This window comes from Cetorhinus maximus, chromosome 16 (assembly GCF_964194155.1).
Source record: "Cetorhinus maximus chromosome 16, sCetMax3.hap1.1, whole genome shotgun sequence".
Taxonomy (NCBI): domain Eukaryota; kingdom Metazoa; phylum Chordata; class Chondrichthyes; order Lamniformes; family Cetorhinidae; genus Cetorhinus; species Cetorhinus maximus.
Window position 1 is genome coordinate 19,886,646 of NC_135894.1, and position 576,716 is coordinate 20,463,361.

A 576,716-nucleotide genomic window follows, 5' to 3' on the forward strand; every position below is an offset into this window, starting at 1 on the left:
TGTGAGTCACCATTCTTTGCACCTTTCTACAGGATATCTGTCATTGTAAATGAGGACTTTGCCATCTATAACCTTAGTGTGGATGATTGCATCACCATCATGGCCTTGACAGAAAATTGGCTCATGACATATTCCCCCTTACTAAGCCATCTGACTAGGTGCTGAAGCAGACTTTACTACCAAATGTCACCTTGGTTTCTCCCCTTTTAGTACATCACCTTGTCCCATCTTTCTTGGTTCTCGACCTTATTCTCTCCCACCCACCCGACACTACATCAAGTTGCTGACCAAGATATCTTCACAGCTTTCTTCCCTCAGCCTCTGCACTGAGCATCTTCACATCCTCAGTGATTTCAACCTCAACCTAAACTCAACTTGCCCTCTCTCCTGAATTCACTGCCCTCCGATCCTGCTTTAATCTCTCCCCCCATGTAAACTCTCTTATCCATATATACTGTCACCATTTCAACCTTATCATTTCACATGGACTCTCTACACTCTTCATCTCAAATACAGATAAGGCCATCACTCCCTTGCACCTTCTTGTAGTAACATTACCCTTCTCCCTTCCAACTATACTTCCTACTGTGTCCACATGTAGAAAAGATTCTCTCCCAAATCACTTACATTCTTAACAGCATGGGCAAGCAATCTTGGATGCAGCTCTGTAACAGGGATACTCGGAAGTCAATGGCTTCACATCACATTTGCTCCATGTAAGCATTAAAACACTGGAACGTATAATTTGGGATTGCAGGCACTCGGGGAGGAGGCACAGGTGCAGGATCTATGGCATTGCATTAATGAAGGCCAGTCAGGTGGTCTCCAGAATTGGCATTCCTAATGGGCCAAAGGGCTTCCAGGTCATTAATCATCATTAATTTGAATGCCAGATCAGAGATTGGAGCATGAGCCAGGTTAGGTAATGCTTGTCATTCAAACTTAATCAATAATCACAGTAAAGGAGACCAACGGCAACAGCAATTCTAATATTATAGAATTTCATGTTCAGTTCGAAGGGGAGAAGTGTGAGTCTAAGACTAGTGTTTTAAACCTGAATCAAGGCAATTATAAGGGTATGAAAGAAGATGTAGCTCAAGTGAATTGAGAAACTACATTAAAAGGTAGGACAGTAGAGATGCAGTGGCAGACTTTTAAGGAGATATTTAAAAACTCTCAGCAAAGGTTTATCCCAGTGAGAAAGAAAGACTATTTGAGAAGGATGCATCATCTACGGCTGAATAAGGAAGTTAAAGATTAAAAGAAACACTGTACAAATCTGAACAGTAGGTCAAAAGATTGGTCAATTTTAAGAATCAGCGAAGAATGACTAAAAAATAATAGAGGGAGAAAGATGCGCATGAGAGAAAGCTGGCTAGTAATATAAAAGCAGATAGTAAGAGTTTCTACAAGTATTTAAACAGAAAAAGAGTAACTAAAGTGAATGTTGGTCCTCTGAGTATGGGGAAGGAAGCAGGTTGATGAGGCAATCAAAGATGGTTGGGCGTAAGGCACTACCCTGAGCAACTGCTGCAGTGATGTCCTGGAGCTGAGATGTTTGACCTCCAACACCACAACCATCTTCCTTTGTGTTAGGTATGACTCCAACCTGTGGAGAGTTTTTCCCCTGATTCCCATTGAACCAGAGTTGATCCCCTGGCTTGGTGGTAATGATAGAGTGGGGGATAGGCCTTTTGCTAGAGCTCCTTGATGCCACATTCAGTCAAGTGCAGCCTTGATGTCAAGGGCAGTCACTCTCACCTCACCTCACCTCAGGAGTTCAGTTCTTTTGTCCATGTTTGAACCAAGGCTGTAATGAGGTCAGGAGCCAAATGGACCTGGCAGAACCCAAAGTGAGAGTCAGTGAGCAGATTATTGCTAAGCCAGCGCCGCTTAATAGCGCTGTTGTTGACCCCTTCTATCACTTTACTGATGATGGAGAGTAAACTAATGGGGCAGTAAATTGACGGGTTGGATTTGTCCTGCTTTTTGTGTACAGGACATACCTGGGCAATTTTCCACATTGTATGGTAGATGCCAGTGTTGTAGCTAGAACAACTTGGCAAAGGCGCGGCAAGTTCTGGAGCACAGGTCTTCAGTACTATTGCCAGAATATTGTAAGGGCCATAGTCTTTGCAATCTTCAGTGCCTTCAGCTGTTTCTTGATATCACATGGATTGAATCAAATAGGCTGAAGACTGGCATCTGCGATGCTGGGAACCTTCTGAGGAGGCTGAGATGGTTCATCCATTTGGCACTTCTGGCTGAAGATTGTTGTAAATGTTTCAGCCTTACCTTTTCACTGATCTGCTGGGCTCCCCCATCATTGAGAATGGGGACATTGATGGAGCCTCTTCATACAGCGCGTTGTTTAATTGTCCACCACCATTCATGACTGGATGTGGCAGGACAGCGGCTTCACCAGGTTGTAGCTTCATCAGGTTGACACCTCATTTTTAGGTATGCCTGGTGCTGCTCCTGGCATGCCCTCCTGCACTCTTCGTTGAACCAGGGTTGATCCCCTGGCTTGATGGTAATGGTAGAGTGGGGGATATGCTGGACAATAAGGTTACAGATTGTGCCTGAGTACAATTCTGCTGCTGCTGATGACCCACAACACCTCATGGATGCCTAGTCTTGAGTTGCTAGATCTGTTCAAAATCTATCCCATTTAGCACGGTGGTAGTACCACATGACACGATAGTGGGTATCCTCAATGTGTGTAATGTGATAAAATGTGAACTTGTCCACTTTGTCAGGAAAAATAGAAAAGCAGCATATTGTTTAAATAGAGAGAGATTGCCGAACTCGATTTTACAGAGGGATCTGGGTGTTCTGGTACATGAATCACAAGAAGTTAGCATGCAGACACAGCAAATAACTAGGAAGGCAAATGAAATGTTGCATTTATTGCAAGGGGAATGGAATGTAAAAGTAGGGAAGTTTTACTGCAGCTGTACAGGGCATAGGTGAGACCACATCTGGAGTACTTTGTACAGTTTTGGTCTCCTTATTTGAAAAAAGAAATGATTGTGTTAGAAGCAGTTCAGAAGAGGTTCAATCAACTCATTCCTGGGATGAGGGGCTTATTTTATGACGAAAGTTTGAGCAGGCTGAGCCTGTACCAATTGGAGTTTAGAAGAATGAAAGGTGATCTTATTGAAACATATGAGATCCTGAGGGAATTTGATAGGGTGGATATTGGAAGGATGTTTCTACTTGTGGGAGAGACTAGAACCAGGACATACAGTTTAAGAATAAGAGATCTACCATCTAAGACGGAGATGAGAAATTTTTTCTCTCAAATGGAATTCTCTTCTCCAGAAAGCAGTGGAGGTTGGGTTATTATATTTATTCACGACAGAGTTAGACAGATTTTTGATAGACAAGGGAGTCAAGGGTTATGGGGGCTGCAGAAGGCAAAGTTGACTTGAGACCACAACCAGATCAGACATGACCTTATTGAATGGTGGAGCAGGCTCAAGGGGCTGAATGGCCTATTACTCCTGCTCCTAAATCCCATGTTCTTATTTGGTCGGAAGCTCGTTTCAGAGTCAAATATGGCACCAAGGTAAAGGACAGTCTGGTTCATCCTCAGGCAGTTGTCAGGGAGAAGGATAGAATTGGTGGTTAGGGAATGAAGGTCTTTTGATGAGGTCCAAAGACAATAGCTTTGATCTTCCCAAACTTAATGGTGGAAATTTCTGCTTATCCAGTGCTGGATGCTGTACGTGCAGTCTGAAATTTTAAAGACAGTGCAAGTGTCGAGGTTGAACTGGGTATTGTCAGCATGCATGTGGAAACTGATGTTATGTTGAGTCAGAGCAAAACTCTGCAGTCCTGCCACTTCCAGTCGTGAAAGAAGGTGACTAACTAAACGGCTAAGGGGAGAAGATATCTCTATGACCATTCCCATCCTCAATGATATGTAGCCCAGGATGTCGATGCAGGCTGAAGCATTCACAATCAGCTTCAGCCAGAAGTGCCGAGTGGATGATCCATTGTGGTCTCCTCTTGAGGTCCCCAACATCACAGTTGTCAGTTTCCAGTCAATTTGATTCACTTCACGTGATATCAAGAAACAATTACACACATTGAATAGAGCAATAGCTAAGGGCAGAATCTTACCCTCCCACTGAGGCAACTTTGATGGTGGGACTGGGAGGACGGAAGAGCAGGAGGGCGTTGGGCCAACAAGTTCCCACCCTTGGCCAATCTTGACAGATGCAGGGTAGAAGCAGCGAGGGTCACCCATGCGGCAGCAGCAGCAGCTAGCCAATTTGAATAAGTGCCCACTTGTGGGCAGGTGAGGGACACCTCTGGGGTCTTCCTGGCAGCACATGGACACCCCAGTGTGACAAAAGCCAGAGAGATGCCTGGAGGCGGCTTGCCAGCGTCTGTCCTTGAATCCACGAGGCTTCCTATACTTAACACCCCATTGGAGCCACAGGAACCAGCGGTTGACAGCTGTGGTCCCAGACCGTCCCGTGGAAGAGAATTGTCCTGCGATAAATCAAATCTAGCTGATTATCGCCCCATAAGTCTACTCTCAATCTGTTCAGTTGTAGCAAGACTGCCTTCCTTCTACACTCCATCCTCCTTACAATAAAGGCCAACACTCCATTTGCCTTCCTAATTACTTGCTGTACCTGGATGCTAAATTTTTGTGATTCATATACGAGAGCATCCAGATCATCGCGTTGCCGCATTCTGTAGTCTCACTCCATTTAAATGTTTTTCTATTCTTCTGACCCAAGCGAATAACTTCTTATGCCCACATTATAATCCATCTGCCAAATCTGTGCCTATCCACTTAACCTATCTATAAACCTTTGCAGACTCTTTCCCACCTAAAATTGTATCATCAGCAAATATGGCTATAATACACTCTGTCCCTTCATGCAAATTATTAATACAGATTGTAATTAGTTCAGGCACCAGGACTGATCCCTGTGGCACCCCAACAGTTAGTTTGCCAACCTGAAAAGGAACCATTTATCTCTGTTTTCTGTCAGTTAACCAAGCCTCTATCCATGCTAATATATTGCCCCCAACACCATGAGCTCTTTTCTTCTGTCGTAACCTTATGTGGCACTTATCAGATGTCTTTTGGAAATTCAAATGCACTACATCTACTCATTCCCTTTATGCACCCCTGCTTGTTACATCCTCAAAGAACTCTAACAAATTTGTCAAACCCGATTTCCCTTTCAAAAAACCAAGTCAACTTTTCTTGATGGCATTATGACTTTCTAAATGCCCTGCTACTGCCTCCTTAACAATGGATTCCTGCATTTTCCTAATGACAGATGTTAGGCTAACTGGCCTATAGTTTCCTGCTTTCGGCCTCCCTCCTTTCTTGAATAGAGATGTTACAATTGTGGTTTTCCAATCTGCCGAGACCTTTCAGAATCTACGGAATTTTGGAAAATCACAATCAATGCATCTACTATCTCTGCAGCCACTTATTCTAAGGCCCCAAAATGCAGACCATCAGCCCAGGGGATTTTTCAGCTTTCAGTCCCATTAGTTTTCTTTAATTCTCTCTGTGTTGGAATGTTGAAGTTTTTTGTTTCACTATGAAAGCTAAGGGACTGGCTGCAGAGATAGAGAATGCATTGGTTATAATCTTCCAAAATTTCCTAGATCCTGGAAAGGTCCTAACAGATTTCCTCTGCACATTATTCATAGTCAAACTGTTCTGTATATTCATATTTACAGTTCACTACAAATAGCAAACAGAAAGAAAGCTGCTGCCAGCTATCAAAGATTATAGATAAATTAGTTGGGTAGAGTTACTGTTGGGAGGCCTATAAACTACTCCCATCAGTGACTTCTTTCCCTTGTTATTTCTTATCTCCACCCAAATTAAATTTACAACTTGATCTGCTGAGCCAAGATCATTTCTCACTACCGGCCATTCGGATAGGCAATAAACGCTGATACTGCTCCTGGTGCCAACATCTTGTGAATGAGTAAAAGAAAACTGGACCAGCTGAGATACAGAAGAACCTCCAAGGAAATGAATGAGGAACCAATTTAGAATCATATTTGTAGGGTTTCCATAAATATAAAGATGTGTCCTGAGAACAGAGGACAGCTTATATCATCCAGACAATCAAAAATAGTAGTGAGACATGGATTTGCGAATTCCAGGCCCAAGTAACCAAATATTCACGTTGGCTAAAATGCTTCAGGTGATGGTATCAATGCTGATTTGAAGAGTTCAGAAGTTAGCAGGTACCAGGATTGTTTCAGAAGCTGTGTCTCACTTCCCATTAACAGAGGTTGTATAAGATAGGATTTCTGTTCATTTTATTTTGGGAGGGGTGATTTCACATGGCTGGAAAATGAAAGTTTCACACAATAAACTAAAATCAGGAAGATTTTATCATCACCAAGTGATGCATGGCATGCACACAGAATTGTATTTCTGACTGATTCAAATGTGCACATTGCAGCCGTGGACTTGGTTTCACCTGTTGTGGGGATAAGTCTCCAATGAGGGAGTGGATAATTTCAGTGGTGAATTCACCTGGCTTTTATCATTTTTGTGAGGTGTCTTCTTGATTACATGGAATCCATGCAACTCGGACAAGAAGTGAAGCATGTACAATCCTTTCTATGAAACAGTTGGAAGTTTTCAGGAGGTGGTAACATAAGTTAATTAGTAGATATGCAGTGGGTATAATTCATTCAAACTTCAGATGGCATTGATAAACTTTCTGCGGGTGAGGCTTTTATGGAAAATTAACCCCTCACAAAACTAAAAGGCAAACTTGTGATTGCAATACATATGTCTTAGGTCAGTGATGTAATACACAGTTTTTCTGTGAATTTATCCACATTCTTATCACAATTTTATGCTCCTATTTAATTTATTTTCTAGTTATTAAAATCTCAAATACATTGCCTCAGTTTGTAATTTGTATGTAAAAAAACTATCTTCCCCAGAAAAGGGAGTCAACTCCATAAATTCTACATTTATAAAACTCTGTTAACAAGGGTCAAACAGGAAGATTTGGATTTTACATCCATGAATTGCACCCTCCCACCACCAATCCAGACTGGTGGAGGGTATCCTGACCTGTGCATTGTAGATGGTGGCAGGCATTGGGGAGTCAGGAGGTGAGTTACGTGCAGCAGAATTCCCAGCCTCTGACCTGCTCTTGCAGCCACGGTGTTTATATGGCTAGTCCAGTTCAGTTTCTGTAGGGCTGGAATAAGATTTGAGAACCCATGCTTCCAATCAATGTGAGGAAATTGGGCCACATAAACAATCAGCTAGTTTTTCATTACCTATGTTGCTTGTACAATTGTCCCTTGTAAAACCAACTCTTGTTGGTTTTTCACTTTATTTTTCCTATGTCTCCCTGTATTCTTCATTGTGTCTGTCTTTGTATTCGACTTGGTTAATTTTTCTCTGTATATCCCTTGCATGCGCTTTTTTCTCTATCTCTCATGCCCTTTCTGTAAGTTTCTTCTTTTCTCTGTTTATCACACATATCACATTCTTGTCTGTATGCTCTCTTGTTCCTTATCATCTCACACTGTGACCTGAGCCAGACTTGGTTCCAACCTTCTGATAGTTTCAGGAGCAATCTCTGTTCATTAATTTTTTAACATATTCTTTCACCAAATATGGGAGTCGCTGGCTAGGCCAGCATTTACTGCCCATCCCTAGTTGCCCTGAGAAGGTGGTGGTGAGCTGCTTTCTCGAACCGCTGCAGTCCATGTGGTGTAGGTACACCCACAGTGCTGTTATGGAGGGAGTTTCAGGATTTTGACCCAGCAAGAATAATGGGGATATATTGCCAAGTCAGGATCATGTGTGGCCTGGAGGAGAACTTGCAGATGGTGGTGTTCCCATGCATCTGCTGCCCTTATCCTTCTAGGTGGTAGAGGTCATGGTACACACTGTTGCCACTGTGTGTCAGTGGTGGAGGGATTGAATGTTGATGGTGGTGGATGGGGTGCCAATCAAGGCTGCTTTGTCCTGGATGCTGTTGAGCTTCTTGAGTGTTGTTGGAGCTGCACTCATCCAGGCAAATGGAAAGTATTCCATCACACTTCTGACTTGTGCCTGGTAGATTGTGGACAGACTTTGGGGAGTCAGGAGGTGAGTTACTCACCACAATATTCTCAACCTCTGGCCTGCTCTCGTAGCCACAGTATTTACATGACTCTTCCAGTTCAGTTTCTGGTCAATGGTAACACCCAGGATGCTGATAGTGGGGAATTCAGTGATGGTAATGGGTTGAATGTCAAGGGGCGATGGTTGGATTCTCTCTTGTTGGAGATGGTCATTGCCTAGCGTTTGTGTGGTACAAATGTTACTTGCCACTTGTCAGCCCAAGTCTGGATATTGTCCAGGTCTTGCTGCATTTGGACAGGGACTGCTTCAGTATCTGAGGAGTCACGTATGATGCTGAACATTGTGCAAACATCAGCAAACATCCCCACTTCTGACCTTATGATGGGAGGAAGGTCATTGATGAAGCAGCTTGGGCCTAGGACCAAGTAGGGAGTAGAGAGCAAATGGGCATGCTCAGCAGTTGGAAAGAAGGAAGTTCAACCTGAGAAAGCAGAAAGCTGTGGCCTGGGAAGCAGACAAGCCTAGGATATACCTTTACCCAAGGCCAGAGGATCTTCCTATTAGTTGTCAAGATAGACCCAGATCCATGGCTTTCCTCGGCTCAGGAGCATCCAGAAGTTTGTGCATGAGTGAAGACGAAAGTCATGGATTAGACCCTCATAAGCACATGATGGAAATAAAGACATAAAAGCTGGCATTTTCCAATATTTCTCCATCAGGTACAGTTCAAAGATATTGGTTAACATAATTTCTAAAGCTGCCAATTACATGGAGACCAAACAGGTCCAGTTATTTCTCACTGCCATGTCATATAATATAAAGCTATAACTTTATGATTTACTCTTGTGATATTACATCAAAAATCTGAAAATTTGACACTCTGTAGATGGTACAAAAAAATCACAATTTGTCGTGACTGGTAAAACTTCACTGTTATGCGGCAAATTCCCTGTGACTAGAACAATGATAGGGAGGTAGAGTTAAGGGTATCTTTGTTTTCTGCTTTTCAAACAATGCAAACAGCTGAAATACAAACGGAAAGTGCTAGAAAAACTCAGAAAACCCACACATTTCTCTTCAGTTCCGAAGAAGAGTCATATTGGACTCGAAACGTTAACTATGTTTCCCTCTCCACAGATTCTGCCAGACCTGCTGAGTTTATCATGCACTCTCTGTTTTTATTTCCGATCTCCTGCATCCTCAGTATTTTCTGCACCCTCGCTAATGCCTTTACCTTTCCTGAAGTGTTGTGCCCAGACTGAATGCAATACTCCAGTTGAGGCCGAACCAGTGTTTTATACAAGTTTAACATAACCTCCTTGCTCTTGTACTCTACGCCCCTATTGATAAAGCCTGAGATACTTTCTGCTTTAACTGCAATCCCAACCTGTCCTGCCACATTCAGTGATTTATGCATTGAGGGACCCAGGTCCCTCTGCTCCTGCACCTCCTTTAAAACTGTACTTTTTATTTTATATTGTCTCTCACGTTATTTCTACCAAGATGAATCACTTCACACTTCTCCGCATTGAATTTCATCTGCCACTTGTCCATTCATTTCACCAACTGGTCAATGTCCTTTTGAAGTGCTATGCTATCCTCTACACAGTTCCCAATGCTTTCAAGTTTCGTATCATCCACAAATTTTGAAATTGTGCCTTGTACAGCAAGGCCTAGGCCATTAACGTATAGAATGTATATCAGGAAAAGCAAAGTCCTAACATTAACTCCTGGGGAACTGCAAACTTTCCTCCTGTTTGAAAAACATCCATTAACCACTACTCTGTTTCCTATCACTCAGCCAGTTTTGTATTCATGTTGTTACTGGCCCTTTTATTCCATGAGCTATAACTTTGCTCACAAGACAGTGTCAAATATTTTTTGGAAGTCCATGTACAGCATATCAACAGTGTTCCCCTCATCAACCCTCTCGGTTGTGCCTTGAAAAAACTCAAATTAATTAAGCATGATTTGCCCTTAACAAATCCATGTTGGCTTTCCTTAATTAGCCTGTATTTGCCCAATTGACTATGAATTTTGTACTGAATTACTGGGCAGAGACTGCAGCTGGAAGTAGGGCAGGCAGGGGAACATAATTTGGCGTGAGGCCAAAAGTCACTTTCTTGATAGTGGAATGAATTGTAGAAGTTCTGTTCTTGGTGGGTTAAAGGTGGGTCGAGCTTCCCGACCATGTCAGGAACCTCATTTGCACGCTTTAGAATCACAGAATCACAGTGCAGAAGAGGCCTTTCGGCCCATCGAGTCTGCACCAACACGTGAGAAACACCTGACCTACCTACCTAATCCCATTGGCCCATAGCCTTGAATGTTATGACGTGCCAAGTGCTCATCCAGGTATTTTTTAAAGGATGTGAGGCAACCTGCCTCCACCACCCTCCCAGACAGTGCATTCCAGACCGTCACCACCCTCTGGGTAAAAATGTTTTTCCTCACATCCACCCTAAACCTCCTGCCCCTCGTGACCGACCCTTCAACTAAGGGGAACAGCTGCACCCTATTCACCCTGTCCATGCCCCTCATAATCTTGTACACCTCAATCAGGTTGCCCCTCAGTCTTCTCTGCTCCAACGAAAACAACCCAAGTCTATCCAACCTCTCTTCTTAACTTAAATGTCATGCATGCTCATTAAAAGGCCGCTTCACCCGAAATAAGTTCCCTGCCAGCGAGAAAGTAGAATGTTCACTTTTACAATGTATATAAGTGGCACCTGACAAGCTTGGCTTCTCAATGGTTAATGATGAATTGCCACTGCATTGTCCTCTTTGGGGACTGTCTGTAAATGCCAGCCTGTGCTTCAGGCTGGTGGCAGTGGAGGACAATTAAAGGAGGGAGGAATGGAGGCAGGCTTAGTGGGCAAGGGTGGAGTAGTGGCCGGGTAAAGGTGGAAGGATAGTGCACCCTGTCCGGGGAGGGGTAGAGTGCGGGCTGTCCGGGGAGGGATAGAGTGCACCCTGTCCAGGGAGGGGTAGAGTGCACCCTGTCCAGGGAGGGATAGAGTGCACCCTGTCCGGGGAGGGGTAGAGTGCGGGCTGTCCGGGGAGGGATAGAGTTCAGACTGTCCGGGGAGGGATAGAGTTCAGACTGTCCGGGGAGGGATAGAGTGCACCCTGTCCGGGGAGGGATAGAGTGCACCCTGTCCGGGGAGGGATAGAGTGAACCCTGACGGGGAGGGGTAGTGCACCCTGTCCGGGGAGGGGTAGAGTGCACCCTGTCTGGGGAGGGGTAGTGCAGGCTGTTCACGGCCAAGGTAAACAGGCTGATCCACTCAAGCTGGTGTTGGTCATGCTTGTGGTTGAGGCAGGAGCTGTCTCGGCAGTGATGATGGTTGTGGGGAGCATCTAAAATGTGGGGGCATGGATGTCGAGGTTTAGTTCCTGAGGTTTAGAGTAACTGGGTGGCAGCAGGTACAGTAATGGTGGCAGGGGGGAAGGTGGGTCTGGTAGGGTGGCAGTGGCAGGGTCAGTTTCATGGGGGCAATCGTAAAAAGTTAGGTTATCAGTGCCCTGGGGGATGGCAGTGATCAGGGTCAGAATGGACATCTGCACTTGGATGACTAAGGGCTCAGGGCAGAGCAGAGATAAAGAAAGTATTACAGGGTCAAGGGTAATGGGAAGAGGTGCAGGGGAAGAAGGGGGAGATGTAGTATAATGTGGTGTTGATGAAGGAAGATGGGGAAACTTGAAGGTGCTGGATCTTCGTTGATAGGAGAGGCACACCATTGTTTAACTTACAATGTTGCAACGCAGCCCCACAGTGCGAGGCAGGACTCAAAGTGGGAGGAGGGTCTTTAGTGGGCCAATTAAAGGGACATCTTAATAATTATTAGTCAATCAATGGTATTAGTCGAGTAAACCTTCTCTGAACTGCTCCTAACGCATTTACATCTTTCCTTAAATAAGAAGACCAATACTGTACACAATACTCCAGGTGAGTTCTCACCAGTACCGTATACAACTGAAGCATAACCTCCCTACTTTTGTAATTGATTTCCCTCACAATAAATGATAACATTCTATTAGTTTGCCTACTTACATGCTGTACCTGCATATTAGCCTTTCAAGATTCATGCACTAGGACACCCAGATCCCTCTGAACCTCAGGGCTCTGCAATCTCTCACTATTTAGGTAATAAGCTTCTTTTTTATTCTTCCTGCCAAGATGAACAATTTCACATTTGCCCACTTAATACTCCATTTGCCACATCTTTGCCCACTCACTTATCCTAGCATTGTCCTTTTGTAGCTTCCTTATGTCCTCTTCACAATTTACTTTCCTACCTACCCTTGTGCTGTCAACATATTTAGCAACCGTTCCTTTGGTCCCTTCATCCAAGTCATTAATATAAATTGTAAAAATTTGAGGCCCCAGCACTGATCCCTGGGCACACCACTCCTCACATCCTGCCAACCAGAAAAAGACCCATTTATGCCAACTCTCTGCTTCCTGTTAGCTAACTAATCCTCTATCCACGCCAGTATGTTACCCCCTACACCATGATCTTTTATTTTCTGCAATAACCTTTGATGTGGCACTTTATCAAATGCCTTCTGGAAATCTAAGGACAGTACATCCACTGGTTCGCCCTTATCCACAGCACATGTGACCCCCTTCAAAGAACTCTAATAAATTGGTTAAACATGATTTTCCATTTACAAAACCATGTTGGCTCTGCCTGATTGCCTTGAACTTTTCTAAGTGCCCTGCTATAACTATCTTTAACATTTTCTAACATTTTCCCTATGACAGATGTTAGGCTAACTTATCTGTAGTCTCCTGCTTTCTGTCTCCCTCCTTTTTTGAATAAGGGAGTTACATTTGCTATTTTCCTACCTAATGGAACATTCCCAAATCCAGGGAATTTTGAAAAATTAAAAGCAATGCATCAACTATTTCACTAGCCACTTCTTTCAAGATCTTACGGTGAAGTCCATCTGGATCTGGGGATTTGTCAGCCCGCAGCCCCAACAATTTGCTCAATACCACTTCCCTGGTGATTGTAATTTTCCCGAGTTCTTCCCTCCCTTCCATTTCCTGATTTACAGCTATTTCTGGGATATTACTTGTGTCCTCTCTCATGAAGACGAAGCAAAATACCTGTTTAATTCATCCGCCATCTCCCTATTTTTCATTATCAATTCCCCAGAGGCATTTTCTATAGAACTGACTTTGTTAACTCTTTTATTTAAATATCTATAGAAACTCTTACTATCCGTCTTTACATTAGTAGCTAGCTTTCTCTCATACTCTAATTTTTCCCTCCTTATCTATCTTTCAGTCATTCTTTGCTGTTCTTTATATTCTTTCCAATCTTCTGACCTGCCATCTGTCTTTGCAATTAGGGGGCCTGTGCACCATTGCCACAAGTGACTTCTTGCCTTTATTATTCCTCATCTCAGCCCAAACTGCTCCTACATCCTGATTTCCTGAACTTGGGTCATCCCTCGCTAATACCATCATTAATTAACAGAGCTACCCCTCCACCTTTTCCTAACTTCCTGTCCTTCCTAAATGTCATCCTACACAGTTCAGGATCCTAATACCTTGTACAACAGATGATGCGAGACAATAAATGGTGATCGAATAGGCATACATCATCCACGTGACGCCTTAAATGCAAGCGATCATTTCAGCAACTAGCAGCACGATGCGAATACAACGAGAATAATCATGGTGCAATTATACGCATCTTTTTTACAGTAATCATACACCTGTGCCACCTTTGTGCCCTGAATATTTCTTTATCTTTCTTTTACTATTACTACATGCATGTTGTTGCCGGAGATCACCGGTAACGGTTATTGGCTTAGTACACAGAGGAGAAGAGTCAATTCTCGCTTAACTCTAAACTCGCTTTATTCACGTCGTTAAATCATCTACATATAGCTTATATGTCTGGTTAAATATAGACATGCAGTTTACAGCAGGTTATACAGTTTTATACCCAAAACTAGGATCTAAACGCACACCCACTAGGTTTCTCTGACACCCCCTGAGTGGTTACAGAATATAAAAGCTAATACCCGAAAAGGACAGCTGACGCTGGCCAGGCGTTCCGTTCTCTCTCTCTTACGTCTCTACATTGCTGACGTAGGTTCTTCCGCTTCTGCGATGGTTGGTCTCCGGAGTCTCGCTGCTCCACGCCCGAAATCCTCTCAGTCTTATACTGAATCATATCTCTTCAAGCTGTGCTGTCTCTCTTCCCGTTGGTTTAGGCCTGCTTGCCTGATCTGTGGCATCTTCTCCGTTGGCTCTGTTCCAAGGCTTGCAGGATCACCCCCGTTCCCCCTTTGCTAATTAAGGACTCATCACATTTCCTTTGTCTTCAAGACAGTCAGCTACGTCAGAACTGGTTCCAGCCAGTTTGGACCCAGTGACTAGAGTCAGGTTTCAAAAGTTACTCAGGCCAGCTACTGGACTCAGGTTACTTCAGGTCAAAAGTTGCTTTTGCCTGTGTCAGCAGTTCAGCTGCAGCCCCTGGCCAACATCTCCCCCCTTTTGATCCAAAGATACTTAGGATCATTATTCTCCCTTTCTGTGTAACACTCCTGAGGTTGTTATTATCCCCCAATGGACATGTTACATCCGCGATATCATATGGTTATATAAAAATATAAAAGAGAAGCGTATATAAAATATACTTCGCACAGTGTCCTTATACTGATAATCGTTTCTCTTGTTTCATTATAGCACTAACATTCAATCGGTGCAAAATTCCAATTTTCCACCTTCTAAGTTGATATATATTGAATATGACAAGTATTAATGCACATATGATCACAACTACAGCAGCATGTGATAAAATCCTGACCCCTGGATGTATTTGAACTTTAGATCCCCAATTCCAAAACTTATCCTAGAACTCGGGGTCCCCTAGCAGTTCCTATGCTTTATCAGCATGAGTTCTAATTATTTTAGTATGTTTAGTCCATTGATGAATTATCTCATTGGCTTCCTCCGCTATTTGCGTCCAATCTGCAGTCAGGTGCGGAATAGGTGGTAGTTTGGTAGGAACATATTTCTGCCGATCTTGGTCTATATCGGTATGTTGGACTGTGAGGTTTTCATTTATTACCATCCTCATTATTGGCTTAGGCAGAACTTGTCCACCGATAACCAGGTCTAAGGTCACATTGTTAATGGCCACATTGTGTCCTTCCAGAGGGCTCTGTTTCCATCCTTTGCTTTAGTTCGTAGCCGCTGTAGCTATGTAATACGTTTGTCCCACGAGGGCGTATTGTAAAAAGGGCTGGCTGTTAACAGGCAGAATGGACATCTCTGGTATGAGTCGCTACCCCAGTCAATATTCACAAAGGTGTGGTCCCAGTGGACCATAATTTTACCTCGACCGTCGCTCCCCGATGGTCGCTCAATAAATGGACCCACAAATTGACTAATTTTTCCCTCTGGGATTACCGACAATGTCACCTCTGGAACTTTGTTGCATGAAAACTGTACTCCCGTTCCCTCCGGTATACCCAAAGTTTTTCCCGTGCACATTAACCCATCCATTCCCGTATAATACAAATTTAAGTCCTCTCTTTTCCTTTTGTTGGTTCGGACTGTCTTATTCTGCAGAGCAAAGTTGTTCCTGGTCTCGGGATATCCCTCCTCTGTCGACACTGCTTCAGGTACGCTCATTCGTTGTGACGGCTCCGAGGCAGGTTCAACCGCAGTTCTGATGATGGTCAATCTGATAGCAACAAAATGCTATTTTATTTTATTTTATTTTTTTTCATTTTATTTTATTTCCCTTTCATTTTAGGCCGGACCTGTAATGAACAAGTGTAATTTCTGCTCTTATTTACAGTTTCTTTTGAGTACTATTTTAAGTCCAGTCTCTCCATGTACTGAGCCAGACTGTCCATATCCTGTTCCCAATTTGTTTCAGATTTTAACCGTCCGTTTCTCCTAACCCACTTATTCCCCCTCTTTGTTTTATTTCTCTTTTGTTTTTTCCCTGCATTCGCCTCTGCATGAGAACGGACAGTATCAAATTTGTTTTCATTCACCTCCTCTTTGATCTGTAGCTGGTCCTGTTCTTGATCTCCCTGACCTTTGGGATTCGGAACATCATTAGTATCGAGCAGCACATGCCAATGGTGATTATCTTGTTTTCTTCCCAATAACTTTAGCTGATTAATATGATACCAGCCACTCTTATCTGGTGTCGTTAATATCTTGTATACAGATGGGCCAGCTTTATCTACTATCTCATAGGGGCCAGCAAACTTTGGACTCAAGAATGAGGTGGGTTGATGTATTCTAATCATTACTCTTTGTCCGGGGCTCAACTCTATCGGGCTAGCTTTTGCGTCAAAATAAGCCTTGTTTTGCTGTTTCTTCTTTCCCTGTCGGTGACCAGCTACATAATTTGCTTCTTTTACTGTTTCTACTAGCTGTTGTACCCATTTTTCTGACATAATGTGGTCTACCTCGGGTTCGGACAAATCCAAACCCACCAACCCCTCCATTCCCCTCATGTCCCTTCCTGTCATGAGTCTATAAGGAGTGTAGCCTGTTGATGAAGCCACGGTATTCCTGATTATCATCAGCACATAGGGCAGAACAATCTGCCAGGTTGTCTTGTGCTGCTGCACCATTTTGGCTATCAGGTTTTTCAATGTCCGATTCATTCTTTCCACAATCCCACTAGATTGTGGTCTATAGGGTATGTGGAATCTCTGTCTGATCCCAAAAAGGGTCATAACATCTTGCATTACTTGGGCTGTGAAATGTGTTCCCTGATCCGATTCTATGCTTGGGGGTAAACCCCAATGGGTAAACACCTTCACTAATAGAATTTTCACAGTAATTTTGGCTGCGTTTGTTCTGGTCGGAAAAGCTTCCACCCATTTAGTGAAGGTATCCACTATTACTAGAATGTACTTGTATCCTCCTGGAGTGGGGGGAAGGTGTCCTACATAGTCTATCTGTAAATTAGTCCAAGGCCCTTCTACTGGTCTAGTATGTCGGAGGGCCCTTTTCCTAACATTTCTATCGGGGTTGTGTTGTGCACAGATCAAACAATTCTTGACATGGTGTTCCACATCACCTTTCATTCCGGGCCACCAGCACACCTCCTTTATCTGATCCAGGGTGCTCTCCGTCCCTTTATGTCCCCATAAGTCATGGTGCCAGTGGATAATTTGGTTTTGTCCCCCCTCTGGCACCACAAATTGTCCCTCACATAAAACCACTCCGTCTTGAATATAGACCCCCTCATGCCTTTTGTATGTGTCTGACTCTGCTCCTTCTATTAGTTTTTTCAATTCTCCGTCTTTCTTTTGCTCCTCCGTTAAGTCCATTACTTTGACCTGCTTCTCTCTCTGGCCCCCCGATTTCCCCAATCGGTGGCTGCCATTCCTGTCCACTTACAGCACCTCGTTTGGCTAGTTCATCAGCTTTCCTGTTCCCTTCGGGAGATAGTTTTGAATGAGCTTTCACTTTTGTGACCCCAAATCCTTTCCCCTGTGCTTCTTCACAGATGTACCGTAATAGCGGGGCTGAAGGAAGGAGCCTTCCATCTGCTGAGACAAATCCTCTCACTTCCATAGGGGCGAAGGTTCTGCGAGGCTATTACAGACATACATGCTATCAAACTATATGACTGATCTATGCGGAAAGTATTCCGGGTGACCGACCACATATGGACAGCTACTATTTCTGCTGCCTGCGCATTCATGGTTTTAGGTCATTTCAAAGCCGCACTAAATCTTTCCTGTCCGTGTTCATCCTCCATGTATATCCCACAGCCAGTTCTCCTTTCCCCATCCTGTACTGATGAAGAGCCATCCACAAACATTTTAAAATAGGGTTCTTCCTTTCCCTGTTTCCTCTATTTTTCTACTTTCAGGCCCCGTCTTACCCCCTCCCTTTCTCTTTGATACAAATGGGCCCTTGGGGTCATTTGCTATCATCAATCGACATTCATGTTTTTCTCCCTGATAAACTAAGTTGTCTGCTAACAAAATAATGGTTTTTACCTCCTTTACGGTTATATTTCTCCCTTGCAGCAACAATGTCCATCTAGCGATTCTATTTTGGCTCACTGCACCATCCTTAATCCTGCCGTCTAACAGTATCTGTACAGGGGTGTGTTCTGTTAATATTGTAAGTGGGTTTGGTCCCACTATATAGGTAAAATGCTGCACTGCCCAAAAGACAGCTAGCAAGTGTTTTTCGCATATTGTATACCCCTGCTCTACTGGTGAGAGCATACGTGAGGCGTACGCTACTGGTGGTAATTTCCCGTGTGTCTCCTGCAATAGAACTGCCGAGAGGGTGGTGTCTGTGGTAGCCACCTCCAATGAAAACGGCTCAGTTGGATTTGGGGTTTTCAGAGCAGGCGCGGCAGCTAGTGCTTGCTTTAGAGAGCTCATGGACTGGGTGTGTTCTGTTTTCCACTCCCAGGCCACATTCTTTTTTAATAATTCCATCAGCGGGGCCGCTTTTGTGGCAACTCCATCAATGTGATCCCTGCAATATCCCACCAAGCATAAGAAGGACCTTAACCCTTTTACATCCCGGAACAGGGAGTCTGCCAACCGTCTCTATCCTTCGCTTGTCAATGTCCCTCTTCCCCGGTGTCAGAATCATTCCCAAGTCAGTAACTTTTTGTTTCATGATCTGCGCTTTTTTAGGGTTAATCTTTAATCCCAAGTCATGTAACAACTGCAGTAATTCGCTTAGCAGTTGATAATGTTCCTTTTTGGTTTTAGTTTGTAGGAGTAAGTCGTCTACATACTGCACTAGACATTCAGGCCTCGAGAATCTTTTTAACCCTTCCCTCAGCCGTTGGTGAAATATGGACGGGGAATTGTGAAATCCCTGCGGCAGGGCGGTCCATGTATATTGCTGTCCTTGGAAAGTAAACGCGAATTTATATTGACATTCTTTCTCCAGTGGAATAGACCAAAAACCGTGTCCAAAACCGTAAACCATTGCGCATCCTCATTTTGTCGAACTACTGTCTCTGGGCTAGTTGCTACAGTGGGGGCTGTTAATGGGGTGACTTTATTTAATTCTCTGTAGTCTATCGTTAGTTGCCAGCTACCGAGCTACAGTCAGGTTTCCTCACCGGCCAAATTGGCGCGTTGTTAGTAGAAGCTATTGGTCTTAATATCCCTTGCTGCACCTTCCCTATCTCTTCTTCTGTTTGTTTTGGGAAACCGTACTGCTTTTATGGTTTGCGGTCTGGACCTTGTATACACACACTCCAGGTCATTTTCCCACAATCATGTTTATGTCGGGCAAATACTATTGAGTTTTGTGCGATAATTTGTTGTACTTCATGATCGTCACTCATTTCTCCTGGTTCTATCCACATTTCCCCGATTGTGCATATCCTATCCTGATATTCCCCCGCTCCGGGACGAGTGTGTGATTTATACTGCTGATGCCCAAAGGCATTTGCCAAATGATACAATTAATGGGGTCAAAACAGAGTCCTGCTTTGGCCATATAGTCGCTCCCTAATATATGTTCTTGTTCTCTGGGTAATTTGATAAGGACAACTGAATGCTCTATCACTATGTTTCCCACGCCAACTTCCATCGGTATACTCACATATCCTACTTGTGAACATCCTGTGAATCCGCTTAGAACAATTTTGTTTTGAATTTTCCAATCTACGTCATTGATCTGAGTGGTGTTAACGGTGGTTCTGGACCCCCCTGTGTCCCAGAGGAATGTAATAGGGCGGCCTCCAACCCTACCATTCACTAGGGGTCTCCCCGTGTCATCCCACCACATATCACACACCCATAACGGAGAGGCCTGAGACCATCATTGCAGTTCGGGGTACAACCCGGAACTCGGTGGTATTTCTATCATATCACACTGAGGACTTGGTCTATTCGGCCCTTCCATGGGTAGGCTCTGGTTTCCCCCCCGATCTGCATTCTCTCGTCTCGAGTTCGGGCAGTCCCTTGCGAAGTGTCCCTCTCGGCCACAGTTATAGCATCTGGACACCTCGCCCCTGAGTTCCCCCCGTTCCCGAGAAGTTTCCTTTTCCTCTACCTCTTCTCACTGTCTGATAAGCTGGAGGGGGTTCCCTCTGAGTAGGTCCCCTCTCTTCATTTCTCCAGGTTGTCGCCTGATTCTTAACAGGCATTGCTCTGTCCCTGGATGTCTTGGGTAGTTTTGGTGTTTCCCTTTCCCATACTCTAACCATCTTCCTAATTATCCAGGGCTCTGTATGTGTGTCATCAGTGGGATCAAACTGATCTAATGCTTTCCTCGACTCCTCAGTGCCATGTGACACTAGCGTTCTCAGCCATCGGTTCCTAACCTCTGGCTGTAAATTATCCCTATCGAGGCCTGTGCCATAGACCCCTTGAAACACCGCCCAAATGCGAGCCGAAAATGCAGTGGGGTGTTCACCTTTTCTTTGATAGCATTTCATCAGCGCCTCCATTGGGTCCCCTCTGATATCGCCCATGACAGATAATGCAGTTCAGCTGCAGCCCCTGGCCAACAATGTGTAGCCCTAACATCCACGGCTAAGGTGGAGGCAGCCTGCTGACTGCTATGTGTTGTTGACTGTGACAGCTTTGGTGGCCGCCCTCTGGTGGCCTGAGGCCTAGGTTGCTAAGGATCTCTTGCACATATACAATTTCACCTTTTCTGCGGCCAAGGGGAGCCCGTGTTTCACGCATAAGTAGATTGCCCGAGGTTGCAGCCCCTTTTTCATCTTTTGATGGGGCTGCTCCTCGATTTTTGGTTGCACTTCAGCCCCACGCTCCTGATCTTTGGTCACCTGGTGCGGAGGGGGGTGGGGTGGGGAGGGAGGAGGACCTCCTCGTAAGCCTGCTCCTGGGCCTGGACAAGGTGGCCATCAACAAGTCCAGGCTGCGGGCGATCAAGGGGGTTGTCGACCCAACTGTCCGCCCCCCTCTACCGTGGCTATGTTTGCGGCCTGGTGGCCCGGGAGAGGGAGCACGCAATGCCCACCGGCACACTGGAGGTCTTCCATGATCGATGGGCACCGCGGGGGCTGCTGTGCATCATCACCCCCGAAAATGACATTTTGGTTTGATTTAGTAAGTTTCCTCTCACCTTTCTTTTAGTTACAGCGCCCCACCAGGGGCTGCCACCTACCCCCCCAAATCTTTGGTTTTTAGTTTAATTTGTTGATTTTGTTTCTCAGAAGAGTATACAATGCCTGACCTGCTGGAGGTGATGGGGAGATGGGACTCCACTGGCAGAGGGGAGGTGGAGTGGCAGGGCACCGGTGGATTGCTCTGAGATGAAGACGCCGGGTTGAGTGGCTGGTGCTCTTCCTCCCTAAGAGTGCCCAATGGGATCTCCCTGACTCCTTGAGGGGAAGGGGGTCCCGGAGGGAGGTCGAGGTGCCTCATCCCGCACTCACCTAGCCACTACTGCACTGCACCCATAGCTAGAGTGCATGTCCGAGTGCATATCCGGCAGCCACTGTGTGTTCTGCTGGACCTGGGTCTCCAAGGCGGCTGCCTCCCTTTTCATGGAGGCAGCCAAGTGCTCGCATGCTGAAGCCACAACATCAGATGGAATGTGGACAGACTCCTCCAGCCATCGGTCCAGTCTGTGCCTGGCCTCTGGCATGCCTGCCTGATGTTCCCCTGACTGTCTCTGCATCTCCATCAGGCCTCTTATGGCCAAGTCCAGAGGCTCGTCATCTCCATCAGGCTGAGCAGGGGCCTGTTCCCAGCAGCCCTCCAAGCGTCAGAGACTCGGGCTGTCTCGACCTCTGTCTGTTGTGGGCCGTGTCTGTGATGTGCTCACCAGGTTGTGAGCCTGAGCCTACTCCAGAACGTAGGTGCAACTGTGCTGGTGGAGGGTGCAGGTGAACACCGAGACGGTACATCCCCTGAGGATTCTGAGGCATGCTCCTCAGAGATGGGTTTGGGGCTGGTTCGCTGGCTGGTCTCCCTTGTTGGGCTCCCCCCTTATCTTGCTGGTAGCTGGAACAGAGAGAAGAGAGATTTAGTGATTGACCAAGCAGGCTCCGTAATTAAAGCAATGCCTCACTCTATGGGCCCAGCTGACAGCTGTAGACTGGAGTCACCCTCACTGGCTTCCTGGGGGTTCCTATGTCACCTTCAGCACAGGCACGGTCCTGCTCCTTCCTGGCTATCTTGATGGCCTGCTCCTCATATGGGGTGATGACTCCAATGTCCGAAATTCTGCCTCCGGTCTTGGACTGGTCCTGCTTATTGTGGGCCCTCTTGACTAACAGAAAGGCAGAAGGATTGATTGTCATCCCAATGGTTGCATGAGCAGTTCAGGTGCATGAACGCCTGTGTCAGCAACTCAGCCCTCCCCAGTAAGCGATGAAGAAACAGGGTGACCTGAAACTGAGAAGATTGAGAGCATGAAGTGGCTGGTACACATTCAGTGCACGTGCTGGTGAGTACAAACCAAGTTTCTGTCTGACATCCCTGTGCACTCCCACACTTAGGGAAGAATTTTCAGAGCCCGCTTGCCAACGTGTAAAATGACATGTGGTGACATCAGGCGTGTGTCCCGACATCGCTGCGCATCATTTAGATTGTCAGTTTGGCGGGAGCGCAGCCACATCGGCTGCATGGCTGCCGAACTGTCAAAGGCCTATTAAGGCCATTAATAAAGTAATTAAAGTTGTTAAGCATGCTGCCCGTCCTACCTTAAGGTTGTTGGGCAGGCGAAGGGCCCAAGCGGCCTACACATTTTTTATGAAACCTCATCCACGGGCGGGATGAGGTTTCATGAAGGGTTTATTAATTAAATAAAAAATTTTGAAAACATTTATTGACAAGTCCCAGCTCATGTGACACTGTCACATGTGGGGACATGTCTTAAAATATTTTCTTTACTTCATTTAAAGTTACAAGCCTTAAACCAATGCCTCAGGGAGATTTCTGCGCATGCACGAAAGAGTGCAGGCCCCGACTCAGGGAATCCTCCCCCCAACTCCCTGCCTGCACAGGGAGCGCTCAGCGCTTCCGCACGCGCATCACGCTGGGCGGGCCTTAATTGAAGGATCAAATCTCAACATGCAGTCACTTTCAGGATATGGCTTGACACATCTCCCTTAAATGACACAAGGGGCGAGTGACTAACATGAGTCTACTAAACCTCACATGAATCTGAGGTGCACAAAGGGAGGCAATCATGGAGTCTCATGATAAGAGGGCACATAGATTCATATGCAAGAGGTATTCACATGATGAGACCATTATCATGAATCCAAAATGTATTTACAAAGGTGCATGATATATACAGTGAGTGAGCACCCATGCCACCATTGCGCTCTCAGTATTTCTTAATTTTTCTTACTCTACCTCTACGTCGAGATGCATCCCCGACATTCGCAGCAGAGGTGGAGGCAGCCTGCTGACTGCTATGCTCTGTTGGCTGCAATGACCTTGGTGGGCGTCCTCAAGGGCCAAGGCCTGGAGGGCCCCAGCCTGCTTTGAGCCTCCTGCTGTGGGGAAGCTCGGTCTGTGGAGCTGCAGCTGATGTGGTCACAGGCAGAGGGGATTGGGAGCAGCTGGACATTCTTGACCTCTCCTGGGTAGATGGCCCATTACTTTTGGGTGCCTGAGGGCCCTGCCTGACTCCTCAAGGAGAAGGAGCACCTGGAGGAAGGTCAAGCTGCCCTGTCCCACTCTCAGTGAGCCACTGATGGATCCCACCTACACTTAGATTGATGGAGTGCAGGTCCGAATGCAAATCTGGAAGAGCCTGCTGGACTAGGGTGTCTAAGGCGGCCGTGGCCATTCCCATGGTGACCTTGAGGCACTCACATGTTGGAGCCACGACACACAACAGAGCATGGACGGACTCCTCCTTTCTTCGCTCTAGTCCACTGACTGCCTCTCGCAACTCTGTCTGATTTTCCATCACCTGTCTTTGCATCTCCAGCATGTGTGTGACAGCCGTTTCCAGAGACTCAGCATCTGACTCAGACTCAGCGGGCGCTTGATCTCCAGCAGTCCTCCAAGCGCCAAGGACCTGCCTCCAACTGATGTGGAGATGTGTCAGTGAGGTGATCTCCAGAAAGTGACCCCGAGCCTAATCTAGATGTGTGACCCACAGGGGTCTGTGTCTCTGCACGGATGGAGGATGCAGGTGAACGCAGTGAGGGGTCTTCAGTGAATGGATCCTCATCTGAGATGGACCGGGGGCTGGGGCTGATGATGTGGCTGGGCCTGTGTTTGGGCCCGCTGGTGCCTGTGCGAATGTCAAGATTTGATCAACTCACGGAGGGCTCACCCGTACAGGGTTGCTAGGGGAGGGCAATCTCGCCTTTGCCACAGGAGTGACCCCCGTCTCTGCGGCTAAACCAGCTGCCTCCACCTCGCAGGTACTGGGCTACTATATTGTCACCCTCCCTCCTTCCATATGGGATCTCTCCCTCATGTTCTGGGCCAGGTTGGTCTGCATGAAGACGAATGGATGGAATGCAATGAGAAGGGATGGAGTAGAGGTTGGGAAGCGTGCGGCCTGCTGTGTGTGCTGAGCCCTCCCCAGTAAGGGCTGAAGATGTTGTTTGTGCAGGATGATAGATGAGATGGTGGTGATGTTAAGCTGTATGTGAGACAATCAGTGCTGATGTCTCCTCAGTTATTAGCGTGTGAGATCCCTGAGGAGTGGAACCCTTTGAAGGTCTTATGTCAGTATGAGAGTGTGAGTTTGGAGTGAGCAGAGGTTGACTTACCCTGGCAGAGTGGATTAGACCATTCATGCTCTTCCTGCACTGCAGGGTATTTTCTTTTTGATCCCAAAGGCACTGACCTCTGCTGCAACCCCCTTCCAGGCTGACAAGGTGAGGTTGGTGGACCTCCAGGGTCTATCCCTGGGGAAGAGGCGTTTGTAGACGGCTTTGAGCAGACCCACCAGGGAGTCATGCTGAAGCTTGGGCCGCAGAGATTCTTTCTCCTGGCAGCAATCTCGGGAAATCCAGACCACACAGCTGGGGTGTAGAGAGTGAATATGTCTGGCTGGCGTTAAAATATGGCATTAGGACCTTTTTTTATTCTTTCATGGGAAATGGGCATCGCTGGTGAGGCCAGCATTTATTGCCCATCCCTAATTGCCCTTGAGAAAGTGGTGGTGAGCTGCCTTCTTGAATCACTGCAGTCCATGTGGTGTAGGTACACCCACAGTGCTGTTAGGGGGGGAGTTCCAGGATTTTGACCCTGCGACAGTGAAGGAACGGGGATATATTTCCTAGTCAGGATGGTGAGTGGCTTGGAGGGAAACTTCCGGGTGGTGGTGTTCCCATGTATCTGCTGCCCTTGTCCTTCTAGATGGTAGAGGTCGTGGGTTTGGAAGGTGCTGTCAAAAGAGCCTGGGTGAGTTCCTGCAGTGCATTTTGTAGATGGTACACACTGATGCTACTGTGTGTCAGTGATGGAGGGACTGAATGTTTGTGGATGGGGTGCCAATCAAGCGGGCTGCTTTGTCCTGGATGGTGTCATGCTTTTTGAGTGTTGTTGGAGCTGCACTTATCCAGGCAAGTGGGGAATATTCCATCATACTCTCGACTTGTGCTTTGTAGATGGTGGACAGGCTTTGGGGTGTCAGGAGGTGAGTTACTCATCACAGGATTCCTAGCCTCTGACCTGCTCTTGTAGCCACAGTATTTATATGGCTAGTCCAGTTCAGTTTCTGGTCAATGGTAACCCCCAGGACATTGACAGTGGAGTTTCAGCAAAGGTAATGCTATTGAATGTCAACGGGTGATGGTTAGATTCTCTCCTGTTGGAGATGGCTATTGCTGCATTTGGACATGGCCTGTTTCAGTATCTGAGGCGTTGTGAATGGTGCTGAACATTGTACAGTCATCAGTAAACATCCCCACTTCTGACCTTATGATGGAAGGAAGGTCATTGATGAAGCAGCTGAAGGTGGTTGGGCCTAGGATACTACCCTGAGGAATTCCTGCAGTGATGTCCTGGAGCTGAGATGACTGACCTCCAACAACCACAAGCATCTTCCTTTGTTCTAGGTATGACTCCAACCAGCAGGGAGTTTTCCCCCTGATATCCATTGACTCCAGTTTTGCTAGGGCTCCTTGATGCTGCTTTGATATTGAGGACAGTCCCTCTCACCTCGCCGCTGGAGTTCAGCTCTTTTGCCCCTGTTTGAACCAAGGCTGTAATGAGGTCAGGCTCTGAGTGGCCCTGGCGGAACCCAAACTGAGCATCAGTGAGCAGGTTATTGCTAAGCAAGTGCCACTTGATAGCACTGTTGATGACCCCTTCCATCACTTTACTGATGATGGAGAGTAGACCGATGGGGTGGTAATTGGCTGGGTTGGATTTGTCCTGCTTTTTGTGTACAGGACATACATGGCCAATTTTCCAAATTACCGGGTAGATGCCAGTGCTGTAGCTGTACTGGAACAGTTTGACTAGGGGCGCAGCAAGTTCTGGAACACGAGTCCTCAGTACGTTTGCCGGAATATTGTCAGGCCCAAAGCCTTTGCACTATCCAGTGCCTTCAGCCATTTCTTGATATCACTTGGAGTGAATCGAGTTGGCTGAAGACTGGCACCTGTGATGCTGGGGACCTCTGGAGGAGGCCAAGATGGATCATCCACTCAGCACTTCTGGCTGAAGATTGTTGTGAATGCTTCAGTCTTATCTTTTCCATTGATGTGCTGGATTCCTCCATCTTTGAGGATGGGGATATTTGTGGAGCCTCCTCCTCCAGTAAGTTGTTTAATTGTCCACCATCATTCACAACTGAATGTGTCAGGACTGCAGAGCTTAGATCTAATCTGTTAGTTGTGGAATCGCTTAGCTCTGTCTATTACTTGCTGCTTATGCTGTTTGGCACACAAGTAGTCCTGTGTCATTTTTAGGTATGCCTGGTGCTGCTCCTGGCATGTTCCCATGCAATCTTCATTGAACCAGGGTTGATCCCCTGGCTTGGTGGTAATGGGAGTGGGGGATATGTCAGGCCATGAGGTTACAGATTGTAATTTCTGCTGCTGCTGATGGCCCACAGCGCCTCATGGATGTCCAGTCTTGAGTTGCTAGATCTGTTCGAAATGTATCCCATTTAGCACAGTGGTAATGCCACACAACACGATGAAAGGTATCCTCAGTGTGAAGATGGGACTTCATCTCCACAAGAACTGTACGATGGTCAGTCCTACTGATACTGTCATGGACAGATGCATCTGCAATAGGCAGGTTGGTGAGGATGAGGTCAAGTATGTTTTTCCCTTTTGTTGGTTCCCTCACCACCTGCCGCAGACCCAGTCTAGCAGCTATGTCCTTTAGGACTCAGCCAGCTCGGTCAGTAGTGTTGCTACCGAGCCACTCTTGGTGATGGATATTGAAGTCCCCCATCCAGAGTACATTCTGCGCCCTTGTCACCCTCAGTGCTTCCTCCAAGTGATGTTCAATATGGAGGCAGGCTCATTGATTCATCAGCTGAGGGAGGGTGGTACATGGTGATCAGCAGGAGGTTTCCTTGCCCATGTTTGACCTAATGCCATGAAACTTCATGGGGTCCAGAGTAGATGCTGAGCGCTGCCAGGGCAACTCCCTCCGGACTGTATACCACTATGCCGCCACCTTTGCTGGGTCTGTCCTGCCGGTGGGACAGGACATACCCAGGGATGGTGATGGTGGAGTCTGGGACATTATCTGTAAGGTATGATTCTGTAAGTATGACTATGTCAGGCTGTTGCTTGTCTAGTCTGTGAGACAGCTCTCCCAATTTTGGCACTAGCCCCCAGATGTTAGTAAGGAGGCCTTTACAGGGTTGACAGGGCTGAGTTTGCTGTTGTCAGTTCTGGTGCCTAAGTCGATGCTGGGTGGTCCATCCAGTTTTATTCCTTTTAGACTTTTTAGCCATTTGATACAGCTGAGTAGCTCGCTAGGCCGTTTCAGAGGGCAGTTAAGAGTCAACCACATTGCTGTAGGTCTGGGGTCACATGTAGGCCAGACCAGGTAAGGACAGCAGATTTCCTTCCCTAAAGGACGTCAGTAATGGGTTTTTATGATAATCAAAAGTGGTTGGGGTTGTTTGGTAAACTCAGTTCTTTTGATTTGTTGGTCTCCACGGGGGTCATAACACTGTGTAACTCACTGCGAGGGAGGCGAGAGGACAGCAGGGATAAAGGGAGCAGTGTAAGAGTGAGAGAGAGTCACTGCAAGACCAGCAGGAGAGGAGAGCACCGCAGGGATAAAAGGAGCAGCATGAGAGTGAGAGTCACTGTGAGGCCAGTCGGAGAAGTGAGAGTAGAGTAAGGATAAAATGAGCAGCATGAGAGTGAGAAAGTCACTGTGAGACTGGAGGAGAGGTGAGAGCACAGTGGGGATAAAAGGAGCAGAGGAGAGAGCAAGAGAGTCACTGTAAGACCAGCATCAAGGTCTCCCAAGAAAGTCAAAGTGTGACCTCACAGGAAACGCGATAAGTGATCGATTGGTGAGTATTTTTCTCTTCAATTGAAACTTGGGTATTTGTCTCAAGTTGGGAGCTGGAAAATTAAGAATTTAAATGGGTTACTATAATAGTAAGTGATTTTATGAATCTATTAATAGTAGTAAAGTTTGTTAGCAGTAGCAAGGTTTATTATCTAATAATAATGGCAGGACTGCACCTGTCGGAGATTAATCACACCAAGGCATCATTAATACGTAGAAACCCCATTTATTACTTGTGCACAAGGGAGAACAATACAACGAGAGCTATTGTACCATCTCGTAGCAGAATACTCGCAGACCTGTTAAAAGCATTTTTACAGCCAATCAGTAAATTTTGCACAAACCTATCCGCTTCTTTGCATAAGTTAACTGACCAATCCATATTTCAGTAAATTTTCATTCCCAGCACAACAGACATAGTGCTTACACAAATGCTTATCACAATCCTGATTACATTGGCCTGAGAAAGAACAAAATGGAATGTCTCAGGGCTCATCCTACAACTGTGGTCAGACAAGATGATATTGTTCTCAAGGCTGCAGTATTTTTCTCTTAGGCCTAGGCATATAATTCAACTTCCCCATTAACCCTTTTAGCACTAAATGGGTTCCCTATAGTTGTCTAGGCCACCACATTTCCCCCCTTTTGTCCTACAAGGACAATCCACCACCCTTAGCCAAGTTCTATGTATCCTAGTCACCAGGCTTCATCCTCAGTGGGGTCCTGATTCCTGAGGAGAGGGAGGGAATGGGTAGCTGGCTTGAATCAGCAAGGTAGGCACAGGAACCCAATGGCAACTCACCCATCCGAGTACTACCCTTGGTATAATTTCTCCTGACGCATATCCAGGCCGGCCCCTTAACGATCACAAAGGTGGGCTCCCGTCTCCAAATGGGCGTTCGATGAATGAGGGCCCCTGTATTACCTAGGGACCATGTAGAATCTGAGGGGAAAGCCAAAAAATGCATCTCTGAGGAGGAAGGGTTCAGCAGGAAAATGAGTACAAATCCAACATTTAGTCCGATTAACTTGCGAGGCTACGGCCTGCATTCGTTGAACTGCGGAATTGGTATTCCATGCCCCCGCAAGGACCACGCAGAACAGGATCCAAATCAGAGTCAGCATTCTGATGGCTCAGTTAAAGTTCCTGTACAAGCACTTCCGTCCGAGGTCAGCGTCCTTCAACCTTTACGGCCCTATGGATGGTGAGCAGGACTTGGAAAGGTCCCTCCCATCGAGGTTCCAAACAGTTCTTTTTCCTGAAGGTCTTTACCTGGATTAGGTCCCCAGGTTGGTATTGATGGCAGTCTTCAATGGTGGGCTTTTTCTGAGCTTCTACTACCTGTGAATGCAAGCTTTTGAGAGAATTAGTGAGTGCTATAGAGTATGTAATCATTCCCTCATCCATAGCGTGGATGTCCAGTTCCCTAGCAGACAAGGGTGGTGTCACTGGGAGGCGCATGGGACGTCCCATTACAACTTCATAAGGGGAAAGGGAGGTGGTACGGTTAGGGTGAAAGCGCATAGTCATGAGCGCCAAGGGTAGAGCTTCAGGCCATTTCAAACCGGTTTTTTCACATAATTTAGCTAGTTTTGTTTTTCAGAATACCATTTTGTCTTTCCACCGCCCCAGTAGACTGGGAGTGGTATGGGCAGGAAAGGTGACGGTTGCATTGTGAAGCCTTCAACAGTTCCTTTATCACTTTAGCAGTAAAATGAGGCCCATTATCACTCGATAAAATCTCTGGTATCCCAAACCTGGGTACGTATTCACGCAACAACAATTTTGCAACAATAACAGAATCATTTCGTCGGGTGGGATACGCCTCCACCCATCTCGAGAACAAACATACTAGAACTAAAACATAATTATATCCCATACATTTAGGCATTTGTATAAAGTCCATTTGTAGGTGTACAAATGGGCCCCATGGCTGGGGTCCCGTACCAGCAGTCACTGTGGGTGTCTTGCCTGGGTTATGTAGTTGGCAAAGCAGACATTGTGAAGCTATTTTAGCTGTCATGGCGAAACACCCAGACGCAACCCACATCTGCTGTGCCATTCTGTTCATCCCCCCTTTGCCCCAATATTTTCTACTCTATATAATGTCCTGCCGGGTGTTGACATAGGTATGACAGGTATTACTAATACAATGCCTATTAGCATATTACTATTCACTATACATTCAACATTCATTCTATATACGCGTGTCAAACCTCTGAGCTGGCAACCGGTCAAGTCATGATTCTTGTGTCGTGAGAGATTCAATAAATGCTCATTAGTTACCCATAAAGGGACTAACCCTTCATTAATCTGTCTTAAATTTTCTCAGGCTTGTTCGAGTGCCCAAGATCCATAGCTGCATACATCATTTCTGCTTGCTTCGTCTGAAATATCTTTCCCTATTTCAGATAATTTATTGATAGGCCCCGCATGACTTTCGAACACGGTAGCCAGGCTTTGGATTAACCGTGTCACGTCCTGGTCCGTATCTAATTGGATATCCTGGATCCCCTGTCCCCACATGACTTTCCTTAAGCTTAAAGCTCAGGGTACAGACCTTCTGGTCAACGGTTGCCAGGTTCTAAATTAACCACTGATGTCCCTATATTGAATATCGTAGCAGCATCATTTATCAGGCTGCGCTTAACGCGGTTCCTTCCCAAGCCTGATCGCATCTCGCCATTAAACTGAACTGCTTCAGTCATCAATTGGCGTGTCAGAGCCGTATAGAGTGCTTGGGTATGGGTTGAGCACCACTGGGGCAGGACGACATCGGATACATTCAAGACTACGGGTACCAGCTCGTGGTGTACATTATCATACAAAACTTCTGATTAACCAGTACCAAACCATTCGTCGGTCCTGGATGCATAGTCGGACAAGATGGGTCAGTCGGTGTGGTTTGAGGGGCTTCAATTATCTCTCCTTGGACTGTGAAAGTAGATGTGGAAGGTGGCTGGGTAGTGGCGGACCTCCCACGCCCGATCTGAAGCAAACCCTCACTACAATTTGAAAGCACTTGTTACATTTATCATTCCCCGTCGCCTGTCGCATTCAGCACTGTCAGTGCTGTACCAAAGTTCCTCCCGCGGTGCGGGATGAGCAGTGATGATCCCTGACCTTGTTGCCAGTACTGATACGCCCACGACCAGGATCGTAGATCTGTGGAGACATTAACATTGGCTCCCGTTCTCATATCTACAAGTGCGCATGTATCACCTGTCATAATTACCTTGTATGGTCCATGCCTGTTCGCTCCGAGCTCACCCTGACCATCACCTTATTCCCCACTTGGTCCATTGTTGCTCTTTGGATTTGCGTGTTTCCATATCCTTAATCACCTGTCGGTCTCTGACTTCCTTCCTTAACTCATGCAATTGGTTACTTAATTCCCTTACATAGTCCGTATTTTTCCTTTCAGTGGCCCTACATCTCCTCCTCCCACTAAAATGTCTTCAGGTAATTGCATGGCCCTTCCTGTTATCAATTCAATGCGGTGAACCTGGTAGTCCTATTTGGTGTAGCCCTAAGGCACATCAGAATGCTGGGCAATACTGTGGCCCAGCTGTTGCCTGTCTCCTGAATTGCTTAGGCTATAGATGTTTTTAAAGTTCAGTTCATCCTTTCCACCATCCCTGGACTCTGGGGGTGGTAAGGAATATGGAATTTCTGTTTAATCTCCATAAGATTACACACTTCTTCAATAACTCTCCCTGTGAAATGAGTTCCCTCATCTGAATCCATCTGGGTAGGCACCCCCTACTCCTTCCAGTTTACTCTCTCCTGCTGCTGTCTCATGTTAGACCTCAATTCCTTAAACAACTCTACAATGCACCTTCTTATCCTATCTTTCAATGGCTCAGTATCTTCACTTCCAGTGATGGTTCTCTCTGGGAACCACTTAACTCTGCCTGTCATCAAGGTGTTAATCCTGTGGTCTTACTTTTTGTAGCTCACAGGCACATTAATATAATCAGTAATACATCTATTTAGCCTTTTTCCAGCTTTCCCTTTACCTGTATCCATCTTGTGGTAAATTGTTGTTAAGTATAATTTCTCCTTACATTTCAATTCCTGAACTACAGATTCCACATAGTTTTACCTCTAAGTTTTTTTCCCTGACCATAATCATCCTAAGATTCTCTTGAGTTCAGTTTCTCTATTGTCAGCGAGGATCTCTGTTTCTAGATCTTTGCTTATCTCCCCCTGTGCAGTTCCAATGCCTCAGTTGATGGCCAGATTATCAAATTAATTTCTCTTAAAACAGTTTGTACATTATGTCCTCTTCCCCTAACTCATTCACCTATTTGCCTCATACCATTTTACACATGCAACAGCTACCATCTTATCTTGTTCAGGTTGTCTGGAGAGACTTTAAAATAAATAAAATATTCTCATAACAGTTCTAAAAACAGAAATCAGGTATTGACATGTTTTGCTTCCTTATCTTCTTCTCAAACATTTTATTGTCTCAAAAGTAACCCACTAAATTGTGTCTGACCCGTTTCTTTTAGAATTATCCCAGATTCATTAACTCGGCCAAAAATTGGATTTCTGCCAAACTTTGTCAAGGTCTTGAGCTTAGCTTCATATTTTAGGAACAGAATTTACAAATACAAAAGCTTGCAGCATTTGAATTAGTGCCAATTGTTGTCAAACCTTTTAAAATGAAAATTCCCTTTTGAGAACTTTATCAAGAACCAAACCTCAAATTTTTAAACTTTGTAAGGACTGTAATTTGCACTATCAAAATTAAAACAACCTCTTTTTCATGTGTAATGATTTGTATCCAAGTTATAATTTCCGTATGTTTATTGACACATTCTTTATCTCAGATAGCATCCTCGTTATTCAAAGTAACCTGTTAAATTACACTGCACTTTACATCTCAAGATTGTCCCAAATTCAAATTACAGTGCTGCTGGGATGCAGATTTCCTTTAATATTTAATTCATCTCTTCAAAAGAAACCCCTTTTTATCCATTGGAACCACCTAGACCTTGTGTTTATGTCTTTTGGTTTTCCTAGAATGCTTCTGAATTTCAAGTAATTTTGTTTTTTCAGAATTTTAGAATACGAACTCGTATGTATTAATCCCAATTAGCTTGGAAGCTGATGATGAGGGTTATTCCTTACTAGTCTGCAAGGGGGTGGTTCAAGGGTTGGTTCATCTCAAACAAAGGCAAGCCCTGTTTCATCTTTACACTACCTTCAAATTACGATTTTTGCCAGAAATCTCAACTCAAACCTTATACTCAAAACTTTGGAATGTTTGAATAAACTTTTCCTTTAATCTAATATGGGGCTTTCAACTCTAAAGTGCTCAACTACACACACAAAAGACAATTCAGGGAAGAAAACACATTAAGGCTCACATACAAATGCTTCCTTGCATACAAACAAACACATATATAAAGGTATGTATTTATATTCCTATAATATTGAACTTAACTCTAAACGAAGCTTCAAGTGGCAGTGGGGGGAATAAAGGGACCTTGAAGGCTCCACCTATAGGGACCTTCAAACTGGCGAAAGCTCACATTTTCTCTGCTGCTGCTTGTCGACTGCTCATTAACCCCCTAGGGGTACCCTCTCTCTCTCTCTCTCTCTCTCTTCAGCACAAACAGCTCTTGTAACTTAGATCAATTCATTTTTTTTAAGTTACAGAAAATTCCCTAGCGGACCTTTCGGGTCCATAATGGACATACATATAAGCATTTGGGGTTCCCTTTGGAGGGGGAACCAAATAAATGGGGTTTCTTTGATGCCATATTACCCATTCTTTATCTAATAACTAAAAAAGGCCAGTCCTTGGCAGGTCCTCGACCCCCAATCTACTACTAAGGTACTTTCACCAATTAGTCCACTCACACGCTCAAGGGGTCCCGGACCCCGAGCCGCAAACATGCACCCACACACTCAGTACCAACTCCAGGGGCTCCGACCCCGAGTATACACTAAAACTAAACATAAACTCCAGGGTCTTCAACCCCGAGTATACACTAAACTAAACCTAGACTCCAGGGGCTCCAACCCCGAGTACACACTAAACTAAACATAAACTCCAAGGGCTCCGACCCCGAGTATACACTAAACTAAACCTAGACTCCAGGGGCTCCAACCCCGAGTATACACTAAACTAAATCTAAACTCCAGGGACTCCGACCCCGAGTATACACTAAACTAAATCTAGACTCCAGGGGCTCCAACCCCGAGTATACACTAAACTAAATCTAAACTCCAGGGACTCCGACCCCGAGTATACACTAAACTAAACCTAAACTCCAGGGGCTCCAACCCCGAGTATACACTAAACTAAACCTAGACTCCAGGGGCTCCAACCCCGAGTATACACTAAAACTAAACCTAAACTCCAGGGGCTCCAACCCCGAGTACACACTAAACTAAACATAAACTTCAGGGTCTTCAACCCCGAGTATACACTAAAACTAAACTTAGACTCCAGGGGCTCCAACCCCGAGTATACACTAAAACTAAACTCCAGGGGCTCCAACCCCGGGTACACTCTAAAACTAAACTCCAGGGGCTCCAACCCCGAGTACACTCTAAAACTAAACTCCGGGAGCTCCGACCCCGAGTATATTCTGGCCAGAGCGGTCCCGGACCGCGACAACTAATCTCCTAAACACTTAAATTGATGACTTACCCTAAGAATCAGCCACAGGCAGGCGAGGGCAGATCGTGGGTCAACGAACCCCAGAAGCCCAAATCGGGCTGCCGCGGACTGAGGAGTCCATGAACCGCGAGGTCCTAACACTGGCGCTCCGTGACCCAACCCTAGGGGTTAGTCATCTCGGTGGGACCTCCAAGAAACTGTTGGAGATTAATCACACCGAGGCATCATTAATACGTAGAAACCCCATTTATTAATTGTGCACAAGGGAGACAGCACACAAAAGAGCCACTGTACAATCTCGTAGCAGAATACTCGCAGACCTGTTAAAAGCATTTTTACAGCCAATCAGTAAATTTTGCACAAACCTATCCGCTTATTTGCATAAATTAACTGACCAATCCATATTTCAGTAAATTTTCATTCCCAGCACAACAGACATAGTGCTTACACAAATGCTTATCACAATCCTGATTACATTGGCCTGAGAAAGAACAAAATGGAATGTCTCAGGGCTCATCCTACAACTGAGGTCAGACAAGATAGTATTGTTCTCAAGGCTGCAATATTTTTCTCTTAGGCCTAGGCATATATTTCAACTTCCCCATTAACCCTTTTAGCACTAACTGGGTTCCCTATAGTTGCCTAGACCACCACACACCAACCTCTATGGCACACATCCTATGCTATGTGGGAACTCTTGGACGTTTTCGATGTCCTAGATAACCATTTGTCCAGGAAGTATCATCAGCTCCAGCAGCTTAAGCTCTAGGTTTTGGAGTTTAAGCAGCAGCTGATGTCACTGCAGTGCATCTGTGAAGTGGAGAACTTAGTGGATGGCATGTTTATAGAGCATGCAGGGGGGAGAGGGAATGGGTGACCACCAAGCAGTCAAGAAACAGTAGTGTAGGAGTCCCATGAGTGGATCCCACTGTCCAGTATTCAGTTCTAAATATTAATAAGAGTGATGGTTCATCTGGGGAGTGAACCAGAGCCAGGTGTATGGTACCACGGGTGGCTCAGCTGTATAGGGAGGCATAAAGTAGACTGGAAGTACATAGTGATAGGAGTATCGATAGGTAGGATTATAGGCAGGTTTTTTGGAAGCCACAGACATGAATCCAGGGTGTCTCCATGGTGCCAGCATCAAGGAATCACTGAACAGCTACAGAGTATTCTGAGTGGGGAGGGTGAACATTCATCAGTCATGGTACACATTGGTATGGACAACATAGGCAGAAAGAGGGATGTGGTCCTGCAGTCAAAATTTAAGGAGCTATGTAGGTAATTAGCAAGTAGGGCCTTGAAAGTAGTAACCTTCAGATTACTCCCAGTGCAATCTGCAAGTGAATATAGATATAGGAGGATAAAGCAGATGAATGTATGGCTAGAAAGATGGTGCAGGAGGGAGGGCTTTAGATTCTTGGGGAATTGGAACTGGCTCTGGGGGTGATGTGACCTATACAGGGCAAAATGAAAAAGACTGAACTTTAATTTCCTGTGGTTGCAGAGACAATGGAGACTGATTACCACATCTCAGCAGAAACCATCTCCTGTTGAGTTAAATGACAGAATATGGAAATGATTTGACTTGAAAGAAAACGGACTCTGGGCAAAAGAAATGTTTTTTTTTTTCCCTTCCAGGAATACACAAAGAAAGGGGTTAAAAAGCTAGCTGCAGACCTGATAAGTGTGTTCTAGTTCTGGTGTGCCACTGAAAGTCACGACAGAAGAATATCAACTAGGCACCTTTTTCTTGCTCCTCTCTCTCTGTCGCTGGGGGGCAAGTCAGCAAAGCCACAAACAAAAAAGGAAATAGAACAGCTTTTTCAGCTGACCTGCAGAACCAAGTGTCTCCAAACCAACTGCTAAACTGCCAAAGTCAGCTGTACCGGAATCACCCAACTTAACAGCAGCAACATTGTGCCATCTGCACTTCATGGACAAGCCAAAGGCTGATTCACATATCTCTTTTAATTTTTATTTGGACTCAGCTTTTTGTTTCTGATCTGTTTGTATGTGTGTTGCATTTTTATTATTTTTTCTCTCGGGTTTTTAATAACTAATAAACTTACTCTTTCTTTGATGAAGGAAAGCTGGTTAAATTGGCTCCTTCTAAGAGATAAATGCATTTGGACTGGGAAAATGTATCCATAAGAGAAGGGATCCCTTTTAAATTAACTTTGTTGTGACCAACAAGTGGGTTGAATAAAGAAGGGGAGCCAGCTCATTCCTCCTCATCAGGGAGCATAACAAAATTGGAAGTTAACAATTTGGGGGACCTCGTCTGGGATCATAGCAAATTTGCAGGGGCCTCGCCCGGGGACCGGACATAACAGTGTGAAATAATAAGTTATTAGGTGGGTTCAGAGAAAGGGAGAAAGTAATAAAGTCTAAATCAGGCTTACTGTGCCTGTGAATGAATACTGTGAATGCACGGCATGAGGGAAATAAGGTTGATGAGTTATAGGCACAGGTTTCCATATGGAAATACGATCTTGTGGCTATAACAGCAATTTGACTCAAAGAAGGGCAAGACTGGATGTTAAATACTCCTGGACACAAGCTGTTCAGGAAAAATAGCAAATGAAGAAAAGGGGTTTTGGTTAAGAACATTGTAGTGCTGGAGAAAGTGAATGTCCCAGAGGGGTCAAGGACAGGATCTACCTGGCTAGAGTTAAGGAACATAGAAGGTGTAATTACATTGCTCAGTGTAGTCTATAGGTCACCAACTAGTGGAAAGGATGTAGAGGAACAAATTTGCAAGGAAAACACAGAAAGCTGCAAGATTTATATATTAGTGGGGGACTTTGATTATCAGAATATAGACTGGGATAGTAATAGTGTGAAGGGCAGAGAGGCGCAAGAGTTCCTAGAGTGTGTTCAGGAAAATTTTCTACTACAGTGTGTTTCCTGTCCAAACAGAAAGGAGGCACTGCTAGACCTGGTTCTTGGGAATGAGGTGGGCCAAGCGGATCAAGTGTCAGTAGGAGGACATTTAGGGGACAGTGACCATTGTATCATAAGGTTTAGGTTGGTTATGGAAAAGGACATAGAACAATCCAGAGTAAGAATAATTAACTGGAGGAAAGCCAACTTCAATGGGGTAAGAATGGGTCTGGGATAAATTGGAATCAAATGTTGACAGGAAAAATGGTAACTGAACAATGGGCTACCTTCAAAAAGGAGAGTTTGGGCACAGTCAAGGTATATTCCCATGAAGGGGAAAGGTATGGCAAACAAATCAGGAGCTCCCCGGATGATGAAAGAGATAAAGGTTGTAATGAAGAAGAAAAAGTGTGCTTATAGCACATGTCAGGTGGATTATGCAATTGAGAACCAGGCTGAATATAGAAGGTTCAGGGGGGAAGTAAGAAAGCAAATAAGAGAAGCAAAGAGAGAATATGAAAAGAGATTGGCATAAAAGGGAATCCCAAAGTCTCCTATCAGTATATAAATAGTAAAAAGAGGAGTGGAGCCAATTAGGGGCCAATATGGGGATTTACAAATGGAGGCTGAGTTATTACAAGAATATTTTGCATCTGTATTTACTGAGGAAGAAGCTGCCCTGGTGATGGTGAAAGGGGAGGCAGTTCAGACACTTGAAGAGTTTAAAATTGATAAGAGGTGGTATTTGATCAGATAAAGTAACAAAGTAACTTAATTACTTAAAGCTGATAAGGCACCAGGACCGGATGAGATGCATCCAATAAGGAAAGTGAGAGTGGAAATTGCAGATGGACTGCGGCCAAATTTTTTCAGTCTTCTTTAGACTCAGGGTTGGTGCCAGGGGACTGGAGAATTGCAAATGTTATACCCTTGTTCAAAAGAAAGGCACAAACATAAGCCCAGCAACTTCAGGCCAGTTAGTTAACTACAGTGATGGGGAAGCTTTAGAAACAATAATTTTGGACAAAATTAATAGTCACTAATACATGTTAATTATGGAATGCCAGCATGGACATGTTATGGGTAAATTGTGTTTAATCAACTTGCTGGAGTTTTTTGAAGAGGTAACAGAGAGGAATGATGAGACCAATGCTGTTGATGTGGTGTACATGGACTTCCAAAAGGCATTTGATACAGTGCTGCACAGCAGAGCAAAGCTATAATTCATGGAATAAAAGAGTCACTGGATGGATGGACACATGGATACAAAATTGGCTGAGTGACAGGAGGGTAATGAGTAATGGATACTTTTCGGACTGGAGGAAGGTTTGAGTCAATAGGCACAAAGCAAGTGAGTGTCTGCTGGTGATAATATTCTTGGGCCTAAGTTTTGTGATAAGTGAGCCACATCATTGGACAGCTGGAAATTGGAAGGCAAGCCATGGATGAATATAGTTTGCTTATGATTCTAGGACACTACGGCAAAGAAGGCGGCCATTTGGCCTATTGTGCCCATGCCTGCTCTTTGAAAAAGCTATCCAATTGGCCCCACTCCCCTGCACTTATGCCATAGCTCTTTTGAAATGTACCATTGAATCTGGTTCTACTAGTCTTTGCCAGTGCATTGCACAATAACTCCCTCAATAATAGCTTCCCTCATCTTTCCACATAACTGAAGTCCGCCATCACAGGTGATTGTATGAAAAAGGCTTGCAGTTTGGCAAATAATCATCATACGTCTAATGTCAATGCTGAGGTGAGTCTGTGTCACAGCTGTGTCATAGAATTACACTTGAAGCAATTAAATTCAGGAAACACTTTGATAAACTTCCTCCTTCCACTTGCTGGGCCAAGATTCAATAACAAATGTAAATGATAAGGGGAAGAGATTGGACAGCTTCATCCAGTTCTTCTAGTAAGACTCAAGTTTGTGGAGACAAAACTTTTGATTATATTTTTTTACTTAAGTTTTCTTCATGGATTCATAACATTGCAAACTTAATATAAAAGTAAAAATGCAAATTTATAATTGTAGCATTCAAGGTGCAGGTATGAAAGTCCATACTTATGGAATAAATATTTTTATACTTATCATAACCCCATATTCCAAAAGGGTTCAACTATTGAAAAATCTTTACTTGGTATATACAAAAGACAATTTTGTAAGATAAAATATGTTACACAGCATATTGATATATTTGAGCAACATCAACAGTAATTGGAACAAGGAAATTCTAGGATAGAACCAATGGATTATTGGAACACGGCACATTGATCTGAACCAGGCACCAACAAAACACCAATCCAGGATACAAAGGGGGTCAGTGATGAATACCGCATTGCAAAGTCATGGAACATGGATTTATGCTTACAATTCTTATCTGGTGTGCTCCTGACTCATTTGAACTAACAGGCTCACAAACATAAAGCAGGGAATGTCAATTTTGCCTATTAGGAAGACTAAAGCTCTATGATGCAGCTTCAAAAGTAGCATTGGGAGATACCCTGAAGCAGGTTCCTTGCCTGATCTGGAATGTTGTCTAGTTTAGTAACTGATGGGAGAGAAAGAGCATATTGGTGATTCAAAATACAATCTTCATCAAAAGCTGATTTAATTATGTCTTTAAATAGTTCCTCAATTATAACACGAGTTGCGTAAGTACAACTCTATTAAGAAAAAGATGATAGACATCGGAGAGAGACAGGCCAAGCAACGGAAGATTTAGGAGAATTAGCTGAAGGTAGTGTTAAGAAAGAGCTACAGAGAGTGGGGCCAATACACCTGAAAACTCTACAACAAGGGGGTGCATAGGAGTGTGTCAGAGGACCTTAGAATGTGGGCTGTGACATATAGCTGAGGGAGATTGCAGAGATAAGGTGAGGCAAAACCATGGAGGGATCTGTAAACAGGGGCAAGGATTTTGAATTTGGTGTATTAGTGTACAGGGTCATTGGAGATCAATGAGGTCAGAGATGATGGGTGAGCAAGTGTGAGACAGAATGTCAGAGGTGGAGTTGGAGTTTCCAGAGAAAGGACACTAAGATGCTAGCCAGGAAGGTATTTGAAAAGTTGAATCTCAAAGTATCAAGAGCATTGATAAGGGTTTCCAGTCGTAGTCAAAACGAATGTGCACATATACATCCTTTCAGACTGATTTCGCTTCACATGCAGTGAAGTATTTTTGAAGTGTAGTCACTGTTTTAATGTTGGAAATGTAGTTGCCAAGTTCCACAAAGCAAGGTCCCACAAACATCAATGAGATAAATGATCAGATAATCTGTTTTAGTGATGTCAGTTGAAAGTTAAATGTTGGCCAAGTAGAAGGAGAACTCTTCTGCTCATCTTCAAAATAGTGCCATGCAATCTTTGACACTCATCTGAGAGGGAGATAATGCATTAATTTAATGTCTCATCTGAAAGATAGCACCTTCAACAGTGCAGCAGTCCCTCATGACTGCATTGAGTGACAACCTAGATTATGTGCTTGAACCCAAAATCGTCTCACTCAGAGTGTTGAATTTTAAGTGGAGCCAGTGGCCCCAACCTTGGCTTAAAAGTTGGGTGCAAGCCCACTTGCACTTGGCCAGGAAACCCCAAGCTAATTTAATGGCCATCGGGCTGTTAATTGATTCAGGGTAGATCTTCTGCCACCATCTGGAAGGAAGACCCGTCTCTGAGAGCTGCCAGCCAATCAATTGACCCTTAAGTAGTCATTAATTGGCCAAGACTGAGCCAAAGTTGGCACTTGGGCTGTGATGGCGCAAAACCAGACAATGGTGTTCTTTTTGGAGGCTTTGGGAAGACTTTTGCTTAGTGAAATGCAAGGCTTTGTGATAACCCAATTGACAACAGGAAGTTGTATTCAATTGGGTGAAACCGTAAGCAGAAGGAAAGATAAATACAAAGCAAGTTCAGTAGTTGAATGTAAAACTGCTAATTATAATCATTACCATCAGTATGATTCTCCACCAACCCTTATATCATCTCATCTGAAGTCATGTCAAAAGCATGATGCTCAAATATAACATTTTATCCACATACAGTTAGAATTTTGTGCATAAATTGCAACATTATCTGGATCTAATGATTTTATTGTGTTATGTACAAAATAGCTGATTCGATTAATTCATTCATTCAAATGTTTTAACCTGTTACATTTGCCGAGATTCCCTCTTTATCTCTATCATCTATATTGGCTCCTACTCAATCTCATCTAGCTGGTAGATTTCACCAGGTGCCCACATTTCCAATATCAACTTCATGCTGAAATGAAAGCTGTGGGGAAGTTATTTAGGTACATTCACATTTAGGAGAGGTAGTTTGTATCCCAAATGGATGCTATGAACTGACAAAATCACCAAATGTTTGGCTAGCATGAATTCAAACATTGACCAGAGTGCTGTTAAGGAATCATCTGAACTGGTACATTGAAGAACATAAAAACAAAAAGCTAAAAGCTACTGCGGATGCTGGAAATCCAAAACAAAAACAGAATTACCTGGAAAAACTCAGCAGGTCTGGCAGCATCGGCGGAGAAGAAAAGAGTTGACGTTTCGAGCCTTCATGGCCCTTCGGCAGAACTGAAGCATAGTTAGAAGAAGGGAGAAATATAAATTGGTTTAAGGTGGGGGGGGTGGGGGGGGGGCTGGTGGGGGGAAAGAGAGACATTGAGGGTGTGGTGATTGTGGAGATGAGCAGATAATCAAAAGATGTCACAGACAAAAGGGTCAAAGAGGTGTTTTGTCTGAGAAAAGTGCTAATTAAGAATGGAGGACAGGATATTCAAAGTACAGCTCTAGTGGGGGTGGGGTGGAAAGGCTAACAAGGTTTTAGTTTTAGATTTAAAAATAATGGAAATAGGAGGGGAAAGAAGAATCTATATAAATTATTGAAAAAAAGCGGGGGGTGGGGGGGTTGGGGGGGGGGTGGGAAACGGGGTGGGGATGGGGGGAGGGAGTTTAAGATCTAAAGTTGTTGAATTCAATATTCAGCCCGGAAGGCTGTAAAGCCTAGTCGGAAGATGAGGTGCTGTTCCTCCAGTTTGCGTTGGGCTCAATGCAAACTGGAGGAACAGCACCTCATCTTCTGACTAGGCACTTTACAGCCTTCCGGGCTGAATATTGAATTCAACAACTTTAGATCTTAAACTCCCCCTCCCCCCATCCCCACCCTGTTTCCCACCCCCTCCCCACTTTTTTTTTCAATAATTTATATAGATTCTTCTTTCCCCACCTATTTCCATTATTTTTAAATCTAAACTAAAACCTTGTTAGCCTTTCCACCCCACCCCCACTAGAGCTGTACTTTGAATATCCTGTCCTCCATTCTTAATTAGCACTTTTCTCAGACAAAACACCTCTTTGACCCTTTTGTCTGTGACATCTTTTGATTATCTGCTCATCTCCACAATCACCACACCCTCAATGTCTCTCTCTCCCCCCACCACCACCCCCCCCCCCCCCCGCCCCCCAACCTTAAACCAATTTATATTTCTCCCTTCTTCTAACTATGCTTCAGTTCTGCCGAAGGGCCATGAAGGCTCAAAACGTTAACTGATTTCTTCTCCGCCAATGCTGCCAGACCTGCTGAGTTTTTCCAGGTAATTCTGTTTTTACATTGAAGAACATGCCGCTTAGACCTATGTCATTTGCTTATTGCGCTAATCCAAACCATTGAGCCATTTCTCAGACACTATCATAGTTACTATCCCATTGTAATTTACTCCTGTGATCCCATGGAACCACCTCATGATAAAACATTTCAAACACCTCAATCAGTTCCATCTAATTTGAATTTAATGCACTTCCTTTGCACATATCATCTAGCTGTGATTTGCTGAGTGACTCACCACCAAGCTACGTGATATGACCATGAACTGAATTCATCCTTCTCACACTTGTTCTGAAACCATTCCACAGCCCTCTCTGACCTAATTACAACACATCATTCTCAGGTATTAGTTCAATTGCCATTGTTATTGATGACCCAAAATTTTAGCCCACTCTATCACAATCCTGTTTTCAGATTTGTCAGCATTACATTGAGGGGTAAGGGCCAAGTCTGACTTACAAGGAGTTATAGATGAATGGTGCTTGGAACTGGCTTGGTTGTAGTGCTCGGTTTCAAAGCAACTTCTACAAAATATGCCAATAAGATAAAATATGTGATTTACCATGGCGTTGGTGAATAGTTGCACATCCATAGAGATCTGGGGTATTAGACTTCGCTCAAGTGGTTGTACTTCTGCATCAGAACCATAAGGTCCACTTGAGAGTTGAGTGCATAATTTAGGGTGACATTTCAGTGGTACCATCTTTTGGGTGAGATGTTAAACTGAGGTCATGTCTGCCCCCTCAGATGGACATCAAAGATCCCATGGTACTATTTAAAGAGAAGACTGACTTGCTAATATTTTCCCCATAGCCAGCATCAGTAAAAGCAAACAGATCATTTATAAAGTTCATTGATCTCCTAACTGTATCTTGCTGTGCATTTCCCAACATTACACCAGTGATTACACTTCAAAAGATAATCCATTCATGAAGTGATATGGGACTTCCTGATGTGACTGATTCCATCAACTTGCACTTTAATTGTGTAGACACCTCTGAACCCAAATAAGGTAAATGTGCATATTTGTGAATAAATGTGAAATTCTTCAGTTTCTGTTATACAATTTTCTCTTAATCCTACCACAAAGAAATTACCTACACTGGGGTACAATTTTAACAGCATTAGCAGCCTGGTGTAGGCTGCCGAAATGCTTCTTCCTTGGGCTGAATTTTGTTGAAACATCAGAAGTTTTGCATCCCCCCACTAGGGTCAAAAGTAGAAGACAGCCCTGCTTCGGTGGGCAGCAGGATCCAGGGGTAACACATTGCCAGCGGTCGCCATCCAATTAAGTGTGCCCTAAGAGCTGCCGACCCAATCAGAGGGCTGACTGCTCAGTAGCGCCACAGCTAACAGTGGCTATTGCCAAGGCTGCGATGCCAGGGAGAGGGTGGCTTAATGGCTCGGCGCCCTCGAAGAACAGGAAGTGGGGCAAGCCTGGAGATCTGGGGGAGGGGAGAATGGTCATTGCTGTGAGGGTAGGCATTGCTGCTGAGAGACCCCATGAAGGAGTGCGCTGGGAGGCTGCCAGATTTCACCTGGCAATCTGTCCATGCAGTGACACGCCCTCACAACGCCAGGAAGTGGTCCTTAATTGGCCACTTTAAGCGGCTCAGTTAGCCTCCCGGCAGGTGCCTGAGCCACCAACTTTCCCGCTGCTGGCAAAATAGAACTACAACCAGCCTTGGCAATAGCCGCTGTTAGCGGGTAGAGGTCAGGCACCCTTAACCCCTGACATCTTCCTGCACTATTTGCCAGCCTTCCTTCCTCCCAGCTTGTCTCAAAAGAGCTTGGAAAATTCTGGTGTGTGTGTGAATATAGGGGCTGATTACTGGCAGATTATTTAACCATATGGGTAGCATCTCATACATCTACTAACACACATTTACAACTGAAGTCACGGGGTTTATAAAACTCTGGTTAGGCCACAATTAAAGTATTGCATCCAGTGCTGGTCACTACATTTTCAGTAGGATGAGAAGGTTCTTGAGAGGGTGCAGAGGAGATTTACTAGAATAATTCCAGGAATGAGAGAATTTAGCTGCAAGGTTAGAAGTAGGGGTCATTCCCCTTGGAGCACAGGAATTTGAGGGGATATCTGATAGAGGTGTACAGGATTATGACAGGATTAGATAAACAAGATGTAGAAAAGCTGTTTCCATTAGTTGATGGCGCAAGGACTAGAGGACACAGATTGAAGATTTTGAACAAGAGATGCAAGAGAGAGGTGTGGAAGAACTTTGTAATGTAGCAAGTGGTAATGACCTGGGACTCACTAGTTATGAGGATGGAAGGAATGGAGACAATTACTGGAATTTCCAGCCCCATTGGCATCGGGCATCATGACAGATGGGGGGCAGGGGGGGTGGGTGTACACCGTGGCAAAACAGCCAAATAACAGTTTCACACCGCTGTGAAACCAGTTTGCGATTGTCTGCTCCACGCATTTCCTGCCACCACACGTCAGGAACCTTACTTCAATACTTTAGCATCTTATTATAAGGCCTGCTCGCATGAATCATTCCCCCACACTGGATCATCGGGCATGTCGGTGTGATTGCACGCTGATGTGTTTCACAACTGTACATAAGCGACGTGCACCTGGCGGGCTGCACTTCACTCGGGACTTTGAGGTTTGTTTGCCTACCTTGCTTCGGGCAGTACTCGTGGTCATCAGCGCCAGGCTTCGCAGGCAGCACCACATCACTTTTAGGGGGGGCTCACGGGCAGGTCTCTACCTACCAGACCTGCTGTTAGGCGGAGGGTGGCTTTCCAATGGCTGCAGGGTTAGTGCTCGCTTGGGGACGGAGGAGAAGTGGTCTCAGGCAAGGAAAGAGGCTACTTTATTTTCGCCCACTACCACATTTTGTGCGGATCTGAGATGATTCCACCCAATCAATGATTTCAAAACAAAACTGGATAGGGACTTGAGGAAAAATAAGCTTGCAGGACTACTAAGAAAAAATAGGGGGATTGGGTGGATTGGATTGCTTCACACTGGCTTCGTTCCATGCTACAATGACTCTATGGGTACCTTTACAATATTTTCTCCCTCCACTGCCTAGAGAGAATTTAGTACAACCACCAATATGATGATTGAGTTTAGCTAACTCACAAGGCAGGGATTCAACTGGGATTTCCCTGATGTTTACAGCCCAGTAGTGCAGCACAGTTCAGATTTTAAATCTGATGCTCATGCATTATAATATTCACACTGAAGGATTTTGGACCTTCCTAAATGGACTTCTAATACCTGTCTTTAAAGAAGGCTAAAAAATATTTGGAACACTCGGTTACTTCTTTCACAGGATGTGAGTGTTGCTGGCTAGGCCAGCATTCATTGCCCACCCATAAGTACTGAGCCAGGCGTGTGGCGGCCATTACCGGTCAGGGGGAACTGATGGCCCACAGAGAGAAAGTGCAGCAAGGGGTTATCTTCCGCCATTGTATTTGCATGTTTATTTGTAATGTTCATCATTTATCTTCATAACTTGTATTTGTTTATTTCTTACATTCATTTGTAATTGTTTTTCTTGAGTTTTGCTACATCTGCCACTTTTTCAACTCATCTTCTTAATTGATGCCATTGTAGGTTCTACCATTATCCATTCATGACAGGGGTTATTAAAGAATGTGAGGTAATTTCCTAATCCCTTTGGGTGTAAGGGATGCTACCACTGAGTTCTAATTGACACTATACCATGGCAACTATGGTACTTATGCCAATGGTTACTCCCGAAATGGCTTTTTTCATGCTTCTCATTGAGAAAAATTCTTTTGAATTTTTTTGCTATCCTGAGAAGTTTTCAATATAAAACAGCTTACGTTTTGCCATTATGTGATCCTTTTTGTGTGACTGCACTCAAAAAAAAAATCAGAAATCTTGAAATGGTTAAATGTATAGCATTAATAAACTTGCATCTGTGTAACGCATTCATATATGTGAGGTGAGGTGAGAAATATCATTTGCTCTTTGTAACGCATTGCAAACTTGATGTGAAAATGTGTACTGAGAAAAGACTGCCTGAAGACATTAGTGTAAGTCAATCCAGTTGGCTTCAACTGGTACAGTTTCCAGTTCAAAGAATCATTGAAGCAGCCACATGGCAGTTGACTCCACTTAATTCCAACTGGTTGCAGTTTGCCTGTCAACTTGTTCCAGCAGAATCCAACTGGTCTCAGTAAGTTTGAAACGGTTACATTCCAAGTCAACTGGGCAAGTGGAATCACAACAGGTTTTCCATTGTACATAGAGATAAAAACAAAAAACTACTGCGGATGCTGGAAATCCAAAACAAAAAACAGAATTACCTGGAAAAACTCAGCAGGTCTGGCAGCATCGGCGGAGAAGAAAAGAGTTGACGTTTCAAGTCCTCATGACAAGTCAACTGGCTCCAATAAGATTCCAATTGCCCTATTAAATCCAACTGGACTATTAGGGATATCACCTGGTGCCCACTTGTAATCTCCAGTTATTTCAGTTAAAACCAGTTGTAACCAGTTATTCCTGTAGAAGCCAGTTGTGCCAGGTTCGATGTTCTAACTGGTGGCAACCGATTTTTCCACGAGAGTAAAATGCTCTTGAGAAGGTGGTGGTGAGCTGCCTTTGAATGATCAAGATAAGATCTAGGAAATTAGGCCATTGACATGTTTTAAAAAGGATCATTGATCTTGTTTAGTACTTACAAACAGGATATAGTCTTGCTGAGACAATAAATAAATTATGTCAGCAAAATGGGCCTTGGTAAAACACAAGGCCTTAGGAACTGATGAGAAACATAGTTGTAGAAATAGATAGCAATAAAGGTATGAAGAACTGAAATTCTTGAGTGTTAGAATTGAAAATAACTCAAATAAGGTTACGTACAGTATTATGGTCAACAACAACTGACACCTTTAACGTAGAAAATCATTCCAAGGGGCCTTACAGAAATGATATCAAATGAAATTTGACACCAAACCACATGAGGTAAAGTTAGGGCAGATGATCAAAAGCTTGGTTAAAGAGGTAGGTTTTAAGGAGTGTCTTAAAGAAGGAAACAGAGGTAAGCAAGGCAGCAAAGTTAGGGAGGGAATTGGAGGGCTTAGGACCTAAGCAACTGAAGACATAGCTGGCAACAGTGGAGTGATTAAAATTGGGGATGTGCAAGAGGCCAGATATCTTGCAGAGTTGTGGGGCTGGAGGATTCAAACAGCAGGTGTGAAGGAAAACATATAAAGGGTTCTGCAAGGGTTTTCAAGAAAACTACATACAATGTTAGAACAAAGCAATGTAAGAGAGGAATCTTCTAATGCTTCAAAAGACAAAAAGGACTTGATCGATCCTTCCATCTGGAGTTGTACTCAATAGAAACAAGGTTGTATGAGAAGCTACTGCTTTCTTTGAAGTGAAACCTGCCATGTCTGAATGTCAAATTCTTTAATGTTGGAAAATAACTACAGTATCTCACTTGATCCTGACCTTTTGTATTCTGAACAAGAGAAATCCTGCACCCCCATCAGTCATAAATAATAATTAGTTGTGCAAATGAACTGTAGTATGGGTTCAGGTTTGATGCATTACAGAAGGAGAGCCTTTAAATGTGCTCTTGACTATCGTTCCTAACTTGCTCCTGAAATTCTCTGCTGCAAAGTAATATAAAAGGGGGTTCAAACAGGAATTGATTGCTAGACCACACTGGGTAATCACCACGGATTTCTGAATAGGACAGACGACTTGGGATATATTTCCGGTGTTAGATTCGATGGCAAGGTAGATGGTTCGTAGAATGTGATAGGGTAGAAAACTGGTTAGAAATATAACCATTACAATAATAATTATGGCAATCACTTTTCTAAGGACGTTTCCTTTCTTGTGATGCTTTACCTTAGAGGTTAGCAAGGTCTTAACAGCAAGTGTGTAACAGAAAGTGACAATAAAGAAGGGAATAATGCAACCCACGATTAGAGAAATAACATTCATGGCAAATATTTTACTGTTAATCTCATCACTGTAGTCAAAGCATTTTGTTTCATTATTTTCAGCTGGGTAACTGCCCCGATTCAGAAAAGGACTGGCTGCTACTGCAACAAACACCCATATTGAGACGCATATGATTTGCACACATTTGACACTTCTATACTTCAAACCTTCAATTGGATGCACTATAGCGAAGTAGCGCAATATGCTCATCAGGGTCAGAAAGTAGATGCTGCAGTACATGTTGAGGTACAGGGCATAAGACATGAATGCACACCAGAAATCTGAAAGGTTCCAAGTGCTGTCTTCCAAATAATAGTGTACCCGCCAGGGCAAAGTGCACACAAAGAGCAGATCTGCTATCGCCAGGTTCGCCATGACAACGCTGGTTGCCGTCTTCCTCTTGTATAAATTCAGAAAAACATATAAACAGAATAAGTTCTCAATAAATCCAAAAATAAATACGATGATATACGTTGGTACATAGATGTAAGTTTTGAAGTCGTCAATGTCCTCACATGAGCCATTCCCCAAGATGCTCGTATTCCTCATTCTCTGCTTTGAGAAAATCTGCACGATCAGATGGTTCTGTAGAAACAAACCACTAACTTTAATGATGGCAAATGGACGAGAAGTTAAAAATGCTTACACATTGCCTCGATTTAATGCTGTGAATGCAACATGCTTTACTTACATTCACAGTCACTTCAACCCAGTTAATGGCATCACATCGTCTCAATGCTCCCTTTAACAGAAGTTGAAAGTCAATGTTTACAAAAAAGTACACAGTCCTATGAATAACTTATTTATTTTGTAATCTTAGCCCTTTTCCATTAATGGAGAAGAGTGAGAGGGTTAGTCTCCAATTATGGCATGCTCTGTAAGTCACCAGTCTCCACATCTCCCTCCAGAACATTCGTTGGCTTGTGAACAAGATTTTATAATCTTAGTGTGAATGATTGCAAAGGTCATGATGTTGCAAAACAATTGGCTCATGAATGACACTTTCTCCTTTATTAAGCTTTCCACCTGTTTATATCTTCACCCATCTGTCCAGTCCAAATTCTCTAGGTGCAGGTGCAGCCCTTATCACCAGGGACAGGATTTTCCCGTCGGTGAGTGAGAGTGGAGGGTGGGGGGGCAGCTCGCTGACACTTAAAATGACGCGCAGTGATGTCAGGCGGAACTTCCGACGTCACCGCGCCCCATTTAAATTTTCCGGTAGGCAAGGGTGCAGCAAAATCAGCTGTGCGCTCGCTGACCTGTCAATGGCCAATTGGGGCCATTGACAGACTCATTTAGCTAATTAATGGACCTACCCGTCCAACCTTAAGGTTGGCGGGTAGGTCAGGAGCCCCGGCAGGAATTAGAAAAAGCATGAAACCTCATCCACTGGCGGGATGGGGTTTCATGTAGGTTTAAAAAAATTTTATTAAAGTTTTTGTAAAAATTATGGACATGTCGCAACTCATGTGACAACATGAGGGGTCATGTCAGGAATTTCTTTTTTCTATTTTTAATTTTTGTCACAGAACAGATGATCTCCCTGAGGCTGCACTTAGCCTCAGGGAGATGTGCGCTCTTTCGTGCACATGCGCAAAAGAGCGCACTTTCGATTTAAGGAATCCCACCCACCCCCCCCCCCCCCGCCCGCCCACACAGGGAGCGCATAGCGCTTCCTTGCAGACTTTTTACTGGGCGGGCCTTAATTGGCCCACCCACGTAAAATGGCGCCACGCCCCCAATTGGGGGTGCTAATTGGAGGCTCGACTGTGCGCGCCCGCCATTCAACTTCACCCCCAACGGGGGGAGAGTCCTGCCCCAGATCTCACCTTGGTTTCTCCCCATTACTCCTCCAGTCCCTTCTCCTCCATTGAGTACATCATCTTATTCCATTTTTCTTGGTTCTTCTTTAAAATCCTTATTCTCTACCCACCCACCCAAGAACCAAGTTTCTGACTGAGACATCTTCACTGCTTTCCTCCCTCAGTCTCTGCAGTCAGCAACTTCTCATCTTCAACCTCCATCTAAACTCAACTTGACTTCTCTCCTCGGAGTTCACTGGCCTCTGATCCTGCTTCAATCACTCCCTCCATGTAAACTCTCCTACCCATATTCAGGGCCACTGCTTTGACCTCACCATTTCATGTGGCCTCTCTACACCCATTGTCTCAATTACAAATAGGGCCATCACTTCCTTGCACCTTTCTGCAGTAACATCTTGCTTCTCCATTTCTTACTGTGTCCAGCCCTGGAAAAAACTTTTCAAGTCACTTAAAAGAGCACTTTTAACTTCTCAGCTGTCTTTTAGCACTTCACTGCCCATAAAATCTATGCAGTTACCAATTTGCGCAATCACGCCCTCTCCTCCATGTTTGATTTCCTCTCCCCAATAAAACTTATACTCTCACACTGAGTCATTCCCCTGTTACCACCCCCCTCTGCACACCATTAAGTTCAAGGAATGCAGATTTGAATGTCTATGGTGAACAACTGGTTTAACCAGAGATCCGTCTTAAGATCAGAAATGGGAATGTTTGCTGGTGATTGCAGTGTTCAATTTCACTTTCATTTCCTCTGATAAGAAGCACTCCATGTCCACATGCAGCATTACCTGGACAACATTCAGGCTTAGGCTGATTAAGTGGAAGTAACATTTACACCACAAGCAATGACAATCTCTTACAAAAGAAAATCAAATCAACTCCCCTTGACATGCAAGCGCATTACCATCGATGAATCGCCACTGTCAATACCCTGGGGACAAAAAAGACCACCATTAATCAAAAACTTAACTGGACAGCTACAGATATTCTGGGTGAGTAACTCACTTTCTGGCTCTAAACGGCCTTTCCACCGCCTACATGGCACACGTCAGGAGTGTGATGTAATACACTCTAATTGCCTGGATGAGTCCACCTCCAACAACACTCGAGAAGTTCAACACCATCCAGGACAAAGCAACCCACTTGATCAGCACCCCATCCAGCATCTTAAACATTCACTCACTTTACCATTGCTCCTTCAACAACACCTTCCAACCCACTGACTGCTACCACTTAAAGGGCAAGAACAGCAGGTGCATGGGAACACCACATGACACATGCCATCCCAACTTGTAAATATATCACCATTGCTTTATTGTCGCTAGGACAAAATCCTGTAACTCCATACCCAACAGCAGTGTAGGTGTACCTTCACAATATAGACTGCAGCACTTCAAGGAGGTGGTTCACTACCACTTTCATGTGGGCAGTTAGAATGGGCAATAAAGCTGGCCTTGCTAGTAGCACCCATATCTTGGTGAACAAACAAAGAAAAACTGGACCTGAGGTACACAAGATTCTTAAAAGGTATGAATGAGGAACCAGATTCAGAGAAATATTTTTAAGTTTCCATAAATACAAAGGTGTGCCCCGAGAACGGAATGACACCTTATGCCATCCAAACAATCAAAAATTGTAGTGAGATATGGACTTGAGAATTCTAGGCCAAGTAACTAAGTATCCACTAAGATAAAGGCAAAATACTGCGGATGTTGGAAATCTGAAACAAAAACAAAAAATGCTGGAAAAATTCAGCAGGTCTGACAGCATCTGTGGAGAGAAAGACAGAGTTAATGTTTCGAGTCCGTATGACTCTCCTTCAGAGCTCTGAAGAAGAGTCATACGGACTCGAAACGTTAACTCTGTTTTTCTCTCCACAGATGCTGTCAGACCCGCTGAGTTTTTCCAGTGTTGAACTAAATATTCACCTTGGGTAAAATGCTTCAGGTGATGTTATCAATGCTGATTTGAAGAACTCAGAAGTTAGCAGGTACCAGGATTGTTTCAGAAGCTGTGGTTCATTTCCCATGAACAGGGGCTATATAAGTCAAGATTTCTGGCCAAATTTCATAGGTTTTGCATGGCTAGAAAATATAAGTTTCGCACAATAAAATCAGGAGGGAAACGCAAGTGATGCATGGCATGCACACAGAATTGTATTTCTGACTGATTCAAATGTGCGCGTTGCTGCTGTGGACTTGGTTTCACCTGTTGTGGGGATAAGTCTCCAATGAGGGAGTGGATAATTTCAGTGGTGAATTCATATGGCTTTTATCATTTTTGTGAGGCATTTCCTTGATTACATGGAACCCATGCAACTCGCACAAGCAGTGAAACATACAATCTTTTCCATGAAATTGTTAGAGGTTTTTCAGTAAGTGGCAACATTAGTCGATGACTAGAAATGCAGTGGATATAATTCATTCAAATTTCAGAAGGCATTGATAAACTTTCTGAGACTGAGGCTTTTATTGAAAATTGAGCCCTCACAGAACTATAAGACAAATTTGTGCTTGCAATCCATATGTCTTCGGCCAGTATCGTAATACACAATTTTTCAATGGATTTAAGCAAATACTTATCTCAATTTTATGCTCCTATTTAGTTTGATTTTTTTATTTATTAATGTCCCAAACACATTCATTTTCTACACAAATTACAAACAGAGGCAATCCGCTCTCAAAAAGTCAAATCTGAAACTCCTATGTTTAAAAAAACTCCAACTGGAATGACGTGTGAGAACCCATTCTCAGTGTAGATTACAGCGTTATGAATTTCATCTGGCTCTATTTCTCAGCCCTGGACACTGTAAACAAGTTTTGGAGTATGCCTGTCAGAAGGGAGAACCAGTACAAATTTTAATTTACCTTCAAAGGTCAGAGTTACACCTGGGCTTGCTTGCCATAGCAGTTGCACCACAACCCAGCCTCTTCTGTTAAACAAATTGTTAAGGGTACTCAAGTGAGCCAGACTCAATATAAAAATGTGAGAAAAAGATGCAGTTGTGGAAACAGGTTACATTCACGGAAATTTCAATCTTGATCGCAGGGCATACCCCGTCTAAATGTAAAATGGACATCATCCAGAGATTAATACTACCAGACTGCACTTAGATCATTTCTCAGTTTGTGAGGTATCAGAGGAGCTTTATTCCACAGTTCACAAATTTGTTAAACCCTTATTCACGCTACTGAAGGGAAAGAAGATGACATTCTAGCCAAGGACAGAACAGTACACTGATTTTTTTTGCCAGGATAGGGAAGGAGGTAGCCTGGGAAGCACAATTATGTGGCAGCCACTGAATTAATTGCTGGAAGGCAGAAGCAACATCTACTAAGGTGTAAAGCCAGCGTGAGATCACAGCAAAAAATAAAAAATACCTGGAAAAACTCAGCAGGTCTGGCAGCATCGGCAGAGAAGAGTACAGTTGACGTTTCAAGTCCTCATAACCCTTCAACAGAACTAAGTCTACTGCATTCGTTGCTCCCAATGCGGTTTCCTCTACATTGGAGAGACCAAACGCAGATTGGATGACCGCTTTGCAGAACACCTTCAGTCTGTCCGCAAGCATCACCCAGACCTCCCTGTTGCTTGCCATTTTAACACTCCATCCTGCTCTCTTGCCCACATGTCTGTCCTTGGCTTGCTGCATTGTTCCAGTGAAGCTCAATGCAAACTGGAGGAACAGCACCTCATCTTCCGACTAGGCACTTTACAGCCTTCCGGACTGAATATTGAGTTCAACAACTTTAGATCTTTAACTCCCTCCTCCATCCCCACCCCCTTTCCATTTCTTCCCACTCCTTTTTGTTTTTTCCAATAATTTATATAGATTTTTCTTTTCCCACCTATTTCCATTATTTTTAAATCTATACTTTTTATGCCCTTTTAGTCTTATTTCACCCCACCCGCACTAGAGCTATCTGTACCTTGCTTGGCCTGCTATCCATTCTTAATTAGCACATTCTTTTAGATAATTTCACCACCTTCAACACCTCTTTGTTCTTTTGTCTGTGACATCTTTTGGTTATCTCCTCCTATCACTGCTTGCTTGTCCCAACAACCACGCACCCCCCCCCTTCTCTCCGCACCCACCCCCCCCCCCCCCCCCCAACCTTTAAACCAGCTTATATTTCACCCCTCTCCTATTTGTACTTAGTTCTGTTGAAGGGTCATGAGGACTCGAAACGTCAACTGTGTTCCTCTCCGCCGATGCTGCCAGACCTGCTGAGTTTTTCCAGGTATTTTTTATTTTTTGTTTTGGATTTCCAGCATCCGCAGTTTTTTGTTTTTATCTCTGTGAGATCATAGCACTCTGGTGCCATCTATAAAGGACTGCCAGCATTCTTTTAACTTGTTGCAACAAGAAACAAGCCTGAAAGGGACAGGAACAGAGAGGAGGTTGGTGCAACAACAGTAGAGGCAAGACCCCGGGTAGCCTCTTGCTTTAACGATGTTTATCTGCGGGTTTTCCTCAGGCTGCTGAGGCAAAGCAGGAGATCCTTTTCCCCAGGGATGGGAGGAGGGGATCTGCCTACCAAGCCAAGAAAGCTTGGATGGAGATTGCAGAGGAGGCCAGCAGCAGTGGGATCATCCCTAAAACCTGGCTGCAATGCCGCAATAGGGTGAATGACTTTATGAGATCTGCCAAGATAGGTGCGCCACAATGCACTTGCCTTAGAGGTTTACATGTGCGAAGCGTGGGAGTCAGCTGGATGATGAATGGATGCCAACCCAGTTCCTGGCAACGGGGCCAGGCAGCAGCAGCACTGGCAGGCATGGCAGCATATCAGTGCATGGCCCCATCCCATCTCATGTGACTCTTGCACTGCTGCTTCTCAGCGGCCGCATGCAAAAGACGTACCCATGGGGCCATTATGGACGGTCAGGCAGGCAGCCATAGGCAACTTGCGCATATTTGTTAGGCAGCTGACAGCTGTTATTTGCATGCTTGCAGGAAAAAGCAGCCCGCGATTCCCAGAAAAGGGTTAAGACTGGTGGTGCTACCCCATACATTGCACAGACATATGCAAACAGCTGAGGCCACTGACACTCTGAGAGTGCTGGAAGGCCTGGCAATGCTGAGGCACAGGCTGATCACATGCCTCTGGAGTCAACAGCAAGGAAGCAGATGCTGGAGCTACAGGGGGAGGTGAATGAACATCTGGCAAAAATTCCAAAGGCTCTGCACACCCATGCGCCTCATCTCCAGCATATGCATACATGGCCTCCTTTGAGGAGATATTGGCTACCGTCATGGAAAGGCAGACCACTGAGTGAAGGCCGGAAATAAACGTGGACCTACATACCGCTTCTAACTCCATGAGCCTCAAATAGCAATGGGGAGTGGAGTGGGAGAGAGCATCTGGAATCACCACCAGGTCCTCGGACTCCTCAGGTGAGAAGGAATGAACAGATGTACCTTGAAAGGGAGGAGAAGCGGCTGCCTGAAGCATCAGGGAGCTCTCACAGTGCTCCTGGCCCCAGTGTAAGTGACACCAATGGCTTGCTAATTGTGAGGTGCTGAGTGATCTGTTCCTGTTCCTTTAACACACCTTCTAGGTTTGTTATTTCTTGACTGGGTGGTGTCTGTTTAAATTGTAACACTGCAGTTAGCCACATTACCATTTTTTAATTTATCCTAAGTTTGCGTTTTTAAACACAACTTAATACCAAAAATGTTTGGTTACTAAGCCAAATGCAGGAAAGCATTGAGGGCTGGGCCTGGTGCCAATCTGAGTGTGAGGCCTTATATGTTCCATCTTTCACTCATTCGCTCAACAGGGAGATAGGTTAACCAGTGGTTACCATAACAGTTCACCCTGCACCACTGATGACTGTGAAGCCCTTCTCTCCTTCCAGTTGCTGGTAGGTAAGCAAATATGTTAAAGATTACCGTGGGGTTGGTGAGGAACCGTGTATGGGTTCATAGGGCAGTAGGCAAGGAACTAACAAACCATTCCCGTTCCCCAGTAATTGGCAAATGAAGTTCAACACATAAATGTGAGGTAGTACATTTTAGTAGGAAGAATAGGGAGGTCACTATGTTGGGTAGAGGAACAAAAGGATCTCGCACAACAAATACATCAATCACTAGAAGTTTCACCACTGGTTAGCAAAGCCATAAAAAAGCAAAGCAAGCACTATTTATTTCTATCCTTCTCAAAAGATAGAATTGAAAAGTAGGGAAGTTATGTTAAATCTGTATCAAACTTTGGTTATACCACATTTAGAATATTGCATGCAATTCTAGTCATCTATTTATAAAAAAGAATATAGAGGCACTGGGGAGTGTGCAGAGAAGATTCACAAGTTTTACAGACAGGAGGGGAGTTAATTTAAACAGCACTAATTTCTCCTTTCACCAGCCATTCGTAAACAGAAAGATGATTTTGATTTGCTTCCCCCTTTATGAGTGGTGGCGTAATTCCCAACTGCTCGGTTTTGGTATGATCCAATTTCTATTAATAACCCCACAGCAATGGTTAGTTTATTTGCGCAAACCCAAATGCTGGGGGGTGAGGGGGGGGTCACAATGTTGCCCCCCTTTGTAGTCTTACAATAAAAGAGGGATAGAGAAAAAAAAGATTTACAGTACAGAGACCACAGAGAAAAGAAATGGAGTTTCACATGTGTTCCAAAGTCAGAGTCAAAGTCCAAGTCCAATGAGGTATTCCTTCATGGAGGTTGGCAGGCTGAAAGCCAATGTTGTACAATTCACTTTTCCCATGGCGTTGACTTCATACGATGAGATGGGCATGCAGAGATGAATCCGTCATGCAGGCGATGGTACAGAATTCCCAGTAGTACCAGTGTAGATGAGGGCCAGCTGTCCAAACCTGGGCAGAGCCCCTTTTCTGTGAGGCTGCTCCAAGGATGGTAAAACACAGACTGACATTGCAGTTCCATAGGGCAATATTACTGGTTTCACAAATTAGAGGTCCATGTCACATGACTTCCACCTCTCCACATTGTCTTTGGCAAGGGATGTGCATTTCTCGTCTGGGTCCCCAAGATTGTTGAATATGCCAACCATTAAGAATTGAAAGGAAGGTTGCAGGGGTCTTTGTCCTATATAAATAGATTTTGGTTGACCAACCTGGGTTATGAAATGCAGATGGCCTTTGTATAGTTCTCTTAGAATGTGGTCTTTGCAGCCCACATTGGGGTTGCTAGTATCTTTTCAGAGATAACAAGGTGCAAGTTTCTTTGATACTGCCATGGTAGCTCCCTTTGTTCGAGGGCTACAGGTAGACATTGGGAAAACTTTTCTGTGCCCATTGGTGTCGGGCATCATGGCGGGCATGAGTGGACAATATGGCGGGAAGACCAAAAATCGGTTTCACGACGTTGTGAAACCAGTTTGCGATTGTCTGCTCCGTCCATTAATGGCGGGCCACCTTACCCACCGCCACATGTCAGGAACTTCATTGCATATCATTATAAGCCCAGCTCACCAGAGTCATCATCCCATGCTTGATTGTCCGAGCACATTGGCATGATTGCACGCTGACATGTTTTACAACTGCACATAAGCGACGTGCACCTGGCGAGCTGCACTTGGCTTGGAACTTTGAGGTTGGCCTACCTGACTTTGGGCAGCATTCATCTTCATCAGCACTAGGCTTCGCAGGCAGCAGCACATCACTTATAGGGGGGGTTCACAGGCAGGTTGCTACCTACCAGACCAGCCATAAAGTGGGGGTGGCTTTTCAACGGCTGCAGGGCTAGGGCTTGTTTAGGGAAGGGGGAGAGGTGGCCTCAGGCAAGGGAGGAGGCTGCAGGGCGAAGGCTGTACTGGGGAAGGGGATATCCCAGGGTGTGTGTGGGGGCACATGTTAATCTATGCAAGTGACTGCAAGATGGTGAGGACTGAGGAGAGGAGATGAGGCCAGCTGGAGATGTGAGGGTGTATGTGAGAGAGTGAGTGGTGATGTCCCTTGAGCTGGCAGTGAGTGAGATGCCAGTGAATGTGTGATGGCCTTGTGAGTGCGTGAGTTTAGAGCGATGAGATGGCTGCCTTACCCTGGCAGCACGGATGAGATCATTCATCCTCTTTCTGCACTGGATGGCCAACCTCTTCTGTGCAGCGTTGGCACTGATCACCACTGCCACTGTCTCCCAAGCTGAAGTGATGAGATTGCTGGACCTCCTGCGGCCAGAATTGGGGGTGGAGGACATCAAGGTGGGCCTCCATAAGGCATTCCAGTGATGGATCACTGAATTCTTCTTGGCTTTCAGGGCCATGTTTTCACTGGAGCAGTCCTGGGCTGCAAGCATTGAGAACTGTGTGGGCGGCTGCAGTTTAGATATGGCACCTGGAGGAGGAAGGGGCAAGGTAATGGCATGGCAGGCAATTCAGAGGCCACCTGCTAACAAGATAGCATGTTTCCTGTTTTTGTATAATTAATGAGGCGGGATTTGGATGATACGGCACAAAAAGTCGCCATTGCGGCCAGCGGCTAAAACATTCTTTTTCCCACCCGCTACCGGACTTGGTGCAAATCTGGGACGATTCCCCCCCATAGCTTCAGTCATTTTAAAAGGTCTTTGTCCAGTTTTAAAAATTTTAGAAATAGCCACGAGGGTTCCTATATCTATTTTGTAAAATTATACAGTGTGAGGTCTTCGTCCCCTCACACAAGGATAATACCAAAAATATCAGGAAAGGACTGACAGGCTGGTTCTCTTTTTTAAAAAAAGGTGAGGGGGTGACCTCTTTAAAATGATGAAAGGTTTTGATAGAGTGAATACAGAGAGAATGTTGCCTCTTTTGGGGAAAAGCTTAACTAGAGGTGGTCAATATAAAATATTCTACAAGAAATCCAATAGGAAATTCAGAAGAAACTTCTGAGAGAGTGATGAGAATGTGAAATGTACTACCTCAGTGGGTGATTTAAGTGAATAGTATAGATGCATTTAAGGGGAATTTAGGCGAGCAAATGAGGGAGAAGGGAATAGAGGGTTATGATGGTAGATTCATATGAGGAAAGATGGGAGGAGGTTTGAGTGGAGCATAAACACCAGCATGGACCGGTTTAGCAGAGTGGCCTGTTTCTACACTGTACATCCTGTCCCATGTAATCCCTCCTCTTGTTTACTTTTCATCTTGAATACATTGTCACTCGGAATGTTCACTTCCCATTCCTGTTCTTGTTTGGGCCAGATTTTTTTTTGTCATTGCCACAATATGTGGTAACTTGTACATGCAGCTCACCAAGTTTATTTGCCATGTTCCGTGAATTCACCCGCATGCATTTCACACCCACCGAAGTTTATTTCGCATTTCCTTCGCTCTCTGGTCTCACCCCTCCCATTCCTGGGTTGCTCTTACGTGAAAATTGAAGCCGGAATTGAAACAGGAGAGATGGGTTTCCTGTAACGCATTCCAGAAGAAGAAATTAATGAAATAGAAGACTAAAACGGAATTCTGAATCAGTAGTGTGTTTTCAGCATACAAAGACTGAACATTTAAATGGAATTCGTGTATATTGTTAATGGAAATTTAATCTATTAATTTGAAGCCAGGTTAACCAGTAATGAACAAAACTGTCTGACGCCTCAAAGATCACAACATTTTGCATAATATGTACACAATTTTGTTATTATAAAATAAAACTGTTCCTCTTGATAGTTAACGCCTTGATACCTTGTATGGGAAACTTGCAGCAGACTGTTGGGGGAAAGGGCCAGGAGGACTAACTCCGGTGGATGGTCCTGCTCAGACTCGCAAGTTTAGTAAATTCAATGGTGGGAGAACCACCTCAAGTTCACAGTTTACCGTGCAGTCCAACTCCCGACTAATCCCAACTATTTAGACTTGGGTTCAAACTCAACATTGGAATCTCTGTGGCATGGGGAGAATAATTGAACAGTTCTGATGGTGCTGTCATGAATTAGTCATACAATCACGTCCTCGCACTAGCACTCCCGGTAGCAATGCTTGCAGAACCAGTTTCATACTCAATGATCCACTCGAGCCCCATCAATGTGGACTGTCACGTTTTGCCAACTCCTCCACCCAAAGAACTGTGAACTACGCATAAATATCAAGATCTTCCAGCAAGTGTAGCTCGTACGAATAACTTTAAAACAAATTAGCCTTGTATTTAATGGGTCTGGGTCTTTAAAATTAAACATGAGCCAAACTTTGATATTTGACAAATGTCCTTAAAGTAAGCAAAAGGGAAGGAGCTACAATCTTACCTGCCGGACAAAAACCTTCAAACTGTACCGTACAATGTGGCGCTGAGCTGCTCAGTCGAGACCAGCTCACTTAAAATTCGCAATGGGAATTACTTCCCGACTCCTTCCAACACATTCAGGAGCTGAAGACTGAATTATCGCAGGAAACTTCGGTTTAAATAGCCCAGAGCTCCTTTTGATTTCGCTCCTTGCTGCAGATGTAATGATTCGGGCTGAAATCTAGGAGGCGCATGGTAAAAAAAAGTTTGCCGTGTGGTTGAGGAAAATATAAATGGTCTGGTTAGTGAGGCAGGAAAGTGGAAAATTGAATTCAATCCCCAGAGATGTGAGGTATTGCATTTTGGGAGGCACAGCAAGGTAAGGAAATGCACAATAAAAGGGAGGATACTGAGTGGTATGGGGGAACAGAAGATGCTTGGAGTCCACAGGTCCTTAAAGGTTGCAGGAGAGATGGTTAAGGTAGTTAAAGAGGCATAAAGCATGCTTTATTAGCTGGGGCATTGAGTAAGAACAGGGAGGGTTATGAACTGCATACAAGACTAGTGGTCCCCAAACCTCCCTGTCGCTTGCCATTTCAACACTCCACCCTGCTCTCTTGCCCACATGTCCGTCCTTGGCCTGCTGCATTGTTCCAGTGAAGCTCAACACAAACTGGAGGAACAGCACCTCATCTTCCGACTAGGCACTTTACAGCCTTCCGGGCTGAATATTGAATTCAACAACTTCAGACCATAAACTCTCTCCTCTATCCTCACTCTTTTTTATCCCCCTTTTCAATATTCATTTTTATTTTTATTTTGTAATGTTTAGTTTTTATTTTTATCCACTTATTTTTATTTTTATTTATTTTCATTTATTCCTTGTTTTATCCCCACCACCGTCCACATGAACAAGTGCCAGATGGCCCTTGTGGAGGTGGGTTGGGGGAGTCTCTCTCCTCCATTCTCACCCGTTTTTATCCCATTTTTTCAATATTCATTTATATTTTTAAATTTTTTATCCACTTATTTTTATTTGTATTTATTTTCATTTTCATTCATTGTTTTATCCCCGCCTTTTATCCTATTTTCTATCTTTTTTCCTACCACAGTCCCCTCCCCCCCACAAGGTCCATCTGTCACTTGTTCATGTTGTTCTTTCCAGAATGCTTACCCTTGTCCAGCTATTATCACATTCTGCTTTCTTACCTTAATGCCACCATCAGCACCTCCTTTAGTCAGTACCACTGCCATTAACAACCCCTTTGTCCTTTTGTTCGTGACACCTTTGTCAATCTGTCCTTTGTCCCCACCTATCGCTGGCCTTCTATCCACTTCACCTGCTCCACCCCCCCCTTAAACAGTATAAATTTCATCACATTTTTACTTCTCTTTAGCTCTGAAGAAGAGTCATACAGACTCGAAACGTTAACTCTGTTTTTCTCTCCACAGATGCTATTAGACCTGCTGAGTTTTTCCAGCATTTTCTGTTTTTGTTTCAGATTTCCCGCATCTGCAGTTTTTGCTTTTATCTAAAGATTGGATAGGCTTGGGTTGTTTTCCTTGAAACAGGGGAGGCCAAGGTGTGACTTAATTGAGGCATTGCCGACACTGAATCCTCCACATCCTCTGCTAAGGTAAATAGGTTGTCCCGATTTACTCCATCATTGTTGATTTTATTTATTCTTTCATGGGATGTGGGGGTCACTGGCATGATCAGCATTTGTTGCCCCTCCCTGATTGCCCTTGAACTGTGTGGCTTGTTAGGCCATTTCAGAGGGCGGTTAAGAGCCAACCACATTGCTGTGGTCTGGGATCACACGTAGGTCAGGCCAAGTAAGAATGGCAGATTTCCTTCCCTAAAGAATATTAGTGAACCAGATGTATTTTTACGACAATCAATGATATTTTCACTGAGACTAGCTTTCAATTCCAGATTTATTAATTGAATTTAAATTCCATCAACATCATGTGGGATATGAACCCATGCATTAGAGCATTAGCCTAGGCCTCTGGATTACTAGTCCAGTGACATTACCACTACACCACCGTTTACCCCACCGTCAATGTCCTGAGGGTTACCACTGACTAGAAGTTGAACTGGACTAGCCATACAAATACTATGGCTTCAAGGACAGGTCAGAGGCTGGGAATTCTGAGGTGAATAACTCATCGCTTGACTCCCCAAAGCCTGTCCATCATCTACAAGGCACAAGTCAGGAGTGTGATGGAATACTCCTCAATTGTCTGGATGAGTGCAGCTCCAATAACACTGAAGAAGCTTGGCAGCATCCAGGACAAAACAGCCCGCTTGACTGGCATTCCATCCATCATCTTAAACAATCACTCCCTCCACCACCAACACAATGGCAGCAGTGTGTACCATATACAAGATGCACTGCAGCAATTCACCAAGGCTCCTTCAACGGTACTTTTCAAACCTACAATCTCTACCACCTAGAAGGTCAAGGGCAGCAGATGCATGGGAACACCACCACCTGCAAGTTCCCCTCCAAGCCACTCACCAACCTGGCTTGGAACTAAATCGCTGTTCCTTCACTGTCATTGGGTCAAAATCCTGGAACTCTCTTCCTAACAATGCTCTAGGTGTAACTACACCAAATGGACTGCAGCAGTTTAAGGAGGTGGCTCACCACCGCCTTCTCAAGGGAAATTAGGGAGGAGCAACAAATTCTGGCCTTGCTAGTGATCCTCACATCCCATGAAAAAATTGAAAAAATTATGAGGGGCCTGGACAGAGTAAATAGGAATGGTTTATTTGCATTAGCAGGAGTCAAAAGCCAGGGGGCATGAGTTTGAAGTAATTGGTAGAAGGATTAGAGGGAAGGGAACATATTTTTTCAGCCAGAGGGTGAAGCACATGGAACTCATTGTCTCAAAGGGTGGTAGAGGCAGAAAATCTCACCATATTTAAAAAGTATTTGGATGTCAACTTGAAGAGCCATGACCTCCAGGGCTATATTCCTAGAGCAGGAAGGTGGGATTAGACAGGGAAGCTCTTTATCAATTAGCACAGAGCTTTAAGTGCTGTAAAAATTTCTTGTCTGTTTTGCAGTTAGCAACAACGAAATTCGACTTCAGAGCAAGAAATTAATGATTGGGAAATAATTGCCTTGGGAGGACCAGTGCAAAGGCTCAGGCTGCAGCCCTTACATTTTATGAGACAATGATAATAAATAATACCAACTTAATAAAAGCAAAATACTGCGGATGCTGGAAATCTGAAACAAAAACAAAAATAGCTGGAAAAACTCAGCAGGTCTGATAGCATCTGCGGAGAGGAAGACTGTTAACATTTCGAGTCCTTTTGACTCTTCATCAGAACTAAGGAAAAATAGAAATGAGATGAAATATAAACTGATTGAGGGGGGTGGGACAGGCAGAGCTGGATAGAGGGCCAGTGATAGGTGGAGGCAAAGAAGAGATTGCCAAAGATGTCACAGACAAAAGGACAAAGGGGTGTTGATGGTGGTGATATTAGCTATGGAATGTGCTAATGGTGACATTAAGGGTAGAAAGCAGGACGAGCAAGTGACAAAAACCCTAAGTAGGGGTATGGGGAAGGGATCGAAATGGGCTAAAAGGTGGAGATGAAACAATGAATGGCCAAGGACGGCCATGTGGGCATGAGAGCAGGGTGGTGTGTTGAAATGGTAAGCGACAGGGAGGTCCAGGTCATGCTTGCGGACAGACCAAAGGTGTTCCGCAAAGCGGTCACCCAGTCTGCGTTTGGTCTCTCCAATGTAGAGGAGACCGCATTGGGAGCAGCGAATGCAGTAGACTACCAACTTAATCCCTGGTCAACTCCATATATGTCTGAACACGAAGGCTTATTTGCATTCGGTAATATAAAAATAGTTGACAAAATGATATGGGATGGATAAAACAAGAGCAAATTACATGGAACCATTATAAAGGTTTACAAACAGCGATGTTAGAACCATAGAACCATAGAAAAGTTACAGCACAGAAGGAGGCCATTCGGCCCATCTTGTCCATGCCAGCCCGAGGACACCCAGGTGCCCTTTCTAATCCCACCTTCCTGCACCCGGCCCATAGCCCTGCAGCTTACAGCACTTAAGGTGCAGATCCAGGTACTTTTTTAAAGAGTTTAGAGTTTCTGCCTCTACCACCAACTTGGGCAGCGAATTCCAGACACCCACTACCCTCTGCGTAAAAGTTCTTCCTCACGTCCCCCCTACACCTTCTGCCACTTATCTTGAATCTATGTCCCCTGGTTCTAGAATTCTCCACCAGGGGAAACAATTTTATCCTGTCCACTCTATCTATTCCTCTCATAATTTTGTACACCTCAATCAAGTCACCTCTCAGCCTTCTTTGTTCTAAGGAAAATAACCCCAATCTATCCAATCTCTCCTCGTAGCTGTATGTTATTCCACGTATAAGCACTATGGCAACTCAGAAACTACCTTTTGGTGCTTATACTGCAACAATAAGCAGAATCATCCCAGATTTACACTAAGTGCGGTAGTGGGTGGGAAAAAGGCCATTTTACCCACCGGCCGCAATGGCGGCTTTTCACGCCATATCGTCCCATTCCCACCTCATTAGTTATGCAGCGACAGGAAACATGCCTTCTCGCTAGCGGGCAGCCTCCGATTTGCCCCCCAAGCCGTTACCTTGCCACTTCCTCGTGCGGGGCGCCATGTTGAAACTGCAGCTACACGCACACTTCTCAAATCTTGCAGCCCAGGAGGGCACTGGTGAAGACATGGCCCCAAAGGCCAAGTCCTGGACAACGTAGGCTAGTGAGTGGGCCGCATGAGTGGCCCTCCTTCATCTCAGTGGGTCACAAGGTTGAAATTGGGTGTGTGCACTAACCATGACCCCATAAATAAGATTAAATGCATTTAATATATGCTGAATATTTCATAATGAGTTACAAAAAATGCTGATTTATTGATATATTAATAGAGCTGTCATCAACTTCAAATGGTAAAAACAAAAAAAATATTTACGCTCACCTTACCTACATTATACTCATTGTGACTTCTGGTTGGATCTGTCCTCCACAACTCATGAGGGGTGCTGACTGAACCGTAGCTAATGTTGTCTCCAGTGGCTGCCTTCCTCAAGTGCCAGTGGAACAAATCAGGCTAGACTACCTTAAAGCTATTGCATTCACAGAATCAACATCACATTGCATGAATTTAAAACTCCCTTCCCAAATAGATATTACAGTTTCACAAGGTCTTAATTTTTGTTTAATCAAAGACTACCTGCTTCAGCTAAGGCTACAATAAATTTCAGAACCAGCAGTCAGCTCAAAGCATTTGCTTTCATGTGTTTTACAAGTGCCATACAACAGGGTAATAATTAATTGCTAATTACTTGAAAACCCATTCAAATGAAACAAAACACCGAACATTGCAAAATGTACGTCGTAGTTCAGATACTTGTAAGTAACACATATTTCATTAACTGAGAAGCCAATGCTTTTGCCATATAACATTTTTAAAATTAAATTTAACTTGGTTTCACTTATTATGAATAAGACTCAACACAGCGCGAAGGCTAGTGAAAAACAAAATGAAAACTCAACAGTGTTGTCTTGTCTCATGTTAAATGGTGCTGCAAACTGACAGTCACTGAACTAAATGCACCAATGACGACTTCAGTTGAATTCTTTTTCCTACGCGTGGGCAACGATCGACAAAATGTCTTGCAGGCTGCACTCAGAACGCCGATGGGCCGCACTCAGAACGCCGATGGGCCGCACTCAGAACGCCGATGGGCCGCACTCAGAACGCCGATGGGCCGCACTCAGAACCCCGATGGGCCGCACTCAGAACCCCGATGGGCCGCACTCAGAGCCCCGATGGGCCGCACTCAGAGCCCCGATGGGCCGCACTCAGAGCCCCGATGGGCCGCACTCAGAGCCCCGATGGGCCGCACTCAGAGCCCCGATGGGCCGCACTCAGAACCCCGATGGGCCGCACTCAGAACCCCGATGGGCCGCACTCAGAACCCCGATGGGCCTCACTCAGAACCCCGATGGGCCGCACTCAGAACCCCGATGGGCCGCACTCAGAACCCCGATGGGCCGCACTCAGAACCCCGATGGGCCGCACTCAGAACCCTGATGGGCCGCAGGTTGCCTGTGAGCTGCAGGTTGCCCACCACTGCTCTAAACTCACACACTCACAGGGCCATCCCACATTCACTGGCATCTCACTCACTGCCAGCTCAAGGGACATCACCACTCACTCTCACACACACACCCTCACATCACCATCTGGCTTCATCTCCTCTGGAGGCTGCCTCCTCAGCCCTCGTCATTTGGAGGCCACTTGCACAGATCAACATGTGCCCCCCTACACACCCAGGGATGACCACCTTCCCCAGTACAGCCTTCACCCTGCAGCATCTTCCCTTGTCTGAGGCCATTTCTCCCCCTTTCCCAAGCAAGCCCTAGCCCTGCAGTCGTTGAAAAGTTACCACTGCTTTACGGCTGGTCTGGTAGGTAGAGACCTGCCCGTGAGCCCCCTTAAAAGTGATGTGGTGCTGCCTGTGAAGCCAGGTGCTGATGACTGCGAGTGCTGCCTGAAGCCAGGAAGGCAAACAAACCTCGAAGTCCCGAGTGAACTGCAGCCCGCCAGGTACATATCGCTTATGTACAGTTGTGAATCACACTCCGACATGCCTGGATAATCCAGCGTAGGGGGATGATTCTGGCGAGCTGGGCTTATAATGATATGTAAATGTTTTAAACTGAAGTTCCCGACATCCGGCGGCAGGAAAGTCAGCCTACCATCGACAGGAGGAGCAGACGATTACAAACTGGTTTCACGAGAGCGTGAAAACGATTTTTGGCCTTCCCTGCATATTGTCACCTCACGTCCGCCATGATACACAGAAAATTCCACCCAATAACTTGTATAATATCTGAGTATTGGAATGGTATTTACACAGTTCATAAAAACTGAATTTGGTTTTCTCTGTCTTACCTCAATTATGAGGAACTGTGTTTGGGCTTATAATGAGAAAGGTTAGGAACTATGGTCAAGTTTATTGTGGGTTAGATGAGGAACTACGTTCAGATTAATAGTGGGTTAGGTGAGTAAATACATTAAGGTTTATAATTGGTTAAACCTGTTTCGTCTCCCACCTTCTACTCTCCATAAACTTGAGGTCATCCAAAACTCTGCTGCCCATTTCTTAACTCACAGCAAGTCCTGTGTGCCTATCACCCCTCTGCTCATGGACCTACACCGGCTCCTGTTCAAACTATGTCTTGATTTTAAAATTCTCATCCTTGCTTTCAAATCCCTCCATGGTCTCATCCCTCCCTATCCGTGTTATCTCCTCTAGCCCCACAACATTCCAAGGTATCTGTGCTGCTCTAATCCTGGCTTCTTGTGCATCCCTGATTTTAATCGCTCCATCATTGGTGGCCATGCCTTCAGTAGCCTGTGCCCCAAGCTCTTGAATATCCTCCTTACACCTCTCTGCCTCACCACTTCACTTTCCTTCTTTCAATCTCTCCTTAAAATCTACCTAGCTTTTTGACCAAGCTTTTGGTCATTTGACCTAATTGTCCCTACATGGCTTGGTGTCATACTTTGTTTTATAATGCTCCTGTGAAGTACATTGAATATTCAATTATGTTAAAGCCACTACACAAATATAGGCTCTTGTTGTAGAAGAGGAGCTAGGTTGGGGTTTATAGTGGGTCATGTGAGGATGTATGTTGGGGTTTCTAGTGAGTTATATGGGGAACTACATTTAGATTTACAGGGAGGCAGGTGAGGAACAATATTTAGGTTTATGGTGGGTTAGATGAGGAACTATGTTAGTGGTTTCATCTCAGAATTTTTTATGCTTGGGGAGAAAGTTGAAACTGGGAAACAATTTTTCTATAATCCACCTCACGCGAGGGCTGCCACCTCCATCCCGGATCTCTGAAATGACCCTTTCATTTGAACCCAAAGTCAGCTCAGTGCCTATGCAATAAAATTTAGAGCCACTCATGTCCAGCATTAGATACTGTTGTGCCCTGTACCTACAAAACAAGTGAAGCATATTCAGGCCATTAAGGCAAAAGCAAAATTCATATCATTTTGACACTTGCATCAAACGAACATAACAATATCTGGTGTTAATGGCTACACCAGTAAACATAGTAACAAAACATAGCAGAACAGAAGGTCACCCATGAACAATCCCTCTTGTGCTTATGGTGCCTTAGACTTACTTTTGCGAATGCTGACAGCGGCATTGGAGGCAGAATGCTGACTCTGCTGTCTTGTTGATGAGCTTGGTGATCGTCCTCTGGCCAGTGGAGCCTGTGCTGGCCCTGCCTGGGAGGGAGTGGCCAGTGCCATGACTGGCATCTCCCCAGTCATCGCAGCCTCATCAGATGCCACAGTCACTGGCAGAGGGGCGGAGGAGCTGCTGCCATCATCCAGGGAACCCTGAGAGGAGCCTGCAGAGACGACAAGCTGCTTGTGCCAACGTGAAGTCGCTCTGGACCTCCCTGCTCACCATTGATGGACGGGCACTTAGCTGGGATACTGGGTGCCTCATCCATCTCCCACAATGGCACTGACCACCTGAAGCCATTGCCTGTATGAGGGCTGCAGGTCCGAGCACAACCCCAGGAACCCCTGATTCTATTCCTGGAGCTGCCTCTCCATGAGAGCTGCCACTCTCTCAATGGAGGAGGCAGTGTGCTCGGCCATGAAGGTCAGCATAGTGCTCATGTTCTGCATGGACTCCTCTACAACAGAGACATTGGCACTCAGACCCTCATGGATCTCTGTCAGATCCTCCCACACATCCCGCTGGACATCCAGCATCTGCCGCCTAATGGACAACTCCAGAGGCTCATCATCAGCCTTCGGTTCAGTATGGTCCTGGTCTCCAGCAGTCCTCTGACTGCTGGAGCACTGGGCACTCTCTGCCTCCGCCTGCTCCTCAAGCAAGTGTGAAGTGCCTTCACCACTGCGCTCTGCCATTCTAGCCAATGATCTAATACCCGCCGAGGTGCTGGTGTCTGCGCTGCTGCCTGCTGCAGAGGGGGGCTGTGATGCAGGTGCATCTAAAGGCCCTTGGTCCTCTGGCATCAAGGGTGGCTCTTTGGGGTCCTGTGTTCAAGTGCGTGCTGGCGAATCTAAGGAAGAACAAAGACATGCCATTAGTTTAAGTCACCACACTGTCACTGTGCATGCCAGGCACCCTGGTGAGACAATGGAGATCTGCATCATGGTGCCATCGTCTTTCAATGATCAATGGGGACTCCAGGTTTGAGGCTCCCATTAATGAAGAGGCTACACAAGAATGTTTGCACAATCTGACACTCTCACCTCTGTGCACTGCACCCGTACCTTCGTCAGAGACCCCTGCCTCTCCACGGCGGCTGACCGAGGTGGGTAGCAGCTCTCCAGCTCCAAAGCATACATCTCAAACCTTGTCAAGATTAGAAGGTTTGGGGGCAGCCCCCGTCTGTCCTTGACCTCTCGATGGTGTTATAGCTCCTCTTCTCCTGAAAAGACAGAGGAGCATTGATTAATCCACTCTCTACCTGCAGCACCATTGCAGCCTGGCCAACCCCACCTGAGGAACACCTTGCAGGGCACATCCAAGTCGTGGCCCTCGACCCATAAGGCACTCAGTCCAAGCAGCCAGAGCTCACCCCCTTGGCCAGTTCCAGCGCCATTGACAGCTGCCACTCAGAAGCTAATACCCCTGCGCTCCATAGCGGCACAGCCAGACCTTAACACTTCTCCATACTGATCGATGCCAACTCAGTGCTCACCCCTGTCCAGCGCAGCAGGTTGTTGAACCTTTTGCGGCACAGTACGCATGTGTGCCGCACAACGTTGCGGCTGCTGACCTCAGCTGCCACCTCCTCCCAGGCTTTTTTGGTCAAATGTGGTGGCTTCCTCCTGCCGTCCTTGGGTATGAGAGTGTCCCACCTGACACCAACCTCCTCCACGAGGACCACGAGGCACTCATCACCCAACTTGCCCTACAGCCTGATGTTTCCTGCCGCTGGTGAGGCCATTGTTCTCGTCTCCAAACCAACTCTAAAGATTATCCCCAGGCTGCCTTTGCCGGTTTTAAAGTGCCTGCCAGGTCGCCACTGGGCCTCGTTACCGATAGGCCCCCGCCCGGCCCTTCCTGACCATTCAGAAGACGCATTTCATGCTGGGCGGATCTTAATTGGCCATCCAGCACGTAATTGTGTTTGCAATGCAACCCTGGTTGGGAGCAGATTCCACATCCGCTTCGGCCGATTTGGCGCACAGGCCATGCATGAAATTCAGGTCTTTTGTATAATGGGAAGAGTAAATTTCCAAAGACATGTGGACAATGGGATGTTACACCTTAAAAAGAGAGAAACATATATAAAGAAGGGTGGAAGGCTATGTGGGGTAGTTGTGTAAAATCCTGAAAGATACACCAGGTGAAACAGACTTGGGAAAAAGCCTCTAGCCATTCTGAAGAAGTGCTGCTCCAGTAACTGAAGTTGTGTTAAAAAGCCTTTGGGATTCCATTGTTGAGTGGATGCAAGTGGCAACCTTGCTGGATCGATTTTATAAATTTGAAATCTATTTTGGACTGTTGCCTTAAAGGGGGTGTGTAGTTGGGAGTCAGGTTAATTAGGAATTTTGGGATTTGTTATAATATTAAGTAACTGTAATCTTGTGCATGTGTTTGAATTCTTTTCTTTTGTGAATAAATGTTATAGTTTAATTTTAACACCTCTAACATTGTTAATGGACTCATTACTTCTGAGTTCAATGCACAAATCTTCTCATAATAAATACAAATTGCAAAACCATTGTGATAACATGGCCAAGTTTCCCTTGTGGATTTGGTCAGCCTGGCAAATACCACCTGCTACATCACAACAGATACTAGGATGCAAAAACTGAACATTCAAATTAAGTTCAAGTCATTGAAATTTTTGCATGAAATTCCAGCTTCCTCTAATTTTAATGGAAGCAAAATCCATAATTTTAAAGCCATGTGAACACTTAATCAATAAGGAAGCAAACTGACCAATGCCTTGTAAGTTATGAAATTTTGCACAATAAATACATGAAGGAAGTATCAATTAGAATATTGAATTCAACGTTAGGCACAGAAAGCAAAATAAATAGAGAAAAGAAAAGTTGGATTTAGAGGGAGAAATAAAAGGCAAAGAAAAAACAAATTTTTTTGAATCTTCAGCAATAATTAAATTCTGAAGAAATGTGAGTCCACATTTTTAAATGTTAATTTTCAGTGCCAGAAAGGATGTTTGGCAGTAATTAAAACTTATCACACCGTTAAAGGGGTTACTTACACGAGAATGGACAAGCCCTAACCTTTTTCTATAAAGACAAAAAACTACTGCGGATGCTGGAAATCCAAAACAAAAACAGAATTACCTGGAAAAACTCAGCAGGTCTGGCAGCATCGGCGGAGAAGAAAAGAGTTGACGTTTCAAGTCCTCATGACCCTTCAGCAGACTGAGTAAAGTTAGGAGAGGGGTGAAATATAAGTTGGCTTAAGGTGGGGGTGGGGGTGGGGGGGTGGGTTGAGGAGTGGGGAGAGAAGTTGTGGGGGGTGGTTGTAGGGACAAGCAAGCAGTGATAGGAGCAGATAATCAAAAGATGTCACAGACAAAGGAACAAAGACGTGTAAAAGGTGGTGATATTATCTAAGAGAATGTGCTAATTAAGAATGGATGGCAGGACACTCAAAGTACAGCTCTAGTGGGGGTGGGGTGGAAAGACTAACAGGGCATTACAGTTATAGATTTAAAAATAATGGAAATAGGTGGGAAAAGAAAAATCTATATAAATTATTGGAAAAAACAAAAGGGAGGGGGAAGAAACGGAAAGGGGGTGGGGATGGGGGAGGGAGTTCAAGATCTAAAGTTGTTGAACTCAATATTCAGTCCGGAAGGCTGTAAAGTGCCTAGTCGGAAGATGAGATGCTGTTCCTCCAGTTTGCGTTGGGCTTCACTGGAACAATGCAGCAAGCCAAGGACAGACATGTGGGCAAGAGAACAGGGTGGAGTGTTAAAATGGCAAGCGACAGGGAGGTTTGGGTCTTTCTTGGGGACAGACCGCAGGTGTTCTGCAAAGCGGTCGCCCAGTTTGCGTTTGGTCTCTCCAATGTAGAGGAGACCGCATTGGGAGCAACGAATGCAGTAGACTAAGTTAGGGGAAATGCAAGTGAAATGCTGCCTCACTTGAAAGGAATGTTTGGGCCCTTGGACGGTGAGGAGAGAGGAAGTGAAGGGGCAGGTGTTGCATCTTCTGCATGGGCATGGGGAGGTGCCATAGGTGGGGGTTGAGGAGTAGGGGGTGATGGAGGAGTGGACCAGGGTGTCCCGGAGGGAATGATCCCTACGGAATGCCGCCAGAGGGGGTGAAGGGAAGATGTGTTTGGTGGTGGCATCATGCTGGAATTGGCTGAAATGGCGGAGGATGATCCTTTGAATGCGGAGGCTGGTGGGGTGATAAGTGAGGACAAGGGGGACCCTATCATGTTTCTGGGAGGGAGAAGGCATGAGGGCGGATGCGCGGGAGATGGGACGGACACGGTTGAGGGCCCTGTCAACGACCGTGGGTGGAAAACCTCGGTTAAGGAAGAAGGAGGACATGTCAGAGGAACTGTTTTTGAAGGTAGCATCATCAGAACAGATGCAACGGAGGCGAAGGAACTGAGAGAATGGGATGGAGTCCTTACAGGAAGCGGGGTGTGAGGAGCTGTAGTCAAGGTAGCTGTGGGAGTCGGTAGGCTTGTAATGGATATTGGTGGACAGTCTATCACCAGAAATTGAGACAGAGAGGTCAAGGAAGGGAAGGGAAGTGTCCGAGATGGACCATGTGAAAATGATGGAGGGGTGGAAATTGGAAGCAAAATTAATAAATTTTTCCAGGTCCCGACGAGAGCATGAAGCAGCACCGAAGTAATCATCGATGTACCGGAGAAAGAGTTGTGGGAGGGGGCCGGAGTAGGACTGGAACAAGGAATGTTCTACATACCCCATAAAGAGACAGGCATAGCTGGGGCCCATGCAGGTACCCTTTTTCTGATGAGTTTAGTTTCTATATATCGGATAAAGACAGCTAATTCATGCAATTTCAGGAGGTACAATTATCAGACAGCTTTTGGAAAAGCAGAGCATCGCTGACAGCAGCTTCTTGATTTACACGTTTCTGATCAACAGAAGTTGCTGTCCAATGTCCACATAGGTAATGATGAGCTCTACGAGGCTCACCATTATGTCCACTGCAAAATCTAGCCCATCAGTTTTCTATGATGGTAAAATAAACCTCTTCCCCCAAAGGTTGACTCCTTTCAAACTCTGATATCTTAATTTGAAGCTGGCAACAAGCTGCTGGGGAAGGAGTGAAGCAGAGATTTGTGTTAACAGGAAAGAGGAGTGCTTGACAAATTCTTCCCCCTTTAATTATATGGAGAATGTGCATTGAAACTCCTTTTCAGCTTTCTTTTTAGTTACTTCTGTGCTCCTCGAAACAAACCTGAGTTGCTGCACTCCATGTTGTTTCCTTCTTCCAGCTCAAAGCAGTGGGCTGCCCCATGTATGTTCCAATTCCATCCACAACCTGCCAGCCTGATGCCAATCAGGGCCGGTCTTCAAAATACTGTTTGCTGTTGGCACTATCTGGCAGTCATCCTGTTTGCAATTAGCTGACCATCCAGTCTGCTATTGAGCGATCAGACAGTGTGATATGTGCTATCTGGTCGTCAGCCAGCCTAATATTGGGTGATTATCCAGTGTGCCTAGCGGTCAGCCAGTGTGCTTTCAAGCTGTCAGTCAGTGTACTACTGGGTGATCAGCCAGTGTGCTATCTGATGGTCAGTCGGTGTACTATTGAAAGGTCAGTTACTCATTCCACCAATTGCCCACCTGTCAGTTAAGATTCATCTCTTGGACTTCTTCGTCTGGCAAAGGAATCTTGTTACCCACATACAGTGCCATACCATAGCAGAGCTACAGACCAAGTGTCTCATTCAAAAACTTAATTGCATTATGAACATTGTAAGCCAGCAGTTCCCAAATTGTGCGTCATGACTGAAAATGGGGTCATAGTCTCTGCGGAAGGTGCCCTGAACTCCCCTTCCTCCGAGTTTGCACTCTAAACCAAGGCCCAGGTGGTGTCCGGTCCTTCCCATTGCTTGTCTCTCAGTCTCTCTCTCCAAGTTTGTGAGGAGAGTCCTGCCCGGTGCCTCAAGGGAGCAAAGTCAGGTAGAGAGACGGAGAGGTGTAGGATATTCCAGGTATTCCAGAGCTTGCAGCCTAGGCAACTGAAGGCACGGTCTTCTGCTGGACTTCAGCGGTTCAAGAAGGCAGCTCACCACCACCTTCTCAAGTGCAATTAGAGATGGGTAATAAATGTTGGCCCAGCCCATATCCCATGAATAAAAAAAAATATTTCAAACCATGTTTTTTGAATCATTGGTCTTTAATATAGCTAGAATTTCATTATGCAACAGTTTAATTATTTAATTCAAGCTTATTAAAAACATGAATTACAGAAAACTTTACTTACTTCTGACTGGGGGATGGTATATAGAGGGAAACTGTTTTTTTTAAATTTATATGAATAACCCAAACCTGGGTGTACTAGGCACAATTTCAAAATTTGAAGATGATGCAAGACTTGAAAGTATTGTGAACTGTAATCTGGTGGGGTGAGCAGACATGTGACAGATGAAATTTAATGTAGAGAAATGTGAAGTGATACATTTTGGTCAGAAGACCAAAGAGAACAAGGAGGGGTAACATAAAATGAAGGCTACAATCCTAAAGGAAATGCAGGAGCAGAGGGACCTGGGTGTACATGTGCATAAATCATTGAAGGCAGGTTGAGAAAGCAGTTAATAAATTACACTGAATCCTGGGTTTTATACATAGGGGCACAGAGTTACAAAAGCAAACGTGTTATGAACCTTTCTAAAACACTGGCTCAGACTCAACGGGAAGGCGAGAGACTTGAGTTATTGGCGAGGCTGGGGCTGTTCTCCATGGAGAAGAGAAAGTTGAGAGGACATTTGTTAGACGTGTTTAAAATCATGAGGGATCTGAATAGAATAAATTAGGATAAACTGTTCCCATTGGCATAAAGTCTAGAATCCTAAAGAGATTAACAAAAGAACCAGAAGCGACATGTGGAAAAATTTTATGCAACAAGTGGTTTGGATCTAAAATACACTGCCTGAGTGTGTGGATTGGATAGAAATACACTTCCTGAGTGTGTGGATTGGATAGAAATACACTTCCTGAGTGTGTGGATTGGATAGAAATACACTGCCTGAGTGTGTGGATTGGATAGAAATACACGGCCTGAGTGTGTGGATTGGATAGAAATACACTGCCTGAGCGTGTGGATTGGATAGAAATACACTTCCTGAGTGTGTGGATTGGATAGAAATACATTGCCTGAGTGTGTGGATTGGATAGAAATACACTGCCTGAGTGTGTGGATTGGATAGAAATACACTGCCTGAGTGTGTGGTGGAGACAGGTTCAATTGTGGTTTTCAAAAGGGAACTGGATAATTATCTGAAGAGAAAAGATTTTACAGGGCTACAGGGAAAAGGTTGAGGAGTGGAACTAGCTGAGTTGCTGTTGCAGTGAACTGACATAAAGACAATGTGCTGAATGGCCTCCTTCTGTGCTGGAACAATTCTATGATTCTAGTGTGGACACATACAAGGAACTTGATAAACACACGAGGAAGAAGAAGCTGAAGGTTACCCTGACAGTGTGATCAAGAAGGGTGGGAGGAGGCTCATGTGGAACATAAACACCAACATAGATGAAGTGGGCCATATAGCCTGTTTCTGTGCTGTAAATTCCATGTAAAGCTGCCAGCAGGGAATACAAACACTACACCACATTTCACATCCTCAGGCCATCACAGCCAAGGAATTAAGGTGCAGTAGGCAAATGCAGCAGGGTGTTTGGGGATATTTATGCTGCTTTAGACCCTGGGAACCTTGAGCTTCAAAGACCTTGAAATGCCTGTTTATGAGAAAGCTGTGTACAGGGAGTTATAAGGTCTGTATTTTTTTTTACAGTCAGGGAGGGTTACTGCTGCTGCTGCACAGTAACTCAGAGACATTTAGCAACAGCAGTGTGAGGCCCTGGACCCTGAGCATGGCCTTCGTTCCACCACTTCTTAACCTCCCCAGGCTCCAGATTCGCAGCCACACAGCAAGCTCTGGACATCCGGTCAACTTTTACCATCCGGCCTGAACTCAAATTCCAGGAACTTGCGGCCAAACTTGCCCTTGTGCCCCACATAATAACGCAGGTAGAAATTACTTGACGTGGTGTCCTCACCAGCCACAAGTCACGCAGCCCCATGTGGTTGTGAGACAATTTCTATCCAATTCTGATTATTGCCATCTCAATGAGCAAAATCCTCCTACAGTGTTACTCCTGGAAACAAGTAGCTTCAATATTGGAGTCAGTGAGGATTAAAATCAACACCAATCTTACAAATGGAAAATCCAGTCAGACAATTGATGGAGTAGAAAAAAAAATCAAGTGTGGTGTATTCATAAAAAATAGGAACAGGAGAAGGCCACTCGGCCCATTGAGCCTGCTCCGCCATTCAGTAAGATCATGGCTGATCTGATTGTGGCCTCAACTCCATTTCTTGCCTGCCCCCTACACCACCGCCCCCCTCCACCACCCCACATAACCCTTGACTCCCTTGTCCATTGAAAAATCTGTCTAACTCGGCCTTGAATATACTCAATGACCCAGCCTCCATTGCTCTCTGTGAAAGAGAATTCCAAATGCTAATGACCCTTAGAGAAGAAACTCCTCCTTTCTCCACCCTAAATGGGCAACCTCTATCTTTAAACTGTGCCCCCTAGTTCTACATTGCCCCACAAAAGGAAACATCCTCCCAGCATCTACCCTTGGAAATAGGCAAGCGAGACATTCACCCTAACCCTAACATTCAGATGCCAAGAGGGCAGTTCGCCACCACCTGCGAAAGGGCAATTAGGGCATCAAATGCTGAAATAAAAACAGGAAGTGCTGGAAAATCTCAGCAGGCCTGGCAGCATCTGTGGAGAGAGAAATAGAGTTAACATTTTGAATTCAATATGGCTCTTCTCTGGAATAAATATCGGCCTTTCCAGCAATGCCCACATCCCAAGAAAGAATAAAGAACTCTAACAAACCACTGTGAGGCCACATTGAGAGGATTGGGTTTTAGTTGCCACATTCTAGAAAGGTTATTAAATATTATATATGATTTTATAATTATATATATAAAACTACATAAAGGTCATTGAAGTTATTAAACTCCAAGAAAGCACTGAGGGCCATATTGAGAGGATTGGTCACAGTTTTGGCTGTCAGATGCTATAAAGGTTATTAAATATTATATATAATTATATGAGGATAATCTGTGTCACTATAGAAAGGTGATTAAAGGCTGTGAATGTTGAACTGGCACCAGCCTCAGGGCTGTTAGGTGACTGACTCCAGACGGTAGCTCCTTGATCAGGTTATTGGAGGTGGTGATGGAGTTCAGGAGGGAGAGGCCAGGCTGGAAGATGCCCCTGGGCAGGGGCTGCAGCTGGTTCCAGGACACACTGAGGCTGCTGAGGTGGAGGCAGTGACCGAGGCTGGGGAGGGAGGGAGGTGGTGCTGGCTCAGGAGGTTAGCACTTGTGTTCAGGCTACTCAGCGGCTCCAGGAGGCCCAGACTGTCGGGCAGGGAGCTGGGCTCATTCTTAGACACATCGAGGATCCTCGGGGCTTGCAGGCGGCCCAGCTCGGTGGGTAGGCTGGCCAGCCAGTTTGACCTGAGCACCAGGCTCCAGAGCTGGCTCAGGCTGCACAGCTGCCACAGGCCAGCGGCCAGCTCCAGCTGATTGAGAAACGGCAACTGGTACAGCCTGGGATCCAGACCACCCTCCCCAACCCACTCCTCCAATGCCAAACCCCGCAGCACCAGTGCCCGCCGCCGCTCGGACACAGCCAGCTGGACCTCTGGCCACATTGCACTGGCCACCGCCGCCACCACAGCCAGACATGAACCATCAGAACGGATGGCCAATCAGCAAAGGAGAGTTTACCATCCAGCGATGCTCAGGGGGTGCCGGAGTGGTGTTCCGGTGCACTCCAGCAGCACTGCACCCCTGTTTCCGTGGACTGTGGGACTTGGAGGAGGTCACAGAGACAGGGGGCAACGAGGCCATGAAGTTATTAGGAAACAAGGATAAGAATTTTCAAATCAAATGCTGCTTGACCAGGAGCCAATGTAGGTCAGTGAGTACAGATAGGGGAATGGGATTTTGTCCGAGTTAAAGACACATGCAGCAGTTTTGGATGATCTCATGTTTATGGAGGGTAGAACGTGGGAGACCAGCCAGTAGTGCATTGGAATCATCAAGTCTAGAGGTGACAAAAGCATGAGTGGGGATTTCAGCAGCAGATCAAGCAAAGTCAGGCGATATTACGGAAATAGACAGTCTTAGTGGTGGCACGAATATGACTTTGGAAGCTCATCTTGGAATTACATGTGACACCAAGATTGTGAATCTGCTGGCTTAATCTCAGACTGTGGTCAGGGAGAGGAATGGAGTCAGTAGCTGGGGAACAGAGTTTAGAGTGGGGCCACAAAACAATGGCTTCTGCCTTCCAATTATTTGATTGGAGGAAATTTCTGCTCATCCAGTACTGGATGTCGGGTAAGCAGTCTGATAATTTAGCAACAGCGGAGAGACGAGAGAGGCGGTGTAGGAGGCCATTCGGCCCTTCGTGTCCGCACCAGCTCTCTGGGAGGTGGTGGTGGTTACACATATGGGCCCAGATCTTCTGGTCAGTGCCAGAGAGGGTGCGTCCGATGCCGACTGTGATTTAAACCGCACAATTACCATTTTATGCTGGAGCCTTTCCACCTTCCAATTTCAGCTCCAGCAGGGATGCAGGAATGAATAGAGTTGGGAGGCAAATTGTTGAGAGTAATTCCAGCATAGCCACTGTAGGTCTGAGGCCTGCAGGATGGCAGACACTAATTATTGCAATTTTGTATTTTTGCATTTTTATTTCTGCTTTGCTTTCGATTTTAAACCTATAATGAATATTTAAAATTATTTCTTATTAAATCTTACTTGGTAGACATTGATCTTAACCCAGCTCTGATTGTGCTTTGATTAGTTAGTCAATGATAATCAGTAATGATCTGTTTCCCCACACCCCATACTGGCCATGCACAGCTGGTATTTAGACTACATCTTTGTTTTCCGGTTTTCAAGCTAGAATATTAAAATCAGTTGTCTTGTTCATCAGAAGTCCTTTCACTTACTGCAGTGACCCTTGAACTACAGGCCGGGACGATATTATATGGGGTGGTCACCTAGTTTGGTCATGAGGAGTTGAAGTTTGATTGATGGACATAACATTTGATGGATGGCAGATGGGAAGACACCATCAAAAGATGTGTAAACCACTTGCACATTGTGAAGTCTGCATGGCCTTGCAGTGCCTCTGAGGATAATTGATAAGATCTGTGGCTTGTTTTGAGAAAGGACTGTACCAGACCTCAGAAGGCTGGAATGGAGCCAGGAATTTGGCTTGAAGGGGACGCTGCTTTGAGGACTGGCTGCTGCAGCTGTAGTGGAATAGCCACCACTGAAGACGGAAGGAAGGACCAGGAACGGAGTGACTGACCCTAGTGTCCACCCGAAGGTTACTCAGCGACTTGGTAATATATGTACCAAGGAGATGGTAACGTATGTACCAATTTAGGGTGCTGTAGTGGAACAGATTAAGTTGGGGTTATCCATTTTGAGGAGCTTTTTTTTTTGTAAAAATATACTTTATTCATAAAATATCTTCAATCACATTCCAAACCATTTCAAAAACAACATTACAAGGGTACAATCCAGGTTACACTTTACAAGATGTATCACCAGGTGCATCAGTACAAACAATATTACAATCATTTACAGCTTTTCATTTTGATCTGTACAGCCCGAGGGGCTCTAAACAGTTCCCAGTCTCTCGGTGCGCTGTGGTAGAAAGGTCTTAGACAGCGACCCTTCCCCATTGCGCCTTTGCGGCAGCTGCCCCAAGCTTTAGTGCGTCCCTCAGCACGTAGTCCTGGACTTTGGATTGTGCCAGTCCGCAACAATCGGTCGGGGACAACTCTTTGTGCTGGAAGACCAACAAGTTTCGGGCAGACCAAAGCGCCTCTTTCACCGAGTTGATGATCCTCCAGCTGCAGTCGATGTTTGTCTCGGTGTGTGTCCCTGGGAACAGCCCGTAGAGCACAGAGTCCTGTGTCACAGAACTGCTCGGGATGAACCTCGACAGCAACCACTGCATCTCTCTCCAGACTTTCTTTGCAAAGGCACAATCCACAAGGAGGTGAACAACGGTCTCTTCCCCACCGCAGCCACCTCGAGGGCAACGTGCAGAGGGGGTGAGCCTCCTGGCGTGTAGGAAGGATCTGACGGGGAGGGCCTTTCTCACCACCAGCCAAGCTACGTCTTGGTGCTTGTTGGAAAGTTCTGGCGATGAGGCATTCTGCCAAATGACTTTGACAGTCTGCTCGGGGAACCATCCCACAGGGTCCACCCTCTCCTTTTCCCTCAGGGCCTCTAGGACGTTACGTGCTGACCACTGCCTGATGGACTTGTGGTCAAAGGTGTTTTTCTGCATAAATTTTTCCACCAGGGACAGGTGGTATGGCACGGTCCAACTACTTGGAGCGTTCCGCGGCAGCGTGGCCAGACCCATCCTTCGCAACACCGGGGACAGGTAGAACCTCAGCACGTAGTGACACTTGGTGTTTGCGTACTGAGGGTCTACGCACCACTTGATGCAGCCACACACAAAGGTGGCCATCAGTATGAGGGCGATGTTGGGCACGTTTTTTCCCCCTTTATCTAGAGGCTTGTACATTGCGTCCCTGCGGACACGATCCATTTTCGACCTCCAGATAAAGCGGAAGATGGCTCGAGTGATCGCCATCGCGCAGGAGTCTGGAATGGGCCAGACCTGCGCCACGTACAGCAACAGCGAGAGTACCTCACACCTGATGACCAGGTTCTTACCCGCAATGGAGAGGGAGCGTCGCTCCCACATGCCCAGTTTCCTTTTCACCATAGCCACTCGCTCCTTCCAGTTTCTAACGCATGCCCCGGTCCCTCCGAACCATATCCCCAGCACCTTCAGGCCGTCAGCCCTGACAGTGAAGGGGACAAAGGATCGGTCAGCCCAGTTCCCAAAGAACATGGCCTCGCTCTTCCCACGATTTACCTTGGCTCCCGAGGCCAGTTCGAACTGGTCACAGATGTGCATCAGTCTGCGCACCGACAGCGGATCCGAGCAGAAGACGGCGACGTCGTCCATGTACAGGGAGGCTTTTACCTGAGTGCCTCCACTGCCTGGGATCGTCACTCCTCTTATGCCCGGATCCTTCCTGATGGACTCGGCAAAGGGTTCTATGCAGCACACGAAAAGGACAGGCGAGAGAGGACAGCCCTGCCTGACTCCAGATTTAATCGGAAAGCTATCTGTTTCCCACCCATTGATTGAGACTGCGCTACTGATGTTAGTGTAGAGCAGTTCGATCCAATTTCGAATTCCCTCCCCAAACCCCATTTTGGAGAGCACATCCCCCATGTAGGTGTGCGATATTCTGTCAAAGGCCTTCTCCTGATCCAAGCTGATGAGGCAGGTATCCACACCCCTGTCCTGTACATAGGCAATCGTATCCCTGAGCAGCGCCAGGCTGTCAGAGATCTTCCTGCCTGGCACAGAGCAGGTCTGGTCAGGGTGAATCACCAATTCCAGAGCGGATTTGACCCGATTGGCGATGACCTTGGACAGAATCTTATAGTCCATATTCAACAGTGAAATGGGTCGCCAATTTCTAATTTCCTCCCTTTCCCCCTTGTGCTTGTAGATGAGGGTGATGATGCCTTTCCTCATGGATTCTGACATACTACCGGCCAGGAGCATACTCTCGTACACCCCTAGCAGGTCTGGGCCGATCAAGTCCCACAGAGCCGAATACAACTCCGCCGGCAAGCCGTCGCTTCCGGGGGTTTTACTCTTCTCGAAGGACTCGAGGGCCTTAGTCAGTTCGTCAGGAGTTAGCGGTTTGTCTAGGCTCTCCCGCGTACTGTGGTCTAAGACCTCCGTGATAGAGGACAGGAAGGACTGGGAGGCCGTGCTGTCCGTGGGCTTCACGTCATACAGTCCGGCATAAAAGGATTTGCTGATCCTCAGAATGTCGGACCGTGATGACTTTACTGAGCCGTCTTCTTCCTTCAGGCTGCTGATCACAGAGCGCTCTCTGTGTACCTTTTGGAAGAAGAAACGTGAGCACGTCTCATCCTGCTCCACGGAGCGGACCCTGGAACGGAAGATGATCTTGGAGGCCTCCGAGGCAAAGTGCGAGGCTTGCTGGCCCTTCACCTCTTGGAGCTCCTCCTTGACATCGACCCCCATCGACTGCAGCCGGAGCAGATTCTGCATCTTTTTCTGGAGTCGGGACATTTCCCTCTGTTCCTTTCTAGCTTTCTGGGTGCCTTTGCGGATGAAAAACCTCTTGATGCGTGGAACAGGCCAAATTGGAGTTATTGTTTGCTTTAAAAAAACTGTCTTCTTTTCTTCTGATATATATAAAATGCTTTCACCTTTCAATAAAGTTACCTTTCTTTCTTTTTACTTATTTTTCTTTTTTAATTTATCAATTATAATTCTCATATCATTATTACTGTTTTATTATTATAATCGTAATTCAATAAAATTGTTGTTTTAACACATTACCTGTCGTAGTCGCTCATTCCTGTTACACCCAGGTTACGGCTCCGAACCTAAGTGAGACTCTGAAAGGGGCTCTCTCGTCCTACTCCCTACAGATTTTTGGTGAGCCAGACAGGAGCCCGAAGACGAACATTGATGAGGCTATAGAGAAGTATCTTAGAGCTAAGTTACCCCTGAAAGAGGGACGGATTCGACTCATTGAGCAACCTAGATGATCCGGTCTTTGAGGCGGAACTTTAGATGGGTGATCTGTGTATAAAACAGGGCTGTTAAAGGCAGACTGGTGTTGGCACTACGGGAGAAAATGCATGAACTTAGAGAGCCAAGTGATGGGAATAGAAGTGAGGATTGGCGATCAGGAGCAAGAATTGGAGGAGTATAAAACTAAATTAGCTGATAAAGAAGCAAGAAGACGAATTGTCGAACCTTTTCAGAGAAGGGAAGGGCAGCGTGCAGTTACAGAACATATTCTCGGTCAGCTCCTAGAGGAGAGGGAAGGAGAAAGGAGGAGTGGGAAAAATATTCCACAGGAGCTGACCGATGGGCAGAGTGCTGCGGGGAGAGAGAGAGAGAGGGGGTGGTGGTGGAACAGGCAGATCATGCTGCTTGCAAGCGAGAGCTGGTTGCAATAGGAACTAAAGTGCAACAGCAGCGTGGGATGGTCTGTGCATTCAGTGCATCAGATCTCCGTGAATTGGATCATTGTGGAACCTCTGATACTCTTTCGAGTTATCAACAGATCGCATGTAACTCTTTCGAGTACATTCACAGTTCTTGGTTTCCGGGAAACTCTTTCGAGTTATCAACAGTCACAGATTGCAACTCTTTCGAGTACAATCACAGTTCTTGGTTTTCCGGGAGTGTGACATGAACCCACAGCCTTCTGATTCAAAGGCGAGGGTGCTATGAACTGAGCCACACTCCAGCCCTGGAACCTCTGATGAGGAAGGAGAAGATAGTGATGGACAAATGACTGGCCGCCCGACAGGGAGACCAGAAGAATGGCACCTGTGCGGCAGTCTAGATACCAACCACCCACCGCAGGTGGACCAGAAGGGGCATTAGGACCCTCGGACAGGCAGGTCATTGTCCCATAGACTTCAGGGGAATTGCAGAAGATGGCTAGTAACACAAAGAGGGGAAGAGCCTTATGGACACTTCCTGGAAATTGATCAGCTTGCAGGGTTACATGGATTAGATGAGAATGAAAAGAACAAATTGTTCTCATTTACTTTAGCTCCAGATGTTTATCAGACTCTGCCTAGAGAGGCGAAAATGGGGGTGGGTACATGGGAAGGTATGAAAAATCGGGTGGGGGGCTATGGGTCTGACAAGGGGAAACCCCTTTGAGCTGCTGCAGCAAACTCAGCAGCGACCGGATGAGAGTCCATTGCATTCGCAGACAGGCTGTGGGCTGTTTATATCAGAACGAATGTAGCAGTTAGATGATCGAGATGACTTAAGGACTGGCTCTGGACCTGAGTTAGCCACGCTCTGCCATATATAAGGGGGCGGGATTTGAAGATTTTGACCCAGAACATCAGCCTACAACTGAGGAGGCAGTGGTAAGAAAAATGACCCTTCGTTTTGAGAAAGGGGCAAGAAGTTCTAGGGAGAAGGGGAAGGTGGAGGAGATAAAAGAGAGGAAACGGTGGAAGCAGGAAGGACCCTGCAAGAGAGATTACAGCCTAAATGTTTTTAATTGTGGTCTTCCAGGCCACTTCCGAAAAAATTGTTAACAGCCGCTAAGAAAGGGAAATACAAAGTTTCCTCACGAAGAGGGAAAATCAGGGACAGAGGGTCAGAATCAGGATTTGGAAAAACGGATAGCAGCAGCAGTTGAGGCTGCAATAGAGAAAAGGAAGAGACTGATTGTAACTGTGGTTGGGGAGGCCTTACTTCACTTCCCACCCCCACTCCCTCCCGTTCATCAATGACAGGACCACTCCCAGCCTGAATACTTGATGTCCACTCAAGTGTGATTCTTACGGGCGACCTTGCGTTTATGTCAATGTGGAGGGACGAGGCGGAAATTATTTAGTTGACACAGGAACATCTCACAGTTATTTACTGTGAGGCTCCATTTAACAGTCTTTGGTTAAGTGGGGCACCTTACTCTCTAGAGGGTTTTGCTGGAGATGGTTCAATGGGGGCAGTGTCAGTTCCTCTGGAAATTGAGGTGGGACCACGACAAACTCAGTGATCATGTATATTAATCAAATGGTCAGGCACAGGGGTCGGAATATTGGGATCGGATTGGGTGAAGGCCCATGATGTTGTAGTGGATCTTTGCAATCACTGCTTGGAGAGGGGAATAGGAAAGGGCAGAGGAATTCTGGTTATTCCCTCAGTAAAACATAAGCAGAGGGGCAGATAGCAAGTTTACGGTCGTACAATTTAACCAGCCTAGTGGAGTCAGTCTCTCCCGGGTTTCGGGGGATAATAACACAGAATGTAAAAGCTTTTACCTGGCACAAAAATGATTGTGGCGAGTGAAAGGGATGGAGGTTAGAATTGATGGAGACCCCATGTCACGACCTCAAAGACAGTACAACTTTCCAAGAGAGGCAGATCTGACTACTATGGTTGGTTCCTTAGTAGAGCAAGGGGTATTAAGACAAATAGCCACACATATCAATTCTCCTATTTGGCCAGTTCATAAACCAGATGGGTCATGGAGGCTGACAGTGAATTATCAGGTCTTAAATAAGAATATTCCTGCCTGCGCACCCATGGTAGCTGCAGTGGCAGACTGATAGCAGTTATACCCCCAACAGCCACAGTGTTTTCTGAGCCAGACATTTCAAAGTATTTTGGTCAATTCCCATAGATCGGGAAGATCAATACAAATTTGCCTTTACCTTTAATGGTCAACAGTATACATGGACATGCCTTCCTCAGAGTTTTCACAATAGTCCATCCATACTCCATCAATGTATGGAAAATGAATTGAAAGTTTTCAGCCAGCCTGGGTGCTTGATTCAACTGAGGGACTTTTAAGGGTTAATTTCTATCTAAAGTCTAATCTTTCTTTAATTTAGCAATTAACTAAAAGTTGTTCTTTGGGCTGGGAGGTGAGTTTTAGTCCAGCTTTAAAACAGGGGTTATACAGGTTCTGTTTGAAACTGCAACTAGTAAATTAGTTAACTGGCTTAAACAGGTTTTCAGAAGCTAGATTCAGACAGCATAAAAGCAAGTCATCAAGTGCTGCTTTTGGCTGTACTGAAGTGCTGCTGCAGACTGCATTAGAGTGCTTTAGTTGGAGTTTAGTGAGAGAGGGAGTTCGGTGAACAAGAAAGGAGGTGATCCTTTCATTTTCTACTTTTCCTCAGTAAGAAGATAAGCAGCCTTGGTAAGTAGGACCTGGTAAGTATTTCTTCGGTCCTTAATATTCTCTAAACTAGAGGAAGTAAAATTAAAGGACAGCTTGGCCAAGTGGAATGCTCCTCCTGTGCGACGTGGGAATTCAGGGATACTTCCAGTGTCTAGGGCGACCAGTGTGCAGGAAGTGCCTCCAGCTGCAGTTACTTGAAATCCGTGTTTTGGAGCTGGAGCTGCACCTGGAGTCACTGTGGAGCATCCACAAGGATGAGATCTTTGTGGATAGCATATACAGTGAGGTGGTCACACCACAGGTAAAGAGTGCACAGGAAGAAAGGGAATGGGTGACTGCCAGACAGAATAAAAGCACTAGGCAGGTAGTGCAGGAGTTCCCTGGGTCCATCTCCCTCTCCAACAGATTTTCCATTTTGGATACTGCTGGGGAGATGGTTTCTCAGGGGAATGCAGCCAAAGCCAATTCCGTGGCACCATGAATGGCTCAGCAACACAGGGGGTGGGGGAAAAGAGTAGGAGAGCAATAGTGATAGGGGATTCTATCATAAGGGGAACAGATAGATGTTTCTGCGGCCACAGTAATGACACCAGGATAATATGTTGCCTCCCTGGTGCCAGAGTCAAGGATGTCATCGAGCGGCTGCAGGACATTCTGAAGGGGAGAGTGAACAGCCAGATGTTGTGATCCATATTGGTACCAACGGCATAGGTAAAAAGAGGGATGAGGCCCTGAAAGCAGAAAATAGGGAGCTAGGAAATAAAATAAAAAGCAGGAACTCAATGGTAGTAATTTAAGGATTACTCCCAGTGCCATGTGTTAGCGAGATCAGGAATAGAAGAATAGACCATATAAATGCATGGCCAGAGAGATGGTATAGGAGGGAGGGATTTAGATTGCTGAGGCATTGGGACCAATTCTGGGGAAGCTGGACAGGTTGCACCTCAGCAGGACTGGGACCAATATCCTCTCGGGTATTCGCTAGTACTGTGGGGGAGGGTTTAAACTCGATGGGCAGGGGGATGGGAACCTGAGTGGGGAGACACAAGAGAGGGAAACAAAGATAGGAAGGAAAGCAGAAAAGTAGACAGCAAAAGTGGAAGGCAGAGGAAACCAGGGCTAGCAGCAAATAGGGCCTTAGTACAAAACAAATGTGTAAAAAAGCTAAAAAAAAAGTCTAAAGGTCCTGTATCTGAATGCACGGAGCATTCACAATAAGGTAGATGAATTAACAGCACAAATAGATGTAAATGGGTACATTATGATAGCAATTACAGATACACAGTTGCAGGGCGACCAAGGCTGGGAACTGAATATCCAGGGGTACTCGATATTGAGGACAGACAGGCAGAAAGGAAAAGGAGATAGCATGGCGTTGTTAGTTAAGGATGAAATCAGTGCAATAGTGAGAGGGGATATTGGTTCAGAAAATCTAGATGTAGAATCAGTCTGGATGGAGCTAAGAAGCAACAGGAGGCAGAAAGCATTAGTGGGAGTTGTCTATAGGTCTCCAAACAGTAATGATAAATGAGGGGAAAGCATTAAACAAGAAATTAGAGATGCTTCTGTAATAAGGGTGCTACAGTAATCATAGGTGCCTTTAATCTTCCTATAGACTGGGCAAACCAAATCGGCAATAACACTGTGGCGAATGAATTCCTGGAGTGTGTACGAGATGGTTTTTTTGGATCAGTATGTCGAGGAACTGACTAGAAAACAGGCTATCCTAGATTTGGTACTGTGCAAAAAGAAGGGTTTAATTAATAATCTTGTTGTACAGGGTCCTTTAGTGACCATTGCTGAAGCATTTCCTGCAATCTTCAGCCAGACGTGCTGAGTAGATGATCCACCTCGGCCTCCTTCGGAGTTCGCAAACATCACAGAGGCCAGTCTTCAGCCAATTCAATTCACTCCACATAATATCAAGAAACAGCTGAAGGCACTGGATACTGCGAAGGCTATGGGCCCTGACAATATTCCGGCAATAGTACTAAGACTTGTGCTCCAGAACTTGCTGTGCCCCGAGCCAAGCTGTTCCAGTACAGCTACTACACTGGCATCTAGCCGATTATGTGAAAAATTGCCCAGGTATATCCCGTACACAAAAAGCAGGATAAATCCAACCCGGCCAATTACTGCCTCATCAGTCTACTCTACATCATCAGTAAAGTAATGGAAGGGGTCGTCAACAGTGCTATCAAGTGGCACTTGCTTAACAATAACCTGCTCGCTGACGTCCAGTTTGGGTTCCGCCAGGGCCACTCAGCTCCTGACCTCATTACAGTCTTGGTTCAAACATGGACAAAAGAGCTGAACCTGAGATGAGGTGAGAGTGACTGTCCCTGACATCAAGGCAGTATTTGACTGAGTGTGGCATCAAGGAGCCCTAGCAAAACTGGAGTCCATAGGAATCAAGGGGAAAACTCTCTGGTGGTTGGAGTCATACCTAGCACAAAGGAAGATGGTTGTGGTTGTTGGAGGTCAGTCATCTCAGCTCCAGGACATTAATGCAGGAGTTCCTCAGGGTAGTGTCCTCAGCCCAGCCATCTTCAACTGCTTCATCAATGATCTTTCTTCCATCATAAGGTCAGAAGTGGGGATGTTCGCTGATGATTGCACAATGTTCAGCACCATTTGCGACTCCTCAGGTACTGAAGCTGTCTATGTCCAAATGCAACAAGATCTGGACAATATTTAAGCTTGGGCTGACAAGTGGCAAGTAACATTCACACCACACAAGTATCAGGCAATGACCATCTCCAACAAGAGAGAATCCAACCATCACCTCTTGATGTTCAATGGCGTTACAATCACTGAATCCCCCACTATCAACATCCTGGGATTTACCATTATCCAGAAACTGAACTGGACTAGCCATATAAATACTGTGACTACAAGAGCAGGTCAGAGGCTAAGACGAGTACTCACCTCCTGACTCCCCAAAACCTGTCCACCATCTACAAAGCACAAGTCTGGAGTGTGATGGAATACTCCCCACTTGCCTAGATGAGTGCAGCTCCCAAAATACTGAAGAAGCTTGACACCATCCAGGACAAAGCAGCCCGCTTGATTGGCACCACATCCACAAACATTCACTCCCTGCACCACTGACGCACAGTAGCAGCAGTGTGTACCATCTACAAGATGCACTGCAGGAATTCACCAAGGCTCCTTAGACAGCACCTTCCAAACCCACGACCGCTACCATCTAGAAGGACAAGGGCAGCAGATAGATGAGAAAACCACCACCTAGAAGTCACTCACCATCCTGACTTGGAAATATATCACCGTTCCTTCACTGTCACTGGGTCAAAATCCTGGAACTCCCTTCCTAACAGCACTGTGGGTGTACCTACACCACTTGGTCTGCAACGGTTCAAGAAGGCAGCTCACCACCACCTTCTCAAGGGTAACTAAGGATGGGCAATAAATGCTGCCCCACCCAGCGAAGCCCACATCCCATGAATGAATTTTTTAAAATGACAGAATTCTCCATTAGGATGGAAAGTGAAGTAGTCAAATCTGAAACTAGGATCCTAAATCTTAACAAAGGAAACTATGAAGGAATGAGATTTGAGTTAGCTAATATAGATTGGGGAACTTCATTAAAAGACATGACATTACGGTGAATAGTCAATGGCTAATATTTAAGGTACAGATGTATGCATTGCAACAGTTATACATTCCTTTCTGGCGTAAAAACATAAAAGAAAAGCAGCCCAACCATGGCTAACAAAAAAAAAATTAAGGATAGTATTCGATCCAAAGAGGAGTCATATAAAGTTGCTGGGGAAGTAGCAAGCCTGAGGCTTGGGAGCAGTTTAGAATTCAGCAAAGGACCAAGAGATTGATTAAGAGGGGAAAAATAGAGAATGAATAAACTTGCAAGGAACATAAAAGCAGACTGTAAAAACTTATGTAAGTATGTAGAAAGAAAAAGATTAGTGAAGACCAATGTAGGCTCCTTACAGTCTGAAACAGGAGAATTTATAATAGAAAACAAGGAAATAGCAGAGCAACTAAACAAACACTTTAGTTCCACCTTCACGGAGGAAGACACAAATAACTTCCCAGAAATACTAGGGAACCAATGGTCTAGTGAGAAGGATGAATTGAAGGAAATTAGTACTTCTAAAACAATAGTGCTACAGAAATTAACACAACTGAAAGCTGATAAATTCCCAGGGCCCAGGGTACTAAAGGAGGTGGCCATGGAAATAGTGGATGCATTGGTTGTCATCTTCCAAAATTCTGTAGATTCTGGAACAGTCGTAACAGATTGGAAGGTGACAAATGTGACCCCACTATTTAAAAAAGGAGGGAGGGAGAAAACAGTGAATTACAGACTAGTTAGCCTGACCTCAGTGGTAGGGAAAGTGCTAGAGTCTATTGAGTCTATATGTGATAACAGGACACTTAGAAATATCAACGAGATTAGACAAAGTCAACATGGATTTATGAAAGGGAAAATCGTGCTTGACAAACCTACTGGAGTTCTTTGAGGATGTAACTAGCAGAATAGATAAGGAAGAACCAGTGGATGTGGTGTATTTGGATTTTCAGAAAGCTTTTGATAAAGTCCCACATAAGAGGTTAGTGTGTAAAACTAAAGCACATGGGATTAGGAGTAATATAGTGGCATGGATTGAGAATTGGTTAGCAGACAGGAAACGGAGTAGGAATAAATGGGTCTTTTTCAGAGTCGCAGGCGGTGACTAGTGGGGTACCCCAGCTATTCACAATATATATCAATGGTTTGGATGAGGAAACCAAATGTAACATTTCCAAGTTTGCTGATGACACGAAGCTTGGTGGGAATGTGAGTTATGAGGAGGGTGTTAAGAGGCTTCAAGGTGATTTAAACAAGTTGTGTGAGTGGGCAAATGCATGGCAGATGCAGTATAGTGTGGATAAGTGTGAAGTTATCCACTTCAGTAGGAAAACAGAATGGCAAAGTATTATTTAAATGGTGATAGATTGGGAAATGTTGATGTACAAAGGGACCTGGGTGTGCTTGTACACCAATCACTAAAAGCAAGTATTCAGGAGCAGCAAGCAGTTAAGAAGGCAAATGGTATTTTGGCCTTCATTGTGAGAGGACTTGAGAACAGGAGCAAGTATGTCTTACTGCAGCTATACAGGATCTTGGTGAGACCACACCTGGAGTATTGTGTGCCATTTTGGTCTTCTTACCTAAGAAAGGATATACTTGCCATAGAGGGAGTGCAACAAAGGTTCACCAGACTAATTCCTGGGATGGCAGGATTGTCATATGAGGAGAGATTGGGCTGATTAGGCTTGTATTCACTGGAGTTTAGAAGAATGAGAGGTGATCTCATTGAAACGTATAAAATTCTGACAGAGTTGGACAGACTGGATGCTGGGATGATGTTTCCTCTGGCTGGGGCGGCCCGGGGGGGTGGATCGAGATCAAGGGGTCATAGTGTCAGGATACGGGGTAGACCATTTAGGATTGAGCTGAGGAGAAACCTCTTCACTCAGGGGGTGGTGAACTTATGGAATTCTCTACCACAGAAGGCTATGGAGGCCAAGTCACTGAATATATTTAAGGTAGATTTCTGCATCAAGGTGTCAAGGGGTATGGGGAGAGGACAGGAGTACAGTGTTGAGATAAAGGATCAGCCATGATCATATTGAATGGCAGAGCAGGCTCGAAGGGCCGAATGACCTACTCCTGCTCCTACTTTCTATGTTTCTATGACCTATTACTGTTCACAGAGATTGAGCAAAAACATGCAGCCCTCTTAACAGAGCCTTTACAATTGGTGAAGCGAGCAGGACTGAAGGTGAACCCTAAGAAAGTGCAGATAAGGGTGCGAGCAGTCCAATTTTTGGTATTAGGTCTTAAACCAGGGGAAAGGGGTATCGAGCAATCAAAGAGGGAGACAGTAGCCAAGTTAGCCTGCCACACCTCAGTGACTACACTATGATCTTTCCTTGGGCTGATGGGTTATTTCAGAGTTCATTGAAAACTATGGGGGCAAGTCAGCTTCACTGCTAGCCCTGTTGAAAAAGGGAGAGCCATGGAACTGGACACCGAAATGTGAAGAGGCCTTTGCTAAAAAGGGGTCTTCAAGTTGTGCCAGCTCCGGAATGATCAGTCAGAAAAAGGGATTTGCTTTGGAAGTAGCGGCCAGCGACAGCAGCCTTAGTGCAGTATTGATGCAGGAGATTCACGAGAAGCATAGGCCAGTGGCATTGTCTCCTGGATATTAACTGAAATGGAGAAGGGGTATTCGACCATGCAAGTGCCACCTATTGGCCACCTTCTGGGCCATAAATCATTTTGCAGTTTACATTGGGACTCAGACTGTAATCTTATAACCTATCATACACCAACACGGCTATTACTAGGGGGAAAGATTAGAGATGCAGCAGTATCCAGTGTCAGGATTGCTAAGTGGACCCTGCTTTTACAAGGCACAATTCTGAAAGTACAATCATCGCAAGATCCTAAATTAGCAGAAAATCTGTTATACAAAGGCGAACCACATGAATGCTCAGTTGAAGGCATCTGGGAAACGGGGGAAGGATTTAAGAAAGGAATACACCCAAATGGGCAAGACATCTATGTAGATGGTTTAAGTTCAGTAGTGACAGGAGAACGGCAAACAGGTTGTAGGGTTTACGATCCTGACAATCAGATGTGGTTAGGGCTAAAACTTCTTAGCCACTCGAGTACTCAGCAGACAGAGTTAGCAGCTATAGCTTATGTGGTTGTGAATCCAGAAAAGTTTCCACCACCATATATCATTTGCTCAGATTCAATGCATTGACTGAATTTCTAGCAACATGGGAAAGGCGGGGATACACCTCAACAGATAGGAAACCACTGACCATTAAACCCCTCTTACGACTATCTTTCAGGCATTCTGACAAAATCCAGAACTATACTACATCCATAAAGTGAAAGCCCATTCTAAATCAGAACCCAGATGGGAGGGGAATTGTGAGGCCAACAAAATAGCCAAGATAGGGGTTAAAATGGGGATACCATGGGATCTCTTTTCAGAGGAAAGGCACAAGGTGTTACTAAATGTGGGACCGAGGGAATACCATTGCCCCTCGATCTAACCAAAGTCCAGATCCAGCATTGAAGGCAGCCGTTGAGGCCATGAATAGAGGGGTGCCCATGGATGGAATGTTGCGGAGTCCGGAAATCAATATAAAACAGGGGATGTTATTTAACGATGATAAATGGATAGTACCAGAGACATGTTACCGGGAAATGATGGAATCGGTACACGGAGGTCTCGGGACATGCCACATGGGGCCCAAAAGCACTTGGGAAAGGTTACGGCATGTCGGATTGTGGTCTGAGATGAGAAAGGGTGTGGAGGATATGTGTCAGCGATGTTTGATCTGTGACGCCAATAATCCCAATCCATAAAAGAGGAAGGCAATAATGGGACACATCAGGAGAGTCGAGGGTCTATGGCAAGGGATACAAATTGATTTTATACGCCCTTTACCTTGAACAAAGGGGGGGAACAAGTATTGTCTGGTACTGGTGGATAACTTCACCAAATGGGTAGAGGCATACCCCTGTAAATCTGCAACTGCTCTGTGGGCAGCTAAGACACTGGTATGAGAAGTGTTTACAAGGTGGGGTTTACCTTAAATTGTGGATTCCGATCAAGGAAGTCAGTCCACTAGTCAGATAATACAACACACTCTACAGCTGCTAGGAATTGAGGGCAAGTGGCATCTGCCTTATAATCCACAATCATCCAGAATAGTGGAGTGCATAAATCGCACGACTACAATAGCACTGAGGAAAGTGTTAATGATCCAAGGGGGGAAATAGAAACATAGAAACTAGGTGCAGGAGTAGGCCATTCGGCCCTTCGAGCCTGCCCCGCCATTCATTATGATCATGGCTGATCATCCAACTCAATAGCCTGTTCCTGCTTTCTCCCCATATCCTTTGATCCCTTTTGCCCGAAAAGCTATATCTAATTCCTTCTTGAAAACATTAAATGTTTTGGCCTCAACTACTTTCTGTGGTAGCAAATTCCACGGGCTCACTACTCTCTGGGTGAAGAAATTTCTCCTCATCTCAGTCCTAAATGGTCTACCCTGTATCCTCAGACTGTGACCCCTGGTTCTGGACTCCCCCACCATCGGGAATATCCTTCCTGCATCTAACCTGTCTAGTCCTATTAGAATTTAATAGGTTTCTATGAGATCCCCCCTCATTCTTCTGGACTCCAGCATATATAATCCTAACCGAATCAATCTCTCCTCATATGTCAGTCCCGCCATCCCAGGAATCAGTCTGGTAAACCTTCGCTGCACTCCCTCTATAGCAAGAACATCCTTCCTCAGATAAGGATACCAAAACTGCACACAATATTCCAAGTGTGGTCTCACCAAGGCCCTGTATAATTGCAGCAATACATCCCAGCTCCTGTACTCAAATCCTCTCGCTATGAAGGCCAACAAACCATTTGCCTTCTTTACCACCTGCTGCACCTGCATGCTTATCTTCAACGACTGGTGTACGAGGACACCCAAGCCTTGATGCACATTCCCCCCTCTCAATTTATAGCCATTCAGATAATAATAAATGGGATAAAATTCTACCACTGGTATTTATAAATATCAGGGCAGGAAAGTCCAAGGGAACTGGATACTCTCCCCATGAGTTGGTTAAAGGAAGACCTATGAGAACCCCCATACACCTGTGGGTGCCCACTTTAACTGAGACAGGTCAGAGAAATTACTAAGGAATGGTTTGTAGCAAACCTCCTACAGGCCTTGCAAGACCTCCACTATGAGGCTGCAGGAAACATAGGGAGGTCACATCATGCTAATAAATTGCTCCTTGAATTAGGCAAACCACAAGAGTGGGATATAGGTTAGCAGGTTATGGTGCAAAATTATTTGAGAGTTGGTCTGTTTGAACTCTTGTACAAAGGACCATAATGAATTATGGATAAAGCCAGCCCAAGGGTGTATGCTGTCCAACTTCTTAATTGGGTCCAGTGGTTTCATATTAGTCAGATTAAACTATTTAAAGGGAGACATTTGCGGAAAGGGAAAGCAGCCAGCATCAGGCCCACAGAACCAATATTATGGGATCCAGGATAACCAACTCCAAGGGGACACCAGAGGAGGAGTTCAAGCTGGGAGCCAGCCCTGTCCAGGAAGGCAAAACACCAGCAGAGGTATGCGTTGCGAAGCAGGGCTTAATGGGAGCTGATTCACTCTCATGCAGAAGTGATAGGGTTAATAAAGGCTGCAGAAGAGAGAGGCAATGTTGTTAACTCTTAGATTCATATACTCATAGACTTTTACAGCACAGGAGGCCATTAGGCCCATCATGTCTGTGCTGGTCAACAAAGAACTGACTACACTAATCCCATTTTCCAGCGCTTGGCCCATAACCCTGGAGGCTAATGGCAACGCAAACAAATCTCTAAATACGAGAGTTTCCGACTCAACCACCCTTTCAGGCAGTGAGTTCCAGACTCCCACCACCCTCTGGGTGAAAAGATTTCTCCTCAATTCCCCTCTTATCCTTCTACCTCTTACTTTAACTCTATGCCTCCTGATTATTGAACTCACTACTAATGAAAAAAGTGCCTTCCTATCCACCCTATCAATGCCCCTCCTAATCTTACACGCCTCCATCAGGTCCCCTCTCAACCTTCGCTGCTCCAAGGAAAACAACCCCAGCCTATCCAATCTTTCCTCATAGCTCAGACCCTCCAGCCCAGGCAGCATCCTGGTAAACCTCCTCTGCACCCTCTCCAGTGCACTCACATCCTTCCTATAATGTGGTGACCAGAACTGCACACAGTACTCCAGTTGTGGCCTAACCAACGTTTTATACAGTTCCTTGCTCTTGTATTCTATGCCTCGGCTAATAAAGGCAGGTATCCTGTTTGCCTTCTTAACCACCTTATCTACCTGCCCTGCTACCCTCAGGGATGTGTGGATATGCACACCAAGGTGCCTCTGATCTTCAGTACTTCTCAGGGTCCTACCATTCATAGTGTAATCCCTTGCCTTGTTAGCCCTCCCCAAGTGCATTGCCTCACACTTTTCTGGGTTAAATTCCATTTGCCACTGTTCTGCCCACCTAACCAGTCCATTGATATCCTCCTGCCGTTTACGGCTATCCTCCCCACTATTTACCACCCTGCCAATTTTTGTGTCATCCGCAAACTTCTTGATCATACCCTCTACATTTAAGTCCAAATCATTTATGTACACCACAAACAGCAAGGGCCCCAGCATCGAACCTTGTGGAACCCCACTGGAAACAGACACAAAAACATCCCTCTATCATCACCCTCTGCTTCCTGCCTCTCAGCCAATTTTGGATCCAACATGCCACTTTGCCTTGGATCCCATGGGATCTTAATTTATTGACCAGTCTGCCATGAGGGACCTTATCAAAAGCCTTGCTAAAGTCCATGCAGACTACATCAAATGCATTACCCTCTTCAGCACTCTTGGTTACCTCCTCAAAAAATTCGATCAAATTTGTCAAACACGACCTTCCCGTAATGAATCCATGCTGACTATCCCTGATTAATCCATGTCTCTCCAAGTGCAGATATAATCTGTCCCTTAGAATTCTTTCTAGTAACCTTCCCACCACCAAGGTTAGACTGACTGGCATGTAATTTCCTGGTCTATCCCTTCCTCTCTTTTTAAATAATGGGACAACGTTTGCAGTCCTCCAGTCCTCTGGCAGCTTACCCGTGGCCAAAGAGGATTTGAAAATTACTTCCAGGGTCCCTGTTATCTCTTCCCTGGCCTCCCTCAACATCCTAGGATGCATCTCATCCGGGCCTGCGGATTTATCCACTTTTAAGGTCACTAAACCCGCTAGTACCTCCTCTCTCTTTATGTTAATTTCCTCTAATATGTAACAGTCCTCCACCCTGATGTCGATACCCGCGTCGTCCTTTTCCATTGTGAAGGCTGATGTAAAGTATTTTTTGAGGACTGTACCCACATCTTCTGGGTCCACACACAGATTACCTCTATGGTCCCTAATCGGCCCTGCTCTTTCCCTAGTTATTCTCTTGCTCTTTACATATTTAAAAAAACCCTTTGGGTTTTCCTTTATTCTGCCCACCAATGCTTTCTCACGCACTCTATTAGCTTTCCTAATTTCCTTTTTAAGTTACCCCCTGCACTTTTTATACTCCTCTAGGGAATCTGCCATATTGAGCCCCTGATATCTGCCATAAGCTTCTCGTTTTTTCCTTAATTCTAACCTTTATGTCCGTTGACATCCAGGGTTCTCTGGACTTGGTCCCCACCTTTGTATTTATGGGAACTTATTTGCCCTGTACTCTTGCTATTACCTCCTTGAATGCCTCCCACTGCTCTGACACAGTTTTATCTGCAAGTATCTGCTCCCAGTCCACTTGGGCCAAATTGTATCTAATCTTAGTAAAATTACCCTTTCGCCAGTTTAGAACTTTTATTCCTGGCCCAAATTATCATTTTTCATAACTATCCTAAATCTAATTGAGTTATGGTCACTATCTCCAAAATGCTCCCCTACTGATACGCCTTCCACCTGCCCAGGCTCATTTCCGAATATTAGGTCCAGAACTGCCCCCTGTCTTGTTGGACTTTCTACGTACTGGCCAAAAAAAGGTTTTACTGAATGCAACTTAAGAATTTTGCTCCCTTCCAACCTTGCACACTAAAACTGTCCCAATTAATATTTGGGTAGTTAAAATCCCCTACTATTAGTTCCTTATTATTCTTACAATTCCCTGAAATTTAATTACCTATTCAATCCTTTATCTCTCCCTGATTGTTCGGGAGCCTATACTACACACCCAACAGTATGTTTGCCCCTTTTGTGTTTTTTACTTCTACCCATATGGCCTCATTTGATGATCCTTCCAAGGTATCATCCCTCCTCACTGCTATAATTGATTCCTTGAGTATTGTGACCCCCCTCCCCCCACCCCTCTAACCCCCTCTCTATCTCGTCTGAATACTTTAACTACTAGCCTGCGTCCAAAAGGAAAATTTTCGCCCACAGAGCTCGATGTATTTTGTTTTATTTTTCAGAAAAATCCAGATTGATGACCAGTGGAAGATGTGGGCCCAAACATTAATGATCAGTTACCTGTTAATAGCCTTCCAAATTCTGGAAGAGGTGACACTGGTGTATTTTGATAATCCAGATTGGAAAGGCAATTTCTTTGATTGGTCCAACCTTAGTGATCATGATTTTGCTTTTTCCTTGGGAGCCAGGGAGGGTACACATGTGGGAATGCCATGCAGAGATTAAAGGTGACTGTTCTCTTCAAGGAACGCGACGAGTATGGTGAATAAAGGAAGGAAAAGGAGTATGTTTAATCTGTGAGTTTCGATGGAAGATACTTATGTCAGAGTCTGAAAGTACTCTATACCTTAGACATTCCATATTTGTCTCTTTGAGACAAGTTAGGGAGAATGGCGAATAGAAAAAGGTGGGAGGTTATAACTCAGGAGACAATCTGAGAATAGTGATGATGGGCGCACCTGATAATTATATCCAGTTATGTTGGTCCAAATGGCAAGGTAAATTCCATTCAGGAAACTATATATTTCTTAGGGAGGGATGATGTTCCAGCAGTCAGCAAAAAGGGTACTCCCTGAGGCGAAGTATATGACAGACCCCACTATCGCTAGATGGAGAATAAATCAAGGGAAGGAGACTCCCATCTTATGGGCCAAACTTATCCCATGTGGCCCTGATGGTGATCATAGTTGTAAACAAAGGGATCCACAGATTATGTTACAGTGGGCAGCTCCACAGTGTGTTTTAAAGGACTATAACACACATTCAGTACTCCTTAATGCAAGTGAACTGGATTATCTGAAGTACGGGAAGGGACCATAAAATGGTTTGGTATTGATTCCAACTAGAAAGATTCTGTATCATAATGTACATCATGAGGTGGTAGCTGTGATGCTAAATTTAACAGTAATGACATTAACAAGTTGGTGCAAGGCAAAAACACAGGCACTGTCTAAAAGATCTGTTACACCAAGTTACTGAGTTGAGCATAAAATTAGATGACCAGATCACTGGCAACAAATTTATATTTCAAACAGAAATACACCCAGAAGTAAGAGGGTTAATAAATTATTTAGCGACTGGATTTAATACTGGAGCTTCAGTGACAAATAATATAGATCTGGCAACACTAAATGGTGCAATTAAAAATCTTAAAATACAATTGAAAAATGTTCTCCGGGAAGAGAGCAATAGTCAGGACACTCAATTACGGGAAGATCTGGTAATGACAATTCATTTGAAGGATATAATAAGTGAATTAGAGAATCATGCAAAAACAATCAATGAATTAATCAGAGAAGACTGCAATGCTTCGATAGAAGCAGCTCAAAATGATGCATGTGTTATGTATGGGTCCTGGCTGGTGGAACAATCTTGAGAGAATATGAGACAGACACATGAGAGCGAAGTCCCCTCATGGATCACTGCTGAACATTTAACTTCCCTGTCAAAGCATATCACAGCCTGTCAACTCAGAGGGTTGGTTCAGTCTTACCCTGTCCAGGTCAAATGTGAAACTACTAATTGGACTATCATTGGTTTAATTCTGTATCTAACAATAGTAACGGGTGAGACTGGACCATTGCCAATACATAGGGTAGAAAATAGGATTGATTTGGGACGGCAGTCATTTTCAATATCACAATACCTATATCCATGTGCAGTAAATTTGGGAGGTTATATATTAGGAACTCAGCTGAAAGGTTGTAACACACGTTGAAAAGTGATTGTGTGCCCATACGAGATAAGGGGCCATCCCATTGCAACATGTGGGTTCAATCAAACACAAGTAAATTGTACAATGAAAGCTGTTAGAGCTGATTTGAAGCCAACACAAACCACATATGCAGGAGAGGGGGAATACTGTGTTACCACTATAGAGAAGGAATATAATTGTGTAAACGAAAATCCATGCCCCGTTCCCGAAACAACCTTTTGTTTTACCCCAGAAACACCTGCCAGAATTGATGGTCAAGAATTGATGAATATTTACCATCGCAATATCTCAGAAATTAGTTGAAAAATAGGATGAAGGTACGATTACGGGAAAGATGGTGGAAAGATTCGGTTATGGTGTCCCACTGCTGTCAGGACAACTAAAAGAATTGAGAGGGAGCATTGCTAAATCCCAGAAAGTGTATTTCCACTTGCAGCAACATAATGAGGATAATATAATTATGTATACATCCTTTAGAATAATTGGTTAGCAAAATCACCTGTTTACGTACTCAATAGGATAAAGTTAGCATGGGGCCAGTGTGTCGGTTACCGATTGGTGTATTCAAATGTGTTATGATAAGAAAAAGTACAAAAATAATGAAATGTAATCAGTTTGGGAGCTGGGTCTTCATTCTTAGGAATGATTGCGGCTCCCTTGCATATGCTTGAATAAAACCGGTTAAAGGAAGCCTGAGTCTCTGTGGTCGCTGTGGGATCGGAGAGTGTAACTTCTCCTCTTCAACTGGCCTATGTGGTCGTTGCAGGATCGGAGGGTGTACCTTCTTCAATTATGAAGATGGATGTTATCTTTTTTAATATTTCTGGGAATATGTTGGTATTTTGTAAAGAAGGCTGTGTCATTGTGGGTGTCCATGGGTAATTAAACTGGGAGAATGTTCATATAGACAGCTTGTCTCTAAGAACTGAGAGATGAAAGGTAATGGCGCTAGATGCATGCAATTGGAATGAAAGGCTTTCGTGACGTTAAATGTACAAGTAAATAGGTTGGGTTTTAAAATTTGCATTAGGTGATAGATAGGGATTTGACTTTTCAGCTATTAAATTTCAAAGGGTGGTTTAGTAGTGACAAGGGGCTTTTATAACTTACATAGGTTTCATAAATAAACAAGGGAAAGTTATTAAATTTCATTTGACCCAAAAGTGGAAGCAATAAGAAAACATGAAAGGGTTTTATATTTCAGAGAAGTTGAATTCAAAGAGGTGCTTGGGACAATTAAGTCTAAGATGAAAGGAAAAAAAAGATATTTAAGGAAAGATGTCTAGTTGAGTTGTGGTGACTGTGGGGGTGATGTCCTGAAACCAGCTCTGTGCTGAGAAACGCTGTGAATTTGAAGCAGCCATCCAGTTTCAAGCCAGGGAAGTCTTTGTTTTCAGAAAGCAGTCAGTTTCTGAACGTTCTTGGATTTCCACAGCAGAGTGGAAGAGATTGAGAAGTCGTGTGATCTCTTTACTAAAGTAGCAGCAGTTTTTGCCTTGTTTTATGACACAGCCGATGGTAAAGGCTGAGTTGTTCAAATCCCAGAGGGAAACTCGAAACAACCGTCATATTCCATTTTTGCAATTTGTAATTTTGAGATGGAGACTATGAATTCAGTAGGAATAAGACCACCGAGTCTCGTGGTTTTATATAAAACTAAATTAAACATTTATTAATTTAACAAATTATATACATGGTTACAAATTACTACAATAACAACTTTTTAACAAATCCCCAAATTAATCACCCCTAGGTAAATCTCCACAAAGGCAACAGTAACCCAAAGACTTTAAATAGACACCAGGAAAAGCACTTCTGACCTTATGAATTCCAAATGAGGTTCCTTTGCAAGTTGGTTGGAGGCGTACAGGCTGCTTAGGTCTTAAATGCCTCTACCTTGTACACACACAAACTCCTTTCTTTATATGGTCATTTATTTTTCCCATGCAACTGCAGAAGGTGCAACGCCTTTCCTTACTGTCCAAGGGCTCAAACACTCCTTTCAAGTGAAGCAGCATTTCACTTACACTTCCCTCAATTTAGCCTACTGCATTCGTTGCTCCCAATGCGGTTTCCTCTACATTGGAGAGACCAAACGCAGACTGGGTGACCGCTTTGCAGAACACTTTCGGTCTGTCCGCAAGCATTACCCAGACCTCCCTGTCGCTGGCCATTTCAACACTCCACCCTGCTCTCATGCCCACATGTCCGTCCTTGGCTTGCTGCACTGTTCCACTGAAGCTCAATGCAAACTGGAGAAACAGCACCTCATCTTCCGACTAGGCACTTTATAGCCTTCTGGACTGAATATTGAGTTCAACAATTTTAGATCATGAACTTTCTCCTCCATCCCCACCCCCTTTCCGATCCCCCCCCTTTTTTTCCCAATAATTTATAGATTTTTCTTTTCCCACCTATTTCCATTATTTTTAAATGTATTTCCATCCATTGTTTTATCTCTACCTTTTAGCCTTTTTCGATTCCTTCACCCCACCCCACCCCCACTAGGGCTATCTGTACCTTGTTGTCCTGCTTTCTACCCTTAATCAGCACATTCTTTAGATAATATCACCACCTTCAACACCTCTTTGTCCTTTTGTCTGTGACATCTTTTGGTTATCTCCACCTATCACTGGCCCTCTATCCAGCTCTACTTGTCCCACCCTCCCCTTAAACCAGTTTATATTTCACCTCTCTTCTATTTTTACTTAGTTCTGTTGAAGGGTCATTCGGACTTGAAACGTTAATTGTATCCCTCTCCGCAGATGCTGGCAGACCTGCTGAGTTTTTCCAGGTATTTTTGTTTTTTTTTTGGATTTCAAGCATCTGCAGTTTTTTGCTTTTATCCTTTCTTTATATACCTAGCTTTCCCTTTGAATGTAAATTTTCCATTGCATCACTAGGTCTTTTGAACCCCCTTTCATAGCACCAATTTTATTAGTAAGCTGAAAAAATGAACACATTTGTTAGGCTTCTTCTACCTAGGTGCAAGATTTTACTCACAGTCTTGAATGGTTTATTCAACAAATGCAAACAAACACTTTACCTTACTGTTCACCCAATTACTATCTCAAAGCTATACATCAAAGCACCCAAACTAGCTGGCTTTAATCCAACTAAGTCATACATTTCCCCTTCTCCACCCCACTCCACCCACCCACCCCCCTCCCCCTCCCCTGCTTCACACCCCCCTCCTCTCCCCACACCCCCTCCCTCCCCCCACCTCTCCTCTCCCCTTCCCCACACCACCTCTCCCCTTCCCCACACCCCCTCTCCCCTTCCCCACACCACCTCTCCCCTACCCCCCACCACCTCTCCCCTACCACCCACCACCTCTCCCCTACCCCTCCCCTTCCCCACACCCACCCCCCCACCTCTCCCCTTCCCCCCACCCCCCAACCTCTCCCCTTCCCCACACCCCCCCACCCCCTCTCCCCTTCCCCCCACCCCCCCCTCTCCCCTTCCCCACACTCCCCCCCACCTCTCCCCTTCCCCACACTCCCCCCACCTCTCCCCTTCCCCACAACCCCCCCACCACCTCTCACCTTCCCTACACCCCCCCCACCACCTCTCACCTTCCCCACACCGCCCCCCACCACCTCTCACCTTCCCCCCCACCCCAACCACCTCTCACACCTTCCCCCCCCACCTCTCCCCTTCCCCACACTCACCCCCCCCACCACCTCTCCCCTTCCCCACACTTCCCCCCCCACCTCTCCCCTTCCCCCACACCCCCCCCCACCCCACCTCTCCCCTTCCCCACACCCCCCCACCCCACCTCTCCCCTTCCCCCCACCCCACCTCTCCCCTTCCCCACACCCCCCCTCTCCCCTTCCCCACACCCCCCCCACCACCTCTCCCCTTTCCCACACCCCCCCACCACCTCTCCCCTTCCCCACACCCCCCCACCACCTCTCCCCTTCCCCACACCCCCCCCACCACCTCTCCCCTTCCCCACCCCCCCACTCACTCCCCCCTCCCCCCCCACTCACTCCCCCTCCCCTCCCCTTTCCCCCCCCCCACCCCTCACCTCCCCCTTCCCCCCCCCAACCTCCCTTCACCTCTCCCCTTCCCCACACTCCCCCCTTCCCCTTCCCCACACTCCCCCCCCCACCTCTCCCCTTCCCCACACCCCCCCCACCACCTCTCCCCTTCCCCACAACCTCTCCCCTTCCCCACAGCCCCCCCCCCCACCACCTCCTCTCCCCTTCCCCACAGCCCCCCCCCCCACCACCTCTCCCCTTCCCCACACTACCCTCCTTCCCCACACTCCCCCCCTTCCCCTTACTCCCCCCCCTTCCCCACACCCCCCCCACCCCACCTCTCCCCTTCCCCACACCCCCCCACCCCACCTCTCCCCTTCCCCACACCCCCCCTCTCCCCTTCCCCACACCCCCCCTCTCCCCTTCCCCACACCCCCCCCCACCACCTCTCCCCTTCCCCACACCCCCCCACCACCTCTCCCCTTCCCCACACCCCCCCCACCACCTCTCCCCTTCCCCACCCCCCCGCTCACTCCCCCTCCCCCCCACTCACTCCCCCTCCCCCACCCCCCCTCACCTCCCCCTTCCCCCCCCCACCCCTCACCTCCCCCACCCTCCCCTCACCTCTCCCCTTCCCCACACTCCCCCCCCCCACCTCTCCCCTTCCCCACAACCTCTCCCCTTCCCCACAGCCCCCCCCCACCACCTCCTCTCCCCTTCCCCACAGCCCCCCCCCCCACCTCTCCCCTTCCCCACACTACCCCCCTTCCCCACACTCCCCCCCCTTCCCCACATCCCCCCCCTTCCCCACACTCCCTCCCCTTCCCCACACCCCCCCCCACCACCTCTCCCCTTCCCCACACACCCCCCCCACCACCTCTCCCCTTCCCCACACCCCCCCCCCACCACCTCTCCCCTTCCCCACAACCCCCCCCCACCACCTCTCCCCTTCCCCACACACCCCCCCACCACTCCCCTTCCCCAACCCCCCCCCCACCCCACTCCCCTTCCCCACCCCACTCCCCTTCCCCACCCCCACTCCCCTTCCCCACAACCTCTCCCCTTCCCCACAACCTCTCCCCTTCCCCACAGCCCCCCCCCACCACCTCCTCTCCCCTTCCCCACAGCCCCCCCCACCTCTCCCCTTCCCCACAGCCCCCCCCCCACCTCTCCCCTTCCCCACACCACTCCCCTTCCCCACACCCCCCCCACCACCTCTCCCCTTCCCCACACACCCCCCCCACCACCCCCCACACACCCCCCCCACCACCTCTCCCCTTCCCCACACACCCCCCCCACCACCTCTCCCCTTCCCCACACCCCCCCCCACCACCTCTCCCCTTCCCCACACCCCCCCCCCACCACCTCTCCCCTTCCCCACCCCCCCCCCCACCACCTCTCCCCTTCCCCACACACCCCCCCCCACCACCTCTCCCCTTCCCCACACACCCCACCCCCACCACCTCTCCCCTTCCCCACACCCCCCCCCCACCACCTCTCCCCTTCCCCACACCCCCCCCCACCACCTCTCCCCTTCCCCACACCCCCCCCCACCACCTCTCCCCTCTCCCTTCCCCACACCCCCCCCCACCCCCCTTCCCCACCCCACTCCCCTTCCCCACCCCCCCACTCCCCTTCCCCACCCCCCATCACCTCTTCCCCACCCCCCCATCACCTCTTCCCCACCCCCCCCATCACCTCTTCCCCACCCCCCCATCACCTCTTCCCCACCCCCCCCCATCACCTCTTCCCCATCCCCCCCATCACCTCTTCCCCACCCCCCCCATCACCTCTTCCCCACCCCCCCCCACTCCCCTTCCCCACCCCCCCCCCAATCACCCCTTCCCCACCCCCCCCACTCCCCTTCCCCCCCCACTCCCCTTCCCCACCCCCCCCCAATCCCCTTCCCCACCCCCCCCAACTCCCCCCCACTCCCCTTCCCCCCCCACCACCCTTCCCCACTCCCCTTCCCCACCCCCCCCAATCCCCTTCCCCACCCCCCCCCAACTCCCCCCCCACTCCCCTTCCCCACCCCCCCCAACTCCCCCCCCACTCCCCTTCCCCACCCCCCCCCCCACCCCCACTCCCCTTCCCCACCCCCCCATCACCTCTCCCCTTCCCCCCCCCCCCACCCACTCCCCTTCCCCACCCCCCCCTCCCCACTCCCCTTCCCCACCCCCCCTCCCCACTCCCCTTCCCCACCCCCACCCCCCCATCACCTCTCCCCTTCCCACCCCCACCCCCCCATCACCTCTCCCCTTCCCCCCCCCCCACTCCTCTTCCCCACCCCCACCCCCCCATCACCTCTCCCCTTCCCCCCCCTCCCCACTCCCCTTCCCCACCCCCACCCCCCCATCACCTCTCCCCTTCCCCCCCCCCACCCACTCCCCTTCCCCACCCCCCCCTCCCCTTCCCCACCCCCCCCCCCACTCCCCACTCCCCTTCCCCACCCCCCCCTCCCCTTCCCCACCCCCCCCCCCCACTCCCCTTCCCCACCCCCCCCCCCACTCCCCTTCCCCACCCCCCCCTCCCCACTCCCCTTCCCCTTCCCCACCCCTCAAGGTAGGACGCCCCGGAGCTCATGGGTCAATGTGTATGAAAGGAAATGCAAATTTGGATTTACTACCGCATCACGGCTGACGGGTTTATAGACTTGTTTTCTGCCTTACAACCAGGACCTGGGATATTCACCGCTGGAACTGAAATGGCTTCTTTCGTCCCTTCATTCCCACTCTCTGTGGGACCTGGCACCCATGAGGTAAACAGGACCGTCCTTCCTGAGCCCTGCAGCCGCTGATTGCCAAAAAAAAACCCCGCGGCTCCTGCCCGTTGGGGATGGTGGTGGACGTGGCGGGTTTCCGAGTACAATGTCCCTTGATGTTGCTGCGGCCCTTTTAAGACCTGCTGCTAATCCCTACTAACCGTCCACCATTGTGAACGGCGCCGGTTGCTCGGCTCGAGGCAGCAGCCGTTGCTGCCCGCCACCGGCTCGCGGCAGTCGGCTGCTGGACGCTGATTGGTCCCAGCAGCCGCCTGCGCAATCGATTCGCGCGGCGCTCGGCCGGCAATGCCTCGGGTGGCAGGGCACGCAATCGAGTCGGTGACTAGGATCGGGCCTCAGATGGGCCTGAGTGCAACTCTTCTGCTTACTTTACCCGAATGTGAGTTTTGCAATTGCAGGATGTACTCTCGCTCTGGTCTAAAAAGTCTTTTGCTATGTGTATTTAATCAGGGTGCAGTTTATGCTTTCTTAAAGGAACTTTCTGGAGCATGAATTTTCTGTTAACAATGCACTCAGTAAAAGTGACTGTGATCACTGTTTGGATGAGAGTTTCCGCCTGTTATATTTTGCTTGCATTTTAAAAGATTAGTAAAGATAAACAGGTCATTTGTAGTCACCATGCAGCCCCAGCGTCCTCCAGAGTGTTTACTGTGTGTAGACTGCAGACTTTCTTAGCCCAGTACAAATTATCAAGTGCTAAGAAATTTATGTTTACCAAAGTGCTGTTCTAATGAATAGCAATATGTCCTTCAAAATCCCTTTAACTGGCAGACTTCATTTACCCTCCCCCGCCCTCAGCTCCAAGTTCCAAAAGAAACTTATCTCCCAAACCCTCAAAAATCTCTGGAGGACTGATGGTTTTGGCTGGTAATGAATAGAGCCATGATTGTGGCCAAATGATTGGATGCAAAGTTTTGGGATTTCCTTGTGTGTTTACAAGACCCAGTGGTTGGCAGGTCTGTGGTTTCATGCTTATTGAACAGCCATCGTAGAGGTGTCAGCTGTGGCTCAGTTCATAGCACCCTCGCCTTTGAACCAGAGGGTTGTGGGTTCATGTCCCACTCCCGGAAACCAAGAACTGTGATTGTACTCGGAAGAGTTGCAATCTGTGACTGTTGATAACTTGAAAGAGTTTGAACAGCCATCGTTGTCATCAGCTGTCATCAGCCTTAGAGGATGACGTCTACTCAGGGTCGCAGGTTTCTGCCATGGATCTTCTTGCGACTAGGCAGGCCAATTCTCAACCCACAGATCTTTGAGCACATGGGGCAGTATGTCCCAGGAGGTGATGAGATTTTCAGGATTTGCTTCTTTCAATTTATCCTTTCTTAAGATGTGGATGTCATTGGCAAGGCCAGTATTTGTTGCCTATCGCTAATTGCCCTCGAACTGCTTACTAGGCCATTTCAGAGGGCAGTTAAGAGCCAACCATTTTGCTGTGGGTCTGGAGTCACATGCAGGCCAGACCAGGTAAGGATGGCAGATTTCCATCCCTTAAGGACACTAATGAACCAGTTGGGTTTTTATGACAATCAATGATAGTTTCATGATCACGATTACTGAAACTAGCTTTCAATTCCAGATTTTATTAATTGCATTTTTAAATTATACCAACTGCTATGGTGGGATTTGAGACGCTGTCTCTAGAGCATTAGCCAGTTACTAATTTAATGACATTACCGCAACTCCATCATCTACCAATATTTTCTTTCCCCATTTGACCAGGGTAACTAACTCTGGGAGGGCAAATAATAAAGGGCTTCAACAGAGGAGTGGGAGGACTGCTGCCAGAGCACGCTGCTCAGACTCTTCATCCTCCATTCAGGCCCGACCGGGAGCACCCCTCCCACCCTTGGACCTGCAGGAGTCCCCTGAGCCTGTGCCATGTCTGACCCCCTGGCCCCGGGCCTCACAGTGCGGCTGTTGCCGCTGGACCCGACTTCAGACCACTCACTCCCTCCTGCCCCGTGTCGGGCCTGATGCCGGCCTGGCCCCACTCTCCTCCCCCCTATCCCCCTCCCCATAACCCCCAAGCCCCAACCACCCACATGCTGAAGCCGGACAACTCTGAGGAGAGTGCTAGCCAGTGCTGCTGCTGCTCCCTCGTGGCACTGCACATGTGCAGACGTTCTGAGCAGCCTTCTCAGTTGCTGCCTGGAAAATTCCGGGATAAATGGTGTCCTAGGAAATCCACCCTCGGGATGTGGCACGGGAAGCCAAATTCCAGTACAGTATCCGAAAAGCCGGGGCGGTTGGTCACCCTATTCCCACTCCGCCTCATCATAAAGACGTTGTGCATCATTGAAGCGTGGTGCAATTTATTGGCAAATTGTTGCCATTCTGAACGATTGGTAGCAAGTTCCTCCCAGTCATTAAAGTCAATGCCGTTGTACTTTAAGGAGAACTTTCAGTGTCTTGAAGTGTTTTCTTTGTCCACCTCTGGAACATTGGCCATTTGAAAGTTCAGAAAACAGGACCTGGCTGAGGAAATGCTTTTCGACTATCCGGACACAGTGTCCAGTCCATCAGAGTTGATTTTTCAGGAGTTTTGCCTGAATGCTCGTGCAGCTGGATTCAAGAAGGACACAAGGGTTTGTTTAACAGCCCTCCCATTGAATCTGGAGGATGCGGTGGAGGCACTGCTGATGAAATTTCTCTAGTTCTGTTATATGTTGTTGATACACAGTCCAAGCCTGTCTGCAGCACAGGAATGTGGTGATGACAACTGTTCTGTACACTAGGGCAGCCATACCTTTGCAAACTAGTCTATTGATCAGCTGAGGTTTGTGTTGCCTCAAGGAACCTTGAGGCAAAATCGTGGTACTTTGGTGAAATTGGATCTATAAGGTAGGTATAAATTTGCAGCACCCATAACAAACCTTTCATCCCAGCCATGGTTGCAGGTGCAGGCTGGTGTGTGAAGTTGACCTGAGAAGCTGTGGAATCTAATGTGGTGGAGCCTTCAGATGTTGTATGACAGGAATTTCCTCAGATCAAGAAAATGCTGCAAAGTGGCATGTAGATGTCATTACAGTATAGAGAGAGACTATCTGGCCCATTGAGCCCATGACAGCCCTCTTTTTAGAACAGTCCAGTCAATCGCATTCCTCATTCTATTCCCGTAGCCTTGCAAGTTTAATTCCCTCAAGTAGGCATCCTTTTTCCTTTTGTAATCATCGATTGTCTCTGCTTTCACCACCCTCGTAGGCAGCGAGTTCCAGGTTATTACCACTTGCTGTGTGTTTTAAAAAAAAGGTTCTTTACATTTCCATGCCCCCCCACTCCCCACTTCTGTATCTCTTGCCCAAAATCTTAAAATCTGTCTTCCCTACTCTTTGTACCATCAGCTAATGGGAACAGCTTTTCTTTTTCTACCTTATCTAAACCTGTCATACTGTTGCCCATATCTGTTATAACCTTATACACCCCTATCCAATCTCCCTTGTTCTGAGGGGAACAGCCGCAGCTTCTCCAATCTAACCTTGTAGCTAAAACCACATCCATGGAACCATTCTGGTAAATAATCTCTGCACCCTCTCAAGAACCCTAAAGTGTGGTGACCAGAACTGAACACATTACACTAGTTGTGGCCTAACTAGAGCTTTATCAAGGTTCAACATAACTTCACTGCTTTTGTTAGAGTCAAAAAACTTTTAATAAAAATCAGAAAAATCCTAAATATTTTATAGAAAGTAAGATGAGAGACTGAGAGAAGCTGTGAACGAAACTCAAAAATGAGATAAAATAGTGTTCTGAATCATAAATCTCCAGGATTCTTTTGCAACTAAGTTGGGTAGCTAGAGGAATGAAAGGTGGGAGAGGAGAAAAGGAATTAATTGAAAATGTGAGGATACAGAAAAGGGAGTAATCTTTATGTCCATTGTTGATGCTGCACAGTTGAATATTGTGTATATGAATCAAATAATTGTAAATGAAATGCAGTAAAAGTGTATCTTTATCATCAAGAAGACCAAATATTAATGTAGCTGTGAAAATTAATTTTGTTCAAAGTACAGTATCCCAGAGGAATTCTATTAGATGCATTGCACTATGGTTTGGCTCAGAGATACTAATTAATTTCTCAGGTGGGGGTTTGCAGATTTAAGCTGCATTCCATGACCCAAGTACATAATATGGGTGGATATTCCAGAGCAAATTTAAACTGCCCCTTCAAATGGATATATAAGATCCTATCATATTCTTTGAAGAAGTGCTGGGGAGTTCTTCCTTAGTCCTGGCCATATTTACCCTTAAACCAACATCACGAGAAACAGATTATCTGGTCATTTATCTCATCTTCTGTGAATCCCGCTATGTGCAAGTTGAATACTGTGTTTCCCTGTATTATGACAGTGATTATGCTTCAAAAGCACTTAATTAGCTGTGAAGGACTTTGGGGCATCCTGGGAACATGAAATGTAAGTTTTGTGTTACCTCAACTGGCTTGAATGCAGGCGTCATTCATTTGTGTGATCTTCACGTTGTTGTGCCCTCTTCAGGAACATCACAAGAACAACCATAAAGCAAGTTTGTGGACAGTGCTATTCAGGAGCTAAATGGAAGCAAAGGATAACCAACCATTATTTCTCTGCATTGCACCCATTATTTAGATGTTATTTGGGTGGAGAGCAGAGGAAAATTGGCCTTAGGACCTGTGGACTTTCAGTACATTTGTAAATGTGTTATATAAATAAATCAAGGTTTTTAGACGGGACGAAAACAAATTTAATAATTTGAAGAGGTTTCATGACCGTATAGAACTAATAAATTTAGGATAGTTGTCATTTTTTCTCATTGTTATTTGCTGGAAAATGAGCAATTTATACCTAAGTAGAACCTAAATGAAACTTGAGTTATGTGTTTTCTTTTTACCTTTACTTTTTTTTTGTTTTTTCCATTCTCTTCCAAATCTATGCACAATCTGAAGCAGGGAAGCTGAAATCAACCTAATTTCTCCCGGTGCTGCAAGGAATCTAACCACCGGAAGGAACTTGGAATCTCTTACATCCTGTATCCTCCTGTCAGGAAGGCACCACTAGTCTTTCACTGAAACTCTCCACCTAATAGAGGTGCATTCAGGAAATTAAACAGGGGCATTAGCCCTGCATCTAAGGGGTAGACATTTCCCCCCCCCCCCCCGCCACCCAACTCCAAATTTGCAGTTGTAGCATGATGAATCGAAAATAGAAGCACAGCTGAGATCAACACTGGGTATTTATTTCTGTTACTTTGGTTTTTTCCAGGTCTTGTTTGTCACTCTGTGCTGCACTGAAAGAGTCTTGTCATGGTGGATGTTGGGAAGTGGCCATTATTTGCCTTGCTTCCACCACAAGACCTCAATTCAATTCGTCTAGCCTGCGTCTTCGGCACATCTGGTAATGAGACTCTGTATGTCACAGAAAATGACGAGGTAATGTTCTTTCTTTAGGAACCTCAAGCCATGCTCCCTGATTCTCAGTTATTCAATGCAAAATTGAAACAGAGGTGTTTCTTTTGCAATAGAACAGAAGTTGTCATTTGTGAAATAGGAAATTTTTTCATATCGAACCTCAGAATTTTAAAGACAGTTGCAGTTTTTCATCTGTTTATGTGCTGCTATCTTGGTTTGCTGGTGGTGAGTTTGCGGTCACCCTGAACTAGTTCTGGTGAGAGATCATCAACCTGAAACATTAAACCTCATTTCTCTCTACACACATGCTGCCTGACCCTGCTGGGTGTTTCCGACTTTTTAAAAACTTTTATTTCAGACTTCGACACCTTTGCTTCCTGTTTTATGGATATCTGTTCTCCATTTTCCTTTAGCACAAGGTACTGTAAGTGATGCAATAGTGGGTGTAACATGTGATATAGAAACCTGGCCAGGTGACTGCTTGTGCTGATATTTGTTGTAAAACAGCTGAGATTGCATGGTGGCTACAGGTTCTGGCACTTTTTAAATTTGTTTTTGAAGTTTGCATGTTGTTCACAGTAGAACGGAATTAGCAATTCTGTTTCCAACAATATAAGCCAAGGGAGGGCAAATATTACATAAGGGACAAGATTGGGATGGCCTTATCTACAGAAAATGAAAGTAGCGTGCAATTTGTTGGAAAAAATTTTGTTCATGCATGGATGAAAATTTAAAATTAGATATGCTGGTGTGCCAGGTGCAAAATTGTGCAGGCTGTCATTCTTTAGATTGAGCATTTCATTTTTCAATCTGTATGAGGAGCAAATTAAATTGTCAAGCATTACAACACTAATACAAAATGAGATTTGACTTCAGTGCTTGTTTCTGAAACAGGTGTTTGCCTTTGGCACTAACTGCAGTGGCTGCTTAGGAACTGGGGATATTCAAAGCACAATTGAGCCCAGGAAAATAGACATCTTGTGCGGTAAGAAGATCATTCATCTAAGTTACGGGAGTGGACCCCATGTGGTGCTTACTACTTCAGGTAACGAATTATAATAAACAAAGTAACTTTGACTGATGCTGCTCAACTTCAGTATTTTAACAAGTGCACTCTGTAGTTGCTGCAGTTTATTTGAAGCTACCCCTGGAGTGCACATGCGTGTGTGTGCGCGCGTGTGCAGGGGGAGGAGGTGCGGTAGCTGCAGAATGCCTAGCATCTCAGCATTTTGATTGATTTCAGGAAAGTAGCTGTAGCTAATCCTAGACTTAATGACTGGGACTTAAAGTCATTGTAGTTTCAATAAATTCTTGTTAAATCTTCAGCCCTGTTCCTTCATCTAAATGAATAGTTAAACTTCTACTGTTATTGTTCTTCCTAGCAGTACTCCTTGGCAATTCCAGTAGCATGGAATATAGTCTCTAGGTGGATGGACTCTGTATCCTCCCCATTATAATTCTATAATTGCACATAGTGAATGGGCTCCTTAAATCTTGGCTTTTTGCCTACCAGGAAATGATTTATGTGTGTAATCCACATGAATTAACATATGTAATTTGAGCAGCATTGCACATAATCAAAGGACTTCTTAAACCTGAGCCTTTTGCCTACTAGGAAATGATTTATGTGCATTAATCAACAATTGATAAATATATAAGTTTAATCATGGATTTTGGAACAATAATATTTGCTTTGGTGTTAAGTAAAATCCAATGCTAAAGCAGCCAATGATGTGACCAGTGAATGTATCTCCAGTCATTACATTATATTTGTTTATTAATCTTGCATATTCCTCTTGTCTGTAATCTTCTGAACTTCTAAGTTGTAACTTATGCAATTCTGACATAAAATAAGATTTTAAGTTGACAGTACAGTACTTTATGCAACAAACCTGAAGTATATAGACAGCTGATATGATCAGTTTAAGAAATTAGTGCAGGTTTCACATGGCCAGACTGTTCTGTAAGAAAGCCTTAATTGGATTTGTGTTGTACGTACTACTTTTGTCTGTGGAAGCTTGTAGCATTTAGCTAATTTCCGCTATGGGCAGTTGGGTGCTGCAGTTAGCCACAAAGCCTCTTGGTTTGGGAAGGGAAAAAGTAGTTTTAGTCCAATACCATGATCCTTTGGTAATAGCGTGGTTACTTGGGTGCCAACTGGGATTGGGTCAGGCTTCAAAGCAGTGGCTACAGCAGTTAAAGAGCTTGCAAACTCTGCTTGCCAAGGCTGAAATGAACATTGCCCACTTCTCGTACCTGAGGGTGGCTAGTGCATGGAAACTGCACTTTTGTGAGTTAGTATCTTCAAAAGAATATAGGAAAGGAGATTTAAAGAAGAAAATAGAAATTGCTGCATCAAAAAAGGAGTAATACTATTTGGGAGCAACAGCTGTAATTTGTGCAAATTTAAATTTAAAAAAAATGATAATGTTAATAGTCCTTATTGTATTGTTTGGAGTATTGAATGAAACTACAAGGACAATTGCTTTCTTCAGCCTTCACCCAAGAACAAATTGCACAAATTATTAAACATTTCTGTGGTGTCAGATCTTTTTAAAAAAAAGCTTATTGTTGTTGGTTTGCAGATGGAGAAGTTTATGCCTGGGGGAATAATGGTTACAGTCAGCTTGGCAATGGGACAGCTACTCAAGGATTATCTCCTTGTCAGGTTTCCACCAATCTGCTCCACAAGAAAGTAATCGAGGTGGCCTGTGGATCTCATCATTCCATGATACTGACATCTGATGGGGAAGTGAGTAAAGTCTTTGTTTGGAGATGGGAGATGTTTATTAATAAACAAATACTTCTATGTACCGTAAGACTTCAAAGACCCACTTTAAGAATATATAAGAAAGGTTGGAATGAGATGAGGCCAGTAAGGCGATTCCTTTGGATGGATCGTTGAAAATTGTACCATTATAGACTCTTCTGAACATTAACCTGCTGCAGGGTGTACATCCAAATACTAATCAAAAGTTGGAAAGAATTAGGTTTGGGTGTCTGTATAAATCAGCAAGGCTAGAGTAACTGGTGTTCAGTTTTCAATTTCAGCTGTCCTGGGTCCCCTATTGACCTTGGCTTGTTTAGCTATGTCACCTCTTCCTTCTGTGATTAGTTGACATGAATGGTTTGTCTAGTACTTCTTGTCTCTTCCTTCTCCTACTCCGGCTGCCAGATACTCTATTTGAGTTGTGCAAAAAGTGCACACTCAGGTGTTGTTTAATTGAGGCAAAAACTTTCTAAAAGCTTTCTGTAAGACATTTATTTACTGGGAGACTATTGGTTTTGTAGGGCTTACACTTCATCAATACAGTAGCACTTCAATTAAGTTTCATACAAATATAGAACTCTTGCACAGATTGAAAGTTGGTGATACTGGCAGATGTATTTTTGTGTGTAGGAAGACGCAAAGCTACTTGAATATATGTTACATTTTGTCTCCTGTTGTTTCTGATAGGGTTTTAACTGCATTACCCCATCTATTAAAATGCAGAATCACTGTTGCTGCAGTGTGGTTTGTGGTCTCATAACTTTGATTCTTCCAATTTACACTCGGACAGATTCAGGGACTAAAGACTAATCTGTAGGGTTTGCATGTACTACTGTAAAAGTTGCAGTTGTGAACTTTCCGTTCCAGGTATGGAACTTCCATGTGTGGGCCAGCAATGTTAAAAGTGCTTCACTGGCTTATATGGGTGCACTGAGATGACAGCCTGTTGTGATCAGAGTAAAATGGTGGCTATAGCCGTCATTTTCACCTGCCATCAGAGCACTTCAGGGCTGATTCCCTCATTGAGCAGTGCCAGAATGGAACAGCACTTGCTGGGAGTGGGAAATCACAGACCCACCACCCCTAATTTTCTGTCCATAAATTTGACAGGAAATCAGCAGCTGGCATTCCCTGTGAATGCTGTCAAATGTTGGGACCACCCAAACAAGGCATTGAATATTTTAACTCCAAAGGCAGGACTGTAATCTTACGATTCTCTCAGAAAATTAGTGAGCAGATGGAGTTTAGGTCTCTTGCTGACAGAGGGCATTGATTTCCACTGGCATATGGTCCATTTCCATTGTTGCTAACAAGCTTAGCAATGTTCAATTCGCACTTTATCACAACTGCAAATATTAACTTATTTCTAACAAAAATCACTTTTCGGATATAATGATATTTGGATATAAGCATATTTTCTCTTATAGTTTCACTCTGGTAACTTACTTCCTCATGGGTTTTTTTTATTTGTTCTTAAGATGTGGGCCTCATTGGTAAGGCCAACAATTATTGCCCATCCCCATTTGCACTTAAGGCAGTGTTGAGTCACCTCCTTAAATTGTTGCAGTCTGTGTAGTGTAGGTAGACCCACAGTGCTGTTAGGGAGGGAGTTCCAGGATTTTGACCCAGAGGCAGTGTCGGAATAGTGATATATTTAAAATCAGGATGGTGTGTAACTTGGAGGGAAACTTGCAGGTGGTGGTGTTCCCATGCAGCTGCTGCCTTTGTCCTTCTAGGTCATAGAGGATGTGGGTTTGGAAGGTGCTGTTGAAGGAGCCTTGGCAATTTGCTGCTATGCATCTTGTAAATGGTGCACACTTCTGCCATTGTGCACTAAATAAATGCTGGCCTTGCCAGTGATGCCACATCCCATGAAATAAAAGAAAAACTGGTGGTGGATGGAGTGCTGATTAGGTGGGCTGCTTTGACCTGGACCGTGTTGAGCTTTGTTATGACGCAGCAGATGATGTGTGCCAGGTGGACCAAATCCATGAGGGAAACTTGATAGCGCTATCACATTGGTTTTGCAATTTGTATTTATTTTGAGACGCGTGCATTGAATTCAGAAGTAATAAGTCCACCAAAATTAAATTAAAATATTTATTAACAAAAGAAAAGGTTTCAAGCACATACATAGGACTGTTATGGAACAACGGATGATAAATGCTGAACTGTGCAAATCCCAAAGGGAAACTTGAAACAACTGCCACAACTTTTTTGCAATTTGTATATTTATTTCGAGATGCATGTCTTGAATTCAGTGGTAATAAGTCTACCAAGTCTGAGAGGGTTTTTACAAAACTAAATTAAACGTTTATTAATAAAAGAAATGATTTTAAGCACATACATAGGTCTATAAATTACTACTATGATAACTCCTAGCTCCCCCGATTAATCTAACTCCCAGTTATGCCTCTGTTAAGGCAACAGTAAAAACAAAATGGATTTTAACAGACCTAGGCAAACCAACACACAATTCCCTGGACAGGGATGTTCAAAGTGAGTTTTCTTAACTTCGATCCTTGCAGACAGCAATTTGGGCACAGCGGCTGGAGACTTTTCATACTTGTTAGATCTGAGAATCCCTTCTTTCCTACATACAATCTCATCTCCTTTATACAGATTTCTCCCTTTCAATGTGAATCCCATTGTCCCAATATGTCTTTTCAACTCTACTTTTCAAATAATAAAAATGTTTCGTAGTACCAATTTTATCAGTAAGCTTTGGGGAAAAACAAACAAAAACCAAACTGTTTGGTTTAGCCTCTATTGGCTAACACTTTACCACCTCTTTGAAATTCACCACTCGGGTCTATCTAAAAATGTTAATTTTCCTTTTACACCTCACGTTCTACAACTTCTACCATGTTTACCTATTTAACATTTCAAACCTAGCTTGTCTTCTGACATATCAAAGCCTTCAGACCAACTGTCTTTAATTCAATTAAGACACACACACACACACACACACACAATTCCTATCCTTACAATAAATTCCAATAAAATTATGAAAATTATTATATTTTCCTGACAGGACTACAAATTGCTACTATAATAACTCCTAGAATTCCTAATTAACCTGACTCCCAGTTACACCCCCATTAAGGCAACGGTCCAAAAATAGATTTTAAATTCCAGCATCTAGAATTCTAAATAGATTTAGTTCCAGCAAATTAACACAGTATGCTGGACAGTGGAATTCCAAATGGCTTTTCTCCAGCTTCAGTTTTGGTAGACAGCAGGCTTATGCACAAATGCTGGAGGCTTCATTAAGGCTATTTCACATACTTCTATTCGACCTCACAGTGCCTACCCTTGAAACATGGCCTCAGTCTCCTTTAAATATGTTTTGCTCTTAATAATATGTAAATTCTATTGTTTCATATGTCTTTGAAACTATCTTCCTCACAATATAAAAACTTTCATAAGTTTTTCCCCACTTCCCCACCCCTTTTCTTCCCCCTCCCTTTTTTTTTCAATAATTTACATAGATTCTTCTTTTCCCACCTATTTCCATTATTTTTAAATCTACAACTAATACTTTGTTAGTCTTTCCACCCCACCCCCACTAGAGCTGTACCTTGAGTATCCTGCCATCCATTCTTAATTAGCACTTTTCTTAGATAATATCACCACCTTCAACACCTCTTTGATCCTTTTGTCTGTGACATCTTTTGATTATCTGCTCCTATCACTGCTTGCTTATCCCTACAACCACCGCATCCTCAACTTCTCTCTCCCCCCGCCCCCCACCTTAGACCAGCTTATATTTCACCTCTCTCCTAACTATACTTCAGTTCTGCCGAAGGGTCATGAGGACTCGAAACGTCAACTGTTTTCTTCTCCACCGATGCTGCCAGACCTGCTGAGTTTTTCCAGGTAATTCTGTTTTTGTTTTGGATTTCCAGCATCCGCAGTAGCTTTTAGCTTTTTGTTTTTATAAAAAGTTTCATGTTGCTACTATTTATTGTCAGTAACCTTTGGGGAAAAATAAACACATTCCTTAGTCTTGCTTATCTTATCTGGCTAGTTGTAAACAGACAAAGATCCCTTTGAAATCCAAATCACCCTTCATCTATCTAAAAATGCAAATTCTCTTCGCACCTTACATGCTAAGCCAGCATCCCTGTTTACTCATTATCTATGTCTATTCGACTCCAAATGTAATTAAATCACACACAGACAGACCCAACTACTTACTCCCATAAACCTACTTTACAATAAACCAGAAAAATATTATGAAAATTATTATACTTTCATGACAGTTTCTTGAGTGTTGTTGGAGCTGCACTCATTCAGGCAAGAAGAGAGTATTCCATCACACTCCTGACTTTTGTGTTGTAGATGGTGATGCAGGTCTATTAATATTAACATATCTGTATGTTAGTAAATACAATATATTACCAGAAAAGCACATCCAACAGTTTTCCTTTGTGTGGAATCTTTAATGTAGAAGAATGTACCAATGCACTTTACAAAGATGTAAAGGCAAATGGTTCCTGAGCTAAAGGAAGGACAGAATAGCAGGAATGACCAAAAGCTTGGTCAAACAGGTGGGTTAGAGGGCAGTGTGAAGTGGAAGTGTTTATGGATAAAATTAGAATGTGCGGCCCGGGCAGTTTGAGGCATAGCCACAAAGAGAGGAGGGATATGCTGGAGGCTGACATCGGGAATGGGGAGTGAGTGTTGCACAGCTGTCTGTACATGTGTGTGTCTGTGCAAATATGAGCTTGTGTAGTTAATTAAAACAAAAATTTATAAAATGCAAATCAGGTTTTTGCCTAATGCTTCTACTACTTTTATTGAACCAAACTGATAAAAATTCTGTTCCTGATTCTTTAGTATTTAAACTGAGAATTGGCCCCTCCTTTTGCTAATGGATTTATTAAACTTTTTATGATAGGTTTATGCCTGGGGTTATAATAACTGTGGACAAGTCGGATCAGGATCTACTTCTAATCAACCAACACCACGAAGAGTGACCAGTTGCTTACAAAATAAAGTGGTCAGCACCATTGCCTGTGGTCAGTCATCTTCCATGGCAGTGCTGGATAATGGAGAGGTGAGCAATGTTATGTGATTAGCAGGGGTAAACTGCATGTTTAATCTTCAGTTAAAATGTTAACAGTCATTATTATATACTAGTAGGACTTAGGTTACTGAATTTCTTCATACTTGACAACCATCAGCATTTCCAAGGAGTGTCTGCTCACTGACTCAGATCACTGTCTGATGTCATGTTTCTTGTGTATGGTGCTGCAGGCTAAAACTGTTGTGCAAGGCCCTGTGCAATCAGGTGGCTGATGTTGAGGGAACTAAATGGTGCCCTGCAGAATGTTGAATCTTCACACCTTCAGGGGAAACGTAATGCCTGAAATGTGCATTTTAAAATACTGTTTATAGTTGCTGTATAATGAACTTGGTGGAAGATTTTTAAGATATAATAAAATATCAAAAGATTTCAGAATTGTTCCGGGCACTTGGTTAATAATTCAGTATAAATATGAGTAAACAGTTTGCCACCTACCTTGTCAACATGCAACCTCCAAACGCTCTCAGATCTCTGAGAGAAAAAAATTCTCCTCACCTCTGTCCTACATGGACGACCCCTTATTTTTAAACAGTGACCCCTAGTTCTAGATTCTCCCACAAGAGGAAACATCCTCTCCACATCCACCCTGTCAAGACCCCTCAGGACCTTAAAGGTTTCAATGAAGCTGCCTCTTACTTTTCTAAACTCCATTGGATACAAGCCTACCCTGTCCGTCCTTTCCTCATTAGACAACCCGCCCATTCCTGGTATTAGTCTAGTGAACCTGCTCTGAACTGCTTCCAATGCATTTACATCCTTCCTTAAATAAGGAGACCAATACTGTACACAGTACTCCAGATGTGGTCTCGTCAATGCCCTGTACAACTGAGCATAACCTCCCTACTTATATATTCAATTTCCCTCACAATAAATTATAACATTCTATTAGCTTTCCTAATTACCTGCTGTACCTGTACACTAGCCTTTTGCGATTCATGCACTAGGACACCCAGAACCCTCTGCATCTCAGAGCCCTGCATCTTTCACCATTTAGATAATATGCTTATCTATTCTTCTGCCAAAATGGACAGTTTCACATTTGCTCACATTCTATTCAATTTGCCAGATCTTCGCCCACTCAAGCAATCTATGTCCCTTTGTAGCTTCCTTATGTCCTCTTCGCAACTTAAATTCCTACCTATCTTTGTGTCATCTGCAAATTAGCAACCACACCTTCGGTCCCTTCATCAAGTCATTTATATAAATTGTAAAAAGTTGAGGGTCCAGTGGTTACAAATGGATGCAGCCACTTGTTATATCCTGCCAACCAGAAAAAGACCCATTTATGCCCATTCTCTGCTTCCTGTTAGCTTGCCAATCTTCTATCCATGCCAATATGTTACCCCTTATACCATGAGCTTTTATTTTCCGCAATAATCTTTGATGTGGCACCTTATCAAATGCCTCCTGGAAATCGAAGTGCAGTACATCCACAATATATGTGACTCCTTCAAAGAACCCTAATAAATTGGCAAACGCGATTTCCCTTTCACAAAACTATGTTGACTCTGCCTGATTACCTTGATTTTTATCTAAGTGCCCTGCTATAACATTTTAATAATAGCTTCTAACATTTTCCCTATGACAGATGTTAAGCTAACTGGCCTATAGTTTCCTGCTTTCTATCTTCCTTTTTGAATAAAGGAGTTACGTTTGCTATTTTCCAATCTAACGGAACCTTCCCTGAATCTATGGAATTTCTGGAATATTGAAACCAGTGCATCAACTATCTCATTAGCCCCTTCTCTTAAGACCCTAGGAAGTCACCAGGACCCAGGGATTTGTCAACCTGCAGTTCTAACAATTTGCTTAATATCACTTCCCTGGTGATTGTAATTTGCCTGAGTTCCTCCCTCCCTTCCATTTCTTGATTTACAGCTATTCCTGGGATGTTACTTGTGCCCTCTATAGTGAAGACAGATGCAAAATACCTGTTCAATTCACCTGCCATCTCCCTATTTTCCACTATCAATTCCCCAGACTCACTTTCTATAGGACCAATGTTGAATTTGTTAAGTTTTTTTTCTTTTTATAGAAACTCTTATTATCCGTCTTAATATTTCTAGCTGGCTTTTTCTTGTACTCATAAATTTTCCCTCTTTATTAATCTTTTTGTCATCCTTTGCTGTTTTTTATATTCTGTCCAGTCTCTGACCTGCCACCCGTCCTTGCACAATTATATGCTTTTTCTTTACGTCTGATACTGTCTTTAACTTTTTTAGTTAACCACGGATGGTGGATCCTGCACTTGGAAATTTTCTTTCTCATTGAAATGTATCTATTGTCACAACTCGCTGGGGATAGTGCGCTGTAATATCAAGCCCCACTGTTCCCCGAGCTGCGACAAATGTGAAAAGTTTGACCAAACTACCAGATTGCCCCAATTATACCTAACTGTTTAATTTAGGTTAACAGAATACAAGCACCAGGTTTGTAAACTTAATAAAAAAATAACTGTTTATAAATAGCACCAATCTGGAGTAGAAGATTAGTTGCGTTGATTTTGATTGATGTCTTCCAAATTCCTTGCAGTTTGTTGTTGATGACATGAGGTGGTCTCCCAGCACTTGGTCAGTCCATGATTCACTGGTTGAAAAACTTGCTTTTCAGTGTCTCAGCTGGTGATTTTTCCCCTTGACAGGGCTTTTCAGAGAGCGCAGGTTACAGAGATGTGAGGGATAGCCAGCTAACTTTAATGGTAGAATTGCTGGAATCTTACAAACACAGGAGAGAGAGGTTTCAGGTCTCCCTCTTTGCAGGCTAGGAGTGCTACTGCTTGCACTGTTACCACACATGAAAGCCATTCGGAGAGCAAAGAGGGGATATAAGAAAGCTCTGCCTGGTAAAAGTAGGGAAAATCCAAGATATTCTATAAGTATATCAATGGGAAGAGGATAACTAGGGAAAGAGTAGGGCCCATTAGGGACCAAGGGGGCAATCTATGGGTGGAGCCAGAGGACATCGCTAGAGTGTTGAACGAAAACTTCACACCCGTCTTCACCCAAGAGAATGAGGATGAAGGTATCGAACTCGGGGAGAGAAACTGTGAGGTTCTTAAGCAAATTGATATAGGGAGTGACAAGGTATTGGAGGTGTGGGCAGGCTTAAAAGTGGACAAATCTCCAGGTCCGGATGATTTGTGTCCCAGACTGCTAAGGGAGGCAAGGGAGGAGATTGCAGGGGCTCTGACCCAAATTTTTAATTCCTCTCTGGCCATGGGGGAGTTGCCAGAGGACTGGAGAACAGCTAATGTGGTTCCGCTATTTAAGAAGGGTTGTAGAGATAAGCCAGGGAACTACAGGCCAGTGAGCCTCATGTCAGTGGTAGGGAAACTATTGGAGAAAATTCTGAAGGAGAGAATCTATCTCCACTTGGAGAGGCAAGGTTTGATCAGGGATAGCCAATATGGCTTTGTCAGAGGGAGGTCATGCCTAACAAATTTGATTGAATTTTTTGAGGAGGTGACCAGGTGTGTAGATGAGGATAGTGCAGTTGATGTAGTTTATATGGATTTCAGCAAAGCCTTTGACAAGGTCCCACATGGGAAACTTATAAAGAAGGCAAATGCACATGGGATACAGGGTAATTTGATAAGGTGGATTCAAAATTGGCTTAGTTGTAGGAGACAGAGGGTGATGACAGAGGATGTTTTAGTGACTGGAAGCCAGTGTCCAGTGGCGTACCACGGGATCTGTGCTGGGTCCCCTATTATTCGTCATTTATATAAACGACATAGGTGACTATGTGGGGGGTAGGATTAGTAAGTTTGCGGATGACACAAAGATTGTTGGCCGGGTGGTTAACAGTGAGGTTGAGTGTCTTGGGCTACAGGAAGATATAGACGGAATGGTCAAATGGGCACATAAGTGGCAGATAGAATTTAACCCTGAAAAATGTGAGGTGATACACTTTGGAAGGAGTTATTTGACAAGGAAGTATTCAATGAACGGCATGACGCTACGAAGTTCTGAGGAACGAAGGAACCTTGACGTGTGAGTCCATAGATCTCTGAAGGCGGAGGGGCTTGTTAGTGGGGTGGTGAAAAGGGCATATGGGACACTTGCCTTTATCAATCGAGGCATAGATTACAAAAGTAGGAAGGTCATGTTGGAGTTGTATAGAACCTTGGTGAGGCCATAGCTGGAGTACTGTGTGTAGTTCTGGTTGCCACATTAAAGGAAGGATGTGATTGTACTGGAGGGGGTGCAGAGGAGATTCACCAAGATGTTGCCTGGGATGAAACATTTAAGTTATGAAGAGAGGTTGGACAGACTTGGGTTGTTTTCGTTGGAGCAGGGAAGACTGAGGGGTGACCTGATCGAGGTGTACAAGGTTATGAGGGGCGTGGATAGGGAGCAGCTGTTCCCCTTAGTTGAAGGGTCAGTCACGAGGGGTCATAAGTTCAAGGTGAGGGGCAGGAGGTTTATAGGGGAAGTGAGGAAAAACTTTTTTACCCAGAGGGTGGTGACCGTCTGGAATGCGCTGCCTGGGAGGGTGGTGGAGGCGGGTTGCCTCACATCCTTTAAAAAGTACCTGGGTGAGCACTTGGCACATCATAACATTCAAGGCTATGGGCCAAGTGCTGGTAAATGGGATTAGGTAGGTAGGTCAGGTATTTCTCATGTTTCGGTGCAGACTCGATGGGCTGAAGGGCCTCTTCTGCACTGTGTGATTCTGTGACATTTGCTACCTCCCAATCTCTAGGAACTGTTCCAGAATCTATAAAAATTTGGAATATGATCACCAATGCATCCACTGTCTCCATAGCTACCTCTTTCAACACTCTGGGATGTAGAATATCGGGCCCAGGGACTTATCAACCTTCAGTCCCATTAATTTCTCCAACACAACCTTCTTACTATTTCTTTCAATTCCTCATTCTCCCTAGTCCCTTGGATCTCTAATTCTGGGAGATTTCTTATATCTTCCTCAGTGTAGACAGACACAAAATAATCACTTAGCTTCTCTGCCATTTCTCTATTCTCCATTATAAATTCTCCTGACTCTGCCTGAAATGGACCCACATTTGTCTTAGTCAGATGTTTTCTTTTTATGTATGTGTAGAAGCTTTTACAGTCCGTTTTTGTTTTTTTTGCTGGTTTACATTCATATTCTATTCTTCCTTTCTTTATCAGTTTCTTGGTCTTCCTTTGTTGTATTCTAAAATGCTCCCAATCCTCAGATTTACTACTATTTCTAGCAATTTTATAGGCCTTTAATTAATTCTATACAATCCTTAACTAACCTTGTTAGCCACAGTTGACTGACTTTTCATTTTGGAGTTTTGTGCCTTGCAGGAAAGTACAGTTGCTGTAAACTACGTAATAATTCCTTAAAGACTATCCATTGCCAAGATACCATCATACTTTTTAATGTATTTTTCCGATCCACCTCCGCCAATTTGCCCCTCATACTTTCATAATTTACTTTGTTGAAAATTGACAGCCTGACTTCAGATTGCTTTCAAACATAATGTAAAATTCTATCATATTATGGTCACTCATCCCAAAGGTTCTTTTACAACAAGATTATTAATTAACCCTTTCTTGTTACATAGTACGAGATCTAAAATAGCCTGTTCTTTAGTCGGTTCCTCAACATACTGCTCTAGAAAACCATCCCTGACACACTCCAGAAACTCGTCCTCTACAGCATTACTCCTGATTTGGTTTGCCCAGTCTATATGCAGATTGAAGTCACCCATGATCACTGTATTACCCATGCTACATGCTTCTCTAATCTTCTGGTTAACTATAACTTCTTCCTTGATAAAGACAGATGCTCATTTAGTACCTCAGCCATGCTGTCTGCCTCCAAGTGAAGGTTCCCTATTTGGTCCCTAATTGTCCCACCCTTCCATTTTCTACCTTTTTACTATTTATATGCCTATAGAAGACTTTTGGATTACCTTTTATGTTAAATGCCAGTATCTTTTCATACTCTCGTTGCTTCTCATTTTTTTTCCCACATCCCTTCTGAATTTTCTATATTTAGCCTGGTTCTCCCTTGTATTATTAACTTGACGTCTGTTATGCCCCCTTTTTTCTGCTTCATCTTACTCTCTATCTCTTTCATCTGTAGAGAGCTCTGGCTTTGGTTGCCCTATCTTTACCCCCTTGTGGAAATGTACCTTGAATATACCCGAACCATCTTCTCTTTAAAGGTAGTCCATTGCTCTGTTATAGTTTTGCCTGCCAGTCTTTGATTCCATTTTACCTGGGATATATCTATTCTCACCCACTGAAATTTGGCCTTTTCTAATTTAGTATTTTTACTCTTGATTCCTCTTCGTCAGTTCCATGACTAACTTAAACCATCTGATAATTTGATCGTGTTCCTAAAAGTTCCTTGATTGGCACTTGATCCACCTCCTGCCCCAGTTCCAGCAATGCCTCCTTCCTCGTTGGATCCAAAATGAAGAAAATTCTCCTGAACACACTTCAGAAACCCTCTCCTTGCTCCTGCCCCCGCCCCCACCCACTCCCCCTCTACCCTTTACACTATTACCATCACTATCTCAGGATAATTGAAGTCCCCCATTATCACTACTCCTATAGTTTTCATACCTCTGTAATTTCCTTGCAAATTTGCTCTTCTGTACCTTTCCCACTAGTTGATGGCCCATAGAGTACGCCTGGTAAGTGTAATGGTACCTCTTACCATTCTTAACGTTAACCAATAGATTCTGTCTTTGAACCCTCTATGACATCATCTCTGTCCAGCACTGTAGTGTTCTCCTAATTCATTACAGCCACCCCACCTCCTTTCTTTCCTGAACACCTTGTATCCAGGAATATTTATTATGTAGTCCTGCCTTTTTTCAAGACAAGTCTTCATTATCGCCACAACATCACATTCTGTGGCTATTTGCACCTTATTTACCACACTTGTGTGTTTACATCCATGCACTGTAAACTTACTTTAGACCTTATTGCATTACCTCTTAGTCGGACCACATCTAACACCTTACTACTTCTTACTCTAGTGCTATCTGCTTCTCCACGCCTTTGATCATCTTGTTTATTCTTTCGAATGCTACATCCTAGCTCCCATACCCCTGCCAAGTTACTGTAAACCCTCCCAAACAAGATTGGCAAACCATCCTGCAAGGACGTTAGCCCAGGCTGTTTAGATGCAACTCATCCAGCTTGTAACGGTCCAACTTCCCCCAGAGGTAGTGGGATCCAGAGTGCAGAATTTGCTTCCTTTTCTGTCCTCTGCTGCTGCTGCTTTGCCTCATCATTAAGACGTACCTCAAAGCGTGATACAGATTGATGGACAAGTTGTAGCCATTTTGAATGATTGGTAACAAACTCCTCTCAGTCATTAATGCCAATGCTGCCATGCTTCAGAGAGCATCAGAATGTCTTTGAAGCATTTTCGTTGTCCTCCCCAGAAAGCTGGCCATTTGAGAGTTGAGAAAACAGAATCAGGCAGGGTAGACACTTTTCAGCCATCCAGACACGGTGTCCAGTCCATTGACATTGATTTTTCAGGAGTTTTGCCTGAATGCTTGTAGATCTGGCTTCAGGAAGGACTCTAGCTTTTGTTTAACAGTGCTCCCGTTGAATCTGAGGATGCGACAGAGGATTTGCTGATGGAATTTCTCTAACACTGTCTCAGGTCTCACTGCAGTACAGGAGTGTGGTACAGTAGCTCTGTACAATAGGACTTTTGTTGACTTGTGGATATCTTTGTTGTGAAACACTCACTGCCATAGTTTGTAGAAGGCTGAGCTGGCACAGCTGATCCGGTGTTGGATCTCCTCGTCAATGGTGGCCTTTTGAGAGAGGTTTTAGCCCAGTTATAGAAAGTGTTCAATATATTCAAGAGTATCGCCTTATGCATGTGTGGGAGGTGCAATATTTGGCTGACTAGGTATTGATATGAGTTTCACTCTGGCAATATTCAAGCGCAGGCTGAGTTCCTCGTATGCAGAATTGAAAAGATTGAGAGTGGCTTGCAAATCTGGTACAGAGTGGGCAGTCATCACCAAATTGTCAGCTTAGTTTTGGCGTTGAGGTGGCTGAGGTTAAAGTGGTTTCCATCTAGATGGTATTTAATACTGACACCAGAGGGCAGTTGAGCTTTGAGGTGAATAGCCACTGTCAGGTAGATTGTAAATAGTACGGGGGTCTATCACACAGCCTTGCTTGACCTCGGCATCTGCTTCAGATCTCCCATTCCAGTCAGCTGCAGTCATATCATCATAAAACGGTTGCAGGATTGTGATGAAGTTTCTTGGGCATCCAAATCTTTGGAGCACAATGCACAGAGCGTCACGATTTACTGAGTCAAATGCTTTGGTCAGGTCGGGTCAGGTTGACGAATGCAATGCAGAGTTTTTCTTGGATTTGTTTGGCAATAAAGACCATGTCAGAGGTTTCTCTGGAAAGACTAAAGCCATACTGTGTCTCTGGGAGGATTTCCTCAGCCATAAGAAGTAGACGATGCAGGAGAATGTGTGTCAACATTTTCCTTATTCTAGACAAGAGGGAAATGCCTTGATATTTTCCGTAGCATGATTTATTTCCCATCTTGATGATAGTTATAATGTTGCATTCCTGAAGCCTGGGGGTGGGTTATCTGCTCCTATCACTGCTTGCTTATCCCCACAATCACCACACCCTCAACTTCTCTCCCCCCCCCGCCCCCCCCACCTTAGACCAGCTTATATTTCACCTCTCTCCTAACTATACTCAGTTCTGCCGAAGGGTCGTGAGGACTCGAAACGTTAACTGATTTCTTCTCCACCGATGCTGCCAGACCTGCTGAGTTTTTCCAGGCAATTCTGTTTTTGTTTTGGATTTCCAGCATCCGCAGTAGCTTTTAGCTTTTTGTTTTTATATATGGGAGTTGATTAGTTGGCTTGACAATGGCTATTATCTTGGGCTGGCGCCAGATATTTGGAACGGTGCCTGTGCTGTAGATCTTGGCAACAGTTTTGTTAGCCATTTTCTTTCCTGTGATGTGATGTTCATCAGGAATTCTAAGTAAATCCCATTGTTTTCAGGGAGTTGTCCACTTCCTCTTGTGTGTAATGGCTTAAGAAGTCTGTCTGCTTTGGGGCAGCCTGGAGAGACTTTTTACCATCCACTTATCTTCCCTGCTGGCCAGTATCTTTGGCGGAAATTTCCCAGATTTTCACTAAGTGCGGTAGTGGGTGGGTAAAATGTCATTTTCACGCCGTTTCATCCCAAACCCCCCTCATTATTTATGCACTCCCGGGAAACACGTTGCTTCCATGGCGGGCGGGCTCTCATTCGCCCACCGGTCATTGCCCCACCGCTGCATCACGCCAGCAGCCATGTTTAAAAGGGAGCCACCAGTACACCGCCCACCGCTACCTGGGAGACATCGGCAGCAAAGGACAAAAGACCACAGTCCCCCCAGTTTAATAATTGGTCCCTTGAGCGCTTACTGGATGCTGTGGAGGTCCGCCAAGATGTCCTGTACTCCCGCTCTGGCCACAGGATGGGCAGTGGCTTGGGAGGCAGTAGCAACGATGGTCAGTGCCAATGCCTTTCAGAAGAGGACAGTTGCCCAGTGCCGCAAGGGGATGAATGGTCTCCTCCATTCCGCCAGGGTAAGTCTCTCTTCTCATCACTTTCAACTCACACATTCACAAACCCAGCACGTATCCACAGGGCCCTCACTCACTGCCAGTTCAAGGGACATCACCATTCACTCTCTCACACACACCTTCATTGTCCTCAGCCCGTCTGCGGGACCACTCACCACCCCACAGGCCAGGCACATCTATCATCTGGCCTGGCAGGCATCCTGATTACACTTTCTCCATTTCTATTCATGCAGGACAAGCTGGTACACAACAAGAGGGAGAGATCGCAGACTGGTGGAGAAATGCCTGAAATCAAGGTCCTCACGGACTTTGAAAACAGAGTCATCCAGCTGGCCGGCGAGGATCTGGACTGGTCCTGTGCTGACAATGAGGTTGGCACTGCTCTACCAAGTGAGGATCCAGCAGTACAACATCCATCAGACAACCATGTTGTCAGTGTTGTGTCCTGTTTCACAGGCCACTGCCATGCACGAATTATCTCTCCTTGCTTTCACAGGCACATCTGCCAAACAGCTGTCAAGAGTCCACGACCCAGGGCCTCCAATCAAGCCCCAAAGAAACTTCCGAAGGGGAATCTGAAGGCCTCCTACCTGAAGTCCTGCCACAGCGCTCACCCACACCCTCCACCAGCACAGAGACACACACCTTAGTGGGACCTAGCTTTAGAATAGACACGGGATCACAATCTGGTAAGCACATCACACTGTCTGATCCACTGCAGGCAGCAGCAGGGACTTCCCAGGCCCCCGGCGTTCGGAGGATTGCTGGAGGCCAGAAATGTGCTGAGTTGCGGTTGATGTAGCCCACAGTGTGCGGCGCTGGAGGCCTGAGCGCCACATGGGTGCAGTCAATGACACTCTGCACCTGTGGGGATCCGGGCAAATCCAATGGCGCTTGCATCCTGCCTGTCCCGATCCCGGGCGATATGCACAAAGTTGAGAAGATGGCACCCGTGACCTCATGGATGCATTTATGCGTGGTCGCTTGTGATATCCCGCAGTGGTCACCTGTGGGAGGTGCCACTGACATAGAAATTGAGTGCCACAGTCATTTTCACAGCTACTGGCAGTGGATGCCCTCCATGTCCCCTTGACGCCAAGTCTTGTAGTAAGTGGCAGATGTGAGCGACCAGGTCCCTAGACATGCGCAGTTGTCAGTAACACTGGTTCTCGGTCACCTGCAGGAATGGTAGGCGGCATCTATGGACCCTGGGTGTCGCTAGGCGCCAACCAGCCACAGCTCGCTGTCGCTCCTGGGCAGTGTGTGTGGGGCCCCAGCAGCCCCTTCTTCCTGAGGTTGCTGCTCCTGCCATTGCTTGACCAGGCGCCTCAGTCGCTCTGTCCTCCGTCTTCTCTCTGTAGGCCATCAGGCTCCATGCTCCTGATGTGGTCCTCCTGCGGCATGAAAGAGAGAGAGACTGGGTGAACTTGGCACCTTTCCTGTGTGAAGGACAGCCCCTTAACGCTTCCCGGAGAGTGCTGGCCACCCCTCGGATGACCACAGATGAGTGCGCTGCATGGCTGCCCTATCAGCCTGCGATATGAGGGAACAGCTCCTACCCGGGATGCTGAGATTGCAAGGGGCTGTGAGCACCTCCAGCAGTGACTGCTACATGGTCAGCGTTGTCGAGGAGATTGTACAACGTGTGCAGCCCAACGGCCCTGTGGTCTAGTAAAGTGGTCGCAGACTTGCAGTCTGTGCCAATGGAGGGGGGTGGTTAGGGAGATGGGGAAGGGGGTGGCACTTTGGTGCCTCTGCGTTGCTTGCAAGGGTGGGCAGACGAGGAGCCCAACCCCAATCGTAACACTGTGGCTGCACCTGAACTGTCTCAGTTGCAGAGGAATGGTCGGTTTATGCAGGTGTCCCTAATGCGTCGCCACTTCTCTCACTTACCCTGCCCCCCACCTCGATTTCTTGTGCACAGGATCCAATGCCAGGGCAGCAGTAGCCCCCCACCCCCGCCAAGAACAACAGTCACCTCAGTGGCTGGGCAGTTGTCCACCAGACGCCACCCGCCTCCGAAAACAGTCACCTCCGTGGCAGGGCAGCACTTCACCCCGGCACCCCTGAAACCTGCAAAGCAACAGGCAACCCTGGCGAACTGTGGAAAACGATGCTGTTCGCTCACCTCAGTTCCCACAAAGTGAAGGCCGCCAAGTGCACGTTCACCTATGTGCCATTGCGAAATACACTGACATGCTTTCCCGCCGTTGTGGACGGACAATCCAGTGGAGGTCCCAGAGCCTGGCGGGATGGCTTTTGATGATATGCTGATGTATCACAATGAGCTCCCCGATGACCATTGGAGGGAAACGTGGCCCGCCATCGGCGGGCTGAGCGGAAGATCCCGACCTGCCTTCCTGCCATCGTGAAACCAATCGTGCCATGTTGTCCGCGCACGCCACGTATCAAGCCTGCTATCAGCGGGCACGGAAAATTCCGCCCTTTGAGTTTATTAGGAGTTGTGAAGCAACAGCATCACTGTTGAGTCTGGGTCACTGGTATGGTTGTTGCTCGAGGGACTTGAGGAATGTAACCTTAAGTGCAGCCTTGGCTCAGTCGTAATTCTCTTTTCAGATACTTGTGACTTCAAGGTCCACTTCTCATAATCTAGACTAACACTTCAGTGCAGCAGAGAGGGATTGCTGCTTTCAGATGAGATGTTAAACTGTGTCTCCATGCCTGCTTAGATGGATGTGTGTTTTCTTTAAAAAGATGCTTTATTTGAAAAAGAGCAGGTTTCGGTGTCCTGGCCAACATTGACCTCTCACCCAACATCATCATAATGGGTAATCTCATTTATCTCATTGTTATCGGAACTTTGCTCTATGCAAATTTGCTCTTGTATTTTGCCAACATTGAAACAGTGACTGCACTTGAAAAGTATTTCATAGGCTGTGAAGCATTTTAGGACATCCTGAGGATATGGAAGGTGCTGTTTACATGCAAGTTCTTTCTTTAACTCTTTCATCTTGCATTGCAGGTGTATGGTTGGGGTTACAATGGTAATGGGCAACTTGGATTGGGCAGTAATGGCAATCAACCGACCCCATGTAGACTGGCAGCATTGCAAGGAATTCATGTGTGTCAGGTATGTTTGATACTTCTGGTAATTAGTGGTAGACTAAATGTCATCTTGGCTTGTTGGTAGCGCTTTCTTATTAGTCAGCATTCTGCTATGGGCCAAAGTTTATAAGTTCAATGAAATGCCACTCCAGGACATTATCTAGATGGGACACTTCATTGTAGTACTGAGGGAATGTGGTATTGTTGAAAGAACCATCTTTTGACTGAGATGTTAAACTAACACCCAAATGCCTGTCTTTTTTTTTCCAAAGAAGAGCAGAATTTCTTCTGACATTATAAACAATGTCAAACAACCTCACCACAAACAGATTAACTGGGCATTCTTTATTGCTGACTTTTGGGCTTTCAGTGTACATGATGGGTTGGGTACTGCATTTGCTTGTATAACAATGAAAGTATGCTTTAGAAGGAAATCTGAAATATTTTGGGATAATATGAAGACCTTAAAGGTGCTTTATAAACATTCTATCTCCTTGTACAAACCTGCACAAAAGATTAAACAAGACCATTGGAGTAGTAAGTGATGGTGGTGAAGTCATCATAGGAAACATTGTGGTGGATAATACTGCAACACACTTTAAAGAGCATGCACAGCCATTCCCGGCTGTGTGTGTTGCAGCCTCTCCTGTTCAGGCTCATGGTTCCCCAATTCCTGCTCTTGCATGCTCCTAGCCTCCTGGTCCCTGTCTCACAAGTAATAGTGATGGGGTAGGGAAGTGTGAGTGCATTAAGATTCATTTCCTAATCTCCAGTCAATCATGTTGACAGAGGGGGGGTAGTCTATTTGTAAGCTATAAGATTTATTTGATTGCAAAGCAGAAGAGGGTTTATCTTATGCATGGGTCACCTTATGTGCGATTGTATTTGCACTGGCACTAAGATGAATGGAGCATTATACTGCTTTAAATATCTGCACTGAGCTCCATACCCAGCTATTAAGCTTTAAAGTATTGTCAGCGCTAGTGTCCTCACTACAGTTAAATATGATCCAGGAAATCGTCCAGCTCATGTCCATAGCACTCCCATGTGATGTAAAGCCCCAAGCAGTGTGAAGCTGTTTCCTTTAGAAGTAGTTACATGCTGCTGCCCCTGAGATCAACTTGGTACTTGACTCTGCTATTTGCTAGAACTTTTTGTGATGCTGTGTAGAGGTACAGTAAGACTGGGTATATTTACATTGCTGGTCAAAGACCCGGTAGCTCCAATGAGCTGTTTGCAGCTGGTATATTATAGGGTTCCAAACCTGCATTTCTATGCCTTTGGAGCTCTGTGTATAAATGCAACCTAACATGACTCACCTTAAAGTAAAATCTACGCCTTGTGGTCTTGTACAAGAAGTAAGTGTTGATTAATACTAGCTTACCTGAGCTGTGGTTAGAATGTTGTTCTTGTTTCAGCTTGTAAGTGTCTGATGCCAATGTTTGCTACTTGTAACTTTACTTGTAGATTGTCTGCGGTTACGCTCACACCCTGGCATTAACAGATGAGGGATCACTTTATTCCTGGGGAGCTAATGCATATGGCCAGCTGGGCAGCGGCATTAAAAGCAACCAATCTTGTCCTGTGCAGATCATTGTGGATCGGGAAAGGTAATGGTTGTGGTAAAATCTCAGACATCGCCCGGTTAACATTAACAACTACTCTTTAAATTAGATATGGCAGAAGACTTCAGTTTTCTTTTTAATTTTTAAAGTACCGTTTAATAAAACCTTTTACATTCTTTATACATTGACCTGTTAGAATAATTCTGGATGACTTTCGTGTAGTATCTGATGATAGTTGGTGATCACCGTAACATAGATAATGAATTAAAAACAAAAATTGCCGGAAAAACTCAGCAGGTCTGACAGCATCTGTGGAGAGTAAGACAGAGTTAACGGTTCGAGTCCGTATGACTCTTCATCAGGATTGTTGTGCCTGCAGCTTGTTTTGTCACTTAAGTGACATGTTAACAGTACGCCTCAGCTTTTATGTCGTAGCGGAGGATATTGGAACCTTACAGCATTGAAAGAGGCTGACAGCCCATTGTGCTTGTGCTGACTTCTCTGAAGGAGCTAATCACTTAGTCTCTTGTCCTATATCTATTTTTTTTTCTCTTTTCCAAATACTTATCTATTCCCCTATTATTGTCGGGGAAAGCTGTCCTGGGATTCTGCTCCCATCACTGTTTCTGGTTGCACATTCCACACCCTAACAACCCTCTGTGCTTTTAAAAAAGAACATTTTAAGAAATCCTAACCAATCCTAACAGTCTTAAATTTACTGACTATGCACCCAGTGAAAATAGTTTTTTTTTCTAATTTACTTCATCAGAATGTCTCTATTTTGATCACTGTTTCTAGAATGTATCCACCAACTTTGTGTCAAATATCAAGTAAATTGTTGAAAATTTGAAATACCATGGTTAAACACAATAATGGATCTGGGTTTTTTATTTGCATTAGCTTGTTTTAAATGTTATTGTAATAGAAAGAAGCTGACTGGTGATTAGGTTTCCTTTCATATTTTAATATAGTGAAAGAGTTTTGAAATCCAGGAATTTCTTTTTCTTCTGATGTAGCTTTTTTCAAAAAGAAAAATTGTCAGCAAAATATCTTTGGGGTAGCAAACAAAGCATCCCTGTCCTTCAGTAAACAGAACCTTGAACATCGAGAATGTGCCAGACGCTTAATGCCAGGTGGAAACAAATTGCAACATCTGGCTAAGGCTTCTTTGCTTTAGGTGCTTTGAAATATCAGAAAGTCAAAAGAAATTCCTTTAGAGGAACTGTTGGTGCTAATTTTCAAATTGACCTATTTTCCTTTTATATTAGTGAAAATATTTCTTCATATGAGCCATAAAATTGTTCATTGAACTAATGTAAAATAAACCCCAATGTGTAGCACATGTGAATAACTCTTTCAATTCACTCAAATACCCAGCATGACCTTCATGGGCAGTATTTTATACCTAAGGGATTTACATTTAGTATGCTTTCCTCTGAACTACTTACTGAACCCTATCTCTGTCACATTTTTGCTGCTGTCTAGAATTGTGGAGATTGCCGCCTGCCATTCCACTCATACCTCAGCTGCTAAGACCCAGGGTGGTCAGGTGTACATGTGGGGCCAATGCCGGGGGCAGTCAGTCATCCTCCCACAGCTCACTCACTTCTCCTGTACGGATGATGTATTTGCCTGCTTTGCCTCTCCAGCAGTTACATGGCGCTTATTGTCCGTAGGTAAGATGATTTTACCTTTTGACTGTTTTCCATTGAATATGTATGAGGACTGGAAGTTTGATTCATAAAAATTGATTGTTGCACGTCTTATTCCAAGTAGCTGTATAGTATAATTTGCAATGTCAGTGAATAATTGCAAGAACAATAATCAATAGTCTGACTCATAGTCTAATGATTGTTTCTTATTCATTCATGGGGTGTGGGCCTTACTGGCTAGGCCAGCATTTATTGCCCATCCCTAATTGCCCTTGAGAAGGTGGTGGTGAGCTGTCTTCTTGAACCGCTGCAGTCCGCATGGTGTAGGTACACCCACAGTGCTGTTAAGGAGGGAGTTCCAGGATTTTGACCCAGCGACAGTGAAGGAACAGTGATATATTTCCAAGTCAGGATGGTGAGTGGCTTGGAGGGGAACTTCCAGGTAAGTACTAACATGATTGTTTCATTGAGTGAGAGTTTTATTCAGGGCTGAGAGCTGAACAGTCTCACAGCATAACTGAGCAGGAGCAGACAATGGTAACTGGGACAACTGAGGAGAATATGTCTTGAAGGCAGCTGTCCTATCCAAGCTCTGCTTAACAGGACAAAGGTGTGGAACTCCAGGGGCCAGCCATGAAAAGGAGAATACTTGGAAGTACAAGAACAAATGTGTGTGGTGCTAGCAGCTCTGCCAGGCACTCTATCCAATGTTAACCACCAAACCATTAATTTTTGAAGTTCCATTGATCAACCAGAATAGTGCAATTGAGGAATTCTTCATCCAGGGTGAAATTGCATATTGATGCTGTTCGCTATAGGACAACACTGTCCCATAGGCAGGCATTACTTATCCTGGAAGAGCAATATGCACCTGGGCATCCTAGGCTTTCTCATTTTTTCAAACTAGTATCTTCAGATAGATCACAAACTTGTATCCATACTCCTCCAACAAGTCTATCAACTTCACTTTAAATATTCCATCAGTGTATCATCAGGTAGCAATAATATTGGTGCTATCACAGGAACAGTCACAAAACAATGTCACTTTGCTTGCAAGGCTTCCTAGAATACCAATTCAAATCTTGTCACCGATGTTTTCCAGATCTTTCTTCATTCATCTAATATAAAATTTGGTATCCAATTATTTGTATTACCATTTAACCTCTTTTGTGCCTAATTTAAGTAGAACAACCCTCCATGCATACTCACTTTTGAGATCCATTCCTAATAGTGTTAGTTATTTTGGTATAACATCGCCAGTCTGGCTACTTATTACTTTAAATAATGCCTTTAATGACATTGTTTACCATTTCCCCATTTTCTTATGTCAGTTCACTTGATTTTCTTCCCAAATTGTTCTTTGTAAAATCATCTACCATTTGTCCTCACAGTGCAAGATTAAATTTTACATACATGCAGTCAAAGATACAAGAAAAGAAAGTTTAATTCCGAATTGGAATTTTCAATCAGCTCATTGTTGGATTCTTCTCCTTGTCCCAGACATTTTGGTCCAAATTAGTTTTGTTATATTTGAGAATTTGCCTTTATCCTTTGACATGAGACTACAGTTCAAATAATTACTATAACTGACAGATGTTAATTTATTCACCTTCATGTTGTCATCAGAAACATAAAAATATAAATGTGCACCATTATGCCAAGTAAATAACAATTCATCTTGAACTGCCAATTTCTGGTCAGAAAGCTTTCAAGTACTCTGGGTATATCCTTCCTTGGCAACAAGGTGCATCCACACCATCCTCTCAGTCTAAAATGAAATAACTCTTCATGCAGGTTAGAATTTAATCACATATCAGCCAAATCGTAAACTGAACAGTTGATGCCCTGAAAAGGTTCGGTGTCAATTGTTTGTTTTAACGTGAGATTAAATGTGATGTAAAATGATGACCTTTTATAAAATACTGGTTCGACCTCAACTGGAATACTGTGTCCAGTTCTGGGCACCACATTTTAGGAAGGGTGCAAAGGCTTTGGAGGATGCAGAAAAGATTTACAAGAATGGTTCCTGGGATGAGACGTATAAATTATTTGGACAGATTAAAGAAGTTGGGGCTCTTCTGCTAAGAGAAGCTCGAGAGGAAATTTGATAGAGGTATTCAAAATAACAACAGGCCCAGACAGAGTAAATAGAGAGAGACTCTTCCGACAAGCTGACTGGCCTCCTTCTGTGCTATAACTATTCTGTTATACTATGTTAGTCACAGACAGCATAGAGATGTTTCAGGTGACATTATTTCATGACCTGTTATAATTTTAATATTCAAAAGCTGTTCTTTTACACACAGTCCTTATGATTACCTTCAACACGCCAAGGTTACTTTCATCAGCATTGTTTTAACCGTTCTATTTATTCCTAGTATGCATTTTGTCCCTGAATTGTGCTTTACTATTTCCATAGATTATCTTGATCTTCACCCACCTTGAAAGAATTTGTCCCACAAATACTCTTTCAGCAGTGAGCGTTCTGACATCGCTTTAAGTTGATACTTAAAAAAAACTATAATTTGATTTTGCATTCAGCAATATAATGTGGCAAATAGAAGAAAGGGATTAATTGTTCATTCACTGAGGGTAAAAAAACAATGGGCTTGGAGAGTAGCACAATAGCAGTTTAAAAAAACTGAAAATATTCAAATTGTAACTTTGTAATTCTCCAAAGCTACTTTTACCTTTCCCAAAAAAACTCTATATTTGAAAAGTTGCATAAAGTAAATTACAGACAAAACAAATCGATGGCATTGTTTTTAACCCAAAAGTATACAACCCAGTATTTTTTAATGAAAGCATGAAGCCTTCCTTCATTTCTTAGGGGGCACAGTCCTAAATTAAAATGACTGTACAGTAATTTTAACAAGTACATTCACAATCTCATAACTCCAGGCACCTTAATCAGACTCGTGCAATCGTTGAAGCAATATTTGGTCTCATCCACCTTAAAATATTGATTCCTTGTTCATGGGATGTGGACATTGCTGGGAAGGCCGGCATTTGCTGCACATCACTAATTGCCCTTGAGAAAGTGGTGGTGAGCCGCCACCTTGATTCATTGTAGCCCATGTGGTGTAGGTGCACTCATAGTACCATGAGGGATTTTGACATAACGATGACGAAAGGAACAGCAGTATATTTCAGAGTCAGGATGGCATGTGACTTAGAAGGGAACTTAAAGAAAATGATTAACTAACTTGCTGGAGGTATTTGAAGAGGTAACAGAGTGGGGGTTGATAAGGGCAATGCTGTTGATGTGGTGTTCATGGACTTCCAAAGGGCATTTGATATGGTGCTGCACAACAGACTTGTGAGCAAAGCTATAACTAATGGAATAAAAGGGACAGTAGCAACATGGACACGAAAATGGCTGAATGACAGGAAACTGAGAGTAGTTGTTAATTTAAGTCTTTCAGGCTGGATAAAGGTTTGTAGTGGAGTTCCCCAGAATTCAGTGTTGGGGCCCTTGCTTTCCTGATATATAGTAACGATCTGGACCTTGGTGCACAGGGCACAATTTCAAAATTTGTGGAAGATATGAAACTTGGAAGCATTGTAAACTGTGAGGAGGATAGTGTAGAACTTCAAAGGGAAACAGACAGGTGGCAGATGAAGTCCAATCTGAAGCAATGTGAGGTGATTCATTTTGGTAGGAAGAACATGGAGAGACAATATAATGTAAAGGGTACAACTTTATAGGGGTTGCAGGAGCAGAGGGACCTAGGTGTATCTGTGTTCAAGTCATTGATGGTGACTGGGCAGGTTGAGAGTGTGATTAATAAAGCCTAGGATGCTGTATGCTTTATTAATAGGGGCATAGAGTATAAGAGCAAGGAGGTTATGTTGAACTTGTTTAAGATACTAGTTCGGCCTCAGCTGGAGTATTGCATCCAGTTCTGGGCACCTGGTTTTAGGAAGATGTGAAAGCATTGGTGAGAGGGCAGAAACGGTTCATGAGAATGGTTCCAGGGATGAGGAACTTCAGTTATAAAGATAGAAGGGAGAAGTTAGGACTGTTTTCCTTGGAGAAGGCTGAGAGGAGATCTGATAGAGCTGTTCAAAATCATGAGGGGTCTGGACAGAGCACATAGGGAGAAACTGTTCTCACTCGTGAAAGGATCGAGAACGAGAGGGCACAGATTTAAAGCAAAAGCGCTATGAGAAAATACATTTTCACGCAATGAGTGGCTCAGGTTTGGCATTCACTGCCGGAGAGTGTGGTTGAGGCAGGTTTAATCAAGGCATCCAAAAGGGAATTAGACTTATTTGGAGAGGAAGAATGTTCAGGATTATGGGGAGAAGGCAGGAGAATGGCACTGGGTGAATTGCTCATTTGGAGAGCTGATGCAGACATATTGGGCCGAATCACCACCTTCTGCACTGAAACAATTCTGTAATTCTCCCATACACCTGCTGCCCTTGTCCTTCTAGCTGGTAGAGGTTGGGGGTTCAGAAGGTGCTGTCGAAGGAGCCTTGGTGAGTTTCTGCAGTGCATCATGTAAATGGTACACAATGCTGCCACTGTGTGCTGGTGGTGAAGGGAGTGAATGTTTAAGATGGTGGATGGGGTGCCAATGAAGCGGGCTGCTTTGTTCCTGATGGTATTGAGGTTTTTGGGTGTTGGAGTTGCATTCATCCAGGCAAATGGGGTGTATTCCATCACTCTCCTGACTTGTGTCTTGTGGGTGGTTCATTCACCAACTTCCCTTTGGGTCATCGGCATCATAAAATATTTTCATCTGTTTTGGTCATGACAGTGACACAGTTTACTACTGACCACATGAATAAGCTTCTTTTGTAGAGCCATGACTACATGGACTACTATTGGGATAACTCCATGTGCCTACTGAAACAGTTACCTAATTAAACAAAACTGGATTTTGTACAAGTTCCAATTGCTTGGGTGTCACACAGACAGAAGTGTTGCTGGTGAGATCTTGCCCTAGGTTGCTCAATATAAGAGAATTAAATCTTGGCACCAGATATGATTTGCAACTTAATTCTTTTGTTGTGCTCGACAACACACTGTTTCCAAGCAGCAGACATACAGGGAAATAAACAACTCATTTCCTTCTGGGTAGAGACCATAAGACATAGGAGCAGAAATTAGGCCATTCGGCCCATCGAGTCTGCTCCGCTATTCAATCATGGCTGATAAGTTTCTCAACCCCATTCTCCCGCCTTCTCCCCGTAACCTTTGATCCCCTTACCAATCAAGAACCTATCTATCTCGGTCTTAAATACACTCAATGACCTGACCTCCACAGCCTTCTGTGGCAATGAATTCCATAAATTCACCACTCTCTGGCTAAAGAAGTTTCTCCTCATCTCTGTTTTAAAAGGTCTTCCCTTTACTCTGAGGCTGTGCCCTCGGGTCCTAGTCTCTCCTACTAATGGAAACATCTTCCCCACGTCCACTCTATCCAGGCCTTTCAGTATTCTGTAAGTTTCAATCAGATCCCCCCTCATCCTTCTAAACTCCATCAAGTATAGACCCAGAGTCCTCAAATGTTCCTCATATGTTAAGCCTTTCATTCCTGGGATCGTTCCCGTGAACCTCCTCTGGACCCTCTCCAGGGTCAGAACATCCTTCCTGAGATACGGGGCCCAAAATTGCTCACAATATTCTAAATGTGGTCTGACCAGAGCCTTATAAAGCCTCAGCAGCACATCCCTACTTTAATATTCTAGTCCCCTCGAAATAAATGCCAACATTGCATTTGCCTTCCTAACTACTGACTCAACCTGCAAGTTAACCTTAAGAGAATCCTGGACTAGGACTTCCAAGTCCCTTTGCACTCCAGATTTCTGAATTCTCTCCCCATTTAGAAAATAGTCTATGCCTCTATTCTTCCTATCAAAGTGCATGACCTCACACTTCCCCACGTTATATTCCATCTGCCACTTCTTTGCCCATTCTCCTAACCTGTCTAAATCCTTCTGCCGCCTCCCCGCCTCCTCAATACTACCTGTCCCTCCACCTATCTTTGTATCATCTGTAAACTTAGCCAGGATGCCCTCAGTTCCTTCATCTAGATCATTAATGTATAAAGTGAAAAGTTGTGGTCCCAACACTGACCCCTGCGGAACTCCACTAGTCACCGGCTGCCATCCTGAGAAGGACCCCCTTATCCCCACTCTCTGCCTCCTGCCAGACAGCCAATCTTCTATCCATGCTAGTACCTTGCCTCTAACACCATGGGCTCTTATCTTACTGAGCAGCCTCCTGTGCGGCACGTTGTCAAAGGCCTCTGGAAGTCCAGGTAGATAACATCCATTGGCTCTCCTTTGTCTAACCTACTCATTACCTCCTCAAAGAATTCTAACAGATTTGTCAGGCATGACCTCCCCTTGATGAAACCATGCTGACTTTGCCCTATTTTACCATGCACTTCCAAGTATTCTGAAATCTCATCCTTAATAATGGACTCTAAAATCTTACCAACGACCGAGGTCAGGCCAATTGGCCTGTAATTTCCTGTCTTTTGCCTCACTCCCTTCTTAAACAGGGGGGTTACATTAGCAATTATCCAGTCCTCTGGGACCCTCCCTGACTCGAGTGATTCCTGAAAGATCACCACTAACGCCTCTACTATCTCTTCAGCTATCTCCTTCAGAACTCTGGGGTGTAATCCATCTGGTCCAGGTGATTTATCCACCTTCAGACCTTTCAGTTTTCCTAGCACCTTCTCCTTGATAATGGCCACCATACTCACCTCTGCAGCCCCCCACCGACTCTCTTGAACTTTGGGGATGTTACTCGTGTCTTCCACTGTGAAGACTGACGCAAAGTACCTATTCAGTTCCTCCGCCATTTCTTTGTTCCCCACTACTGCTTCTCCAGCGTCATTTTCCAGCGGCCCAATGTCCACTTTTGCCTCTCTCTTTACCTTTGCCGTTTGCCTTTACATATTTAAAAAAACTCTTGCAATCTTCTTTTATATTACTGGCTAGTTTACCCTCGTATTTAATCTTCTCCCTCCTTATTTCTTTTTTAGTTGTCCTCTGTTGGTCTTTGTAGGCTTCCCAATCCCCTGGTTTCCCACTGCTCCTCGCCACATTGTATGCTTTCTCTTTAGCTTTTATGCTGTCCCTGACTTCCCTTGTCAGCCATGGTTGCCTCGTCCTCCCTTTAGTATGCTTCTTCCTAGGGATGAAATTTTGCTGTGTCTCCCAAATTACTCCCAGAAACTCCTGCCATTGCTGTTCCACTGTCTTTCCTGCTAGGCTCATCTCTGAGTCAATTCTGGCCAGCTCCTCCCTCATGACTTTGTAGTTGCCTTTATTCAACTGTAATACCGTTACATCTGATTCCAGCTTTTTCCTCTCAAATTGCAGGGTAAATTCTATCATATTATGGTCACTTCCTCCTAAGGGTTCCTTCACCTTAAGCTCCCTTATCAAATCTGCCTCATTACACATCACTAAATCTAGAATTGCCTGTTCCCTAGTGGGCTCCACCACAAGCTGCTCCAAAAAGCCATCTCGTGGATATTCCACAAATTCCTTTTCTTGGGATCCACTACCAACCTGATTTTCCCAGTCTACCTGCATATTGAAATCCCCCATGATCACTGTAACCTTGCCTTTCTTACACGCCTTTTCTATCTCCTGGTGTATCTTGTGCCCCACATCCTGACTACTGTTCGGAGACATGTACATAACATTATGGTTTTTTTACCTTTGCGGTTCATCAACTCTACCCACACAGATTCTACATCATCTGACCCTACGTCGTTTCTTGCTATCGATTAAATTTCATTTCTTACTAACAAAGCAACCCCACCCCCTCTGCCAACCTGCCTATCTTTTCGATAGGATGTATATCCTTGGATATTTAGCTCCCAGTCCTGATCCCCTTGAAGCCATGTCTCCGTGATGCCCACCAGATCATACCTGCCAATTTCAATCTGCGCCACAAGCTCATTTACCTTATTTTGTATAGTGCGTGCATTCAGATACAACACCTTCAGTCCTGTATTTCCCGTCCCCTTTCTCATTGTCGTCCCTTTATATGATGTGCTTGAAGTTAGATTCCTAGCCCTTTCGAAACACTCTGTCCTATTTTGTGTTCTGGAGAATTTACTAGCCTCTCTTGGGTTCTCCTTTCTTTTCAGTTTTTTCATAATTTTCCATGAAGTTAAATCCACCCCCCCGCACACGCTAACCTGCTGCTTTGTTTCCCATTATTCATACTTCTTGGAGTTTTACCCTTCCCTCCCCCCCAACTTTCTAGTTTAAAGTCCTGTTGACCACCCTATTTACCCTTTTCGCTAGAACATTGCTCCCAGGTCGGCTCAGGTGGAGGCCGTCCCAACGGTACAGATCCCTCCTGTTCCAATACTGATGCCAGTGCCCCACGAAATGGAACCCCTCTTTCCCGCACCCCTCCTTTAGCCACGTGTTTACTTCCCTTATTCTCGCGTTCCTATGCCAATTTGCACGTTGCTCGGGTAGTAATCCGGAGATTATAACCCTTGAGGACCTGTTCTCTAGATGTAACCTTTGTCAATCTGTCTAATCTCTACAAATTGTGAAGGAAACCCTCTGTCCTAGATACAATAGAAATATTGTCCTAGATGATTCGTTATGACATAACTGTAAGCAAAACTCCCAGAAATATCTTAGATTCTATAGAGCATCCAGATGACTAATCTGTTTACCATTAAGAATGTAGCTGCCTTAGCCCTGTGCCAGTAACTCAAGACATTTTGCGCAAAAAGAAATCAACAGCGTGAGTCACACATCCTGCAACCCACGTTCTGCACCTTAGCTAAAGCTAAACAGCACAGTCAGCTAAATTGTACCCTGATACATCTAATTCTAAAGCATCCTGAGAATAAACAATTTTAACCATTTCATCATTTCTAGCCATAATAGAAATCCACAAGCCATCAATAAGTTAAAAAGAAACAGAAAACTTAATATACCTAATCTGGTGCGTCAGCAATCCTACTAATTTGTTGGCGATCAGATTGATGGGCAGCTGTGACAGCCTGAAACCTGCTTTGAGCAGTGGTATTCAAAGCACTGGTGGCAGCAATCTGAGCTTTCACTGCAGCACTTAGGCCTTTGTAATAGAAGCTGATATTGGTCATAGATACGGCATTATTTCCACAGGTATGCTGATATAGGTGACAACCTGTTCTATGTTGGAAAGGTTACCAAGTTGGTGCTGGAATGATCCATGCTTCTTGACATTGGATGCAGGCTTTTCAGTGCAACATAGATTGTGTAACAATCCCAGCGGTTACCCCTGGACAAGCCTGATCCCAGAGTGGAACTCAGCTTGATTTTTATTTTTATTTTTTTGCTTAGATACATGGAGAGTAGCTACTGAACAGAGGCACAGGGGTTAGATTTTTTTTATTCGCTCGTGGGATTTATTGTCCATCCCTAATTGCCCTTGTTCAGAGGGCATTTTTAACAGTAAACCGCATTGCTGTGGGTCTGGATTCACATGTAGGCCAGACCAGGTGAGGACAGCAGATTTCCTATTGAACCAGATGGGTTTTTACAACAATTGACAATGGTGGTTTCATGGTCATCATTAGACTTTTAATTCCAGATATTTATTGAATTCAAATTCCACCATCTGCCGTGGTGGGATTTAAACCCGGGTCTCCAGAGTATTACCCTGGGTCTCTGGAGTACCAGTCCAGTGACAATACCACTACGCCACTGCCTCCCCTTGATTAACTTTTAACAAAAGAATAAAACATTTATTCAACCAGAAAAGATTAACTATATTACAATAGTCCTTCACCCACAACTATACTTTTACAGATGTATACAGATTTGTAAGGTTAACAGAAGTTACAAAAACTACCTTATACTCTAATGTACACAGTAAGCACACAGTCTATGTAAATCTATGACTCCCTGTGATCAGACACACCACACCCTGAAACCAAGTGACAGATGCCACCTCAACCAGATGCTATGGATCCCTCCTCAACTCCCCCCAGACGCTTGTCACACCGTGAACCAACCAGTCTCACTGAATTCTGTCCTTCACACAAGGCTTTCCAATCTCCACTCTCCAAGACCTGGCCCTGGAATCTTCTCCCAAACTGACGCTTTCTCTCAGACGTCTTCCACAAGCGTTCACTTCCAGGGTTTCAAACTCTCCTTTTGATGTTCCTCTTCTCTGGGTCACCACATGCATTCAAGCTGTTTTCTACACATACTGTCTCTCTGACTCAGCCGTCGACAGTACACCACTGCTTCACATGCCCATTGCAAAGAGTTACAGACCTTCAGTTGTCCCTTTGGACCTTCTTGCCTCTTGCAAGCTGTTCTCACTTTAAATCTACTTTCTGCAGCTTTTGTCTCTTTAAATCTGAAGCATGGAGCCTTTCTCTCTGCCCCTAAATCTTCACTTCACATAGCAGGACCTTTTCCAGGTTCCTGGCCTTCCTTTGACTGGAAGGTCTTCTTTGGACTTTAACCTCTTCTACTCCCTTGGATTTTTGGGGCTTTTCTTTAGCTTGGCACTGGCTATGTGTCCCCTTTGCTCCACTCTCTTCTGGCAGCAACTTTCAGAACCAACTGCACTTAAACAGCTTCCAAAAAAACTGCTGTTTCTCCTCTTGTGTGTGTGTGTGTGTGTGTGTGCCTATGGGAGGGATCTGCCTCACTGGGCCCCTGTTGCTAGGCAACAGTCCAATCCTTTTACCCTTGTATGTTTACCTCCTCTTTATAGAGGTCGTAAAACTCATTAGAAATGCAAGCACCTTTTAAATGTGAAACTAAAACCCCAATTGACCTTTCTTAATACACAGATACAGAAATACAAATCAGACTTAAACTTCAAAGTTTAAACTAAAACTCATTCCTAACACCCACAACTACCAATATAACTTACTTAAACTATCTCTATTTCCTAACAACTGTGTACACCTTTAGTCTTGTTCTGTAACCTGGCACATCAAAGCCCTCACAGAGGGCACAATGTGGGAGGCCGGTCAGGAGTGTGTTAAAATAGTGGCTGGAAATGAAGAAGACATGGATGAGGGTTTCAGCAACAGGAGAGCCGAGGCAGGGGCAGAGTCGGGCGATGTTATGGAGGTGGAATTGGCACTAGTGCTGGTGTGGATTTGTGGTTAAAAGCTCACCTCAATCAAATATGAGACCAAACTTGCAAACAGTCTAGTTCAGCCTTGGACAGTTGCCAGGGAGAGTGATAGATTTGTTGGCTAGGGAATGGAGTTTGTGGTGGGGATGAAGTCAATGGCTTTGAACTTCCCAGTATTTAATTGGAAGAAATTTTTTGCCTATCCAGTACCGGATGTCAGACAGCCGTGTGATAATTTAGATTAAGGAGAAGTCGAAAAAGGCGGTGGTGAAGTCAGGCCAGGTGTTGTCAGTCAACAGATGGAAACTGATGTGTTTTTGCTAAGGGGCAACATGTAGATGAGAAATCCAGGATGATCCGAAGCGATAGAATGCTCTGGCTGTGGAGCAAAATATGTTCATGCTTTGCATAGTGAAACTACATCTAGTAACTGACACTGAGGCCAGTTGTCTGCCAGATTCACTTAGGTTTGTGTCCCTCCTACTTGAAGGAATGAAGGTGGGAGAGGAGAGCGTATTGTGTTAGGAATCCATATCTCGAAAGACGATATGCTTTTTTTAAAAATTGGAAGGGAATTAAATTATTTGGAGACACTCCTGATTTTTTTTTTTAAAAAGTTACAAGTTCACTCTAGTCTGAGCAAGTTGCTTTTTCCAAGAACTCACATGACTTCAGCTAAATGATGAGCAAGACTCCTGAGGATATGAGAGTTATTTTGTTTACTTGAGTTAAAATATAAAACTACTTCTACCAGGCTGTGGGCTCCTGCTGATTGGCTGAAAAACCGGGCCTGGGGGAGGTTCTGTCTGAACATGTTTTTGTGAACTGTATGTGCGTGCCTTGGGAGTGAACTGTGAAGGAAGATTGCTTTTCTCTCTCTCTCTCGCTCTCTCTCTCTCTCTCTTGCTCTCTCTCTCTCTCTCGGTCTCGGTCTCACTTGCTCTCTCTCGCTCTCTCTCTCGCTCTCTCTCTCGCCTGCAGTCCAGAGTGGGTGTTCACTGTCAGCCAGAAAGTGCTCATCTCCGAATAACTCATCCGATTACTGTGACCAGCGCTCTATGTTCACACGTAGGGACACCGAATTGATGGTGCAAGACCTTTTCGAACTTTATCCTTGTCATAGTTTTCCATTAGGCCAACCTCTGCAGAGACCTTATTTGTCTTGTCCTTTTTTGTATGCATGTCGCGATTATACTTCCCGATTACAAATTATATGTTAAGCAGTTTTGCAACTTGTTTTTTAAAAAAAGTTTGTTTCATAATAAATCAATTATTCTGAGTTTATTGAAAGATGTCTGGCAGTAGCAAAGGTAAACAGTTGGTCATTTTTGTGAGTAAATTAAACAGTTACACTTTTATGGTGTGACCTGTGGCATATTGTGGCCAGAGAACCTGCACACTCCTCCCATCCTGGTTGTAAATGATAAGATGGAATATGATCAATTTGTTGGGAACAAGAACATTGAAAGTAAGGGGAAAGGAAGTGATTCAGTAGCCTGAGAGCAACATGTCATAAGGACCAACGGTGAAGGAGTTGGGAGTTTATAAGTAAATTATGAAGGAGTCTTTTCAATAGGTGAATACATGGATCTGACAATGTAGGAGATGGATAGGCATAAATAGGTCACCATCTCCCAGCCCAATGAAGGAGGGAGAGCAGGAGCAGGGCTGGCACATTGATGTCCCTTGGCTTTGAAGAAGCTGACCCAGTAAATTCAGGGCTTTGGTAACTTGGATAATTGAAACTTGTGCCACTGGACTCAATACCCAGGGGGTGGGTATTGAATCCATTGGCAGGGACACCAGTCAAGTGAACTGCTTAGTTGTGGATGATGCTAAAGACTGCTGAATGTTGTTGCCATCCAGGTGAGTGGGGAATATTCCATCACAGTTCTGACCTGAGTCTTGGAGAGACTTTAAGGACTCAGGAGGTGATAAGCGCATGGCAGAAGTTCCAGCCCCTGTTGACATATCTGGTCCACTTAAGCTTCTGGTCAGTGGTGACCATTCACAAATTGGTAGGGACTTGGTGGTGGTAGTCCCATTAAAGTTTATAAGGGGGAGATAGGTCTTTTATTGGAGACAGTCATTGTCTAGCGCAATTGTATTTTTAATTCTTACTCTGTTGGATTCAAGGACAAACAAGTCTCCCGCTGTGACAATTTAAGAACAAGCTTGTTTTCACATCACACCCCAAAGCACTTCAAAGCCAATTAATTATTTTTGAAGAGTAGTCACTGTTGGTTCTCATGCACATCGTCCTGACCTGGACATGTATATCACTGTTTCTTCATCCTCATTGGGTGAAAATTCTGGAACTCCATACCTAAAAGCAGCGCTGTGGGAGGACTGCAACAGTTCAAAAAGAAGACTCGCCATCATTTCCTAAAGGTTAACTAGGCATAGACAATAAATAAGTGCGAGTCTTGCCAGTGACTTTGTATCCTAAGAATGAATTAAAAAAGAAGTTTTAAAGAATTAAAAAAATATAGTTTTTGCTAACTGAAAGCTGTGTCTTGAAGACATTGAGTTATTCGCATCATAAAAGTGTGCAGCTTTACAGAACCTGGAGAAACAAACACCACAGTACTCGGAGTGTTAATAAAAATGATTTATTACTGTATTGAACATGGTTACAATTGGGAATTAGTTAATTATAATTGTGTTATTGCTTACAATTTGCTTATAATAAATTTCACATTATTCAGCCATTGTCAGAAATAGAATCCTTCACGTCACAGTCTCTTTGAAGAGATGTAAGAACGTGCAGGTGTCGACTGCATTGAAATCACTTCTCAAAAAAAAACACCTTCAGTCAGATTTATATATTATGTAATTTATATATTATGTAATCTTTAGTGTCAAATTTGTTTTATGAATAAAAAAAATTAGATTTTCTTAATTGTTTTAAACAATGCCTTTCCTCCCTGCTGGATCTGCTGGCTTCATGCTCCAGGCCTGTCCAAGTGGAAAAAGCAGGTGGAAGACTTGCTTCCAGGTCCCACCAGTCAGATCGTGTGCAAGAACAGCCAGTACTTTACTAGCCTTCCACTCTGTTCCTTGCACTGGGACCTAGCTGAGATTGTGAACTCTGAGGCACTGGTGTTTCATCTTGCACCAATTGTGATCTTCCTTAATTGTGAAATAAATCATGACATTCCTCAGTTTCCAGGAGGGGTCTAGAACGAGGGGGACATTGATTTCAGATTAAACACAAGGATTTATTGACAGAGAGCAGGAAGAGCTTTTTTTTACGCAGTTGGTTGTGAGACTGTAGTTGGCGATTTGTAGCAGGGATTATGGCCATGAATCTCTGAGCTGTCCCTTGCTGTAATTTTGCTGGAAGTGCAGGGAAAAGCCAGCTTGCATGCACATAAGCAGAGTTTCCGTTGTGCCTCCAGCAAAGCTACGGTAGTGCAACAGGCCGTGTCAACGTTCACAAATTGATTAGATAGGTGTTTGGAGGAGAGGAAATGGCAACTTCTGGCATGGTAGATAAACATCAACATGGAGTGTTTAGGCTGAAGGGCCTGTTTATGTGCTGTAGTTTCTGTGCAATTCAGTCTTTCCTCTGAGAATCCTTGATGCACTTTCTGTCTGTGTGGAAAAACCTGGATCAAATCGCAATTTTAAACAATTAATTTTTCCCAATAAGAGAACCTTTGTGTGGCCCTGCAACTAAAAAGGTAGATAAATAGACATTGAAGCAAGAGACCTGGCCAAGAGGCTCAGTGCTGGGGAGAGCAGAGAGAAGAAGCGATTCTTTCCTACAATACTCGGGACCAGTGTACCTTTAAATTTCTTTTGTTGTGCAAGGCCTATTTGTTTGTACTTGTAAGAGTGGCCCATGGTTGCACATGCACACAGCTTGAAGGGCTTATCCCTGTAATCAGTTATATGTTGCGCTCAATTAGAGTATTGGTAAGCATATTGAAAGTGAATTTTATTTCAGCAAATGTCCTGGGAAAACAATTTTATTTTAAAACATTTGCACACAAAACAGGGGAAAGAAGATGTGAAAGGTATTTCAAAAATAGTGTTGCATTTTGAGTGGTCCCCATGATCATTGGATTAAAAAAAAATCAATACCTAGATGTTATTGTTTTATAAAACAGTATAATCAAGTTGATTTTGTTCCTTATTCTTTCCTTCCCTACTTCTATTCTCCTTTTCCCCAATCTAATTTGTGTCTGTTCTTTTGACATTGTAGAAAGTGACAATCACTTGACAGTGGCACAATCAATGAAGAAAGAGTTTGACAGCATGGAAACCTCGGACCTAAAGTTCCTCGTGGATGGAAAGATTATTCATGCTCACAAAGCTGTTCTCAAAATAAGGTAGTGGCCCAAAATCTTTAGAGACCCACTCATGTGAGGCATTGTTAACAAGTGTGACAAATAGTTCACTGTGAAAATTGATGAGAGATTTCTTTGATGTTCAGAACTATTTTAAAATCTGAGTGCGATCCCATGTTTTAAAAGGTTTCTCAATGATTTTTCAGGGAAAATTCTGCAGATTTGATTTATTTGGAATACTCAACCCAGTTGTTCCCCATAATTAATTCAATTTTAACATGTCTTCAGTCTCGTGTACTGTGTGAAGCCCTTCTGGTCTGCAGATATGATCGTTTGGGCTTTAAAATTTGCATTCTAGTGTTCAAATTCTTCCATGGTCTTGCCACTTCCTATCTCAGTTACTCCCCCCAGCCCTACAGTTCACTTGAGAACTCTGCTTTCCTTCAATTCTGGCCTCTGGCACAACCCTTCATCCCATTTTGGCAACGGTGCCTTCAATCATTTAGGGGCGCAGATCTGGAATTCCCTCCCCAAACTCCCTTTGCCTCTCCACCCCTCTCTTCCTATAAGATGTTGCTTATACCCAACCTCTTTGACCAAGCATTTAGCCATCTGTTCCGATGTCCCCTTCTTTAGCTCAGTATTCACTTTTGTCTAAGTTATCTCCTGTGAAGCGCTTTGGGACGTTTTACCATGTTGAAAGCATAGCGTGGATGAAACTTGTTATATTTGTTTATACTTCCTTCCCCACCCCCAGACCACATTGATTCTTTGTATGTCAATAGTACATGTGAACTACTTGCCAGATAGGCAATTACTTTACAATGGTTGAACTTGTATTCTTGTCCTTCTCCACAATTCATTGGCCTTACTTACCTCTACACTTAGGATGGATTTTTCTGAAAGTTGTGTTGTCTTCCAAGAAGTTCCAAGAACCTCTGCCGCCCCCAAAAAATGTAGATCTAGAAAATACATGTAAAGCTATTAAGATGTGATGTAAATGTACTCTTTTATGTTGTAGGTTCAGATTGGCCTTTTGGCTCTTCAATTTCTTGCAGGCTGGTTTATTAAAAAATGTTCTTGTCGTATCAATTGCGCAGGTGTGAACACTTCCGATCCATGCTCCATGATGATGAGGTGATTGAGATTGACCAGTTTAGCTATCCAGTGTACCGTGCCTTTCTAGAATATTTGTACACAGACTCTGTCAGCCTACCTCCCGAGGATGCGATAGGTACTGTACACTGGCTATTTAACAGATATGCAAATTTGAATTATGTAATGTCACACACACACACACACACACAAGTGTGGAAAATTAGAACCGCGGATGTCCTGCTAAAGATAGGCTTTTAGGGAGGATAAAAATTATCATTTTTCAGAGTTGCCATAGTAGCAGTATGTTTATATTGTTGGAAAATCTCAGCAGGTCTGGCAGCATCTGTGGAGAGAGGAACAGAATTAACGTTTGAGCCCAATATAACTTTGTCAGTTCCAAAGGACGGAGGTTCTGACACAGCGACAGTGAAGGAATAGTGATATATTTCTAAACCAGGGTATGTGTGTTTTAGAGGGGTGCATGCAAGTGGTAGGGTTCCTATGTGTCTGCTGCCCTTGTTCGTCTAGGTGGGAGAGGTCATAGGGCTGGAAGAAGCCTTGGTGAGTTGCTGCAGTGTATCTTGTAGATGGTACACACTGCTGCCCCTGCACTGGGGCTGGAGGGAGTGAATGTTAAGGTAGTGGATAGGGTGCCAATCAGATGGGTTGCTTTATCCTGGATAGGATTGAGCCTCTTTACTGTTTGTGCACCTGTACCCATCCAGGAGAGTATTCCATCACACTCCTGACTTGGGCCTTATGATGGTGGACAGGTTTTAGGGAATCAGCAGGTGAGTCACTTGCTGCAGAAATCCCAACACCTGACCTGCTCTTTTAGCCGCAGTATTTGTATGGCTGGTTCCGTTAAGACTTTGGTCAACAGTGACCTTCAGGATGTTGATGGGCATCAGCAATGGTAATGCCATTTAGATGATGAAAAAAAATTGCTCTGCATCTCCACCCAGTGGCCATAGCCTGCAACTGCATACAGATGTTCACCAGCTTTTAAACTGCAGATATTCTCCGCTTATAGCGTGTTCTTATAATTACTTTTTGTTTGAGTGGTTTTAAAAATAGGGAACTTTCCTGAATGATATTGTCAGCTACGACCTCAATTTTCAATTTAGCACAGTCGATGTTATTACTGCGCATGTGTTGAGTGTGCCAAAATTTAGCTTCAGTTTCAACACTTTCAGCTTTCACAACTACCTGAATTTTTGTAAAATGCTGTTTAGTGTAGAGTGAGGTGCCAGTCCCTCAAGCTGATGATATCCACATCCTCCACATGGCCTTCACCCTGTAACTACTGGCTCTCCAGCCGGCCTTTTGCTCGCTCAGCCAGGTTATATTCTGCAGCAGTACCCCAGAACAGGCCTTCAGCCTCAGCCCAGTGCACAGCCACGTTCTTGAAGTGTTGATGGCCACCTGAGTAGTCAAAGTGAATGTGGATGGCGACAGTGAGGAAAGACGAGGAGCTGGTCAGGCCAGACAGCTGCAAAAACTCGGGGTGGAGGGGCACTGCTTAGGTCCACGCCGATGTCCACCACCAGGTCCCAGTGTGAGCCCTGCAGCAGCCAGGTGTTAACCAAGTTCCCCGAATCGAAGAAATACCCCTGGATCAGGTACAGACCATCCCACAGCCACTCCTCAAGAGTGTTCCTGCCTTTGTAAGGAAGATTTATGGCAGCTTCCTTTTGATTGTGGTTCAGGTGCTATTCTGGGGTTTCTTTTTTCAGGTGGCATTTGCTGTGTCAGGTGCAGTTTTAATGAGCAGGAAGAAAGGAAAATTACAACTCCGTTCATGGCAGAAACATAAACCAAATAAAAAGGATAGGGAGGCACCGGAGAGGGTGCAGAGGAGATTTACCAGGATGATACCAGAAATGTGTGGATATATGTATCAGGAAAGGATTGACAGGCTTGCTCTCGTCTCTTGATAAAAGAAGGCTGAGGGAGAAGGGAATAGGCGGTTATAATGGTGGATATGGATGAGGAAATGTGGGAGGAGGCTCGAGTGGAGTATCAGTACCAGCATAGACTGGTTGGGCTGATTGGCCTGTTTCTCTCCCGTATATCCTGTGTATCCATCTTAGAAAATCCCAACATGTGGCTAAGGAGTGATGGGGAAGGAGAGGGTCCATTTAATCGGAAAGTGGCATCAGGATTGGGACAAGCAGGAACTGTACCATTGGGGCAGAATGTACCTGAACTGGGCTGGGATCAAGGTCCTGGCGGAAGCGATAATGAGGGCTGTAAGTAAGACTTTAAATTAATAACTTGGGGGAAGGAAATGGCTAGAAATACAGAACATAACAATAAACATTTGGAAAAGACAGTAAAGGACAATCTAAAGGAAGAGACAAGGATATAATGGATGGCCAGTGATGGGATATGGTAAAATAACTACTAAAAACTATAGGTGCAGCAATGTAAGTAATATTGAACACAAAATTATGAACTGGAGGCAGTCATTTAGACAAGATCCAGCTATAGTAGGGATGACTGAATCCTGAGCACATAAAGAATGAGATTGGAAACTAAATATTGCAGGATGTAACACATTTGAGGAAGGAGGGGAGGTGGAGCAGATGTACTATTTAAAAATAACAAAATAGCAGTAAGAGAAAAGGGATGTATCTAGTGGCATGATAGATACAAATCTATATGGATTGATTAAAAGATGAGGGATCCATCACCCTAATAAGGGTACACTATAGACCACCAAATTCATTCGTACTCCAATTCCCTTCCACTTTTGTAGGCAAACTTATAAGGTAAGTAGCAGGCGGAAAATAAAATAATTATGGGAGATTTCAACTACCTCCAAATAAACTGGTGGGAAGAAGTAGCAAAAGGAGAAAAGGGAATCAAGTGTATTGGTTAGTGTATACAGGACTCTCTTATTTTTCACTCTATGTAAATATCCCAACAACAAAATAATCACTAATCACTGTTGAATCTTGTAATGGATTTTGAACCAGAACAGATAGGAGTAGGAGGAGAGCACTTTAGTAGCAGTGATCACAACATAGTAAATTTCAAAATTAGGATCATGAATGGTGTAAATAGGACAAAACTAAGGTAATAGATTATAAAAGAGCGAATTACAAGGAAATAAGGGTGGAACTAAAGAAGGTAAACTGGAGAAAATCTTGAAAAATAGAGACAGAAAAGCAGTGCGAAATCCTTTTAAAAGGTAATCAACTGAGTTCAAGAGAAACGCATTCCATTCATAGCGAAAATCAAGCAAGCTAATTACAGGGTGTTGTAGATGAATAAAGAACTAGATCCCCCCCACCCAGATTGCATTCTGTGACCTTGCTATCATCAGTGCTTCTTCCAAGTGGTGTTTAGCATGGAGGAGTACTGACTCATCAGTTGAGGGAGGGCAGTAGATGGTAATCAGGTTTTCTTGCCCATGTTTGACCTGATGCTATGAGGCTTCATGGAGTCCAGAGTCAATGTTGAGGACTCAGAGGGCTACCATCTCCTGACTACTTTGTTGCCACTGGATCTGTCCTGCTGGTGAATCAGGACGTATCCAGGGATAGTGATGGAGGAATCTGGGACATTAGCTGTAAGGTATTATTCTGTAAGTGTGACTGTTAGGTTGCTTAACTCATCTGTGAGACCACTGTCCCAATTTTGGCACAAGTTCCCAGATGTGAGGAGGACCTTGCAGGGTTGACTGGATTGGATGTGCCTTTGTCGTGTTTGCCTAGGTCGATGTTGGATAGTAAATCGATTTTATCATTAGGATCGTTTTTTGTAATGGTTTTGATACAACTGAGTGGCTTGCTTGGCCATTTTGGAGGTCAGCTAAGAGTCAACCACATCGTTATGTGTCTGGAGTTACATTTAGGTCAGACCAGGCCACTATGGCAGGTTTCCTTCTTTAAAGTACCTTAGTGAATCAGATGGGTTTTTACAACAAACTGATAGTTTCATCGTCACCATTTTAATAATAGCCTTTTATTTCAGATTGATTTTAGTGAACTGAACTTAAGTTCTGCAGCTGCAGCAGTGGGATTTGAACTTTCATCTCCTGGAACTCACTACCACAGGAAGTGGCTGAGGTGAATAGCTTAGATAATTTCAAAAGGAATACTTTGAAAGGATGAATACATTAGAGAAAAAGGAATAAAAAGATATGCCTCAAAGGTGAGATCTGATAGATGGAAAGGGAGGAGACTTGTGGAGTATGAACACCAGCACAGACTAGTTGGGCTGAATGGCCTGTTGCTGTACTGTATATTCTATGTAATTTTCAACTGCTGCTTATGATAACATTGATCACTGAATGTTCCTCCAATGTAGCTCCATGGATATTCACCTTGGAGGTCTTGCTTCCTCAATGGCACCATGGAGAACCATGTGCAATCCTCAACAGGGCACTGGGAACAGAAGACTAACACTGTGACATGAAGCTACCTTGTTTAATATTTTGCAGCATTCCCAGAACTAAATGGATGGCATGTTGGGAGTGCATTGTGGTTGAGGGACACGAATGGGCTGTTGAGTTGCCAGCAGCTATAAAAAGGCTTCCGGCAGCTCTTAAAGGGAACTTATTAGTCACAAACATACGAACCTACGAATTAGGAGCCGGAGTAGGCTTTTCGGCCCCTCGGACCTGCTCCGCCTTTCAATAAGATCATGGCTGATCTGATTGTGGCCTCAACTCCATATATCGCTGACTTCCAATAACCTTTGACTCCCTTGTTAGTCAAGAATCTATCTAACTCTGCCTTAAAAATATTCATTGACCCTGCCTGCACCACTTTCTGGGGAAGAGAATTCCAAAGATTCACAACCCCCTGAGAGAAACTTAGAATAAACTTGAAAAATGTGTGGGCATCTGCTTTTCCCGAGGCATCTCTGGAGGTATTGCTCAAGATGATGTAGTGAAGTGCGGCTCTGCCTGGGACACCCACCTGTGAACAGCAGTGTAAGAGTGGCTAGGATAGTAAAAGGAAAGGCTGATACCATACCAACTGGGAACAGGTGTGAAAGAAATTTTATGAGCTGCATATTTTATGCCTAGTCATCCCTGAGGAGTTTCACTAGCAGTTCCTGGCAGGAGGAACCACTTGTGGCAAAGCCAAGTGGCTTCTGCCGGTAGAATTTCAGGTCTGTCATCTGTGGTGTGGCTATGGATGTGATGGCCTCTCAGCCCATCCACCCGGGCTAGTGATGGACTTTTGCCGTTACTGGGCTGTATAGATCACACTTCAGCTTTGAGTCTCAGAATGAGAATGGGCCAAATGAAGTTAAAATTGTGAGAGACACTTCTTGCCCATGTGCATTTTTTTTATAGAGTACATGGGAATGTTGTTGATTGTTACCATGATCACACTGTAGGCATTAGGGGATCTGTTGATGTTTATGATTTACAATAATAACTTGTATTTATATAGTGCCTTTAACTTTGAAACATGTCCCAGGCAGGCCTGGTTCAACCTGTGATAGTGGGTTAGAACTGTTTATGGGAAGTACAAAGCATATAACAAGGGCAGAAGAAAATGGCTTCAGTCTGTTCAGCTGGTGGAAATTGCTGTTCATCCAGGACTAGTTGCAGTCGTCCATGAGTGTGTTGTGACTGATGTGATTGCAGCAGTTGAAATACATTGGTCACCCTGCTATAAGGCTGAAGATTTCTACTGATCTCGACGATGCACAATTATGCCATGTACAGTGGTACACCCATCTTTAATATATGCAAATATATGATAAAATATTCTTTTAAAAATCATGATTTGGTCTTAGTTTAGATTTTAAAAGCAAGAAAGTGCTCTTTCTCAAGACATTCGTGTTTGAAAATATTATTGCTTTTTACCTTGCAGGCCTTTTGGATTTGGCAGCACTTTACGGAGAGAACAGCTTAAAAAACCTTTGTGAGCAGACTATTAAACAGGGTATTTCTGTGGAGAATGCCATCACTTTACTGTCGGCTGCAGTGAAATATCAGGCAAAGGTAGGAGAATGAGAACAAAATATGCATGCTAAAGGAACCCCCTGCTTGCTTTGATGTGTTTGGAAAGTAAATATCCTATCAGTTCAGGCTATCATGATATGACCTAACAAAGATGGAGGCTATTTGGCCTACTATGCCTGTGCCAGCTCTTTTCCAATTAATCCCACTGCTCACTTTTTCACTAGAGCCCTAACATTTTTTTCCCTTCCAGTATTTGCCATATTGTATTTGAAAGCTGCTATTAAATCTGCTTCCACCACCATTTCAGGCAGTGAATTCTAGATCATTGTAATTTGTTGCAGGGAAAGATCATTCCCTCATTTCACCTCTTGTCTTGTCACCTTCAAGTATTTGTGTATATATATATATATATATATATCTCTAGTTCTCTCTGTTCCTGCACCCCCTTTAAAATTGTACCACTTAGTTTATTTTACCTCTATAATTCTTCCTGTGTCATCTCATGTTTCTCTCGTTAAGTTGCATTGGTCATGTCTGCCCATTTCAGCAGTCTCTCTATGTACTCCTGCATTCTGTCACTATCCTCCACACTATTGTTTCATGTCCCTTGTGGAGTATGAAGTTATGGCCTGTATACTCAAGTCCTAGTTATTGATATATAATCAAAAAAAATAGTCCTAATGCCAATCCATGGGGAACATCACTGTACACTTCCTGCAATCTGAAAAACAACTGTTCACTGTTACTCTCTATGTCCCTTAGCTGATTTTGTATCCATTCTGCCATGAGTTTTAATTTTACTAATGCATCTATTATCTCGTACTTTATCAAATGCATTTTGAAATAAAAAGACATAGACATAACAACAACTGCACTACCCTCATTTACCGTCTCCATTATTTCAAAGAACTCAATCAAATTAATCAAACATAATTTTCCTTTAATAAATCCATGCTGACTTTCATTTATTTGCCCATATTTTTCTAAGTTCCAATAATATTGTCTCTAAAAGTTTCCCCACCACTGACATTAGGCTGACTGGCCTGTAATTTTATCCTCTTTTTTTTGATCAGGGGGTGTAACATCCTGTAGTTCACTGGCACCACTCCTAAGGAGGAATGGAAGATTGTGGCCGGGGTCTCCCTTTACTTCCCTCAGTAACCTAGGATCCATCCCATCTGGATGGTGTGACTTTTCTACTTTGAGGATCCTTAACCTTTAAGTGCTACTACTACTCTATTTTTGTCCTTTCCGATATTGCTACCACCACCTCCTTTACTGCTACATTCCCAGCATTCTCTTCTCTAGTGAAGATTGATGCAAAGCACTCATTTAGTACCTCAGCCATGCCCTCTGCCCCATAAGATCATCTCTTTTTTTTGTCACTAATAGGTCCCATCCTTCCTTTGTTTACCATTTTACTATTTATATGTTTATAAAAGACTTTTGGTTTCCTGTTATGTTAGCTGTTAAGGTATTCTAATTCTCTTTGCCCCGCCTTTCTTTTTTTTAAATCTCCCCTGTACTTCTGTATGAAATTTGATTCTCCAATTTGTCATGTTTTTTGTTTCATGCTATTCTCTATATCTTTCATCATCCAAAGTGCTCTAGCTTTGGATACCTTCCTTACCCCCTTGTGGGATAAGTGTCTACCTTGTACCCAAACCGTCTCCTCTTTGAAGGTCGTCTGTTGTCCAATTACTGTTTCTCCTACCAATGTTTGATTCCAATTCAACTGGGTCAGATTACTTTTCAACTTGCTGTAACCAGCCCTTCTCTGCTTAAATATTCTAAACTTCATAATAGCAGTATTTTCCAAGTGCTATCCACTGTAATGTGCTTTACTTGCCCACTTCATTCACCAGAACTAGCTCCAACGCTGCTTCCTTTTTTCATTGGGCTGGAAACACGCTGATCAAGAAAGTTTTCATGTACACATTTCAGAAATTCGCTTCCCTCACACGGTTACACTCTCAGACCATATTGGGTTAATTCCATTATTACTACTCTATAGTTCTTGTGTCCTGCAAATCTGCTTCTCTATGTCCTTCCCATTATTTAACAGCCTATAGTATACTCCCAATAGTGAATGAGTTTCTCTGTTCTTTAATTCTAACCAATTCTTGGGCCCCTCCACTAAATCCAATGCTATTATTGATTAGTTTATTTGATCAACACCTTTCTCCCCCCCACCTCTCTTTTTCTTCCCTGTCTTTCTTAAATACCTTGTAGATAAGAATATTCAGTTCCCAGTCCTCCCTTCTCTGAGCTTTCTCTCTTATTGCCACTATACCATAATCCCATGTTAGTGACTTGTGCCTGTACCTCACCAACTTTATTTGCCACACACTCTGCAATGTATAATACATGTTCTCCAAACCCATCTTAAACTGAAATAAAAACAGAAAATGCTGGGACTAGTCAGGTCTGGCTGCATCTGTGGAGAGAGGAACAGAGTTAACGTTTCAGGTCAATAACCTTTCATCTTGTACTGCCTCACATTTGCCTGCTATCTGATTCCCTCTTATTTCTGAACTATTTACTTTAGTGCAAAGGTTCCCAAACTTATTGCATATCCAGTTCCCGATCTATCAGCTGCTCATGTATCCCTGATGTAACGTTTTAACTCCTTTAATGCCCAAGCATTGTATAGAATGAATAGGTTATAAATTCACAGATACGACTTTAAACAATGCTTTAATAGTGCTACTCACCATTGATATGATGGATAAAGTTGTTCCTACTATTCTATACTATTCTAATCCGATTTTCCAGCACTAGCCCCATAGCCTTGTATGCCATTGGCATCGCAAGTGCACATCCAAATACTTCTTAAATGTTATGAGGGTTTTGGCCTCTACCACCCTTTCAGGCAGTGAGTTCCAGATTCCCACTGCCCTCTGGGTGAAAAAATTAAACAAATTAAGAATCAACTCATTTTATTATCCAGTGTATTAATTTGAAACTAACTGTAATTTCTTTCCCCTGTACATTGCTTGTCCTATCCAATTTAACAATTAACTATAACATCATTCAGCAGTGCACAATTATCAAAACTATGTTTGGAGTGATAGGTGATAGTTTGATTCATAAGATGTTTTCTGTGCAAGGCGTTGACAATACAATACAATTTCATTCCATTGAGTGATGAAAATCCACTTTCACTCACAATTCAGGGAATGCTGCTCACATTTGAACCTAAAACTCAGCCAGCTGCTTTTGTTGGAACCTGCTACGCTGTTTGCAGACGCATAGCAGCTTAGAACGTACTGTGCAGGACTTGTTCTGGTCAAATTTCCATGTGCTGACTGTGCATTTAAAAAATGTATGACTGCACTTAACAACAAAATTTTAAAGTGTTGGTTGGAACACAATCTTGACTCCTCTGTGTTATGGCACAGCCAATGGTAAATGATGAGCTGCTCAAATCCCAAAGGGAAACTTGAAACAACTGCCACAACTGTTTTGCAATTTGTATAAATTTCAAGATGCGCGCCTTGAATTCAGTAGTAATAAGACCACCAAGTCTTACAGATTTCTTACAAAACTAAATTAAACCTTTATTAATAGATTAAATGATTTTCAGCACATACATAGATCTACAAATTACTACTATGAGAACTTCTAAATCCCCTAGTTAATCTAACTCACAGTTACACTTTCGTTAAGGCAACAGTAAGAAGTAGACCCGTAACTTCCGCGCTCCCCAGCATCTGATTTGGGGGGGTACCCGAAAGATGCGCTGGGGAATCCCTCTGGCAAGTTCCCAGGTAAGGGTTTGCACAGCAATTGCCCAGAAGTGCACACTTCTTTCTGGACAATTGTGCTGCGCTGAGAACCATCTGATAATGCAGTTTAAATAGCAAACTTCGGATGGTTCCGCTGGAGTTATACCAACAATTACCCTGAAAATGTTAGAAGAATTAAAATGTCTTCTAACTTCTGAGTAACTATTGTAAAGACCTAGAACGACCCCATGAGAATCCCCCACACTCCCGGCCCCCACCTCGGACACCCCTCCCCCCCACCGCCCAACCACCTTGGATGCTCAACCCCGATCACCTCCCAGCGCCCCTGACCTCGGAATCCCCCCACCCCGCCAAGATGTCAGACCACCCACAACCCCTGGACACCCCCAAATCCTATCTACCTGCCTTAGACACTTACCTGCTTTACGGCAACGAGTGCCGTAAAAAAGGGGGTGGGGCCTCCTTGAATATTCTGAGTCTAGACTTCGCTGGGGCCTGTGAGGATTCTCTTGATGCGGGCCCCAAGTAGCTCCAGCGAACAGAAGTGTCACTGTTATTTCAAGACCAGGTAAGTAGGTATTGGTTTCTTCTAATTTCTGTGGGCCATCTCTTTTCGATGCTGGTTAGAAGTTACGGCCCATAGATTTTAAAAGCCCAGGCAAAGTAACACAATACCCTGAACAGTACTAATAATTAAGGCACCACTTTAATTTTGATAATTCTTTCCAATTCAACATTTCCTAGAAACATATTCAAATAGTGCAAAGTTTAGGAATAAGAAGGGTAATTTTTCCCAGATATAAACTTAGTCTGCATCAGTTCCAGTTAATGCAATCCTCAACACTGGGTGTCATTATGTCCGCCACTGACGGTATCACAGCTGTCAAAATGTGACCAGTTTTCAGAGCAGGTTGTTGGATGCGGATTGGCTTGAACTCTTAATAAAAAGATTATTTCTTTCAGCTTTGTAGTTGCTGAGCATCAACTAGGTAGGGCAAAGCTGGAAGAGCTGCGTAATTGTAATAATGTTAGGTTAACAGCCCTCCTCATGGATTTAGTTTTGTTATCACTATGCCTGCAAATTACAACTCATCCACACTTATAAGTGAACTTCTCTCCCTCCAGATGCATCAATTTTAATCCATACACTTACTTAACATCAAATGTGTGTAAAAATAAGAATGCTGATGCAGTTGCTTTGAATATTTATTCCCTTTAAAGTATTAATATTTTAGATTAAAATGTTTAACAGTTTAATGACACTGTTGAAATGCTGCCAGCAAATCCCAAAGACTGTTTTATTTAACTACCCTCGGTGCCATCAATCCTGATAACTGAGAGTCTACAGATTCTAATTTAATGCAAATCGCAGCAAAATACAACGAAGTGGGATTGAGTGCATGTGGAGTGGAAACATGATGGATCCTGGTGGTGTAATGTAGGGTCCTGCATACCCTTCAGTGATGTCTTGCCTACCACCAGGGCTGCATGTGCTACAGTTTGGAAATCCTTACTCTAGTGTTATTTGTCTTTCCCAGTCCTCTCTGCACCTGGTTTCTTCTCTCTAATGCTTTATCCTGGTGTCCCTTCCTATGCCAAATTAGTTTCAACCCTCATCCACAGTACCAGTTATGCTTCCCACGAGGGCACTGGTCTCAGCCTTGTTCAGGTGCAACCCATCCGGCTTATACAGGGCCCTACTGCCCCAAGGATCTGAAACCCTCCCTCCTGCACCATTCTTTCAGTTGCATGTTAAGCTGACTTATACCGTTCCTCCTCACTCGCTTGTGGCAGTAAGATAAGAGTAATCCAGAGATTTCTACCTTTTTGAAATACTTTTTAACTTCTTCCCTCACCCCTGAAAAGTCTCTTCAAGATATCAATGCTTTTCTTTTCTATATCTCTTTTCTTTTCCATGATTCTGCCTGTCCCCCTTCTCAGGTAGTCAGTTAGTCTACAGAACTATCCAAAATCCAGCAAAAGAAGTGTTTCCCTTACCCTCACCCACCATAACATTTAAGGCGCTAGATATAAAACTGAATTGTCATCCAATTCAGTAGTCCAAAGATTGCAGCCACATTTGGTTTGCTGCAAACCACCTTTATTGGAGCAACAGCACAAAGTAATGCTACTTAAAATGGACTTTGGGTACATTTTTTTCCCAGTAACTTTTCCTACAGTAGGTTAATAAAAGGAACAATAATCAAGGTCTGTCTAGCTTGTCACCTTTAAACAATGTTATGGGTAATTAACTGCTTTGAATTGCTTTTGGATAAATGAAGTGCTGAATTGTTTTTCCAGGGGTTGGAAGAGTTTTGCTTTAAGTTCTGTGTCAATCATTTGACAGCCGTGACACAAACACAGGGCTTTTCGGACATGGACCATGAGCTCTTGAAGAATTTCATCAGCAAGGCTGGGAAGCACGGGGCATTCCGGAATTGAAGCAGGAACTTGAGCAGACACTGAATGCACCGGAGTCTCCCAGTCGTCTTTGTTAGTTTTTTTTCTTCCCCTCTCTAATTAGTTTATCTGCCCATACCCCTTCAGGCATCTGCCCTGGCAGGGTTAGAATTCTAGAGGTGCCAAATGTGCCCAAGAAGCTATTATTTCTTTATTAAGCTTAAACAGGCTCCTCAAGTAGGGAAGTATTACAGCTGAGTTCTTTGCTTGGTATTTAGCAGTGCACAATTCTAGTGAGAGTGTGCTCAACAGTAATCTGGAGATGGGTCCTGTCTGACTTTTTTCCCTTCCCTAACTGCTGACAGTTGCAGCACCACTCTCCACTGCCCTAGATGAAACTCAGCACGGACCAGCGACCAAACCTGGAACCTTCCACATCTGAATGGTTCAGCTACTCGTGCAAGAAAGGAATTGGTTTTGCTTTTGAAGAAATCAGCATCACAAGTGAAACATGAGATTATGCCAGTCATTCTCTTAATATGTTTTGCACGTGGCAGAGTGAAGGACTTCCGAATTCAATCTAATGTGCAATTCAGAACTAAGCATCATGGTTTTGCTTTAGGAATATCCTTATGATTCCTGTAGTTGCTGATTTCATATCATGGTGTCCACTTTAAAACGAGTGACAAACCATTGTGTTATTTTAGTAAGAATTTTGCAATCCTAAAGATATGTTTTCCTGAATCAATTTTTGTAACAGTGAAAACAAAATGAAGGATATCAGCATATTCTAGATGACTCATTAGATTATAAGTTTATTAATAATAGTAGATAGGAATACTAGATTCTCAGCAAAAGGCACTTAGTGCTGTATCAGTAGACATCTTAAGGAGCTGGATAACCTTAATTAGCAAAGGGATGGAGAGAGGGAGCAATGTCAACAGATAATTGAATGTTTTATGGACACAATAAATCCTTTGGTTGCTGGGAATATCAGCTATGGCATACAATTGGTCATTTAGAATAACTATGCTATTACATCAATGGTGAGATGTTTTAGTAGATTAGTGTCAAGGGATAGAGCTTTATCTTCAGGTTTTGGTTGCAACTAGTCCCTTCTCACAGCTTAAGTGAACAGAGTAGAACTCCTAGGTTTTCTTTCTGATATAGCGAGGTGTTGCAGCCCCCTGACAGTTGAACTTTCCATCTATCAGTAAGGAAATAAATGCATTTGAATTGCCCAGTGTTTTAAAGCTGATTTTATTCTGACTGAGGGAGGATATTCCATCACTTTCTGGTTCTTTTTCTGTAGTCGAGGCACAGCTGAAGCGAAGTTACAGTATCTCTCAACACTCTAAATCAGTAAACAAACAATCTTAAAGAACATTACATTATAATATAAAATAATGTAATTATATTACAATATGCAGAAGAAAATCTCCTAACCATTGTATGTGGATTCTTGGAAGCAGAACGGCCAAGTGAATTTGTTTTAAACATTTTCGTTAGAGACGATCTCTAGTTGCTGTGAATTAGTGACAGTAGAGTTTCTTTAACTGCTGCTTTAAGTCAGTTTTGGTTCCCTGAAATTTGAAGGCAGTCTTTGAAGAGTTATTGTCCACAATCTCACATTTGAATGCAGTTGGATGATTCTACTTTGATCACATTTTTTTGTTGTATTAGGAAATGGTTTGTGCTTAAGGACTGTTAAAACCTTACAGGTCTTAGGCCAGAGCATTCCTTGGAGCTGCTCCAGATCTCTTGCTGTTATTTCACTGAAAGACTGTACAAAGCAAACTCACCAGCTTCAGGGAAATTACCAGCCTTGATTTCCAGGATCCTACAGGTAGCATTCTGCTAAAGATACTGGGATATTATGTGTGGAAGGGACAAAGTGGATAGACCCTTACATAATGACTATTGGTCTGAACTATCTTATCTCCTTGTTCCATCGAGTGGAGATCTAGCTGAAGCTGCAATCCAGCTTCCATCTGAGGCTAACAGATAGATGAGTTATGTGCAACTAATTTTGTGTTGGTTTGAACTAGACTCACCTGAGGGTAGATTTAATACTGGTGCAGATTTGAATACACCAGTACAGAGGTGGACTTGCACTGAATTTGTTCCATTGTGTCCATCCCCAGTTTCTGCAATCCATGATGTCCATGTACTTCAATTTATCTCTCAATCTGCATTTATACTTGAACTGAGTGAGATTACAGCACTAGGTGTCTTAATTGGTTCAACACTTTAAGGGGGGTATGTGTTGGGTGAACATTTGACCGTTGTGTATTAGGGCCCAATTGCAGAGGTTTAATCATGTTAGTCATTGCCAGCCAAAGGCGGATATAGATAATAAATATGCATTTAAATCCTTCTAATAGTTTAACAACATACAAATTTAATAACTGGAAAATGTAATTTATAAACCAATTTAGAGAAACAAATCTACCTAAATGTTAATGCTGCCTTCAGTTATGTTTTTTATTGTCGTGACTGCTGTATCGCAATTTGTTTACCTTCAGCTTTTTGTGTTACAAATAGTGACTTGATCCTTTGTCAAATTTTATTTTCCCTTGAGAATGTGATTTTTGATTTAAAAAGGTGTAATGTTAAATTGTTACTTATACTAAAGTATAAAGTGTTCAGTATAGTCTGTTTATTTACATTGAATCACATAACTGGCTATGAAACTGGACGTTGTTGAGACTATTACTTGTATAATTGAAGCTTCTGACAGCACTTATTCTTTGACTTGTACTATCATTTAAAATAAAGGATTAAAAGTTGCAAGGTGGAAGAGGATACCATTAATTATTTATTTGGTATTTGTGTAGCACTAGGTGGGTCATTTGAAGGTAGGAACTGTTGCTGGGCATACAAACTAACAATGCACACTAATGTGGGTAGTCAGCAAATATCATGCTGGGATCCTGTTACATGTGCGCAAAGCTCATGGGACAGATGCCAGATATTTGTAGCTTCCAACTGTGGCACTCATGCCATAATTCGGGTATAGGATCAGGACCTGAGCACACTGGCACCAACCGTACTGTGCAAGGATCAGATTATATACTAAAACAGGTGTTTCCAACATACAGAACACTTCCTTCCGTGTGGCCATTTGTCAAAGCAGAGAACTGTGCTGCTAAATTTTATGCTGCAGTGATCCTCCTCCCCCAATCTGACACATTATTCAATACAGGGGTATTTTAAGAGATGTGCTTCCTTAGAAATGATTCGAACATTGGAAAATGGGATAGAGAGCAAAATTGGAGATTTGGCCCATTCTGCTCTTTTGTTAGCTGTGGCAGCTTCACCTTTTTGATTCCAATTTCCAGCTCCACCTATGGACTTGCAGCTCAACGTATCACCAGCTTTAAAATAGGAGAGGAAATTAAGTTACTTCACTTTGGTTTCATTATTTTAATATTTCATCTACCCTTGCTTCAACTAGATGAAACCGTCTGCAAGTAGCAGAGGTGTACTGTTGAGTTCTTACGTAACTGACGGAGACAAACATTATGACAGCGAACACATCTGCTGGAATTCTTTTTCAAAAAGAGGATAGACTAATAATTGAGCTTGTGCTCCTGAATCTTCGGCTATAACAAAAAATAACCTTGTACAGACACTTTGCAGATTTTTATTTACTGTATAAAAAATTTATAAAAACAGTACCTTAATTCATAATGTGCAGTACAAATAGATTTCTTGCTGAACAAATCATGAGTACAGACTTCTGCATGCTTTTAATCAGAAATATAGGAAGATATTTAACCCACATACTGATTAACCATTTATATTCAACGATAAATTAGATCCATGAATTATCTGCATGGATGATGTTGAGTTATTACAGATGGGAACAGTGTCCCAAATTTTCACAGTCAGCTGTCACAAACACAAAGCAATCCACCATTATAGTCATCCCAACCGTCTGAGTCATTAATACAGCCAGTTCAGGGGGCAATTTTAAAAGCATTTACCACAAGTCCAATATTACTGCACAGATCTCACTTCATAATTTGTTCATCAAAACATTTGAGACCTTCAGCAACGTTTTATTTTAGTAGTCTGCATTTCAATTGTGAAGGCTAAAAATCTTGTATGTCTGAGGTATATAAGCCAATGCTCAGTAATGTGGCTTAATATTTCCTTCGTATTCCTTTGTACATAATGCTAGTAACACCTGTTGATACCTCTGCAAAATTAAATAGTGCATCAGTTTAAAACTCTGAAAAACAGAATCTGGTACCATTTCAATGCACAAATCAAAAGCAATAGTGCAGTTCACCACATCATTACATCTTACTCATATAGATATCAAACTTGGCTTTGTGGTAGTATAGTTGTAGGTTCAAGCCCCGCACCATGGACTTGAGCACATAATCTAGGCTGACACTTCGTATAGTACTTGAGGGGGCGCTGCATAGTCAGAGTTGCTGTATTTTATGTTAAAATTGAGGCTCTGTCTTCCCTCAGGCGGATGTAAAAGATCCTATGGCCCTAGTCAAAGGACAGAGAAGTTCTCCCTGTGCCATTGCCAACACTGATCCCTCAACTAACACCTTAAATGGATGATGGGACTTTGCCATATGCAAACTGTCTGCCACATTTCCTGCATTATATTGGCTGTAAATAAAGGACATCCTGAGGTTCTGAAAGGTGCTATATAAATGCAAGGTTTTTCTTATTGCAAACTTAAAGCATTTGTATCATTAACAAAATTGATAGGCACATTGCTTGCAACTTGAAGACAATTCAACTACAAACTTCTTTCTAGTTTGTAAAAAGTAAAATCTTAGACATAAATAAAAACATTAATAAAATTGAAATTGCACACATTGTGCAAATGCTAGATATTTAGGGCCATATTTTCCTCCTTTATGATTAGACTGTTAATTGCCTTAATTTCATCAGTTTTTACCGACCCACAGATGATTTCATTTAACATGGAATTTTTACTAGAGTTTGAAAAATGACTAATCTGAACACATAACAATGAGCCTCCCAGCATTTAACCAATAGAAACGCAAATGTTTTGTGCATCTAATTATAGTGTACAAAACTTGTTAAAGGTAGTTTTTTGATGGAATTCCACTTCATTGACTGGACACAAGGTCTTGATGAACGTAAGAAATGCAAGAATATTTGCAACAGGGCAAACTCAAATTTATGCCAGATACAAACAATGTGGATGTGCATCACAGACTCAACTACTGAAAGGACCCAGCAGGAGCATTATAACTTGAACAGAGCATCAAGCTAAAAGTAGCATCCTTTCTTTATATGCAAATATAAGTAATGAATTTTGAAATGGGAGTTGTTACATTGACAGAGAAATACTGAGAATGTAGCAAGTAATGTTATATTAAAAGGAACAGACTAACGCAAATCACATGAGATATGCCAGAGAAGGGAAGCACAGGTGAGTGGAGCTGAAAATTTAGCAGAGGTGGAGGTTGCTGAGGACCAGCTAATATACTCTGTGCAGGTTTAGTGTACTCAATGCCCCTTGTGTGTAGCTACAGGGTTCAGATTATTCTGGGGTAATTTTTATAAACAATAAGAGTAGTGGTAAAAGTCAGAAGGCAAGTAAGATACTTTCTCCCTTCAGTCTTGCTCTATTGTTTACACTTTTTATTAAACTTCACACAGAGGAAAATATGACCTTTAAGGCATAATGTTTAGCAAAATAATTTTCTAAAATGACTTAAGAAACTTTCTAACTGGAGGTTATAAAAAGAAATAAACCCCTGGTAAAAGAAAATCTGTGAAAAGAAGGAACATAAATCAACCATGACCAGAACTGATGAAGATTCTGCTGCAGAGGATCATGCTCATATGCAGTGCAGATTCATTCCTGAGTCAGATGAGAGGGCTGAAGTCAGTTTTCCTCCCTTTTCAAACCACCATTCCCATCTTTCAGTTTCTGCTCTTGCATCTTGCTCCTTGTAGATGCTGTACAAAGATATTAACAAGACTGTTAGAATGAAAGAATCCTATCTCATATTACTTAGACTCAAGAGGCTGATCCAGTTTAGTCTACCCACTTATATTGAAGAGTACTGGAACTATAATATGAGTAGAATTTATGATCTAAATTTTACAGCAACCATGTTATACCTAGATGGGGATCACATCCATTCACACAGAATCACACAGTGCAGAAGAGGCCCTTCGGCCCATCGAGTCTGCACTGACACGTGAGAAACACAGCTTAAAAACTTGTAGTATATGTGTCTTGTTTAATGGATGTTGATATGTTACATTTCTCTACTTGACTAGGTGACCAATAAAAGCACTCTGAACCTGTTAAATTATTTTACAGATCTATTTATCTTTTGGAGAAGAGGGAGAAGGTCAACCTTACTTTTTAAATCATCTTCTGGATTCCCTTGTTATTTGGACCCTTCAAGCATTTTTAAAAATTATTTCTCTTTGTGCATCTTAGATTACATCACTTCAAAGTCTCCCATGTTGTAAACATCCTTTTGCCACTCATCCTCTCAAATACTTTAATGTAACTCATGCAAAGAGCAATTTAGTAAGAGATACATAGAGCAGGGGAATAAAATCAAATGAACTAGTTATAAATAGGGGATAGACTGAATAGTTGGGGATAGAATGGACAAAAAAAATACACAGGTGAACGAGTAACATTAAAGCAAAAAAAAGTTTTAAATACATGCATTGCAATCCACTGTGAAAAATAAAATATTTTACAGCAAGAATTAACAGAAACCTGTATGGAAACTGGACAAAAATAGAAAACAAACATGTCTGTATATAATTATATTTAGATAGGTAGCTAGGGGATTGAAAAGAGAAGTTGTGAAAAGTTAGGTGCAGTGGCAATAATGGTTAAAAAGGTTATACATGTTGTACAGAGAGAGATGATGTAGATAAGGAAGGAGTACAGACAGGGAAGATGGTTGGAGGTGAAAGGTTAAAAAAAGGGCTTGTTACATAGAGCGGTATCACACCCCTACAAATTATGGGAAGGAAATTTATAGTCAAATCAGAGAGATGAATCAGCATAACAAAATAATTGTTTTAGGAGATTTTAATTATCCACTTATCGACTGGGACAGAGGAAGAGTAAACAGGAAAGGGAATGGAATTTTTAATGTATAAAGGGCATCCTCCTCAAGGAGTGCATTGGACTTATGGGGGAAAAGAGGCTGTTAAATGTGTTTAAGGATATTAAAGTAGATCAGATAGATAAGCTAAATGTGGGCAAACACCTTGAGAGTAGTTACCACAATATGGTAAGGTTTAAAATGCAACTTGTGAGGAGGATAGTGAGTATAAAACCTAACTGACTAATTAGGGTACATTTTAGAAAGATGAGTGAGCTTATTGGGGGGAGGTGGGAGAAATTGGTACATAGGATTGTACAGCAACAGTGGGATGGTTTTTAAAAAGAAATTTAAACGCTACAGAATAAATGGTATTTCTTAAAAGGAAACAACCAATACTTTTATGATGCCATGGATAAATAAGTTGAAGAAGATAGCCTGATGCCTGTAAGAACACTAATTATGGAAAAAAAACTATAAGAGAATAAGAAAGAGAAGTTAAGAGAGTGAAAACGTATGAGGCAAAGTTTGCAAAAAAAAAACTTCAAAAGGAACAGCGTGATCAATAATAAGAAAAATGAAATGGGCCGATAAATGCAATTAGGACTATTTGCTTGTATGAAGGGTAAGTACTGGTTGGGTCAAATAGCCTGTATCCCTGTTGTAATTCCTTTGCGTATAATTTGACGGCCAGAACTGCACACATATGGGGTCACATTAAAACAGTATTCAGCAGCAATACACCCACTCTTGACCTCTATTTTATCCTTCTGATATGACAAACCACATTCTTTCTTAACTGCATTGTCACAGTGAATAATTGCTTTTTGAATTATCCACAATAATACCAAGCATGATTAAATTAATTGTAACCGTTCTAATTTTGGCAAAATTAGATGAAAATTTACGATATCTGAATAATCAAAAACACAAGATCATAATCTTAACAAGTGGTTATGATTAATCATATGACAGTATGTGAATTAATCCTGAGCAATGTTAGCATAAGCCCTCGTAAGAGTGTACAGCATTACTAAATGACTACAAGAGTTGAGAAATAGGAGCATGTTTGGGCATCTCCAGTGAGTTGACAGGATCATGCACAAACACATTTCAACTTGTTGACAGCATCCTGAGTGGGAACAGAACCATTTCCCGAGGCTGGGAGGGAAAGTAATCCCAGGAGTTTAATCAAGTTATTCTTCATTCTGTTGTTGGACAGCTCAACTCACCATCGTGGGAGCATAACTTTAGACAGCCTTGTATATGTCACAAACTATTGTCAAGTGCAGGCTTGTTACTGACTCTCACTCACTTTCTGACGCAGAAGATAATTTATTGTGCTGGAAGGAAAGACTGAACAGGATTCCAGAGGATTGAGGAGGACCCGATAGAGGTCTTTAACATTATGAAGGAGTTTGACAGAATAGCCATAGAAAGGATATTTCCATTTGTTGGGGAGACCAATACTAGGGGTCATAAATGTAAGGCAGTCAACAATAAATCCTCTAAAGGAATTCAGAAGTAACTTCTTTACTTATTGGTGATAATGTGGACATGCATTGAAGAGGAATCTAGATAAGCACATGAAGGAGAAAGGAATAGAAGGATATGTTGAAGGAGTGATGTTAAGTAAATTGAGTAAGAGGACACTCATGTGGAGCATTAACCAGTTTGGCCAAATAACCTTGTTTCTCCACAATCTATGTTTAAACCAGCTGTAATTTTTGTGCATTTCTTTATTACTTACATAAGAAATGTGGCTGTGATTTTAGCACCAATTTGCCACCATGCAGAGTACATTTGAAGTACTAACTCAGATTGTGGGATAATACTTATGCCCACTCGCAAATTCTGACATGGGTTTAATATCGGTAAATTGAAAATCATCATGAATAAAACAGCAGTTGGACCAATTACTGGGGGCAGGGAGGGTTAATCTAATTAGCTTTGTCTAGCTAACTATGTTCCTACCAGTTCCATTATTCGCACGCTCAGACTGACGGTTAATTGACACTGGTGGTATAAGGTAAGTTATGATGGGAGGCTCTTCTAAGATAATTCACAGTGAGTCGAAGCTAGTGTGCACTCCTGCAGCAAGTGAGTCTATGTGGGATTGAAGGGTAGTTCCACAATTTACTGATGCAGATCTGTCTTTTACCTCGACAGTTTATAGTTTGATTCTTTTTTTTATTCATTCATGGGATGTGGGCTTCGTTGGCTGGGCCAGCATTTATTGCCCATCCCTAGTTGCCCTTGAGAAGGTGGTGGTGAGCTGCCTTCTTGAACTGCTGCAATCCATATGGTGTGGGTACACCCACAGTGCTGTTAGGGAGGGAGTTCCAGGATTTTGACCCAGTGACAGTGAAGGAACGGCGATATATTGCCAAGTCAGGATGGTGAGTGACTTGGAGGGGAACTTCCAAGTGGTGGTGTTCCCATCTATCTGCTGCCCTTGTCCTTCTAGATGGTAGTGGTCATGGGTTTGGAAGGTGCTGTCGAAAGAGCCTTGGTGATTCCTGCAGTGCATCTTGTAGATGGTACACACTGCTGCTACTGTGCGTCGGTGGTGGAGGGTGTGAATGTTTGTGGATGCGGTGCCAATCAGGCGGGCTGCTTTGTCCTGGATGGTGTCAAGCTTCTTGAGTGTTGTTGGAGCTGCACTCATCCAGGCAAGTGGGGAGTATTCCATCACACTCCTGACTTGTGCCTTGTAGATGAAGGACTGGCTTTGGGGAGTCAGGAGGCGAGTTACTCATCGCACTATTCCTAGCCTGATCTTGTAGTCACAGTATTTATATGGTTAGTCCAGTTCAGTTTCTGGTCAATGGTAACCCCCAGGATGTTGATAGTGGGGGATTCAGTGATGGTAATGCCATTGAACATCAAGGGGCGATGGTTGGATTCTCTCTTATTGGAGATGGTCATTGACTGACACTTGTGTGGTGTGAATGTTACTTGCCACTTATCAGTCCAAACCTGGATATTGTCTAGGTCTTGCTGCATTTGAACATAGACTGCTTCAGTATCTGAGGAGTCACGAATGGTGCTGAACATTGTGCAATCATCAGCAAACATCCCCACTTCTGACATGTTGGAAGGAAGGTCATTGATGAAGCAGCTGATGATGGCTGCGCCGAGGACACTACCCTGAGGAACTCCTGCAGTGATGTCCTGGAGCTGAGATGACTGACCTCCAACAACCACAACCATCTTCCTTTATGCTAGGTATGACTCCCAACCAGTGGAGAGTTTCCCCCCTGATTCTCGTTGACTCTAGTTTTGCTAGGGCTCCTTGATGCCACACTCGGTCAAATGCAACTTTGATGTCAAGGGCCATCGCTCTCACCTCACCTCGGGTGTTCAGCTCTTTTGTCCATGTTTGATCCAAGGGTGTAATGAGGTCAGGAGTTGAGAGGCCCTGGCAAAACCAGGGCATCAGTGAGCAGGTTATTGTTAAGCATGTGCCGCTTGACAGCACTGTTGATGACCCCTTCTATTACTGTACTGACGATCGAGAGTAGGCTGATAGGGCGGTAATTGGCCAGGATGGATTTGTCCTGCTTTTTGTCTACAGGACATACCTGTGCAATTTTCCACATAGTTGGGTAGATGCCAGTGTTGTAGCTGTGCTGGAACAGCTTGGCTAAGGGCGCGGCAAGTTCTGGAGCACAAGTCTTCAGTACTATTGCCAGAATGTTGTCAGGGCCCATAGCCTTTGCAGTATACAGTGCCTTCAGCCGTTTCTTGATATCACGTGGAGTGAACTGAATTGGCTGAAGACTGGCATCTGTGATGCTGCGGACCTCCGGAGGAGGCCAAGATGGATCATCCACTCAGCACTTCTGGCTGAAGATTGTAGCAAATGCTTCAGCCTTATCTTTTGCACTGATGTGCTGGGCTCCTCCATCATTGAGGATGGGGAAATTGTGGGGCCTCCTCCTCCAGTGAGTTGTTTAATTGTCCACCACCATTCACAACTGGATGTGGCAGGACTGCAGAGCTTAGATCTTATCTGTTGGTTGTGGGATCGCTTAGCCCTGCCTATCACTTGCTGCTAAGACAGGATTGCAGCAGTTTCCTGACAGGGTTGCAGCAGTTTATGTCGACAAAACATAAGAATTGGAGTAGCCTACACACCCCCTCTAGTCTGATCCAGCATTCAATATGATCATGGCTGATCTTCTGCCTCAATTCACTTTCCCACCTGCTCCCCATACCCCTTGATTCCCTGAGACACCAAAAATCTGTCTATCTCAGCCTTGAACATGCTCAATAGTAAAACATCCACAAGCCTCTGGGGTAGCGAATACCAAAAATTCACATCCCTGTCTTAAATGACAGAGCCCTTATCTGAAAGACTGTGTCCCCGTGTTCTAGATTCTCCAGCTAGGGAAATAATATCTCAGTGTCTACCCTATCAAGCCCCTTCAGAATTTTATGTTTCAATAAGATCACTTCTCATTCTTCTAAACTCCAGGCAGTATAGGCCAAATTTACTCAGCCTCTCATCATAGGACAACCCTCTCACCCCAAGAACCAATTTAGTGAACGTTCACTGGCCCACCTCCAAGGCAAATATATTCTTCCTTATAAATGGAGAACAAGGCTTGAACTTTGTGCTTGTTGCGTGTACGTGATCGGCGGGCCCGGAAGCAGACAAGAAATGCACTTCTACCTGCAATCGGCCCCCAACCATGATCTTACACTGCTGATCAGCGTGAAACATGCCTGGAGAAAGGCTCAACACTGCCGTTGGGGGCAGAAGAGGGCAAGCGCCGATGTCACTGTGAGTGCCCCCATTGAGCTCCCTGAATGCAGACAGATGCCTCAGGGAGCTGCAGACCTCCAAATAATAAAAGAAAGCACAAAAATGCTGCAAAAATGTCCACGCAGCACAATCAAGCACCTGAAAGCATACTTCATTAAAAAAAACAGACCCCAGATATTTATTTTCATTTTAAATCCTAAGATTTCATCCCGACCTTGGATGAGGTTCCATCAAAAATGTAAAGCCCGCCTGGCCAATTGACCCGTCCACCAACTGTAAGGTTGAATGGGCCACTAAAAATCGCTGACAATTGGGCCGTTAATAGGCTTAACTGCCCTCTTAATTGTCGGTAGGCACTCTTCCGACTTTTGCGCGCGCCTGCCGAGCGAAATATTGCATGGTTTCACATCCATTCGGGTTGGACGCACGCCTGCCCGCAGGGAGTAAAATTCAGTGTGCAGTAATCCAGGTGTGGTCTCACAAAAACCTTATACAATTGTAGCAAAGCTTCCTAATTCTTGTACTCCTTGTAATAATGGCCAACATGCCATTTGCCTTCCTAATTGTTTGCTACACCATGCATGCTAAATTTCTGTGTTCCTTGTTCAGAGAACGTAGATGTACTCGTACATTAACATTTATAAGCTTCACACTTTTTAAAAAATATTCTGCATTTCTATTCTTACTATCAAAGTAAACAACCTCACACTTCCCCAAATTATACGCCATCCACCACTTTTTTTGCTTACTCACTTAACCTGTCTATATCTCTTTGCAGCCTGAGTCCTCCTCTCAACTTCCATTCACGCCCAGCTTTGTAGTCAGAAAACTTGGATACTTTACTCTGTCTCTTTGTCTAAGTTATTAATATAGATTGTAAATAGCTGAGGGCTCAGCACTGATTCTTGCTGCATTCCACCAGTTACAGCCTGCCAACTTGAAAATGCCCCGCTTATCCCTACTCTCAGCTTCCTGTCTATTAACAAACTGTCCATCCATGCTAATATATTACTCTCAAGTCTGTGAGCCCTTATCTTGCCTATTATCCTTTAGTCTGACACCTTATTGAATGCCGGTGAGTTTGTGAATCAGTGGAATTATTAAATGCTGGCTTCTTTTTCAACTCTTTGTTGCCTAGATCATCCAAAGTTAATATAGACTCTAAAACTGGAGTACTGAGAAACGGCTATATAACAATACAATAGAGTCCAGTTATCATCCCTGATTTAGCCAGTAACCTAAATGGTCACTATGACTGATTAATCAGTATGGGTGACCACAATGTCCACTGCACCACTGGTGCTGATCAGCTCAGCCTCTCCTCAGATTCCCCTCTGATGAATGATAAGGATGGTAACGCTTTGAATTTTACTTTCCATTTTGGCTCAAAACTGATACTGTGAGGTGCTAATGGATATCTTACTCATGAATAATAATTTAGGCTGAAAATCAATGGAAAATAAAGTACTGAGGCTGTTTTACATGGCAGCCTGAGTGTTGGGAGCGTGCCCTAAAGTATTTACATGGCCAGAATTCTGGGGTCAGCAGGCAGGAGCGGCCCGGACCCGCCACCCGCGATTGCACATTGGTGGGCCAATTAAGGGAAGGGACAGGCAGGGGCCTGTCAGCCGCCGCACCCAATGGCGACAGGGCGGCTGGTTTAAAACGGGCATAGTCAGGCCCTGGAAGGCTGCCGGCGACGAAGGCATCTTCGGTGAGCAGGAGAGTAAAAATTATGGATACAAATGTGGCTACAGACACCAGGCGGGAGGGCAGGTCTGGTGGGCACTCAGCCCCATCCCTGTTTTCCTGATGAATGCCTCGCAATCCTCCTGGAGGAGGTGGCTGCCAGGAGGGACACCCTTGTCCCCAGTGATGGATGGAGGAGGCCACCGCACCTAACAAAAAGAGCTTGGGAGGAGGTGGCAGTGCTGGTCAGCAGCCATGATGTGGTGCAGCGAACCTGTGTCCAGTGCCACAAGAGGTTTTAATGCCCTGCTGCGCTCAGGAAGGGTGAGTACCGTGTTGGCGTGGATCAGTGTGTTTAAGTGTTAAGGGCTGGCCTTCCCCCACCCCCCAGTGTGAGTGCCAACTGTCAATGACACCGGAGTTAGCCAAGGGGGTGAGCTCTGGCTGCTTGGCCTGAGTGCCTTGCGGCTTGCAGGCCACAACTCGGATGTGCCCTGCAAGGTGCTCCTCAGGTGGGGTTAGCCAGGCTGCAATGGCACTAATCAATACTCCTTTGTCCTTTCAGGAGAAGATGGCCCATAAGAGCACTGAAAGGTCGCAGACAGGCGGAGGCCCCCAAACTTCTGAATCCTAACCATATACGAGCAGGACCCCCTTGAGCTGGGGAGCTGGCGCGCACCTCAGTCAATTGGCCACGGAGAGGCTGGGGTGTCAGACGAAGATAAGAGTGCAGTGCACAGAGGTGAGAGTTTCGGATTGTGCAAACATTCTTGTGCAGTCTCTTCAGTGATGGGAGCCTCAAAACTGGATTCTCCATTGATAATTGAAAGACGATGGCACCATGATGCAGATCTCCATGGTCTCACCAGAGTCCTGGCATGCACAGTGTTAGTGTGATGACTTAAACTAATGACATGTCCTTGTTCTCCCTTAAGTTTGCCACCACGCACCCAATCGCAGGATGCTGAAGACCCACCCCTGACGTCAGAGGACAGCCAGACTCCAGATGCACCTGCATCACACCCGCTCTCTGAACCAGGTACCAGCGCAAGTTGGTGGGCATTAGATCTTTGGCTGGAATTTTGGTGCACAGCGGTGAGGGCACTTCAAACTCTCTTGCACACTGTATCCTCCATTAAGAGAGTGGGGGCTCTCATGGAGAGGCAGCTCCAGGAACAGAATCAGGGGTTCTTGGGGTTGCGCTCTGACCTGCAAGCCCTCACACAGGCAATGACCTCAGGTGGTCAGTGCCAGTTTGGGAGATGGACGAGGCACCCCATAGCCCATCTAGGTGCCCATTCAGCAATGGTGAGCAGGGAGGTCCAGAGCGACCTCACGTTTGCACACGAGCTGCCTGTCGTCTCTGCGGGCTCCTCTCAGGTGCTCTGGATGACGACAGTAGCTCCTCCGCCCCTCTGCCAGTGACCGTGGCATGTGATGAGGCTACGGCAACTGGAGTGATGTCAGCCGTGGAACTGGCCGTTCCCTCCCAGGCTCCAATGTCTCGAGGATGACCACCAAGGTCATCAAGGCCAACAGGACAGCAGAGTCAGCAGGCTGTCTCCGATGCCGGTACCAGTGAGGGGGAGCACCAAGACATAGGATTCGCAAACGTAAGTTTAAGGCACCATGAGCACAAGAGGGACTGGTCACGGGTGATCTTTTGTTGTGTAATGTTTTGTTTAATTTAACTGGTCTGGGGTTGAAGACCAGAGAAGATTTTGATAATTTGTTTTGACTGTCAACATGAGATAAATTTTCTTTTGTCGTAATGGCCTGATTATGCCTCACCTTTTTTTTATTTAATGTGGTGCAGGGTATGTCAGTATCTAATGCTGGACGTGGGTGTCTCAAAACTTTATTGCACAGGCACTAAATAAACTTTGGGGTCAAAGGAAAGGGCCATTTCAGACATCCGGGATGGAGGCGACAGCCTGGCATGAGGTGGTAGTGCTTACCTGGCAGCCTAGCTGAAGGAGCATTGAATCCAGGCATCCCTGCCTTCCTTGGAGGTTACAGAGGTCTGCCTCCACGCTCTCGGTGTTCTCCTCACCGTGCTCCTCTTCTGACTCACATCATCTGTGCCCTGTGCAGCTGCCTCAACATCCTCTTCCTCCAGTGGGTCCCCTCTTGCCAGTGCCAGATTGTGGAGAGCACAGCAAGCAACCACTATCAGTGACACCCGCTCCGGGGGGTACTGTAATGCTCCCCCTGAATGGTCCAGGCATTGAAAGCGAGTCTTCAGAAGACCTATGGTCCTCACTATCACCGCCCTTGTGGAGGCATGGCTCCTGTTATACTGCTGCTCTGCCTCTGATCTTGGGTAGCGGAGAGGCGTCATAAGCCAAATTTTCAAAGGATAGCCCTCGTCACCCAGCAGCCATCCATCCAGTTGGGCTGGAGCACTGATGAGCCTCAGTACCTGGGAGTGTCTCAGGATGTGCGCGTCATGGGAGCTGCCAGGGTACTTCGCACAGATTTGTAGAATCTGCATCCTGTGGTCACACACTATCTGCACGTTCATGGAGTGGAAGCCCTTCCTGTTAATGAAGGCACCCAGCTGACTTGCTGGCACCTTGATTGCCACATGTGTGCAGTCTATAGCACCCTGGACACGGGGGAACCCAGCAATCACTGCAAAGCCTTTGGCTCGCTCAGCCTGGCTGGCCTCATTCATACGGAAATGAAAGTAAGTCAACACCCACCTGAACAGAGTTTCTGTCACCAGCTTGGCGCAACTATGGACAGCTAATTGGAAGACTCCACACAGATCCCCCACTGAGCCCTGGAAAGAGCTGGAGGCATAGAAGTTGAGGGCCACTGTGACCTTCAGAGCCACTGGCATGGGGTGTCCACTCACACAGTAGGTGGTGATCTCAGGCCCAACCATCCGGCAAATGGAGGTCACTGTCTCCCTTGAAAGGCGGAGCCTCCTTCGGCATTGCACCTCGGACACATTGAGGTAGCTGCATCACTGCCTGTAAACCTTGGCAGCAGGATAGTGGCGTCTTCTGAGGCCCCTTCTGCCTTGGACTGCCAGCTGGCCCTGCACCCCTTGTTTCTTGGACTGCCAGCTGGCCCTGCGCCTCTTGTGTCTTAGACTGCCAGCTGGCCCTGCGCCTCACCTCCCACAGGTCGCTCCCCTGGAAGCTGCATTGGGATACCTGGCCTGCTCTCCCTTCTGTCCCTCTCTTCCTCAGAGGAGGAGGTGCCTCCAGCAGAGAGCACAATCCCCATTACCAGGGTTACAGAAGGCTGTCTGATTCCTGGAAGAGTCCACATGGCCTGAATTCTCCAGGTCCTTGGAGACGCCAAGGAGTCCTGAAATGCAGCCTGGAAATGCTAACAATGAAGCCCCGAACAGAGATGAAGCTGCCATTTATCAATAATTCATCAGCAGCAAACAATCTACCAAACTCCTCACACTGGCAATACTGCTGACCTTTTTTATCCCGCCCGGGATAAGGTTTTTGAAATTGTCGGCTGGCCGACTGCCCGTTTTGCCCGTGCGACGAGTGCGAAATCGCATGGGCAATGAAAAATCAGTGTCAATTGACTTTTTAATGGTCTTAGCTGGCCTCTTAATTAATGGCAGGCGCAGCTCCCGCACCCACGTGTGCCTGAGTGAAATATCGCGCGAGTGCGCAATGACGTCGAGACGCTCAACCGACATCACTGCGTGCTATTTTACACTCGAACATGTCGGCCGCATGCTGAGTGAAAAATTCTGCCCCATGTATAATTTGTGTCGTGGATTCACTGGGGAGATAGAACTGAACCAGGCAGCTACAGACCATTTAGCTTATTAATGGTGGGAAAGCAACAAACATCATTGCTATCAGATCAAATAACAAAACACCTAGAGACAAAGCATATATAAAAAAAATTCAGCCTGGAATCTGAAAGAAGGGTCATGTTTGAACAACCTTAATGAATTCACTGAAGAAGTAACGAAGTGTGGTATACATGTATTCATAGAAACATAGAAAATGAATGGCACAGAAGACGGCCATTTAACTGATCATATCTATGCTGGCTGAAAAAATATTATCCAACCCAATTCCACTTTCCAGCTCCTGGTTCGTAGCCTCGTAGGGTACAGCACTTCAAGTGCATATCTAATTTTTTTTTAATATATCTATCACCCTTTCAGGTAGTGAGTTCCACACCACCTCCACCCTCTGGGTGAAAAAATTACTCAACTCCCCTCTAATCCTTCTACTAATTACTTTAAATCAATGTTCCCTAGTTATTAGCCCCCCTGCTATCAGAGCTATCCTTCCTATCCACTCTATGTCCCTCACATCTCATCTCAGCCTACTGTATTCCCAAGTCAATAACGCCAACCTATCCAATCTCTCCTCATAGCTAAAAATTCTCCATTCCTGGCAATATTCTTGTAAATCTCCTCTGTACCCTCTCTAGTGTAATCACATCCTTCCTATAATGTTGTGTTCAGAACTGTACACAGTGGTCTAGCTGTGACCTAACCAACATTTTATACAATCCCAGCATAACCTTCCTGCGCTCTCCTTTATTGGCCAAGGTGCAGAATGTAAATATCTTGTATGCCTTCTTAACCACCTTATCTACCCATCCTGTTACCAATAGAGATCAGTGGACATGCACTCAGGGTCCCTTTGTTAGGAACATAGGACTTAGGAACAGGAATAACCATTTGGCCCTTCCAGCCTGCTATGTCATTCAATAAGATCATGGCTGATCTGGTTGTGGTCTTAACTCAACTTTCCTGTCTGCCCCCCTTATCTATCAAAAATCTGTTTAACTTTGCCTTGAATAAGTTCAATGATCCAGCCTCCACTTGTTTTGTTTATTTGCTCCTCTACACCTCTCAGTATCCTCCTTTATTGTGCATTCCCTTACCTGGTTGCCCTCCACAAATGCATTACCTCACACTTTTCTGGATTGAATTCCAGTTGTCACCTTCCTGTCCACCTGATCAGTCCATTGATACATTAATATCTTCTTACAGTCTGTAGCTTTCTTCCACACTATCACCACATGGCCAATTTTCATATCACTAAGTCTAAATCAGTAATTTCCACCACAAACAGCAAATGACCCAGTACCGAGCCCTGCAGAACTCCAATGGAAATAGCCTTCCAGTCACAAAAACACTCAACGATCATTACTCTTTGATTCTGACCACAGAACCAATTTTGGGTCCAACTTGTCAGTTTCCCTTGGATCTCATGAACTTTTAATTTTCCATCCAATCTGTCATGTGGAGCCTAGTTAAAGCTCTTGCTAAGTGGAAGTTCACATCAATTCAAGTGATTTCTAAGGTTTCCTTGCAAGAACTTCTGATAGCAACTTCTGGATTTCCGCATTTAACTGCACATGTGCAGATGCCAAAGTTACCATCTGTTCGCAATTATAACCACAAAATCCAGGCTATATGCGGGTTTGCAAAATGGGAAGGTAAATGGAAATAAAATTCAATTTAGTGAAGTCTGAGGTAGTTAATATTGATTGGAGGAATAAGGAGGCTACTTATTCTTCGGAATGTCAAAAAATAAATGCAGCACAATTAAAAAATGAGATATTTATTTATGTATCTGTATTTACAGATAGCAAAAGTTGATAAGGCCACAAAAGAGGACAATGTTCTGGGTTCATTTCTAGAGGAATAGAATATAAAAACAGGGATGTAATGTTAAATTTACATAGAACCTTGGTTAAACCATACTTGTGTACTATGAAAAGTTCTGCTATCCATACTGAGCCAAGAATAATTACGGCACAGGAGGAGGTCATTCAGCCCAATGAGTCCATGCTGGCTCTCCAGTCAGTCCCATTCCGCCACTCTATCCCCATAACCCTGCAAGTTTCTTTCCCTCAAATATTCATCAAATTTACTGAAAAAAGGACATTGAAGAACTGGAGAAAGGGCAAAATAGATTTACAAAGATTTTAGCAGAATTGCGGGCTAGGGCTAAATTACCTTACCTAGGTTAGATTATGACCAGCAAAGAACCAGATCTAGTTAGAACCATGGTAGTTCCAAAAAAAACAGGAACATTAAATATTCTGGATATTAAAACTACATACATGATCAAATTAAGAAAACAGGAAAGATTATATAAGAAAAGGCTTCTCATCCTATATAGTCTGCTCCACCCGCAGCCCATTCAAGACAAAGTCAATCATGGAATTTCCCTCCTCCCAACTGTCAATCTGTCCACTACAACAACAAGGCATGCAAAAGACAAACGGTGAAGGCTGAACAATAGCATCTGCCACAAATCATCAACAGCAGAGTTGCATGACCTTGGGTCTGAATTTGGATAGTGTTACAATTAGCAGATATAAAAACAATTGGTCATTGTGCTTTGAATTCTATCAAAAGATACTTACAGGAAAAGCATTGGCAATATGTTTCCACTCAGATGAGTGTGCTAACCAACAGCCAAGTGTCTTGACATGCCCCAACGTGTGCAGTCCAAATAGCAACCCAATGCTTCCTCTGGCTACAAGACTCCTACTCAGTTCTGAGTCATACAATCTGAATTACTGCAGGTGAGATTTCACTTTGACATCAATAATGAGCCAAAAACCACAAAATACAAATGCTACCATCCAACCTTACTTAGATTTAAAAACAGACCATCTATCTCACTGTTTCACCTCAGAAAGTTTACTGGTTGGGTCAACCTTTACAAGGCTATTAAGTTTTTTTGGTGCATGGCTTGGATATCCTTGATCTTTCTACAGAATATAAAAACCAATAAACTCCTGAACACTTTTCATGGCCTGCTAAGTCCATTCAAGTCTGGTTTCATGTAATTACAAAATATCTGCCTGCCACTGTGATATAAACAATGTTGCTATGCAAAATAATTTGATACAGGGTTTCTAACTCTGCGGTTAGACGGCCTGCTTCAACAAGTCATTCCTCTCAAGAGCAGGCCAAGAATTTAACCAAACTCCACCTCACCATAACTGTTTAGGGAATGAAAAACCACAGCCGCAAGATGCTCAAAAGATAGTCAAAGCAGTATCTTGATGATATTGATAGCTTAGAAGTAAATTGAAACCACTTACTCATTTCAGCAATCTTTTGCTGCAGTAGTTTGGACTCCCCAGACAAGTGCTTGCTAAAAGGCAGAGAAAAAAGCAAACATAAATCCAAATCAGTAAATAAATAATGCAGGTGAAGCTCTTATACTACAATCTGTGAAATAGATCGCTTCTTGAAACAAAGTGAAAGCTTTTTTTTTGCCGTTTTGTGATCAGGTACATAATGGAGCAAAAGAGCTGTCTTCATCATTTACCTGCCGTCTGCCTCATCTTGACCATCCATATCAAAGCGAAGCCTCTTGAGTGGTTTTGGCAGACTCCCTGTATCTCCAGCCCGCTTAGGGTGCCGATCACTGGAACTCACCAACTGGTTGATCTTCTGGAATCTTTCTGGTGACTGAAACAATGACCATCAGTTTGGTGACAATTGCTGGACAGATCAAGGTCCAGCTTGCAAGGGAAAAGAATGTATATTTTTCCCTTTTAACACAATGTTGCTATTTTCCTCAATCTACATACTTTTACTTAAGTCAGGGAATGAGCAATACCCTGACCAAGTCTCTATGCTCACCATCATAACCAATAGTTGTACAACTAGACTTGGTAATGTAAACTGAGATTAGAGAGGATCCATGAGGGTTTAAAGGTTCATTCCTGGTTATACTGGATAAGATCAGCTTGATTTGTGCACTCCTATTACCATTTGGGAAGCTGAAAAGTCTTGTAGTGGCATTTACTGAGACTTGTGCGAAAAATTGAGGACTATCATTAGGATTCCAATTATTGGCCTGATCACTGCCGTCAGCTAAAATATGAAGTGTGAAATTATGACTGGACATTGCTGGGTTTTCAAGTTTGTTGACTTGGGTTTCAAACTGAAGCCTGAAGAGTGGGATTCTAATTCTACTGGACGTATATGCTGGGTCAATAACGCACTGAATGACTGGCTTGAAAGTCTTGTTGATATCTTTACTTAAATCACACGTCAAATCATAAATGTGAGGGATACAGAAAAGATCATTACATCAGTTGTGTGAATTGAGTAATCAAATAATTTACTAGTAAGAGCCTAGCTCAATATTAGGTTTGATATTTTATGGACACCAATATGGCATGAAATATTTAAGAAACTTTAAACAGATAGTTCCACACAAAATAGAAAGTATCACTCACCCCAAATGGTTCCCCAATAGACACTAAGATTCTGTGAAATCAAATAATGATTCATCAGTTTATGAAAACATACAGATCATATATAGAGGGCATGAAATTATAGGTAGTATATAAAGAGAATATATAAAAATAGCACTAGTATATAGAAGGCAGAGGGTATGCAAATATAGATGGTAGATAAAGCAAGTGTATTAAATTGCCAATATATAGAGAGCATACAATTGTAGGATTTATACAGTGAGCATAAATATACTGAAATAAAGCATATAAATATATAGTGCATGCAACATGCAAAATATATAGTATATAGATGGTACATTAAAAATATAGTATATATGGAGCATGTATAAAATTCTAGATACCATAGAGAGTAGATAAAATATAGAAAGTATACAAAAAGTATAAAAATGCAGAAATTATATAGGACATCGAAAAATAGAACATTTTGTATTGGACCATTTAAAAAATTAAATTCAATCAATTAATCAATTAATTGATAACAGGAATAATTTAGCTGTTTTTTTTTACAAAGTAAAAATTTCTGTCAATGGCATGCTACTTTTACCAATAAAATTATATAAAGGAGGGATATCTGTTATTCTAATGTCACCTGCTTTTAAAAAATCTAGCATTTAAAAGGCTTCTGCAACAAGAACAATAAATATAAATAGTGTCAATCTGTAGTCACATCCCTCAATCTGTCTAAAAGTTCACCCTGTACTTTTCAGAAATGTTCTCAGTTGATTATCCCAGGTACTTCATTTGTTAAGGTATCTTAAACACTAAGCAAAACATCTTTAGATGCTTTCTACTGTAATGAAAAAGTGGTAGACAAACCATCTTTGCTTGTTTTTAAACCTACAATGCAATGTAAACATCATTTGAATAAATCACTGTTTTATTTGCATGTTTAATTATTGTGATAAAATAACACATAAAGAGAAAGGCGAGACACTATCAGTGAAAGCAATGCACCTTTAATAAGGCACCGGTAACAATCTTTTTGGCTGCATTTGATATCGGTATTAGAAACGCAGACACAGCACAAGCTGTGGCTCCTGTCCTATGACTCGCAAGTTCGAAATATGCTCACCGTGTTCTTGGGGTCAGTTTTGTGGGAGACAGCAGTCCATCAGTTTTGTACGGACTTTTCAGCGGAGACACGTAAATGTTGTTCCCACCGGGCACACGCAATGGAGAGCTTGGAAAACCAAATGAACTTCGAGGAACTTGAGGAATTGGTGACAGCGTAGGTGGCTGTTTGAAAGAGATAGTAAACAAGCTCACAAACAACTCTGGAATCATAGAGCACAAAAGGAGGCAATTTGGCCCATCGCGTCTTTGAAAGGGTTATCCATTAGTTCCATTCCCTGCTCTTTCCCCATGAACATTAAAAAGAAATGTCATAATACCTAATCATTTATTTAATATTAAGCAATATATTTTAAAAGGATTGAGGTAGACATTAATATTTCAGTGAGGACAATACTGAGATATAAAAGCAAACATAATTGTCACCTTATCAATTCTGTAGCGGCTGAATGTAAAATCCTTTTGCATTGTATTAAACAGTACGTGGATAAAAATCTGTTGCGATATAATCAATCCATACAAAGAATAGAAATCAGTATATTTTTAAAAATTAGGGAAGAACAGTGGATCTCTGTTAAAGCAGACTGCAATATTTCCTGATTTCCTGGTATCATTTTACTCAGTTACAAATATCACAAACGGCATTAAAAATGTCAAAAATGATTAGCTACTCCACTGATACATGCAAGGACATGTAACTCATCCCTGCTATTCTGCATAAAACTATATAGTATAGTTACTTACGCGTGTCGAAGCATACTGCAGAATGTTGGTTTTCAGCCTCTGCATGAACACTAGGTTGTAGAAGCCAATAATGGAATCATACTGCCCTTCTTTGATCAGCACATGTTTGAAGGTCTCAAGGAGAAAGAAAATGAATGGCTTAATTGAAACATTTATTTACACAAATAGCTGTATTGAAAAGTGCCATGGCCCTAATACTTCAGTAGAATTTGCCGATATGTGAAGAGTTAATGTGCTGAGAGACAACCCACTGTTTTGAAATAGTTTTGTACGGACTATTCAGTGGAGACCCGTAAATATTGTTCAGTAGTGAATCAGATGACATCAAGGACACCTGATAAGGACACAATGAATTAGGTTTTGTTAGCTGTCTTATTCTGCAATCCATGGCTGGAGAAACTCGCTTCAGCGTTTAGTCCAAAACTTAATGAGGTCCAAGTGCATTGAGGTGTCAGCTGTGGCTCAGTTCATAGCACCCTCGCCTTTGAATCAGAGGGTTGTGGGTTCATGTCCCACTCCCGGAAACCAAGAACTGTGATTGTACTCGAAAGAGTTGCATTGAGATGATAGGTACTGCACCTTAATCCACTGAAGAGGTATAAATTTAGAGGAGCAAATTCAGGTCTTCAAGTTTATCAAGGACACTAATGACATTCAGGTGCATTTCATCAGATCATTTGATGTTATGGGGCTGGGCAGAACTAAAGATCGCCCGTTTAAACTGAGGAAGCAGGGAATGAGGCTGAAGGTGTGAACAACATTCCAGCGGTAGTAGTGAGGGCTGACTCCTTGCAGTCCTTCCATAAGGAGTTAGATGCAGTTTTAGAAAGCTATAAGAACACAGCAGAGGGAAAGTGATATTTTGATTAATAACAGATGGCTCAGACCCTCCTGAGGCTTATTTAATTGGCTTTAGGCCTTGAAGTACTTAAGATAATGATTCCTCAATTGGCCACAAGTTTCTGTTTTTCTAGTGGGGGGTGGAGCAAGGAAGGATGGTGACAAAGGGTCGAACCAGCAAGTAGTGCAAGCAGAAATGGGCTTTTCTTGTCTTAAGTATATAATATTTTTGGGGTAGAGGATGAGGGGGTGCAACATAAGCCCCAATAAAATAAAACTGGACTTTTTGAGTTACCTCTTGACTTGTGTTTGGCAAGTCCTTGTAGGCAGTAACAATAGTCTTGAACCTAAGGTCTATGTTCTTCACCTTGCAAATGGCATACATGGAACACATCATTATCTGTTAAAACACAGTTAGGCTAGTTAAAATACATATAACCCATAGAAGAGATGCTCAAAACATTCTTACAATTCATATTTCTCATCAAAATATTGGGAAAATGCTAGCATGCATTAAGGAGGTAGCAGTAAGACATTTAGAAAATCATAATACAAACGATCAGAGTCAACATGGTATTTATGAAAAGAAAATCATGTTTGACAAATTTATTAGAGTTTTTTTAGGATGTAAGAAGCAGAGTGGATAAAGGGGAACCAGCAGATGTAGTGTATCTGGATTTCAACAGGTATTCGATAAGGTGCCACATAAAAGGTTATTACAGAATAAGAGTTCATGGTGATAAAAACAAAAAGCTAAAAGCTACTGCGGATGCTGGAAATCCAAAACAAAAACAGAATTACCTGGAAAAACTCAGCAGGTCTGGCAGTATTGGTGGAGAAGAAATCAGTTAACGTTTCGAGCCTTCATGGCCCTTCGGCAGAACTGAAGCATAGTTAGGAGAGGGGTGAAATATAAGCTGGTTTAAGGTGGGGGGGGCGGGGGGGAAGAGAGAAGTTGAGGGTGTGGTGGTTGTGGAGATAAGCAAGCAGTGATAGGAGCAGATAATCAAAAGATGTCACAGACAAAAGGATCAAAGAGGTGTTGAAGGTGGTGATATTTGTCTAAGAAAAGTGCTAATTAAGAATGGAAGACAGGACACTCAAAGTACAGCTCTAGTGGGGGTGGGGTGGAAAAGACTAACAAGGTTTTAGTTTTAGATTTAAAACTAAAGGAAATAGGTGGGGAAAGAAGAATCTATATAAATTATTGAAAAAAAAAAGGGGGGGTGGTGGGGGAGAAACGGGGTGGGGATGGGGGGAGGGGGAGTTTAAGATCTAAAGTTGTTGAATTCAATATTCAGCCCGGAAGGCTGTAAAGTGCCTAGTCAGAAGATGAGGTGCTGTTCCTCCAGTTTGCGTTGGGCTTCACTGGAACAATGCAGCAAGCCAAGGACAGACATGTGGGCGAGAGAACAGGGTGGAGTGTTAAAATGGCAAGCGACAGGGAGGTTTGGGTCTTTCTTGCGGACAGACCGCAGGTGTTCTGCAAAACGGTCGCCCAGTTTGCGTTTGGTCTCTCCAATGTAGAGGAGATCGCATTGGGAGCAACGAATGCAGTAGACTAAGTTAGGGGAAGTGCAAGTGAAATGCTGCTTCACTTGAAAGGAGTGTTTGGGCCCTTGGACGGTGAGGAGAGAGGAAGTGAAGGGGCAGGCGTTGCATCTTCTGCGTGGGCATGGGGAGGTGCCATAGGTGGGGGTTGAGGAGTAGGGGGTGATGGAGGAGTGGACCAGGGTGTCCCGGAGGGAACGATCCCTACGGAATGCCGTCAGTGGGGGTGAAGGGAAGATGTGTTTGGTGGTGGCATCATGCTGGAGTTGGCGGAAATGGCGGAGGATGATCCTTTGAATGCGGAGGCTGGTGGGGTGATAAGTGAGGACAAGGGGGACCCTATCATGTTTCTGGGAAGGAGGAGAAGGCGTGAGGGAGGATGCGCGGGATATGGGTCGGACACGGTTGAGGGCCCTGTCAACGACCGTGGATGGAAAACCTCGGTTAAGGAAGAAGGAGGACATGTCAGAGGAGCTGTTTTTGAAGGTAGCGTCATCAGAAAAGATGCGACGGAGGCGAAGGAACTGAGAGAATGGGATGGAGTCTTTACAGGAAGCGGGGTGTGAGGAGCTGTAGTCGAGGTAGCTGTGGGAGTCGGTAGGCTTGTAATGGATATTGGTGGACAGTCTATCATCAGAAATTGAGACAGAGAGGTCAAGGAAGGGAAGAGAAGTGTCAGATGGACCATGTGAAAATGATGGAGGGGTGGAAATTGGAAGCAAAATTAATAAATTTTTCCAGGTCCCGACGAGAGCATGAAGCAGCACCGAAGTAATCATCGATGTACCGGAGAAAGAGTTGTGGGAGGGGGCCGGAGTAGGACTGGAACAAGGAATGTTCCACATACCCCATAAAGAGACAGGCATAGCTGGGGCCCATGCGGGTACCCATAGCCACACCTTTTATTTGGAGGAAGTGAGAGGAGTTAAAGGAGAAATTGTTCAGTGTGAGAACAAGTTCAGCCAGACGGAGGAGAGTAGTGGTGGATGGGGATTGTTGGGGCCTCTGTTCAAGGAAGAAGCTAAGGGCCTTCAGACCATCCTGGTGGGGGATGGAGGTGTAGAGGGATTGGACATCCATGGTGAAGAAGAAGCGGTTGGGGCCAGGGAACTGGAAATTGTTGATGTGACGTAAGGTGTCAGAGGAATCACAGATGTAGGTGGGAAGGGACTGGACAAGGGGAGAGAGAAGGGAGTCAAGATAACGAGAAATGAGTTCCGTGGGGCAGGAACAGGCTGACACGATCGGTCTGCCAGGACAGTTCTGTTTGTGGATTTTGGGTAGGAGGTAGAAGCGGGCCGTCCGAGGTTGGGCGACTATCAAGTTGGAAGCTGTGGGAGGAAGATCTCCAGAGGAGATGAGGTCAGTGACAGTCCTGGAAACAATGGCTTGATGTTCTGTGGTGGGGTCATGGTCCAGGGAGAGGTAGGAGGAAGTGTCTGCGAGTTGACGCTCAGCCTCCGCGAGGTAGAGGTCAATGCGCCAGACAACAACAGTACCACCCTTGTCAGCGGGTTTGATGACAATGTTGGGGTTGGACCTGAGAGAACGGAGTGCAGTGAGTTCAGAGAGAGACAGATGCGGTCTGTCCGCAAGAAAGACCCAAACCTCCCTGTCGCTTGCCATTTTAACACTCCACCCTGTTCTCTTGCCCACATGTCTGTCCTTGGCTTGCTGCATTGTTCCAGTGAAGCCCAACGCAAACTGGAGGAACAGCACCTCATCTTCCGACTAGGCACTTTACAGCCTTCCGGGCTGAATATTGAATTCAACAACTTTAGATCTTAAACTCCCCCTCCCCCCATCCCCACCACGTTCCCCCCCCCCCCCCCCCCGCCCCCCGCTTTTTTTTTTCAATAATTTATATAGATTCTTCTTTCCCCACCTATTTCCTTTAGTTTTAAATCTAAAACTAAAACCTTGTTAGTCTTTTCCACCCCACCCCCACTACAGCTGTACTTTGAGTGTCCTGTCTTCCATTCTTAATTAGCACTTTTCTTAGTCAAATATCACCACCTTCAACACCTCTTTGATCCTTCTGTCTGTGACATCTTTTGATTATCTGCTCCTATCACTGCTTGCTTATCTCCACAACCACCACACCCTCAACTTTTCTCTTCCCCCCCCCCCCCCACCTTAAACCAGCTTATATTTCACCCCTCTCCTAACTATGCTTCGGTTCTGCCGGAGGGCCGTGAAGGCTCGAAACGTTAACTGATTTCTTCTCCACCGATGCTGCCAGACCTGCTGAGTTTTTCCAGGTAATTCTGTTTTTGTTTAAGAGTTCATGGTGTCTGGGGAAGTGTATGAGCATGGATAGATCATTGGCTATCTAACAGGAAATGGAGGAGAGCTGGAATAAATGGGTTATTTCAGGTTGGCAACCTGAAATTATTTCAGGGGCCTCAACTATTTACAACCTACGTTACTGACTTGGATGAAGGGACCAAGTATATTGTAGCCAAATTTGCTGACGGCACAAAGATAGGTAGGAAAGCAAGTTGTAAGGAGGACACAAAGGGTCTTCAAAGGGAAGGGAAAGATTAAGTGAGTGGTCAAAATTTTGTCAGATGGAATACAATGTGGGAAAATGAATGCTCGTCCACTTTGGTTGGAAGAATATTAAAGTATAATATTATTTAAATGGAGAGATACTGCAGAATGCTGCAGTACATAGGGATTTGGGTGTCCTTGCACATGAACCACAAAAGGTTAGTATGAAGGTACAGCAAGTAACTAGGAAGACAAATGAAATGCTGGCCTTTATTGCAAGGGGGATGGAGTATAGAAGTAGGGGAGTCTTGCTACAACTGTACAGGACATTGGTGTACAGTTTTAGTTTTAGAAAGGATATACTTGCATTGGAAGCAACTCAGAAGGTTCATTAGGTTGATTCCTGGGATGAAGGTATTGTCTTATGAGGAAAGACTGAGCAGGTTGGGCCTATACTCGTTAGAGTTTAGAAGAATGAGAGGTGATCTTAACGAAACACCCAAAAATCACCCCACCAGCCTCTGCATTCAAAGGACCATCCTCCACCATTTCCGCCAACTCCAGCATGATGCCACCACCAAACACATCTTCCCTTCACCCCCCCGGCGGCATTCCGCAGAGATCGTTCCCTCCGGGACACCCTGGTCCACTCCTCCATCACCCCCTACACCTCAACCCCCTCCCACGGCACCTTCCCATGCAACCGCAGAAGGTGCAACACCTGCCCCTTTACTTCCCCTCTCCTCACCGTCCAAGGGCCCAAACACTCCTTTCAAGTGAAGCAGCATTTCACTTGCACTTCCCTCAATTTAGTCTACTGCATTTACTGCTCCCAATGCGGTCTCCTCTACATTGGAGAGACCAAACACAGACTGGGTGACCGCTTTGCAGAACACCTTCGGTCTGTCCACAAGCATGACCCAGACCTCCCTGTCACTTGCCATTTCAACACTCCACCCTGCTCTCATGCCCACATGTCTGTCCTTGGCCTGCTGCAATGTTCCAGTGAAGCTCAACACAAACTGGAGGAACAGCATCTCATCCTCCGACTAGGCACTTTACAGCCTTCCAGACTGAATATTGAGTTCAACAATTTTAGATCATGAACTCTCTCCTCCATCCCCACCCCCTTTCCGATCCCCCTTTTTACCAATAATTTATATAGATTTTTCTTTTCCCACCTATTTCCATTATTTTTAAATGTATTTCCATCTATTGTTTTATCCCTACCTTTTAGCCTATTCGGATCCCCTGCACCCCACCACCCCGCCCTCCGCCACTAGGGCTATCTGTACCTTGCTCGTCCTGCTTTCTACCCTTAATGTCACCTATTAGCACATTCCTTAGATAATATCACCACCTTCAACACCTCTTTGTCCTTTTGTCTATGACATCTTTTGGCTATCTCCACCTATCACTGGCCCTCTATCCAGCTCTACTTGTCCCACCCACCCCACCCCCCACTTAAACCAGCTAATACTTCACCTCTCTTCTATTTTTCTTTAGTTCTGTTGAAGAGTCATACAGACTCGAGACGTTAACTGTGTTCCTCTCCAGTTTTTCCAGGTATTTTTATTTTTGTTTTAGCTCATTTAAATATTTTAATAAGGCTGTGCAACTCAGATTTTTTTCTCTGTTCCAACTGTAACGCCAGCCAACTGAGTTTCTCATGCCACGGACAACCCATCAGCGAAAGAGAGGCAAGACTGCTGCGTGGACCAAGCAAGTGGTTTTTCAGTACTAGTCGAGTGCCCAGAGGAGCAAGACTCTGTCCTCTGAAAAGTGAGCAAGCCTGTAGCCTTCCCCAGTGATTGCCCGCCCAACACCCAAATGTCCTCTCCCATCTCCAATATCTTCCTAAACCTCCCCCTCTGACCTATTCCCGCCACAGGCCTCCATGATCCTCTTCCCCTTCTCATGATGACTGTGGTCACTTTCAATCTTCTCCCCACCTCCATCATTGCACACACCCCAACCTCTGAACCCCCAACAATGTCCTCATCAAAGCCAGATCTCCCCACCCCATCAATGGGCTGTAACTTCCGATGGACTGGCAATTGAGTTGGATTGCTACTCTGCTCAAAAGTTCTTACCTTGAAATCCAGCCGCTCCTACCTCACCCGACCTTCCGACTCAGGCCAGGCGCGATCTGGGCAATGCAGCACATTCCCAGGGCCTAGTGTCGGGGGTTGTAGACTTAAAGGTAAGTAAGCTACGCCCCCCTTTTCCAGCACTGGCTACAGTAAACCAGGTAAGTTTAAAGATCCAGCCAGGCTTAAAGATCTCTGACAAGGTAAGTGTATAAGGTAAGTGAGTAGGATTCGGGGGTGTGGAGGGGTTCGGCCAGGTCAGGTCTTGGGAGGGCCGGGTTGGATCGTTCTGGGCCTTTTGGGAGTGGAGGGGGTTCCTGTTCGGGGTACCCCAACGATATGACACTCTGGAGCTCAGAAGTTATGGCCCAATGTTTTCACCACAATCTCCAACTACCCAAATTCCAGCCCCTCCAAACCCTTATTTCACTTCCCCCAACCTCTGATCTCACCAGTTCATTTCCACGACCCTCCCCAAATCGCGATCCCTTTATCCATACCCTCAATCTCTCGCACCCACCCCCATCTCCCTCACAAACTTCAATTTATCTGCCTTTCCACAATGATAACCCCCACAATCCCAGATCTTTTGATACACTCCCATCCTCTCCATCAACATCCCTCTTGATCCCCCACAATGATGCCCCAGAAACTCTCCTGGTGCCCCCTATCCCCCATTTCGATGGCCTCAAAAACACTGATCTCTCCCTCCCCGCCAAGACCCATCATTCCTGCCTCCAGACTTCCCATCTCTCTGGCCCTCCATCAGTTTACCTCCACCATCCCCAATTTCTCTAATCCACCCATCGAAGCTCCACCCCGAACACTCAATCTCACCGGCCCCAACCCCAATGATGCCCATGATCACTCCAGTCCCCAATTGATCTTCCCCACTCTGATCTTTCCAACCTTCCTCCTCCCCATCCTCAACCAAGCTATCTCCTCCCCACTGACAGATTGCAGCCTGGTGCAGAAGACCCACCTGCCCAATAGGCAGTCAGCCCCTCAGGGGAAGGAAACAATCCAGGGTTCTAAATCCTAATCCTTTTCACATGCTATCAGGATTGTATTTTGTTGTGATGCCACCACAGTTGAATGATCTGCTAACCCTCAGCATCAAGGCTCATATAATTTCTGAGAGATATCTCCTCACAGTTTTCCCCCTTGTGGGGAAGCATGTGCTTCTGCTTGGTCTTTCTCAAAAACAAACAAGCTACAATTGGTAGTTCAGAAGCAAGGAGCATCATTGGTACAAACTTCTGTCCTCCATTTTTTGAGCGATAGAATCAGTGTTCCAAGCACCAAACAGCCACAATGGAAGACAGTTCCATCATCTATAGATCAACTAAATAGCACACAGTACCTGGTCTAAATGTCTGTCTTTCATAAGTTCATACTCATTTCCTAAGGTGTGTTGAAAGAGCGTCCATATTATAGCTTCGAGCTGAGGATGGTCAGATGGCAGATGAAGATGATTGCAGAGGGTGTTCAGTCGAAGATATGCCAGTCGATATACTGCACAAATAATGCATGGCAAGAAATAAAATTATTTTAGTTTAGTGCTCAACACACCTGTTTTCATTAAATATAACTTTTTATTACCACAGAATTATATAGAAACCACCAAAAATGTCTTCATAAAATCCCGAGGTGTAATTTTGTATTTAAAAGTACTGACCTGTGAAGAGGTGCATTTTACATTTAAAACTGGAGGAAGTTTTTTGAGTACCTATCGGTACTATATTCCTCAGTGTTTCAATATTCATGTAGATTATTCATGTGGATTAGCCAAGTTATCCAGTTGAAGAACCTATTGGCTTGGGGATTGGACTAATATATTAGTATTTGGAGGGCGACTGATTGAGGAAGTACCGACAGAATCCAAACAGAGCACGAAATAACCAACCATGACTGGATGTAGGGTTTCAGGCTTCAAATGGGCAAAAAAAATGCAAATCTTTTGGTTGAAATTCCCTTGGCAGGAAGACTCAATCAAGTGAGTAAAGCTGTATAAATGATTACAATGGTGTAAACCCTTTCTGAAACAGGTGGTCAAATATACCCTTACAAAGCATAGTACTGAAAGTAAAGTTTGAAAGTTGAATTTTTGGGTGAAATAATGATTCTAGTATTATGGCCTATGCTATGTGTCAGCCAGTTACGGAAAATCATTTTTCTATCAGACAAAAAGAGGAAATTACTGTTGATTCAGTCACCTTAAACAGCTTTATTCCTTTTCTACTCATGCCAACATACTCTAAAATTACAGAAACTAGAAATTTCAGTCCCAAGATAGTATGAGGTTACACACAAAGGGCCATTATTTTTAACCTTCCAGCATCAGCTTTTCAAAGTCGGTCTGTAGGAAAGAGATAAGCTCTTCTACATAGGGATGATTATTGCACAGTCAGAAACCTTTTTAAATCCCTAATCTTTAACAAACATTATGAATAGCATGCACTTGGTTACTTCATTTCCCGTGAAAGATCCTAATAAAAACCTGGAGATCTAGGCCTTTCCAACACCTGTCATTTTTTTCACTGGGTATGAGGGGGTCAGGGTAGAGAAGTGTTCATGGATAACATCCAGCGCCCCCTCCTCTTGTTCAGTCAGTATCAGGAATGCATTTGTGGAGGGCAGGATCCAGTAACCCACAACAATTGGGCCGCTAAAATGGTGTGTATGCCACTGCATCTGTTTTTCTGGTGATTCCCTTTCTCTAGACATCAGCAAAATAATGTCAGAAAGTTTTTCCACTTGAGTAGGGACATTTGCATTCGTACATATTGGACCTGCCATTGATCATTATAATAGTTCTCAAGCTATTTTAATGTTGGCCTCCACAATTTCAAACTTTTTAAGCTACCAGACCTGAACAAAGATTTGTAATGGCCTCTCGCATGCCTCTAGTAGGAAAAGAAGATCTCAAATCTGACTAATTTCCATCTATCTCTTACTACTTACTTACTACTCTTTCTACTTACTACCGCTACTGCTTCCTGCCTCCTGCTCACCACCTCTAACCTGATACTCTTGCTGCCACTATCTTAGTGGCGAGCAAGGTGGTGAGAGGATTAGTGTGCGGGGTGGCGAGTTGGAGGCATCAAGGGGGTCGGGAGAGGGAAGTGGCGAGTGACAGAGCACAAAGGGGTCAGGAGAGGTGACAAGGAGGGAATGAGGGTGTCAGAAGAGGAAAGCAGTGAGGAGTGAGGAGAGGGAAGCAACGAGAGGGAAGGAACAGGGAGTCAGGAGAGGAAAGCGGCAAGAGGGAGGGAGTTGGGAGAGGGAGGCAGCAAGTAGGAGGGAGCAAGGGGTTCAGGAGAGGCAGCGAGCAAAATAGCAGGAAGTGGTTAAAAAAATAGATCAAGTACGTGCAGTTACAATGTGGTCCATGGTGCTTGTGCAGTGACTGTGCTAAAACGAAAATGTGCTATCTGTACTACTATACCTTAAGCATGGCAAAGCAGCTACTGGATTGGATAACATTATAGCTAATTCTTATATGCTCCCAGAATTATTACCAAAAGCCCAAGAAGAATATATGTGCACTGACATACATTTTTTGTAGAAGAGAGAGAGCGAGGTAGACTTCTGAGGTTTTTGCTGAGACTGGGACTGGGGCTGAGATTGGCCAGCAGATGGTGTCTCGACCTTTGCTTGCTGCATGGGAACTGCGTGTGCTGTACTGAACCCTTTTTTCTGTGGGGATCTTTCCGGATGAAGGTAACTATGAACAAACAGAAGATGCCAAAGGTGACTGAGCTGCTTCAATAAATGTGAAAATAAATTTATGTAAACAACGTACATACATAATGAGAATACTCTAGATTGCATGTCTCTAAGCGCTTGCTTCTACAGCTTTAAGCACTTAATACCAACTGTCAATGAAACCAAGTAGTACATCTTTACATAAACTTACAGGTCTGCAGCAGTGTGGTTGTGCTGGAGTGGTTGTTTGAGGGTACTAGTGGGCTCAGGCTGATCTGGCTGATCTTCCTGTTCTTTTTGTTGCTTGAGTATGTCGAACAAAGGTGAGTCCTGAAAGTAACAAACACAGAATGCACATTAAAAAATCTAAATCTAAGTAAATCCTTAATTTTTGCATGAGTGCCATTCAAATAGTTCTACAATACAAGGTGGGAGGAATATTAAAAAGGTTGGTGCATGCACGGACTAGTTGAGTCAGAGAAACAGCAGCATAGATTGGGTAAGCTGAAGTGCACTGTAACATTCTATAGTAGACAAGAGAAAGCCTCTCAGCTTGGCCCAAGTACAAAGGCAACGCAAATTATTCTCATCATCTTTTCACCTTGCATAACTAAACATTTGCAGAAAATAACACTATCCGAAAAAATATTAACTGCACAGGTAAAGCACTAATTTTCCAACAGATTAGCAATAGAAACAGAGTAGTCTCAGTGCATTGGTTTTCTATCCCAAACCAATACCGAAATTTCTCAAAACTTTATATGCTTGCAGCAATATTCTTTGTGTACCTTCCGTTTACAGGACTAAACAAATGGAAGAGGTGGAAGGAAGTAAAAATTTAAATGCACGGGAAAGAGACAAAATGGTGAGAAAGAGTAAAATGAAAAAGATGTGAAATTAGAGTGATGCTTACAGGAGCACTCCAATGAAATGCATCAAAGTTTCAAAACATCTGTGGTATTTTGAGAAGGGCAATGGAACATTTTGCATTAGAGTAGTCAAGCATGGCCCCCAGAATGGTGTGATGAAGTGTTTACTGAGTCAGTGTCACTACATGGGAAGACAATGAGGAAGGGAACGTCATAGTACCACACAGCACAGAAGGCAGCCATTTGGCCCATCATGTTTGTGCTGGCGCATTGGAAGAACTATCAAATTAGTCCCACTCTACCACTCTTTCCCTTTAACCCTGAAAATTTCTCCTTTTCAAGTATATGTTAACAACAACTTTGAACCAAACACACAAACTGAATGTGCTGCCAAAAGCTTGGTCAAAGCGGCAGGTTTTAAGCAGTGCCTTAAAGGATGACAGAGAGGTAGAGAGGAAGAGAGGTTTAGTTAAGGGGAAATTTCCAGAACCAAGGGCCTAGATCGTCAAAGGCATGGACGCCAATGATGAAGTAATGAGGGATGCACAAGAGGCCAGAACTGTAAGAGCTCAGGGTTCTAGAGGAAGTTACAGAGGTAGGGATTGGCGAGGCCATGAAAGGATTTGAAAACATGAATGACAATTTTAAGATAGCGGTCAGAGGGATGGAGTCGATGCCAAGGGAACAGGGTTTGTGGTGCGGATTTGAGGCAATATCTTTGATCTTCTCGATGTCTAACTAAAGGAAATTACTGCATATCTAATACTGGATGTTGGACAAGCAGTGTGACAAATCAGAGGCAGTGGAGGGGTTGAAAAAGGTGCTGGCGAGTTAGACCAGAGTATGTTCAATCCCCTTTTGAAAGTTACCATTGCTTAACACACTTTTAGGTAGTGCATTCCAAATCATAACAATTTTCCACATAAAAAAATAATTTTCCCAGATTTTTCACCATTCTAAATTTGTATCCTGTGGTTAATAACTCTCATGCCAACAAAACATTTTCTCCTGTTTACTCCAGCAAAACCCCTCATAATTTTGATTATCTCCATCAAATAACCCCCTTAACTTTCCCTTTTCTGGGAAGAACAATTCCAGCTTCTCTAGTCTCTCCACATAGCTCAAGTCCCTCATCTCTGTTACCATTCTAGTAAATCTCATCTCCACCTTCTGCAAGGCCTTGATATCCTTCCTAGAATTGGGCACAATAGTCCAGTTGAGGCCGAATCAAGATATGTATATTTTTCTTATGCACCTCCTGGAAGCCAACTAAAGTTCCATTGACATAATCCTGTCAGTAGGCTGTGAAAACAATGGTTCCAGTCTACGTTTGAAACATACAACACAACTTGCATAAATTATTAGCTTTTGTTTTAGCTATACTGTTCCATGTTTCTTCTTCTATGTACTGTTTTTTTCTGTAAATAAATCTAAACAACTAGTTTTAGCTTATTCAGCAGGGCTACTGTAGTCTAGGTCTAATCTTAAATGCTCAGTGATTAATACAGGACTCCTGAGATCCCACCCATCCTGTTATTTTGTCATAAGTAAAGATGGAAAAATACAGTTTACACCTCTTAATTGAAGTTATCTGTTTCAATTTTTTTTTCTTCCAGCAAAATGTACCTTGTGCTCTTTTATTAAAATAACTTAATACAGACTATTGCGTGATGTAATGTAGTTCAATTCTGTAAATTCAAAGTCATTTTACATTTGCAAAGGAATTCTAATCATCCAATAGTCTGTATTAAGTTATTTTAATAAAAGAGCACAAGGTACATTTTGCTGGAAGAAAGAAAATTGAAACAGATAACTTCAATTAAGAGGTGCAAACTGTATATTTCCATCTTTACTTGTGACAAAAGAACAGGGTGGAATCTCAGGAGTCCTGTATTAATTGTTTAACATTAGACCTAGGCGACAGTAGCCCGACATGGCAGAGAATAAAGATACAAATTATAGTTCAATGTCTTACAGGAATAGTAATCTAGCTGTTAAGTAAACAAAACAAGAGGATCAACTTTGAACAGCCAACTCATTCAAAGCAGCATTTTCTTGAAATAGTGTTGGCAAGATTGTGTAATGAAAAATTGTGTAATTCATACAAGTAACAGCAAGAACAGTGTACAATCATAAATTTACAAACCAAAATCCTGAGTCATGAGCAAAATTATCTTTACTTGGAGTCCAACTGTTACTTAATTATGTGCAAACTAGTAGATCACAGACTTCATTGAACTATTGAAAACCAGCAGCATACAATAATGTCTCGAGTTCAAGTGCAAATAAGACCCAAAACATTCAAAGATACTACATCCAACATGTAGTCTCTGTAACTGTGCCACCTTTCTTCCCCAAGGTGATCACGCTCATGTAGTAATAAAGAAGTCAATTATCAGGAAATAATCCATTGAGTAATACATCAAATATGTTAATCTCCTTCCTCATATCCATCTTCTTAAAGCCAGTAACCCATGGTGGGATATAGTTCCACCGGGGCTGTCAATATCAGTGGCCAGTCTTTGTATTGGAAATTGAGATGCTAGAATAGAAAACAGATGGAGGGGTAGTCACTGAGGTGGAGATGACCTGTGAGCAAGCATTGGAATCTGAAAAATGAAAGCAGTCCTGATCTAAAAAATAAACCACCATGTTAACCAATATCTCACTGACCACAATTTGGATCAATTTCTCTCTCTATTGGCATGAGAATAATTCCCAATTTTTCATAATTTATAAACATGGTTGCTTGCCAAAAAAGATTTTGTTTTGTTTAATGGTTTGTGATTTTTCCTGCTGTGTTTACCAGCCCATTTGTCTCCACCCACTCATTTTAATGGGAGGATAACCGCAGGTTGGCAAGTAAGTGGGAAACCCTGGCCACGACACTCAAAGGCCAGATGGCACGTTCTACTCTGCCTAAGTCACGGAAAGTAAATACGTTCAAGCATCCAAAACTGCAAACACAACAGGAAATAGTGTTTAATACTTCAGGTCAAACCAGCATAAACAAGCAGCATTGTGATAAACTGCAGATAACATGGAACAGAATGTCCTCATCACAATAGTCAAACAGCAACTGAGCAGGGGTTCCATTTAAGTGAAATCATCACACTGACACGGTCATACAAACATCAACCATCTTTAAGAGTAGTATTAAATTCTTGACCTTTTTTGACCCCTACCAATGTATTGAAGCTGACAAAATGGAAAATTCCAATTCTACATCACAAATAACTTGCACTTTTAACACACTTTACAGATAGTGCTACAGAAATCTGGAGAGTGTCATGTGCTGCCTTTCCCTGCTTTCTGTTTTACACATCTTACTTTGCTGTTTATTTGACTCCACTCCACCTTCCACTGTGCTTTTTAATGAGAGTATAACACTTGAAGAGCAAACAAAGTCATAATTCCTGGGGTCCTGCCTGACCACCAGAAGTGCAGCTAGGCAAAGTTTCCAGCAGCCAGTCTGTTCTGCCCAGATACTTGGCATTTGCATGGGGAAGGAGGGCAGTGGGGACAGAATGCATCTATACCATCTACATTTTCCTCCTATGAAATGAATCAATTCTACATGTAGGAAAATTAATGTTGTCTTTCTAAAAACTTTAATTGGATGGTTACCCGAAGCAAAAATGCCTAATTATAAAATATTGCTATTGTAATTTTTGCAATTTCCACTTTAGACAGTAATTTGAGTTAACATGACAGTTCTATCAAGAACTTTGAAAACCACAGCCCAACCTCAAAGAGTGTAACAGGAAATTCAATTTCTAGCAGCAGTGGTGATATCATTTCAGCAATTAAGGTAGTTTGCTTTTAAATATAAAAATACTGGCCAGAGTTAGAATATATTTTAAAACAGAAATAATTTGCAGGGTTCATCATGGATGTTGTTATTTATAGTTCGTTTTCGTGTGGGTGTGGAGCCAATGAAATCACAGTAATGCAAGGCTGAATCTGATTAAAAATCAGTAAAAAGTTACTGGCATGTCTCACATTGGTACAGGAAACAGCTTGAAGCTAAAAGAGCTTTATTAACTTTTTAACGTTTGTTTCAGGTCTCTTGAACTTGAATTTCAGTAGTGCAAGAATTACAAAAAGCCCCATGATGTATGAAAATGAGGATAGCCTTAAACAACAGGAATGTGCATGTGCTTAGTGGCAAATTACAATGCAATTGAATGCTGAGAAATTTGAAGTTTAAGAAGGGAAACTAGTTCATCTTGGAACAGACATAAAATCCTTGAACTTTCAAAGTTGGTTGTGTCAGCATTGCTCATAGGAAGCTGACTGTACTGGAGACAACCATCAGTCCTTAATAGCCAAGGGAATGAAACATATACTGAAAGATGACAAATACAGTGAAATATAAAATGTATATCTACTGTGTCAGGACAGTCCAAATTCGTAATAAAAACAGAAAATGCTGATAAAACTCAGCAGGTCTGGCAACATCTGTGGAGGGAGAGAGTTAATGTTTTGAGTCCGTATGACGCTTCTTCAGAGCTATAGAGAAGTAGAAATATGATGTGATGGATTTTATACTGTTTAAGAGGGGGTGGAGTAGGTGGAGCAAGATAGAAAGTCAAGGACAAGTGACAGCTAAGGCGAGAATGACAAAGCTGTCATGGACACAAGACAAAGGGAGTATTAATGGTAGTGGTAAAGAGTAAAGACGGTGCTGATAGTGGCATAAAGATAAGATAGCAGAAGGTGTTAATAGCAGAACAAGGGTAGGTGCTCTGTGAAAGCAAAACGCAGAAACAAGTGACAGGGAGGGGAGGTTAGGAAAAAAGGATTAAAAAGTGAACAAATAAATAAAAGAATAAAATTTTAAAAATAAATAAATAAAAATTGGATTAAAAAAGGGGTCAAGACAGAGGAGAGAGGTCATGGTCTGAAGCTGTTGAACTCAATGTTAAGTCTGGCAGGCTGTAAAATGCCTAATCAGAAGACGAGGTGCTGTTCCTCCAGTTTGCGTTGGGCTTCACTGGAACATTGCAATAGGCCAAGGATGGACATGTGGGTGTGAGAGCAGGATGGTGAGTTGAAATGGCAAGTGACAGGAAGGTCTGGGTCATGCTTACGGACTGAGCAAAGGTGTTCCGCAAAGCGGTCACCCCATCTGCGTTTAGTCTCCCCAGTGTAGAGGAGACAGCATTGGGAGCGGTGAATACAATGGACCAAGTTGAAGGAGGTGCAAGTAAAGTGCTGTTTCACCTGAAAGGAGTGTTTGGAACATTGGACAGTGAGGGGGAAGGAGGTAAAGGCGCAGGTGTTGCGCCTTCTGGATTGCATGAGAAGGGGATGAGGAGTTGGGGGTGATGGAGGAGTGGACCAGGGTGTCACGGAGGGAATGGTTCCTACAGAATGCTGACAGGGTGGTTGAGAGGAAGATGTGTTTGGTGGTGACATCATGCTGGAGTTGGCGGAAATGGCAGAGGATGATCCTTTGAATGCAGAGGCTGGTGGGGTGAAAAGTGAGGACAAGGGCAACACTATTTTGGTTCTGGGAGGGAAGGGAAGGGGTGAGGGAAGAAGTGCGAGAGACGGCTTGGACACGTTGAGGGCCCTGTCAAACACAGTGGGGAGGCTCTCTCGGTTAAGGAAAAAGGGAGACATGTCAGAAGCACTATTTTGGAAGGTGGCATCATCGGAATAGATGCGACAGAGGAGCTGAGAGAATGGGATGGAGCCCTTACAGGAAGCAGGGTGTGAGGAGCTATAGTCAAGGTAGCTGTGGGAGTTGACGGGCTTGCAATGAATATTGGTGGACAGTCTATCACCAGAAATGGAGACAGAGAGGTCAAGGAAGGGAAGGGAAGTGTTGGGGATGGACCACGTGAGGGTGAGAGAGGGGTGGAAATTGGAAGCAAAATTGATAAATTTTTCCACGTCAGATGAGAACATGAAGCAGCACCAATGCCAATGTAAAGAGTTGTGGGAGGGTGCCTGAGTAGGACTGGAACAAGGAATGTTCCACATACCCAACAAAAAGACAGACATAACTGGGGCCCATGTGGGTACCCATAGCCACACCTTTTATTTGGAGGAAGTGAGACAAGGTAAAGGAGAAATTGTTCGGTGGGAGAACAAGTTCAGCCAGATGGAGGAGAGTGGTGGTGGATGGGGATTGTTCGGGCCTTTGTCAAGGAAGTAGTGGAGTGCCTTCAGACCATCCCGGTGGGGGATGGAGGTGGAGGGATTGGACGTCCATGGTGAAGAGGTGGTGGTTAGGGCCAGGAAACTGGAAATTGTTGATACGGTGTAGAGCATCAGAGGAATCACAAATGTAGATGGGAAGAGACTGGACAAGGGGAGAGAATGGAGTCAAGATAGGAAGAAATGTGTTCCATGGGGCAGGAACAGGCTGACATGATGGGTCTACCGGGACAGTCCTGTTTGTGGATTTTGGGAAGGAAGTAGAAGCGGGCTGTCCGGGATGGGGAGACTATGAGGTTGGAAGCTGAGGAGGGAAGATCTCCAGAGAAGATGAGGTCAGCAACAGTCCTGGAAACAATGTACCAAATATATGCAGGGGGAGGTAGGAAGAAATGTCTGACGGTTGGTGCTCAGCCTCTGCAAGGTAGAGGTCTGTACGCCAGACAACAACAGCACCACTCTTGTCGGCAGGTTTTATAACAGTCCAAATCCGTACACACCTTTCTCCCAACTCCATGTTTGAATCATCACCTAGACCATCTACTTCCATCACCATAACATTATACGACTGTTCCTCTACCTCAGTCAATCAGCTTCTAAAATTCTTATCCATGTTTTTGTTATCTCTAGACACAACTATTCCAATATTCTCATGGCTGATCTCCCATTTTCCATAAACTTGAGCTTATCCAGAACTCTGCTGCCTGTATTCTAACTCACACCAAGTCCCGGTCATATATAAACCCCTTTTCTTGCTGATCTACACTGGCTTTAAAATTCTCACCATTGTGTTCAAATCCCTCCATGACTTCACTCCTCCCTACCTCTGTAACCTCCTACAACCTTCTGAAATCTCTCCATTAATTCTGGCCTCTTATGCATTCTCAATTTCCAGGTGGTGACTGCTGTTAACATGATAAATATAGCACTGATTTTGCACAGAGCAAGAAGGGAGAAAGAAAGAAGGAAAGTAATAAGGAAATAAAGAAATAAAGACTGCCAATTGGTACTAAATTAAGAACAGTTTTGTGCTGGAGGTCCATATAGGATTAGGACTTCCCAAACCCCATTTCGCATAGGACCCTTTGATCTAATGAAAGACTTTCATCAATATCAGCTGGATTTGAGACTTGTTCCAGAGGTGAAGCGCCAATGTGTTGCTCAGTTGTCAGTTTGTTTTCTGTTAACCTCTTTAACATTAACGAACATAACTATTTTACAAAAATCCCCAGAAACTGAAAAAAAATCTGCCACATCAAACTTGGTGATAAGAAACTCGGCAACTTAAAGATGGTGGAAAGGGCTGAACCCATAAGGTCAATGTCTTTACAGCATTGTTTGTGGACCAGAAGGAGCACGAGTCCAACAAGCCACTCAGTAACCTCTCCTCCACCCTCAGGACACTTCACAATTGGACCCTCCCCCCGCAAAAGGGACAACCCTCATGACCACCGCTTGACGTTGCAATTGGGACACTCCCCAGACCACTACCATATCCCTCACCCCAGGATCTTGCTCACACCTCCAATTCACCTACCTGCTCTCGTAGGCTTCCACTCTATGAAACAGACATCCCGCCCAAAAGGCCTCTGGCTTGTCAATCAAGCTTCCTGTTTGCGGGAACTCCAATTAAAGGAGACCTGCAGTTAAACCTGGCAGATCATTCAGGTCTTCTAGGTATCCCGGCAGGTCATTCAGGTCATCTAGGTTTCCTGACCTCATAACAGCTCCATCTACGGAACTTGCCTCCAGACTAAAATTCAGGCACCAGTTCTTAAAATAACCAACCTGCTTTTCCCTTGTGGTTAACTTAGTACCTGATAGGAGGAATCCTCCCCAACCAAAGCAAATCACTCGTCAATGCAATGAAAAGCCAGTGAAGAATTTTTTTTAGAAGATATTTCTGTGGAATATTTATGTGGAACGGTTATAGGACATTCTGATAGCTCCCTGCATTCCTATTTTCTAAAATAAGGTTTATCTTAATTTCCTTAAAAAGATGGCGTTTTCATCCAATGACCTGTTTTATACCCATAATTTTCAGGTTTACATTTATATGACATAAAATAAACAAAACAAATACAGACAAAGAGTCACAGAGAATAATAATTCTAGGAGTACAGAGCGAGATCACCTTTGTGTTGTGCTGAGTAGCAGCAATGAAATGCACAACTAGCCTGACCACCTAGGCTAGGAAGGAGAGAGGGGAAAGAGAGAAACATCAGTGACTATAGTGTGTTTTTGCTGCAGCTGTGAGCAAGAAGATTATGCTCAATTATGATGCTCTTATTACCAAATAACCCATCATTATTTAGTGTCAGACATTACCATAGCTATTCACTCGAAATCATTCAAACATTATGCAATATAAATTTGTGCAAAAACTATACCACGTTCACTTACCTTAACACGTCTGATTACATTAATAGCTGATGACCTCTTATTATTCAGTTCTGAAAAAGAGTCCAAACTTAAATCTGTCTGTTCTCTCCACGGATTTTCAGCATTTTCAGTTTTTTTGTTTTGTTCCCAACTTTCAGTCTTGTACTTTAAACTTTATCTCTATTGGTCATTCATCCTCAGCAACAAATGGGTTATTGGCAAAGTAGAACTAAGAAATGAAGGCAGGCATTCCTATGGCTTAATAAGTCTTCTCTTGGGGAACAATACATGAGTGTCTCACCTCAGAAACAGAGAATTCCGGAAAACACTGGAACTGCCCCAGCAGGGTTAACATTTTGGGTTCAGCCCTTTGTCAGAACTGAATGATGAACAAGCATCTTTACAGAATCAGAAAGAAACCAACTAGTGGGAAAGTTATAGAGGAAAAAATTTGAGAGGAAATTAAATGGAGTTGCAAGTAGAGAGTAGTTATAATGGGGGAGGGGTTTAATTATCCTAAACAGACTTGGATAATAATAGTGTAAAGGGCAGAAAGGGGCGGAAGTTTCTAGTGTGCGTTCAGGAGAATTTTCTACATCAATATGTTTCCAGTCCAACGAAGGAGCAGGTATTGCTGGATCTGGTTCTGGGTCGATCAAGTGTCAGTGGGGAACATTTAGGGAACAGTGATCATTGTATCATAGCAGGTTGGCTAGGAAAAGGACAGAGCAAGAATAAATAATTGTAGGAGGTCCAACTTCAAAGGGGTAAGAATGGATCTGTCCCAGATGAATTGGAATTAAAAATTGGCAAGGAAAGCTGCAACAGGACAATGGACTGCTTTCAAAGAGGAGATAATTCAGGTACAGTCAAATGCATTCCCACCAAGGGGAAATGTAGGGCAAACAAATTCAGAGCTCACTGGATCACTTAAGAGATAGAGAGTAAGGTGAAGCAGAAAAAGGGTGCACGTGACAGATGTCAGGTGGATAATACAATTGAGAAACAGGCTCAATGTAGAAGATTCAAAGGGGAAGTGAAAAGCAAAATCAGAGAAGCAAAGAGAGAGTATGAGAAGAAACTGGCAGTAAACACAAAAGGGAACCCCAAAAGTCTTCTGTAGGCATATAAGTAGCAAAAAGATGATAAAAGGAGGAACAAGGTCAATTATGGAGCTAGAAGAGATTTACACAAGGAGTCAAGGGCATTGCTAACATACTAAAGGAGTACTTTGCATCTGACTTTACCAGGGAAGAAAATGCTACCCAAGACATAGAGAAAGAGGATGGAGTTGAGACACTTGTTGGGGTAAAAAATTGATAAAAAAGGAGATATTAGATAGGCTGGCTGTACTTAAAGTTAATAAGTCATCAGGACTAGATGAAATTAATCCATAGATATGGGGGAAGTAAGGGCGGAAATTGCAGAGGCATTGGCCATAACTTTCCAATAATCCTTAGATACAAGGATGGTGCCAGAGGACCAGAGAATTGCAAATGTTACACCTTTGTTCAAAAAAGGCTGCAACGATAATCCCAGCAACCACACACCAGTCAGTTTAACCCTGGCGGTGGGAAGCTTTTAATTCAGGATGAAATGAACAAACACTTGGACAAATGTGTGTTAATTAAGGAAAGCCAGCACGGATTTGTTAAAAGCTAACTTGCTTCAGTTTATTGATGAGGTAACAGAGAGGGGGATGAGGGAAATGCTGCTGATGTGGTGTACATGTACTTCCAAAAAGTTTTTGATAAATTGTCACATAACAGGCTTGTGAGCAAAGTTAGAGCTAATGGAATAAAAGGGGCAGTAGCAGTATAGGTACAATATTGGCCGAACAACAGAAGACAGACAGTAGTAGTTGCTTTTTGGACTGGAGGAAGGTTTATAGTGGAGTTCCCTGGGGATCGGTGTTAGGACCTCTGCTTTTCTTGATATATATTAATCAGCTAGAGCTGTGTGTACAGGGCACAATTTCAAAATTTGCAGATAAAACAAAACTTTGAAGTATTTTGAACTGTTACGAGGATAGTGTTAAACTTCAAAAGTACAGGCTGGTGAATGTACGAACAAGATGCAGATGAAATTTAATGCAGAGAAATGTGAAGAGATTCATTTTGATAGGAAGAACAAGGAGAGGTAATATAAAATAAAGGGTACAACTCTAAAGGGAATGCAGAAGTAGGGGACCTGAGTATGTACACAAATTATTGTAGATAGCAGTGCGGATTGAGAGCAGTTACTAAAGCATACGGGACATATAAACATACAAAATAGGAGCAAAAGTAGGCCATTCGGCCCCTTGAGCCTGCTCCACCATTCAATAAGATCATGGCTTATTGGTTTGTGCTTTGAATTCCAAATTCCCAGCTACCCCCGATAACCTTTGATCCCCTTGCCTAACAAGAATCTATCTACCTCCGCCTTAAGAATATTCAATGACACCACCTCCACCGCCTTCAGAGGCAGAGAATTCCAAAGTCATACAACCCTAGAGAAAAAAAATTCACATCTCTATCCTAAAAGGGCAACCACTAATTTTAAAACAGTGACCCTAGTTCTGGAGTCACCCACCAGAGGAAACATCCTTTCCACATCCACCTTGTCAATACTGTTCAGGATCTTATATACTTCAATCAAGTCACCCCTCACTCTTCTAAACTCCAGCAAAAACAAGCCCAGTCTATCTAACCTTTCTTCATAAGACAACCCGCTCATTCCAGGTATCAATCTCTTCTGAATCACCACCAACGCATTTACATCGTTCCTGAAATAAGGAAACCAAAACCGCACACAATACTCGAGATTTCACATTTCACCAATGCCCTGTATAACTGGCACCCTGGACTTTATAAATAGAGGCATAGGATACAAAAGTAAGGAAGTTATGATAAACTTATATAAAACACTGGCTCGGCTTCAACTGGAGTAGTGTGTTCAGAGCTGGGCACCACACTTTAGGAAGTATGTGAAGGCATCGGAGAGGGTGCAGAAAAGATGAACACGAATGGTTACAGGGATGAGGGACTGCAGTTATGTGGATAGATTTGAAAGTCTGTAGCTGTTCTCCTTGGAGAAAAGGTTGAGAGAAGATTTGATAGAGGTGTTTAAAACCATGAGGGGTCTGTATAGACCACATAGGGAGAAACTTCCCATTGGTGGATGATTGAGATCGCGAGGACACCGATTTAAGGTGACTGGCAAAATCAACGGCAACATGAGAAAAAGCTTTTTTAGGCACCTAATGATTAGGATCTGGAATTCACTGCCTGAAAGCAAGGTGGAGGTAGTTCAATTGTGGCTTCCAAAACAGAATTGGACCATTGTCTGAAAAGAAAAAAATTGCAGGGATACAGGGGACAGGGGAATATGACTAGGTGAGTTACACTTGCAGAGAGCCAGCACAGACACGAAAGGTTGAATGGCCTCCTCTGTGCTGTAACCAATGACTATAGTATGACATCACATTGCAGTAATTATATACAAACATACACATGAACGAGGAGCAAGAGTAGGCCATTCAGCCCCTCATGCCTGCTCCACTATTTAATAAGATCATACTGATACACTGTAAATACAAATCAAATGTGCGTATCATGCAACTGTTCAAATATAGACTGCTAAAAAATTTTGCCTATGCTGTGCAACCTACATTTTCATTCCTGCTGTGTTCCTACCCTGTGCGTCCCAAGATTCATTTCAGAAAAGATGCGCCTACTGTAACAGATCTCATTACAAATTCACACTCGAGTCAATGCTACCTAACAGTCAACTCGCATTTCACAAGTCCCAGAGGGACAATAACTTAGCGCTGCTTTTCCGACACTGTGAGGGCTGTTAGGCAACACCTTTGACTACAATAGAAATAGAGATGGGAATTAATCTTTTGTCAGCGTTTTACTGTTGCGAGTGGGATTTGCAGGAAGTGGGATCTGCAGGTCAAATTTTAGTGTGGAGGGCAGGACTTACAGACAGCTTTTCAACTTGGTGAGGTGATCTTCAAGAAAACCAGAAAAGGAGTGCCAATACGGTGCACAGAATTTTTAAAAATGTGTGTACTGGGAGTCCTGGAAGACTGGTGCACAAGGCCACCCAGGTCCCTTGGTACATCAATATTTCCCACTCTATCACCATTTATATAATATTCTGCCATTCTGTTTTTCCAACCGAAGTGAATAACTTCACACTTGTCCACGTAATATTGCATCTGCCATGTATTTGCCCACTCACTCAACCTGTCTAAATCGCCTTGAAGCCTCTTAACACCCTCATCGCTCACATTCCCACCAAGTTTCGTGTCACCAGCAAACTTGGAAGTATTACATTTGGGTCCCTCATCCAAATCATTGATATATATTGTGAATAGCTGGGGCCCAAGAACTGATTGCTGCCGTAGCCCACTAGTCACAGCTGCCACTCCAAAAAAGACTCCTTTATTCCTACTCTGTTTCCTTTTGACAGCAAGTCTTTATTAACTACTTGTAACTATATACAAATATACAGTAAAAAGTACAAGCATGGAGCTATCTCCATCTTAGGTCCTAACGCGTCTCTGGCCAACACCACACTGACCCTAGGTCTAAGTCACATGCCTTCTTACGTCACTGTGTGGGCAGCACTATACTAAGTCCCACATTAACCCTGAATGTGCCAGACCCTTCTACTGCAATGGCTAAGGGGAAAATAAGGACAGCAGGACAAATTGGATAGTTGTTTCAAAGAGCCAACATAGTTATCAGGGGCTGAGTGGTATCCTTCTAAAAAATGAAATAACAATTTAGTTGTTGCCCTGGTTCAGCTGAGCCAGACTGCATAAAATGCGCACCCTTTTAATTGACTGCAAAAAGCAAACTTGTTTTCAGTTCTCTTACCATGGCCTACATGCGAGTTAGCTGCAACACCATTTATTTGCATAATATCACAGTAAAACCCCAGTTCATCTGATTAGGAAACCAGAAAGGTGTAGGTGAATACAATGAATATGGTTTCAACCCATTGTACAAACAGGCTGTCTACCAATAGAGATTGGTACAATTTCAATTCAACTGACAGATACTGAGAAGTGTCTTCACGGACAAGAGCAGCACAAGGCTTCACATTCCCTGTGCCATCCAGATTCTAATTGTCGATATACTTACATATTATATTCCTATATAGTATATTCCTATCATTGGCATCATTAGCTTCAACCTATAATTGGGTGGGCAGATCAGATATAAAACAATGAACTGACTTGTTTTATACATGCATAAAATTACATCTCAGCTTTGGAAAATACAACTGGTGCTAAACAGTACTGATAACACAACAGATAAAAGCAAAAAACTGCGGATGCTGGAAATCCAAAACAAAAAACAAAAATACCTGGAAAAACTCAGCAGGTCTGGCAGCATCTGCGGAGAGGAGCACAGTTAACGTTTCGAGTCCGCATGACTCTTCAACAGAACTAAGGAAAAATAGAAAATGGGTGAAATATAAGCTGGTTTAAGGGGGGGGAGGTGGGACAAGAAGAGCTGGATAGAGGGCCAGTGATAGGTGGAGATAACCAAAAGATGTCACAAACAAAAGGACAAAGAGGTGTTGAAGGTGGTGATATTATCTAAAGGAATGTGGTAATTAAGGGTAGAAAGCAGGACGAGCAAGGTACAGATAGCCCTAGTGGGGGTGGGGTGGGGTGAAGGAATCGAAAAAGGCTAATTGGTAGAGATAAAACAATGGATGGAAATACATTTAAAAATAATGGAAATAGGTGGGAAAAGAAAAATCTATATAAATTATTGGAAAAAACAAAAAGGAGGGGGAAAATCGGTAAGTGGGTGGGGACGGAGGAGAGAGTTCATGATCTAAAATTGTTGAACTCAATATTCAGTCCGGAAGGCTGTAAAGTGCCTAGTCGGAAGATGAGGTGCTGTTCCTCCAGTTTGCGTTGAGCTTCACTGGAACAACGCAGCAAGCCAAGGACGGACATGAAGGGAAGATGTGTTCACCCCCCCACCGGCGGCATTCTGTAGGGATCGTTCCCTCCGGGACACCCTGGTCCACTCCTCCATCACCCCTTACTCCTCAACCCCCACCTATGGCACCACGCAGAAGATGCAACACCTGCCCCTTCACTTCCTCTCTCCTCACCGTCCAAGGGCCCAAACACTCCTTTCAAGTGAAGCAGCATTTCACTTGCATTTCCCCTAACTTAGTCTACTGTATTCGTTGCTCCCAATGCAGTCTCCTCTACATTGGAGAGACCAAACGCAAACTGGGCGACCGCTTTGCAGAACACCTGCGGTCTGTCCGCAAGAAAGATCCAAACCTCCCTGTCGCTTGCCATTTTAACACTCCACCCTGCTCTCTTGCCCATATGTCTGTCCTTGGCTTGCTGCATTGTTCCAGTGAAGCCCAACGCAAACTGGAGGAACAGTACCTCATCTTCCGACTAGGCACTTTACAGCCTTCCGGGCTGAATATTGAATTCAACAACTTTAGATCTTAAACTCCCCCTCCCCCCCCATCCCCACCCCGTTTCCTCCCCCTCCCTTTTGTTTTTTTTTGTTTTCAATAATTTATATAGATTTTCCTTTTCCCACCTTTTTCCATTATTTTTAAATCTACAACTAATACCTTGTCAATCTTTCCACCCCACCCCCACTAGAGCTGTACCTTGAGTGTCCTGCCATCCATTCTTAATTAGCACTTTTCTTAGATAATATCACCGCCTTCAACACCTCTTTGATCCTTTTGTCTGTGACATCTTTTGATTATCTGCTCCTATCACTGCTTGCTTATCCCTACAACCACCCCACCCTCAACTTCTCTCCCCCACGCCCCCCACCTTAAACCAGCTTATATTTCACCCCTCTCCTAACTATACTTCAGTTCTGTTGAAGGGTCGTGTGGACCCGAAACGTCGACTCTTTTCTTCTCCACTGATGCTGCCAGACCTGCTGAGTTTTTCCAGGTAATTCGATTTTTGTTTTGGATTTCCAGCATCCGCAGTAGTTTTTTGTTTTTATCTCTAGTAGGCTGTCACTGTCAATGCAAAGGTCTATCTGTATTTGTGGAGGAAAAAAAATAGCCTGATCAACTTCTAAAAACCTATTTTTGCTTTCAAAGAATGCTGATAATCATATGATCAAAGAAAAGTACCCGCTTAGTTGAAGGCCTTTTGAGTTCTTACACAGTGACATCACTGTAGACAGGTAATCTCATAATTAACACTGAGGATTTATTTATGAGCTGGGGTTTGCGCAATATATTTTTGGAATAACTCATACAATGTGATTAGCCCTGGCTATCACAAAAATTACATGACATCAACTTTCTGCAAGCTTTCAGTGGGTTTTCAGTAATTTATGGGTGGCGCTCAGCATGAGCATTTTTTTTAGCATGTCCATCTGGAATTACTCATCAGAATTTATTCCCAAATTATTCCCAATTAAGACGCAGCTCAGTTCACGAATCATCTTGTTTGGGCAAAACTGAGTGCTAGGGCAATTCCTGATTCCAGGCTTAAATATGCATTAGAAGTGCTCCCCACGCCCTCCACAATTGGCTCTGTAATTTAACCCAGTGAATAGCAAAATCACAAAGACCAGGGGGACCCCAGGTTTGACCTGAAATTGATGATAAGCTTGGTCTCAGATAGAATTACAATACAGAAGTTTCAACTGGCTTCAATGCCACTGGATTATAGAGCCTCTTTGTCGATCTCAGGATATCCTAAAAGACTTCACAACCAACTCAATACCTTTGAAGTGTATTCACTGCTATAATACAAGAAATGCAGCAGCCAATTTGCACACAGCAAGATCACATAACATGAAATACTGGCTAGGTGTTTTGTTTTTAGTGATGCTGGTTAACGAATAAGTTTTGGCTAGGACACTGGGAAGAACTCCCTTTTCTTTCCTCTAAATAGTATCATGGAATCACTTATGTCCATGAGGGGCCACATGGAACCTCAGTTTAGCCTTTCATCCTAGAGACCGTGGGCACGATTTTGCATTTGAAGTAGGAAGCCCAACATCGGAAATATTTGTGAGTCCCAACCATACTGAGGAGCAAGTACCCACAGGCCGCAATTTTCCCATGAGGTCAGTCCTAATTAACCGGAGGGTGCATATGCCAGTCAGTTTGCAGCAACAGTCGTGAGATAAAGGTGTGAGCCTGAATGCGCAAGCCCAATTTAAAGGCATGGCAGCAGCTATTATTGTGGCAACCATCCTGCAACTCAATGGCAGGCAAAAGTGCAAAGGGGAAGAGGCAGAGGCCAAGCACGCAAAGCAGGGTTGCCCCATGGTTAATGATGCAGCCCTTAAGGTCATGCTGGAGGCACTGCACGAAAGGCAACAAGTCGTGTTACCATACAGTGGCAGGATAAGGTCATTCAGTCAAACCAAGCAGGCCTGGATGGAGGTGGCAGACCATGTCAGCAGCCAGCCACAGTGCCGTCGAGAGGACCTGTGTGCAATGCAGCAAGAGGTTTAGTGATCTTCTTCGTTCTGACAAGGTAAGTGCAACGTAACAACCAAATAACAAGTCTCCAGGTCTCTTGCCAGCAGCAGACACACCAGCTGAACAGCACAAGGTCACATGGTGCTCCTGTGCATGGAAGAAATATGTGCCCAGGGTAATTGCTGACCCGTCAGCAAGACTCAAAGTTGCTGCTGAGTACCTGACAGCACTGACAAATGCATCTTATTTAAATAAGCCTCTGGTATTGGTGAGAGAGGCCAGCATTGCTTTATCTCTCTTTTATCCTTGCAGGTGAAAAAGGCGCAGAATGCAAGGTAGAGGGCATGCACAGGAGTGAGGAGTGCTCCAGCTCACCATCCTGACCACTAAGGAGGAGGCAGCACTGGAAATTGTGAAAATGGCATACATGAAGAAATGAGTGATGGAGAGATGGGAGTTCCTGTAGAAGATGGTGAAAAGATACTGAATTCTGTAGATGAAGGGGGTGGAGTGCACCCCACCCTGTCAGACAACATTCCAAAACCTCAGCTGTATTTGGAAGCCTCAGCTCTGCAGACGCATCTGCTATTTGATGCAAGTTCTCATGTTGCCCCCTCATGTTTCCTACAGGGCCAGTTGTGGTATTGCAGCATCGCTGGGGTCCTCAAATGACACAGAACCAACAGACCCAGGACCATCAAATCATTCAGTGCACCCTCCACCAGCAGAGATACAGTCACTGGTATTCATAGGAGTGGCCATCACACAGTCCTTGTGGAGACGAAGGCCTATCTTCACACTGAGGACATCCTCCATTGTGTTGTGTGACACTACCATTATGCTACATGGGACAGACTCAGAATAGACATAACAGCTCAAAACTGGGTATCTAAGAGGTACAGCAGGCAGCAGCAGAATTGTATTCAAGCACAATCTGTAACCTCATGGTCCGACATATCCATCAATCTACCATTACCATCAAGCAGGTGACTAAAACTGGTTCAATGAGAAGTGGAGAGCGTGTCAGCTGCAGCACCAGATATACCTAAAAATGAGATACCAACTTGATGAAGTTACAACACAGACAACACGTGCACTGTCACGACTCACTAGAGGTAGAGTGCTGCAATATCAAGCCCCACTGCTCCCCGAGCCGCGACAAATGTGAAAAGTTTGATCAAACTACATAATTGCTTAATTTAGGTTAACAGAATACGAGCACCAGGTTTGTAAACTTAATAAGTACATAACTGTTTATTAAACAAATTGTCCTTAACCAGTGGCAAAAGAAAGAAATATGAACTGATAATTTCTAACTCTATAACCTAAACGCTACCCCTTCTTAAATCCCGATATACACACGCACATACAAGACGCATAAGACACACAAAAACATGGATTTTAAGGGTGGAATAAAACAGTTCAATAGCACCAATTCCGGAGTACAGGTTTTGACGGGTTGATTTTGATCTATGTCTTCCAAATTCCTTTCAGTTCTTTGCTGATGACACAAGGTGGTCTTCCCAGCACTTTCAGTCTTTAGTTCACTGGTGGTAAGCACTTGCTTTTCAATGTCTCTAACAGTGATTTTCCCTTTTCTTCTTGACAGGGGTTTTTCACAGAGAGAGAGAGCAGATTATAGAGATATGAGGGGAAAAACGCAGCTAGCTATTATTGTAGAATTACTGGAATTTTATACACAGGAGAAAGAGGTTTTAAGTCTTTTCTCTTTTCAGGCTAGGAACTTATCTCTGCTGCACTGCTTTCACACAAAACTGGGCACCTGGGCAGGAGCCAATTAAAAATGTTGTTGCCAGGCAGTTCTCCATTAGACCAGACTCCCCCTTGGTACCATCCTGCCTTTCATGGCACACTCTTTTCCAGGACAGCAACATTGTATATATACCTCACACTGTTCCAGTAAACATGTCTTTCAAACTGCAGCCATAGTAATTTTAATCAGCAGTCCAACAGAAATAAAAATATATGTTTTTACAGCACTAAAAAGTGGAAGCAGCATGCGATAGACAATACTAAGTAATCCCACTACCAGCGGATGAGATCAAAGTTTTGCAGTCCTGTCATATCAAATTGCAAATGGTGGTAGACAATTTAACAACCAACTGGATGAGAAGGCTCCAAAAACATCCCCATCCTTCCCTGGGGGAGGCCAGCACACCAGTGCAAAGACAAGGATGAAGGATTTGGAACCATCTTCAGCCAGCAGTGGTTATGTGTGTCAATGTCTTTGGCTGTAGTGCCTCAAAGCCCCCGTCTTGGGGTCACGAAAAGATTGTGAGTAGCCATCTCTTTAAGGGATATCCCTTGTCTCCTGGATTGGTGACATGAAGAGCAGCGGCACACTGGACCATCTGAAGATGAAGGCGTCATGGCAGCTGCCAGGATAGTGAGCACACACGTGCATAAAGCACTTGTTGTGACTATGTACCAGCTGGAACATTTAGGGAGTGCAAGTCCTTCCTGTTGATGAATCTCACTGGCTGTACACTCAGAGCCTTAAGAATCATATGGGCACAATCGATGATGCCCTGCACCTGTAGGAATTCAGTGATGGAGGCAAATCCCACTGCCATTTGAGCCTGTGAGGCCCCATCTGTTTAAAAATGTATGATCTGCCCAGCTTACGCAAATAGGGCATCAGTGACCTGCGAGATGCAATGGTGAGCTGCCGCTTGAGAAACGCTTCCAAGGTCTGCTGCTGATCCTTGGATTCAGCCAGAGGCAAAGCAGTTTATGGCCACAGTGACTTTAAAGGCTAATGGCAGGGCAGGTGAGCATTCCTGTGACGTGTGAGCTCTTCCTTAACAAGGGCACAAACCTCAGTGACCATCTGCCGAGTTAGGCGCCTTCACCAGCAGCACTGATTCTCTGACAAGTCCAGGTAGCTTCTTATTTGGCAGTACTCTTGTACTGAGGATATGGCCTTTGTTGCAGTCCTGCCCCTCACCCCTCTCCTCTGCTCTCATGCCCACGGCTCTGTATCTGCCCTGAGGGTGCTGATACTAATCGCTATTTGTCCTCCTGTCCAGCTGTTGCCTTGTTTGCAGTCAGCTACACTCACAATGCTCACTGTACCCCCTTCTGGCAGGTCATGACCCCCATAACTGACTAAGCATGCAGACACCACTTGCTCCACTAATTCTGCTCACCTGATGGCAACTGTGTGCCAATAGATAAGTGTCCCTCTCAGCCATACACGCTTTTATGAGGCTACCTCACTGAATGTAACAGACATGACTGGCACTCCAATACACTCCCAGTTCCTTCTACTGGAATGTTCCAGGTCCAGCACGCATCCCTTGTCCTCCCACAAAAGTTTCAAACTGGCCCTAATGACCAGATAAGCTCTTTAACAGGTTTAATTGGACACTGATCTACATCGGGTGGGTTGTTGGGTCACACCATTTCCCCTTCTGAACAAAATCGCTGACCATCAGAACTATATCAGGAAACCGGCTTTTGGTGCAAAATTATGTACCCACAGCCTCCTTTCCTAACCTCATATCTAGGCAAAAATCATGCCCTACATCACTGACAGTATTGCACTTGTTCAGTATTGCATTCACATGCAATCAGCCTACATTTGTGCTTCAGCATCTGGAGTGGAACTTGAATCCATGACCTTCTGACTCAGAAGCAATAGACAGTGCTGTCAGTGAGCCACAATCAGGCGATTGCCGCAACCACGGCTGATCAACATACACTAATTCTTGCTAGAAGCACACGTGATTTGATGTTAGGGCAGAATTTTGCAGGAAGAGTATTCACTTGGTTCACATACAATATAAAAATGGCTTGGTGGAGTGTTACTTTTAATTTTTTCCCCACCCCAATCATGACAACAGCTATTTAAAATATCTGGTCAGGAAAAAAAAATGACCAAATCCTCAACATTATTTCCTCATTCAATTGCTGCAAAATTTCTAGCTGCACTGTGGTCCTTTCAGCTGCTTTTATTGGACGTTTCTCAAGATCTGCGAGATATGGGGGGTAATCTCTAGCACTTCTGAATTTTGAAGCTCTGCACCTGGAGTAACAGACACCAAAAGGCACCTAATTTATCAAACATACATTTTCCTAAATTTAGAACTTTTAGTTTTAAGGAATGCTTTTGGGACTGCAAACCACAATTAGAGCATTTTTAAGTGAACTGAAAGTAGAAGCATCTACAGCTTCTTCATTTACAGGTTTATCTGCAGAGGAGAAGATTCAATATAAAGAACCAACAGAAACAGAAGCCACACTATTATGCAAATTTTAGCAGTTGATTTTCACAGTAGCCTTCAGTTCACTTTACTGCTTGCTTTCCAAGTTACAGCCTTCCATCATAAATAACAACCTATTCTCTTACTATTTTCCCATCCTGTCCTTTCACATGCTTTAGTGGATAGATGGGATGCAGGTCTAGTATGGAGCCACAGAAATTTGTAAGGTCCCAGATTCAATTCTCAGTTTCAGACTACAGTAGGGCTAAAGATGCTAGAAGGGATCTTGGTGTTCCTGGGAGTGGGGAGTAGGAAAAGTAGGTATATTTGCAAGGGCCCTTCCTCCTGATCACCCTAGATCACCTTTGCTGCAAGTGCTCTTCTCCGGATGTTGGCTCAAATTAGAATTGGATTAGATGTGATGTTTTTCAAAATGAAATGCAAGATTCTGAACTTAGCATAGCCAACAATTGTGGTGCTACATGCAAGTATGTAGGGACATACAAATTAGGACTAGGCCCCTCGCGCCTGCTCTGCCATTCAATAAGATCATGGCTAATCTGACGGTAACCTCAAATCTGCATTCCCGCCTACCCCCTTGCTTATCAAGAATCTATCTACCTCTGACTTAAAAATATTCAAAAACTCTGCTTCCACCGCCTTTTGAGGAAGAGAGCTCCAAGGACTCACGACCCTCAGAGAAAAAAATTCTCCTCATCACTATCTTAAAACGAGTGACCCTTTTTTTAAACTGTGACCCCTAGTTCTAGATTCTCCCACAGGAGGAAACATCCTCTCCACATTCATACTGTCAAGACCCCTCAGGATCTTATGTGCTTCAATCAAGTCGCCTCTTACTCTTCTAAACTCTGGCGGACACAAGCCTAGCCTGTCCAACATTTCCTCACAAGACAACCTGCCCATTCCAGGTATTAGTTTAGTAAACCTTCTCTGAAATGCTTCCAATGCATTTACATCCTTCCTTAAACAAGCAGACCAAAATTGTACACAGTACTGCAGATGTGGTCTCACCAATGCCTTATACAATTGAAGCATAACCTCCAACCTTCTGACTTGCCAGCCATCTTTATCTCGACACAACGGGGCTAGGGAAAGGAAAATTCAGCCATTGTCACCCACTTGTTAACGCTAATCAGTGATTCCTGCTCGAAAGTACATGGATAAATGTCAGGATTTAGACAGTCATGATGTCTCACGTGATGAACAAACTACTGATAGACACCAACTAGGCTCCCACCTGAAGAATGGTCTCTTAGGGGAGAATAGTTGGAGCCTGTCAAGTCTTGTATAACAGCTGTTGAGTGTGTAGGGGAGGAAATGGAGGGAAAGGTTTAAGGCCCTGCCAGTAATTAAATGGAAATACAAGGATTCTTGTGTATGCACAGACACGGTCCTTAATCTTTGCTTTGTACAAGTCCTTCCTCTTTCTTTTTCTATTCGCCAACCCGTCATTTCCTCTCAATTCTGAAACAGTAAGTTGTGCATTGTATGAAAGGATAATGTGCTCTTAATAGAAACTAACAGAGAATTAGAACTATTTACAGAACAGAGGGTATTTATTTAGCAAAACTGCATTGTTGCCAAACTTTTTTTGAAAAGAGCTACACGTAGTTTTGATAGTACACAGGGAAGTACTTGAAGATGCAAGCAGTACTCCCCAGGGATCTGTACTGGGGCCTCAGCCTTTCACCATATTATATTTATATATAATATATAAATGGCTTTCATGTCACACATTTCCTCATTTTGTCACTTGGACAACGGCTATCCAATACACATGGAATGAGGTATGGCACCACAACATTACACCATCCACCACACACAGTTCCTGCGATACAAACATCATAAGTTACAATCACACAAAAAGTCTGGCAAACAGCTAAAGCCTAAACAAACAGGGGTGGAGATGATTTGTACTTCCAAAAGATAGGATGCACGAAACAAAATGTATGCAGTTCATTCAGTCTATATTGATGTGTGTCAGCCGTGACTTAGCTTGTAGCATATTAGCCTCTGAGTCACAAGGTTTTAGGTTCAAGTCCTACTCCAGAGCTTGAGCACAAAAATCAAGGCTCACACTCCAGTGCAGTACTGAGAAAGAACGGCATTGTTGGAGATGCTGTCTTGTGGATTGTTAAAGCAAGGCCCCATTTGACTGCTCGGGTGGGTGTAAAAGATCCCAAAGCTCTATTTCGAAGAAGAGCAGGGAAGTCCTGGCCACTATTTACTCCTCAAACAACATCAAAAAGTTTATCTGGTCATTATTGCCTTGTTGTTCTTGCTGAATGTAAATAGAATTTAGTAAATAAGCAATCCCACAACCAACGGATCACATCTAAACTCTGTAGTCCTACCACATCCATTCATGAATGGTGGTGGACAATTAAACAACTAACTGCAGGAGGAGGCTCCACAAATAACCCTATCCTCAATGATGGAGGAGCCAAGCACATCAGTGCAAAAGACAAGGCTGAAGCATTTGCAAACATCTTCAGCCAGAAGTGCCAAGTTGATGACCCACCTCAGCCTCCTCCTGAGGTCCCCAGCATCACAGATGCCACAATCTTCTGCCAATTTGACTCACTTCACATGATATCAAGAAACTACTGAAGGCACTGGATACTGCAAAGGCTATGGGTCCTGACAATATCCCGGCAATTGTATTGAAGACTGAAGCTCAGAATTATTGTACCCCTGGCTAAGCTGCTCCATACAGACCCAACATTGGCATCTACCGTCAATGTGGAAAATTGCCTAGGTATGTCCTATCCTCGAAAAGCACGACAAATCGAACCTGGCCAATTACTGCTCCTTCAGTCTTCTTTCGATCATTAGCAAAGTGATGGAAGGTGTCATCGACAATGCTATCAAGCAGCCCTTACACAGCAATCACCTGCTCACTGATGTTCAGTTTGGATTCTGCCAGGGCCACTTGGCTCCTGGCCTCATTACAGCCTTAGTCCAAACATGGACAAAAGAGCTGAACTCAAGAGGGGAGGTGAGAGTGACTGCACTTGCCATCAAGGCAGCATTTGATCGAGTGTGGCATCAAGGAGCCCTGACAAAATTAAGTAAACGGAAATCAAGGGGAAAACACTCCACTGGCTGGAGTCATACCCAGAACAAAGAAAGATGGTTGTGCTTGTTGGACAAGCACCTCAGACCCAAGACATCGCTGCAGGAGTTCCTCAAGTGTAATGTCCTAGACCCAACCATCGAGAGCTGCTTCACCAACGACCTTTCTGTCACCATAAGGTCAGAAATGGGGAGGCTCGCTGATAATTGGAAAATGTTCAGTACCATTTGCAACTCCTCAGATACTGAAGCAGTCCATGTCCAAATGCAGTAAGACCTGGACAATATTCAGGCTTGGGCTGATAAGTAGCAAGTAACATTCATGTTGCACAAGCGGCAGACAACGACCATCTCCAACAAGAGAGAATCTAACCACAGCCCCTGAACAATGATTGGAATTACCATTGCTGAATCCCCCACTATCAACATCCTGGGGAGTCACTATTGACCAGAAACTGAACTGGACTAGCATTTAAATACTGTGGCTACAACAGCAGGTCAGCGACTGGGAATTCTGAGCTGACTAATTCACCACCTGATTCCCCAAAGCCTGCCCACCATCTGCAAGGCACAAGTCTGGAGTGTGATTGAATACTTTCCACTTGCCTGGATGAGTGAAGTTCCAAACATACTTGTGAAGCTTAGGAGGGGGGGACGGTGGTGTAGTGGTAATCCAGAGACCCAGGGTAATGCTGTGGCGATGTGGGTTCGAATCCCACCACAGCAGATGGTGGAATTTGAATTGAATAAATGTCTAGAATTAAAAGTCTAATGATGACCATGAAATGATTGTCATAAAAGCCCATCTGGCTCACTAATGCCCTTTAGGGAAGGAAATCTGCTCATATGGTTGACTCTTAAAAAAAAAGCCCTATGAACAAGGGCAATAAATGCTGGCCTAGCCAGCAACGCCCACATTTCTGGTCTTCACCACAGACAGCACACACCTGCAGAACCTGCTCAACTCAATCTGGATAACAAATGTTATCTTCAAGAAACAAGAGCAGCTGCAAAAACTTATTCTCAGCTTCTGGATCTGGGCACTGCTTTCTTCAGTCTTCTTCAGCTTGCCTGTACTGTATCAGTGGACTCAGCAACTTGTACTATTCAGCGTCCATTTATACCTTTTAAATAGGTTCAGTTTGCCAGAAGTTTTGATTCCCAAGCATCAGTTTGCTTTTGTTTTCTTAGAAACCAGAAGGGTCAGCTTCCTTTCTATGTTTACCTGTTCTGTTCCCTTTTCAGTTCTCTGTTTTAGTTAGGGTCCATCTCAAAAACATACAAGTTGAAGTTAAAAACACAGATACCCTCACAGTACATACATTCAATCCATGTGGATATGTACCTACAATTGATACAAGATTTTTTCAGACTCCAAGCCTCAGCAGCTTTTTTGAAATTATTAAAAATATATCCAAGAGATCTAAAAATGTATAAACAATTAGGTCCTGTTGAATAACTGAATGTGATAGAGCAGCACAAGAAACAAAGTTATGAGTGTACCAAGTTCTGGAGCCCAGTTGTTGGATCAATATCATCCCCAGCAGGAGCTCTGCAGGTAGCCTCCACTTACCCCACTTGCAGCTGCAGTAAAAACTTAATTAGGTGAGTCAAACACTGAGACCCAGATTTTTGCTCCCGAGGCAGGTGCCCAGAGTGGGGAAAATTCCGAGTTTGGTGAGCCTGTTTCAGGACAAACAGCCTCGAATGGGTGGATTTTCATTTCAGAGATAGGTGCGTGATAGAGTTGGAAACACTTCAGAGGCAGCCATAGGGGCTGCCAAGTGCCGAGGTGGGCTGTTGAAAAGGCCCATTTTGGCGCTCTCAGGCTTTGACCCAGTTGTATTAGTAGCTGTTAAGCCTTCTAGTCCTCACCCCTCATAGCCCCTCCCCCACCTACCTACCCATGATCCTCAAACCCTCCATGCCAACCTATGCCCCTCTATCCACCCACATGGTCCATCATACCCTCCATGCCAACTTATGCTGCTCTACCCACCCCCATGGCCCCTCATACCTGCCATGCCAATCTATGCCCCCTACCTACCCCCATTGCTGCCATACCCTCCACGCCAACCTATGCCCCTCTAGCCCATAGCCCCAATGCCAACTTATGCCCTCTAACAACTAACCTTCACCCTTGCACCCTCCATGCCAATTCATCCAGTATCCACCTTGGTCAGACCTCAGGAACTATGGTGAGATGAAGTGAATTAAAGTTTTACATATCTATTACAGATTTCACTGTATAAAAAAACTAATTGATAAAAGCCCATTCAATACATTTAAATCTCTTCAGTACTTAAATCCTTAAAAATACATTTGTATTCATAGTCCCAAAGACAACTAATACCTTAATAACCTCTCGAAGCTGTCAATCAAACTGTGAATTTACAGGTCCCCCACCGTGATAATAATAGGTTGTGGAAACAGTCAAGCAGTAATAATACTATAATGACAGCCCTCAGGTTTATGTCAACAGAATTTTTCAACTCAGAGGCACAGTTGGGTTTTTTCCCCAAATTTTAAAGAGCAGGGGATTTAAATAACTTGACACCGTGACAATTCCACAGATCTTATCCACCTTTTAAGTGCATTGATGTCTAATTTTAAAAATCATAAGTCACACTACAGGAAACGGATCTCGCTCCAGCAAAAATGGGATCTGTAAGAACTCAGCATTAAGCTCAAATGGCCCTGCTGGGTTAGGGTTTCTCCCATGTATGAATCACATCCATCTCCCCCACCCCCAGCGAAAATAGGATCCGTTGGAAATGGGGACGGAACTTCTGGATCCGGTGCCATTTTGGCTTAGGCACGGAGTCTCCATGACTCCATGAAAACCTGGGCCTGGATATTCAGTGCAGTGGAGGTCTGTCTCCTGCTTGCGCACATAGATGTTTACCCTGCAGTCAGCAATGTAATTTCAGCCCATACAACATTATACTTAAACATGGTTTCCCTAGATCCATCAATATATTCAGAGGGTGCGTTTTGCAGGAGCTATCACAACATGGAATGCATGATCGTGCCTTTATGTAGCACATTTTATGAACATTTTACATTCAATGAATAAATTACAACATTCAAAGTAATAATTTTGTAATATTTTGCTACAGCTTGTCACGACAGCCCACCCGATGTAGGAACGAGTGACCGACAACCTGCAACTTCACCACGAGCATACTGAACTGTTTAAAAAGGATGCGTTTTTCAAAAAAGAAACAAGAAAATACTCTTGTCACGGAAAGGCGGGGGTTTAATTTAAACCGCCCTGATTTCTCTTTTCACCACTCATCTGTCATGAGAAGGTAATTTTCATAATACTTTTCTGGTTTATGGGAGGTTGTGTTGTTCTGTTTGTGTGTGTGATTTAATTACATTTTGTAGTCAAGCAGGCTGCAAGTTGAAGTTATCAAAAGAAGGAAGATGTAAAAGTATCTTCAATATGCGAATGAGTAAACATGGTTGGGGTCTTAGCATGCAAGGTATGAAGGGAATTTACGTTTTTAGATAAATGAAGGGGATTTAAATAGTAACAACATGATAAGATTGATAAGAAAGGTAAAGTTCCAAAGAAATAGGGAAACAATGGAATTTACATATTAAAAGGGATAAAACCTATATAAAGGAGAATGAGGCTATGGGTCAAGGGAAGGCGTTGCAAGATCTAACAGAAGTGTGAGAAGCCTCCAGTTTTTGTGTATAAACCTGCTGTCTCCAGAAACTGAAGCTGGAGAAAGCCATTTTGAATTCCACTGTCCAGGATATTGTGTTAATTTGCTGGATCTGTTTAAAATCTAAACATCTATTTTTGGACCGTTGCATTAAAGGGGGAGTAACTTGGAGCCAGGTTAATTAGGGATTTTAGGAGTTCTTATTGTAGTAATTTGTAGGCCTATGTATGTGCTTGAAATCTTTCCTATTGTTAATAAATATTTTAATTTTAGCTTTTAAAAAAATCTCTACAGTCTTGTTGGACTTATTAGTTCCAAATTCAGTGCACGCATCTAGAAATAAATACAAATTGCAAAACCATTGTGATTGTGGGATCAAGTGTCCCTCATGGATTTGATCCACCTGGCACACAACATCTGCCGCAAGGTGTTTTGATTTTGCCCTTTATAAGCGGTGGAGTATTTCCCAACCCCTCAGATCTGGCGTGATCCAATTTCTATTAATAACCTCACAGCAAACTCACCTGTTCTTTAAATTTTGAAAAGAAAACCCAGCCTCGTCTCAGAAAAATTCTGTTGACATAAGCTCGAGGGCTATCATTATAGTATTATTACTGCTTCACCCCTTCCACAATGTATTATTATCACAGCGGGGGATCTGTAAGTTCACAGTTTGATTGCCAACTCCAAGAGGTTTTTAAGGGATTAGCTGTCTTTGGTGTGGGACTATGAATACAATTTTTTTTAAGGGATATGGTAAACTCAGAGGGGTAGTTTATTCACACACACAAACCATGTCACTACATAGCCCTCAGTGTATACATACAATAAAAGGACAGATAGAGAAAGAAAGAGTTACTGGGCAAAGACCACAGAGCAAAGACTTATTGTTTTACATGAGTCTAGAGTCCAGAATCAAACTAAACTAACAGGAAACAGAAAGTTGGGGTAAATAGGTCATTTCAGGTTAGCAAACTGTAACTAACGGGGTATTACAGGGATCAGTGCTGGGGCCTCAACTATTTACAATCTAGGTTGATGACTTGGGTGAAGGGACTGAGTGTACTGTAGCCAAATTTGCTGATGATACAAAGATAGGCAGGAAAGTAAGTTACAAGGAGGACACAAAAAGTCTGCAAAGGGATATAGATATGTTAAGCAGGCAAAAATTTGGCAGATGGAGAATAATGTGGGAAAATGTGCAGCTGTCCACTTTGGCTGGAAGAATGTAAAAGTAGAATATCATTTAAATGGAGAGAGACTGAGGATGCTGCATTCAGAGGGATCTAGCTGTCCTTATACATGAATTATAAAACGTTAGCAGGTACAGCAAGTAATTAGGAAAGCAAATGGTGTGTTGGCCTTTATTGCAAGGGGGGTGGAGTATAGAAGCAGAGAAGTCTTGCTACAACTGTATAGGGCATTGGCAAGGCCACGCCTAGAGAACTGCATATATTTTGGTCTCTATTTAAAGAGGGACATACTTGCAATGGAGGCAATATACTTGCGCAGAAATTCACTAGGTTGATTCCTGAAACGAAGGGGGCGTCTTATGAGGAAGATTGAGTAGGTCTGGCCTATGTTCATTGGAATTTAGAAGAATGACAGGTGATTTTATTGAAACATACAAGGTTCTGAGAGGGCTTGACAAGGTAGTTATTGAGGGGATGTTTCCCCTTGTGGGAGTCTAGAACTGGGAGGCACAGTTTCAAAATATGCAGCCTCCCATTGAAGACAGCGATGAGGAAGAATTTCGTCTCGCTGAGGGTTGTTAATCTTTGGAATTCTCTAACCCAGAAAGCAGTGAAGGCTGGGTCATTGAATATGTTCAAGGCTAATTTTTGATCTATAAGGTACTGAAGGGATAGGGGGGCGGCAAGCAGGAAAGTGGAGTTAAGGCCACAATCAGCTCAGCCATGATCTGAATAAATGGCAGAGCAAGCGTGAGGGGCAAAATTACCTACTCCTGCTCTTATTTCTTATTGTCTTGACCAATAAATATCCCTCAATCAACATCACTGAAACAGGAGTAAAACACAGATTCACCAAAATTCTACCAGGGATCCATAAATTGAATTAGGAGGAGAGATGACAAAACCCAAGCTTGTATTCCTTGGAGTAAGTTAAGAAGTGAATTAATTGAGGATTTTGAAAAGGACTGATAAGGTGGATAGAAAGAAACTTTTTTTTCTGGTGGGTGTGTTTAGGACAAGGAACATAATCTTAAAATCAGAGCAAAGCCATTCAGGAGAGAAGCTGAGAAACACTTTCACACAGAGTAGAAAAACCATGGAACACTCCCACAAAAAAAGGTAGTTGGTAATTGAATTAATAATTTTAAATCTAAGGGCAATAGATTTTTACCTGCCAAGGGTATTAAAGGATGTGCAGTGAAGAGGGGTGGATGGAGCTAGGATACAAAACAGTCATAATCTCACTGAATAGCAAAACAGGCCTGAAGGGCTGTAAAACATCTTCCTGTTCCTATTTGCCACATTGCTGTTTATGTGACCTTGTTGTGCACCAAAATGGCTACTATGTTTTGCTGCTTTAAAATAATGTCAATGCTTCAAAAGAACCTAACTGATTGTTAAGTCCTTTGGAACATTACTGCTTTTAAAAAAATTATCTGTTCAGGACTTGAGCGTTACTGGCAAGGTCAGCATTTGTTGCCCATCCCCCAATTGCCCTTGAGAAGGTGGTGATGAGCCGCCTTCTTGAACTGCTGCAGTCCATGTGGTGTAGGTACACCCACAGTGCTGTTAGGGAGGGAGTTCCAGGATTCTGACCCAGTGATAGTGAAGAAACGGCGATATAGTACCAAATCAGGATGGTGTGTATGGCTTGGAGGGGATCTTGCAGGTGGTGGTGTTCCCACGCATCTGCTGCCCTTGTCCTTCTAGGTGATAGAGGTCACGGGTTTGGAAGGTGCTGTCAAAGGGACCTTGGTGAGCTGCTGCAGTGCATTATGTAGGTGATACACATTGTTGCCACTATATGCCAGTGGTGAAGGAAGTGAATATTTAAGGTGGTGGATGGGGTGCCAATTAAGAGACCTGCTTTGTCCTTAATGGTGTAGAATCTCTTGAGTGTTGTTAGAGGTGCGCTCACCCAAGCAAGTGGGGAGTATTCCATCACACTCCTGACTTGTGCCTTACAGACGGTGGACAGGCTTTGGGGAGTCAGGGAATGAGTTACCCATTATAGAATTTCCAGCCTCTGACCTGCTCTTGTAGCCACAGTATTTATATGGCTGGTCCAGTTCAGTTTCTGGTCAATGGTAACCCTCAGGATGTTGATGGCGGGTACTTCAATGACTGTGATGTAATTTCCACTTCTGACCTCACGATGGAGGTAAGATAGATGATAAAGCTGTTGACGATGGCTTGCTTTAGGACACTAACCCGAAGAACTGCTGCAGTGATGCCCTGGGGATGAGATGATTGGATATAAATGCAAGGTTTTTTTTTACTTTAAACCAAACATGGATACGGATACCCAAGTCGATCAGAATCAATTGGGGAGACATTATTTCATCCCAGGGCCATCCAAGTGTTCACAAAGTTGTTTTGGGGCGGGGGGGGTAAGAGTTGGGGGCGGCAGGATTGGGAATGGAATGTCCCTTCACTTCAAGTGTGAATGGAGTTAATTTCAAAAGCATTTTACAAGTGTTGTAGTGGATTTCCTTAGCAGCTTTTTTTAGGTGTCAGGAAACAAATTCCAGCTTCCTGTGGAGGTAGGAAGCAGAGGACAATACCCACATGTGGGCAGAGAGGATTAGCAGGCTGACGAGGATGGAATGCAAGAGAGACTGAGTTTAGAAAATTAGCTATAAATCAAAAAAAATAAACCACTGAAGGTTTGGACTGTACATTATTTTTATATTATGTGAAGATAATTTGTACCGATTGAGCAGAGTGAGTTTAATGATTTATTTTTTAGATCTGGTCATGGGATATGATCTTCTCTGGCTTCAGTTTTACTTGGCCACGCTCAGGGGCAGCCACTCTCACCTCACATCTGGAATTCAGCTCTTTCAGCCAGATGTTGTCGGGGTCCATAACCTTTGTTCCATCCAGGGTCAGATTGTATTGGAATATAATTCCGCTGCTGTTGGTCCATAGTGTTATGATATGGCAGGAGGTATTTGCCAGGCTGACCAAATCCCAAAGGGAAACTTGGGCACGCTATCACAACGATTTTGCAATTTGTATTTATTACAAGGTTTGTGCACTGAAGTCAGAAGTAATGAGTCCGCTGCCATCTTTAGAGATTTTAAAGATTAAATTAAAACATTTATTAACAATGAAAACTTAAACACACAAAACTACAGTTGGACAGTTACATATAGCTTTATAACAGTTTTCACCAGATTTCTACTTAACTAAACTCCCAAATACACATCCCTTTCAGGCAACACACCAAATAGATTCTTAATCTATAAAACATTCAGCAATCTTACCACAAGCACCCACTATTGCTGTAAGGGAGGTATTTCACAGCTTCTTTCTCCCTCCCACTTGACAATGGAACTCCAAAGGCTTTCAGCAAAACCTTGGAAGAACAAACTTCTCCAGGGTGGCTACAGGCTTTTTCCCACGGGTCTGTTCACAGCACACCTTTCAAGATCTCACAATGCCACACCCCACAAAGCTTTCCATCTTTCTTTAAATATATTTTCTCCCTTTTGATCTATAGATCCCATTGTTTCAACATTTTTTTGGAACTTATTTTTCCCAGAGTATAAAAGTCTTTCTTGTTGTCATTATGGCCAGTACTTTTGGGAAAATAAACTTAATAAATTTGCCTTATTTATCTTGCCAGTTGTCTTATCTTATCATGTCCCTTTGAAAATCAAACAGCCTCTCAACTCTCAAGGGCAACTAGGGATAGACAATAAATGCTGGCCCAGCCAGCGAAGCCCACATCCCACGAATGAATATAAAGAAAATCTTATCTAAAAAATGCAAATTCCACTCACATTCAGTATCTGCTGAGACTTCATCCTAGCTTACCCATCTCCATTTCAAACACCTGTTTTACACCTAACCCCTTTTGATGATTCAAAACTTGCAGTCTGACTGTCTGAGTTTAATTAAACTAGACGCACACACAGTCCCCTTAAGCCTGCTTCGGTATCCCACAGTAATATTAGGGGAAAAAAAAATTCCTTTACAGTAGCACTTCATGGATGCCTAATTTAGAGTTGTTAGATCTGTTCCAAATCTCTCATTTAGCACGGTAGTGCCATACATGATGGATAGTGTCCTCAGGGTGAAGACAGGACTACATCTCAACAAGGACAGTGTGGGGATCACTCCTAACAATATTATCAGGCTTGGAGGTTCTCACCAACAGAGCTTCAGCATGGCAGAAAATGTTGCATCTGCAACAGGTAGACCGGTGAGGACAAAGTCAAGTAGATTTTTCCCCTTGTGTTGATTCTCTCACCACATGCAATAGGCCCACTCTGGCAGATATGTTCGTCAAGACCTGGCCAACTCAGTCAATAGTGGTGGTACTGAGCCTCTCTTGGTTATGGGCATTGAAATCCCTCACTTAAGTACAGTCTGTGCCCTCAGTGCTTCCTCCAAATTTATTGCATTGATTCAACAGTTGAAAGAAGGTGGTAGGTAGTGATCAATAGGTTTCCTTGCTCATATTTAATCTGATGCCATGAGACTTCATGGGATCAAAGTCAATGTTAAGGACTCAACATTCTGAGCAATACCAGAGATTGTTCTCCTTAGGCCAGAGAAAGTTATTCAGATAGAAGTATCCAAAACCATAAGGGGTAATGATAGAGTAAATAAGGAGAAACTTTTTCCACTGGCAGGGTTGGCAATAACCAGAAGACACAAATTTAAGTTTTTTTTAAGCAGCAAGTTGCTATGGTCTGAAATGCATCACTGGAAAAGATGATGGAAGCAGATTCAATAATAATTTTCAAATAGAATATGTATTTTATATATATATACATATCTCTCTCGCTACAATACCATTATGACCTTGATGGGAGGGGTGCGCAGTTTATCTAGCCCCACTACTCCGCAGGTCGCACCATTAGTTTAAAAGTTTAATTCACTAACCAAAATGGCCAATTATATTTACCTTCACTACTGTTAGACCCCGAATAAAAGAGACTTTAACCAGGCTTCTTTCAATTAACTTAGAATGATTGGTTTATTATAAAACAAAGCTTTTTAAAAAACAAGTTGCAAGAACTGGTTAGCGCACAATTGTAATCCGTACGTATAACTATCTATCCCATTTAAAATTCCCCAACACATACACAATCAAACGAAAGGACAAAGAGATAGGGTCCCTGAGGAGACGGGCTTTGAAGAATAGATTTTATTTTTAAAAAGGATAAAGTTCACAGGGTTTCAGAGCACCCTCATGTGAAGACAGATCATTAGCCCAGTAGAGGCCTGGAGGTTCTTGCCAACAGAGCTTCAGCATGGCAGAAAATAGAGCTGGATCAATCCTTCTTGCCTCAGCCTCTTTGCTTTCCAAATACAGACAAGTTCCAATGAGATGAGGATTCTTAGCTGGATGCTGACAATCACAGTTTCAAGGAGGGGGAAAGAGTGCTTGAGCTGGGCAGCTTTTCCCCTTTTCAGTTCATTCCCAACTGAATTCAAAAAAACAACTTCAAACTTAAAGCTCATCTCTGTCATGTGATTTCCAATACATCATTAGCCTTTGCCTTTAAACCATTTTTTTCCTCATCCATTAAAATAATTGCAGTGCAAAGAAGCAAACAGCTCCGCCCCTCAAATGCCATGCTGGTCAGATGATTTCTTGGAAAAGGCATGCTTGCTTCCAGTCCAAAGATTAACTTATGACCTTTCTTTAAAAAATCCAGATCAGCTTCAAAGTGTTCAGATAATGCAATGTCTATTTTAAAAGAAAATAGTGTCCTGAAATATATGATTCTAACAATACATACACACACATGCAAAAAAGAAAGCTTTTCAGGGTTAGGGGGAAAGAAGAGGGGAAGAGGGAAATAGGGCTAATTGAATAGCTCTTCCATAAAGCCAGTACAGGCACAATGAGCTGTATGATTGTATGATACATGTATAATCAGTGCTTCAATGGATTTCTGATTGACTTTGTCATTCCTCCTTTTTTCCCTACTCTGTCTTGCCTCAAGCGCTCAATTGAAAGCAAAATTAAACAAGTTGAAATTACTCTACTCTAATGCCCCTTAATCAAACCCCCAAACTGCTAGACCACCATCAACTTTGCTGACCTGTGTTTGGAAGTGGCCTTAATGTTCAGCTGCTTTTCCTTAGTTACAGAAATTCCTTTTTGTGGTACAGTTCAAGAAATCTCACACAGTGCTAAAATAAGACACAATAGTGTATACTTTCTGATTGGGCTATTTTTAATCACTATTTAAATATCTTTGGCCCTCTCAGGTGACTTTTTCAAATCTCAGGAACAGCCTTCATCTCCTTACACTGGTTGGACAACCCTTTGGATTGCAGTATTTCCTCCTAAGAATGCAAATATGTTCACAGCCTGCTCATGATCAAAGACTAGATCACAAGACACAGAAAGCTCCTGAATCTTAAATTGATTTAGTGCTGTTAATACACGAGAGGTAACTGAACATGATTACTGTGGAATACTGTCCCGGAAACAGAAAGAACTTCTTGTTCCTCTTCAAACAATGCCATAGATTTATATGCTATAAAATGAAATAGCCATTGTAATGATATTAGTAACATTACTAGGTATGCCAAGGTTTGCCTGATTTGAATACAAGACACAAAATAAAAGGTTATATGCTATGTAAAGTTGCTTTTGGCAGATATGTCTCGTGTCTATTGAGGATCCCTACAGCATCGGATGTCCTGGGAGCCACTTTACACCCAAACCCGGAACTTCTGATATGCTAGAAATGGCTCCAGGGGAGTTCTCACAGATGGTCCTGTTGGGACTAGCGCATAAACTTGGGCAGTCTGCCCTATACTGGTACTTACACTGTTCTACTTAGAGCTGTTCTGACCAGGCATAAAGCCTGTTCAGGATTGCAGCACTAAGTAAATCAGGTAAAGTGTCAAAGCACTCCAGCAGCCATGGCACCCCCGATACTGCTCACTATCCTCCATCACCACCACCCCCCCTTAATTGATCACCCTCCTCCTGCACCCCCATACAGCTCACACCCCACCCCACAACCACGACACTGCTCACCTCACCTTTTCTGGAATCCCCGGCTCCTTAGTCTGGCAATGTTGGAGCAGAGTCAGCATTGTTGAGGGCACTGGTGAGCAGTGTAGTGGAAGTAAGCAATGTCAGGAGGGGTGGACAGTATCAGGAGGGGAGGTGGTTGAGAGGTGGGAAATTCTAGAATAAAAAGCAGACGACAGCGACATTTAAAAACACTGAAATTCAATGAACTGAAGCCGGACCTCAAAGGTCATGTCTTCTGTTAATTATGACAAAATGGGCATGGGCCTGACTTCTCTGCAATGCGCATCGCGACAAGGCCACCTCAATCACCTCAGTGATAGATCCAAGCTGGAGTCAGGACATGAAGGTTCTAAGGCTCCAGCATAAAAAGGTAAGGCCACAGTTTTAAATGGAGTCAGAGGCATGCGCTTCCACTCTGCTTGCTGACTGGAAGACCTGGGTCATTGACATAGGCAGCACTAGCTATTACACAAATATCGTTTAAGCTGTGATCTATTTTTGTGAAATTATCACACCCAGTTCAAGTAGTTATCAGCAGAAAAGCCTTTCCAAATTTGCAGACCTTTTTTTGAAAAGAATGTAACCTTCATTCAGCATAATCTATCTTAAACCCTACTTGTCTGTCAATGCCCTGATAACTGCTTTGAGTATAACTAATAACCAGTCACTGCAGTGTTAACCTTTATATGAATTTAGGCACTCTGAGATGTAGAGATTCAATGGTGGAACAACGTCATAATAAAATAGATCCATTTGTAATTGAACGTTCAGGAAGCTGTTCAGTATAGGTTAATGATACATCCAAGCTGCTGTAAAGAAAGATCTTCACATCACTGGACCACAAACAGTTAAAATTCTCTGAATTTGTTGCACATTCTTCTATTTGGCCATGCTAAACCACATCGCACAAACAGACCTCTCTGAAGGTACAGAATATGTAACCACACAAAATAACAAGCTGTAAAACATCTCCACTAGAACATTCATTTTTACTGTACTGAACTTTCAATGATTGCCTCTTGCTCACTTTGCATTAAAGGCGTAGGGACAAATTTTGTGGAATTTTATTGATGGCAAAAGTTTCAATCACTTGTAAGGGGACTGAGACCTCAATCATTTTTTAATAAAATATATAGGGCAGAATTTTACGGCCCCGTTTCGGCGGGGACGGGGCGGTAAAATGCGGCGAGCCATTATAAATCCCATTGACGACAGTGGGAATGTAAAATCCCGCTGCCGTAAAATTCTGCCCATAGAGTTATGCTCATTGCTATCTCTAAAATTTTAAAACTGGACAAAGGCCTTAAAGTGGATGAATCAATGTCTGTCTGTGACCCCTGAACAAAAGGAGATACCTGGCAGCATTGGAGAAACTTGCACCTCATTATCCCTGTAGAGCCACTAAGGACACATAGAAACAGAGAAAATAGGAGCAGGAGTAGGCCATTTGGCCCTTCGAGCCTGCTCCACCATTCATTATGACCATGGCTGATCATCCAACTCAATAGCCTGCTCCCACTTTCTCCCCATATCCTTTGATCCCTTTCGCCCCAAGAGCTTTATCTAACTCCTTCTTGAAAATATACAATGTTTTGGCCTCAACTACTTTCTGTGGTAGTGAATCCCACAGGCTCACCACTCTTTGGGTGAAGAGATTTCTCATCATCTCAATCCTAAATGGTCTACCCCATATCCTCAGACTGTGACCCCTGGTTCTGGACTCCCCCACCATCGGGAACATCCTTCCTGCATCTACCCTGTCTAGTCCTCAGAATTTATAGGTTTCTATGAGTTCCCCCCTCATTCTTCTGAACTCCAGCGAATATAATCCTAACCGACTCAATCTCTCATGTGCCATCCCAGGAATCAGTCTGGTAAACCTTTGCTGCACTCCCTCTATAGCAAGAACATCCTTCCTCAGATAAGAAGACCAAAACTGCACACAATATTCCAGGTATGCTCTCACCAAGGCCCTGTATAATTGTAGCAAGACTTCCTTGCTCCTGTACTCGAATCCTCTGGCTATGAAGGCCAACATACCATTTGCCTTCTTCACCACCTGCTGCAACTGCATGCTTACCTTCAGCAACTGGTGTACGAGGACACCCAGGTCTCGTTGCACACTTCCCTCTCTCAATTTATAGCCATTCAGATAATAATCTGCCTTGTTGTTTTTGCTACCAAAGTGGATAACCTCACATTTCTCCACATTATACTGCATCTGCCATGCACTTGCCCACTCACTCAGCTTGTCCAAATCACACTGAAGCATCTCTGCATCCTCCTCACAGCTCACCCTCCCACCCAGCTTTGTGTCATCTAATTGAATTGACACATTGAATTTGGTTTGTGCAGTCCACAAAGAAAGCTATACAACAGCCATCTGTATTACATAGCCCAGGCTGGCCAACCAGAGTCTACTCATCTGCTCGGACAAAGGGCTCCACAATCTTCCTTTCAATTCATAATGGTTGAGACATTTAAGAATCTCAGGGACCCAGGCAAGGGATGCACACCCTTTGTCAAAGACACTGGAGGTGGGAATCATATGACATGGACCTCTGGTTTGCGAAACCAGTAATATTGTCTGGTGGAACTGCAAAGTCAGTCTGTTTACCATCCTACAAGCAGCCGCAAAGAAAAGGAGCTCTACCCAAGTTGAACACTTGGCACCATCTACACAGCTTCTACTGGAAAGCGTATACCACTGCCCGCAAGACTGAATCGTCTCTACATGTCTTATCTCATCAAGTGACATTCCTGGAAAAGTGAATTAACCAGCATCAATTTTCAGCTCACAGACCTGTGAAGGAATATATCTCATTGGACTTTGATTCTGGAGTCTGGAACCCACGTGAAATACTATTGCGTTTCTCTGTGGTCTCCGTGCTGTAAATCTTTCTTTTCTCTATTCCTCTTTTACTGTATGACTGCAAAGGAGGCAACATTATGACCTCCAGCGTTTTGAGTGTGCAAATAAAATAACCCTTTGAGTTCATCCTACCTCAAGTTTGCTGTGGGGTTATTAATAGAAAATTGGATCATACCAAAACCTAGGGTTAGGAATTACTATAAAAGGGGAAACAAATCAAAACACCTTTCTATTTACGGAAATGGGTAATGAAAGGAGAAATTAGTACTCTTTAAATTAACCCCGACTCCTGTCCATAACGCAATATAAGCATCAATCAGAAAATGGGACGAGGAAGTCAGTGCATCAGTGTTCCCCATAGTCTCATTAATAAAATGAGAGTCAAGATCTTCAGAACTGCTGCAGACTCCTGTTCCCTAGAAATGATTAACTTATATATTTGCTACCTCAAACTGTTGAGGTGACAAAAAATGAAATTATAAGTTTCCTTTCCAAGGGCAGAAGTGCTTTATAGTAACATCTGAATTTATGAACAATGTTGAGAAGCAGTTGCCCTTGAGAACATGATGGTGGATTTGCTTCTTGAACAACTGCAATCCTTTATTGTGAGCAGAGGAACTACAAAATGTTCAACAGGCACCATTTCCTGGCTGCTTCACACATTCATCCCCCATCCAAGCAAGTATCACTTGATTCCTCAACAAAAAGAGTCAACAGACAAGCAGGGAGCATCTGAAATGTTAATTAAGTGTCCAACATTACCCCACTTTGATAAGTGATAAACTGAGCAGTAGGAGAAGCAAAATCCCAAGTTAACCTTCCCTTCCCAGTAGACACATCCACACTGGCATTGGCACAATATCCAGCTGGTCACCTGGTTGCCTCTCAGCTGGAGAAGGGTGCATTGCTTCAGGGGTACCTGAAGAACATGTAAAAAATTAATCATTTATGAGCAAAATATATGAATTAAAAATGCCTTGTACAGAATGAATAAATTGCTTCATGTTTTTGGGCTAGAAATCAGAAGGCTTGGACTATTTGGGGTGAATACCAATCCAACTGGGAGGTATATCTGAATTTAGCTTACAAAAACTAGAACAAAAAGCTGACATCATTAAGTTACCAGGAAGTGGATGGATTGTCACAAAAAACCAATTGGTTCACTCAGGTCTTTTAGAGAAGGAAATTTGCTATCCTAACCTGGCCTGGCCTATATGTGGCCCCAGCCCTACACTAACACAGTTGATTTTTAACTGATCACTAAATGGACTGGAAGCTATGCAGTTGTATCAAATCACTATAAAGGAATCCACCATCATGTTTTCAAGGGCGACCATGAATGTGCAATAAATGTTAACCTTGTCAGTGATATCCAAATCCTGAGAATATTTTCTTTTTTTTAATCACTGCTTCAATTCTTTCTACCCTATTCTTCACAACTTTTCACAAACAACTCCTGTTTTAAGCCCAGCAATTGATATAACTGACTGTCGTTTTTGGTCCTTATTTAATTATTTTTTCACGGGATGCGGGCATCACTGGCTAGACCAGTGTTTATTGCCCATCCCTAATTGTCCTTCAATGCATCTTTATACCTTAGTTAAAACTTACAATTAGAGGCCGCATCCCAAATTTCTGGTGAAATACATATCTCCTCTCTAAACAGGATGTGGATGCAATAAGTGTGAGATGGACATAGTTCTTTCAGGACCATTCCCTGCCCCAAGGGGTGGCTTGTTGACTGGTACCTTGCTCTTGTAAAAACTATATTAGTGTTGGTGCACTGGCTCAGGTGACAAGAAGCCATTCTTGCTGAGGCTTGGAACTGGAGATGATCTGGGTTGATTTTGAAGGCAGAGCCCAAGCAATCAGCTCAGATGATTGACGGCTTTGACCAGCACAGACAAGAAAATAATTCGTGTCAATTGTTTTTTCTGAGGCACTGAACATGTGATTTGATGGCATTTTTGTAAGGTTGTTTGGTATCTCACCAAGAAGTCTGGAGGCTTGTGTGATTGAACAGTAGTGTTGCAACAAATCTTTAAATCAAAGTTTTGGGTCCTTTAGAATGTTTTAGGCATATTTTAGGCAGATTAAAAAGGTGGTTTAATAATGCCTCATGTCTCCCAGCAACCTCCATCACTCATGCTCACTATAGGGACCTACTACTGCATTGCCCTTGATGCTGAAATAGTGTTTGATAGAGAGAGAATCACGTTCTTGGTACAGACACAACGGGTCAGATTGCCTTCTGTATTCAAATTTCTACTATTTCTGAGGATGTGCTACGCATAATGAATTGTGGAGAACATGTCACTAAATTCATTACCGCCTTTAAAATGAGCATCCATGAATGATTTAACCTTCAAATATTCAGCTTCATGACAGCACTCAGCAGCAATAGCAACTCTCAACCTCAAAATTTTTGCCAAGGGGAGCTGCACCCACGGAAACATACACAATGTGTGTTTGCCGCTACCGAATACAAAATCTTCTTGTCCTGAGATCCTCAGTGATGCCACAGAATGCTTTGTCTAAATCCTCAATATCACAGCCTGTGTAAAACAATTTAGTTATAAAATAAACTATACTAAATCAGAGGCCAGCCTGGGAGGTGACGAGCGCATCTCAGCTATCAAAATTTCCCCAGCATTACACTCTACAAAACAAACTTCCTGAGAATATTTAAAAGTATATCCCAAAAAACTCTCCTTTTAATTTCCGAAGTGGACAGACTCAGCATTGGTGAAAATCTCACACAGCCATAATCCTACACTGCTTCCAAACGCTCACAAGATTCTCAAATGATCTCTGCTGACTGTTGCTGCATCAATAAGTTTCTTGGGATAGGCCAAAAACAAAAAATAAAAAACAACTTTAGTAATTTAAACAAACAGGATGACTCATCCTCCATGCACCCCCACTGCTATTACTAATGGGTGTGATAAGTTCAGGCAATAGTACTATACCCACCAGATCATACTTATGTGGAAAAAAAGCATCATCCCCTCCCGAGGGTGAACCTCTCCTATGTTTTCATGCCCACAGACTCCAACTCCTTCTTCCCTCACCATCCAATAAATTTAGTGAGAGGTAGGCCACTATTACACAAACACTGTTAATGGTATCATTCATGCAAAACAATGGCATTTACTGACAGCTCCAGGAGAGCACTCAAATCTTGGTATGGCAGGGGCTTCCAAAGGCCCTAGACAATAGAATCATTAAATCCCCAATATCAGCTGACATAAGCTATAACTGAAACAGTGATATTTTCCATTACTTACAGATCAAAATTTTCTAAAACCCAAAACTAATCAAAGGTCTCCAATCACTTACATGGAAACACCATCAATGTAATTTCTCAGGGATATGCACATATTTGGACAATACAGGTAAGTGAAAGATAGCCTGGGAGAGGAATCCAAACAAGGATTATCCAGAAGTGAGCAGTAAAGTGTGAACAGATTGCTGGGTGTAAATTTAAAAAGAGCCAATATAAAATCAACTTTATACACTCCTCCATCAACTCTACACAAGAGCAAACCTGAAGGGAAAAAGCTAAGTGTATATTCAATACATTTTCTGATCATGCCCAAAGATGAAGTTCCACTGGCAAAAAAGTGTATTGAGAGACTAAAAGATCACCAAGATTCGCCCCAAGTCAAGACTATAAACTCTAACTTCTTGGCCTGTCCACAATGATTATCTTAGAGCACTGGTAAATTAGAGACTCCTCCCAATTCTAGTCTGACAGTTCACCTCACTGAAGTGGAAGAAAGTGGGTCCTCTTCCCCTGTTCACCTCCAGAAAAGATACACTGAGTCTGAATTAGAAGACATTATTTAAAATCTGCTTCTCGCTCTTGGTACATTGTCAACAGTTGGACAGCGTATTGATAACTTCTCCATATAGATCACTTGCCAAGGCAGGGGGAAACATACATTAGCCTATTTACTCGTGGAAGTCCACAAAGCTATACTGATGCAGTTAAAAAATCCAATTTTTCTGCAACAGCACAGCAGTAGCCCAAGAACTGAAGGCAGCAGTTCAAGTAGACAAGGTTGTAAAGAAGGCATATGGAATGCACTCCTTCATTGGCAGAGGTATAGAATATAAAAGTAAGGATAAAATGTTGGAATTGTATAAAACACTGGTGAGGCCACAATTGGAGTATTGTGTGCAGTTCTGGTCACCACATTATAGGAAGGACGTAATAGCTCTGGAGAGAGTGCAGAGGAGGTTTACAAGAATGTTGCCAGGGTTAGAAAAGTGTAGCTACGAGGAGAGATTGGATAGGTTGGGGTTATTTTCCTTAGAACAAAGAAGGCTGAGAGGTGACTTGATTGAGGTGTACAAAATTATGAGGGGAATTGATAGAGTGGACAGGATAAAATTGTTTCCCTTGATGGAGGATTCTAGAACCAGGGGACATAGATTCAAGATAAGTGGCAGAAGGTGTAGGGGGGACATGAGGAAGAACCATTTTACACAGAGGGTAGTGGGTGTCTGGAATTCACTGCCCAAGTTGGTGGTAGAGGCAGAAACTTTAAACTCTTTTAAATAGTACCTGGATCTGCACCTAAAGTGCTGTAAACTGCAGGGCTATGGGCCGGGTGCAGGAAGGTGGGATTAGAAAGGGCACCTGGATGTCCTCAGGCTGGCATGGACAAGATGGGCTGAATGGCCTCCCTTTTGTGCTGTAACTTTTCTATGGTTCTAATAGAACTAGCTCTGGGACTTCTTTAGCCAGAGAGTGGTGAATTCATTGCCACAAAAGGCTGTGGAGGCCAGGTCATTGAGTGTATTTAAGACCGAGATAGATAGGTTCTTGACTGGTAAGGGGATCAAAGGTTACGGGGAGAAGGCGGGAGAATGGGGTTGAGAAACTTATCAGCCGTGATTGAATGGCGGAGCAGACTCGATGGGCCGAATGGCCTAATTTCTGCTCCTATGTCTTATGGTCTTATGGGACACAAGCCTTCTCAAACAACTTACTCTCCATTACTCTGCGACGTACACTGAACCATGCTTTCTGCACACTATACCAACAGCTTGTAAATCTATGTGTATGTGTGTGTAATAATCAACAACAATCACAATATTATCTAAAAAAACACCATAATTTAGCATGAAGCAGTTTTATTTCACACCAACCCTGCAATTATTATTGAAATCAAGACCATACATGACATCAAAGCAAACAGCCGTGAATCTCACTGTTTCGTTCTGAGTCAGCTTGTTATCTATCTTACACTCCATAATGTTATCATTTGTGTGAAGCTGAAATGAGTTCTGAACTTCTCATGTGCGCCATGTGATTGGACCATTGGTATTTCCAAAAATAGAATGGGAAGGAGGTGAAGAGAGGAGTTTGATTTGCCTTTTCCATATTTGCTGAATTTTCATTTGATCAAGATGAGGGAGGTTACACTCCAAGGCATTGTTGGTTCAACTATAATAGGCATGATCTTCATAGGGAAATAAGTTTAAATGCCACCTACAAATGAAGGTTTCTCTGAATATAGAAGTACAAAAAAACACAAAGATACAGACACCATTTCTATCGCCAGACAGAAACAAACTTGGCCAGATGCTTATCAGCATCTTGCTAATACAACTGACTCATTCTAAATCTCATCTTTTGCCCTGATTTAAAGGGAAGCCAGAGCCATCAGAGAAGCAACAAAGTCATAAACACACAAAGGTTTTACGTTGCAAGCTGAATCAGGGCAGGAAGATAACTAATAAGTAGGAAGCAAGAAGGAGTTGTTGCATGTTGGTTGAATCACATTTAATTAAAATACTATGTGTAGATAATTCAACTTTCTGCCTCATTGTTTAACTTCCCCATTACAATCAAATTTTACAAAAACTGTTGAACCTTAGAGCAAGGAGTGCCAAAGAGCTAGGCTGTTTGAGCTGTTCAAACAAGCTAATGCTTTACATGTGCACTGAGCAAAGCATAACACAAAAGATCACCTCAATGCAGAAGAAATCTAATGTGTCCTGTGCTTTTAAATTTGCTTGCCTTCAATCCCATATCAATGTTATTGCTGCACCATACTTTCCTAACTATCCTTGAACTTCCAATATCCATCTAGGATCCCCTAAACTGAGGATGCATTGTAGAGTATTGTAAGCCCTGTGCTTATTCAAAGCAGCATTAAAAACAGCTCCAATATATTCCCACAACTGAAAGAAAAGCTCAACAAGATAATTTTACAACCCCTACCAGGTTGGCTAATATCAACTTGCTAAATGAACAGTGGCTAAAATGGTGCTTGTTCCACAATTGGCATGGATCTTGTACTGCTTGTCAATCATAAAACTGTCAGGACCTGCAAAACAAGTCATGGAGTTTAAGGGCCTTTTTATATAAATTTTTTATCTGGTTGGGTTCCCAGAGTCAATGATCAGAACTATGCCCCAGAAATCCAGCTTAAAAAATCAATACAAAAGTAGGTGCTATATTCAGTTAGCAGATAGCTGTACAAGATGACTCCAGCACCTGGTAGCAGCAGCATGGGTATTACGCAATGTAAATGTGGCTAATATATGCATTAATAGTAGAATCATAGAATTTTATAGTACAGAAGACCATTCAGCCAAACAAATCTTTGCTGGCTTTCTGATACTACAAATCCCCTCCCAAGTCCCTCTCTTCCATTTCTTCTTTATAGGGCCAACTGTTATGGCGATTTCATTAGTCTATCAATCGGTCCTCTGCTCCATTGGAGGAAACTGAGGATTTGAATCCTGCAGATGATCTCTCAGGCTCTGCTGGGCAGAAGGAGAATTAGCAGATGACTCCATTTCACCAGTCTGGTAGTCATCTGGATTGGTAGATGAACGTAGCATTTCTAGTGCGTTCGATTTGGTGTATGACGGCTTCGATGGTGTAGAAGGTTGCTTCTGTGTGGCAATTTGTCTAATCCGTCTCACTGTATCATTTTTAGTTTGAATAAGGAAGGACTGTAGATGTGGTTTCCGTTCAACCGCTTGTTCATAATGAGCTTGGTCTCGGATCCAAACTGGCTCTCCTTGGAGGTCTGGTAGGTTGCGTGCTTTGTGACATTTGTCATAGTTCTGGCTCAAATGATACTCATCCTCTTTCTCTCTTACATTTTCCAAATCATCAGATTGTACACGCTGCTTGAATGTGTGTGGGGGAGTAGGGAGTTGAGTTCTCAGTATTCTTCCCATTAGGAGCTCACATGGGGCTAAACCATTTTGGAATGGAGTTGAACGATAGCTCTGAAGTGCAAGTTGGATGTCATCATTCTTCTTCAGTAATACTTTCACAGTATCCATCCTTCTTTCAGCATCATCATTGGCTTGAGGGTATCTTGGTGAATTGGTAGCATAGGCAAATCCATATGTTGTTGCAAGCTCTCTGAAGTATTCATTAGCAAACGGCAGTCCACTGTCTGAGATTACAATGTCTGAGATTCCATGTGTTGCAAAAGTCTCTTTCAACAATAATCACCGCTTCAGAAGCGTGAGCTTGCAGTTGCTTGACTTCTATCCATCTCGAGCCATAGTCTACTACCATCAGGAACATCCTTCCTCTTGTGTTCAAAGAGATCTATTCCAAGATGTTCCCATGGCCTTTATGGGAAAGAAGATGGCATCAATGGTTCTCTAGTCTGCTGATGATGAATAGCACAAGTAATACAGTTTGATGTCATCTCTTCCAACAACTTTGAGAGCCCTAGCCACCAAATAGAATATCTTGCTCTGGCGCAACATTTCGTGATGCCCCACAGATGAGTAAATCATCAACGACATTGAAGTGTCCTCTCTGATCATAGTAGTGTCTGAGAATGGGATTGTCGACATGTATGCTGGCCTTCCTTTGACTCACTAGTCTCTGACCTGAGCACATTCTTCATCAGATCTCTGTGTACCTCTAATTTCATTTAGTCGTTGGCTTGTTGCTGGTAGAGTTGCAAATGTTTCTATCTCTTCATTGCCACCAGGATACGGGGCAAAATGTCTGCTATGGTCTGCTGTTTTAACATAAGAACATAAGAACTAGGAGCAGGAGTAGGCAATTCAGCCACTCGAGCCTGCCCCGCCATTCATTACGATCATGGCTGATCGTTTTCCCGGAACATACTTTGTCTTTGCATCAAACCTCATCATTCACAGTCTGAATCGCTGTACTCTTGGAGGCATTTTGCTAACTCCTTAGAATTTAAAAGTGTTACTAAGGGTTTGTGATCTATCACCATTTTGAAGTGGAAACCAAGAACATAAACTGCAAGCTTTTCACAAGCCCATGTAGCAGCTAATGTTTCTTTCTCTATCGCTGCATACCTCTGTTCCGTCTCCGTCAGTGAATGGGATACATAGTAAACTGGTCTATGCTTTCCATCCATCTGTATCTGAAAGAGCACAGCTCCCAATCCTGTAGAAGATGCATCTGCAGCAATGATAGTGGATAGTTCTGGGTCATAGTGAGCTAAAGTAACAGGTGATATTGTTAGGAACTAGAGTTACTTTTAAGTAAGTTATATTTGTATTACTGAGTGTTAAACTTAAAGCTCCAGTTTATACCTATATTTTAGCTTTAACTTTATTTTTTTTTTATTTGTGCTTTAGAAAGGTGAAGCCTGGATTTTTTGGTTTCACTTTAGAATGTTGCCCGTCAGTCTGTGGGTTTGTTTGTACACCTGCATTTTAATGAGGTTTTATGACCTTTGAAGTGGTTTAGGGAAGTTAAGACAAAGTAGAAAAACCGTGCCGTTGCCTAGCAACAGGAGACCTACAGAGAGAAACAGAAAAGCAGTTTGAGTTCAGTTGGTGATTATGCGCTTAAGGTAAAGGGAGCAGTTTAAGTCTCTCTCCAGCTGGATATCCTAGAAGATTGCTGAGGAAAATAAATCTAAGAATCTTAGATGAGTTACTCTAAAGTTAAAGTAACAGTTGAGCGAGTTCTGGATCTCAAGGGAGACACCAAGTTGTCAGCAGTCTACTGGGAGAGGGAACTGCAGGGAGCAGGTCCTAAAGGAAAAGGAGAAAGGTCCCAAGAAGACCAAAAGAACAAGAACAAAATTCAGGAACAGGTCCTGTTCAGTGGAAGTGAAAGCAAGGAGCAGAGAGAAAGGCTCTGAATTAAAGACAGAAAGCTGTAGGAAGCAAGCTTAAGGCAAAGTGGGCTTGTGAGAAGCTAGAAGATCCAAGGAGACAGCCAAAGGTTGGTGACTCCTTACAATGGACCTGTGAAGCAGTGGTGTTCTGTTGGCATGGCTGAACCTCAGAGAGTGTGTAGAAGGTGAAGCTTGAATGCACGTGACAATCCAGGGGAAAGGAACATCAGAAGGAGAGGTTGAAACCCTGGAGATGGATCCTTGTGGAAGATGACCAAGTGAAAATGTTGTTTGGGAGAAAATTCCAAAGCGAGTTCTTCGAACGTTGAGATTGAAAACTCCTGGGAGAAAGACGAAGTTCCGTGAGGCCGGTTGGCTCACGCTGTGATAAGCGTCTAGAGTAGCGGGGGTTGATGAGAAATCCATTGCATTTGCTTTGGGTGGCATCTGTCAATTGGTTTCAGAGTGTGGTGTGTCCAACCACAGATAATATAGGATGAACTTTGCGTTCAATTGCTTTGTTCAGCTGGGTAAGATCTATGCAAATTCTGATAGATCTGTTGGATATTGGCACAGGGACTATTCCAGAGCACCAGCTTGTTAGTTCTGTCACAAATGAAATAACCCCTTGCCTCAACATAGAATTTCTTTCTTTACCTTTGGCAAGAGTGAATGAGGAACTTTTCTGGGTGCAAACAGGCATATTGGCTAAGTTTCAGGACTAAGAGTTATGTGGTATGCTGTCTTCAGCTTTCCTATTTCTGTGAACATCTGTGGAAATTCAGCTCTGCCGTTTTAGGCGAATCTTTCAACTTTCCAGTCCCTATACTCTGCAAATCAGCTGTAAGTCACAGCAGGCTTTCCTGCTACAGAGTGAACAACTCCCATTCAGTATCGCATATAAGCTTTCAGTAATTTTTCTCTCTCTATATTGAAGGGTTGTATTCAGTTGTCCTATGGCCTTGAGTTCTGCCCATGTAGTTTTTGCATGACAGCCGAAGAGAGCTTTTTTCCTACCATGGTTCAACATCGGAAAGAACCAAACTCTTGTTTCTCTCTCCAAAGATGCTGCCAGACTTGCTGAGTTTTTCCAGCATTTTCTGTTTTTATAGCAAACTGCTGCACCTGTGCCTAACTTAAAGCGTGTCTTATTTTCCTCTACTAGAATATCAGCACTCCAGTAGCTTCCACTTGGTTCCTGGATCTCTCCCAGGAAAGGCACTGCAATATCACTGATATCTTCTATTTCATGGGCCTTGTGACCTTTCAAAGACATCGTTCTGCTTATTCTATGCAGGCTTCTTGCTGCAACACACAGCCTGAAAGTGACCCTTCTTTCTGAAAAATTGGCATTTGGCCTCCGGTAGGACAATTTTCACACGTGTTTTTTCTTGCCACACATATTACAGTTAGCTGTGGCGGTTGATGGACGGTCTTTCAGCCTCCCCTGCTTTTGTATGGCCGCCTCTCTGCTTTTAGCATACTCCACTGAGTCAGTCATTTTTGGAATATAGTTCTGCCTGTCGCTCCGATCATCGATCGATTTTGCTTCCTGACCTCAGTCTATCTGCTCAGTTAAATTGCTTTTGTTAAGGTTAAATCATCCCTTGACTGCAAATGGTCAGATAATGTTTCATTCAAGACTCCGACAATAATTCTGTCTGATTAGTTGATCTTTTAAGCTACCATATTCACGGTTCTCTGTCTATAGATAAGTGTTGATAAAATGCTTCAATACTTTCCGCCTGTTGTTGGGTACGCTTGTTAAATTTAGCCCGCCTGACAATGGTGTTCTTTCACAGGTTGACATAGGCATCAATTGCTTTTATTTCTTCATCATATGTAGCTTTATCTTTGTCAATCCCCTGCCTGACTAAGACATCGTCTGCACAGCGTACTGGCTTGCTTACAGCTCTCCTTTACAGCAAGGCCCAATGTAGTGCAATAGCTGGCAAATCTGCAGCACTAGTTCAGCCACACTTCTGCTTGATTGGGACCTGTGAACTGGTTGAAGTTTTCCAGTAATGGCAGAGACTTTTCCATGCTTGTTCTTTCACTCGCTGCCACCATATGATATTCTTGGTCTTGTTGTGTCCACACTTACAAAAGTCTGCCGAGATAAGGAAAACAGTAACTCTATTGGAACATTTACTACAGGCTTCCTTGCCATGAGGTCTACGAGAGAAAGCAAGATCATGAGACATTACTTCCAATGTATACTGCGTCTCATTAGCTTACCACACATTTAGAATTAACGCTTTATACTACATCTCCCAACCCTCTTCATTTATCCCTAGCAACATATCCTTCCTCTCCCCTCATTTCTCTGCCTCTGTACTTGGTTAAATCTTGGTTACATTGGTAACTATTTTTTAGTTCTGGTGAAAGGGCATCGACCTGAAACATTAACTCTGTTTCTCTCTCCACAGATATTGGCTGACCTGCCAAGTATTTCCAGCATTTTCTGTTTTCATTACATCATATCCTTTCCTTTCTCCATGAGGTGTTTATCTAACTTCCCTTTAAATGCATCTGTGCTATTCATTTCAACTACATCTTGTTCACATTCTCACCACTTTTTATATGGTAAGTTGTTGCTCTTGAATTCCCTATTCAATTTCCCCCAGAAGTGGAAACATCTTCTCTTCTACCTTACCATGTCGCTTCATCATTTTAACGATCGCTATCGGGTCATCCATGAGCTTTCTCTTTTCTAGAGAGAAGAGTCCTACCTACTTTCCTGCTAAGTACACCCTCTCAGTTCGGGTATCATTCTTGTGAATCTTCTTTGCACCTTCTCCAGTGCTCTACATTTACTATGAAAACCAAAACTGTGCACATTACCCAAAAAATTGTCTAACCAAGGTTCAATACAAATTGAGCATAACTTTGCTGCTTTTCAATTATTTTCCTTTAGCGATGAATTCCAGTACCTGGTTTTCTCTTATTTACATCGTCTTATCAAGCCACACCATTAACTTTACTCATTTGTGTATCTTTACCACTAGATCCCTTTGTTCCTCTACCTCTTTTAGACTCTTATTATAGAAGCAATATGTGGCCTTCATATTCCTCCTGCTATCTCAAACTTGTCTCTATTGAAATTCATTTGTCAATTACACACCTATTCTGCAAAATTATCAATGTCTTCTTGTACTATGCCACAGTTTTAACTATATCGCCCATTTTGATGATGTCCGCCAAAAAAATTGTGCTTCCGATTCCGGAGTCTGAACTATTTATGTAAATTATAAACAACAGCAGCCCAAGCACTGGTTTCTATGGAACATAACTTCCTTCCTACCTTTTGTCAGTCTGGGTAGTTATCCTTAACCACTTCTTTTGTTTTCTGTTTTGCAGTCAGTTTGTTATCCATTCTGCTCCTTTTCTCAACTTGACATGCTCTGATCTTAAATCATGGGTCTACTAGGTGGTATCTTATCGAAGGCCCAGCTTTCCCCTTTCATCTCATTAAAATCTATCTATTCAAATGTTATATAAAAGGTCAGAATATATGACTTTAAAGTGGCAAATAAATGGCATCAAATAAATGCATGCCCTAGTCAAGGTAATCCCTACCCACCAAGCCTTTGTTTTACCTGAAGACTACACTTGGTCCCTACTCCCTGTGTGCAACATCACAGGTGATCAACTGTTCCTGTTAAGAACCTCATAACTGCATCCATTTTCTGCCTGCAAACTTAATTTCCTGTTGTCATGACTTTACTCATTACTGGAACACGCTACCTACGAGGGTGGTGGAAGCAGAGACAATCAATAATTTCAAAAGGTAATTGGATGGGCACTTGAGGGAAATACACTTGCAGGGCTATGGGAATAGACCAGGTGAATGGGACCAACAGGATTGATTCACAGAGAGCCGGCATGGACTCGATGGGCCGAATGGCCTCCTTCTGTGCTGTAATGATGCAATGACACACAATTAATATACAATTAACAATAGAGTGTAGGTCATTGATGAAACAGTTGAAGATGGTCGAGCCTAGGACACTAGGCTGTGGAACTACTGCAGCGATGTCCTGTGCTGAGGCAATTGGCTTTCAACAATCGCATCCTTTATGCTAAGAATGACTCCAACAAGTGAGGAATTCTCCCCCGATCCCCACATTCCGTTAAATGCTGCGTTGATGTCAAGGACAATCACTCTGACCTCACCTCTGGAATTCAGTTATTTTACCCATGTTTGGATCAAGGCTGTAGTGAGGGCTGGAGTGGTGTGCTCCTGGCAGAATCCAAACTGAGCACCTGCAAGCAGCTTATTAAGAAATGCTACTTGTTAGTACAGCTGGCAACACTTTCTATCACTTTTTTGATGACAGAGTAGGTAATTGGTCCATCCAGTTGTATTCTTCTTAAACTTAATAACAATTTGATATAACTGAGTGGCTTGCTAGGCAAGTGTTAATCACATTGCTGACAGTCAAATGCCAGCCAGACTGGGTAACAACAGGTTTCATTCCCTCAGAGGATATTAGTGAACCATCTTGGTTTTTACAACAATCCAATGACTTCATGGTCACCATTCCCAATACTTGCATTTTATTCCATATTTAATTGTTTGTATTTGAATTCACTAACTACAAAGGTGGGATTTGAACTCCTATCTCCAGATTATTAGTCCAGTCCTCCGGATTTCTACTGGTCCAGTAACTCCACTATCACACGACCATACTCAATGTGATTCAACACAGGATTTCAGTACATTGGTAAACTCCCCTCATCACAGATCTTCTCTTTCGTTCTTTTTCCACCCTCTCCCATTTCACCCCTTTAAAAGCCATTACATTTCTAACTTTTCCCAGTTCTGGTGAAAGGTCACAATTCTAAATACTAACTCTGCTTCTCTCTCCATAGATGCTGCCATGCCTGCTGAGTATTTCCAGCATTTTCTGTTTTTATTTCAGATATCCAGCATCCCTCGTATTTTGCTTTTGGATCATGGCGCATCACAGTATTTTCAGACAACGAAGAATGCTTTAATTACAACTGTCTCAAATGAACCTAACATTCAATACTATGCCAATGGTTACTATCATTAACTTCAATTTTTGAATACATCATTAAGATGAAATCATAGCTCTTACTATGTGGCAACACTATTTGAGGTGCACCATCATACAAAGCTTGTTGTTCAAAGGAAAGCAGTCTTGAGTGTGCAAAAGTATGATTGATTTGTCGGGGCCTACCCTAAGTCTATCCTAATATTCATAATTGGAAATACAGACAGGTGTAACCACAAATGTCAATCAAATAACAAATTGTTCTGCAAGCTGAGAAGACGTCACACCACTGAACAAAGAAACAAATCAAACCTATGCTCAAAACTACATCCAGCACTGTAATGGCTTCATTTATTAGATAAACACACTGTGAATGAAATTAGCATGAATTGGAGAACTTTGCTCCCAGCCTTTTTTTTATAACAAACAATCTACACAGTACGCAGACCTGAGGCAGTGCCAGTACAGTGTGTGCATTTAGGGAAATGCATATAGATAGCACCGCTATCCTTGAATTCTGTAGACTAGATAGGTAGTAGAAGGCGTTCAAGGGTAGTTAGCTTGAACTTTTAAAGTCTTTCTAAACTAAATAAGATTTTTTAAAAATGTGTTTCACATCATCATTCAAGATCACTTCAGATGTCTTTATCTAACAGGATTTGTTTAATTTAAATACAGGAGACAAGCATCAGTGTGATGACTCCTGGTGCCAGAATCCTAGGCTTATAAAAAAATAATTAAATATTGCATCAAACTAAATTAAAGCCATCCTTTTAGTTGAAATCAAAACATGTTTATCCATTTAAAAGGATGTCAGGGTATTTCTTCATTGAGCCTACTTCAGCAGAATGTCCCATGGATGATTACAGATATCAGACAGCCATGAAAGTTAGCATGAAGTTTAGCATGAACTAAGGAATATTTTAATTATGTGATCATATAACTACTCTACAACTGTTTCTAATGTACTCTGCCTGTCATCATTTCCACCATCTTAGAAGTTAATTTCAGTCCAGAGCAATTAGGGATGGGCAACAAATGTTTGCTTAGCTTGTGACGCCCACATTCCATGAAAGAATAAAAATTATCTATTTAATCCAACTCGTTTTGATAGGTGGCTTATGGCCATCATTTAACACTTGCACTCCCACAATTCTCTGTAAAGGCTAAAAAAAACATGGTGTATCGCTGGGTATGTGGAATTTTCTTACTATAAGTTGGACTGCTTTTAGTAGAAACAATGTTTATAAACACACTTTGCAGATAAGGCAAATGTAGTCAACAGCCCAAACCAGGCCAGTTTTAGATACACATTATATGGTGCAATGTCAACTCTGGATAATAATGCGAGGAAGCTTAAAGCTCCACTGTTCTGATTAATAAGGGGAAAAAAGAGCAATCCGATGCATTTTGTTTAAAAATGTATTCTAAGGAGTAGCTTCCTTCATTTAAGTCCACAGCGTTCTTTGGCATCTTTCACTTTCTAAGGACACCCCGAAGTGCTTCCGAGCCAATTAGAATTTTGAACTGTAGCTTTTGTTGTTTCTATAGATAAACATGATCACTATTTTGTGCACAGCACATTCCCACAGCAGCAAGAATCTAAATGCCAACTTTAAATGGAGTTGTTGAGGGATGAGTTTCAGTAAAGTAATAATTATGACCAAAATGCATTGTACATATAAAGCCTGAAGGTAGAAAGTACACTTTATACAGAAAAATGACCAACAGCCACATTTTCATACAACCCAGGGTGTAGTGGTACATAAGGGATACTTATCAACACATGGTTTATGTTACTAACAGCTTCAAGTCTGAAGCATTTGATTTGTATGTTTAAACTGAAATTTATTTTTATTACTAATGTGGCTTGATGTTCAATGCTATTACATTGTGAAATCACACATTTGGACACAGGGTTGACGCTACAAACCGTCTACAAACCAGCTGCAAGGAAAATTTGCAAAACAATATGGGCTGGGCACAGGTTTATCATGCTATATGGTTGGTGTTTTGGGTGAAATGCTGCAGTTTTATTCTTTTAGCACAAGAAAAAAGTGCACCTAAAATTTAGGCAAAAGCAAAATACTGCAGATACTGAAAAGCTGAAATAAAGCAGAAAATACTGGAAATATGCAGCAGGTCAGGCAGCATCTGTACAGAGAGAATCAGAATTAATGTTTCAAGTTGATGAAGTTCTGCAGGGGTCTGTGCTAGGGCCTCAACTTTCTACAATTTATATCAATGACTTAGATGAGGGGAGCAAAGAAATGGTAGCTAAATTTTCAGATGACACAAAGATAGGTAGGAAAGTATGTTGCAAAGACGACAGAAGGAGTTTGCAGATTGATATAGATAAGTTGCGTGAGTGGGCAAAAATCTGGCAGATGGAATATAATTTGGGAAAATGTGAAGTTGTTCACTTTGGCAGGAAGAATAAAAAAGCAGAGTATTACTTAAATGGAGGACAACTGTAGAATTCTGAGGTGCAGAGAGATCTAAGTGTTCTCATGCATGAGTCACAAAAAGCTAGTTTGAAGGTACAGCATGTAATCAAGAATGCTAATGGAATGCTATCCTTTATTACGAGAGGAATTGAATATAAAAGTAAGGATATTATGCTTCAGTTATACAGGGCATTGGAGAGACCACATCTCAAATGCTGTGTGCAATTTTGGTCTCCTTATTTAAGGAAGGGTGTAAATGTGTTGGAGGTGGTTCAGAAGAGATTCACTCGGTTGATAACTGGATTGAGCGGGTTACCTTATGAGGATAGGCTGGACAGGCTGTGCTTGTTTCCACTGGAGTTCAGAAGAGTGAGGGGTGACTTGATTGAAGTATATAAGATTCCTGAACAGTATTGACAAGGTAGATGTGGAAAGGGTGTTTCCTCTTGTGGTGAGTCCAGAACTAGATGGCACGGTTTTGAAATTAGGGGTCACCCTTATAGGACAGAGACCAAGAGAGTTTTTTTCTCTCAGGAGAATTGTGCAACTTTGGAACTTTTTGCCTCAGGAGGCGGTGGAGGCAGAGGAGGTAGATTCTTGTTAGGCAAGGGAATCAAAGGTTTTGGGGTAGATGGAAATGTGGGACGTGAAACACAAACAGGTCAGCTGTAATCTTATTGAATGGCGAATCAGGCTCGAGAGGCTGAATGGCCTACTTTTGCTCCCATTTTGTATGTAGATCAATCTGAAACATCAATTGTGTTTCTCACTTCACGGATGCAGCTTAGGCCTGCTGAGCAACAAAATAGGATTTTGTGAACTAGTTCCCATAGTAAATGGAATTTCAGTCATTTATAGGAATGGATTGTGAGAGACTTGGTGGCAGGTCAACCTTCTTCCCCTCTCTACTCTCCCATTTCACCCATAGAATGGTGCATGGGTGTTTTGTGAGTGGCTCCTCATTCTTCAGGGGGCGGACATATGACAGAACATCCTAAAATGATACTGTCCCTGTGATTTACTCATTGATGCCCTTATTTAAATTTTGCATCTCAAGTCATCACAAATTACAGTGTGAAATACAGGAAACAGACACCTGATTTACCAACACAGACAGATGTTGCAGTAGTGAGTTTAAAATTAATTAATCTGTTTTGAAAGAAGAAACAAATTTTTTGTGGGGTTAAGACATAGGCAGTGCAGTACATGGGTTGGAGAGTGCAAAGCCTCCAGGGGGAACTGATCTGGGGAGATTAGCTGAGTAATCGAGTGAGAAATGTAACATAAGGTGATGGCAGTAGAGCATTTGGGTGAAATGGGAACTACAGGGGAGATGGAGTGGGGCACGAGGACTAAGTTGATGTGTTGTGGCATTCTATTATCTGGCAACCAGGAGCAGTAAAGTCAGGGGCAGGGCTTAGAAATAGCACACTACATGGATGGCCAGTCTTGATGTCAACTATACAAAAATTCCTCAATACCAAAATCACTGCTACATTCTGGAAGTTGTCACCTGCTATTTGGTTGAATGATTTCATTCAAAAAAGTCCCATGTAAAGTAAGAGTTGTGGGTATAAACAGAACTTAAGTCCCAGGCACTTGAAAGAGCAGTAAGCCTGCCTGGGAATGACGGGCAGATTTCAAACTTCGAAATGTCAACTGTATGGGAACTTCTAATGATTAGTAGCACCTTTGTTAACTCCAGACTTAATTCTTCCAATTCTCGACTGACAAGACTTCCTACCAACCTCTGTAAATTTGAGTTCATTCAAAACTCTGGTGCCCATATTCTAACTCGCACTAAGTCCTAGTCACTCATCACCCTGCTAACCGACATTGGTTCCAGTTATAACAGTGCCTCAATTTTAATATTCTCATCCTTGTGTTCAAATCACTTCATGGTCTCATCCCACCCTCTATCGCTTTAATCTCCTCCAACCCGACAATGCTCTGGGATGTCTGCACTACTCCAATTTTCACCTCTTGCACTAATTTCCTTTGGTTCACTATTGACACCCATGCCTTCAGGTCTTCAGCTGCCAGGTCCAAGCTCTGGAACCCCTCCATCTCTCTCAACTCCTGTAAGTCGCTTCTTAACACCTGCCACTTTGAAAAAGCTTTGGGTCGAGATGGTGTTAAATTTTGTCCCATAATACTCCTGTGAAGCAAGTTGGAATGTTTTGACTAGTTACTCAATAATCTTGGTGACAAAACTGCCGCTTCCTTCCCAGCCAACAGGGCCAAAATTCCTCCAAGAGTCCCAATGCACAGGACCTGATCTCTCAGCTTTTCCTAGTTTCCCTCCTATCTCCCCTCTGAGTTCATCTTGTCCAGAAGACCCACCTCCTGCACCCTCTACCCGGTTCTTGCTAAACTGCTGACCACCTAACTTCCCTTCCTGGCCTTCATCTTAGCTTATATTGTTAATGATCCCCTCTTCAGGTACCATCCCCCTCCACTTTAAATCTGCCATCATCAGCCCTAAAAAAAACAACCCTTAACTCCTCTGTCCTTGCAAACTCCCATCTCCAACATCCCTTTTCTCCCCAAGACCATTAATATTCTGACGCCTCCCAAACATGTCTCCACGTTTCCCGCAACTCTATGTTTGAACTCCTCCAATCAAGCTTCGTTCCTGCCACAGTACTAAAACAGCCCTTTATCATAGCCACAAATTACATCCTATGTGACAGTGACAAAGGTAAACTAGCCCTCTTCATTCTTCTCAACACCTATAGCCTATGGCCTTTGATATGGTTGGCCACACCATCCTCCTCTAATGCTTCTCCCTTGTGGGCAGCTGGGTGGAATTGCCAATATCTGGCTCCATTCTTAGCCATCAAATCAAAGCCAGAGAATCACCTGCAATGGCTTCCCTGTCCACTTTTGTTACCTCTGGAGCTTCCCAAAGGACCTACCCTTAGCCCCCTCCTATTTCTCATCTACATGCTGCTTCTTGGCGATATCTCAAAACATCGGGTTCTACACGGATATTGATGACACCCAGCTCGACCCCTCAGCCATCTCTCTCAACCCTTCCACTGTCTCTGATTTGGCACACCGCTTGCCTGACATCCAGTCTGAATGAGTGGAAATTTCTTCCCACTATATACTGAGAAAACCGGAGCCATTGTCATCGGGCTCCAAGCCAAACTCCGTTCCTTAGCCACCGACTCCAACCCTCTCCCTGGTCTAGGCCATTCATAAGCTTGGTGTCATATTTGAAACCAAGATGAACTTCTGACCACATACTGACTCCAGTGCGAAAACCAGCTACTTCCACCTCTTTAACTCTGCCGATCTCTGACCCTGACTCAGCTCAATGGCAGTTCAAATATTCATCCATGCTTCAGTTACCTCTAAACCTGATTACTCCAATGCTGTCCTGGGCAATCTCCCACTGTCCACAAACTTGAACTCATCCAAAACTCTACCCATACTATAACACGCACTGAGTCCTGTTCTTGCATTACCTCTATGTTCACTGAACTAGATGGATTCCTGGTTCAGCAATTTCCATGTGTGATATGTTTGAGATCTGATCAGAACATAAGAACTAGGAGCAGGAGTAGGCAATTCAGCCCCTCGAGCCTGCCCCGTCATTCATTATGATCATGGCTGATCTCATTTCGGCCTCAACTCCAATTTCTCAACCTCTCCCCATAACCTTTCAACCCATTACTAATTTAAAATCTGTCTATCTCCTCCTTAAATTTATTCAGCGTCCCGGCATCCACTGCACTCTGAGGTAGTGAATTCCACAGATTCACGACCCTTTGAGAAAAGTAATTCCTCCTCATCTCTGATTTAAATCTACCACCCCTTAACCTAAAACTATGACCTCTCGTTCTAGAATGCCCCACAATGGGAAACATCCGCTCCACATCTACTTTGTCTATCCCCTTTAGCATCTTATATACCTCAATTAGATCTCCTCTCATCCTTCTAAACTCTCGCGAGTATAGGCCTAAACTGTTTAATCTCTCCTCATAAGACAAGCCCCGCATCTCTGGAATCAATCGAGTGAACCTCCTCTGAACCGCCTCCAGTGCAACTACATCCTTCCTCAAGTAAGGGGACCAAAACTGTGCACAGTGCTCCAGGTGCGGTCTCACCAATGCCTTGTACAGTTGCATCAACACTTCCTTATTTTTATACTCTATTCGTTTAGCAATAAAAGCCAAAATTCCATTTGCCTTCCTTATTACCAGCTGTACCTGCATACTAGCTTTCAGCAATTCATGCACAAGGACACCCAGATCCCTCTGCACTGAAGCATTCTGAAGTTTCCCTCCATTTAAATAATAAGTCGCCTTTTTATTCTTCCGACCAAAAAGAACAACCTTACACTTATCCACGTTAAACTCCATCTGCCAAATTTTGGCCCATTCACCTAACCTGTCCATATCCATTTGTAAATTTCTTATTTCTTCATTACAATTTACTTTCCCACCTATTTTGGTGTCATATGCAAATTTAGTTAGAGTACTTTCTATCCCTGAATCCAAGTCATTAACATAGATTGTAAATAGTTGGGGCCCAAGGGCCGAACCCTGTGGCACCCCACTAGTTACAGCTTGCCATCCAGAAAAAGACCCATTTATCCCGACTCTCTGCTTTCTGTTGGTTAGCCAATCCTCTATCCAAGCCAATATACTACCCCTAACTCCGTGTGATCTTATCTTATGTATTAATCTTTTGTACGGCACCTTATCAAAGGCCTTCTGGAAGTCCAGATATACTACATCTACAGGATCCCCATTATCCACTTTGCTTGTCACATCTTCAAAGAACTCTAGCAAATTAGTTAAACACGATTTACTCTTCATAAAACCGTGCTGACTCTGATGGATCGCATTTTGACTTTCCAAATGCCCCATTACTACTTCCTTAATAATGGATTCCAACAATTTCCCAACGACAGATGTTAAAGTAACTGGTCTATAGTTTCCTACTTTCTGCCCACCCCCCCCCCAACTTTTTGAGTAATATTGCCATTGAATATTACCATTTTTCCAATCCACTGGAACCTTTCCAGAATCCAGAGAATTTTGGAATATTATAGCCAATGCATCCACTATCTCTGCTGCCACTTCCTTTAAGACCCTGGGATGTAGGGCATCAGGTTCTGGGGACTTGTCCCCCTTTAATCCCAATAGTTTGCTCAGTATTTTTTCTCTAGTGATGGTGATTGTTCTAAGTTCCTCCTTCTCTATATCCTCTGCACTACCTGTTACTATTTGGGTGGTACTAGTGTCCTCCACTGTGAAAACTGAGGCAAAATATTGATTAAGCGTCTCTGCCATTTCTGTGTTCCCCACTATTAACTCCCCAGTCTCGTCCTCCAAGGGACCAACATTCACTTTAGCTACTCTCTTTCCTTTTATATAATTGTAGAAGCTTTTGCTATCAGTTTTTACATTTTGCGCTCGTTTTCTTTCATACCTTTGCTCTTTTTATTTTTTTAGTAACCCTTTGTTGATCTTTAAAAGTTTCCCAATCTTCCAGCCTGCCACTGACCTTTGCAATTTGGTATGCCTTAGTTTTTGCTTTTAAGTTATCTTTCACTTCCTTGCTTAGCCATGGATGCTTTTACCATCTTCCTCATTAGCATATATTTTACTTGGGAGGAATTGAATATCTCCTTAAATATCTGCCACTGTTCATCAGATATGATTAAATTTTGCATTTGATAGTATATTAAACCTCACAAAAGAGTATATTGAAATAATGAGGGGAAAATGAAACTCAAATTGTACAGAATAAATGTATATATTTCTCTCACACACGTGTAAACATGCAAGAAGGATAAAGCTATTCAGGGTTTCCAGCCTAATCGAGCATAAACATTTTTATAAATATTGCAGCTTCAAATACAAAACATCATCAAAATGTAATCTAAATATAAAGGAATAATGTGCGAGTGATGGTGTGTGCAGAAGAGGATGTATGTCCTTCAAGAGTAATCACAAAGACTTTAAAAATGGGAACAGGCAGCTGTATATTCAGGATGCATTCTTACATGAAAGCTGATGTACAAATGCAGGCTGCTCACACTCAAATTGAGATGATCACATCAAATCTTACTATTTAGTAGAAAATTTCTTCAGCACTTAAATAGTTAACGGATCAGGAATCCTGTGCTGTTAAGTATTTACTAGCCCTGAAGGTACCTGGTATGCATTCTACCAAACACAGCGAATAAAATGGGTTGTGCCATTCTTCTTTGTCCAATTCCGACCATCTTCCTATGACATCATCCTATTTGCATGCTTAATACTTTCTGTTCAACCAATGATATTTGCACCTGGGAGGAAACCCAGCTACGAGCGATTTTTGTTAGGTTGAGACACATTATCCGAATTCAGTTATTTCGTGCGGACATAGTGAGGAGCAGAAAAGCCTGTTTAGCAGCCAGCAGAGAGGTATGATTGCTTCAAGCTTATTGCTGTGGACCTTTATTCCGGACTGAGGAAAGTGGAATACGATTCTCACCAACTTTAGTTGCTGAGTTACTGAGCAACGATCTTAACATACGTATTAAGCAACTTGGAAAGGCAAGATTTATCTTTGTTCTACATGACCAGAATTCTGATTATCAAGAACGGAATTCTTGTTGTGCAGCTGCACAACCCGGGTCAGTTACAGCATTGCTCTTGTACAAACAGTTTTAAAACCTGGACTATTTTTTTTGTTAAAAAAGGTTTACTCATCAGCAGAAATAGGTTTAGCTGGCAGTCAAAGGAAGCCAGTGTTGAATGACTAGCCGAATGTCCACTCCCTACAATACAGATCCAGCAAACGAAGCCATTTCACTCCACCTTTTTTGCCAAGATGCAACTCCACCGTAAACCTAACCCAGGGGAAAAGTCTTCACAGTGATCCAAAAAGGAGCGTAACTTTAGCAGGGACAGTGTTCACCATGGCAGCCTCAAACACTACGTGTACCCCTGACGACTCCTTTAAGTACATATTGTACACCAGCGTGTACAGCATGGTGTTTATCATCGGCCTCGTATCAAATTGTGTGGCCCTGTACGTTTTGAGGTGTTCCTTACAACTCCGAAACGAAACGATAACCTACATGACCAACCTGGCCGTGTCAGACTTGCTGTTTGTCTTCACGCTGCCCTTTCGGATTGTCTATTATGTGACCAGAGACTGGCCCTTTGGGGATTTGCTGTGCAAGGTTTCGGGAACGCTATTTCTCACTAACATGTATGGGAGTATCCTCTTCCTGACCTGCATCAGCGTGGATCGATTCCTGGCCATCGTCCATCCTTTTAGGTCAAGAATGCTTAGAACGAAAAAAAACGCTACAATTGTATGTGGGGCCGTGTGGCTGACTGTGCTCACCGGAAGTGTGCCAGCAACCTTCTTACGAACTACCAATGGCACAGCCAATCAGACCAAAACCTGCTTCGAAAACTTCTCCAGCCACATCTGGAAAAACTTCCTGTCAAAGATTGTCATATTCATTGAAATCGTGGGCTTCTTTATCCCTCTACTGCTGAACTTCTTCTGTTTTTTAATGGTGCTAAAGACTTTAAAACAGCCCATTACCCTTTCCCGCAGCAAATTCAACAAGGAGAAAATCCTCCGCATGATTGTGGTCCATTTCCTCATTTTTATCTGCTGCTTTGTACCCTACAATGTAACCTTGGTGATGTACTCACTGGTGAGGACTGGGGCGGTATGGAACTGCTCTGTGGTGGCCATAGTTAAAACAATGTACCCCATCACCTTGTGCTTTGCCGTCTCCAACTGCTGTTTTGACCCAATTGTTTATTATTTCACTTCTGAAACCTTTCAGAATTCCATCAAGAGAAAATCCAAGTCACTGAGACTTGACTCGGACTTTTCCGAAGCGTTGCACACTGCCAGCTTCCTCAGTAATAACCCACGGGCACTAAAATCCAAAATGCTCAATTCAGAGTCGACTGTTTAAAATCTCTGCGGCTATCTTTGTAACCGATGAACTTTGAGACCAATTATAAATTTCGAGATTTCGTAAGCATGTGTTTTTATTATTATGCAAACGCAGGAAGTTTCTGTGCGAATATATGACCTCATGTACTTGAAACCCAGAGCAGTAATTATTGCCCTGTCAATGGGGTGTAGATAATGGTTCTGAAGAGAGTATAAGATTGAAAACTAATGTCCTCTGTAGCTATACCAGGGAAATCGCACATCATGGGTGGGGATTGGGGAGGGGGGGGGCAGAAGAAAGCAAAATGAACAGTTCCTGTCTCATTCCTATAACTACCAACTTAAAAGTATTCTTTAATTTTCCCATTTCACCCAAGTTTCATCTAATGCAATAAAGAGTGGGTAATTACCAACAGTGGTTATAGGGTTTGACAGAGGGAAGAGGGGGATCTATAGAGATACATGCTTTTGATCCAAGGCATTGCTTTTACTGTGGGGGCTTACTTTTAAAATTTCTCTATAAATGAAAATGTACATTAATTGGTTATAAAGAACATCTATATTTTCAAACATTTGTATTTACAAAATAAATCTAACATTCCGACATCCTAGTTGTGCATATCTGTGAACATGTATAATGAAATAAGTTATGGCATTGCAATAATGATGACAATGGCTTGTTAACATAACCAAAGTATGAACAATATGAATTTAAATGTAGAAGAGGTCACAGCAGTAGCATTCTGTAAATGACTAATGAAGCTAGAAAAATCAGAGCTTGCTTGACTTTCAGATTTATCTTTTTGTGATGTACAATTGAGGAAAATAATCCTATTTTATTATCTGAAACATTAACAATGCAGCTAATTTGATATGCTTCTACACAGGTCAAAAATAAACTTCCATTTAGAAGAATTTTGTAAGTCATAGCATATTTTCTATTAATTTATACCTGAAATTTGTGGGTCAGTTGATTTTGGAAAATCCCAGTCAGTGGCATTGCTGACACACTTCCCAGGCAGATGGATAGCAGCCTAAGAGTAAATCATTGTAGCAGTCTCTCTTGCCCCCCACCCCCAGTAATGAAAACAGCAACATCATGCATATCTACCCCCAGACAGGAGGTTAAATGTACTTTGGAAAGTGGGGTTATTCATATAGACATCAGTACATTCCTTAACTGTAAAATAAATACTTTTAAGAGCACTACTAACACTGAGTCAGAAAGGGTTTTCTGCAGGGGAGACAAAGTTTTCACTTTCATGATCTATAGATCCAAGGCATTGCTTTTACTGTGGGGGCTTATTATAATTCCAATTTGTATTTCATGCAAGTAAGATTAATCAGATGAAAATAATTTCAGAAAAAATAAAGCATGTTTTGCTTGACCTTATCTTATACTTATGACCTGAGAGAATTTAATCTAATTATATATTTAGAAACAACTGCCACATTACTTTACAAGAATACATTTAAAAAATATATTTTTTTCTGAAACTATATTGGAAAAAGATTTTTTGAAGGAGCAGACAGGATTTTAGGGAAGGAATTCAAGAGTTCAGGGCCTAGATGGCTGAAGGCAGTTGTCAACATTGGGGGCAAAAGAAGAACGTGCCACAAAGGCCAGAATTGAAAGAATACAGAGTTCAGAACGTTGTAGGACAGGAAAGGTTACAAAGAGGGGGAAGGGCAGGGTTATCTAGGGATCTGAACAATGAGGTGGCATTGGGAGACCAAAAGCCAACACAGGTTAGTGAGCACAGGGATGATGGGAAAGCAGGTTAGGATTTGGATGAGATGAAGTTTATGGGAGGACAGGAAGCCAGCCAGAAGCCCATGCTGGCAGTGGATGGGATGAGTCATGGGCAGAGACGAATGATTATTGTTTGGCAAAGTATGATAAGCACATTCAGGACCAATAAAGCTGATACATTAAATCTTTAGGTATAGGAACACAAGTAGACTATTCAGCCTCTCAAGCCTATTCTGTCGTTCAATTAGATCATGTCTGATCTGTATCTCATCTCCATCTACCTGCTCTGGTCCTGTAACCCTTAATATCTTTGCCTATCAAAAAGCTATCAATCTCAGTTTTGAAATTTTCAAGTTGACCTAGCCTTAACAACTTGTTTGGATGGAGAGGGGGGGAAAGAATTCAAAATTTGAGAAGAATTTGTTCCTGACATTACCCTTCAATGGCCAAGCTAGTTTAAAATTTAAGCTTACCAGAGGAAATGGTTTCTGTTCACAGCCCTCTTAAATTATTTTATCATCTTAAACACTTCCGTTAGAACAGGGGTTCTCAACTAGGGGCCCATGACCCCCTATGCATCCATCAGAAGGTTTCAAGGTGACTGCCAAACATAATTACAGGGTATATGGATCCTCATTTGTAAATAGCAAGTCCTATCTAGGTCACCTGTGACTTCATCTCTCCTCGGTGAGAGGAGGTGCCTTTTTTAAAAAGAGACTTACTGAGCAGCTATAGTTCTCTAAATCATCTATCTCAAATAAGCAGGAATATCCTCAGCAAAGCTGTTGGATTGTCTGAAACTCAAACACAAACCTTTCCCTATGCGCCCATTGGCCCCATGCTATATTTACTCTTCCCTATAAGTTTATCAAAATCCATTCACTTCTGCTTCTGCTTCTGTCTAAGCTTGCTTTTAACACGTGCCTGTTTTTATCAATCACTTTCTTTGGGAGGGAAACAAACAATTTCCCATCCTCCATTTATTCATTCAGCTTACTGCCAACCATTTCCACATTTTATCACCACTGACTTTTTTTGTTTTAAGAATCCTAACTTGCGAGAATAAAAAGTCAACACTGGGGCCAAGCTGAATAAACTTGTAAATTGGTTCTAGATCTTATTTCCCCAAAGTCCAGCGTTTATTATATTTTTTCCCAACCCAGCTTGTTTTTTTTCCTTAAACAGCCGCCTCTTTAACTCATTGGGTTTTCTCTTTCATTACTGCCTGAGTAATTAACACCAGCAGCTTTTCCTGAGTTTGTATTTGTATTGAGGCCTGTCCATTAAACAGTCAATTTCATATAAAATATATGGAGGAGAATAAGATAGGGTGTAACAACTAATACAATGTCAGGTCTGGTCCAGAAGCTCCTGTCTTGATGGGGAGTCTATATAAATGGTTTTGAATTAATTGCTTCCATAGATCGTTCTGTGTGTGTATGTTGGACATAGTTTTGCATAATCTTAGTGACAAAAATCAAAGGTGATTTGTTGTAACACACTAACTAAAGTAATATTTGCCAAACATCCTGTTATATGGGATGCCTACATTGGCAGTGTGTGTTGTGCAATATATGTAGATATATAAAATGAGTATATAGGCCTCCACAGGCAAATTGTTGGGTAAATTCACTAATTCAATGTGATATTAACACAGAAGTGTACCTGTTAGATCCTTGATCTGTGTTCAGTTATCCATACTGAGTTACAGATGCTGAAATCAGTAGGAAGAGTAAGATAAAGTCAGCCGGATTCCCACTCCTGATTGACATACAATGATGTCTGTTAGAAAGTGCCTATGTGCAGGCATACATGAAACAGGAAAATACTTACAATGATGCATGACCATGAAACCATTGTCGATTGTCATAATAACCCATCTGGTTCACTAATGTCGTTTAGGGAAGGAAATCAGCCATCTTCACCTGGTCTGGCCTACATGTGGTTGCAGACCTACAGCAATGTGGTTGGCTCTTAAACACCCCCTGAAATGGCCAAGCAAGCCACTCAGTTGTGTCAAACCACTACAAACTCTACAAAAAGGAATAAAGCCGGACAGATCACCCAGCATCAACCTAGGTGCCAGATATGACAACGGCAAACCCAGCCCTGTTGACCCTGCAAAGCCCTCCTTACTAACATCTGGGAGTTTATGCCAAAATTGGGAGAGCTGTCTCTCAGGCTAGTCAAGCAACAGCCTGACAGTCATACTTGTGGAATCATATTTTATAGACAATGTCCCAAACACCACCATCACCATCCCTGGGTATGTCCTGTCCCACCATCAGGACAGACCCACCAGAAGTGGAGGCACAATGGCATAAAGTCAGAAGGGAGTTGCCCTGGGAGTTTCAAACATTGAATCTGGACCCAATGATGTCTCATGCCATCAGGTCAAACAGGGGCAAGGAAACTTCCTGTTGATAACTGCCTACCGCAACATCCCCACCCAACACCCTGCACAGCTGATGAATCAGTGCTTCTCCATGTTAAACACCACTTGGAGGAAGCACTGAGGGTTGCTAGGACACAGCATGTACTCTGGGTGGGGGATTTCAATGTCCATCACCAAGAGTGGCTCGGTAGCACCACTACTGACCCAGCTGGCCAAGTCCTAAAGGACATGGCTGTTAAACTGGGTCTGCAGGAGGTGCAAGGGAACCCAACAAGAAGAAAAAGCCCACTTGGACTTGTCCTCGCCAACCTACCTGTTGCAGATGCATCTATCCATGACATTATTGGTAGGAGTGACGACCACACAGTCCTCTTGGAGTTGAAGTCCCATCTTCACTATGAGGATACCGTCCATCGTGTTGTCTGTCACTGCCACCATGCTAAATGGGATAGATTTTGAGCAGATATAGCAACTAAAGACTGGGCATCCATGAGGCTCTGTGGGCCACCAGCAGCAGCAGAACTACATACAAACACAATCTGTAACCGCATGGCATTGCACATCATCCACTCTACCATTGCCATCAAACTATGGAATCAACCCTTGTTCAATGAACAGTGCAGGAGGGCATGGCAGGAGCAGCACCAGGCATACCTAAAAATGAGATGTCAACCTGGTGAAGCAACAACACAGGGCTACTTGCTTGCCAAAAAGCAAAAGCAGAATACAATAGAAACAACCAAGCAATCCCACAACCAATGGATCAGATCGAAGCTCTGCAGTCCTGCCACATCCAGTCGTGATGGCGGTGGATAATTAAGCAACTCAATGGAGAAGGCTCCACAAATATCCCCATCCTCAATGATGGGGGAGCCCAGCACATCAGTGCAAAAGGCAAGGCTGAAGAATTGGCAACCATCTTCAGCCAGAAGTACAGAGTGGATGATCCATCTCAGCCTCCTCCAGAGGTCCCCAGCATCACAGGTGCCAGTCTTCAGCCAATTCGATTCACTCCACGTGATATCAAGAAATGGATAAAGGCACTGGATACTGCAAAGGCTATGGACCCTGACGACATTCCGGCAATAGTACTGAAGACTTGTGCTCCAGAACTAGCTGCGCCCTTAGCCAAGCTGGACGAGTACAGCTGCATCACTGACACCTACCCAGCAATGTGGGAAATTGCCCAGGTATGTCCTGTCCACAAAAAGCAGGAAAAATCCAACCTGGCCAATTACCACCCCATCAGTTAACTCTTGCTCAAAGTGATGGAATGTGTCGTTGACAATGCTCTCAAGTGGCACTTACTCAGAAATAACGTACTCACCTTCACTAAATTTGGGTTCCACCAGGGCCACTCAGCTCCTTACCTCATTACAGCCTTAGTCCAAACATGGACAAAAGTACTGAACTCAAGAGGTGAGATGAGAGTGACTATCCTTGACTGTCCAAGGCAGCATTTGACTGAGTGTGGCATCAAGGAGCCCTAGCAAAAAATGGGAATCAGAGGCAAAACTCTTCGTTGGTTGGACTCATACATAGGAAAGGAAGGAAGGAAGATGGTTGTGGTTGTTAGAAGTCAGTCATCTCTGTCCTAGGGTATCAATGCAGGAGTTCCTCAGGGTAGTGTCCTAGGCCCAACCACCTGCAGCTGCTTCATCAATTACCACCGCTCCATCATAAGGTCAGAAGTGGGGATGTTCGTGATGATTGCACAACGTTCAGTGCCATTTGTGGGCTCCTCGGGTACTTAAGCAGTCCGTGCCATATGCAGCAGGTCCTGGACAACATTCAGGCTTGGGCTGATAAGTGACAAGTAACATTCGTGCCACACAAGCAACCATCTCCAACAAGAGAGAATCCAACCATCTCCCTTGACATTCAATAGCATTACAATGGCCGAATCCCCGACTATTAGCATCCTGGGGGTTACCATTGACCGGAAACTGAGCTGTGCCTGCCATATAAATACTGTGGCTATAAGAGCAGGTCAAAGGTTGGGAATTCTGCAGAGAGTAACTCACCAAAGCCTGTCCACCGTCTACAAGACACCATTCAGGAGTGTGATGGAATACACTTCACTTGCTTGGATGTGTGCAACTCCAACAACACTCGAGGAGCTCGACACTATCCAGGACAAAGCAGCCTGCTTGGTTGGCATCTCATCCACCACCGATGCACAGTGGAAGCAGTGTACACATCTACAAGATGCAATGCAGCAACTCACCAAGGTTCCTTTGACAGCAACTTCCAAACTCAGAAGGACAAGAGCTGCAGATGTATGGTAACACCACCGCCTGCAAGTTCCCCTCCAAGCCACATACCATCCTGACTTGGAACTATATCACAGTTCCTTCACTGTCACTTGGTCAAAATCCTGGAACTCCCCATCAGGACTGTGGGTGTACTCACACCACGTGGACTACAGCAACTCAAGAAGGTGGTTCACCACCACCTTCTCAAGGGTAATTAGGGATGGGCAACAAAATTGCTGGCCTAGTGCAACACCCATGTCCCATGAAAGAATTTTTTTTAATTCCTTGCAAGCTTTTTCTTTGTTTCCTTTTTATGGCTCTTGCCACTTTTTTTGTACCCTTTTGTTGTTTTTATGTATTTGCCAGTCCAGGGGATCCCTTTTGTTCTTTGCCTTCATATAAGCCTTTTTAATTTTACATAATCACACTTATCTTGTTGAGCAAGGGTTTTTAATTACTCAAGTAAAGCCCTTGCCCTTTAAGGATATGTATAGGGCAGGGTCTGGGCAGCAAGATTGACTTGATACATATTTCAAGTTGCATCATCTGCGCACAAGGAAATGTACAAATAAACCTGCATTCATATACTATCTTGTCACAGCCTCAGGACATCCTACAGTACTCACAACCAATGCATTACTTTTGGAGTAGGGTCACTACTAAATAGGGACACCATCAGCCAATTGGTACATAGTATGTCTCACAGACAACATTGGTGATATAGTGATGGAAGGATCGTTAGCCCAGGTCACCAACATTGCTTCTCCAATTGCAATGAGGTCTTTCACATCTACCTGGACAGGGCTGCAGTTTAACATTTTATCAGAAAAAAATGATACCTGTGACAATGTAGCACTCCCTTCAGTACTGTACCCTAAACACTAGCCTAGATAAGGTGCTCAGATCCCGGAATTGGGTTTCAATCCACAACCTTAGGACTCAAGAGCAGAGCACAAATAATTGAGCCAAGCTGATATTTCTTACTCAGTATCATGATATGTGTGGATGCAGCAACAGCTTTTAGTTGTAATGGAATTTTTGTATACAAAGAGAAGTATCAAATCTTTCTACAATTTCCTTATAACTAGCATGTTCTGAGATGCAGTATTATATATTATTTGATCCCAAATGCTAGTTAGAAGCAAATGTTCATTTACCGATTGTTCCAATGTTGCTTTTTCAAACATCCAGGATAAATGGGAGAGATTTGTCAACAAGGATTGGGTTACAAACCTGAGGTTGTTCTGCAATAAAAATAAGCTGTTGGATATCCATCTCAGAGGCACGTTATTAGATACGGTTCTGATCATTTAGTAGTGGAAGAACAAACATGAAATAACATTAAACCATGCAGGCCCAGGTGTGACAGTCATCAGTTCTGCATAAATCCTAGCATTCTAGCACCAGTGAGGACAAAAATATGCTCGAAATGCAATACTGAAACGGCATTCGGAATTTATGTTATTATACTGCATAACAGTTTTATCATATGGACAATCGAGTAAGGAATTTGTTAATTAGATAACTGCAGTAAGCAGATGTAGCAGCAATCTTAATTATCAGGAACAGGCTGGGGGCAAATTAAGATAAATAAAAATACAATTCACGCAGAAATATTAGATTTTCTATTCATATTGTAGAATCATAGCACAGAAGGAGGCTATTCATTCCTTGTGTCTGTGCTGGCCCTTTGAAAGTATTACCCTCATTAGACCCACTACCCTCCCCCATAATTCTGCAGCTTTTTCATTTTCAAGTATTTACGCAAATCCTTTTTGAAAGTTACGATTGAATCTGTTTCCACCACTCTTTCAGAGAGTACATTCCAGATCATAACTCACTGCACAAAATAAGTTTAATCTCTCCACTGGCTCTTATGCCAATTTGCCAAGAATTTGTCAATTCTCAGTAAACTTCAGGTACCCAGGTTGAGAAAGAAAACCAGGTCTCTGCATCCAACTAAACTCACCAAGATTGAGAGCTCAGCTTAGAGGATGCTAGGGAGGAGAACATCACTAGGGTCAGATGGTTTTACTGCAGAGTTCCACAAGAAAGTCCTATCAAAATGTTCTTGTCTTCAGTGTATGACGAAGCAAAACTTTCAGGCTTCCTGCATTTTATTAAACCAAATTGTTCAGCAAAAAAAAAGGGGAAGGATGCCACTCATTATAGCAGCAATATCCATTTACTGTTAAGGGTCCTGGGTACATATAATGTTGCTGTACATACATAATATTTGCAAAAAGCAGAAACACACAGAGAACTTCAAGATCATTGATTGACAATTTTATTACAAAGCCTTTGCAGGAAATCTCCAATGTTGTGTGTTCTCATCCCGAACTAAATTCAATGTTGTCAAACACAGCAGAAATAAATGTTGAAAGCATTTTTATTTATTTTTTTTATTTGTCATGGCTGGGCCAGCATTTATTGCCCATCCCTAATTGCCCTTGAGAACCAAATGGCTTGTATTTAAGAGTCAACCACATTATTGTGGGACGGCAGATTTCCTTCCCTAAAGGACATTAGTGAACCAGATGGGTTTTTACAACAATCGACAACGGTTTCATGGTCATCATTAAGTGTTTTAATTCCAGATTTTTCATTGAATTCAAATTTCATCATCTGCCATAGTGGGATTCAAACCCAGGTCTCAGAGAATTACCTCTGGAGTATTAGTCCAGTGATAATACCATATGCCACCACCTCCCCTAGCTTGTTTGAAATGCTTATGATGCTGTGACATAAAAGAAAAGCGTTTTTGAACACACTTCAACATGCAAAATGTTTGCTAAAGATGAAGGCAAGACTTCACATGTCCATATTTGTCAAATTAAGGATTGGCAATTCGACCTTCAGACTCAAACTCAACTGTTAGACTACCAGCCTCACAACACAGTTCACATACAAACAAAAAAGTTATTACTATAAACAAGCAGTATGCAAGCAAAAAGATATAAATTCAGCAATGCATAAGCAGCAAGTTATTACTGTGAACTAAATAATTAGTTGTTTGGTAGTACAGAACTTAAGTATTGCTGAAAAAGAGACTTTTTTGTCAAAGCTTTTTGTCTTGCACTCAGAAGGACAATTTGCAAGAAAATACCAATGTCAGGGGAAACAACATATTTATACCATAAGAGAGGCACTCTCTTCTCATACAGTATAAATATGATGTTTCCCCTGACATTGGTATTTTCTTGCAAATTGTCCTGATGAATGCAAGGTGTAAAGCTTCGACAAAAAATGTCTTTTTTTCAACAATAACTAAATAATTATTTTTTACATCACATCAAAAGCAAAGCTAAGATCCTCACACCCTTCTCAAAGGCAATTCGAGGGGGGGGCAATAAATGCTGGCCTTGGTAGTGATGCTCACGTCCCATGAACAAATATATATTTTTAAAATTTACCATATTTCTAAAGTCCAGCACTTACAGAATCCATGCACTATTTCCATCTTGAATACTAGCTACTAGCAATATTATTACCAAATCACAGCAAGAGAGATTGATAGGTCAGCAATCAAAATAACTAACTGCCCTCAAGTTTCTCCTTTTGTAAATCATGTCAAGGGGCCAGACTAGATAGAAGCTCTTTTATCCCATCACTGTAATTACTTAATGCTCTCTGGGTACTGCGATTAGGAAAACTGCATATTGTTCTGTCTTTGATGGGCTATGTTGTGTAACACATTTGCTATTCTGAAGGTACTTTAACGCACAGAAAACAAATTACTGCAAAGTTGGTTTAACCATCCATGACAGAAAAGTATAATAAGCATTGCCACTCGTTTAAACTTACATTTGAGTATTAAATCTGCACGCCGAGCTCCCCAATGGATCAACTGTTAAATGTATCTGTGGTTTGGTACTGAGCCACAGATCAGTAATGTCCAAGGCCCATGCTGATCTAAGTCAGCGTGACAGCAGCATTATAATTGCTTTTAGCATCCCTGGACCAGAGAAGGGGAAAACAACAAGCAGTATTCCCGCTTGTGCAAAAATGTATGAGAAGACTTTAGCTAAAAGTCGAGATTGAAGAATGGTCACCCCAAGTCAGTAGCACTTCATTGCACCTCCAATGAACGTCTTCAGTACAAGTTTCAGGGATGACAATTTGGGAGGCTTTTCTGTCACACTACCACCAAATGGTAATTAATTAAGGGAATGCTGTGCCATATATATTTTTGAATTTTATATATACTTTTTGAATTTACCTTTTCTTATATTGTGCTTTATAATAGTTTGCATTTCTCCAAAACTATTTTTAGAAAAATACGAATTTCAGTTTGCATTTTTAGTCATCAATGGATGAAACATTCAAGGAATGTTCAGCCATAAGGCTGATGATCATCTTAAAGTATACAGTTCACAGTCACCCTATGCAGGGTATACTTTGTGGTTGCTGTAAAAATGCTCACAATTAATAAAAATGTAATAGAATAAATATTCAGGGATCACAGTTCCCTTTTCTGAACTAAAATTACATTTTATCACCAGATGTATCAGTCCTGAAAGGGGAGATGTGCCCAGATCAAACTATAATACAACAGTGATAAATAATTCAAAAGACATAGCCCTATATGTTCATAATTAAACACTTAACAAAGGCATTGTGCTACACGTAGAGTACCTCAAAACTGGCAACATCAGGAACGATTTCAGAACTTTCTGAAAAAAATCATAATGCCTTAATCCAATGAATGCAAGGATGCCAACTGATATTATTGCAAAGCACTTTAGGTTTACGGCCATGTTGCTGCTGATATTAATTCACTTCTCGCGCATTGAATTTAATAACTTCTTTATTCCTCCCCCAGTTCCCAACACCCTGCTTAAAATGAGAAAAGATCAAGCTAACTGATATGATGTTTAAAAATACCCTGTAGTTGTAACTGAAAACTTTGGTTTTATTTATTCATGCAAGACTGTACAGTACTCTTTTAATAACTCTCTTTGAGCTGGCTTGGGCCAGCTGCAAGAAGGCAATCAGTGCCCAAGGAACTTAAAGGCTTTTGGGAATCAAGAGCAATGTTTGAATTTAAGCCTGTGGTCTTCTATATGGGTGGTCTTAATGGCATCAAAGCTCAATACATGTACCCTATACCGTAGCAAGAATAGGCATATGTCCTTATCCCAACTACAATACATAGCTAAACATTCTGCAAGTCTTTTGTTCTTCCTGGGTGAGTTCAACCATCTCTGCCACATCTGCACTGGGTTGGGTGGGGTCAAGGTTCTCTGGAGTGCAGGAAACGTGAGGCATGCAAAGCCTATCAGTACTTGGCAACTCCCCAAACTTCTCCGAGCTGGGTAAGGTGGGGTCAAGGTTCACTGGAGTGTGGAGAAAAAAAAGTCCCGTTTTCAGACACCAGTTTTCAGGTAGCTGGATTTGAGGTAGTCCACCTGTATCACAACTTCTTCACTGATCTGGGGACACTTTTGTATATATGGGAACCACCCCACCCTCTGCCACCAGACATGGATCACATACAAACCTCAGGAACTTTGGGCTTTTAGAGCACAGGAATACAGCAGGTGGGCCATTCACTGACTAAACCATCAAATGAGCTGAGCCAATTTTCCCATTTCATTTCTCTACATAATTCAATAAATTCTCATGCCTGATCATTTGCTCAGGCCAGAAAGTGAATCCTAAATGGACCATTGTTTACTCATCTACAAATTAATTAGACCTTATAAAACTTGTTGCAACCGAAGTAACTGATATTCTGTTACTTGGCCAATAACATTGAATGCCTGGTGGCATTCAATTGGCAAACAATTCTGCTTTAATTGTCCATAGAGTTAAACTTCAAACTTGCATTTGCAACTCTTCCAATGAAACAAATAATTGCAGAGGATCCTGCATTTAGAGTGCTGTAGCAGAACCAGGCAATTGCATGAAAGCACGGAACATACCCCCATTAACAGTGGCATGAATTGGGACACTGGCATAAAAACGTTCCTCCCGTCTTCAGCATTTAAAGTATTGTAAATCCCACTTCAAGTCTTCCTATACTCGCTATAATGGAGCACCAGAAAAGTGCTTCTGAATATATTGGTTATGTAACAAAATAGCCTGGCTCCAAAATTTCTTAACCTTACCCAAAACATCTATATGCATCTTATATCTATTTAAAGATTTACATAAAACAGCTCCTTGTAGGTGCCACTCTTCAGAATACACCTATTTATTATGAGCATTGTCACAGGAGATAGATCATCTTTTCTAGAAATGGGGCAACTAACATATGGCATATCCATCACATTTTTAGCATCATGTTGATGTGCAATTTTGTGTGTCATATTTGTCTCAGATTTCATATTCATCAGCAAAGAAAGCAGGAACAAAGGCCACCCATGAAGCTCAAATTCTGCAAATTAAAAATGTACAGATAGCTACCAAGGAAAAGGTAAACCAATCAAATCACTCTAAATGATTCCTTCAGACAGTTTGTGTCTACTAATTTTTCTAAAGATATGAAAATACAGCATCTTTAATATATCAAACAAAAGAACTGCACAATCCAGAGGGCAAAAAAAAAATCACAAAACTTAACTAATGAATTTGGTTATCGTTCAAAATGCCTCAAAAATTTCCTTCAGATAGGCCTGTCCTTCTGTCTCAAATCTTAGGTCTGAGTACAGGAATTTCCAGCTGTTGTGTAAATGTGCACGAATTCAGGTGTCTGTTGTTGGGAGGAAGGGAGAGGATGCAAAGATGGAAAGAAACAGATCTATCTATTGATGCAGACATTTATTTAGTGTTTCATGTAGCAAAACATCCCAAAATGGTTCACAATTCAGACGTATACCTGAGCTGCAGTGGAAAGGTGGCTGAATCCATCATTAAGTAAATAAGCTTCAAGGATACTTTTGAAGGTGGAACAGATGAGGCAGGGAGGACAGAGGATGCGTGTTGGGGCAGAGAAAACAATACCTCTTGGAAATGACTCAACAATTTTTAGAAGTTACTTAAGGAACCAACATCTGCGAGAAAGGAGAAGTGAACACCCAATTGTGACTACAAATTATTTCATCAGATTTGACAACTTCCTACAGAAACTATTCATCACATCAAAAGACCTTAATTATGTAATTGTTTGAAACGGAAAACAGTAAGCACACCAAAATAGAAATGTGAGTGAACTTGAATGAATTTCCACCATGCATTCATGTTGACACATAAAAGTTAATTTGGGAAGTTATGAAACGATATCCTATATGTTAAATGCAAACAAAACCTATATACATTCCAATAAAAAAGCGATATACTGATTTCAAAAACGGGGAGGAACCTCTTCAGCATTAAACTTGACACTTGCCCAATCTAATCCTGTTGACTTTCCTTTTAAAAACAAATTGTGGCAGTTCAATGATTACATTCCGTTCATCACTGATGCATTTCTCAGTTCAAGCAATCAAATGTTTATGGAAGAATGAGACCACAAGAGCTTTCCAAAAAAAATGGTTATTCGTTGATAAAAGACTTAGCAAGTCTCATTGAAAATATCCTTGTCTCCCATTGATGGCAACTTTAACATATATACAAAAGTGTGATGAACCTAGATGCAAACAAGCAAAATTTAATAAGGTTTTTGGCTAATGGAGTGCCTGTGATCTCTATTGAGTTTTACATGGTGAGCTTCTAAGACAATAGGGAATATTGCATGGCATTGTTAATGGTGAGCCTTGTGAGCTTTTTATTCTAAAAATATTAACTTCCTGTATTGGTCTCTACCTTCTCCATGACAACAACTATGTCCTGTGAGTCCTTCTACGCTGTTTCAGAGAAATGAGGGAGAAGGAAGGCATTCATAACTAATTTGTGATTAAGAAAATGCAACAAAAGACTCTGTTAGAAAACTGTAGAATGCTGAAGAGGGAGGTAAAAAATTATGGCTAAAGGATTGGAGCGTTTAGTTAACACAATTCAGTATAGCCAGCATCTTTCTCCTGATATGAAGGTGTAGCAATGGCCTTTAATATGCTAGGCATAGTAGATCCTTGGCTATTCAGTCTGAGTCAAGCAGGCAGAGCTAAGGGGAAAAATAATAGTGTTCTCTTTAGTTACTTGTGCAAGCATGCCAGACAGCAGAGAATACAGGCAACAAGACTGGAATGAGATAGCAAGAGGGCACAAAAATTCTGAAAACAAATCAGACTTGAAATCACAGGGAAACAATAGGAGCTCAGGGAGGAAGATGAAAAGAGACCTAAATGAAAGCAAACACCATTTCATATTTCGAAAAATGTGGCAGCTGAGCTAACTAGTAAGTTTTATGACCTATGTTGAGGCAAGTTGAAATGTTTGTCCTGTCCATCACTGGTTGCTTAGAATGCATTGGATTAACCATGTAGGAGGAGTCTGCAGTAACAAATAGACTTTTACAGCACAGAAACTGACCAGTAAGTCTATGCTGGTATTTATGCTCTACATAAGCCTCCTCCCATCATACTTCATCTCACACCATCGGTGTCAGCCGATGCAGCTGGTAGCACATTCACCTGAGTCAGAAGGTTGAGAGTTCGAGCCCCACTTCAGGATTTGAGCACGATAATCCAGGCTGACAATCCAATGCAGCACCAAGGGAGTACTGCACTGCCGCACTATGCCCTAGATGACAATACTGTCTTCTGGCTCTTTCAGGTGGATGTAAAAGATCCCATGGCACTATTTCGAAGAACAGCAGGGGATTAATCCTTGGCGTCCTGACCAATAATTATCCCTCAATTAACATCACAAGAACAGATTATAAGGTCGGCACATAGCTAATTTTTCCCTACAAACAGCAAGTTTTTAAACAGTCATTCATGGGATAGGGATGCCGCTGGCCATGCCGATATTTATGGCACACTCTAATTGCCCCTGCGAATAGGGTGGTGAGCTGCCTTCTTAAACCACTGCAGTCCACAAAGTGCAGGTAGACCTACCATACTATTTGGAAGGAAGTTCCAGGGCTTTTGGGAGAGAGTTTCAATACTTTGACCTAGCAATGAAGGGGGAACAGTGATATAGTTCCAAGTCAGAATGATGTGCGACTTGGTGGGAAACTTGCAGGTGGTGGCATTCTCAAGCACCTGTTGCCCTTATTCTTTGAGATTGGAGAGGTTACAGCTTTAGAAAGTGCTGTAGAAATAGCCTTGGCAAGTTGCTGCAGTGCATGTTGTAGATGCTACAGACTACATCAGTGGTGAAGAGAGTAAATGTGTAAGTTGGTGGTTGGGGTATTGATAAGTGATCTGCTTTGTTCTGGATGGTGTTGAACTTCTTGAGTACTGTTGGAGCTACACTCATCCAGGTATGTGAAGAGCATTCAATCACATTCCTGACTTGTATCTTGTAGATGGTAGATAGGCCCTGGGAAGTCAAGTGGTGAGTTACTCACAGCATAATTCCCAGTCTCTGATCTGCTCTTGTAGCCACAGTATGTATATGGTTGGTCCAGTTTGATTTTGGTCAATGGCAGTCCTAAGGATGTTGGTGATGGTAATGCCAATTAACAAAAATAAGAGGGAAAACAAGAAGAAAAAATCACAAGACCACTCTTGTTGGCAGGGGCTTGGGAGCAGAATGATTGGAGATGCTGAATAGCACGGCAAGGACAAAGAATGGAAGTAAAAAAAAAAGATTGTAATATAAAAACAAAATACTGCAGATGCTGGAAAATCAAACAAAAACAGAAAATGCTGGAAAAGCTCAGCAGGTCTGACAGCATTTGTGGAGAGAGAAACAAAGTTAACATTTTGAGTCCACATGACCCTTCTTCAGAGCTAAGGAGAAGTAGAAATGTGATGAAATTTATACTGTTTAAGGGGGGTAGGACAGGCGAAGCTGGATGGAAGGCCAGCGATAGGTGGGGGCAAAGCAGAGATTGACAAAGATGTCAAGAAAAAAAAAGGGCAAAGGGAGTGTTATGGTAGTGGTAAGGGCTAAAAAAGGTGCTTATGGTATAAAAAAGGCTCAGTGTTTTCCAATTTATTACGAAAATAAATCTTTGCAGTTTCAAATGTACTACTGCCCAAGATTCCCCATTATATAATTTTTTCAGCAGTAGAAAAACAAACTGTTCCAACTTAGCATGTTTCTGAAACTGTGTGTGTCTAACTCAATTCTTCAAACATGCAATTGGCTTACTTTTTAAAAAAAGTATGACACATACCATGTGATCAAAAGTGGTGACATAAAATCCAGCTTTTATATTTTAGTAAGCTGTAAGCAGAATCCTTTCAGTAAGGTTCTCCTTTTACAGTACGCCATCAATGTTAGGTAGCTACTGGGTCTTAGCTCCCATATTTCAAATGCCTATTGAACAATGATTTAAAAGGAGCTTTTTAAATGTACAAAAGTGTTGGGATTCAATTTGTTGCAAGGATGAAGGAAAAATAAAACAGTGCAGTAATTTACCAACACCACTTTCTTTGTTCAATTAAAATTGACTGGGAAATAACATTGCATACAATATTTGCTAGCTTTGCTGGAAGGGACAGAGAGTAGAAACCTATGACTAAATAAGCAGTTAAGGTTAGATGCTACAAAAATAATAAAAGGACAAAACTAAAGGTTCTGTATCTGAATGCACATAGCATTCGAAACAAAACAGATGAACAGATAAAGGAAATACAAATAAATAAATACAATCTAATAGCTATTACAGAGACATGGCTATAGGATGATATAGATTGGGACCTGAATATTGAAGGGCACATGACATTTAGGAATGACAGGAAGCTAGGAAAAGGTGGAGGGTTAGCTCTGTTAATTAATGATAGTGTTAGGTCATTAGAGAAGGATGACCTAAGTTCAGGAAACCAGGATGTAGAAGTGTTTTGGGTTGAGTTGAAAAATGATAAATGCAAGAAGTTACTTGTGGGAGTGGCATACAGGCCATAGGTCCAGCGATAGGTCCATAGTGGATTTTAATCTACATATAGACTAGAAAAATCAGATGGGGCAAAAGTAGCCTAGATGAGGTTTCATAGAATGTTTTCAGGATAGTTTCTTAGAACAACACATTCTGGAATCAACCAGAGAGCAAGCTATACTAAACCTAACATTGTGCAACAAGATAGGGTTAATTGATAACCTTGGAAGCAGCAATCAAAATATGATTGAATGTTACATTCAGTTTGAGGGAGAGGAGAGGGGGTCCAAGACTAGTATTTCAAACTTAAATAAGGGCAATTATGAGAGCATGAAAGTAAAGCCAGTTAAGGTGAACTGGCAAATTTGGTTAAGGGATAGGTCAATAGAGATGCTGTGGCAGACATTTAAGGGGGTATTTCCAAATACACAGGATGCATTCCAAGAGAAAGAAAAACTGCAAGGGGAGGACCCACCATCTGTGGTTAACTAAAAAAGCTGTATCAAATTTAAAGAATAAGCAAATAATTGCACAAAGACAGCTGGCAGGTCAGGAGATTGTACAGAATATAAAAAAACAGCAAAGAATGACAAAAAGATTAATGAGGGAAAAATTAGAGTATGAGAGAAAGCTTACTAGAAATAGAAAGTCAGATAGTAAGAATTCTTATAGATATTTAAATAACATGAGTTAACAAAGTGAGAGTTGGTCCAATAGAAAGTGAGTCTGGGAAATTAATAATGGAGAATAAGGGGATGAATTGAACAGGTAAATTGCATTGGTCTTCACGATAGAGGATACAAGTAACATCCCAGGAATAGCTGTAAATCAGGAAATGAAAGGGAGGAAGGAACTACAGAAAATTACAATCCCCAGGGAAGTGTTATTGAGCAAATTGTCAGAGTTGCGGGCTGATAAATCCCCAGGTCCTGATTGACTTCATCCTAGGGTCTTAAGGTAGCCGTATGTTTATTATCTGTTCCTCCCTCAATCAATTTCTTCAATGTGATGCACAAACACAAAAGGTATCTGATACAACTTTAGGTTACAATAACAAGCGCTGTTCACAACATATAGTTTGCAGCCTATTTGAAACAGTTATAACACCTGCCTTGTTAAACTAAACCTGCTGAAAAGGATGAGGCGAAGGTTATTGGGGTTAGGCAGAATATGGAGTTAAGAACATAAGAAGTAAGAACAGGAGTAGACCATTCAGCCCCTCAAGCCTGCTCTGCCATCTTCTTGTGTTTCGATTTCCACATTCCCGTCTAACCCCGATAACCTTTGATTCCCTTGTCTAACAAGAATCTGTCTACCTCTGCCTTAAAAATATTCAATGACTTTGCCTCCACCACCTTCTGAGGCAGAGAATTCCAAAGTTGCACAACCATCTGAGAAAAAAAAAATTCTCCTCCTCTCTGTCCTAAAAGTTTAAAACAGTGCCCCCTAGTTCTGGACTCAACCACAAGAGGAAACATCCTTCCGACGTCCACCTTGTCAAAGCCATTCAGGATCTTGTATACTTCAAACAAATCACCCCTCACTCTTCTAAACTCCAGTGGAAACAAGTCCAGTCTGTCCAACCTTTTCTCATAAGACAACCCACTCATTCCAGGTATCAATATAGTAAACCTCCTTTGAACCACCTCCAATGCATTTACATCCTTCCTTAAATGAGACGACCAAATCTGCACACAGTATTCGAGGTGCGGTCTCACCAACGCCCTGTATAACTGAAGCATAACATCTTTACTTTTATGTTCAATCCCTCTCATAATAAAGGATAGAATTCCATTAGCCTTCTTAATTACTTGCTGTACCTGCATACTAACTTTTTATGACTCATGTACTAGAACACCTAGATCCCTCTGCGCCTCAGAATTATGCAGCCTTTCTCCATTTAATTAATACTCTTCTTTTTTGTTCTTCCTGCCAAAGTGAACAGCTTCACATTTTCCCACATTAAACTCCATTTACAGGATCTTTGCCCACTCACTCAACCTATCTATATCCATCTGCAACCTCATGTCCTCTTCACAACATACTTTCCTACCTATCTCATCCGTTTATCAAATGTTGAACGTTCAGCTGAACCGTGTTAAGAGCAATTCCGGGCTCAGAAAAAACAAGATCAACCACATTCTCGTTCAGGAGCGGATATCAAGCACATCTGGCATGTTCATACTTATACTTATCAGCCAATCCTTTCTTTTCAACTTTACACTTTAAAAGTGGGTAGGGCTAATGAGTCAGCTCTGAATAGTACTCTGCATAACAAATGTATATTCATTAGCCAGCACTTCACTTGAAGTACAATTTTTATAAACTATAATCTCATCCAGTTCTAAAGAACATTAAAGGAAATGTCAATATAAACTAAGGCAAACAAGGTATCCATCACTTACACAATTCAACAACAACATTTACACAAGCTCCAGGAGAGGTCCACAAACTTTATCCAGTGATCAAACTATCCACATTATGAAGGATCAAAGTTTGATCCTGGGTCCCCGCTGAGGCAGCTGATCTCAGTTAGGGTATTGCTGGAAATGCTAAAATGTACATCAGTATTTGGGTTAACAGGAAGAAATATTGGCCAGGATTAAGAAGGAAAAGGAAAGGGCCCAAGAGAAGGGGCAGGGCTGCAGGGGATCAAGAGAACAGGTGAGGCCGTGAGGATATGAGAATGAGTGGGGCCTCGAGAGTTTAGGAGAATGTGTGGGGCTGAAAGGGCGCAGAAAAACAGGAGGGTCTGAGATGGCACAAGAGAATGGAATGAGAGTGGGCGCAAGAGAACCAGGGAAGAGAGGGTGCAATAGAACTGGGGAAGACGGGACGCAAGAGAATAGGCAGGGCAGGGAAGGCACAAGAGAACCGGGGAAGAGAGGATGCAATAGAATGGGTTAAGAGATCGCAGTAAGAGGGCACAAGAGAAGGGTGAGAAAAAAAAGGAGAGACAGACAGAGAGAGAGAGAGACAAAGGGTGGAGCAGAATGAAAGAGAAAGGGAGGGACTGATAAACGGAAAGGGAGGGAGAGAGAGAGAAAGAGAGGGACAGAAAGGGAGAGAGAAGGACAGAGAAAGAAAAAGGAAGGGACAGAGAGGGAGAGAAATAGAGAAAGGGAGGGATAGAGAAGGGTGGGGGGGGAGGGGGACAGAAAATGAAAGAGCGAGAGAGAGACCACTGTTGCCTTTAAAATTTAGCTATATGCGTAAATATTTCCAGTGCATGATCCTTCTAAATTTTTTTTTGCACTGCACGATATTTATTACACAGCAAGGCCTGCAGGACCAGGCTGTTGCGGGCTGCACACCTTAGCAGGAACATTGGGAGGGGGAGATAGAAAGAGAAAAAGGGGGACAGGGAGAGAGAGAAAGAATTAAGGGAGAGAGAGATAAGGCATTAAAATGAGGCCCCATGTACTTGTCCAAGTGAACATGTAAAAGATCCATGACACTATTTCGAGAACCGGTGATTTCTCTAGCTGTCTGTTAAACAACAATACTAAAACAGATCATATGGTTATTATTCATGTTGTTTGTGGGACCCTTGCTGTATGTAATTTGGCTGTTGTGTTTCCCTATGTTACAACAGTGACTACACAAGTAGTAGTCATATCGCAACACTAGTCCACTGACTGTAAAGCACTTCAGGCCACCCAGTGTTCATGAAAGGTGCTATGTAACTGAAAGTTTTTTCTTAATTATTAAATTGCCTATCAGCAAAAACTCTCACAAATGACTGGTGCCTTGAGAATACTTAAATGTAACCTGCGGGATGGGAAATGGCTGGAATGCACTGACGTTATTCAAGGGTTAGGCCAAGGATAGTTTGGGCAAGGCTGGAAATATCCACTAATATAATAATACAATTGATAAGCATAGATTAATCAGAATGATACCGGAGTTAAAATCATAAAATGGTGACAATGATTTACAGAGTGGATAGAGAGAAACTATTTCCTCGCCAGGACAGTCGAAAAAGGCATATAACCTCAAAATTAGAGTTAGGCCATTTAGGGGTAATGTCAGGAAGCACTTCTTATGAAGATCTGGAACAGGCTCCCACAAAAAGCTGTTGAGGCCAATTTCAAAACTGAAGTTGGTAGATTTTTATTCGGTAAGAATATTTAAGGTTTATGGAACCAAGGCAGGTAGCTGGAGTTACGGTACAAATCAGCCACAATCTAATGAAATGGTGGAACAGGTTCAAGCAGCTGAATGGCCCACTCCTGTTCCAACAATACCAATAAATATATTCTTTAGTTTTAGGACTTTCCTTGGTGTTGCTAAGCTCTAAAAACATTGGCTACTGTTTTCACTGACACCTTATCGGTGCTACCTCTAAGCAGTCAAACAGTAAGGTGTGGTCACAAGATAATTATAGATAAGGAAGGCAATTTAGCTCATTCTAGAATCATTCTAAACAAAAACAGAAAATGCTGGAAAAACTCAGCAGGTCTGAAAGCATCTGTGGAGAGAGAGAAAAAAGTTAACGTTTTGAATCTGTATGACCCTTCATCAGAGCTGAAGAGCAGTGGAAACATCCCATTTCCACTTCTGCTCTGAAGAAGGGTCATACGGATTCAAAATGTTAACTTTGTTTTTCTCTTTCCACAGATACTGTCAGATTTGCTAATCTGTGACGGTGGTCAACACCTCCTTGTCCTTTTGTCTGTGACATCTTTTGGTTATCTCCACCTATCAATGGCCCTCTATCCAGCTCTACTTGTCCCACCCCCCCTTAAACCAGCTTATATTTCACCTCTCTTCTATTTTTACTTAGTTCTGTTAAAGGGTCATTTGGACTCGAAACGTTAACTATGTTCCTCTCCGCAGATGCTGCCAGACCTGCTGAGTTTTTCCAGGTATTTTTGTTTTTGTTTTGGATTTCCAGCATCCGCAGTTTTTTGCTTTTATGATATTCAGGGTATTTGTTGTGTTGCTTCCAATGTTTGAATGTCTTCCTTCTGCCTCCTCAGCAGTATTAAAAGTGCAGTATGACTACAGCACTGTACGATTTAATTCTTCTGATTTTTATTTCAATGTTTTAAGTTTGCTGGAATTGAACTGGAACACGAGGCATGAATAGCATATTTATTTATAAAATGCTAACAACCAAGCTTTTAGCAACTGATCTATGAAGCTAAAAGACAAGTGAAGCAGTGCAGTGGTTAGATATTAAACATTATTGAAAGCAAGGATTGAAAAGCGCCTTTGGTTTGCGATAGGAGATTAGAGACTACTACAACAACTGAGCCTTTACAGTGTGTAGCAATTACACATTATACAACTTCAGCTAGCGTACAATGTCTAGTTCTATTTAAGCATAGGAAAAATAGTATTGCCCTTGAGAGGTGAACCACAAATACAATGCCAGGTATCATAAACTGAATCTATGAAGAAAGGTAACTAAAGCTTGTAAGATTATATACATGAAGGGAGTTAATAAAATTGAAGAAGGTGAAGCGAGAAAAACTTTTTCACACGAGTGGTTCGGGTCTGGAATGCACTGCCTGGAAGTGTAGTGGAGGCAGGTTCAATCCAGGTATTCAAGAGGGTATTAGATGATTATCTGAATAGAAACAATGTGCAAGGGTACGGGGAAAAGGCAGCACATGGCACTGGGTAGTAATGCTCATTTGGAGAACCGGTGCAGACACGATGGAGGCAAATGGCCTCCTTCTTTGCCATTAAAATTCTGTGATCCAGGTAAATTGTTCACAATGGGGAAGAAATGAAAAAGTAGGGGATGGATACTGCAAAGGCTATGGGCCCTGATAAATTTATGGCTATAGTATTGAAGGCTTGTGTTCTAGAACTAGCTGCACCCTTAGCCAAGCTGTTCAAGGACAGCAACAACACTGATGTCTACCCAACAATGTGGAAAATTGCCCAGGTACGTCCTGTTTACAAAAAGCAGGACAAATCCAATCCTGCCAATTACCACTCTATCAGTCTACTCTCGATTGTCAGTAAAATGATGGAAGGTGTCGTCGACAGTGCCATCAAGCTGCACTTATACAGCAACAACCTGCTCACTGCTCAAGGGCAATTAGGGATGGGCAAAAAATGCTGGCTGAGCCCACATTTCCTGAAAGAATTTTTAAAATCCCCAGATTGGAACCATGCTACGCTCAAACTGACTGCTGCATTTACCTACAAAACTATAGTGACTTCATTTCAAAAGCAAAACTATGTCTGTAAAACTCTATTAGGATGTCCTAAATGCAAGTTATTTCCTTTAATTAGTGGTCACCACCGAGGCTCACATGTCAATAATGGCAAAAGTGGCAATAATAGTCACATGAGAGGTCAACACCGTAAAACTACACCTCTATTAAGAGGACAACACTTTCAACATGTTAGGCTAGAAAAGGTGGCAAGAAAATAATTTTAAAAGTATAAGTTTTAAAAAAGTTAGAGGAATTCAAATCTCTTTTTAGGTTATCAATCTCTACAAGGGGTTGTAACAGTAGTTAAAATTTAAAGATATCAGCCAAAACCAAGCTCCTGTAATTTTTGTCTGATTTGATTGGTATAATTTGCACTATGTTTTATTGGTAAATTGTCCGTGCTGCCTAATTTGTTCCTTTACTATGAGATTAGTAGGTTTGATTCCTACATTCCCTACTGTTTAAGTTCAGATCACTTGAAAGTTTGGCCGAGCATAAAATGTGACAATAAAATTTGAGCCACAGTATGACACAGGAAGTGTGACACGCTAGTTAGGAAACATACGCTTTCATACCTTTTAGAGTTTTCCTGTGACCTTGTGCACAGCAAGATGATACAGGAGTGTTATACCATGTAATATACAATTATTCTTCTAAGGTGGAGCTATGTCTCTCAAAACCACAAACCATAATTAATAATGAAACACAAGTTGCACTCAATCAGAGCTTAATTGCTGTTGATAAGGGAACTTTGCAGATAGTGATGTGCTAGTCTGTTTCAGGCAGCAGCTCAGAAACACCCAGTATTTAAAGTTTTTTTTGCATCTGTGACATGTAATGTCTATGCAATAGATCCACCTTTTGTTTACAGTATAACCAGATCTCTCATGGCTTTGTAATGACATGAGTACTATGACATGCAATGCACAGTGTACTATTCTGTTAAAATGGAGCTTTGTTCAACTGGCTGGCTCTTTAAAGCTAGAGAATCTAACTACCTTAAATAAGCACAACCTAAAATCATGTCGATTGGAAGGTGTTCAGACATAACAAGCATTCAAAGATTGTTTTGCATCTGTAATATGTACACTGATATTTTAGAAAACATTTTTCGTACATCTGTTAGGTTTCAGATATGTATTATGTAGGTTCCCATTCAACGCTTTAAAGGAAGTTGTTAAGAAAATGAATAACTTATTTCCAACCTAGAGAAACTTCAATAGCAATAGAAAATATCTTCTAATTGACTTTAGGACTGCAAATCCCTGACAGCAATTAGTCTTTAATCAACCTTAGGATGTTACTGCAATTAGACTACATGGCTATAAAGTGACAGGTCAAATTACCTGCAGCAATTTATTATCGGGTATGTGGCCATAATGCTCCCATCCTCATGAATTTGTATGTCCTCCAACTTATCGCAGCAAGTTCCACTGGAAATTCACTAGTTTTTGAATTAAACTACACTATTATCAGTCAACCATCTCTGAATCTCCTGTGACTGTCCTGCGTACCTTATTATTCATAAAGCACTAAGGCAGGGAAATGATCTCTGGTTTGCATTATCCATGGCACTCTTTCATTCACGTGTTCTGCACTGTGGTAGTATCAAGGCTTGCAGACAGTGGATCCTCTTTTATTAAAGTATCAGCTCATCTGCCTTTTGATGGAATTTCCTCCAGAGAGGGTCCAGCTCCCCTCCTCCAGCCACTCAAATATTTGAAGCAGTTGGCATTTTCTGGGGGTGCTTAGGATCTTAACTGCTACCCTGCACTTAATACTGACCAGTGGTAGTACTACCTACTGTCAACACAACCATCAGGTTTAACACCCAATCTGATTAATTAAGGCATGGCAGGCTGGATTTCTTTGTATATCGGTGGGGGGGGGGCTTTCGGATTTTGTTTGAGAGCAAAAAAGGCTAGATAACTTTGCATTAAAGTAGTTTAGTCTTAGATAGGGTCATGGGGTGAGGAACATTGCCATTCAACATTTTCTTTTTTTCTGAACATCCCTGCTTCACAGGAAAAAAACCCAGAGAAGGGGAGATAGCATTTTTGGAAGTTAACATCCAGATTATGTATACCAATAAACAAACCAACCACATTTCAATTTTCAGTTTCTGCACATCACCACTGACATGGTTCAGAAACTCACAAAATGCCAGGACACAAAACAACAGATAACAAAGAACAATGAACTACTTGAGCAAAAGACAGGCACTTAACACCCTTCTTGAATTCTATATTCTGCAATGCAGCTCAATAATCGCACTCCAAGATCAGGCATCAGCTGCAACTGGTTCTCCAAGTTTGTTATCTCCCATTCAGCTGTCAACAGGTTATATTTGCATTTATGTTGTTTTTCAAATTTGGATTAGATAGTCTGGCACCTATGAGCCTGCTCCTAAGGTTTATGTTTTTTAACACTGTTTTTCACTGTCCAGTGGCAGGCAACTGACCCAGTGTTATCTGCTTTTAAAAGTCTGTCACCAGGCTGCAGAAAATTGACTTTGTGGCATCTACACTAGAGCAAACAGCCAGATGCCAAACTTCCAGAATCAAAATTAAAATATCAAATTAGATTTAATTCAGAGTGATTTGTAAAGAGTCTGCAAAAGAATGTGAAATTCATATCAAGTACAGAAATAGTTCAAGTAACCCAGTGCCATGCATTTGAAACTTCTACCCAAGCAAACTATTGCAGTGTTAAGCTTCCAAGTTAACCAAAACAAAGCTACATCAATAATATAGAGTATGTGAGGATATTTACATTTTTCTTAATCATGAAACAAAATTAAGGGAGGGAGGAAACATTTAAAAATATTCATTTGATACACTTGAAAAGACTGGAAGAACTTGAAACCTGATGCCATAACAAATGTATTCACTTAGAATGAAAAAATGCTACTGAAGTAATTGAGGGATGTGGCCTGGACACAAACGTGAAATAAATGGAGATGCAGCTTTCAGTATAGTTTCCCTCTTCCCCACTTCTATAATTGCTCAAATCTGTTTTTACCCTCTGATGGGTCAGTGCAAACATGTCCACAAAGTTACGATCACTGCACTGTGGTTAGAGATGTGGCAATACTGAAGAACAATGTCAGGTCGAAACATTGTCAAACTTCTTTTCCTGCCATCATCACTTTAGGCATATCACCTCAATTCACTGTTGTGGCTGCTGACCAATTTGATGACTCGTCAGGAAGCTGAGTGTGAAATGCTGCTTAGGGCAGTTTTCAAACCCATATGTTACAGCCCATGTTACAGCATCTTATCTTGTTTTGGTACCAGGTCACTCAAGCACAGTAGCTGCTTTTTAAAAAAAGTTAGAGTAACTTGCCAAATTAACATCTGAAAACCATAAATGGCATGCTTCAGTGAAGATCAGTGAAAAACAAGAGGACCTATGGGAATAAAAATTAAAGGACAGGAAAGGTCAAATAGGAATTTTAAGTTCCCAATGTTTGAATGCAAACTGCAACATTGTCAGGAAGTCTGTACAATAAGGGAAATGGCTGATAAGATTTAAAAATAGGATGACCGTTACTTGTTTTGTAGATTCAGACTATTATTAAACACAATCATGGCCCGGCATATCCCCCACTCTAACATTACCATCGAGCCAGAGGATCAACCCTGGTTCAATGAAGAGTGCAGGAGGGCATTCCAGGAGCAGCACCAGGCCTATCTAAAAATGAGGTGTCAACCTGGTGAAGCTATAACACAGGACCACTTGCATGCCAAACAGCATAAGCAGCAAGTGATAGACAGAGCTTAGCGATCCCACAACCAAAGGATCAGATCTAAGCTCTGCAGTCCTGCCACATCCAGTCGTGAATGATGGGGGACAATTAAATAACTCACTGGAGGGGGAGGCTCCATAAACATCCCCATCCTCAATGATGGGGGAGCCCAGCACATCAGCGCAAAAGATAAGGCTGAAGCATTTGCTACAATCTTCAGCTAGAAGTGCCGAGTGGATGATCCATCCCGGCCTCCACCGGAGGTCCCCAGCATCACAGATACTAGTCTTCAGCCAATTCAATTCACTCCACATGACATCAAGAAACGGCTGAAGGCACTGGATACTGCAAAGGCTATGGGCCCTGACAATATTCCGGAAATAGTACTGGAGACTTATGCTCCAGAACTTGCCGTGCCCCTAGCCAAGCTGCTGCAGTACAGCTACAACACCGGCATCTACCCGGCTATGTGGAAAATTGCCCAGATATGCCCTGTACACAAAAATGCTGGACAAATCCAACTCGGCCAATTACCACCCCATCAGTCTACTCTCGATCATCAGTAAAGTAATGGAAGAGGTCATCAACAGCGCTATCGAGCTGCACTTGCTTAGCAACAACCTGCTCACTGGCGCCCTCCAGGGCCTCTCAGCTCCTGACCTCATTACAGCCTTGGTTCAAACATGGACAAAAGAGCTGACCTCCCAAGATGAGGTGAGAGTGACTGCCCTTGACATCAAAGTTGCATTTGCCCAAATGTGAAATCAAGGAGCCCCAGAAAACCTGGAGTCAATGGGAATCGGGGGAAAACTCTCCACTGTTGGAAACATACCTAACACAAAGGAAGATGGTTGTAGTTGTTGAGGTCAGTCATCTCAGCTCCAGGGCATCACTGCAGGAGTTCCTGAGAGTAGTGTTCTCGGCCCAACCATCTCCAACTGTTTCACCAATGACCTTCCTTCCAACATAGGTCAGAAGTGGAGATGTTCACAGATGATTGAACAATGTTCTGCACCATTTGCAACTCCTCAGATTCTGAAGCAGTCCATGTCCAAATGCAGCAAGAGCTGGACAATATCCAGGCTTGGGCTGATAAGTGGCAAGTAACATGCAGGCCACACAAGTGCCAAGCAATGACCATCTCCAACAAGAGAGAACCTAACCATTGCCCCTTGACGTTCAATGGCATTACCATCACTGAATCTCCCACTATCAACATCCTGCGAGTTACCATAGACCAGAAACTGAACTGGACTAGCCATATAAATACTGTGGCTACAAGGGCAGCTTCAGAGGCTAGGAATCCTGCAGCGAGTAACCCACCTCCTGATTCCCCAAAGCCTGTCTACCATCTACAAGGCACAAGTCAGGGGTGAGATGGAATATTCCCCACTTGCCTGAATGAGTGCAGCTCCCACAACACTCAAGAAGCTTGACACCATCTAGAACAAAGCAGCCTGCTTGATTGGCACCACATCCACAAACATTCACTCCCTCCACACCTACACACAGTAGCAGCTGTGTGTACCATCTACAAGATGCACTGCAGGAATTCACCAAGGCTCCTTAGACAGCACCTTCCAAATCCACGACCACTACTATCTAGAAGGACAAGGGCAGCAGATACATGGGAACACCACCACCTGGAAGTTCCCCTCCAGGTCACTCACCAGCCTGATTTGCAAATATATTGCTGTTCCTTCACTGTCACTGGGTCAAAATCCTGGAACTCCCTTCCTAACAGCACTGTGGGTGTACCTACACAACATGGACTGCAGCGGTTCAAGAAGGAAGCTCACCACCACCTTCTCAAGGGCAACTAAGGATGGACAATAAATGCTAGCCCAGCCAGTGAAGCCCATGTGCTATGAATGAATTAAAAAAAGTGAAAAGTTCTGATTTTTGACATGGAATCTCTGCTAGAATACAGCAGCTTATAATAGGCATCAATATCCTTGAGCTAGCAAAAGTTCTCTGTTCCTGCACACTGAAGGAGGGAGCTCTGCTGAAACTGCAATAGGTGGGAGGCTCGACTCCGACACTCTCCACAGTAAACAGGTTCACACATGAATAGGCTGTTTCTGTAGAACAGAGGAGATCAAGGAGGCAAGTGAAGAGAGGTGGTTAAAATTATAAAGGGATGGGGCAGGGTAGAGTAAACAGAACATTGAGGAGCCTAGTATGAAGGGACACATGTACAAGTTTAGATACAAGGGATTTAGAACTTTTTCTTATATTTGTTCATGCAATGTGGGCATCGCTGACTAGGCCAGCATTTATTGCCCTTCCCTTATTGCCCTTGCTCAGAAGACAGTTAAGAGTCAACCACATTGCCGTGAGTGTGGAGTCACATGTAGGCCAGGCCAGATAAGCATGGCAGATTTCCTTCCCTAAAGGAAATTAGTAAACCAGATGGGTTTTTATGACAATCGGCAATGGTTTTGTGGTCATCATTAGGCTTTTAGTTCCAGATTTTTTTTACTGAATTCAAATTTCACCATCTGCCATGATGGAATTCAAACCCGGGTGCCCAGAGCATTATCCAGTGACAATACCACTATGCCAGGCAGAGCTAAGTGATCCTACAACCAATGGATCAGATCTAAGCTTTGCAGTCCTGCCACATCCAGTTGTGAATGGTGGTGGGCAATTAAGCAATGAGTGCAGCTTTGGAACTGAGTGCTTACCTGGGAGTTTGGAATTAGTTCTTAATCTATTACAGGGAAAGGAACTAGCTGTTTGGTGAGTACCTGGTAAGTGGTTAAGGTCTGCTCCATTCCTAAGGTTTAAAATAGTATACCAGCTGGTGGTAAAGTTAACAGAATATATATAAAAAGGAAAATAAAGAAGTGAATAATATAATTAAGTAACTAATTAAAACATATTCAGGATGGCAGGACAGGATATATGTCAAGGCTGCAGCACGTGGGGGCTCCTGGACACCAGTGTGATCCAGGGCAAACATGTCTGCAGTGAGTGGTTGCGGCTCAAGGAGCTTCGTCTCAAAGTCATTGCTCAGCTGGAGGCCAAGTTGCAGATACTGTGACACGTCAGGGAGGGGAAAAGTTACCTGGGTGCTTTGTACCAGGAGGCAGTCACACCATTTAAGATAGGGTCTTCTGATTTGATCAGTGGTCAGGGACAGAACGAGGTGACTCCGAGTTAGTCAGGTAAGGGGACCCAGAGGGCAGGAGTCTCAACCTTTGCAATTGTCCAACAGGTTTGAGGTTCTCTCAGCTTCTTTGAATGAGAGTGGGGCTGCAGGGTGGATGAACAAACTAACCATGGCACCATGGTAGAGGAAGCCATTCAAGCAGGGGGCAGCAGAAAGGAATGTAGTGATAGTAGGGGACAGTACAGTGAGGAGATTGACACTGTTCTCTGCAGCCAAGAGTGAAAATCCAGATGGCTGTGTTACGTGCCCAGTGCCAGGGTTCTGGAAATCTGCTCAGGGCTGGAGGGAAACCTGCAGTGGGAGAGGGGAGGATCCAGTTGTCATGGTCCATGTAGGTACCAATGACATAGACAGAACTAGGTAAGAGGTTCTGCACAGAGAGTATGAGAAGCAAGGCGCTAAATTAAAAAACAGAACCTCAAAAGTAATAATCTCTGGATTACTACCTGAGCCATGTGCAAATTGACATTGGGTACATAAAATTAGAGAGATGAATACATTGCTCCAAGGCTGGTGTAGGAGAAGTGGGTTCCAATTCTTGGGGCATTGGCACCAGTCCTGGGGAAAGTAGGGGTTGTACCGTTGGGACGGTCTACACCTGAACCTTGCTGGGACCAGTGTTCTAACAAGCGACATAACTAGGGAAGTAGAGAGGGTTTTAAACTAAATAGCAGGGGCAAGGGATAACATTTCAGAATAAAAGCAAATGCTGGAAATCTGAAATAAAAGCAGAAAATGCTGAAAAAAAACAGCCAGACAACATGGTTTTGTGAGAGGGAAATCATGTTTAACCAATTTATCAGAGTTCTTTGAAGAAGTAACACATGCTGTGGATAAAAGGGAACCGGTGGATGTACTGTACTTGGATTTCTAGAAGGCATTTGATGAGGTACCACATCAAAAGTTATTGTGAAAAATAAAAGCTCATGGTGTAGTGGGTAATATATTGGCATGGATAACAGGAATTATCCATGTAGGCATAAATGGGTCTTTTTCTGGTTGGCAAGATGTAATAAGTGGTGTGCTACAGGGATCAGTGCTGCAGCCTCAAACTTTTTACAATTTATATAAATGACTTGGATGAAGGAACCGAAGGTGTGGGTGCTAAATTTGCTGATGACACAGAGGTAGGTAGGATAGTAGGATGTGAAGAGGACACAAGGAGGCTACAAAGGAATATAGATAGGTTAAGTGAGTGGGCAAAGAGCATAACGTGGGAAAATGTGAAATTTCCATTTTGGCAAGAAAACTAAAAAAGCATATTATCTAAATTGTGAGAGATTGCAGAGCTCTGAGATACAGAGAAATCTAGAGGTCCTAGTGCATTATTCACAAAAAGCTAGTATGCAGGTCCCAGGATCACAGATGCCTGTCTTCAGCCAATTTGGTTCACTCCACGTGATACTGAGAAACGGTTGGAGGCACTGGATACAGCAAAGACTATGGGTCCTGACAACATTCCGGCAGTAGTTCTGATGGCTTGTGCTCCAGAACTAGCCATGGCCCAAGCTAAACGGTTCCGGTGCACTTAAGCGATAACATTGGCTGCAATGTGGAAAATTTCCCAGCTATGTCCAGTCTTCAAAAAATAAGACAGGTCCAACCCAGCACATTACTGCCCCATGAGTCCACCATCCATCATCAGCAAAGTGATGGAAGGTGTCATCAATAGTGCTACCAAGCAGCACTTACACAGCAATAACTTGCTCAGTGATGCTCAGTTTGGGTTCCGCCAGGGTCACTCAGCACCTGACCTCGTTACAGCGTTGGTCCCAACATGGGCAAAAGAGCTGAACTCAAGAGGGTAGGGGAGAGAGACTGCTCTTGACACAAGTAGCATTTGACCAAGTGTCGCATCAAAGAGCCCCAGCAAAACTGGAGACAATGGGAATCGGAGGAAAACTCTCCACTGATTGGAGTCATATGTAGCACAAAGGAAGATGGTTGTGGCTGTTGGAGGTCAATCATCTTAGTCCTGGGACATCGCTGCAGGAATTGCTTAGGGCAGTGTCCTAGGCCCAACCACCTGCAGCTGCTTCATCAAAGACCTTCCACTCCATCATAAGGTCAGAAGTGGGGATGTTCACTGACCATTGCACAATGTTCAGCACCATTTACGACTCCTCGGATACTGAAGCAGTCCATTCACAAATGCAGTAAGACCTGGGCAACATTCAGGTTTCAGCTGATAAGTGGCAAGTAATGTTTGTGTCACACAAGTGCCAGGCAATAACCATCTCCCACAAGAAAGAATCTAACCATCTCCCCTTGACAATCAATGCCATTACCATCGCTGAATCCCCCACTGTTGACATCCTGGGCATTACCATTGACCAGAAACTCAACTGCACTGGCCATATAAATACAGCGGCTACAAGAGCAAGTCAGAGGCTTGGAGTTTTGCAGTGAGTACCTCACCTCCTGACTCCCCAAAGCCTGTCCATCATCTACAGGGCACAAGTCAAGAGTGTGATGGAATACTCCCCACTTGCCTGGATGAGTTCAGTTCCAACAACACTCCAGAAGCTTGACAACATCCAAGACAAAGCAGTCCCACATTAGTGGCACCTTATCCACAACTTTAAGCATTTATTCCCTCCACCACCAACATACATTGTCAGTAATGTGTACCATCTACAATATGTGCTACAGCATCTCATCAAGGCTCCTTTGACAGCACCTACCAAACCCACAACCTCTACCCTCTAGAAGGACAAGAGCTGCAGATACATGGGAACACCACCACTTGCAAGTTCCCCTCCAAGTCACACATCGTCCTGACTTCAAACTATATCCCCGGTTATTTATTGGTGCCGTGAAGATCGTGGAACTCCCTTCCCTATAGCACTGTGGGTGTACCAACACCACATGGCCTGCAGCAATTCAAGAAGGTTCACCACCTTCTCAAGGGCAATTAGGATTGGGCAATATGCATGGATTAGACAGCGTCACCAATACCCCACAAAAGAATAAAAATAAGACTGGAGCTTTTGGAATACATTGTGAAAGGATATGGATGTCAACCAGGCCCAGGAGGACAATATGACAACACCTTAATGAAAGAGAAGCATCCTGTGTGCACATTATTGGGAAAAAGATTGCAACAGCAAGGATGCACCATATGGTTGGACATCAACACCATCAGGTAATGGAAAGTGTGCCAGCTCAAAAAAGTCTTTTGGACCAGCAAGTTGAAATGACTATTTAGTTAAAAGGAAGTAGAACCACAAACTGCCGGTTGGGTAAGTTGACAGGAGTATGAGTGTGTTGACGAAGTCCTGTGGGAAACACTGCCAATCTTATCAAGAACTGACTTGGTGAACCTCTCCCCTATCAGTTGTAGCTCAAGATGTATGAATTTTCCCCTTCAGTATCGCCTGACATGAATTTATGAGATCCATCATGAATCTGCAGCCAGTCCGCATATATGCCCGATTTAGCTGTCAGGCTACTGCTAAAATTTCTCTTTAAGTTTAGGAACATTGCAGATATGCGGTCAACATGAGTACTGCAGGTTCACTGAAACAAGATTAATGCAAGCTTATAAACTACTTCAAGGCTAGGGGTAATATTTTGGCCAGTAATGTCTTTAACTGTCAGAAAGTATTTGGTATCATTTCCAGAATATTTTAAAATATGATTAAAATTTAGGACTTCAACCTTACAATATGCATTTAGAACATATAGGATATTATTTATACCAATGGTGTACAAGTTTTCACATCGCTTAAAAAATTCACTTTCACTCTTGTTCCCCTGATGGCTTAATAAATTTGCATAATTGAGCAACAGAGGAGCTTTAAAAGCAATGTTAAAATTGTGAAGAATTTTGATAACTTGAACAGGAGAAAATCAGGGGAATCAGTGACCAACTGTCATAAATTTAAATTGACAGCAAAAAAATTGACAAATGAGCTCAGGATAAATTTCTTTATGCATTGTATAAATGGAGCAATAGAATGCTTTGTCACCGGAGTACTTGAGGTAGAAACCACCATTACATCTTTCAAGGGACAGTGGGGTTAGTTTAGATTGATCTAGCAAAGAGCTGGTGCAGACAAGATGCAGCAATTGACCACCATCCATTTTGTAAACTTCTAGAACACCATGAAAAAATAGGAGGAAGGCTTCAATGGAAGTTATGCCAAACTGGCCCCACTGTACATTGATTTTACCTGGCTTTATCAGGTTTTGTGGGTACAATGATCCTGCACTCCTAGTACAAGGCTCTTCAAGGAACTTGACTATGGTTCCAAAAACGATGGTTTCTTTGGGTAGGATGGAGATAACAGGATTATTTGTGGACTCTTCCAGTGCGAATATGGATGTAATCCTGGAAATCATAAGAAACTGAAGGAATACATATAGGGAGACGTTTTGGTTTACAACAGCTTACCCATCATCAAGTGAAGACGAGATTTAAGGATGGGGAAGCAGAGGGGAGAAGACAGAGAAACAGACCATCACACACATTGAAGCTACCAAGACAAGGAAAATGAGGTAAATACATCTATCAAAATACAAAAGAAGACACCATTAAGGTAGATGTACTTTACCCCTGCTGCATGCATCAGGTGGGTTATTCTGCACCTCAGAAACACTGAGTAGAAAACAGTGACGTTCTGGCAACAACTGCCAAATCTTCACGGTGTTCTAAATAGGACAGCAAAGTCCTTTGATAGTCTTAGAAAATGGGAAGCTTGCTGTTTTTGCCCTCAGGCAATTTGCAGCCTGAGCTAAAATTCACTAATTTACCACTGACCTGGAATCAAACTTTGTTGGTCTACATGGCTCAATGCTACACTAAGCAGAGTATTTACAACCTGCAGCATTAGAGAATGTCTGGTCACCCCAGTTCATTTCATTCTTTGCATGAGCCTACAGTCTACCTGCAGGGTATTAGATTATTGTGGTGGAAGGTGGGATATTGTAGTAAAGCTTGATCCAGTATTCACCAAATGTTCACACATGTGTACTTTCAAGGCATATGACAATGATCTGAACTGAGTACCCTTTCTGATCTTTGTCTCATCATGAGGAACAACAAAGCTAACTTTAGTGGTCAGACTGCTGTTCTGCTTCTAGCCGACCCGGCCAAGCTTCCTCTAAAGCTTCTTCCTTCCCTAGCCCTGAACTCGCATTTCCCATCTCCCCTCTCCGAGCTTATCTTGTCCGAAGATTCACCTCAACCCTGTTCCTAGCAAAACACTGACCACCCACTTACATTCCTAGTTCCCAGGTTAGCTGATATTGTTAATGGTGCTCTCTCTTCAGGTACTGTCCCCCTCATCTTCAAATTTGCCATCATCACCCTTCTCCTCCAAAAACAAAAATTGACCTCACCTGAACAAAAATCCTTGATCTCACCTCATTCCCATTTTTCATTTGCATGCCGTTCTTTGGCAACATCATCAGAAAACAATGTCAGTTTCCACATGCATGCTGACCAGCTCAAGGTCACCTCTCGACTCTACCACTGTCTCTAAATTATCAGACTGCTTGTCCGACATCCAGTACTGGATGAACAGAAATTTCCTCCAATTAAATTTTGGGAAGGCCAAAACCATTGTCTTGGTCCCAGTTACAAACTACATTTCCTAGCCACCAACTCCATCCCACTTCCTAGCAACTGTCTTGAGGTTGAACCAGACTGTTTGCAACCTTGGTGTCACATTTGTCGAGGTGAGCTTCTGACCACATATCCACGCCATCGCTAAGACTGCCTATTTCCACCTCTGTAATACAGCCTGACGCTGCCCCGCCTCAGCTCGCCTATTTGCTGAAGCCTCAGTTACTTGTCTTGACTACTCCAACATACTCCTCACTGGCCTCCCACATTCTACCCTTCTTACACTTGAGGTTATCTAAAACTCTGCTGTCCATCTCCTTACTTAGACTAAGTCCCATTCACCCATAACTCCTATGTGTGTTAACCTACATTGGCTCATACAAACTAGGATGAGTAGGCCATTTGGCCCTTCGCATCTGCTCCAACGTTCAATAAGATCATGGTTGATCTGATTCTGGCCTCAACTCCACATTCCGCCTACCCCCGATAATTCTGACTCCCTTGTTAGTCAAGAATCTATCTAACTCTGCCTTAAAAATATTCATTAACCCCCACTTCCATGGCTCTCTGAGGGACAGAGTTCCAAAGATTCAAGTCCCTCTGAGGGAAAGAATTTATTCTCATCGCTGTCTTAAATGGGAAGCCCCTTATTTTTAAACTGTGTCTCCTACTTTTCTCTCCCACAAGGGGAAACATCCTTTCAGCATCCACCCTGTCAAGTCCCCTCAGAAGCTTGTGTTTCAATAAGATCACCTCCCAATCTTCTAAATTCCAATGGATAAGGCCCAGCCTGTCCAACCTTTCCTCGTAATATAACACCCCCCTACTCCTCCATCCCAGGTATCAGTCAAGTGAACCTTCCCTGAACTGCTTATGCATTTATATCCTTTCTTAAATAAGCAGACCAAAACTGTACACAGTACTCTAGATGGGGTCGCACCAATGCCCTGTACAGCGGTAGCAAAACTTCCCTATTTTTATATTCCATTACTCTTGCAATAAACAACAACATTCTATTTCCCTTCCTAATCACTTGCTGTACCTGCATACTAACTTTTCATGATTCATGTAGCAGGACACCCAGATCCCTCTGTACCTCAGTTCTGCAATCTCCCTCCATTTAAGTAATATGCTGCTTTTCTATCCTTCCTGCCAAAGTGGACAAGTTCACATTTTCCCACATTATACTCCATCTGCAAAATGTTTGCCCACTCACTTAACCTATCTGTCCCTTTGCAGACTCCTCATGTCCTCTTCACAACATAGTTCCCTACCTATCTTTGTGTCATTAACAAATTTAGCAACCATACATTCAGACCCTTCATCAGTCATTGATATAAATTGTAAATAGTTGAGGTCCAAGCAGTAATCCCTGTGCCACACCACTCTTTACACCTTGCCAAGTCAAAAATTACCTTTTTATCCTTACTCTCTGCTTCCTGTTAGCTAACTAATCCTCCCGGTTAAGCAATGTCTCAATTTTAAATTCTCATACTGGCTTTCAAATACCAACGTGGTCTTGCCCCTCCCTATCTCTGTAATCTCTTCCATCTCCACAAACCTCCGAGATTCCAACATCTTGAGCATCTAATCTTTAATCGCTCTACCATTGGTGTCCATGCCTTCGCTGCCTGGATGCCAAGTTCTATCATCCCTTAAACTTGTCTGCCTCTCTTTTCTCCTTCAAGATACTTCATAAAGCCTACCTATTTGATCAAACTTTTGGTCATCTGCCCTAATATCTCTTTGGTTGGCCCAGTGTCCAAGTCTGCTTTATAAGGCTCCTATGAAGCGCTTTGGGACGTTTTATTACGTTAAAGGCGTATTATAAATTCCAAGGTGTTGCTGGTTGAAATCAGCACAAAACAGCAATCAAATGTGTTGTACCCTGAATTATTGTGGTAATAAAATACAGATAAAGTCTAGCTTCACCAACATTACTCATTTTTTTTGCAGCACTCTGCCCCCATGATTCATGGTTGGAGTCCTGGAAAAGACATGTTCAGGAAGTAATCAGCCGTTTAAAAAAAAATACTGAACTTCGCATCTAGCTTCTACAGACTGGCCTCAATAGAAGCCAAGTGAAACAACCACTCTCCTGCTTAAATTCTACTTGGCAAACAATGTATTCAAACATATCTGCTTACTATTGTTTTGTGAAAATGGAGAACTGGATTTGAGTGAAATTATGTTCTAGTACTGTTAAAGGCAACCTATTACCTCCCAAAAGAGCTCCAACAGAAAATGACCCAATTGCATACGTCAACTAGGAGGTTGCCAAGCCAGCCCCAGTACAGTAACAATATCATGACATATAGGCCCGGATCTTGCAGCCATCGGCAAACCAGAAGCTGAGTTTAAGGCTACATTTCTACCTTTTTGGTAGACTACAACAGGAACTTGTTTTCCCAGCTGCAGCATGAATCCATCGCCAAGGCTAGCAGAGAGATCTACCAACGAGGTGCAATTCCAACAAAGCCATGCCCTCTCTGACTTCACAAGCTGAAGACACGCCCTTTGAGGTCTGCCTTTACCTTAATGTGGTGATTGTTTTTAGTCATTTGAAATGTTTTCTTTAATGTACTCTTAATTCCATCTCCTCCTCACAACAGCATCCTTGCCTCTTCCCTCATACCTGTGGGACCGAGGAGTCAGGGTTGACCCTTGTAATTGCAGGGGCAACAGGTTAAGTTTACATGCTGACAGGTCCTGGAGGAACCATCAGCTTAGGCTCCCCCCAGACTCCTTTCAAGCAAACCGCAACTTTCAAATTTGAGCATAAATTAGCTCCCGGGAAGTTATGTTGCCATTACAACCTTCAATGGCAGTAAACATCTCAGAGCTCACTACCATTGGGTCTACAAGATCCATGCCATAGTTTCACCAAATTAACATAGGCATTACATTTTTTGGCCAATATTTACCCAACTACTCCATCTGCATTATGAACATGCAACTGCATTGCGCGAGTAAGTGGACACTTAAAGTAAAGTGCTGGTATATGAAAACAATCACAAATACAAGCGGGTAGATCAACTGAGTTGAAGTATATTCACATACAAGTTATAATTTTTTTTTCAAAACTTTAGAAGCAGAAGCATGAAGTGATTCAGTCTGGTAGGAAGATTGAGGACCGGCAACGTTAAATAAAGGGTCCAATTCTGAAGGGGATGCAGAAGCAAAGTGACCAGGAGGTGCACAAATCATTGAAGATAGCTGGGTAGGTTGAGAGAGGGGTTAAAAAAGGAAACAGTATTCTAGGCTTTATAAATAAGGGAATAGCGTATAAAACAACTAAACTGACCAGCACAGACATACATGATCTACAGTGTGTGGATGACTGCTGTGTCGTTGCCCACTCTGCACCAGATTTACAAGCCACTCTTGATCTCTTCAATTCTGCATACAAGAAACTCGGTCTGTCCTTGAATGTTGCCAAAACAAACTTATATCAACTCACATCTGGTTAGCCAAATATTCCACCTCCCATATATGTTGAAGGAGACACTCTGGAATATGTTGAGCCCCTCCCATACCTTGGCAGCCACCTCTCTCAAAAGGCCACCACTGACAAGGAGATCCAACACCGGATCAGCTGCACCAGCTCAGCCTTCGACAAACAATGGCAGCAGGTGTTTGTCAACAAAAGTCCTAGTGTACAGATCAGTTGTCATCACCACACTCTAATACTGCAGTGAGGCCTGGACTGTGCATCAGCGGCACATAAGAGAGCTGGAGAAATTGCATCAGCAATTCCTCTGCCACAACTCCAGGCTCAATGGAAGGACCTTCAAATAAACACTAGTGTCTTCCTTGAAGCCAGGTCCCACAAGCATTCAGGTAAAACTGCTACAAAATCAACTTCGATGGACTGGACACTCTGTCTGGATGGCCGAAAAGAGTCTCTCCCACCTGCTCCTGTTTTCTCAACTCTCAAATGGCCAGCGTTCCAGCAAAAGGACAAAGAAAACGCTTTAAAGACACTCTGATGCACTCCTTGAAGCATGGCAGCACTGACATTAATGACTGGCAGGAGCTTGCTACCAATTGCTCAAAATGGCGATATCTTGCCCATCAAGCTGCATCATACTTTGAGTCACAATGTCTTAACGATGAGGCAAAGTGGCGGCAGCACTCCAGATCCCACTACGCCATGGGACATCCTGCCCCATTTGCCCAAAGACCTGTGGTCGATAGTCGGCCTGTCCAGTCACATGAAGACCTATGGCAGAAACTCGCAACCGAGTAGGTATTCCTCGAATCGAGGAACAGCCGCTGCTGACAAGAGTACAAAAGCAAGGAAGTCATGGTAAACTTGTGGCTCAGGCTCAACTGGAGCTTCTGACCCTTTCTGGGCACCACACTTTAGGAAAGACGTGGAGGCATTACAGAGGGTGCAAAAAAGATTCTCAAGATTTGTTCTAGGGATCAAGAACTTCAGTTATGTAGATAATTTAGAGAAACTAGGGCTCTTCTCCTTGAAGAGAAGGTTGAGAGGAAATTTGGTAGATATATTCAAATCATGAGGAGTCTAGACAGAGTAGATAGGGAAAAATTGCTCCCATTAGTGGAAGGCTCAAGAATAAGAGGACACCAATTTAAGGTGATTGGCAAAACAAGCGGTGACGACATGCGGAAAAATATTTTTGCACAGTGAGTGGTTAGGGTCCGAAATGCACTGGCTGAGTGTGTGATGGATGCAGGCTCAATTGCGGCTTCCAAAAGAGAATTGGATCATTACCAGAAAAGGGCTACGGGGAAATAGCTGGGGAGCGGTACTAGGTGAATTGCTCTTGCAGAGAGCCAGCACAGACAAAATGGGCCTTCTTCTGTTCTGTATCCCTTTTATGGTTCAACAAACATCAACCTTTTTTTTAACTACATGGGTTATTTTTAAGTGAAAGCTAGGTCTGTGAATAGCAGTTTTATATACTTGAATACTCACCGCAACACATTATAAGAGCCAGTTAACTTCCATTTCTTTGCTTTCAGCTGACAGGGTGACAACTGTAGTGCTCTCAATTTCGCAAAATCACAGAATCTCACAGTGTAGAAGAGGCCCTTCGGCCTATTGAGTCTGCACCGACACGTGAGAAACACCTGGCCTACCTACCTAATCCCATTCACCTTGAATGTTATGACGTGCCAAGTGCTCATCCAGGTACTTTTTAAAGGATGTGAGGCAACCCACCTCCACCACCCTCCCAGGCAGTGCATTCCAGACCGTCACCACCCTCTGGGTAAAAAAGTTTTTCCTCATATCCCCCCTAAATCTTCTGCCCCTCACCTTGAAATGTGTCCCCTCGTGACTGACCCTTAAACTAAGGGGAACAGCTGCTCCTTAGCCACCCTGTCCATGCCCCTCATAATCTTGTACACCTCGATCAGGTCGCCCCTCAGTCTTCTCTGCTCCAACGAAAACAACCCAAGGCTATCCAACCTCTCTTCATAACTTAAATGTTTCATCCCAGGCAACATCCTGGTGAATCTCCTTTGCACCTCCTCCAGTGCAATCACAGCCTTCCTATAATGTGGCGACCAGAACTGCACACAGTACTCCAGCTGTGGCCTCACCAAGGTTCTATACAAATCCAACATGACCTCCCTACTTTTGTAATCTATGCCTCGATTGAAAAAGGCAAGTATCCCATATGCCTTTTTCACCACCCCACTAACTTGCCCCTCCGCCTTCAGAGATCTATGGACACACACGCCAAGGTCCCTTTATTCTTCAGAACTTCCCAGTGTCATGCCGCTTATTGATGTGGAAACTTGCCCTGAAGACTCAACTGGTAAAGGTGGCATGAAGCAATAATCTATGCAACCTGTTTCCCTTACAGCTGTTAATCTTACAGAAAAATATTTTAAACATATTGCACTGTAGGTAAATTTTTTTGGACAGCAGCGCTTTTAAATCTTTAACTTTAAAACAGCAAGTAGTTATTCCCACTTTCCAACCAGGAAAGAGACCACTCAATTCAAACTTATGGGTAAATATCATTCTCAACCGCATGTAGGAAAAAAAACATTACTCACCATCTGCCATGCAATACACTCCATGATCCTATGTTCACATCTTTCCATGTGCTTGATCATCTCTCTGGATAGAGTTGGTTCTGCTTTAATAAAACTCTCAATAACCTTATAAAACTCATAAGCCTTTATATCAAACACACGAAGGATCCAGGGGAAGGAGAGGTCAGTCTCTGTTTGAATGTCACTCGTCAACGTTATGTTCCCTAAGGACAAAATTAAAGAGAGAGAGGAAGTTCTATATCCAATGACACTGTCAAAACACAAACATATGGTAAATATTAAAATTTACATTATTCACATTTGGTACAGTCTTCATTCTTTATTGTAAATTAACATTCATATAAAGTGGATAGATCACCATCCAAATTGAGGGAAATGGAAGATTACTGAGACACTGATACTACTTGGAAATGTGGAATGTCCCTAAATCCTGTCAAGGAGAAGATCTTGTAGGCATAGGGAAGAGACCCCTTTGTTGAATTGCATTCAAAGAACAATGAATAATACTTAGAGATAATCCAACTTTAATTCTCGTTTATTGAATTTCTACATTTAAATAAATTATTCTGAAGTAATTTATAAAATAGAGATGGGAAGCTCCATTACCTAACTTGGGGCAGGTGAGCACCAAAGAAATCCCACCTTGAGCATCAAGACATAATGCTGTGCAAAGCATGCTCATCACTCAGTGTAGATGCCTTAAACATATATTGAACAGCCCCTTCAGTATATTGACTTGAGTTAGTTGTCACAAGGTTAGTTTGTGACATCTGGTGGATCTCAACCAGATAATTTCTTGTTACCAAACATAACAAATGACAGACATCCCAGTTCACTGTGTATAGAAAGGGCTTTCACAATACCTCCAGAAAGTACTGACTGGAGGATAGCACATTTGACAGATTCCCAGAAGCAAATCAAATTCAAATCTAGCAAGACCTGAATTCTTAGGAGCTCCCTCTCTGCTACCAAATATAGCATGAATCCAAGGCCATTGAGCTTAGTGACTCTGCAAGCAATAATGCAATAGATGTAGTTTTCAATGTAAATAACTTTAAAAGACAAAAACTATGAAGTTTAACAGTGTCAACTTTGGTTCACTGACAGTACCCTTGCTTTGGAGTCATCAGAACATAAGAAGTAGGAGCAGCAATAGACCATACAGCCCCTTGAGCCTGCTCTGCCATTCAATACAATCATGGCCAAACTTCTGCCTCAATTCCATTTTCCTGCCCGCTCCCCACAGCCTGATTCCCTGAGGCACCAAAAATCTATCAGCCTTAATATACTCAATGATGGAGCACCCACAACTCTATGGGGTAAAGAGTACAAAAGATTCACAATTCTCTGAGTGAAGAAATTTCTCCTCATCCCAATTTTAAATGATCAACTCCTTGGCCTGAGACTCTGTCCCCATGTTCTAGATTTCCCAGCCAGGAGAAACAAACTCTCAGTGTCTACCCTGTCAAGCCCCTTCAGAATCTTGCATGTTTCAATGAGATCACCTCTCATTCTTTTTATATTCCTTCACAGGATGTGGGGGTGTTGCTAGCTAGGCCAGCATTTATTGCCCATCCCCAATTGCCTTTGAGATGGTGGTGATGAGCTGCCTTCTTGAACCGCTGCAGTCCATGTAATGTAGGTACACCCACAGTGCTATTAGAGAAGAAGTTCCAGGATTTTGACCCAGCGACAGTGAAGAGAAAATAGGCCCAATTTCCTCAGCTTCTCACAACAGGGCAACTCTCATGTTCCAGGAACCTATTTAGTGTTCCTTCGCTGCACCGCCTTCAAGCCAAGTACATTCTTCCTTAGATATGGAGATCAAAACCACGCACAGTACTCCAGATGCGATCTCACCAAAGCTCATAACAACTGCAGCAAGATTTCCTTATTATTGTACTCCAAACCCCCAACAATGAAGGCTAATATGTTATTTGCCTAATTTCTTGCTGTAATACATGCAAATGCTGTGTTCTCCTTGAACGAGTATACCCAAGTCCTTCTGAACATCAGCATTTAGAATTTCATGCGTTTTAAAATATTCTGCTTTTCTATTCTTACTACCAAAATGAATAACCTCACACCTCCCTTCATTATACTCCATCTGCCACCTTGTTGCTCACTCACTTAAGTTGTCCATATCTCTTTCCAAGCTTCTTGTGTCCTCCTCATAGCTCAGAAGCTTGTCAGTTCAATCCCTACTTAAAGACTTGAGCGCCAAATCATAGAATGATATAGTGCAGAAGGGGACCATTCAGCCTATTATGCCTGCACTGGCACTTTGGTAGAGTAGTCAACTAGTCCCATCTAATAACCCTTTAAGTTCTACGCGCTACACAGAAATCGTGATGGTATCGTGCAGGCCGTTCACAAGTTATCCTCTTTATCAAGATTCTGTGCATTGAAATAAATAAACTACCAGTAAAGATAATATAGAGGAATCATTGATCCCACTATCCTGTTCTTCTCCCATAGCTGTGAAAAAGTTTCCCTTCAGGTATTTATCAAATTCTCTTTTGAAAATTATTATTGAATCTGAATCACCATCCTTTCAAGCAGTGTATTCCATATCAAAGCAACTCACTGTATAAGCAATGTTTCATGTTACCTCTGGTTCTTATGTCAATTACCTTAAACATGTGTCTTCTGGTTACCAACCCTTTTGACAATGCAAACAGTTTCTTCTTATTTACTCTAAACCATTCATGATTTTGAACATCTCACTCAAATCTAAAGAGATCAATCAGAGTGTCTACAGTCTCTCCACATAACTGAAATCCCTCATTCCTGGACCCATTCTAATAAATCTCTTCTGCATCACTCTACGGTTTTAAACATCCTTCCCTAAGAGGTGTGGTACACCAGCTGAGGTCAAGCCAATATTTTATAAAGACTTAGCAGAACTTGCTTGTCTATATACATGGTGCCTCAATAATAAAGCCAAATTCCATATTCTTCTCAACTTATCCAGCCACCTTCAAAGATTTCTATACATATATCTCTCTGTCCCTCTATCCCCTTTAACATTGCATCTAATTTATACTTCTTCTCTGCATTCGATCTTCCAACCAAAACCTCCCACTTCATGATATTGAGGGGGGGGTGTGGTGCTGCACCCCCCACCCCATAACATCTCCCCATTGTGCTTTATATTCCTCCACTTTAAATATTTATCTAGTTTTTACTTTATAGCCAAGAGTAATGGTTACGCATGGGCAATAATAATATGGTGGGTGTTGTATATCTTCAGTTTCAAAAGCTATTTCATTATGTGCCTTATTAAAATTTTGTAGTTAAAGCAAAAAAGGCCTTTGCCTGGTGATGGTTGAAAAGTAGATAGGAAACAATGGGCATTAATATAGCCAAAACGGGTAACCTCCCATTTCAATGGAGATAAAATGATTAATACCTGAAATTTACTTGAATGCCTGAAACACTTTTGTTGCCAAATTTAAGGTAATTAGCGATAGCATCAAAAAGCTAATCGCTCTAATAGTAGGTGTATAATTTTCTAAGTTTAGGTTTTAAATTAAAATTAGTCTAGTCTCAAGTTATTTTAATGAGCTTTGTTCAGAAAGGAAATTAAACAAAATTCACTCAAGTGATATTCTAGCAAGAAAGGGTAAGTAATTACGCTTGGTGATAAATGAACACGTATGGAGATTGATTTCAGACTTGAATATAAAAAATGTTGCGGATTATCCAAAATTGGTGAGACTTGATGAGAAATGGTCAACGTCACCTGCACCCTCCCCCCGGAAACCAATAGATGAATATGATCCATTTAGGACTATATGCCCCATCCATGGAAACACTATAGTATCCATTATTAAGTCCTTTGAAATAAAATATAAGGCTAGTTATAGTTTTACATTTTTACTAATTAGCAGTAGCAACGATTCTTCAAGACCATTTATAAATAAATCAAGTTTCTTCATATTCAGAGGAATTGTTGGTTTGAATATTCTAGGAAATCCAAACTTGTGTGGTAATGAGGAAAGCCCTTGGGGGGGGACTTGAAAGTTCAGTTGCCTGTTCCATAATCTTCGCTAATTAAATCTTTGATACAGGTTTTGTGATATAAAGAGCTGGGGCAGTGCAAGGGCCCATGTCAGCTACTGGCTATTTGCACTGATCCTTTACATCTAGTCTAGCCTACATTTATCATTCTAGGAACGGTCTTGAGGCTTTGCTGGCTTCTCATCATTCTTCCTCATCAAAGAGGCAAGCAGCAAGCCTCTGGCTTGGTGGTATTAATCCAACCTTGGTCATCATGAGTTGTGGGACCCCATAAAACCTTACTGCCAAGAAGGACTAACAACCCCACTGATTGGTATAATGATGGTTACAGTCAACGAAGAAGCGTCAATATTATGGTCCATCAGACTGTTAGTCAGCCTGCGAATTCTTCACACTGCTTTTCCAAGGGAAGTCCCTTCCCACCTACGTCCGTGATTCCTCTGACACCTTACGTCACATCAACAATTTCTAGTTCCCTGACCCCAACCGCTTCCTCTTCACCATGGATGTCCAATCCCTCTACACCTCCATCCCCCACCAGGATGGTCTGAGGGCCCTTAGCTTCTTCCTTGAACAGAGGCCCCAACAATCCCCATCCACCACTACTCTCCTCCGTCTGGCTGAACTTGTTCTCACACTGAACAATTTCTCCTTTAACTCCTCTCACTTCCTCCAAATAAAAGGTGTGGCTATGGGTACCCGCATGGGCCCCAGCTATGCCTGTCTCTTTATGGGGTATGTGGAACATTCCTTGTTCCAGTCCTACTCCGGCCCCCTCCCACAACTCTTTCTCCGGTACATCGATGGTTACTTCGGTGCTGCTTCATGCTCTCGTCGGGACCTGGAAAAATTTATTAATTTTGCTTCCAATCTCCACCCCTCTATCATTTTCACATGGTCCATCTCTGACACTTCTCTTCCCTTCCTTGACCTCTCTGTCTCAATTTCTGATGATAGACTGTCCACCAATATCCATTACAAGCCTACCGACTCCCACAGCTACCTCGACTACAGCTCCTCACATCCCGCTTCCTGTAAGGACTCCATCCCATTCTCTCAGTTCCTTCGCCTCCGTCGCATCTGTTCTGATGACGCTACCTTCAAAAACAGTTCCTCTGACATGTCCTCCTTCTTCCTTAACCGAGGTTTTCCACCCACGGTCGTTGACAAGGCCCTCAACTGTGTCCGGCCCATCTCCCACGCATCCACCCTCACGCCTTCTCCTCTCTCCCAGAAACATGATAGGGTCCCCCTTGTCCTCACTTATCACCCCACCAGCCTCCGCATTCAAAGGATCATCCTCCGCCATTTCCGCCAACTCCAGCATGATGCCACCACCAAACACATCTTCCCTTCACCCCCCCGGTGGCATTCCGTAGGGATCGTTCCCTCTGGGACACCCTGGTCCACTCCTCCATCACCCCATACTCCTCAACCCCCACCTATGGCACCTCCCCATGCCCACGCAGAAGATGCAACACCTGCCCCTTCACTTCCTCTCTCCTCACCGTCCAAGGGCCCAAACACTCCTTTCAAGTGAAGCAGCATTTCACTTGCACTTCCCCTAACTTAGTCTACTGCATTCGTTGCTCCCAATGCAGTCTCCTCTACATTGGAGAGACCAAACGCAAACTGGGCGACCGCTTTGCAGAACACCTGCGGTCTGTCCGCAAGAAAGACCCAAACCTCCCTGTCGCTTGCCATTTTAACACTCCACCCTGCTCTCTTGCTCACATGTCTGTCCTCGGCTTGCTGCATTGTTCCAGTGAAGCCCAACGCAAACTGGAGGAAACGCACCTCATCTTCCGACTAGGCACTTTACAGCCTTCCGGGCTGAATATTGAATTCAACAACTTTAGTTCTTAAACTCCCCCTCCCCCCATCCCCACCCCGTTTCCTCCCCCTCCCTTTTGTTTTTTTTTTCAATAATTTATATAGATTTTTCTTTTCCCACCTATTTCCATTATTTTTAAATCTACAACTAATACCTTGTCAATCTTTCCACCCCACCCCCACTAGAGCTGTACCTTGAGTGTCCTGCCATCCATTCTTAATTAGCACTTTTCTTAGATAATATCACCGCCTTCAAAACCTCTTTGATCCTTTTGTCTGTGACATCTTTTGATTATCTGCTCCTATCACTGCTTGCTTGTCCATACGACCAACCCACCCTCAACTTCTCTCCCCCCGCCCCCCACCTTAAACCAGCTTATATTTCACTCCTCTCCTAACTATACTTCAGTTCTGTTGAAGGGTCGTGTGGACCCGAAACGTCGACTCTTTTTTTCTCCACCGATGCTGCCAGACCTGCTGAGTTTTTCCAGGTAATTCGATTTTTGTTTTGGATTTCCAGCATCCGCAGTAGTTTTTTGTTTTTACATTTAAAAGGTTAATTACCTCAGCCAAAAGACCATGGATGGGACTATGCCCCCAGACCTGGGCTAAACCAATATCTAATACGAAAGCATGATTCGACAGTTTGGGATAGCAGCCAATTTGAGTTTTGAACTGATAAGGTCTGGCTGAGAATAGCCATTTTGTGCAGAAAACCCAGGAGACCTCTGAAAGACAGTCCCAGCCCACAGCTCTCAGCTGAACTAACAGTGAACAGCATGTGAGGGCTGGATTTCTATCTGTCACCGGAAGTCACAAGGGATATTGTCCAGAAATCATCACTATTCTGCTAAAAAAGGAATCTAGGCAGCCTTCAAGTGTCATGCCGGCAGAACCAACAAAGAAAAGGGGCCCTCACTTGCTCCCCAAAGCTGCTCTACCTACCGAGTCTACCTGAAAACGCAAACACCAACTATTCGAACAACAATGATTTCTGGACAACTTCCTCTGTGACTCCTGGTGGCAAGGAGAAATCTGGAACTGTTTTTATCCTTCATTTGCAATAGCACTCGAGACTAACCTTTTCTCTTACACTTATGATTTTACCTTCCTCTATAAAGCTTCTTCTTGCTCACCAAGACTTAAGGATCCAAGTACTGTTTAGCCTTTCTGGGTAACTTTTTAAAAAATATTCCTTAACAGGGTGTGTGTGGGTGTCACTGGCTAGGCCAACATTTATTGCCCATCCCCAATTACTCTTGAGAAAGTGGTGGTGAGCTGCCTTCTTGAACTGCTGCAGGCCATATGATATTAGAAAGGGAGTTCCAGGATTTTGACCGAGCGACAGTGAAGGAACAGATATACTTCCAAGTCAGGATGGTGTGTTGCTTGGAGGAGAACTTGCAGGCGGTGGCGTTCCCATGTATCTTCTGCCCTCGTCCTTTGAGTTGGTGGAGGCTGTGGGTTTGGAAGGTGCTGTTGAAGGAGCCTTGGTGAGTTGCTGCGGTGCATCTTTGTAGATGATATACACTGCTGCCACTATGTACCTGTGGTGGAGGGGGTGAATGGTGGTGGATAGGGTGCCAATCAAGCAGGGTGCTTTGTCCTGGATGATGTTAAGCTTCTCGAGTGTTTTGGAGCTGCACGCATCCAGGCATCTGGAGAATATTCCATCACACTCCTGACTTGAGTTTTGTAAATGGTGGACAGGCTTTAGGGAGTCAGGAGGTGAATTATCTGCTGCAGAATTCCCAGCCTCTGACCTCCTCTTGTAGCCACAGTATTCATATCCAGTTCAGTTTCTAATCAATGGTAACACCCAGCTGGTAGTGGGGGCTTCAGTGACCATAATGCAATTGAATGTTAAGGGGAGATGGTTCGATTCTATTTGTTGGAGATGGTCATTGCCTGTCACTTGTGTGGCACGAATGTTACTTTGCACTTATCAGCGCAAGTCTGAATGTTGTCCAGGTCTTGCTGCATATGGACACAGACTGCTTCAATACCTGAGGAGTTGCAACTGGTGCTGAACATTGTGCAATCAGCGAACATCCCCATTTCTGACCTTATAATGGAGGGAAGGCCATTGATGTAGCAGCTGAAGATGGTTGGGCCTAGGACATTATCCCGAGGAACTCCCACAGCAATCTCCTAGAACTGAGATGATTGACCTTCAACAACCACAACCATCATCCTTTGTGCTAAGTATGGCTGCAACCAGTGGAGAGTTTTGTCCCCTGATTCCCATCGATTCCAGTTTTGCTAGGGCTCCTTGATGCCACACTCGGTCAAACATTGCCTTCATATCAGGGCAGTCACTCTCAACTCGAGTTCAGCTCTTTTATCCATGGTTGGACCAAGTCTGTAATGAGGTCAGTAGCTGCGTGGCCCTGGTGGTGCACAGATGCTATAGGTCAGCACCCAAGCCTTTTTCTGCACTTCTCCCAATTTCCTTTGTACCCTGGTAACCAGAACTGAAGGCAACATTCAAGATATAACCTGATCAAAGCACAATTAGCTCCAGCATGATGGCCTTAGGCTGAGCAACATTGTTCAGTATTTAATTCATTTTTTAATTATTCCCCTAGGAAGCTAGGAACAGTGAAAGTCCAAAGAGGCTTTGGGGTCCAGACAGACAGATCATTAAAATGTTATGAACAGGTACAGAAAATAATCAAAAGGCTAATGGAGTGCTGGCCATTATGTCTAGCGAATGAGAATACAAGGGGGTACAAGTCACGCTTGTCATGAGGCTACGCCCCTTTAATTTTGAAAATATAATTTTCAAACTTTCAATTGACTAGGAATTTTGCAATTTGAAATGAGACAGAACGAACAACTTAAAAATGCAAGGCACCTTCCAAGGTGAAGGTGAAAAACAAACAAGTCACCCTCAGGGATTGCGAAGAGAGAGACATTTCCTATAATTCTGAGACCCATCGAAACTCATCACTCTCTAAGGAAGAGACATTAAAATGCAAAGTGCTGGATATTGATACAATGACTGCCACAGACAGACCCACCCAAAACCCCTTGGAAATATGCAATGGATGAAGTATAACAGTCCAGGCTGCAGCCACTGCAGACAGATTGCAAGAAAGACTTCAGCAGAAGAGACAGGCTGAAAACTCATTCTCTCTCATTTGGAACAAGTTATTACCTGGTTCGGAAGCTAACTTTACTAGAAATCTACCAGTAAACTGAAATCTTGGAATAATTGCAACATCTTCTACATCTAACCACATCCACAAAATCCAAATCAGCCACAATGTTTAAAAAACTATGCCTCAAGGACAATCCAAGGACACTTAGCCTTATATTCTTCCCTTATTTCTGCTGCTGTGTGTATGTGTATGAATGTCTGTATATATATTTTTATATATATATATGTGTGTGTGTGTGTGTGTGTGTGAGAGAGAGAAAGAGAGAGGGGCGTTGCGTTTTTTTTTCCCCCTCTGGTTAATAAATTTGCTCTTTGACAAGAAAACCTTGTTTGATTGGCTCCTTATTGCTCACAGCTTAAATAGATTAATACATTTGGATTGGGAAAAGGCATATCCTCATGAAATAGAAACTTAAACCGTTGTTGTGATTAACCAAGCAGGTTGAATAGAGGGAAGCCAGTTCACTGCTTCTCATCTGGTTGGAAGATGCTTCAGAAGCTCAAAGCCTTAGACCACACCTAGAGTACTGGGAGTAATTCTGGCACCTCACCGTAGGAAGAACATACTGACCTTGGAGGGAATGCAGCATAGGCTTACCAGAATGATACCTGAACTTTAAAGATTAAATTATGAGGGTACATTGCACAAACAAGGCTTGTATTCCCTGGAATTCAGAAAGATAAGGGGTGATTTGTCAAAGTTTTCAAGATATTAAGGAGTGCAGCTAGGATAGATGGAGGGAAACTATTTTTGCTGATAGGGGAGTCTAGGACTAGGCAGCATAGCCTAAAAATTACAGCTAGACCTTTCAGGAGTGAAATTACACAGGAATTTGGAGCTCTCTACCGCAAAAGGCTATTAATACTGGGGCAACTATAAATTTTAAATCATAGAGTCATTGTTAGAATCATTACTGCACAGGAGACAGCTATTGGTCCATCAACTGCTAGTTGGGTGGGCTCAGATTGATAAGATTGTTATCCAAAGGCATGTATATTTAAATATAAAATGTATTTTTATATAAAACCATGAATTGGTTTTCAAAAGCATATCTAAATGATATGGGGCAAAGGCAGTTATAAAAGTTAGGCCACAGATCAGCCATGAACTCATTGAATGGCAGAGGAGGCTCAAGGGGCTAAATGGCCTACTTCTGTTCCAACGTTTCTCTGCAATGATTGAGTATAGTTAGTGTAGAGTTTATTATAACTTGGCCTTGAAATTAGCAATTTTAACGTTGAACTAATTTATCACAAATGGGCAAGTTTTGCTCACTACAGCTGCTAGATGGAGTGTTTCATGGCATTAAAAGAGACTAAACAAAAAGTTTTAAAAAATGCAGCCAGAACTATCAAATCTAGGGAACACCAGCCAACCTTCTGAGCTGAAAATGGAGAATTAAGAAATGGGCATTAAAATGTACTGCAGTAAAATTGAAGGCCTTTTGATATAACATTTAAAAATTAAAGACCCATTTATGTACTTACAAGTAGTACCATATGTGGTCATGACAACTTCCACAGCACAGGCAAGTAGAGATCCATGAAAGGTAGCATCGTTCAACAATTTGCTACAAAGAGAGTGGAAGAGATCAGTTAAAATGTATATTTATATAAAACCATGAATTGTTTTTCAAGTCTTCTGAAGAAAATCTACATAAATTTACCTAAAATTATGGACAGAGAGGCGCTCTTCTTCCTGCAAATAAAATGCACACCAGAGATTAAACAAATTCATGCATTGAACAAAGCTTTCCAAAAGCATCAACAATTATTCCCAAGAAAAAGCAGTTGAATCAAACAGTGTAGAACCAGATGAAAAAATTGAAAGCCCTTACAGAACAATGCAAATTGTCTTACTTCAGTTGGCAACATCATCCCACCAAGGACAGAAGCTTGTTTGTTTTATCTCTAACCTGTACTTGGTCCCACAACTAGGGTGTCAATCTGGAGCACTGAGCACAATGTAAAATGACATTTCAGTGGCATGCTTTAGGTGAGATGTTACAAGGAAGGGTGAAACAACTCTCATATTCTCCCACTCCTCAGTTGACCGTTAACAGGATTTGCTTTTGTTTTTATGAATTGATTATGTGCTTTGCTAATTCTGTAAATGATCCACTATTTACATGTTGAGATTGTCGAGAATTATACAGATTTTCTTAGGTTAAACAAAGAACGAGTTAAGTTTATTGATATTACGCCCGAGCTAAAAAAAAAAGAAAAACACGACACCATTCATACAGTCACACACATTCTTCTGGACCCATGCACACACAAATACAGATGGCAGAGTAGGGGATAGGCTCATAGGATTTTACAGTCCATGAAAGAAAAAATGTAGTATATGGTTAGCTGTTTCTTGATCAGTCTCAATGCATCAATTCAATGCTGCGGCCGTTTAGCTTAGCTTTTTTCGTGGATGCAGTCGTACAGAGCAAATAACTGCATTTTAAAAGCTTCCTGGTTCAGTAATTTTCTTCTCAGGGTGGTCACTTTACAAACTGGGCACAGTGTTTCCAGGGAGAGAGGGAGAAGGCACGTGGCTCCATCAGCCTGTTTCACTACAGCATTGTCCTCTTCACTTCTTCCTCTCTCCTGATTGGCAGAGGTTCCCTTGAAATACCTTGCCTGCTGTATATTACAGGGGTCTTGATTAGTTCATATCTGCTGCAGTAATTGCTTCAGGACAGGTTACCGACCTTTGATGTTGCATCTCAGAAACATTTGCAAAGTCTCAGTGTGGCGTGAATAGTCAGGAGATGGGGGTCTTTCATGCTTCCCACAAGTATGATTGTCCATCTTCATTCCAACTATGTGGAATGCGAAATTGTGTTTTGTAGCAGCTCAGCCTGTTTAGGCTGTTTCACATTAAAAAATGTGTCTGTATAGGGTTCCAGTTTAAAATCCACCAGTGAAAAAAATCAGAAATCATATCATCAAAAAGCACATCCTCACGACAATGTGCAACAGAGGTCTCATTTGGCTGTTCAAGTGGATGTTAAAAAGAGTCCCTGACATTATTTGAAGATGCTTAGGGACTTCTGTCAAAAGCTTTATATAACAGACTTCCCTCAACAATACCAAAAAAACATATTAACCAGCCATTTACTTTATTCCAATTTGTAGCACATTTCAGAGCGCCAACATTATGGTGTATGCTATATGGATTTACAAGCTAAATTATACATGATAAAAATGCTTTTCTATTCATTAGAAAATCAGATCAGTAAAAGTTATTTTGGAATACCTTCCTGCTTATCCTGTGATGCCTGTAGAACTGTGTGTACAGATGTCCCCTGCTGCAATTAAATAGTCTAGCATTTAAGGTTAAAATTCATGTAGAAACAATGGCCACTTGAATGATGTAGTAGAGGGTAAATAGGGCCATGGAGCTGTACCCTAGCAAAGACTCAATGTCTTGAGGAGCGTAAAAAGAGTGAGGAAATTAAGGGAATTCATATCAGCAGAAAAAAAGTATTGGAGAAATTTAAGGGACTAAAATCTGTCAAATCCCCGTGACCTGATAGCCTACACCACCCTAGAGTTCTAAAAGAGATAATGCAGAGATAGAGGATGTGCTAGCTATGATTTTCAAAAATTCCTTAGATTCCAGAACGGTCCCATTAGATTCTAAGTTGGCAAACATTACACCGCTTTTCAAGAAAGGAGGAGAGAGAAAACAATGAACGAGCCAGTTAAACTAATATCAGTTGCAGGGAAAATGCTGGAATCCATTATTAAGGAAGTCTTAACAATGCATTTAGAAAAGCATAGTATGATTAGAACAAATCAACATGGTTTTACTGAAAGGAAATCCTTTTGGACAAATTTATTAGAGTTTTTTGAGGGTGTAACTAGTTGGGTAGATAAAGGGGATCCAGTAGATATACTATACTTGGATTTCCAAATGACATTTTATAAGATGCCACACTAAAGACTAATTTTTTTAAATATTCATTTATGGGATGTGGGTGTTGCTGGCTAGGCCAGCATTTATTGCCCTTCCCTAACTGCCTTGAGGTGGTGGTGGTGAGCTGCCTTTTTGAACCGCTGCAGACCCTGTGGTGTAGGTACACCCACAGAACTGTTAGGGAGGGCGTTCCAGGATTTTGACCCACCAACAGTGAAGGAACGGCGATATATTTCCAAGTCAGGATGGTGAATGGCTTGGAGGGGAACTTCCACGGGGTGGCGTTCCCATTTATCTGCTGCCATTGTCCTTCTAGATGGAAGTGGTCATGGGTTTGGAACGTGCTGCCTAAGGAGACTTGGTGAATTCCTGCAGTGCATCTTGTGGATGGTACACACTGCTGTCACTGTTCGTCGGGAATGGGAGGAGTGAATGTTTGTGGAGGGGTGCCAATCGTAATAGGCAAGTTAAGGCCTCATGGAATTGAGGGTACTATTTTAGCATGGATAGAGAATTGGTTAATGAATAGAAAGCAGTGTAAGTGTTGATGTTCAAAGAAAATTGGGTGTGATCATACAAAGAAGTTTGCAATCACGTGCAGCAAGCAATTAGGAAGACAAATGGCATGTTGGCCTTTATTGCAAGTGGATTGGAGTACAAGAATAAAGAAGTCTTGCTACCATTGTACAAGGTTTTGGTGAGACCACATTTGGAATACTCTGTGCAGTTTTGGTCTCCACATATAAGAAAGGATATACTTGCATTGGAGATGGTATAGCGAAGGCTCACTAAATTGGACCCTGGGGTGAAGAGGGGTGTACTATGATGACAGCTTAAGTAAATTGGGCTTATATTTTCTGGGGTTTAGAAGAATGAGAGGCGATCTCACTGAAACCTACAAAATTCTGAAGAGAAAAGAATTCTGCTCTGAAGAAGGGTCATACAAGCTCAAAACATTAACTTTGTTGGTCTCACTCCACAGATGCTGTCAGACCTGCTGAGTTTTTCCAGCATCTTCTGTTTATGTTTCAGATTTCCAGCACCTGGATTATTTTGCTTTTATAAAATTCTGAAGGGGCTTGATAGGGTAGACAGAGATTGTTTCTGCTTGCACAATCTCAGGATAAGGGGCTGATCATTTAGGACTGAAATGAGGATGGTCTCTCAGGGAATTAAGGCATATGGGGAGCGGGTGGGAAAATGGAGTTGAAGACCAAGGTCAGCCATGGTTGTATTGAACGGCGGAGCAGGCTTGACAAGCCATATGATCTACTTGTGCTCCTATTTCCCTTGTGTTCTTGTTCTCAAAAAATGAGAAAAGAAAATGAAATGCTTCCGAGAATACTAGTTGGAAAACATACATTAACTCAGATTGCTTGCCTTAAGTACGTTATCTGCTTTGAGTACCTACACAAGCAATAATCTTGAAATAAAACTTGTGTGGTATTCAACTCATGTCAAATTCATTTTACCTGATAGCTGAGCCAGATTCATTTAGAATTGAACCAGCTACCAGTTCATAACTGCACCAGATACATTAAAAAAATCTTATTATATTATTTGTTCTTGAGATGTGAGCAAAAGTCAGAGATGTGGCAAAGTCAGCATTTATCATTCATCATTAATTGTCCCTGTGGAGCTGGCAGCAAGGTGCCTTCTTGAACCGCTGTAATCCATGTGGCATAGGTATATCTACAATGCTGTTGGGAGGAAGTTCCAGGATTTTGGCCCAGTGACAATGAAGGAGCGATGATATTGTTCAAAGTCAGGATTGTGTGTACTGGGAAGAGAACTTCTAAGTAGTGATGTTCCCTTGTGGTTGCTGCCCTTGTTTTTCTAGGTGGGCATGGATTTGGGGGTTGCTTTGCTGAGGAGAAGGAGCCTTGGTGAGTTGCTGCAGTGCTTCTTGTAGATAGCACTGTTGCGATTGTGCGGCAGCAGTGGAGGAAATAAATGTTTACGGTAGTGGTTAGGGTGCTGATCAAGTGGGCTGCTTTGTCCTGGATGGTGTCAAGCTTCTTGAGTGTTGTTGGAGCTGTACTGATTCAGACAAGTGGAGAGTATTCCATCACACTCCTGGCTTATGCCTTGCAGATCATAGACAAGCTTTGGGGAGTTGGGAGGTGAATTACTCATTGCAGGATTCCCAGCTTCTCTCCAGTTAAGTTTCTGGCCACAACCCCCTCCTCATTCTCTCAGTGTCTACCATGTCAAGCCCCTTCAGAATCTTACATGTTTCAATAAGATCACCTCCCATTCTTCTAAACTCCAATGTATATAAGCTTAACCTGTCCAACCTTTACTCACATGACAACCCCTTCATCCCAGGAATCAACCTAGTGAACTTTCTCTGAGCTGCTTCCAAATCAAGTATGTCCCTCTTTAAATAAAGAGACTGAAATAGTACATGGTACTCCAGGTGTGGCCTCAACAATGCCCTGTACAGTAGTAGCAAGACTTGCTTACCTTCATCCTCCATTCCCCATTTTCCTTCCTAATGGCTCACTGTACCTGCATCATAACTTTTTGCGATTCATGTACAAGAACATCCAGATCCCTTTGTACCACAGCATTCTGTAGTTTCCGTCCATTTAAATAATACTCTGCTTTTCTATTCATCTTACCAAAGCAGATAACCTCAATTTTTCCACATTATACGCCATCTGCCAAACTTTTCCTACCCACTTAATCGTTCTAAATCCTTTGCCGGCCGCGTCTCCTTTTTACAACTTGTTTTCCCACCTATCTTTGTACCTTCAGCAAATTTGGCTACAATAAACTTGGTCCCTTCAGCCAAGTCATTAATATAGATCATAAATAGTTGAAGTCCCAGCACAGATCCCTGTAGCACTTCCCTAGTTACAGTTTGCTAACCTGAAAATGACCCATTCCCCGATTCTTTGCTTCCTGTTCGTTAGTCAAGTCTCTATCATGTTAACATAGCACCACACCATGATCTTTTACCTCATGTAGTAACCTTTTATGTGGCCTCTTATCGAATGCCTTTTAGAAATCTAAATACACTACATCTACGGGTTCTCTTTTTATTCAACCTACTGGTTAAAGCCTCAAAGGATCTGTCAAACACTATTTCCCTTTCATAAAACCATTTTGAATCTGTTTGAATGTATTATGATTTACTAACTGTCCTGATGCTACATCCTTAATAATGAATTCCAGCAATTTTTCCAATTACAAATGTTAGGCTAACTGGCGTATGGTATCCTGGCTTTCTGTCTCCCTCCTTTCCTGAATAGGAGTGCTACTTTTATGGTTTTCCAATCTGCTGGGACCTTTCCAGAATCTAGGCAATTTTGGAAGATTACAGCCACTATCTCTGCAGCCACTTCTTTTAAGACCCTAGGATTCAGGCCATCAGGTCCAGGGGACTTGTCATCCTTCAGTCTCATTAGTTGTCCTAGTACTTTTTCTATAGTGATAGTGATTGTTTTAAATTCCTCCCTCCCTTTTTCCATTTGATCATCCACTATTCGTGGGAAACTTTTAGTGTCATCCATGAGATGACAGATACAAAATACTTGCTCAAAGGCTCCGCCATTTCCTTGGTGGGGATTCAACAACGATAATGTCATTGAATTGTCAAGAGTAGATGGTTAGATTCTCTCTTCTTGGAGATGGTCATTGCCTGATACTTGTGTGGTGCAAATGTTACTTGCCACTTATCAGCCCAAACTTGAATATTGTCCAGGTCTTGATGCATGCAACACAGGCTGTTTCATAAGTGGCAAGTAACATTTGCACCACACAAATGTCAGGCAATGTCCATCTCCAAGAAGAGAACTTAACCCTGCTCCACCATCTCCCTCCCACCGATTCCCTTTGACTTCAATTTTGCTAGGGTTCTTTGATGCTGCATTCGGTCAAATGCTGCCTTGATGTCAAGGGAAGTCATCCTCACCTCACTTCTGGAATTGAGCTCTTTCATCCACGTTTGGTCCAAGGCAATAATGAAGTCTGGAGCCAAGTGGTCCTGGCAGAACCCAACTAGAACATCGGTAAGAAGGTTATTTCTGAGTGATTGCCACTTGATAGCACTGTCAACAACACCATACATCACTTTGCTGATGATTCAGAGTAGATTGATGGGACAGTAATTGGCCAGATTGGACTAAACCTGCTTTAGTGGGCAGGACATACCTGGGCAGACCCATAATGTCGGGTAAAATGCCAGTATGGTAAAGGTATTGAACAGATTGGCTAGGTGTGCGGCTGACTCTAGAGCACACATTTTCAATGCTATAGCCGGGATGTTGTCAAGACCCACAAGACCCTTGCTGCATCCAGTGCCTTCAGTCATATCTGGCTATCATAAGGAGTGAATTGAATTGTCTGAGGACTCTGGGGCCCTCAAGAGAAGGCAAAGATGGATCATATGCTTAGCACTATTGGCTGAAATGGTGCTTCATAATTACATCAAGTACCAGCAAAGTTACCAAATTTGCTTGAATTTCTATGGCGCTGTTGTCTTCTTGAGGAACCTAAACCTCCGAATAAAATTCTCTTTTAGGTGTAAGGTGAACAACCTGGTCTGTAAAGCACTTTTTCCTTCAAATATGATCATCCCCCAAATCTCTCTGCTCGTCTGTTAAGCCTCCAGTTCCTCCTCGAGGAGGACACAGCCAAAATGGGATAAATGGTTTCTATCTTCCTCCCAGGTCCATGTCCAAGCACGATTTCAAACTTCATATAAGCAAACCACTGACTTTTTCCACAAATGGTTTCTACCTTCCTCCAAGGTCCATGCCCAAGTATGATTCCGAACTTCATATGTGCAACCACTTACTTTTTGAAAAATAGAACAAGATGCCATATCACACAAACCTTGCCACACTCAAGTGATGCAGTCCAATGTCATTAAATTAATATCAAACATTTCACAACCAATTTAATGAAAGATGGATTCAAATTAAATAACATTAAAAAAGTGCATGCAGTTAGACCTCCATAGAATTTTTTTCACATTTAAATGATACAGAAATTATTTTATCTCATCTCTTTCACATCCTTCAAGAAAATCCTGCCTGTGCAACAACTGAAACTTACCGATTTCAACATGGATTCCATAACCCTGTAGTATAACCGCACACCAAGTTTATATCTCTGAAGAAAACAAAACATGGTCAGTGCAAGAAATTATTCAGTTTAAAATACATCGGGTAAATAATCAAGGTATTTTGAAAACAAACAAAAAAATACAAATACCTGAGAGCCAATCTCTGCCCATCCTTCCCCCACTGCCTGAGCAAAGTTTTCCCGAAACTTCTGGCCTAGATATTCCACTCTATTAGTGATGCCAGTAGTAGGGTTCACTGTACAATTCTGTAAGAGTATAAGAATGTTCAAAAATTAATATTCCTAAAATGGGGAATGACAGCATATAAGGTGTAAGCGCCAAGGAAAGAATATTAACAATCCTTCTAAACTATCAGAGAATCTTAACAAATGCATAATTCCCCATAGTTTATTTTAAATAAAGAGATTTAAATAAAACAATGGTCTGAATTTTGTAGTCAGCACTGAACCTACAGCGCTTGCTGCTGACTTCAAAGAAAGCTGCCCACACAGATTTAGTGAATTTATGTGGTGTGGATTTCATCTTTACTGGTGTTAAATTCATTCTGGTACCAGCTATAGGGAATCTCTGGCGTCTACCAGTGATGTCATCAGGCAGGCTAAGCAGCCAATTTTCAGACATCAAGCCAGGGCATAACAAACAGGTTTGATAATTTATTTTTTATCATTTTTACAGAAAAACATAAGTATTGAAATATGCACTTGGGATTAAGGTAGAAGCTGAACTATCAAACAAACTTCAAACTTAAAAAAAATTAGGGAATTTTTATCATGGAATGGAGAAAATTGACATTTCACAAATAGTAAATGAGTTTTTCCAGAGTCAGAGAAGTTCAGCAGTAATAAAATCCAATTATATTTTATTCAACAAGGCACAACATTTCTCCAACCCCCTCAACCCCTGAGTTTTTACAGCAATAATAATAGCATAAACAGTGGAAGTGCACATTAGTTTGATGATTTCTAATCGATTTCCATCTCTGGAGGAGGAACGGGAAATCATTCTCAGCAACTTCTGGAATTCTGCATTTAACTGCAGGCGCCAGAAGTTTCTGTCAGCTTCATAGTAATGGTGGCAAACGCTGACAGTTTGCCATCATTACAACCACAAAATCTGGACCAATAGGCAAATTAAGCAAATACTCATTTAAGTAACTCATCACAATTCCACAAGTTTCTAGAAAGCTGCAATATATAATGAAATCAATATGCAGCAAGATGAAGTAATGGTAATATTTCAAAGTATTAACAAGAAAATATATGTATAATGTTGCGCAACATCTATATTTGTACCAGTCACAGTTTAACCCAAATTAACTGCAGGAGTGACTTATGTAAGTAGAATGTGAAAGAAGCTAACATGCCATAATTATAATTTAATCTATAGTAATAGAACTTAGCCATAAAATTTTCACCTTGCAGGATAATTCTTCTAAAGACATATGGTGCAGATATATTACAGCCATTTTTGATAACAGCAAAAATGGCCAAAGAATGGTTTTCTTCTCAAATGCAAGATAAGCACAAAAAGGTACATTATCCACCAATCCTGCATGCTAACTACATCTGTTTTCTATTAGTTACATAGTAATTTAATATATCCAATGCACTGAGAGTTCCTCAGTTTATCACCAATTTCCATAGATATATGCAGCCTACAGAAATGATAGCGTAACACATGTCAAAACTGCTGCTGATAATGAAGTATAGTATTAGTAGTTGATTATATTACAATTTTTGAAATTGCCTTTATTTGCATTGAAAAGGAAAATTTCTGATTTTCCAGAGCTCTTTCGTTCTCACCCCAACACCCACTTACATTAAAGTAAGCTTCAAGAGTATTTGAAGGTTTGTCATCAGCTGTATTTAAAATCATCTGTAACTGCTGGATGGTGTTCATTGCAGTCCTGCATGAGAAAACAGATCAATACATCAAGCAACAATTAAGGAACCCTGTGCAATGAGTACCGAAATCACAATGACACCATAAAGTCAACAATTCTACACATCTAATGATATCCCGAAATTCATTCGCCTCAAGTTTCCTGAAACATGTTATCCTAGCTGATCTCTACTTAAGCTGTTCTTTCAAAGATTTCTTTATAGAAACATAACTATTCCTTACCACAACTATTGATTGAGGGATTACTTTACACAAACATACTAAATGGAGAGTATGGAACAGAAAAAAGTAAAGTGGTAAGCAGCATAAAAACTTGCATATTTAAAAATAAATTACTGAACAGTGGACTACTTTTAACAAAAAAGAAATGCCTTATGCCCATTTTGACATCGCTATCATGGTACTGACCAAGTTATTTTTCACTCTTGCAATAAGGGTGCCTCTCTTCTCTTCAGGAAATGGCAATACAGAGAACAACCACAATACCTGTATTAAGCCATAAAATAATATCCCTACTTAAGACTCTTCTCTAAAATGGATTGAAGTTTGGTATGTGGAGAATACTTCAGTTAAAAGAAAAATGAAGACCAAATATTTCCGTTTTCCCTACACTACAGGAGGTTGGCTCAGTAACACCTCAGAGGGAAGTTTTCTTGGTTTAAATAAATAACACTATGTATTGTTCATCCTTGGTTGCTAAATTCAAATCACTGTGTCCAGTAGCAGCCCTACACAATGTATTATCTTAGCCCATGAAGTACACATATGATCAAGTCCAATATTCTTTAATTTAGTGGAGGCAGTGGCATAGTGGTATTGTTACTAGACCGGTAATGCTCTGGGGATCCGGGTTCAAATCCCACCATGGTAGATGTCTGGAATTAAACGTCTAATGATGACCATGAAACCATTGTAGAAACCCATCTGGTTCACTAAAGAAAATCTGCCATCCTCACCTAATCTGGCCTACATGTGACTCCACATCTGCAGTAATGTGGTTGACTCTTAAATGCCCTCTGAAATAGCCTAGCAAGCTACTACAAAGTCAATAAATAAGAATGTCCCGGCATTGACTTAGGCACCAGAAAGGACGATGGCAAACCCAGCCCTGTCAACCCCTGCAAAGTCCCCCTTACTAACTTCTGGAGGCTTGTGCCAAAATTGGAACAGCTGTCTCACAGGCTAGTCAAGCAACAACCTGACATAGTCATATTCACGGAATCATAACTTACACATCATGTCCCAGATGCCACCTTGCAGAGGTGGCGACACAGTAGTATACAGTTGAGAGGGAGTTACCCTGGGAGTGCTCAACATCAACTTCGGCCCCAATGAAGTCTCATGGTATCAAACATGGGCAAGAAAATCTGCTGATTACCGCATAACATCCCCACCTCAGCTAATGAATCAGTGCTCCTCCATGTTGAACACCACTTGGAGGAAGCACTGAGGGTTGCAAGGGTGTAGAATGTATGTTGGGTGGGGGACTTCAATGTCCAACACCAAGAGTGGCTCGGTAGCACCACTACAGACCAAGCTGGCTAAGTCCTAAACAACATAGTCGCTAGACTGGGTCTGCGGCAGGTGGTGAGGGAAAAACATACTTAACTTCAACCTCACCAACCTGCCTGCCACAGATGCATCATGACAGTATCTGTAGGAGTGAACCCCGCACAGTCCATGTGGAGACGAAGTGCCGTCTTCTCATTAAGGATGCCCTCTTTTGTGTTGTGTGGCACTACCACCATGCTAAGTGGATTAGATTTTGAACAGATCTAGCAACTCAAGACTGGGCATCTATGAGGTGCTGTGGGCCATCAGCAGCAGCAGAATTGTACTCAACCACAATCTGTAACCTAATGGCCCAGCATATCCTCCCCTCTACCAATACCACCAAGCCAGGAGATCAGCCTTAGTTCAATGAAGAGTGCAGGAGGGCATGACAGGAGCAGCATCAGGCTTATCTAAACATGAGGTATCAACCTGGTAATGCTACAACACAGGAATACTTGAGTGCCAAACAGCATAAACAGTAAATGATAGACAGAGTTAAGCGATTCCACAACCAACGGATCAGATCTAAGCTCTACAGTCCTGCCACATCCAGTCGTGAATGATGGTGGACCATTAAACAACGCTCAGAAGGCGGCAGCTCCACAAATATCCCCATCCTCAATGATGGAAGAGCCCAGCACGTCAGTGCAAAAGATAAAGCTTCAGCCAGAAGTGCCGAGTGAATGATCCTCATGGATCCTTCCTACAGAGATCCCCAGCATCAGAGATGCCAATCTTCAACCAATTCGATTCACTCCACGTGATATGAAGAAATGGCTGAAGGCACTGGATACTGCAACGGCTATGGGTCCTGGAAATAGTACTGAAGACTTCTGCTCCAGATCTTGCCGTGCCCCTAGCCAATCTGTTCCAGTACAGCTACAACACAGGCATCTACCCAGAAATGTGAAAAATTGCCCAGGTATGTCTGCACACAAAAAGCAGGACCAATCCAACCCAGCCAATTACCGTCTCATTGGTCTAATCTCCATCATCAGTAAAGTGACGGAAGGGGTCAGCAACAGTGCTATCAAGTGGCTATTGCTTAGCAATAACCTGTTCACTGACGCTCAGTTTGGGTTCCACCGGGGTCAGTTTCTGATCTCATTACAGCCTTGGTTCAAACGTGGACAAAAGAGCTGAACTCCAGGGGTGTGGTGAGAGTGACTGCCCTTGACATCAAGGCAGCATTTGACCGAGTGTGGCAAGAAGGAGCCCTAGCAAAACTGGAGTCAGTTCGGAACAGGGGAAAACTCTCCATTGGTTGGAGTCATACCTAGCACAAAGGAAGATGGCTGTGTCACGAAACTAATTTTTTTTCAGAATATTTTTTGGTTTATTGTGAAGCAGGTTTATGGGGGTAAGTATAGTTGTGTCTGTGTCAAGCAAACTGCAAGCTTTAAATCATCAAGAGAAGCTAGGTGCTTGACATGCTAATCAGTAAACATGGATGCTGGCTTAGTGTTTAAGATGTGAAGGGAATTTGCATTTTTAGCGAAATGAAGGGATATTTGGATTTCAAAGGGATCTTAGTCTGTTTACAGCTAGGCAGAAAAGCAAGGCTAAGGAATGTGTTTATTTTTCCCAAAGGTTACTGACAATATATAGTTGCAACATGAAAGTTTTATTATGAGGAAGGTTCAGTTTCAAAGACATATGGAATAATAGAATTCACATATTAAAAAGAGAGAAACATATATAAAGATGAATGAAAGGTTGTGTCAGAAGGCCATGTAAGATCTAACAGGAGTATGGGAAATAGCCTTAATGAAGCCTCCAGCAGTTGTGCTTAAGTCTGCTATCTAACGAAACTCAAGCTAGAGAAAAGCCATTTGGAATTCCACCGTTCAGGGTATTCTGTTGACTTGCTGAGTTTGTTTTAAATCTAAAATCTATTGTGGACTGTTGCTTAAAGGGAGTGTAACTGGGAATCAGGTTAATTAGAAATTTTAGGAGTTATTATAGTAGCAATTGTAGTCTTATGCAAGTGCTTGATACAAGGCACAAATCAGAAGTGTGATGGAATACTCTACACTTGTCTGGATGAGTGCAACTCCAACAACATTCAAGAAGCTTGGCACCATCCAGGACAAAGCAGCTTGCTTGATTGGCAACCCTTCCACAAATATTCACTTCCTCCACTACCGGCTAACAGTGGCAGCAGTGTGTTCCATTTACAAGGTGCGCTGCAGAAACTCACCAAGGCTTCGTAGACAGCACCTTCCAAACCCACAACCACCACCATCTCGAAGGACATGGCAAAGTTACCACCGGAAGTTCCCCTCCAAGCCACTCACCATCCTGACTTGGAAATATATCGCCGTTCCTTCACTGTCGCTGGGTCAAAATCATGTAACTCCCTCCCTAACAGCACTGTGGGTGTACCTACACCACAAGGACTGCAGTGGTTCAAGAAGGCAGCTCACCACCACCTTCTCAAGGGCAATTAGGGATGGGCAATAAATACTGGCCTAGCCAGCAACGCTCCCAACCCATAAAAAATGAATTAAAAAAAACTTCATCAATGCTTTCCTAACTACTGCTCCTCACCTTTGACACCGCCGTTTACAACACAAGTGATCCACAATATGTGTATATAAAGTTGACAATATCCACAAAATAATTTTGATTTCTTCACAATATTCTCAATTCAACCATTGGATGCAATCTGTTTTGCAATTCTGATTCAAGAGAATGGGATTATGGCAATTGCTTGTTGCAAATAAAGTTGAAAAGTCATCTTCAAAAATGCTTGGATGAGATCAAACAAAGCAGCAGGTTAGCGCGTGGGGGGGTGGATTCAACTTCATGGAAAATTATGAAAAAACTGAAAAGAAAGGAGAGCCCAGGAGAGGCTATTAAAGTCTCCAGAACACAAAATAGGACAGAGTGTTTGGAAAGGGCTAGGAATCTAACTTCAAGCACATTAGATAAAGGGACGACAATGAGAAAGGGGATGGGAAATACAGGACTGATGGTGTTGTATCTGAATGCACGCAGTATACGAAATAAGGTAAATGAGCTTGTAGCGCAGATTGAAATTGCCAGGTACGATGTGGTGGGCATCACGGAGACATGGCTGCAAGGGGATCAGGACTGGGAGCTAAATATACAAGGATATACATCCTATCGAGAAGATAGGCAGGTTGGCAGAGGGGGTGGGGTTGTTTTGTTAGTAAGGAATGAAATTAAAGCGATAGCAAGAAATGATGTAGGGTCAGATGATGTAGAATCTGTGTGGGTAGAGTTGATGAACCGCAAAGGTAAAAAAACCATAATGGGAGTTATGTACAGGCCTCTGAACGGTAGTCAGGATGTGGGGCACAAGATACACCAAGAGATAGAAAAGACGTGTAAGAAAGGCAAGGTTACAGTGATCATGGGGGATTTCAATATGTAGGTAGACTGGGAAAATCAGGTTGGTAGTGGATCCCAAGAAAAGGAATTTGTGGAATGTCTACGAGATGGCTTTTTGGAGCAGCTTGTGGTGGAGCCCACTAGGGAACAGGCAATTCTAGATTTAGTGATGTGTAATGAGGCAGATTTGGTAAGGGAGCTTAAGGTGAAGGAACCCTTAGGAGGAAGTGACCATAATATAATAGAATTTACCCTGCAATTTGAGAGGAAAAAGCTGGAATCAGATGTAACGGTATTACAGTTGAATAAAGGCAACTACAGAGGCATGAGGGAGGAGCTGGCCAGAATTGACTGGGAGATTAGCCTAGCAGGAAAGACAGTGGAACAGCAATGGCAGGAGTTTCTGGGAGTAATTTGGGAGACACAGCAAAAATTCATCCCTAGGAAAAAGAAGTATACTAAAGGGAGGACGAGGCAACCATGGCTGACAAGGGAATTCAGGGACAGCACAAAAGCTAAAGAGAAAGCATACAATGCAGCGAAGAGCAGTGGGAAACCAGGGGATTGGGAAGCCTACAAAGACCAACAGAGGACAACTAAAAAAGAAATAAGGAGGGAGAAGATTAAATATGAGGGTAAACTAGCTAGTAATATAAAAGAAGATTGCAAGAGTTTTTTTAGATATATAAAGGGTAAGAGAGAGGCAAAAGTGGACATTAGGCTGCTGGAAAATGATGCTGGAGAAGTAGTAGTGGGGAACAAAGAAATGGCGGAAGAACTGAATAGGTACTTTGCGTCAGTCTTCACAGTGGAAGACACGAGTGACATCCCCAAAGTTCAAGAGAGTCGGGGGGCAGAGGTGAGTATGGTGGCCATTACCAAGGAGAAGGTGCTAGGAAAACTGAAAGGGCTGAAGGTGGATAAATCACCTGGACCAGATGGATTACACCCCAGAGTTCTGAGATAGCTGAAGAGATAGTGGAGGCGTTAGTGGCGATCTTTCAGGAATCACTGGAGTCAGGGAGGGTCCCAGAGGACTGGAAAATAGATAATGTAACCCCTCTGTTTAAGGAGGGAGTGAGGCAAAAGACGGGAAATTACAGGCCGATTAGCCTGACCTCGGTCGTTGGTAAGATTTTAAAGTCCATTATTAAGGATGAGGTTTCAGAATACTTGGAAGTGCATGGTAAAATCAGGCAAAGTCAGCATGGTTTCATCAAGGGGAGGTCATGCCTGACAAATCTGTTAGAATTCTTTGAGGAGGTAACGAGTAGGTTAGACAAAGGAGAGCCAATGGATGTTATCTACTTGGACTTCCAGAAGGCCTTTGACAAGGTGCCGCACAGGAGGCTGCTCAGTAAGATAAGAGCCTATGGTGTTAGAGGCACGGTACTAGCATGGATAGAAGATTGGCTGTCTGGCAGGAGACAGAGAGTGGGGATAAGGGGGTCCTTCTCAGGATGCCGGCCGGTGACTAGTGGAGTTCCGCAGGGGTCAGTGTTGGGAACACAACTTTTCACTTTATACATTAATGATCTAGATGAAGGAACTGTGGGCATCCTGACTAAGTTTGCAGATGATACAAAGATAGGTGGAGGGACAGGTAGTATTAAGGAGGCGGGGAGGCTGCAGAAGGATTTGGACAGGTTAGGAGTATGGGCAAAGAAGTGGCAGATGGAATACAACGTGGGGAAGTGTGAGGTCGTGCACTTTGGTAGGAAGAATAGAGGCATAGGCTATTTTCTAAATGGGGAGAGAATTCAGAAATCTGGAGTGCAAAGGGACTTGGGAGTCCTAGACCAGGATTCTCTTAAGGTTAACTTGCAGGTTGAGTCGGTAGTTAGGAAGGCAAATGCAATGTTGGCATTTATTTCGAGAGGTCTAGAATATAAAAGCAGGGATGTGCTGCTGAGGCTTTATAAGGCTCTGGTCAGACCACATTTAGAATATTGTGAGCAATTTTGGGCCCCGTATCTCAGGAAGGATGTGCTGGCCCTGGAGAGGGTCCAGAGGAGGTTCACGAGAATGATCCCAGGAATGAAAGGCTTAACATATGAGGAACGTTTGAGGACTCTGGGTCTATACTCGATGGAGTTTAGAACGATGAGGGGGGAACTGATTGAAACTTACAGAATACTGAAAGGCCTGGATAGAGTGGACGTGGGGAAGATGTTTCCATTAGTAGGAGGGACTAGGACCCGAGGACACAGCCTTAGAGTAAAGGGAAGACCTTTTAGAACAGAGATGAGGAGAAACTTCTTTAGCCAGAGAGTGGTGAATCTATGGAATTCATTGCCACAGAAGGCTGTGGAGGCCAGGTCATTGAGTGTATTTAAGACCGAGATAGATAGGTTCTTGATTGGTAAGGGGATCAAAGGTTCCGGGGAGAAAGCGGGAGAATGGGGTTGAGAAACTTATCAGCCATGACTGAATGGCGCAGCAGGCTCGATGGGCCGAATGGCCTAATTTCTGCTCCTATGTCTTATGGTCTTATGTTCTTATATCAGTCGCACCATATTTGATCATTAATACCTGGAGTTCACTGTCTCTTGTGCAATCAGGTAAGTCTGCTACATGAAAAATATCAAATGCAAGAGTTCAAAGGGAGAGCATATAATCTATCCTATATTGAGTAAACCTTGTAGAAGGTTAGATGAAAATAGTCAAATTAGACTACAATATAAGCAGATACTCTCCAAAAACCAAAAGAAACAAAGTAAATTAGTGAGAGAACGTGGCTTGAGACTAATTCAATTATTGAACGGAGGTAATTGCTCTCAAAGCAACAGTTGTCATTTTAGGTTACATGTTTTAATAATGCAAGCAAATGCACACACACACACCATGACACACACGTGCACACACACGCACAATGGATTACCTGGCATCAACCTCGGCACCAGAAAGTACAACAGCACACCCAGCCCTGCCAACTCTGCAAAGTCCTCTTTACAAACATCTGGAGCCTTCTGCCAAACTTGGGAGAGCTGTCCCACAGAATGCTCAAACAACAGTCTGACATAGTCATACTCACGGAATCATACCTTACAATGTCCCAGACACCAACATCACCATCCCTGGGTTTCTTGTCCCACTGAGAGGACTGACTCACCAGAGGTGGCAGCACAGTGGTATAGAGGTGGGAGGGGGTTGACCTAGGAGTCTTCAACATCGACTCTGGACCCCATGAAGTCTCATGGCATGTCACTCATGGGCAGGGAAACCTTCTGCTGGTTACCACCTACTGTCCCTCCCTCAGCTGATGAATCAGTACTCTTCTATGTTGAATACCGCTTGGAGGAAGCACTGAGGGCAGCTAGGGCAAAAAAAATGTACTCTGGGTAGGGGGCTTCAATGTCCGTCCCCAAGAGTGGCTTGATAGCACCACTAGCTAGCCGAGTCCTAAAGGACATAACTACTAGACTGGAGTCTTCAGCAAGAAGTGAGGGAGCCAAGAGGGAAAAGCATACTTGACCTCATCCTCACCAATCTATCTGTCGCAGATGCATCTGTACATGACAGCATTGGTAGGAATGACCCCTGAACTACCTGCGTCCCCTAGCCAAGCTGTTCCAGTACAGCTACAACACTGGCATCCACCCAGGAATGTGGAAAATACCAGGTTATGTCCAGTCCACATAAAGTAAGACAAATCCAACCTGTCCAATTACTGCCCCATTAGACTACTCTCAAACATCAACAGCGCTCTCAAAAGGAACTTACTCAGAAATAGCCTGCTCACCAACGCTCAGTTTGGGTACCGCCAGGGCCACCTCAGCTCCTGACCACAGCACAGCCTTTGTTCAAACATGGACAGAAGAGCTGAACTCCAGAGAGGAGGTGAGACTCTTGCATGCATGATCACCAGAATGGTACCCAATGGAGACTTGTGGGTACCTTCTGCTGCGGAGGGGATATATTGCCTTGTTCCAAAAGAAACTAGTTTAAATAGCAATTCTGATTTGACTCCAACTGTGATTCCTTACTGAAGGAAATACACTACTTAGTGATTCTTTGACCTGGCACTCTGACAAGCCAAATGTCTAGCTAGGGGTGTGTACAAACACAAATGTGAGTGCAAAGGGAATTGTTAGTTCCATATGTGGACTTGAAACCTCAAGCATAATGTTGTGGGGAAACTGCCACTTGCGTAAAAGAATCTTTGAAGTCAATTACAGTCATCCAAAATTGTGGTCAGTTTACGTTTCAAAATGCGTAATATTTTTTAGTGAGAATTTTTTTGCAGTATGTGCAAGTCCAAAAAACAGGGCGTTCTTCAAAATGTTTTGATAACAAAGAAACAATGAACATTTCTTCTTAACGCAATGTCTTCTGTAATTTTCAAGTATTACTTAGATGCATTTCTAGCATCTTCCAGCTTGAGATCTGAAGAGTAGATTTACTCTATAGTTTCCCACTCCCAACCATCTTCAGTGAAGCCTCACCACTGTGTTTCAAAATCCGGTGGCAGTGACCCCTCTCACTTGATTCTATTGATGCTACAGAAGACAGTCAAGAATTCGATTCTTTTTAATTAGGGTCTTAATGCCTTATCCAAAAATGAGAACATCTTGCTAGAACTTGATAAATTCAAACTGAAGATAGACTTATGACAGCCAAGCCAGATCATAAAGGTTAAGAGCCCATGAAACACTGAAAAATGCTATAATTTAAAGGGATTACGTGATTAATAAGGAAAGAAAAAGCACCACAGGAGAAATTTGATCACCTATTTTCGCGAGGAAATCGTAGAAAGGAATGTGGAGGCATACTTATGATGGCCATCCCCGTTGAGGTGGCATTGAGGTAAAGACAGAGGCACAGGGGAGATCAAGATGAGTCTGGTACATATGAGCCAGCAGTCTTGAACCTCTCATCCTCAAACAAGGTGTGCATGAGAAGGGAGTGGGGATGAGAAGAGAAGAGAATGGAAACCAACACAACAGGAGCCATTTAATTGACAAATTGCACAGCAGCAACCTATGAAAGCTTATATGTTTATTTCTGGCTGCAATCCAATTCAGTGCACAGTAGTAACTTAAGGTGTTTATTGTAAAAAATAGCTGGTACATCTTAGTCAACATGTTGTCATAAAAATGTCAAGTAGAAAAATGAACAGAAGCAGTTTGTACCTAACAGGAGTCTGTGGAGGAATAACTGTGTGACCGTCTTCAGTGTGAAGTTTCCTTGGAGTACTCTCAAGTTCATATCTTTAAAGGAAATGCTTTAATTAATCAAAACATCATGTATAGCATGTTTTTTAAAATGTAAACAGACTGCAAAACATTACCTGATAAAATAGAATAGTGTGGAAGGTTATCCTATCCCATTCCCAACAATAAATTGAATCCAAATTATCCTGAATAACTATTTTAGGTGTACCTTAAATTATGGAACCTGTATTAAAGGCACACATTTCTGCTAGAGATTTTGATTGTGTATATTAAATAAAGATGCTTCACAGAAACGAAGACCAAACAAATTCCAATAGTTAGACTTTTAATGTTACACATCTCCAGCAATTTATTAAAAGTTAGACAGACAACTTATTTCTAAATTTAATAGTGCCTTTTTCTTTTTGCACTTTATGATGTCTGCTCTAGTGAAACCTCCCCCAGCCTTCCTGAAAGGTTCCACTGTGCAACAAGTTTGATCAAACAAAAACAAAATTTTATTTTGAGTGGATAAACTGGACAGAAGTTTCCTTACCTTTCTAGGAAATATGTAATTCACCACTGAATAAAATACTCAGTAAGCTAACAGTTACAAATTTATAATTTTTGTCAGCAAAGAAAAAGGTCACTAAAGGGTCTCACACACAAACTAATGAATTGGGACCATGCTGACACTGTACACTGGATGCATGCACTGATAATGCAATGAAATAGTAGGACATGGATACATGATCACTAATCCCTCAATGGCAGGTAGTTCATTGAAGGCAGATACTAAACGGATGCTTCTTTTCTTGAAAAAACCTTGCTAACTAAAAAAAAACCCTCAGCTGAGCAACCTTGAGGCTTTATCATATTTTTCTACTATTCACCTTAATAAGACAAGGACAAGTTGTTTGGTCAACAAGAAAACATGCAGTAGCTTTGTTCTTTGGAGGGGGTTATTACCTTTCTTCTGGGTCTATTTGCAGAGTTTTGTCATGTTCAAGGAACAATCTTCCATCAAAATCTTTGTTCTTGTGGTAAAGTTCTTCATATTGTCTTGAAAGCGACTCAATCTGTACAAATGTCACAACAATGCAGAAATAATTTAAAAGGTTATATTTAACATGGAACATTAGTGCAGCTCATGTTATAGAAATAAATCAGGTCTAATTTTGGGCCTCCCAAGTTGAATACAATTAAAACAGATCGATCCGACTATATAACACTTCTTTATATTTGTTCTTGGGATGCTGACAAGTCCTCATTTATTGCCCATCTCAAGCTTCCCCGAGGAGATAGTGGTAGGGCTTCTGCTTGAATCTCTCTCTCAATGTTATGCAAGGAAATCTAGTCATTTTGACCCAGTGATGATGAAGGAACAATTATGTTGGGATAGTGTGTGACTTGTAAAGTCAACTTTGAGGGAACATCATTCCCACAACATTACTGCTCTTATCCTTCCTGGTGGTAAAGATTGCAGTGGAGAAAGGTATTATTGAAGTAAGATTGGCAAGTTGTTGCAAAACATCCTCTAAACCTTACACATGGAGTGGGTGCATATTGAAACTGGTAGTAGGTGCATCAATGAATCAAGAAAACTGCGCTGTCCTGGATGTCCAACATTCTAAATATTGTTGCAGCTATATTCATTCAAGCGAGTAAAGGGGTATACAACCTCCCTCGCCCACAACAAAAGTTGCCTATAGTGATACCATTGAAGGTCAGAGAGAGATGTTTAGGTTCATCTTACTTGAAATGATCACAGCCTGGCCCTTAAATAGCACACATGTTCCCTGCTACTCGTCAGCCCAAGGTTGAATGTTGTTGAGGTCTCACTGGAAAAGGTTTTACCCCTTATTCCCAGTGATCAACTTTCTAGAGTTGCATGACAAGATTTCAAGTTTAAAGACTTTTATTGTAACGAAAACTAAAATCAACATCGACTAAACATCAGAGAAAAGACATCTCTTATTTGTTTCTTAACACAACTAATAACCCCACCCCACATTTATGTATTACACTGCACTTTCCGCACAATTATAGCCCTTACTTTCCGCACAATTATAGCCCATACAGGAACCAGTCCAAAGTTACTCTCAGCTTCCAATGGACTCGCTTCTCCACGTTTCACTGAGTCGAAGTCAAAAGTAGTTTCCCTCAGTCTTCTGAGAATCCTCAAACTGACTTCCAGCAGCAAGGCCCACTCCAGTGATTCCTTCTCATGGCCCTGCCAGGCCTAATCTTTCTGTATACTTAAATTTCCACAATTTCTGTCATTTTGACTAAACAATGTGCTGCCACCTGCATGCTACCTGGTAACTACTAGAGAATTGTATTTTTCCTGCTGTCCACAAAAGCATTTCTCTCTCTCTCTGTGCAAGGTTTTTTAATCAGACTGCCTGAGAATCCAACTCCAGTAATGGCAAAGCCAGCTGCTCTGTCCTTTGTTTTCAGGTGTTAAACCTGGTATGTGCATTTCAATGTCACTTGACCCCATGTCCCCATGGTAACGAGGCTATGCAGGCTTTTCAGACATGTCCCTTTTCATTACTCCATTTCACCTTGAATTAAAGAGACAGTTTAAAACATAATCATTTTATAATGCATAACAGTCACAAGAAGTTGCAAATACAGGTAAACATTGTAGGATATCCAGCAAACAACCACACTCCTGGCCTTATTAACAAAGAGAAGGCTTTGCTGAAGCAGCTGGTTGGGTTGGGATCACTTTCTTGAGGAATTCCTGTAGTGATGTCCTTGGGCTATGCTGACTGGTCCAACAACTGCAACCATCTCCCTTGATAACAGGATTCAATCTAGTCACTGCAAAGTTTTCCATTTGATCCCCACTGACTTCAGTTTTGCACTTCAGCTTTGTATATTTTAGCCATAGGATAATTATGGCGCAGTGAATGCTCCCTTGATGTCTAGGGAAGTTAGTCTCATTTTTCCTCTTACTTTATGTCAGGATCAAGGCTGCCGTAAAGACGGAACAAAGTGGTTCTGACCATACCTAAACTGAGAAATCAATGAACTATTGAGGAATCTCTCTATCGCTTTAGCGGTGACTGGGTGGAGGTGATATGACAGTAATTAACTTTGTTAGATTTATCCTGTCCTATTATGAATAGGATGTATGTTCCATATTATCAGGTAGATGCCAGCGTCACAGCTATCCTAGTAGAACTTAACCAGAGGAACCCTGTGAAGCAGACCAAAGATTTCCACAAACCTCCACACCCCCATATCCCTAAATACCAAAATCCAACAACTGCAGGGCTGCCAAAATCCAGGAATCCCCTATTCTAATTCTGCCAAAATTTAGGATTATGCTACCAAAAACTAGGATCACCCTCATCCAGCTAATTCCTGCTCAGGACTGCTGACTACCGGGTAGTTATTTCCAACTGTTTCGTCTTGAATAAACTCTTGCTAAGTATGCTCAGGTTTAAAATTGGTAAGACAAAAAAAAAATCTGGGATAAAGGATTATCTGAAATAAAAGGGCCCTCATTTATGGGTTTCAAAGATTAGTGGATAGTTATGCAAAATTGTGCTTTTAACATCATGACGCTAGAATAAACTTTAATATTCAACATCCTTTCAAATTTGAACAATGGAAATCTTTCTGGAAATTATTACTGTTTAGATAGACAACCAACAAACTGCCCACTTTCAGCTGATGAATGCAAGTTCTTGTAAACAAAAAAATGGTTACAGCAGTCAGCAAAATTTCAGAGATTCTCTCAGAGCCACTTATTGGCTTAAGCCTGCAACTACATTGTGACAGCTGACAATAGTAAAGCTGAATGGTAAGTGCTGACACAAAAGCATGTTGAAAAATCTTCAACAAAAGTTCAATTTATGAACAAGATTGCTGATATATCGATGGTTGTTCTTAAACTACATTTTATTTCTTGTCTGAATTTATGAAACCGCATTAGTTTACAAAATGTGAAGGCCAGCTCTTTTATTCCAGATAGGTTTTTATTTAAGTATTTACAAGTGCTATTACACTTCACCTTGAATAAAACATATTTTCTTGCTTACCGCAGGAAATCCATTAGTAGAGGGTATTTTAAGGTTGTCCAAGAAAGGAAGAAAGCTCTTCAAATAAATGTTTTTCACCTAGACAAATGAAACACAAGGTTCATTATCACACTGCAGATGTGGTCATAAACACTAATTCAGTTATTCTAACACTCCAAACTACATTCCTTACAGGAAAAGAAAAAAATACCCCACTTATGTTATCCGAGAAGTACATTAATTTCTCATCAGGACTGTAATCTCTGTTAGCAGGACATTCTTTTCCTTCTATTCCCCTCCCCAGATAATGATACCCATGATAAACCCTGAAACTGAATGATATACATAGGTTGTATGAAAGTGATTTGAGGATGCTCTGTGCTAAAGGATTAACTGAAGTGACCAAAAATAGTTTGATGTCATCAACTTTTGAATGTGAGGAGTTGCAGTTTCCTTTATATTTTTCAAACTGTCCCAAGCAAGTTTTAAAAAACTAAAGTAACAGATTATATTGTGTACTTTACCCAACTGAGTCAAGTAGTAGCTATTTCACTGTAACATCCAAAGACAAACTTCTCCTCTAAAGATGCTACTACATTGGGCTTACAGGAAGTGCTGACGTATCTAACAACAACCCCACTAGAAAAATGGCAGACCCATTAGGGCCAGGCATCAGCATAACATGGTTTCCAGCAGGTTAGACAAGGTTGCCACAGGGTGCGTCAGACCAACAAGTCAGGGTCTGGCAGCAGATGCACCCCTCTTAAAGTTTATGTAAAAGCAGCTTAAGTCAATTAACCTCATATAAAATAAATCCAAGCAGTAATGAACAGGGCGGTGAAAACCATAAAAGCAGACAGCAAGAAATTAGAGATCAGATCATCACACTGTCTCTGTATATTGGATACAGCTTTTGATATTAAAAAAAACCTGACAGGTAAATCAGGAAAAACTAAGGTCAGTTCAAACTGGTTTTGGCTATCATCCTACTAATAAATTGCCTAACTTTGATGTGCCCCTCACAAAAATATGCACTGTTATCAGGATAAAACAATACGAAAAAGGGGAGGAAAAAGGTGGTTCCCCTCACTTCTTTCACAGAAGCTCCCGAAGAGACAATTGTTTGCAAGACATGCCAGCACACCAGATGTGAGGGAATTTGTACATGAAGAATGATCATGACCTATACTTGGTATGGAATGTTCTTTTATTTATTCTTTACATACAAGATCATGCTGGGATAATTTAAAGAACAGAGCTGCAACATGATGCGGAGCACAGGTCAAAAGTAGCAAATATTTCGCATTCAGCACACAGGTCAAGACAGGAATGCTTAGCAAAAACAAATTTAAAAGGACCAAATATAAAACGGATGATAATTTCAATTCAATGCAATCAGTATTCTTAAAATTTAAAATTATGTTTCTAAACTTTAGATTTTCATTATTTTAGTTCCAATAGAATCACAGAATCACACAGTGCAGAAGAGGCCCTTCAGCCCATCGAGTCTGCACCGACACGTGAGAAACACCTGACCTACCTACCTAATCCCATTTACCAGCACTTGGCCCATAGCCTTGAATGTTATGTAATAAATGAATACGTTTTAGTGCTTTTATTTCATCATTGAAAAATATACATATGGAATGTCACAAATATGAAGTTTAAAATTTTATGATTTGGGACTGTTTAATTTAAGGTAAAATGGAGTAGTGAAGGGGCTGTGTGGCCTTCTCTGAATTCTGCTTGACAACAAACCTGGGTGTCTTGGTTGCTATGAGGACAATCAAGAGCCCAAATTGTTTTACTGGTAAGTAGACAATGGGAAGAGCATTTATGTTGACTTTGGATAGACTGTTAGTCTCCAAGATTCACAGGGGCATGTTTGGAATGTCAGGTTTTATAAACAGTTATACTTTGAACTGTCTATTTAATTTCAAGATATAATAGAGTTGGGGGTCTAAAGAATAACTAATTTGCATTTCTATCTGGATGCAACACCTATGTGATTGTTGTGTGATCCTTCCGGGCAGTCACTGGAAATTCAAATATATTTCTAAAAGTCATTGGTCTCTATAAGATTCGTAACTGGAAGAAAATTGCTCTACAGACTTGAAACAAAGATTCCCCCAGTTTGCATTACTGTTCTTACCCACCCTTCCCAAAAAACAAAATTTGGATTTCAACCCTGGAAATGAATGAGAAAGTATGCTTTTCTCAAAATGAGACACTTGGTCATAAGACTTCAGACACATAGATTATGTGAGATAAATCTTCAGCTAATGGTATTTCTGGCCAAAGCTCACTGTTCCTGCTGTAAGAATGCCCAACTTGCATAATAATATAAAAGCACAATGCTACAGATGCTGGAAATCTGAAATTAAAACAGAAAATGCTGGCAAAACTCAGCAGGTCTGGCAGCATCTGTGGAGAGAGAAACAGAGTTAACATTTCCAGTCCGTATGGCTTAAGAGTCACACAGATTCGAAATGTTAACTGTTTTTCTCTCTCCACAGATGCTGCCAGGTCTGCTGAGTTTTTCTAGCATTTTCTGTTGAAATTATAACCAACATACATAACTAGCTGAAAAGGTGCTTCCATTTGCCATTGACTATATTGGATCAATTCACTTTGTGTCAACGTATATGCCTAGAATTTAAAAATTAGATTGAATGGCTAAGATACGCAAGTGAATAATGTGAGGGATGGTGAGTGCAATTGCCCAGTGTACAGGACAATTAAAGGAAGACATTTGGAAGACAGGAACATTCCAACAGTCCACCCACTCTCCACGCAAGGCATGGATGCTGTTTTTCTCCCAGCAAGATTGTAACTTCCCAAAGCTTAGCGGAATACAGTCTATCGTGCCTCAATAGCTCAATTCATATCCTAGCCCTTTCCCAGGCCATGGGAATTCTGCCAAGCAACTAGATTACAAAGCGCAGGAGCCATTACATAGCCCACACTCATCAAGAACGCATGAGCACTTCCCCAGAATGCATAAAACAGTCACTTACTCTCCCATCATCAACAGAACTTTTCATTCCCATTAACCAACTGTCGGAGTGTTCAAAGTGATTCAGAATGCCTCTCAGGCTATGCCCATACTCTGCTCCTTATACTTAATCCTTATACAATACTTAACATTACAGATATAAAATTAACAGTTATAAATACAGCAGCATTTTTAAAGTCTGTGACACTGTTCACTTCCATCAAAATTTCGGTTACATTCTGCATGCTATGAAATTAGTACTTCAATTACAAGGTGTCTTTGTCAATCGGTTTATTCAACATATGGATTATGAAGTATTTTCCAATTATGGAAGAAATTTAGAACATTCTGATTTTTTATTCAATTTTCGATGATAATTATAGTACTATATTAACTTGCCTCTTCCACATTGCACTCATTTTCCTGACAAAGGATTTCCATGACTCTGGGGTCTACTTCAGTTGAATTGCCTGTCTGTATAATTCTGTTCTGACTTCGTCTAGAAGATCGTGATGGGCCACTGGAAATTATACTATTTGCAGTAGTTCCTGTAAGAAAATTTGCAGTTTCAATAAATACTTGCACTTTCATACATGAAGCAAAATTGCTTGTAGTTCTCAGATCATTAGCAGAGCTTTCCTGTACAACATTGCTCATTCATTTCACTGATTGTCCTATATATTCAAAAGAATGGTAGCACATAAAAGTGCAAGAAAATAAATAATCAAGACAGCAAGAAATGCAACCACTTATCTTGTCAGCACTGTTTTTAAACTCTTAGTTATTGCAAATATTAAATTTGGCACAAACAACTGGTTCTTGAAAATAATGGCCTCCCTGTCTCACAGGGTATCACTAAATAAAATGTTTATTTTCTAACTACCAACAAAGCACAAATGATAAGCAAACAGCAGTAATCAAGGCTGTTTGCTTTTGTAATTCACATTTTTTTAAAAAAGGAGCTCTCATTATAAAGAAAGGCATTGTGCATCTCTCTCTCTCAAGACTTAATACACTTTCAAATTTTACAACTTACAATTTGAATGGTAACCAAAGTTACAATAGCTGTGTTATTAGTCATCCAAAATCTTGCTTACAAAAAACCTATTTCAGTCAATACGTTTCTTTTAAATGTTTCTTCAGAGTTCCTTCAGATAATTTCAGAAAAGAACTAGATGCATCCCTAAGCACACACATACATGCAGTAAAACTGTTATGGAGGAGGGGGTCTGCAAAGTATTCCCTTATACAAGTGCAAAGGCAAGACTGAATATTTCCACAATTTGAAGAAATGGGACAACAGACAACAAATCAGTAGTGGGAACTCTCACTGATTTATAATTTTCCTTGTCTGTGTGCTAAGAATAATCGCAGCATGGCTTGGATGAAATCAAGTAACACAGCACGGCCTAATGACAGAATTGGGATTTTGAGTCAGTGCAGCTTAATAAGACAGCAAGCTATTGCAGCAATCCTCCTTTATAAATTTCTGAGGCAACTCTTGGCATTGACCCATGAGTTACCCAATAATTTGGGTGGAACAAACTTTTACTTCCAACAGTTCTACGCCTGTCAAGTTATAACATGCCATCAACCACTTGGTAATGCACTGGTTTTAAATGAGATTACCCAAAATGAACAGCCTACAGATATTTCAATCTTTGGTCCAAATGACAGTTTGTAAGGGCTCTCAATTTGAAAGCCACATTGGACCTCTGCCATTCAAAACTTCAAGCATTTTGAAATTCAAGGAAAATAAACTTAGGCATAAATCTTAGACAAATCTTTGACAGAGTTAGCCAATCCCGAAACCAAAATGAGTAAACTGAGGGCTTGAAGCCCATCAACTCAACATGCAAAATCCAGCTTCAAGACCAAACCCCTGTCACTTGCTGGTAAGTAACCTACATGCAATGAACATGGAATGTGGAACATCACATGGCTCTCGAGGCTTTAGTGAAAAAGGCTTTCAAGAATTCAGTGTTACTCGCCACCTGCCAGTCAAGTGTCAAAGCTTCAAAATATCCATCCAGATGAAATAAGCAACTATTCGATTTGTCTTACTGTAAAACATCCAGCATCTCTGCCAATCCTAGCTGTTGTGTCCATCCTGAAAGGTCAGTAATATAACATTTAGAATAGCCAGCAAAAAGTGTTGCTTAGTCCGCACTGAATGTTTACATTACTTAAATCAGCATTGAGGATAAAAGGACAATTCAAACCCTTGGTACCACCCAGCTGCTTGCTAACAGAACCACCGTTTAACTTATCTGAACAGTTCTCTTCCTGCTGAGACACCCAATATGATACAGCTCCAAAGACTGCTGTCAAGAAAAGGAATATCAGACTCAAAATAGTAGGAATATGTATTACTCTGTGCCTTTCTTCAAGCAACTTTTAGATTAAAAATGTGCACCCGCAATGCATCTCATTTACTTTTGTTTGCCATGTATCACCATATTTGCCATATCCAAGTTTGTCTTAAAAGTTCAAGAATTGTGCTTAATTACACAGGTTGATAGGCAATTAGCTAATTACAACATATGATTTAAAAGGTTTGTGACAACAGAATTGCAAGGCTCAATTCTGTAGTGTACGCAAGTTTCATTCCTTGTTCCTTTTCTTTTTCCAATTTCCTCCCCTTGCCTGCTGAAAGTCTGACCCACGACAGGACATGGGTTCACAGGCATTGGGCACCCTCTAGTACCTCACTCAAGTGGCCATTACTCAAGTGGCCATTACTCAAGTGCATCTGAACTGGGAGCGTTGACACATGTTTGGCACAGGGAGCCAAATCAAATCATGCCCTCAAGCAGTATCACACATGCATGCACGTCCAGCAGGGCTCACTGGACATCAAACTGTAAAAGCAACCCTACCCAATTTTTCCCTTATATATGAACATGTGATGTAGGAGGAGTAGACCATTTGGACCTTCTAGGCTGCTCTGCCATTTCATAAGATCCAGAGGAAACTCTTTCGAGTTACCAACAGTCACAGATTGCAACTTCTTTCGAGTACAATCACAGTTCTTGGTTTTCCAGGAGTGGGACATGAACCCACAACCCTCTGATTCAAAGGCGAGGGTGCTATGAACTGAGCCACAGCTGACACCTCCAGATCCAGAGGAAAGTCATCCACATGTAATGTCTCCCATCATTACTCTCAGCTGGGATCAACTAATTGGTCACAAACCATAGATAAAATGTGACAACTTCTTACAACTATGCAACTCATCTACTCGCTGCCATGCGGGGAGCTTATGGATTATAATTTAACTTCCATTAATTTAGTGCTTGTACAATACTCAGGTTTTCAAAAAGTCAATTCAAGACCAAATCAATAGCAGTGGTACATAATAATTATGCAGCTGTCATAATTTACTTCCATTTAAGCTTTCCGGGAGCTAATCAAAGATTACATTTTAAAAATACCAACTGAATTTGATTTCCACTGTTATTTTTAAAACCTACTGTAAGGTTCCTTAATAAATGCAGAGGGTGAGATCTTGATAAAGTGCTCCAGGACACAAAGCAACAACTGGAAAGAGAGCACAAGGTCATCTTCCATCTGAAGCAGCTTCCCTGAAAACAGAATGCAAATAAGCCAAAGGCAAAAAATTAGTGTGCTTTGTCCCATTTCATTACAATTGAACTATAAATGAACATGCATAAGGCTAAAAGAATGATATACCTTTGTTTGCAAAATCATTTAAAAGGTCTTTTGTTTTTTAGATACCCACAGAACCAAATTATTTAGTGCATCTTTGCGTGTAAACTTAAAACACATCCCATGTGGCTTTAAAAAATCAAACAGATGACAAGTATCATTATTCTTTAAAAATAAATCTGCATAGTTTCTAAAAATATTGAAGTAGCATCTAAACTTGGATAATTACGAATTTTAATTTTTTTTATTCAAAAAGAAAACCTGGGGGTTGTAAAACCAGCTAAAATATACATTTCTATGATTCCAAAGAAACATTTTGATTGTGGCTATTCTTTACACTGATAACTCACACTCATCAAACATTCATCATCTCCCTTAAACAATTTGCATTTATCTTAAAAGCTAATAATCCTGTGAATATCGCACAATACCTTACAACCATAGTAAAACTTCCCACTGAACTTTGTGGTTTTATAACAAACATACAGAACACAAGTTGCCCACATGTGAACGTATGGTTTAGGAGAAGTTGGACATTTGGCCTTTTGAGCCTGCTCCGCCAGTTGATAAGTTCCAGAGGATCTTCACATTCGCCAAATGAAGTGAACAAAGGAGATGCAACAGTACCCTCTGGTGGCAGGAAATAGCTTTCCACACTGAATTTCTTTACACTGAAAGGAAATTGCTTCAATTGCTACACAAATGAGCATTTAGGAAACATCTATTAGAACAAAGGTATCCAAACTTCCCATTTTGGAAAGCCACTTAGCTGTAGTTGACAATTAAAAGAAAATATTCAATTCAAGAAATACTTCGGGACTTAAATTTTAAATTTTGGAAAAATTGATTTAAAAACTTAGGTAATGCTACCTAATTCACTTAATCTTTTCCTCATCATTTTACCAGAAGAATTTTCTATTAATTCGTATTAATTTACTTCTCATTTACGTATTGGCTAGGCTGAGTTGGTGACATTTTAGCCTTAGAGTCCAATGATTATGGGTTGAGTTCTACATCAGTGCAACACTGAGGGACTGCCACACTGTCAGATATGTCTATGCTAAACCAAGATCTCATCTACCCTCTCATGTAGAAGATAATAATCCATCTAATAGTAATTTTCAAATAGTAGGGAGTTGTTCAACTCAATATTCTTCCCTCCAATTCCATCTAACAAAAAGACTGGTTATTTACTTTAAGTTATTTCTGGGACCCAGAATAGCTACCATTTTTTTCCTCCAAAACTAATAAATTCTGAGGAGCTTTCAGACTCCAACATTAAGCAGTAGATATATCATGTTTCTATCAATATGCATAACATGCATTTTCAAATCATTGTAACTCCTATTGCCGACCGGAAAGGTGTCAGGAATGGTTGCACATGCGCACCCGGCCCACATGTCCAGTGTGGCTGCCGGCGCATGCGCACCTGATCGTTGCATCTTTCCAGTTGGCGGCAACAGCATCTGTGTATTGTTTCTGCCTACATTTATTAACAAACTATTTTAGTGCTATTATTTAATCAAATATACTGATTTTCCATTCAATTAATTTGTCAGGAAGATATAATAATTCTCATAATGTTATTGCAATTTATTGTAAAATAGTGGTGTGTGTGTGTGTGGGGGGGGGGCTTATGCGTGGGGGCGGGGTGTGTGTGGGGGAGTGGAGTGTGTGTGTGTGCGCGCGTGCATGTGTGTGTGTGTGCACGCGCGCGCGGGTGGGGGTGTGTGCGTGGGTGTGTGTGTTAATTGGATTAAAGGCAGTTGGTCTGAAGGCTTTGATGTGGTAGAAGCTGAGCTAGGTTTGAAATGTTAAGTAGGTAAACATAGGTATCGAGGGAACATTTGCATTTTTAAATAAACAAGGCTAGATTGTTTTCAAAAGAGGGAGTGAAATGTGCCACCTAGCCAGGTGAAGTTCAGAAACAGTGTGTTTATTTTTCCCCAAAGATTACTGATAGAACTTAGTACTATGAGAGGTTTTTATTATCAGAGAGGTAAAGTCCAAAGACATAGTGAAACAACGGGAATTTGCAATCAAAGGGAAAATATGTACAAAGGAGCAATGGCTATTTGTAAGGGTAGGCATTTTAAGATTTAACAAGTGTGAAAAGCCTTCAGCATCTACGCCTCAACTCACTTTGATTTGGATTGTTCAGAGTTTCATGATTCGTTATCTGGGTCTTTTAAAATCTGTGTGTCTTACTGTTGCCTTAACGGAAGTGTAACTGGGAGCCAGGTTCATTAGGGGATTTATTTTCAGAAACTATGCTTTAACTATGCTGTATGCTTAAAAAGTGCTAATTGCATTGCTTCTTGTACTATTTACAAGGTCATAAAGCACTGTTGAGGAAGTTAATTGGGTCTTAAATGACAAGAAAAGAATTTGTTCTGAAGCTTATGTACCATTGACTGGTACCTTCGTCTCATCTCTGTTTAACCTTACTCTGGTCAGCAGTCATACGATATTCTCCATGAAAGCACAAGGACCATTTTCTTCATTTTTGGCCATAACTCATGAAAACCCTGTAACCAGCAGACTTGAATAAAAATATTTTCATGTGATAGTTTTATCACCTTTGAAGATTAAGAGCTCAATATACGAGCTAGAAATCTTCTCAAAAACTTAACAAGGGTATAAAATTTAAGTAGAACAGAAGGGAATTGTACAAAATCTACTGCAATGTTGAGTCACTCTAATCGCCTGTATCTTTCCAGTAGTGATTTCAATCAAAAATGTCATTCACTTTATTCAAAGGATTTTCATACATCCTTGCTCAATAATAATGATAAGACAGATTCACATTCATGCTCTATTCTGCACTTGGTCCGGTCTATTGCTTCGGTCTGTCTCTGATGTCAGATGCACACATTTACGAGCATATGAAATGGAGCAGAAATAGGCCATTCAGCCCCTCGAGCCTGCTCCACCATTCAACATGATCATGGCTGATCTGTTTGTGTTTTGAATTCCACATTCCCATCTACCCCGATAACCTTTGATTTCCCCTGCCCAACAAGAATCTATCTACCTTAAAAATATCCAATGATTCCACCTCCACCGCCTTCTAAGGCAGAAAGTTCCAAAGTTACACGACCCTCAAAGAAAAAACTTCTTCTTATCTCTGTCCTAAAAGTCGACCCCAAATTTTAAAACAATGCCCCCTACTTCTGGACTCACCCATAAGAGGAAACTTCCTTTCCACTTCCATGTTGTCAAGACCGTCCAGGATCTTATATACTTCAATCAAGTCACCCCTCACACTTATCTACAGTGGAAACAAACCTAGTCTGTCCAACATTTCCTCATAAGCCAACATGCTAACAGGCCAGGCATCAATCAAGTGAACTGCTTCCAGCGCATTTACATATAAAGAACGGCAGAGAATGACTAAAAAGCTAATCAGGAGAAAGAAATTAGAGTATATGGGGAAGCTAGCTAGACATGTAAGAATGGATAGCTAGAGTTTCTACAGGTATTTAAAAGGAAAAGCGTAAGTAAAGCACGTGTTAGTTCTCTAGAGAGAGTGGGAAGTTGGTCGTGGGTAATAAGGAAATGGCTGATGAAATGAACAAATATTTTACTTCTGTCTTCATTATAGAGGATACAAAAAACATTTCAGTAATATCTGTATATAAAGAGACCAAAAACTGCGCACAGTATTCAAGATGTGGTCTCACTAATGACCTGTATAACTGACACATAAAATCCTTTCTTTTATGTTCAATTCCTCTCGTAATAAAAGATAGCATTCCATTAGCTTTCCTAATTACTTGCTGTACCTGCATACTAACTTTTTGTGACTCATGCACTAGAACACCTAGATCTCTCTGCACCTCAGAACTCTGCAGTCATTCTCCATTTTAGTGATACTCTGCTTTTTTATTCTACCTGCCAAGGTAAACAACTTCATATTTTCCCACATTATACTCCATCTACCAGATTTTTCCTCACTCATTCAACCTATCTATATCTGCCTACAACCTCCTTGTGCCCTCTTCACAACATACTTTCCTACCTACCTTTGTGTCATCTGCGAATTTAGCTACCAGGCCGTCATTCCCCTCATCTAAGTCATTGATGCAAATTGTAAGAAGTTGAGACCCCAGCACAGATCTCTGCGGGACACCACTCATCACATCCTGCCAATCAGAAAAAGGTTAATTTATGCATACTCTGTGTTCTGCCACCTAGCCAATCTTCTATCCAAGCTAAGATGTTACCCCCTACACCATGAGCTTTTATTTTCCTCAATAGCCTTTGATGTGGCATTCTGGAAATCCGAGCTCTCCTTTATCCACAGCGCATGCTACTTCTTCAAAGAACTCCAATAAATTTCCCTTTCACAAAACCATGTTCACTCTTCCCGATTACCTTGAGTTTTTCTAATTGCTCATCTATAACCTCTTTAATGATCGATTCTAATACCTTCCCCACAGCAGACATCAAACTAACTGACCTATACTTTCCTGTTTTCTGCCTCCCCCCCTTCTTGAATAGAGGGGTAATATTTTCCACTTTCCAGTCTGATGGATCCTTTCCAGAATCTAGCAAATTTTGAAAAATTAACACCAATGCATCTTTTTATATCCTCAATAGCGAAGACAGAAGCAAAATATTCGTCCATTTCATCAGCCATTTCCTTATTATCTACTATTAACTCCCCATTTTCACGCTCTAGAGGACCAACAAGCCCTTTACTTACTCTTTTTCTTTTTAAATATCTGTAGAAACTCGTTAGCCGTTTTTACATTTCTAGCTAGCTTCCTCTCATACTATAATTTCTTTCTCCTGATTAACTTTTAAGCCATTCTCTGCTATTCCTTATATTCTGACCAATCATCTGACCTGCCACTCATCTTTGCTTTTCCCTCAAGTTTAATGGTTCCTTAACTTCTTTACTTAGCCGCGGAAGGTGAGTCCTCCTCTTAGAATTTTTCTTTATAGTAGGAACATACTTATTCTGAGTTTTTTGAAATATCCCCTTAAATGTCTGCCACTGCTTCTCTACTGACCTATCCTCCTGCCTAGTATCCCAGCTAACTTCAGCTAGCTCAGCTTTCATGCCCACATAGTTGCCCTTATTTAAGTTTAAAACACTAGTCTTAGACCCACTAAGCTGGATATAAAATATTTCCTCATAAGCCAACCCGCTATCATTCCAGGTATCAATCTAATGAACTGCTTCCAGTGCATTTACAAGCTGGATATAAAATTCAATCATATTGTGGTTGCTGCTACCCGGGGGTGTCTTTACTCTGAGGTCATTAATTAATCCTGTCACATTACACGATACCAAGTCTAATATAACTTGCTCTCTGGTTTTATAAGTAATTGGCTTTGTCTTTTTAAATTTCATGAATCAGATGGTTTGGAAAGGTCTGTTATGTAAATTTGGCAATCGTATGCTGTTTTTTGTCACCCCCAGGAAATTGGTATTAAAAGGGTGGTGCTTGCAGTTACTCTGTTTAATGGACAGGGCAAGGACTGAGGGACTCGAAAATGTCTTTGCACTTTTGCTTATGAGGGAGTGACACTGAAAACCGTACAAAATTCCAACATAAATCTAGGGCAATACCAAATAAAAGTCACTAGAGAAAGAATCACTAGGGTTTCTTGCGAATTGTTTGGACACCCCCTTGATTAAAATAGAAAGTCAGTTCTCAATGTATACACCTTTCAAAATAACAAGTTTATTTTCACAGACCTGTTGCCAGTAGAAACGTAATCCAGCAGATTTTCACCACTGGTTTAGTAGTTTCTGATGACGCCCTGGTTAACAAACAAAACAAAGTCAAACATAATGACATTATTTAAAAAGTTTACAAGAAAAGCAATCAACTTATTAAATTAAAACTTACTGGATACTTGGTGCCTCCGTAAATATCTTTTCACATATCCTGTAAATTTTAAAAAAGACAGCTTTTATTAGACTTTCAAAGAGTGTCATTCACACCATCCGAAATGCTTCAAATTTTTCTGTAAAACTCTATGGGGTGCTATAGGTGCTATAAAAGTACAAGTTGTGATTTAAATGTACAACTGCCACAGGACCTTCGCTTATTTCTAATACAAAATAGATGGAACAATCAGAAATAAGCTGAAAACAATTACTATATATTTTCCTTTCATTGCAGCATCGCTCCACATAAAATGTTCTTAGATAAAAGGGTTGATTTGCTCATTTCTGCTACATGTTTGGACCTAAACCTTGCAGATGGTGACAGTGGCAATGCCACTGCATTAGTAATCCAGAGGCCCAGGCTAATGCTCTGGGAACCTGGGCTCAAATCCCACCATGGCAGCTGGTGGAATTTGAAATCAATTAATAAATCTGGAATATACAGCTAGTCTCAGTCATGGTGACTATGAAACTGTCACTGATTTCCGTAAAGACTTATCTGGTTCACTAATGTCCTTTAGGAAAGGAAATCCGGCATCCTTACCCAGTCTGGCCTACATGTGACCCACAGCAATGTGGTTGACTATTAACTGCCCTCTGATTAAGCCACTCAGTTTCAAGGGCAATTAGGGATGGGCAACAAATGCTGGTCTTACCAGCTACACTCACATCCCATGAAAGAATAAAGAGAAAAAAGGCTCCTAATTGAAATAAAAAAGTTAAAGTCAGAGAGCAATGGGCTCAAATGAATATGATGTCAGCAACAAAACATTTTAATGCAGTTTAAAATGGATTAAGATAATGAAATAAAACTTGATCCAACTTTATAATCAAATAGTGACTGAAATGCACAGAATTAGGAAAAGGCTCCAATTTCACAACCAAGAAGTTGTAGTCAGTGATTGTGTATCTGCTTGGGGGCAGGTTACTAGTATCCCCAAAGGATTGGTGTTAGGCCCACCACAATTCACTTTTTTATTAATAACCTAGAGAATGGAGTTGGAGTTATGGTCAATAGGTTTACACATCATACTGATATTTGTACAAGGGCCAAGACTATATGAGTACAATCTTCTACAAAATAATCCAAAAAGTTGTCAGGCATGGCACAGTTGGTAACACTTTTGCTTCTAAGTCAAATGGTTGTGCATTCAAGTCAAACTTCCAGACTTTTCACAAAATTCAAGGCTGACACTCCACAGCTGGGCAGAGGGAATGCAATACTGTCAGAGGTGTTGTCTTTTGGATGAGATGCTAAATCAAAGCCCGCTTGCCCTTTCAGGTGACTATAAAAGATCATATGACACTACTTAAAAGAAGAATGGAAGAGTTATCCCTGGTCTTTGACCAATATTTGTCCCTTGAAGATCATAAAAACAGACTACCTGGTCATTATCACATTGCTGTTTGTGGGGTCTTACTGTGTGCAAACTGGCTGCTGTATTTCCTACATTATAACAGTGACTACAGCCTAAAAATGCTCTTTAGGCTGCAAAGCACTTTGAAACATCCTGTGGTTATGAAAGGTGCTATAGAAATGCAAGTCTTTCTTTTCCTTACAAAAACATTTAGAGGCACTAAGGGATTAGATCAAAAACAGCAAATGGCATTTAGCCTAGATAAATGAAGTGCAATGCATGCAGGTAGACAGTGGAATAGTGGTAGTGTTACTGGACTAGTAATCCAGAGGCCCAGGAGACACGCATTCAAATCCCAACAAGGCAGCTGGCACAATTTAAATTCAATTCATAAAAATCTGAAATCAATAGCATCGATTGTCATAAAAAACCACGTAGTTCGCTAATGAAGGAAACCTGCCATCCTTACCTGGTTTGGCCTACATGTGACTCCAGACTCTTGAGTGCCCTCAAAAAATGGTCTGGCAAACCACGCAGTTAAACCAAACTATTACAGTCAAAAGGGATAAAATGAGACAGACCATCCGGCATCAACCTAAGCATTGCTACCTTATTAACATTTGGGAGCTGTTCCACAGACTAGTTAAGTAACAGCCTGACAGTCTTACTCACCGAATCATACTTTACAGACAATGTCCCAGATACAACCATCCCCATCCCTGGGTATGCCCCGTCCCACTGGCAGCACAGTGGCATATGGGTGTTGCTCTGGGAGTCCGGAACATCGACTGCGGAAGCCATGAAATCTCATGGCAACAGGTAAAAACTGGGTAAATGTGATGATGGATTTTTCTTTTACATCTTTGGGATTATGGTGGTATTCTGCAAAGGGAGCTGTGTGTGTGTATATCCATGATACATTAAACTGGGGGAGGTTAATAGAGACAGTTTGTCGATGAGAACTGAGAGATAAATGGGTAAAGGTGTTAGGTTCATACATTTGTAATGGGGGGTTATGGTATATTTGAGTTACAAGCAAATAGGTTGGATTTAAAATTTGCATTATGAGATAATGGCTTTTCAGCTGTTGAATTTCAAAGGGAAGGAGTGGCAAGGAACTTTTACAATTTACAACGGTTTCATAGGTAAACAGGGGAGGATATATTAAATTTTATTGACCCAAAAGTAGAGGCAATAGGAAAACATAACAGATTTTTATATTTGGAGAAGTTGAGTTCAAAGAGGTGTTGAGGACAATGGAATTTGAGATGAAAGGGAAAAAAGATATTTAAGGAAAGATGTTTAGTTGAGTTGTGTGGGGCAATGCCTGCTAAGAAGATATAATAATTTTCATAATGCTATTGGAATTTATTGTAAGGTAGAGAAATAGTGGGATCTGTGTCTATGTCTGTATGTGTGTGTATGACTTAATTGAATTAAAGGCAGCTGGTCTGAAGGCTTTGATGTAACAGAAGATAAGCTAGGTTTGAAATGTTAAGTAGGTAACCATAGGGGAAGTTTTAGGATGTAAGTAGTAAAGGGAACAATTGCATTTTTAAATAAACCAGGCTAGATTGAATTCAAAAGAGGGAGTGAAATATTACACCTAGCCAGTAGAAGTTAAGAAACAGTGTTTATTTTTCCCCAAAGATTACTGGTAAAATTGGTGCTATTATAGATCTTATTATTAGAGGGGTAAAAGTCCAAAGACAGTGAAACAATGGGAATTTGTATTCAAAGGGGAAAATATGTATAAAGGAGCAAAGGTTGTGTATAAGGAATGACATTCTAAAATCTAAAACAAGTGTGAAAAAGCCTCCAGCATCTAAGCCTCAAACTGCTGTCTACAAAGAACTGAAGTTAAGAAAACTCACTTTGAATTGGATTGTTCAAGGTATTGTGTTTCTTTGCCTGGGTCTTTTAAAATCTGTGTATCTTACTGTTGCCTTAAAGAAAGTGTAACTGGGAGTTAGATTAACTAGGGGATCTAGAAGTTATCATAGTAGTCATTTGTAGATCTGTGTGTGTGTTTAAAATCATTTCATATTAATAAAGGTTTAGTTTAGTTTTGTAAAAAATGTATAAGACTTGGTGGTCTTATTACTACTGAATTCAAGGCATGCCATCTCAAAATTTATACAAATTGCAAAACAAGTCATGGCAGTTGTTTCAAGTTTCCCTTTGGGGCTTGAGCAGCTCAGCATTTATCATCGGCGGTGCCATAACAATGCCTGAAGACCAGAGCTGTGTGCTGAGGTGGTGTGAAACTTTTGAATTTGAAACAATAACCCAGTTTCAAACCAGAAAAGTCTTTGTTTTCTGAAAGCAGTTTGTTTCTGAACCTTCTTTTATGGATTTCCACATCTGAGTGGAAGTGTTTGAGGAGTAATGTGGCATACCTTTAATAAAGTGACAACAATTCTTTGCTTTGGATAATATAACTGGGTTTTTATGGCTAAAAATCTATAAGGGAGTTGTTGCCAAGAAAGTAGTTTATTTGTGTGTTTTGACCAAGTGGGTTTTGTTCTGTAAGTCTGTTTTTAACTGTGTAACTTTAATCTTATGTGCTTAGGTTTTTTTGAAATAAATCTTTTAATTTTTAAAATCTTATAGCTGTTACTGGAGTTCTATGCTTTTGGGGTCAAGTAGCTCTACCTCCTCATTTTCAAAATACGAAAAAAAAGGTTTATGATCAGTAAGACAAGTTTCCCTCTGGGATCTGGCTTGTTCAGCAATAACATCTGCTGTGATCACAACAGTAAGGAATCATCCTGCTGATTACCTCCTACCACCCCTACTCGTGAATCTGTCCTCCTACACATTGAACACCAATAGGAAGAAACACAGGAGGCAAGCGCACAGAGTATACTCTGGGTCGGGGACTTCAATGTCCATCATCATGTGATTCAATGACATTATTGCTGACTGAGCTGGCTGAGCCCTGAACGACATAACTGCCAGACTGGGCCTGAAGCAGGTGGTGAGGGAACCAACAAGAGGGACAAACCTACTTGGCCTCATCATCACCAATCTATCTATCACCGATGTACCTGACCATGACAGCATTGGTAAGAGTGAGTAAGATTTGTTTTCACACTGTCCATTGTGTTGTGTGGTATGACCACCGTGCTAAATGGGATAGATTCAGAATAGATCTGGCAACTCAAAACTGGCCATCCACGAGGCGGTGGGCTATCAGTAGCAGAATTGTATTCAATCACAATCTGTAACCTCATGGCCCGGCATATCCCCTGCTCTAACAAAACCATCAAGCCGGGGGAATTAACCCTGGTTCAATGACGAGTGCAAGAGGGCATGCCCAGAGCAGTACCAGGCATGCCTAAAAATGAGCCTTCAACCTGGTGAAGCTGCAACACAGGACTACTTCCATGCCAAACAACGAAGCAGACACGACAGACTGAGGTAAACGATCCCACAACCAATGGATGAGATGTAAGCTCTGCAATCCTGCCACATCCAGTCGTGAATGGTGGTTGGATAATTTAAAAACTCACTGGAGGAGGAGATGCCACAAATAACCCCATCTTCAATGATGGAGAAGCCCAGCACATCAGTGCAAAAGACACAGCTGAAGCATTTGCAACCACCTTCAGCCAGGAGTGCCAAGTGGATGATCCATCTCAGCCTCTTCCTGAGGTCTCCAGCATCACAGATGCCAAGCTTCAACCAATTGAATTCATCATTTGATATCAAGAAACAGCTGAAGGCACTGGATTCTGCAAACATTGTGTGTGTAGTACTGAAGACTTGTGTTCCACGACTAGCTGTGCCCCTAGTCAAGCTGTTCCAATACAGTGACAATTCTAGCATCAACCCAACAAAGTGAAAAATGGTCCAACTATGCCTTGTCCACAAAAAGCAGAACAAATTCAATCTGGCCAATTACCACCCCATCGATCTCTTTTCGCTCATCAGGAAAGTGTCATCAACAGTGCTATCAAGCTGCACTTACACAGCAATAAGCTGCCCACTGATGCTCAGGTTGGGTTCTCAGCTCCTGACCTCATTACAACCTTGGTCCAACATGGACAAAAGAGCTGAATTCAAGAGGTGGAAGTGAGAGTGATGGCCCTTGACACCAAGGCAGCATTTGACAGGCTGGCACCAAGGAACCCTAGCAAAACTGGAGTCAATCGGAATCAGGAGGAAAACTCTCCACTGGTTGGAGTCATCTCGAGCACAAAGGAAGATGGCTGTGGGCGTTGGAGGTCAATCATTTCAGTTCCAGGACATCACTGCAGGAGTTCCTTAGTGTAGTGCCCTAGGCCCAACCATCTTCAGCTGCTTCATCAATAATCTTCCCTTCATCATAAATGGGGATCTTTGCTGATGATTACATAATGTTCAGTAACATTTGCAACTCCTCAGATACTGAAGCAGCCTGTACCCATATGTAGCAAGGCCTGGACAACATTCAGGCTTGGACTGAAAAGTGGCAAGCAACATTTGTGCCACACAAGTGTCGGGCAGTGGCATCTCCAACATGAGAGAACTTAACCATCCCCCTTTGACATTCAACGGCATTACCATCGTTGAATCCCCCATGATCAACATCCTGGGGGTTACCATCAACCAGAAACTGAACTGGACCAGCCATAAAAATACTGTGATTACAAGAGCAGGTCAAGAGCTGGGAATTCTTCAGCGAGTAATTAACCCCCTTATTCCCTAAAGTCTGTACACTATCTACAAGGTGCAAGTCAGGGGTGTGATGGAATACTCTCACTTGCCTGGATGAGTTCAGTTCCAACAATACTCAAGAAGCTTGGCATCATCCCGGACAAAGCAGCCCACTTCAATGGTACCCCGTCCACTTACTTAAACATTCACTCCCTGCACCATCAGCACAATGGCAGTAGTGTGCATCATATACAAGATGCACTGCAGAAACTTACCAAGGTTCCTTTGACAGCACTTTTGTAACTCATGACCTCTACCACCTAGAAGGACAGGTGCATGGGAACACCATCATCTGCAATTTACCCTCCACACCACACATCATTTTGACTTTAAACTATAATCGTTGTTCTTTCACTCTCTCAGAATCAAAATCCTGGAACTCCCTAACAGGTGTACCAACTGGGTGCAGTACCAGATGGACTGCAGCGGTTCAAGAAGGAAGCTCACCACCACCTTCTCCACAGCAATTAGGGATGGGCAACAAATGCTGGTCTTACCAGCGACGTCCACATCCCATGAACGAATAAAGAAAATGCATACTTTTAACTTAGAGGCAAGTGAACTGAAATTGGTTGAGAAAAGGATTTATTTAATACTGTGCACAGATCACAAAATCATGAGCAATGCAGAAAAGTCATATATGTCTTATGGTAATGGAACCATTCAATACAAATCAAAGGAGACCATTCTGTCCTTGCACAGGTCTTTGGATAGACTGCACCTGGAGTACTATATCCAGTTTGACCCCCTCAATTAGTGGTCTTGAAAAAGCATCAGAGGAGAACTATGAAAATGACTCCTAGCTTAAAGAACCTTTGTTATTCAGTTAGGCATAAAGTATACATCTATTTAATTGATAGTAGTGTAGGCCTAGAAACAACCTCATAGAGGTATAAAAAATAACGAAAGGCAAGACTGTGTGTCTATGGATAAGGTATTTCACAGTTTGACAGATCGGTGAGGACCAGGAGACATGCATTTAAATTATGCAAGAATAGGAATATACCCCATGTTAGGTGATTCTTCTTTTTTCCAGAGAGTAGTTAACCTCTGGAATTCATACTCTGCTTGTGCTTTTAGTGTTAACTCTCTGCATGCCGTCACGAGAGAGCTAGACCAGTTCTTGGCTAGGACAGAGATCACATGGTCTATGTGATCACTTAGACTGGTTTTGATCACCTGAGGTGGTGGGATAAGAATTGTCCATAGTTTCCCACAACCTCCTTTATTGATCCTGGGTTACTTCTGTTCTTTTCCAACCTTCCTTCAGCCTGGCAAGTGTTTAGTCATACGTTCCCGACATCACGAATGTCATAGGTTTTGAAACAGCCTACTCCTGTTAAACCAAAGTTGCTTGTTGCACTAAAAAATTTTGAATTATCCAGCAATTCAAATTAAGTAACTTGGAATTAACAGGAGCAGACTAATATATTTGATATATATTTGACGTATCATTCACGTTTATGACTTTCTAGTAATAAAACAAAATCCATGTGTGCACAACAGCACACATGAAAGAAAATTACTCAATGGACAAGCTGATTTTTTTCTTATCTGTCACTTCTGTATGTTCGTAAATACCTGAGCTTCACTGGGTTAACTTCTTCATAATGCACTAAGCTGTCCTACTCATTCCAGTTATCAAATTCTCATTAAGCATATATTATTCTGAATTCTTCAGCTACATAATATATTTTCCTAATGATTCCCTCATTTGATATCTATCCCAATGAATATCAGTTTCCCAACTCTATCTAAATTTAACACACAAGATTTAATATTCTTTCACAATACCTTCCTGTAAAAATATTTTAATAGAATAATTTATTAACAGGAAATAGTAAAGACATGTTTGCAACTTTCCTCATCAACCTAGTGAAAGTTCTCTGGACTGCCTCCAATACCAGTATATCTTTCCTTAGATAGGGGGACCAAAACTGTTCACAGTATTCTAGGTGTGGTCTAACTAGTGCCTTGTATAGTTTTAGCAAGACTTCACTATTTTTATACTCCATTCCCTTTGAACTGAAGGCCAACATTCCATTTGCCTTACCTATTACCTGCTGAACTTGTATGCTAGCTTTTTGTGATTCATGCACGAGGGCCCCTAAATCCCTCTGTGCTGCAGCTTTCTTCAGTCTTTCTCCACTTAATATTCAGTTATTCAGCTCCTCTATTCTTCCTGCCAAAGTGCGTAACCTCACACTTTCCCAAATTATGTTCCATCTGCCACGTTTTTGCCCACTTATTTAACCTGTCTATATCCCTCTGCAGACTCTTTGTGTCATTCTCACCATTTGCCTTCCCACCTATTTTTGTGTCATCTGCAAACTTGGTGATAGTAAATTCATTTCCCTCATCCAAGTCATTAATATATATTGTAAATAATTGTGGCCCCACTGATCCCCGTGGTGCCCCACTAGTTACAGGTTGACATCTGAAAATGCCCCCCTCGTATCCCAACTCTCTGTCTTCTATTAGTTAGCCAGTCCTCTATCCATGCTAATATACTACTCCCAACACTATGGGCTCTTATCTTAAGTAGCCTTATGTGTGGTACCTTATCGAATGCCTTTTGGAAATCCAAATATATTACATCTACTGGTTCCCCTTTATCTATCCTGCTTGTTACTCCTCAAAGAATTCCAATAAATTTGTCAGGCACGATTTCCCCTTAATGAAGCCATGCTGACTCTGCTTGATTGCATTATGCATTTCTAAATGCTCTGCTATTACATCCTTTATAATAGGCTCTAACATTTTCCCAATGACAGATGTTAAGCTAACTGGCCTACAGTTACCCTTTTTTTGTCTCCCTCCCTTTTTGAATGAGAGTGTTACATTGGCAGTTTTCCAATCCTCTGGGACTTTTGCAGAATCTAAGGATTCTTGGAAGATTACTACCAGTGCATCTACTATCTCTGCAGCTATTTCCTTTAACATCCTAGGATGCAACCCATCAGGTCCAGGTGACTTATTGGCATTTAGCTCATTAGTTTCCCTAGTAATTTTTCTCTAGTGATAGTTATTGTATTTATTTCCTCCCCCCACTTTTGCCCCTTGGTTATTTAGTAATTTTGGTATGCTATTATTGTCTTCTACCGTGAAGACTGATGCAAAGTATTTATTCAACTCCTCTGCCATTTCCTGGTTCCCCATTATTATTTCCCCAGCCTCATTCTCTAAGGAGCCTATGTTGACTTTGGCCTCTCTATTCCTTTTTATATATTTAATGCTCTTACTATCCATTTTTATATTACTTGCTTGCTTACCCTCAAAGTTTATTTTCTCCCTCTTTATTTTTTATTTGGTCATATCCTTAACTTCCTTAGTTAACCATCGTTGGTTTATCCCCTTTCTACAATCCTTCCTCCTCACTGGGATATATCTTTGCTGTGAGTCATGAACTATTTTATTAAATGTCTGTCATTGTTCATCAACCACCTTTTCTGCTAAACTCCTTTCCCAGTCCACTCCAGCCAACTCTGCCCTCATTCCTTTGTAATTACCCTTAAGTTCAGCACAGTTGTTTCCAAACTAAGTTTCTCACTCTCAAACTGAATGCTAAATTCCACCTTGTTATGATCACTATTTCCTAGGGGATCTTATACTCTCAGATCATTTATTAAACCTACCTCATTACACATAACCAGATCCAACATAGCCTGATCCCTGGTTGGATCCACAACATATTGTTCTAGGAAACTGTCCCAAATACACTATGAATTCTTGCTTGTTGCTACCTCTGCCAATTTGATTTTCCCAATCTGCATGAAGATTAATATGCTGCCTTTTTTTCATGCCCTCATTATTTCCTGATTTATTCTCTGTCCTACAGCATAGCTACTGTTAGGGGGCCTATAGGATACTCCCACCAGTGTTTTCGTCCCCTTGTTATTTCTTACCTCCACCCAAATGGATTCCACATCTTCCGATCCAAGATAATTTCTTGCAATCGCACTTATTCCATCTCATACTAACAAAGCTACCCCACCACCCTTTCCTTCCTGCCTGTCCTTTCGAAAAGTCACATACCCCTGAATATTTAGTTCCCAGCTTTGATCTCCTTGTAACTATGTCTCCGTATTGGTTATAAGATCATACCAATTAACCTCTAGTAATTGCCCTGGAAAAGGTGGTGGTGAGCCACCTTCTTGAACCTCTGTAGTCCATGTAGTATAGGTGCACCCACAGTGCTGTTAGGAAGGGAGTTCCAGGATTTTGATCCAACGACAGTGATGGAATGGCAATATAGTTCCAAGTCAGGATGGTATGCGGCTTGGGAGGGAAACTTGCAGGTGGCAGTGTTCCCATGCGTCTGCTGCCCTTGTCCGTCTAGGTGGTAGAGATCGCGGGTTTGGATGGTGCTGTTGAAGGAGTTTCGGTGAGTTGCTGCAGTACATCTTGTAAATGGTACACACTGCTGCCACTGTGCATTGTTGGTGGAGGGATTGAATGTTTAAGGTGGTGGATGCAGTGCCAATCAAGCTGGCTGCTTTGTCCTGGGTGGTGCTGAGCTCCTTGAGAGCTGTTGGAGCCATGCTCATCTAGTCAGGTGGCGAGTATTCCATCACACTCCTGACCTGTGCCTTGTAGATGGACAGGCTTTGGGTAGTCAGCAGGTGAGTTACTCACCGCAGAATCCCCAGCCTCTGGCCTACTCTCGTAGGCACAGTTCAGTTTTCCGTGAATGGTAACCCCCAGGATGTTAATAATGGGGGATTCAGCAATGGTAACACCATTGAATGTCAAGGAGAGATGGTTAGATTCTCACTTGTTGGAGATTGTCATTGCCTGGCACTTGCTTGACACGAATGTTACTTGCCACTTATCAGTCCGAGCCTGAATGTCAGCCAGTCTTGCTGCATACTGACATGGACAGCTTCAGTATCTGAGGAGGCTCTAATTGCATTGAGCATTATGCAATAATCAGCAGCGAACATCCCCAGTTCTGACCTTATGTTTATGACCCCAATCAGTGGAGACTTTTCCCTGATTCCCAGTGACTTCAGTTCTGCTAGGGCTCCTTGATGGCACACTCGGTCAAATGATGCCCTGATGTCAAGGGCAGTCATGCTCATTTCATCTCGAGTTCGGCTCTTTTGTCCATATTTGGACCAAGGTTGTAATGAGGTCAGGAGCTGAGTGATCCTGGAGGAACCTAGCATCAGTGAACAGATTTATTGCTGAGTAAATGCCACTTGATAGCACTGTTGACGACACCTTCCATCACTTTGCTGATAATTGAGGGTAGGCTGATGGGGGAGGGGGGGCATAATTGGACACGTCGGATTTGTCCTGCTTTTGATGGAAAGGCCAAACATTAGGAACATTGGCAGGTGGACGCTAATGTAGCTGTAACTCTTTCGAGTTATCAACAGTCACAGATTGTAACTCTTTCGAGTACATTCACAGTTCTTGGTTTTCCGGGAGTGGGACATGAACCCACAACCTTCTGATTCAAAGGCGAGGGTGCTATGAACTGAGCCACAGCTGACACCTCGTTGCTAATGTAGCTGTACTGGAACAGCTTGGCTAAGGGTGTGGATAGTTCTGGAGCACAAGTCTTCAGTACCACTGCCTGAATGTTGTCAAGGCCCATAGCCTTTGCAGTATCCAATACTTTCAGCCATTTCTTGATATCACGTGGAGTGAATTGATTTGGTTGAAATTTGGCATCCATGATGCTGGGGACCTCAGGAGGAGGTAGGGATGGATCATACACCCAGCACTTCTGGCTGGAGATGGCTGCAAAGGTTTCAGCTTGTCTTTTGCAGCCCCATTATTTTGTATGAGGATATTTGTGCAACTTCCTCTCCCAGTTAGTTGTTTAATTGTCCACCACCATTCACGACTAGATGTAGAAGGACAACAGGGCTTTGATTTAATCCATTAGTTGTGGGATCGTTTTGCTCTATCTATCCCATGCTGCTTCCACTATTTGGCATGCAAATTGTCCTGTGTTACAGCTTCACCAGGTTGACCTCATTTTTAGGTATGCCTGGTGTTGCTCCTGCATGCTCTCCTGTATTCTTCATTATTGCAAGCTTAGAAGCTAAACAGTAACAACAAATTTTTTTAAAGTTACCTCTTAAATTTTTCAAAGAGTGCAGTGAAAACAAGGCACTTCTTTTCCAGTTTCAACGCCACTGAATTTACTTTAGTGCTAACAGTGTCCAAGTTCACATCCATTTTCTTCAGCAACTGCAAGAACTCAGTCATACTTCAGGAAGGAGAGAGAAAAAAAAAATTATAAAACATAATTTTTATTAACGCCATCTACACTGCTGTTATCACTCATTTTGAAATCACCATCTCCTGTTAAATCAAAGTTGCTTTTTTGTACTAAAATATTTCAAAAGTATCCAGCAACTCAACTTTGAATCAACAGGAATAAACTAATAAATTTGATATCATTCACATTTACGACTCTCCAGCAATAACAGATCCACAAATACACAACAGTGCACACAAAAGCAAATGTTTTTTCTGATTTTTGACTAGCCTATTGCAGTGGTTCTGATATTACAATGATTAAAACAATTACTGAAATAAAGTGTGCATCAAAGTATGATGTAAGCCTCATCTGGGTCAAGCTCACTCACTTAAAAATAATTAAGTCAATACATACACATCAGATGTCAGAGTATAATTTTTTCTACTACTTCACTTCTCGAGGTGTGTTTTCTACTTGCAGAGGGCAAATTTCAGATACAAATAAGCAGGGTTGAAAATGCTCTCAGGGCAGATTAAGATGTTCACACTCCAGATCAGTCCGTCACATCTCTCGATGTTGGTAGAGGTGAGACCACTGCCCCATAATTCATATTAACCATCAAACTTGTGTATCAAATTACTCAGTATCATGTTTATTAATTCTCTTCTCTGAATTAACACAACACTATTCTTGTCCAGTGCCTTCATACTCCCTCCTTTCTAAAGCATTATTTTCCTCTTCTTTAGGAGCCCTTTTCTGTCCATTACATTTCCCAAACAACCTGAGCCTTGGATTCTTGAGCAAGCCACTAAGAGGACACGCTTGCTGATGCTTTCTCTTTTTAGGCACGGAGCTGGCCTTTAGTAAACCCAAGGCTGACCAATGAGGACAACACAAGCACACATTCCCTTTTTACCATATCAGAGGGATTTAATAGAGTATTAATTCGCTTTAGTAAATAAATTCAACCTCTTGGCCTAGCTTTGCACTTTTTTCTAAAAATTTAGCTTATTAATCAGCTGCACCTTTGCTTGCTTATTGGGCCTGTGTTCTGTTGCGTTTCCTTTTTCTAAGTTCGTTAGATTTTCATGACTTGTTACAAGGCCTTTTACCGCAATCTCACAGCCTACGTTCTGAAGCTCAAAACCTCAATTGATTAAGCTACAGCTACTGCACCTAAAGCTAACATTCTAATACAGTGTCCTGAACACACAGTACACATGGAAATTTTGCTACTCTGCATGCACATTTGCAGGATGAATTCAATGCAACAAAGCTATGTATCAACACTTGGCCAATAGAGTAAGCAATTCTTAGAAAAAAAAAGTTCAACTTGATGTTCATGATTTGTTCAATCTGATTGGCAAACTCTTGAATCTCAGAAAAATAAAAACTATTTCAGTGATTGAATAACAATTTCAAAGGCAAATAATAAAATGAGAACAATACATAAACCTACTTCAGATCTAATGTTTTCTGCAATTCTGTCTGAGTGAAGGAAACTGCATTCAAGTCTACAGCTGCAATGAAGATGCAGATACCCCAATACTTTCGTATGGCATCCTAGAAGAGAGCATCCAATTTAACTTAATGAAAATATTAATTGAATAAAAATGAATATGAACATAAATGAAAACAGAGCACTTCAATGAATAAATAAATAAAAGCAAGTGCCAACTAGGTTTGAAATTGATTATAACATATTACAAACAGAAAAGCTGGAAACAACAGGCCATGCAGCAACTGTGGAGAGAAAAACAGAGTTAGCGTTTCAAGTTGATGGCCTTTCAGAACTAGGAAGTTAGAAACGTTATAGGTTTTAAGCAAGAGAAATGGGGGAGAGTGGAAAAGGAATAAAAGTGAAGATCTGTGATAGGTCGGAAAACGGGAGACATTAAATGACAAAAATGTTGGTTGCATAAAGCCAAATGAAGTGATGATGGAACAAGTGAAGAAACAAAAGGTGTGTCCAGAGGAAGTGTACATGGCAGAAAATGAACAGCTGCTGTCCGAAAGCAAAAACGGGTGAAAAACAACATTAAAACCAAAATAGGCACAGAAAGGGAAACAAAATAGGGGCAAGTATTACAGTCTGAAATTGTTGTGAACCAGTGTTGAGTCTGAAAGGCTGCCAAGTGCCTAATCGAAAGATGAGGTTCCTTGAGCTTGTGTTGAGCTTCACTGGAACACTGCACTGGGCTGAGGAGAGAGATAACAGCATGACAATAGGCCAGAAAATTAAAATGGCAGGCTATCTAAAGCTCTGGATCATGCTTGCAGACTGAATGAAGGTGTTTCGTAAAGCTGTCACCCAATCTGCGTTTGGTCTCCCCAGTGTAGAGCAGGCCACATTGTGAGCAGTAAATACAGTGTACTATGTTGAAAGAAACACACAAATTGCTTTTTCACCCAGGAAGAGTGACTGGGGCCTTGGATGGTGATGAGGGAGGAGGCAAAAGAACTACGAGTTGCATCTCCTGCACTTGCATGAGAAGGCACGATGGGAAGGGGACAGGATGTTGAGAGTGATTGAGACGTAGGCCAGGGTGTCGTGGAAGGGAATGGTCCCTTTAGAAGGTTGAAAGGGGAGGGGAAGATGTGTTTGGTGGTAGCTGGAGGTGCCAGAAATGACAGAGGATGATCCGCCGACTATGGAAGCTGGTGGGGTGAAAGGTAAGGACATAGTTCTGGAAAGGAAGGAAAGGTGTGAGAGAAGAATTACAAGAAAAAGGTCAGAAACTGCCGAAGGCCCTGTCGATCACTGAAGGTTGGTGGGGGGGGGCTGCAGAGGGACGGGTTGATGAAAAAGGAAGACACATTGGAAGCACCAGTGTGAAAGCTTATGTCATCAGAACAGATGTGACAGAGAAATTGAGACTGGAATCAATAACCTTATATGAGGAAGTATACTCAAGTTGGCTGTGGGAATCAGTGGGCCTATTATGAATATATGTTGATAGCCTATCCCACTAAATAGAGATATAGAAGTCAAGGAAGGGAAGGGAAGACATGGACCATTTGAAGGTCAGAGAAGGTGGAAATTGAAAGCAAAGTTAAGAAACTTTTCCAGTTCCAAGCGAGAGCAGGAACCAATGGAACAAGAGTCGACAGAGGGTGCTTGAGCAGAATAGGAACAAGGACATCCCACATATCCCACAATATGGTTGGCATAAGTAGGACCCATGCAGGTACCCACAGCAATATCTTTTACTTGGAGGAAATGAATTGGGTTAAAGGAGAGATTGTTCAATGTGAGAAAAAACTCAGCCAGGTGGAGGGCGGTGGATGGAAACTGGTTGGGCTTCTGTTCAAGGAAGGAGAGAGCCCGAAGGCCATCTGGTGGGGGATAGAAGTGTAGAGTCAAGACATGTCCAGGGTGAAGAGAAAAGCCAGGAAATTGGAAACTGTTAAAGTGGAGATGGCGTTAGAGGAGTCACAAATATAGATGGGGGAAGACTGGACAAAAAGAGAGAGAAAAAAAGAATCGAGATGGGAAGAAATCTGCTCAATGGGGCAGGAACAGACTGAAACAATAGGTCTACCTGTCTGTAGATCTTGGGAAGGAGGTCAACAAATAGGCAGTTTGGGGTTGGGAGTCTATGAATTTGGAGGCTGTGTAAGGAAGCTTCCAGACAAGATAAGGTCAATGACAGACCTAGAGACGTTGGCTTGATGTTAGTTGGTGGGGTAATGGTCCAGGGAGAGATAGGAGGAAGTGTTGGAGAGTTGGCATTCAGCCTCTGCTGGGTAGAGGTCAACTCTATTTTTAAGGTAGACGTAGATAGGTTCTTGATAAGCAAGGGGGTGAAAGGTTACCGAGTGTAGGCAGGAGTGTGAAGTTGAGGTTACAATCAGATCAGCCATGATCTTATTGAATGGTGGAGTAGGCTCAAGTTATAACCTATTTCAAAAGCAAAATACTGCAGATGTTGGGAATCTGAAATATTCAAATACTATCTGGCCTTTCCCTCTCTGATCCTGAATGATCTGGGCTCAGCAAAGGACTCAGCTATATCCCCTTATGCCCCCACCTCAATGGGGTCAACTCGCCAGACATCAACAGCACCACCCATCAGCAGGTTTGATAACAAAGATAGGATTGGATCCAAGAGTATGGAGTCCAGCAAGGTCAGAGGAGGGCAAATTAGAATGAATGAGGGGAGCAGAGAAATTGACAATGTCAGTGTCACTCCAACACATCTCAATGCAAAGGTCAAGGAAGGGCAAGAAGCCAGAGGGGTGCAGATGGAGAGAGAATGCTGGAGACGGGTCCAATGTGGGATGGGGTGAATTGAGGGAGGTGGAAGGACTCATGGCCAAAGAAGCGAGCACGGAGGCAAAGATGACAGAAGAGCTCAATGTCTTGCTGAGCTTGAAGTTCATTGAGGTGGGGGCATAAGGAGATATATCTTTGTCCTTTGCTGAGCCCAGATCATTCAGGATCACAGTGGGAAAGGCCAGAGTATGTGAATATTTCAGACTCCCAACATCTGCAGTATTTCGCTTTTGAAACAGGTTATGACTTGAGCCTACTCAAGAGCAAGCGGGCGGGCGAGAGGGCATACGAGAATGCGCGCGGGCGGGTGAGAATGCGTGCAGAAAACGAGTGTGCGCGCCAGTGCGCGGACAAGAAGTGTAGTAAGTGTGTGTGCATGTGATGTAGTGTGCGCGTGTGTGTAGTGTGCGTGTGTGTGTAGTGTGCGCGTGCATGGGACCGAGCATGCATGGGAGCGAGCGTGCGTGCTTGTGAGCATGCGTGTGCGCTTGTGAGCGAGTGTGTGAGCTTGTGTGCGAACAAGCGAGTGTGCGAGGGTGTGCGCGAGAGCGAGCGTGTGATGGTGTGTGTGCTGGTGTGTTGCTGTGTGTGTTGGTGTGAGTGAGTGTGTTAACTGTCTGTGTGGACACGAACGTGCGAGCGCGATGTGCACGCGAACGCGGTCTGTGTGTGCGTGTGCAAGGTCTTGTGTGTGTGTGTGCAAGTGAGAGTGAGGTGTGTGTGTGAGTGAGGTGTGTGTGTGTGAGTGTGAGAGAGTGAGGTGTGTGTGTGTCTGTGTGAGTGTGGGGTGTGCGTGCACACACCTGTGTGAGGTGTGTGCGCGCGCATGTTTGTGAGTGAGAGAAGTGTGTGAGTGAGTGGGTGTGAGAGTAAGAGTGTGGGGTCTGTGTGCGTGTGTGTGGGTGGGGTGTGCGTGTGTGTGGGTGGGGTGTGCGTGTGTGTGGGTGGGGTGTGCGTGTGTGTGGGTGGGGTGTGCGTGTGTGTGGGTGGGGTGTGGGTGGGGTGTGGGTGGGGTGTGGGTGGGGTGTGGGTGGGGTGTGGGTGGGGTGTGGGTGGGGTGTGGGTGGGGTGTGGGTGGGGTGTGGGTGGGGTGTGGGTGGGGTGTGCGGGTGGGGTGTGCGTGTGTGTGGGTGGGGTGTGCGTGTGTGTGTGGGTGGGGTGTGCGTGTGTGTGTGGGTGGGGTGTGCGTGTGTGTGTGGGTGGGGTGTGCGTGTGTGTGTGGCTGGGGTGTGCGTGTGTGTGGCTGGGGTGTGCGTGTGTGTGTGGGTGCGGTGTGCGTGTGTGTGTGGGTGGGGTGTGCGTGTGTGTGGGTGGGGTGTGCGTGTGTGTGTGGGTGGGGTGTGCGTGTGTGTGTGGGTGGGGTGTACGTGTGCGTGTGCGTGGTGTGCGTGTGCGTGGTGTGCGTGTGCGGGGTGTGCGTGTGCGTGGGTGGGGTGTGCGTGTGCGTGGGTGGGGTGTGCGTGTGCGTGGGTGGGGTGTGCGTGTGCGTGGGTGGGGTGTGCGTGTGCGTGGGTGGGGTGTGCATGTGCGGGGTGTGCGTGTGCGTGGGTGGGGTGTGCGTGTGCGTGGGTGGGGTGTGCGTGGGTGGGGTGTGCGTGTGCGTGTGCATAGGTGGGGTGTGCGTGGGTGGGGTGTGCGTGGGTGGGGTGTGCGTGGGTGGGGTGTGCGTGGGTGGGGTGTGCGTGGGTGGGGTGTGCGTGGGTGGGGTGTGCGTGGGTGGGGTGTGCGTGTGCGTGGGTGGTGTGTGCATGTGCGAGTGCATGGGTGGGGTGTGCGTGTGTGGGGTGCGCGTGTGCGTGGGGTGTGCGTGTGCGTGGGTGGGGTGTGCATGGGTGGGGTGTGCGTGGGTGGGGTGTGCGTGTGTGAGTGCGTGGGTGGGGTGTGCGTGGGTGGGGTGTGCGTGTGCGTGGGTGAGGTGTGCGTGTGCGTGGGTGGGGTGTGCGTGTGCGTGGGTGGGGTGTGCGTGTGCGTGTGCGGGTTGTGCGTGTGCATGGGTGGGGTGTGCGTGTGCGGGGTGTGCGTGTGCGTGTGTGGGGTGTGCGTGTGCGGGGTGTGCGTGTGCGTGTGCGGGGTGTGCGTGTGCGGGGTGTGCGTGTGGGGTGTGCGTGTGCGTGGGTGGGGTGTGCGTGGGTGGGGTGTGCGTGTGTGTGGGTGGGGTGTGCGTGTGTGTGTGGGTGGGGTGTGCGTGTGTGTGGGTGGGGTGTGCGTGTGTGTGTGGGTGGGGTGTGCGTGTGTGTGTGGGTGGGGTGTGTGTGTGGGTGGGGTGTGCGTGTGTGTGTGGGTGGGGTGTGCGTGTGCGTGGTGTGCATATGCGTGGTGTGCGTATGCGTGGTGTGCGTGGGTGGGGTGTGCGTGTGCGGGGTGTGCGTGTGCGGGGTGTGCGTGTGCGTGGGTGGGGTGTGCGTGGATGGGGTGTGCGTGGATGGGGTGTGCGTGGATGGGGTGTGCGTGGATGGGGTGTGCGTGTGCGTGTGCATAGGTGGGGTGTGCGTGGGTGGGGTGTGCGTGGGTAGGGTGTGCGTGGGTGGGGTGTGCATGTGCGAGTGCATGGGTGGGGTGTGCGAGTGCGGGGTGCGCGTGTGCGTGGGGTATGCGTGTGCGTGGGTGGGGTGTGCATGGGTGGGGTGTGCATGGGTGGGGTGTGCGTGGGTGGGGTGTGCGTGTGTGTGTGCATGGGTGGGGTGTGCGCGGGTGGGGTGTGCGTGGGTGAGGTGTGCGTGGGTGGGGTGTGCGTGTGCGTGGGTGGGGTGTGCGTGTGCGTGGTGTGCGGGGTGTGCGTGTGCGTGGGTGGGGTGTGCGTGGGTGGGGTGTGCGTGGGTGGGGTGTGCGTGGGTGGGGTGTGCGTGGGTGGGGTGTGCGTGTGCGTGGGTGGGGTGTGCGTGTGCGTGTGCGGGGTGTGCGTGTGCGTGGTGTGCGTGTGCGTGGTGTGCGTGTGCGGGGTGTGCGTGGGTGGGGTGTGCGTGAGTGGGGTGTGCGTGGGTGGGGTGTGCGTGTGCGTGGGTGAGGTGTGCGTGTGCGGGGTGTGCGTGTGCGGGGTGTGCGTGTGCGGGGTGTGCGTGTGCGGGGTGTGCGTGTGGGGTGTGCGTGTGCGTGGGTGGGGTGTGCGTGTGCGTGGGTGGGGTGTGCATGTGCGTGGTGTGCGTGTGCGTGGGTGGGGTGTGCGTGTGCGTGGGTGGGGTGTGCGTGTGTGGGGTGCGCGTGTGCGAGTGCGTGGGTGGGATGTGCGTGTGCGGGGTGTGCGTGTGCGTGGTGTGCGTGTGTGCGCGCGTGCATGGGTGGGGTGTGCGTGTGCGGGGTGTGCGTGTGCGTGGGTGGGGTGTGCGTGTGCGTGGGGTGTGCGTGTGCGAGTGCGTTGGTGGGGTGTGCGTGTGCATGGGTGGGGTGTGCGTGGGTGGGGTGTGCGTGTGCGTGGATGGGGTGTGCGTGGGTGTGCGCGTGTGTGGGTGGGGTGTGCGCGTGTGTGGGTGGGGTGTGCGCGTGAAAGGTCTGCGTGCACGTGAGAGGTCTGCGTGCGCGTGAGAGGTCTGCGTGCGCGTGAGAGGTCTGCGTGCGCGTGAGAGGTCTGCGTGCGCGTGAGAAGTCTGCGTGCACGTGAGAAGTCTGTGTGTGTGTGAGAAGTCTGTGTGCGTGTGAGAAGTCTGTGTGTGTGCGCGTGTGTGAGGTCTGTGTGCGTGTCTGTGAGAGGTCTGCGTGTGTGTGAGAGAGGACTGCGTGCGTGTGAGAGGTTTGTGTGCGTGTGAGAGGTCTGTGCGCGTGTGAGAGGTCTGTGTGCGTGCGAGAGGTCTGTGGGCGCGTGACAGGTCTGTGGGCGCGTGACAGGTCTGTGGGCGCATGAGAGGTCTGTGGGCGCGTGAGAGGTCTGTGTGCGCGTGAGAGGTCTGTGTGTGTGTGAGAGGTCTGTGTGTGTGTGAGAAGTCTGTGTGCACGTGAGAGGTCTATGTGTGTGTGAGAAGTCTGTGTGTGTGTGTGAGAGAGAGTGGTCTGTGTGTGTGTGAGAAGTCTGTGTGTGTGTGAGAAGTCTGTGTGTGAGAAGTCTGTGTGTGTGTGAGAAGTCTGCGTGTGTGTGTGTGAGAGAGAGGTCTGCGTGTGTGTGAGAGGTCTGTGTGTGTGTGTGAGAGGTGTGTGTGAGAAGTCTGTGTGTGTGAGAGAAGTGTGTGTGTGTGAGAGAGAGGTCTGTGTGTGTGTGAGAGAGGTCTGTGTGTGTGAGAAGTCTGTGTGTGTGAGAAGTCTGTGTGTGTGAGAAGTCTGTGTGTGTGAGAAGTCTGTGTGTGTGAGAAGTCTGTGTGTGTGTGAGAAGTCTGTGTGTGTGAGAGAGGTCTGTGTGTGTGTGTGTGTGTGTGTGTGTGTGTGTGTGTGTGTGAGAGAGGTCTGTGTGTGTGTGAGAAGTCTGTGTGTGTGTGAGAAGTCTGTGTGTGTGTGTGTGTGTGTGTGTGTGTGTGTGCGAGAGGGGTCTGTGTGTGTGTGCGAGAGGGGTCTGTGTGTGTGTGACAGAGGGGTCTGTGTGTGTGTGACAGAGGGGTCTGTGTGTGTGTGACAGAGGGGTCTGTGTGTGTGTGACAGAGGGGTCTGTGTGTGTGTGACAGAGGGGTCTGTGTGTGTGTGACAGAGGGGTCTGTGTGTGTGTGACAGAGGGGTCTGTGTGTGTGGGAGGTCTGTATGTGTGTGTGAGGTCTGTGTGAGTGAGGTGTGAGCGAGGTATGAGCGTGTGTGTGTGTGAATGTGTGAGAGAGAGAGAGAGCACGAAAGCTCTCTTTCAATGAAGGCCAACATAGCATTTGACTTCCTAATTGTTTGTTGCACCTGGATGTTCGCTTTCAGTGACTTATGAAAAAGGACACCCAGGTCCCTTTGGACATCAACACTTCCCAATCTTCTACCATTTAAGAAATGTTCTGCATTTCTGTTTTTCCTAACAAAGTAGATAACTTCATATTTTTCCACACTATCTGTGCAAAGGTTACATAGAAGTACATAGAATTTACTGGACAGAAACAGGCCATTCAGTCCAACAGGTCTACGCCATTTGTGTTAATGCTCCAAACAAGCCTCCACCACCTTACTTCACCTCACCCTCTCAACATATTGTTTTGTTCCTTTCTCGCCCATTTACTTACGTAGCTTTCCCCAAAATACAGTGAGGGGTGAAACATACATTTGAGGTGGTCAGCGAAGTTGGGTTCTGATACTAAAATGTCAATGAACTGTAAATCACCGATGTTTCCTTCATAAATCAATTTAAATTTACGTGCTGAAAAGACCATTTCTAATACTGGTATTGGTTCCTGTTTAAAGATTTTCTTCTTTTTCTCTGTTGGTGGGAGGAAGGTGTACAGTGACATGGTTTTTCAACCTGGGGTCCACGGCCCCCTGGGGTTTGTGAGAAGGTTTCAAGATGTCCTCCAAATATAATTACAGGATGTAGATCCTCAGTTACAAATACAAGATACTGAGTCCCAGAATTGGATAGATTCTGACTTTACCTCCCCTAGATATACGAAGTGTTTTTAAAAAAAACATTTATCCATTTGCTGTATTTCCCTCCGTGATCTTTCTCCATTCACCAGGAATATCCTCAGCAAAGCAGTTTCGATTGTTTTCGATATTCAAACACAAATTTTCCCCGTCTCCCTATGCCATATTTACTGCTTCCTGCAAGTTAACCAAAACCCATCCACTTCTGATTTTGAATACTGAGAAGGGTAAGCGTTGATTTCCTTCTAAAGCTTGCTTTTAACATGTTTGTTACTATCAATCATTTCCTTTAGAAAGGAAATGTTTGCTTTCCTCTCCATTCATATTTCATCTGCCATGTTCCTTCCCACTCACTTATCCAGTCTAAATCCCTTTAAAGACTCTTTGCAACCTCCTTACAACTCACATTCCCACCTAGTTTTGTCTCATCATGAAATTTGGAAATATTACATCTGGCCCTCACATCCAAATCATTGATATAGATTGTGAATAGCTGGGGCCCAAGCAGTGATCCTTGCAATACCCCACTAGTCACAGCATGCTGACTTGAAAATGACCTGTTCATTCCTACTCTGTTTTTTGTCTGTTAACCAATTCTCCATCCATGCCAGCATATTACCCAAGCCCATGTCCTCTAATTTTACTTACTAACCCCGTGTAGGACCTTATCGAAATCCTTCTGAAAATCCAAATACATCATAACCACGGGTAACCTTATATTCTGCCAGTTACATCCTCAAAAACTCCTACCGGTTTGTCAAACATGTTTTCCCTTTCATAAATCCATGTTGACTCTGCTCAATGCTACCATTATTTTCTAAGTGTCCAGTTATCACATCCTTTAAAATAGGTTCTAGCATTTTTCCAAGTAATGATGTCAGGATGATAGGACTGTAGTTCCCTTTTTTTCTCTCCCTTCTTTCTTAAATAGTGTGGTTAGGTTTGTGTTAGAATCATGTCTCTCAAGACTGAAGTTTTCTTTTACAAAATGGAAGGACATAACATGATCTGGATGCTAATCTGGGATTTGTTTTTAAAAAGATCATAAGTTCACCTCAGAACAGTGAACAAGCAGGCCTATTACAAGAAATCACCTCACCTATATGGTACTTGAGAAGGAGTTGTTTGTTTCTTTGAAGTGCAAAGCACTTTAATTAATGGAAAGCTGGGAGATAAAAAAGGCATGGGAAAGAGAGAAAAAACTTAAGTTGTGAACCTGCTTGTTTTGAAGGCAGTTTTGTTGGAGAACAAACTGAGGAAAGACTACCTTGACTGGCTTGCTCTCTCTACCTTGCCTAAAATTGTGTGTGGCTATCAACCTGTAGCCAGAGAACCTTCATCTGAGTGTAACTAGTCTGCATTTGGAGCTGCAAAGCTAAGAGATGGTGAGAACTTCCAGGCATCCACACAAGACAACTCCAGGTCGACAGCGTCGAGACCCTGCGGACTTGATCCTTTACTTTATAACGCCCATCCTCCAAAGCCCATCTCTGCAGAGAGACTCTCTTTGTCTGTGTGTGTGTGTGTATATATATATTGAAAGAACCTAGTCAGAGTCTCTTTTCTTCTGGGTACTAGAGGTATAGGTACACAAATGGCCATTTTGGTAAGAAAATTAAGCACTTAAATTAATGGCACGGACTAGTGGGACTTGATAATTTGTCGTAACATAAATTGGGGGCTCTTGCAGGATTTTGAAACGTGGACAGGTGATTGGGCGTGGAATAATAATTGGTAAGGGATAAAAGGATAGAGACCAGGTTTCTTATACATTGGTAAACTAAAATGACATTGGAAGTTGCCAAGGCTTTCTTTATAGGTGGAAAACGTAACCGTGACTGGTCTACAGAAATTAACCAAGAGTAAGCTAATGGAATTGGCGGATAAGCTGGAATTAGAAATACCCGAAGGGGCGAGGAAAGCAGGCATAGTTGAGATAATAGCGCAGGATTTAAAACTGGAAAGGATACCAGACACACCACATTTTCCAGGGGGTGAGTCAATTGAGTTAGCTAAGATCCAGTTCGAATGAAGTAACTTGAACATGAGGAGGAAATTTAAAAACTTGAATTCGAGGCAAAAGAAAGAACTGGAATTGAAAAGGCTGGAGGAAAAAGAAAAGGAAAGCGAAAGCGAGGAAAAGGAAAGAAAGCAGGCATTAAAGGAAAGAGAAAGAGCATTTAGGAAGCTGGAACTGGAATTTCAGACAAGGGAGAAGGGTAAAGAAAGATAGGCAAAAGAAAGAGACAAGGAATGAGAAAGGGAATTCCAGCTTAAAAGGCTGGACCTTAAAAAAGAGGCCTCAGATGCTGAGGAAGGTTCTGATGATGAAAACACCTCCAACCCAAAGCCTAGTGGGGAGATGCTTAAATTTGTACAAGCTCTTCCAAAGTTTGAGCAAAGGGATGTAGAGGTATTCTTTATTTTATTTGAGAAGGTAGCTAAGCAAATGAAGCTGCCAAATGAAATCTGGACATTGCTCTTACAGTGTAGGTTGGTGGGTTAAGCTCATGAGATTTATGCTTCACTTTCAGAAGAGGTATCGGTGAATTATGACACTGTTAAAAAAAGGCTATTCTTAGTGCATTTGAGTTAGTCCCTGAGGCATACAGGCAGAAAGATCAGAATAAGGAAACAGCCTGGGCAGACCTATATTGAGTTTGAGAGGGTAAAGCAAAGTAATTTTGACTGTTCGATAAAGGCATTAAGCTATGAAAGGTATGAAGTTCTTGGAGAAATAATTCTCTTGGAAGAATTTAAAAATTCATTTCCTCCAGTAGTTAGAACCCATGTTGAACACCAGAGGGTTAAAACAGCTAGACAGGCAGCTCAGAAGGCTGACAATTATGAGCAAGTCCATAAATCTAAACCTTTTTCTTTCATCCCCACAAACCCGAGAAGAATAGAAGGTGGCAAGGTAAAAGTGTGATTGTGAGATTCTGTGAAAAGGAGGGCAAGTAGCCAGGGAAGAGAAGAGACAGCTGGGAATATCCCAGAAACTCCTCCTCAGGCCAGAAAAGAACGTGCTGAGGATGGAAGTGATACTCGAAGGCCTAAGTGTTTCCATTGTAACAAGATGGGACATGTTCGTGCCGATTGCTGGAAGTTGTGCAGGAAATCCATGGGACTTATTGGGGTACATAAGCGTGATTCAGGAAAAGGAACCCTGACTGAAAGTACAACAGATCAAGTTGTAGCATTACCTGCAGTTGTGAAATTGAGTGTGGACACTGCTGTGAGTTCAGGAGAGGTGAATGAGATACATAAGAGTTATAATGAATTTTTGTCGAGGAGAAAAGTAGCCCTTAAACCTCAAATGAGATAACTAAATCATACTTAGAGATACAGGAGCTACTCAAACACTTTTCCACCAGAGAGCACATTAAAAGCCTAAGTTTCAGTCAATGGTATTGGTGGGGAGTATATACCTGTACCTTTGTATCGGGTGCACTTGGAATGTGACCTATTGTCTAGGAAAGCGACAGTAGGGGTTGTTCAGCAGTACCCATAGATGGAGTTGATTTACTCCTGGGAAATGATTTAGCTGGAGCAAAGGTAGTAGCTTCCCCCATAATTACAGAAAGACCAAGTGAGGTTAAAGAGACAGAGCAGTTACAGGAAAAGGTTGCAGGAATTTTTCCTTCATGTGATGACCCAAGCAACAGCTAAGCAAAGTCTATCATCAAAGATCAAAGCGATACCACAAATAATCAGTTAGCTGAAACTTTCTTTAAAGACTTAGATAATCCAAAAGAGATGTTTTAACAAATCTTCTCCAGTTGAGGCTCAGTAAGCTAAGTTAAGCACAATCAGCCCAAACTGAAGCTGAGGCTAAGGCGGTTCCAGAATGTTGTTATATTAGAAATGGAACACTATTGAGGAAGTGGAGACCTCCTCACAGACCTGCAGATGAGGAGTGGACACTTGTTCATCAGGTAGTGGTGCCACCCAAATATTGTAAAGAGATATTATGGATAGCACATGAAATTCCTACGTCAGGACATGTAGTGATACGAAAAACTCCAGCGCAGAAAAACCAGCAGTTTTACCTGCCAGGTCTTCATAAGGACGTGGTGCAGTTTTGTAAAACATGCCATACATACCAGACGGTAGGAAAACCACAACATGTAATCAAACCAGCACCCTTAATTCCTATACCATTTTTGAGGAACCATTCAGTAGGGTGTTAATGGGCTGTGTGGGACTGTTACCAAAAATGAAAGTAGGATGCCACTATATCCTTACTATTATGGATATGACTATTCTATTTCCAGACGCGATCCCTTTACGAACCATCACGGCTAAAGTAGTGGTAGAGAAATTAACCTAATTTTTTTACTCAATATGGATTACCGGTAGAGATCCAGTTGGATCAAGGTTCCAATTTTGTGTCTAAAACTTTTCAGAACGTAAGTAGTTTGGATATAAAACAGTTAAAGTCCACAGCATATCATTCACAAATACAGAAAGCTTTAGAGAGGGACCATCAAACTCTCAAAACAATGATTAAAGCATATCGTCATGAATATCCCCATGATTGGGACAAAGGACTGGATTTTCTTTTGTTTGCTACCCGAGACTCACCAATGAATCTACTGGTTTTAGCCCTTTTGAATTAATTTACAAACATGAGATAAGAGGTCCTCTTAAATTAATCAAAGAAAAGTTTTTAGGAGAGAAGGGCAAATCCTCTACGTTAGATTATGTGTCTGCGTACCAGGAACAGCTCATGGGAGCCTGCAAACTGGATTAAGTACATCTTAAAGTTTCTCAAACAAGGGGGAAAGAATAGGCAGATAAGCATGCAGTGGCCAGAACATTACAACCAGGGGTTGAGATGTTAGTATTCTTGCCATTACAGGGGGGACATCTGAAAGCACGGTTCAGTGATCCATACAAGATAATTAAGTGATATGTTTGATAAATCCACCAGATTGTAGGAAAAAGAATCAGCTGTGTCATATCAATATGTTGAAATGATGCCATCTGTGATGAAAGTTTAATACTTTTCATCATATTTTTCTGGTTATTGTAGAGTAGGTTTATGGGTGTAAGTATAGGTGGCTCTACATTTGGAGTCAAGTACACCGCAAGCTTGAAATCATCAAAAGAAGCTAGGTGTAGAAACATGCTCAAAATACTAATGAGTAAACATGGATGCTGGCTTAGCATATAAGGTATGAAGGGAATTTGTATTATTTAGATAAATGAAAGGATTGTTTGGATTTCAAAGGGAACTTAGTCTGTTTACAACTAGCCAGGTAAGCAAGGCTAAGGAGTGTGTTTATTTTTTCCAAAGGTTACTGACAATATTGGCAACATGAAAGTTTTCATATTATGAGGAAGATACAGTTTCAAAGACATATGGAACAATAGAATTTGCATATTAAAGAGAGAAATATATATAAAGGAGAATAAAAGGCTATGTGAGGAGAGGGCCATGTAAAATCAAACAGGAATGTGTAAAACAGCCCACATGAAGCCCCAGCCATTTGTGCAGAAATCTGCTATGTAAAGTAACTGAAGTTGGAGACACCCATTTGGAATTCCACTGTCCAGTGGGTACTGTGTTAACTTGCTGGTGTTAAGCCTAAAATTTATTTTGGACTGTTGCCTTAAAGCGGGTGTGTAACTGGGAGTGAGGTTAATTAGGAGTTGTTATAATGCTAAGTAGTTGTAGTCTTATGCATGTGCTTGATATCTTTTTATGATGTTTATAAATATTTTAATTTAATTTTTAAAATCTCTAAAGGTCTTAGCAGACTCATTATTTCTGAAGTCAGTGCAGCACGCATCTCACAAAAATACAAGTTGCAAAACCATTGTGATAGCAACCGGGTTTCCCTCGTGGATCTGGTCTGCCTGGCACACATCATCTGCCACGTCATAACAAAATTGGGGGCTGTTTGTGGGATATTTGAAATTCCTTGATTGGTTTGGAGTTAGTGATTCTTCAGGTAATAATACAAGAAACACATTGAATTCAGGAGTTAGAGTTAGTGTGAGGGATTTTAAAGTGGTGAGACTGCAAAAGTGGCTGTATCCATGGCTAAAACTTTTTTAGAAGTAGAAGATATAACCCTGATGAGGGTACAAAAAGTATCTAAGGGTAGTTAACAGAATTGGCGGATAAGTTGCAGATGAGGTTACCTATAGTGGCAAAGAAAGCAGACATAGTTGAAGTGATAGCACAGCACTTGAAGTTGGAAGGGATACCTGAAACTAGTGAGTCACAGCTGGAGGTAGTGAGGCTTCAGTTACAAATGAAGAAGCTTGAACTTGAATAGGCAAAGGAACTGAAGAAACTTGAATGAGAGGAAAAATTAAAAGGGAAAAAGAGAGTATTTCAAAGAGAAATGGAAATGGGAAAACTCGGCCTCCAGAGTGAGAATTTAGCAATGGAGGAAAGATAGGGGGAGTGAGAGAGAATATCAGCTTAAAAAGCTGAAAGTTAAAAAAGAGATTTCAGATGCTGAGGAAAGTTCTGATGTGAAAATAACCACTTGCAGTCTAAATCCCAGCAGTGAGATGTTTAAGTTTGTGCAAGCTCTCCCAAAGTTTGAAGAGAGAGATGTAGAGTCTTTATTTCATTTCAGAAAATGGCAAAGCAGATAAAATGGCCACAATAAATCTGGACATTGCTTTTACAGTCTAGGTTAGGAGGTAGAGTTCATGAGGTTTATGCTTCACTGTCAGAAGAAGTGTTGGTGGATTATGATGCAGTAAAAAATGCTATTTAGTTCCTGAGGCATACAAGCAGAAACTTAGGAATATAAGGAAACAGCCTGGGCAAACTTAAATTGAGTTTGAGATTAAACAAAGTAATTCTGACCAGTGGATATGGGCATTAAAGGTAGAGACAACATATGCAGCTCTTAGGGAAGTAATTCTTTTTCAAGAATTTAAAAATTCAATTCCTTCGGTAATGAGAACTCATGTGGAGGAACAGAGGGTTAAAACAGTAAGACAAGCAGCAGAGATAGCTGATGATTCAATAAGTTCATAGATCTAAGCCTTTTTTCCATCACCCTTTTAAATCAGAGGAGGATAGAAAATGGGAAGGTGAAAGGAAGGTAGGTGGTCAGCAAGAGGAGTAGTTGGAAATTTTTAGTAAGTTTTTTCTCAGGCTAAAAAGTAAGGTGCTGAGGATAGAAGTGACACTCGAAAATTGAGGTGTTTTTATTGTAATAAGATTGGGCACACAGAGACAATGTGTTGGAAGTTACAGGGAAAATTTGTTGCAGTAATTGGAATACAGAAAAGTTCTGGCAGTAAAAGTACTGTGGGTTCTGAGGTCCAGGCACAGGAAAAAACAGTGGTTTGTGTACAGGTAAAGCAGAGAATCAGTGTTATGTAAAGAAGTGGGAATGTGTTCACAATTTACCCAAGGGAGCTCTGAAGAGTAGGTTGTAGAAATGTTTGAACGTGAAGGGGAGGTCTTTCCATGTGTACAGGGTTGAACAAGTAAAGAGATTAAAATTTTAAGAGACACAGGGGCTAATCAGTCCTTAATGTTATGAGATAGTGATATTGTTGTTCAGGGGGAGTATTGAAGGAAAAGGTGATAATAAGTGGGTTTCGTGGAGATGCTTAACCTATTCCATTGTGGAAGGTAAATTTAAAAAGTGGAAAACAGGCAAGATGAGATTGTTGGAGTCGTGGAAATACTTGCCCATCGCAGAGGTTCAATTTATTTTAGGTAATGATAAAGCTGGGTCACAGATGTGGATGATGCCTACGGTAGTTGAGCAGCCTATGGAGGTGCATTGAACAGAGGTGTTGCAGAAAGAACATCCTGGATTGTTTCCAGATTGTGTAGTAATGAGATCACAGACTCAGGTTGAAACAGGAACAGGAGGAAGTTAAAAGGCAGGGAAAAAGTGTTGAAGTTCAATTAGCTGGTACTATCTTTGATAAGATTGTTCAGGGAGAGAGAATGGAACAGAATGGAGTTGAAGTGTTTAGCTCAAGGAAGTGGTTGAGTTACAACAAAAGGATCCATGAACAAAGCAGTTCCATGAGACAGCTTACTCAGACAAAGGGGCAGAATGTATTCCAGAATGTTATTACCTTAAAGGTAGTGTGTTAGTGAGGAAGTGGAGGCCATTTCAAGTTTCAGCAGATGGAAGTGCATCAGATAGTTATACCATCTGGATACAGAAATGAGATACTGAGAGTAATTCATGAGATTCTAATAGGGGGACATTTGGTAATTAGGGAGACACAGGCGAAAATGCAAAAACATTTTATTGGCCTAGATTATATAGAGAAGTAGTCAAATTCTGTAGAACGTCACACATGTCAGGTGACAGGAAAACCACAAGCAGTGATTAAACCATCCAATTACAGTCGCCAGATCTAGTAACAAACCTTACAAAAAGTGAGTTCCCAAAATTGTGGGTAACTTATTTAGGGCTTATCATAGGGCAAGGACAAGATTGCCAAGAACAGCAAAGGTACAGGCTTTGATGGAATTTCCTGTCTCTAAAACTAACAGGAAATTATGAGATTTTTTAGGGATGTGCGGTTTCTATCGTAAATTTGAGCCAAACTTCAGCACAATAGCGACTCCACTAACGGATTTATTGCAAAAGAAAGCAAAGGTAGTATGGTCAAGAGAGTGCCAGATAGCTTTTAAGAATCCAAAGGCGATTCTAACTAATAAACCAATATTAGCCGCCCCTAATTTCGCTAAACCCTTCAAAAGCTGGCAATCGATGAGAGTGATTTGGGGTTGGGAGGCTTATTGCGAAAAGATGAATTGGGCATAGGGGAGCCAGTGGGGTACTTTACTAAAATATTAAATCGGCATCAAAAGAGATACTCTACAGTAGAAAAGAAAACCCTGGGATTGTTATTGGCTCTTAAGCATTTTGAGTATATATCCGTCATGGCTGTAAAGAAACATCGGTATATACTGACCATAACTGTACGGATTTGTGGAAAAATTTAAGACTCAGACTGACAGGCTGTTCCAATGGAGTTTACAAGGTTGTTTATATTGCTGGAAAAGATATAATTACTGATGCATTATCAAGAATTTAAATTGCTTATAGTTGTCTAGAAAGCAAGAAAGCCAGAAAACTGAACAGATTCTGAATAAGGAGCGAATGACTGAGCGAGTGCATGTTGAATTCTGTTGATCTGTCGTACATATTTTTTTCTGTATACTATGAGATGAAATACATTTGGAAATGGTGTCCCATCTCTTAAGGGCAGAGACATGTTAGAATCATCTCTCAAGACTGAAGTTTTCTTTTACAAAATGGAAGGACATGGCTTGATCTGGATCCTAACCTGGGATTTTTTTTAAGTCATAAGTTCAGCTTGGAATGGTGAACAAGCAGACCTATTACAAGAAATCGTCTCACCTATATGGTACTTGAGAAGGAGCTGTTTGTTTCTTTGAACTGCAAAGCACTTTAATTAATGGAAAGCTGGGAGACAAAAAAGGCAGTCACATGGGAGAGAGAGAAAAAACTTGTGAACCTGCTTGTTTTGAAGGCAGTTTTGTTGGAGAACAAGCCAAGGAAAGAAGGCTACCTTGACTGGCTCTCTCTCTCTCTACCTTGCCTAAAATTGTGTGGGGCTATCAACCTGTAGCCAGAGAACCCTCATCTGAGTGTAACTCCTGTGCATTTGGAGCTGCAAAGCTGAGAGTTGGAGAGAACTTTTAGGCATCCAACGGGACCAGCGACCCGTCTCCACATGTGAGAACTCCACATTGACAGCGTCGAGACCCTGCGGACTTTATCCTTTACTTTATAACGCCCATCCTCCAAAGCCCTCTGCAGAGAGACTCTATCTGTTTGTTCTTTGTGTGTGTGCATGAGCACAAGCGTGTGCATGCGCGCACGCGCTGGGGGTATTCCTTAGGAAGAGATAGATAGTTATACTTTCCAATTACAATTGTGTGTTAACCAGTACTTGCAACTTGTTAAAAGAAGTTTTGTTTTAAAATAAATTAACCATTCTGAGTTTTTGAAAGAAGCTTGGTCAGTCTCTTTTTTTTCTGGGTACTAGAGCGATAGGTACACAATTATCTATTTTGGTGAGAAAATTAAACATTTAAATTAATGGTATGGCCTGAGGAGTAGTGTGCCTGATAATTCACATACTCCTCCCATCCCAGTCATAACATTTGCTACCTTCCAATCTGCAGGAACCATTCCAGAATGTATTTCAGGAGATAACCACCACTATCTCCACAGGCATCTCTTTCAACACTCTTGGAACGTAGATCATCAGGTCCAGGGAGTTTATCAACTTTCAGTTCCATTCATTTCTCCAGTACCAATTTTTTTTGCTAATACTAATCTTTTTCAGGTCCTCATTCTTTTTAGTCCAGCAGTTCCCAATCTTTTGAATGTCACGGCATACCTTTATACAATTAAAAAAAATTGAGGAACACCTATTTTCTCTAACCAAATTGCCCTCTAACAAAAGCCTGTTATCTCTAAAACCTCCGAAGAACACATCAAGCCACCATCGAATACAATTTTCATTAGTTTAAGCAGTTTACAGTTTTTTTTAAGTCTGCAATTCTCAATGTGAAAGTTCGTATTCGTAGCACAATAAAAAAGATCAGTTTCTTTTAGTCAGTAAAAAAAAGAATTGAAATTAAAAGTATATGAATCAGAGCAAAATACAAATGAATACTGTGAGCATCATCTTACTAACAACGTTACTGTGACACCTGCGCCTGCCTCTATGAGCAGTCTCTTGATCGGGAGGAACTGATGACAGGGCAACTTACAGGTCTTGCTCCACTACCAGGTGTTCCCTCCCTTTGTTTTTTGCATAAGTCAGTGTTGAGAATGCCAACCCACACAGGTAGGCTGTGGGAAGAGTACTGCAATAGATGGATATTCTTGTTCTGCAAGCAACAAAAATGCATCCAGAGGCATCTCTGCAAACTTCAGTATACAATCCATCCTGAACTCTGTGAATTCCTCTTGTTCTTTTAATGACAACTTCTTTGACGATTCAAAAGAAAGTGAACTAAATAGATCATGTGCACAATTAAAGTCTTCCACACTCATGGAGGGGAAGTAGCATTCAAACTTCTCTTGTAGCGTTTTAAGATGTTTGGAGATGATGATGTTGAGTATAGTTTTGTCAACATGATTCACTGCTGCCAGCTTGAACATCTGTGTCACCCCCCTCTTGCTACTTTTTCCTGCCAAAAGGGCAGTTTTGATCTGAATCCTTGAAGTTCATCCTTGGCAGTCAGAATGTTTTCGATTTTCCCCTGCATTTTAACATTCAGTTCATTCAGATGGCTGAATACATTGAAAAGACATGCAAGCTTAGCACACCAAGAACCATCACGTATTAAATCTTTGTGTGGCAATTCATGCAGTGCCGAAAACTCTTTCAGCGCATTACGGAGCTCAAACACAGAAGTGGACCTTCCCCCGAGACAGACATTACACTTCTGTGCACCCAAGTAAACCCTGGTACTTGGCTCCCACCTCTTCACACAAAATAGTAAACAAGCGTGATCTCAAAGTCGCGACTACTTAATTCACGATTTTCACCGTTTGGTCTAATACTGCAGTTAACTCAGGCGGCATTGTTTTGGCAACAAGGGCTTCACAGTGCAGGATACATCAGTTGACCTGGATGTCAGGATTATGTTCTTTCACCATACTTCACAAATCCTTTGACTTTTCCCATGGTGGAAGCTGCTCGGTCAGTGCAGATGCTATTGCACTTGGTCCAGTCAAGATCGTTTTCCGCCATGTAAGCAATTGTGACACAAAAGACTTTTTCTCTAGTCAAATGACTGGACAATTCTTTACAAAAGAAGAAATTTTCTTTGATAGAATCCTTGTCAACATGCCTGACATTGGCTATGAGCTGGGAGTGTCCGCTAATATCCGTGGAATCATCAATCTGCAGGCAAACTTTCCACTCATTTCTAATTTCTCTTGCAGCACCTGTTCAATCTCAACTGACATTGTCAATATGCCATTTGACTGTATTAGGAGAAAGAGGAACTTTGTCGATTTCTTTGGTGGGACCAGTTCCCAACGTTACTCTCAAAATGTTTTTGAATGCCGACAGAATTATGGTTTCGGCAATGGTATGTGGCTTCTTTGATTTTGCTACGAGCTCAGCCACCAAGTAACTCGCATCTTGTGCATTTTCTGAGACCCGCCATCTCAGATCATAGGTCTCAGTATTTGATTAATACATCTGGAATTGAAAGCTAGTCTCAGTGATGGTAACCATGAAACTATCATTGATTATTGTAAAGATCCATCTGGTCCACTAATGTCCTTCCTTTATAGAAAGAAATCTGCCATCCTTCCCTGGCCTGGCCTACATGTGACTCTGGACCCACTGCAATGTGGTTGACTCTTAACTGCCCACTGAAATGGCCTAGCAAGTCACTCAGTTCAAGAGCAATTGGGGATGGGCAAGAAATGCTGGCCTTACTAGTGATGCTCACGTCCCAAGAAAGAATAAAGAAAAAAGGAGTTGGAGGAATACAGAGTTCTTGGAGAGTTGTAGTAAAGGCAGAGATTAAAGAGATAGGGAGGGGCAGGCCATGGAATCATTTGAACTTGAGATGAGAATGGCGATGGTGAACTGGGAGCCAATGTAGGTCAGCGAACATACAGATATAAGCAGCAGAGTTCTGGAAGAGATCAAGTTTATGAAGGGTTCCTGGCCAAGTGAACAGTCAGGTCTGAAGGTAACAAAAGCATAGATGAAGCTCTCAGCTGCACCTTAGATGATGATACAGAGAAGGACAATGTTATGAGGGTAAAAGCAAAATACTGCGGATGCTGGAAATCTGAAACAAAAACAAAAATTGCTGGAAAAACTCAGCAGGTCTGATCTCATCTGTGGAGAGAAAGACAGAGTTAATGTTTCGAGTTCATATGACTCTTCAGAATGTTATTAGGGTACTAGATGGTTTTTGTGATGGAAAGGATTATGGCATCAGAAGCTCATCTTAGGCTAAGATAAGAAATACAAAGGGGTCAAGTATAGACCCTTGTGGGATTCCTGAGGCAACAGTGCAGGGGAAGGAAGAAATACACAAAAATAAACTTCAAGCTATATGAAACCATGAAAATATTATGCAGCAGTAATCCAATCTCAGCATATTCATTATCAAGTGCTTATCTTTGTTTCGAGGGGCCGTTTGGCCTACTACTTCTCCTAATTTGTGTGTTTGTATTGGCTGCTCTCGTCCCTTAGTTCTCTAGTATTCCTGGGAGGTTTCTTGTATCTTCCTCTGTGAAAACACTGTCATGACTCGCTGGGGATAGTGCGCTGCAATATCAAGCCCCACTGCTCCCCAAGCCGCGACAGATGTGAAAAAGTTTGATCAACCCACCTAATTGTACAGGATTCGATGGGTTGATTTTGATCGATGTCTTCCAAATTCCTTTCAGTTCTTTGCTGATAACATGAGGTGGTCTTCCAGCACTTTCAGTCTTTAGTTCACTGGCTGAGCACTTGCCTTTCAACGACTCTAACAGTAATTTCCCCCTTTGCCTCTTGACAGGGGTTTTCAGAGAGAGCGGATTATAGAGATATGAGGAGAAAAGGCCAGCTAGCTATTATTGTAGAATTACTAGAATCTTACACACACAGGAGGGATAGGTTTTTGATCTTTTTTCTTTTCAGGCTAGGAACTATTCTGCTGCACTGCTCTCACACAAACCCTGGTCACCTGGTCAGGAGCCAATTAAAACATTATTGCCAGGCAGTTCCCTGTTAGACCGGACTCCTCCTCAGCACCATCCTGTCTTTCATGGCACACTCTGTTCCAAGACAGCAACATTGTATATATCATTCACACCGTTCCAGTAGATGTTCCTTCAAACTGCAGCCATTGTAATTTTAATCCACAGTCCAACAGAAATAAAGAGATATGTTCTTTACAACACACACAAAGTATTTGTTTAGTTTTTCTGCTATTTCCTTTTTCATTATAAATTCTCTGGTCTCTGCCTGTAGTTGGCCCATTCAGGTTCTCTTTTACGTGAAGGGTACTGGACAAATATATATGGTTGTTTTTCCCTCAGCTGGCAATGGATTTTCCATTCCTGAAACCTATGATTTTTCACCTTAATGAGTACAAAACTTACAAATAAAGGTTTCAATTTAAAAAAACCTCCAAAAATTGAATGATTGTATTCAGTAGATTTTGATACTGCATACAAAGAGCTGCAACACCATCTAGAGACAGTACAATATGTATTCCATGCTGCTATACAGATCACCACATCAGGCGCATCAGAGAAATGCTGGGCAACTCAGTCAGAGTTTAGGCTTTCCATAAATGGACAAGAGCAAACGAACAGTTATTGACAGAAAATTACGTCAATCCAGCTAAATATTTTGGTAAAAGCAAAACACTGCGGATGCTGGAAATCTAGAACAAAATCAAAAGTACCTGGAAAAACTCCGCAGGTCTGACAGCATCTGCAGAGAGGGATACAGTTGATGTTTCGAGTCCGTATGGCCCTTCATCAGAACTAAGACATATAGAAATGAGATGAAATATAGCTGGTAGAAGGGGGTGGGACAGGAGAGCTCGATAGGGGGCCAGTGATAGGTGGATGCCAAGAAGAGACTGCCAAAGATGTCATAGACAAAAAGACAAAGGGGTGTTGACGGTGGTGATATTATCTAAAGGATGAGCTAATGGGGACATTAAGGGAAGCAAGCTAGTGGCAGATGGCCCCAGTGCAGGTAGGGTGGAGGGAAGGGATCGAAATGGGCTAAAAGGTGGAGATGAAACAATAGATCGAAATAAATTTAAAAATAGGTGGGAAAAGAAAAAAATATAGTTGTAAAAAAATTATAAGTTATTGGAAAAGGGGGGGATCAGAAAGGGGGTGGGGATGGAGGAGAGAGTTCATGATCTGAAATTGTTGAACTCAATATTAAGTCCGGAAGACTGTAAAGTACCTAGTCGGAAGATGAGGTGCTGTTTTGGACTATCATCAAAACAGTTGCTCAGATACATTAACCGGAAAACAATGGTTAACAGTTTAGCAGCCAAATTGATTCCTTGAAGTGTTTTGAAAACAAAAATTTCTTCTGTCTACCTGGGCTATACAGTTGGGAGGGGAGAGAACAGCATGTTGATGCATTGCTGCCAATGTAGAGTGTCACCAAGTGGGCGTTAAGGAGTTGAAGCTCTGCTCCAATATGCAGAGACACAAAACACAGGCAGACCGACCTGTCTTTTCCTATTCATCATGTCCAAATTGGAAACATGAACCCGCACAAGTTGAAGAACTGTAACATTGTATGTCTTTTCCTTCAGTGGTCACTCTTTGATTTTTAAAAAATTACTTCTGCATCATTCTGTCTTTGTCCATCTTCCCTGCTTTTCTTACTGTCATGTCTAAGAGTATTTGGTTCGGATTCCCTCACTATGTGCATTTTCTATCTATGTCTCTCATATTTTAAAATAGCTCAGAAAAGAAGTTATTTCTAGAGGCGACGGTGCGCTTAGCACTGTGACATGTGATCACAAAACAGCAATCAATAAAATAAAGAGAATGCAAAGCTGTGGCCACCACAGTAAAAATGAACAATCAAGCTTAAAAAGGGACACACTTTCACCTTAACATAATACATTGGACATTATATGGAGCACTGCCCTTATAAATCAGTACATCATCTGCTTAACTGTGAGTAATGCCATGGTAGCTGCATTAATATAACAATCTTGGGCATACATCCAACACACTTCACTACGTCATAATTGTACTTGATTGGTGTAATATAATTTTCATAAAACACTGACGTCACTGGAAACAGAACAAAAAATAGAAAATCACTTCAAGGAATGGAATTATTAACCACTGTAGAATAGACATAAGCTTCAAAAACAGCACTGAAAACATGTTTCCATGGCAAGGGTTATACATGGGGTAAATGCAAATGTTGAATATGGTTCTTTATGCCAAATACCTGAAAGGCATAAAATATTGGATAGACTGACTAGATAAGTATTACCCATTAACATGCTTTAAACTTAAGTTAATGGGTCGCAGCACATCAACTTGCATTTATGTGCCTTAACATAGAAAATGTGCTAAGGAGTTGATCAAAAAATTGATTAGTAATACAGGTTTGAGGCAAAATTTAAAAGGTGGTAAGAATAAACGTGTTAGATGGGTTTAAAGAATTTGCATTCATATAGTACCTTTCGTGACTTCAGGAAGTCAAAAAGCACTTTATAGCCAATTTTGAAGTGTAATGTAGGAAAGCACTGGAAGTCGTGTTGGATAGTGCGGCCAAGTCAGCTGCCATATGGTACAACAGGGAGAGGGGGATAGGAACATAGGAGCAGTAGGCCAATCGGCCTGTCGAGCCGACTCCATCATTCAAACAGACCATGGCTGATCATCTAACTCTTGCGCCATTTTCCCCACTATCTCCATATCCCTTTATGTCATTAGAATCCAGAAATCTAGCAATTTCTGCCTTCAACATGCTCAATTACAGAGCTTCAACAGCCCTCTGGGGCAGAGAATTCCAAAGATTCATCACCCTCTGAGTGAAGAAATTCCTTCTCATCTTAGTCTTAAATTGCCTGCCCCTTATTCTGAGACCGTGTGTCCTGGTTCTAGACTCAACAGCCAGGGGAAACATCCTATCCACATCTACCTTGTCATGTCCTGTAAGAATTCTGTAAGTTTCAATGAGATCACCTCTGATTCTTCAAGGTCCAGAGGCCCTGTTTCCTCAATCTCTCCTCAAGACAATCCATCATCCCAGGGGTGTAAGAATATAGATATGTTTTAACATTGTTTTTAAACGCAGGACGAAGGCTTATCAGCTTATGTAGCTTACATAAATTAAACCACTTGAGCAAATTGGCTATAGTTTGGAAAGATCAAAAGGTCGTTGAAGGATACTGCAAGACACTGGCTAGGATGTAATCCAGGACATCAGACCTCTACCATTGTATATTTTATGATGTAAGACTAATAAAATACCCAAAGATAACTCGATCAAGTATTAGGCAATGGTTTTTTTTTTATATAGTATAAAGAGAATTATAAAGCAAACTTCAAGAGGGACTTTAGCTACCTTTAATACGAGGTATGGAAAAAAGTCTGGATTGGCATCACTCACTATTCCCGAGAAGGTAGTTCCACACAAGCTTCTAGAAGTATGAATGAATGTACTGCTTTATATGTAGTCTTAAAATAATAAATGGAATTAACTGTCAGGCATATTACTGTCTCTAGCTTTTGGCATGTTATTAAAAAGGATTAGGATTATTTTAACAGTGGATGCACAGGAGTTCAGAATTAGAGGATAGAAGGGCATGGGTGGAATGCAAGGCTGGAGGTAAGGTGGCAGAGGCCATGGATTTCAAAAATAAATTAACAATTAAACCAGAAATGGAACTTCACATTTAGTAAAAGATCAGTTTTCACCCGTACCAAATTTAACATGCACACATCACAAACTGCAGCCAATTAGAGAACAGATGTAGATTTCCATAAATCTGTAAAGCTAGAATCCAAAAGGTCAAACAAATTGAAATACTTACTAATACAACGCCTTCATTGAAAACCTCTGATACCGACTCCCAAATCTTCCAAGCTCTTTCGTTCACATTCTCTCCTACTTTAAGGCTTTGACACAGCAAGACAAAGTCTGCATCTCTGTAGTCATGTCTAAAAATGAGAATGCGAGAATACAAAAAACAAAGATCAATTCACATTTCACAAATGACTCCTCAACCTATCTGTGGCACTCAGCCATGAGTATTATTCTTCAGCACAACAAATGGTATAATGCTGTAATAAATCCAGAACAATGGAATTTTTTTTATCGTAAAGTTTTTCATTTATTAACTTCACAGTACATTGGGTTCAGACCATGGCATACAAAATACAGCATATTGTGATATTGAGTTATCTTTACTGAATAGATCGGATTGCAGACAACTAATTCTACAGTGATAGCGGTGTTGCTGAAAAAGAGAGACATGTCAAAACTTTTCATCTTGTACTCATTACACATTGCTGGGTAGATGCCAGGCACAGAACTAAGCACTGCTGATAGCCTAGACGAATATAGGAAGTGCAGGGACGAAGTAAAAAAGGAAACAAGGATATCAAAGAGGGGGCATGAAAAAAGATTAGCAAGTAAAGTTAAAGATAACCCAAAGTTGTTTTACCAATACATTAATGCTAAAAGGTTAGTTAAGGAAAAAGTGGGACCTATCAGAGATGAAGATGGAAACTTGTGTGTAGATGCAGAGGCTGTGGGAAGGGTTTTGAATTAATATTTTGTCTCCGTGTTTACAAAGGAAAGTGAGGATGTAGATATAGTAGTCCAGGAGGAACACAAGAGATATTGGATGGGATAGTCATAAAGAGAGAGGAAGTACGCGAAGGGTTGAAATCCTTGAAAGTTGATAAGTCGCCAGGGCCAGATGGGTTGTTTCCGAGGCTGCTGAAGGAAGTCAGGGAGGAGATGACAAGATACTCTGAGGATGATTTTCCAATCTTCACTAGATACAGGGGAGGCACTGGAGGACTGGAGAAATGCAAACATAGTTCCATTGTTTAAAAACGGATCAAAGGAAATGCCAAACAATTATAGGCCAGTTAGTCTTACATCAGTGGTGAGCAAATTAGTAGAATCAATCTTGAGAGATAGGATTAACTGTCATGTGGAAAGGCATGGACTAGTCAGGGATGATCAGCATGGATTTGTTAAAGGAAGGTCTTGCCTCACAAATTTGATTGAATTCTTTGAGGAAGTGACAAGAAGGGTTGATGAAGGTAGTGCAGTGGATGTTGTGTACATGGATTTTAGCAAGGCATTTGACAAGGTCCCACATAGCAGATTGGTCAGGAAAGTAAAAGCCCATGGGATTCAGGGTAATGTGGCAAACTGGATAAAAGGTTGGCTTTGTAACAGGAAACAAAGGGTAATGGTCGGTGGATGCCCTTGCGAATGGAAAGTTGTCTCAAGTGGTGTTTCACAGGGCTGTTTGTGTTATATATTAACGATTTGGATGTGAACGTGGGGGGCACGATTGGGAAATTTGCAGATGACACAAAGATTGGCCGAGTAGTGGATAGTGTAGAGGATGGCCATAATCTTCAAAACGATATAGATGGGTTGGTGGAGTGGGCAGTAAAGTGGCAGATGGATTTTAACATAGACAAGTGTGAGGTCATACATTTAGGGAGGTCAAACAGTTACAGGAATTAAAAAATAAATGGGAATATACTAAGAGGGGTAGATGAAGTGAGAGATCTTGGTGTACAAGTACACAGGTCCCTGAAGGCAGCAGTTCAAGTAGACAAGGTTGTAAAGGAGGCATATGGAATGCTCTCCTTCATTGGTAGAGGTATAGAATATAAAAGTAAGGATATAATGTTGGAATTGTATAAAACACTGGTGAGGTCACAACTGGAGTATTGTGTGCAGTTCTGGTCACCACATGACAGGAAGGACGTAATAGCTCTGGAGAGAGTGCAGAGGAGGTTTACAAGAATGTTGCCAGGGTTAGAAAAGTGTAGCTACGAGGAGAGATTGGATAGGTTGGGGTTATTTTCCTTGGAACAAAGAAAGCTGAGAGGTGACTTGATTGAGGTGTACAAAATTATGAGGGGAATAGATAGAGTGGACAGGATAAAATTGTTACCCTTGATGGAGAATTCTAGAACCAGGGGACATAGATTCAAGATAAGTGACAGAAGGCGTAGAGGGGACATGAGGAAGAACTTTTTTACGCAGAAGGTAGTGGGTGTCTGGAATTCGCTGCCCAAGTTGGTGGTAGAGGCAGAAACTTTAAACTCTTTTAAAAAGTACCTGGATCTGCACCTTAAGTGCTGTTAGCTGCAGGGCTATGGGTCGGGTGTAGGAAGGTGGGATTAGAAAGGGCACCTGGGTGTCCTCGGGCTGGCATGGACAAGATGGGCCAAATAGCCTCTTTCTGTGCTGTAACTTTTCTATGGTTCTAATGTGGAAAATTGCCCCAGTATGTCCTGTACACAAAAAGCAGGACAAATCCAACCTGGCGAATTAGCATCCCACCAGTCCACTCTCCATCATCAGTAAAGCGATGGAAGGGGTCATCAACAGTGCTGTCAAGCAGCACTTGCTTAGCAATAACCTGCTCACTGACGCTCATTATGGGTTCCACCAAGGCCACTAAGCTTCTGACCTCATTACAGCCTTGGTTCCAACATGGACTAAAAAGCTGAACTCAAGAAGGTAGGTGCAGGGGTAATGGGAAAAGGCAGGGCAATGGCCACTAGGCCATAATGCTCATTTAGAGAGCCAGTGCAGACGCGATGGGCCGAATGGCCTCCTTCTGTGCCATTAAGATTCTGAGAGTCACTGCTCTTGACATCAAGGCTCATTTAACAGAGTGTGGCATCAAGGAGCCCCAGCAAAACTGGAGTCAATGGGAATCACGGGAAAAACTCTCCACTGGTTGGAGTCATATTTAGCACAAAGGAAGATGGTTGTGGTTGTTGGAGGTCAATCATCTCAGTTCCAGGGCATCACTGGAGTTCCTCAGGGTAGTGTCCTAGGCCCAACCATCTTCAGCTGCTTCATCAATGACCTTCCTTCCATTATAAGGTCAGAACTGAGGATGTTCACTGATGACTGTACAATGTTCAGCTCCATTCATGACTCTTCAGATACTGAAGCAGTCCATGTCCAAATGCAGCAAGACCTGGGTATTATTCAGGCTTGGGCTGACAAGTGACAAGTAACATTAATGCCACACAAGTGTCATGCAATCACCATCTCCAACAAAAGGGAATCTAACCACCGCCCTTGACATTCAATGGCATTACCATCACTAAACCCCCCACTATCAATATCCTGGGGGTTACCACTGATCAGAAACTTAACTGAACTAGCCATATAAATACTGTGGCTACAAGAGCAGGTCAGAGGCTAGGAATCCTGTGATGAGCAACTCACCTCCTGACATCCCAAAGCCTGTCCACCATCTACAAGGCACAAGTCAGGAGTGTGATGGAATACTCTCCACTTGCCTGGATGAGTGCAGCTCCAACAACAGTCAAGAAGCTTGACACCATCCAGGACAAAGCAGCCCACTTGATTGGCACCCCATCCACCAACACCTAGAAGGACAATGGCAGCAGGTACACGGGGATACTACTACCTGGAAGTTCCCCTTCAAGTCACTCACCATCCTGACTTGGAAATATATCGCCGTTCCTTCACTGTCACTGGGTCAAAATCCTGGAATTCCCTCCCCAACAGCACTGTGGGTGTATCTACACCACATGGACTGCAACTGTTCAAGAACGTTGCCCACCACCAGCTTCTGAAGGGAAATTAGGGATGGGCAGTAATTGCTGGCCTAACCAGCAATGCCCACATCCCATGAATGAATAAAAACTCGGCAGGACAATTTGCAAGAATACTAATATAAGGGGAAAGCAACAATTTATACTTATACAATTATGCTGATTGATTGGCAAGTGGACTCTGACTGGTAGAGGTGTTGCCATGGAGAATGCATCAGTGATGGTGACTGACAGTTCACGCAAAGCTACATATATTAATACACTGGGCCCTGTTCTTTGCAGATAGAAAGAACATGTACACACATTGAGCATATATCAGCTAAACAAAATAAGTGACTGCCATCTGCTGACTCATTCCTCAGAGCAATGCCTTGATCAATCAGAGTCAAGATGCTAGTTTAAATTTCAAACAATGCTTGGCAGTTAACTGTTAGTCACCATCACTGGTGTATTCTCTATGGCAACACCTCAACCAGAGTCCACATGTCAACCAATCAGCATTCGCTTCATATACAGTATAAATTGTTGTTTCCCCCTTATATTGGTATTCTTGTGCAATGAGTGTCCTGATGAGTGCAAGACGAAAAGCTTTGAGCTGTCTCTTTTTCAGCAATACTCAAGTTCTGTACTACCAAACAACTATTAGTGACAGTGGTGTTAACTATATATTGCTGTTTGTCCACTGCGCCAGTGCCAGCTGCATTTATTTTGTGTCGGCATAGGTTTGGAATTACCCAATGGTCGTAGGGGCATATAGAGAGAAAGGGGTTATGCCACAGGTCCTTGGTGTGTTGAAGTCACATCAGGACTAAAGGTCAGGGTGCTGAGTCACTGCTGGCAGTAGGCAACGAAAGGGAACAGATTTTGGAAAACCCTCCTAGTTTAGTCTTAGGATGCACATGACTTCCCTGCACTGGGTTCTTTTCCATGGGGTCTTACTTGGGGAAGAACGGGCCCATGTCTCAAGTGAGGTTACAGTGGGGAATGTCCTATGTCATTTTTTTTGTTTGTTTACAGTTGGAGTTGAATCTTTAGGAATCTGACCAAGAAATGTAAAGAATTGAACCTTCTCAAACAGCATCTGCCAAGACTTTGGATACTACCTGAAACTGGAATGGTCCCATGTCAGTCATGCGATCAACTTACACAAATATTTCACAGATGGACCTGACTCTCAAATGAGAGGTTCCTGACTGCAGTTACTATCCATGTCCACTTTGCAGACAAGATATTTCCCCACATTAAAAAGATGAAATCACCTTCAAAATGAGAGCATAAGCCAATGTGTGGCATCTGGAAGATGGGTAAATTATGGTAAGGGCAGAATCCCAGGCCTTGCTGGCCACTGAACAAAACATATTTCTATTCAAATAGAACTGGTCAGATTCTGCCCCATTATCCATTTGAATATGTAAAATGGTAATTTTTCCTTTTGCAGATTCATGCTTTTTTTAATTAAAAAGACAGCTGAATTTCAATTCGATTCAATTCACTCTATTGTCATATGGAAATTCATTTTGGTTGCATTGCTCATTCATTAAAAAATTACACATAAATGAATGATACCAATAAAAGAAAGAAAATTATCCTATCAGATAATTTTCATTAAAATAGGTATTAAAAATTACTTCAATACAATTAAAATAATCAGCCAGTGAGTCCCACTCTGAGTGCATATCCTCATCTATTCATCAAACTTCTGTTAAAAGTTTTTATAGAGAAGGGCACAAATGAGTTCAGGAATCAATTTTTCCTGCATCTGAGGGATTATCGCCTTTTCCCTGAACGCAACTAACAGTAATATTGAAACAAGGGGCTATTCTCATTATTCATGACACTCCTTAATTTTGCCTAAATTCTTCGAGAGCAATTTCGTCAAGAAAGATCTGCTCATCAAATACCCTTCCTGCCCAGTTCAATAATCTCTGTACCTTTAAAGAGTCTGCTTTCCAAAGAATACAATACCAGGCGAGGCATCTAAAAAGGATAGCACTCAACTACAGCTGTAGGATCTACTAGAAAAGATTTTAATTTTCTGAGGTAGTATAATTGTGTCTTGGCTATCACAACTGTACACTCATCACATTCAAACACTTCAAGCCACAATACTCATGTCTCGTCAAAGTCGTGTGTGAAGGTGGTGAGCGTGGAAAGGGATACATCCCAATCTTCTCAGTTACCCATGCATTTACAGAACTATAATTCAACTTTCTTCCACATAATTGATCAATAAATAAAATGCACAAAATTAAACTGGAGTCTTTTTCCCCAATATTGCAATGAAAACGGCAGAATCCTTGTATTCCACTGTCAGACACGTAACACAACATATGGATTGAGTCAATTACTTGTACTAAACAAAGGCAAATATTACATAAAGGAATGGTACATTCAGAGAAAACTGCCATACTTACACTATTCAATTTAAGAGAAATCCTAGGGACCATACTTAAAAGCAGAATATTAAAGTCAGTGCTTTACAATCCATTTCCAATCAATTAAACAATGGTAGAAATAATGAAATCACTTTATAAAAAGCTAGACAAACATACAAGTGCTCACACAGTATAGTGAGATGTTGTTAAGTGATATTATCTCAATGCGGACAGAAAATGACTTCCCCCTATTTCTGGAGCTAACGGCATAAAAAGCATGAAAGAAATTCAGTGCTGATGAAAGGCACACTACAATTCTCAGAATTGGTGTCAGGGAACATTCTCTGGTCAGATACTGCACAGGTGCAAAATAAGCTCTGCCCTATCCCAACAGTAGTTTCACTGAAACAAAAATAGCTGGAGTATTATGATACAGCCAATGGTAGAGGCTGAGTTGTTCAAATCCCAGAGGGAAACTTGAAGCAACTGTCATAATCCATTTTTGCAATTTGTAATTTTGAGATGCAGACCTTGAATTCAGTAGGAATAAGACCACTGAGTCTCGTGGTTTTTATATAAAACTAAATTAAACATTTATTAATTTAACAACAAATTAAAAGCTTTTACATGGCTACAAATTACTACTATAATAACTTTTTAACAAATCCCCAAATTAATCTCCACTAAGGCAACAGTAACCCATAGGCTTTAAACAAACACCAGGCAAAGCACATTTGATCGTACAAATTCCAAATGAGGTTGTTTTGCAAGTTGGTTGGAGGCGTATAGGCTGGTTAGCTCTTAAATGCCTCTACCTTACACACACACAAACTCCTTTCTTTATACACCTAGCTTTCCCTTTGAATGTAAATTTTCCATTGTATCACTAGGTCTTTTGAACCTCAGCTCTTCTAACAATAAAACCCCTTTCACAGCACCAATTTTATTAGTAAGCTGAAAAAATAAACACAGTGTTTGGCTTCTCCTAGCTAGGTGCAAGACTTTACCCACAGTCTTGAATGGTTTATTCAACAAATGCAAGTTAACACTTTACCTTACTGTTCACCCAATTAACATCTCAAAACTGCTGTACATCAAAGCACCCAGACTAGCTGGCTTTAATCTAATTAAGACACGCACAGGCACATACGTAGACACAGTCCCTCACTAGAATTCTATTTTTAAAAATAATTTCCAATAACATTATAAACATTAACATCTCTTCATGACAACCAGAGAGGTTTTTTCATTTTCAGCACAGGGTCTCTTAGACCAAGAATGGAAATTCAGGACAAGATTAGTAACTGTGTGCAAAATGAGGCCAACAGAAACTAGATTGAGATTATCCACAGAATGGTTACAGCAAAGGAGGAGGATATTCGGTCCATTGCGCCTGCACCAGCTCTCTGCAAGGACAATTCATCTAGTCCCAGTTGCTCAACTATCCTCCATAGCCCTGCAAATTTTATCTTTTCAGATAATTATCCAATTCTCTTTTGAAAGCCACAATTGAATCTGCTTCCACCACAGTCTCATGTAGTGCATTCCAGGTCCTAACCACCTAACTGCATAAAAAAGATTTTCCTCACATCATTGTTGCTTCTTTTGCCAATTGCTTTTAATCAGTGTCCTCTGGTCCTTGATCCTACTGCCAGTTTCCTACTATCTACTCTGCCCAGACTTCTCAGCATTTTGAATACGTCTATCAAATCTCCCATCAACGATCTCTTCTCCAAGGAACAACCCCAGCTTCTCCAATTTATCCACATAACTGGAGTTCCTCACCCCAGAACCATTCTCGTAGACCTTTTCTGTCCCCTCTCTAATGTCTTCACATCCATCCTACAGTGTGCTACTCAGAACCGGATATAACACATCAGTTGAGGCCAAACCAGTGTTTTATCACAACACAGATTTATCACAACTTCCTTGCTTTTGTACTTTATGCCCCTATTAATATAGTCCGGATGCCATATGCTTTTATTAACTGTGCTATTAATCTGCTTTGTCACCTTCAATGATTTGTACATATTTACCCCCCACCCCCAAAAGATCTCTATGTTTCTGTACTGCCTTTAGAATTGGATCCTTTATATTGCTTCTCCTTGTTCTTTCTACCAAAACGAATCACTGCACACTTCTCTTGCTTTAACTTTCATCTGCCTTTTGCCTGCCCATCCATCAACCTGTCTATATCCTTTTAAAGTTCAACAATATCCTCCTCACAGTTCACAATACTTGCAAGTTTTGTGTCATCCTGAAATTTTGAAATTGGGCTCTGTAAAGGCACGTCTAGGTCATTAATACATAGTCAAGAAAAGTAGGGGTCCTAACATCAATCCCTGGGGAATCCCAATATGTATCTTCCTCCAGTCTAAAAAACATCTGTTCACCACTACTTTATTCCTTATCACTCAGCAAATTACGTACCTATGCTGTTACTGTACTTTTTATTCCACAAGGTATAATTTTGTTCACAAGCCTGATAATGTAGCACTTTATCGAATGTCTTTCGGAAGCCCATGTACACCCTATCAATCACATTACCAGCATCCACCCTCTCTATTATCACATCAAAAAACTCAACCACATTAGTTAAACATGATTAGTCCTTAACAAATTTGTGCTGGCTTTCCTTCATTAACCCACATTTTCCCAAGTGATTGTAAATTTTGTCCCAAATTATCATTTCTAAAAGCTTCCCACCACCGAGGTTAAACTGACTGGTGTGCTGTTGTTGGGCTTATGCTTATGTAACATTTGCAGTCCTCCAGTCCTTTGGCAGCAACCCCTTACCTATATATAAAAAATTTAAAATGTTGTGTGTGTATCTTACATGATGTGGATTTGGTTTGAAAGGTACACACAATGTCCTTAAGGATCCAAGGAGTTAAAGGAGTCAAATGCAAATAAACCTGCTAGATAATCTTGACAAACTTAATGGCCTTCTTCATAATTTCCAAACGATGGCAACTACCAAAGAGAAACAGTGCTATCATTGCAGAGAACATTTATAAATGCACAATAAGCATAATATTAATAAATCTACAAATACAGAAACACACTGAATTTGAAACACATTTCAGAGATCACAATCAGTCTGGTCAAGGTAAACAAATTTGATGACCAAGAATAAACTCAGCAAACACAGACCACTCAGTTTAACCTTGGTGGTGGGAAAACTTTAAGAGACAATAATCCAGGACAAAATTAACAGTTATTTGGACAAGTGCGAATTAAGTAATCCACAATTAAGTAAGGAAACGCAGCATGGATTTGTTAAAGGCAAACCATGTTTAACTAACCAGTTTTTTTATACGGTAACTAAGAGGGTTGAATGAGGGGAAATATGGTTGATATGGTGTATAGGGACTTCCAAAAGGTGTTTGATAAAGTGCCACATAATAGGCTTGCCAGCAAAGTTGAAGCCCATAGAATAAAAGCGGCAATGGCAGCATGAATATAAAATTGGTCAAGTGACAGGAAATAGTTCTTTTAAATTCACTCATGGGATGTGGGCATCGCTGGCTAGGCCAGCATTTATTGCCCACACCTAGTTGCCCTCGAGAAGGTGGTGGTGAGCTGCCTTCTTGAACTGCTGCTGTCCATGTGGAGTAGGTACACCCACAGTGCTGTTAGGAAGGGAATTTCAGGATTTTGACCCAGCGACAGTGAAGGACCTGCGATATTTTTCAAAGTCAGGATGGTGAGTGGCTTGGAGGGGAACCTCCAGGTGGTGGTGTTCCCCTATGTCTGCTGCCCTTGTCCATCTAGGTGGTAGTGGCCATGGGTTTGGAAGGTGCTGTCGAAGGAGCCTTGGTGAATTTCTGCTGTGCATCTTGTAGGTGGTACACACTGCGCTACTGTGCGTCGGTGGAGGGAGTGAATGTTTGTGGATGTGGTGCCAATCAAGTGGGCTGCTTTGTCCTGGATGCTGTCCAGCTTCTTCAGTGTTGTGGGAGCTGCACTCATCCAGGCAAGTGGGGAGTATTCCATTACACCCCAGACTTATGCCTTGTAGATGGTGACAGGCTTTGGGGAGTCAGGAGGTGAGTTGCTCATCGCACGATTCCTAGCCTCTGACCTGCTCTTGTAGCCACAGTATTTATATGGCTAGTCCAGTTGAGTTTCTGGTCAACGGTAACACCCCAGGATATTGATTGTAGGGGATTCAGTGATGATAATGCCATTGAACATCAAGGGGGCAATGGTTGGATTCTCTCTTGTTGGAGATGGTCATTGCCTGACACTTGTGTGGCGCAAATGTTACTTGCCACTTGTCAGCCCAGGCCTGGATATTGTCTAGGTCTTGCTGCATTTGGACATGGACTGCTTCACTAGTGGTGAACAGTTAATACAAATAGAAAACACAGTTAACATTAACAGGATTCTGATGAAAAATGATCGACATGAAACATTAACTGTTTTTTTATCCACAAATGCTGCCTAAAGAACATAAGAAATAGGAGCAGGAATAGGCCATTTGACCCCTCTAGCCTGCCCCACCATTCAATAAGATCATGGCTGATTTACCCCAGGCCTCAACTCCTCTTTTGTGCCAGCTCCTCATAGCCCTCAACTCCCCGGTGTTTCAGAAATGTATCTACCTCCTCTTTAAATGCTTTCAGTGATCTAGCCTCTACAACTCTAAGGTACAGAATTCCAGGTATTCACTACTGTCAGAAGAAATTCTTTCACATCTCAGTTTTAAATGAGTGCCCCTTATTCTGTAACTATGTCCCCTAGTACGAGATTCCCTCACTAGTGAAAACATCTTCTCAACATCTACCCTGTCCAGTGCCCTCAGAATCTTGTTCGCTTCAATAAGATCACCCCTCATTCTTCTAATGAATAAAGGCCTAACCTGTTTAGCTGTTCTTGATAAGTCAACCCCTTTATCCCAGGAATCAGCCTATTGAATCTCTTCTGAACTGTCTCCAATGCCAGCATATCCTTTCTTAAACATGGGGACCAAAACTGTACACAGTACTCCAGGTGCAGCCTCACCAACACCATGTACCGTTGTAACAAGACTTCCCTATTTTTAAACTCCAACCCCCTAGCAATACAGGCCAAAATTCCATTTGTTTTCTTAATTACTTGCTGCACCTACATACTAACCTTTTGGGTTTCATGCATGATAACACCCAGATCCTTCTGTGCTGCACTTTTTTGGAGTTTCTCTCCATTTAAATAATAGTCTGCCTTTTGAACCTGTTTAGTATTTCCAGCATTTTTTATATTTATTTCAGCAGCCACCATATTTTGCATTTGTATTAGTGAATAGTCTTTTTCGGACTGGAGGAAGGTGTACAGTGGTGTTCTGCATGGGTTAACACTAGGACAATACTAGGGCTCTGAAGAAGAGTCATACAGACTTGAAATGTTAACTCTGTTTCTCTCTCCACAGATGATGCCAAGCCTGCTGAGTTTTTCAAGCATTTTCTGTTTTTATTTCAGGTTTCCAGCATCTGCTGTATTTTGCTTTTATCAATACTAGGACCATTGTCTTTCTTGATCTATATTAATGATTTAGACTTGCATCTACAGGAAATTATTTTAAAACATGCAGATGACAAAACTCGAAACCGCTATGAATTGTGAGGATAGTGACAGGCTTCAAGAAGACATAGGCTGCTAAAATGAGTGAACATATGGCAGATGAAATTTAATACAGAGAAGTGTGAAGTGATACAGAAAGAACGAGGAGAGGCAATACAAACTAACGGCTACAATGCTAAAGGAAGTGCACAAACAGTGAGCTGGGGTGCATTTGCACAAATCATTGAAGGTGGATGGACAGGTTAATAAAGCAGTTAAAAAGACATACAGGATCACAGCTTTATAAATACAGGCACAGAGTACAAAAGCAAGGAAGTTATGATGAACCTTTATAAAATACTGGTGTGGCCTCAAATGAGGTAGTGTGTCCAATTCTGGACACCACACTTTAGGAAGGATGTAAAGGCTTTAGAGAGGGTGCAGAATAGATTTACGAGAATGGTTCCAGGGATGAGAAACTTCAGTTACAAGGATAGATTGGAGAAACTGGGACTGTTCTCTTTGAAGGAAGTTGAGAAGATTTGATAGAGGCACTCAAAATCACGAGATATCTGGACAGAGTAGATAGAAACTGTACCCATTGGTAGAAGGTTTGAGAATCAGAGGACACAGATTTAAACTAACTGGCAAAAGAATCAAAGGGATCACAGGGGAAACTTTATGCAGCAAATGCTTATGGTTTGAAATGCTTTGCCAGAAAGGTGGGGGTTTCAGGCAGATTCAGTCATGCCCTACAAAAAGGAATTGGATAAACACCCAAAAGGAAAACATTTTAAGGCCTCCAGGGAATGGGTAGGGGAGTGGAACTAGCTAATTTGCTCCTGCAGAGAGCTGGTGTGGACTCAACAGGCCAATTGGCATTCTTCTATGCTGTAACTATTCTGTGATTCTACCCTTGCCTCCCAGTTCCCCTTCAGGAGTCAAATCCTCCGCCAGGACTTCAGCACAAAAATCTAGGCTGACACTCCCTATGCACCACTGAGAGTGCTGCACTGTCAGAGGTGCCATATTTTGGGTGAGACATTAATACCAGGCCCCATCTACCTTCTGAGGTAGACACAGAATTACGTCATGGCACTAGTTCAAAGAACAACAGTGCTATCCTTGGTGTCCTGGGCCAATATTTATCCCTCGATCAACAGATGATCTGGCGATTATCACATTGCTCCTTGTGGGAGCTTCCTGTTACACTTCCAACATTACAACAGTGACTAACTCCCGTTTCAAAAGAACTGCTTCAGGGTGTCCAGAGGCATCGTATTAATGCAAGTCTTTATTTTTTCAATGGAAATTGAGAGTTAAAAGACTGGTGCTTATCAATGGTGTGTTATACTGCATTTCTAGTATTATTGATTACCTCACACTTAAAAGTCGTTGTCCTGCCAGCTCACTGGTTAATAGTAATGTCATTAAAAAGCATTATACGTAGTGGGCAACGCGTTTTGGAAGCAAAATTTAGCAACCGGGTGCAATTTGTGGAGGACGATGCCCTTTCTTAACCATCGCAGCAGCAGGAAACAGGCTTGAAATTCAGATTCGCTCCCAACAGCATTAGTGCTGGCGGCAGTGGGTTTCTGAGCCAGTTTTACTGCCATGGTAGCACCGGTGGGAAATAACAACAAAATCAACTCCGAGCGCCGCAATCGCGCTGAAAGGTTCCCCCGGGGGGCGATGATCCGCTCACAATGAGCTGCAGCAGCTGTTAGCCCAGGGCAGGAGCCACACAAACAGCCGGCAAGTGCCGCGAAAAGAGGGGGAGAGAAAGAGAGACACACACGCCGGGTTTGTGTGTTCACCGGGGCAGCCGCTGATCGGTAAACACCCGAGTAATTCCTCCCTCCTCCCTGGCTGCGGTGTGCTGAGCTGGGAGCCAGGCCGCCGACAGCACCAAGTTGCCTTTGCCTTCCCCGCTCTTACCTGCCCGGAGAGACGCTCTCCTCAGAGGCACCGGCGGCCGCTCTCCTCGGCGGCTTGGGCGGCATGGCGCGTGGAGTGAGCAGCGGCTGTTTGGCTCGAGCGCGAGGGCCGCCGCCTTCAAACGTTTAAAAGGCTGCAAAGGTTCCAAACGGACAACACGACAGACCCCGAGACGGCGCCAAACACTCGCCGCTTCCGGCTTGTGCGTCACTTCCTTAGCACCGCCGCCGCCAGCCGAGGAAGCCGACGGGGGAGAGAGAGAGAGAGCCTGCTTTCCCCCTGGAGCATGTGTGTCTCGGCTCAGTCAGCTTGGGTGACCATTCGTTCAGCTTTGCACCGGGCCAGTCCGGCTTTCAGCGCATCTGGCTTCATTTCACTACCAAAAGGCCCGTTTTTATTCCTATACGGGATGTGGGCAGCGCTGGCTGGGTCACCATTTATCGCCCATCCCTAATTGCCCTTGAGGTAATGGTGAGCTGCCTTCTTGGACCACTGCAGTCCATGGTAGGTGCACCCATAGTGCTCGTTAGAGAGGGAATTCCATGACTTTGACCCAGCGACAGTGAAGGAACCTTAGATCCTGTAGAGGTATACAAAATCATGGTGCAAGGATGGAGAACCAGGGGACACAAGATTTAAGGTAATTAACAAAAAAGCAATAGAGACATGAGAATTTTTATTCACACAGCAAGTGGATGGGATCTGGAAACTCTTTCGAGTTACCAACAGTCACAGATTGCAACTCTTTCGAGTACAATCACAGTCCTTGGTTTCCGGGAGTGGGACATGAACCCACAACCCTCTGATTCAAAGGCGAGGGTGCTATGAACTGAGCCACAGCTGATACTTCATGGGATCTGGAATGCGCTGCCTGAGTGTGTGGTGGAGGCAGGCTCAATCGAGGCACTTAAGGGCGAATTGGATTATTATCTGAAAAGTAAGGTGAAGGGCAACTTGGGGGAGTGGTACTAGGTCAATTACTCCTTCAGACCAGCCGAATGGTCTCTGTGCTGTAACCATTCAGTGATTCTATTTTAAAGTTCAAAACTCTGCCCCCCCGTGAGGGGATGGTCCAATGGGATGATGTCTATTCACAGGCACTCACCCTATGTCATAAAGTCATTTCCAGGATACAAGTGCCATGAAGAAAGATCCTATCGGATGTCCATGTATCCCTCGTGTTACAGGATGAACATTGAACCGTTATTCTAACAGCCTCATTAGTAATACCTATGTCAGTCTTTTAAAATAATTTCCCAGATCAGTGATTCCCCATGAAAAAAAAGATGCTATCGTTGTCCCTATCACCATCATTCACCAATTCAAAATGCTTGAGAGATGCTGTTCAAGGAATAGTTAAAAGAATGTGATTTCCTAGCAAAGATGTAGCAAGGGAGCTCAAGAGCATCATACAGTTTGCACTTAATACTACTGTAATATCGATGTCAGCCATTGAAGAAAGAGAGATGTGAATCAGCACATTTTGATGGAAAAGCACAAATTTTACACTCAGTGCAAGTATTTAAAAATGGCCTGCATTGCCTCTAAGCAATAAAGTGGCAACTGCTGAATTATGTAGTCTACCCATGACACGAGGTACCATCAGTCTTAAAGGAGTATCGACTGCAGCACAAAAATTGATAAAGAAATCTACAATGACTTCACCGTGGCCAAAGACCTGACTTATGGGAAAACAAAAGCAAAAACACTGAGCAAGAACATTCTAGTGCCATATTCTGTACAGAAGCACTTGGATTACATTAAAACAAACTATCTTTTTTCCTTTGGCAATGGCAACTGATGGTGTTTCCTCTTAAGTTTTGAGATATTTTAGTATTGAGGTGGGGGGAGGGGGGAAGTATGGTAGTGATGTGGTCCAGTATTTACTACTGGATTTCTAAAGTGGTAGCCAGGAAACCTTGGAAGCAATTGCAACAGAAATAGCATTCAAACTGAGTGCGTTTCATTTCAGCCTGGGGAGACTTTCCGTGTATTCAGCTGGCAAAACGTGTTAATTACAGAAAGTACGGTAGTGTTGACGAAAAACTGAAAGCTACTGAAAATGACATTGTAGCAGCCAACTGTTTAGCTCATATTTGCACAAGGCAACAAAATTCGCTGTCGGAAACTTTGATGTTAATGCAGAAGATCATTCGCAAGGTATACAGTATGCTTACTTTAGCATTTGAGGGAGTTCTGTGACTTTGTTGAAGTGATGGTGTACAAATCTACTGAGGCACGTTGTGACCAGGTCGGTAGCTGATTTTCTCTACTGCGGCTATTGACTCAAATTGCTGGAAACCTCTGACAAATTAATTTCAGAGTCTAGGTGAGGAAGAGTGCCCCAAAGTACTATGGAAATGCTTTTGGGACAAGGGGGGGGGATGTCAGTGAACTGGCTGAGCTTTACTTTCTCTTTCTCCGCAGTGTTCTGAAACTATTCACTTATAGCTTTAGAGTCCAAGTCATGCAGTGGCCTCTCACTGTATAAGCTGATGCGTGACATGGAGAGGACTTGGAACATGTTGTTTGGGTTCATAGTGAATAGTGATTGAAGTAATTAACACTAGATGTGACCGGAAAATGAGACTTTAATTATTCACAAGAGTCAAGAACTACTCGAGTGACAGATATGAACATACGAAATAGGAGCAGAAGTAGGCCATTCGGCCCCCTGAGGCTGCACCACTATTCATTAAGATTATGGCTGATCTGTTTGTTTTGAATTCCACATTCCCATCTACCCCTGATAACCTTTGATTCCCTTTACTAACAAGAATCTATCTACCTCTGCTTTAAAATATTCAATGACCCTGCCTCCACCATCCTCTGAGGCAGAGAATTCCAAAGTCTCTCAACCCTCAGAGAATTATTTTTTTCATTTCTGTCCTGTAAGGGTGACCTCTAATTTTAAAAGTGCCCCCTAGTTCTGAACTCACCCCCCAGAGGAAACATCCTTTCCGCATTCATCTTGTCAATACTGTTCAGGATCATATATACTTCAATCAAGTCACCCCTCACTCTTCTAAACAAGCCCAGTCTGTCCAACCTTTCCTCATAAGACAACTCACTCATTCCAGGTCTCAATCTAGTCAACCTCCTTTGAACCACCTCCAATGCATTTACATCCTTCCTTAAATAAGGAGACCAAAACTGCATACAATATTCAAGATGTAGTCTCATCAATGCCCTGTATAACTGAAGCATAACATCTTTACTTTTATGTTCAATTCTTTTTGTAATAAAGGATAGCATTTCATTCGCCTTCCTAAATACTTGCTGTACCTGCATATTAATTTTTTGTGACTTGTGCACTAGAACACCTATATCCCTCTGAACCTCAGAATTCTGCAGCTGTTCTCCTTTTAAGTAATGCTCTGCTTTTTCATTCTTCCTGCCAAAGTGAACAACTTCACATTTTTCTACATTATACTCCATCTGCCAGATTTTTGCCCAATAACTCAACCTATCTTTATCCATCTGCAACCACCTTATGTCCTCTTCACAACTACCTATCTTTGTGTCACCTGCAAATTTAGTTCCCTGCCTTTGTTCCCTTCATCTAAGTCATTAACATAAATTGTAAAAAGTTGAGGCCCCAGCACAGATCCCTGCGGGACTCCACACGTCAAATCCTGCCAATCAGAAAATGACCCATTTATGCATACTCTTGTTTTTTGCCAGCCGGCCAATCTTCTATCTATGTTGTGTTGTTTTGGCGTTACCAAAACTCGCTTTCACAACCATATTTCCTTCCTCAGTGACCGTCTCCGTCTCACCCCATGTGGATTCCAACTGAAGTATCAACACAAACTGGAGAACATCACCTCATCTTCCAATTAGGCACTTTACAGCCTTCTGGACTTAAGTTCAACAACTTCAGACCATGAACTCTCTCTGCCATCCTCACCCGTTTTTATCCCCTTTTCTCAATGTTCATTTTTCAGTTTTAATTTTTATTCACTTATTTTTATTTTCGTTTGTATTCATTGTTTTATCCCCTTTTATCCTATTTTCAATCTTTTTTCCCCACCACTGTCCCCTCCCCCCACAAGGGCCACCTGTCACTTGTTCATGTTGTTCTTTCCAGAGTGCTTACCCTTGTCCTGCTATTATCACATTCTGTTTTCTGACCTTAATGCCACCATCAGCACCTCATTTAGCCAGTACCACTATCATTAACACCCCTTTATCCTTTTGGCCATGACATCTCTGACACTCTCTCCTTCGCCTCCACTGGCCTTCTATCCAGCTTCACCTGCTCCACCCCCCTTAAACAGTATAAATTTCATCACATTTTACTTCTCTTTAGCTCTGAAGAAGTCATCAGGACTCAAAACGCTAATTCTTGTTTATTTTCTCTCCACAGATGCTGTTAGACCTGCTGAGCTTTTCCAGCATTTTCTGATTTCCAGCATCCGCACTATTTCGCTTTTACCTTCTATCTATGCTAATATGTTATCCCCTACACCACGAGCTTTTATTTTCTGCAATAAACTTTGCTGTAGCACCTAATCAAATGCCTTCTGGAAATCCAAGTACAGTACATTTACAGGCTCTCCTTTATCCACAGCGCATGTTACTACTTCAAAGAACTCCAATAAATTGGTTGAACACAATTTCCCTTTCACAAAACCATGCTAACTCCTCCCAGTTACCTGGAGTTTCTCTGTGCCCAGCTATAACCTAACCTTCTTAATGATCAATTCGAACACCTTCCCCATGACAGACGTCAAGCTAACTGGCCTATAGTTTCCGGTTTTCTGCCTCCCTTCTTGAATAGAGGGGTTATATTTGCTACTTTCCAGTCTGATGGAACTATACCAGGATCTAGCACATTTTGGAAAATTAACAATGCATCTACTAGCTCATTAGCCACTTCTTTTAAGACCCAACGATGAAGTCCATCAGGATCCGGAGACTTATCAACCCGTACCTCCATCAGTTTACTCAGTACTGCTTCCCTAGTGATTGTAATTTCACCAAGTTCCCCTCCTTTCACCTCCTGATTTACAGCTATTACTGGAATGTTTTTGTATCCTTTATAGTGAAGACAGAAGCAAAATATTTGTTCATTTCATCTGTCATTTCTTTCAGAGGGTAGGAATCCTGTAGTAACTCGCCTCCTCACTCCCCAAAACCTCTCCACCATCTACAAAGCACAAGTTGAATGAGTGCAGCTCCAGTAACACTCTAGAAGCTTGACACCATCCAGGACAAAGCAGCCCAGTTGATTGGCACCCCTCCCACAAACATTTACTCCCTCCACCACCAACGAACAGTGGCAGCAGTGTCTATCACCTCCAAGATGCAATGCAGACTCTCACCAAGGCTCCTTAGGCAGCACCTTCCAAACCCACAAATGCTACCATCTAAAAGGACAAGGACAACAGATACACCACCATCTGGAACTTTCTCTCCAAGCCACTCGCCATCCTGATTTGGAAATGCATTGCCGTTTCTTCACTGTCACTGCGTCAAAATCCTGGAACACACACCCTAACAGCACTGTGGGTGTACTTATACCACAGGGACTGCAGAGGTTCAAGGCGACGGCTCACCACCACCTTCACGGGTAATTAAGGATAGGCAATAAATGCTGGCCTAGCCAGCAACCCCCACTTCTCGTAAAATGAAAAATAACTCCCCACTGTCACTCTCTAGAGCACCAACATTCACTTTAATTACTCTTTTCCTTTTAAAATACCTATAGAAACACTTGCTATCCATTTTTATATTCCTAGCTAGCTTACTCTCATACTATAATTTCTTTCTCTTGATTAACCTGTTAGTCATTCTCTGTTCTTTATATTCTGTCTAATCATCTCACCTGCCACTCATCTTTGCAGTTATATGCTTTTTCCTTAAGTTTGATGCTTTCCTTAACTTCTTTAGTTAACCACAGATGGTGGGTCCTCCTCTTCAAAGTTTTCTTTATAGTAGGAATATATTTGAGTATTCTGAAATATCCTCTTAAACGTCTGCCACTGCTTCGCCATTTATCTATCCCCTAGCCACATATCCAGTTCACTTCAGCTAGCTCAGCTTTCATGCGCACAGTCACCCTTATTTAAGTTTAAAATACTAGTCTTAGACCCACTCTTCTCCCTTTCAAATTGGATGTAAAATTCAATCTATTGTGGTCCCTTCATTCTGAGGTCATTAATTAATCCTGTCACGTTGCACAATATCAAGTCTAATATAACCTGCTCTCTGGTTTGTTCCAGAACATGCTACTCTAAAAAAAACTCTCAAAAGAATTCTATGAACTCCACATCCAGGCTACTACTCACCAGTCTAATTTTTCCAGTTTATATGTAGATTTAAACCACCCATTATTATTGCTGTCCCTTTATCACAATAACCTAACATTTCTTCTTGAATACTTTGTCCTACATTGTGGTTACTGTTAGGGGGCCTGTACACCACTCCCACTAGTGACTTATTTTGGCTACTATTCCTCAAACCGATTCTACATCCTGATCTCCAGAACCAAGGTCATGTCTAACTGTTACGCTAATGCCATCCTTGATCAACAGTGCTACCCCTCTCTGTCCCTTCCTGATATTCTATGACCCTCATTTCCCACATTACTATTATGGTGTCCTGCCTTGAATCTACCCTTTGATTTGCCACATATTCCCAAGCTTGATCCCTCACCCCCACTGTTTTAAGACGAGGCTTTAAGCTAGCTTTCATAACAAAATGTCCAAGTTAGTCCTTGCAAATGCTGTGTCCTTTGAAGAATGTTGCGATGGTATTAAAGTGTGTAATCTTTAAAAGATTGACATGGGTGGGCTGTACAAAGAATTCAGCGTTGAGGAAAGCGTAATATCCCCCAAGAAGAAGGATTTCCAAACCAGTGAGGAGAGGTATCTGAGAACTTTCAGCAAAGCCTGGGGAGGGAAGAAAAATCATGAACAAGAAAATCAACTCCAAAATATTCTTTATGTCATGCTGCAATGTTCATACAGAACAAGTTTTCTCCATGATGATCACTGCTTGGAGCAATAAAAGAAACAGGCTGGAAGTGGACAGCATGAAAGTAGAGCACCAGATCTGCATCAATTTCTCAAAAGCATGCAAAGACAAGTACTCTAAGTTCTTGGGAAACAAAACACTTCTGAATGCCAGCAGGAATGGACAAAAGTACAAACACTAGTCATCCTCTCAGTGGGTACATTAGCTTCAAATTGTTGATATTAATTATACGTTAGTTATACTACATATTGTGATTCAATGCATAAATGCAACTGCAGTGCTCCTTTTAATTAATTATATTGACAGGCCTTAAGCTCAACCATTTCTGCATGTGCACAGGTTGGTGGGGAGAGTGGGTCTGGTATTCCTAAATTCCATCAGTGGTCACCCTAGTTTTATAGATATTACACATATTATCGAGATAGTTTATTTAAGAGGTCAGGTGACCATGTTTGAATGTACATGCATGGAAATCATCCCTTCCTTAAATCCACAGGAGCAGGTAGTGAAAATATCATTCATATCAATATCCATCCCATTGCCTGTCAGATCTACCAGTGTTGTTATTCAGCATTTTTAAGTCTTAAACATAGCAATCAATACTGCTACCATTAGAAACTCATTAGTAGCACCATTGTCACTGTCAATTTACATTAACTATAATAGACAAGGTGTTAAAACTTTGTTGACTGGCTCAGAATTCAATTATGACAGCAAAAGTGAAGTGATCAGGAGCAGCTGAATCAAAAGCAGTTGGTCCAGCAAGCAGACTCATCAGCCAACCAGAAAGAATTTTAGACAACAAACCAGGGAGTAAAAGGCAAATGATGATTCACTTTTTAATTCATTTCACAGAAAAGAAATAAAGATTGGGACATGTACATGGTGTTAAGGTGAAAGATGAAATAGCATAAGCAAACTTTTTTTAAAAATTTAATGTTGTGAAGGAATCCCATTACACACTTAAAATTAGTTTTCCAAGCCAGAAAGGTGTTAGCAATAATTATGACTTAGGGTTGATGCTAAGAAGGATCAAGATATTGTTGTTCCATTTTAAATGCCATGCAGTTGTCTCATGCTGGATCTCATTGTGTAGTGTGGTGATTGGCAATGCATATCTCTACAGGTATTTTATCTTGCAGTTAGGAAAATGTCAAATGAGATTCGTCCCTTAGACAGATTGTGCCTCGACTGTTCAATTTAAAAGAGACAGAATAAATATTCTTAGATGCAAGGATGGCAATGTTGTTAGGCAAAGAATTTCATTTTGCACATTCTTGTCCAACAGCTTAATTTTTTTCTGCATATTTAAACTGAGCCACAATATCTGTCACACAGAATTGCTCAGGAGTAAATTTTTACATTACACAATACTTGTGTAGTATATTCCATTCTCCATGATCTCCTTCTGTGCTGTACTATTCTATGATGCCATTAATAGTTCAAGTGCAGCATATTCAACAAGGTTCAAGAATAGTGCACAAAAAAAGGCAAAGTCCAGGTCAAATTATGAGCACTGACAGTTTCAGCAATCGCCCTTGCCTCATCTGGTCTATATGTGACTCCAGACCCAGAAATGTGATTGACACTTAATTGTTCTCTGGAATTGCCTAGCAAGCTACTTAGTTGTATCAAACCACTACAAACTCCAAATGGAAAACCAAATGAACCACCTGGTATCAACCTAGGCACCGGAAATGACAACAGCAAACCCAGCCCTGTCACCCTGCAAAGTCCTTATTAAAAATAAAAATACCTGGAAAAACTCAGCAGGTCTGACAGCATCTGCGGAGAGGAATACAGTTAACGTTTCGAGTCTGTATGACTCTTCTATTAACACTGGGGGACTTGTGCCAAAATTGGTAGAACTGTCCCACACACTCATCGAGCAACAGCCTGACATTGTAAGATATAATTCGCCGAGTATGACTATTCCTCAGATAGCACCATCACTATCCATGGGTATGGCATGTACCATTCCACTGGCAGGACAGACCCACCAGAGGTGGGGCACAATGATAAACAAACAGTCAGTCAGTCAGTGGTGGGGGAGGGAGGGAAGTTGCCCTGGGAGTCCTCAACATTGACCATGTATCCCATAAGTCTCGTGGCATCAAGTCAAACATGGGCAAAGAAACCTGCTGCGCCCACTCTCCCCAACTTAGTACTTGGGAAAAGTGAACACCAAATAGCCCTCAAGACGACAAAGTCCCGTTTTCACACACTTCGTGCTGTTATATGGCACGACCATTGTGCTAAATAGGATAGATTCAGGAACAGATCTGGCAACCCAAAACTGGGCATCCACGAAGTGCTGTGGGACAGCAGCAGAATTGTATTCAACCATAATCTGTAACCTCCTGCTCAGCATATTTCCCACTCAACTATCAAGCCAGAGGATCAATCCTGGTTCAAATGAAGGGTGCAGGAGGGCATGCAGGAGCAGCACCAGGCATACATAAAAATGAGGTGCCAACCTGGTGAAGCCACAGCAGGACCACTTGCATGCCAAACAGCAGCATGCAATAGACAGAGCTAAGCAATCCCACAGCTAACAAATCAGATTCAAGCTCTGCAGTCCTGCCACATCCAGTCAGGAATGGTGGTAGACACTTAAACAACTCACTGGAAGAGACAGTGACTCCACAAATATCCCCATCCTCACAAGATAGAGCCCAGCAAATCAATGCAAAAAGACAAGGCTGAAACATTTGCAACCATTTTCAGCCAGGAATGTCAGGTCAATGATCCATCCCAGCCTTCGGAGGTCCCCAGCATCACAGATACCAGTCTTCAACCAATTCAATTTACTCCACATGATATCAAGAAACAGCTGAAGGCACTGGATATTGCAAAGGGTATGGGCCCTGACAACATTTCAGAAATGGTACTGAAGACTTGTGTTCCAGAACGAGCCATGTCCCTAGTCAAGCTGTTCCAGTACAGCTACAACACTAGCATCTACCTGCCAGTGTGGAAAATTGCCCAGGTATGTCCTGTCCACAAATAGGACAAATCCAACATGGCCAATTACCACCCAGACTACTATCATTCAAAGTGATGGAATGGGTCAGACAGTACTGTCAAGTGACACTTGCTCAGCAACAACCTGCTCACTGACCATCAGTTTGGGGCTCCCAGTTTCAGAGCTACTCAGCTCCTGACCTTATTACAACATTGGCCCAAACATGTACAAAAAGAGCTGAACTCCCCCCACCCCAGGAGCCAGTTCAGATCAACTGCCCATGTATTCAAGGCAGCATCTGATAGGGTGTGGCATCAAGGAGCCCTAGCAAAACTGGAGTCAATGGTATCACGACAGTGGATCACAGCCCTGAATTACTTATGGGCATATTGAACTTTTTAAGGACGTGTTTTTTTAAAAAACATACAAGCACAAACACTAAACAAAAGCTAAGTAGCCACTTTCTGGAAAATTCCTATGTGGATTATACTTGATCAACTAGTCCAGAGAGAACATGGAATGTCGTACCTAAAAAAGGTACCAAAGCCTACGTCAGAGAGACATTTGAAAGGAAGTGATGAAATGCAAAAGACTGAACTTTAATCTGTTGTTGCAGAGACAGTGGAGACCAATTACCACATCTCAGCATAAACCTCCTGTTGAGTTATATCTCAATGATCTGAGTTGACAGAAGAGAGACTCTGGGGGAAAGACATGTTTGTTTTTCCTTTCCAGGAGTACACAATGAAATGGGTTAAAAAACTAGCTGCAGATATGATCTGTGTATTCTAGTTCGTGAGTGCTAGTGAGAGTTACAGCAAAGATCGACTAGGCACCCCTGTGCAGCTCGCAGGCAAACACTCACTCTCTCCCCCAGTCTGTTGCTGGAGGCAAGTCAGCAAAGCCACAGTCAAAAAGGAAATAGGACAGCTTCTTCAGCCAAGCTGCAGAACCAAGTGTCTCCAGATCAACTGCTAAACTGCCAAAGTCAGCTCTAGCGGATTCACCCAACTTAACTGTCACAATGTTGCACCATCTATGCCTCATGGACAAGGCAAAGACTGATTCATATATTTTAAAAATATTTTATTTGGACTCTAATTAACTTCTCATTTTTGATCAGTGTCTGTGTTGCATTTTTGGGACCATAAAATTGTGGTCCGTTCAGGAAGTTAAATAGGGGGACCTCGTCCAGGGACTGGTCATTACAATGGGAATCAGGGGGAAAACTCTCCGCTGATTGGAGTCATCCCGAGCAGAAAGGAAGATGGTTGTGGTTTTGTGGAGGTCAAATCATCTGTCCCAGGATATCACTGCAGCAGTTCCTCAGGGTAGTGCACTAGGCCCAACAATCTTTAGCTGTTTCAGTCAAGACTTCCACCCATCATAGATGGGGATGTTTGCTAATGATTGCACAATATTCAGCACCATTCATGACAACTCAGATACTGAAGCAGTCTGTGCCCATATGCAGCAAGGCCTAGACAACATTCAGCCTTGGGCTGGTAAGTGGCTAGTAACATTTGAACCACACAAGTACCAGGCAATGAGCATCTCCAACAAGAGAGAATCTAACTATCTCCCCTTGACATTCAGTGGCATTACAATCACTGAATCCCCCACTATCAACATCCTGGGGGTTTACCATTAACTAAAAACTGAACTGGACCAGCCATATAAATACTGTGGCCTGAAGAGCAGGTCAGCAGAGTAGGAATTCTGCAGCGAGTAACTCACCTCCTGACTCCCCAATACCTGTCCACCATCTACAACGCACAAGTCAGGAGTGTGATGGAATACTCTCCATTTGCCTGGATAAGTTCAGCTCCAACAACACTCGAGATGCTTGACATCATCAAGGATGAAGCAGACCGCTTTACTGCCACCCCATCCACAACCTTCAACATTCACTTCCTCCACCAACGATGCAGAGTGGCAGCCAGCGTGTACCATCCAGATACACTGCAGCAACTCACCAAGGTTCCTTCAACAACAGCTTCCAAACCTGCAACCTCTACCACCTTGAAGGACAGAGGCAGCATTTACATGGAAACACCATACCTGGAAGTTCACCATCAAGTCACACGCCATTCCAACTTGGAACTATATTGCAGTTCCTTCACTGTCCTTCCTGGAACTCCCTTCCAAACAGCACTGTGGGTATGCCTATACCACATGGACTGCAATGGTTCAAGGTGGTGGTTCACCACCACATTCTGAAGGGCAATTAGAGATGGGCAATAAATGCTGGCCTAGCCAACAATGCCCATATCCCATGAATCAATAAATAAAATTACAACAGCAAACTATTCTTTTCCAAAATTCTTATGAGCCACACCAAATTCACTCAGTTATCATGCAGACGGTGAACACAATCAAAACCAGTCCAGTTGTTCAAGTTTTCTTTAATATATTTTCCCTTAAACTTAAATGTTCTGTTTTCAAAAAAAAGCTAATTCAGATAATAAAAGCTCCATGGAATCCCATAATGTAGCTTTAAGCATCTTCAGTAAGATGTTTATGTGATAGTCCTAGCCTCCAAAGTCTGAAGTTGACATTCTTGCTACATATATTGCTATCAGTTAAATCTGTTAATTTCCACAAGGCCGTCGTCTGAATTTGTGCAGTATATCTAAGTATATCGATGATTGTGAAACTGCACATTTTTTTTCAGCTGCAGCTGTTTTCTTCAAACCAATTTTAACAAAGATTTGAAATAAAAAAGGTAACATGAAAGCAATCATAGGATGTTCTTGTTACTTCAAACAGGTAGTTTGAGTGATAGGCACAGAGACAGATATATGGTATGATGAGCAAATGTGCTCCATTTAATTATACAATTGTTTTTATTTGTAAAGAGCAAATTGGGAAAGGATAATTCTTTACAGAAAATGTATTTTCCAATGAGTAAAATCTTGTCATATTGTCATGATTTTTCAAATTTTTTCCCCCATGTTTTGAAAAGAGGCTACAAGACGTATTTAAGGATTCTGCAGGTAAAGTTTGAATTTCACAGTAAAACACACAGATATACACGGAGAGGTACAAAGGGTACTCATTTCTTTGAAATTTGATTCCTGAAACTACTTAGTACTACCAGGAATTCCCCAGTGAGGGACATCCCTAAATTCATTTGCCAGTTCTGCTATGACTTGGTTCCCTCTTTGCATTAATACCTGACTGTCCCCAGCAGCTTGGCTCTCACCCAGTAACGTTTGGCACTATGACCATCCCCTCAGCTCTATGGCAATTTCATTACCTCTCCCAGTTTTGCAAAACCCCAAAATACTCAGTTTTTCCACATTGCAGAGTCAACTGGATGCATTGGCATTATCTAGTACTATCATGGTACTAGATAATGCCAATGCATCCCCTCCCATCAAACCTCAATCAGTTCCCTTCCTAGGGCTGCTAAATATCTAACACCTTTACCAATGTGGTTGATGGTGCCTATTTTGCTGTATATTTTTCTGCTTGAGAAAGCAGAGATCAAAATTAAATGCATAAAGGTTTCAGTTTTTGCACTGTAGAATTGAGATATTTGATCTTCAAAGCACCAGTAAAAATCTAAGGACACCATGTAATGAAGGGTTATTTATTCAGTCACCATAATACGTTATGACAAAAACCCCTATAAACCTGAATACCCTCAAGGCGAATTCACCATGAACAATGCCACAATAAATCTGCTTGTATTATAAAAATTTTAATGTATTCACACATTTCCTGCCGATCGTTCCTCAGCTGTTCATCACACTTCAGATGACAGCGATGCAATTTTCTGTGTCACATGGAGCCATTTGTCCAACTTCAAATTAACCTGCTGGACACAAATTTACTTGTTTGAAATTTTTCCATCTAATTGGCTGATGAACAAATATTTTGACTCAATTTTGTTATACAATTTGGCTGTCCATAAGCAAACATTTCACAAAGCATTCAAATTTGAAAAAAACAATTGCCTATTATCCCTCAGATTACCAGTACCTCTTCGAAAAAGATTTTGACTGGTATATCCATTTAAGATAAGGAAATCATATAAGGGCATGTATTATATCCATTAAAATCAGAACTTCATTAGAGAATTCCCTGTTCGGACCCCTGTGCTTACATTTATTTAGATGTTGGACAGGTAAAGGCATGTTCTGGATCCTAGGGTAATAAGGCTGTGACTCCGAACCCAAGGAAAATACAGAGTGTAAACCTTAAAAATGTAACATTTTATTTTAATTTAGTTCAGCCTTTCCCTTTGAGTGTCATTATTTGGCACTTATACGGGATGAGTATTACTAATGCCCACAGTATATATCATCTAAAATGTGGGCAAAGCATTGACTCCATGGGTTACTCCGCATTCAACTCCTGTCCAATCCAAGCTACATCCTGTTTCCTGTTGCTAAACAACTTTCCAGCCATACTGTGACCTTACTTCACACACCTTAAGCTTGAATTGTTGCAACAGACTCAATACACCTAACCGAATGACTTCTGAAAATATGCGTGCCCCACATTAGCTGATTTACAATCACATTTAAAAAGAATTAAATTTGTTAAAACCAACTTACCTTTACCAAAGATGCCTTGACAGTTCGATTCTCATGCATCTTTGAATACTCACCACTTTTATCTTTTGCTTGCTTCATAGCTCATTAAAGGGACTAGTCAACAATATAAACTGAAGTGCAGACAGAAGAATAATTTAATAGCAGGATTTCAATCTAGAGAAGCGTGTTTTGGGAAGAAAAACCCCAATAGTTTAGTACTTTTGGAAATACACCTTTTCAACTCATTTCCCCAGATGTCTCCAGTATAAATACATTCATGTTGATGTAGGTCAGTGGCAAGGATAGATTCTCACTTCTAACTATACATGTGTTCACCAAACCATCTCTCTGTGGTTTACTACTGACTGTTATAGATTAGCCTAATCCTGTAGATTGATGTAGTGCCTCCTATGCTGTGCTAAACTTTCTGGCTTTCAGATAGCCCTATAAAAAGGTTTACTGCTTTCCATAAAATAATTCTATCTTTTCTTCCGTCAAGTAAGCTGTACCAGAAAGCATTATTACTTTTTTTTTTCTGACTGTAACTCTCAGCTTCTGGTTGAAACCCGGGGAAACCAGCCAGTAGTTTACCATTCTGTAAAACTGAAGAACACATTTGCTGTAGACAACATAACTTGACCTTGAAGGAAGAAATTACTTCTGCCAGGAACGCAAAGGTGGTTTTATTGATCAGATGCCCATCTGTTACCGAATTAAGTAGGTTGCAATCAGACTTTTCCCCACCCACGACTGAGTGCAAGGGTGCATTGTATCCAGGGTGGATGTCTTGTATCCAGGAACAAAGAAATAAGGTTGTGAAATTCTTTCACAATTGGTTTATGTAGAAAAAGGAAATTGCTGCAAAAGGAGTGACAGGAAGGAGTTCAGCAGTATGGAAATAACAATGGGGGTAATTATAAAATGGTTAGATGTTTTTAAAATGCACACAAAACCTAGTCCAGAAAACCTGTTCCCAAATCTTGAGAGACAGGACATAGCTTATATGGAAGCAGGTTCCCTTCCCCCCGGGGTGTTTACAGCAACCTGGCAGCTTTCATTCCAGCCCACAATTTATCAATATTGAATTCAATTTCCACAATTTACCATGGTGTGATTGTCACTCAACCTCTGGGTTGCCAGTCCAGTACAATAACCATTAAGGATACGACACTGATCTTACATAGTTGAAAGCCTTTAGAAAAGCTTTTGCAGGGGAAAAAAAATCAAAAGAAGTTGAACAATTTTCTCTAGTTTTGTTGTCTCTTCCAAGCAGTTGTACTACTGATGAGGGCGGGGAAAAGGTCTTAATGATGCACATTGGCTGACCAGGGCAAACTTGACACACCAGATGGCTTCTTCCAGTCCATGATTTTTAAATCTTCAGAACTTGTTAAAGTCAACACGAATTTAGGAAATTGAGTGAAATAAACCTGCTGGTTTCTCCATCCCCCCCCTTCCCCAACTCCAAAAACAGTTGAGATGGTGGATGCAGAAATTACATGCAATGTACTTAAGAGCTTTTGACAGTATTCTTAGTGACATATGATGGAGTCAGCAAAGAAAGCATCGTACTCAGAAAATGTAACAAAAACAGATGGTTGCAATATATGGGGACCAACTGCAAAACTATAGAAGAGAAATAAATTGATCTTGGAACAATTGTTATTTTAAAAGCAGTCTTGTAACTAAAATCTCTAATGTTTGCAAAGAATACCAAATAATGAAGATTGTAGCCAGGTTTTTTTTTAAAAAGTATTAGGATGCTTTAAGTGGACCTAATCTCTTGTCCCTGGATACAATGCACCCCCGCACTCGCTCATGGGTGAGGAAAATGTCTTAGACTGTCACCCACTCAATTCAGTAACAGATGGGCAGCTACTCTAATCAATAAAACATACTTTGCATTCCCAGAAGTCATTCTATTCTTCAAGGTCAAGTTATGTTGTCTAAAGCAACATATTCTGTAAAACTGAAGAATTCAAGCTAATGGCTGGTTTTCACAAGTTTCAACCTGAAGGTGGGAATTGCAGTCAGAGTAGAAGTGGACCAACAGTAGTTAAAAATACTGTTTAGATGGATCGGTTATTTGAGCTAGATGCAGATGGGAGAACTAGAGAGAATCCGATGCAAAATATAGAAACACTTAGGTTGGACACCAGGAAGCACTTTTCAGAGTCACCAACCTTGGGAGCAGACTGCCAAAATATGGATTTGTTGCAGAGTTGATGGACGAGTTCCTGTGGACGTCTAATTATGGAGCCATCGTGGAGTAGATGGAATTATTAGTATCAGTTACAACAGGGCCACGAAGCTTGGAATTAATTTCCCCAGAATTTTTCCTAACTTGGTTTAGAGATTTATCCCCAGAAGTTTGGTGTGGGGGCTTGGCAGGGAAGGAAGTGCGTGTACACTGAACCATGTCTAATTTCAAGAGACTTAATAGACCACTAGATTATTTCTTCCTCCTTCCATACGTTCATACAATTGAAATTTAAATGAGTTAGTAAGGGAGCGAGACATGTAAGCAGAATATATTGGAGACAGCACATATAAAGTGGATAAATCTAAAGCAGTAGGTAAAGCTTAAAAAATGAACAAATAATCTACTAGATTGCATTAGCATGATGATTTTGCAAAACTGCTGTGCATGGCACTTATCAGTTACCATCTAAATCAGAATAAAAGCAAAATACTGCAGATGTTGGAAATCTGGTACAAACAGAAAATGCTCAGGTCATGCAGCATCGGAGGTAGGAAACAGTTAAAGTTGATGACTTTGTCAGAACTGGGAAGAGTTAGTAATGTAGCCCGTTTTAAACTACGGAAACAGGGATGATGGAACGAGAGGCAGGGAAAGGTGAGGATAGAAAAGAACAAAAAAGGTCTTTTGTAGGGTGGAAGACCGGAGAAATTACATGACGAAAGGGATGATGGTGCAAGGCAAAAGAAACAGAAATACAGGCAGAAGTTAAAATTTGAAATTAATGTTGAGTCCAGAAGGTAGTGATGTGCCTAATTGAAAGATGAGATGCTGTTCCTGCAGCTTATGTTCAATTCAATGCAACAGCATAGAAGGCAAAGGACAGAGTATGAGTGGGATGGAGAATTAAAATGACAAGAAACCAGAAAGTCAGGGTCACACTTGCAGGCTAAACAGGTGGTAAGGGCAAGGACCCTACTGTAGTTTTAAGAGGGAGAGGTTGAACAAGAGCAAAACAGAAAACCATCTAAATCAGACCATGCAAAAGTTCAACATTATGGTCACCCCAGAACTGAACTTCAATCCTCACTTCCCACTATCACCAAGAACACTTACCACCTCAAAACCCAATTCCTCCAAAATAAATGCCCCATCTTTAATCTGTCCAAAGTGCAGTTACTCCTATCCTGTTCCCACATCAGGTGCTGCATCTCACCCTCTTCCAATTAATCAGTCCTTGCTGACTTCTGCCAGTTACCTCATGACGAGCAAATTTAAAATTTTAGTCATCAAGTCATCCCACCTTATCTCTGCAACTTGCTGCAATTTCCGATCACCTCCCATTAATCTTCAGATTTCTTTGCATTCCCACTCTCTTCTTCCCCAGTACTGGTACCACCTCCAATAGTCTTGGTTGCTTTCTCAAACTCTTCTATTTGTACCTTTATAAGGAAGTTCTCTTAAAACCCATCTTTTGGCCAGCCATCCTAATCTGTCAGCATCAGTTCCTCCATTTGTGAAATGCCTCATGATATCTGTCAATAAATATATTACTAAGTTTACTGTGCACAGTGTGCTCAACTAATCGAAGAATATCACTACCCACCTAGGTCTTGTACTGTGGAATCCCCTCCTCCTTTAAAATCCACCTATGAATAAGCATTTAGTTCTTTCCCAACATCTTCTTTGGCTCAACATCTGTTTTTGACTGGTTACACTGAAGCTCCCTGGAATGCTTCTCAATGTTAAAGGTGTGATGCAAATGCAAGTTGTTATACATCCCACAGAACAATTTTAAAAGATTTTATTTTGTTATCTTTTACCTTACACAGGTTATATACACAAAATCAGCATGGATTTACCATATCTTCTCTCCCACCCCAACCCCAGTGTATATAGATTAATATAGGTATTTGAAATGAGGGGAAAAAAAACTAAGGCAGAAAAGTCTCCAGTTTTTTCCCACCTATTTAAAGGAAGTATTAATTGTGAATTAAATTCCAGTCTAATATATAGCCCACTACTGAAATGATTAGAAGCCTTACTGTTAGCCTTTTCTCACAATCTACTATTGCACCTTTAAAAGTCTGCTTGCATCCGACACTTCCAATAGTAGTTAAGCTGAGATGAAAATTGCAGATGTACAAAATAAACCCTGTTTACATCACTATGTTAAAAAGATAAATGCATTGCACACCAGAAAAAAAGAAAGTGATTTTCTGGGCTCAGCACTGAGCCTGCGCTGGTTGTCTTCTGCAATTACTGTTCACAGATGAGAGTTTCAATTGCAACACGGCTTTCAAAATGGCGAATTGTGAAACATTTCTTTACATCTCGCTTTTGAATACCTGGAGAAGAAAATAAATTGATAATTTTTATCTTCAGAATGTGGTGTATAGCAAGAGAAGCAATAAGCTGAACAAAAAGTAAGTTATTTTAATTCATTTATATTGAAACTGAAGCTCATTCAGCATGCCTTGCAATGTAAGGGTATGGGTTTACATGTCTAGTTTCTACAGCTTATAATTTCTTATTGTTTTCTTCTCTTTTCCCTGCTCAAAGTCCATCTGGTCATACATCATGGAACACAGCACAAAAGGGTGAAGTTAACTCATCAGAAATTAATACTGAACATGGTGATATAAACATAATTCAAAGCCAGTATAATACTATATATCCTTCAATCCATAAGATGAGTCTTGGCACCAGCTTAACATCTGGTCATTTTCCAAATGTCTGAGGATGTGACAGAGAGCTCTAATCATACTCCAATCACAACCGTGATGTCCGACGTTGTTGACAGTCCTCATCTCAAAGGTAAATTGGCATAGTCGAACCCACTGTTTGGTTTCCATTAAACCTTACCATTGGAGCCCATTTCCACAGCTGCATGCACAAGCTGAACACAAGGGTAGGACAGCATGGCATCCCATTTAGCCTCGGACAGGGTTGAAACCCATCAAGGTTGCCTTTCTGCCGATGAATTATTACCCACCCCTAAAATGCTCATCACCTCCATGCACACGTTCTCCAAAGTTATGACTGAATTCCTGGATAAGTTATAATTTTTTTAAAAATTCGTTCACGGGATGTGGGCATCGCTGGCTAGGCAGCATTTATTGCCCACCCCTAATTAAGGTGTTAGTGAGCTGCCATCTTGAACCGCTGCAGTCCATATGGTGCAGGTACACCCAGAGTGCTGCTAGGAAGGGATTCCAGGATTTTGACCCAGCAACAGCAAAGGAACGGCGATACAGTTCCAAGTCAGGGTGGTATATGACTTGGAGGGGAACTTCCAGGTGGTGATGTTCCACTGCATCTGCTGCCCTTGTCCTTCTAGTTGGTAGAGATCAGGGGTTTAGAAGGTGTTGTCGAAGGAGCCGTGGTGAGTTGTTGCAGTGCATCTTGTAGATGGTGCACACGGCTGCCAATCAAGCGGGGATGCAAATCAAGCAAGCTAAGTCTTGGATGATGTCAAGCTACAAGTGTTGTTGGAGCTGAACTCAACCAGACAAGTATTCCATTACGCTTCTGATGTGAGCCTTGTAAATGGTGGACAAGCTTTGGGGAGTCAGCTGGTGAGTTACTCACCTCAGAATTCCCAGCCTCTGACCTGCTCTTGTAGCCACAGTATTTATATGCCTAGTGCAATTTAGTTTCTGATTAATGGTAAGCAATAGTTTTGCAGTTACACCAATATAAAACCCTTTCTAAATTAATCAATCCAACCTAAATTCTCACTAAGTGCTTTATTAAGGCTAATAAAAACATTTCTTCACTTTTTCCTTCACCCATCTCACCTTCAGACTGCTGGCAGCTCTGCTGTACCTCACCCAAATGGCCGATCCATACACAAACCTAGATATGGAGGGTCAGTGTAGCCTATTCAATCTAGAAAGGCATTACAATCACACTTGACCTGTCCTCACCGGTCATTCACTTTGCAATTCAAAAAGGTCTCCTACAATCAGCACAAATTTTGAATGACTTCAATCTCCTTCCTAGTCAGAAGCACTGATGCTAATTTATAGCATTCACAACTATGATAATCAATCAGTCTAGGAATAACACACCAGGAATCAAACCCACGGTTCCTGATCTGACATAAATAGCATGGTACATTTTTCCACTAAATCCAAGTATTGGATAGAGCAGGTATATTCATATTCAGCCAGCAAGTAGTCAGGAAGCAGATCTATCAAAATGTAAAGTGAATGTTCGTTTTTGATACTAGTATTGAGCAAAGTTAAAATAATAGGCAGTATTCTGGAACCCCAGGCATGGATACAATTTTAGGATTTCACTAAAGAATATTTAACTGCTGAAAGATAAAATTGGATCACAGTATGTACAAAGAATTACCTATTCCAAGCTCTCTACGTTGAAGCTTGAAGGTCTCTTTCCCATGGCAAAGGCGAGCGATAAAGTATCCAAGCTCATCCACATTTTCAATGTAATCAGTAACCACCATCTCTTCATGAATCAGGTAAGATTGAGGCAAGTAGGTACCAGCCTGTTCAATAATTAAATACTTGTTTAATTCATAAAAACAAAAGGCAGTCTCAAAATATTTTACACCTCCTCACCATCCAGTGATGGTGATTAAATTCCAGTCTAACAACCCTCAAGAGAAGAAGAAACTCCTCCTTATCTATATTTTAAATGGGAGACCCCTTATGTTTAAACTGTATCCCCTAGTTCTAGACTCTCCTAGTTCTAGACTCCCCTACAAGGGGAAAGCATGTTCCCTCAGGGTCTTGTGTTTCATTAAGATCATCTCTCATTCCTCTAGTATAGGCCCGACCTGTTCAACCTTTCCTCAAAACCCGTTCATCCTAGGAATCGACCTACTTAACCTTCTCTGAACTGCTTCCAATGCAATTGTATCCCTCCTGAAGGAAGGACACCAAAACTGTACACAGTATTCCAGATGTAGTCTCATTAGTTTCCTGTACAGCTGTAGCAACATTTCCCTACTTTTATACTCCATTCCCCATGCAATAAAGGCCAACATTCCATTTGCCTTCCCAATCACTGCTATACCTGCAAGCTAACTCTGATTCCTGCACAGGTACAAGGACATCCAGATACCTCTGTACCACTGATTTCTACAGGGTCTCTCTCTATTTAAATATACTGCTTTTCTATTCTTCTTGCCAAACAACCTCACACTTCCCCACATTATACTCCATCTGCCAAATTTTCATCTACTCCCTTAACCTATCTATATTCCTTTGCAGACTCATGTCCCCATCACAACTTGTTTTCCTACCTATCCTTGTGTCATCAGCAAATTTAGCTACCATGTGTTTGGTTTCTTTATTCAAGTCGTTAATATAGATTGCAAATAGTTGAGGCACCAGCACTGATCCCTTTGGCACCCCATTAGTTTGCCAATCCAAAGTGATCCATTTATTCTCTACTCTCTGCTTCCTGTTAGTTAACAAATCCTCTATCCATGCTAATGTGTTACCCCCAACACCATGAGCTCTTACATGGTAACCTTTGACGTGGCACCTTATCAAATGCATTTGGGAATCCAAATACACATCTACTGGTTCCCCTTTATCCACCTTGCTTGTTGCATCCTCAAAGAATTCTAATAAACTTGTCAAACATAAATTCTCTTTCATACAATCAAGCAGAGTCAACATGGTTTTTATTATTTTCTAAATGTCCTATTATCTTAATAATGGATTCAAGCATTTTCCCAATTATAGACATTAGGCTAACTGGCATATAGTTTCCTGCTTTCTGTCTCCCTCCTCCCTTGAATAGAGATATTATATTTGAGGCTTTCCACTTTGCTGTGACCCTTCCAGAGTCCAGGGAATTTTGAAAGATTACAACCAATGCATGCGCCATCTCTGCAGCCACTTCTTTTAAGATCATCAGGTTCAGGGGACTTCTCAGCCTTTAGTCCCAATAATTTTCCCAGCACCTTTGTGAGATTGCCGCCTGGAATAGAGTGTCCAGGTAACTTTGCCCCCTCCCTGATGCATCAGAGTGAGAGAAGCTCGGACTCCAGCTCATCATCACTAAACCAGAAGTCCTGGAGTTGCAGACACTTACTGCAGATGTGGTTGCTGTGGATCAGTGTCCACCAGGTCCCACATGCTACAACTGCAACACATCACATGCCTGCCCCACCAGCCTTAGGTTTATTCAACAATTGGTCTCCAAATATTTTTGATTTCCTAGCTCCTAATTTGAATGAATACCATTGCTTAGGGAGCAAAAAGAGAAAAAATACTCACTTACCTTCTTTCCTGTTGTATCACACTTTGATTTTCTATAGAATGCAGATGGTCTGCTATGAATGTAGACTCACCTCACTCTTTAAACTCTTGCCATTGTCTCACACTTCCTCTCAGGCTCATCTTTAAACTCTCCTTCAGACTTGCTTTTTAAACTCTTGTTGCTATCTCACTGCTCCCTCTTAGGCTCACTCTTTAAACTCTTGCTGCTGTTTCTTGACCTACAGGTCACATCAAGGCAAGATCTGGTAGTGTTTAGCTCACTCAATCTTTTGAGCAATGAGTTTTTGGGTAAATAAAACCCAATGGAATTTAGAAATACCAGCCCTGTTTTTGTATGTGTCCTATGATCTTCAATTATCAAAGTTCTAGGACTTCCTATAGGCAACAACTATTTTGTATAGGCAAATTTTAAACCACACTGGAATCAGAAATATGTGGATTCCAATTGTGTTTTGAAGAGGTGGTGAGGTAATAAGACAGATGGAAGATAACAAATCTCATTTAGATCTTAAAAAAGACAGCATAGTAAGGGGCCTTCAGCCCATTGTGCCCATACTAGAGCTAGCTCTTCAAATGCAGTTGTCTCCTATTATTCCATTTTTAAAGCATTTTTCTAATTGTTTTTGCTTTTCAACTGCTTTAAATACAGGAAAATCTTTATTATCCAGAATGCTCAAGGAATGGCTGGCGCTAGTTAATGGGGAGCTACATTACTCCAGACACAACACAAGGTGCTCCTCCGTCCGGGTGGTTGAGGGAGAGGGGAGGCAGCGGTACAGTCAAAGGCCCCAGCACAGCAGGACACAGTAAAACCACCAGAACTGAAAACCAAGCTCACACCACAGCCTTCAGACCAGCTTCAAGAACAAAGCAGTTCACTGACAGTTGCTCAGAGTGGTATATCTTTGTTCAGGCACAATAACCAAAACTGACCCAATAATTTAATAATTTCAATGTAAAGCCCAAGAACAACTTCTGTAGATTTACAATCCATAATTATTACTACTTTTGAAAAGAATGCATTATCTGAACACAAAGTGACTGGCTTTTAAAAATTGTCAGAAGTTCCAGTTACTAGAGAATTCCAGTTGGTAGAATGCCAGATAACATTACTGTACTTTCTATGGCGCATTCTCTGTCCAAATAACCCCTTCCTGTGAAGCATTCAATGTTCTAATAACCTCTAATGAGTGTTTTAATTCTTTAATTCCCCCTCCATTCTTCTGGTAATAATCCTCACTGTCTGCATCACTGCCTCCTTTATTACCAATTTACCAATGAAAACAAAAATTTATTTAACATGTAACATGTGGTAAGGTATTGATTGATTAGCCAAGTAGTGAACAGGGACATCTTGCATCCCCACAGAACAGCTGGTTTCAGAAGCAATACTTTAAAATTGCTACCAAACCAGCATGGTACAAGACCATCAAGGTGAGTCTGCTCCAACCATTAGAAAGAAATTTCTCGTGTTTTACTGTCCAGATGGTTCATAGCCAAAACCAAGTGGCTCTTCTCTACCCTGAAAACTGTACAATTGGGAAAAAGTTCAATGCAAGCAGTCAAATACCAATCCACAGAACTTCTAGAAATGAAGGGCAAGATTCTTTAGGACCCAAACTAACTCCCAAAGCAGTATTTCCTGTTTAAAAACCCTGTACTCAGGTCTGGCTCTTCCTCCATAGAAATTAAAAATTGCACTATACATCCAATGTCCAATTCCATATTTATCTCAAGGAAGTTTGCACAAACAAGCCATTTAGCTGATATTATGAATGTCATGCCTTAACCAGTAACACATCCTTGGAATCTAAAGAGATATCCTAAATAAAATACGAACATATGAACTAGGAGCAAGAGACCACTCAGCCCTTCAAGCCTGCTCCATCATTCAATAAGATCATGGCTGATCTGATTTCAACCTCAACTCCACATCTAAACAAAATCTAAACAGATTTATTTACAAAAACATTTTAGAAGAATTTGCTAAAGTCATTATGTGTAGTATTTACTATGAGATGTACAGGAGTTGGGATTTCATAATCAGATAATGATACCAACCCACCAACCTGCTCGACTACAATCCACCTTGCACAGGACTGTTCTTTTTATTGCAAGGCAAAACTCCCTTCTCCCAAGTTAGTTTCTCTTTTTTTTGGGGGGGGTGGAGGGTTGGGGGTGGAGGAAGTATTACCTTATTCCTACTTTACTTAACCTTCTCTTGCTCTTCTCTACTCCTGGGCTTTGGTCTTAACTTAGATTTCTCAAAATTATTCCTCTGTTTTTGGTATAAAATTTTTATTTTTAATTATCAAAGTTCGCAAAACATCATAACATTAGGGGCATAGCAGAAGACCCACTGACGAATTGAGGAGGGTGGAGATGAGGAGCAGGCAAGCTCAATAATTATTATACAGGACCATCAATGGAATTAGAGAAAAATAAACCATGAGAGAGCAAGTCAATCTATATATTTGCTCACTGAAATTATTAACTCTTCTATTAATGGAAATGTACTCAATACACCAATATTGAGACCATGAATTAGGAGATACACTTATACCTTTTGTTGAATCTGGAAATTGAACAGTTCAACAGCTGCCAGCTCTAGTATCTCACTAAAGTTTCCTCCACTTGGCCCAACAGCAAGAAATTAGAGCTATGGAGGTTTCAATCAGCATCCATAAATATACTTCTGTAGTCAATGAATATCATATCCTCCCTTATCTTGTTCCCCTTCAAGTTTGACAACGGACCAACTATGGTGTAAACTATTGCTATCCTAGTCAAGGTTGTTCTGGGCCACTTTAAGCAGGGGTCAAATTCAAGAATTACCCAGTGGAGTGCCACACCATCTACTAGGAGAATCAAGAATTTAGATACATTTTCCAAACATCACACCCTCTTCAGATTCTAAATGACCTGAACTACATAAAGAGTTCCCATTAACAAATTTGTTTAGACCCAGAAAGTGAGTATGTTGTAATTTTGAGCTTTACATACCTTGATGTTGATTAGCAATTCAAGCAAGTTCTGTGGTGGCATGACAATAGTTGTATTTAATGGAATCATGTAGCATTTGTTCAAACTGAGGTCCAGGTATGCTGTCAGGCCCTAGGAAAGAAATTTATTTTAAAGCAATCAAGCCAAATTCACCTGGTTTCCTAATTTGCAAACCATGATAGATTCAGAAGACAAGTTGACTGAAAAACAAGTTTCGTTAAACTAGTTGTCCTTAAAAATAGTTTGTGGAATAAGCTAAAACTCAAGTTTATACAAAAAGCACGTCAATACGGTAATTAATACATACCCTGTGGAAATCATGAACAATATCTGCTGGATCGCCATCAGCAAATTCAGGTACAAGAACATTGATCAGTTCAACTCCATCATCCTTCAGGATCCGAAGGTTTTCTTCAATCGATTGGTATGGAGCTACTTGTGGATCAGCTTCAATATCTGAGACAAGGTAGTCTTTAGGATCACTATACTTGAGGCCACAAAAGAAAACTTCACCTTCCTGGAAGAAATTACCATGAGAAACTTAATGTTAAAAGTTTCATCATAATCCTGTTAAAACTAGCTTTGGGCTTGATTATTTTTGCCAAAGAAAGGTGACATGATGCAGGAAGCAAATATTCAAGAGAACTTTTAATGAAATTCAAAGTAGTCAAACCATCTCTGGATGAGTATTACAGCAGGACAAAAAGCCAATAGTAGAACTATAGCAAGTATAGTTCCTATTTCAGGGTTCTCTTCTATGCCAAAAAGTGTACTGATCAAAGTCAGAAATTTACTGACATAGAGGAGATGCCTGCAGAGACCAAAACGGAAATAGCAAGTTGCATTTGGAATTCATTCAGCAGCCAAGAATATGATCAAGCCAAATGAAAATAAATCTCAAGTTTCCAACAGCTTACAGCAAGTCCTTGCTTAACTTTGTTGTGTTACTAGAAAGTACAACTTAAATGAAGTCTTGTTGGGCAAATCAGATTTTCCCATTTTAACTAATTTAACAGCTGTAGTTAGGTCCCATAGGGCCTCTCATCAGAAAAAAATCAAAACATTATACCCTTTAAGTTGAAGCACTTTACAATGCTAAATTCCTATATTTGTAAATGAAATATATTAAATTTATTTTAAAAGTTAAGAGAAATGCCTTGACTGCCTCACCAAGGGCTCACGAGATGAGTGGCGAGAGGCAGGAAGAGCAGCTTTGAATCGGCTTTCAATCACTCTTTCAGGCAGTGCGGTCCAGATCAATAACTTCAAAAAATGCTTCATGTCACTTCTGGTTTTCTAACCAATCACTCAAATCTGTTTCCTCTAGTTACCAACCCTTCTGCCATGGGGAACAGTTTCTTCCTTATGTACTCTTATCAAACCACTCATTGTTAACAATTATTAATACTCTTCATAACCTTCTTTGCTTTAAGGAGAGCAACCCCAGCTTCTCCAATCTCATGATGTAATATACCATTCTAGTAAATCCCTTTGGCATCATATCCAAGGTTAACGTCCTTCCTAAAGTACGATTTTTTTTTCATTCTTTCACAGAATGTGGGCGTCACTGACTAAGCCAGCATTTATTGCTTATCTCCAGTTGTCTGAGGTGGTGGTGAGCCACCACCTCGAACCTCTACAGTCCATGTAATGTAGACACACCCATCTGCTGATGTGCCCAGAATTGAACATTACTGCTTTAGTCTAAAGGTTTAGCTGATTTAATTTCCTTTATGCATTCCATGGCTCTTAATAAAACCATGGATTACTTTCTTTAAATAAAGCCTTCTCAACCTTCAAAGATTTGTGTACATACATTCTCAAGTGTCTATCTCTACACCCATTTGTGTTTAATTTCATTTTTTTACCCCCCTTTATTCAGAATGTGGGCATCAGTCACCAGGTCCGCATTCATTGCCATCCCCAATTGTCCTTTAACTGAATGTCTTGCTGGCCTTTTCAGAGGGCAGTTAAGTGTTAACCACATTGCTGTGGGTCTGGAGTCACATGTAGGCCAGACTTGATAAGGATGGCAGATTTCCTTCCTTGAGGGGCATTTGGGTCTTTATGGCAACCCAATAATCATGGTCATCATAACTAATACTAGACTTTTATTCCAGATTTATGAACAGAATTTTAAACTCCCTGGATGTCAAGAGTGGGGTTTCAACATTTCTTCAGATCATTAGTCCAGACCTCCTGTAAATTAAAATCAAAGATTCACAAGAACTATGGGCCACCTTTAAAGAGATAGTTCAGGTACAGTCAAATTACATTCCCACGAGCAGGAACGATAGGGCAACTAAGGCCAGAGCTCTCTGGATGATGAAAGAGACAACAGGGTAAGATGAAGCAGAAAATGTGTATGACAGATGTCAGGATGATGATGATACAAGTGACAACGAGGCTGAATATAGGTCAGAGGAGCGGAAAGAGGAAATACACGGTGGGGTTGGGGGAGGGGGGGGGGGTGGGGAAGAGAGAGAGAGAGAGAGAGAAGAGAAGAGAAGAGAAGAGAGACAGAGAGCGCTAAGGGAATCCAAAAATACAGACTTCCAAAAAGTCATTTGATAAAGCACCACATGACAGGCTCATCAGCAAAGTTAAAGCCCGTGTACAGGGCATAGTTTCAGAATTTGCAGATGACACAAAACTTGGAAGTACTGTGAAGAGGATAATGTTAATCTTCAAAAAGACAGGCAGGTGGGTGGAATGTGGGCAGGGGTGGTGAACAAGTGGCTCTAAGGAGAATAACCCCAGCTTCTCCAGTCAATACCCATAACTGCAATCACTCACCCCCAAAACCATTCCAGTAAATCTCTTTAGTGCCCTCTCCAAAGCCTCCACGTATTTTCTGAAGTGTTGTCCCAGAATTAGACACAATACTCCAACTGGGGCCAAACCAATGTTTTGGAGGTTTGGCACAGCTTCCTAATTTTTGTACTTTATGCTTCTATTTATAAAGTCGAGGATCCCATCTGCTTTGTTACAGTATCCTGCGACCTTCAAATATTTTTGCACGACCAGCCCCAGGTCTAACTCTTCTTGCACTCATTTAGCATGTATTGTCTTTCCTCATTTTTCCCACCGTGTATCACCTCATCACTTTTCTGCATTGAATTTATTTTGCCATGTGTGTGCCCATTTCAGCAATCTGTGTTATCCTGAAGTCTATGATATGTTTTAATCCTAGCTGAGCTTTCTCCCTCCAACAAAAAGATTTAAAGTTGCAAATTGCAGTACAAAGATGGATGCAGGAAGATTAAGCTTTATTGGGACACGATAATTTGCAGAATGAAATTTAAATCTAACGAATACCCAGTCATCCTTGCATCTCAAAACAACTACACTCCATCTCTCTCATTTAAATTGAACCATCAAAGCAGTTTAAAAAATGAATTCCATTTGCCATTCTCCTACCTGCAAGATAAAATATCTGTAGAGATATGCACCGCCAACCACCACACCAGACAGCATAAGAGCTAGTCCAAGGCACATGCACCAGCACCAGACACGAGACTGGCGTCGAAATGGAACGACAACATCCTCTGGATCCTATTTTTAAAATAAAAAAAAGAGATGTTACTTTAGGATGACACCAAATACCAACAACACTGCAACTCTGCAGAATTCTGCTCTTTTAGAGAACTTTATATCTAGCCCTCCAAATAAGTTGCCTTTGATCCAAATGCATTAATATCTGACTAGTTGTTTACCTTTCACATACACACTCACATTAATTGTTAATAATCCCAATTAAATACTGGGAAGACAATGAAGCCATTGAAGGGATAAGTGTGGCTGAAGTCAACGGTCTGAAATTTTGTAACAAGAGATTGTGTAATCATAGAACATAGGATTTGTAGTGAATGAAAGTGCTTCTTGGCCACTTCAAATGGCTGGAATTATTAGACTTTAACTGTGTAGAAACATTAGTTATCACTTTTTTTTTAAAGATCCTTCCTTCTACCACTATCAAGACTGTGGACCAATGCATTTATATCAAATGACCAAAGTGGCCTCAGCAATTCAACATTCAATGCAGTTAGTATAGACTTCATCCTATATTACATGCACTAACAGAAAAAAAATGACCTTGCTAGATTATGACCTTGCTGGATTATGTGCATGCAAAGCAAAACACAGGACTATGGCAGTGCAAACTATTTTCCCAATGTGAGCCCACTTTAACTCAACATCACCTTCGAGGGCAATTAGAAATGGGAAACAAATGCTAGCCTAGCCAGCAACATCCACGTCCCATAAATGAATATATATAAAGAAACTTGAAAATTAACATGAGCCCAGGCACTAGCCAAAGCAAAACAGCAAAGTAAACATTCAGGATATAAGTATATAATTATTAACAGTCACGCTTTTAGCTTCTGTGTCGCTGTTGTACTGAACTCTCCAGACCCCAAACAGGTCCCCAACTAACCCTCAGATCGCCCAAGCCCCTGTAAATAAAAAAGGTGGGGGGGGGTGGCATGGCCTCTTTGCATCAAACTCTCCAGCCCTGACAGAGGGCCTCAGGAGCACACTACAGTTCTCACCCTGCCCGAGTTGGAAAGTCTGGCAAGAAAGGATCGAAAGGATTTTCAGGTAAGAAACTAGGAGCAGAGCAGCAATCCGATTCAGACTGCCACCCCGCAGAAGTTCAGCCCATGAACTTAGCAACACGCACATTTGAGTTCAATTTTAACGACACCACATATGCCCAAACAGATGTGTTGCCATGAGATCCCCTCTAGGCCCAGCTGTCGCTATCATCAGTTTCCATGAGAAATGGAACGAGCCCCATCCTCCTACTCCGTGCATATTTCTGATATTTGAATTTGCAGCTGCATGCAAGAATTCCCTTACACATCTTAATGGGTTCTATCCTGCGCTCAAATTCACCTGGGAAATGGTGCAAAGGAACTCCTTTCCCTCTATGTACTAGTTGAGAAATCAGCCAATGGGTTCTCTATATGTCTACAGCAAGCCTACCTTCACTGGTCAATATACCCATTGGGATTCCTACAGTTCCATGCACTGCAAGGCCGGCCTTATTGGCAACTTCAAATGGCAAGCGAGCCATTTGCTCACCGTACAAAGTTGATGCCAAAATAGGGCACAAAGCTATCCTGCAGAATAATGGCTACACTGATTTGATCACTGCTGTCTATACATTGCACACTCAAATGGGCCTAACGATGCAACTTTCAGTCCTGAAAACTGTCCAGTCTACTTCAGATTACCCTAGAAGGGCAAGTGTCTCAAATAAGAGCAACAGGTGAAGCCAGCCGTTTCACGTTGCTGCTATTCTCCACCGAATATTCTCCACTGACGGGATGCTGCCATTAAGCCAAAGACTATCACACAAATAAGTAACATGGTATATAAATTTCAGTACTTTCAGCTGACCACAACAAACTAACTCAACTAGCCCATGCTTGCAAAACTCAGAACATGGCGTCCAACATTAGTTGTGATTCCACAATTGAACAATACTTACTAAACAATCCAGATTATGTCAAGAACTACACAAACAACCAATTTAAGATCAATTGGTGCATTCTCCATGGCAACACCACTATTAGAGTTGACTTGCCAAGCAATCAGCACCCACTTCTCATGCAGTATAAACTGTTGTTCCCTTTACTGTTGCTTTTTTTTGCGATCTGTCCTGTCCAGTTGAGTAAGAGGATAAGCTTCAAAGGCATATCTTTTTTCAGCAGTGCTCAAGTTCTGTACTACCACGTGACATCAAATATGAAAATCCGCTTTTAAAGTAGTTTGTATTTTATGCACTCATGTAGGTTTCAGCCAAACTCCCCATATTCCATGGTAACAGAAGACTCAGTAAATCCCTTCTCCCTCCCACCCACATTGTAACATCACCCCACCACACACATACCCCTCTTCCCAATTCACCTTTCCCCTCCCCAACCTTGGAGTTAGTACAGCCAGCATGGGGGAGACAATCTGATTGGAGGAGCAGCTCCTCTCAGATTCTGTCTCTCCCGTGTTCTCGGATCTTCCAATCACAACTTTGCAGTATGTCCCCACTCTCACTGACTGCTAGAGTTGCGATTATTTAAAATGACAGATTTCCGAAACACCAATGTTGGAAATCCAAACAGTGGAAATTTCTCATCCCTGCTATTGTTTGCAGTCTCTACTCCAAACTCTGTCCCCTAGCTGCCAATCCCTCTCCCCTCTCTCTGGCAACAGTCCGAGACTACACCAGTCCATTGGCAACCTTGGTGTCATATTTGACCAAGATGAGCTTCTGACCACACATCCACACCTTGACCAGCACCACGTATTTCCATCTCTGTAACATCACCCAATTTCGCCCATCTCAACTCAAAAGAGGCTAGTCTATTCCAATGCACTCCTGGCTGGTCTCCCGCACTCTATCCTCTAAACTGGAGGTCATCCAAAATTCAGCTGCTTGTGCCTTACCTCGCACTAAGTCCTGTTCACCAATTATACCTGTGCTTGCTGATGGCTCCCCGTCAAGCAATGTCTTTGTTTTAAAAGTCCCATCCTCATTTTCCAATCTCTCCTTGGCCTCACCCCTCCCTTTCTCTATAGCTTCCTTCAGCCTATAATGCTGAGAGATACATGTGTTTATCTAATTCTGGCCTTGAGCATCCCAATTTTAATTGTTCTACAATTGGTGACCAACCTTCAATTGCCTAGGACACAAGCTCAAATTCCCTCCCTACATCCCACTTTCCACATTTGAGGCATTTCTTCAAACCCAACTTTGACCAAACCTTTGCTTATCTGACCTGATATCTCCTTACATAGCTTGGTTTCTTATTTTGTTTTATAATGCTCATGTGAAGCACTTGAAGTGTTATTACAATAAAGGCACTATATCAGGTGTTGTGTCAGCTGCAATATATCATTTCAGTTTGACCCTCATTTTTTTTTTTGAATGTCACAGCTCTACCACCATTAGTCAACTTCAATCAAGGGTACAATAATGTATCCAAGAACATCCTGAAAGGATAAATTTATTCTGCATTGGAGAATAGTGATGAATCCACAGCAGAAATACTCCAGTTCTCAAAGTAAACACTATCCACCATTTTTTCTTCTTTCTATATGAAAGGTCTCACTGCCTCAGTTTTTTCATACTACAGGCAATAAGAAGCACAAACACACAGATCTACTTCAGTTTCCATCTCAGTGCTTTAGACATTAGAAACATCAAGATTTCAAGCCTTTGGAATTTCCAATGGGTTCCAATTCCCAACAAGTTGACATTTACTTAACCAATTAATCTCGAATCTGGGCACAGATAAGCTAGATTTAACAATAAATTAATACAAAGTAATACTTCTCTAAATTCAAAGCTGCTCAATTCAAAATTCAGTTTATTCACTGCTCCCAAATACAAAACCAGACTTCAAATAATCCGAAGACTAAACACACAGAACAGATTCCTTCCTAGTGTTTAAAACAATGTAAACTGTGATACCAGTTTGATGTGTATAACGTAACATTTATCTCACACGAGAGAGGAAACAAGTATTCATTTGGGTGGTGCAAGTTACATCATAACATTTCAGTAAATTGATGTTGTAAATGTCTCCCTGTTGAAGAACATGCAACTAAAATGAGACTGAAGAGATTTAACAAGAAAATTTTCAAAATCAGTTTTCAATTCAGTTACAATTAACGTTTGTCACAAAAAAAACCAATTTCCATGTCTAACACACTCAGGGGGTAGAATACAGCATAGAAAAATACTGTAACTGCAAAATAAATTTTGGATCATTTAAGTAACCAGAATGTGCACAGAAAATACAAAGTTCAGTGGTTACAAAATTCATAAAGATTCTGCTATAATCCCACATTCTTTCATATTCCCTATGAAGAGAATGAGAAGTTGATTTATGTCTAGTGCTGGTGAGTTGGGGAATACTCAAGAGAAACCCAAGAATAAGGTGCTACACTCCCTCAAGCTATTTTCAAAGAGAAAGCCTTTTTACTTGATAGCTGCACTTTCGCAATACAGAAAAAGCACTAGTATAGCTAAAATAAGACTAAATTAATTAAAATAGGCCCTCCACACACTCAGTGCCGCAGTTTTGCTGCTGTGAATTAATCTACACTATATTCCAAAAGGCAAGGTTAAATATTTCATTTGAGATCGTCTGTCAGAAAGGGAAGAGACCCAATGCAAAATATTAACCTATTTTATTGTCTCTTTCAGGTGCAGAACTTTGATGAACCCAGATTCCCAGTATTCCGTTTTATCTCTGCAGGCCTTCACTCATCAATGTTAATGTTTGACAATTCCTCAACAAACATAATTCTGGTTCTCCAAATCTGCTCCATTCTTAAACTGGTGAGGTCTCATTGATAAAGTAATGAACATTGTTTACGTTCATTGTTGTGCTATACAGATGACATTGCAGAATTAAACACGCTAAGTTTTCTATGGTGCATTAAAAATGGAATTATCATCGAGAACAAAGCTGAATATAGAAAGTAGAGGAGACAGATTAGAGACCAAAATAAACACAAATAGGAAAAAGGGCAGTCAAAAGGAAGGTGGGTGTTTAAGAGCCTTGGAGGCAGAGGGCTGAGGTACTAAATGAGTATTTTGCTTTTTTGCAAGAGAATGGTGCCAAGTGTAGCAGTTAAGGAGGAGGTTGTATCAATACCGGATAGGATAAATATAGATCAAGAAAACACACTGAAAAAAGGTAGCAATCCTCAAAGTACAGCAGTCACCTGGTCCAAGATTAGACACATTTTGGGATGCTGAAAGAAGCACGGATGGAAATTGCAGAAACTCCAGCCACAAACTTCCAATTCTCAATGGATATGGGGGTGGTGCCAGAGGTTTAGAGGACTGCAAATGTTACACTCTTGTTTGAAAACAGGGAGGGGGGTAAACTCAGCAAGTCATCAGCCTGTCAGTGGTGGGAAACCTTTGAAGCAATAAACTGGGTCAAAATGTTTTAACTAGAATTTGACAAAGAATGGGTTAATAAATGTAAGTCAGCATAAGTTTTTTTAAAAGGCCAGTCACGTTCTTTAATGAAATAAGAGAGCTGATAGGGGTAATGTAGTTGATGTGTATGTAAACTTTCAAAAGGTATTTGACAATGTAACAGTGGATTTATTAGCCAAACTAAAGCCCATGGGATTAAAGTGATGCTGTGGATATAGAATTGGTTAAGATACAAAAAGCAAAAAGTGGTGATGACCGATTGTTTTTAAGACTAGAGGAAGAAATAGTGTTGTTCCCCAGGGCTTGATATTAGGATGACTATTTTTGATATGTTAAAGAACTGGACTCCGGTATACAGAGCATAATTCAAATTTTACAGATAATATGAAACTCAAATGTCACAAACAATGAGGAGAATAATGACAGACTTCAGAACAGCAGACAGGCACATGGCAGATGAAACTGAAGTGTGAAGCGATCAGTTTGATGGAAGAATGACAGGCAACATTTCCTCTCAACTGCATAGCCAGTGGCAACCTGAAACTACCCATACACACCACTCAAGTCAACCCCTTTAGTTAAGACGTGTCCAGCCACAGAAAAAAAAATTAAAGGCCCATGCTCTAAAGAAATTAGACGGGTTCATTGATGAGGATGCAAAAAAAAAAGTAAATTACACAACTTTAACAGGAGTGCAGGATAGAAATATCTGGGTTTTTATTTTTCTTTCATGGGATGGTGGGCTTCACTGTAAGACCAGCATTTGTAGCCCATCCCTAATTGCCCTTGAACTGAGTGGCCTAATCAAAGGGCAGTTGATAGTCAACCACATTGCTTTGGGTCTGGAGTCACATGTAGGCCAGACCAGGTAAGGATTTCCTTCCCTAACGGACATTAGTGAAGCAGGTGGGTTTTTGTGTCAATCAATGATAGTTGTCATGGTCACCACTACAGAGATTAACTTTATATTCCAGATTTGTAATTGACGGAATTTAAATTCCACCAGCTGCCACGGTGGGATTTGAACCCACACCCCCAGAGCAAATCCTTACTTGGTCTGGCCTACATGTGACTCCAGAGCCACATCAATGTTGTTGACTATTAACTGCCCTCTGATTTGAACCCACATCCCCAGAGCATTTAGCTGGACCTCTGGATTACTAATCCAGTGACGTTACCAAAATGCCACCATCTCTCCATAGTGCATACATTAATCTTTTAACGTTACAGCGCAAGTCGAGAAGGCTGTTAAAAACCAAATTGGAACAACCACAAATATTGTGGCTACAAGAGGCCAAAAGCTAGTTATTCTGCAGCAAGTAACTCTCCTCCAGACTCCTGAAACCCAATAAGGCACATGTCAGTGTGGTGGGATACTCTCCACTTGCCTGGATGAGTGCAGCTCCAAGACTCAAGAAACTCAACATCAACCAAAACAAAGCCTATTTGACTGGCACCACCTCCACCACCTTTAACATTCACTCCCTCAACCATGGCAGCAGTATATTCCATTACAAGATGCACTGCAGCAACTTGCCAAACGTCCTTCAACAGCACCGTACAAATTTACAACATCTACCACTTAGAAGGGCAGTAGGTGCAAGGTGCCACGACCTGCCCTACAAGTCACATACCATCTAGACTTTGAAATAAATATACCACCGTTCCTTCACCACTGGGTTAAAATCCTGGAACTCCCTCCTTCACAGCACTGGGGGAAGTACCTACACCACATGAACTGCAACAGTATGGCTCTCATTCTCAAGGGTATTTAGTTTGGGCGATTAATGCTGGGCTTGCCAGCGACATTCAGGTCTTATGATCGAACAAAGGAAAAATCATAAAGGATCCTTGGCTTTATTAACAGAGGAAGAGAGTACAAAAGCAAAGACGTTATGCTAAACCTTTGGGCTTTAGCCAGCTGGAGTATTGTGCTCAATCCTGAGCACCAAGGGCAAAGTCTTAGCGAGGCAGAAGAAATTTATGAGAACAGTAATTAAAGAATCTGGGGTTGATCTCCTTAGAACAGAGAAGCTCAAGGAGATTCGATTAGTATTCAAAATCATGAACATTGAGCAAATAAGGAGAATCAAGCGACATGAGGAGGTTCAGTTAACCAAAGGTCTCAGATTTATAGGTGAGTGGCAAAAAAAGGCACCATGAGGGAACTTTTCTTTTTAAAAAAAACACAGCAAGTTGTGATCTGGAATGCACCAAAAGAAGCAAAATCAACAATAATATTCCAAGAGAAATGGATAAATACTTGAAGAAAAAAGCTGGAGAATTGGCTTAATTATATATCTCTACCAAAGAGCCAGCACAGACAATGAGGCAAATTACCCTACTTAGATGTTCTATCATTCAATGATCATAGATCTTGCTCCTTGCACCTAGAGGAGACGTGGCTTCTGTCAGAAGTTATAAACTGATGTTATTGCCAGTTGAGATAGTCATTTGAACTATGGACTTTTTCCTTTTGTAAAGAAATTGTGAAATGGGGAAAATCCACCAGTTTCATCATCACTTGGTGGAGTCACAGGTGGAGGACTTCAATTACTGAAAAATACTGTGTACAGACAAAATAAATAAAGGAATGGGTACAAAGTCAAAGGAGAATTGGGGGAAAATGACCAAATGTTTAGTTAAAAAGATAGGATTAGTAAACATGCTTCTGTAAGAAAGAGAAGTAGATTGGTGAACTGAATTCATAGTGGGACAAGGACAATGAATGGGGAAGTAGAGTGCAGAGAAAGCAAAAGTCAGGGAGAGAAGGGACGTATGGCTGGAATCATTTACAGAGGTTAAGTGGACATTGGCTGTGGAAGAATTTAAGGAGGCAGATTTTAAATTTAGAACTGTACTGGAGAATTAGGAAACTCATGTAGTCAGTAGGGGTTGGGATAAAAGGCAGGTGAACAGGTGTGCAGGATGGGAAACCATGAATAAAAAAAAAACAGTAAGTGACAAAAACATGCTCAAGGATTTTAGTTCCAGTTAAGTGAGATAGGGAGAAAGTGGGCCATGTTGTAAAGGTGGAAATAAGCACCATTTAATTTTACATCTATGTTCCCTTGCTCTAAACCTCTCAATTGGAAAGTATGTTTCTATCTGCCCTGCATCACTTTAAGGTCCCAAGGCACTTCACAGGGGCATTGTAAACCAGAATGACAGGTATGGTAGGAGATACTAGGCCAGGTGATCAAAAGTTCAGTCAAAGAGGTAGGAGTGTCTTAAAGGAGGAAAACAAGGTAGAGAAAGTGGGGAGGTGTATGGAGGGTATTCAGAGCTGGTGGCCTTGGAATTAAAGATGTGGCCATCAATGGTGGCAAATTAAAGTTGGGGATGCTCAAGAGGCTGAAATTAGAGGAGCACACATCTCGGAGAGTAGTAGGGCTGAAGCAGATTACAGAGATAGGAAGAGGCAAGGACTAGCAGGATTTGAAAACAAGGATGAGTGGCATTGGGTGAGTGTTCAGATATAGACAGAGTTTCTGATGACCTTAAGTTTACAGAGACGTGGAAGGCCAGCCAGAAGTGCATTAAGAACAGTCAGATCTGAAGGTAACAGGAATGGCTGAAGGTTTTTGCAGCCAAAGGGTGAGGAGGGACAGAGACAGGCAACACTGGAGGTGGAAATAGCCAGTCTTAGTGACTGAGTGTTTACGTGATTGAAAGCTCACCTCGAGGTCAAATATGACACTAAAGTTGTGACCAGTCTGATTCAGCCTCAAGTCTGTTGCCAGGGAAAGGGATGGAGTCAGTAACTAGCAAGCAGAGTTTGTGGTGGGGATTGAAGGCCAAAGCTTCGGTCTTCCAAATATTTAGTTGGAGGAAATTTCTGCTCATCTAGCACTGGATGTTAGATTAGCAGTCTGACAATATAGGGATAGTGGAAGGGGTCAAGAGAGGCAAAGCTGGGATAGAGCTGAGTGTCATCAGTGCACATGTAAAAATGAATTTTTGAAATCACTCCTTAATCATCTCCGCTCTAACTAAAAACACACAAAGAACTAGAAATTCTATTTCCTCATACCAAACCGTATTCTAAGCAGCATTCTGGGCTGTACCCTCCATTGCCTCAACAGTCTATTTATAACGGAACCAAAACTGTACAATTCACCAACTGTGGACTAAGGTTTTATAGATTTTATAGATGGCATTGGGAGAGAAGAAATAGATAGCCAGGGACCCCATCAGTGATAACTAATTGAACAAATCCTCAATTGAACAAATGCAGAAGTGCAGACTTAACGATAAGAGGATTAGCATTGCTGTCAAGCCCCTGAAGTAAAAAAGCACGGAGGCATTTTCTAGGTACTTGCACAAGGAACAGTGTAAACTGAAAGAAAGTTACTTGAGAGTTGCTGGTGACTCTTTGACAAGTCAACATTTACAGAAGGTGGAGAAAGGAAAATACTTAAAAATTTAACAACACCTAAACCATAAAACCTAGTGGAAGTTTTTGGAGGAAACAAGTCACTACTTTCACAGCCATACTTTGTTTCAGCATCAAGGAGAACAATTAAACACAAGCGCAAAAAGGATTTACAAGGATGTTCCAGAAAGGAGAAATTACAGCTACTAGGAAATATTGAACAGATCAGGGCTTTGCAACTTTAGAAAAGAGTACACTTAAGTGACCTAAGAGGTATTTAGAATTATGAATGATTTGGGCAGGGTAGATGCAGAAAGAACGATTCCACTTGTGGGGGAAGCCAAATCTAGAAGCCTTAAATAAAAAGCAGTTACTAATAAATCCAATAGAGAAATCATTTTTCCCCCAGGTTAAAACATGGAACTTTCTACCACAAGCAGTTGAGGCAAATAGCATAGATGCTTTCAAAAGGAAACTAGTAGAGTACTTGAGAGAAAAAAGGGGGATAGAAAGATATGCTGAAAGGCTGGGACAAGGGGGGATGACTCTGGAGTATCATTAGCAAAGACTAGTTGGGCCAAATGGCCTGTTTCTGGAATTCTCTAATACAGGCAGACACATGTGCCATTGTATAGCACTATCAGATTGATGTGTTGACATATTGATTGAGGCTACAAAGTGACATATAGGTTAAGTGAGTGGGCAAAGATCTGACAAATGGAGTATAATGTGGGCAAATGTGAAATTGTTCATTTTGGCAGCAAGAATAAAAAAGATTATCTAAATGGTGAGAGATTGCAGAGCTCTGAGGTGCAGAGGGATCTGGGTGCCCTAGCGCATGAATCACAAAAGGTTAGTATGCAGGTACAGCAGGTAATTAGGAAAGCTAATAGAATGTTATCATTTGTGAAGGGAATTGATTACAAAAGTAGGGAGGTTATGCTTCAGTTATACAGGGCATTGGCGAGACCACATCTGGAGTACTGTGTACAGCACTGGTCTCCTTAAAGAAAAATGTAAATGCATTAGCAGTTCAGAGAAGGTTTACTAGACTAATACCAGGAATGGGTGGGTTGTCTTATGAAGAAAGTCTGAACAGGTTAGGCTTGTATCCACTGAAATTTAGAATAAGAGGCAACTTGATTGAAGATCCTGAGATGTCTTGACAAGGTGGATATGGAGAGGATGTTTCCTCTTGGCGAATCTATAACCAGGGGCCACTGTTTAAAAATAAGGGGTCACTCATTTGAGACAAAGACAACGAGAAATTTTTTCTCTCAGAAGGCTGTCTTTGGAACTCTTCCTCAAAAGGCAGTGGAAGCAGAGACCTTGGATATTTTTAAGGCAGAGCTAGGTAGATTCTTGATTGACAAGGGGTTAAAAGGTTATCATGGGCAGGCAGGAACGTGGGGTTGAGATTACATTCAGATCAGCCATGATCTTTTTGAATGGCGTAGCAGGCTCGAGGGGCCGAGTAGCCTACTCTTGCCCCCAATTCATATGTGCATATGAGATTTTAATGCTAGACCAAAGGTTAATGGACATTTACAGCATTAATCAGAAATTGTACTACAATCTTTTGGGGTGATATTCATTTCATTGTTACCACACTAACTGAACATGAAGAATTTACAAATCAAACTTACAGTACAAGAAATTCCAACGCACACTACACAACATTGCCCAGATAACATTGCCCATAAGTAACACAGGACTTGGGAATGAAGCCAGCCATCAATTATATATTAGCAGATCTCCCTTGGTGTTGCTGACAAACCTGAGATCACATTACATTGACAAGACTTTTAAAGGCAAATCTCCTATGGCATGCTTCAACTTGTTGAATAAAACTTAAAACACAGTATCAATGAAGTATGCCAGGGAAAGTGACAGGAGTATGTCACTGACAAAGTGCACATCATACTCAAAGATTTGCTAAAGCAATATATTACATCCCACTCACCAATCCCCCATCCTTGTTGATGCACATTGTCGCCTTGTCACCCAAATGTTTCAAGTGTAAAATTTATGTTCTAGGCTTGAAACCTTATCCACTGCCTGCCAGATGCTTCCATCGGTGTAATATACTCCAGCCCTTCAACCTTCCAGGTCCAAATTCTGAACTTTTGAGAATCCCCAATTTTAACTGCTTCACCATTGGTGGCTGTGCCAATGCCCAAAACTTTGGAATTCCATCCCTAAAACTCTCCACCCCTCTACTCTTTTAAGACACTCCTCAACTCCCTTCTGGCCAGGTTTTCAGAGCTCAATGCCAAACTGCGTTCCATAGCACTCCTGTGAAGTGCCAAGATGTTTTATTATGTTAACGGCAATAGAAGGAAGCTATTGATTCTGTTCCTCAGACTCCAGCCTGTTGAGCAAACCCCCTTCACCCCATCACTGACAGGCAGTTAAAATCATACCGAGGTCCCATATTCTGGGATTTCCTCTGTTGAAGCCACCACCTCTTCCCATTTAAGACCCTTTTTAAGATCAAATCAGACACAATGGTGACCAAAAAGTTTGTTATTAATGCATATATTAAAAGATTTTCAAAAATTACAACAACCAAACTAAAAGTGGGATAGATGAAAGGTATTTTGGCCTAAACAGCTCATCAGGCCTGTAATTGCATATCAAAGGTGAAGTCCTATTGTGTTGCTGGGATGGTGGCGAGAAATATTTCACACTTTGGATTATAGTGGCCTCTCTTAATATCAAGGGAGACAGGATGTCTATAAGTATCTCAGGAGAAGGTTTGAAGTTAAACTGTAGTCTTGGGGGGGGGGGGGGGGGGTTACATTATCCTTATTTCCCCAGATCAGAAGAGTTTGAAGGCACCTGGCAAATAAAGAAAGGTTTTAAAGTACCCTTACACTTTCCAGGTCAAAGGACATTTTTAAAATAAAATTGATTAAATTTGCATTTCTATTGGAGACAGACCATGTATGTCACCTTGCCATGAAGATAAACTGTGGGGTTCCTTTGTCCGAACATATATCTGCTGTTTTCACAGTCTGAGGGGCAGTCTGGCAACAGTCTTGGAGAAGGCCACATGTGTCTGCCAGCAACTGGGAAAGAGCCACAGAAACCAGGAGCGTTTTGGTTTAAAGAATAAGTGCTTACGGGATTATAGCGTTAACGTAATAGTGCTTGTTCTTTTTCTTGTGTCAGTGAAGGTTTATTGCGTTTAAAAAATTAAATCTGGTGTGGTCTTTTCGGTTGATAACAGAATTCAAATTTCTCTTAAAAGTTACCTTTGACTTGCTGTGTTTTCTCTGAAATCTCTTTGAAGCGCCTTTTGTTTGAAAAGTACTACTTCAATATGGATAGAGAAGACCTAGGTAAATATCCGACCTGAAAGTTGTAGCGAGTGCAAAAGTTTCCCCACATGTAAAAAAAAGGAACATTGCGTCTAACTTTAAAGGGATTTTAAGTTCCAACTCATCCAGTTGGGAAACATCCCCCCCCCACTGCAGCTCCGATAAGCCCGATGCCAGCACAAAATCGAAGTTGGCCGGAGAAAACAGGTTGCAAAGCGAGACCACGGTCTGATCCCCCGCAAGTGTGGACTTTCCCTGCATTTTTCCCAATGACGCCTCTGCTTCCGCCAAAGGGAGGGAGAGGGAGGAGGAGGAGGGAGAAGGAAAGAGGACTAGTCAACGACAAAGAGGACAGCCCCAGTGCACCGTCAGCCATTTTACAGCCGCTGCCTGCACCATCCAAGTCCTTTCTTTCCACAATCGGAGGATGGGGGCGATGGCCCTGGCCCATCCCCGGGGCTGGCGGGCGGTTTGAGGCACCCGAGCCACCAAAGGCTGCACCGAGGGCTATAAAACGGGAAGCAAAAGCCCGACCAACGCCGCCCGGAACAAGCCGCACAAACTCGGTAAAGGTCCGGGACAGCCTGTAGTCGCCGGACAATTCCTCCACCAACCCGCAGACCACGCACCTTCTCGGGGATTATGAGCGCCTCGTTGTTCTCGTCCTTCTTGGGCTCCTTCTGACTCAGCGACGAGTTAAAGGAGACTTTCACCATGGCGGCAGCGGAATCAGACGGCACAGCAACAACACCGTGACTGAACCCCCCCCCCCTACTGCGTTTCGACCGCCTCACTCTAACCCCCCTCTAAACCATCCGCGTGACGCAGCACCCAAACACTACATCCGACCGCACTCGGGAAAAAGAGATCGCCCCGCCCCCGAGGGCGCTCCAAACCTGTCGCCCCGCCGCCTGAGAGCATTCCGAACATGTCGTCCCGCCCCCTGAGGCATTCCGAACATGTCGCCCCGCCCATTGAGGGCATTCCGAACATGTCGCCCCGCCCCCTGAGGCATTCCGAGCATGTCGCCCCGCCCACTGAGGGCGCTCCGAAGCTGTGGCCCCCGTCCCCTGTCAATGCTCCGAACTTGTCGACCTCCTCCACAACGATTTGCAGCTAAATAGCGCTTTTGACTTAACAACATTTTCTATGTCGTTCCACAGGAGAGTTAAAAAGCGAAATTTGACACCAAGGGTCACAAGGCAGCTGACCAAAAGGCTGGTAGAATAAATAAGTTTTAAGAAGTGGCCAAAAGAAGGTCGAGGCTTCTTCTTTGCGATCTTCCGGGGATCCAGTGTAGTGTCTTTAACATCGGAAAACGTCCCAAGGAGTTTTACAGAGCGGAATGAGGGACCGATAGCTGGAGAGGTAACTAAAAGATCAGGCAAAGAATCGGTTAAGAAGAGTTTTAAAGGAGGTGGAGAAATCTGAGGGGCTGGAATTCCAGAGACAGCTGAAGCCAGGGAAGCCAAAGGTGGGATGAAAAAGAATCTATATCAGGGTTTCAACAAAGGATAAGCTGAGGCAGAGGTGGAGATAGACAATATTTGTGCCTTTATTACAAGAGGATTTGAGTACAGGAGTAAAGATGGCTTACTGCAATTATATAGAGCCTTGGTAAGACCACATCTGGTGTAATGTGCGCAGTTTTGGTCTCCTTAACTAAGGAAAGATATACTTGCCATAGAGGGAGTGCATGAAGGTTCACCAGAATAATTCCTGGGATGGAAGGTTTGTCCTATGAGGAAATATTAAATAGACTGAAGAACATAAGAAATAGGAGTAGGCCATTTGGCCCCTCAAGCCTGCCCTGCCATTCAATAAGATCATGGCTGATTTGCCCCAGGCCTCAACGAGGAGTCAGCTCCTCATAGCCCTCAACTCCCCAATATTTGAAAAATCTATCTAGTTCCTCTTTAAATACTTTCAGTGATCTAGCCTCCACAACTCTCTGGGGTAGAGAATTCCAGGAATTCATTATCCTCTGAGAGAAGAAATTCCTTCGATCTCACTCTTAAATGAGTGTCCCCTTATTCTGTAACTATGTCCCCTAGTTCGAGACTCTCCCACTAGTGGAAACATCTTCTCAACATCTACCCTATCAAGCCCCCTCAGAAGCTTGTACGTTTCAATAAGATCACCTCTCATTTTCATAAACTCTAATGTTTATAAACCTAACTGTTTAGCCGTTCTTGATAAGTCAACCCCTTCATCCCAGGAATCAGCCTAGTGAATCTCTTTTGATCTGCCTCCAATGCCAGTATATCCTTTCTTAAATACGGGTACCAAAATTGTACACAGTACTTCAGGCACCAACACCCTGTAGAGTTGTAACAAGCCTTCCCTATTTCTAAACTCCAACCCCCAAGCAATACAGGCCAAAATTCCATTTGCTTTCTTAATTACTAGCTGCAGCTTCGTGCTAAGTTTTTATGTTTCATGCACAAGAACACCCAGATCCCTCTATGCTGCACTTTTTTGGGGTCTCTCTCCATTTAAATAATAGCCTGCTTTTTGATTCTTCCCACCAAAGTGCATGACCTCACACTTTCCTACATTAACCTCCGTCTGCCAAATTTTGGGGCTTTTATTCTCTGGAGTTTCGAAGGATGAGAGGTGATCTCATTCAAACAGACAAAATTCTTACAGGGCTCGACAGGGTAAATGCAGGAAGGATGTTTCCCTGTCGGGGAGGTCTAGACCTAGGGAACACAGTCTCTGAATAAGGGGAAGGCCATTGAGGACAGAGATGAAGAAGAATTCCTTCATTCAAAGGGTGGTGAATCTCTGGAATTCTCTGCCCCAGAGGGCTGTGGAGGCTCGGTCATTGAATAAGTTCGAGACTGAGATCGATAGATTTCTAGATATTAAAAACATCAAGGGATATGGGGATAGTGCAGGAAAATGGTGTTAACGTCAAGATCAGCCATAATCTCATTGAATGGTGGAGTGGGCTCAAAGGGCTGAATGGCCTACTTCTCCTATTTCTTATGTTCTTACCTCAAAGCTCGAAGTAGGTAAAATCTCCTGAAAACTATGAACACCAACACTCTGGAATTGGAACCTGGTTAAATCTATTTTTTGCAGCAACTTAAAAAGGGTCCGTCCCTAATAATTGTTCAGTCTGCAGATTAAAAATTTGAACACGTACAAAATACCTGCAATGTTTGCAGGAGGACAGCCGAATGATATAAAATCAACCCCGTATAAGTCTCACATGAACTCAGACAAGTGATTTTCAGGTTTCTTGTCCGGTGCCTGCTACCTCATCTTTCACATTCTTTTTAAAGGAAAACATAACAGAGCAACAGATAGAGAACAGCCCTCTTAACCTTACAAGGGGGAAGCTCTACAAATTGTGTGTTGGGAGGCCATATAGGATGTTGGCCACAGGTTCATAACGATAGTCTCCTTTTCCTAATCTGTACCCACATTACATGTCAGCACAATAGACCATGCCACTCGTACTGGAAGTGATTCAGGAAATCTGCTCATTAAACTATCTAACCTCTTCCTCCCTTTTACCCCTTCCAGATTTCTCTTCTAGCTTCTAAACAATTAGAATTGGGTTGTAGACAATGAGCTGTTGGCACTGGTTTGACCTCACTGATGACTTAAGGAAAAAACAGTTCAAAATTTTCAAATCCCAGTAAAAATCAGTAACACTGGAACCATAATACTGGAGTTCCATTTTAAGCTATACAAGACCAGTTCGGACAAGTTTTACTCAGATCCTTCATTTCTAAGTTTTACTTGTTTTCCCTTTTGTGGTTTCCCACAGATCGGAAGCCACGAGGAATCAGTTCACAATAGTAGGGGACATAAAAATGAAATACATATTATTCTCCCAGGATGGTTTATCTCAGTCCCAAGAGGGATCTATGTGAACACGCCAGCCAACCACGTCACACACTCCTGCCACTCGGTATGTGAAGCATGAGGATAGGTTCAAACGTTCAGGTATCACACATTGACACCAAGGAGAAACAGGGTAGTAATATAAGGTTTTTATAGAATATTTGCAGCACAGAGGCCGTTCAAGCCGTTGTTTCCATGCTGGTGCTCTGCAAAAGCAACTCTGATAGTCCCACTCTCCTTTGTTAAAATTATGGTTGCACTAAAGTCATTGTGTGTACAGATGGTGTATTTCGCAAGGATTGGAACTGGCTTTCTGTCAGACAATACAAAAAGAAAACAGCATGAGTTGATGATGGCCTTTTTCTCCAACAAAAGGGTACACCAAACATTTTTTCATGAATAAATATATTGTTTACATTTAAGAAAAAACTTGCAGGGCATTTTATAATGTCTTCAGGATATCCCAAAACACTTCACTTTCAATTAATTATCTTTTAAGTGTTATCACTATGGTGATGCCAGCAAATACAGAAGCCAATTTCACACAGTATGATTCCTCAAACAGCAAACAAGATGAACAGCCAATTATTTTCTTTTTTAGTGGCATTGAGTAAGGGAGAATTCTCTGCTCTTCTTTTAATAATACCATTGGGATCTCTTACACCCACCTGAATCGGCAGGACCTTTCTGAAACACAGCACCCATAACAACTCAGCACGTTCTCAGTATTTAGGGTACAAGCTCAAGTCCACTGTTGTCTGATTCAGAGGAAAGAGTAACATCAACTGAACCAAACTGACATCTAGGTAACAATCTTCAATATTTATATGCACAATTGAACTGATATATCTGCTATCAGAGATCTTTGGAAATCCTGCCATGACATAAAACTAATACTTGGTTCTAGATTCTGGTACTTCACTCTATAGAATTCATCTGTATGTAATTGCTGACTTGACCAATCTTCTACAGTTAGCAGTATGCAGTTCCACTTGGGTGATTGGCTTCTTGTGGAATAATTATTGAAAGACATCCAAAAAAAAATTAGTAGCACAATAACTTTATGGGAATAAAATTACATTTTTCAGTTTGATAGATTAGTGAAAACATTTTTGTTCAGCCAAGTCTCCTTAGGCATTGACTTTACTATCATAATACAATTCACTGTAATTCACATGACAGGATACTCCATCTTTATGGTTTCTCCTCACTGAAATATCAACTGAAATTTGATCACTGTCAATCCTTAAATCATAACCAAAGTGCTCTGTGCTCCTTTCAGCACATTTATTGCACTTTGGCCTGCCTGAATGTGTTCAACAGACTTATCTATTTTCTATGGAAATGCATGATAAAAGGTTCCTGGACAATTCCACTTGTCCACTGGACAAAATATTTGGATTAGCAAAGGAATAATTACTTTTAGGGGTGGTCAAAATATGAAAATTAATGGACAAGGAATCATTTTTTTATTAATTTACCCACAATATATCCTGCCTACAAAGACCAGGACAAATCCAGTCCAGCCAATAAGCGCCCTACTTAGCAAAATGACGAAAGGTGTCATCGACATTGCAATCGAGCACTAATGCAAGAATGACCTGCTCGCTGATGCTCAGTTTGGGTTCTGTCAGGATCACTTGACTTCTGACCTCATTACAGCCTTGGTCCAAACATGGACAAAAAAGCTGAACTCATGAAGTGAGGTGAGAGTGACTGCCTTTGACATCAAGGCAGGATTTGACCGAGTTGGCATCAAGGAGCCCTAGTGAAACTGAAGTCAATGGGAATCAGGAGGAAAAGTCTCCACTGGTTGGAGTCATATCTAGCACAAAACGAGATGTTGTTGGAGGCAAATCATCTCAGCCACGGGACATTGCTGCAGGAGTTTCTCAGGGTAGTGTCCTAGGCCCAACCATCTTCAGTTGCTTCATCAATGACCTTTCCTTCCATCATAAGATCAGATTTGGGAATGTTCGCTGATAATTGCACAACATTCAACACCATTCACAACTGGCTTCAGCTGATAAGTGGCAAGTAACAGTTGCATCGCACAAGTGCCAGGCAATGACCATCTCCAGAATCTAACCATCGCCCCTTGACATTCAATAGCATTATCATCGCTGAATCCTCCACTATCAACATTCTGGGAGTTACCATTGACCAGAAACTGAACTGGACCAACCATATAAATACTATAGCTCTAAGGGTAGGTCAGAAGCTGGGAATTCTGCAGTGAGTAACTTACCTCTGACTCCCCAAAGTCTGTTCACTACATACAAAGCACAAGTCAGGAGTGTGATGGAATTCTGCCCATTTGACTGAATGACTGCAGATCTAACCACACTCAGAAGCTCAATACCATCCAGAACAAAGCAGCTCACTTGATCAGCACCCCCTCCACCACAGATTCACAGCGGCAACAGTGTGTACATATCACAAAATTCACTGCAGCAACTCACCAAGCACCTTCCAAACCTGTGACCTCTATCACCCGGAAGGACAAGGTCTGCAGATGCATGGGAACACCACCACCTGCAAGTTCACCTTCAAGTCACACACCATTCTGACTTGGAACTATATCGCCGTTCCTTCATTTTTTAAATGGATCTCCACTTAACTCTCTCCCTAAAGCAGTGTGGGTATACCTGCACCAGATGAACTGCAGTGGTTCAAGAAGACAACTCATCACCACCTTCGCACAGGCAATTATGGTTGGACAGCAAATGCTGGCCGCAAAAGTGTCATCCACATCCCATAAAAGAATTTTAAAAATTGCGAAGTTCTGCTCCTCTAATGGAGCCTCACGAGATTAGAGCATTGGAAATAGGGCAATAATACAAGAGGAATGGGATAACCAAACCCAGATTATCTCCATCAAAGACCTAAATCAGGAGCAGAGCTTTAACAAAATTTCCATATATCAATTTGCAATAGCAGTGAATATGCGGGCAGCAATACATCAACTCGAAAGAGAAAATGCAGTGACAGCTATGGTGTTGAACTTCAGTATATTGAGGACAATGATGATAATTATTGTTTATAATGAGTTGCTCTCCTATGGCATGGCAAAAAGTCATATGCAGTCTTCAGGTGAAAAGTGGGGTTAAAGGGCAAGGAGTAACAGGGCCAGGGTGTGCACAAGCAGGTCTCATCCCATTTTCAAAACATGCTCTCTTTCCTTATTTTTATACTTTTGTTATGAATCTAATGGGCATGATTTAAACAAATTTCATTTGTACAGTACCTTTAATGTAGAAAAACATTCCAAGATACTTCACACGATCATTAGCAGATAAAATGTGGTATTGAGACATATTAGGACAGCTGATCAAAAGCTTGGTTAAAGAGTTAGGTTTTAAGGGGCATATTAAAGGAGGAGAAAGAAGTGGTGAGGTTTAGGAAGAGTATTTCAGAGACTACAGCCCAGGCAGAAGAAGGCACCAAAATTGGAGTGATTGAAATCAAGTATGTGCAAGAGGCCAGAATTGGAGGAGTGTAGAGCTAGAGGATTGTAGAGCTAGAGGAGGTTATAGAGATTTGAATGTGCAAAGCCATGGAGCAGTTTGAAAACAAGGATGAGAATTTTAAAATAGAGAAGTTGTCACACTCAGAGCCAATATAGGTCAGCAAACACAGAGGTGATAGTTGAATGGGACTTGCTGCAAGTTAGGGTGTGGGCAGCAGAGTTTTGACTAAGCACACCTTTATATCGGGTGGGAGATGGGAGGCCAGTCAGGAATGCATTAGAATAGTCAAGACTAATGATAACAAAGGTATGAATGTTTTGTTAGCAGAAGAGCTGAGGGAGGTGCAGAGATGATTTGTTATGCAGATGGAAGTAGGCAGTCTTGGCAATGGAGAACCTAAATTGCGGGTTCAAAGTTGTGAATAGACTTGATTCAGTCGCAGACAATTACTAGACAGAGGGCTAGGGAACGGAGTTCACAGCAGGGATGGAAGACAATAACTTCAATCGCAATATTTGGTTGAAGGAAATTTCTGCTCACTTGATGTCAGACAAGCAGCATGACATATCAGAAACAGTGGACAAGTCAAGAGAGGTGGTGGTGAAATGGATGTAGGTGGAAGTTGTCTGTGTACATGTGGAACCTGACGTGTTTTCAGCTGATGTCACCAAGGAATAGCATTTGGTGAGAAATAGAAGGATAGATCTTTGAGGATTCAGAGGTAATGGTGTGGGAACAGGAAAAAAGGGGAGCTATACTGGTGATTCTCTGGCCATCACTGGACAGAAAAGAATGGAACCGGACAAAGGCAGTCCTACCCAACTGGGCAACAGAGGAGAGGTGTTGGATTAGGAATTTTTAATGGGGATATTGAATGGAAGTGTGCACAGAGGTAAAAACAGGTCGTGTAAAGTCTGAAATAGAAACATAAAATGTTGGAGAGGAAGCAAAAATCAGGCAGCACCAGACAAGATTTTGTATCGAAGTGCATTCATACAAATACAAACTGTGAATTACGCTATTTATATACTGCAGACTAAGTTCATGATATTCCTAACAGGGGTTTAGAGTGACATGCTGTCCTAGTTGGAGTGTAGTACATATTTCCAGTTGCTGTAGTTGCAGCTCACGCTCCAACCGGGGCCGCGCATGCGCAGATGCGGCACTCGGCCGGCGATAATGGCGGCCTCAGAGAGAAGCACCAAGGAGAAGCTGCTGGCGGTGCTGGATGATCTGGAAGTATTGTGCAGGTAAGAGGCCACTCCCCATGAGGAGCGGATTTAATGGCGGGATCGCTTCCCCGCGTCTGTGTCTTTTGTTTTAAGGGTTTCCCCTACTCTTGGCTCTTAACACCCAGCGGCCTGTGAATGGCTGGAAAATATAGTTGGTGGGGGTTGTAAAGTGTGTCAGATATTCCCAACAAATATTGGGAAGCGGTAAAGAGATTTGGGAGGGAACTCGAGCAAACAGATGATGGGGAGGGAAGGAAAGGATCTGTGGGGACATTAGGCTGAGAGGAGGTCGCTGGGGGAGGTGAGGAGAGGCGAGGGCAAGAATTTGGATTTGGATTTGAAAGAATTGGGGAAGCCTGCTGAGGACTAGGATTAGGGAAGTTTAAGCTTTGAAGAGGTAAGGGTAGGTAGCTGGAATGACAAGTAATAGCTTTAGTATCAAAACGTAGAATAGAAAGTTCTAGAGGGTTTACCTGGGGTACAATACTGTGTATTTTACTGGATTAGTAATGAAAAGGACTGAAAATCTAATCCAGAGAATGAGTTCAAATCCCAACACGCTAGTTTAATATTCTGGATTCCGTTTAAAATAAATAAAATCTTGGTATCAGTAAAAACGACCATGAACCTGCCGGATTATTGTAAAAATCCAACTAACGTAGTTTAATAATGTCCTTTAATGAAGGAAACCTGCTGTCCTAGTCCACTCTGACTCCAGTCCCATACTGATGTAGTTGACTCTTAGCTGCCCTCAGAAGCAGGTGAGTAAGCCACTCAAGTTGTGTCAAATTACTAGCCGATCAAGAAGGCAATTCTCAGGGCAATTAGGGACTATAAATGCCAGCCTTCTCCATGATACCAACATCCCCAATAAGTAATTTAAATTATAAATCTTTGTTTCTGTAGGGGTTCTTTTGATTTGTAACTATAACGTCCAACATGCCTCTGCTGAAGTTACTGTGAAAGTTGAGGAAAACGCAATTGAAATACAAACCCTATTCTAAATAAAATAGATACAGACAATGTTAGGTAAAGTTTTCTTTTTAATGATCTCACAGTGATTTGAAAAGCTGTTAATTTTTTTATGTGTTCTGATATTTTTCACATTCCATGCAAACATAGAGGAGCAATTACATTTTTACTTAAGCCCTTACAATTTTGACAACTTGATCAAGTGTCTTGTAAATACTTGTCTAAAAGAGCAGATGACTTGGGCACAGAATAGTGCCAGTGCCATTCCTGAATTAGCTGAAACCTAGTAAATAGTCAAGATATGCACTTGAGTCCTTGTTGCCACTCTTTGCTGCTTTTCTTAAAACCAAGAACCGTATTTTTTCATCTCTGCTCGCTGTTTCTTTGTAAAGAGAGATGAACATTGCTAGTTTTAAAAAAAAGATTTTCCTTTCTCTGTTCTGCAGGTATTTTTAAAAAATAGCTCAGTCTGTTTCGAATATACACCTAATGCGAGGCTGGTCTATTCTCCCCAGAGTTGGGCATTGCCTGTGATAAACAAAGGCTGAAGTGCTTGTATTCATGACCACACTGAGATGTTTGTTGTGTATTTCCCCACAAAAGTAATGTTTTATCTTGGGTATTGGTGCTCTCTCCATACCTGATCTAACTGAGCATTCATTGTGAACCTAGTTTCAAAAGGCTATTTGTCTTTTGGGGTTGTGGAGGGGTGGGCTGGTGGGTGGAAAAATAAAACTTGGTCTATCTTATTCGATAATTTTTCCCCAAAAATACTTTATTCATAAAATTTATTAAAGTACATTACATGACAGTTCAAAGTTGACTTTACATGAAGAGCATATGAGATCAGTTTCTTTCAATACAGCAGAAAGGCACTCTGAGGTGCCTCACTACGCTTAGAATTACAGCTTGTAATTTACAGTATCTCACTCAACATTCTTACTTGTCAGTAGGGGCTGCTAATAGGGTTAGTGTTTCCTAACATTTTCTGGCTACCACCTCCCCCACCCATCCCCACTTTTTTATCAGACTAATTTGGTTTAAATTTTTTGTCCCTTTTCTTCGTTGTTTCTTCATCTAACAACAGTTAGGATGGCTGCTGCAGCCAGTGCCCTTGCTGCTGATTGCCAGAAAGTATCAGGACTGTCACAATTTGCATGGCTGTAGGGAACGAGATGGAGAGTGGGACTAATTGGATAACTCTTTCAAAAAGCCAGCACAGGCACCATGGGCCAAGTGGCCTCCTTCAGTAATGCCACTTGCTACCACTACTCTTCTTGCGTCACATATGATCATTTTGGTAGATACAGAAATTCCATTTTGCCTGTGGTCTATTATCCAATTTTTCACCTCCTTCCAGCTCCAGCCATTTTGCAACATGCCCACAAAAAGTGTGCTTGCTCCATTCTATTTTCACAAGTTCTTCCTCTTGCTTCTCCAATTCCTGAATCATTTTCTTGGTTGGAGGAGGACCAAAATGTTTTTCAGTGGCTCTATTTCTATGCTTTTTACATACCTTACCGCTTCCTGTTTGATCCTATGGTATACGAAAATCTTTGGATTGCGTCAACTGTCATTAGGTTGCGTCACTCTCAAACACGTACTAATAATGATCTGTGTGATAGTCATAGAGGTCTACAGCACAGAAAAAGGCCCTTCAGCCCATCAAGTCTGTGCCAGTCAAACAAGTACCTAACTATTCTAATCCCATTTTCCATCACTAGGCCCTTGGCCTTGTACACTATGGCATCGCAAGTGCACATCCAAATACTAGTTAACTGTTATGAGGGTTTCTGCCTCTACCACCCTTTCGGGCAGTGAGTTCCAGATTCCCACTACCCTCTGGGTGAAAAAATTCTTCCTCATATCCCCTCTAAACTTCCTGCCCCTTACCTTAAATCTATGCCCCCTGGTTATTGATCCCTCCAACAAGGGGAAAAGTTCCTTCCTGTCTACATTATCTATGCCCCTCATAATTTTATACACCTCAATCATGTTCCCCCTCAATCTCCTCTGCTCCAGGGAAAATAACCCCAGTCTATCCAATCTCTCCTCATAACTAAAACTCCAGCCCAGGCAACATCCTGGTAAATATCCTCTACACTCTCTCTAGTGCAATCACATCCTTCCTATAATGCGGATTCCACAACTGCATGCAATACTCTAGCTGTGGCCAAGCAGGGTTTTATACAGTTCCAGCATAACCTCCCTTCTCTTATATTCTGTGCCTCGGCTAATAAAGGCAAGTATCCCATATGCCTTCTTAACCACCTTATCTACCTGTCCTGCTACCTTAAGGGACCAGTGGACATGCATACCAAGGTCCCTCTGATCCTCGGTACTTCCCAGGGTCCTGCTATTCATCGTGTATTCCAGTGCCTTGTTTGTCCTGCCCAAGTGTATCACCTCACACTTATCCGGATTAAATGTGCTGCCTGGGAGGGTGGTGGAGGCGGGTTGCCTCACATCCTTTAAAAAGTACCTGGATGAGCACTTGGCACATCATAACATTCAAGGCTATGGGCCAAGTGCTGGTAAATGGGATTAGGTAGGTCAGGTGTTTCTCACGTGTCGGTGCGGACTCGATGGGTCGAAGGGCCTCTTCTGCGCTGTGATTCTATGAAATTCCATTTGCCACTGATTAGCCCATCTGACCAGCCCGTCTATATCTTCCTGTAATCTAAGGCTATCCTCCTCACTATTTACCACCCCACCAATTTTCGTGCCATCCGCAAACTTACTAATCAACCCTCCTACATTCAAGTCTAAATCGTTTATAAATAACACAAACATCAAGGGACCCAACACCGATCCCTGTGGAACCCCACTGGACACAGGCATCCAGTCACAAAATCACCCCTTGATCATCACCCTCTGCTTCCTGCCACTCGGCCAATTCTGGATCCACTTTGCCAAATTGCCTTGGATCCCATGGGCTCTTACCTTCGTTATGAGTCTACCATGCAGGACCTTATCAAAAGCCTTGCTGAAGCCCAAGTAGACTACGTCAAATGCATTGCCCTCACCAACACACCTGGTCACCTGTTCGAAAAATTCAATCAATTTGGTCAGACATGACCTCCCCTTAACAAAACCATGCTGACTGTCCTTGACTAATCCCTGTCTCTCCAAGTGTAGATTAATTCTGTCCCTCAGAATTGCTTCTAATACTTTCCCCACCACCGAGGTTAGACTGACTGGCCTGTAGTTCCCTGGTTTGTTCCTTCCTCCCTCATTGAATAACAGTACCACATTGGCTGTTCTCCAGTCCTCTGGCACCTCTCCTGTGGCCAGAGAGGTATTGAAAATTATTGCCAGCGCCCCTGCTATCTCCTCCCTTGCCTCACTCAACAGCCTGGGATACATTTCACCCAGGCCTGGAGATTTATCTACTTTTAAGCCTGCCAGACCGCTTAGAACCTCCTCCCTTTCTATGCTAATTTCTTTAATTATATCACAGTCCTTCTGTCTGATTTCTGTTCTCCCATCGTCCCTCTCACTTGTGAACACTAACATAAAGTATTTATTTAGAACTCTACCTACGTCTTCCTGCTCCACACACAAATTACCACTATGGTCCTTAATTGGCCCTACTCTTTCCCTAGTTATCCTCTTACTCTTAATGTACTTGTAAAATGACTTTGGATTTTCCTTTATTTTACCTGCCAATGTTCTTTCATGCCCCCTTTTTGCTCTCCTAATTTCCTTTTTAAGTTCCCCCCCTACACATTCTATACTGTAGGGCTTCGGCTGTTTTGAGCCCTCGGTATCTGCCATAAGCCTCCCCTTTTCTCTTTATCCAACCCTGTATATCCCTCGACATCCAAGGTTCCCTGGATTTGTTGGTCCCACCCTTTGTCTTTACTGGAATATGTTGGCCCTGTACTCTCCCTATTTCCTTCTTGAATGAGTCCCACTGCTCTGATGCAGATTTACCTAAAAGTAGCTGCTCCCAGTCCATTCTGGCCAAATTATATCTGATCATATTAAAATTGGCATTCCCTCAATTTAGAACTCTGATTTCTGGCCCATCCTTGTCCTTTTCCATAACAACCTTGAATCTAATGGAGTTATGATCACTATCTGCAAAATGCACCCCCACTGATACCTCTACCACTTGCCCGGCTTCATTCCTTAAAATTTAGTCCAGGACCTTCTCTTGTAGGACCTTCTACGTACTGGCTTAAAACACTCTCCTGGATGCATTTTAAGAATTCTGCTCCCTCTAAACCTATCACACTGTGACTAACCCAGTTAATTTTGGGAAGTTGAAATCTACCCTGTTATTGAATACTACCCTATTATTTTTACACTTCTCTGAAATTTGCCTACATATCTGCTCTTCTATTTCTCTCTGACTGTTTGGGGGCCTATAGTGCACTACCAGCAATGTGATTGCTCCTTTTTTGTTTTTAAATTCTACCCATATGGCTTCATTTGAGGAGCCTTCTATGATGTCATCTCTCCTTACTGCTGTGATTGATTCCTTGAACAATATTGCGATACCCCTTTCTCTTTTACCTCCTTTCCTGTGTTGCCTGAAGACCCTATATCCTGGAATATTGAGCTGCCAATCCTGCCCCTCACGCAACCATGTCTCTGTGACAGCAATGACTTCATACTTCCATGTGTTAATTTGTGCCTCCAACTCATCTGCCTTATTTGTCAGACTCCTTGCATTAAAATAAATACTATCCAACCTTGCCAAACTCCCTTGTGCGTTAACTGGCCTATAATTTCTATGCCTTCCAGACTCACTTGCTTTCTCTTCTAATTTTGGCTGTGCATCTGATGTGGGTGACATTTTGACCATATGATGCACAGAAATTCTAAGTGACTTTTTTACCAGAAAAAAAGTACATCTGACAGTCCAGCAAATGCAGTTGATTAAAAGAAACGGCTAACAATATTTCCAAAAGAGTAGTAAGCTTGAAGATTGGGAGGATTTTAAAAATCAGCAAAGGATGACTATGAAAGTGATAAAGTGAGAGGAAATAGGATATAAGAGCAAACTAGCAAGAAATATGAAAACAAATGGCAGAGACGTTAAACAAATATTTTGTCTGGCTTAATAGCAGAAGACACAAAGAACATTTGGGAAAATGTGAGGAACCAAGCATCCAAGTGAGAGTGAGGAACTTAAAATAATGAATATTAGTAGAGAAAAGATCCAGAGGAATTAATGGAACTAAAAGCCAACAAACCCCCTGGTGGCCTACATCCTCGGCTTTTCAAAGAGATGGCTGCAGAGATGGTGGATGCATTGTTTTTGATCTTTCAGAATTCCCTATATTCTAAAACGGCCCCCATGGATTGGAAGGTAGTAATTGTAATTCCATTGTTCAAAGATGGGAGGGAGAGAGAAAACGGAACCAAACGGCAGTTAGCCTAACATCAGTAATTGTCAAAATGCTGGAATGTATTCTTAAGGACATGATAACAGGGAACTTGGAAATTCGCTGTGATTGGGCAGTGTCAACATAGATTTATGAAGAGGAAATCCTGCTTGACAAATCGATTTTTTTGAGGGCATAATTGGGAGGGTAGATGTGGAAGAGCCAGTGAATGCCATGCGTTTGGATTTTCAGAAGGCCTTTAAGTTGCCACACGATGGGTCATTACACATAATTAGTGTTTATGTGGATGGGGGCTCCTTCAGTAATACCACCTGGGGGGGTGGGTGGTTGAGGAATGTAAAAATTCAGCCATGATCTTATCATATCAAATCTGTGGATTTGTGGGGCTTTATGGCCTACAAAGCATCTTCCAGTGTTATTTATAATCAGCATATTGACTCGGAATGTTTAGATTTGATGCCTGGTCAGTCAGTAAATTTTAGTTGCTGCAGTGATGTGATGCTATAGTCAGCCTCATCTCCTCCGGGTTCAAGAATTGGAGAAGGTAAACTGGGCTTCACTGCGTAATGATTCTTCTCCTTCCTTGATAATTGTTCAGAGAGTCCTAATGGACTCTCTCTTCCAATATGAAGATATGATTGATTTATTGAATAATCTCAATCAAAGTGAAGTGAAGAATAGATGCTTGGGCAAGATACTGACTGGCTATTACACATTTAGGCACTGGAGGACTTATTTTGTCGCATCAATAATCGGACTAACAGGGGAACTAGGTGATATAATGGATTAGCATGATGCTTGCACATGGGTTCAAATCTTGCAACATCTGGAGGGATGAATGTCTTCTGTTTCTGCCAGTGGTAAACATTTCATATGAAGTAAGTTTTCAGTATCTCAATTCGGTTATTCCTGGGTGTGAGAATACGTCACTAAAGTACCCATGATTTGATAAAAGTTGTACAAACGTATCAGTCATTGAGCCAGTCCACAATGTTGGCTAGCCTGGGAAATGTACTAGTGGTGCAATAGAAGGTGCTCTTTTAAGGTTGTAGTTAAGGTATATTGTTGATTCAGAGTAGAGGGACATTTTCTTTCCTTCTGGCTATGCTGTACTTAACCTGGAAATACTTCATGTTGTCGTTAGTTGTAAAAAGCTTTCTTTTTCCCAACATTGACATCGTTCACCTTGGTGAAAACAAAAAAAAATACTGCATTAAGTAATGCAAATTTGTACAAACAGGCCAGTGAAGTTTTTATTCTCTCAAATTGGGGGTCATACGTTTACTTCCTTTCTAATAATACTACTTTCCATCTATAGGGAGCTGATCGAACTGCTTGCATTGTCCAGAAACCAGAAAATTGCACAACCAGGAGAGGAAAATCAGGTGAGGAATGAAAGATGCCTACCTCAGGCAATGCATTAAGTCTTGTATGATTTCTAAGAAGTCCTTGTCTCTGAAGGTTTTCGGATCTTTTTAGAATTATTCAGCTGAATTTGATCAGATTTAGTTAAAAGAAAACTCATCCAGATTGACTGACAAATGTAGAAATATCGCAGGAACAGTGGGCATTGCTCAGTCTAAAAATGTAAGCTTAATTGCGTTATCCAGTATAATTGCTTCCAATATTTCCCCATTATAGTTGTTTCAAGCTATAGACGGTTATGACACCTGATGAGTACATGCTTCCCCTCATGGGGGAATCTAGAACTAGGGGACACAGTTTAAAAATAAGGGATCTCCCATTTAAAATGGAGATGAGGAGGAATTTCTTCTCTGAGGGCTATTAGTCTTTGGAATTCTCTCCCACAGAGAGTAGTGAAGGCTTGGCTATTGAATATACTCAAGACTGGGTTAGACAGATTTTTGAGCTGCAAGGGAGTCGAGGGTTATGGGGAGCAGGCAGGAAAGTGTTGAAGCCACAATCAGATCAGCCATGATCTTATTGAATGGCAGAACGGGTTCAATGGACTGAATGGCCAATCGTGCTCCTGCTCCTATTTCTTATGATCTTATGATATTAAAAAACAGCCCACCTGAACTCAATGGAAATTATGAATAAAGGATCCTGGAACAGGATTCTACTACCAGCTTTTAAGAACTAATTAGTTCAAGTAACTGAATAATGTCTGTAAATTGTATTTAATAGTTCAATCAGCTTCTTAAACTATAGTATTTATTTTTCAGATCCTGACTCTGTTGATTCAGAAGGATGGAGAATTCCAAGAAATAGTAAGAGTAGCGTTGGAACAAGGCAAAATCCAAGAGGAAATGCACCTTCTGGAGAAAGAGGTGGAAAAAAGAGATGGTGACATCCAGCAGTTACAGAAACAGCTCAAAGAGGCCGAACACATATTAGTGAGTTATAGCTACCTTGCAATGTAAATGTTTCACAAGTCTTAATCAGAAGCAGACTTTTCTGTTGAACATTTGGAACTTGCAGATAATTGAAGGTTCCCTTATCCTTTGTCTTATGGTACAGCCTTTTTAAGCTTCCAGTTGGATTATTTAAATTACCTAATCAGGTTCTCAAAATGTGCAGATCAAACAGATTTTTTCTACTTTATAAATTTCTTGACACTTGTTGATCTGGACTCATAGAAATATAGAATCATTGAATGGTTACTACACAGAAGGAGGCCATTCAGCCCACCAAGTCCATGCTGGTTCCCTGCAAGAGTAATATTGTACAGTAGTTCCGCCCTTTCCCTATAAACCTTGCAAATTTTTTCACTTCAAGTGCTTATCCAATCCCCTCTTGAAAGCCCTAATTGAATCTCCCTCAAGAAGTGTATTGTAGATTGCAACCACTCACCACATACAAAAGCTTTTCCGAAAGTCGCCACTGGTTCTTTTGCCAATCACCTTAAATGGGTGTCATCTGGTTTCTGACCCTTCTGCCAGTGGGAACAATTTCTATCTGTTCTGTTGACACTCCTCATGATTGTGAAAATCTCTATCAAATTTCTTCTCAATGTTCTCTAATGAGACCCACCCCAGCTTTTCCAATCTAACCAGTAATTGAAGTCTCTCATCCCTGGGACCATTCTTGTAAATCTTTTCTGCACCCTATCTAATGCCTTCACATCTTTCCTAAAGCGTGATGCCCAGAATTCAAAATAATACTTCAGCTGAAGCCAAACCACTATGTAAAGGTTCGCCATAACTTCCTTGCTTATGTACTATGCATAAAGCCCAGGATCCTAAATGCATTATGAGCTGCTTTCTCAACCTGTTCTGCCATCTCCAACAATTTGTGCATGAATCCCCCAGATCTGTCTGCAACCTGCACCTTTAGAATTCTATCCTTTATTTTACATTGCCTCTCCTTGTTTTTCCTACCAAAATGCATCACTTCACATTCCTATGCATTAAATTTCATCTGCCACATGTCCACTTATTCTACCAGCCTGGCTATGTCTTGAAGTTTATCACCACCTTCCTCATAGTTCATAATATTTCAAGTTTAGTGTCATCTGCAAATTCTGAAATTGTGCCCTGTACAGCCAAGTCTATGTCATTAATATATATCAAGAAAAGCAGTAGTCCTAGTACTGACTCTTAGGAAACTCCACTAAGAACCATAAGAAATAGAAGCAAGAGTAGGCCATTGTTTCGAGTCTGCTCCACTGATCTTCTACCTTCGATATTCCTTAATCTCCTTAGTATCCAAAAATCTATTGATCTCTGTCTTTAAATTATTCAACAACTGAGTAGTCACTGCCCTCTCAGGCAGAAATTTCTAAAGATTCATAACTCTTTGAAGAAATTTCTCTTCACCTCAGTTCTAAGTGGGGTGCCTTTATTCTGAGACCGTGACCTCTGAGTTCGAGATTCCCTAGCCAAAGGAAATATCCTTCCAGCATCTACGCTGTTAAGTCCCTTTAAGAATTTTATATATTTCAATGAGATCACCTCGCATTCTTCTGAATTCCAGGGAATCTAGTTCCAGTCTACTCTATCTCTCCTCGGAGAACAATCCCCAGGAACCAGTTTCATTAACTTGCATGACACTTCCGACAAGGCCATTATATCATTCCTTAGGTAAAGAAACCAAATGTGTACAAATAACTCCAGGAGTGGTCTTACCAAGGCCCAATACAATTTCAGTGACTCTCCTTCACTCTTGTACTTTAATCCCTTTGTATTAAAGGCTAACACCATTTGCTTTCCTAACTGCTTGCAGTATCTGCATGTGAACTTTCTGTGATTTGTGTATAAGGACACCCAGGTGCCTCTGAACTCTAATATTTCCAAATCTCTCTCCATTCATCTCTCTCCGCCAGGGGACGGCCCTGGACTTAATTTTAGGGAATGAAGCCGGGCAAGTGGAAGAGGTATCAGTGAGGGAGCATTTTGCAAATAGTGATCATAACTCCATTAGATTCAAGGTTGTGATGGAAAAGGACAAGGATGGGCCAGAAATCAGAGTTCTAAATTGGGGCAACGCCGATTTTAATATGATCAGATATAATTTGGCCAGAATGGACTGGGAGCAGCTACTTTTAGGTAAATCTGCATCAGAGCAGTGGGACTCATTCAAGAAGGAAATAGGGAGAGTACAGGGCCAACATATTCCAGTAGAGACAAAAGGTGGGACCAACAGATCCAGGGAACCTTGGATGTCGAGGGATATACATGGTTGGATTAAGAGAAAAAGGGAGGCTTATGGCAGATACCGAGGGCTCAAAACAGCAGAAGCCCCACAGGAGTATAGAATATGTAGGGGGGGAACTTAAAAAGGAAATTAGGAGAGCAAAAAGGGGGCACGAATGAACATTGGCAGGTAAAATAAAGGAAAATCCAAAGTTATTTTAAAAGTACATTAAGAGTAAGAGGATAACTAGGGAAAGAGTAGGGCCCATTAAGGACCATAGTGGTAATTTGTGTGTGAAGCAGGAAGATGTAGGTAGGGTTCTAAATGAATACTTTGTGTCGGTGTTCACAAGTGAGAGGAACGACATGGGTATGGAAATCAGGCAGAAGGACTGTGATATAATTAAAGAAATTAGCATAGAAAGGGAAAAGGTTCTAAGCGGTCTGGCAGGCTTAAAAGTAGATAAATCTCCAGGCCTGGATGAAATGTATCCCAGGCTGTTGAGTGAGATAAGGGAGGAGATAGCAGGGGCACTGGCAATAATTTTCAATACCTCTCTGGCCACAGGAGAGGTGCCAGAGGACTGGAGGACAGCCAACGTGGTACTGTTATTCAATGAGGGAGGAAGGGATAAACCAGGAACTACAGGCTAGTCAGTCTAACCTCAGTGGTGGGGAAAGTATTAGAAGCAATTCTGAGGGACAGAATTAATCTACACTTGGAGAGACAGGGATTAGTCAAGGACAGTCAGCATGATTAAGGGGAGGTCATGTCAGACCAATTTGTTTGAATTTTTCGAAGGGGCGACCAGGTGTGTTGGTGAGGGCAATGCATTTGACGTAGTCTACTTGGACTTCAGCAAGGCTTTTGATAAGGTCCCGCATGAGAGACTGATAACTAAGGTAAGAGCCCATGGGATCCAAGGCAATTTGGCAAATTGGATCCAGAATTGGCTGAGTAGCAGGAAGCAGAGGGTGATGATCGAGGGATGTCTGAGTCCAGTGGGGTTCTACAGGGATCGGTGTTGGGTCCTTTGCTGTTTGTGGTATTTATAAACGATTTAAACTTGAATGTAGGAGGGTTGATCAGCAAGTTCGTGGATGACACGAAAGTTGGTGGGATGCTAAACAGTGAGGATAGCCTTAGATTTCAGGAGGATGTAGACGGGCTGGTCATATGGGCTGATCAGTAGTAAATGGAATTTAATCTGGATAAGTGTGAGGTGATACACTTGGGCAGGACAGACAAAGCACGGGAATACACAATGAATGGTAGGACCCTGGGAAGTACCAAGGATCAGAGGGACCTTGGTGTGCATGTCCACTGGTCCCTTGAGGTAGTGGGACAGGTAAATAAGGTGGTTAAGGAGGCATATGGGATACTTGTCTTTATAAGCCGAGGCATAGAATATAAGAGCAGGGAGGTTATGCTGGAACTGTATAAAACACTGGTTAGGCCACAGCTAGAGTATTGTGTGCAGTTCTGGAATCTGCATTATAGGACGGATGTGATTGCACTAGAGAGAGTGCAGAGGAGATTTACCAGGATGTTGCCTGGGCTGGAGAGTTTTAGTTATGAGGAGAGTTTGGATAGACTGGGGTTATTTTCCCTGGAGCAGAGGAGATTGAGGGGGAACATGATTGGGGTGTATAAAATTATGAGGGGCAATAAATAGGGTAGACAAGAAGGAAATTTTCCCCTTATTGGAGGGATCAATAACCAGGGGGCATAGATTTAAGGTAAGGGGAAAGAGGTTTAGAGGGGATGTGAGGAAGAATTTTTCACCCAGAGGGTGGTGGGAATCTGGAACTCACTGCCTGAAAGGGTGGTAGAAGCAGAAACCCTCATAACATTTAAGAAGTATTTGGATGTGCACTTGTGATGCCATGGCATACAAGACTATGGGCCTAGTGCTGGAAAATGGGATTAGAATAATTAGGTATTTGTTTGACTGGTGCATACTCGATGGGCTGAAGGGCCTTTTTCTGTAGACCTCTAAGATTCTGTTTTAAAAATCCTGTTTTCTATTTTCCTCCCAAAAATGGATAAGTTCACACTTTTCCACGTTATATTCTGTCTGCTATGCTCTTTCCCACTCATTCAACCTACCCATATCTCTTTGCACCTTCTTTGCCTCTAACTTTGTATTGACAGGAAATGTGGATACATTACTCTCCATACCCTCATCTAAGTCATTTATATAAATTGTAAATAGCTGAGGCCCAAACACTGCTTCATGTGGTATACCGCTAGCTACAGCTTGCCAACTCAGGAATTACCAGTTAATTCTTACTTTGTTTTTTGTCCATTAATCAGTCCTCAATCCATGCTAATGTATTGCCCCCAATCCCATGAACCCTAACTTTATGTGATAATCTCGTGCATTATCTTATTTTTGAAAATCCAAATACACCACAATCACTGGTTCCCCCTTATCTACCCTGCTGGTTACAACCTTAAGGAATTCTTAACAGATTTGTCAAACATGATTTCCCTTTCATAAATCTGTATCGACTCTGCCTAATCATGATTTTCTAACTGCTCTGTCATCGCATCTTGAATAATAGATTCTAGCATTTTCCGTACTATTGTCATCAGGCTAATTGTCCTATAGTTCCCAGTTTTTTTTTTAACCTCCCTCCTTTCTAGAATATTGGGATTACACTTGCTACCTTCTGATCTCTGTGGACTGTTCTATGTTCTAGGGAATTCTGGAAGATCAAAACCAATGCAGCCACCTTTTTTTAAAACCATAAGATACAGGCTGTCAGATTCAGGGGATTTGTCAACCTTAAGTCACATCAGTTTCTCCTACAGTATCTCTACTGATAATATACATCATTTCCAATAGACCTTTGGTTCACCACTATTTCTTGAAACCTTTTTTGTCTTCCAGTGTGAAGGCAGTCCCACTGTTTGTCTTCCAGTGTGAAGGCAGTCCCACTGTTTGTCTTCCAGTGTGAAGGCAGTCCCACTGTTTGTCTTCCAGTGTGAAGGCAGTCCCACTGTTTGTCTTCCAGTGTGAAGGCAGTCCCACTGTTTGTCTTCCAATGTGAAGGCAGTCCCACTGTTTGTCTTCCAATGTGAAGGCAGTCCCACTGTTTGTCTTCCAATGTGAAGGCAGTCCCACTGTTTGTCTTCCAATGTGAAGGCAGTCCCACTGTTTGTCTTCCAATGTTGCCCGGCATTCCTTTGCTTCGCGCCACAATGGGGAGTTGTACATTGAACTATCAGGACTTCTGGTCAACCTCAATTCTGTTAGTGGTGTCTGGCTTTCCTGAATGCCAGAGCCACCAGCTACTCCTCGAACCACCCTGCAAAATGGAGCCTGGCCTGCCTCTGGGAGAGGATGTGGTGCCACAACCAATGACACCAGCAACATCGGAGTTAGGATCCTCCAGATCCACTGGCATTTCAGCTAACAGATTAAAGGAAGGATGAGATATTAAACCGAGACCTGCCTGCTCTCTCAGGTGGACATAAAAGATGCTATGGCACTACTTTGAAGAAGAGCAAGGGAATTAAGCACATTATCCTGGCCAATCAACATTTCTAAAAACAGATTATCTAGTCATTATCACGTTGCTGCTTGTGAGAACCTACTGTGTACAAATTGGTATTTCCTTAATTAGTACGTACTTAATGGGCTGCAAAGTGTTTTGGGGATGACCTAGGTTGTTTACCTAGAAACAGGCCATTCGGCCCAATCAGTCCATGCTGATGTTGATGCTCCACTTGAATCTCTGACCATCTTTTCTCATCTAAATATGTCATTGTAACCCTCTATTATCTTCTCCCACATATGCTTCTCCAGCTTCACCTTAAATATATCTATACTATTCACTTCAACCACTTCCTGGTACCGAGTTCTACATTCTCATCACTCTTTGGGTGAAGAAGTTTCTTCTGAATTCCCCATTGCATTCCTTGTTGACAATCTTATATTGACGGCTTCTAGTTATGCTCTCCCCCACAAGAGGAAACATTCTCTCTATCCACTCTATCAAAACCTTTCATAATTTTAAATACCTGTATTAGGTCACCCTTTAGCCTTTTTTTTCCCCCAAGAGAAAAAAGACCCAGTCTGTCAATCCTTTCCTAATATGTATACCCATGCATTTCTGGTATCATCCTTGGAAGTAAATCTTCTCTGCAACCTCTTCAGTACTTCTATATATCCCTTTTATAATATGGTGACCAGAACTGCACACACTGCTCTTAAGTGTGGTGTAACCAAGGTTTGAAACAAATTTAGCATAACTTCTCTACTTTCTATCCCTCTAGAAATAAAGCCTAGTGCTTTATTTATGGCCTTACTGTAGCACAACTTGTAGTGATTGGTGTTTGTACTTGGAGATCTCTTTGTTCCTTTAACCCACCTAAACTTGTAACTTCCAAGTAATGTGACCTCTCTATTCTTCCTACAAAATATACTACCTTACATTTATCTGTGTTGAACTTCATTTCCCAGTTGTGAAAGCTGCTATAGAAGTACCAAGTCTGCCTTTTTTTTCTTTTCTCCAGTACATTCAGATCAGTCATCAGTTGACTTTGTGGTCACAACTTACACTTTTAAGTCGACAGAAATTTTTTTTTTCCCCTAGGACAGGAACACTTCCCTGTTGATGTACTTTTGTCTTTATGGAGTTACAATTTAATTTAAGTAGCTTTGGTCATTGCCCATATTGGGCGTCAGATCCTCCGTAACCAGTTATGGGACTCTCACTGGGTTTTTCCTCCAATAGTGCCCCTTTCTTTCACCCTCTCTCCTGCAAGCACCGACTGTGCTGGGGTAGAGTTTCCTGGAGACTGGCACATATCTTCTGTTTTATTCAAGTAGCCATTTTTTCATGGTTCGGCTTGAATACCAGCTGAACTAAATTCTCTTTTCATTGATCTGTGTGCACTTTCCAGCAATTTAGCAACGGGAAAGAATCACCCAGCTTTGTTTCACTTCTCTTTGATAGCCTATTGCAGCAATACTGAGAACAAGTTACTCAGCAGGAATCATACCAGGGACCATCTGACTTTTATGACTTATTAATGCAGATTGCAGTGTCTGTGCTAACAAGGCTATCAGACAAATAGAGCCTTCGTTATGTTTCCTTGCAACACAACTTTTACTTGCCAGTGCTTCAGTCATTCCCATGTTCTGGAGAGAAGCAGATGATTTCTTGAAGGTTAATGCTTCAAGAAGCACTCAATTTAACTGAGAAAGACTGAAACATTAGCACTTGATCCTCTTAGACAGGATGACTTCATTCAAGGGCTGCATTGCATGGACTGAGAGTGTTTGGAACAGAATCTGCCATTCAGATCTAAAAGGTTAAGTGCTTGTTTATTACAGAGAGGCTATTTTGATGATTATGGGGCAGAATCAGAGGCATTGTGTGAATCATGTGCAGCTGAGAATACAGCAAAACCTCTGGGCTACTGGTATAGATTATATCCAGAGCTGTATAATATATGTATCACTGATTTAAGGTCTTCTCTTACGCATGATACTACCCATGGTTTTAAGCAGGTTAGTAGACCAGTAATTGCTTCCTCAACTCCCATTTAAAGGTATACGTGAAAATGGTCAGTACAATCCCTGAAACTCTTTCGGGAGTACTTGCATAAAAATCAACCATATCCAAGGGTCACATCCAATCACAAGCAATTTGGACGTCAACTATCTGTGCTTCAGGCAGTAATCCTACTGTTTTGTCAGGAGATCTAATCAGCAGGCAGCAAAGAAGAAGCTGGATTACGCTTTTTGAGGATAGTGCTAGATCTGGTGCTGGCCCCAGATTGCTTTTCTGCACGACATCTCACACAGGTGCAGAATGTAGCAAGAGATTTTCACATCACAGACACAAATGAACACCTCACAATCCAACTCGTCTTTGGTGGATGACATTTCCCAGAACTGAATTTAATGACTTCTTTTCAGACCAAGAAGCTGGACACGTTTTTCTGCAGGACTGAAGAGCTGTAACCCTTGGTGGCATCTTTTCACCTCCTGGACATTATTTCTTGTGTGTTTCCTAAATTTTATCTGGTCCCAAGAATTTACTCCCTTGTTCGAAAAAGGATGTAAAGACAAGCCCAGCAACGACAGGCCAGTTGGTTTAACTTCGGCGGTGGAGAAACAATAATTTGGGACAAAATAGATAGTCACATGGACTAATGCAGATTAATTAGGGAAAGCCAGCATAGATTTTTTGGGGGAAATCATGTTTGATTAACTTGCTGGAGTTTTTTGAATTGGTAACAGAGAATGTGGACGAGGACAATGCTGTTGATATGCTATACGTGGACTTCCAAAAAGCATTTGATACAATGACGCGCAACAGACTTGTGAGCAAAGTTATAGCTCATGAAATGAAAGGGACAGCAGCAACATGGATAGGAAATTGGCTGAGTGACAAGAAACAGCGAGTAATGGTTAATGGATGCTTTACGGGCTGAAGGAAGGTTTGTAGTGGAGTTCCCTAGGGGTCAGTGTTGGGGCCTATGCTTTTCTTCATTTATTAGTGACCTGGACCTTGGTGTACAGGGCACAATTTCAAAATTTGTGGATGATACGAAACTTGGAAGTTTTATGAACTGAGAGTGATAGCGTAGAACTTCAAAAGGACATGGACAAGTAGGTGGAATGGGCAGACAGGTGGCTGATGAAGTTCAATGCAAGAAATGTGACAATTCATTTTGGTAGGAAGAACATAGAAAGACAAAATAAAACAATGGATGCAACTCTAAAGAGGGTTGCAGGAGCAGAGGGACCTGGGTGTATATATGCATAAGTCATGGAAGATGACAGGACAGGTTGAGAGCACAGTTAATAAAGCATACAATTACCTAGGCTTTATCAATAGGTGCAGAGTACAAGAGCAAGAAGGTTTGTTGAACTTCTTTCAGACATTAGTTTGGCCACAGCTGGATTATTGTGTCCAGTTCTGGGTGCCGCACTTTAGGAAGATGTGAAGGCATTGGAGAGAGTGCAATAAAGATTCCTGAGCATGGTTCCAGGGATGAGGAACTTCAGTTATGAAGATAGTCCCAATTTCTCCTGTGTTCGTTGGAGAAAAGACTGAGGAGATTTGATGGAGATATTCAAAATCATAAGGGGTCTGGACAGTAGATACGGAAAAACTTCCCATTCATGAAAGGATCGACAACAAGAGGGTACAGGTTTAAAGTAATTGGCAAAAGAGATACAAGAAAACATTTTCACACAGCGAATGGTTAAGGTCTGGAATGCACTGAGAGTTTGTGGAGGCAGGGTTACAGGGAGATGGCGGGAGAATGACATAAGTGAATTGCTCATTCAGAAATCCAGTGCAGACATGATGGGCTGAATGGCTTCTATCTGCGCTGTAACAATTCTGTGAAAGAAGCATTAATTCTGATAACCTTGCACACCAAGAAAAACTTAGTCAGCTGTAGCAGGTTCAAGCACTATCACAGTCAACCTATGTTTTTCCATATAGTATACGACAGTATCTCAAGTTGAATAAAAACAGAAAACGCTGTAAAGACTCAACAGGTCTGGCAGCATCTGTGGAGAGAGAAACAGGGTTAATGTTTCGCGTCTGTATGACTCTTCAGCCCTGAAGAAGAGTCATACGGACTCGAAACCTTAACTTGGTTTCTCTCTCCACAGATGCTGCCAGACCCGCTGAGTTCTTCCAGCATTTTTGGTTTTTATCTCAGATTTCCAGCACCCACAGTATTTTGTTTTTATCTTAAGTCGAATGCTTGTCTCTTTAGAAGAATAAACTGCCAGATAAGACTTCCACCTGGTTACATATTAAGATGAATTGGAAGAGATTAGTATCAGATTAATTACTTGAACTCAGTAAACATAGAATCATTCAACAAGATCCATCAGAATTCATCTGAGCCCATGACAAATATGTGGATACTGTTTTGTTCTTAAATGCATCTTTCTCTTGTTTTGCAGAAACTTGTTTGGAACCTATGTCAATGTGCAAGCTTAATTTAACTTTCACAAGATTTCAAGACTAACAGAGCTCCTTAGCCCCATCAGTAGTTTAATGGTTATTTAAAAAAAACATTTCAATCTGTACCTCTTGTCTATACTTACATGCAGTAAATTTGTATCTGTTAAATAATAACTGTTCATTCTTTTCAAGGCAACTGCTGTGTATCAAGCCAAAGAGAAGTTAAAATCAATAGAGAAGGCAAGAAAAGGTAGACATTTTTTAGCTAGAAAAAAATCTTTTAATAGTTGCACACAGTTACTCTACTGCTGAGACAATTAAGCATGGATCCAATAATAGACTTCCTTTCCAAAGGAAAGTTGGCATGATCATAAATATATTATATGCTTTTTGCTTGGTAGTGAACGCTCTATGCAATTGTGATATCACAGTGTTAGTGTTCCAATAGAGTACAGCTAAAACCTGCTCCCTCTTGCTGAGGTATTTCTGATGCCAAACCCTCCTTTGTTTTGATATCAGTGAACACAATAATTAAAACTTCCTTCATAGTAAGCTTTTGTAATTCTTCTGAAGGTTGCTTTGTTTTTTTTAAAGTGTATGTATTCACTATACACCAACTGTAATGTAATATTTTTCACTTTCATGTGTTTTGGATGACTGGTGCATGGCCGAAATGTGACCAGCTTATCTTCAGTGTTCTGGCTCCTTGTTCAAGTTAATACATGTAAAGAATTTTCAGATTTTTTTTTAAAAAAAGTGTGGCAGCTGAGTGTTTTTTATATATTTAAGGATCAGGTCAGTAAAGAATTATGGTTCTCTTTTCTTGGCAGGTGCCATCTCATCTGAAGAGCTTATCAAGTACGCACATCGAATAAGCGCCAGTAATGCTGTAGCAGCTCCATTAACATGGGTTCCAGGTATGAATCTAAATATTATTGATCGTGAAGAGCTTTCCTTGACATTGATCTTGGGCTTCAACTGCACTTTCTTGCCCACTCCCTCGATTCCCTGAGACACCAAAAGTCTGTCTGTTTCAGCCTTAAGTATAGTCAGTGATAGGGCATCCACTACCCTCTGGGGTGGAGATTCCAAAGATTCACAGTCCTTTGAGTGAAGAAATTTTTCCTCGTCTCAGTCCTAAATAATCGACTCCTTATCCTGAGACTGTGCCCTCCTGTTCTAGATTCCCCAGACAGGAGAAACAACCTCTTTGTGTCTACCCTGTCAAACTCCTTCAGAATCTTGTTTATTTCAATGAGATCACCCCTCCTCCTTCTAAACTCCAGACAGTATAAGCCCAATTTACTCCACATCTCATCATAGGACAATCCTGTCAAACCAGGGACCAATATAGTGAATTGCCTCCAATGCAAGTATATCCTTCCTTAAATATGGAGACCAATACTGTATACAGTATTCCAGGTGTGGTCTCACCAAAGCTCTGCACAATTACAGCAAGGCTCCTTTATTCCTATATTCCAATTCCCTGGCAATGAAGGCCAACATGCCATGTGCCTTCCTAATTGCTTGCTGGACCTGTATGCTAACCTCTTGAGTTCCTAGTATGAGTGCATTCAAGTCTCTCTGAATATCAACATTTGCAAGTTTTAAGCCTTTTAAAACATATTCTGCTTTTCTATTCTTACTCATTCAAAGCAAATTACCTCGTACTTCCCCCATTATACTTCATCTGCCATCTTGTTGCCCACTCACTTAACCCGTCTATATTTCTTTGCCACCTGTGTCCTCCTCACAGCTTACATTTCCACCTAGCTTTGTATCATCAGTAAACTTAGATACATTACTCTGTGTCTAAGTCATTAATACAGATTGTAAATAGCTGAGGCCCCAGCACTGATCCTCGTGGCTAGTTACAGCCTGCCAACTTTAAAATGCCTCATTTATGGTTACTCCTTGCATCCTGCCCATTAACCAATCCTCTATCCATGCTATTATATTACCCCAAACTCCATGAGCCCGTATCTTGCCTATTAACTTTTTCTGTGGCACCTTATGGAATGCCTTTTGGAAATCAAAGTATACTACATCTACTGGTTCCCCATTATCTACCCCACCGGTTACATCCTCAAAAACCTCTGATCATACTATGCTTTTCTAAATGCTTTAAAACTTCCTTAATAATAGATTCCAGCACTTTCTTGATGCTGATGTCAGGCTAACTGGCCTGTAGTTCCCTCTTTTCTATCTCCTTCCTTTCTTGAATACCGGTGTCACATTTGCTAACTTCCAATCTGCTGGGATTATTCCAGGCTCCAGGGAATTTTGGAAATCATAGCAGAACATTCACTATCTCTTTTAGAACTCCAGGATGTAGGCCATCAGTTCCTGGTGAATTGTCAGATTTTTGTCCCTTAAGTTTCTCCAATACATTTTCTCTGCTGATCTTAATTTCCTCACTGCTTTTAGCACCTAGGTTACCCTGTATTATTGGTATGCAACTTGTGTCTTCTACTGTGAAGAAATATTTGTTTAATGTCTCTGCCATTTCCTCATTCCCCCTTAATTTTTCCTGCTTCTGAGGGACCAATGTTTACTTCAGCTACTCTCTTCCTTTCTATATACTTGTAAAAGCTTATATTCTGCCTTTATATTCATTATTTTCTCTCTCATTCCAATTTTTCCCCTGTGTATCAATTTTTTGTGGCCCTTTGCTGGTTCCTAGAACACTCCCAATCCTCAGACTGGCTATTATTATTTACAACCTTATAAGCCTCTTATTTAAATCTAATTTTATCCTTAACTTTGAGTAAGCCACAGATGGATCTTTCTTGCTGAGCTTTTGTTTTTCAAAAGTATGCATTTTTATTGAACATTTTGAATTGTTTCTTTAAATGTTTCTCTCTGTTTATTTGTGGCCATATCTTTATGTTTACCCAATCAAGCTTAGCCAGTTCTATCCTCATACCGATATAATTGGCTTTAAGATTCAGACTTAACATGGAATTCAATTTTATTATGATCACTAGTTACAAGCAGATCTTTTACAATTACATTACTTATTAACCCTGCCTCATTACATAATACTAGATGTAAAATAACTTTATCCGCAGTCGGTTCCACAACATATTGCTCCAGGAAAATGTCACAAAATCATTCTGTAAACTCATCTTCTAAAGCACCCTTGCCAACTTGATTGGTCCAATCTACATGAAGATTAAAGTCCCCCACAATTATTACGTTATCTTTGTTACACACTCCAATAATTTGTTTAATGTTATTTCCAGGACTTCAATCGCTAACGCATAATTACTATTAAACTCTGTCCCTCCCTGTCCTACCCTGCTTGTTTTTACCTGCATCTCTACACTGTTCTGTTGCTTCAGCTTTTCTCTTTGGATTTGTAAATCTTCACCCGAACTCTTTCTCCCCCATTAGTTTAAAGCCCTATACATAGCCGTAGTTATACAAATCACAAAAACACTGGTACCAGCCCAGTTTAAATGGAGCCTATCCCAATGGAACAGCTCTTTCCTGTGTACTGGTGCCTGTGCATCAAAACCCTTTCTTCCCACACCATTCTGAGCCATGTGTTTATTTCTTTAATCTGTTTGACCCTATGCCAATGACACGTGGCTCAGATAACAATCCAGGATATGATTACCTTTGATGTTCTGCATTTTAATTTGGACCCTAACTCTTCAAACTCAGCAGAGCTTCATTCCTAGTCTTATGTTGTTGTGGAACCAACAACTAGATCCTCCCTCTCCCACTGCAGGTTCGTGTCCAGCTGCGAGGCCTGGGACTGGGTAAGCAACATAATCTTAGGAGCTCCCTGTCGTTACTGCAGAGAAGAATGTCTGTCCCCCTGATTTTACTCAAATGAATACAAAGTACTGGAAAAATTCAGCAGTTCAGCAGCATCTGTGGAGAGAGAATCAGAGTTAACATTTCAAGTCCAATATGACTCTTCTTCAGAACTGGCATTCTGTCCCCTGATTATGTGGTCCCCTGTCATTACCAGGTTTCTTTTTGCTCCCCCCACTTGTCCCCTGTCACTACCATGTTCCTTTTTGCTCCCCCCACTTGTCCCTTGTCACTACCATGTTCCTTTTTGCTCCCCTCACTTGAATGGCATCCTGCAACATGGTGCCACGGTCAGTTTGCTCATCCACACAGATGGCAAGCACTTTGTACCTGTTTATAAAAATCAAAAGCTGAGGCTCCTCCATCACTACCTGCTTTATCCTTATGCCTGACTCGGAGTCTCAACCTCCTGTCCCTGACCATTGACCACCTCTAAAATTCTGCCTAGCCTAAGAGTTGTGACTGCCTCCTGGACCAATTAGGTAATCTTCCTCCCTTACTGATGCTCTGCAATGTCTGCAACTCAGAGTCCAGCTCAGCAACTGAATGCACTGCCTGGGAGAGTGGTGGAGGCGGGTTGCCTCACATCCTTTAAAAAGTACCTGGATGAGCACTTAGCACGTCATAACATTCAAGGCTATGGGCCAAGTGCTGGTAAATGGGATTAGGTAGGTAGGTCAGGTGTTTCTCACGTGTGGGTACAGACTCGATGGGCCTCTTCTGCACTCTGTGATTCTGTGAAATCTGAGCCAAAGTTGCTCAAACCACAAACACTTAATTATGGCAAATATGTTTGTCCAGGATTGCAATGCATTCCAGATTCTTGCATGTTGCAGTCATTGTACACCAATACCCTGCCATGTCTGTCTAACCATATTGATTGTAATAAGTCAATTAGTTATTAATTTACACAGCTAAAGTAATAGCAAGTCTCCTAGCCTGGAGACAAAAAAAATACTCACCAACTATTGGAGGCTGAAAAAGGAGCACCCTCTGCATAAAATTCCTGACTTAGCACTAGTTCCTTGACGCTCCCAGACCTCTTCATCTCACTTGGTGCTTCTGCTCTGTGCTGTAGCAAACAAAACCTGTCTGTTTTTATAGAGGGCTAATGACTCATAGCCAAGTTGCAACTACTAAGTGAGCTTCCTGCTACAGTAATTAACAGCTATTCAGGCCAACACCTTCAGTTATTTGACCAATAACTGCCACTACCAGGCATCTTCTGTTAAACTAGGTTTATTAACTATTTAAAATAGTGCCATTTAGCTGATTTTGCCTCACCCCATATCTTGGCAAGGTGCACCACTTTGCAGTTCTCCGCTTTAGATTTGGTGGGCCATGGAGTCTGTTGTTCTCCATCTTGTTTGCTGTGTTTTGTATCAACTGCAGGATTTGGAGTTGTGCCCTGTGTTCAGCTCCAGGTCAGTAGTTTGGCAGGGGAGCGATATTCTTTGTGCTGGCCCCGAGGGAGCATAGTTGTGTATGTCACTCCAGCCTGAATCTGCAGCTTGCTGATTCATTGGATGCTCCATCTGTTGAATCCCTCATTATGTCTGGTTTTAAACTCTAACCCAGTTACACAAGAATAATTCCTAAACAATCAGGAAAGAAGTAATTTTATATTCAGAAGATGTAGTGCTGGTTCTATGCTGCTTACACCAGTACAGGCTGATTGCTGTTAGTTTGAATGGTGCATCCTCACTGTCTGACATTCACCTGGTGAATTCCAAGTTCAGGTAGGAGGAAGAGTGAAGCAGAGGAAGAATCTATTCCAATTCTAGTTACCTCAGTAACCAATGATTGGAAGATGTGTCTGCTACATGCTTAAAGTACTTGCATCATCTAGCTGTTAATTACATACCCAGCCAAAGAAATTCTTTGTTCAATCTACAAATTTCAATCAGATTGCAACCAGGACAACTGGGGATGATAAAGTTAATAGGTCACTTAGAGTTTGTGGCTGGGCCAAAATCAATGGCTTTGATCTTCAGTCTTTAACTGGAGGAAATTGTGACCCATCTACGACTGGGGTGTCAGAGAGTCAGTCTCCGAGCACAGACAGAGAGGTAGAGCTACTGTCTGACCTCTTCTTTGAATGATGTCACTGAGAGGCAGCATGTGGATAAGTGATCAAATTCTCTAGCTTAGAGGGTTGAGGATGCTACAACGTTGAATACATTTAAGATTAGGATAGACAGATTTTGGTGTCTCGGGCAACCTAGTGATATGGGGAGTGAGTAAGAAAATAGAGTTGAAGCCCATGATCATATTGAATGATGAAGCAGGCTAAATGGGCTGTATGGTCTTCTCCTTCTGTCTTGTGTCCTTGTGTTTTAAATTTCTAGGTCAGATTCTGACCATTAATCAACATTATAGCTCGAGACAAACTCACCAGAAATATCCCAACTGTGCCAAATTTTCAACTTGGCACTCATTCCTCATTGCACTCAGTCCTTGTTATCTAACTCTGTGCTCCCACTTTGAATCATTAAGTATACTTAACCATGTTTAATCTGTTAAAATTGTACTATTCCCCCTAAACATGTAGAAGATACTAACCCCGAATGTGTATAATCATCAAATTTCACAACACAGGCCATCACACCTGTACCAGCTCTCCGAAGAAGTTGTTCACTTAGTCCCATTTTGCTGCCATTTCCCCATATTCTTTTAAATTTTTTTTCCCCCAGATATTTATTCACTTTTATCCCTTTGAAAGCTATTATGGATTCTACTTTCACCACTGTTTCTGGTATGGCATCCGTCTCCTTAAAACTCTTGTGTTCAAAAGTAAATAATTCTCTAAATGTTTCCTTTAATTGTTTATGATCTTAAATAACACCGCCCCCCCCCCAAACAGTTACCAACTCAATGACCTGTGGAAATAGATTTTCCCAATTTACTTATTAAAATATCTCATTCAATTCTAACATGTTCTGTGACTGTGTTCCTCTGTGAATGCAAATTATTTAAAATAAGGATTGCTTGATTCCTCAAAAAGTAAAAAGTGAGGAGAGTATTGTGATTTCAGTACTATCACATTTCTGGTATTTGTAAATAGCATTTTTTAAAAATCAGCTGTGTTCCAATTTCCAATGTGTTCTCCTGTTTATGGGAAGCTGCTATTCACAATGAATTATATGGGGGAAGGGAACAAGAAAGTTTACTTCACAGTAACAATTACACTGAATGATTCTGAACATTATATATTTGATTCAGGTGATCCACGAAGACCTTACCCTACTGATCTGGAAATGAGGAGTGGTCTTTTGGGACAGCAAAGTAATCTTTCTACCAATGGGGTGAATGGACATTTACCTGGGGATGCATTGGCTGCAGGCAGATTACCAGGTAAAAGCTGTCAGCAATTTTTAAAATTAAAACTTGTGTAAGACAAACTATAACTCGACGTTGGAAGCTAGTGGTGTTGACTATAAAGTGACACTTCGGCCATTAGAATTTCTGGTTAGTTTACTTTGTGTCACTCTTTAAGCAATGATTAAAGTCTTTTGGCAGGTTTCATCTCGTTCTGACTCAGTTGCTGAAGACAGTGTCATTGAGCCATTCGGATTCAGATTCCACTCAATGCTGCATTAGATAATCGCAGCAGAGGTGTGATAGGAGTGCTACAATTGGCCTCGATCTCTAGGTTAAAGAGGGGAATGTCCATTCGGGTTATAATTGCTGTACAGTAGAAATTGTATTTGCATGACCATGGGAATGGGTTTGAGTCTGCTGCCCATCATGGTTAATATGCCGATACTTACTTTAGACTCTCTTGATTGGCCAGTTAGACAAGGTATTAGAGACTGAACAGCACTGTATCTCAGCAGGAATCTGACATCCTCAGGAGGGAAGAGAAAATGGTAAAGTACATTAAATTGAAAGCAAAAAAAAAAATAATGATTTTGTCACAAGTTGAAGCTAAACTTTCAACAGCTGATTTGTAGTAAACTTGGACAAATCATAATATGTACAGATTGCTTTTAATAAAAGAAAAATAAGAATACTTTTGTTTTTACAAGTTATTGATGACAAGGATAAGTACTTGAGGTAGGCCATCTGGGCCATTTCACCCATCCTGTTGTAGAAATCTACAATTTCTTCTTCTCTCTCCTCATTCCCTCATCGTCAGAGTAGCCAGTTTCTCTTGAATGACTCATGTTTCTGCCTCCTTTCCCCTAACTGGAAATCTTATTGCGATTGAATCATTTGAAATCCAACATAATGTGACATTTAAAGTTCCAGGTTTACACAAAGATAGTTGTTTTCTAACATATGTATAGTGTATATGGATTGCGTTTATATTTTGATCTTTTATACATCTATTTCAATTCAGAGCAGCATAGCTTGTGATTTTGTGATAGAATTTAGTACTATTTTAAGTTGAGACACTGTCCAAGGTTCTGCACTTTAATATTCTTGGAAGGGAAAATAATTTGATAAAGAATTTGAAATAGTGTTACAAAGCTAAATATATATAAATAGGCAAGAATGGATCATCTCAGGTTTTTTTTGGAGAAGGGGCCAGGGGCACGAGAGGGGTTGGGTGTTCAGTATAAAGATTTATTCTGTAAATGAGCCTTTGGGCTGCTATTGTTTTTGTTCCAGCAGCAAGAGTTTAACTCAAAGCACAACTGAAACTGTAACAAAGCCACATTATCGGTTTCAGAGGCATCTTGAATTAAGCTTTAAGAGACCAGTATTGTTATGATTTTGGAGAAAATACAAATGTGCTTTATGAAAACTTTCTGTATTTCAGATGTACTTGCACCTCAGTACCCATGGCAGTCAAATGACATGTCCCTCAACCTATTGCCTCCAAACCACAGCAATGATTTTATGCTGGAGCCTCCTGGACATAACAAAGAGAATGAAGATGATGTGGAAGTTATGTCAACTGATTCTTCAAGCAGTAGTAGTGACTCTGACTGAAACGAAGAGAACATGTCTTTTTTAGTTCAATGTTTGGACTTATGGCATTGGAAAATCTTTTTGTTTCTCCCACTGCCTACTCCTTCCCATCTAATACTGATGATGCTGACCTGGTACGGGTACATCAAGAAAATGTATTTTGACAAGCATTGCAATAAGATAGGTAAAGTTCTGCTTAAAAGACATCTTTCCCCCAGTGTTGAATTCACTGTCCAATGTGAATATATAGTAAGAAACCAGGCATTAATTTATTCTACAGACCTTCATACCCAATACAAAAGTCCAAATAATTGATTTATGGTTTGACATTACTATTTAACATTTTCCCTACAGACTATTTTAATTGCATAACAATGCAGCAAGGAGAACTGAAAAAAATGGTAATTTACAACAGGAAAGTACTGTACAATAAAAACAAGAGCTGCAACGAATGCATGTTACTGAGAATTAAAAACATTTTCATAAAGCAACAGTTTAAGCTGGTGATAACGTGAGGTAAAGGAAACCATAACCTTTTCAAGAGGAGAGGTTTACAATGACATAATTCCTGAAGTGGACTGGCAGTTTTAGATCTGCCTTTTTGCCTCTGTTTGGCACTTGAAACCCAAACCCAGTTTGATGACATAGAAATCTGCTCCATATACATGCTCCAATCACCCTCGGTGAAATTAGTTGGGGCTATCATAATGGCTATAGGTACAAGAATAAAACTAGCTGTAATTTGATACTTCGGCACTGAAGCACAAAAGGTCATTGTCATGGATATTGAAGGAGGTAGGAGAATTTGCATCTGCTGCAACAAGAATTATTGTTCTGAGGTTTTGTTAAAGCACACTATTGAGATAGGGTGGATGGAACTGTACTTTGTATCTTGGTGTGTCATGCCTGCCTGACATTGAATGATTGTTGCCAGCAGATGCCTAAAATGTTTATTGACCTCATCTACCTTCTCAAATTGACATCGATAAGCTCCAAAAAGACTTTATTAAAGGCAATTAGACGGATTATTTCATTGTGACATTAAAATGATCTTTCTACAATAACAAAAACTAAAACAGTTGTAAACATTGTTTGAGATGTACATTTCATAGTATAACTGTGATTTCTATATTGTAAATAAAAATAGAAAACTGTCTTTTATATTATCAGCAAGGAATATTCTCCATCTACTTACTTGCAGGGTATTTTTCTGATCATTTGTTAATGCACAATAGCCCCACAGTTCCAAATCTCATTTAAGCGAAATCAAAATTGATGAATGCCAGTTATATTTCCTGACTGCATGCAATGTTGTAGGTGAGATTCATTTTTGCTGAGCTCTTATTTGCTGTCAGTGGCATGCAAGTTAACAATAGCTTGCTGTAAAACATCAAAGTGCTTCACAGCGTGATAAGCCAAAGGAGCAGACATTAGGACAGGTAACCAAAACCTCAGTCAAAGTAGTATATTTTAAGGAGAAGTGGTTTAGGGACGAAATTAGAATTTCATGTCTAGACAGCTGAAGACACGGTGCTCAATGGTTGGGCAAAAGAAGTCATGGGTGCACAAGAGGCCAGAATTAGAGAAACGCAGAATTCATAGAGGGATAACAAAAGCAAAATACTGCAGATGCTGGAAATCTGAAATAAAAACAAAGTGCTGAAAATATTCAGCTGGTCTGGGTAGCATCTGTGGAAGCAGAAACAGAGTTAACATTTCAAATCAAATATGACCCTTCAGAACTAAAGGAAGGTAGAAGGGCGATGGGTTTTATGCTGTTGAAATGGGGGGGGGCGGTGAGGAAGAACAATAGAGAAGGTCTAGGATAGGGTAGATGGCAGGAAAGATTAAATGACAAAGATGTCATGGAACAAAAGGAAAAGGGAGTGGTAATGGTTATAGTAAAGAAATGAAGCATTTGTCCAGAATGTGAATGTTCGAATAATGGACAGCTGTCCTAAATCAAAAACATGAAAAACAAGATTCAAACCATCCCATGGCAAAAAAAGAATCAAAATGGAGGTGGAGTTCATGGTTTGAAATTGAGTCCAGAAGGCTGTAAAGTGCCTAATCAGAAGGTCAAACATTAACTGTCTCTCTCTCCGCAGATGGTGCCAGAGTTGCTGAGTAATTCCATTGGATGTTGGCCTGAAGCAGGTTGTGGAGGTTTGGTAGGGATGAGCCTATGAAGGGATTTGAATATAAGGATGAGAATTTTAAATTTGAGCTGTTGGTGAATTGGGAGCCAAAGTAGGTCAACAGTGCACATGTGATAGGTTAACAGGACTTGGTTCAAGTTACAATATGGGCAGTGTTTTAAGTTAAGTATTAACTACTTCTAATGCTGTGCCAAATACGGTTCTAAGTTTGCAATAAAAAAAGTCAATGGAAGCCTAACACAAGCTACATTGCAAGCATTGTATGGTGTGTGAGTGGAACATAAATCACATTGCAAAAGCAAAATACTGCGACTGCTAGAAATCTAAAATAAAAACAGAAAATGCTGGAAAAACACAGCAGGTCTGGCAGAATATGTGGAGAGAGAAACAGTTAACGTTGAGTCATACAGACTCAAAATTAACCCTTGTTTCTCTCTCCACAGATGCTGCCAGATATGAGTTATAAAAACAGGAAATGCTGGGGAAAAAAATCATTGTTTTGCTTTCAGTAATGAACTTACAAAGTCGCAGTTTTAATACAGTACTGTGGCTGGGAACAGGATGCAGATGCTTAGATAGCAACCAACATGTCAGTCAATGATGCTCATTATTACAAATGCATTGAATGTTCTCCAACCCATTGTTATACTAAGGAAGCAATGCATATGTCAAGTGGTGACTGCTCCTCTTTCAACCTAGGGGACTAAGATTGCTGTCCTGGCTCGGCTCACGTTGCATAACTGAGGCTGAACCATCAATTGTACTTGGGAGTCCCTACTACGGTTCAGTGTTAGAATATGTGGTACATTTACATACTCAGTTTTCTACTGTTTTAAGCTTCATTTTCATACAAATGGTCCCAAATAGCAAATATCCTAGCATATAAATTCCAGCAGGAGCTAATTCTACAGCCTTGTTTGCCTGAGGCCAGACTGTACTTCTGGATATGCTATGCCATAGCAAGGGAAAAAATGCAAAAAATCCCTAGAAATAGGGCACTTGTTGAAGATAAACAGTTACAAAGCCTCTGAAATCATGAAAGGGCAGATCCTTCTGCTGTAGAATGGAAAGCCCATTCAATCCAGAAATTAATAAAATCTGCTATAAGACATGCCAGCCCAATTGTAGACCTCTTAAAAATTTAAATTAAGGCACTAACCCTCTAAAATGCACTGACTTTCAGGGGAATGCATAAACTGTTAGGACTAATTCTTGATAATAGAAAAAAAATATATAGTTCAGAATGCAACTTTGTACATAACTGAAGGGAGTGGGGAGAATCACTTGACCAGGATGGTAGTGCTGTGGGATGAATTTCTTAGTATTCCAAGGTTTTTCATCCCTACTGGGTAAAGTCAAAGGAATGACTAAGAATGGTAAATGATGCATCTAAGTCCTCATTCTTTCAAAAGGATATATACATAAAGGATACAAACACCATCTGTTACATAACTGAGCATGAGTCTGAGGGATTTTAAGTGCAATTTATTTTCCCCAACCCATCGATCTCTCGTATGTTTCCAAAATAAAACTACATCTTAAGAGTTTTGAAATTTTATTAACTCATTTGATACCATTTTCATGTACACTATTTAAATGTGGGGAGATGCATGCAAGGCTTTGTTCAGATCACTGACTTTAGTATCTTCGTTAATGTATGGCTTCATGATTAAAATCAATTAGTTCTACTGGTTGCCTCCGATTCAAAACCATCATTTGTGATTCCGCACTTCTTGTAAACACTTTATTCAACATTATATGCAATGAAGAGGCTGATTACCATCAGTTACTGGTGAATTTGTAGCAGCATTTTTAAGTCTTTCTTCAAAAGGATGATAAACTTGTCGCACACAAGCTAAAGGACAGAACAGCTGGTCTGTTGGTGGAAAATCTTCCCACTTGATCCAATCCCATCCTAGAATAAAGACAAGCTCATGTGAAACTTATGTTTAATAATTAATAATACTTAATTGGATGTGAAATACTCTGGGCTGCTCTGAGGATGTGAGGGGTTATGTAAGTCTGAGTTCAATTGTTCTCAGCTCTGGCTCTGAAACAGCTGAGAACATGCAGAAACCCTTAAGTCTCAAATTCAAACTGCAAACTCAACTCCCACTTGTAGGATTTCAATTTGGCCTATGAGAGGTGAAAAAGGGCCATGTCCCATTTAACCAGATCCAGGAGCTTCAGCCAGTTGAAAATCACATAGCTTTCCAGAGCAGCTCATAGTTTCCCTGCTTGCACAGGTTGGATCACCTTGTCTGCTTGGTCTGTGGGCTGTATGGTTATCTGGAGCTGAATTGTAAGAGTCCCTGGTTTAGCTTTTACAGGTTCCATTCAGGAAACATCTTAGCCATGGTCTTTCAAAGGTCTCTTAATTCAGGAATTGTCCCTTTAGATCAGAAAACTGTAAATATTGCTCTGTTAATTAATGAAGGCTGGGGGGCGTTGTGAAGGTGGGCGGCTTCATTAATAATTATATTAATGACTTAATCATATATACGTTCAGCCAGGTTTGCTGATGGCACAAACAATGTAAGTAATATAGATGAGAGCATAAAACTATCAAGACATTGAAAGATAAAATGACTGGGCAATACTGTGGCAGATGGATTTTGATACATGCAAGTGAAAGATCATCTGTTTTGGACCGAAAAGAATTAGATCTGCATTTTTTGTTACAATGGTGACACGCTTTGGGTTTGTTTGTTTACATACATTTTTAATTATTATCTTACAACCCCTGAAGTTAAAGAGATGGGTTAAAAGTGGTTGAAAGTTCAGTAATTTTGAAAAAAAAAGTAGAAACACCTTACTATATCCTAGTTACAGTGATCCAGGAACAGACACACAAAAGACAGGAGTTGAGAGGGAGCATTCAGTGTGTGAGAGAGAGAAGATAGGGATTTTAAGCTCTCTGAGAAGAAAAACTACAAGACTAGTGGACAGCAGTTAACTGAATAATCAGTTATAGGGCTCAATAAAGTGGTCAGTTTAGCAGAGGTGCTACTGGAAGATGAGTTTAGGAAACTAATTTATTTACTTTGCAGTTGAAGAAACTGAGTTTAGAGTGTGGTTTTTGGTGGTCTTGGGAAGAGATAAGAGTTGGATGAGAAGCATCAAGCGAAAAATCAGGAATTCACTGGAAGAAGACCATTTGCAACTGTGCCAGTCCTAGGCGAGAAGCCTTTTTGTCAAGCTAGTGGTGTCCCTTCACTGGTTTGCCTGTCTGTAAAGATTGCTGGGGTAAAGGAATTGTAGGAATTTTAATAGTCTTGTGTTTGTATTGAGATCTTACCATCCGTTTTTGCTGGTGTAATATAGTTCACTTTTCTTGTTTTAATAAATATTTTATTTTTATAAAAGTTCATCAGTAGACTCCTGTGCATTTTCCTCCATGGTTTGTAAAAAAACATTAGGATCTATCAAGCCAGGTTTCATTCTGGGATATAATTTGTGCAGCATTAACAGCAGTTGGGATCGTAACACTATATATTAGTATAGGGAGGAGCGCAGTGCAGATTCACCAGAATGTTATCAGGATTCCAAGGGTTAAATTCTGAGGGGAGATTACATAAACTAGCTTTGTTATCCCTGGAACATAGGAGGTTAAGAGGTAATTTAATAGCTGTTCTTAGGATTTTAAGAGCAATTGAAAGGGTGGGTAGAGAGAAACCTTTTCTGTTAGTAGGGAAGTCTAAGACACAACTATAAAATCAGAGCCAAGCCATTCACACAAGGTGGTAGAAGTGTGGCTCTCTCCCACAAAAAGCAGTAAATATTAACTCGATTAATAACTTTAAATCTAATATTGATAGATTTTTGCTAGCCAAGGGTATTAAGGGATATGGAGTCAGGACGGGTGGATGGAGTTAGGATAGAGATCAGCCATGATCTCAATGCATGGCAGAATAGGCTTGAGGCCAAATATCCTACTCCTGTTAAATGTTTTTCTGACTGGTTAATCATCAACAATCATGGTAGAATATAGGCTAAACAAGTTTTGTCTCCAATGAATAAATTATATGATTCCAAACTCCCATTGCTAAATGAGTCATTCTGAAGCCATTTTGATCCCAAAGAGACCCCCAGGATAATCAATATTTGGTATAAACAGTAACCGATGAGAGGTGTGCACTCTCACTGCATGGGTAGCTGAACTGACTGGAATTTCTGCTTCAAGAGTCAAATTATCACACCCCATTTCAACCGTACTTTTTGCTCTGTAAATCTCAACATTTTGGGATGCAAAGAATACTGGGACAAAATTTGAGGCAATATAGCTTAAAACCAGTCATGCGTTCATCTCTGGAGTCAATCTCATTGTTATAAACATGAGTAAACCTAGTAGTATGTACATGTAGCACATAAAACATTTTTTAAATGAATATAAAAAAGCCGACAACATAAATGAAGTACTCTGCTGGATTCAAAAATTTCAGACAGATCAGTGTCAGTGTGGGGAGAATCAATATAAATATACTTTAATATCAATGCTAAAGCATTTCTGCTTGTTCTGTTTCATTATTGATGTGCTTTTAAAAACACATGTTAGTGGCTGGGTCAAATATTATAAGTACTTCTACAATGAGTATTGAGGCCAAGATTGCTGTAAAGACTCGTTCTGGAGAATTAATTTTGTCTTGAAGTCATAAGTTAATACAACATAGCGTTAGAAAATATTTCACATTTCTTTTATAAACAACGTAAAATAGAAAGACACTGTGAGGGGATAAGGGGTTCCGAGGCTGTGAACAGATTTACAATCATGCTCAAATCACTTGTACAAAGGTAGAACTTAATGTAACAAATTTACCCTCATTCTTCTGTGGTTCTAAATTCTTTGGCTCTGAATCGTAGTCCATATTGACTACTCCTTGCATGAAAATTGTGACGTAGTGATAATTTTCTTCTAACTTGATGCTATTTACAACAGTTGCGAAGTACACATTCTTCAAGTGAAGCCCTGTCTCTTCAAGAACTTCCCGTTTAGCACAATCTTCCCAGCTTTCTCTATTAAAATTAATGAGTTTAAAAAGAAGCCATGTCAAAACAAATTCTCAAACTCTTCAAACTTATTTACAAAGGCTGTCTAAAATTAAGTTCTAGCGTGGCATATACAAAGAAATCCCAATCCAGGTCTCATTTTCAAATTTCCATTTACAGCAGATAGAGGCTATTCTGCCCAGTGTCTTTGTCTTGTTAATTCTTTAGTTGATTGAACTGCACTATAAACTGTACTCTTGGTTTTCCCTCCCGTCCTCATAAATCAAGGAAAATATCATGAATAAAACTGAAAGGTATAACGTGTTGGGTATTCCAATATTTGCATCTATGACAGTCTCCATCAGGCCTTTCCCTACTTCAAGTACTTGATCTACTTCATGTATGTTCCAGTCATATACAGTGCAAGTCCTCACTTAGAGTTATAATTGTGTTCCTGAAAAGTGCAACTTCAAGTGAAACAACTTTAAACAAATCAGATTTTCCCATTAAAACCAATGTAAAAGCTGTAGATAGATTCCGTAGGACCTTTGTCAGAAGAAAAGAAACATTCTAAGTGAAATACCTTACATTGCTAAATTCCTATGCTGGTAAATGAAATAACTTGAAAAAAGTAAATTTTAAAAATTAACAGAAATATGTTAACTTTCCACTTACCTCCTACTCGCTGCCTCTCCTGCTCACCATCAATCCTGCTTGCCAAACCCAATCACCACACATCTGGCTCCCTCACCCACCCAGTCCCTACAGATCTTTCTTCTCACTGACCCCCTAACTCATGGTCTCTGCCACTCCTTGACCCTCCCTCTCCCCACAGACCATCCAATTCACAGCCTCTGCCACTCCCTGATCCTCCAGGTGACTGCAGACCCTTCCTCTCACCAATCCTCCTACTCCCCTTTCCCAAACCCTCGCTGTGAGCGAGGACTCAGTAGACAACTGGCGAGAGGCAGGAAGAGCAGCTTCGACTTTCAGGAGGTAAGCCACAAGCTGGAGGGTTGGCAATGAGATGAAGGGTCAAGGGCCAGCGATAATAAAAACAGAAAATGCTGGAAAAACTCAGCAAGTCTAGCAGCATCTGTGGAGAGAGAAACAGAGTTAATGTTTCGAGTCCATGTGGCTTCTTCAGAGCTGGGGAGGTAGAAATGTGATGGATTTTATACTATTTAAAGTGGGGGGTGGGGGTGGCGATGGAACGAAATAGAAGGTCAGGGATAGACAGGAGCTCAGGTGAGATTTGACAAAGATGTCACTGACACAAGACAAAGGGGCTGTCATTGGTAGTGTTAAAGACTGAGGAAGGTGCTAATGTGGCATAAAGGCAAGACAGCAGAATATGTCAATAGCATAACAAGAGTCAACACTCTTTGAAAGGAAAACATAAGAACAAGTTACAGATGACTTGGGGGGGGGGGGGGGTGTGTGTGTGGCTGGGAAAAATAATTTTTAAAAGATCAAAATGGAGGACAGGGTTCATGACCTGAAGTTGTTATACTCATTGTTAAGTCCAGAAAGCTATAAAAGTGCCTAATCGGAAGATGAGGTGCAATTCCTCCAGGTTGCATTGGGCTTCACCGGAAGATTGCAGCAAGCTAAGGACAGAAATGTGGGCATGAGATGGTGAATTGAAATGGCAAGTGACAGGAAGGTGGGAGTCATGCTTGTGGACTGAGCGAAGGTGTTCCACCCAGTCAACGTTCAGTCTCCCCAATGTAGCGGGGACTCCCTTTGTCTTGAGTCCATGACAACTCTGTCAAGTCTACTGAGCTCCTACCTATCCCTAAGCCTCTATTTTGCTCCACCTGCTCTACATCCCCACCTCTTCAACAGGATAAATCCATCACATTTCTACCTCTCTTCAGCTCTGAAGAAAAGTCATACGGGCTCAAAAGGTTAACTCTGTTTCTCTCTTCACAGATGCTGCCAGACTTGCTAAGTTTTTCCAGCATTTTCTGTTTTTATTTCAGCATCCGCAGTATTTTGCTTTTATTTTAGGTCATGGAGTGGCAGAGCCAGTCCAAAATGGCGCCAATCAGGTCACGCAGCCCTACATTAGACCCGACGCAAAATGACCTTAAGATGAAACAAAAACAGAATTACCTGGAAAAACTCGGCTGGTCTGGCAGCATCGGTGGAGAAGAAAACAGTTGACGTTTCGAGTCCTCATGACCCTTCGGCAGAACTGAAGTATAGTTAGGAGAGGGGTGAAATATAAGCTGGTCTAAGGTGGGGGGCGGGGGGAGAGAGAAGTTGAGGGTGGGGTGGTTGTGGGGATAAGCAAGCAGTGATAGGAGCAGATAATCAAAAGATGTCACAGACAAAAGGATCAAAGAGGTGTTGAAGGTGGTGATATTATCTAAGAAAAGTGCTAATTAAGAATGGATGGCAGGACACTCAAGGTACAGCTCTAGTGGGGGTGGGGTGGAAAGACTAACAAAGTATTCGTTGTAGATTTAAAAATAATGGAAATAGGTGGGACGGTTAACCTGGGCTTGTTCCCGGTAATAAGCCCCGGTGCTGCATACACGAGACTTGCAGCGTCTTATTTGGGATTTGGAGCTGACAACAGCTATTTATGAAGCCTCCTCTCCCTCCCCATTGCCCCATCCAATTCCCGACTCCCTTCCTTCCTCTATCCCGCTGACTCTAACCCGTTGCAAGAAGCGTCTCCAGCACTGGCAGGGTTCTCGTTTTGGATTTCCAGCATCCGCAGTAGCTTTTAGCTTTTTGTTTTGACCTTAAGATGAAACTCATTATGCTAAACAAAAATACAGACCCCATTCATTGACATTAAAGCAAAATGATTTAAAACAGGACATCTTCAAACAGGGACTTGCTGTAGTCCATTTAGGCTCTTAATTCCACCCCACCCCCAAACTAGCCCCTGCTTCAGCTCTGATTGCTGATGGCAAAAGGCACATGTGGAGAAATCACTGTGATGCAGCATGTCAATACACAAGCACTATGCCAAGCCCCCTCAATTTTGTAATCCCTAGTGTAAATAGTAAGAGGATAATCAAAGCAAGGGTGGGGCCAAAAGGAGATCATCTTGTGGAGGCAGAGGCACTTTGCCTCTATCATCACTGGAAAAGAGGATGCTGCCATTGCAGCAGTAAAGGAGTTGCGGTTATAATGGACAGGATAAAAAGGGAGGTAATTAAAAGGTTGGCCATAAATCTTTGAGATCACTCGCTCCAGTCAGGATGTTGAGGGAAATAAGGGTGGAAATTGAAGAAGCTCTAGTCAGAATTCTCCAAACTTCCTCGGATTTAGCGGTGCTGTTAGAGAAGGTTCCCAACCCGTTAACACTACAGAACTTCAATAACTGATTCCAATGGCTGTTAACTTTGCATTTTGGACCCAACTGTGTTAAGTTGGGATGCAACAACTGGTTAATCCATTTTAAAAAGGAAACCCTGCGATATGAATGAAAGACTGTGAACTGCAGAAGCCCCCGCCATCATTCCAATGTGACCATGAATAGTGGTGCAGAGAGAGAGACTGTACCCGAATTCCAGGTGGCCCCCAGGTAGCTGGAAAGTACCTGCGCCGATAGAGCCTTTCCTTTTACCCAGCAGGACACAGCCCGATCGCTCCCGGCAGGTCACCACAACCGCTACTCCTACTCCCGGCCGCCGCGCCGGACTCCAGCCGCTACAAGCCATCCAAAGCCAGAGAGATAGCGACCCGCACTGAGAGTTAACACACACACCAACTCCGGGTAGACTGAGTGCGGCCCGGGGCGCCTGCGCGGACCGGTTACTATAGAGGGGGTGGGGTGTGCGCATGCGCGGGGCGTTCCGGTTGTTTCATTGATAACTTGTCTGCAGCGTAACCTGCCCCCCCCTGCCGCACTAGCAGAACAGCTCTGATCAAAACCCTTCGTGACATGTGTAAACTATCCCTCCTGTCTGTACATGGGCACCATCCTGCTCCAATGACCCTTCACCGTCATTCGCGCCTGGGTTCATTCTTACACATAAGATCAGTTCTATCACATACCCGTTGTCACATATCACTTATCAATTACAGTTATCACTGGCACAAGCCTCTCTTCCTGCTCCCTCGCTGTTACCTGTGGCGTCCCCCAAGGATCCATCCTTGGCTCCCTCCCAATCCACAGAACCATTTCGGCACAGAAGGCGGCCCTTTGGCCCATCGTGTCTGCACCGGTTCCCCCAAAACAGCAATTCGTCAAGTGCCAGCCTCCCACTTTCTCCCCGTATGAAATTCTTTCTTTTCAGACAACAGTTTAATTCCCATTTGAATGCTTTGATTGGACCTTCCTCCACCACACACTCAGGAAATGCATTCCAGATCTTGACCACTTGCTGCGTGAAAAAGCACTTTTGCCAATTTCTTTAAACCCGTGTCCTTTCGTTCTCGATCCTTTCATGAGTAGGAATAGTTTCTCCCTATCTACTCTGTTCACCAGCTTGCTGCCCTCGGCAACATCATTCAAAAGCACAGTGTTAGCTTTCACAGATTCCTGGTTATATTCTGCTCGGCAAAAGGAAAGGCTTGATAGGAGCAGGTAATTTCCAGCTACCAGGGGCTACCTGGAATTCGGGTATAGTCTCTGCAACGGATTAATGATCAAATTGTAATGAATGCAGCAATGTCTTTCTTTCATATCTCAATTAGTTTCCTTTTTGGAATGGATTAACCAGTTCTTGCATTCCAACTTCTCACAAATTTGAAGTCAAATGCAAAGTGAATTAGTCATTGGAATGTTATTGAAGCTTCATAATGTTAACAGGTTGAGAATCTCCTCTAACATCACTTCTATATACGAGGAAGATTGGAAAATTGTGACCAGAGTGTCCTCAATTAGCTGATAGCATCCAGCTCTACCACTACTTCCCTGGGCTTCCACACTACTGTAGCCAGTTTGGAGGAACAGGGAGACTCAGTCGGTGATGGCAGCCACAATCTTGTGAGACAGTGGAGTGGAACTTGGCAGCTGTAGATCTAACAAGGTGCCTGTCAGTGGAGCATCAGAGGGGAGTTACAGTCACATCATACCCATAAAGCTTATTGGGAGATGGACACAACTTTTAAAAACCAACATGACATATGACACTGTGCCTTCATAAAATGGACCCCAGTCAGGTAACTTCTTTTGTGGTGCCTGTATGGACATGTCTGCACATATCTCTGGGAAGTTACTTAGAATGTAAATGGCCTTCCCAGGTTCTGAAGGGTTCTCAAAATTCCCACATTTTTCATATCATCAACAAGGATATGACTTTTGGACTTTTAAACTGCTGAGTTAAGTGTAAAACCCTGCAGACAGGAGGCTGGGACCATGAAGGCCTGAGGCTGCACATGCCCAGGCTGATAGAGTGCAGTGTGGATTGTTTTGCCTGCAACCAGACAACGAGAGGAGACAGAATACACATTCTTCCCTTTAATACAATCAACTCAGAGAAAGACTTCAACTCATACGGAACTGAAGCCCATCAAAATCTTTCATAAATAATCGCTACTAACTACTAAGGCAGGAAGGCACAATCAATTCAATTATGCGAACCCATCAATACTCCACACATACAATGGCTTTCAGTTCAAAACTAGTTACTAGGCAGGAAGACAATGATAAACATCATGCGAGCCCATTAAAAACAACGAGACAACAATCACCGGGGGAAGCCCACCAAAGTCAAACAAAGAACTAACCTTGATTTGGATTCCGATAAGAAATTCGAAAGACAGTATAACTGGCCAGTCAGTTACGAAGGAGAGGGAGAGAAACCAGCTAGCAGGCAGTGAGCAGTTGGGAGCAGTTGAAACAGAGCTTAAGCAAGAAGATCTGGAGGTTTTGCAGGCCCGCAAGCAACATCACGGCATGGGGCACGGGGTGGCAGGCTCAACCGAAGACAAGGCCACAACCGCAGCCCTCCACGAAGATCGAGCACCCACAACCGTGTCCTTCATTCAACAGGCCCCAGAGGACACAAAGAGCGTAACCCAAAACTGCAACCGGCTTACCTGGCTGAATTTCCAACTGTCAAGGAACCCTGGGTTGGTGAGCATGATCCCTGACCTCTCCTAGTTTAATTTAGTTAGGTTTTGGGGGTGGGACAAGGGTAAGGGGATTAGTAGCGTGATTTTTCCCTCATTATGCCGTGTGTTCCCCATTCTTAACTAAGTGTACTTTGTAAGTCTGTATAATCTCAGTGTAATCCTAATGTTATAAATTCATAATGTTATAAGACTTCAATAAACTCAGTTTTTCTTGCACCAAAACCAGTTGTCTGCTGCACTTTGTCACAGCCCCCAAATAAGTCCAAGGTCTAGAACCCAGGGAGTGGGAGCGATTCGAACCGCTTAGAAGTCAGAGGCAAAACTGACACACACTACCACCCCCTGCAGTTCTGATTGACCACCCCTCACTATTTCAATGGAGGCGAGTTACAATGACAATGGCTGCCAGGTTGGCTGGTCCCATGAAGAAGGAATTTCAAATGAAGACATTTCAGAGGCTAATCATAGCTGGAATGTCAATGAGATAACAGCCATCCTCCATTGTGTGGTGATTGCTTAGCTGTCAACGCCTTATGTGGACAATGGAAAACATTGATACTGGTGTCACATGACAGAAACTGGCTTGTGACAGGAAATGCCTTATTAATCCACAAGAGCAGCCCAGCAGGTCAGTCTGGGATACTTCAGGTGGCAGCCATTTCTCACCCAATGCAAGGGAGGAATTTGCTCAAAAGTCACCTTAGGCAGAGAAGAGAGGCTTATTTGTTTTACCTGCAAGGCTTCACTACAGAAACTTGGCCACAATTACGTCTGAGTCAGCCAGAAACCTCCAACCTCCATTCTTTCCAGTGGATGGAATATAAAGAACGACAGAGAATGACTAAATGGTTAATCAGGAGAAAGAAATTAGAGTATAAAAGGAAGCTAGCTAGAAATGTAAAAACGGATAGCAAGAGTTTCTACAGGTATTTAAAGAGGAAAAGAGTAAGTAAAGTGAGTGTTGGTCCTCTAGAGAGTGACAGTGGGGAGTTAATAGTAGATAATAAGGAAATAGCAAAAGAAATTAACAAATATTTTGCTTCTGCATTCACTATAGAGGATACAAAAAACATTCCAGTAATAGCTGCAAATCAGGAGGTGAATGGGAGAAATTGGTGAAATTGAAATCACTAGGGAAGTGGTACTGAGCAAATTGATGGAGCTTCAGGTTGGCAAGTCTCCAGATCCCGATGTACTACATCCTAGTGTCTTAAAAGAGGTGGCTAAAGAGGTAGTTGATGCGTTGGTGTTAATTTTCCAAAATTTGCTAGATTCTGGAAAGGTTCCATCAGATTGGAAAGTAGCAAATATAATCCCTCTATTCAAGAAGGGAGGGAGGCCGAAAACAGGGAACTATAGGCTGGTTAGCTTGACGTCTATCATGGGGAAGTTATTGGAATCGATCATTAAGGAGGTTATAGTGGGCACTTAGATGCAATAGGGAAGAGTCACATGGTTTTATGAAAGGAAAATCATGTTTAACCAATTTATTGGAGTTTTTTTGAAGGAGTCATGTGCACAGTGGATAAAAAGGGAGCCTGTAGACGTACTGTACTTGGATTTCCAAACACATTTGATAAGGTGCCACATCAAAGATTGTTATGGAAAATAAAAGCACATGGTGCAGTGGGTAACATATTAGCATGGATAGAGGATTGGCTGGCTGGCAGAAAGCAGAGAGTATGCATAAATGGGTCTTTTTCTGATTGGCAGGATGTGATGAGTGGAGTCCCACAGGGGTCTGTACTGGAGCCTCAACTTTTTACATCATTTACGATTTACATCAATGACTTAGATGAGGGGAGTGAAGACATGGTAGCTAAATTTGCAAATGACACAAAGATAGGTAGGAAAGTATGTTGTGAAGAGGACATGAGGAGGTTGCAGATGGATATAGATAGGTTGAGTGAGTGGGCAAGGATCCGGCAAAAGAATTTTAACGTGGGAAAATGTGAAGTTGTTCACTTTGGCAGGAAGAACAAAAAAGCAGAGTATTACTTACATGGAGAAAGGCTGCATTATTCTGAGGTGCAGAGGGATCTAGGTGTTCTAGTGCATGTGTCACAAAAAAGTTAGTATGCAGGTACAGCAAGTAATTAAGAAGGTTAATGGAATGCTATCCTTTATTACGAGAGGAATTGAACATTGAAAAGTTATGCTTCAGTTATACAGAGCATTGGTGAGACCGCACCTCGAATAGTGTGTGCAGTTTTGGTCTCCTTATTTAAGGAAGGATGTAAATGCATTGGAGACGGTTCAAAGGAGTTTTACTAGATTGATACCTGGAATGAGTGGGTTATGACAGACTGGGCTTGTTTCCACTGGAGTTTAGAGTCCAGAGCTAGGGGGCACTGTTTTTTAGGAGCCGTCCTTTTAGGACAGAGGTGAGGAGAATTTTTTTCCCTCAGAGGGTTGTGCGACTTTGGAATTCTCTGCCTCAGAAGGTGGTGGAGGCAGGGTCGTTGAATATTTTTAAGGCAGGGGTAGTTAGATTCTTGTTAGGCAAGGGAATCAAAGATTATCGGGGTTAGATGGGAATGTGGAAATCAAAACACAAGAAGATCAGCCATGATCTTATTGAATGGCACAGCAGACTCAAGGGGCCAAATGGTCTACTCCAGTTCCTATTTCTTATGTTCTTATGTTCTAACCAACAGAGAATCCTTCAGGCCTTCAATGTTTCAACCGCTATCTTAACGACTGTGTAAACAAGTGACCTGTTTCTTTTTACTCTGGAGATATTCTAAGTGCATGTTAAATCTTTAGAAATCATATTTTCTTTTCTGAGTGTCTGTCTGTTTGGAGAGTAGGTATCTGTTGTGTTTACATTTTGGGTTTTGTGAAAAATAAATGTTTATCCTTTTTTTGAATTAAACTTACAAGAAAGCCTGCTTTTTGTCTATTCTTTAAACTCACAGCACTAAAAATGAAAAAAAAAACACTCTTTCTCAGAAATACACCTTGTTGTGGTCAGCTGACAGGTGAGACAAAGAGGGAGATTATCCTACAACTCCCTGTCCGTAACACGGGCATGAAAACTCTGGGGACCATCAGCAGTAACTTGCTGGTGAGGCCTCTGATATCCTGTAATGCTCAATACCAACATTGCACAGGCAGTGTTCGAGCTTTGAGAATCAATGCAGAATGTGGCTATTGCATTAAGACATGCAGCAGGTCCCCTGAAAGGGGATGGTGAGGCTACAATCGGAATACCCACCTTCATGGATGCTCAGACTTCTGCTCCTGAATCTTTGAGTGACAGACTGAATGGACTGATGAATCTTGGCTTTCAGTCTCTTATTCAGGCATTGTGGGATCTGACAGCTGCCATCATGCTACATCAGATCGCTGTATGGGGCTACAGGTGATGACTGCATTGGAAGAAAAGCTGGTATGCGTCAGGCACCAGCCGCTGTCACCTCCCCAGGTGTGAGACCGGGCTCCAGCCTTCTGGCAGCAAGCACCATACACAATAGGCCGCATGCAAGGCAGCTCTGGAACTTCCTCCTGGAACATAGGCAGCAGCAGGTCTGGTTCAGGAGCAAACAACCATCATCAAAGACTGACCACAGGCCCAAGACTCATCACCTCCATCAGTCTTTCCTATACACCTCACCTTTCCAGTCCTATGTTTACTGGGAGACAGTTCAGGGTAGCAGCTGGTCAACAAGCTCACCTGGCAATGAGGACAAGCAGGTTGCCAAGAGCGAGTTGCGGAGATTTAATTGCTAGCACTACCTCCTTTTCCCGTTTTGTCATGAAGGAGGGAAACTGCCTGGCTGGAACATTGTAACATTCACACACATTTCCCACTTTTTTGTTCACTTATCGAATGTGTGCATAGCTGACAAGGCCAAAATGTATTGCCCATTTCTATTTGCTCTTGAGAAAGTGGTGATGAGTTGCTATCTTGAACCCTGAAGTCCATGGATGTAGGTACACCTAAAGTAGTGAGGGAGACCCAGCAACAGTGAAGGGATGGCAATATATTTCCAAGTCAGGATTGTGTGTGGCTTGGAGGGGAAATTGTAGATGAAACCTTCATTCATGCCTCATTCAGACTCAACTACTACAATGTGCTGCTAGTCGGTCTCCCACCTTCCATCCTCTGAAAGTTGAGCTCAAAAGCTCTGTTGTCCTTATCCTGACTCACACTAAGTTCTGTTCACCCATCATCCCTGTGTTTGCCAACCTACATTGGCTTCCAGTCTGACAATTCTCATCCTTGTTTTAAATCTTTTCATGACCTTCCTTATCTCTGTAGCCTCCTCAAGCCTCCTATTGACCTGCTAACCTTGTTCTTCCAGGTAAAGACGCTGCTGGAACAGGATGTCAGTTAGCTAAAACATCCATGACTACTGCATAGGTGCTTCCTGGCTGCATGGAAGGATCCAGACTCATAAAAGTTGAATCCTGCTGAGACATTCATTTCTATAGTTAAGGCTGTGCTGCATTAGGAAGCAAGTTATAGAGTTTACCAATTAATTCCTTTATAAAGTATGGCTGCTGAACAGTCAGCTCCTCAGACATCTCTCTGAATGTCAGTCAATGCCTATATATTCTCTGATCCAGTATTTGAGTATGGGGTGTTGTCTCTGCTGGCTGTTCATCACTCTCTGGCCTCCACTGTCTCAGGTCTATGCCTCCACCTCCTCCATTATATTATTAGACAGGGTTGGACACACTGAAAGAGCCATTTTTATTTCTTAAATCAACTGTAAAATGGCCATCTTCAGTAACAGGATGGGAATGGCTGCAATACTTCCTGGAACAGTTGATTCGCACCTGCCTCAGGTCTGCATGAATATCTGGCCCCAATTTGAAGAGACCCTCTGAGAAAATGCAATTTGAGGAAACTTTATAACTTGGTGGCAAGGACAGTTATATGGACAGAGATGCATTCTGCCAGGGGATTTGGTAGATGATTGTAAAATATTGAGGAGATTTACTTGTCCCAAATTACACACTTAATGTCCTAAATTCCAAAATCTTTTAGGCTACACATTTACTTTATGCCATGATGTATATGTCTCTAGGTGCAAATATGCAGGAAAGTAAAAATCAATTTTTTTGACTGTTATGTTTTGATAAAGTTGAGCATTTAATTTTTGAGAGAGGAGCAATGTATTATTTAAGACCATTTTAAAACTAGAATGATATCCAAATTGTCATCACCATGTCTATTCCCTTTACAGTTGCTGTAACCTACATTACAACAATGACTACGCTTCAGAAGAAGTTCATTGGCTTTGAAGCGCTTTGGGATATTCTGAAGTCAAAAAGGCATTATCTAAATGCAAGTCCTGTGGAATTGCAGATGGGTAGTCAAGCCTAAGTGTTGTCTTAAAGTAAAGCATAATTAGAGGGTAAGGGACCAGGGAACCAAGGCATAATTCAGTTTCCATTCTAAAGTTACATATTTTGTCCTTTTGTTATTTTAAACAGAATTATGTATATATATCAGATTGGCTTATAAATCAAACTATTGGTGTAATATAAAAGCAAAATACTGCAGATGCTGGAAATCTGAAATAAAAACAGAAAATGCTGGAAAAACTCAGCAGGTCTGACAGCATCTACAGAGAGAGAAACAAAGTTAACGTTTCGAGTCTGTACGGCTCCCTCAGAGCTAAAGAGAAGTAGAAATGTGATAGAATTTATACTGTTTAAGTGGGGTGGAGCAGGTGAAGCTGGATAGAAAGTTAGCAATAGGTCGGGGATAAGGAGGGATTGACAAAGATGTCATGGACACAAGACAAAGGGAGTGTTAATGGTAGTGGTAAGGGCTAAAGAAGGTGTTGACAATTGCATAAGGTTAGAAAGCAGAATGTGTGAATAGCAGAACAAAGGTCAGCACTCTGAAAGAACAACATAGAACAAGTGACATGTGGCCCTTTTGGGGGTGGAATGGGGTAGGGGGCAGTGATTTGGGAAAAAGGATGGAAAAGGGGATAAAACAATGAATAAATGAATAAAAATAAGTAAATAAAAATAAATTTTTAAAAAGGGATTAAAAAAGGGGCAAAGATGTAGGGGAGAGTTCATGGTCTGAAGTTGTTGCACTCAATGTTAAGTCCGCAAGGCTGTAAAGTGCCTAATTGGAAGACCGGGTGCTGTTCCTCCAGTTTGTGTGGGCTTCACTGGAACATTGCAGCAAGCCAAGGATGGACATGTGGGGCATGAGAGCAGGATGCTGTGTTGAAAAGGCAAGTGACAGGGAGGTCTGGGTCATGCTTGTGGTCAGACCGAAGGTGTTCCGCAAAGTGGTCACCCAGTCTGCATTTGGTCTCTCCAATGTAGAGGAAACCGCATTGGGAGCAGCAAATGCAGTAGACCAAATTGAAGGGGGTGCAAGTGAAATGCTGCTTCACCTGAAAGGAGTGTTTGGGCCCTTTGATGGTGAGGAGGGAGGAGGTAAAGCGGCAGGTGTTGCACCTTCTGCGATTGCATGGGAAGGTGCTGTGGGAAGGGGAAGAGGTGTTGGGGGTGATGGAAGAGGTGACCTGGAGGGAATGGTCTCTTCAGATTGCTGACAGAGGGTGGGGGGTCAGGGGGGTGGTGGTGGGGGGTGGGGTGGGGGAGGTGGGTGTGGTGGTGGCATCATGCTAGAGTTGGCAGAAATGGTGGAGGATGATTCTTTGAATGCAGAGGCTGGTGGGGTGAAAAGTGAGGACAAAAGGGACCCTATCATGATTCTGGGAGGGCGGGGAAGGTGTGAGGGCGGATGTGCAGGAGATGGGTTGCACACGGTTGAGGGCCCTGTCAACCACAGTGGGTGGAAAACCTTGGTTAAGGAAGAAGGAAGACACGTCAGAAGTGCCATTTTGGAAGGTGGCATCATCAGAACATGCAATGGAGGCAGAGGAACTGAGAGAATGGGTGGAGTCCTCACAGGAAGCAGGGTGTGAGGAGCTGTAGTCGAGTTAGCTGTGGGAGTCGGTGGGCTTGTAATGAATATTGGTGGATAGTCTATCACCAGAAATGGAGAATGGAAGGGAAGTATTGGAGATGGACCATGTGAAGGTGATAGAGGGGTGGAAACTGGAAGCAAAATTGATAAATTTTAATTGGTCCAGACGAGAGCATGAAGCGGCACTGATACAGACATGGATGTATCAAAGAAAGAGTTGTGGGAGGGGGCCTGAGTAGGACTGGAACATGGAATGTTCCACATACCCCACAAAGAGGTGTGGGAGATAGTGGAAGCCTTTGTACACCCTCCTGCTCTCATGCCCACATGTCCGTCCTTGGCCTGCTACAACGTTTCAGTGAAGCCCAACGCAAACTGGAGGAACAGCACCTCATCTTCCGACTAGGCACTTTACAGCCTTGTGGACTTAACATTGAGTTCAACAGCATCAGACTATGAACTATCTTCTCTATCCTTACCCCTTTTTTAATCCCTTTTAAAAAAAATGTATTTCTATTTACTTATTTTTATTTTTTTTCATTTATTCATTGTTTTATCCCCTTATTATCCCTTTTTCTATCCTTTTTCCCCAAACACCATCCCTCCCTCCCGCCATTCCACCCCCAAAAGGGCCATCTGTCACTTGTTCTATGTTGTTCTTTCACAGAGTGCTGACCCTTGTTCTGCTATTCACACATTCTGCTTTCTTACCTTTATGCCGCTATCAGCACCTTCTTTAGCCCTTACCACTACCATTAACACTTCCTTTGTCTTGTGTCCGTGAAATCTTTGTCAATCTCTCCTTAGCCACCACCTTTCGCTGACATTCTATTCAGCTTCGCCTGCTCCACCCCCCTTAAACAGTATAAACCATCATATTTCTACATCTCTTTAGCTCTGAAGAAGAGTCATACAGGTACGAAATGTTAACTCTGTTTCTCTCTCCACAGATGCTGTCAGGCCCGCTGAGTTTTTCCAGCATTTTCTGTTTTTATTGGTGTAATATTATAGGGATTAAAGTTGGGTAAATGGAATTGAGGTACATGATCTAATCAAGTGCTGAAAAGACTTAATGGCCTACCTCTGTAAGAATGCAGATAGTTTTTTTTTTCATTATTGGCACCTCTGTGCAGAGCTTTGACATCATGGGCCAGCAAGACTAATTGTAATGCAAAAAAAAAACAGCTTAGGAGATTGTCAGGGGATGTGATGTGAGGTGAAGTAGCCCTTGCCAGAAACTCTGTTCCCTAATCATTGACTCCATTTCACCCTTGGCCACTATCTAAAGCTGAACCAGGAAACCCACAACCTTGGCATCCTATTTGATGTTGAGCTGATCTATCAAATCTATTTCCTCTCTGTCACTAGGACTGCTGATTTCCACCTCTGTAATATTGCTGACCTCTGTTCCTGGCTTGGCTCATCTGCTGCTGAAGCCCTCATCCATGCACTTGTCGCCTCCAGACTCAACTACTCCAACGTGTTGCTAGTCGGTCTCCTGCCTTCCATTCTCTGAAAATTGAGTTCAAAAGCTCTGCTGTCCTTATCCTGATTCACACTAAGTCCCACTCACCCATCATCCCTGTGCTCAGCAACCTACATTGGCTTCCAGTCTGGCAATGCTCATCAAGATAAAAGCAAAATACTGAGGATGCTGGAAATCTGAAATAAAAACAGAAAAGGCTGGCTCCACAGCATCTGTGGAGTGAGAAACAGAGATAACATTGTGAGTCCATATGATGCTTCTTCAGATCTAAAGAGAAGTAGATGTGAAGGAATTTATACTGTTTAAGGGAGAGTGGGTAGAGCAGGTAAAGCAGGTTAGGTGGGAGCTAAGGAGAGATTGATAAAGATGTCATGGACACACGACAAAGGGAGTCTTATTGGTAGTGGTGGAGACTAAAGAAGGTGCTGATAGTGGCATAAAGGTAAGAAAGCAGAATGTTTTAATAGCAGAACAAGGGTCAGCACTCTGTGAAAGAACAACATGGAACAAGTGACAGATGGCCCTATTGGCGGTTGGGGCAAGGGGGCGGTGGTTTGAGAAAAAGGGATTTAAAAATGGCAATAAAAAGGGATAAAATAGTGAATAAATGGATAAAAATAAAAATAACATATCTGTCCTTGGTGTGCTGTCATATTCCAGTGAAGCCCAACGCAAACTGGAGGAATAGCACCTCATCTTCCGATTAGGCACTTTACAGCCTTCTGGACTTAACATTGAGTTCAACAACTTCAGACAGTGAACTCTCTCCTCTATCTTCATCCCATTTTTAGAATTTATTTTTATTTTTTATTGACTGATTTTTATTTTTATCCATTCATTTACTGTTTTATCCTTTTTTAAAATCCCATTTTCTATTCTTTTCCCCAACCACAGCCCACTCCCCCCAACCCTCCCTCCCCTCCCCAAACCCCACCACAATAGGGCCATCTGTCACTTGTTCTATGTTGTTCTTTCACAGAGTGAAAAAGAGACATGATTACAAGGAGATTGAAGCTGGGAACTAAATATTCAGGGGTATGTGACTTTTCGAAAGGGCAGGAAGGAAGGAAAGGGTGGTGGAATAGCTTCATTAGTATAAGATGGAATAAGTATGATAGCAAGAAATGACCTTGGATTGGAAGATATAGAATCCATATGGGTGGAGGTAAGAAAGAACAAGGGGAAGAAGACACTAGTGGGAGTAGTCTATAGGCCTCCTAACAGTAGCTATACTGTAGGACAGAGAATAAATCAGGAGTTAATGAAGGCATGTAAAAAAGGCAGTACATAATCATGGGTGACTTTAATCTTCATGTAGATTGGGAAAATCAAATTGGCAGAGGTAGCTACAAGCAAGAATTCATAGAGTGTATTTGGGACAGTTTCCTAGGACAATATGTTATGGATCCAACCAGAGATCAGGCTATTTTGGATCTGGTAATGTGTAATGAGGCAGGTTTAATAAATGATCTCGGAGTAAAAGATCCCCTAGGAAACAGTGACTAACATGGTAGAATTTAGCATTCAGTTTGAGAGTGAGAAACTTAGGTCAGAAACAACTGTGCTAAACTTAAATCAGGGTAATTACAAAGGAATGAGGGCAGAGATGGCTGGTGTGAACTTGGAAAGGGGTTTAGCAGAAAAGATGGTTGATGAACAATGGCAGATGTTTAAGAAAATAGTTCATGATTCATAACAAAGGTATATCCCAGTGAGGAAGAAGGATTGTAGGAAGGAGATAAACCAATCATGGTTAACCAAGGAAGTTAAGGATAGTATCAAATTAAAAGAAAATACATACAGTGTGGCAAAGATTAGTGGTAAGCCAAAGGATTGGGAAAGTTTTAAAATCCAACAAAAGATGACCAAAAAATAATAAAGAGGGAGAAAATAAACTTTGAAGGTAAACTAGCAAGTAATATAAAAATGGACAGTAAAAGCTTATTTAAATATATAAAAAGGAAGAGAGAGGCCAAAGTGAACATAGGCCCCTTATTGAATGAGGCTGGAGAACCAGGAAATGGCAGAGGAGTAGAATAAATTATTTGCATCAGTCTTCACTGTGGAAGACACTAATAGCATTCCAAAAATACTAAATAATCATGGGGCAAAAGTGGGGGGAGGAAATAAATACAATAACTATCACTGGAGAAAAAGTACTAGGGAAACTAATGGGGCTAAAGGCCGACAAGTCCCTGGGCCTGATGGGTTGCATCCTAGGATATTAAAGGAAGTAGCTACAGAGATAGTGGTGCAATCTTCCAAGAATCCTTAGACTTTGGAAAAGTTTCAGAAGATTAGAAAACTTCCAATGTAACAACATTGTTCGAAAAGGGAAGGAGACAAAAAACAGATAACTATAAGCCAATTAGCTTAACATCTGTCATCGGGAAAATGTTATCGTGTATTATAAAAGATGTAATAGCAGAGCATTTAGAAATACATAATCTAATCAAGCAGAGTCAGCATGGCTTTATGAAGGGGAAATTTATTAGAATTCTTTGAGGATGTAACAAGCAGGGTAGATAAAGGGGAACCAGTAGATGTAATATATTTGGATTTCCAAAAGGCATTCAATAAGGCACTGCACATAAGGCTACTTAATAAGATAAAAGCCCATGGTGTTGAGGGTAGTATATTAGCATGGATAGAGGATTGGCTAAATAATAGGAGACAGAGAGTTGGGATAAGGGGGTCATTTTCAGAATAGCAACCTGCAACCAATGGAGTGCCACAGGTATCAGTGCTGGGGCCACAATTATTTACAATATATATTCATGTATTGGATGAAAGAAGTGAATGTACTATCGTCAAGTTTACTATCGTCAACAGGTGGAAAGGCAAGTGGTGAGGATGATGCAAAGAGTCTACAGAGGGATATAGACAGGTTAATTGAGTGGGCAAAAACTTGACAGAAGGAATATAATGTGGGAAAATGTGAGGTTATGCACTTAGGCAGGATGAATAGAGGAGCTGAATATTATTTAAATGGAGAAAGGCTCCAGAAAGCTGCAGCGCAGAGGGAATTCGGGGTACTCGTGCATGAATCACAAAAAGCTAGCATACAAGTTCAGTGGGTAATAAGGAAGGCAAATGGGATGTTGGCCTTTATTTCAAAGGGAATGGAGTATAAAAACAGGAAGTCTTTCTCAAACTATACAAGGCACTAGTTAGACCACACCTAGAATAGTGTGAACAATTTTGGTCCCCTTATATAAGGAAAGATATACTGGCATTGGAAGCAGTCCAGAGAAGGTTCACTAGGTGCACATTGGTATGGAGGGATTTTCTTACGAGGAGAGGTTGAGTAGGTTGGGCCTGTATTAATTGGTGTTTAGAAGAATGAGGTGACCTTATTGAAACAGATAAGATTTTTAAGGGGCTTGTCAGGGTAGATACTGAGAGGTTGTTTCCCCTTGTTGGAGAGTCTAGAACCAAAGGGCACAATCTCAGAATAAGGGGTTGCCCATTTAAGACAGAGATGAGGAGCAATTTCTTCTCTCAGAGGGTAGTGAGTCTGTGGAATTCCATACCGCAAAGGGCTATAGAGGTTGGGTCATTAAGTATATTCAAGGCTGAGAAGACATATCTTTAATCAGTAAGGGAATCAAGGGTTGTGGGGAAAAGGCAGGAAAGTGGAATTGAGGATTATCAGATCAGCCATGATCTCATTGAGTGGTAGAGCAGACTCGATGGGCCAAATTGCCTACTTCTGCTCCTACGTCTTATGGTCTTATAGTGCTAACCCTTGTTCTGCTATTCACACATTCTGCTTTCTTACCTTGATGTCACTATCAGCATCTTCTTTAGTCTTCATCACTACCACCAACGCTTCCTTTGTCCTGTGTCCATGACACCTGTGTCAAAGTCTCCTTAGCCCCCAACTATTGCTGACCTTCTATCCTGCTTTACCTGCTCCCCCACCCCTAAACAGTATAAATTCTTTCACACCAACTTCTCTTTAGCCTCTGAAGAAGTCATACGGACTCGAAACGTTAACTCTGTTTTTCTCTCCACAGATGCTGTCAGACCTGAGTTTTTCTGTTTTTATTATGGCAATTCTCATCCTTATTTTAAATCTTTTCATGGCCTTCCCTATCTCTGTAACCTCCTCAAATCCTGAAAACCTTTAAGAATTCTGTGCTCTTCCAGTTCTAGCCCCTTGCGCATCCCTGATTTTGATAATTCCACCATTGATGGCTGTGGTTCCAGCTGCCTATGCCCTGAGCTTTGGAAATTCCCCCTGAAAGCTCTTCACCGCTCTGTTTTTAAAATCACTCCTTAAAATCTTTGACTAAGCTTTTGGTCACCTGCCCTAATATCACTTAATGTGGTCAATTAATCTAATAATTTAATCTGATAATGGAGCTGTGAAGCACCTTGGGTAAACTTGTCAAATTTTCAGAATTGCCCCGGAATCTGCAGGAAGTGAAGATTAATTTCAAGGACACTGCTGCAATTAGTCAAGGAGAAAAACTGAAGGAGCATAAAACAAGGAATCTTTTCATTTTCTTGTAACATTTTTACTCATTTGTTATAAAAATATGAGTGATCAGAAGAAAGAGTGACTGCACGGACAAGAGATCATGTGATTAATCCTCCAGGGATACATCCAACTATATACACCTATGTAAATGCAAATTATTGTTGCTGCGGCTCTCTATGATAGACTTTTGGAAACTTTTCTTTCATGCTTGGAGCGAGAAAGTGCTTTGGAGGTAAAGCACTTAGCACTTGCGAGTGGAATAAAACAGAAAATGCTAGAAAAACCTCAGCAGGTTTGGCAGTATCTGTGGGGAGAGAAACAGAAGTACAGTTTCCAGTCCGTTAAGACATTTCTTCAGAGCTAAAGAGTAGAAATATGATGAATTTTATACTGTTTAATTGGGGGGAGCGGCAGGTGGAAGAGATAGGTCACGGATAGGTGACAGCTAAGGAGAGATTGACAAAGCTGTCATGAACACAAATCAAAGGGGGTGTTAATGGTAGTGGTGAAGGTGCTGAGAGGGGCATAAAGGTAAGATAGCAGAAGGGGTTAATAGCAGAACAAGGGTCAGCACTCGTGAAAGCAAACCATAGGAAAAAAGTGATAGGTGGCCCTGGGGGGGGTGGGGAGAAGGAGAGGGGGAGAAGGAGAGGGGGGAGGGGGAGAAGGAGAGGGGGGAGGGGGAGAAGGAGAGGGGGGAGGGGGAGAAGGAGAGGGGGGAGGGGGAGAAGGAGAGGGGGGAGGGGGAGAAGGAGAGGGGGGAGGGGGAGAAGGAGAGGGGGGAGGGGGAGAAGGAGAGGGGGGAGGGGGAGAAGGAGAGGGGGGAGGGGGAGAAGGAGAGGGGGGAGGGGGAGAAGGAGAGGGGGGAGGGGGAGAAGGAGAGGGGGGGAATATAAAATAAATAAATATTGGATGGGAGCTGGACATATTCAGCAGCTCTAGCTGCATCAATGTGGTGTGAAAATATCCTCGACCTGCAATGGCTCAATCTGTTTCTCCCTGCGGATGTTGCCAGGGCCCGCTGAGCATTTCCAGCATCAGCAGTATTTGCCTCTGGCGGCGCCATACCCTGATTGCCAACATCCCCAACCGACCGACCACCCGAGCCTCGCCTCGCGGCCGCTTCAGAGCAGTTGGCTCGCAGCCTCGAGCCCGCCTGCGCGGTAACTGAAGCCAGCCCGCGCACGCGCGTTCCTGTGTGCCCCGGCGGGGAGGACGGACGAACGATGGCGACAGCGGTGCTGAGGTGCCGGTTCTTAGCGGCTTTGAGCGGCGGCGGCGGCGGCAGCAGCTGCTGTTGCGGTGTCAGCGCCTGTCGCTCCCGGGCTGCCAGGGTAAGTGACGGGAAGTGAAGGTGGATTCAAGCGGGGCTGATCCTGGGGAAGGGGCAGGGGGGGGGGGGATGTTTGCCTGCCGCTGTGGCTGTCGGGCCCGGAGTGGCAGCAGCCGGGGAGGTCAGTGCCGGGGTTTAAATCCGAGCTCGCGATCGTGGTGCACGTGAGAGCTGTTGACGCCCCCCCTCCCCCCCGCGCCAATGTCATTGGGAGGCTGATGGAGTAGAGGTTATCCGATGGGCGTATTGGTGCAAAGCCAACATCCAAATGTCATTGTAACCCACGGGCTCTTTGCATGGTACATGCAGACTTGTTCACCCGTATTCTCCCTTGCATTGCCACCCCATTCGGTTCCGATTTCTGCTTAAATAAAAGCAAAATGGTGCGGATGCTGCAGAGCTGATAAATAGAAAGCGCTGGAAAAACTCAGCGGGTCTGGCAGCATCTGTGGAGGGAGAACCGAAGAGTCCTATCGGACTCGAAACGTTAACTCTGTTTCTCTGCCCACAGGTGCTGCCAGACCCGCTGAGCTTATCCAGCATTTTGTTTTTATTTCGGATTTCAGCGCAGACATTTTCACAGACTCTCTAGACCTGTTTGGAGAAGTGCAGTTGCTGTGCTAGTGTATGCAGTCATAGTAATTCTCAACCTTGTTTTAGCTAGTCTGCTGAAAATAAAATATGCTAGCGGTCATAAACAGAGTGGGAATGAGTTTATTTACCATTGCAAAGTAAACAAACCCTGATGTATACCCAGACTTGACTCTCCCAATACACTCATAGTCAGCCTCCCATCTTCCATGAACTTGAAGTTATCCAGAACTCTGGTACATGTACCTGAACTCACCTAGTCCTGTCGCCCCATCATCCCTGTGCTTGCTGACCTACATTAGCTTCTGGTTCACCAACATCTTGAATTTAAATTCTTATCTTTGTGTTAAAATTCCTCGATGGCCTTGCTTCTCCCTATTTCTGTAACGTTATACAGCTCTACAGCTCTCTAAGAACTCTGTTCCTCCAACTCTGATCTCTTCTATATCTCCTTACCTACTTTCTTCGCTACACCATTGCTGACCATGGCTTCAACTGCCTATGCATGAAGGTCAGGAATTCCCTCCCTAAACTCTATTCAACTCACTTCACCTTAAGATTTTGATAGGATGGATACCAAAGAAAAGTTTTCTGTTGTGCGGAAGAGCATAACTAGAGTCCAGCGATATAAGATAATCACCAAGAAATCCAATAGGGAATTTAGAGGAAACTACTTTACCCAAAGAGTGGTGAGAATGTGGAACTTACTACCACAGGGGGTGGTTGAAATGAATAGTATGGATGCATTTAGGGGGAAGCTAGGGAAGCATAGGCGGGAGAAGAGAATAGAGGATTACGATGGTAGATTTAAATGAGGAAAGATGGGAGGAGGTTTGAGTTGAGCACAAATACCAGTTTTGATTGGTTGGGCTGTATGGCCTGTTCCTGTGCCTTATCTGATATAAGATGCTCCTTAAATTTTTGACAAGCTTTTGACCACCTGCTCTAATGTCTCCTCCTTTGCCTTGGTGCTAATTTTTTGTCCGATTACATGCCTGTGTAATATCTTGCAATGCATTACTGCATTAAAAGTGCTTCATAAATGCAAATTATTTATATAAATGCTGATTCCTCCATCATGTGATTTTAGCTCTAGTTGTTAACAACAGGAATATTTTATAAAGAAATTGCAGGAAACGTTTATACAAGTTGTACCTAATAGTCATGTGTTCCTGTTATGACATGATGTGTGCCAGGTGGATCAGATCCGTGAGGGAAACTTGATCACAAAGTCACAACTATTTTGCAATTTGTATTTTATTTCGAGATGTCTGCCTTGAATTCAGAAGTAATAAGAGACTTCAGAGGTTCTTAGAAAACTAAATTAAATATTTATTAACAAAAGAATTCAAGCACATACATAAGTCTACAAATTACTATAATAATAACTCCTAAAACCCCTAATTAACCTTGCTCCCAGTTACACCTCCGTTAAGGCAACAGTAAAAACAAATACAAAAACAAAAATGCCTGGAAAAACTCAGCAGGTTTGACAGCATCTGCAGAGAGGGACACAGTTAACGTTTCGAGTCTGTATGACTCTTCAACAGAACTAAGGAAAAATAGAAAAGAGGTGAAATATAAGCTGGTTTAATGGGGGGTGGGACAAGTAGAGCTGGATAGAGGGCCAGTGATAGATGGAGATAACCAAAAGATGTCATAGACAAAAGAACAAAGAGGTGTTGAAGCTGGTGATATTATCTAAGGAATGTGATAATAAAGGTACAGATAGCCCTAGTGGGGGTGGGGTGGGGGGAAGGGATCGAAATAGGCTAAAAGGCAAAGATAAAACAATGGATGGAAATACATTTAAAAATAATGGAAATAGGTGGGAAAAGAAAAATCTATATAAATTATTGGAAAAAGGGGGGATCGGAAAGGGGGTTGGAGGAGAGAGTTCATGATCTAAAATTGTTCAACTCAGTATTCAGTCCGGAAGGCTTGTAAAGTGCCTAGTCGGAAGATGAGATGTTGTTCCTCCAGTTTGCATTGAGCTTCACTGGAACAATGCAGCAGGCCAAGAACGGACATGTGTTCCTCTCTGCAGATGCTGTCAGACCTGCTGAGTTTTTCCAGGTATTTTTGTTTTTGTTTTGCATTTCCAGCATCCATAGTTTTTTGCTTTTATCTTAGTAAAAACAAATAGATTTAAACAGACCCAGGCAAAGCCACACAATATCCTGGACAGTCAAATACAAAATGAGTTTTCCCAGCTTCGGTTGCTGTAGACAGCAACTTGATGCACAGAGGCAGGAGGCTTTTCACACTTGTGTTAGGTCTTAGAATGCCTTCTCCTGTTACACATAAACTTATCTCCTTTATACATGTTTCTCCATTAATGCAAATTCCATTGTTCCAATATGTCTTTGCAACTTTACTTTTCTCATAATATAAATCTTTCATTGTACTAATTTTATCAGTAACCTTTGGGAAAAATAAACACACTGTTTGTCTTAGCTTCTTCTGGCTAGGTGTAACATCTCACAATCTCTTTGAAATTTAAGCTACTCTATCTAAAAATGCAAATTTTCCTTCCACCTCACATTCTAAAACTTCAGCCATGCTTATGTATTTAGCATTTCAAACCTAGCTTCTTGTTGATAACTCAAAACGTCCAGACCAGCTGTCTCCAAATCAATTAAATCCCCCACACCCACACATACAGACAGAGAAACTAATCCAAATCCCACTATTAACCCGCTTCTACAATAAATCGCAATAATATGAAAATTATCATATTTTCATGACCGTTCTTGTGCAATTTTTATTGAGATTAATTATTAATACAGATTAAGTTGTAATCTTTTGGCTATTGCTGCTATTATTTAGCTTTAGTTAGAAAGCAAATACCTTTTACCCTACAACAATTAATCATACAGTGCTATTAATTGGCAAAAACATATTGCACTGCAGAAAAAACAAATCCTTTTCCAGATATGAAACCAAAATACTGTAGATGCTGGAAATCTGAAATAAATACAGAAAATGCTGGAAATACTCAGCAGGTCTGGCAGCATCGGTGGGGGAAAAACAGAGTTGATGGCCTGGAGTTTGCAGTCAGTACTGAAGCAAGGTTGCTAATCTCTAAGAAAGCTGCTTACAAAGATCTAGCAATCTCTGTGGCATGGTTTCCCTATTCTCATGACATTTTAAATTTGGTGCCAAGCCAAGCTGACATCTTGGTGTGCAGCACCAGTGATGTCAGCAAGCAGGTAGGCAACCAATTAAATTGAAGTATTCACACACAGCAAACCATGACGTTAATAATACTAAATTAAAATTAAAACTGAAGAATAATCAGAAAAATAAATATGACTGCACCAGGAGGCTAAAATAAAGATGGATTCTTAAAGTTTTTTTAAAGATATGTGGAATTGATGTTTCCAAAAATATAAAATCAGCTTTTCAGAGTTAGTAAGGGTGTTTAGCAATAATTATGAAGTTAGTATGCTATTAAAAAGCCAGTTACACCTCATTCAACAAGGTCCAATTTTCTCCAGGGATTTACAGTGCAAGTAACAGCATTGGGGTGGAAATTCTTGTCAGTTCTTGATTGCGAGAGATTTAACAGTCTGTGGGAACCTCCACAGAGCACCCTATGGAGGAGTGTGTGTTCACTGATGGCAACTTACGGATTTCTCCATTATTCTGCGCATATCTTAATTTGTTGTCAGTTTCAGTGGTGTAATGTCAATGGCGTAACGAGACATACGCTGATACTTTCATAGACATTACCTCAATAAAATCCAGGCCAATGTTTCGGGTTGATAACTTCCAACAGAACTCAAGATTTCAAGAAGGCTCATCAATCTAAAATGTTAACTCTGTTTCTCTCTCCACAGATGCTGCTAATGGTGCTGAGTATTTCCAGCATTTTCTGTTTTTATTTCTTTTTCCAGATTCAAAATTTATAATGAATTACTATTTAATCTCTATGCACAGAAAAAATCTGGATATATACGTACGATGATTTATTTATTAATGTACTGTAGCAGGAAAAAAAAACAACCAGTTTCTTCCAAACCTTTGGCTTCAAGATTTAATATTTTGTTCTCTCAAATGTTTTTATTATGTTATGAAGTTGGAATTAACTTACTGAGGTGTTTTTTCCCCCCCTCTGGGATATAATGGGATGATTCCAGTGCCTTCCAGGGTTCCTTTGCACTGCAAGAAAAAAATAGCTACATTGGCTGAAAATAATAGGTGGCCAGCATTTCCCAAGGTCAACGCTACGCTGTGCATCGACTGTTAATTTTGAGTCCACTGCAGCTTTCTGAAAAGTTTGACTGGGAACCAATCGTAGAGTTAATGTAAAAATCTGGCTAAGTTAACTTTCCATTTTTAACTTTGAATGACATGCAATATAAAAGAGAGAATCCATCAAAGTCACTTGCAAGTACTTGGTGCCTTGAAAGAACAAAGGTAGAGTATATTAAACTGTTGCTTTTTAATGTATGTGGCACTTAGACTGCTGAGGGTGCCCTTCAAAATCCCTTAAGCTGGAGGCTATCCTTACCAATGGAGCATTGATCTGGCAATTAATATGTTGCATGCTGTATCTTCAATTGAAAGTTTTAGTTTAAAGCTTATACAATGCAATTTATGAAAATTATTTTAATTCACCAATCAAATGATATGTTTTGAATTTTTGTAGGTGTTTGGCGTATCTTCTGAATTGCTTTCAATCCATGGTTTGCACCACATTCAGCAGCAGCAGAGGAATCTTTCTTTGCATGAGTATATAAGTATTGGATTACTGAAAGATGCAGGCATCACTGTTCCCAAGGGGAAAGCTGCTTCTACACCAGAAGAAGCATATACTGCTGCCAAAGCAATTGGTATGATGACAACTACAATTAATTTTAAATTACCTGATAATTTTAGATTGAGGTAAACATGAAAAACTGTTAATGAAGTCTGACAACTAAGGAGATAAGGAGAATATTGTTGTGGAAAATGAATAATCTTGACAGGACAGTGGTTCAGGATTATTGTACCAGTGTGGGATGCATGTAATTTAAAAACCAAAAACACTGGAGATAAATAGCAGATCTCTTTGTAAAGGGAAAATACAAGTTAATGTTTTAGGGTGAACTCTTAGAATAGAAAACTAATTTTAAACAGGCATTTCAATGAAGTTGGGAAATAGAGAAGAAAAGGAAGGGAAAGAAGTGACACATACCCTAAACACTTAGTTTTTCACCTTAAGTTGCTTGCTTAACTTTTAGTTTTCAGTTCTGTTGCAATCTGTATGCTCAAAATGCTGATGTGGCCTTTCTCTATAAAAATGCTGACTGACCTGTAGTGTAGACCCAGCATTTAGTGTTTTTTTTATATTTGGTAGGGCGTATGTACCCCTAAGTTTCTATATATGGTGAGCTCCTTATTACACTCGGTCGCTTTAAAATAAGATGAAAGACAAGTAGTGAGATCTTGACATAGCATCTAATTTTAGTATTAAGGATGACAGAGACCTGGGAACAGATCGCTGCTTACAGCCTGATTGAGTGCATCTTTTATATGTTGTACACTTTTTTTCTTAATTGAAAGTTCTGTTTTGAAAATTTAAACTTGACTGCAGCTTATGAAAATGATTTGCATGAATACATAAGTGTGAGATTACTGAAAGATGCAGGATAAGTCAAGAAGAGGTGTTTCTCTTTTGGAACACTTTTCAGTGAGTATAAAAATGATTTGTGGGCAATTTAAAATATTTTAATTGGAAATGGAGAAGATAAATTATAAAAATCAAGGTCAAAGTGGTGGCCTTTGCCCCATTTGCAAGTTTGTGTGATACACAGCAAACAATGATCTGATCTGGATAGACATTGTCCTGCAGGATAGCTTTGATGTGCTTTATTTCTGCATCATGCTTGCAAGGTGAGCAAGTGGTTAGGGCCCCATTTTAATTTGCAAATGGGCCAAAGGCAATCACTTTTGAACCTGAAAAGTACCTGGTCTAATTCAAATAGCACTGAAAAGGCAAAGTATCTCAAAAATTTGAACAACAAGTTAAGCACGCCATTTCATGCTGCTACTGTGCAGTGGCTATGCAAGTGGTATTTTCCAATAATAGGATGCTGCTGTCAGTCAAAAGACATTCTGCCTACCACACAACTGAGCAATGTCATGTATGAATTTCAGTGCCAGTGCGCTGCCAGATATTTCAGTAGTATGTCCCAACGATCAGCTGATTGAATCAAACAGCGTGTTCCTTTGGTTGTTCATAACAGAGGCAATACAGACTGTACTCAACCAGCCCACACAAAACCCAAAACAAAATGCCTACTATTAGATGTGATTTTACGAATGGGTACCACCCACTGAACAATCCTGAGTGCCCTAATAGCTACTCCAGCAACCAATTTAAGATAATCAGCTAAGCCCATAATGTGGCTCATTCATGCTTGCTAGAAGTGACATACATTCATGTGCAGGGACCTGTTCTCTGCAAACAAAAGGAATATGTTCAAGCTTAATGCCTTTTTGAATTACCCGGGAGCTTGGGGAGCCTATAGTTCTCCATTGCTTTCTCCATGGAGGCATCTCAGCCAATCAGAGTCAACCTGCCAGTCAATTAGCACCTTTTTCTCCTGTAGTATAAATTGTGATAGTTTGAAATTTGGCATTCTTGCGTTCATCCTGATGAGTTCAAGATGAAAAGCTTTGGCAACATGTCTCTCTTTTCAGTAATGTACATGGAATTTTCTGCTAATCCTTTTCCTCTTCCTCATCAATTCTAAATTGATTATCTATTATCATTGACTCCCGAACCAGAAGAAATAGGCTTACGAGGTATAAACAATCAAAATTCTCAATTTGGTGTTTTAGCAAATATTCTGTCTTCAGCCAGTATCACACTATCTAGTCTTTTTTTCATTGTTTGTGTATGGAACCTTGCTGTGCTCAAATTGGCTGTATTTGTCTGTGTAACACTTCAAGATTGGTTATAAGTGCTTTGGCATAGCTTGAAGAAGTGAGAAGTTACTACACGGACGCAAACTCATATCTGTTCTACCACATATTTTAGACAAAATAGATCAGTTTTCTGTTGTACACACGTATACAAGGGATTCAACGTGTGTTGGGTCCCTTTTTTGACATGTAAAATAAATCACTGTAATTTTAAAGATGATATAGGAGTTCCTGGCTTGGTCATAATTATTATTTTGTATGCAATTTGCCCATAGGACAATTGCAGCTGTGATAGGGGAATGGAAGTCATGAAGTTAGTGTGAATGACCTTCCATTTATTTACTATAGATATGCCAATGAGCATAAAGTGCGATAAGAACTGGTTTTCAGGTTAATACGTACTTTGTGTGTCAGCAACTGTCACAGTGACATTGTAGTAAAAACTGAAAATGTTGGACAGTATATGATGAAGGGTACTCATCTAAAAAGTCAGAACTTGGCTGACACCTGAAGAGAAAAGACTTATCTTAGTGTTAGCACTCTTTTCTGAGCAGAAGGTTGTGAAGTTTCATTCCAGAGGCTGGCAAACATAATTTTAGCTAAGACTTATGCGGTACTAAGTAGGTACTATCTTTCAAATAGAATGTTAAACCGAAGCCCTGTCTGCTTCCTCAGGTGGATGTACGAGATCTTGTGGTACTACTTGAAGAGCAAGTGAGGCTTGCAGGTGTCCTCGGCAACATTCGTCTCTCAACCAATACCGCCATAAATCAATTATCTGGTCAATGATCTCATTTGTGGGATCTTGCTATATGCAAATTGGCTGCCATGTTCCCCTCCATTACAATAGTGACTAGATTTAATTGGTTGTGAAGTGCTTTACGATAACCTGAAGCTGTGAAATGTGCTGTATTTTACAAATATGACTGACCTGTGAATTTCCAACACTTAATGGTTTGTTTTGGATTTCTGAGACAATGCAGTTTTATTTGTACATTGACATTATACTGGATTTATTGTGATGTTGAATTTCTTGTAATTTTGTAAATATTTTGACATTGTAAGTCAACATTATAAAAAAATTAAAGTAGGAATTTTGGGGGGATTTTACATAATTCTTCACCTTGGCAAAATTTCTTGCATCAATTGAAAGCTACCAAACCTACTTGTTTTAGAATTCCTGTCCTGTCCTGTTTGTAGCTACTTCTACCAGGGCGCTTTGACTGTCCATGACTAACTACGGGGCTTATACTGTGTAAGACCCCAGACTCTTCACAGGTGACTGGCCACTGGCCTTACCAACTGTCATGACTATGCCCTGGGTATGTCACACACTTTGGCCTCTACATTGTGAACTGTTGTCCTATCTGCCTCTCCTGCCCATCCCAGTCTTCATGCACTTTGATGTGGGTACATCACCAGGCGAAGCTGATGGGCCTCTCATTCAGTGTTGCATGACTGCCAAGACGAGATTCTGGGGCATGGCTGTTGTTGTGCACAGCCAGCTACTTGGAATCATAAGTGAGAGCTGGAGAGTTGTTGGACACTGGTTCTCCCCTACCCACATCCTTTTTGACATGGTGTGTGGCTTGGCAGGGGATCAGGAATGCTCGCCCTCGCAAGCATTTCCCATATATAAAATTTTAATAACCTGCTGTTATATTTGATAGCTTTCGCAAGCCATGTTTAAATTCTTTGCACTATTCAGACTAAAGCCATAATGGGTCATGTTTTAACGTCACAATATAGTTTTTGAAAAAAATGTTGCCAGTTAAATTCTCCTGGTTTGGGAGACCACATTTTTTGTGCAATTTTTGACTTAGAAATTGTGAACAGACTCCAGGATACTCAGTTGAGAAATAATTCTCCAAATGAGTTTTGGTTGTGGGGTGCGTGTTTACTTTTCTTCTGGTCTGTCTTCCACATTAGGTTTTCTGGGTTAGTTTAAGTAGTTACTACTTGAAATTGGCATAAATTTGATTTTAATTGCTCTTTTGTTGCCATATATTGACAGACTTGGTGTTTACGGAAGTATGGTTGATGTAGCCTGTTCAGTATCTAATGGCCATAAGGATAGCCCTAAAGACTAATTCCAGTAATTTGCACTTGGATTAGACTGTATTGTTGAGCTTGTTCACTGTTTCACTGACAGGTATTTTTAATTGTCTATCAAGAGTTTAAAAGGACAGCTTTCTTTATTGGTGCAGAGAAGGCTCCAGAACCTTGGCACATATGGTTAGCAGTCTCAAAGGTGTCAGAGAATGTTTAGCAGAACTCATTTCTATAATCCCCAGGCATAATCAAGTATAGATTGGTCCATGATATACCCATTTAGTCTAGTACTGCCCAGTAGAGTCATAACCCTCCATGGTGGCAATGTTCTTTATATGTTGAATGGTTACAGTCTTCTGGGTTTCTTCTCCCAGAGGAATTTGGTGATCTTTTTCTAATTTGACAGATGACAGCTTGGCTCCACTGTTGGAAGAGAAGGCTATTGAATGAAATGTTAATCCCAGGTTCATAAAAGATCCCATTGCACTATGATCAGGGGAGTCCTCCCCACTGTCCTGACTAATATTGATTACTTAACCAACATCTCTAAAAATAGATGATCTGAACTTTATAACATTGACCTTGATTTGATTTTGATTTAGGGTGGTTTGAAACAGGCATAGGATCCTGGATTGAATGTTCATTTTAAGGACATATATTCATTCTTCCCAGGATGTTGATTGGGAAAGGAAGACCAGCAGATTTTGACCTTGAGAAATCTTGGCCTGGTAGAGATTTTGCTGCTCAGTTAATTTTTTAAAAAACACTTTCTGCCATTTCCTCTCCTGCAAGAGTGAACTGTTTGCTAGAGTGCTAAGGTGCTGTTGGCAAAACTGAAATCAGAAGAGGCTGTAGAAAGGCTGTAAATAAAAGTTATCAAGATGAATCGCTAGTTCATACAGCAGTTCAGTCATGCATCAACAATGCTCCTGGGTCTGATTTCACTCAGCACTCTACTGCATCTGTCACTCAGAATTGCAATGTATTGGTTTTAGAACTGTGAAGAAAATGCAATTCGGTTTCATATGCCTTTACTTTTTTGGAAGTCTTTTTACATTTTTGGAATTGGGGAAGATTGGGGGATGAAAATTTTAGAACTTGTCAAATTTCTCTGCATAATTTTAGTGAGATTATCAACCTGTTTAAAATGTATGTGTTTAAAAACAGGGAAAGGACTTACCTGTGGTGGTGATGTTTGTCATGTGTGGTTGAGAAAGCTAAACTAGCAGCTTTCAGACCATTTGGTGTTTGCTCTTCTCTCGGAGGTTCTGTACAAGAGCTTAATATTTTTTTGATATGTGATTTTATAAGGGACTAAACTTAAAAGTGATAGTGATTGGACTGGAAAGCATCTATGATCACATTAGTTTTGGGGAGATGACATGTTTTGCAGGGATCCCTTTCCCTCTGTTACTTCACTACACCTGCCTACTCTTGCATGAACAAAAGTGGATTTATTTTTGGTGAGCTCCGTGGAAAACTCTTGAAATAATGGGTGTTAAAACAAGCACCCCAAGTATATAAAATATTCACCTATTCTTCATAATCTGAATATGTATCTGTTGAGTTACTATGATTTAGTTTAGAATTAACAACGTTTTTTTATCGAATGGCATTAGCAATATGGTAGCTGTGGCTCATTTGGAAGAACATTTACCTCTGAGACATATTGTGGAGCCAAGTTGCGCTTTGGAAGAGACGGCTATTGAATGAAATGTTAATCCCAGGCTCATAAAAGATCCCATTGCAAAACTGTCCTGACTAATATTGATCACTTAACCAACATGTCTAAAAATAGATGATCTGAACTTTATAACATTGACCTTGTTGTGCACAAATTGGCTGCTGTATATCGTACATAATAAAAGTGACTACCCTCAAAAAGACTTATTTAGCTGTAAAGCACTTTGGGATGTCTTGAGGTCATGAAAGGCTTTCTTTCAGTTTAGTAGTTATTTTCATTATTTGAATTTGGCTTGCTGAACCTTGATTGTCCATATCTCTTTACTGTCTTCCGCTCCGCTCCCAGTATTGTTATGAACAGCTCATATTTGAATGCATATGTTCTGGAAGGATGAATTTCTCACTGTTTAGAAACCAATGCTTCCTTCTGAAAGAAAACTCTTGTGCATTATTCAATCACTTCAAATTTGAGTCCAACTGCAGGAATTAATTTCAAAGGCTAGAGCTATGCTCGTGCCATGAAGGATTGCCCTGAGTGAAGTCTGTTGTTTGGAATCTGAAGGTTGCCTTTTGTGACTGCTATACATCATCAGCTGTGTTTATTAGCTGAGCTGTTAAGCAATGCAAAAATTCCTAGTTCAAACTCGAACTCTAGATAGTATCACTTACCTCTCTATTTATGTTGGTTAAGGGATAAATATTAGGAGAACTCCCCTGCTCTTTGAAATATGTTACTGCCCCAATCTAAATGAGTTAATTTGTGGTGTTTGCAAATGGGGGAATAATGCCTGCAAGGACACTCGGACAATCCTGTCGCTCTCCTGTTGCATTGCGTGCTATAGAGCTCCAGGCCATGCTTTGTTATTCTTTTCCACTACATTTCCTGCATTACAGCAGTGTGCTTCAAAATACTATATTGGCTGTGAGGCACTTTGGGACATCCTGAGATTTTGAAAGGGGTTTTATAAATGGAAGTTTTTTTGAGTCATTACCGATCATGCCGTATGTTTAAATACCTACATTGAGATTCTTATGTAACAAAAAGCATTAATAAGGTTGCAATTGTTTCGCAGGATCTTATACTGAATGAAGAGAAAATGGGTGATATTGCTCACTGGGTGAGCATGAAGATTGTGCGGTAGCTCATAAGTTGTAGGATGAGACCTCACCTGAATCACTTACATCTATTGCATGAAAATTCTTCACTGAAGATCAAATTACTTATTTAGATTTCTTTTTCACTGTTTGAATATGGTCGAACCAAATTGGAACTTAAGAACAAAGGAACAGGAGTAGGCCATTCAGTTAGATCATGGCTGATCATCTACCTCAACATCAGTTTCTCGTGCTATTTCCACATCCCTTGATGTCATTAGTCTCCAGAAATCTATCAGTTTCTGTTTTGAACATGCTCAATGATTGAGCTTCCACAGCCCTCTGGGGTAGATAATTGCAAAGATTCACTGCCCTCTGAGTGAAGAAATTCCTCCTCATCTCAGTCTTAAATGGCCTCCCCCTAATCCTGAGATTATGTCCTCTGTTTTTAGACTCACCAGCCAGGGGAAACATCTTTATCTACATCCACCCTGTTACACCCTATAAGAATTTTCTAAGTTTCAATGAGGTCACTCCTCATTCTACGAAACTCTAGGGAATACAGACCCAGTCTCCCCAATCTCTCCTCACAACCCCACCATCCCAGGGATTAATCTGGTGAACCTCATTGCACTCCCTCTATGACAAGTATATCCCTCCTTAGATAAGGGGGCCAAAACTGTACACAATATTCCTGGTGAGATCTTACCAAGGCTCTATACAACTGCAGTAAGACATCTTTACTCCTATAGTCAAATCCCCTCCCATACCATTTGTCTTCTTAATTTCTTGCTGCACCTGCAAGCATTTTAGTGACTCATGAACAAGGGGACACAGGTACCTTTGGACACCTGCACTTCCCAACCTCTCACCATTTAAAAAATAATTTGCCTTTCTGTTTCTTTCTACCGAAGTGAATAACTTCACACTTATTTACATTATAATCCATCTGCCTATGTTCCAGCCCATTCACTTAGTCTGTCCAAGTCCTCTTGAAGCCTCCTTGCATCCTCCTCACAACTTGTGTTCCCACCTAATTTGGTGTCAACAAATTTGGAAATATTACAATTGGTCCCTACATCCAAATCATTAATATAGATTGTGAACAGCTGTGGACCTACCCCACTAGCAACAGCCTGCCATCCTGAGAATGATCCATTTATTTTACTCTCTGCTTTCTGTCTGTTAAACAATTCTCAATTCATACCAGTATATTTCCCCTCCCAATCCCATGCGGCCTAATTTTATTTACTAACCCCCTGTGAGGGATCTTATCAAAAGTCTTATGAAAATCCAAATACAGCACATCTACTGGTTCTCCTTTATCAATGCTACAAGTAATATCCTCAAAAGCTCCAAGTTTTATCAAACACTATTTCCCTTTCAAAAATCCATGATGACTGTGCCCAATTTTACCATTCTTTTCTAAATGTCCAATTATCACATCCATTATAATTGTAACATTTTTCCTACTACTGACATCAAACTAACAGGTATGTAGTTCTCCATTCTCCCCCTTCCACCTTCTTAAATAGTGGGGTTACATTTACTACTTTCCAGTCCACAGGAACCTTTTCAGAATCAATTGAATTTTGAAAGATAACCAGCAATGCATCCATTATCTCTCTAGCCACCTCCTTCAGCACTCTGGGATGAAGCTCATCTGATCCAAGGGATTCATCAACCTTCAATCCAGTTAACTTTTCAAGTACTACCTCTTATACTAATTTCTTTTAGTTCCTCAGTTTCACAAGTCCCTTTGTTGTCTAGTAATTCTGGGAGATTTTCTGTATCTTCTTCCATGAAGGCAAATGCAAAGTAACTGTTTAGATTCTTTGCCCAATTCTCCACTATAAATTCTCCTGCCCTACCTGTAATGGGCCCACTAACTAATCTTTTCCTTTTCACATACCTAAAGAAGCTTTTATAGTCCGCCTTTATGTTCCTTGCTAGTTTGCACTCATATTCCCTTTTCCCTTTCTTAATCAGTTTCTTGGTCCTCCTTTGCTGGTTTATAAATAGCTCCCAATCCTTAGGCTTACCACTTTTTCTGGCATCCTTATAAGTCACTTCCTTTGATCTAATGCAATCTAACTTCTTTTGTTAACCACAGTTGATTTATCTTTCCCTTTGGGTGTTTGTGCATAAGAGGAATGTATATCTGTTGTAGACCGTGTAGTATTTCTTGAAATACTATTTCCTGTCCACTGTCAAATCTTTTAGTGTATTTTCCTAATCCACCATAGCCAACTTGCCCCTCATACCTTCATAATTTCCATTCTTCAGAGTTAAGACCCGAGTTTAAAAATTAACTAAATCACATTCAAACTTAATGCAAAATTCCATCATATTATGGTCACTATTTCCCAAAGGCTCCTTAACAGCAATTATTAATTATCCCTTTCTCATTACAAAACACTAAATCTAAAATAGCCCGATCCCTATTTGGCTGTTCAACGTACTGCCAAAACCCATCTCGTACACCCTCCAGGAATTCCTCCTCCCCAGCATAGTGCTGAATTGGTTAACCCAGTCTATGTGTAAAATGAAGTCACCCATTATTACCCATGTTACGGACAGGCGGGATGTTTAATTTAAAAGACCTAACCTCTCCTCTCACTCATTTTGTTTACTTTATAGTGGTTATACAATATACTAATGTTTTAACTATAAGTGTTATGGCACAGCTAATGGTAAATGCTGGGTTGTTCAAATCCCAAAGGGAAACTTGAAACAACAGCCACAACTTATTTTGCAATTTGTATAAATTTTGAGATGTGTGCCCTGAATTCAGTAGTAATAAGACCACCAAGTCTTATTGGTTCTTACAAAACTAGATAAAACATTTATTAATAGAAGAAATTACTTTAAAATACATACATAGATCTACAAATTACTACTAAGATAGCTTCTAAGTCCCCTAATCAGTCTAACTCCCAGCTACACCTTCATTAAGGCAACAATAAGACGCACAGATTTTAAAAGACCCAGGCAAAGAAACATGATACCCTGAACAAGTTGACTTCCAAGTGAGTTTTCTTAACTTCTGTCCTTTTAAGACAGCAGCTTCAGGCTTAGATGCTGAAGGCTTTTTCACACACTTGTAAGATCTTAAAAATGCCTTCCCTTACACACAACTCGTGCTCCTTCTTTATACATATTTTTCTCTTTGAATGCAAATACCCATTGTTTCACTATGTCTTTGGACTTTATCTCCCTGATAATAAAACCCTCTCATAGCACGAAGTTTTACTAGTAATCTTTGGGAAAAATAAACACACAGGGCTGAATTTTGCCGTCGGCGAGCAGGGGGCGGGGCGGGAACCCCCGACGTCATCCCGTCCCATTTAAATTTTCAGGAAAGCGGGGGCACAGCCAAATCAGCTGTGCGTCCGCTGACCTGTCAATGGCCAATTGAGGCCATTGACAGGATCATTGAAACAACTAAAGGACCTGCCCGTCCAACATTAAGGTTGGCGGGCAGGCCAGGAGCCTCGGCGGGCAATAGAAAAAACATGAAACCTCATCCACTGGCAGGATGAGGCTTCATGTAGGGATTTAAAAAGTTTAATAACGTTTTAGTGTAATTTATGAACATGTCCCATCTCATGTGACATTGTCACATGAGGGGGACATGTTAAGGATTTTTTTTTCTATTTTTAACGTTTTTAAAAGTGTCAGCGATCTCCCTGAGGCAGCACTTAGCCTCAGGGAGATGTGCGCTCTTTCTTGTGCTTGTGCGAAAGAGCGCACTCTCGCTTTTAGGGAATCCCCCCTGCCCGCACAGGAAGTGCATAGCGCTTCCCGGCGGACGTCACGCTGGGCGGACCTTAATTGGCCTGCCCACGTAAAATGGCGGCAGGGCCCGCTTCTCCGGCAGGGATCGGCTCCCCGCCCGCTGGAGATTGGGTCGGGCCCGCCCACCCGACAGGCAGAAAATTTTGCCCACAGTTTCTAAACTTCACATTTCAAACCTAACCTCTCTTCTTAGATCAAAGCACCCAGACTAGCTGCCTCTAATTCAATTAAATCACACACACACATATAGACACACCCCACTATTACTCTATTTTACAAATGATTCTAATAACATTATGAGAATTATTATATCTTCTTGACAGTAAGTGCCCTTAAGTTTTTAGTATTTTGGTTTGATTTGTATTGATTTTTGTTCAGGGTTACAGGCAGACATAGCTTCAGCCTTTTTAAAGTATTGTCCAGTTTTTTAAATTTTAGAAATTAGCCAGCATGATACACTACACCAAAAAAAAGTGTAGTTTGAGGTCTTAGCTCTATTACATCCACATTACATGCATCTCTAATTTCCTGATTTATACCATGCCCAACATTAGCACTACAGTTTGGTGGCCCTTGCTGTTTATTAGCTCCACCCAAACCAATTCTAAACCTTGATCCTTCGATCTAAGATCCTGTGTTACTAATGTACTGATCTTGTCCCTTCTTAAGAGTGCTACCCCACCTCCTTTTCCTTTTCGCCTTCTCCCTCCTAAATGCTGAATGTCCTTGGATATTCAGTTCCCAATCTTGGTCACGTAGCCACGTCCCCATAATGACAATTAAATCATACCTATTTACCTCAATTTGTGCATTCAAATCATCAACTTTATTGCGAATGACAAACCTTTCTTCAGGCTCAACTTCCACTAATCAATTGCGGTGCTTGAGCCTAAATGAAATGAGCTGATGATAAGTAGTTTTGTTGAGTTTCCATGAACTAATTCCAAAATCATTTTTTATATTTGCAACAATCATCTTCTAACCTTGTAAATATATAAATACTCATTTTGTTTACTTCATATTAGTTATACAATAGACTAATGTTTTAACTGTAAGTAGGTACGTTTTCAGTACTTTGAATTGATTTATATTGATTTTTGGAGAAGGGACCTCCATGACTGTACTTTGTCCAAAGCCATGTACAGTGTACCAAACCACCAACTTTGCTTAAATTGGAATTTAGAAGGGCTATTTTGGAATTTCAAAATTCATGGGAATGTCAACTGTAACACTTGCCAACCAGGACATGTGCCTGGAAAGAGTGAGTAGCCATGGTAAAACAAAAACTAGGTATGTGGGAGCAACATTCCCCTCAATTGCGGGTAAGAACCTGGTCATCAGGTGCAAGATGCTCTCAGTGCTACTGTTCGTAGCGCTGGTCTGCTCCGTATCCAACTCCTGTGTTATGGCAAACACTTGAGCCAGCTTCTGCGTTATCTGGAGATCAAAAATGGACCATATCCACAGGGACATGATGTACAAATTTCGAGACAAGGTGGGGGGAACAAACACATCCAACGTTGCTCTCATCTGGTGGCTGCATTAAGCTCTGCATATACCCTCAGTCCACAAATGCCAAGTGTCACTGCATGCTGAGATTCTCTCTGTCCCTGATGTTGCAAAGGATGGGTCTGGCCATGTTGCCCTTGGAATGTTGCAGCCAGTTGGACCATGCTGTACCATTTGTCCCCCGTGGTGAGGTTTGTGCAGAAAAACACCTTTTTGACTACAAATCCACAAGGTAGTGGTCTGCATGTAAAGTTCTTGAGCCCCACGGGAATAAGAGATGGGGGATCCTGTTGGATGGTTCCCTGAGCAGCCTGTCAGTCCTTTGGCAGAAACCGCATTGCCAGAATTTTCAAACAAGGATCAAGACATAGCTTGGCTGATGGTGAGAAAGGCCCTTTCTGCACGCCTGGAGTGTCTCCCCTCTCTGCATGTTGCCCTCGAGGTGGCTGTGGGGTGGAAGGGACCATTGCGCATCTCCTAGAATGTGCCTTTGCAAAGAAGTTCTGGAAAGACATGCAGTGGGTTTTGTTCAGGTTCATCCTGAGAAGCTCTGTGGCACAGGACTCTGTGCTGAATGGGCTGTTCTCAGGCATGCACTCTGAGACAGACATCAACTGTTCCTGAAGGACCACCAACTCTGTAAAAGGCACTCTTTGATCTACTGGTAACCTGCTGATCTTCCAGTGCAAAGATTTGTCCGTGACCGTTGTGGATTGACATGTACCAAGCTCTAGGACTGAAGGACGCACAAAAGTTTTAGGCAGCCACTGCAAAGGCTCAATAGTGAAAGGACGCTGTGTAAGGTCCCCCTGCCATAGTCTACTGAGGGGCTGGAAACTGTGTAAAATCTCTCGGGTGATATCTTTGTCATGAAATAAGTATTGTAAATATCATGTGTAATTGCAGTTGTATTGAGGTACCTCAGAGTGCCACATGCTTTATGGAAAGAACTTGATCTGTATTACACTTTTGATGTCCAATTGGAAAAGTTATGGAATGTAATTTTACATATCTTTATGAAGAAAGTATATTTTGTGAAAATAAGCTCTGCCAAATAATACCAGGAAAATGTACCAGCATTGTAGAATCATAAAGGAGGTTTGGTCCATCATGCCTGTGCTAGCTCTTTGAAAGAGCTATCCAATTAGTCACACTCATTTGTCTCTTCCCCATAGTCCTGCTTTTCCCCCCCTTTTGTAGTATACACAAAAGTTTGGTCTTCTTTGGTTTCCTTAACAGCTGTTATCATAAGCTGACCTTTGAACCGGAGTGCCCAGTATCTGGGTAACCAGTGAACCCAACAGCTGAACAGAAACCCTTGATGCTGTGTCATCACCTGAACTCCTCTTCAGAAAATGGTAGAAAAAGGACGCTATCAGATATGAACTGTGGAATAGATTTATTCGCTGAGCAGTGAGAAAATGGTAACCAGGATAAGGAGTATACTTCTAGGAATTACAAATTAGAACCATAAAAAAGTTATGGTGCAGAAGGAGGCCATTCAGCCCATGTCTCGCCATCCAAAAAAAAAGAGAAAAAAAAAACTAGCCACTTATTTTTAATCCCACCTTCCAGCACCTGGTCCGTAGCCATGCAGATTACAGCACTTCAGGTGTAGATCCAGGTACCTTTTAAATGAGTTGAGCGTTTCAGCTTCAGCCATCAATTTAGGCAGTGAATTCCAGATGTGCACCACCCTCTGGGTGAAAAGGTTTTTCCTCTTGTCCCCTCTAATCCTTCTACCAATCACCTTAAATCTATGCCCCCTGGTAATTGACCTCTCCTCTAGGGGAAATTGGTCTTTTCTGTCTACCCTATCTAGACCCCTCATAATTTTGTACACCTCAATTAGGTCTCCCCTCAGCCTCCTCTGTTATAAGCAAAACAACCCTAGCCTATTCAATCTTTCCTCATAGCTGCAATTTTCCAGCCCTGGCAACATTTTTGCAAATCTCCTCTGTACTCTCTCTGGAGCAATTATGTCCTTCCTGCAATGTGGTGACCAGAACTGTACACAAAATTCCAGCTGTGGCCTAACCAGCGTTTCATACAGTTCCAGCATTACATCCCTGCTTTTGTATTCAATACCTTGTCCAATAAAGAAAGTATTCCATATGCTTTCTTTACCACCTTATCCACATGTCCTGTCACCTTCAGGGACCTGTGGACATGCACTCCAAGGTCTGTCACTTCCTCAATCCCTCTCAACATCCTCCTGTTTATTGAGCATTCCTTGGCTTTGTTTGCGCTCCCCAAATGCATGACCTAACACTTTTCTGGATTGAATTCCAAACTATTTAATAATTCACAGAATGTAGAAGAATATTACTTGAGTTTCCTGTGCTGACACTGCCATGTAATACTGAACTTGAAGCATTGATCATAACTTTAAAAATCCTTTGAAAATGGACTGAACCAAAGGAAATTAATAAGCACCTCTCAAACTCGGGTAGAACTACCAACAAAATATATACTTATTAAAAACCCACAGGATATATGTGTTCAAATTGAATGGGAGAAAACTAATTGATTTGAAATATTTTGAATGGCCTGCAAGACATTACACCATCTAGAAACAGTGCCAACCTAATTGCTGCTGTCCAATTACAATGTATTTACCAGCACTTTGAGCAGGATTGCAGCCTATGTAAATAAGGAAGGCTTGTCATGTTATTTGGAAAATGTTAGGAAGAAGTATGCATTACAATTGGAGGGAAGACAGTTGCACAGGAGATAACGTTAGCATGCCTTTGTGAGTCGCTGTCAAAATGGAAGTTGTGAAGACGACATCAAAGAAGACATGAAGGATTGGACGACTTCTTCTGCCTTTGGATGGTTTAGCAGGATGTGAACGCCTGAAGATAGCTTTGTTTTAACGAAATTAGGTGTTTATGAACTGTTTATCTCTATTTTATTATGGATATGAATGTTGGGACAGGAAAAAGGTTAATCAAATAGGAGAAAAATTAATGAGCAAAAAATAGTAACGGCAGAAAGCAGTTGTTTGAGAATAATACTGAGAGCATCCAACATGCAAAGAATCAAGAGTGATGCAAGAGTGTGGTTTGGACAAGAAACAGTGCCCATACAAAAGATCAAAGAAGGCTGTGATGCTTTGAGTGTATTTTAAGAATGGGAACAATCAAACTATCCTTCATAGCCTTGCATGCAGAGGTACATGGAAAAGAAACAGAGGAAGACTAAGGAAGTGCTTGCAGGCAATTGAGTGATATGGTTATTGAAAGATGAAGTGTATAGATGGAGATGGATTATGTCCTAACAAAGAGGGAACAAGGTATCGTCTTATTATTGTTGCTTCCTACCAGAAGTAAAGTGTTTTGTGAGCTGGATAGCCATGGTTGAGCATTGAAGGGTTGGACCTTCTATTAGAGTTCTTGGATGAAATTTACAATAAAGGTGACCTGTTAAATACTTGAGTGCAATTACTAATACTGGGTCTGGAAGTGACTCTTGCATCAGAAAATGACCATATTCCTGAGAAAGAGCCTCTGAGTGCAAGAGGACAGTCTTGCAAAGTTGGTCCCAATAGACCTACAAGTGCAAGTAGAGGTCATAGCTTGAATCGATTACACAATCATCCTGAACTTACAACCTAAATTTTAAACTTGCCAGCTGAACAGAACTAAAAGCAGAAGTCCTCATGATCGTGAAGTTTTGATAGCTGCCAGTAAACTTTGAGGATAAACTGATGAGAGGCAAAACAAAGAAAATTAGATGTTTGGAGTTTATTGAGGTACCACATAAGGGGCAACCAGCATTGTCACATAGGTGGATTTCTACTGGAAAAGTCCTTGCAGATGGAACTTACGAGGCTAAAGTGAAGCTATTTGTTAGGGGTTTTGAAGAGCAACTGGGTGATACAGATGTTAGAGTAGACTCTCCCACAGCTGAAAAATAACCTTGAAATCTGTTTAACCACATATTCATGGGAATGTATTTCTAATGACATAAAAGTTGTGTTTCTGCAAGGTGATACTTTTGCAGTGTTTCTGAAACCACCCCAAAAGGCAGATGCAGAAAGAGAACTGTAGAAACTTAAAAAAATAATGCATCTGTGGCCTGAATGATACTTACAGATGTAGTGTTTTTGTGTGAGATCTGTTTCGCTGAAAATGGGTTGTGTTCAAATAAAAGCAAATTCCACAATGTTTTATCACTGTTATAAAGGAAAAAATGTAAACATTTTCATGATGCATGCTGATCTCTTATGGGACGGTACTAAGGTAATTGAGAAATGTGTTATCAATAAGAGTAGAATTTAAATTAGAAGTCAGCCTTGTGGGCTTTTAAATGTAGATATTAAGCAGAGTTGGACTGGAATAACTTTAATACAGCAATCCTAATTAGAGTGTGTTACTCCCATCCTGATTAATCATACTAGGTCATCGCAAAGATGATCTTGTATCTAAAGAAGAGACAGAGCAATTATGATTGGCCGTTGAATGGGTTGGGTACTCAGGATAGACCAGTTGCTAGTTTTGATGTATTATAGTAGAGCTACATTGAAGCACCTTAAATTAGAGAATGTTTTAAGAGCAAATAAAAATCAAATCTGGAGAATTGCGTACTTGAGTTCCCATCCTTAGGTGACCCAAAAAACATTAAACTAATCATTTTTTCGATTTTTCATGTGCTAATCTTCCTAATGGATATTATAGTGCAGCTGGTTTCATAATATTTATTTATGGGTGAAAATTTAAAATGTTGTTCTTTAGGTTGGGAACCTAAGAAAATAAAGAGTTGTTAAAAATACTTTGGCTGCTGAAACATTGTCACTTGTAGAGGCAATGGTCATGGGATTCTATTTTTCAAATACTTAAGTGAGATTTTGTACAAGGGGCATTCTGAAGACAACGTAACCATTCAGTGTTATGTAGATAATTGTTAATTGTGCACTGTGTGAAAAATGAGAGTGAGAAAAGGTTGCGGATTGATCCTGCTAGCTTGAAGCAAATGCTGGAGAGAAAGGAAATTGTCAGAGTAAATGGGTGGATGCAGGTCATCAACTGTCTAACTAACAGAGATCTGCAAAACATTTGTAGTGGAATTGATATCTTTACCGCAACATTGCTTCTTCAAATACCCATCTATGCCAAACAATACCCATCCCATTCCTTTAATCCCCTCATATCATCCCCATGCCACTCTTTCCATGCCATCTCACTCCCATCCTCCATATCATACCTCCTAGGCTATAACCCAACACTGCCATGCCAGAGCCCAGTAACTGCGATCAGGGAGAGAGTGAGCCAGGAGGGCCAGTGACCCAAGCTTGGGAGCAGTGCGAGCCTGGCGAACCGGGCCGGGGCCCCGTGACCATGGTGTGTGTGTGCCAGGTTCCACACACCAAGACAACCCACAGGCCAATCAGAAAATATGGCCAGGCAGAAATTGCCCTCAAATTTGGGTTATTTTGTACTCCCAAAATGATTCCTTGGAGCAGTTCTGCAACCAATTTATGTATCTGTGGGGGAATAGCACGAAGGTTGTGATATTTGTGAGCCAACTGGAACTCTTCTCCCCTTGATATATTTCAACATAGCAATGGTGCCACTAGTACCAAATTGCCTTTTGCTCTCAGCATTGTTATGACACGGCAAGTGGTATTTGCTGGGCTGACCAAATTCCAAAGGGAAACTCGGCCAAGCTATCACAACGATTTGCAATTTGTATTTTTATTACAAGAAGGCATGTGTATTGAAGTCAGAAGTAAAGATTCCACTACCACTTTTGGAGATTTAAAATATTAAATTAAAACATTTATTAACAAAAGAAAAGAAAACATAAACACACAAGAATACGGTTACACAGTTTGGCCTTATAACACCTGCCAAAAGATTTCTACTTAGCTAGACTCTCATGCCTGTAAAGCGTTTTGTTTCACCATCAGAATCAGGAAGATAAATTTCATTTTTAAAAATTCATTCATTGGATGTGGGCTTAGCTGGCTGAGCTAGCATTTATTGCCCATCCCTAGTTGCCCTTGAGAAGGTGGTGGTGAACTGCCTTCTTGAATCGCTGCAGTCCATGTGATGTAGGTACACCCACAGTGCTGTTAGGAAGGGAGTTTCAGGATTTTGACCCAGCGGCATTAAAGGAACGGCAATATATTTCCAAGTCAGGATGGTGAGTGACTTAGAGGGGGAGCTTCCAGGTGGGTGGTGTTCCCATCTATCTGCTGCACTTGTCCTTCTAGGTGGTAGTGGTAATGGGTTTGGAAGGTGCTGTCTAAGGAGCCTTGGTGAATTCCTGCAGTGCATCTTGTAGATGGTACACACTGCTGCTATTGTGCATCGGTGGTGGAGGGAGTGAATGTTTGTGGATGTGGTGTCAATCAAGTGGACTGCTTTGTCCTAGATGGTGTCCAGCTTCTTCAGTGTTGTTGGAGTTGCACTGATTAGCCAAGTGGGGAGTATTCCATCACACTCTTGACTTGTGCCTTGTAGATGGTGGACAGGCTTTGGGGAGTCAGGAGGTGATTTAATTGTCACAGGATTCCTATCCCCTGACCTGCTCTTGTAGCCACAGTATTTGTATGGCTAGTCCAGTTCAGTTTCTGGTCAACGGTAACTCCCAGGATTCAGCGATGGTAATGTCATTGAACACCAATGATGGTTGGATTCTCTCTTCTTGGAGATGGTCATTGCCTGGCACTTGTGCAGCGCGAATGTTACTTGCCACTTGTCAGCCCAAGCCTGGATATTGTCCAAGTCTTGCTACATTGAAGCATCATGGTCCAAGATATTGCCATACAGCCATGTATCAGCATTGACAATGTGAGGTTGTTGATAACTTCACATATCTAGGCTCCACAATCACCAGCAATCTATCATTTGATGCTGAAATCAATACACGCGGCACCAAAGCCGCAAATGCTGTGTCCAAACCGAATAACAGAGTGTGCAATAGCAACCTCACTAAGAACACCAAACTGCTAGTCTTCCAAGCCTGCTTCTTTAACACACACCTTTACAGTGGCGAGACCTGCACAACATATACCAGGCAGGAGAAAAATATTTCTGCTGGTGGAGACAGTGGCATTGTGGTAATGTAGTAATTCAGAGTCGTAGACTAATGCTCTGGAGACTTGGATTCAAATCCAACCCTGGCAACTGGTGGAATTCCAATTCAATTAATAAATCTGGAATTGAAAGCTGGTTTCAGTAATGGTGACCATGAAACCACCATCGATTGTCATAAAAACCCATCTAGTTCACTAATGTCCTTTAGGGAAGGAAACCTGCCATCCTTGCCTGCTCTGGCTTACATGTGACTCCAGGCCTGCATGTGACTCCAGACCCATAGCGATTTGGTTGACTATTAACTGCCCCCTGAAATGGCCTAGCAAACCACTAAGTTAAAGGGCAATTAAGGATGGGCAGCAAATGCTGGCCTTGCCAGCAATGCCCATATCCCATAACAAAAAATAAAGAAAAAAATGTCAGCTAAGTAAGGAAAGTTAGCACGGATTTGTTAAGGGCAAAGTACGTTTAACTTACATGCTTGAGTGTTTTTGATGAGGTAACATTGTGATAATGAGGGTAATACAGTTGATGTGGTGTACATGGATGTCTAAAAGGCATTTGATAAAGTGCCACACAACAGACTTGTCAGTAAAGTTATAGCTCGTGGAATAAAAGGGACAGTAGCAACTTGGATATAAAATTGGATGAGTGACAGGAAATGGAGTAGTGGTGAATGGTTGTTTTTGGACTGGAAGAAGGTTTAGAGTGGGGTTCCCAGGCATCAGTATTAGGACCCCTGCAGCTGTTGATCTATAATAATGACCTAGACTTTGGTGCAGAGGACACAAATTCATAATTTGTGATTACACAAAACTTAGAAGTATTGTGAACTCTGTGAGAGTGGTATTAAACTTCAAAAGGACATAGGCAGGCTGGTGGAATGGGTGGACAAGTGCCAGATGACATTTAATGCAGAGAAGAGTGTAGTATTTTATTTTAGTTGGAAGTATGAGGAGAGGCAATATAAAATAATGGGTACAATTCTAAACAGGGTGCTGAAGCAGGGAGCCCTGGGAGTATATGTGCAAAGACCATTGAATGTGGCAGGGCAGATTGAGAGCGCAGTTAAAGAAGCATACAAGATCCTGGGTTTTATAATTAGGGATTTAGAGTACAAAAGCAAGGAAGCTATGATAAACCTGTATAAAATACTGGTTCAGCCTCAAATGGAGTATTGTGCCTATTTCTGGGCACTGGACTTTAGGAAGAATGTGCAGGCATTAGAGAGGGTGCAGAAAAGATTCATGAGAATGGTTCCAGGGATGAGGAACTTCAGTTATGTAGATGGATTGGAGAAGCTAGGGCTGTTCTCCTTGGAGAAGAGAAGGCAGAGAGGAGATTTGATAGAGTTATTCAAAATCATGAGGGTTATGAACAGAGTAGGCAGGGAGAAACTGTTCTCATTGACAGAAAGATTGAGAACCAGAAGACACCAGTTTAAGGTGATTGCCATTGCTTCTTTTGCCAATGTGAGGAAAAACCTTTTTATGCAATAAAGTAGTTAGGATCTTGGATGCACAACCTGAGAGTGTGGTGGAGGCAGACTCAATTGTGGCTTTCAAAAGAGAATTAGATTATTATCTGAAGAGGAAATATTTATAAGCCTGTGGAGAAAAGATAAGGGAGTGGCACTAGATGAATAGCTCTTGCAGGGAGCCTGCACAGACGTCCTGGGCTGAATGGCCTCCTGTGTTGTAACCATTCTATGATTCTAGGATGGCCACTGAAAATATCCAAGTTTTATGTAAGGTGTGCTTACCGATGCTCACTATAACCACAAGCGTACCAAGCAAGACACTTCAAAACTAGTCCATAAATATCAGTTTACTAGAAAATGGCATAGCACCAATGGAAGCTATTTGACCCATTTTATGCCTATGTCTTAAATATGTCTCCTCTGGTTACCAACTCTTCAGCCTTTGGAAATAGGTTCTCCTTATTCACTCTATTAAAACCAGTCAAGAATTTTGAACACCTTTTATCAAATCTCCCCTTAACCTTCTCACCTTGAAAGAGTAGAAGTCCAACTTTTCCAGTGTTGCCATTGAACTGAAGCTCCTCATCTCTGGGGTCATTCTCATAAATCTCTTCTGCACCCTCTCTAGGGCCTTGACATCCTTCCAAAAATTGGTGCCCAGAATTAAACACAATACCCCATCTGAGACCTAACCTTTGTTTTTATAAAGGCATTGCTTTCTTCCTTTTATATCCAATCGTTTATAAAACCATTTTTTTTAAAAAAGCCTTCTCAACATATTCTCCTACCTTCAACAATTTCTGTACTAACTTGTGGCAGGTGCTGAGGGAACCAATGTAGGAGAAAAGTTTACTTAACCTTGCCATCATCAGTCCATCTGTCACAGATACAAAAAGGACAAATCCAATCTGGACAGTTACGGCCCCAACTACTCTTGATCATCAGCCAAGTGATGGAAGATGTCGGTGACAGTGCCACGAGCTGGCACTTACTAATAACCAATCCCAGTGGTGATGTGAGAGTGTCAGCCTTGACATCAAGGCAGTATTTGACACAGTCTTAGCAAAATTGATGGGAATTGGGAGGAGAAGTTTTCCACTGTCTAGATGCATACCTAGCACAAAGGAAGAGGGTTCTGGTTTTGGAGGCCAATCATCTCAGCCCAGGAACATCACTGCTGGGATTCCTCAGGGCAGTGTTCTAGGACCAACCATTGTCAACTGCTTCATCAAAGACCTTCACTCCATCTTAAGGTCAGAACTGGTGATGTTTGCTGATGATTGTTCAATATTCAGCCCTTTTTGCAACTCCTAAGATAATGAAACAGCTTGCGCCCACATGCATCAGGACCTGGACAACATTCATTTGTGCCGTACAAGTGTCAGCCATCGACCATTTCCAACAAGAGAGAATCTAACCATTTCCCCCTGACATTGAATAGCGTTACCTTTGAATAGCCCACCACCAACAACCTGCGGCCAGCATTGACCAGAAATTTAACTGGACTAGCCATATAAATACTGACACGACAAGAGCAGGTCAGAGGCTGGGTATTCTACAATGAGTTACTTGCCTCTAACTTCCAAGAGCTTTTCCACCATCTGAAAAACACAAGTCAGGAGTACGATGGAATACTCTCTACTTGCCTGGATGAGTGCAACCCCAACAACACTGGGAGCTTGACAGCATCCACAGTTGCCCACTTGATTGGAACACCATACACTACCTTAAAAATTCACTACAACCATTGCACTGTATTTGCAGTGTGTACAATTTCAAAGATGTACTTTAGTAAATCAAGAAGGCTTCTTTGACAGCGCCTCCCAAACCCATGACCTTTACTGCCTAGGAGAACAAGGGTAACAGGCGCGTGGGAACACCACCACCTCCAAGTGACGTGCTGGCCTAACTCGGAAACATACTGCCTTCCTTCATCGCTGGGTCAAAATCGTGGAACTTCCTACTTCAGGGGAAGTACCTCATCACCTGGTTAATCTCTCTTTCCATTTTTGAACTGGAGTGTAACATTTGCAATCCTCCAGTCCTCTGGAGGATTTTTCTAAGGAAGGTTGTAAGATTGTGAATAGAGCCTTCACAATTTCCACACTTATTTCCATTAGTAACTTAGGATGTATCCCATCCTGGACCAGTTGACTTTTCTACTTTAAGGATTCTTTTAATTGCATCCTTTTCTAAAAATCTTGTCCAATATTGCTACCACCTCCCCCTTTACTGCTGTTAGCAACATCCTTTCCTCTGGTGAAGACAGATGCAAAGTACTCATTAAGAACTTCAGCCAAGCCCTTTGCCTCCACAAGAAGATCGTCTTTTTGGTCTATAATCAGTTCCACCCTTCCTTTGACTATCCTTTTACTATTTGGATTTATAAAAGACTGCTACATTCCGTATTATGTTAACTACTAATCTAGTCTGGTACTCTCTCTTTGCCCCTCTAATTAGATATCTTTTTAGATCTCTATTTTCTATATTCAGCTTGGTTCTCTACTGTATTACTGATGTTACAGTTGTTATAAGCTTCTGTTTTCTGTCTCATTTAACCTTTTATCTTTAGCCATCAGGGAGCTCAGCTTTGAGTGCCCTTCCTTTCATCCTCATGGTAATATGTCTACTTTTATCTGAACCATCATTTCTTTGAAGGGCCCTGATTGTTGAATTATAAGGAATAAAGGATCACTAGGAGGCAACTTAGTCCTGCCAGCCTGTTCTGTCATTCAATGAGATCATGGCTGATCTGTGACCTAATTCCATAGACCCACCTTTGCTCCATATCCCTTAATACCTTTAGTTAACAAAGATGAAGGTTAACAAATCTGACATCTATCCATCTCAGATTTAACTTTAGCAATTGCTATGCTGTTTACAGAAGAGCGTTTTAAACTTATATCTCTCTTTGTGTGTAGAAATGTTTCTAGCTTCACTGTGAAAAGGCTTGGCTCTAACATTTAGGCTATGTTCCCTAGTCCTAGATCCCCCAATCAATGGAAATAATTTGTCTCCATCTCCTCTTTTGATTCCTCTTAATATCTTTCAAACTTTGATCGACTCACCTTTTGAACTTTTAAGAGTCAGAGAATACACCCTAGTTTGTGCAATCTCCCCATGTAATTTCATCCTTGGAGTCCATGTATCATTTTGGTAAATCTGCACCACACTCCATTTGAGGCCAGTATAATTTTCCTGAGGTGTGGTGCCCAAAGCAAAACACAGTACTCCCAGTGTGACCTAACTAGGTCTGAGGCAAAACAGTATGCTACAGTTTTACAATCAACTTCTGATCCCAATTTACCTGGGCCAGGTCCTTTTTCAACTCACAGAATCCACACAGTGCAGAAGAGGCCTTTCGGCCCATCGAGTTTGCACCGACACATGAGAAACACCTGACCTACCTACCTAATCCCATTTACCAGTACTTGGCCCATAGCCTTGAATGTTATGATGTGCCAAGTGCCTTACTTTTTAAAGGATGTGAGGCAACCCGCCTCCACCACCCTCCCAGGCAACGCATTCCAGACGGTCACCACCCTCTGGGTAAAAAGGTTTTTCCTCACATCCCCCCTAAACCTCCTGCCCCTCACCTTGAACTTGTGTCCCCTCCTGACTACCCTTCAACTAAGGGGAACATCCTATCCATCCTGTCCATGCCCCTCATAATCTTGTACACCTCGATCGGGTTGCCCCTCCGTCTTCTCTGCTCCAACGAAAACAACCCAAATCTATCCAACCTCTCTTCATAACATAAATGTTTCATCCCAGGCAATATCGTGGTGAATCTCCTCTGCACCCTCTCCAGTGCAATCACATCCTTCCTTTAATGTGGTGACCAGAACTGCACACAGTACTCCAGCTATGGCCTCACCAAGGTTCTATACAACTCCAGCACGACCTCCCTACTTTTGTAATCTATGCCTCGATTGAAAAAGGCAAGTGTCCCATATGCCTTTTTCACCACCCCACTAACATGCCCTTCCACCTTCAGAGATCTATGGACACACACGCAAGGTCCCTTTGTTCCTCAGGACTTCCTAGTGTCATGTCGTTCATTGAATACTTCCTTGTCAAATTACTCCTTCCAAAGTGTATCACCTCACATTTTTCAAGGTTAAATGCTATCTGCCACTTATCTGCCCATTTGACCATCCCGTCTATATCTTCCTGTAGCTCAAGACACTTAATCTCACTGTTAACCACCCGGCCAGTCTTTGTGTCATCCGCAAACTTAATAACCCTACCCCCAACATAGTCATCTATGTCATTTATATAAATGTGAATAATAGGGGACCCAGCACAGATCCCTGTGGTACGCCACTGGACACTGGCTTCCAGTCACTAAAGCATCCTTCTGTCATCACCCTCTGTCTCCTACAACTAAGCCAATTTTGAATCCACCTTATCAAATTACCCTGTATCTCATGTGCATTTGCCTTCTTTATAAGTCTCCCATGTGGGACCTTGTCAAAGGCTTTGCTGAAATACATATAAACTACATCAACTGCACTACCCTCATCTACACACCTGGTCACCTCCTCAAAAAATTCAATCAAGTTTGTTAGGCATGACCTCCCTCTGACAAAGCCATGCTGACTATCCCTGATCAAACCTTGCCTCTCCAAGTGGAGATAGATTCTCTCCTTCAGAATTTTCTCCAATAGTTTCCCTACCACTGACGCGAGACTCACTGGTCTGTAGTTCCCTGGCTTATCTCTACAACCCTTCTTAAATAGCAGAACCACATTAGCTGTTCTCCAGTCCTCCGTCACCTCCCCTGTGGCCAGAGAGGAATTAAAAATTTGGGTCAGAGCCCCTGTGATCTCCTCCCTTGCCTCCCTTAGCAGTCTGGGACACAAATCATCCGGACCTGGAGATTTGTCCACTTTTAAGCCTGCCAACACCTCCAATACCTTGTCGCTCCCTATATCAATTTGCTCAAGAACCTCACAGTCTCTCTCCCCGAGTTTGATACCTTCATCCTCATTTTCTTGGGTGAAGACGGATGTGAAATATTCGTTCAACACTCTACCGATGTCCTCTGGCTCCACCCATAGAGTGCCCCCTTGGTCCCTAATGGGCTCTACTCTTTCCCAGGTTATCCTCTTCCCATTGATATACTTATCGAATATCTTGGAATTTTCCCTACTTTTACCAGCCAGAGCTTTCTCATGTCCCCTTTTTGCTCTCCGAATTGCTTTCTTAAGCTCCACCCTGCACTTCCTGTACTCCACTAATGCCTCTGCTGATTTGCTTCCCTTGTACCTGCTAGAAGCCTCTCTTTTCCTTCTCATTGTATCCTGAATATCTCTGGTCATCCATGGTTCTCTGGGCTTGTTACTTCTTCCTATCATCCTAGAGGGAACACGTTAAGCATGTACCCTCCCCATTTCCTTTTTGAACACCCCCCACTGTTTTTCTGTAGATTTCCCCACAAGTAGTGTTCCCAGTCTACCTTGGCCAGATCCTGCCTTATTTTACTAAAATCCACTCTCCCCAAATCCAAAACATTTTTTTGCAACTTGTCTATTTCTTTTTCCATAACAAGCTTAAATTGTACCATATTGTGGTCGCTATCACTAAAATGCTCCCCCACCATCACCTCAGCCACCTGTCCAGCTTCATTCCCCAGAATTAGGTCCAGCACTGCGCCGTCCCTTGTTGGACCCCCTACATATTGACCTAAAAATTCTCCTGTACACATTTCAAGAAATGCACTCCATCCAAGCCCTTAACACTATGTCTATCCCAATTAATGTTGGGAAAGTTGAAATCACTTAATATAATTACCCTATTGTTATTGTTTTTACACACCTCTGCAAATTGTGCACATATTTGCTCCTCAATTTCCCACTGACTATCTGGGGGTCTATAATAAACACCTAACAATGTGGCTGCCCCTTTTTTATTCCTAAGCTGTACCCACAAAGCCTCTACCTCACTGAAATTAATATTTCTTTGGTTAAGTATTCTTGAATTTGTTTGTTCTTTGTCCTTTTCCAGAACTATTCTGAACCTGATGGTATTATAATCACTCCCCCAAATGCTTTCCCACTGAAATATGCACTACTTGCCGCCTTCTTGCCCCCCAGGATTACAACTTTTTACTTCACTTATCATTTTTCTTGTGCACTCCCTATATTTCTCCCTAACTGCTTCTTATTCCAACTTCATACTCATTCCCTTCTCAGTCATTTTTTTCCCCCTTCCTGTCTGTGTCACTCTTGCATTCTTCTTTCTCCCTTATTACTCTGTCACAGAAGGTGGGTGGAGGTAATGTTCTTACCTCTGTACAAATGGACTAACAATGCACCTCAAACTAATAAATGGATTTCATTGAAGCTTGGTACGTAGAGTATGGCCCAAAGAAGAACTGATTAGTTTTTGGTGAAGATGTCGATTTATATCTGAATCCTAGAATTTTTGAACATAGCTGTTAACATTGGGGGATGGGGTAAATTGACATTTTTAAAAAAATGTTGATTGTTTTACAATGTTGTGGATTCTCACAGCTACTGTGATGGAATTTGTCACAGTTGTCAAAATGTGAGCAGAGTTTTCAGAGCAGATTGTTGGATGTGGATTAGCCTGAAGCCTCATCTCTGTGAGATGGACGCTTTTAATAAAATTATTTCTATTTCAGCCTTGTAGTTACAGAGCATCAACCAGGCAGGGAAAAAACCTTAAGGAGGAACTGTGTAATTATAATAACATTGGGTTAACACAGCATGGTGGAGGTATGCGCTCTACTGAGTGCCCTCTTTACTTGTTTCTCTTCTGCACCTCTCATTACATTTGACATTCCCTTTTACACCTTTTTGTTTCGTATTTCCTTTTCCCACTCTTTCCTTCTGTCTTTTCTCATTTTCTTTCTCCCTCTGTCTATCCTTTCCTCCCTCATTTCTCATTTCTCTTTCCTTATTCCCTCTCCTTACATTGTGTTTCTCCTTGTCTGTCATTTCCTTTTTCTCTTTTCCTCATTCTGTTCCTTGATCATCATCTTTTAATTTAACTCAGCTCTTACCCTCTCTAGTACACATAATTATTGCCTCCTTGTTCTCTCATTTTATTTTACCTTGTCTCTTCTTTCATTTCTCTCTCATTCATCTATCCTTGTCTTTAATTTTTTTTTCTTCCCATCTCTCGGATTTCACCTTTCTCTTGTTCCATCTGTCTTGCAGTTATCACCAGCAGTAACCCGAATAATTTCTTGCTCTCTCTTTCTAACGTGTTTTCAATTTCAATTGTGTTTTCACAATTGCATAAGTAACTCTATAATTGCAAATTGCCTCACATTTTTAGGATAAAAAACGTTTGAAGCCAACCTGCTTCTCTGACATGGGAGGGTTGGGTATAAATTGGGATTAGTACAAGAAAATGCTTTGTGAAAATGTTCTTGCTAAGGATGAATTAATATGAAATGCATAGATACAGACCAACTTCCCTTTGCAAGATTGTTTTATTTTAGAAGAGCGAACATGAGTATTTGTTTTGGGAGTTACTGTACAGTTGCCATAAAGTTTACATGAGAATAGATTGACGGGCTGGGATTGTTGGTATAATGTTTTACACGCTGGCAATCATGTGCTTGTTGGGAATTGGTGCAATTGGGTGACAGTTGCTCGAGACCATTTAGATATCAAGGTCTCTTTCTATGACTAGAGGTCGTTAAAGGGTAGAGTCATACCTTATGAAGAAGTTTGGGAGTATGGGGTGGTGTTGGGATGGTGTCTGGGTAATGTAGGCTTCCAAGAAAAGCTAGATTACCTTGTATCTCTGAAACTCCAAACTGATGTTGCTCGTGGACAGTACTGACTGGGTTATTTCACATACATGGTTGTACATGTGCTTGTGTCCATGTATTCCAAAAATACTACAACTCTGTGTCTGTATTTTGGTTTTAAAACTGAGAGGGAAGATGTAATGCAAGGTTTTTGTCCACTCTAGATGAATGAGCAGTGCATATTTTGACAGGTGTTAGCACTCTGTGCTGAGCAGGTAAGTAGATTATAAACACTGGAAAACTGTTTGAGGCCTACACAGTATAACATTTTTGTTCTGCACTACAGGTTCAAAGGACCTTGTTGTAAAAGCACAAGTATTAGCAGGTGGCAGAGGAAAAGGGGTATTTGAAGGTGGTCTGAAAGGAGGAGTCAGAATTGTTTATTCGTAAGTATTGTAAAGTAAACCCACATTTTTAATTCCTCCCTAAAGCTTTATACAAGAGTTAGATGCCTGTAGCATCATCTGTGTTTCTTCCCACCATACATGCCACAAGTGCCATAAATGCTAGAGAAATGTTTGGACAAAATATTTTAAGTATGTAATTGAAAACAACAAAAGCAGGTATAAATCCATTTAACCAGTCTTGACTGTGTTTACCTTGAAGAGAGGTATTTTAAAATCTACCTAATTAAGATTTAGTCACATGGTAGCACAGAACTGAGCATTCTTGAAGAAAGGGACAAGCTGTCAAAGCATTTGGTCTTATACTCATCAGGTCAGATGCAAGTACACCAAGTTTCAAAGGGAACAACAATTTTTACAGCATGAGAAAAGGGTGCTGATTGGCTGGCAAGTGGACTCCGTATCTCCATGACAATGTCTGAGCCAATGCACTAGGGGCCAGTTATCCCCCAAGCTTTTGTTTAAATTCAAAAAAGACAAGCCGACTCAGGTCGAGATGTTGCCACCGGGAAATGCACCAGGGAACTGTTATGGGACAAAAGTCACTAGGAGTCTGGATTAAGCTGAAGTCAGAAAGTCTTTATTACAAGTGTGCAAGGGAGACTCTTCAACGAAAAGAAGTCTCTTGAAAATTTTCAGTTACAACAGATCCTTTTAAACAGCAATTTGAGGAGGATGTGTCCCTTTGTATGACTGTACTTGTGTTCCTTTGTGTGATCACATTTGTCCGGCACACATTCAGAGGGAAAAACATCAGTCCCTCCTGTTGGACCTTGGACAGATTCTATCTGATTCAGGTAAGCATAATCTATTAGTAGAATCCAGGGATCCTACTGGACTCCTGTGGGCATCAATTAATGATTTAAAATTCACTTACAGCTTTGTCAGTCATCCTATTGATGTCTGGCTAGGCTCGGAATATGGTGAGTCGAATTGTATACTATAAATGCTGTCTGGTTTCCCTTTTCTGGACATGGTTTTGGGAAGGCTGACAACCGAGATGCATCCCCGTCTGGACATCATTATCATCTGCACAGCTTGCACATTAATTTTTGGTAACACATACTGATGATCAGAATGAGTACTGAGGCAGCTGTTCTGCTTATTTCCCACAAATTGTATTGCACACGGCCAGCTGCATCACTGGCACTGGCTGAATTCCCCAATACCTTAGCAGTTTCCTTGGTTAGGTTCATCTGCACCCTTCCCTGTATGATGGCCTGCTGACTCCGATCAACACGATCTATGACTATCCAAAGCCTTTTTGACTGCTTCTTGGGCTGACTTTCGTTCAGCTTATCATCCCATCAAGGGCCAAAAGCCATACGTGTTAGGGCCCTTCCTGTCAAGTGAAAGCCTCCCAAGGTGAATGAGTCCGCAACTTGGAGGCAGAACGTGTGATCATTGTACACACCAATCCTCCATAGAGGTAACTCTTCTAATTGGTTGGGTACACCACTGGGTTGAGGACTCCTGAACTGTCCTGAGAGCTCCCTTTATGGGCTCAACTGTAACCACTAACCATAGAACCATAGAAAAGTTACGATGTAGAAAGATGCTATTCAGCCCATCGTATCTGCGCCGGCCAAAAGGGAAAAAAGAAACTAGCCGCTTATTTTAATCCCACTTTCCAGCACCTGGCCTGTAGCCTTGCAGGTTACAGCATTTCAGATGAGTTGAGCATTTCAGCCTCAACGACCAACTTAGGCAGTAAATTCCAGATGCCCGCCACTCTCTGGGCGAAAAAGTTTTTCCTCATGTCCCCTCTAATCCTTTTATCAATTACCTTAAATCTATGCCCCCTGGTAATTGACCCCTCAGCTAGGGGAAGGAACTCTTTTCTGTCTACCCTATCTGGGCCCATCATAATGCAGAAATGCCATCTATAGGTCTTAAAGTGTTGCATGTGCACACTATGTAATGTAATGTTGTGATTCGGTACAATACTCATCCGTGGTCATGGGCAAGATCATCTGTCCCATTCACCATATATCCATATGATACTACCCTATACACCCATCCATCTTGGACCACCCCAAAGATTCAACTTTATATGCTCCCAAATGTGTCATTCTTAGTGCCTTGTGGCATTATCAATAAAAATTTGGGTGTACCATTCTCCCTGCTGCTAGTTGGCCAAGTCACCAATAGTTCTCTCTTTCCTGTTTCCAGGTTAATCAAACCATGGGTGGCAAGGGAAAGTGCTAAAAGCTTACAATTTGTTGTCCAGGGGGCCATATATGCACTTACAGCTGTGGAGTTACAGGAGAGTGGTTACGAAGAGGATTGATCTTGCTGGTGGGGGGGGTAAGTGGGTGGGCGGGTGGGGAATTAAATGCAACTGGGTTGAGGACACTAACTTCTCAGTGTGCTTGTCTGAGCATGGTGCCGAATCGAATATCCTCAATATCCAAAATTATACATTGATAATTAAGTCTTGAGCCATTGGATTGTGAGCCAGTTGCATTTAATTTCCCCCTTTTCCCCCCACTCGAGTAACGTCAATCCTCTTCATAACCACTCTCCTTGTATCCTTGTAACTCCACATCTGTAAGTGCATATTCCACCCCTTGGGCAGCAAATTGTAAGCTTTAGCGCCTTCCCTTGCCACCCACGAGGCATAATCATTGATATTTGAAACACCCATGAATTTAGGACCAAGTTAGCACTGCTGAGCAGGCTCCCAACATCCCCAAGTATACTCCGCTTTTTCCTCCCACCATGGGTTATCTGATTCATATAGTCACTGATCAACTGCTGCAAGTTACGCTCAGCCCAGACAATTAACTCAAATGGTTACTGCAGCTGGTTAGCCTTCAATGCAGGGCCACTATACTCAAATTATAGGCCACTTCTAATGAGAACATAGTAACATCATGTAATAACAATTTTGGGTTTTCTATCCTTATGCCATCATTGGGAGGCGACACAGTGACTGGACATTTCATTGGCGTCTGATTACCACATGTTGTTAGATTAAAGCATCTTGCATCAGTACAACCTAACCAGTTAATAACATCAGTACACAATTCTTGGCGATATTGTCCCTCAAGTCCCGGCTCCCCGACAAACGGGGGCAAATTGGTCCACCCTGAGGAGATTTTTATGCTTCCTCTGGCATCCTTACTTATCATATACAGTCTCTTCCTGTTACTCAGAGTCAAGGTTTGTCCTCACGAATAGGTGAATTCCCATTTGCCCACCCTGGTGCCCTTCCCATATACTGTTGTGACAGTCAGGTCTCCCTTCGTCTCATTGCTAGCCTTTAGGTGGGGATATGATCCCAAATCCTTCTCGAGAGCCAGCATGTAGTCATCCCCTTGTGAGGTAAAAGATCACCCATTCGGTGTGGATTTTTTTTCCCAGCGATCTGACAGGTCCTGTGAGCATTCAGGGTTAGTTAATCGGTAGTTCAATCCTGGTGTTGGCATACTCCAGGATTTGTTTATTTTCAGTATCTTGGTTTTGTCAGATTCTGTCAACATGTCATTTATCCATGCATTACCCCCCTCCGCATCCTTTTCCACGCTATGGGTGGAATCATCCCAGATTTGCATTAAGTGCAGTTGCAGGCGGGTAAACGATGTTTTACCCGCAGGCCTCAGTGGCAGCCTTTCACACTGTATTGTCCCAAACCCACCGTATTAATTATACATTCCTGGGAAACACGCCATTTCCATGGCAGGTGGGCTCTCATTCGCCCACCACGTCATCATCCCGCCGCTTCATCACGCTGGGCGCCATATTTAAAGTGCAGCCACATGCACGCCTCTCAGTGCTTCCAGCCCACAACTGCTGCAAAGAAGACATGGCCCTGAAAGGCAAAAAGACTTCAGCCCCCAGGCTCAGTGATGCATCCCTCGAGCGCCTTTTGGTCGTAGTGGAGGCTCGCCGGGATGTCCTGTACCCCTGCTCTGGCCGCAGGATTGGCAGCAATCTCACTAATCAGGCTTGGGAGGCGGTGGCAGTGGTGGTCAGCGCCAACACCCTGAAAAGGAGGACAGCCATCCAGTACCACAAGACGATTAATGATCTCTTTCGTTCCGCCGGGGTAAGTCACTCTTCTCATCACTCTCAACTCTCTCACTCACAAACCCACACATCTACAGGACCCTCACAACACTGCCAGCTCAAGGGACGTCACCATTCACTCTCTTGCGCACACCTTCATTGTCCTCATCCCATCCATAGGACCACTCATCACCCACACATGCCAGGCATACTTATCATCTGGCCTGGCAGGCATCCTGCTTACACTCTCTCCATCTCTACTTATGCAGGACAAGCTGGCAATCAAGAGTGAGAGGTTGCTTACCGATGGAGGAATGTCTGACATCTAGGCCCTCATGGATTTTGAAAACAGAGTCAGTCTGGCTGGTGAAGATCTGGACTGTTTCTGTGCTGACGGTGCTCTACTAAGTCAGGATCCAGCAGTGCAACATCCATCAGACAACCATGCTCTGACCTGTTTCACAGGCCATTGCCATGCACTAAATATCCGTCCTTGCTTTCATAGGCACATCTGCCAAACAGACGATGGCATCCACGAACCAGGAGCTCCAATTAAGCCCTGAAGAAACCTCTGAAGAGGAATCTGAAGGCAGTCTCCTTGAAGTCCCGTTACAGCACTCACCCACACCGCCCACCAGCGCAGAGACACACACTTCGGTGGGACTTAGCTTTAGAGTAGCCCAGGGATCACAATCTTGTGAGCACATCACATTTTCTGATCCACTGCAGGCAGCGGCAAGGACTTCCCAGGTGTCCGGCACTCGGAGGACTGCTGGAGGCCAGAAATTTGCTGAGTCCGAGTCAGATGATGAGTCTCTGGACTTGGTCATGTCACAGCTGCTGGAGCTAGAGCTGCAAAGGCAAGCTTGGGAACACCAGGAAGGGATGTCCGCTGCACTCCTCAGATTGCAAGGCATGATGGAGCGCCAGCATGCCAACGCACCATGGTCAACAGTGGTAGGATGGTGGCTGTTATGGAGACCTTGGTCCAGGACATCACTCTTGCACTGTTGCGTGAGCTGAACTCCATCGCTGATGCCATAGTTGGCCTCCAACAGTGTGTACGTGAGAGGGATGCAGGGTAGCTTGATCTCACTCCAGCTTCTTCTTCTCCCCAAAGAGTCAGCTGGGCCCTTTGGCACATACTGCCTGGGATGCATGCAGGCGTCACTGTTAATGTGCACAGTGGGCACTTCCCATGCTGCTGCGATAGTCAGGAGGGTGATCATCGTCGCTGTTGTCCACCAGGCTGCCAATATTCCAGGGCTTACCTGAAACAAAATAATTTAGAAATCTGCTGCTGGCCCTCTTGTTGGCAGAAACAAAATGTGAGCCATGTGGTTTAATCTGTAAACAGTGTTTCCATCTATTTCCTCCTGGTATGTTCAAACACACATGGGTATCACTAGCCATTAGGACCGTGTAAGGCCCTGTCCAACTGTGTGCCAGTTCTGGTTTGTACAGCACTAACTTCACCATTACCCTGTCCCCTACCTCATGAAGCTTAGGTGGTTTAAGCTCAGGTCCCCGCCTATTCCTGTTGGCGGCGGCTCGTTGCTATTTCATTTCTGCTTTCTTACCTGGAGTTGCCTTGGTCAGAATCTATATGCGGGAACTCCCCACCTGCAGATCACCTTACTCAATGATATTCCTTATTCTTTTGTGGGATTGTTGTTAATTTCTGGGCTATTAGTATATAAGTGCATATAATTAGAACAACAGATTATGTATGGACTTAAAAGATTCCCCATCTCGCCCTTTTACCTATATCCATCTTGTGGATATATCTTAAGTATTAGTTCTTCTTAGCCTTCAATTGCCCAACTCAAAATTCCTTGTACTTTTAATTTTTCCCCCTCTGACCATTATCATCTTAGTTGTCTTAAAGTCAGTTTGTCCATGGAGTATGCGTCAGTGCTTTGATCATTTAGAAATGTTTCCTTATCATTTGGGCCATATTTACCAGTTCACATTACCTTGTTTGTCAAGTAGCTGAGCATGCCTGGGTAAGTTCTTCAGTGCAACTTCACTATGCAGTCCAGTATGTTAGTTACTTCACACGTTTTCCTATCTATTGGATTTTTTTCCCTGAAAGCTTTGATTGAAAAGCTCTCTTTCACCCATCATGTTTGATGGTAATCTTCTCAAAAGGTCAAAGGGGGTCTCTGTCTCAAGATCTTTGCTTATCCTCCCTTGCACAGTCCCAATGTCTCGGGTGGCCAGACTATCAAATACAGTTCTTTTAAAAGTTCATAGGCGAAGTCACAAATATCTCTGAGAAGGCTGTCAACTTAGTCTCGTGTACATTCTGATGAAAGGAAAATGTAGATCAATACCAAATTGATATATTCCATTGAACTACACCCAATTGCCATCTGGTGTTGTGTCCTTTTCCCATAACTGTATCTGCCACCCTCAATCACTTAGTCTTACTGTTTTACACATGTAATAGTTACCATCTAATCTTGTTCATGAGGCCTGGAGAAACTTTGCAGTCCAATAAAATATTCTCATAATGTCTTTAAAACAGAAATCAAACATTTCTATTTGATTCCAGACATTAACATGTTTTGCTTGTTTGTTCTTTATCTTAAATGGCATCTTAGTTTCCCAGAAGTAACTTGTTTCCCAGAAGTTATGCTGCACTTCTCACTTCTCAAAATTATCCCAAATTCAAATAAACAGTGTTGTTGGATGACAAGTTTTGTTAGTGTTCAATTTATCTCCTCCCAGAGCACATTTAATTTGTTTTGATACACAGAAAACACCTGGCCTGCTTTTCCAATAATTTTTTGAAAAATAAAATTTATTTATCCCCTTAAGCTTCAAGTAAGTCTTGTTTTAGCAGTTACCTGAACATAAAAAGCACAAAAGATCCATTCTGCTTGAGGTGGAATGGATTAATTCAGCAATTTAAAAGCTCAAGCAGCTGGCAGAAAGAGTTAACTCTGTTGCTTTAAAAGAGGGCAGAGCAAAGGTTCACAGAGGGACTGTCACTGCCCCTTGTTTTTTAAAAAAAACATCGAACAAAGGCACTGCCATGTGCTCTGGTTTCTTAAGCAAAGGAAAATCCTGAATCTTTTCAAGCTTGTGATATCTTTTAACTGTCTGAGTTGAAGAACTCAACTTTGCCAAATTTTTAGGTGGAATTCCAATTGTTTCATAACCTCAACGCTTTGTAAGACATTTCTCACCCAAGAATAATCCAACTCAGGATTAGTTGTTTCAAGATTCCAATTTACACTGTCAAATATTAAAACTACCCCGTTCTCAGATGTGTGAATTTGTATCATAATATGATTGAATTTTACACTCAGTTTGAGGGTGAGAAGAGTGGGTCCAAAATTAGTATTTTAAACTTAAATAAGGGCAATTATGAGGGCATGAAAGCAGAGCTAGCCAAAGGGAACTAGCAAATTAGGTTAACGGATAGGTCAATAGAGATGCAGTGACAGACATTTAAAGGATATTTCAGAATATACCGAACAGATACATTCCAACGAGAAAGAAAAATTCCAAGGGGAGGACCCACCATCCGTGGTTAACTAAAAATGTTAAAAATAGTATCAAAAGCATATAATTGTGCACGGATGGGTGACAGGTTAGAAGATTCGACACAACATAAAAAAAGCAAAGGATGATTAAACCATTGATAAGGAGTAAAAATTAAAGTACAAGAGAAAGCTAGCTAGAAATATAAAAACAGTAAAAGTTTCCATAGATATTTAAAAAAGAAAAGAGTTAACAAAGTGAGCTTTGGTCCTGTAGAAAGTGAGTCTGGGGAATTAATAATGGAAAATAAGGAGATGGCAGATTATTTGAACTTGTCTTTTGTATCAGTCTTCACTATAGAGGATACAAGTAACATTCCAGAAATAGCTGTAAATCAGGAAATGGAAGGGAGGGAGGAACTCAGGAAAATTACAATCACCAGGGAAAGGGTACTGAGAAAATTGTTGAAGCTGCAGACTGACAAGCCCCTGGGTCCTGATGGGCTTCATCGTAGGGTCTTCAAAGAAATGGCTAGTGAGATAGTTAATGCATTGATTTAATTTTCTAAAATTCTAGATTTGGAGAAGATTCCATCAGATTGGAAAATAGCAAATGTAACTCCTTTATTCCAAAAGGGAGATAGACAGAAAGCAAGAAACTACAGGCCAGTTACCTTAACATCTGTCATAGGGAAAATACTAGAAGCTATTATTAAAGGTGTTATGGCAGGGCACTTAGAAAAATTCAAGGTAATCAGGCAGAGATGGTTTTGTGAAAAGGAAATCATGTTTAACCAATTTATTGGAGTTATTTGAGGAAGTAATGTGCTGTCGATAAAGGGGGACTGCTAGATGCACTATACTGGGTGTAGGGGGTAACATATTGGCATGGTAGAAGATTGGCTAGCTAACAGAAAACAGAGTGGACATAAATTGATCATTTTCTGGTTGGCAAGATGTAATGTGTGGTGTACCACAGGGACCAGTGCTGGGACCTCAACTTTTTACAATTTATACAAATGACTTGAATGAAGGGACCTATGGTATGGTTGCTAAATTTGCTGATGATACAAAGATAGATAGGAAAGTAAGCTGTGAAGAGGACACAAGAAGGCTACAAGGGGATATAGATAGGTTAAGTAAGTGGGCAAAGATCTGGCAAATGGCGTATAATGTGGGAAAAATGAAATTTTCCATTTTGGCAGGAAGAATCAAAAGGAAGCATATTACCTAAATGGTGAGAGACTGCAGAGCTGTGAGAAGCACAGGGATCTGGGTGTCCTAGTGCATGAATTGCAAAGGGTTCCTATGCAGGTACAGTAAGTAATCAGGAAAGCTAATAGAATGTTATCGTTTATTGCGAGGGGAGTTAAATACAACACTAGAGAGCTTATGCTTCAGTTATACAGGGCATTGGTGAGACCACATCTGGAGTAATGTGTACAGTGTTGGCCCCCTTATTTAAGGAAGGATGTAAATCCATTGGAAGCAGTTCAGAGAACTAATACCTGGAATGGGAGGGTTGTCTTTTGAGGAAAAGTTCGACAGGGGAAGGTTTGTATCCACTGGAGTTTAGAAGTGTACGAGGCAACTTAATTGAAACATATAAGATCCTGAGGGTCTTGATAGGGCGAATGTGGAAAGGATGTTTGCTCTTGTGGGAGAATCTAGAGCTCTGGGTCACTGTTTAAAAATAAGGGATCTCTGATTTAAGACGTAGGTGAGGAGAAATTTTTCCTCTGAGCGTCGTGAGTCTTTGGAACTCTTCCTCAAAAAGCGGTGGAAGAAGAGTCCTTGAATGTTTTTACGGCAGAGCTAGATAGATTCTTGATAAGCAACGGGGTGAGAGGTTATCGGCAGTATGTGGGAATGTGGAGTTGAGGTTACAATGAGATCAGCCATGATTTTATTGAAGGGCGGACCAGGCTTGAGGGGCTAAGTGGCCTACTCCTGCTCCTAATTTATATTTATGAATCCAAATTTTAAGTCCCACATGTTTATCAACATGTGATTTTTGGCCAGAAATCTCAATTCGAACCTTATAATTTAAAGCATTAGTTTGTTTAATTGACTTGCCTTTAATTCAACTCATCATTTTCATCGTTAGGTTTTTTCCCCCCAAGTGCTAAAATGTAAAATCACAATCTAGGGAAGAAAACACATTAAAGCTCATACACATACATTATCCACACAAATTCTCTATTGTACACACATGTATTATTAGAAACTTATTCATACTGCACTTTCAGTTCTCTATTCGTACAACATTTATCGTAACAACTTAAAACGTAAGTCAAAACAATAATATAGCATGTGCTTTTAAAATAAAGAAAACATAGGGAATAAATTACATCAGTGGTCTTGATTCTTCTTTCTTCAAATAAAACTATAATTAAACTAAAGAAAAAGTTAACCCTCACAATAGAACTTTCACATCCTCCAAATGAAACTTCAGGCAGCAGTGGGTTTGGGGCAGGGGCAGGGTAAAAGAGTTCTTCAAGGTTTTCAACTACAGGACAATCAGAGTGACAGCACATTTCCCCTGCCCCTAGGAGTCACTGCTCACTAACGCCCTGCCCCCATCCCTCCAGCCCCTGCAGGGATAACCCTCTCCCCCTCTCTGTCCAGAACAAAAATGCTTGAACAACTTAAATATCCATTCTCTTTCACTTACACCAATTGACAGTAGACTGCTTTTGCTGCCAACGCTGGGCATGTGCAGTGGATTTTGTTGCTCTCTTATATCATATTGAGCAACGGAGGTGGAGTGGGATGGGGTGAGGATAGCTACACTTCCCATTTACAAGTTGATACAGTCCCCGGGAACCACTGTAAATTGTAAATACTGACACACTTCGCAGGAAACCCCCTCGGATAACTGGTACATTCCTCACAGACCCACGGTGAATACTGAAACCCTTTCTGGTGAGTGGACACTCACCCCTACACCCCCTGTAAATACTAAGACTCTCCTCGGGGGCCCCATTTAAATGGTGACATATCCCTGAGGGAATCCCCTGCTAATGCTGAAACACTCCCTAGGCACCCCACTTTGAATTATGTTCTGTAAGGTGTGTGGGAAGAATTCGCCTCTACTTGCAGTGAGGATCTTCAATTCCCTGCAAGCTTATGCACTTGAGGCTTCCCATTCCTAATATTATCAAACCTCACTTGCCACATAGGTGGCCCACTCTGCAAGTTTGCTAACTTCATGTGAAGTGTTGTTTAGAGATGTATTTCTGCGATACTTGAGATGAAACATGAGCTGATAACGAGTAACAATAAACAATATTCCTCTCCAACGGGAGCATCCTTCATCAAGAAGGAGGAGGTTTTATTGCACAGGAGAATTTCCTACTGGTTTCATCAGTCGGCTGTGAAGAAGATCGTACAGACTTGAAATATTAACTCTGTTTCTCTCTCCACAGATGCTGTCGGAGCTGCTGAGTTTTTCCAGCATTTTCTGTTTTTATTTCAGAATTTCCTACTTGTGGCTGCTGGCTGATATCGCTGACACACTTGCCACTTTAGCTTCCAGTCAGCCATAGCAACCTGGACGTTGAACAAGTAGAAGCCGCCACCATGCTGAGAAATTTTCCATGGTTGGGTAGCCTAAAACGTGGGGGCACAGTCTCGGGATAAGGAGCTGATCATGGAGGACTGAAATGAGGAGACATTGCTTCACTCAAAGGATTGTGAATCTTTGGAAATGTCCACCCCAGAGAGTTGTGGATGCTCCATCATTGAATATCTTTAAGGCTAGGATAGAAAGGTTTTTTGGTCTTGGAGGGTTGAGGGATATGGGGATTGGGCAGGGACTGCGGAGCAGGCTCATTGAGCTGTGTCCTGTGGTCTCCAGCTCTCTTGTGCCATGCAATAAACACATGCAAGCAGCAATTAGTGGAAGATTGGGAGATACCGCAATTGAGGTGGAAGGCTGTGTCATGTTAGAGGGTTGGTCTACCAGGCACAAGCTGGCTGCCCTTTGCAGGTATGCCTGCCTGGCCCTGCAGACTTCTGGGTGTGCGGTGGTGCCAGTGTCTTTGGCAGGATGTATGGGAGGGTGGGGTGGGAAGCATAGAGGTAAGGGGGGAAAGAGAGAGGGAGAGAAAGACACAGGGAGGTGGGCCGATGTGGCCTTCCATACTGTGGGTATCATGATTATTAACTTCAGACTGCTCGCTCCTCCTCTTGGAATAAATCATACCACACAACGCTACCAAGTTTTATTCATTTTAATGGAAGTTGAACATTTTTAATGTCTTTTAGCCAAGAGAAAACAGAGTACAAGCTCTCATAGCCAATTGCTTTAACATGTTATGAGCTGCAGAGTAGAGCTTAGCTTGAACTAAGTACAGATGTTTTCCCTGCATTAGAAGACGCTTGATCAGGTGTTGCCTGATCGCTGTCACCAACACAGTAAGCATGTTTTGAATTTCATGGTGGTTGTGCGTGTTGTCCATTGTCGACTCGGTTGAACCGTTCTGAGGCCTCTTCTACCATGAACTTGCAGAGAGCTAGCCGGGGAAGCAACAAAGAGAGAGGCACCAACGGTATCAATTGAGACAGGCAGTCAACAGTTGGCAGAATGGAGCTGAGTATGTGTGTAAAACCACTGCTGTTGAATGATACATAAGATAGCCTACTTATATGTATTTTGTAGTGCTGATTTTGTCTGCACTGGAATGCTGATTTGGGCTGAAGTAGAGTGCTTCAGTTGGAATTTGGAGACTGAGGGAGTTCAGTGAGGAGGGAGGAGGTGCTTCTTCACTACCTTTCCTCAAAGAAGAGTGGCAGCCTTGGTAAGTAGGATTTGGTGGGTAAATTAGAAAAGTGCAATATTTTTAAAGTTGCAATAGTTGGATTTAACTGAGAAGCGCCAGGAATAATGGAAATTTAGGGCCAATATAATAAAGTAATATAAATAATCCAAAGTAGAATAAAGTTAATGTAAGGGAAATAGAGTTAAGACGTGGTAGGGCAGCTCAGCCAAGTGAAATGCATGTCCTGTAATATGTGCGAAGTCATGGATGCTACCAGTGTCTTAGGCAGGAAGTGTCAGCTGCAGAAACTTGAACTCCAGGTTTCAGAGCTTGAGTGAAAGCTGTGGCGCATCCGCAAGGCTGAGAGCTGCGTGGATAGCACATTCAGAGAGGTGGTCACACCGCAGCTTAAGGGCCTGGAGACAGAGAGAGAATGGGTGACCACCAGGCAGCCCAAGAGAAGTAGGCAGGTAGTGCAGGAGTCCCCTGGGGTCCTGCTCACAAATCGGTTTTCTGTTTTGGAAGCTGGTGAGGGCGCTAGTTCCTCAGAGGAGTGCAGTTGGAGCCAGGTTTGTGGCACCATGAGCGGCTTGGCTGTACAGGAGGGGAGGAAGAAGAAAGGAAGAGCAACAGTGATAGGGGAATTCATTGGTTAGGGAAGCAGACGGGCATTTCTATGGCTGTAGACGTGACTCCAGGATGGTATGTTGCCTCCCTGGTGCCAGGGTCTAGGATGTCACAGAGTGACAGCAGGACATTCTTCTGGTGCAATGCTATTAGCCAGAGGTCGTGGTCCGCATTGGTACCAATGACTTGGGTAGGAAGAGGGATGTGGTCTTACAATCAGAATTTAGGGAGCTAGGTAGAAAATTAGCAAGCAGGACCTCAAATCTCTGGATTACTCCCAGTGCCATGTGCCAGTAAGTACTGAAATAGGATAAGGCAGATAAATGCATGGCTGGAAAGATGGTCCAGGAGAGAGGGCTTCAGATTCCTAAAACGTACAATACAATGACCACTGTCACCCAAATGTTCCCCCACTCACACTTGATATACTTGGTCTACCTCATTTCCAAGAACCAGGTCCAACAGTGCATCTTTTCCTGTTGGATTGGACACATACTGCTGTAGAAAATTCTCCTGAACACAATCTAGGAACTTTTGCCCCTCTCCGCCCTTTACTCCACTGTCCCATTTATATTCGGGTAATTAAAGTCACCCATTATAACTACTCTATAATGCTTGCATCTCTCTAATTTCCCTGCAGATTTGTTCTTCTATGTCCTCCTCACTATTTGGCAGTCTATAGACTATGCAAGCAATGTAATTGCACCGTTTTTGTTCCTTAGCTCTAGCCAAATTGATTCTGTTCTTGGACCCTCTGGACATCCTCTTTTTCCAGCATTGCAATGCTCTCTTTAACCAATATCGCCACCTCTCCTCCTTTTCTTCCTTTCCTAACTTTTCTGAACAACTTGTACCCAGGAATGTTTAACACCCAGTTCTGCCCTTCCTTAAGCCAGGTCTCTGTTATCGCCACAACATCATATTTCCACATGGCAACCTGCGCCTGTAACTCCCCAATCTTATTTACTACACTCCATACATTCACATACATGCATAGTAACCCTGATATAGATTTTGTTACGTTCCCCCTTACCCTGACTTTACAATTAACTTACTATTCTCTATACTAGTGCTATCTGTCCCTGCCAGTATTTTGTGCACTTTGGTATTCTCTCTAATATTTTCTCTTGGTTCCCACACCCCTGCTGATTTAGTTTAAACCCTCCCCAACAGCACTAGCAAAATGACCCGCAAGGAACTCAGTCCCGGCTCTGTTCAGATGCAACCTGTCCAGCTTGCACAGGTGCCATCTCCCCCAGAGTCAGTCCCAGTGTCCTAGTGATTATAGAAAAGGACAATAGGTAATACAGAGGAAGAATAATTAACTGAGAGCTGACTTCGATGGGGCAAGCACGGAGCTAGGCCAGATGACTGGAACGAAAGATTGGCAGGAAAAGATGGAGCTGAACAATGGGCTACCTTCGAAAAAGAATTGGTTCAGGCACAGTCAAGGTACATTCCATCGAAAGTGAAAGGTAGGCAAACAAATCCAGAGCTCTCTGGATGGAAAAGGAAATAGAAATTAAGATAAAGAAGAAAAAGTGCACTTATGACAAGTGTCAGGTAGAAAATACAATTGAGAACCAAGAGGAATACAGAAGGCTCAGAGGAGAGGTGAAAAAGGGAATACAATGAGAAAGGGGACGGGAAATACAGGACTGAAGGTGTTGTATCTGAATGCATGCAGTATACGAAATAAGGTAAATGAGCTTGTGGCGCAGATTGAAATTGGCAGGTATGTGGTGGGCATGACGGAGACATGGCTGCAAGGGGATCAGGACTGGGAGCTAAATATCCAAGGATATATATCCTATCGAGAAGATAGGCAGGTTGGCAGAGGGGGTGGGGTTGCTTTGTTAGTAAATGAAATTAAATCGATAGCAAGAAATGACGTAGGGTCAGATGATATAGAATCTGTGTGGGTAGAGTTGAGGAACCGCAAAGGTAAAAAAACCATAATGGGAGTTATGTACAGGCCTCCGAACAGTAGTCAGGATGTGGGGCACAAGATCACCAGGAGATAGAAAAGGCGTATAAGAAAGGCAAGGTTACAGTGATCATGGGGGATTTCAATATGCAGGTAGACTGGGAAAATCAGGTTGGTAGTGGATCCCAAGGAAAGGAATTTGTGGAATGTCTACGAGATGGCTTTTTGGAGCAGCTTGTGGTGGAGCCCACTAGGGAACAGGCAATTCTAGATTTAATGATGTGTAATGAGGCAGATTTGATAAGGGAGTTTAAGGTGAAGGAACCCTTAGGAGGAAGTGACCATAATATAATAGAATTTACCCTGCAATTTGAGAGGAAAAAGCTGGAATCAGATGTAACGGTATTACAGTTGAATAAAGGCAACTACAGAGGCATGAGGGAGGAGCTGGCCAGAATTGACTGGGAGATGAGCCTAGCAGGAAAGACAGTGGAACAGCAATGGCAGGAGTTTCTGGGAGTAATTTGGGAGACACAGCAAAAATTCATCCCTAGGAAGAAGAAGCATACTAAAGGAAGGACAAGGCAACCATGGCTGACAAGGGAAGTCAGGGACAGCATAAAAGTTAAAGAGAAAGCATACAATGCGGCGAGGAGCAGTGGGAAACCAGGGGATTGGGAAGCCTACAAAGACCAACATAGGACAACTAAAAAAGAAATAAGGAGGGAGAAGATTAAATATGAGGGTAAACTAGCCAATAATATAAAAGAAGATTGCAAGAGTATTTTTTAGATATATAAAGAGTAAGAGAGAGGCAAAAGTGGACATTGGGCTGCTGGAAAATGATGCTGAAGAAGTAGTAGTGGGGAACAAAGAAATGGCAGAGGAACTGAATAGGTACTTTGCGTCAGTCTTCATGGTGGAAGACACGAGTAACATCCCCAAAGTTCAAGAGAGTCGGGGGGCAGAGGTGAGTATGGTGGCCATTACCAAGGAGAAGGTGCTAGGAAAACTGAAAGGTCTGAAGGTGGATAAATCACCTGGACCAGATGGATTACACCCCATAGTTCTGAAGGAGATAGCTGAAGAGATAGTGGAGGCGTTAGTGGTGATCTTCCAGGAATCACTGGAGTCGAGGGTCCCAGAGGACTGGAAAATTGCTAATGTAACCCACCTGTTTAAGAAGGGAGTGAGGCAAAAGACAGGAAATTACAGGCCGATTAGCCTGACCTTGGTCATTGGTAAGATTTTAGAGTCCATTATTGAGGATGAGATTTCAGAATACTTGGAAGTGCATGGTAAAATAGGGCAAAGTCAGCATGGTTTCATCAAGGGGAGGTCATGCCTGACAAATCTGTTAGAATTCTTTGAGGAGGTAACGAGTAGGTTAGATAAAGGAGAGCCAATGGATGTTATCTACTTGGACTTCCAGAAGGCCTTTGACAAGGTGCCGCACAGGAGGTTGCTCAGTAAGATAAGAGCCCATGGTGTTAGAGGCAAGGTGCTAGCATGGATAGAAGATTGGCTGTCTGGCAGGAGGTAGAGAGTGGGGATAAGGGGGTCCTTCTCAGGATGGCGGCCAGTGACTAGTGGAGTTCCGCAGGGGTCAGTGTTGGGACCACAACTTTTCACTTTATACATTAATGATCTAGATGAAGGAACTGAGGGCATTCTGGCTAAGTTTGCAGATGATACAAAGATAGGTGGAGGGATAGGTACTATTGAGGAGGCGGGGGAGGCTCAGAAGCATTTAGACAGGTTAGGAGAATGGGCAAAGAAGTGGCAGATGGAATACAACGTGGGGAAGTGTGAGGTCATGCACTTTGGTAGGAAGAATAGAGGCATAGACTATTTTCTAAATGGGGAGAGAATTCAGAAATCTGGAGTGCAAAGGGACTTGGGAGTCCTAGTCCAGGATTCTCTTAAGGTTAACTTGCAGGTTGAGTCGGTAGTTAGGAAGGCAAATGCAATGTTGGCATTTATTTTGAGAGGACTAGAATATAAAAGCAGGGATGTGCTGCTGAGGCTTTATAAGGCTCTGGTCAGACCACATTTAGAATATTGTGAGCAATTTTGGGCCCCGTATCTCAGGAAGGATGTGCTGGCCCTGGAGAGGGTCCAGAGTAGGTTCACGAGAACAATTCCAGGAATGAAAGGCTTAACATACGAGGAACGTTTGAGGACTCTGGGTTTATACTTGATGGAGTTTAGAAGGATGAGGGGGGATCTGATTGAAACTTACAGAATACTGAAAGGCCTGGATAGAGTGGACGTGGGGAAGATGTTTCCATTAGTAGGAGAGACTAGGACCCGAGGGCACAGCCTCAGAGAAAAGGGAAGACCTTTTAGAACAGAGATGAGGAGAAACTTCTTTAGCCAGAGAGTGGTGAATCTATGGAATTCATTGCCACAGAAGGCTGTGGAGGCCAGGTCATTGAGTGTATTTAAGACCAAGATAGGTAGGTTCTTGATTGGTAAGGGGATCAAAGGTTACAGGGAGAAGGCGGGAGAATGGGGTTGAGAAATTTATCAGTCATGATTGAATGGCAGAGCAGACTCGATGGGCCGAATGGCCTAATTTCTGCTCCTATGTCTTATGGTCTAAAAAGCATATTAGAGAAGTGAAGAGGGATTTTGAGAAAAGACTAGCAGTCAACATAAATGGGAATCCCAAAGTCTCCTATAGGCATATAAATAGTAAAAGGGTGGTAAAAGGAGGAGTAGGGCCGATTAGGGACCTAAAAGGGAATTTGCACATGGATGATGGGGCCAAGGCTGAGTTATTAAATGAATACTTTGCATCCGTCTTTACCCTGGAAATCGACGCTACCCTGGCCATGGTGACAGACAAGGAAACTCTGTCACTAGAAGGGTTCAAAATTGATAAGGAGGAGGTGTTGAATACACTGTCGGTACTTAAAGTTGACAAGACACTGGATATCCGAGGATATTGAAGGAAGTGAGAGTAGAAATTGCAGGTACACTGGCCAGAATCTTTCAGTCTTCCCTAGACTCCGGGGTGGTGCCAGCGAACTGGAGAATGGCAAACAGTACGCCCCCTTGTTCAAAAAAGGTTGTAAGGATAAGCCCAGCAATTATAGACCAGTCAATTTAACTTCAGTGGTGGGCAAGATTCTAGAAACAATTATTTGGGATAAAAATTAGTAGTCACATGGAAAAATATGGGTCAATAAGAAAGAGCCAGCATGAATTTCTAAAGGGGAATCATGTTTAACTAACTTGCTGGAGTTTTTTTGAAGAGGTAATAGAAAAGGTTGATGCGTGTAATGCTGCTGATGTGGTGTACATGGACTTTCAAAAGGCATTTGAAATGGTGCCACACAACAGACTTGTGAGAAAAGTTATTGCTGATGGAATAAAAGGGACAATAGCAATGTGGATGCAAAATTGGCTGAAAAATAGGAAGCAGAGAGTAATGGTCAATGGGATATTTTTCGGTCTGGTGGAAGGTTTGTAGTGGCGTTCCCTAGGGGTCGGTATTAGGACCCTTGCTTTTCCTGATGTATATTAGCGATCTAGATCTTGGTGTGCAGGGGACAATTTCAAAGTTTGTGGATGATACGAAGCTTGGAGTGTTGTGAACTGCGAGGAGGATGGTGTGGAACTTCAAGAGGACATAAACAAGGTGGAGTGGGCAGATAGGTTGCAGATGAAGTTCAGTGCGGAGAAGTGTGAGGTGATGCATTTTGGTAGGAAGAACATGGACAGACAATACAAAATAAGGGGTGAAATTTTGAAAGGGCTGCAGGAGTGTATATGTGCATAGGTCATTGAAGGCGGCAGGACAGGTGGAGAGGGCTGTTAATGAAGCATATAGTCTCCTGGGCTTTATTAATAGGGACATAGAGTACAAGAGCAGAGAGGTTATGCTGAATTTATATAAGACACTTGTTAGACCTCAGCTGGAGTATTGTGTACAGTTCTGGGTGCCACACTATAAGATGGATGTGAACACATTGGAGAGAGTGCAGAAGAGTTTACAAGAATAATCTCTGGGAAGAGAAATTTCAGTTACAAAGATAGATTGGAGAGATTGGGACTGTTCTCCTTGGAGAGAAGAAGGCTAGAGGAGATTTGATAGAGGTGTTCAAAGTCATGAGGGAGCTGGACAGAGTAGATAGAGAGAAACCTTTCCGTCTTGTAAAAGGATCAAGAACGAGAGGGCACAGATTTATAGTGATTTGCAAACGAAGCAAATGTGACACGAGAAAAAACTTTTTAACACAACGAGTGGTTCAGGTCTGGAATGCACTGCATGGAAGTGTGGTGGAGGCAGGTTCAATCAAGGCATTCAAAAGGGCATTAGATGATTATTTGAATAGAAACAATGTGCGGGGATACGGGGAAAAGGCAGGGCAATGGCACTAGGTCATAATGCTTATTTGGAGAGCCGGTGCAGATACCATGATTCGAATGGCCTCATTCTGTGCTGTTAAAATTCTGTGATTCTGTCTGATTCTGTGATACATCGAGGGACTACAGCGCACTGGCTTCCTGAGCTATCACTGCCTTGGATCTGCTGCATCATGGGGGTTGGGAGCCTCCTCCACTGGGGGATTGGGTGGATCAAAGGGTCAGACAACAACATTCTCAAGCTTGTACTAACACGACACCTTTAATTTAGGAGGACGTGCTAAGGGGTATCTTGGAGTTAACTGGCATGTAAGATTTGACGATGAAGTACAGAGATATTGGGAGAGAGGTTAACAGCAATGTGGGAATATGCACAGTGATGTGCTTTACAGAGTTAATGGAGCATTAGGAAGGTATGAAACCTTGGATGTTGCTGCAATAGTGATTTTGCTGTCATTGACGCTTTCCGTGTGCATGAACGAAGATCTGTGCAGTAATGCCAGTGGAGTCCTCAGCAACCCCTGGGACACCTCCAGCATCAGCTTGGCCCTGCACAGTGGGAGAAGAGACTATTCAGATCAACAAGTCAAATGGACTGTGCCCAAATAGATGATGCATGTGTGAACCTTCTCTGACCCCTGCTCTCAAAGTCTCCCATGGCAAGCAAAACACAACGCACATTGAAATGGATGCTATGTGTTCAGTTGATGCAGGGCAGAAGGTATATCAGATACAGGGCGACATAGCACAGCTAGTGTTGCAGGATAGCAAAGAGAATCCCGTGCAAGCAATGCTCCAACTAAGACTGGATAGATGAGGATAGAGGTAAGGGAGCGAAGTCACATGCAGATACAAGGGCGACGCGATGAAGGTGGTGAGGCTGAGGATATGTTTGTAATGGATGAGAAGGGATACCTTACCATGGTTGCTGTCCAGGGTCATGAGGCCAATGTATTCATTTCACAAACGTCGCTTGGTGCTGTATTATACACAGGTCAAAAGCACCTCAGCTGACATTGACAAAGTCTGAGAAGGCTCTGTATGGTTGCCTCATGAGTGGGACTGCATGTGGAGAGAACTGACTGTGCAGAAGAGGGATCCTCGGGTGAGGGAAGTGGAGCTGGGTACAGGCGGACATCCGAATGGTCCATCAGCTCAGCAGAGCCAGGGTAAGATCTTTATGACCCAGGGTGCAAGTGCAAGGCTGATGCCTTCCTGACCCTTGGTAACTGTGCAGGATAACTAGCAGCTTGTGGAAGCTCAGGCCCACCATCATTCAAAGATGCCTCCTGCCAGCTGTGTATCACATCACTCGGCCCAACACTTGCATTGAGGCATTTTGCTTCATCTGGCAGTCCCTGTTGCCAGCAGCAATCCTGATGATCAATCCAGTCCAGGCACTGCCAGAAGTGCATTGTCCCACCTGCCTAATGGTGTGTGTGAACCGTTACCATTGGTCTGCAAGTATAAGGGGCATACAGTCGGAAGATGGGCAACAGCAACCCTCTCAAGATGAATGATAACAAAAGTTACATTTTAATACTTAACATGACTCGAATCATTGAAGACACAACAGTGTAGACAATGGTAACATGGATTCTGGGGAAGCCTGACCTTCAAAATACAGCAGATTAAATTAGATTGGGATCACAGGAAAGGAGCTTCCAGCTATTGTTTCCCTCTCTCTCTCTCTCTCTATTGAAAGAAATAATGAAATTGTTTTTCAACAAATAACATTAATCTTGCTTACTCACCTTATAAAAAATCGCACTGCAAAAAAAAAATCCCCTGGAACAGCAGACAAAAAGCCTCTGTTTTCAGCTTTTCTCTCTCTCTCTCTCCAGCTTCAATGCCAAATTTTGAGATTTGCGCATACGCGATCCTTCTGATTGGCACATGTGCTCTTGGTTTCAGGCGGGCCTTAATTATGCACGTGCGGGTATGTGCGTGACGTCACCATGCAAGGGCCTACAGATGTCACTTCGTATTTGCATGGTTATGTCATTCATGCATGCGCAGGTGTACTGGCTGGCTGGACACAGCAGAATGACGTCATGGGCTTTCCATGCATGCACAGCCCTGTTTCGGTGGCCATCTTGTGTTGGCAGGAGTTAATGTTTTAAAATGACCCAACTGATAATAAATTAGTTGTTCATGTAATTCATAGCGACTGTACTGAATCAGTCCGCAATCAAAACTCAGTACACATTGTCCAACGTTAGATGTGATTCTATGATTGGACAGCACTTACCGCACAATCTAAAGTATGCTAAGAATAACACTAACAACCAATTTAAGATTATCTGTCGGGCTCACAATGTAGCTAACTTAATGCCTACTAGTACCTACATATATTCATATGTTCAGACAATGGCACCTTTTTCAGTTCAACAAAAGCTTAGGGGACAAGGTTCCCTGGTGCATTGGTCGAGGCATTGCCATGGAGAATTAAAGTCAACTTGTCTTTTTTGAATTTAAAGAGAAGCTTGAAGGAATGACTGTTCCCTGGTGCATTGGTCGAGGCATTGCCATGGAGAATCAGAGTCCACTTGCCAGTCAGTCAGCAACCTTTTCTCATGCAGTATATAAATTGTTGTTCCCTTTGAAATTTGGTATACTTATGTCTGTTCTGATGAGTGCAAAACAAAAAGCTTCAACAGCATGTCTCTTTTTTCAGCAATAATTAGGATTTGACAGATCTACTGTAACTAGGAATTGTGAAATGATATTCAAAATTATACCATACGCCTGGGACCAAATTTTGATTTATAATTTTGAAGAAAGATGTATTTTCTTCTTAGCCATGCTTAATCAGGAGTTGTCCAGTGCAGCTGGAATGTGAAAGATTAACAGAGACCAGTAATGTAACCTATATCCTTGTTAAACAATGCAATGCACATCAAAATTTGGTGCAGCTGTAAAGTATTCAGATCATTCAAATAAAGGAATAATAATTGCACTTAATTTGTATGTATGATTATACATCATTAAATACTGTTTTTAGGACTGATGTTTTCAGCTAATAGCTTTTGGGTTGTTTAATTAAAGCCGTAGCTCAATCGACACGAACACTCAGTGCTTTATTTACCTATTTTACTGCAACTAAGCACTATGCTGATAGCTTCATAAATTTATCCATTATAATCCTTATATTTCTTTCCTGATTAGCAAACTTTCCCACTGTGCCATTTGTTTCCTTCTCCCCTATTAGTATTACATTGATTTGGATTCCTTCTGCGCACTTGCAGACTTGCTTACCATGTTTTGTCCAATCATTACGACAAAGTAAAATAACAATTCATAAGATTGATCACATAAGTACCTTAGTTCACCTTTTTTCAGCCTTATAAAATCTCTACTTCTTGATTCTCATCAAGTTTTCTATTGTTATAATGTGCTTCCTATGATTACTAACCTCCCTAAAGATCACAAATGTGAAAGCTTTCTGAAAACCCAAATATATATGAACTGCATTTACATTGTCAGTAATGTTTTTGGAAATACTAGAAGTTACAACAACTTTTACTTACATATAGCCATTAATGTAGAAAAATCTTCCCACAGGCAAGGTAAAAAGACTATTAGAAGGAATGAACTAAAGCTCGGATGAAGTGATTCAGCTTTAAGGAGCTGAGTGAGGTGGAAAGGGTTTTAGGAAGACATTGCCAGAATGTGCGGCCTAGCTGACTGAAGCATGACCAATAGTGGAATGAAGGAAGTGGTGGGGGCTGCAGGGGCGCCTATGTGTAAGAGGCCTTTGGCTAAGGAGGATTGTAGGACCAGACGAGGTTACAGAGAAGGGGATTGGCAAGGCTGTATAAGGAGTTCTTCATGCTGCCATTCAACAAGTTGTGCTTTTCCAAGCCTTCATATTTGAAAAGTATTGTTTTTCTAGATTATATAGAACTCGTAGAATCTACAGCATAGAAAAGGCATTCAACCCAAACTGTTGGTGTATACATGAGCCTCCTATTCTAATTACCTCTTCCTCCCCCATATCCCTCCATTCCCTCCTCCCTCAACAAGCCTCCCCTTACATGTGTCAATAGTATTCAATTCACTGCATATTACAGTGATTTCCACATTCAATTTTACCCTAATTTCTTCTTTTATCCATGGTATCTCATTCTTGGCTAGATGGTTCTTATATTCTACTGGTATTGATCTCTACTTTAAATATTACTCACTGTTGTTCTACCTCTGTCAATATTTTTCTCTAGTTTACCTCCTTTCCTTCATAGTTATCGTTTTTCAAGTTTTATTGTTGTCTTTGTACTATCTGTATCCCCCTCAATCATTATCTTAAACCTTATCATAATCGTTTCTCCCTTGCTGACCTCATATCTGTTCCATTTCATTTAACATTACTACATCTTATGGTGCTTTCTCCTTTGTTGGGCATCTTGCATATTGGGTCAGAAAAGAGTATGTAAAAGCTCCATCACCACCTCCTGTTCATTTTGCTGCCACTTTATTTGGGGGTAGTTGAAATCCCCTATGATTATCATTATGATTTGTTATTTTTACTAATTTCATAGTTTTGTGCACATACTTCTCTCTTTACTTCCTTTCTACTGTTTGGTGATTTGTAACTTATTTTTATTCATTCATGGGATGTGGGCGTTGCTGGCTAGGCAAGCATTTATTGCCCATCCGCAATTGTCCTTGAGAAGATGGTGGTGAGCTGCCTTCTTGAACCGCTGTAGTCCATGTGGTGTAGGTACGCCCACAGTGCTGTTAGGAAGGGAGTTCCAGGATTTTGACCCAGTGACAGTGAAGGAACGGTGTTATATTTCCAAGTCAGGATGATGTGTGGCTTGGAGGGGAACTTGCACATGGTGATGTTCTCGCGCACCTGCTGCCCTTGTCCTTTTAGATGGTAGCGGTCGGGGGTTTGGAAGGTGCTATCTAAGGAGCCTTGGTGAGTTTCTGCAGTGTATCTTGTAGATGGTACATACTGCTGCTACTGTGCATCAGTGTCGGAGGGAGTGAATGTTTGTGGATGGGGTGCCAATCAAGCAGGTTGCATTGGAACAGAGATGATTGACCTCCAGCAATCACAACCATCTTCCCTTGTGCTAGGTATGACTCCAACCAGCAGAAAGTTTTCCCCTGATTCCCATCGATTCCAATTTTGATAGGGCTGCCTCATGCCACACTCGGTCAAATGCCACCTTGATGTCGAGGGCAGTCACTCTCATCTCATCTTGGGAGTTCAGCTCTTTTGTCCATATGGTCGGGAGCTGAGACACCCTGCCAGAACCCAAACTGAGCGTTAGTGAGCACATTATTGCCAGGCAAGTGCCGCTTGATAGCAATGTTGACGACTCCTTCCATCACTTTACTTATGACAAAGAATAGACTGATGGGGTAGTGATTGGCCAGTTTGGGTTTGTCCGGCTTTTTGTGTGCAGGACATACCTGGGAAACTTTACACATTGCTGGGTAGGTGCCAGCGTTGTAGCTGTACAGGAACAGCTTGGCTAGGGGTGCGGCAAGATTTGGAGCACAAGCCTTCAGTACTATTGCGAGAATATTGCCAAGGCCCATAGCCTTTGCAGTATCCAGTGCCTTCAGCCATTTTTTAATATCACATGGTGTGAATTGAATTGGCTGAAGACTGGCATCTGTGAGGCTGGGAACCTCCGGAGGAGGCTGAGATGGATCATCCACTTGGCACCTCTGACTCAAGATTGTTGCAAATGCTTCAGCTTTATCTTTTGCACTGATATGCTGGGCTCCCCCATCATTGAGGATGGGGATATTTGTGGAGCCTCCTCCTCCAGTGAGTTGTTTAATTGTCCGCCACCGTCCATGACTGGATGTGGCAGGACAGAGCTGAGATCTGATCTATTGTTGTGGAATCACTTAGCTCTGTCTATTGCTTGCTGCTTATGCTTGGCATGCAAGTAATCCAGTGTTGTAGCTTCACCAGGTTGACACCTCCTATTTAGCTATGCCTGGTGCTGCTTCTGGCATGCCCCCCTGCACTCTTCATTGAACCAGGGTTTATCCCATGGTTAGATGGTAATGATAGAGTGGGGGATATGCTGGGCCATGAGGTTACAAATTGTGGTTGTATACAATTCTGCTACTGCTGATGGCCCAAGCACCTCATGGAAGCCCAGACTTGAGTTGTTATATCTGTTCGAAACCTGTCCTATTTAGCTCGGTGGTAGTGCCACACAACACGATGGAGGGTATCCTCAATGTGCAGATGGGACTTTGTCTCCACAAGGTCTGTGCGGTGGTCACTCCAGCCAACAGAGTCATGGACCTGCGGCACGCAGGTTGGTGAGGATGAGGTCAAGTATGTTTTTCCCTCTTGTTGGTCCCCTCACCACATGCCACAGAACCAGTCTGGCAGCTATGTCCTTTAGTCCTTTAGCTTGGTCTGTAGTGGTGCTGCCGTGCCACTCTTGGTGATGGACATTGAAGCCCCCCACCCAGAATGCATTCTGCCCCCTTGCCATCCTCAGTGTTTCCTACAAGTGGTGTTCAACATGGAGTAGTACTGATTCATCAGATGAGCGGGGGGGCGTTATGTGGTAATCAGCCAGAGGTTTCCTTCCCCATGTTTGACCTGATGCCATGAGACTTCATTGGGTTGAGGACTCCTAGGACAACTCCCTCCCAACTATATACCACTGTGCTGCTACCTATGCTGGGTCTATCCTGCCTATCCTGTGGGACAGGACACACCCAAGAATGGTGATGATGGTGTCTGGGACATTATCTGTAAGGTATGATTCCGTGAGTATGACTATGTCAGGCTGTTGCTTGTCTAGTCTGTGAGATAGCTCTCCCAAGTTTGGCACAAGCCCCCAGATGTTAGCAAGAAGGACGTTTCAGGGTCGACAGGGCTGAGTTTACCGTTAATATAGGCACTGGAAACGACAACGCCAAATGGTCCATCTGGTTTCATCCCTTATTGACTTGTTTTTAGTGGTTTGAGTGGCTTGCTAGGCCATTTCAGAGGGCATTTTAAGGGTCAACACATTGCTGTGTGTCTGTAGTCACATGTAGGCCAGATCAGGTAAGGACGGCAGAATTCCTTCCTTAAAGAATATTAGTGAACCAGATGAGCTTTTACGACAATAAAGTTAGCTTTATAGAAGATTTATCTCATTCGTACTGACTGACTGTGAAGGTGCCTCATTCATATTGAGTGATTCATATTGTGAAATCTTTCTACATATTTTGCAAATAAAAGCAAATTGGTTGATGACTCATCTCATTTACAGTCCAGAGGAAGCCCGGGATATCTCTTCAAAAATGATTGGAAAGAAGCTTTTTACCAAACAGACAGGTGAGAAAGGAAGGATATGCAATCAGGTGTTTGTCTGTGAGCGAAGGTACCCCAGAAGAGAGTATTACTTTGCAATAACACTGGAAAGAACATTTCAGGTGAGTAAGCAGACAAGACTGATGTGTAAAACCTAGCTATTTCTTGCTGTGGTGCGTGGTTCATTTTTGTGTGATTGTTATTACCCAGCAGTTGGTAAAGCTGAGTTATTTAAAAATCCCAGAGGGAAACTTTAAACAACTGTCATAACCTATATTTTTAAGTGGTATGTTTGAGATGCAGCTCTAAATTCAGGAGTCAGACCACCAGTTCTCAAGAGGCTTTATATCAAAATACATGAGACATTTATTAATTTACACAAGTTAAATATATACACATGGCTACAAATGACTACTATCATAAGTTTTAACAAATTCCCAAACTAATCTCCATTAAGGCAACAGCAACCCATAGACTTTCAGCAAACACCAGGCAAAGCATTTTCACCTTACAAATTCAAAATGAGGATCCTTTCACCTTGGTTCCTGTGGAGACAGTTGGAGGCTTACAGCTGTTTTGATCGTACATTGCCCCTGCTCTGCACACACAAAACTGCTGTCTGTTATACCCAACACAGCTCATTGAATGTAAATTCTCATTGTATCACCAGACTCTTTGAACTCCACCTCTTTTAACAATAAAATCCCTTTCATTGTACCAATTTTATTAGTAATATAAACATTGCTTGGTCTCTGCAAGCTAGGTGCTAGAATTCACTCCCCTTGAATGCTCTATTTAACAAAATGCAAATGCACTCTACTTCTCTTACATCTCAAAACTAGTATACATCAAAGCACCCAGACTAGCTGGCTTTAATCCAATTAAGACACACTCACAGACTAACCCTCTATTTAAATTTTTTTTCCCAATAATATACATTAATAGCTTCATGACAGTGATATTGTTTAAAACAAAAATTAAGTTCATCTTTTGTTACATTCTTATGTTCTCATGAAGGGGCCCTCGAGTATGAGACTTGCTAGGAACATGCTTAAGTCAGATTTAAGTTCAAAATCTTTTGCATTTTCTTCCTCGTGTGTGGAGTGTGAATTTAAAATAAAGTCTTACCTTTATTGTGGTAGTCACTAGCTATTGTATATCCTCAACAAACATCTTGTATTTATTTAGCACCTTTTAACATAGTAAAATGTTCCAAGGTGCTTCTCAGGAGTGTAATTAGACAAAAAAATTGACTTTGAACCAAAGAAGGAGCTCTTAGGACAAGTGTCTAAAAGCTTAGTCAAAGAGATAGGTTTTAAGGAGCACCTCAAAGGAGGAGGGAGAAGTCCTGGCGTTATAGGCTCAAATCTTCCAGTCAGGTTTGAAACCCCTATTTTCGACCCTGATCAGGCAAAAAGTTAACCACTTAGCTGCCTTCGATTTTTCTGATGAATCTTCCGATGGAGGATCCTGCAGAATTCAGTCAATGCAGGAAACCTTGGAGACAATAGCAATCAGAATCCATGCTGAAGTCACATCCCATTTTTATGGCACTAGCTACTGTATTCTGATTAAGTTTTCAGTAATGCACTGAAAAGCTTTAAGACATTTAAAAAGCCTTTCAGCATGTTAGTGTATGAGTGTTGTAGAGTGGGTGAGGCAAGGGGGTAGGGTGGGTAAGGGGTTAGGGTGATAGTTAGGTAGGATGGTGAGGTCTGGTCAGGTCAGGGGTGGAAGATGGGGATCTGGGTGAGATGGAGGGTCAGGTCGGGGAGTTGGGTGGAGGGGACTAGTCAGGTTGGGTCGGGGAGTTGGAGGGTGTTGGAGAGGAGTCAGGTGGTGGGGGCTAGTCAAGTTGGGTTGGCTGAGTCGGGAGGGGGTGGGAGAGTTGGGCGGTGGGGTTAGTCAGGTTGGGTGGAGGAGAAGTCAGGTCAGGTTGAGGAGTCGAGGGAGCTGTCAGTGGGGGACGTGGGTTCAGTTGCATAGTTACCCAAGAGTTAGACAAGGATTTTTCAACCTAACATTTCCTGAGTTACTATTCAGGTAAGTAAATCAGAACCATTCCAAAGTCTCCTATTCTAAGTCATAGTTGGAGACTTTTTCAGAAGGCCCCAGAGCAGTGGAATTGCCCATCAAAAGTTTAAACTTCCCGGGCAATTCCCACGGAGTTGGTGCATTGGGAGTTCCGAGTGTCCCTGTAGAGCATCTTGGGGGTGGTACGTCTGGTGTCTGACTATCCGGAGACTGAAAGAACTGGGCCATACTACCTAAGCAGGCTCCTCTTAAATCTGTACTACTTTGGTATGTGGATTGAAAAAGAAAATTGATACCTTCCAGGTAAGGTCCTCATCCTTCAGATCATGTACTAATTCCACATCACAATGCAACCCCTGCAGGTGGGGGGAAGCTAATTGGTATTAAATGGCTGACCTTTTAAGAAAATTACTTGTTCTTGGATGTACGTTGCTCTCATAAGTCAGTATTTATAGCCCATCCCTAGATGTCCTGAGATACATGGTCAGATTTGAACTCAATGACTCCTGAGTTTTTAATTCAGTATAAACCATCGCTGGTTTCAGTTTAACTTTGTTGTACTAACTGTACAGTAACTCAAATTACTGGGCCTTATATGACTGGGAGTAGGAACCTATTTACAGACATGACTGCATTTTACTTGCTTGCCAGTCCTATACGTTCCTATGGTCCTAAGCTGCGTCATCTGTCCTTGTTTAGGGACATCAAGTTGAGCTTACCTTTTCCTGTTGGCGAAACAAGCAATTTGCACATTCTACAAACTTATGTGTAAAGTATGGAGGAGGGAAGGAGAGAAGGGGGAATTGCCTTTACCCCAGCCTTATAACTACTTGCCACAATGTCGGTGAATGTATGGAATGGATTGCCAAAGAATGCAGAGAGGTCAATTGAATCAACAGCTTGGAGTGAATAGAATAGGTGCCCGGAGAAAATAAAAATGATCAAGGGGTACTACAGGTGTTGTCAGATCTGATACTTCCTAGACATTGGGACCATTCAGTTATGCTACAGTGGTCTTTGCCAGTCCTGGTATGTTCTTATGGTCCTAAGATGCATCTTGGGGTCAAAAAAGAACTTGTGCTTTTTGATAGCACATTAAGAAAAATTCATGTGCTATGAAACAAGATTGGAAAATTGGGCTCCTATCCTTGAATAAAATAAGTCTTAACA

General features: G+C 42.5%; 8 protein-coding genes and 1 long non-coding RNA gene across 16 annotated transcripts in view; 5 read left to right on the forward strand and 4 right to left on the reverse strand.

Annotated features, from left to right (window-relative positions):
* Positions 1-28,736: 28,736 nt before the first annotated feature.
* On the reverse strand, positions 28,737-61,835 carry LOC144691401 (cysteinyl leukotriene receptor 1-like). 2 transcript variants are annotated; one of them, XR_013579129.1, is made up of 2 exons: positions 61,652-61,835; positions 28,737-29,877 (listed from the first exon to the last, which is right to left on the reverse strand). XR_013579129.1 is itself a non-coding variant. In XM_078559460.1 (2 exons), the coding sequence occupies exon 2, from the start codon at positions 50,169-50,171 to the stop codon at positions 49,206-49,208; it is 966 nt and encodes a 321-aa protein (XP_078415586.1). In that variant the 5' UTR covers positions 50,172-50,207; positions 61,652-61,835; the 3' UTR covers positions 48,045-49,205. The 2 variants fall into 2 exon arrangements, 1 of the variants encoding a protein (XP_078415586.1); XM_078559460.1 differs by lacking the exon at positions 28,737-29,877 and adding an exon at positions 48,045-50,207.
* A 24,144-nt stretch (positions 61,836-85,979) lies between these two features.
* On the forward strand, positions 85,980-101,945 carry LOC144691927 (uncharacterized). The gene is made up of 3 exons (XR_013579233.1): positions 85,980-86,012; positions 87,780-87,813; positions 101,798-101,945. It is a non-coding gene; the product is annotated as an uncharacterized LOC144691927 (long non-coding RNA).
* Positions 101,946-108,173: 6,228 nt separating this feature from the next.
* Positions 108,174-168,807, forward strand: LOC144691407 (RCC1 and BTB domain-containing protein 2-like). 3 transcript variants are annotated; one of them, XM_078559468.1, is made up of 12 exons: positions 108,174-108,306; positions 113,574-113,740; positions 114,614-114,764; positions 116,305-116,471; positions 121,393-121,551; positions 134,148-134,255; positions 135,698-135,840; positions 137,281-137,471; positions 152,744-152,870; positions 153,929-154,062; positions 159,767-159,897; positions 165,909-168,807. In XM_078559468.1, the coding sequence occupies exons 2-12, from the start codon at positions 113,615-113,617 to the stop codon at positions 166,047-166,049; spliced, it is 1,578 nt and encodes a 525-aa protein (XP_078415594.1). In that variant the 5' UTR covers positions 108,174-108,306; positions 113,574-113,614; the 3' UTR covers positions 166,050-168,807. The 3 variants fall into 3 exon arrangements, with proteins under 3 accessions (XP_078415594.1, XP_078415593.1, XP_078415595.1); XM_078559467.1 differs by lacking the exon at positions 108,174-108,306 and adding an exon at positions 108,577-108,709; XM_078559469.1 differs by lacking the exon at positions 108,174-108,306 and adding an exon at positions 108,627-108,740 and having other exon boundaries at positions 113,600-113,740.
* An 830-nt stretch (positions 168,808-169,637) lies between these two features.
* Positions 169,638-406,669, reverse strand: rb1 (retinoblastoma 1). Of its 2 annotated transcripts, XM_078559464.1 has the most exons (27): positions 406,482-406,669; positions 392,865-392,991; positions 367,031-367,134; positions 365,443-365,577; positions 353,255-353,293; positions 353,101-353,165; positions 347,195-347,305; positions 344,121-344,269; positions 340,748-340,825; positions 337,662-337,771; positions 336,672-336,749; positions 326,545-326,632; positions 324,855-324,971; positions 324,696-324,752; positions 317,386-317,417; positions 317,207-317,289; positions 306,700-306,902; positions 200,496-200,614; positions 200,134-200,303; positions 197,940-198,091; positions 190,738-190,842; positions 189,603-189,716; positions 188,860-189,023; positions 187,767-187,797; positions 186,848-186,990; positions 186,618-186,670; positions 169,638-171,971 (listed from the first exon to the last, which is right to left on the reverse strand). In XM_078559464.1, exons 1-27 carry the CDS (start codon positions 406,544-406,546, stop codon positions 171,898-171,900), a joined length of 2,766 nt encoding a protein of 921 aa, XP_078415590.1. In that variant the 5' UTR covers positions 406,547-406,669; the 3' UTR covers positions 169,638-171,897. The 2 variants fall into 2 exon arrangements, with proteins under 2 accessions (XP_078415590.1, XP_078415591.1); XM_078559465.1 differs by lacking the exon at positions 353,255-353,293.
* On the forward strand, positions 262,266-266,110 carry LOC144691410 (lysophosphatidic acid receptor 6-like). Its single transcript, XM_078559474.1, has one exon. It carries the CDS (start codon positions 263,716-263,718, stop codon positions 264,739-264,741), a length of 1,026 nt encoding a protein of 341 aa, XP_078415600.1. The 5' UTR covers positions 262,266-263,715; the 3' UTR covers positions 264,742-266,110.
* An 18,291-nt stretch (positions 406,670-424,960) lies between the features above and the next one.
* On the reverse strand, positions 424,961-449,945 carry itm2bb (integral membrane protein 2Bb). The gene is made up of 6 exons (XM_078559461.1): positions 449,724-449,945; positions 435,855-435,989; positions 432,742-432,951; positions 432,435-432,545; positions 427,534-427,684; positions 424,961-425,519 (listed from the first exon to the last, which is right to left on the reverse strand). The coding sequence occupies exons 1-6, from the start codon at positions 449,808-449,810 to the stop codon at positions 425,431-425,433; spliced, it is 783 nt and encodes a 260-aa protein (XP_078415587.1). The 5' UTR covers positions 449,811-449,945; the 3' UTR covers positions 424,961-425,430.
* A 7,622-nt stretch (positions 449,946-457,567) lies between these two features.
* med4 (mediator complex subunit 4) lies at positions 457,568-486,436 on the forward strand. The gene is made up of 7 exons (XM_078559462.1): positions 457,568-457,672; positions 465,302-465,368; positions 466,170-466,340; positions 476,721-476,778; positions 477,359-477,445; positions 483,576-483,707; positions 485,119-486,436. Exons 1-7 carry the CDS (start codon positions 457,572-457,574, stop codon positions 485,289-485,291), a joined length of 789 nt encoding a protein of 262 aa, XP_078415588.1. The 5' UTR covers positions 457,568-457,571; the 3' UTR covers positions 485,292-486,436.
* Positions 486,437-487,323: 887 nt separating this feature from the next.
* nudt15 (nudix (nucleoside diphosphate linked moiety X)-type motif 15) lies at positions 487,324-496,176 on the reverse strand. The gene is made up of 3 exons (XM_078559463.1): positions 495,941-496,176; positions 492,246-492,442; positions 487,324-489,344 (listed from the first exon to the last, which is right to left on the reverse strand). The coding sequence occupies exons 1-3, from the start codon at positions 496,096-496,098 to the stop codon at positions 489,184-489,186; spliced, it is 516 nt and encodes a 171-aa protein (XP_078415589.1). The 5' UTR covers positions 496,099-496,176; the 3' UTR covers positions 487,324-489,183.
* Positions 496,177-512,528: 16,352 nt separating this feature from the next.
* Positions 512,529-576,716, forward strand: part of LOC144691408 (succinate--CoA ligase [ADP-forming] subunit beta, mitochondrial-like) — a 124,557-nt gene continuing 60,369 nt past the window's right edge. Inside the window, exons 1-4 of one of the 4 annotated variants that reach the window (XM_078559471.1) lie at positions 512,529-512,676; positions 517,921-518,104; positions 546,917-547,016; positions 573,472-573,634. In XM_078559471.1, coding sequence (XP_078415597.1) covers positions 512,569-512,676; positions 517,921-518,104; positions 546,917-547,016; positions 573,472-573,634 — 555 coding nt within the window. In that variant the 5' untranslated portion in view covers positions 512,529-512,568. The remainder of the gene's footprint in view (positions 512,677-517,920; positions 518,105-546,916; positions 547,017-573,471; positions 573,635-576,716) is intronic. The other 3 variants (XM_078559470.1, XR_013579130.1, XM_078559472.1) reach the window with 3 other exon arrangements.

Bases quoted from the DNA above. Each gene is read 5' to 3' on its own strand.
- rb1 (XM_078559464.1), bottom strand. From the start codon at position 406,546: ATGCCGCCCAAGCCGCCGAGGAGAGCGGCCGCCGGTGCCTCTGAGGAG. The intron at 336,750-337,661 runs GTAATAACCCCC...TTTCCTTTAAAG, and splicing joins CAAATAGACCCAGAAGAAAG to ATATGAACTTGAGAGTACTC. The intron at 171,972-186,617 runs GTAAGTGGTTTC...ATCTTTGTACAG, and splicing joins GCAAAAGATTGCTGAAATGA to CATCTACAAGGAGCAAGATG.
- med4 (XM_078559462.1), top strand. From the start codon at position 457,572: ATGCGCAGATGCGGCACTCGGCCGGCGATAATGGCGGCCTCAGAGAGA. The intron at 466,341-476,720 runs GTGAGTTATAGC...ATTCTTTTCAAG, and splicing joins AAGAGGCCGAACACATATTA to GCAACTGCTGTGTATCAAGC. The intron at 477,446-483,575 runs GTATGAATCTAA...TATTTGATTCAG, and splicing joins TCCATTAACATGGGTTCCAG to GTGATCCACGAAGACCTTAC.
- itm2bb (XM_078559461.1), bottom strand. From the start codon at position 449,810: ATGGTGAAAGTCTCCTTTAACTCGTCGCTGAGTCAGAAGGAGCCCAAG. The intron at 432,952-435,854 runs GTAGGAGAATGG...AATTTCTTCCAG, and splicing joins ACAGATATTTTATCTTGCAG to GAAGGTGAAGTTTTCTTTTG. The intron at 427,685-432,434 runs GTATGTAAAGCT...ATTATTGAACAG, and splicing joins AATTGCTAATCAACATCAAG to GCTGGTACCTACTTGCCTCA.
- LOC144691410 (XM_078559474.1), top strand. From the start codon at position 263,716: ATGGCAGCCTCAAACACTACGTGTACCCCTGACGACTCCTTTAAGTAC.
- LOC144691407 (XM_078559468.1), top strand. From the start codon at position 113,615: ATGGTGGATGTTGGGAAGTGGCCATTATTTGCCTTGCTTCCACCACAA. The intron at 113,741-114,613 runs GTAATGTTCTTT...TTTCTGAAACAG, and splicing joins ATGTCACAGAAAATGACGAG to GTGTTTGCCTTTGGCACTAA. The intron at 135,841-137,280 runs GTAATGGTTGTG...GCTGCTGTCTAG, and splicing joins ATCATTGTGGATCGGGAAAG to AATTGTGGAGATTGCCGCCT.
- nudt15 (XM_078559463.1), bottom strand. From the start codon at position 496,098: ATGGCTTGTAGCGGCTGGAGTCCGGCGCGGCGGCCGGGAGTAGGAGTA. The intron at 492,443-495,940 runs GTACAGTCTCTC...TAATTTTAATAG, and splicing joins GGGGGCCACCTGGAATTCGG to AGAAAGCTGGGAAGATTGTG. The intron at 489,345-492,245 runs GTAAATTTGTTA...TCTTTATTCTAG, and splicing joins AGAACCACAGAAGAATGAGG to GATGGGATTGGATCAAGTGG.
- LOC144691401 (XM_078559460.1), bottom strand. From the start codon at position 50,171: ATGAGGAATACGAGCATCTTGGGGAATGGCTCATGTGAGGACATTGAC.